The sequence below is a fragment of the Pteronotus mesoamericanus genome, unplaced genomic scaffold, assembly GCF_021234165.1.
Source record: "Pteronotus mesoamericanus isolate MK-2021 breed Mesoamerican mustached bat unplaced genomic scaffold, CSHL_Meso_final contig_177, whole genome shotgun sequence".
Lineage (NCBI taxonomy): Eukaryota > Metazoa > Chordata > Mammalia > Chiroptera > Mormoopidae > Pteronotus > Pteronotus mesoamericanus.
The window spans coordinates 425,400-1,002,115 of NW_026555073.1; the positions used below are offsets into that span (position 1 = coordinate 425,400).

Here is a 576,716-nt window from a genome sequence, read left to right on the forward strand (position 1 = left end):
CTGACTGGGAATTGAACTGGTCACCCTTTGGTTCACAGGCTGGCACTCAGTCCACGGAGCCACAGCAGCCAGGGCTTAATGGTAAACAATCACACACCCCGCAGCTGGTAATCACTCAGCTCTCTGGGAGTTTTCTTTTCTCAGATACTTATTCTTTCCTCAGTTGGCATTGTTGCTCAGCCTCGAGAACTCTTCACTGTGCTCCTCCACAAATGCACGACTTAGTACTTAGGCACAATAAAAATAAAATAGGTAAATAAACAGGCGAAAGACTCAAGGGGTCGCCTGTGCAGCTTTGTTTTTTTTAACTGTCCTCTATCTGATAACCAGCCCTGGAAAGTCTAGTTAGTTTGGTTCTCTAGAAAGTCTAGAGCTCCGGTTTCTGTCTCCTTTTATCTCTAGTTTATGGGGAAAAGAATACTTCAGAACTAGATACTCTATGAGCCAGAAGTGGAAATTTGAATGATTCTTCAAAATAAATATTTTAACCTCAATATTAATGTGGCCATTTAAATAAGTGGGGAAAATATGGGTCACTACAATAAACGATGTTTAGACAAATGGGTTGACATCTGGGGAAAAATACCTAAATTGTATCTCAGCCTCAAATATTACACCAATATAAATTTCAGATGGATTAAAATTGGAATGTAAATAAACATGATTTTAAAATTTGCAAAAATGGAAGAATTTAAGATGAACTCTACATATAGTTTGCAAACACTCAGTAAGTTGCCTTTTCACTGTTGGATGGTTTCCTTTGCTGTGCGGAAGCTGTTCAGTTTGAGGTAGTTCTACTTGCTAATTTTTGCTTTTGTTGCATTTGCTTTTGGTGTTACATTAAAAAATCATTGCCAAGACTGATGCCGAGGCACTTTACACGTTTTCTTGTATTAATTGTATAGTGTCAGGTCTTATAGTCAAGTCTTTAATCCATTTTTAGATAATTTTTATGTATGGTCAGGTTCATTCTTTTTCATGTAGTTGTCCAGTAAAGCCATAATAGCGTGGGTTTATTTCTGGATTATATTCTGTTACATTGACCTATGTGTCTGTTTTTAAGCCAATACCACACTGTTTTGATTACTATGGCTTTGTAATATAGTTTGAAAACAGGGCATGTGATGCCTCCTAGTTTGTTTTTCTTTCTCAAGACTGCTTTGGCTGTTTGGGGATTTTCTGTGGTAGAGACAGTTCCCATCCATTTTTGCAGTGCCGTAATAATCTAATATGTGAATAAACTAGTTCATCCAACCAAACCCCTAATGGCAAACACTTAACTTCTTTAGTTCTATTGCTGTTAAAATGAGTGTTGTGACGACAGTCTTGGAAACATCACTTTGTTTTTGCCACATCTTCGGAATGCTGGAATTGAGATTGAGGTCAAAAGGAGATACTCGGGTAATTGTTGTAGATGGAAAAGTCTTTCTATGCATGGTAATAACACCTAAAGATTATGAAAGGTTGATTACTTCGAGTAAATATAAATTAAAACAAAAATTTTCTATGACAAACATTACTGCTAACAAACAGAAAAGCAAAATGTAACTTCAGGAAAATATGTGAGATTCAAATCGCAGTGAACAGATCAATATCTATTGTGTTTAAAAATATGTATAGATAAATATAAAAATATAGTAGAAAACTAAGCCGAGTAAAATCATAAGGTTCTTAACTTTCTGTCTCGGACTTAGTTTGCTTATTAATTTGCTTATTAAGGGCAGCGTTTCACCTTTTCTGATGGCTGAGTAGTGTTCTGTTGCATAGCTGGACCACAGCTCCTTTATCCAGCCCTCTATCGAAGGCCACTTCGGTTGTCTCCATGTCTTGGCCACTGTGAATAACGCTGCAATGAACACAAGGGTGCAGAAATCTTTGTGAACAAATGTTTTCAAGTTTTTCAAGAGGGTACCCAGAAAAGGGATCAATGGATCCTATGGTAACTCTATTCTTAATTGTTTGAGAAACCTCACAAAAGGACAAATGTTGCATAATTCCACTTATATAACGTACCAAGAAGAGTCAGGTTCATAGACACAGAAAATAGAATAGTGGCTCCCAGGGGTGGGGGGGGGCGGGAACGGGGATGTTGTTTCGGTTTGGGATGATGAGAAAGATCTCAAAATGGATGGTGGTAGGTAAAGCTTGCACAACAATGTGAATGGACTTAATACTGCTCAACTGTTCCACTTAAAATGGTAAAACAGTAAATTACACGTTATGTATATTTTAGCACAGTTAAATTATCTAACACTTGCTCAATCCTTGATCGTATGTTGTGTCAGTCTCCGGACCCAAAGAGATCACAGTCTTTTGAGTAAAATGGAAATATATGCCTCTATTATTTGTCATGTATCCTTTTCATGGTGTCTTCTTGACAAGTAATTGATATTCTTGTCAAGGGATTAAAACAGTACATATAAATTTGCTCATTTCCTAGCTTTTTTCTTACTCGCGTATTCTGCCCCAAGGAGAGGTTTTATGATTGGCTTGTTATTCATTCCCTACCAGGTTCATAGTTGGAAGGTGCTGCGTAGCTTTCTCATAGGAGACAGTCTTACAGCGCGTTATCTGTAGATGCTTCTCTAGGGAAATAGCACTGGAGGAAAAACAAAATAATTTTAGGATTAACCAGTCAAACGCACAGATGCCCTTACTGCATGCAGACCCAGATACATGTGCTGGTGTACGAGACATTAAAACCGTTCTTTCTGCAGCGTGTTTGACACTAATCAAAATGATGGAAACATGTCGTGAAACCGTAACATTAATCATTCAATATAGAGCACATAATCTGACATATTGACGCTATTTCATTCATTGCTTTAATCAAACATTGCATTTTAAGGTCTTACATCAAATAGTTCATTAATTAGGACCAAAAAAGTGGTCCCAAATATGAAAAAGCTGGGTCTTGAGAAAAGCAACTACTCGCACAAGTTGCTACTACCTGATTAGGCTGATACATGTACATGAGAAATGTGACTCGTTGATCAAACTAATCACTGTAGTCAGTGTGACAAAGTCAATGGCTCTTGTGCTGAGAGGAAAGGACTTAATCTCCAGATGCCACCAAATGTCCATAAATCCACCCAAATCCAGCAGATGTAAACAACGACAAAAGCGAATATATTGCCAACCTATTATATCATCCAGATAGTCAAAGAACCTTCTCAGGGCTAAGAATAAATAAGGGATTTGATATGTGTGAATATCCAGCAGCACATTTTTAAGTTTCCAGTTCTGAGTGCAGCATATTCATAACTTCCTCTTGTGCTTCCATAAATATGTATAACTCCACAGGGATCGAGCTAACAGATATCACCGGGCCTTGCTATGTTCCTAAACATAGGACATCACTTCTCCGCGGACTATTCCGCTTGGCTTTTTATCACTGGTTAGAAAGGACTTTGTGATTTATACTCCAAGATTTAAATTACCCTTCAAGTAATGGCATAAAAATGTTATTATATATGAACGTGTTACAGAACATTTTTCCTTGATGAAGTGTTTTCCCCAACTTCTTAGTTTTGAGATTTTTCAGAAATATTCTCTGGGCTCCAATTTCATTCCTGGGATGAGAATTCTTATTTTGAGGAGAGAGTCGCTTTGTTCTGCCACAGCTTACTTTTCCTTAATACAGCGCAGAGGTCATAGAGTGGAAATAAAATCTGCCCCGTATGCTCACCCTTGACCTCTTGGTTCCTTCCGTATTGTTTTGAAATATTCTTTGCCCGCCACTGGCCCGCCACCTGGTGTTCACATTGAACACACATATCTTGGACGTCTTTCTATGTTTCTAAATGGGTCTCCTTCATTCCTCTCAACAGAAAATCTGAACCCTGCTGTGTTTGTTTATCAGAATCCACCCAACCGGTCCTGCAGCATCAGCGTCAGCTGGGCCTGGGTGGTCATATCCGCAAAGGGGGATATGACACAAGGGCAGGAGGTGCTAGGCGTAGTGTCAAAACATGCTCTCCCACCTTTCCTATGTCACTTGGTAACTGTGCGACTTTCGGTCACTGATGTGTAGAAAGTGTCAGACACAGTCCCTGCCTTCCAGGACCTCTCACAAACTATTCAGGAAAAGGGATAAATAAAATATGTTCAAGAATGAAACAACAGAGCTGCCATGTATGCTTAAAAAAGATGATCACTGTTGGCTGAATTGATTTTCCCTTAGGGAGCTAAGGTTTGAGATAGCACCTGAAATGGAGAGATTATCAATTATTTACCAGATTTTATATTATGATATTTGAGGAAATTTACATTATTCAATGCAAAGATTTTCTCACATTTTAAAAAATGTTCACTTTAAATTTTATTTGCAGCTAGAGTATGTTTCCAAACAGTGTCTGACTCAGAAACAGGTAGACTATTACCAAAGTTCTCTATTAACTGCTGCAAATTTCCTTCCTTCTGACAGCAATTAAGCGATAATTCTACAGTCCATCTGGAAAATGTTTACAAATTATCTTTAGTGTTATACAAATTACACCATCTTAAGCACAAATGCCATTATAATGAAAGTCACTGAATAACAAAAATATTTGAACAGCCTCAGTAACAGGACATATGCATATTGGATTAAATAAAACATCTGTCATAGATTAATGCTAATGTAATTATATATTTATGTTCAACTATTGGTGATACTAGAAATTGCATTTTCAGTATATAAGCTTTTTCTCAAAATGACAACCTTTCTCTCTTACAAATTATAGTTGTCTATGTGATGAATCAAAAATTCACTCAAGGATGTGCAGATTCATATACTTTGTAGAGTTATTGTGGGAAATTTGGGGTTAAAGAAAGTTCGAGTATTTTTTAAATCAGATTTTTAATGGAGATATTTGTAAGTTCTCTGCAGTTGAAGAGACAGCACAGTATCAACCAGTGATATTAACACAGTCAGGCCTCCAGTCCCTCGCCGACCCTGTTCCCCACTGACATAATTTTGTCATTTCATGTGGGAAATGGGATCATATTGCACATGACCTTGTGGGATTGGTGATTTTTCACTCAACATAATTCCCTGAAGATTCATTCAAGTTATTGTGCATGTCAACAGTTTGTTCCTTATCGCTGCTGAGCGGTATTCTATCCCATGTTGCACTATCGACAGTTCACCCATTGAAAGGCATCTGGATGACTTTTATTTATAAATAAAACAGTGATAAGCACCCATGCACAGGTTTCTGTGTGAACATATCTTTATTTCTCTGGGAATGCACATTTAGTTTGTTTTTTTCCAAAGAAACTGCCATGCTCCTCGCCAGCGTGACTGCACCGTATTACATTTCTACTCAGCCTGGATACCTAGAATAAATTCCATTTGGCTGTTGCTTTCTTCCTTTCTTTTTCTGGTGTGTATTTGTTTGGTCTGGTTTCACAAAAGGGAGATACTTGCCTTATAAAGTGAATAAGGAACTATTTCCTCCCCCTCTTTTTCTAGAAGACAGGGTACAACTGGCAGTAATTTTTTTCTTTAAATGTTTGATGGAATTATGCAGTGAAGTCACTGGGGCCTAGAGATTTCTTTTCGGGGAGCCTTTAATTACAAATTTAATTTCCTTAACGGTTAGAGGACTACTTAGGTTATCTATTTCATCATGGTCAAGTTTTGGAATTCAACATTATTCGAAGTATTATTTTCTAATGGCTGAAGAATCTATAGTGATAGTCTATCTTCTCAAGAATATCGGTGATTTTCATTTTTTTAAAGATTTTATTTATTTTTACAGAGAGGGGAAGAGTGGGAGATAGAGGGATAGAAGCATCCATGTGTGGTTGCCTCTCGCGCGCCCCCTGCTGGGGACCTGGCCCTCAACCCAGGCCCTGACTGGGTATCGAACTGGGAACCTTTTGGTTCACAAGCCAGAGCTCAGTCCACTGAACCACACCAGTCATGGCTTCATCTTCTTTCAATCTTTGTTGCTCTTGCTACAGACTGAGAGGCTTACTCAGTTTAATCATTTTATTGAAGAAGTAGGTTTTTGTATTAATTATTTTATCTGTTTATTTCCTTCTTTCCATTTCATTGATTTTTGCTTTTATCTTTAATAGTTCCTTCCTTCTAGCTTTGGGTTTATTTTGCTCTTGTTATTCTAGTTTCTTGATGTACTAAGTTATATTGTTGCTTTGAGACCTTTCTTTTTTTCTAACTGAAAATACTTAGCATTATAAATTTTTCTCACACCGTTGACTTAAATGTATCCAACAAACATTCTGTTGAGCTTTTAATTTCATTAAGGTTCAATGTATTTTTAAATTTCCTTCAAAATTTCCACTTTGACTCATAGATTATTTAAAACGTGTCGTGCAGTTTCAACATATATAGAGATTCTGATGTTGCATATTTTTGTCTTCTGCTTTAATTCCACTATAATTCTATAACATACATAATCTCAATTAGTTTTAAATTCATTAAGATTTGTTTTATGGACAAGGACATGGTCTTTCTTGGTGAATTTTCCATAGAGTCCTGAAAAAAATGTGCATTTTCCTTTTACTGTGTGTACTGTTCTCTGTATGTCAATTATTAAATGGTACTTTTACTGAAGAGTTTCTCAGAATTATTAATATGCTCACACATGTTTATTTTTACTTTGACAATTTTTTATACCAGCCAGACAATAATAATTTAATTTTCTCTTGTGCAGCTATTTATTATTCATTTTACTTACCAAGTACATGCCTCTCTAGAACTGAAAAATGATTAAAAGGGAGCCTGTGAAAAATTCTAACCTGGATAAAAATTTCATAGTGAATATTTTTCAGTTATTCTCCATTTTAAACTTTGACACATTTCATTAAAAGGCTGTTATCTTTCCTTTTTGCCCTATTACTTAAAAATATCACACTGTGTCTGTCATAAATTTACATATCATGAATTATCTGCTGAAGCAGATAGTCACCTTTGCAATAACAACATAACTATTAAGTTTTATCTGCAAATGCATACCTTCTTTTGTGTATTTTTTAGAAAAAGTGTTCACTTTTATTTATTTTATCTATTTTTGTTGTATTTTTCCCATTACCATCTAGCCGGTCGGGTCTGGTATTTTCGCTCGGTCCCTCCCCCTCTACCCGCCCCTCCTTATTCACTGTTTTCCGCTGATGCCACTTTATTTTATTTCTCTCATTTATTCTAAACAGGCTGACTTGCTTAACCGGGAATTCCTGTCTGGTTTTCAGGGCCCATCCAAATTAAAGTCTTCCTGACCTTTAGAATGTGTTTCATCATTAAGCATATACCCTATCCATTCCTTTGGCTCTTATTTGTCCATGTCCTGCTTTTCTCTATTCCCTCTGCCTAGGTTAACGGCTGTAAAACATTTTTATTGCAGGCCATACTAAAAAAATACATTTTATATCCTGATCAAATATACACATACTCATAAAGTGTAATTTTCAGTAAATAATACTTATCTATACCAGGAGTGATACACTTTTATCTGTTCGTTTGTTTCCATTACATTTTATTCTTAAGAAGTACTTGTTACCACCCGCTGAATGTATTTTACAATGCTACTAGCCTGGGAATTATCTACTTTTGTAACTTTAAATATACTGTAATATACCATCTGTACATCAGCGATTCCCAAGCTAGCACATCCTATGATTGAGCTCGGTGTTCAAGATCAAACTGTCCTCCACGAAGCTCCCGATTTCCTTCTTACCCATTGCATTTACACCACGCAACTGACCCATTCGTGGCGAACATGCCTCAGCTCACACACCAACGTGATCACGTGTGAAGCTACCGTGAAGCTCAGTTTCTAAAATGAAGCTTTTGACCAGAAGCTCTTAAGCTGGGTTCCACAGATTTAGGAGGTCTGAGACAAAAATATTATATGCCACAGTTTATATATAAATGCAAATATACAGTTATTTAGTGGGATGGGGGTGGGGGATCAAACAAGTTCTTTATTATATTTTATAGAGAGGTCCATGCTTTATAACGTTTAAGAAACCCTGCGTTAGAACTTGAGGCCTAAGGCCCTGGCTGGTGAGGCTCGGTGGACTGAGTGGCGGCCTGCGACCCAGAGGGTCCCCGGTTCGATTCCCGTCCAGGGCACAGGCCTGGGTGGGGGCCCGGGTCCCCGATGGGGGGGTGCAAGTGTCAATCACACATAGTTGTTTCTCTTCCTTCCCCTCTCTAAAAATAAATAAACATCTTTAAAAAGTATTCAGGCCTAAGACTGTTAAAACTGGTAGAAGGTATCGATGACAAAACAACAATTCGGAGGCTTTCGAAACGCACTCGAGCCAGGTTTGCATTCGGTGGGAGGGACTGAAGGGAGCCGGACGGGAGCGGGGGTCACGCAGAGCACGGATGTGCCATTAGAGGTCAAGGCTAAGATCGTCAGCTGCCCAACCTTTTGGCGTGTCTGGGCCACTCTGGAAGAAGAAGCGTTGTCTCCACAAGCGCTCCGGAAAAACCATGAGCCTGAAAACGGTTTGAAGTGAATGGACGATGTTGCGTTGGGCTGCGTTCTTAGCCCCCCTTTGCCGCGTGCAGCCAGCAGGCCGCAGGCGGGACACCGCGACAGCCTCGTCTTCCCGATTGCTGCGCGTGGATGTGGCCTTTGAGCAGGTGAAAGGGCAGGAAAAGAGTAAGAGCAGATACGACACACATCGACCCCATGGCAGGCGTCCTGGGTTGCCGGGAGCCGAGCTGACTCCAGAGCTTGAAACGCACACCCTTGCCATTGAATAGGGCACCTAAGAAACGCTCCTACCAATACATTCACGTGCTCGACAAATGCAGTTATTTTGTTGGGCAGAAGTAGTGCAGGTTTCTTTAGAATAGACTCTCCCGCAAAATTTTTCTAAGTTTAATGCTTTATTTTTGAAGCAACTTTAGAAAATATATCTTTTATAACCAGTTTCTAATATTCAAGAGAAAAAGCCATAAGATTTCAAATGTATCTCTGCTTTCTGATAGAGTCATAAATTCTTCATCTCTGTAATGCCCAATTGAATACTTCGAGTTCAGAGAACAGGAGCAGAGATTCAGCAACTGATGTAATTATCTCACCTCGAAGTTACAGGAAATCATACGTCTCTCTGAACGCTTTTACCCTGGCAAATTCTTCTTTCTCGTAAAAGTTTCCAGTAGGTCAACAAATCACAGCTGACAAAAACCAGTGTTAAGGAAAATGCAACTTTTTCTTCACAAAATGTATCAATTGGGTTAAATTTTAATGTAAAGAATGTTACCACTTTTAGACCCCTTTTAGACATAGTTTTCTACTAAATTAAATGAAAACATTTGGTACTAAGTACTTTAGCAGTTGGCAAGCCAATATTGCTTTCTTTTCCAATAATTAAAAATAGGCATTCCGATGACTTCTATTAGAATTTCTCTTCCAGGGGTTAAAATAGAACTGTGTGTTTGAAGTCAAATACTGAAGTTTCTATTCAGCTTGAATATTGACTCTCTCCTTTGTGTAATCCCAGGAAAAATACCAAGCATAAGATAATCAAACTGATACATTGCTGTATTTGTCCTTTATTCATTGACTATCAGTGTTCAGTCAAGGTCCAATTAAAGCACAAAATAAAAGAAGAAAAATTGACAACAGATTAACAAATACAGAAACTTCTTGTGGGATCTAAATAGATTTGGTTCTGGTATCTTGCGCTCAGCCATTTGTGAAAAATATGTAAACCATCTTCTCACACTACCTTAATGAATAAGTTTTAATTTGTAGAATGATTATATTAAACTAAATTAACACTGAGAATTTCAGGCTGAAACCATCAATGCCCACAGTACATACCTCAGTTTAATGATCTGGGACAGCTGGTGCCAAGGACACGGGAGGGCTAAATGCAAACTCTTGATGCACAATTGAAATTATCTTCAGGTACCGTAGTTCACCAAAAGTTATCAGACATCTTTAAAACTTAGGCTGAAAATCAATAACGTACTAAGGGTCATGGAATCAACGTTTATTCCACACCAGGCCCTGCACTGGACACATTTTACTTAATCGTTACTGAAATTGCTATTCCATTACCCACGTAAGAAAACTGAGATCCTGAGAATTCAGTACGTAATTATAAAGCTGAAGTTTAACTTAATTATGTTTCAAGTCTTAGGGAGACTCGTGCCCTGTGTAGCAAATCGGATCAGAGTCTAAGGTGTCAGGTTGCCTGGGGGCCCAACTCTATTCACCAGGAGATGGAGACCCACTGAATCCTCAAAACCCACCGGCTCGCCTGTGCGGGTCTCTGTCGACTGAGCAGAGTACTTCGTGAACTATGAGTGAAGCATGAACCAGGAAAATGAAGTGATTGGGATAAGAACCAGATAATATAAATTTCAGCTCGTTAATTTCACTCACGGTGTCATATCTTTGTATCCCTTGGGTTCAATTCATGTATTGAATTCAAGTAAATCTTTAAGGGAAAAAAAATATTTCCTAGAGTGTCCAGATAACAGTATGGCAGGGGTCCTTTGAAAGGTATAGTGACTGCCCTCGCTGGTGTGGCTCAGGGGACTGAGCGCCGGCCTGGGAACCAAAGGGTCGCCGGTTCGATTCCCAGTCAGGGCGCAGGCCTGGGCGGCGGGCCAGGTCCCCAGCAGGGGGCGCGCGAGAGGCAACCGCACATGGGTGTTTCTCTGCCCCTCTTTCTCCCTTCCTCCCCCCTCCCTAAAAATAAATAAATCTTTTTTTTAAAAAAGTTATACCGACTGCTCTGTAACTACCCCTGTGCACTTCGCCCCTTTTGCCCCCCCCCAACCCCTGCCCCTTTGGCGCCCCAGTCTGTTGTCTGTGTCTGTGAGCGTGTTTTTATTTTGTTCGCTCATTTATTTTGTTCATTAGAGTCCACAGACGAGTGAGATCATACGGTCTTTGCCCTCCTCCGTCTGGCTTTTTTCACTGGGCATAATAACCTTGGGGAGCATCCATGCTGTCGCAAATGGTGAGAGTTCCTTCCTTTTTGTGGCCCCTCGTCTATCTCCCCTATGCGGGCGACTGCAGTGCGTCCTTTCAACCCCCGGCCACCGCCCCGCCGCGGCCGCACCAGCCGCACTCCCAGCGCCTGCCGTTTGCGGATTTACTGACGGTGCCCTCACTGTAGTTACCAAATAGTCACAGGGAATACAGCCAACAGTATTGACCTAATGACACCTGGTGTCAGGGAGAAGCGGAAATATCAGGGGGAGCCCTTTGTGAAGTACAGGACTGTCTAACCGCTATGCTGGACACCTGAAATCAATGCAAAATAATACTGAATGTAGACTGTAATTGAAAAATATTTTTAAAATTTTAACAAGTTATAATTATCTAATAACTTTCTTTGTTCACTACTGTTTACACATATTAGAGTAGGTTATATTTAAGCATACAATTCTACTTACAAACTATTATTTTATATTTCTTCTCAAAGCACTTACAATTCTAAATGTCAACTTTACATACAAAACCTGCTTCAATACAAGTTACACTTTGATATTTTAAATGTCAGCAGCCTATCTTTGATGAGCCACTTAATTCTAAAACAGCGTGTGTATTTTTTTAAAAAAAGGAAAATCAGTATGCAAACACATTAATATTTTATTCTAGTGCATACAAGAATGGCTATTCTTAAAAATGGTACGTTGAAAAATAGCTGGCCAGGGTCCTTTACAAACCTATAACAATGTCCTAGTAAATTTTTTTAAAAAGATTTTATTTATTTATTTTTAGAGAAGGGAAGGGAGAGGGAGAGAAACATCCACGTGTGGTTGCCTCTCGCGCAGCCCCCACGGGGGACCTGGCCGACAACCCAGGCCTGTACCCCGACTGGGAATCGAACCAGCAACCCTTTCATTCCCAGGCCGGCACTCAATCCACTGAGCCACAACAGCCAGGGCTGCTCTAGCAAATTTAGTGGTAATATATTTAAGCTACTGAAGGCTCACTGATGCCCGAACATGAAAAGAATATCGATGTAGCACTGAAAGGTTGAATATGAGCATCAGAATGATGTTCTTTTCCTGTACACATTATATCACACGAACAGATGGCTTGCTTTTCTGCAGAAGAAATTTTCTATTGCCACACAAAAGAGTCATGGTGTAAATAGAAATGCATTGGAGTGGGAGTGAAGAGATATGGTTTTAGTTCAAGCTTTCCCATCCTTCTATCCACGTGAGCTGAGGCCAATCAGCTTCAGAAACTGAAGAAATTTAAGAAACTTTTCATAATCAAACAGAATGGCCAGAGCTTTTATACAACAGATAGGTATATGTATACGTGGTTACTTCTTATTGAGGAGTGAGATTTTCATATACACATACACATGCATGTTTATATATGTAGTTGCCTGTATATGTATGTGCATGTATATATACATACATGCATATACACACACACACATATGCACATCAATAATTCCGGTACAGTTTCTATCATTTGATATTTAGGAAAATGTGGCTAATAACATTCCAAAATGTCTGCGCTCTGGAGGGAATTACAGTCTCCGCGGTTCCTGTTTCCTGACCTGGAGCAGCTGCAGCTGTCGCTCTGCAAGGCCCGGCATCGGAACTCTGGCCTCTTCCTCCTCAGTCTCCTTCAAAGTCAGTGCCTACTGATGCCAAACACTCACAACGTTTTCAATCACCTCCTCAAAATCCACGATCGCGTTCATAAGAACAAGCAGTATCTCAGACTTTCGGTCATAGTGTAATATGCCTTGCTACGGAAATTGTAATTTTACTGATAAAAAGCATAATGTATTCTTTTTAATTTCTCTAGTCAGTGAAAGGTGGAAAAGATTCTTCTTCACTATACGGTCTCGCACCTTAAGCAATTGTAACCCAAATATTACACCAAGGTCCTATCGCCCAATACGTCCTAAATCCCTCTGTGTCTCCTGGAATTCACCAAGCAGCTCCAAGAGCTGCGTGAACACCTAGAGGATCGAAGTTCTCGCGCTTACCGTTAGCTCTGGGCTTCCACGTCCATCAAAATCCTGCGGTGTATAAATTATCTCTTAAAGTGCTACTCCTTCTATGCTTATTTTGCACTGACTTATACAGATAAAGAGAGTTTTTGTTGCTTTACATCCTTGCCAACAATTGTTATTTTCAGATCTTTGGTATTTAAGTCATTTAATATGTGTGTCGCGGTGTCTTCTTGCTCTAACTTGCGTTTCCCTAATGGAAAATGATGTTGAACATCTTTTTATGTGTTTGTTCACCATCTGTATGTCTTCCTTTGTGAGGTGTTAATATATTTCCCCATTTCTAAATAGGTTATTTGTTTTCTTGTTGTTGAGTTTTAAGATTTCTTCGTATATTTTGGATACAAGTCCTTTGTTAGGTATGTGGTTTATATCCCATCCTCTCAACAATATCACAGAGCAGAAGTTTTAATGTTAATAAAATTCAACTTACAGATTCGTTCTTTTATGGATCATGCTTTTGGTGTATATAAACACTCATCACTAAAGCTAAGGCCATGCAGATTTTGTCTACTGTTTTTATCCAAAAGTTTTAGAGCTTTTCATTTCATATTTACATCTATGAAAAGTGCATGAGGTAATGGCTTTTCAACACTGCATAGAACTTTCACATTAAACAGCTAAAAAGACTTTGAGGGGGAATATGTTCAATATAAATAATAGTGTGATCACACTGCAAGAGAGTTAAAGATTTATAACAAAAACAAAATGGCCTCTTGGTGAAAGATATATAAATGTGTATAAAATGTTTTGAGTGAAATAGGTAATTAACTGCAAACTTAGCTGTTAAAAAGGATGATGCAAAAAAATGCAATAAAGATTAAATTAAAAAAAAAACTTCACAGAAATAAAGACACTGGTGACAAATAAAATAAAAAGGCGAATGATTATATTACAAGAATTGAGCTATGTACTTGAAAAGGACACAGAATATTTGAAAGAAAAAATGGAGGATAGAGACTGGACAAATATTAACTGAAAGGAAGTTAATGAGTTGTATTAATATTGTATTAAATTGAATTGAGACAGAATATTGTATTAGGAAAAATGATGAGAGGAAACATTCACCAGAGAGAGTTCAATTTTAATTTTATTTGCAGCTGATAAAAAATAGACTAAAATATATGAAGCAAACTACAATATTACCAAGACAATTTGACAAATCCACAAGTATAAAGATTTTTAACATATTTCTTGCAGAAACTGATAAATCAAATTGATGAAAAATAATATGAATTTAAAAGGTTTGAACATTAGATTATGCTTGATTTAATCCTTGAACCCGCTGATGATGGAAAGGACCTTTTTAAAAAAAATTTTTTAAAGATTTTATTTATTTTAGAGGAAGGGAGGGAGAAAAAGAAGAAGAGAAACATCCATGTGGCGTTGCCTCTCCTGGGGACCTGGCCTGCAACCCAGGCCTGCGCCCTGACGGGGAATCGAACCAACCACCCTTTGGTTCCCAGGCCTGCACTCAGTCCACTGAGCAGCACCAGCCAGGGCTAAAGTTCCTTTCTAAAATAGTTATGGCCTCTATTTCCCTTTGGGGATGCCACCTGCTCCCAGAGCGCATACATTTTCTGCGTCCTCGGCCCTGTTACTTGGCACTGAATGGGTGAGTTTAGTTTTGGAAGCTGTCTTTGCCCCAGTCATTAGCTGTCATCTTCACCATGAACAAAACTTATATTTTATTCACAACCCAATTTTGTCTTTGTCTTCTAAGGGAAGAATGAATGCTATATATTGGGCATTCCCAAGACCCCGAATAACAGTAATTAGAGACTACGCAATGTTTCCAAACCTAAATGAATTACTAAAATAACTAACCCTGAACAAGGTCACAAAGTCTAACTTGCTGTTACTAAAACTTTAACGATAATGGAATTAACTTAGGAAACAATTACAAAATGATTTTCACATTCCTCTTACACATCTGGAAGTAAGGAAAGCAGATTTTATGTATCTTACAGTCACAAAAAATCGCAATGTACATTAGAAAAATATGTGGAAATAATGTCAAAAATATATCAGTCTTGGTGGAATTCAGCTAATGCAGTTAATCCAGGAGGATTTGTAGGTTTACATTTTATTTTCCAGAAAGAGAGACAATTTGAAAATCAAAATTCAAGACGTTAGAAATGAGACACCGAGGGCACTGGAAGGAAGAGAACACTACAAGGAAATCAATTAACACAACGAATGAAAATCTAATCGATTGAATTAACAAAGCTATATGCTGGTGCAAATATTTTTATCTAGGGTTGCAAACCTCTAGGTTTCTGTTGCAAAACAAGAGTGAAACCAGATATTGTCCCCAGATAAATACTTGAAGTTGGAATTTCATATTATACATTATGCTGTGAAATTTAAAGGGTCAGGTTTTTAGTTGCAAATCAAAATTAATATTACCATTCTTAAATGCATATGTCTTCAAATGCAAAAATGTTAATCTCCAATATCAAGTATTTTTGCCTTATATTTTACATTAGTGAGGCTGATTACAAAGCATTCTTAGCCAGTTAGCGCATTTTTGTCAAGCTTTGTTGCTCTCTTTCCACCTGAGGTCGAAATCATGAAAAGCCCTTTAGACTGAGTTAATCACATGTCTGGGCAAATGAGATTTAAATCAATTAATTGTTCACATAAAAGAGATTTGACTCTCTTTCTACTCTTAGAGTGTGAAGAGAATCATATTGATCTGCTCTCCTATTGAAATAGTGTATGAAAACAGAGCTTGTATTTGCCAAATCTGGAATAGCCAGTAAAAGTTGAACAAAAAACATAAATTAAGGCCAAAGGATGTAAACGTGCAAAGTGTATTTGTGTGAGGTTGGCTTCCATGAAAGCAGACTTTGAAATGAGAGACTGTTTTTGAAAAGAGTGCCTTCAAGGGAAGGAGGGACGCAAGATAGAGAAGAATGAAATCCATCCTTGACTTGATCCCGCGGGTAGAACGTCACCTCATCGCCATCCGCGGGCACCTTTCTGATGCAACAGCCCTCGGGGGGACTCTCAGTTGACGGTTCTTGGAGAGCAGGACTCACTAAGTTTTGTAACGTGGGCGTATTCTAATTCTTTCACTTCACAACATTCAAGTGAAATTCATTCCATTTTCGCACTATGGGGTGATTCTGACTCTTTTTAGATTTCTTTTAAAAATATTTGTCTTTCTATTGATATCTCCCAAAGAAATATGGAATGGAATAAAGACACTGTCAGCTGAATACGCACTGAAAGACTGGGGAACCAAACCAAACCAAAACAAAACATGCCATCGGGAAGGGTTTTTGTTTATATAGAAAACTGAGGTCAAAATGACTTTAAACAGTACATTCTATGTATGGGATTCTTCCTCTTCCTTCTGTTGGCTGTGTGCTCTGGCGGGTTCCTTTCATTTTAACATCAAGGACGAAAGAGGGGAACATCCTCCAAATACTCAACAAAATGTCCTCGACGGCCTTGATGAGACTTTCTCAGCCATGTGCTCACACTGAACAACTAGCATGAGCAAATAATGACTTAAAAGAGATCGGTAGGACTCTAAGAGATGCGGTTAATCCCACCTAAATACAAACTGACATGGTATTTGATACATACTAAGTGCTCAACGAATATCTATTTTTTACTTTAGTTTCCCTTACGTATCTAACACATTCAACACTAAGGAGAAAAAAAAAACCTCATCCATTCGGGGGTTTTGATGCCAGATAAAAACGATCTTCAAAGGGAATAAAATACTTCATAATTACGCAATGCTGGATAAAAGTAAGCTATCGGTTAAAATCCCGTGACCTGTTTGTAAATCCATCGCTCTTGTGTTCTGATGCTAATGCCTCTCCAGGGTAGAAGAAAAGAACTCAGAAGGCGTGTGTGGGGAGAGCGAGGCGTGCGTGGTATTTCCCAAATGGAAATCTTTAGTCTCTGCCGTCCACCTGCGGGGAAAGTCTTTCTCTGAGTAGGAGTTTCAACTCCCTTTCAATCTGTGCGTCTAAGCACTACTTTCTATCCTTACTACACCAAGTTGAAGCTTGACACGTTGAAGTTCTTGTAGTACATTGTTTATTATATTATATCATAGTCAATAGAATCAAGTGAACTATCTGGTGCCTGGTGCTACTGTTCTATGTGAGAATGTTTATAATACGGTGTCATTACTCAACATCCATTTCCCTGGAGTTTCCTGCTGATTTCCTCCGAAATCATTAAGGAAAGAGTAGTCATTAGTTAGATTGTACTTTTATTTTCTTGATATAATTGCTTAAATGTGTCACTTATGATTTGCTTAAGGGTAAAATCAAATGAAGTCATTTTTTCCACTTTTCCTGATGACCCAAGTCTCATAACTTCAAGTCTATGCAAATGTAGTATTTATAACAAATTATTTTAGGCAGGCACCTAAAGAAGTTGCAATGAATTTCAGCCTTAGGAATTTTGAGCTATTAGGAAGTCTGGCATAGCACTAATAAAATACAAACACATAGTCAAATCTTATTTCTGATGCCACTAAATGGGAACTTACAGCTGAACATAATAGGCAATTTAGCATATAAATGTATCCCATAAAAGCAAGATGTTGGCAGTTCAAAACAATAAATGTTAACCTTCGGGCAGGCTGTTACCGAGGTGTTAAAGGCCCCTGAAATTTTAATGAACTTGTTTATACCAAGAATTTCCTACACTTAGTGTCTTGCTTGAATTTACCCACTCGTGTTCTCATGCCCAATACAGACACATTCAAAAAGTTAGATCTAAAGTAACTGACTTTTTATTGGGTTCTGTTGGCAAAAGTTTTAATTTAACCTTTTCCCTTAACTTTCACGTTTGCATCTGTCGTCGATTCTGGTAGCGTCCTGGTGGCGGTCTGTTCCCGGGACCAAGAGGGGGACAAAATGCCTTTCTGTACTTGGGGAGCCGTTTTTAGTGCACGTATATGACAACATTTTTGTTTTACAGCCAAATAATACAAAGATGGCTTTATTTATTTCTCATCTTTCTAAGAAGCTAGAGATCATGGGAAAGACCTGGGCCATCGCTCCAGCCCTCGGGAGAGAGAAAGCTCTCCTGGCGGTGGAATTCATTCAAAGGAGAACCCGGCTTAAATAGATTAAATCCGGTCTCCAGGGGACAGGCTTCCACAGCCATAGGGAACCAGACTCTGCAGCCGTTCATTTTGCTGACCAACCGTTCCTTGTCGAACTTTTCTCTTGTTTTCGCGGGCCTTCACTATCCTGTTAGTTCTCTTTGTACTTATTCGATGCTGGTTTTGGACAACGTGTTCCTTCATCCAATAAATATTTATTAAATCCTTATTCTTCCAGGCTGTGTGGTGGGTAGTGGGTTAAACAAGACAGTGTAAAAAATACACTGGGTACATGGCACACCGTCAGGAAAAGACAACCGTATAAACAGGGCCTGGAGTAGCAATAATAAGCTAACAAAAATAACAGTTGTAATTTATGGAATGTCTTTTATGTGACATATGTGATAGAGCTTTTGAATACTGGCAACGACCAAAGAAGGTAGTAGATGTATTTCAGAACTTCATTACTGGGGAATGTTTCCCAGAACTCCTAAAGTTAATATTATTATTTTATTTATTATATTGCTGTGCTATCAATATATTAAATGTTACCATATTACTCTATTATCATTCTATGTAATATACAATATATTTATAATATACGTAATAATTATTTCTTATACAAGTGAGTTAACACAGAGGCGAACTTTTCGCCCTAAAACCCTCACTTGCTGAAGCTGAGTCAAACATTTCTTACAATGGAACATGCTGCTTTTAATAAATTAAGTTTTTAGCTTCTTAACTAAAGACATAGATTCAAGTCTAAAGTTTAATTTCATGTTTTGTAGCATAAAAATGGAATAATTGTTAGTGGTTGCAATTCCTATCCATCTTTTCTTTGAATTTGTCATTTCAATGGATGATCTAGAGGAAAAGTAACTGGGAAATATTAATACCCTACCCAACATTTTTGTTGTTTTTAGCCAATATTATGTGGGTTTATTGATCCACTTGCTTTTCTACATAATTTTTCAAGAAAGAAATTTAAAGTAATACCTAAACACCATAGAGGCTATGTAACATAATAAATTACCTCTTTTTGAAATTTTTATCCTTAAATATACTGCCATTAACCTTTTCTTTTTGCGTATAGGGACATTAAAGCCTTGCACAGTATGTTTAATTTTTAAAAAATACAAAATGCTATTATTGCAAGATATTGCAATTGAGTTGTATAAGATAATTAACTTATGATTAGAAGATAAATAAAAGAAAATATGAATGTCGAATATTTGCACACACAAAATTAAAAAACTTTCAGCTCTCGGAGGAATTCCACCTTTTTACTAAAACACCATGCTAGAGCCCTGGCTGGTGTGGCTCAGTGGATTGAACGCTGGCCTGTGACCCAAAGTCATGGGTTCAATTCCCAGGCAGGACCCACGCCTGGGACGTGGGCCAGGTCCCCAGCAGGGGGCGCTCGGGAGGCAACCACACAGGGATGTTTCTCTCCCTTTCTCCTTCCCTTCCCCTCTCTCTAAAAATAAATAAATGAAATATTTTTTAAAAACCGCTCCATGCTGGAAATGCAGGCATACTTTGTGGTGCTGTGCTTGGATTTGTTATGCTCCACAGAAGTTGTGTTGTTTACAAACCAAAGGCATGAGCCTCTGCCAGCAAAAAGATTATGCCTCGCTTATCTGTGATTCTTGATTGTGTTGGTATAGAACTACAATATCTCTGCAATATGCTTGTAAAGTATTACCAAAGTTTTTCTCATCTTATTGTGGTTCCTCAGAAATCCATTGTCACTGATTGGCTGCAAAATTTCAGCAATCTAAATGAAATAGTGACAGAAGATTAATATTAAATTACAATTATTGAAAAAAATGGTAACAATCAGCTTTCAGCATCAAGTATGAAATATTATCACAAGATATTGCTGGTTTATTTGATTTTATACAGCAAAACATTAATCATATGGAGCATGAGTTTGCAAACATTTTCTGTGAAGGACCTGAGAGCAACTATTACTGGCCTCTGCCATTGTGTGGGTATGTTTCAATAAAACTTTATTTGTTGACACCGATATTTGAATCTTATATATTTTTATGTCACAAAATATTCTGTAATTTTTCAACTTCTGTCTCCTTACAGAATGTAATGGGTGGCAGGAATTCCTATTTCCATTTTATGGAAATGAATTTCACTACAGCCAAGAATTCACTACAGAAGCCGCCAACATACAGAGGAATTAAGTTATTCAAATATGTCTTTTTTCTTACGAACTTTCATGAAATTGCTAAGTTATGCAGCCAAGAGATGAACAGTATAGAAGAAAATAAATTTAAAGTTTAGGAATACCTACCAACAGGTCACTCAACTGAAAAAAGTGGGCTTTGAATGAACATATCTGCAGAAGAAAATTAGAAATGTCAGACCGTTTTATGCTGTATACCGATTAAGAAGGACTGGTTTTTGGTGTGGAATCGAACAATCTCCAAATCTCATTGGCTTAAAGCGACAAATTTATTTTTTGCTCATGCTGCGAGTCTATCACAAGCTGGCTGGGATCCGTGTTCCATCCAGGCCTCAGGCTAAAAGAAAGCTACCATCTGGGGTGCTGCCGGCCGTGCAGATAATAGTAAAGAGAACACAGAAAAATCATACATGATTTCTTTTCCGTCTGCAAGATTCCACTCGGCAATGAAAGAGCGCATCTCTGTGCACATTTCAAGGGTGACAGCGAGTCCGGCGGCCATATTTGTGGGTGTGGCACAACCTCAGACCCCGGGAGCGAGCGAGGAAGACGATGCTGCCCTGCCCTTTGGGTCCCGAAGACGTAGCTCCTCTCCGTCCTTCACACAGAATAGCTTCATGGCGGCAACGTACATAATCCCACCGAGTGGCCCACGATCTCTGAGTTAGGCTCTGCTGATCCCTGTATCAGATCCAGATGCGACTCTCGGGGTGAAAAAATGGAAATATAAAGCAATATAAAATAGAAAGAAAAAATACCTGCTTCCCGTACATGCTCCAACACCATGGTCAAGAGGGACGAGGTAACACCAAGGGGACCGAATAGGAGGCCTTCCACCAAGAAATAATCTGTATCGGTTCTGTCCCTATTTCATTGGCCGAGTCAAGTCACGTGGCTAGAGATAACTTAAGGGATTTGGGGAAATGCCCTTGTAATGTGACCCTGGGGAAGAAAAAGAATCTGAAAGAGTATGCAACACTAATTGATTACTGTAAATCAAAAATAAGGCCATCGGAAACTGCAATATCAAAGTAAAAAAGGCAAAGCGTTAATAACCGCGTTCTTCTATTCCCTGAAAGGCAAGCTTTTACTTGTGATCGGACCACAAGGAGAAATGACAAGTTTATTGCATCGCGTACGGCCAGTCACAGGTCAGTTTCACACAAAACGCAAGGTGCTGTGATCGTTACAACAAAGAAAACATCAAGTTGAGAGGGCATCAGCGACTTACATGTTGTTTAACCAAACATATTTTTCTCTTTTTTGCTTTAATATATCTTCGTGATAACATTTCAGAGTTTTCAGACTTTAGAAAACATACCATGGTGCATAAAGATCACCTTAGATCCTTGTTCAGCTATTGGGCCCTTCTCTTGTCAGGTCAACTTTCCATAAACATTGCTGATTATGCTGAAGTGGGCATTCTATGCAAACCCCACTTCTAAGTGAATGAAATGAGGTGGCTGGAGTCAACGTAATCCCGGAATTTCTGAACTATTTTGCAACTGCAGTGAAAATCTATATTAATAAAATTTATATCCCATATAAATTAATAACTTAAAAAACAGCATAATTTATGCTAAAATAGATACATCAGTTATGAACAAAACTAATTACTTACTGGGAAAAAATGGATCAGATTTTGAATCTGATGCATTAGCTGTTGAATTAAATATAGCACCTTCTGTATCACATACATCCTGCCTTGAGTAAGTGATATCGCCTGCTCAATTAGATGTTCTACTTGAATCGATACATCACTTCTTGAATCAGAAACAGAGCCTTCTACATTAGATACATAATTGGCTGAATCTAATATATAATACAATAAATCAAAGTTACCACCCACTAATTCATGAGCATTAAAACGAATCTATTCTCAGGTTGCACATATCTTTCAAGAACTAGTACGTGCCCCGAGTAGTTCCGATTTCAGATTTTTCATGAGCGAATCCCTAGAGACTTTCATTTTATTTTAATGCTTTTAAGCCTTGGATTAATTTTTCTTACTTGGTGTTTCTAAGAACACCAGTTACCAACATAACGAGGGGTTATGCACACAAGGTGTGCTTCGATTAAGTACACAAATGCACATTTTAAACGAGGATAATATTTTCTGAGTTCTATTTACTTACCATGTCCAAAGTGCAGAAAATGAATAGAAATTGCCAGTTACCTCTTTGTTTAATACAATTTAGTTAAAGCAGTGATACTATTGATGATTTGTAAAGATCTTCCAGGTAGGGTTGTGACTGGTTTAAAACAGATTGAGTGGGAAAAAAAAATGTTGCTATAACTTAATTACTATATTTGAATATATGGAAATGTGAATGTGATGAAAATATATTTTAAGTAAATGTGATTGTAAATTCAGACCTAATGCTTTTGGCCAAAATACAATCTAATCAACTATACCTATTTGTCTCTGTATATTTTTGTTTTGTCTTTAATCCGTGCTGTCAATATATATGTTTCAACTGGAAACTTTAATCCATCTCCCTTTAAAGCAATTACTGATAGAGAAGAACTTACTAATGCCATTTCTTTAACTATTTACTGTCTGTCTCATACAGATTTTGTCCCGTATTTTCTTTCTTACTGTCGTCCTTCGTGTTTAACTGATATTTTTGGCAACAGGTTATTTTTATTCCTTTTTTTCCTTTTATGTCTCTTTTGTAAATATTTTTCTTGTGGTTACAATGGAGATTACATAAGACATCCTAAACTTAAAACAAGCCATTTTAAAACTGATATCAACTTCCGGTGCTCACAAAATATCTATGCTTACCACTCTGCTTCCCATTCTATAATTGATTTCACAAATCTCATCTTTACATAGTATATACCCATTGAGATAGACTCATAAATGTATTTATGGCCTTGTCATTTAAATCTTACAGAAGAGTAAAAATGGTGTCATAAACCAAAATTACAATATATGCCTTTTAATATTTGTCCATATATTTACCTTTAACAGGTTAACTTTATATTTTCATATTGTTTTCAGTTACACTATAGTGTCCCTTTGCGTTTTTGTGTAGGGCAGGTAATGAATACTCTTTTATTTCTTTAGGACAGTTTTGCGTTATATAGAATTCTTGGATAACAGGCTCTCTTTGGTTTTGCTTCAGCACTTTAAATACAATATATCACCCCATGGCCCTCTAGCCTCCAAAATTACTGCAGAGAAATCTGCTAGTATTTTATTGCTTTCAAGATTCTGTTTTTCTCTTTGGCTTTAGACTTTTTGATTATAGTGTGTCCTGATGTAGGTCTTTTGCGGTCTTTACTATTTAGAGATTGTTGATTTTCTTATATTTGTATGTCCATATTTTTTCTCAAATTTGGGACATTTTTGGCCAATATTTTTTAAATTAAATTTGTAGGGGTGACATTGGTTAATAACATCACATAGTTTGCAAGTGCACATTTGTACGACACATACCACCCACACTTAAATCTCCTTCCGTCACCTTATATTTGACCCCTTTACCCTTCCTGACCCCCCACCCCCTTCCCTCTGGTGACCACCACACTGCTGTCTGTGTCTATGAGTTTCAGTTTTATATTCCATGTGTGTGAAATCAATATTTATTGAAATAAGCTGTCTGCTGCTTTCTCTTTCCTTCTTCTGGGACATATATTGTTTTACTTGATGGTTTCCCATAATCCTTTAGGCTTGGTTTACTCTTCATTTCTTTATAGCTCAGACTCAATAATTTCAAATGAGTCAATTATTTCAAATGTGCTAATTTTTTCCTCTGCTTGCTCAAGCCTGCTGTTGAAACCCACTAATGAAATTTATAATTTAGTTCTTTGTTTTTCATCTCTAGAATTTGTTTTGTTCTTTTGGAATTTTATTTCTTTGTTCGATATTCTCATTTTGTCTATGCCTCATTGTGCTGATTTGCTTTAGTTTACTCTCTGTATTCTCCTTCACCTTTCTGGGTACATTTAAAAACTTGTCTTAGAATCTTTGTCAAATTTAAGGCCTTCGTTGCTTACAGTTCGTTTCTGGATATTTCTGAGGGCGCCTGTTCCTGCTCTTTTGCTGAATTACCCCATTTACAGTTATTTTTTCAAGTCATCTTTTCTAGGGACTTCATCCCTATTTCTTTTCTGAACAATGCCTGCGATGAAGTGAGGTGTCTGTAAGTGTAAATACCACCAACTTTCATTTCGCTGTGATTGTGACTTTTTCTGTTGGAGGCTTTGCTTGGTTAGTGCAGCTTCTTAACTGGTTTCTGGAATTTCCACAAGGCACTGTGGTCCATGTGTTGTTTACTGCTTGGTGTTTTCTGTGGGGTTATGAACGCCTAGATCTTTTCCATCCACGATCTTGCTTCTATCACTTGCTTGCATTTGCGTTATGTTATTGAAAAAAGTGGCCTAAGAATTAAACTTTTCTTCTGTCTTTTTTGTATCTGAATTAAAAATTATGTTTCAAAAATTCATCAGAGTTGGTTGGAGTTATACCTCATTAGTTGTTACTATTGAATCATACTCTATAGGGTGAATATACCAACGTATATATATGTATATATCTACACATATACATCCATTATACTATTGCTAACATTGATGTCAGTCTGTTTTTGTATTTCAGACACTCCTGATATTTTATGTACCATGTCTCTCAGTATAATTTATTTTTGTTTTATGAATACATTATAATGAAATACCTGGGTCAAAAAATGTTAATATTCAAGCTTAGGAGTTAATTACTGATTATTTTCCAAAGGAGCTGTGCTCATTTAAACTGTTCCCAACAATGTAACATATAAATTTTATGAACTTATTTAAGCTGTACTTTAAATGTTTTAACTCTTCACATTTATAGCATCACCAGAGTTTGTTTAAAGTGCTGTAATTCTGACTTAAACTATTTTGGGAAATTCATAACACTACACTCTTCTAATGAGAAGCATCCTTACTCCTTAATCTGAAACAAAAGAAATATGCATCTCCTTTTGATCAAAGAAGATCGTTAATCATGTAGCAGACTGTCCTGGCTAATAAAACCTGTCCTGCAGGCAAATAGAAATGATGTGCTTTTACATCAGGGTAATTAATGCAGAGCCAACCGGAAGGAAGTCTAATCATAAGCTGCCTTATCCAAAAATTCATTTCATGTTCTAATGACATGTCAGTCAGTCTGAGGGAACTTTAATAGGGAAATACACGAAAAATACCTCATGATTGAAACGGAGCTGTGAGCCATGCCATTACCTGCTTTCAATGTTGCTGATCAGGCTGGAAGGGGAGACCCGTGAATAAGCCAGTCTGTGCAGGGAAGTGTTAAAACTATAAATAGAACCAGAGGCACAGAATCATGGGACAGACTGAGAGTGACCAGAGGGGGGGAGGGGGACAATGGTGGAAAGAAGGGGAAGGGACTAGACCCACGGGCAGGGGCGGCAGCGTGGGACTGACTGCGGGAGCGGGGGCGGGGCGTGGGCAGAGGAGGACAAAGGGGGAAAACTGAGAAATATTTAAAAAATATTTTGAGCGAGGGCTTGATCTAGAAGCTGAGAATACTGCCATGACTTTGACGAAGAAAAGAAAAACTGTCCCCAACAGATTAAGGAAGTTTTCATGGATATCTTTGCTAATAATTTTCAGTACTTGCCAAATTAATGTGTATAAAATGGTAGAGGATTCTCCTACTAAGTGAAAGTAAAGCCTTCCTATGAAAACCTTTGTAAACTGAAGTGGCAGAAGGAGTATCCCTACTGTCTCCAAGTTTCCATTCCACTACCTCATTTTAAATGCCTGCACGGCTAGCTGTTTGCATTAAATGAAAGATATCTGAAGAGAGTTCCCACCGTTACAAAGAAAGCCATTCCTGTCTAACCACAGAATAACGACCGCCTTGGCGTGTTGACGTAACAACTTGGCTGGGCTCAGCTGCATTTCCAACGACCCATTGTAGTTCATTTCACTCCGGGAAGAGCACAGAGAATGTTCTCTCGTGCGATTTGGAGGACTGAAGGACGAACAGTGGGCATTTATTTCCACGTACATGCCTTCTCCAGGATGGGTTGCCCAGGTTTGATTCAAATCCCTAACCCGTTGGCTTCACCTTAATCAAAAGGGAGACAGACTATCCTGGGTGGAATTGACTTAATTCATTAAAAAGCCTTTAAAAGTGGACACAGACATCCTTTGTGAGAGACATTTCAGACAGAGGCCCTTCTTGAAGGCCCGTCCACTGGACCGTGTGCTCGCTTGGCCGGTCTCCACAATTGCGTGAGACCCGCTGGTAACAACAAATATATACATGTCTGTATACTATCCTACAAGTTCTGCTTCCCTGGTTGAAATGTGACTGGTACAGAGTGTAGGCAGCACTAGAGGATAGATAATAAGGAATTTGGTTTCCACTCTGGGGGCTGTAACAAGCACCTAAGAATGTGCTTATTGAAGAGATTTTCAAGCCAAGTGTTGATGGTAGAGTATGATTCCTCTTGTTGCTTATAGTAAATTGTAAGAGAAGAGGGATAAATGGGTGGAAAACTCTTATCTCAAGTGGAAATAGGGCTTGCTGATTTTGGAAATGGGGAGCCTATAGAAATGGCAAAAGACACTAAGTTAGCAGATTCCCTGTTAGAAAATTGTGCTCCGAGGAAAAAGCTGGCGGCGAGTCCACAAGTTTTTTCTGAGGCCTCAGAAAGATCACACATCAGAGTATTTAGTCACACAAAAAAACCCTTTGAAGAGATCAAAAGTGTACCTCACAAATCCTTTTAAGCAAATCAGAGGACCACTTGGAAGTTTAAGGGTGACGGTATTGTCTTTCATCCATAATCGCGGGACCTAGAATTAGAGAAGGAAGGACCTTGAAAAGATGCGTGGGTTTGTCTTTTGTCTCACAGAATCAGTTCCTATGGAACACATGGAATACTCACGAAGTTCCTGAGACATTTATTTTAGCGGAGTCACTGCCAGCTTCGACTGAAAGAGACAGAATTGAACATAAAAATGTCTCCTGGATCCCCCAAGATTCTACTGGCAGGAGGCAGGCTGGGCTGCAAACAAATGCTACTTTACATTTACAATGAATGGTCAGACGGTGGAAACGAAATGAAAAAATGAGAGGACAGAGCCAATCAACCAGAGCCTTGGTGTTCATTGTCATTACTGTACTTTTTATCTCGTATTTTCCAACTCTTTGCTGAAGTCCTCCCCAAGTTCCTCCATTTCACTCTAAAATTGGTGAGCATCGTTGTTAGGACCATTTCTTTGAATTCTTTATCAGGCAGATGACTTGTTTGCCTTTTCTTAGGGTGTTTTTTTTTTTTTTAAGAGATGTTCTTTCTTCCTTTCTTTTCTTCTTTCTACTTTGCTGGTTGTTTATATTAATTGGGAGAACTAGCTGTCTTTTTTTTTTTTTTTATCTTGGCAAAGTGGCCTTCTGTGGAAGTGGGTCCTGCGCAGGCTGAGGGCCGCCAGGTGCCTGCGGGGCCGCGCCCCTGGGGCCTGAGCAGCTGGGTGGGGAGGGAAGGCGCGTGCGGTGCTGTCCTGCTCATCTTGCTCGCGCATTGGTTTGGCATCACGTAGATGTTGGAAAGGGAAGGAGCGGCCCGCAGTGGTGCGCGCAGGCTCCTGAGGCCCAGAGAGCTCCCCGCCCCGCGCCGGGGGCCCTCGCTCCGCCTTTGGCCTTCATTCGGTGCGCACTTGGCTCACGTGGGTGTATCTTTGACTTTGGTGGCCGGAGGAACTCTTCATGTGGTTGAGCCTTGCATCATGAGTACGTACCTAAGAGATGTCCAGATGATTGAGGAGAGATGAAAAGACTACGAACAAAACTACAGATATAAGAAGTTAACTATTGTCACAATAAGGGTGTGCAGCAAAGCGCCTCAAAACCCGGTGGCCTGAAGCAGGAATCATGTCTTCTCGTTAAGGCATGTGGGGGCCGACCAGAGGTTGCCCGTCCGCCACTCTGCTTGGCTGGCCTGCGCCGAAAGCTGCGCCTCCCTTAGGCCGGTAGGAAACCCCAACAGCGTGGTGAGGATGGAAATACAACAGAAAAAGCCCGATTATGCAAACGCATTTCAAGTCTCCCCTGACGGCACGTCTGCTTTTGTCACGTATGTTAACATCTCCTAGACAAAGCAAATTATAAATAAGGACAAGGCCAAAGTCAACTGGTGTACAAGCGCACACTAAATGAGTTGTGGGAAACTGAAAAATTGCCTGTTAAAAATTATGAATTCAAGTAGGTGAAAAATAGAGCCCATTATTCAAGCTACTACAGGTAAGACTGCACAAAGCATTTGGGGGTCTGCGGTTTTTCAGGCCGCTTTGATGCAAAACATTCTTATAGCAAAGCAGTGGAAAACCATTTTGAATAATAAGTTGGGGTCACACAGTGTAAATCCATGGATGGCAGGCTAAGGAATTCGCATGTTGTAAGTAATGGAGAACCAATAAAGATTAATGAGCATTGCAAAGTGATATTTTATGAAGATTGCTCTGGGAGTGTTACACAGGTGTGATTAGAGTGTGTGTTTAAAAAATAACCATTTTGAAATACATGAAACAAAATATAATTAAGATAAGGGGAGAAATAGACAAATCTATAATTATATTTGACGACTGCCATATTCTCCTCCCAGGAACCGATACAAGTACACAGGAAATTAAAGGGATATAAAACACTTGAATAATTCTATCAAAAACTTCTAACTAATATCCATTGATAGAATAATACAGCCAACAAAATAAAATACACATTCTTTTCAAGAGTACATGGAACGTTCACTGAGGTAAACTATATAATTTTGTGATGTAAGAAACAGCCTATGGACAGGAAACACTATCCATAGGACAACGATGCCTCAGCCCCCTTCCAAGTTGGCACCTGGGGACCTCACACAGTTCTCCCAGTTGCCATCAGCTGCCCCGTCATACTTTCCTGCATCTCATCGACGGTCTGAAATCTCTTCCCTTTCAAAGGGGATTTGTTTTGGGAAAAGCCGGACATAGCAGGGCGCCCAATCTGGGCTGTGGGGGGTCTGGGTCACCTGAGGATTAGATGTTTTGCCAAAAAACTCTACATGAGACGTGACGCATGAGCAAGTGCATGGTCGTGATGAAGCTGCCAGTCAGTTGCCCACAGCTGCGGCCTTCTGAGTCATCTAAACAGTTTCTGCAGAGGAATGTTCAAGCTTTACGCAAAATTGGATGCATATTTGTTGTTCTACTCGCTCAGTTATTTTGAATGCAACAGCCACACAGTGCGCATGCTCACTCAACGGCATCTACTGCCCCCACGGACTAGTAGAGTGAAGTCGTCGTTGTTCACACATGCGCGTTCTAGTCTGCTCTCCTTGGCTGCCAGGTGACATGGTGTCCCACAAACCGTTCTTGTTATATAAACAACGGCTGGACTGTTTCTGGAGAGACCTTGTACAATTTCTCTAGTAGATGTGATCTGGTAAGATCTAGTAGATGAAGGCAGTTTGGACTGTAAATCTATGGTTAGAAAACTGGTCCCACTAAAGAAACCTTGTAGAGATCCTTTGGTTTAATGCTAGACTGATTCTGAAAGAAGAGGCGAGTGTGTTTTCTTGATGTCCACTTTGTGAGTATAGAGCGAACATTATTTTAAGAAAACTATGTATTGGTTAAGATTTTACAATTTCAACGGGCTATTTGCATGTCAAGAAAGAAAAAAGATTAAAAAATGAATGAGGCAGTTTAACTAATTGGTGCTCACATAAAAAAAGGTTTATCGGGAGAGATGGTTAAAATCAGGGTGCTGAGTTTATTCGATATTTCAATTATCCATGATATCACTGGAGCCCAGTGAGTTATTAGCAAACATTGCTTTAAGTAAGGAATAAATGAATCGACCTCTGCATTCCATCACAGTGAGAGAAAAACAAGTATTGGCTATTGTGAAACAGAAGGAAATGTTCGTGTCACCATTGTTTTGCAAGGAACATTTCCCACCCAACAGAAAGGTAATGGTTCTCGGAAGTTCTCAGTGGCTTCCAATCTGCAGTATCTGGCTGAGAACAGGCAAAGGGCAAATGACTGTTTCTCGAGCCGTAATTCCGTTCTGGGGGCTTGAATGAGCACAGGAAGAAAAAATGAATACGCAGGTGTCTGAAATAAAGAATAGAAATGTTATTACTAAGAGTCTGGTAAAACTTAACCAAAACTTGTCTACATTTTAACATGGTAGTGACAGTATTATTAATCCATAAGTATCATCATTTCACCCAAGTGTAAGGACATGGATATGGTCTCCAAATATTTTTAATATGAGAAGAAGAGTCCCCTGTCTGCAAAAAGAATTTTTCTTGGTTTTAAAAATAATTTGTTTATCATTTGCATTTTATGAGCGCTGGGCATAATTAGTAAGATAGGTGTTCTGTACACATGAAGCTCTTGACGCACTCTTGTAGGCCAGTGTTTATTCACACTCATTGACAATCCACTACAGAGGTTATTTTAGATGAAATGAGATAAATCTTGAATTAATTGCTTTCACTTCTTTCACAAATTGCTGGAAAATTCCAGGTTCATCTCACTGTTCGTTGTTTTAATACAGTGACAAGAAAAATGGTAGGTTCCTGGTGGGAAATATGTAACCCGTGGTAAACAACCCCAAACCCAGTCAACCAAGTAGTGCATCGCAGGTCAAAAACTACGCCCCGAGGTGACCCACCATGTGTCATATTTGAAGGAGGGAACGCTTTTTCCACTACTGCATCCTCAACAGATCGTAGCGCTCGCCGACCTAGAGATATGAAGGGTTTGCACAGGTAGAGAAATGCGCTTAACAGTAATATGAAATGTAGCACAACGCAGAAGGAATGTAATTAGCAACCCAAACTCCTCAGGAATATTAGCCAAACAATAAATCATAGTGGAATTCAATTATAGACGTGAGTAAATGTTCCCTATAACCGAAGAGTAGGTTCGATGAGCAGGAAAACTCCAAATTCAACGCGTATGAACTTGAAAGGACCCGGACAGGAGATTCTTCATTCTTGATTTAAGCTCCTTCTATTCCCTCTCTCTCTACTCAACTGGAGATGAATTAGTAATGAATATAATAATATGCTCCTGCTCCCAGCCCGCTCAACTAATACAGCTGCAAAAGCAGTGGGGAGGATATTACCTTCAGTGCTTAATTAAACAGTGAAACAAGTACAGCTAAAGGACTCGAATAAGAAATCTACAGGTGGAGGTGATCTACAAGTAAAACTCGGGGCATTCACTGAATATATTGGAAATATTTATTTAGTTTGGGGCGCACTAGATGTTTCTGCGTCGTCTATTTGGGCAGAATCACCTTGCCAATCGTCCACCATACTGACATGTTTTTAGAAGTTGGTATGCTTTATCATCCAAAATCTATAGGACTTATGCATTTTTACTTGAGGAAATTCCTGCAACCATCCCCAGCTCAGAGTGTTTTAGAAAGTAAACTAGAAGCTGTGTTTCCCACTTGCCACATTTTTAACCTACACCTGGCCACCTCACTAGTTTATGGAGAAAAAAATAACCCCAAATGAAATTTAACAAAGAACAGAAGAGAGTTTGATATCTCCATCCCGTAAACAAGATGCAAGGATTCTCAGAGTTTAATTTCTAGTGACAGGATGTAAATAGTCTGAGAAAAACCACTGAGGGAAGATGCTGACGAATGGGTAAGCTTTGCTAAAGCTGAAAAGACAAGTAAGAGTTTTTAAGTTTTCCTTGGTATTAAGGTAGCTATCGACATAGAAATCTTACAGCACTGACAACTAGCTCAATAAAGAGCACGTGAAAGCTCTGACAGAAAAACTAACTTGATATACATCTTTATAAATACATAAAAATCAATACAAAATGATCATCGATCAGATGAGAGATTCATGGCCCTTGGCACATGAGGCAGAACTTTCTCAATTAAATAGGATCCCTGATGCTGAATAAATGTGTCATTTTGAAAACGAACGTGTTTTGAAGGCAGTTAAAAAGAGGTTCCAAATCCAAAGGAAGGTGTACAGAATTTTGAGTCATCAGCCGCCCTACGTGGTGACCCCAGGGGTGAGGAACGCGAGCGCACGAACGGTCCATTTGCAATAATGAGCCGCTGTTGAGAATTTAAGAATGTCCTTATTATGTCTGAAGCCAAAGAAAAAACCTGGAGGCATTCTGGAACCTCATTCATCATACTCAGGACGTAATTCTATTAATGACTTGGAGCCCAAGCTTTATGCAGTGTGCTTTAGGTGTGTTTTTAAGGATCATTTGGTTAAACAATTTCCTAAGGACACATTAAAAATGGCCAAGTGCAACGGCAGTGGATTTGGCAACATCTTTTCCTGGTGGAAATTTGTTTTCGGAGCGTGGGCTGCTCAGCAACTGTCCTCCAAAAGAGTAGTCTTGCTTGGTTAGCACTGGATTTGGGCCTACAAGAGGAAAACCGGCTGCAGAATCACCTGGAAGATTTTTTCCTACTGCCTTTGGAGTGTAGTGTTCGCTTTGTTTCAGCCTCTAACCCTAAAGGGCTTCATTACATAGGATAGAAGAGAAAACTGGGACCACTTCTTACAGGCCTCTCGCTACGGCAGAAACCTAGAAGAATCTTAAGCAAGAATGAGCCAGATGTTGCTTTTACAAAGGCCGTAATAACCGCATTTATATGAAAAACATAATTAGGGTTCCAAAGATCAAATACTGATTATTTCCTTCACAGATGTATTATGTATACAGCATGGAAGACACGGTTGCATCTAATTACTAAAATCTCTGCCACTTTGCACGTAGGAGGAGAACACGCACGCATCGCTGGGAATTCTCTGTGCTGCTCATGCTGTTAATATGGGACAGGTTAGTCAACAAATGACCAGGGAGAAACTGCACACCTGGCGGGGAACTGTTCGCTTCGCATTCCTCACTCAGGGGAAATGAGAAGCGAATGTAATAGCTTTTCACAGTTCTTACATTTTTCTTTTTTCCTTTTTCTTTTTTTTAGGTTTTTTGATATATTTGTTTTCAGACAGAGGGGAAAGGACGAAAAAGACAGGGAAACACCCATGGGCAGTTGCCTCTCGCGCCCCCTGCTGGGGCCCCGGCCCACAACCCAGGCCTGCGTCCTGACTGGGGATCGAACCGGCGACCGACCCTTTGGTTCGCAGGCCAGTGTTCAATCCACTGAGCCACACCAGCCGGGGCCAGTTGTTATATTTTTAAATTATATTTATTGTTTATGCTTTCTAATTGTCCTGATTTTTCTCCCTTCGCCCCTCCCCCCAGGCCCCCCTCCCTCAGGCAAGCCCCCCCCCTTGTTCATGCCCTTGGGCCATCGTATCAGTCCTTTGGCTGCTCCGAGCCCTGTGCTGTACTTCACATGCCCACGGCTGTTCTGTGAAGTGACTGCCTATTTGTGCTTCCTAATCCCCTCCCATATCCGCCCCTCCCCTGCTCTCTGGGTCTGTGATTCTGCGTCTTGTCTGCTTTTTCTGTTTATTTTGTGTTTTAGATTCAACTGTTGATAGGTACGTATTTATTGTCACTTTATTGTTCGTATTTTTGATCTTCTTTTTTTAACACTCCTAAGTGCTTTCTCAGCATACTATTCATCATTTTGTCAAATGAGTCCTGTGCTTACAAGCAAAAGAAAAGTGAATTTGAACAAAGCCCCCTACTCAAACACACAGAATAGATATTGCGTAGCTCTTGCAAGCAAAATAATTCTGAATAGAATGGCTGAAAGCGTAGATGCAAAAAGGATAGAAACCGCTATGATTCTAGTGGCTGACATAGAGTTGAATCAAGTCGAACCACTTTTTCATTCTTTTATTACTCTGCTGAAAAGAGACGCCCATTGATTAAGCTTGGCTTTTTAAACATCTTCCCCAAAGGATACGTTTATTGATTTTTACACAGAGGGAGAGAGAGAGAGAGAGACATGTCACTGTTGCCCCCTGTATGGAAGGACGCTTCTTCAACCAACTGACGCACTACAGGCTCACTAAGAACCAACTAGGTAAACAGAGGATGAAGAAGTATCATCTCCACCAAACATTTAATAAATGACCCTTCCTCAGAGCCTGTGCAAGTGGGAATTTTGAGGGGACAGATGTTTTATGGAGCATATAGATGAGGTTTCCTACCACTTAAAACATTAATTCTTCCACTGATCTCAGATGGAATTTAATTGTTCCTCTAATCATGAACCTCACATGAAAAGCCATCAAATGGATGTCAGTTTCCTGAAATATTTTTCCAAATCACTAATGAGAGTGATAGTGCTGCTAACTGTTCAAATATGCAGACATCTAATGTTTCTGAGCCTTATTGAAGGTATCCATTGGTAAATATCAAAATATTACATATATGTATATAAAATATGGGAAAGTAGAAACTAAAATTCCTTTGGGGAAATTACCTGTTATTTTTTTTTTCTGTATCAAGTGAAGATCATCTGATTCACCACTGGTTTTCAGTTTAGTCAATTTGCTTTACATAGTACCCACTTCGTTTGACAGTAGAAAAAACTAGGCAGCCTAACTGTAAAACATCCATAATATAACCAGAGCTTCAGCCTGGACTGGTTTTGAACGTTATTTTTCTTATTGCTTTGCTTTTCCTTTTCTGGTAAGACAACGGAAGCAAGTTATCGTCTTCAGCCGTATTCTCTGGCCGTTGAAATACTGCGAAGTGTCAGTTTGGATTCTTGGGTTTGCTTGTTGCTTGGTGTTTCATTCGAGCCTTTTAAAATGTACTGCAGCACACATTTAAGTTTATGGCACATCTAGTGTAACATGAAGTCTCAGGGCAAAATGTAGGTCCCTCAAACCCAACTGCCGCTGTATCTGTCCCTTTTGCACCTGCCCGGAGAGAAATGGAAGGTGTCTTTATTCGCCCCGAGGAAGGAGAGGGCCCTCCAAAGTACAGTTGCATCTATTTCAAAAGCACTTGTTTTAAATAGCCATAAAGGAGGAATGACTTTACAGTTACATAATATACTGTCACTTTAAGCCAGACACAGATGTTTCCAATTAAAGTGGTCCATTTATAGAAGCACACAACCAAAGAAAGGTTTTGCAGACAGCCTACTTATCAACGAGCCTGCTTCAGAAGCCCTAGGCGTTCCCCCATTATAAAAGACAAAACTTTTTCAAATGTATACACATCACACCATTAATCAAAACTGGGGTTTCCGAACTGTTGGCACTTAACATCACTCGCTCCTGCAAATGAAGTCTCCGGACTCACAATCATTAAAATGGCAAAAACCATGAAGCAGCGCCATTACCAGCGTCATAACATTGTCCAGGAAGAAAAACCACCATACACACTCGTATTGACTGAGGAGGTCAGGGAACCTCCATAGCTCATATATTCATCACACTAGCTCCGCCAGAACTTTCTGGAACCGATAAGTCCTCTCAGAGCCCCACATTTCAACTCTATACATATTATCTGAGAGGGTAGAACATTCAGCCATTAAATGTAAACTTCAAATTGCTTAAATTTAAGAGAATGAGACACAGCTCATTTAGTGTTTTGTTTTTTTATTGAGATGACATTAACAGAAAATGAAATCGACCATTTTAAAGTAAAAAATTCAGCATCGTTTATTACACTTACAAGCCAGAATAAGGTCCCTGTCTCATGTCCCACCCCCTTCCTCCAGCCTCTGCAAACAGCCACCTTGCTTTTTATTTCGATGACTTAACCTATTCTGGATATTTCATATGGAACCTTTTGTGTCTGACTTATTTCACTTAGCATAAATTCTTCTGAGGCTGTATCAGCACCTCATGCCTTTATAAAGCTGAACAGTTTGCATTTTACAATTTGTAAATTGTATCACAATTTCTTTTTGCATTTGGCCATTTACTTACATTTGAGTTGCCTCAGGTGTTTGTCTATTGTGAACAATGATACAATACTATCATCACTTGTGTACACAAGTGTTTTTTGAGACCTATTTTTAATTCTTTTGTGTAAATTCTGGGAGTAGAATTGCTACGTCATATGACGAGGCAGGAGCTCGTCGGGAAGCAGGAACCTGCAGAGGTGGCCCAGGGCTCAGAGAAAGAACAGGGAGAAAGGGCGGATTCCCTGTTCTAAGACTGGTAGTTTCTGCATCTGGAAAAGTACGGAATCCCAGCGAATCAGGAATGCACCTGCGCAGAAGAGGTTACCTGACCCCTGCTTCATTATAATGGCATTATAATAAATTAGCATGGTGGGACCCCCTTTCCGGTAGCCAATCAAGGAAATCATGGGGCACCCACCCTAGAGGAATAAAAGTCCTAGCTCCTGAGTTCGGGGCTGCTCTGCTCTGCTCTGCTCCGCTCCGCTCTGCTCAGTCGGCCTGTTCCCATGTTCTGTGCAGCTCAATAAATCTGCTGTCTCTCGCTTTGTGCTAGGAACTCTGGGTGTTCGGTTCAATTTTTTGTCTGCAGTCACCAAGAACCTGGTTACCTGTGCCCCACCTGTGACAGTAATTCTGTTTAATATTTTGAGAAACCTCCAAACTTCAGATGGTTACTGAACAATGTGCCTTGCAATCAGCAATGTATGAGGGTGGCAATTTCTCCACATCATCGACAACACGAGTTATTTTTGCATTAAAAAAATTTGGAATAGTCACCTTAATGCAAGCGAAGTGGTATCTCCTTGCAGTTTTGATTTCCAGTTACTTTATGACTAATAACATTGGACATCTTTTCATGGGCTTATCGGCCATTAGCGTATCTTTAGAGAAATATTTATTCAAAGTCTTGGATTGGTTATCTTTGGTTGTTTTGTTTTCATGTTGTTGAATTAGAACAGTTTGAATTGTTTGACTTTTTGTATTTGAGTTATGGCCTCTTCACATATTCCAGTACTAGCTCATTATCACATACAGGGGTAGACAAAAGAAAGTTCACAGTCATTTGTGTGGAAAATAGTAGAGAGTATTTTAAAATCTTCCTACCTGTTTTATTACAGTTTAGTTGAAATGGTTTCCATTTTGATTTGTAAGGGCAGAAATCAAACGCTAGAATCCTCCACTTTACGGGTGTTTTAAAAAAATATTTTATTTATTTTTAGCTAGGGGAAGAGAGGGAGAGAGAGAGAGAAACATCCCTGTGTGGCTGCCTCTCGCGCGCCCTCTGCTGGGGACCTGGCCCACAGCCCAGGCCTGCGCCCTGACTGGGAATCGAACCGGCCGCTCTTTGGTTTGCAGGCTGACACTCAATCCACTGAGACACACCAGCCAGGGCAAATATTTAATGTTTTTGACTCAAATATTCCTTTCCCCGCTCTCATACCTAAGCTCAGGCTGCCTTTAATAAAACAAAATTAAAAACTTACCTCCTCGGGCAAGTACATGCTTTCGTCCTTGGCTCCTGCCCTGACGCTGTTCTCAGCTGGTGCCTCTGATCTGCAAGCCTGATCCTGAGCCAACTCTCATCCACACAGACATCACATCAATGGCCTTCGCTCCCTTTGTGACATGAATAACGATTATATTGCTTCCCACTCAGGGCTTGTTCCCAAACGACGTGGAGCTGAGATCGCTGATGGATAATCCTCTGACTTAGGAAGTGGCCTGAATTCACACTTATTAGTTAGTTCATTCAGTAGAGCTGGGTCTCCGTGTTGGCCCATGTTTATTAATTGTCACAAATTTTTCCTCCGTCAAACTCTTATTCAGGTACTGAATTCCTGTGGTATTTTTGTTCACTGACCAGTCTCCCTGCCATCTGACTTACTAGCACCTTCTCTTTGCTGGAACTGGAGACTATCATTAGCCCAGTCCAGGGCCTAGGAAATGAAGATTTAGTTCTTTCTTTACAATAGGAAACAAAAAGCCCTTGTTTTCCCAAACTTTTAAAAAATAACACATGATGTTTAATATGAAAAACAAGCCCTGGCTGGCGTAGCTCAGTGGACTGGGTGCCGGCCTGTAAACCAAAGGGTTGCCAGTTCGATTCCCAGTCAGACCACATGTCCGGGTTGAGGCCGGGTCCCCAGCAGGGGGCGCGTGAAAGGCAACCACACAGGGATGTTTCTCTCCCTCTCTCTCTCCCTCCCTTCCCCTCTCTCTAAAAATAAATAATTAAAATCTTCTTTAAAAAGGACATTAAAAATATAAAAATAAAAATGAGTATGAAGTCCTTTCCTCTATTTTGGCAGCATCAATCCACTCTTTATTTCTTTGTGTTATAATTCCTTCCTCAACTTCAATAGCAAAATTATTCTCTAGAATGATCTCCAAATAATAAAACTAATTTCTTGGTTCTTACCAAATTGACTTCCCTGCAGTAGTTGATCGAACAAGCTGTTTTTATTGAAATATCCTTAAACTTCATTTGTGATCATTCAGTCCTGATTTCTTCCTCTCACCTTTTCAGCTGAGCTTTTTGTTGTTTTTCTGTTCTGCTCCTTAACTAGAAAATGCTGCTGTCTTATATCATTTTAGTTTCTTCCTTAGAGAAGTACTTTACCTTAATATGTCAATTATCACTTCTACCTGAATTTTATGTACTTTGTTCAAACCTTTCTGGAACCTTCTTCTCATATATCTCTTTGATAGTTGCTTGTTTATATTCTGAGGTTCCGTCAAGACCTCCATTTCAAAATGTCAAAAATCTGAACCAATAATCTAATTACCAAAACCTTACTTCTGCTACTTTTTTCTTACTTTTTTTTCCAGTTTTCAGTCTTGAAGTATCAGAATTATTTTTACATGTTTCTACAACTACTCAGTATTATCAGTTTTTTCCTTTACATTGTTCCTCCCATAAGACTATATCTAGAATATATTCTGGAAACCTAGTTCAATCTTTCATAGCACATGTCTGAACAATAAAGAAGCAACAAAATAGAGAACAGGCTGCCAGCTGCCAGAGGGGAGGGGCTGGGGGCTGGGTGACAAAGGTGAAGAGAGTGACACAGACGACAGTATGAGAAGATGGAAGAGAGTTGACTTGGGGTGGTGAGCGATAGAACTGCACCCCGAAACCAATATCACTTTATTATAATCAACAAAAGAAGCTTATTATATAGTCCTCTGTCAAATAGTGACTGTAACTTAGTATGCTAGTCCAAGAATACCTGATAGTAATTTGCCATCTTATTCAAATAGTATCTTTCTTAATAGAAAAAGGAATGCAGTTTTTTCAAAACCCTATGATCCCAGGATCGCCTCTACCCCTCAGAAAGCATAACTCCATATTCGTGGCATTCTTACTTGAGATTCCATCTGCAGAAACTTGACATCTGTTTCCCTGTAAGCTCACAGAAAACGTATCCACGTGCGCATATCAACCATTTGCAGCGGGGAATAAATTACCACAAGCTGCAATCGAAGCAATGACATCTGCAGGGCTATGTGATACAAAAATTAACTCTCCCATTTCCCAAATGAATGTTTAGTATTTTATTACTATCATTCATTTTCGAAGTATTTCATGTCAATTAATTTGAAACACAGTTTTGACCAACTATTGCTGATGCTGACTAGTCAATTGCAAAGAACATGAGAATCATTCTAAATTTAAGTCATCAAAATAGAGTTTTCAGAGTAAAATGAGGCCTCGTTAAATAGAAATAAAATGGGTTGTGTAAAGAGTTAACTAGAATTATCCTTTGGTTTAGCCATCAACTGTATGCTTATCTTACGTAGCTATATTAATTCCATAAATTCATTCAATAGAAAAGGCCACTGTGGATTCTCAAATGGCACCAAGAGTAACATTTTAAAATCCAGCTAACATAAGAAATAACTAAAAATAATGTTATAAAACTTACGAGAGACAATCTGCATTCTCTTAACTACGTCTATGTGTATTCTATATGACATGTATCACTGGGAAGTACAACTATTGACCAGAAGGTTCAGGGTTAACCGAGTGTTGAAGAGAATTTGCAGCTACATTCGACCATGATAGAGAGGCTAAAACACAAAGTCATGGACTTGGAGAGGAACAACGTATGCTCCGCATGAGAGGAGAAGGAAGCAGGCATTCGGTAGTGAGAAGGGGGAATCCTGCATAGACTTCTCTACCACCTATATTTAATTTCTGTTTATGAGAGTGATGCAGAGAGATCGGATCAGATCACATGGCAGGGAGCTGCCCGAGCGGTGGCAAACAGTCTAGGGCGGGACTGGCTGAGAAGCAGGACGCCTCCGGAGCGCGTGGAATCCTGGGCCAGAAGATTTCGCACAGAAGGAGGGCCGAGGCTAGTGCCCGGCGATCTGATCAGCGCTCCCTGTATCAGGACTGCACGAACCGAGTGATATTGAATCTAACGGGTAAAGAGCCCTGCTATGAAAAGTCATGACATAGGCTTTTAAAGTAAAAACAACAAACAAAAAAACCGCTTGCTCAAAATATGCTTTATAGGGTTCAGAACACTTATCATTTCAACACTAATTTTTTACAAACAAGGTGTAGTGCGTTCTGGTCTTAAACAGTCATTTTGATCTGGTATTATAACAGTCTACTTTTGAGATTACCTGACAAAGCTTCTGAAAAGTGCATTGAGACATCTGCAGTGGGGTATTACATTACGGCAAAGATTTCCTAAATGTTTTTTTCTAAGAGAAAAAAAAGAAATCGAGGTTGTCAACATAATTACAAACCTGCATACACTACTTATGCTAAGGAAATCACATAGCAGACCTTTGATTAACCGCAGGAACGTAGTCCAGGGAAAGGACAAAATTAAATTCCACAGATAATCATTTTCACCATGAGCTTCAGCCATCTCAGCTATGAGAAAGTATCCAATTTGTATTTCACGACTACCCTGGTTTTCCTTTCCAGAATCATAAAAAAAGATACCAATGTCAAGGAACAAGAGTGAGTTAGTAATCAACCAACACGTTTTAAACCTGAATGATTTGCTGTATGATGTACGATTTATGAGGCCTCTCCATTGAGACACATGGTTTATAAATGGGTCAGAAGAGATAGCAATTGTTGAAACGATTTTGCTTGAGGGCCAAACAAGACTGGCCAGCACATTCGACAGACAAAAAGCTAAGTGTTCCTATAATTTTCCTCCCGTGGGAGGCTGTAAATCCTTTACAAATGCGCTGTATCCTTGGTGTTTCAAACACAGCCCAGAAACAGTGTTTGAAATTGTCATTGATCCCTGAGAATTGATGAATGAATTGATCAAATGCTTATTATACTTAATCACAAATAATAAATGAAAATACTATTTTATTTTATCTCAATTACAGTTAACACCCAATGTGCTTGTATCGTAGTTTTAGGTATACAGCGTAGCGGCTGCATAATTATACAGCTTACAGAGCAGCCTCCTCTAAACTCCAGGCCCCACCTGGCCCCACATGCGGCTGTTACAATACTATGGTCTGTATTCCCTGTGCGGGACTTTCCAACCCCGTGGCTATTCCCTAACTGCCTATTTGTGCTCCTTAACCCCCTCCCCCTTCCCACCCTCTGTACCCATGATTCTGTCTCTGTTCTTCTTGTTTGCTTAATTTGTTTTTCAGATTCAATTGTTGATAGATAGGTGTTTATGGCCATTCTAATGTTCATAGTTTTGATCTTCTTTTTCTTAAATAAGTCCCTTTCACATTTCATATAATAATGGCTTGGTGATGACGAACTCCTTTAGTTTTTTCTTGCCTGGGAAGCTCTTTACCAGCCCTTCGATGCCGTAAATGACAGCTTTGCTGGGTAGAGCAGTCTTGGCTATAGGTCCCTGCTTTTCAGGACTGCGAATATTTCTTGCCAGTCCCTTCTGACCTGCAAAGTTTCTTTTGAGAAATCAGCTGACAGTCTTATGGGAACTCCCTGTAGGTAACCTTTCCCAATATTTACTTCATTCAAAAAAGGATTGCTTAACTTCCATCAGTAGCACATTTTTACACTAATTGCGCCAAAGCAGTAGGTCAAAGGGTGATCTAAACCCTTACTCTCTGTGTCAGAAATATGGGCAATGGTGAAGACTGTGGTAAACGAGACCGTGCAGGTGCCACCCTGCCCACGCAGCTGTTGCTCAGCTACAGTAATTATTCACATTAAAAACAGAAGGCCAGAGTTGCCAGATTTTCCACTATTTCAAGAGAAACCATCAATTATCATAGTTACACAGATTGCTGTTCTCATAACTTTTGTGTTCTGTACACTTAAGGATCATAATGGCACAACACAGGTTTTCTGTTACTTAAATTCTTAAGTAAGTTTTTCATGCGGTGCATAGTGTTTTTATATCTTGCTTCATTGTCTAACTATATTTTTAAGTTGTGAATGCCCCACACAGGCCTCAAAGATGAAATGTGGTTACTAAGATGTTATCATACACAATAATTAAGTCATGTCATTTTGAATCAGAGGATTCATACATTTTATTGCTTTTTTTAAAAATTAGATTCTATTTCTATGAAACACTCTGAACAAATGGTATGAGGCTAAGCAGAGGAAGTAAACATAAAGGAAGTATACTCTCCCAAAGATATTCATCCTCACATTTCTCACTAAGGATGGTGACAGAAGACTAAGAGTCTGTTAGAGAGAGAGAGAGAGCAAGCGCTCTTTTATGAAATCTGCAAAAGATAAGCCAAACAGTTGATTTTTTTATATGTGCATGGATACTGGGCCAATGTTGCAGGCTAACAGGAACATTTTAAGAAACAATATCACACTCAGTGGATGAGACTTTTCGGTGAAGCAGCACATTTTGACAGGTGTTAAATATCAAACTTCTCTCTAAGGACTTAGGAAGTAGCAGAGAGCCTACGACCAGGGCAGTGTGCCTAGTATTTTCGGGTTGGCATTTATGTTATTTGTCAGGAAAAAAGACTTGACTCTGTCAATATGTAATTTATTTCTCATCTGTGTACCCTCATAGACCATGTGCAATCAACTATAAAACTGTGAGGCAGAAATTCCCACTCAGCGGAACTCCTTAAACTACTGTATGTTATCAATACACAAAAGGGAAACTAACAGCATAATGAGAGGCAGCAAACACGGCAAATACACTAATTTACTTCTGAAGAAATAGAAATAATAACACCATGTGAAAATGACTTTAAAATGAATGTTCATTCTCTACCATAAAAAATGGAAATGTTGATATTCACGAAAGAATAAATTATTAAACCAAAGGAAAAGACTAATAACCAAAAACAGATCTCTATAATAACAAACCTTTCACTTAAAACTGTAGTCATTGAAATATAAAATATAATAAGATCTGATGAATATGAGAGCCCAGATGCATAAAGAATTAGGATTGGAAGAATTAGGGCTGAAGAATTGGCACAGAGCCAGAATATATTTGAACTGTGAAAAATAAACTGAGAACCATGGAGACCAGTTTGAGATTAATTCCATGAGTAAAAGAAATTCCAAACATAGAGAATGGTGTTACTTGAAGTAAAATAGCGAAATATTTTTGTAATTGACGATATGAGTCATGAGCATGAAACGTTGAGCGAGGTAATTTTTTAAAAGATTTTATTTATTTATTTACTTACTTACGTTTACAGAGAGCAAACGGGAGGGAGAAAGAGAGGGAGAGAAACATCAATCGGTTGCTTGTCGTGCACCTGCCGACCAGGTACCCAACCTGAAGCCCAGGCAGGTGCCCTGACCTTGAATGAAACCTGCTTTGCAGGACGACACCCAACCAGCTGAGCCACAGCAGTCAGAATTGAACTAGATAATTTTTTTAAAGCAGACACCTAGGAACATAATACACTGCAAACCGCCCTGGACGAAGAATTTCCCCAGGGTGGAAATTCCCTAAAAATGAGTCAGTCGTTCTGTCCACAAATAATCCGTGCTTTACGCACACACTGAAATGCTAGCTGGAAATGACAATGACTTCACTACAATCACAGGCAAGCTTTTAAATTGTAAAAGTGGCAAATACTTGTTTCTCACTCATGCCGCATGCAGGTGAGTACGGGCACTCTGTCACCTCACAGTCACTTGCAAGCGCCGCTCAGTGCGGCAAGGCGGTGCGTCCCGTCTCTGGCTCCTCGGTCGCTGTAACTGAGAGCTCCGTTCGCCCCCGGCTCCCGCGTCTCACGTCCCCGCCCCCCCGCGGCTCCCTTCACTTTCCCTCCTCAGGCTCTGACTCTATGGGAAACTAATTCAAAACAGTGCTCCTTCGGGAAGAGAGATACAGCAAAGGCCCCCTACAGGAAGACAAATGGGAAAGCCGTGCTTCCCTCGAGTTCGTGCAGCTGGACAGCAGATGCTGGGCTTTGTGAGCAAAACCGAGGCCAGGCTGCGTCCCCCGCCCGCTCTGTGCGCCCGCGGCCCCGCGCAGGGGCAGAATTCCTGCAACTCGGCGGGACCGCCCACCCTGATCTTCCCCAGCGCCTCCCGCAGCTGCTGCCGATGCATCCTGTCCGACTGTCTTCTACACCAGCTCGATCATTTTTCCGTGAACCTCGGAATGTTCCCGAGGTGATGGGGAGCTTCGCAGGAAGCAATCAGATGTTGAAAAAGAGGTTGGATCTGCTGAGCTGGTTGGAGCACCGCCCTGTAACCGAAGGGCGAGTGGGGGAGGCCACGGATCGACGCTTCTCTTTCCCTAAAAGCAGTGACAAAATGTCCTCGGATAAGGATACAAAAATATAAGTACATAAATAAAAGCTGCTGGATCTGTTGAACGGATGCTAAAGTCACCTTTTCTATTTGGGCTTCCACTCGCCAAATTGGTGGAAGGAAACACAAACGTACAGTATGTGGCTCACAGAAAAAAAAAAATCCAACAAAAACTGCGTTCATTTATTAGTGGAAGAGGTGTGAAGTACAGCGACCCATCACGCTTGAGGCTTGTCCTGGGTTTGCGGGGGACAGAGGATGGCAGGTGTTCGGAGTTACAAAGCTAATTTCTCTGCCTTCGCCATACTCCTCTTTATTGAAAGATTTGCTTTTCACAACACCCCGTAAAATGCGAATTGAACACACCCGGGCAACTGCGTGAGTCCACGGGGGCTGCCCTCACCAAAACAGGAGGGCTCAGCCCAGAAAGTTATTCTCTCACAGTTCTGGAGGCCGCATCCTCACCGCGCTCTTCCCTGTGCTGCACATTCCGGTGCCTGTTCTTTTTTTAAAAAATATTTAATTTATTTATTTTTAGAGAAAGGGGAAGGGAGGAGGAAAGAGGGAGAGAAACACCCACGTGTGACTGCCTCTCGCGCGCCCCCTGCTGGGGACCTGGCCCGCCACCCAGGCCTGTGCCCTGACTGGGAATCGAACCGGCGACCCTTTGGTTGGCAGGCCAGCGCTCCGTCCACTGAGCCACACCAGCCAGGGCCTTATGCCTGTTCTTATAAGGATATGAGTCCTGTGAGATTACAGACCTTATGGCCTCACTCAACCTAAACTGGACCATTAAACATACTGTCCCCTATTACAGTGACATTGAGGGTTAGCGTTTGAACCGTAGCCGTAGCTCATCAGCTCTCAATTGTAGCTGGTCACCTGGGTGTGTGTCCATTCATTTCTCCTAGTGCGTCGTGACTGCCGTGTTCATACATATGATCACTCTTGATCAATGTTAAAATTACCTTTAAACTCGTTATGAATCATTTTCCATTAATCACTTAGTGCACGTGTATAGCTATTGCCCTGGACTGAACTGTGCCCCGGTCTCCCAAATTCATACCTGAAGTCCTAACACTCAGCGCCTGGGACTGGGCCTGTGTTTGAAAACAGGGCCGGGGTCTTTGTAAGAACAGCGTGACACGCAGACGCAGACAGAGGCGGGGAGGAGATGCCCATCCACAAGCCAAGAGAGGCCTCATCAGCAAACAGCCTAACAACACCTCGACCTTGGACTCTGGTTAGAAAATAAATTCATGGTTTTTAAAGCTACCCAGCCTATAGCACTGTGTTATAGCAAACTAAAACAGACAGCTAGTTTCTATGTTTTTCTTTTTCCCTGTCCCGACCTGATCGTTGTCTGCAAAATTATGGGCTTTGAGACAGGGATTCACGCCTCCGAATCACCCGGAGACTGACGTCGGCGACGCCTCCGGGGCGCTTTGCCCGAGGACAGCCGTGCCGGACGCTCGAGGCAAGGCCGCCAGAGCAGCTGCGCATCTGAGAGAGGTTCTGCGCAATTTACTCTCTTCAGACTCTGTCAATTCACCCCAAATGTCTTAGTAACCCAGGAATGAGTGAAAAATCACCCAGGAACACCTCAATTCCCCGCCACTGTTCGGATAAACCCTCTCATTTCACGTCTTGTTTTGCATGATTGGCAGTGAGAGAAAAAAAACGTGGAATGAATTTTGGGATCTGGGAATCTCAGTTTTACACTCACTCATGTTTAGCCATTTTCTCTGACCGGGGGTGTGAATTGCTTCACTCTTTTTAAAATGAATATCTCACGTATCCACAATAATGACACCAGATCACAAGTGTGCAGGTTGACGCATTGACTATTTCAATCAATACCCATTGAATTGCTTCCAGAATCTAGGCTTTCTTTGTGTCCTGTGAGTATCACTAGTCACACTTTGTTTTTCAAATTCATATCAACTAAAGCATAAAGTATGCATTCTCTTGTTACTTGTTTAGGTCAACATTATAACTGTGAAAATCATCCTCTGTGTCCTCTCTTTAATTCCGTCAATCTCTCGCCAAAGACCCGACTCGTAGCTCTTTCCGCGCTTCATGGTGATTAAGATCCTTTCCAGTTGATGGAGCTCATGATAGGACATCTCTGCGTTTTCCTGCACCGTTTCCGTTGGTCGCGTACCCATGAATGGGATTGCTGGTTCAAAGACTACGCATATGTTTGGTTTTAACAGAGATTCACGAACAGTGAAGATTTCCTCTTCCCACATGCCTTCATAAGTCCGTTTCCCATTTTCCTATTCAGTTGTTGTTTCTGAGGTTGGCTTAGAAGAAATACAAACTTACAAGGGTTTGGATACCGGCAAGAAGAGAGGAAAGCTTAGCGTTTAGTAGTAAAGAAATGGAAGGTCTGGCCTGGGGGTGTCAATAGTAAGAAAGTAGCAGTCACTCAAGAAGGCGATCTTGTGTCTTGTTAGAGCTACTGCATGACTTTGTACACTTGTCACTTCAACTGTCTTTCCAGCCTGATTATCAACAGGGATGCTTTTATTTTGATAACCCGTTGGTTGGGTACCATTTGTTGAAAGGAAATTTCTAACCCCATTACTCCGATGGGTTAACTTTGAAGTAAATCAGATTAAGTGATTTGCATATTTTGAACCACCTTTCATCATAGAGATAAATCTCACAGGTTCATGTGGTATGATCCTTCTAATGAGCTGTTGAAATTGGTTTGCTAGCATTTTGTGGAGAATTTTTGCATATATGTTCATCAGGGATATTGGTCTCTCGTTTTATTTTCTTGTAGTGTTTTTATCTGGCTTCAACATCGGGGCAATGTTAGCCTCATAACATACGTTCCCTGTTCTTGATTATTTTAATAGTTTGAGAAAGGTTGTTGCTAATTCTTCTTTAAGTGTTTGGTAACATTTTAGTCTTGGGCTTTTCTTCATTGGTAGATTTTTGGTTACTGATTCAATGTCTTCGCTTGTTATTGTTCTGTTCAGATTTTCCCTTTCCTCATTATTCAGTTTTGTTCGTAGTAACTTTCTAGGAATGTATTTATTTCTTCTAGGTTACCCAATTTGTTGACTTCTAATTATTCACACTGGTCTAATAATCCTTAATATTTCTGTGTTAGCCACTGTTAATGAGTCTTCTTCCACTTCTGAATTATCTAATTCTTCCATTCTTTTTCTTCTCAGTTATTCTAGTTAAAGAATAGTATCAATTTTGCTTCCCCTCCCAAAAATCAACTTTTGGTGTCACTGATTTTTGTCAATTTTTTTCTATTTTCCATTTCATTTATTTCTTCCTTAATCATCATTTCCTTTTTCTGTGGTCTTCATTTGTCCTTTTATTTTTGCCCCTAAAGGAATAAAGTTTGTTTTTTTCCAGATATTTCTTTTTAAAGTAGGAGCTTATAACTATAAACTTTTCTGAGTATTGCTTTTACAATATCCCATAAACTTTACAATGCTCGTTTTAATTTTAATTTGACCCATGATATTTTATGATGTCCCTAATTTCTTCTTTGACCTCTTGGTTTTACAGGACTGTGTTGCTTAATTTCCTTATATACACTAGTTTTCAAAACTAGTTTCATTCTGTTTTGGTCAGGAAAGATACTTGGCATTCCTTTATTGTTAATATGTTTGCATGACAAAGATTTCTTTGGCTGTTTTCATCCCTTATTATGTAACTCATTATGGCACTGGAATTGTATTGTTTTGTAATATTTAAGTATTTTAACTTTACATTGTGTCATTTTTGTTACAGGAGAATAAGCACCACTCAAAATCTGTACCTCAAATTCTGGGGAAAGCGACAGTGCAGTTTTTGTTGTATGCAGGATAGTTGTATGCATCGTAAGAGTTGACATTATGACCTTGTTACTGCCTTTATTTGAAAATTAAATATGATTAAGGGGGTGCATATGTATGCCAAGTGGACCCAAGGTGGACTTGTGAGGATGAATTTGATCTGTGAACCTAACTGTGGCCCATAATCATTTGGGCCAAATTCCTCATCATAAGTCTCTCTCTACATCTCTTTTTGCCTCCAACTGGAGAAAATTTTATTCTTTTTTAAAGAGCTTACTTGATTGGGTCAGGTGCTATCCAGATAGTCGCTGTATATTAGTGTCAATGTCACTTTACAGCCGAAATTAATGTTTAATTGAATAACCACAGCATGGGAATCTTGGGGCACAACCTCCATAACTCCAGTTGCAAGAGATACCGATTTTTTCGTTTTCCAAAACCACAGTGGAAGGCACTTAGAATTATGTCATTTAAACACATCCAGCCCAGCATGCTGGGAATAAATAGAAGTAATTTTTAAAGTAGCATATTTAGGAAGCGGCAAAGAAAGAGGCAAGACATGAGCCTCTGAATGTCTGTTGGAGAAAATTAGGAAAAATTATGTAGGAATGCATGAGAACTTTGAACTCCTTTCTGCAGACAATGAAATGTTATATAAGACAGAGTGTAAAACAGTACATTTTGAAATGATACTGAAGTCAATAAATACCAGCTCATCCTGATTTCCTAGGGAGCGTCCGCTCCCCCTTCCTTCTGGCCTAACTGAAAACTTGAGTCAATTGCAGAAATACCAGAAACTTACTATAGATTTAGAGACATGGGAATATGGTGAGTTACGCATAGCAAATAGGGTTAATATCCAGGAAGAAAGAAAATGTAGTGAATGAAGGGTAAAACTGCCAGAGACGGGGGAGAAATGAACAGGCACCAAGAAAAGCTCAACACCTGAAGCAGTAGCTGTGTCACATTAATGGCAAAATCTATGAGCAAAAGGGACAGAGGTTCTTGGAACATATTGTCCTAACTCTGTTATAGATCCTGTCTCTGGGAAAGGCTCTATATGGATGGCATGGCATTATCTCAAGTTTTCCCATACTTCTCCTTATATTAATGCCTCTAACTTGAGCTCTTTCAAGAGATTCTGTTTCATGCACCTGGGAAAGACAGATATAAAATAAAGAAGCTCTTACCCGTCCTTTTTACGATCCATTTATTAGTCTCCCTATTGCTGGGGTTTTTAACATCTCCCGGTGTTGGGTTGTTATTTCCACTAATTCTTCGCATAAACTTATCTTGTGGGTCCATCCCATGGGTTATATAGCTATTGACAGTTCTTCCTAGTCACTTTTACTTACCAAAAGTCCAGTTACTTTTGTATATTCCTTAAGATTCTATTCACGACCTTTTGATAGTTTTGTCTTTCAAATCTTCTCCTCAGTCAATTCATCTACATCCATAGATTCAACTACCACTTCTACGTAAATGACCCTTAAATCCATAGCTTCACCCCTAATATCTCTCTAGAGCAGGAGACCCGCCAAGCTAACTGCTCCGCTGATATTTCCACCTCAGTGACACCACAAATTTAACATTTTCAAAATTGGACTCCTCATTTTCTTGCTCAAAGCAATTTATTTTCCTGACATTTAATTTATTCCAACAGTCCTATTCAGGCTTGAAATCTCTATATCACTTTTGATTCCTCCCTCTCTCCTATTCCCTATGGCCAACCAGTTGCTGAATTATATTAATTTCCTTTCTACAGGATACGTTTTATTCATTCTTTTCTATCTGCCTCCTCGCCTACCGCTGAATTCAGGCTTGATGAACTCGCTCTTCTGCTTTCGGAAGGCGCCCTTGCCTGGGCTTCATCTCTTTCGCCTTGTCACGTCCAAATGTTTCCTTTCAGCACAGTTTCCTGTCTTTTATTTTCCTACTTAAACAGTATCTCTTTGCTCTTCCCCAGCTACCACATTCACTTGAACTACACAACTTCACGTCAAAGACCCTCCTCATTTTATTTCAAATTGCGTTTCTTAGGCTTTTATTTGTCTAATCTGCAAATTACCAGTACCCTTCATATCCCCCCCAACTCTGTATTTTAAAATTCCACAATGTAATGAAAGCCCCTTTGAGCCCTCTAAGCAGATGTGATTCTCCGTTCACTTGTCCGCACACTGTTTGGTATCTATTTTACACCAAAAATATCCTTCTTCCACCTCCGTCTCTCAGCTCCACTCCCAGCTTCATCCCACCTACGGGGCAGGCAATTCCAGATGATCTTTCTTATGTTTGTATTCCCCGTAGTGATCACCAGATTGTTTACACATACAAAGTACTCAGTAAAACCATTCAGTTGAATTGAAATTTCAAATAAGTCGGGATTCCTAATGTCTGCGCCTCGTAGAGTCTTCATCAGGGCGAGCGTAACAATACACCGTGAGCTGCCCCCGATACATTTCAGATGACACAAAAATGCGTCATGACCTTCACAGCAGCTTCATTTGTAAAAGCCAAACATTCTGGTCAACCTCCATGTCGTTCGGCTGGTGAATGGTTACATACATGAAATAAACTAAATACAATCTGCAATTAAAATAAACTATTGATACATGCAAATACTACTCAGCAATTTAAGCAAATAAACATATTGATTCAACTGAGTTGAATCTCCTCGGAGTTATGTGCAGTGAAAAAAAAATCAATCCCGGATTGTTCCCTACCATTTCATTCTATTTATTTGCAATTTTTGAAATGAATATTTTTAGAAATGCAGGAAAAGGGGAAATTCCCAGGGATTCAGTGCATTTACAGAAGGGCGTCTTTTGTTGATTGACATGTTCAGTATTTCGACTATGGTGGTAGATTCACAAATTTTTGGTTGCGATAAAATGCCACAGAACGAAATACGAATACACACACTCACACACTCACAAATGAATACAAGTAAATCTAGTGAAACCTGAATAGGATCAGTGGGTTTTATTGTCAGTATTCTCGCTCTGCAAATGTTACTGTTGTGCAAACCGGGTAAAAGATAGTATGTTTCTGTAGTATTTCTTATAACTGCATGTGGATCTGCAATTATCTCAATAAAATGACCTTTCTTCTTTGAGGAAAATTAATCTTCATTTTTCGTTTAAGTGGTAGCAGTGGAAGAGAAAGAGAAAAGACAACAAACCACCTCGGGAAATACTGAACAGCACGTACGAGGCGTTAGCAACACAGACAAACGCTACGAATATGCTCGTGACCCAGCCTCCGTGACAGAACTACGCCTGGTAATTTCTAGGTTTCTATGTTTTTCCATAGAAACCTCGTTAAATGTAATATAAGGCTTCATGCTACAGTATGTTTAGAACAATACCTAAGGGACCTTAAAAGCAAAATAAAATGTTACTGAAGTGCTGTAGATATTATTTACCACACTAAATATTCCCTTGGGGAAAAATAATTAGTTTCCAAACAAATTACATACACATGAACTTTGCAACCATCTCATAAATTTTAAACTGCTATTATATTTAGAGCGATTTTTAAAAATATTTCATTGTAATGCAAATACATTTTTCATATCCACCGCATTCATCATTCACGTTGCTGAGAAGAATTGCGCTGTCCTTAAAGCAGGCACCCATTATTTTATATATATTTTATTTTTTAACCGATTTTATTTCTGTATTTGTGCTCTTTTCCTTTTTCTTATTTCCTTAGGTCAAGACTTGAATATCTATGAATCAAATGAGTACGAATGGGTGAAGGGAGAAATGGTTTCATAAAGAAGCGATTAAAGAGATGAATGTTCATGCACTTAAATAATAGGATTTTGTGACAAAAATTCAAATTAGAGTTAAAATAAGGAGTATCTTAAAATTATGCTTCATGTAGTGGTGTCCAGTCAAGCCACACCCAGATTCCTAAGCCATGGAAACCATGAGGTGCTTATTATTTTAAGTTGCTAAGTTTTCATGAAACCTCATATACAGCAATACAACTAATACATATAACTAATACAACGCGTCTATAAAATTGAGAAGCACAATAACTTTTTTTTTTATCAACAGACACATGTACATGACAAAAACGTGAACAGGAACAATAACACCAAATTTTAGATAATGCTTAGATTTTGGAATAGAGGGAGAGCAAATCAATTTGGGTAGGGTCATGCAATGGCGAGGCATATGCGATTTGCAATTTTACCTCTAACATTTTATTTCTTAAAAAGTATTTCAGAAGCAAATACATTAAATGTAGTTGGTGGGTAATTGGGGTGTTGATCTCCTCTGTTTTCTCCATTTATTTAGTTTTAGAGAGACGTGAAGGGAGGGAGAAAGAGGCAAAGAAACGTCCCTGTGTGGTTGCCTCTCGCGCGCCCCCTGCTGGGGACCTGGCCCGCAACCCAGGCCTGTGCCCTGCCTGGGAATCAAACCGGCGACCCTTTGCTTTGCAGGCCGGCACTCAATCCACTGAGCCACACCAACTAGGGATTTTCTCTAAATTTTGAAAATATATACTTTTCTCTAAATTTTGAAAATATCTCGTTAGTAAAAATAACAGTTATAATGTACAAATTCTAGATATTTTACACTTATAAAAACTTATGCTGATCTGTGTTTTCTGCAACTTGATTTTGTGCTGATGTGCAGGTGCTGTGATGTAGACACTGACAATGATAAACATTTTAATTGCTTCCAATATGTCATTAAAACATTGTCTCTAAATATTATTCACATTTGTGCAAATACTTGTTCAGAAACATTTGGAGAAATGGATTTTATAATTTATGGTTTTGTGCAATTTACATTTTAATAAATATTTCCATTGGCCCTCTGAATATTATTCATAAATTTATTATTGTAACAACATTATATGAATATGTTCTAACCCTATAATATTTTTATATATTAACTCATTGAAAATATGATGAGAACATGTTTTAATTTGCATCTCTTTGATTAGCAAATTTGAAGTTTCTTTTCCTATTTTATGAGCGTTTTGCAGTTCTTTCGTTATTCTTGAGTTCATTTATTTTTATGAGGTTTTCATTTTTATTGGTTTACACATTCTCATATATTATAATACTATTCTTTTGTCTGCCCCATATATTTGTAAATGTGTTCCCAGTTTGCTACTTGTTTGCTAAATTTGTTTAGAGTGTCTTTTGTCACATAGGCTTTGTTAACGCATTTAAACCTGCCTAAATATTTTTACATTTTTAATTTTTGAATTATGTTTATGTATATATTCTCCTATATTTTCCTTTAATACTTAAAATTTATCATTCTTTTGGTTTACATTTAAATCTTTCTACCATCTGGAATCTATTTCTGGAAATGGTCATGTGAGCTAAATATCTAGCTGTACTATTTTCCCAAATGGCTAATTATTCAAACACAATTCATTGAATAATTCATCCTGTCTTTCCAACTACTTGAAACACTACTTTTTTTTACACAGATTTGACTTTCTAACATGTATCAAGGCACTGCATTAATTATTGGACATATAGCAGTGGACAAGCTACATGTAGACATTTCGAAATAGTTTCCTGATCAATATCAATATCACATTAGTTAATGGCTCTAAAAATTTTTTGGTAAAGATTTTACTTATTTATTTTTTTAGAGAAAGGGGAGGGAAAAAGAGAGGGACAGAAACATCGATCAGTTGTCTCTCTCACGTGACCTGATGGGGAACCAAATATTCCTGACCAGGAATCGACCTGGCAACCTTTTGCTCTGCAGGACAATGCCCAACCCACTGAGCAACATCTGTCAAGGCAGTTAATATTTTGTATTATTTTTTGGTACCTAGCATAGAGTCTTGCACATCATAGAGCATCGAATTATATAATATAAAGAAGAAACTCCTATTCATAAACTTTTTTCCCTAAATTTGTCATGTTTTATTATCAGTGTTACTCTAGACTGATAAATGAATTCGAACGGTTTCCTTCTGTATCTGTGCTATACAATGGCTTAAATAACATGAATTATTTATTACTTGAAAATTAATCGAGCTCGTATTCAATGTAATCTCATGCCAGACTTTTAGTTTTCAGGGTAGATATTTGACAATCTTTCAGATTTGGGGGGCTTTAGCAGGATTCAAAATTAGCTCTGCTCTTCAACTTTGTGGCCTTGGACAAGTATTTTCTAGCCTTATTTCTAAAATATGGAGAATAATGGTACCAAGCTTACAGGGTTCTTTTGAAGACTAAATAAGATATTGTGTGAAAAACACTTGGCAAGTGTTTAGAAAACAGCAATTTTCTTTGTGACTTAAATATTGTAGATTATTGCTCTTTGAAGTGTGCCATAAACATCTGAAGATAAGAAACATTTTCTGTTTAAAAAACACTAGATAGAGAGAGAGAGATTATAGATAGATAGATAGATAGATAGATAGATAGATAGATAGATAGATGATAGATAAAAGTGTGAATGAGTGAATGGATCGATGGATGGGTTGGTTGATGGGTGAACAGACGGATAAATACAACTCGATACGCATTTGCCACTGTCTGTTCTGCAAGCAAATGCACCTTTGTATAATTTTTGGCATAATTAAGAAAATTCTAGAACCCTGAGAGATGATTCCTTGTACGTGGAGATCTGCACTTAATTTTGCACTGCATTTCAAAACATATGGCCTCAAATTTTTTCAATGTTTTCTCCTGTTCTCTCTGTGAAACATCTTGTTAGGTCGGTTTATTCGAACTGAATTGCGAAGGTGAATTCTCTCTTTTGAGATGCTAATATATCGACATAGCCAGTGTTTTTAATTTTATATTCTATCCCAGATCAGTAAAACCATAGACTGGGGACGAGTCAGCGCTAGTAGTGGGTGCAAGTCCCTTTCAAATATAAACGCATTTATTTTTCCCATTCTTCCCCTGACACGGATAATCACCTGACCAGGGCCAGCTTTCAGGGTATTTGTGTCACACAGATAGCGATGGGACTGCATATGATTTCTTGGAAGCCTGGAGGCTTTTCCAGAAAAGCAGATAAATGGCTGCAGATGGCTAACTAAGCAAGTAACTGGGCAGGGCGCGTCATTTTGCCAGGAGCGTGTGGATGTGCTTTGGAGCACATGTATGTCTTTTCCAGAAGCAGCAAAGGTTAGCAGGGGGGAGCCCCCCTCTTGCTATGTGGCTGGGAAGAAAGTTCCCCAAATCGGAGGCTTTGGGGAAATCTCATCATGCGTTCTTATTTAGAAGGCCTGCTAATAGAAGCTTGAGAGATGGGACCCCTTTGAGATCTGTGATTGATTTCTTCGTGTAATTAATCTGATCCATTCCCAGGGTAGCTAAACAAAAGCGTATCCCTGCTGTTCACAATGCAGAGTAAACTCCGAAGCCTATAAATAAGAGGCTACGTGTATGAAGACCTTCTGCAAAACAAGCCATTTGTCTATGGAGGTATTAACAATCTTTACGCAAAGAACTGCAGCCAATCTGAGATTGCAGTTATTTTTTTTACATCCCCAGTTCAAATTCTTAGATGTGCCTTCCTTCTCATAGCAAATAATTTTCCTTTGCTTTTCCTCTTCAGAGAATACCTCAGGCATGGTGGATGTTTTCTCTCAAGTTTACACAGAAATAAAGACATAGATGAAAAAATATGTGTAGGTATACAGATAAACACACACCGAGCCAGCCCTGTGAGCTTTTGTTACCCAACAAATCAAAAGTAGATTAAAATGGTCCAAAAGACGTGTTTGCTTAGCGTTTGTCATTGTCCAGGAAACAGCCAGTGAAGAAGCTGCACATTAAACAAGCGCACGTCTGTGATCGCAGCTCCAGGTCCTCTGCCCTGTTAGCTCCTGATTCCTTGTCCTTCGCCTATGCGTTAGGGCGAATTATGCCCCTGAGAAATGGCATTGTGGCTACTTCAAACCAGTAGCATGTAAACTATTCTGCACCTGTTTTACTATGAGACAAATGCCCAGTTCCTCCAGAGTTGGTCAAGCTGAAGAGAATGGAACATCCATTGTCAACGTTTGATTGCCAAAAAAAAAAAAAAAAAAAAAAAATTATCTCCAGCCTTGGCTGGTGTGGCTCAATGGATTGAGTGCCCACTTGCAAACCAAAGGGTCGCCAGTTCGATCCCCAGTCAGGGAGCAGGCCTGGGCTCGGGCCAGGTCCCCAGCAGGGGGCGCGCGAGAGGCAACCACATGTGGATGTTTCTCTTCCTCTCTTGCCTCCCTTCCACACTCTCTAAATATAAATAAATAAAATCTTTAAAAAAATTATCTCCAAGTGAAAAAATAATCTCTAGACATAATTTTAGGCTGTGTGATGGGTATAAAATTTCACTTGCACAAGACGAATGAGTCTTAGTGACCTGTCCGTCACTTAGTGACAACACAGTGAATATAGTGAGTGATATTGCATCACACACTGAAAAATTTGTTGAGGGTAGATCCCATATTAATTTTTTTTTATCAAACAACCAAAAATAAAAATAAATCTACAAAATTCTAAATTCTACAAAAATGCAGAAGGTCTTCCCCAGATGTATGATAAATATATGGTAATGCAAAAATTAATTCTAGAATATAAGGATATAATAAATAAAGTTGCATGTTTTCACTTATCATTTTTGTGCTTCTTCAAAGACATTGTCATTTGTTTTGTATAATAGTTTGCATTTTTTTCAGTGAAAAGGACTAAATATGTTTGCCTTGACTCATCTTGTTTTTTACATCTCTGGAAATGATGATGTGTCTCCTTTTAGAAAAAAATAATAATTAGAGCCTCTTGTAAGAGACTGGACTTCGTCAAGTTCAAAGTTGTTCCCCTGCAGCACATCCCATTGGGACCCGGGGCTCAGGAAACCAGTGTGAAAGGTTATATTCTGGCTACTGGTATTGCTGTGAAAACACACCAGGCATTGTCTTTGCTCCAGGAGTTTCAGGAGGCTGACTAATATTCTACTGTATATACTACACTTTCTTTATATATCCACTCACTGACAGGCATTTAAATTATTTCCTTGTCTTGGCTACCGTGAATAATGCTACAATAAACGTGGACTGCAGACATGTCTCTGAGATCTTGATTTTAATTATATAGGACATGAATCAAGTCATGGGACTATATACGAGTTCACTGATTCTTTTTTCTGCCTGATCAAGTCTGTTGTTCAAATCCTCTGGTGAAGTTTTCAGTTCAGTTATTATGTTCTTCATTTCCAGAATTTCTCTTTGGTTCTCTTTTTATAGTTTCTTTTTCTTGATACTCTCTATTTATTTATGTATTGCTCTTCTGATTTCGTGTAGTTGTCTATCTGTGTTTTCTTATAACTCACTGAGCTTTTTGAAGATGATTATCTTGAATTCTTTGTCAGATCATTTATGAGATCTGCATTTCTTTAGGTTTAACTACCGGAGGTTTTGCCGTTGTTGTTCCTTTGATTGTCATGTTTCCCTGATTCTTTGTGTCCTTTGAAGCTTTGCTTTGATGTTTGCACATTTGATGAAATAGCCGCCTCTTCAAGTCCTTACAGACTGACTGTGACACGGAAAGACCTCTAGCAACCAGCCTGGTTGGTTTCTCATCATCCCCCTCCCCACCCCCAGCCAACGTGATCCTTCCGGGCCAAGTTTCTCAGAAATGGCTCTCCTCTCGTGGTTCAGTGTGGATGCTCTCAGTTTCCTGCTCATCTAGCCCTTTCCTATTAGCTAATTTGTCCCATATGTTACTGTTAACCTTGTGTTTCGGTGGGGAAACAAGAGGTGGGAATTCTGATTTTTAAAACATCCTAGGCACAGTCCCTTCTCCCCTCTTTCTTCCCGCATGGGCTTCACACTGTTCCCCAAACTCTGTGTCCCTTTGTCTCTCCCGCAAGCTCCTCTCTCTCCTCCTTCTTCTCCCAGTTACATTCTGCATTAAGTCTTTCAAACCTTCCTGATTAGCCTTGTTGAGATGCAAAATAACCCTCTTTGCGTCTGAGGAATGAACTCTCCTGGCCCCCTCCAGGTCTCCCACCCCCCATGGCGGCCTGCCTCGATGGCTGGGAGAATAGCCTCTGTTTTTCTTGGACACCCCAGTTTCTGGACCCCATTACAAACTCCCATTTGGGGGGCCCCGCTGCACCCTGTTATAGGGCTATTTAGAAGTTCTGTTTAGATCGATGGAGCTACTTGGCCAGCGCGCTTAGGGAGAGCTTTTTTGCTGGAACTCAGATTTGGCCCTTATGTTGGTGGATGTGCAAACGCTAGAACTCAGAAAATTTCTTTCTATGATAGTTTGAGTTCTTTTGATCACAAAAATTTCCTGTATCTGGAAGATAGACTTTGGGAGGTAACACTTCCTTTTCAGGAGAGAGGAAGAAAATGGAAAATTGACTCTTTTGAACTCTTTCAGTCAATTCCTTGTTTTCAGCTCAATGTTTCTCCCTAAAAATCTCTTATGTAGCAGAAAAGGTCAAAATAGGCGCTGGGCTCTTAGAAAAGACACACATGATCGAGTGGAAGCTTGTCAACTGGACAGAGAAATGGCAGTACCTCCCTCCACTATAAAAGCGAGCAGGAACATTCCAAGTTATTGTCTAAATTTGAATGGCGTTCCAAAATCTGTGTTAGTTTACAGGATTGATTGTGAAGGGAAAGGTTGTTTACCAATTTGGAAGAAAGAATGAGCAGAGAGACAGAATTCTCACAGAAATAGAATTCCTATCATGGGAACAGAGGTATAAACATGTCCTGTAAGGTACAGATAGTGCGCTTTTTAAAAGATGGCAGAACCATTTTGTGTAAATGTAGATGAGTGAATTATAATTAAATAGCGTTAGCTGCCATTATTTGTTTTCAAGCACTATGATTTGCATACTACGAATAATTTAATCTCCACAGTAACCCTAGCTTACTCTAACTGAAAAAGCTTTTAATCCCAAATATACGTTTGTCTTTGGTATGCTGAGATTCAGCTAATTTTGCAACTAAAATGCATTATGCAATTAACCAATAACAACATAAATGCCATTAAAATACATTAGCATATTCATTCCGTAGGCAGAAGGCCCGGGGCAAAATAAAAACTAGGCATTAGAAAAGTAGGTTAAGCGTTTTAAATGGGTAACAGACTAAATTAAGTCAATGTTGTTTAACATATAGCATTTTCAGGAGGCCACACATTATTCATTTCTTTGGTACGTTCATTAACAACCTCCAAGAATTAATAAACATTACTTAATATATTAAGCACATTATCATGGCAACTTTGATTGAAGTTTGGCTTTGGAATCAGACCTTTTGAGGTTCATCCTAGAGCAATAACCTTTCGATGTCATAATAGCTGACTTTCTAGTCTGCATTTGATGCAAATTTTCCAATTTACAAGGCATTCTTTTCATTTTAATTCAGAAAGAATGCACTGTTAAGTGTTTCATGTAAGAAGCTGACTGCTACCTTGTGAAGTACAACTTCACGTGAAGAGTGATCTCTTTTGTTACATTTTGAATAGAATATTCAAAATATTCAATTTGAGGACAATTTGTATAATTTTAGGTTCTTTGAATAATTCAGATGCATTCATTTGTTCTTGATTAGTGAATCAAGACCTGAGAAAGAATATATTTTATTTTATGACATGTGGCATTAATAATTTATTATTTCACTTGCAAATCTCTCTTTCAGAAGAAACATTGGTAAGTCTCAAAATCATAGATATACTAATGCCATGTACAGCCTGTTATGAAGAGCAATCTTGATGGAATTTATAAGAGAAGTTTGTATTCTGACAAGTAGAGCCATATAAAACCAACTTTTTTCTATGAATTTGGAATAAATTTTCCCCTTGGAATTATCTAGGTATACTATCTGTGTAAAATGTCTTGTACATTATGGTTTATTTTCATAGTTCTGTCAAATACAACTCAATGTAGTTTTAACATAGTTGTGCTTCTGAAACAGCTAAGTCCTTGCTCCTTAAGAAACAACTCAAGGGCATCTCCAATGCCCAAATTATGTAAAATTCTGTCACTGAGACGCAGAGTCTCCAAACCAGTTATGTTCACCATAAACCTTTCTTAATGAGTTGCCAAATGTTTGTAAAGTGTAAATTTTGTCTTTGTTATAACTGAGAATGCATACTTTATGGCAAAATTTACAAAAACAAAAAACAAAAAAACAAAAAAAAAAACAAGCTAAGCAGCTATGCGATGCACTATAAGAAGGAAGAGGTGTAAGTTTTTCCACCCTGGTAACCTTTTGTACCTGGTCCACTCTCCTTGCTCTGTGCATTTCTAACAGCCTGGATCCTGGCCGAGGTTTGAACGTTTGCACCAGTCTGCTGGCTTGGGCCAGTCTGGAATTGCAACTAACTTGTGGAGAAATCATCTTGAATAACCAACTGAACACTAGCCGGAGAAAAGCCTTATAACCACGACCAGAGGGAAGAAACTACTTCACCACAATGAGACTAGTAGGGAGGACAGAAGAGGTGTGAGAGGGCTCGCTGGGCTCCTGGGGAAGGAGGCAGCTGAAGTTTGGAGGGATATTTCAGTGGCCGGGAAGTTCCCCTGAGAAGTGTAGGGTCTAAACACCAAGCTGCGCTCCCCAGGCTAGAGCACCAGAGCCGGGAAGGAACCCAGATAACAGCCAGCTGTGAAAAGCAGCAGGCGTTCTGCCTGCGAGGGAGAGATGGCTGGAGACACAGAGAGCCTCTTAAAGGACCAACACACAAAATGCTGTTTGTAGCCAGTTACCCTAGGTGCTGGTAAAAGGGGAGCAGAGTGGTCTAGAGACACTTGAGGAGAGACTGGAGACAGAGCCTTGGGGAGAGAATGGAGAGAGTAGCTGGTGGGATCCCGGTGCTGAGTCGTCCTCCATGCGGCAGCAGCCATCTTGCTCAGGCAGACCACGCCCCTGAGAGGCAAGAGCGTGAGAGGACCCAAGAGCCCCACCTCCAGGAAGCTCTGCTCTGGCCCCGTAGTGCTTAAGCCTGACTGCTGAGTGCAGAGTGGTAGCCACGGGTAGTAGATCCCTGGCTAAAGGGGGCGCAGAGTGATCTAGAGACATTTGAGGAGAGACTGGGGAAGGAGGCTTTGGGGAGAAAACAGGGAGAGTAGCTGGCGGAATCCCGGTGCCGATTCATCCATGTGGCAGCAGCCATCTTACTCAGGCAGACCATGCCCCTGAGTGGCAGCAGCATGGGAGGACCCAATAGCCCCACCCCCAGGAGGGACTCTGCCCTGCCCTGTGTTTTCTAAGCCAGCCTGCTGAGTGCAGAGCGACTGAAGGAGATAGCCTTCACTCGCCTCCAAGTTCTAACAGTATACACGTGTTTTGTGAAGCTTCTTGATTGAAACTGAACACACATGTTTGTCTTCTTGCTCTCTTGAGCTAATGTTGCTATGGGATTCATGAGTCTCTAAAAAGGTTTACCTATTCTTCAGTGCAGATATTGGAAATATCAGGTCTAGAGAGCTGGATAGCATCAAAAGAGGAAGGAATAGAGTTTCAATACATGTGAGCTTCCCTTAAAAACACATGAATCCATGCCAAATCTGTAACAAAAATATTTCCTTCAAAAGCCAATAATAAATGGTAATAAATGAACCAATTGATTTTTACACTAATGTACTTTTATAATGAGAAGCTTCAAACCTATAGAAACAGTAAAGAGAATTTTGTAATAAAGCCACATGATCTCATTACCAAATCTGAGTGTTCTCCTTGGAGAAGTGTCCGTTTAGGCTCTTTGCCCATTTTTTAATTGGATTGTTTGTCTTTTTGGGGTTGAGTTTTGTTTGAAGCTATTTTTATTACACCATCAACAACTTATTTTAGAAATCAGTGTGACTGCTTCTGGCAATAAGATCAGCAAGTTCAAATATGTTTTTAAACAAGCTAAATATTAGGTCACTAATTTTTGTACTTACTGAAATATTAGAGATTTTTCAACATGCTTTTCCAGTGCAGTACTTCTTCCCTATTCACAGGGTTTGTTGCATTGTATTCACCGTTGCAGGTTTTTATAACATGTATATTATACTTCTAAAATGCCTATCTCTTTTTGCCAGAGGTTAAATTTTTGCTTGATTTAAATCTTGTTTTTCTCTTCCTTCATCACCTTACCCTTGGTGATAATGAGTAACTCAATATCACAATAATAGAAAGAGGGGTAAAAAAGGAAAGAAGACATAAAACACCAGATTAGGTGCTCTATAAATCTTCATCAGACTCCAGGACTAATAAAAAAAGCCAGATGCAGCTGCCTAGTAACTAATCCCGTGCAGCTTGAGAGGTTTCCTCTCCATTAGCCAGAGGCAAAGTGAAGCTGGGAGTGGAGTGACTTTGTTCCACCAATATTATCCACATTCTCCAGAAACTTCTTTCACTTGGATCCTAAAGGGTTATATAGAGAAATCCTTAGGTTGCTTTTACATTAAATGAGGCAATAGGCTTATTCTTATATACAGGGTGGGGCAAAGTAGTTTTACAGTTGTGAGTATACAAAACAGTTTATTATTGTCTTATTAATTATTATATTATTTTCCATACGAATTACTGTAAGTCTACCTTCTTCCACCCTGTAAATAAATCTCTCTTAAGTTTGTCTTGAAAGATGCAAAATAAATCTTCTAAAACACTACATTATTGTTCACCAACTTTAAAACGTAAGAAAATTGGTTCATTGAAAGCATTATCGTGAAGGTTTTAACACAGTAAACAAAAAAGGAGTCCTTGCTGGCATGGCTGGTGTGGCTCAGCGTACTGAGCGCCAGCCTGCGGGGCAAAGGGTCGCCAGTTCGATTCCCAGTCAAGGCACAGGCCTGGGTTGCAGGCCAGGTCCCCAGCAGGGGGCGCGCGAGAGGGAACCGCACATGGATGTTTCCCTCCCTCTCTCCCTCTCTTCCCCCTGCCTCTCAAAAAAAATAAATAAATAAATAAAAAGGGACGTGAACTCATGGACATGTACCGCCAACAAGGTGTATTTTACTGTATATGAATTTAAAAACCAATGTAAAATGAAGTCAAACCTTTGACTTTTGAATTAACAAACAGACACAATACAAAAGCATCTTTATTTTTATAACTTTATTAATACCTATATTAATGAATATAAGAAAACATGCAATACAGAACCTGAAATAGAACAATCCATACACGTTTGCCACTGGACTCCATACCGCCATCCTGGGCCACACGCTCTCAACCACCTTGCTCCCGAAGTGCGGCGGCAAAGCTGCTTCGGGCTACTGTCCATTTCAGATGCTGTATGATGTCACAGAGGAAGGGTCTTTTCCAAATACAAACATAAATCTATATTTCATAAAATCCCAAGTATTTGAAGCAGAGATAGCATAAATTTCACACATTTGATTTCTAAAAATATCACAATCACTAAACAATTGCCTTCATTGTTTTTCACTTGTGCACACACATTTTTCTGAGTAGCCTTTTCATGACTACTTCTGCTGTCGTCAGCTTGCACCGCTTTAAAAATCACAGTCACTGAAAGCACACGGAGTGTTAGCGTACAAAAGCTACTACGAATGACTATTTCAAGGTCTTTGCACAAAATCGCTCTGGTGTGGTAATTGGCACGTAATGTAAAAAGGCTTTGTCCAACCACAGTTTAGCTTCTCTTGCTCCCACGTTTCCAGGGCAATTGTGCCCCTTGGAAACAGCCAAAACAGTGCCTAATGGTTTTGTGTTAGAAACTTCATCTAAACAGAATTATAAATGTGGTTCGAAACAAACATGAAAGAAGAAAGACAAAAAAAGAGAACCATACTGGAAAATGTCAATCAGAAGAGTGTAAAAAAAAGCCTAAATGCCTCGGTATTCATAAATGTATATCGGGAGATACACGCACATTCGGTCTTAACGTAAACAACAAAAAGCTATCGTTGCAATGAACATGTGGGTCAAATGTACTTATTTTTTTCATGACTGAAAAGGATTTTTGGGAGGGCATGTGACTTGAAGACATCATAAGGACTGCACAGTTCGTGATTGATTGTTTTGGGTCTATGTTTATCCCTTTTCATGGAAATGTGTGACAAATATTAGTCTGGGAAGGCAGAGGCTCTCGCTGTCACCATCACAATGGCACTCGTCATTTGACAGCCGTGTCTTCTGACCAAATTTACATTACCAGAAAGTGTTCAATAACTAAATTAGACTACACAAACTGCACTTGCTAAGTTCGTTACATTGTCTGCATCATATGTAACTTTGTTTTTAATACACCCACACAGTATTAGCTTAAACTTGAAGAGAAAATTCAAGAAAACAATGTGTATGCACGTAGCATATAAGATACAAGGTGTTTAAATACATACTTATAAATGTGATATAGTAATGCTATAGCAAGTAAATTGTTAATCACATGTAACTGAACATAGCCACAAAAAGAGAATAACCAGTCTCACTGAATATATTACCATAAGTTGTCATTCAATTTGAAGCTCAAATTGCAAACTAAATCAAGTCTCTCTTTTTTTCCAAGGGCATTATTTTGGACTGATGGTAAAACAAGACTTTTCTCTAGGCCCGTGAGCTGTGTCAACCTATAGCTCTGTCTGTGCTGCCAAATCTTGGCAGTGTGATGAGAAAGCTCTCGTCGGACCTGAGCCTTGGAAGCCACACCAAGACAGCGGGCTTTCTCCCGCTTCCGTTCAGCGCCTCTCTGGTGGGGACCCAGAAGAGCGGCCCAGTCCGTGAACATTCGGTCGGAGTTAGAAAGGGCGCTGAAAGCGCATTTGTTCATTCCTACAGCTCTAGGAAAGGTAGCAAAACTTGACCAATTTTTAGACAGGAGCATTTAAGACCGCACTTATAACTCAGTAAACCACGCTATCCGGAAAAAAAAAAAATCCGAAATATCTAAATTTGGCTCCTATTCTGATTCTTATTAACATAGTAAGCAGTTGTATTCCTAACATACTATTTAATGATTTTTCCCCGTTTTTCCTTTTTGTCTCTTCTCTTTACTTAATTTTGTGTGTGTAGATCTTAACTAAAATGTGAAGAGAAAAAATGTGAAAGTTACTAAAATAAAAGAAAAAATTCTCACACATTATCTGTGCAAGTTTTCAGAGGAAAAAAAAAACCCCAAAACAACCTACAGTCTACTGGAAGCTCTGATTTTGTTATTCTGGGGTTCTGTATCTTCCCCAGGTTTAAAATCTTCATCAGCAATAACATCAACAACTATATCAAAACCTACACATGGTCAAATCTCAATAAACTCTCAAACATCATCCGTCAGTCCTTCCGGATTCACATGCACCCGGACTTCCAGTATTAACAAACGCAAAGGAGAAAAAATATTAACACTACTAATTCAGTTGAAATTTCAGTAATTAAAGTTTTGCAGTTAAAAGGTAAGAAGTTATTCTACACACCAAAGCAAGTACAATTTAAAGAGCTTCCCGATGGGAACAATATATTCTCCAACGCTACGTAAACTGCCGGGCAAACATTCAGTGGAAACCTTCACCAATGAAACTATACATTCACCACAATTTATAGTACAACATTTACACACAGTTCAATCATAAATTACACTTCTTCAAGTTACACATTACAAAGTCTACATCTAATTTAATTAACAAGAAATATTCACTCCCCCCCCACCCCCAATTAATACATCAATTGTCTCTTGGTTGAGCGTAACACTGAAACAAGACATTTTCTGGGCTTTGCTATGGAGAAAAATGAAGTTGGTGCTGTTTCTGTAAATTGGTCATGGCCAGTTAGAAGGACAACAAAGGAAACAAAGAACCTAAGGAAGAAGCTGGCGTCCCTGGGGACGCCACTGTATTCTTCGCTTAGAACAGATTTCGTTTTCATAGAGACTTTGTAGTTGTTGCTTTAGTGTGTTATTGGGGTATTTCTCATCTACCCCAAGAAGTAGTCATGAACCTTATCTCTCCCTCTGCACATCTCCTTAAAATTCTGTCCTGTAACACCTTTCATGTGGATTTAGAATTATATCTCTTGATTCTCATCTTGTTAGCAGTGGTTTTCGTCAGTAAGTTGAGCTAGAATGACAAAAATCCCTTAGTCATAGAGGTTTGTCATGTGGTTTTATCTACAGTTACATTAATTTGTTTATTCTTTCTACTGACCATCTTTGGGTATCGGCCTATTCAGCTGTCATGTCAACGGTTAAAACTTCCTGCTGTTCTTTAGAAAACAGCAGTTTCCTGTTCTGGCTATAAATGAATCACACGTCAAATACATCCACTTTTCTTGTGATTTCCAGGCTGTTATGTACAAATTCCAGAAGATAAAGAGCCAATTAATAATGGAATCTAGGCTTAAATTGCATATACAACACAATTTCTGATGCACGTTACACTAAATTACAAAAATAATTTTTTATAGAAAGAGGCCCATTTGGACACAGTTATTGCACTTCAGTGTCTCGAACTCTACTAAAGAGTAGAGAATAGGTTACAGACATCAATCTGTACAGTGTATATATATATTCTTTACGTAAAATGTATATACAAATTCTATCACAATATATTCTTCAAATAAAGGTAGAAAACATAAAAAAGACAGAGACAAAATATAAGAGTTATTTACACGCTGTACTGTGCACTTTTGTACAAACACCAATAACAAAAAACTAGAGACCAAGAAGTCTCAAACAAAGAGACAAAAATGCTATCCTACATCTACCTTCTAATGCTATCTGAACAAAAGTTGAGCTAAACTAAAATCAGATATCCGCTAGCTTTCCGTTTGTTACCTCCTAGGTCTACAAAAATCAGAATGGAAAAAATCAGTAATATTGCACATTTTGTTAAAAATAAATGAAGTCACAGTGCATCAGAAATACTGTACACTCCGTATTAATATCTAACATGGTAAGCCTTTCTGTACAAAAGGGAATGAATTTTTCATTTCTTTTTAAATACACATTCCGAATTAAATGGTGAATTGCTCTTTGCCTTTTGACTAAGGGTCTAGCTCTAGAGTTTGTTCTGGTATCTGTTTCTATTTACATAACTATGTACAAACCTAACATTTGGGAATAGTCGTTGAAACTGGGTCTTAAAGCTTGACTATATACATGCTGTCGAGAAGTGAGAGTCAGCTGTCGGGGCCTTAAAACAGATGCTCATCCACGCCGGGAGAGCCATCCCGAGGGGCCCGGGCCTGCGGCCCAGGAGCGAAGGTTTTCAAGGCGATGACTTTCACCGAGTCATCCCTGCGACAGTGGGGCCGCGCGCCCCCCTGCGCCCCCTGATCGAGAGCCTGCGGACCCTCGGGCCCGGCCCCCGCGCCCCAGCCCTGGGCGGCCGCGGGGCTGAGGTGGAGAGCAGAGACCTGTGCGCGCGGCGGGCTGTGACTCAGGGCGACAGCCTGGGTCACCGGGGGGCTCTGGCGGCGGCGAGACGAGGCCGGGGTCGCGGGCGGGCTGGGGCCGGCGCGGGCCATGAGGGCGGCGGGCATCCAGCAGGAGTCCGAGTGGCCCAGGATCAGACACTCGTGGGTGCAGGTGTCCGGCACCTCGTCCAGGGGCGGCTGCACCGTCACCTCTGCGGCTGCGGGGTGGGGGGGGATGGGGGGAACAAAAGGCGAAACGTTTTACTTAAAAGAGGTCGTGGCTACGGGACAAATTAACAACCGATACACAAATACATCAGAGACGCCCAGCATTTTCACCGTGTGTTCCTGATTTGTCAGAAACGAATTCCTAGAGAAAACAGAAATAAGCCGGAGCGCGCAGATGGAACCTCATTTTCATAATGAGGGTGCATTCCCTTCGTCTCCCAAAGGTGCATAGTCTGCAAATGCGAACTAGGGTCATTGACCTGCACATAAAAGTCCATTGATATATGGTTCCAAACTAACAGGCAGTAAGGACGTAAGTGAAATGAATGGGAAAACCACTCATCGAAACATATAATGAACTAACCAATTATAACTACCCATTTGATTAAGAATCTAATTAATGACTCTGAGAATATATCTAAAGATAAATTAAATTAATTTGAAAATATAGTTTACTGAACTCTAAAATGCCTTTTTATTTCAAGAATGACGTATAGCTACAATTATCTCAAACATAATTGATTTCTGTATTTCCCAGTTTCTGAAATAATCACAAATCAGTTTAATGACACAATAAACTACAGATGTAAACTTCTTAGTATTAAACTAAAGGAGGTTTCTAAACCTCCTTTATAAGGCTTCTGTAAAATTTCCGAATGCCAATTGGTATCAAATATCAATAACCACATCATAAAAACACTGGTTAAATAAAAAGAGTAGCTACATCAATATAAAATACAACTGTACAACAAGGAATGTTATTAGCTCCAATGAAGGATGTTGCACGATAGTAAAAACATCAATTCTCTGAAAAGACAAAACCCTACAAATTAAAAATATAAATTCATGACCCTATAAATCTTCAAAAGGACAACTGAAGAGTAAGATGTGTAATGACTCACTTTCATTAAGGCTAAATATCTCTATTAAATAACTATTCTGACATTAAAATTTAAAATATTCTACATTTTTACACAGTTGTATTTGAGAAATAGGGAACATAAAGGTTTATATATTAGGGGTGATATTAAATTATAAACTATGCACATATAACTATAATGGAAAATTTAATTTCCTGGTCATCATAAAAGCGATTGATCGGGGAGCCTTATATTTTACAACAATAAATATAGTTGTGATATCGAATCATTTGCCTATTTATGATAAGCAAATTGATACAAAGTCATTTTAACTGAAATAAGATATGGTTTATTACATATTATTTCCTATTTATTAAAGTTATTGGGGGTAACATTGGTTAATAAGATCATATGGCTTTCATGTGGACATTGCATTGTGTGATCTTATTAACCAAAGTCAAACCTTCTACCCTTTTCTACTCCCCTGCCCTCTGGGGACCACCTAGAAACCCTGTGTTTCTGAGCTTCAGTTTCATATCCCACGTACGAGTAAAATCATAAGGTTTCCAAAATTTGGCAAATTTTTGGATTAAACAGAAAAACAGTTGACATAATCTTTTTTTAAATTTTTTTATTAAATGTATTGGGCTGAATGTATTCATCTGTACATGGTATTGTGTGTTTGCCGCCCCAAGTCAAGGGCAGATAGTATCTCACCTAAATTGCTTTCCAAAAGTGTGGTGGAGCAAGGCAATATTATTGTTCAAATGATAATTTTCTATAAAATATAGTTAACTTATGGTATCTCTAGAGCTTCTCTCAAAAATTCATCTTGACAGTAACCTTTTTGTTTTGCCACCAGTTTCTTTTGCTGTGTGAAAGCTTTTTAGTTTTAATATAGTCCCATGCATTTATTTTTACTTTTGATTACATTGCCTTTGAGGTCAAATTCATAAAATCCTTTCTAATACCAAGGTCCATAAGTTTAGTGCCTGTTTTCTTCTATGTAATTTATTGTTTCAGGTGTTCTATTTAAGTCTTGGATCCATTCTGAGTTAATGTTTATGCTGTTTGTTTATGGTGACAAACAGCAGTCAAGTTTCATAATAAATAACCAGAACCTTATTGGCATTATTTGTTCTAAAAAACCTCTTTTTTTCCCTTTAACTAAAGGCTATTGCTATAGTTAGTCACATTTTTGATAAAAAAGAAAACTATTCATGACGTACAGACAGATGAAATCGTATGTCCAGAGCTACCAAAGGTAAATCTTACACACAATTTGGTGTACAGAATATCGTTCACAAAGTGTGTGTGTACAGTTTATAAAAACTAAAGCTTTTACTCTCAGTAATTCAGGACACCTTGGATGAAAATCGTAGTTTAATTTTTAAAATTTTTATGATAAACTTCACTGTTGCATATCTAAGCACATACAAATTCACCATCTACTAGTGAATCAATATTAAATAAGTGCACAAAAACAGAAGTGCAATTAATGTTCTAACAGTTTCCATTTGAATGCATGCTGCTAAAATATTCTTTTAAGAACAGTTTTGTTAGTATCCTTTAATATTATTGACATCATCTAATAAGCTTCACAAACTATTTCCCAAAGAGATAGCATGAGACAAGCCCAGATGAACTCAGTGCAAATTCAAAATAACCTGCATTGTGAATCAGTGGAGTTAAAATTAATTACACCTAAAACAACATTCTTGGAGGGTTTCTGTAACTCACTAATAACATTTAACTTTAAAGAAATTAATGTTTTCCTGGGGAAGTATATTATCCTCACGCAGAACCAATACCCTGTGGATATCACAGTAGTGTTTTATAGGGAAAATGTGATGTACTCATATAGTTGATTATTTGATCATGTTGAAAAGGCAACTTGAACTAAAGGTAAGATTTTAATGATGACTAAAAATCTGCCAATATGCATATCAATGAGGTATACTGGGAAAATACAATATATAGCAGGATAATAAAAATGTATATTCACAAAGAACATACGAGGTCTGTCTGGAAGAAGATAGATCATTGTTCATATAATGAGAATGGTTTGCCCGACACTGATGTAACCCAGCAGCCAAGGAGAGCGGACTGGAACGCGCATGCGTGAACAAGGACGACTTCACTGTCCTGGTCCGTGGGGGCGGTAGAGGCCGTCGAGTGCGCATGTGGACTGTGTGGCCGTCGCATTCAAAATGACTGAGCTAGCAGAGCAAGGAATCTGCATCCAATTTTGCATGAAGCTTGAACATCCCTCCACGGAAACTATTGAGGTGGCTCAGAGGCCGCAGCTGGGGGCAACGGGTGACTGGCAGCTTCATCACGACACCACGCCCGCTCACGCATCCCGTCTCCAGCAGGGTTTTTGGTGAAGCATCCAATCCCCCAGGGGACTCAGCCCCCTACCGCCCAGATTGGGCGTCTTGGGACTTCTGGCTTTTCCCAAAACTCACATCTCCTTGGAAAGGGAAGGGGTTTCAGGCTGTCAATGACTTTTAGGAAAAAACGACAGGGCAGCGGATGGCGACGGGGAGAACTGTGTGAGGCCCCACGGTGCCTCCTTGGAAGGGCACCGAGGCATCCTTGCCCATGGACCATGTTTCTTGTATCTTGTATCTTCTTCAGTAAATGTCTCTGTTTTTCACAGTACATGGCTGGGTACCTTCTGGACGAACCCTGTATTGCAGAGCACTCTGTCCCCCTATCTCTCTTTGGAAATCACTTACAAAAGAATTGTTTCCATCTGCAGGAGACTGAAATATATTGCCAGCGCAGTGGAATGAAGATAACTGTTAGAGTGTAATTGATATGTTTTGTCTCAGAGAGAAAAATGCGCTCTTATGAGGTTAAACAAATTTATCTGGACAATCTTTTCCTTCATTCTAAACGCTTACTCTTACGTGACCTCTAAATTGCTTTTGAGAACCATCTATTACCTCATATTTATTTAATTGCCTGATATATAATATGCATTTCAGGAAACAGAGGTGCCAATCCCAGTGTCTCACAGTTCGGATATCAAGGTCCCGTGCACGTCAGTGCGAGGACAAATGCATATTTTATAGACACTTTCCTTCGCGCTCTCTGAAGGCTGAAGTAAGTGTTCATTATCCAGAAATTGCCAGTCAAACTGTTACACTTAATGCCTCTGTTAATCTCTGATAGCAAATTTCACATGATGGAGGTCTTCCACAGGTCACTTGATTAGTGTTCAAAGCTGAACTCTCATGAAAAAGAATGAGATATTGTTGTAAATTTGTTTTGATCTCTCTCACTCTTCCACTAGCTTCCCAATTGTATTCCCTCAGGAGTTTCCATGCGGCGTTTTAGGGGAATATGAGGTTGTAACTGCTACATTCGTTTCAGGAAAACTTGTTATTGTTTGATTTTGACCTAAGAGGTTGATAGTTCGGACTTTGGTTTCCTGTGGTCCAAATACAGAGGACAGGTATTTGAAACAGTCAGCCCAGATTTTACAGTTTTATTTGAGAGTTTTTTTATGAGTTAAAATTCCCCTACTATTGTTGGAGATGCTCACTGAAAATTGGCAGTTTTAATCTCGGCATGTAAGTAAACTAGCCAGAGGAACCGCAGGAACAAACACTGCGCGGAACTCTGAACACAGCGAACGAAGGAGGGCGAGTAGGTGAAGCAGCCAGAGAACACGAGAGGGCGGGGTCCTTGCTGAACCGGCTCAACAAGGTCCTCACTTGTAAGCTTTTCCACGTAACAGTATTTTTCAACTACCCACTTGGTCATTCCTCTACCTATTTCTCTAGAAGAGACAAAGCATATTATTGGAAAAGAAGAAGAGTATGTGATAGAAACTGTTCTGATAATGGGATGAAGGAACATTGAAATACATTAATTATAGTTATCATTTAAATAGAAGAGGTTAAATGTCTATACTTTTTCTTTATCACTTTCGTGGGCAGATTGAGTAATGACTCATTAATGATAATCGTGCTATTAACCCTGTCGGCACATGGCAAGTATAAGGGTTGACAGAGAGGGTTCCCACACCGGGTTATTATATTCAACCCAAAGGATTGAAGGCGCTTCTTCACAGCACTGGACAAATAACAGTACGGGATTCCCATTGAATTTTGAATTCCATAGAAAGTGCAATGAATTGTGTAGTGTAACTATACCTTATTCAATATTTGGAAACATTTAACCTAAAAATTTGCAGTTGATCTGAAATCCACACTTATCTGGGCATCCTATGTCTTGTTCTCACGCTCCATTATATCCATGAGTTTTCTGTCAGTGATAATTACAGAAGTGACTACTCTCAAGCAGCTGTGGATTTAGACTGTTATAGTCACACTTCCTTGTTCGTTAGCCTGTGACCGAGGAGCCACACTTGCAAGAAACACAAACCTATTTTTGGCTTTTTATCTCATGAAATGCAGGGAGATTTTTCAGCGATGGTATAATAAAAATGTGTCTTATACACAAGTGACTGTATGTACCTATATTATGTATTTTTACCAAAAATATTAAAGGTAAAATTGCATCTAAACAACTCAATAAATATGAAGTATGTCTTTATCTTTTTACTATCCCTAAAGTGTTTCAATTTCAACCCAAAACACATTTTTCCCAACATTCGAATTATATTTCAATTTCACAGAGCAATTGTTATATAATTGAGGCAGGCAGATTTTTGAGTTAGACATTTCATGATACTGTGTGGTTTCACAAGTTGTAAAATAAAACTTACTATTAAAACTATTTAAAATTTTTATCAAATAAATTTAGGTTAGTCAATATACTATTATAGTATTCTTTTTTGAAAATATGCCTTATGCCTTAATGATTATACATTTAAAAGTTTTTTGTAGCTCTGTAGTAATGCATGCTATTTACTTAGGTAATAATATATACTTTCAAAACCTAAATAGTTCTGATAATATTACACCTCTAGGAACAATACAATACAGGCAGTTTTCAATACTCAACTCCTGTGTTTATTCCCACCTAGTCTTGGCAATTATTTCCAATATTGTAGAGTTAGTAAAATATAATTGAAATCTATTTTATGTCTTTTAACGGAGTACATTTTGTATATCAGATAATTTAGAAATTTTATTAGATTCCATTAGTCCTATTAAAGAATACAAACACAACTAATATGAACCGTGTATATCAGGGTTTATAACATCAGTGGCTCACATTCATACCATTGCAAATAATGATGGGAAAATATCAGGGACCAGAAGGGGGGAAAGTGGGGGAAAGAAGGGGAAGGGTCATCAAGGAACTTGTATAAAGGACCGGGGGGGGGGGGGGGGCGGTACTGAATTGAGAGGTGGGGGTGGGTGGGGCAGAAGAGAATAATGAAGGGCAATTACTGTAACTGAACAATAATAAAAAAAGAAAAATATCATACATACATATTTACATGCATGCAAAAGTATGTACACAATTGATTTTTTTGTAATTAAAATCTGTCACGGGCTTTTAAATTTGATTTACATGCTATGAAATATAATAATTACATTCTTTCATCTAAAAACAAATATTTTGTTTTTCATAGAAAACTGAAATCGTTTTCATCTAAAAAAGAAAAAGAACACGGCAAACAAACTGCATTCCCTCTATAGCTCATTACCTGTCACGTTTGGAGAGAGATGGTCAAGGCCAAATTGCTTGTATTGAAAATCATCGCGCTTTGAAAGGCAACCCAGACCCTGTGAGCCTAGGAATTGGAATGGAAGATGATTTCTGGTTTTCTAAAATCTTTACAGTAACTCTGCCATTAATTTGAAAAAATGTGAGGCAATTTATGTTAAGTTCTAAAAATTTGCCAACGATATTCTTTATGATCTTTACCACTCAATTAATCCGTGTAAATTAAAACAAAGAAACCTTGTAAGGAGTGTTAAATATCTACTTGTTTATTATCTGTCCTCTGCTTTTATTTATTTTCTAATCTGCCTTCCCCATAAAATACCATTTATAGTCTATAGTTAATTCGATATAGCTCATTGCTTTCTTCAAGCTCATGTTAGCAGGATATATTCATCATAAAAAAAATCGGTCTTGAGATGATAGATGTAAATTCTGACACCAAATAATTGATCGTGGATGAGACCAAGCTTCCCACCCAGGAGGCTTGATGAGGTTTCCAGAATGAACATGTCGGAAGGCTCAACGGCAGCGGCAATCAGAGAACAGGGGGAAGTAAGGTAAAATGGGCCTATTTCCCTCTATTGAATTGGAATACGTTTTGAAAATTCTCCCCTCTCTCCCTGCTACCAGGAGGCTGTAAGGATCAGCAAGGTCACCGAATTGTTTTTGCGTCCAGGGAAAAATTGTCGTTTTTCACATGGCACCTCAAAGGACTAATCTGAGTGACAGCCAGTTAATTTGCTTTTCAGAAATACCATTGATTCACAGGGAACTGCAAGCTGTGAATCAATAGACTAACAGAGGCAAGTGATTCTTATTAGATGATACAAGTTTCTCTCTTGATATGCTATCTATAATAGTATTTCATAAAATATGAATTAATATAGCTCTGAGATATGGCAATATTTATTAGCTATTAACTAAATTTTTCTACAAAGGCATATACATAAGAATGTACATGTACATTTCAATAGAGAAAATATTTTACTGCATATGCAAAAATTTAAAATGCGCCATTTATAAACAACAGATTATGTGAATATATAATGTCAAATGTTAAGTTACTCAAAAAGAATCACATACAATAGAGGGTATACAATAGAATAGATCCACTATAAGTAAAAGTTTAAAGCACAGTTAACGACATTGGAAGAGCTCATAAACTCTTCCATAAACTGCATGTTTATAATCCTAATGTTTTAAAACCAAACCCCAAAATGCATATATTCTTAAATTTTAACAATCACCTCAACATTTTAACAGTGGTTATGCCTAATTGATTCTTATTTTTAATGTTTTCTATTGTACATGTTTATTTTTTACAGATCTATGAGAATGTATAAATAACTTAAAAAATAAATAACTTAAGGGTGTGTGTGTTGTGTGACACAATATTCAGTATATAGTTTGACTTCAGAATTGACCTTCATTTGGAGTAAGAAATAACCATGAGGAATAATGGAATAAACTACAGGTAAGTTTCAAGAATAAGAATATCATTGAAATCTAACAAATACACAGCATTTTGAGAAAAACCATACTTAGCTATGACAATAGTATTGACTATGTTCCTTATGATGTATTTCATAACCTTGTATGTCACCGATCTGTCCTTCTCAGTCCCTGGAAAGGGAACCCTCGTGCCCCGCGGGTGGGAATGCAGGCTGGGGCAGCCGCTGTGGAAGGCAGTGTGGAATTTCCTCAAAAAGCTAAAAATGGAACTGCCTTTTGACCCGGCAAGTCCATGCTGGGAATATACCCTAAGAATCCCGAAACGCCCATTCAAAAGAACCTACGCACCCCAATGTTCAGAGCAGCACAATGGACAACAGCCAAGGGCTGGAAGCAGCCTAAGTGCCCATCAGTAGACGAGTGGATCAAAAAACTCTGGTCCATTTACTCAGGACTGGACAAACACCATGTGATCTCACCTCTAAGTGGAACCTAATCAACAAAATAAACTAACAAACAAAATAAACCCACAGGCGTGGAAACAGGGAACAGACTGCCGGCAATGGGGTAGGGGAAATTTTGAAAATGTCCATCGTTTACATAGCTTCTCATTTCATCTATCATTTTAGAAGTCATGTGCACACACTACAAACTGGGTTGAAGGTCCACAGAAGCACTGGACAGACACTGAACTTCAGGTCAAACCGTGCTTCTCGGCATGAACCCCGGTCACAGTACTGTCTATACAAACAGCACATGCAAGGAGAAGAAAATCCAGTTCATGTTCAAGATGAACTAATATATATGAAAGTCTTCATAATCTATAAAGAACTGCTCTAAAATAAGGTGAGATATCAAATTAAATCTTAAATTAGGAAAGCAAAGGCAATTATATATATATATATATATATATATATATATATATATATATATAATTCTGAAGAGAACATCATTGTGAGATTTGGCAATTCCAGCTTCATATTCCTCATAAAGTACTGACGCAGGATTTTGGACTTTTATATATATCCTCGTAATTTGTGAGAATAGATGTCTTTCATTGTCTTACAGCATCTAGTTCTATTATGGCCTGATGGAGCTCACATATGTTTGAAAGTACTGAGGGGTACACTTTTTTTTTTTTAACTATTTTATTTATTTATTTTTAAACAGGAGGGAAGGGAGAGAGAAAGACAGGGAGAGAAACATCCATATGTGGTTGCCTCTTACATTCCCTCTACTGGGGATCTGGCCCACAACCCAGGCCTGTGCCCTGACTGGGAATTGAACCAGCACCCTCCTTGGTTCAAAGGCCAGCGCTCAATCCCCTGAGCCACACCAGCCAGGGCCTGAGTGGTACACTTTAAACCTGATTTCAGTACATCTTGATCACACTCCTTTGGTACATATTAAGGATATGAATCAGTGTGCATTCCTAGAGACATTCTGACCTTTGGGTATGTTTTGATTGTTATTTCATTTCATACCATTTCAGTAACTATGGGTCGCAAAATTCTCTAATAATGGACAAACAGTTGGCTGAAAAATTTACTTTTCTTCTATGATTCTATGAACAAACCTTTCAAATAGAATTTATGTCATTTATGTCACCTTTTTTCAGGGGGCTATGTCCTGGGAGAGCGGAAATGGTTGAAAACAGAACTCGACCCTGCACTTTGCATTCTGGTGTTAATGCACTGGTGTTAAAATAAATTAACTTTGGGATGCTCATCATGTTGTCGTAGGTTCGTCAAGACCAGCTAATGCCATTATGAACACAGATGAAAAGATGCCCACAGAAGGGTAGGAAAAAGAATAAAAAATAAGTAACTGAGCTCTTTCTTTTCTTTTATGGGTATTTCAACGATTCCGGTGACTCAGAGGCTGCAGCTGTGGGCGACTGGCCATTGGCAGCTTCATAACGACACGCCCGCTCATGCGTCACGTCTGGGGCAGAGTTTTCGGGCAAAACAGCACAGGGCGCCGCGACTTCTGAATTGGTGCAGGTCCCCAGTAGGGGGCGCGCGTTCTCTACCTCTCTTCTTCCCTTCCCTCCCCTCACAAGATCCAGATCACCTCCTCTCAATAAAAGCTTTGGTTATCATACCAGTTAAATATTTTGAGGCTATTGACACCTGAAACAAATGGAGTTCGGAGTTTTCAGTTTCTTTTCCTCTTTTTTTCCCTCGTTTATTCTATGACAGTTGTCTCAGCTTGTTTCCCTTTGGCCCCTCTCTGGCGTCCTTGGCATCTGTGCTGAAACTCTGGCAAACAGTTCGCTGTCTTCACCACGGTGGTGACATAGAATATTTTTATGATTCTGTCATTATAATAACAATAATTTGATTTAAGTAAATTATTTAAATCATATTAAGATATCAAATAATTTATTAAAATTAAATGATAACATTACTTTATTAATACTAAATTTAAATGATAAATATAATTTATTAAATAATTTATTTTATATTAAAATTCTTTAAACTAAATAATAATTTCATTATCCTATGTCATTATAATAATATAATAATAATAATTTATTATAATATTTTCTTATTATTTACAGATGGAACCGATCAAACTACATGGCAATGACAGAATGAGTTTAATACTAAGAAAAACTTATTAGCATAAAAACGACCCACTATCTTTTTGCTCAAGGTGTGTATCTTACAAATTTTTAGCAGGGAGCAGCCACACCAAATGTAAATCCTCTCCCTAATATAAGGGAAAAAACTGGGAACATTCACAACGGTAGAGGAGGAAGAGGGAGGAAAGAATGGAGGAGCGAGGGAGGGAGGGAGGGAGGGAGGGAGGGAGGGAGATTCCTCCTGACTTTTATTCTTGGGAGTGAGTACAACTTAATCTTCATTTAAAAACCCTGCATGGGAAGTGTAATCTGCATTTAAATAGCATTGTGTTTCCAAATCAGGAACATGGCCTTAAGCAACATTAAAAAATAAACCTGCAGTTAGTTCACCGTGCACTGATCTCTCACCTTTTATGTCATTTTCTAAATAGTTTATCAAAAAGCCTTGACTGTTAGGAACTCATAGAGAAATCAACCATTAATTTTGAAAGCTCTTGCCAAATCACAGGGAAAAGTTAGCACTCCCTGAGAGGGGTCTTATGTACAAATTCTGCTGGGAATAGTACTTTCTAATTGAACTACGTACAAGTGAGTGGTAGTTTTATTTTTTTTTTAATTCAGCCCTTTTAAAAAGAAAACAAAATCCGATTAATCATGGAAAACTGAAGACTTCATATTGTGAAAATGGCTTTGCATTTGAGTGATGAGCACTATTATAAGAATGACAGGAAGCCTCGCACCTTATTACAAGATGCTCAGTGAAGTCTGATTGTGTTAAAATTGCAAGGGCAGTTATAAATATTGTACCACGAAATGCCTAGTATTATTGATGTATAATTTCCATAGGGCTATTTATTTTTGATAGACTGAATCCATAAAATAATTTAGAAATAAAAATATAAAGATCTAAATTAGATTAGATCATATGTTCAAATATTGGTGAAAGAAAAAATGGAGCAAAGATAGGAACGTCATCCTGTGGTACAATGTATTACCAGTAAGGATACATATTTGGGAGCAACGATCTGAAGTTAATAAAAATATCTTCCCAACTCATTCCTGCTCTAGAACTGCTTTGCATAAGCTGACAAAAGATTTGACCTTCTCAAAGGTATTTTGCCAGCGGGGGAGTAAGTCTCAGAGGTTCATCCTTCCAAACTAGGACTCAGGCATTACAAAGCATGTTGCTTTAAAGGGTTTGCTGTGCTATTTCTCTAGTGAGCTTGTGCTCCCCACAATCTTTTTATGCTAACATATCAACGTGCTCATAAAAGTTTCATCTCTATGGATCTTACTGGTAATGATATTAAGGCATCTGTCTCCTATTTTCAAAAATATAGAAACATAGAATATGGCGGCTTAGTAGTTTAAACAAAGGATTTCAGTAGTTCCTCCCTATTTCACTTCACTAAGAGCACTTAAGATTTTTTCCTCAGATTATCTCAACAAAAATATGCACACATCACTATTTAATGAAGATTCTCGATATGAGTTGGTGTTAATATCAACAAATCACATGCCTCCCACAGTCTGTCTGCGGCACATGCTGAAACCGTGGCAACTATTAGAATATAAATCTTTATCTTCACAAAATATCAGTCCTATTAGGATTATTCATTAAATATTTCAATATTTGTAATCATTTTTGTATGTCTTAATGTTTGTTTTAACTTGACAGCACTTTGGTTCTACTATAAAGCTTAGTAAATTAAGGATTAATTTTATTTTTTTATCTGTTCTGTACTCTTGACTAAAGATACAGAGTAGCAATGAATACATTTCTTATAGAGAAATATCAGGTTGTACTAATTAAAATTTTACTCTTGAAACTTTTTCCTTGTTTGATACATTACTCCTCAACTTGTTCTGAGTTCCTTTTGATGTATTCTTAAATCTTACTGCATCCAAATGTAGACATTATCTCACTTTATCTGTTGATTTTTACTAGAACCTAATATGTACCTTTTCCCCTTTGTACTATCTCCTGGTTTATTTTTCTCAATGTGACTAAACACATCTTGTCTCTACTGTCTACTCTCATATGCTTAAGTACAGTGTAGATTTAGTTGATAATAAATAATAATGCTATGGTATTTGTTAGTATGTTGTATTTATTAAAGAAATTTTTCTTTAAGAAAAACAAAGTTAAAGCTACTCCTTATGTGTGAATAGTAAAGGTACCACTGAGTCTAATTTCTTTTCTTAAAAAAGATTTTATTTATTATTTTTAGAGAGGAGAAGGGAAGGAGAACGAGAGGGAGAAATATCCCTGTGTGGTTGCCTCTCATGCGCCCCCTACTGGGGACCTGGCTTGCCACCCAGGCCTGTACCCTGGCTGGGAATCGATCCCGTGACCCTTTGCTCTGCAGGCCACTGAGCCACACCAGCCAGGTCGCATGAAGTCTAATTTCTTAAGGAGAATGCAAGTTTAATTTAAACTTAGGTTAACTTAATCATCTCTATCTGCAAAGATTTTCCTATTAAATGCCCTCTTTACTGCATACTTGGGGATGATCAACACTATGTTTACCAACTGCTGATCTTCATGGACATCAGCTAAGTAATGGAAAGTTGAATTATTAAAAAAAAAAAAAAACCAAACAGATGAAAAGTTCTATCACAATTAAAATATATTACTACTGGTCTTTCTGCTATAAATTCCATACATTAGACTGTATTTCCCCCAGTGCTTTGTCCACGTGTATTGCGGGGGTGCCTCTATGTATTGATACGTTACTGCAGCCGACGGAAAATCTCATCTATCCCCAGAATGCCAATGAAAAATAGGTAGTATATCACCCACATTAGTGAAATTAATGAACTCAAAGATCTTTTCATTTCCAGCCCCTCAGGCCATGATCTTTTACGATTTGCTCTCTGAAAAAGATAATTGACTTTATTTCTTTGACAACGTAAGGCTCTGACTAAACTCAGAAAAGCTCACATTACATAAATGGGTCAATTGTTTAATATTAAGATTTTTCAAATCAAGTTTTTCAAGTATATCAAATACTGTCAAAATTAAATTTTTCAGTCCTAATATATTTACCTGCTTATTTAGTACATTCATAAAACCTTCCTATGTCAAGTGTTCATAAAATGTGGTGGAGCAAATTTTCAGAGCATGATACAATATGCTAAGAGCAAATAACGTGGCTTAAGTAAATAATATGTACTTAGTAAACAATACGTAAATAGGAACATATTTATGCATCAAGCAAATTCACTAAGAGTATATACACAGAGTTGAGATTTTCAAAAAACAGCACATTTCAGTCAAAGACACATTACAGGAAGTTACAGTCACTTTTGGGGGTAATAACCGACATTCTTGCAAAAGAGGTAGCTTCGGAATTTTTTTATCTTATCTGTGGATGTCTTACCCACTGTTGTTGGGACCTTGCAGAGTTTTATTTACAGAGTTGGTTTTCATTTAAGACGGTGGATTTAGGCCTCAATCCTTAAAAGATTTCAGAGGACTTGAATTAAACAACTTTCCTCCCACTCACTTTATGTACAGTCTCGGCTCAAGGGAACCTTCCCATTTGTAGTGTTTTTCTCACACGTGGGAGTGCTGCAGACGTGTTTCTCCCAACATCTGAGAAATAGTTTTAGAAATCATGTATTAACTTGAGAATTTTTTTTAAAAAGTACATTCTACATCCATTTCCAACCTGAAGACCAAGTGACTAATACAATTGTTTCTATGGCAATCAGTTGTCAAGAAAGATGAAAAAATAACTTGAGCTAAAAACAGTCGATTCAAATACTCATCCCTGAAGTGATATCATATTCTATCTTTGGAATATTTGTGGCTCAGGCATTTCTTGTATGTCTTTTTAAAGTTCCGCAACCTTATTTTTTAAGATTAAACCATTGTGAAGTATTATGTGACTTATGAACTAAGAGACCGCAGGATCGTTTTTAAAAGGGCATGCGTGACAAAATACTCAGAAAATACTAAGCATGCTGGTAACGTTGTTTGCACTCACCTTTTGAATTCCACTGTGTAATAGCTATAGCTTGTATCTATTATAAGGGAAAGGGTTCACATATTTGAATGCTCTGCCCCACCCTTCCCAAGAAGTTTTGCAAAATAGTCAATATTCCAGTGATGTAAAATCTTGTAAGAAGACTGTCTACTTTCCCCGCAGATGAAGGCTAATTAGGCGGCCTACTACGCAACTTGAATCCTGGGTTCAAAGAAAAATCTTTAAAAAAAATACGAATCTTTTAAAAAATGACTTTTTTTCCTCTTTGAAGACTAGCTGAATTGAAAGCTAAGGTTCAAAGTTTTCTTTTCTTTCTTTTATTTATTTTTTGAAGAAAAACACGATGTCACAGTATTTCAAATGACGTATTTCAATCCCCTGAAGTCTATTACACGTTTTATTTATAAAGCTCCGTTTGACAGGCAGTAAGGCTGAAGAATGGTATCTTGTGGACAAGCCTTGTGGCGGTATATTCTCCAATAAGTCCTTATATAAGGTAATTTACAATTATTATTTCTGCCAAATCTAGAAAAGAACTACCTTGAATGACAGACCCCATTATTGGCTCAAGTGATATGTGCTTCCGGTTTTCCTTTTTCACTCAGAAACATAATCGACCACAGAACATGTTTTTATTTACTTCTACTTTTTGAAAAAACCCTCTTTATTAGCATTCTTTAGCACATAAAATTACTGGGCTCCACTTCTATACTTTGACTCAACTATTTCTATTTTCTTTTCTTCAACCAATGAAACCCAGAGAGTGGATGAGCGATTTGTTTTCAGCTACATATATCTAATTATTCATGATTTTCTATTCATTGATCCTCGGCACATTCCCTCCCATTCTCTCCACATTCTTTCCTCTTACGGTATGAGGGCAATAACACGGTACCAAGATTCATGAACTCGAATAAATAATAGAGAAATAAAAATATGGAAAGATGTAGATGTGGTAATGGCCCTGAATAATGCATTTAGAATCAGTGGACTGGTTAGATTTCTCTTAAAGGCATCGCAACTGTGTTTTGCTGTTAAATCAATGTGCCCAGTATGAATAACCCATCCAGAAACAAGCAACGGTATTTTGCTTGTTCTATCAACAGATTGCACAGTAATCACGGCCTATTCTGTAAACATCAATTCAACTGTGCTCTTCTGATTTCCTTTGGAAAAAAAAAGTCATTCATCCTGTAAACACGTAAGAAGGGGCCAACAGTGAGAAGTGGCGTGGTTACGGGTTCTACTCGGCAATCCAAGTCTAAGGTATGATTGGGTTTTTAAGGTACATGGTTCTGATTATTATTCATTCCGTGTTTCCCTCTACGATCTGTAGCAACCATGTATAATCTCCCACTGGTAATGTAAGAAACGCTGGGACCAAAAATGGCCTCCTTTTCTCAGTCTCAATGCTGATACTGTGATTTCACCGCTGGAGTCTCGAATAACTCTGCAGGTAGGGGCGTAAGCATGAAGACCGCTGAATGTTGTTCCTTGGGCCCTCAAAACTTTTGTACGTATATCGACTTCTTTTCTCAAAGATTTTGAGATAATAATTCCAATCCTTAACAAAACATAGAAAGATATGGTCTTCTCTGGGTTGTGTGCAAATGAGTTGAACCAGAATTTTACTCAATAGTCTTGTCTCAACTTAATATTCACTAAGTACATATGCTTTGTGCATATATGTATATGCATGCAATTTAATGACCTTAAAGAAAGCTCTTTACTTTTTACATGCATTATATGATTTCCTGTTCTTACAAAAACAATCAGGACATTCTAACCCAGAAGAGACCTTATTTTACCACTAGTTCCACGGCCACCGCTCTCATTCTAGGGCTGAGAAAGCATTTGTACACATCCCTCCGTGTACCTGGAATGGAGAAGGCCTTTCACACTGAAAGGACCCTGTGTCATCCTTGGAGATCGCAGTCCATTGTATTCACTCACGCATTCCTACATTTATTCATAATAAATCAATTACTGTTTTTTCCGATTCCGTCTTGTTGCATTTTTTCCATTACCTTTCGGTGCCCTTCTACCGCCTCCCCCCGGCTATCACCACGCTGTTGTCCGGGGCCGATACAGTCACGTACCACTTAACAGTTGGGATACGTTCTGAGAAATGCGTCAGTCGGAGATTTCGTCCTCGTGCGAACATCATGGAGCGCACTTACAACACGTCTAGACGCTCTAGCCTGTGGGTCCTGGGCTACAAGGCTGTGCAACATGTCACCGCACAACACAAAACCACATTCAATCAAGCACGAGAAAAAGAAATGCAATCCAGAGACGCAGTAAACATAAGATGGGCAAGCTTGCTGCCAGCGTAACATGGTCTGCTAATTTACAGAGCTTTTTTTAATAGGTAGAAAGAACTGTAAATTAAAAATCGAAGTATAGTATAGGGGTTACGTCAACCAGTGACCTAATGGATGATTATCATCGTCAAGTATTTTTGACAGTACAGAACAGCAGGTACAAAAACGCATGTGCAATGCGTTCACAGCGCCTATGACAGCTGATAGGCTGATCCTCTCTCGGCCCCTTATAATATCGAGGGCCCACCGTCGCATGCGCGGCACATGACTCTTCGCTTGACATTACTGATTGAAAGGAGGGAATTGAGTTTTATATGTGAGGCATAATTCAGATATTCCGTTTAAGCAATTTACCTGAGTCTTGAAGCAATGAATGAATGAATGTCCTTCTAAACAAATAGTCGATTATATTAGATAACTTCCAGATAAGTCCTGGAAAGGATTGTTTTTTATTTTTTAAAAAGATTTTGTTTATTTATTTTTAGAGACAGGGGAGGGGAGCAAGACATCGCTGTGTGGGTGCCTCTCGCGCGCCCCCTTCTGGAGGCCTGGCCCGCCACCTAGGCCTGTGCCCTGACTGGGAATTGAACTGACAACCTTGGAAATATTTTATGTATTGATCTTTTTGATACTTTTTTCTTTTTAAGTTTAGAGTAATAAATATCTTTAAGTAAATTAATATAATGGCTAATTTCCTACCCTGTATTAGAGAATACAAGCCCGTGTCAAAATGCCCAGCATTTTAAAACAGATTGTAAGCTTTCTAAAGATATGGGAATAACACCATGTGAAATTAAAAAGAAAAAAATGTGTCCAGTGCTCTCAAATATGCTTTATGGGAAATTGTCCTCTTGAAATATAGAGATGTTTACTTCATTTTGATATATTATGTTAATTCTTATAATATCTTCATTTATGCCATGTGTTCTGTTACAAACATTTCTAAGATTTATGACAAAATTAATTTAATCTTCTATTCTGTCTAATTAGGCACTATATAGAATTCCTTTCCAAGCTTTACACTCATCAAACACATTACATCAGATATTACACTGCTTGTTTAGTTAAGTATGTGAACATTTCAATAATAATGTTGTAAATATTTAGAAATTATGCATGTCAAATTAGCCACAACTGAAAACCAAAATGTTCCATTTTTACTAATAAAATAAAACACATTTGGTTTTACACCGTATCTAAACATGCACATGTATTTACTCTCAGTCTGATTAAAACGGACTCAATTTAAATTTTTACCAGATGACTTCAGGATTTTTCTGTAAAAAAATGTCTTTCTCTCTCTAACCAATTCCATACTATAAACACTCTAATTTTCAGAAAATGCAGGGTTTCATTTTAAAGTGTGATGATATATTTGCATGACATAGAACAAAGAGAAGTAGTCAAGTGCCAAAACAATGGCTCCCCCACGTAAACCTGAGGTGTTAAGTAAGTAGAGCAGAGCTCATAAAAAAACCCAGTGCATCTAAAGTCTCGGCTTTATGGAAGAAATACAGATAAAGTCCTGGCTGGTCAATTACCAGTTGGGGCACTCGCCTGCGTTGTGGACCAGGTCCCCAGTAGGAGGCGCGCGTTCTCTACCTCTCTTCTTCCCTCCCCTTTCTCTAAAAATAAATAAATAAAATCTTTAGAAAAAAGAAATGTAGATTACTTACTTTCCTCACTTGGCTTCTACAGAAGTGGGACCACAGAGCAAAAGTTGCAGGTGGTAAAAGAAGCCAGGAAGGACGTAAACCTCCTGTGATGAATAAAGAATGACTTCGATTTCAAGGACAGGTTCAAAGTTCAGATGCTGACCTATTGTGTCCTGACACCTGAGAAACATTTGGTGATGTGGAACAGCAGGGAATCTGTTGCCCAAGTATGGAGTTTTCTGTCTTAGTCTTGTATCCCGATTAATTTTTCGGTCACTTCATAGCACTCGGTGCTTTATCTTCTCATTTGAATAATTAGAACAAGGAATTTGGAAATGTCCTTATGACTGAATTCTATGCTCTACCCAAAATTGCATTATCATTGTAATATTTTCCTTTTAAATGGCTATCAATTAAAACAACAGACTGGCTTCAAGGAACAGATGTATGGTTAGGATGTTTTTAAGATAAGTTTGATAGACAATGTATTAACTTTTTAAAAAAGATTGTATTTATTTATTTTTAGAGAGAGGGGAAGGGAAAGGAGAGCGGGAAAGAAACATCCATGTGTGGCTGCCTCTTGCGCGCCCCCTGCTGGGGACCTGGCCCACAACCCAGGGTTGTGCCCTGACTGGGAATCAAACCGGCAACCCTTTCGTTCGCAGGCCAGTGCTCAATCCACTGAGCCACACCAGCCAGGGCTGTATTAACTTTTTAAGAAGCAGTTATGTATCTGATTGACCAAAACCTGATATATAAAGACCTCATATTTAAAAAATCTTATTTTTGGTAATTTTATGCTGTACCGCTTTTGTGAATAACTTGAATTATTTTTATCTTTTTCTTGACATCATGCTTGTGTCTATGGAAGAAAAAACAGTCAGCTTCTTGTCAAGTTGAAAAGAAGACAATTCAGGAAGAAAAAGTTAGCAGTTATCAAAAGGAATAAAAAAATCAAAATTCAAAATGAAAAGGATATGATAATATTAATCATAATACCATATAAAAAGTAAGTTTAAGTTCATTTTGGTGGGTTAAAGACGTGTAATACTTTTGAAATAATCTACCCAGTTTCCATTTAAGGACTGTCTTCTGGAACTGTTTTTAATTAACTGAGTAAGACAAAGCTTTACAAGGTCATTTCTCATTGTCAGATTTGCTTTTTCGGGCAACTTTTGAATCAATTATCAAGAGTCATAAAGTTCCTCATAGCAGCAAAACAAGGCCTTGATCACAGGCTCTAATAGAAGACACTATCTTAACTCTTGCTTGGAAGTTAACTGGTCAGCTATCTGTTGCATATAATATTGTGAAGCAAACACATCAGTCACCAATCAGCTGAGGTTACTAAGAGAAGACACTGGTTACCTACCTAGTCTATGTAAACCTATCTGATGTCCAGCCTTTGCTCTGTAACTCTTATCTAAAATCTAAATTCTTTGCTTATTCATTTTTTACAAGGAGCTAATGGGAATGCATAGTGTGGTAAAACTAATGCAATAATATTTATCTGGTCTATTCTCTGATTTCTAACACCTCATCCTGATTTTAGTACCCTTTCCAAAGATTTTTGTTTGCTTTTCATTGGAGCAGTAGTTTTTGGGGTCAGTGGAACCCTGTCTTCTCTAGAATTAAATATAGATTAAATTTAACTTCTGGCCCCGGCTGGTGTGGCTCAGTGGATTGAGCACCAGCCTGCGAACCAAAGGCTCACTGGTTCGATCCCCAGCCAGGACACGGGCCTGGGTTGTGGGCCAGGTCCCCAGTAGGGGGCGCGCAAGAGGCAAGCACACATGGATGTTTCTCTCCCTCCCTCCCTCCTTCCCCCCTCTCTAAAAATCAGTAAGTGAAATCTTTTTTAAAAAAAGAAAATTGAAACAAAACAGAGTGCAAGTGTTAGACTGGGGCCGTACGACAAGTAGCCGGAAGTGAGTAAAGGCAAGGACTTCAAGATGGTGTGAGCAGGCGAGAGGAAAGGCCCGTTCTGGGCTGTGAAGCCTCTTTCCCCGGAAGTCTTCAGAGAGGAGGCGAGTCTGCATGCCATGCATGTCCTTTAGGGAAGCCACGGGGCCCGCAGGACACTGGAAGACCCCTGCCACCGAGTCCCCGGCTGCACGCTGGTGCTCGCACAGTTAAGACTGTGATAGCACTGGTTACTGTCAAATTTCAATCTCTATTCCATCTTTTTCTGAGATGTGAGAAATGTTCAGCATTAGTCTTGCTATTTATAGAAAGAAAATGTAGCTCACAGCTTTCGAGCACATTATGAGGGAAAAATAATGAGGAGAAGAGTAGATAAAACATTTGTGGGCCAGTTTAATAATATTAAATTTTAGCAATAGACCGACTGTACTTCTGTGTATATCTAGAAAGTAATTCAAAAGAGCCTGTGGGCAGAGTAGTAAGCAAAAGGGGAGACTCATCCAAACTAATAAATATCATCATTTTGGTCGAAAAGCAGTGTATCATTGACAAAAGGTGATATGACAGTGGGTAGCAATGACAAAATGGATTGCCTGTCACTGCGATGTTACTCTAGGGGAAAAGACTTTAAATGAGACAACTTTTAAGGGATATGCATATTAATACGATGTCTACATGAGCTGAACAATACTGCAGACCAAATCACCTCCAACCACATTGTAGGGTTTTCTGAAACAGTTGGAGGAGTTTTGTTTTGCTACCTTCAGCAGTTTTGCCCCCAAAACATGACGTTTAATTCTGTGATCGTTAAAACAGTGCAGAAAGCTCGGTCCGTCAGTCCCTTTTGATCTGAGCAGATTTGTCAGGTTACCGTTCTCAATGGTTAACATCTCAACGGCCTAGAACGCCGCGTGCGAACATTTTATCCAGCGGCGTTAAGTTCGGGGAAATCCAAATGCATTAGGGTCAGACACGCCCGCGTTTGTTCTCTGTTTGGTCCGTCACTGTTTCTGATCTTGAGAAAGCCAATGAGCTGTCTCCAAGCCGCTTTCCTTATTCCAGAGTGACTCCGTAATTTCTATCCCTCAAAAGGACTATTTAGAAAATTACAGATAATGTATGTAAATTGCTTAACACAGGACCTGGCAAATATATTAAAATGACATTTACTATAAATACTATAAATGTTAATGTTGATTCCTTTCTATTTCTTGCCCCCACCCCAAGATATTTGTATTTGTCAGCGATTTCTCTGTATACTGAGTCATTTTTATAAATGATGTCTGATTATACTCTTTCTTCTCTCACATAATTGAAAGCCAATCAACCATTCCCTCCACACAAGGCAAACAACTCACTTGCTATTCTTCAGTATAATTCCTCAGCTGTTAGGGTAGAAATTTACACCTACAAAGATGTAGCTATTGATATTATTGTTATCCCTCAAACCCTCGAAAGCTCTCCAAATTGTGTAATGAAACAGCCATTTATTAGTATGCACTTAATGGGAGAGCATCAAGGCCAACGAGCGGCTAAGAGGCCTGAAGACAAAGTCTAGTAACGACACGCTGGAGAACTGAACTATGTTCCTTGAATATACGGTGGCTATTAAAAATTAACTAATGATAAAGGTATCACTTTGTAAGTCAGTGAGAGAAAGCCAAATACCATGTGATTTTACTTATATGTGGAATCTAGAGAACAAAATAAACAAACAAAAGATGAAACAGACTCATAAATATAGAGGAAAGACTGACAGCTGTCAGAGGGGAGCGGGTGACAAAGGGGAAGGGACTGGGCCGTCACAGAAGAGTCACAGGGATGGGAAGCGCGACCCCGGGAACGTAGGCAACAGTATCGTAGGGCTGTCAAGGAATGTGACTGTGTAGCCACTAAGCTGTGCACCCGAAACCAATATATAATTAAAAAAACAAAAATAATAATACAGGTAAACTCTGAAAAAGATATAATTTTGATTTATTTTCCTGTCAGAAGTAAAAAACAACAAAGAACATGACGTTATTATGGTATTTATACTTCATGATGCGAACAATAAATTGAACTAATTACAATTGATATGGTAATAAGCCTTTTAATATATGAGTCTATAGTCATGAATGGTATTTTTATCTCTCGGCAAGAAAGAGTAGTAATTAATTAACTTAAGCACTTTGTAAGACAGAAAGTAGTACTAGCTTAATCATAAAGTAAAATAAAGACAAAGAACATATTGCCTGTTATTAGGGGGAAGGAGGAAGTCAAGCTTTTATCTTGTTTTTATAGAGATGATAAATCTATTTGCTACGATAATATTAGGATAAATGCAGGCTTGTCTTCAGTTATGAATGAATTCACTTCCAGTGCCACAATTGCCTACTCATCTGAACTCGAGTGACTCATCCAGCTTCTCCACACCTATTGCGTCTGCCAAGGCACTTGACAGGCATTGTTTTACGTATTCTCCCGCAAAATGAAGCGCCTAACGTTATCACCCTCATTTGGCAGATGAGGAAGTGGGGTTCCGAGTGTTTAAGGACTTGTTCAAAGTCGCACAGGAAGCGGAAGCAGCAAGACTTGAAAGACATCCGTGAGCCATGCTGAATGCTTCCTACAAGACATGTTTTGTGTCTAACAAAGTCCTCTCTTGCTAGTATGCTCACAGAAGGTCTTCAACAGGCCACATGAAGATATAACGAAGACCCTGGCTGGTGCGACTCAGCGGACTGAGCATCAGCCTGCAAACCAAAGGGTCGCCAGTTCGATTCCCAGTCAGGGCGCAGGCCTGGGTGGCGGGCCAGGTCCCCAGGAGGGTGCGCGCGAGAGGCAGCCACACAGGGACATTTCTACCCCCCTGCCCCTCTCTCTAAAAATAAATTGATAAAATCTTCTAGCTTTGAGGAAATAGGCCTTAAACAAGCAATTCAAAAAGGTGCTTAGACTGGGGAATGGACAATACATTAAGGGTATAATGTGATGTTCTTTCAAGAAGACAAGTTGCAGAGTTGAAGTGAAGCAGATCATATTCCCTAGAAATTATCAGCGTGAAACAACAGAATGTTGATCTAAACCTCATTTAACGTGATAGCAAAACACTACAGCGGCAGTCCTGTCCTTTGTTCTCCAGGACTGACGTGCGACCAACATGTGCCAGATTGCAATTCCTCGTTGGTCTCGAATAAATCCATTTTGGGGGAGAACTATCTGGCTGCCATTTGGTTTACGGGCGACCTACTGGGTTTCCTACTGAGTTTCCTCCGGGTCCCAGCAACGGTTCTCTCCGCATTTGGCAGCTCTCCCGTCTCTGTTCAGGATCTTTGCTGTCAAAGGCCCTGCGTGTCTGCCAAGCAACCGTTTTGGCTGTCCCGGCGACCGACTCGCTTCTCCAAAGCCCGGCTCCTTCGCCGTCAGACTGTTTCTCCCAGAGACACGGGCCCATTCATTTTCTGTTTAAAACCCACAGGGTAAAATGCTCATTTCTAACTAAACGGACTGATTTGACCAAGGTAATTTAGAATATCAACGGCCATTATGGGGGACGTGGGAAGTCCCCAAACTTACTTTATTTTCTTTTTTTCAATCACACTTTGCATTCAATATTATATTGTATTAGTTTCGGGTGCACGGAATAGCGGTTAGACAATCACGCACTTTACAAAGAGGCCCTGTGCTGCAATCACCGTCGCCATGACTGTTTGGTGACGGCCAATCTGCCCTTCTCAGTCCCTTCCCCATCCCCTGGGCTGCCATCTGAGTCCCTTTCTGCCAAACTTTTTTTTAAAAAAGGGACTTGGACACTCGTAGTTCTGAAATTGGCATGGCTGAATGGAATGCCTATTTGGATTGGCATTTTGATGCTTCCAAATGTTCCCAGGAATCCAAAAGCGCCTCTTTGAAGAAAAAAAATTTTTTTAATTAACTGAGCCAAATAGGCACTTGAAGAAATAAAAATAGCTTCCAAAGCCTTGCGCTCTGCTCTCCTGAGTTCTCCGTCTTCCTTCCTTCCTTCTCCTCTGAACTATGAGCACTTGTCCCTTTAAACATGAGTCTTCTGAGGGTCCTGGTAAACCAGAAGTCTCTAATTTTCCCTGAGCTATGGCTGATTGACTGTTCACGGGTTTCCTGAAGTAACTGAGGAATCTTACACATTTGATAAGACAGTTAAGATTCTCTGACTTTTATCAGCTAGTAATGACTTTCGGTGAAGGCCAGGCTAGACATTGAATGAAAGTTGCCCAGTGGAAACATCCACAAGGAATTTAGAAAAACATGCCCCTAACGTTTGAAAAAATGCATTCCCAAAGACTGCTGATTGGAGCAAATTTCAGGCTTATTCACCAAAGCCTGATAAAACTGTTTGTGATTATTATAATTAACTTCAGACTGTTTTCAGAGAAAATTCTGATACTCCTTCAGATGCTGCTTCTACTCAGGTAGAACCTAACTCTGTTAATCGCCTGGCCGAACTTACATCTTTCTCTTTTAGTTAAAAGAACCAGGATGGGATGGGAGACCAAGTTTAGGTTTAGGTCTTTGGCAACTGAGCGTATTCACATCCTACATGACTCAAAGAGACATCACACTGTTAAAATTCTAAAAAAAAAAAAAAAAAAAAAAAGATTTTATTTATTTATTTTTACAGAGTGAGGAAGGGAAGGAGAGAAAGAGGGAAACATCTGTCTGTGGCTGCCTCTCGTGTGTCCCCTGCCGGGGACCTGGCCCGCAGCCCAGGCCTGTGCCCTGACCGCGCACCGAACCCGCGACCGTTTCGTTCACAGGCTGGCGCTCAATCTACTGAGCCACACCAGGCAGGGCAAAAACTCTTCATATTCAGCTAGTGAAGGCCACAGTAGTTCATGCTTTGGGCATGTAAGGAAAACGTCAGATATAGCTTCATTACTTTCAGAGTCAATACAATTAAAAATGGCCCCAAAGTGAAGGAACTATTGCACGCTCTCCATTTCCCTGCTTTGGCAGCTGACTTAAGGCTTCCGGACAATTCTACAAGGAGGTCCGCCCTGAAAGGAGCTAACAGCGCTCAGACCTTTATCACAGTCCAAAAGGATATTTCCCCTGCTGATAACTTAGACATTTTAAATCGCCTAATGGACCATTCAAGGTCTAGCAAATGGATTTCATACCGCTTCCCCCATCTCATGGATAGAAATATGATTCAGTCACGGTCTGTGTGTTTTTTCACTGAACTGAAGCTTTCCCTTCAGACAGGCTACTACATCTGGTGCAGTTCAGATCCTTTGAGGAAAGTTTATCTCTGCCTGGGGACCCCACTGAACAAGTCTAGTGCCATTTGGCCAGTTTTACAAGGGACATTTTCACTGTGATTACAACGCTGCACCCTCAGGTTTAGTCAAATGCAAAAACAACGTTATTAAGAATCCATTGACAAACTTTGCAGCGGCTTTCCAAATACCCTGGCCAAAAGTGCTGCCGTTACTCTTTTTAAATCTCAGATCCACCCCCGTGTGGAGCTCACGAGCTCCTGCCCTTTGCGACAGTTACGGGACACCCTGTGCACTCGGCTCCTGCTTCTTTCCACCCACAGTTGATAAGAAGGAACATGCGCGGGGCACAAGCAGGTTAACAGGTGTGAGCACGTAAAACACAGAGCTGATTCTTGTATCATTATTTGTTCGTTACTGTATTATTTTCCATACGAACAAGTGTAAGCCTATTTTCGCCCATCCCTCTATTTCAACATTGTAAAGGCCTAAAGAAAGCAGCAAACCCTTATTGAACCTGCACACCAGCAATGCCACTTCTGGGACTGTATCAGAAGGAACCCAAAATGCTAATTTAAAAGAATACATGCGCCCCTATGTTCATTCCAGTGTATTGACAATAGCCAAGCTATGGAAGTAACTCAAGTGTCCATCAGGAGACAAGTGGATAGAGCAACTATGGGACATTTACACAATGGAATACTACTTGGCCATGAAAAAGAAATTTTTACCCTTCGTGACAGCATGGACGGACCTGGAGAACATGACGCTGCGTGAAGTAAGCCAGGCAGGGAAAGACAAACAACACATGATCTCACGCATGTGGATTCTAATGAACAAAATAAATGAACTAACGAAATTGAAACACGCTCATAAAATTCCGTGCCTGGCGTAGGAGTGCGAGGGTCTGGGTGACTGAGGGGAAGGGACTGAGAACGATGTTGTAATAACTGTGTGGTGTCAGCTGGGCGCTGGAAGTACGGGCGGACACTGTAAAGTATGACTGTCTAACCACTATGCTGGACACCTAAACTAAGACAAAATACTACTGAATGTAGACTCTCGCTGAACATCGAACGCCCTCTCCTTTGCCCAGGACTTCACGTACTGGATGGCAGTCCTTTGTGTCCCCAAAGAAATCTGTTTTGGTGGAGAACTTGCTGGCTGACATTTTGTATGGTCCCACGTAGTACATACACAAAGTTTTTTATTATATTTTACAGAAATATTATCTAATGTCCATCTTCATGAGCATATGTGATGACTGGCTGCTGCTAAGGGAGAGGTAAATATCTACATGGTATGTGAAGAGAAAGTCAACAATGGAAAGGCATTTCAAAAAGAAATGTCAGTGTATGCACGTGTACACACACACACACACACACACACACACACACACACCCCCCTGAAATAAAAGCAGGGAGGAGAAACATTATGGGAGAGAATAAGAATAGGAAGGCTTTGAATCGTTCAGATAATAGTTCCAGTTCTCCAGTTTGCCTTCACGAGGGGCTGAGTTGGTGGGACAACGGGTACTTATTTAGCTCACACGCAACCTGGGTTCACACAGAACCCAGCATGGGGCCAATGAGACAGGAGATGCTGCACAGCGTTTATGATACGTTTATGATGGAACAAAGCGCAATGTTGGCCAAAGACTGGAGGTAAATTCTCGGAACAATTTATTTTAAGGGCCAATCAATCAAATCCTAGCACAGGCGGGAAGAAAAACAAAAACCTGTGAGTTTGAACGAGAAAGAGAAGACTATCTCTTTTTACCTGTGCTTATTTCTAAAAATGAAGAAGTTTTTTACTCAATAAACATCAGTAAATAAAGTTTTAAAAAATATAACGTAAATACATTGGACAGAGAAAGACGGATAAACTTCAAGTTCTTTGTAATAAACCTACATAAACCATAGTTTAATTATATTAAAAATCCTCAGGGATTTTTTTTTAGCCAATTTCAGCATTGCATATGAAAAAAAAGGAAATTGTCAAACTATGTGAACTGGAAAGAATTTCTCAAAATATTTTTCTCCTCAGGAGACCAGTCCTATTCTCCTCCTCTTCCACTTCTTTTAACAACAGCCACGACAACAACAAGCGCTTGTAAGCCACACTCTAATCAAGCCCCCAAATTCCAATTTTCTTTCTTCATCTCCCCAGGGGAGATTTCGCAGAATCTTTTATTTTCCCTCTTTTGATATCAAGACTCTTGTTTACTCCTGTCCTTTTTCATGTAAAGGCATCATCTTCTCCCTGCTCCTTTTCTAAGATGCACACGCTTCTTCACCTTCCTGAGAGTGGAAATGTTCCGAGCTCAGCAATCAAGTTGGCACAAACATGATTCTGAGGGATGAACAAGCCTCCATTCGGGGGCAGAATGATGTTCACGCGGCGGAGAAGATATTCATCAGTCACTACTTTCCTTGTGCTCCAAGGCTGATGAAATTCCCAAGACTCCCCTTGGCAGGAGAGAAATTTATAGGGAGATACAGGCCTATGAGTCTTTCGTCTGTACTTAAACAAGATATGAGCTATCCGCATTTACTGAATGACGAACGGCATAACGCGGTATGACGCCGCAAGAGGACAATTTCTTCTGCCTTCGCTCAGCTGGTTCCCCAGCTGGATTTGCAAATGAAGGGGCTTTTTAAATAGGAGATATTAGACATATGTATCCAGGCTCTTGTTAATAACATTAAATTCATAATATTTACTTGGATCAATGAATTATTGTTGTTGTACGGAAGAAATTGTTTCATCCTTTAGACAAGGAGATCTCAATAAGACTATGCTTTCTTTACCATTCACGTTAGCATGTTTGGACATTGAACAGTTGATTTATTAACAGGGTTATTGCTAAGATCTTCTTTATGAAATAGTAAGGAGTGAGGACTAAAGTAGTAAATCAATGACAGACATGTTCATCACATATTTCCCTGAAACACTTGCCTTAATGCTTGGGTTTTTCATAATTGATTCAATTGGTATTATAAGATCATTTGAAGATTCCCTTTTTCCTGTGAGATGAGACTATGCCTTTGGAGAGAGTTAAAATCAATTTTGAAGTACAAGGGTAATTTATAGGCATTAGTTTTGTTTACCACTTTAAACTGTTAAACGAGATGTCCTTAAATAAGTAAAGCTGATTTGACTGTACAAAGTCTTATCTGGTCTCATCCAGCCTCTACTTGCAAAATACTGATGGGAATGTAAAATGGCGTGGCTGCTTTAGAAAACAGTTTGGCAAACTAAACTAACTAAAGAGTTCTCGGCTGACCCAGCAATGCTACTCTTAAGCATATACTCTGCGTAAATGAAAGCGTGGATGCTTATTAACCACTGGAGAATGGCTAAGCTAATGGTGGTGCGTTCCCAGAATGAGACATTCTCCATCCGTAAAACAGAGCAGAGTGCTGATCCACGCTACGACATAGAGGAACCTGGGAAACATTATGCTGAGTGAAACAAGCATCACCTTACATTGTATATTCCATTTATACTAAAAGCCATTTATACTAAAAATAAGGCAATAGAGACAGGAAGTAGGTTCGTGGTTGTCTGGAGATCAGGGTGAGCTGATGAAAGGGATCTTCACAAACGTTGATCTTCAGAAACGTTAACCTTCATTTCAAGCTCCAGTGTTTGTTATTAGAATTGTTATGCTAAAAAAACAAAAACAAAAACAAACAAACAAACAAACCCAAAAACAGAAAAAACAAACCTTAGGAAATGCCACATTATGTGGCAGCCAGATTTAGAATATTCTCATTCTTGGTACAAAATAATAAGGATTTCCTCACTATGCTGTATTCTATTTATCAATTCCATAAACTTCATTTCTCCTTTTATTTCCTAAGTTTTTATTTTTGGTAGTAACATTTTTACCGCCCTCACAATATGAATGCTGCTACTTTCTCAGTAGGAAATACTTTTTTCCTCCCTCAGTAAAAACAGCAATTTGCTCTTGGTTTTGTGGGTGTTTTTTTTTTTTTTTGAAAGAAGGGGCAAAACTTCAAGTTCATCAAGTTGCAATGCATTCATGTACACATGTATGATAAAAAATGGATTCACTATTGAGAACCCACTTTTATTTGTATTCTAACAATAGTAATCAAGGGCATACACTACCCGTTTACCTTATCACTATGAAAGAACAGCTTTGGACTGAATAAATCCTTCCATCTCAATTAATTCTTACAGCTGACATTTATTGTGGAAGTAAGATATGCCGGGCACTTTTCTAAATATGTCACATACATTATCTCTTGTTTAATCCTGAGAGAATTCCCAGGAGCAAGATCCTAATATCTCCACTTGACAGAGGAGAAAACTGAAGATTTGTGTAACTTGCCCTGGATGCAGCTTTGTATTAAATCTTCAAGCCCACATTCAAAAATAACTGAGAATATTTTGATTTAATAAATGGACTAAAAATCACTCTTCCCATTGTGCTTCCCCCTGCGAGATGATGGCTCAGTTTTATGGCCTGTAGTTCAAGACTAACTACGGCTTTAATTACACATTTTTCTTTCTTTCGTATATCATCCTTTAAACATTTCTCTAGCAATTTCATCCCAGTTAAATAATTTAATTCTCAGGAGAAACTCATCTCAATTCCATATTTCAAAACACACAGTCTCCTCAAGACATTTTAGCTGGTTCTCAAAAAATGCTTTAACATAGGTAGAATTCAAAGTAACGTTAGGGAACCTCTGCAGGGTCCAAGATCCTGTTACAGGTACGGCGCTTAGTGTTTGAACACAGGCTATTTCCTACCTCCACGTTAGAGTCGCAACGTATTAGATTAACAGCAGATGAGTACAATATGCAAACCCAGACTCCACACTAATGTTGCCTGTTCGCTACAAAAGAACGGGGTTTTCCATTGGAAGAGTCTTGTCCGTCGTGACCTGAGTGTGCCACTCGCCAGCAGCATTTTCACGTCTATTTGTTCTCTCCGGAAGCGATAGCACAGGCACATGTATCGGCCACATGCAAAGACACAGCATCCGCTGAGAGATTCCTGTCGCGACAGGCCGTCCTTTTGTTCTCCTAAATTACATCTGGGGACACGGGTGCTTCCGAGTGCGGTCTGAATATTCAGCAGGTTTGAAAGGTATTGCTAAATGTGCACTTCTTGGAGATAAACACTTCAGATAATTGAAAGCCTCACAATGGATTTCGATAGTTTGAGGATACCTTTCATGCACGGTAATTGAAAAGCAGAGCGAATCTGTACTTAAAAACGGAGAAATGGGTTAGGAGAATAGGAGCTGAATTTCTTAACAATCTTATAAAATGCACGAACAGGAAAATTCCATGAGAAGAACTGGAATGGTCCAGAACAACCCACAATACACTTTGTGGATTGAGGAAGCATTGTTACCTGAGCCATTCGCGGGTAATAAGTTAGCTCACCCCGCCAGCGAAGTTACTTTTAGGGTAATTACCCAGGGTAATTTAGTACCTTGCAAATCGGCAGTAATGCATTAAATGCCCTTGGGTTACATCTTCAGGACAAAAACCCTTTCCTCAAATTTCTACTGAAAGCTAATTTAAAAAAAAATCAGAAACTGCTGTTTGGAAGATAGTTGCATTTTTATTTAATTCTTTTACCTCGTCCACCCAGGTCAAATGTTTACGTAAACATTACCGAGGATGAGGGGAAAACAGCCTTCGCAGGCTATCACTAGAGGAAGGAAATACGGTCATCAACTGAGAACAACTCTGAGGACGAGATGGGGCCCCTATTAATTAAAACTTTTGATGTTGTTCTCAATAAGCTCTAGATTCCTGATTTAGATCAAGACTTAGGTTTATTTTCATTCACCCTCAAGATCTATGTTCGGGTGGTTAAAACATCACACCTTAAACAATCTGAAAAGGAAACATTATTACATTTAAATATCCTTTATTTTGAAGTCAGATTCTAACTACATCCTCTGTTGTGAATTGTGCCATATTTCAACGCGAGTCTCAAAAAACAAAAGGGTGAGATATTAAGCCTACAATGAGAACATGACTTAATAAGAAAATTGGCAGGTTATCTCAAAGATCAATAATTTTTTTTCCTACCAGTGTTTCCATATGTTACACGAGGAGCTTTTATGAATGTGATCTTTATCCAGCCAAACAATTCTTTACGTGGGAGTGAGGAGGGAAACTAACAGCTATTGTCACAAATCGTTGCCTTTCTTGAGATGCAGAAGATTCAAACAAGAAAAACATCAGCAAGGCATCCTGAACCAATAACCAGGAAGCGGTCATCAATAGGTGACGAAGTAGAAGAAGAGGAGAATCTCAAGCAGAAGCTATTTTGTAAGAATTAGAATAGGAATGTTTCTCAAGAAATTTAGCATTTTCTTTTTACCTGACCTTTTTGTCCTTAAAGAATCAGGATACCTAGACTGGCGAGTCATAATTTATTGGAAGAAATTCTACGTCTAGTGCCAGACTGACACCCACCACAGCACTTTCGTGGGGACAAATCTGATTCCTCGTTCTGCCCTCTCAGACCCGACTGACCCTCATGGACACAGCGAAGCAGCGAATCTGACAATCCATTACGCCCTCCTGCTCCAGATAACGGTCCGAGCTCTGCACTTTCTTGACTGCTGTTTTACTGTTGATAGGTCTTGTTTCCCTGGGAAACTGCTATGAAAGTGAATAAATATAGGGGACTCTGATGTAGTTTCCCAGTGTGGACATCCATTTTCATAGCAGCGGTCATGGATTTTTTTTTTTCCCTAGACAATACGAATAGCCAGGCACTCCTATCTGCGAGCAAAACTCTGGACTTCTCAGGTATTGAGGCAGAAGCAAAAAGTTTGAAAAATGCATGCTTTTGATCTTAATAATAAGAAAATTAGGTGTTCTTGAGGCAATTTAAAAGTATGCTGTGTTTCAGCATCTTTGCATATACAAAATTATTCTCAGGCACGTGTTGAAATTAAAGATGACTTTCTGTCCTAAATGTTACTTTTAATTTTGCTATCATTATAGTTATTTTATTCTCATATTGATTTACTAGAATGGGACTTAAAAATAAATTGTAAAATATCAATAAGATGTTATACATTCTGAGAGTGCAGACATATATTGAAAGTCCTGAGGTTGTATCTGAATTTTCCTGTTTCTTCTGGAATGTCTGTCCTTCTTTAGATTCTTGTGAATCTTTTTTTTTTAATTTAAAGATTTTATTTATTTATTTTTAGAGAGAGGGAAAGGGAGGGAGAAAGAGATATTTCTAATTTTGTTATAACATCTAATATATTGCTGATATGTAATAAATACTAAATAACTATTCAGGATTGCAAAGAGGCTGCTGTTCAACAACTAAGAACTTATCTTCCATTGAAAATTTTACAATCACAATTTCATGTCTATACTTTTCATTTTATATCTCAAAGTTTCGTTTTGGGTGAGATCTTTATTTTTAAACATTTTACGATTAAGGTGAAATATATTGCAGTAGTATATACTTAGTATACAATATGTGTGTTTCCAACAGCTTCATAATCACTATACTGTTTCATTGACTCAATACTACATTATAAGGCTAACTATATAGCCAAGGTAAGAAACAGGCTTCGAGTTTCATTTTTATATCATGGTATTTATTTTTAATAAACTGGGTAGCAGGATGTTTGAGGGGGAAAAACTCCACTGTAACATTGTAACAGATTTGTTTTAAACTATCCAAAGTCTTTAATTTAATGATAATCCACCACATTGTGTCAGTGAACACTAGGGTAGCATCTTGGCCATAGAACTTTGCCATTTAGCAACATGCTTTTGTTACTTTTGCAGGTGGACCAATTTTAGTCAATTTAAGACAAACCAAACTATCTCTTTTAAAGAGCACACATACATAAGGTAACTTGAAAAGAGAGAAATGAAAAACTCTCAGGGTAGAAGTGATTGTGGACACCCGAGGTAATGGTCCAATTATGGAAGTTCCATGATGCCCTATTCAAACGCTTGCTGTATTTTGCAACTTAAAGCAAAGAGAAATGTGTCCTTACACAATGACAAAACATTGCATTTAAAAAAATCTAATCTACTTTAGGCCTGACTTTCCCCCACAAAACAGATTAGCCAAAGTTTTTTCTTTGTGCCTAAGGGCATAGCAACGTTTACAAGATCATACCAGATACATTTTTGATAACTTCGGAATACTGATATATTTGGAGAATAACTTGAGAGATTTACCTTAGTGCTACCTCAGCGGTGTTTCTAATACAAGAGCATTCTCTAGTAAGCTAATTAACAATTTGAAACAAAGCAACGCCAAAAGTTTTAATGATAGATCAAATACTCAATTACAATAAATAGTTCTCATTTTTATAACTACTAAATATATAACCATTTCAATCAAAAATGCCTACTTTAAAGGATTTATCATTTGATTGTAGACTCACAGTGTCTAAATCCTATTGAATGTCTGAAACGAACGCTATATTTTTTGAAATAGTACAACAGTTTACATTTATCTTATGCTCCGCACTTCAAAAGTTAATTTCAATTTACTAGACATGTATCAATTGCCTATCATGTGCCAGACATTGTGGTGGTTGCGAGGAATGCAACATTAAAGGCAAAATGATCTCTATCTCCTGAAAGCTTTCGGTCTAGCAGGGAATATGCAGAAACTGATTAAAAAGGAATTTCAGCTCAGTGTGATAAAAGTTGTAATAGTGACAATCATTATCCCTGACCCAGCTTTGGTCCTACAAACAGTTTTCTCATCCCGAATTCATACTTGGGCTTTGTCCTTGGGCTGCCATCGGCGAGTTTTAGCAGGAATTCCTGAACCTCTAATCAAACCTATCTTGTTAGGTCAGTTGAACAAGAATCCCTCCCCGCGCCTTGATGCCGCCTCTTAGGAAGTTCCCATCCACCGACCTCCGCACCCCAACCTGCTCCTTTGCTGTAAGTCCCCTCTTTGTTGAGCCCAGCTCTGTGGTGAGATCTCTTTTCTCCCACCGCAGTATTTCCTGAATCAACTCTTTTCACCAGTGTAACTGCAGCCAGCTCTGGTGTTCTTTAACAACAGCTCAGATTGTTATGAGACACAAAGGGAGGCCTCCCAACGAGTTCACCAGAAATGTCTTCTTATGAAGCGAACTTAAAAATTAGAGCTGAAGACTGAGAGTTATCTAGGTAAAAGGATTTGAGAATGGGTGAAAAATACTCTATGGAGAGCACAATAAATCCATGGAAGTTAGAAAAGAGTACAGTGCATTCTTGGAATTGTTCATTGTTTAGCCAATATGTAAACAAATTAGCATTGTTTAGCATGCGTGCGGTGTCACGTTTCAGGAAGGCAACAAAAACAGATACACGTAGCTCCTGCAGTAACATAACTTTGTTCTTATCATGCACCGTGAGACTCCCTGAGAGCTTCGCAGCACATTCCCGATGCGGAAATGCAGTATGTATTCCTTACTACGTATTCCTTCACCCATTGCTCGTAAGTGTTGCGCTAAAACTGAAGAATTAATTCTCTCCAACAGTTAATTCCTACACTGTCAAACTGTGAGAGCTGTTTAATCTTGATCACTACATTTTCATTCAGAAAATTATAAAATTATTATATAGTTAACCAACCAACATGGTAAATCTAGCTTTGAAAACTCTAATGCCGCAACTAAGACTGAACTCCTGGACTTTTTTTTCCCTATGGTTCTTTGTACTTTTGAAGAAATTACCAGCTTTAAATATCGAAAGAATAATAGATAATTTGCCTCCCAGACTTCTTAATTTTTAGAGAGTCTGATATAAGCTTTTGATTTGTGGGTATTAAAACAATCTAACCTATATCCTGGACAATGAATCATGATTTTATGTGTCCTACAAAATTATACTCCCTAAGATAAATCATTTCAATCAATAAATGTTTTTTGATTAATTATTAGACTCTAAAGTGATGCTCAGTGCAGTAGGTGTTGGGGATTTAAAGCTGAAGGAGACAAGCTCCTTACCTTTATGGAACATACCTAGGAAACACACATAAAGGAACATTCATAAAGGGAAAATACATAAAGCCCACTAAATATATAAATATAATAAGGAACCAGTACCTGTTTCTAAGATGGAGAAACAGGGACCTGATTTACCATTCTGCCCAAAACAAAAATAATAATAAAAACAGAAGGAAGCACACAAAGGATGTGAAACGTGGTTTTTGAAATATCAGGTATCAGACACACTGTGAAAATTCACAATCCCCCAGCATTTGTAGTGTTGCCAAGGAGCCTAGCAGTGGTTACTAATTATCTCTAGAGTTGCAGCTGCTCAGAGCGTACCCAGTGTGCCGTCTAGTGCTGGGGGATTGTGAATTTTCAGTCTGATACCTGATATTTCAAAAACCATGTTTCACATCCTTAACAGCTGTCTAGTGCTCAGAAAAGCCTGCGTGTAGTTCTTCATTTTCCCAGCCAGACTGGAATACCTCAGAGTTCCCAGGATATGGGGCATTGTATTGAGAAGGGCCTTATGGAAGGAATGCTCAACAAAGAATGCAATATCAAGCACTGCTCTGATTCTTATGTTAAAAATGAGATCCAAAAGGATCACATTGTTTTCCAGTGGCATAACTGTTTCTGAAGACAAAATACAAAAATATTGATAAGAATATAAAAATATTCAATACCCAAGAAAGTAAAAGTCGCAATGCTTGGCATCCAAATGAAAAATACCTGGCATAATAAACGGCAGAAAACTATGACTTACAATGAGGAAAAGTAATCTTCTGAAAGTGACTCACACTGATGCAGGTGTGAGAATTAGTATACCATAAAATTAAAAGTGATTACTATATTTTCTATGTTTAAAACTCAGGTACAAAGAAGGAGTATACTAAAAAGTGAAATTGATCTTCTAGAGATGAAAATTACAATATCTACGATGAAAAAATATCCTAGATGGATTTAAACAATAATTAGATACTGGAGAAGAAAGAATTAGTGAACAGGAAGGCCAAGCAACAGAAACTATCCACCCTGAAACACAGAAAAAAGAAATAAAAATGAAAACAGCACGAGAGGCTTTCACTTTCTGGTCCAGCATATAAGGAGCTTGGAAGTTTCCACTCAGTTGTAACAAGTAAAAAGCTGACAAACTGAAAGACCAACTATTCTCAGATTTAGGAGGAGTGAGGTCACAGGGCAAAGTGAAGCCCTCAGAACAACTTACAGGAGCAGAAGACCACATGCGAAAACTGCCGTGAAGATTAATGGTGGAGAAGGAAAACCTAAGCTATAGTGGATGGATCGCCAGAGGCGCGGTGCGAACAAGTATACGAGAGAAAAATTCCAGACGGACCCAGTACAAGGACAAGGTTCTCACCAGGAAGACTGTGAAATATGCCAAAGCATTTGCATCATTTTTAAGAAAAGCCCCATTCAAGAGAAAGTACTCAGCCAGAGTCGAACCTGCTGGAACTTTTTCAGAATCGTGGGAAGGGCATACGCATGTCGGCCACCTTGTCCCTCCTCAAGGTTAAGACTTTTTGGGATACTCCCATGGACGAAGTGGGCGGGCATGCAAAGCCTGTGGGCGTTGTAAGCAAAGAGATGGGAAGAACTAAAAAGAAAGGCTAGACATGCAAAGCACTAAAAGGGGAATGGTTTTGCGCTTTGGTTTGGAATGGTTTTGATGGGCTTTAACAGGAGACTGGACACAGCTGAGGAAAGACTCTCTGCGCTTATGTGGACCTAAAAGAGGACAATAGAAGCAAACAGAGAGGCTGAGTGAATTGTTAAGTGAACTGGAACTCATTGGGGATGTTTATAGCATTGGGATTGGTGGCAGGTCACGGGACACTTGCAGCAGGTGACAAAAAGAATGGAGACCAGCAAAAGGGGTTGCATCAATATATAAAGATTTTATACAGATATTAAAGGAAACTCGCCATTAAACTGCAGTGCGATGTAATGAGGAAAGGACTGGGACGGAGTCTGGCAAATCAGACTGCAATTATCAGCCCCCTATTTGATAACTTCATGGCCACAGGCAAGTTACTGAAAATCTCTGAGGCGCGGTGTACATGTTAACAGCGCGCCAGCAATGCAAAGGTACCTTCGTATCTGGAGAGAAAAATGAGAACTCAGAGACGCAAATGATCACGTTCATTTTCCCTGACAACTCACGTGAAACGTTGCCAAGTTTGATGCATTCGCTGATATCTCTCCTACCCCGTTTAGCCTTGAACACATTATGTAAATTCAGGATTGTCAATGAGAAAGGATGGATTACAGCCTATAATATTCACCGGAGAAAACAAAGCCGAATTAAACAAATCAAATGTCAGCCTCTCTCTAAACAAACTGAAAGGTAAACTGTTTATACATACGGCATGACAGCCACACTAACATCGACTTCATTTTTCAGAGGATACACTGACAGTGGCGTTTAATCCCTAACAGGGCAGAGACAGGCGGCTCCCTGAACCTGCCTGGCAGGCGCGCAGAGACGAGGAAGTGGAGGCCAGGGAAACAACATCTGAATCAGCAATGACATGAGAAGGGTTTAGGATCACTTCAGGTTATTTTATAATCATTTAAAACCTTTATAAAGGTTTAGAGCCATTTATAAAGGTTCTGAACAATTTATACTTCTTTTCTATTTCACGTGGAAAACTTTGACCCTGATTTTCTTTAAGGGACTTGTTACAGTGTATGTGAGTTCAGGGTGTGGTTTTCTCAACTCCCTTTAGATTAGCAAAATGGAATTTTTCACACGGGTATATGTTTGGCCATTTAGCACATCTCTCTCTCTCTCTTTCTCTCTTACAAAACTTAGTCTTGTGAAGGAAAAGAAAATAACCTTTTCTTAAAATGTTATCATAATAGAGGTTAAAAAGCAAAGGGGCAAATATTATGCATTGTAGCTTTTACTGTGTACTGAATATAAGACTGGAAGGGATAGAGGTGTGAACAGCCCCATTAATTGATGACCATTTTGATGTTCTTACTGACATAGACTGTAGATGTTGATTTAAAAAATAACATTACAATAAAAACTAAAATACCTCACTGGACTATATTCTCATACAACCAGATCTGCATCCATATATCCACACCACATGTATATTTTATGTAGATACTTTAGAAATGTAGGTTTGCTTCAAGAGTCTGACTTTTAATCAAGAAAACATTATAAATAAACTATTAGCTTACATTTAGAGAAATCACAACCTATACAATATCCAATATTGGGCTCTCAAGGGGGTTTTCTAGAGATGTTTGCCAATTTCCAGGGCTGCTTCTCAGATCCGAGAAGCACTCGGAGGCAATGGCCATATCGTCTGTAGAATACGGGAGCACTTGAGCCATATACAATCTGTAGAATTTTTCTCAAAGCAAATAACAAAAAGAAAGCTAGGACTACATGCAACTCTCTAGGTCCCCAGCCCCTGAACAGTTCCTAAACAGCCGATGTACTGAGTTTGCCTTTCTGTTATTAGGCCTAACAGACGAAATCTGCTTCAAATATATAGCATGTTTTCAATGATCACAAATATCTGTTCATTTTCACCCACACCCCCAGAAAGAATGCTAACCAAAGACAAAGCTTATGGTTAAAGCAAAACATTGATTGCACATTGGCTGGTGTGGCTGAGTGGATTGAGTGCCGCCCTGTGGACCAAAGGGTCGTGGGTTCGATTCCCAGTCAGGGCACAGGCCCGGGTGGCGGGCCAGGGCCCCAGCAGGGGGCGCGTGAGAGGCAACCACACAGGGATGTTTCTCTCCCTCTCTCCCCACCTGCCCCTCTCTAAAAAATGAAAAAATAAAATCTAAAAAAAATCCCCACACTGATTGCTTGTCCTGCTCAAGTCTGCTCCTTTTTCTGTAGGAATCACCTGAGAATGAGTGATCAAAATAAAGTGAGCTGTAATCTTGTTGCTGGTGGAGGGCTTTGCTTTCAATTTGCAAAAAAAAAATGCAACATCTGCGAGGCACAATAAAGCGAAGCACAATAAAATGCCTGTAGTTAGCACGCATGATCTAAACAAAGCACTTTCCTTCCCTTTTTATGGCACAATTAGGTCTAAAACGCACTTTCTCCTCAGTCGCGCGACTATTTGGAGGAAATTTTGCTACCTGACTTTCTAATGAATGATACTATAACAGTTTGGCTTGAGCTCAACAATGTACAGAAAAAAAGCAGCTTCTCCAAAGCAAATATATTTCACTCTGAAAACTGCAAGACAGAGCAAAATAAAATGATTGTCTGAAGAAATATGCTTTGCAGGTTATGTGACTGTTTTGTACCTAGCCTTTCTGTAGTGAAGATAATATCACAATAAAGGATGCTGTGCTTGCAAAACTGAATTCAAATGAGTTGAATTATAGCAACTTATTTGTATAGGCTACCATCATAAAAATACTGCTTTCTAATATGACGTAGATTACCTTAAAGTTTAAGTGGCTTTTTATTTCATTGTAGAAATAGCAGTAGCTTCTAATCCTCAAGTTGTTCCCAGAGGCTCAGAACCAATTAGCAAAAAATTAATAAATACATGAAATTTTTTTAAAAATTAAAAAGCTAATTAATCACAGCTCACTTTAATTTTTAGAAACAGCTAAAGTAGAGTAGGGTAGGTTTGAGGACAAAAATCCCAACTTAAAAAGCATATGACTTGCCACTACAAGCCACGTGGATCAAGCTGTTAAATTAGAGACTTACAATATAAGACACTGTTACTCCATCCGGATTACCATGGTCCTGCAAATGTGGAGTATTTTCTCTATTTCATTTTTTTGTTTATATTACACAGGAAGAATCATGGAGTTTTTGAAGTTCAATTTATTATAGAACATACATTGTTTTTTTCCCCCCTCTTTATTCTCTGATTTCCCTTTTTAAACTATTTTAATAAAATTTGAATTAGGATTCTGGCAATCAATTATATGGGGGGAGTGCTAAAAAACCCCAGAATTATCTCCTGGAGGGCAGGCCCCTTATAGTACAGGCTCCCCCCCCCCCCCCCCAGGAGAGTAGGAACAGCCCATCTGGATCCATGCACCGGCTGGCGTTGTTGTGAGAGGCTGCATTCGTCATCAGTGAATTTTTTGGGAAGACTCGTTCACCATGTTTGCCCATTTCATGGTGGGTGATTTACAAGTGCACCTGCCTGACCCAAAACAGCCCCCCCGACACACACACTGAAAGGCTTTTTTGTTTCCCTGGATGAGAAAAGTCCTCAAAGGGAAACATTTTGCTGATGCGGAGGAGGTGAGGCACAAAATAGACAAGTATAGGAAATGGAGAAGCCAAAGAACTTATCTGTACGGCCCACGGACGTGAACTAAGGGGGAGGGGAATGCTGGTGGGGGGTGCAGGGTGGAACGTACTAAAGGGGAGAAAAAAATGGGACAAGTGTAATAGCATAATCAATAAAATGTATTAAAAAACCCAAAAATGGCAGAAGCACTAAAAGGCATCAAACTCAACAAGTTCAAAAACTGTTTTGAGCAGTGGAAAAACTGGGTGGATAAGTGTATTGCAGCAAACGGAGAGTGCTTTGAAGGAGACTAAAGTTTAAACATGAAAGAGTACATAATGTTTTATAAATAAATTCCTTTTTGGGGGTCCCCCCTCATATAGGTCATATTTTCAAATAAATTTGAATAAAAAAATACACTAACTTACTCACTGTACTCAACTCTTTTCCTCCCTGTGCCTTGCTTTTCAGCTGGTATTTTGTAGTTAATTACAGTTATTCAATTGTCAAAACTCGCAGCTCAACCCTGACTCTGCTTCAAAAATCATAGTTGTCAATAATTTCGCTTGTAGTTGCCCAAGACGGACTGGCTCAATGAAGACTGAACTTCTGTCTCTCCCCTGGAACAAATGGGGCCTAAGATTCATTATAAACACAGACCTTTCATGATCTTGGACGTGGAGTGTGGCACTTTAGTTCCTAGAAGTGCCCAGCTTCCTCATGAAGGATGCTCATTAGAGAGATTGAATGGATGGAGAGACAGAGTGTTGAAAAATGTTTTTAATAGTAAGAACAGAAGGGAGTCAGACAGAGTTTCATTATTCTGGCCTCAGTTTAGCTGTATGAGTATCTGAAGACAAAAAAAAAAAAAAAAAAAAAAAAAAAAAGGGAGTGGAGATACGTACAGAAGTTGCCTAAGTAAAGGAGCAAAATTTCACTCTGACCAAGAAGGAAATACACACTGTGTGCGGGGGAAGGACAAACGTATTCTGTAGGAAATAAACGCAATTGTAAATGTGTCTGCCTTTCTGCGCGGAAGCCACCGTCTTGACACCCCATGAAGCCCCCGCTGCCCATTTTGACAGTGGCGGCTGTTTGGGCTCCGAGCGTCCCGCCAAGAGGGTCCAAAAGAGTGAGAAACCTCACTCACACAGATATTTCTAGTGGGCCGACGCTACCGTAGCTACACTCAAGGTAGATGATAGTGTATTGTAATGCCACAACGTAGATTAATTCATTCCTGATGTTTCTAGGTTAGAAGTCTGACTCAAGGTTAAATAGTTTGGATGTAAAACTATGCCATCGGACAACATACGTGGGGCTGCGTATGGTCTGGGCCCATCTAGATGCACATTAGCTGGTGTGTGACCCCCCCGCCCCCGTCCCCCGCTCCAACTGCAGGGTCCCGTCCTGGGAAGTTGGGCCTGTTCTTTCTTTCCTTCCTGTCCACACGAAGATAAAAGCGAGGGAAATCCATACATCGTGGCTTCTGAACCAGCGTTGTTCCTGCAGATCAGAATATTGTTCTGCAGCAATAAGGGCTTTGTTATATGTAGATCTACACCGACTAGGCTTTGCTGGCACGCTATTTCGAAACTATTTTGAATATAAATTTTGAAATAGAAAAAAATAGCTTCTTCAAGGCTGCCAGAGCCTAGCAATTAAGATTTCTACTAGTTAACCAGCTGAAAAATACAAATTCGACGTCTGTAGTGCGTGGGTCTTGCATATATTTGCACAGAATAATTGCTATTGCTGAAGGAATGGACAAAAAACTGCTACAACGGACCAAAAACTTACTGAGCAAGTACTTATTGCAAAGCTTGGTACTGTGGCCGGCACGTGGGAAACACCAGTGAACAACGCGGATGGACCTTATATCCTCATGAACTGACATCGAAGGCGTTCCAGACACTCCTCTGCTAAGAAACTCTTCTGTCATTTTTTACAACCTCTCACACCTCCAAAAGGAGCTACTGATGCTCAGAGTTTAACCAAGAAGATGATTATGTGATGCGGTTCTAATACATTCCCCGAGCTGGCCCCTCAGTTACTGATATTCAGGATTTGACATTAATTGGAAGGTCATTCAATCGCATTATTATGGGCTGGTCACTGAGGGAGTATCATTACTTTGCCAATATTAAAGGTCCTGAAAGAAACATGTTAGTTCAGAGGAGTCAAAACACATTTCCTGGGGTTCCAAACCTGAATCTAAACCTTCTCTCTGAGCCCCGCGTCACTATCACTGAGCGACAATAATGCTCTGTTTTTTAATGATGATTTAGATACCACTGATAAATAGCAACTCTTTAAAAATCTTACCATTTTATGCTTTTTATTTCCTGTACACGAATAACTTGGCATAATTAAGTATTAAGATACTTAATATATCTTATAACTGATTATTCGAAAACTATATCACTATCTTGTATGAGCTCACGTACAAGACGCAAAAGGCATTTGATTGGCGATCTCAGCGGCAGGACGTGGTAGTAACACTCTACAAAGAATTATCCAGCCTGACACGTGACCATCACCAACGATGGGAAGCACTGGTAAATACAATTCTAACATACTTGTCAATATCTAGGTGATGATGGTAACTAAACATTCCAGTGAATATCATTAATGCAAAAATGGCAAGATAGTGTGTGTGGGGGTAAAAAATGGAAGGAAGGAAAAAACCCCATAGTGGCCTACCACCCAGAGACAATCACTGTCAACTTTTTAAGATCAAATTTGAGTTCTGCTTTTCCAGTACAACCAAACATTCATTGCCTCTGTAACATTTGAAGATTTATGTTCATTAATGAGTGCAAGTGGGTCACAAAACAATCAAAGCGAGTTGTTGAAAACAATGGGCACCCAGTTGTTGCTTTTGAAAATAATTACCTAAGAACAGCTGTCAAGCGGGTTCTAAAAATATCCGATTCAACATACCCTCACCACAGGTAATACACCAACCCAATGGGGAAGCTGCATTTTTTAAGTTCAAGTTAAACCAAAAAGCAGAAAGCGTATTTCTCGGCAGCGAAGCTTGGCTAAGGAAGGCGCTTTATCCAAAACCCCTGGAGCTCTATTGGGCGCACAATGTGATGCTCCAACTTCATACCTCGCGTATGATTGGAGGAAAAATAGGAAGAAATCAGAAATATTTGCTAAGTCGATTTGCCCATATTAATATATTTGCACAAGAAAAATAGTTTCCCAAGAGAAAATGGAGTTAAAGCAAAGAAAATCAATGAATTATGATTATGATGTAATTGGGTTTGGAACACACTGGATAAAATCAGTATGTTTTCTTCTAAAAATAAATTGAATATAGCAGTATACAGATATTTAAATTAACTAGGAGTCAAAGTCACTTTGCTTTTTAATAGCATTACCTACTATGTTCATGATGTTTAGCTCTTACAATTCTCTCTTTATATCGCAAGGAGCACCTAATATATGTTGGCTATTTACGATATGAAGAAATACAAACCATTAGAGTTTCACACTATGAAGATTAATAGGCATTTAATAAAAATGACAAATGCCCTGCTTATTATTTAATGCAGTTCTATAGGATTATTTTCATGAAAGCTATTACAAGGGGAGTCATTTATCAATGAAATTTTAATAAATTTACAATACATGACATGTTAAATACAATGTCTTTTGTGTCATTCAATCGTTGTATCTTGCCCCCTTCCTCATCCCAATTAACAGTTAAAAGAAGTAATTTGTATATTCTTATCTGTTGAGTATTGGGGGATCCATGTCACTTTACTTAATAATCATACGATTAAAATACCTCATTACTTTATACATAAAATGATCAATGTGATCTCTTTAATCCTCTTGCCTGACTGTTTGACTCTATGTTGTCCTTGCCAATTCAATAGGCAACGCCTGCAAAGACGTTCAGCTCTACATTTAATGGAAAATAAGGCTTTTTACATATTTTCCATTTTTGCTCTATTGACAGAAAAAATGAGTTTTGAGAACTACAAGGCTTTCTTCTCTCATAATAAATGTTTCTTCTAAGTTTAACAGAACCGGTCGTTCTCTTATTACGCAAGTTTATATCTTAGGGGAATAGAATATTATGCATTATCACAAGGAATTAAAACTTTATCGCTCATTAAAAATAATGAATTGCCCCATGTTCTTCAGGCCTTAAAAATAGCTTCAAATTTTATTACCTTTATAAATAAAATTTATATTTAAATAGAATAATTGTGTCATCTTGCTATAATATTAACCCTTTTTATTATTAAAGACAATCTTCATTGTCAGGGTGCTTCTCATGAAATGTAACAAAAGAGGAGCATTTTTGACATAACAGGCCTTTATATCATTCTCATTAATCACTAATGGGTCAATGCAGTGCGACACGTTTAAGCCAGTTACTTTTTTATATATTCTTAATAATTTTAGGTATATGGTGAATGAAAAAAATGCTCCAAATATGAGTGCCTACAATATTTATGATGTTTTCTGTTATAGTAATTATAAAATAATTCCAAAAACTTATTTTATTTAAACATCTCAGCATTATTTTAAAAATGTTATTTAAAAAATAATTTTTAAAGGGTGCACACATTTTCCTAGAAGATGGAATTGCAAGTCATTGCGTTATTTCCTTCTATCATTTGATGTACGTTTTATGTTCTGTAATTGCAAGTTAGACATAAGTCTGGAGCCAAAAAGAAATTAAGCGACTTGTTCTAGCAGTGAACAGCAAGTGGCATTACTTAGCAAATATCAAATAATCTCCACAAGACAAACACTAGTATTTTTCCTACTAATATCTAGTTAACACAGCGAAAATTAATAAATAATGTTTTTAGTTCTCTTTTAAATGCTCTATATCTACTCCCTTACACGTTAAGAAAATATTATATTCATGTATTCAGAACATGGAATTATGCAAAGCGTTCAGATCAAAGGTGTTAAGAACTCATAGGCACTCTTAACACTATATAGAAAGTTGGAATATGTGACAGAGGAAAAGCAAATGAATGCAATTCCTGATTTTGAGGATGGCTGCGTGTTGGAGTTTCATTTGTCTTAATGTCGCTACAGGTTGCCAGATGAATATCTCACTGCAAATCACTATGTCTCCACCTACAGAACACGCCTCACACAGCAGTAACTCAAAGCACATTACAGAATGAAACGGAGACATAAACCTCTGGGTTTCTTCAGAGAAAACAGAGCAAATTGCGACGGGTTTAGCAATGATTTCTTAGATATGCCACCAAAAGTGTAAACAACAACAAAATTGGACTTTATCAAATTTTAAAGTTTTGCTTTAAAAAAAGCCCTATTAAAAGGATGAAAACAGTAAGTATAATAATGGTACGAAGTGTTTGCAAATCCTATACCCGGTATGGGAATATACCCAGGAAACTCTTACAACTTGACAGTAAAGAGACAGACAACCCAACTAAAAATGAGCAAAGGATCTGAGTAAACCTATATACACGTAAAACATTCAAGTGACCAATGAGCATATGAAAAGATGCTCAACATTATTAGTAAATAGGAAAATTCAGATCGAAGCCAGGAGATATTTCTTCACATCCACTATGATAAAAAAGACAAGGTGTATACCAAAGAGAACTGAAAACACATGTCCACACAAAATTAAAGACAGCAGCATTATTCAAAAGAGCCAAAAAGTGGGGAAAAACAAATATCCATCCAATATGACTGGGTAAGCACTATGTGGTATATTGATATAATGAGATAATATTCATCAATAACACACTACTGAACTGTACCCTAAAAATGGTTAAAATGATATATTTTATGTCATGTGCTTTTGATCACAATTAAAAAAACCCACAGGAATTGAAGTACCGCTACACATGCTATACATGCTAATAGAAAGAAGATGGTAACAGAAGATTCCAAATGAATCAGTTCATTTTGTTAAATGGCCAGAATACGCAAATCAATAGGGACAGAGGGGAACGCGAATGGGCGTTGGGCTTCCTTCTGGGGTGATTCCCACACGAAAAACCACTGAATTGAATATTTTAAGTGAATAAATTTTATAATATGTACATTAGAGCCCAGCGGAGCTGCTAAAATTGATCTATCTGTCCGTCTGTCTTAGAGACACACTTCTGAAGAACAGACGGAAGGGGAAAAAGAGCAACTTTGCAAAACCTGGCAGAACCACCTCCAGCAAATGTTCAAAGAGAGAACGTGACAAAAAAGGCGTTTCAGCCCAGTTATTCTTCCCCAGAACCCAGAACTGCAGTCTTCTCACAAGACGGCACCAGACAATCGCAGGCGGAAAAACCGGGCCAATAACCCTCAAAAGTGTTAAGTTCATGAGAGATTGTCGCGGATTAGAAAAGACAAAGGAAACATGGCAACTCAAGGCAACGTGCTACCTTGGATTAGACCCAGTATTAGAAAAACTGGTTTAATTTGGATAGCTCCATACCTATGTAAAAGGTAATGAATCATTTAGCTGCCAGGAATGTCAAACAAGGCACGTGCCCAAGTAGCAATGACTCTCTTTGTCTTTGTGAAATCATGGTAAGCCATGTGTCAGTGTTAATATAAATTCATCTTGTCATCTTTTTTTAAAGAACAGATTTTGGATTATCATAAAGCCTACAAGAGCCAGGGAATTTAGTGTGACTTTAGTTGTGTGTCATAGGACTTTGGGGAATTTAATAAATACGCTAATTACCATTGAAGGGTGAAGACAAGACAATTAATTTACATCTTTCCTTGACACACCTCATATGCTAAAAATTACCAAAGGCTGAAGTAAGAAAGGAAATGCTATGTGTAATGTTTAGTGTCAGATTCTTTCTTTAAACACAATATAGCATTCTCATGGATGTTAACATGCAAACGTTGCTGCCTGATCGGTAAAACCATATTTTTCTGTATAACTCACAATCAAGTTGAGACTATTTATAAGGTGTCTATACATGTAAAAGCCCAGAAACTAAGAGAAACAGAATAAAAGCAGAAAGTCCCTATAGTTTTACTAAAACACACATGGGTACGAAAGATAGTATAACCATAGATTTATATGCATACATGTAATAATTTCTATCAAGACTTTGCTGAGATTTTAAAATATGCAAAACTATGCAAATTAAACCTTGCTACCTGGCGTATCATCTTTCCAGTTAGACACTAATTGAGTTAGCAGAGAAGCTGGCTTGGTTAAAGGCCAAACTGTATACAGTTAGGAGACTGGAGGGTTCAAAACATGTTTAGCAGTTCTAAGCTCCTTTGATAAACTCATTAAAAAGTATCTCTCCTGATTTTTAACTTAAGTTCTATGTGCTTACAAATACTGATACACATCCGGCTTTATTTTAAAAAATATTTCATCCCATTAATGAAACACAAGGCGTCTCTTCCTTTACATTTGAAATACAAATACAATAAAATGAATTTTGCCTACAGTTTCCGCAGGCATGCAGTAAAAGTTGCATCCAGAAAACAAGGATAATGGAGAAATGATGTTATTTTTCTATCATAACATCGAACGCCTGTAACGTCCAAAGGGCGGTGCTGAGTTCTTTGATGCCTTAATTCATTATGTCCTCACCTTTTACAAATGAGGAAACGGACTTTAAGAGGCTAAATGAGTCTTTGTTAAGAAGAAAGGTGAATGCTTTTATTTCTGCAAAGACAAGGAAATATTTTTACAGCCAGTCAGATTCTAAATTATGTACTGAGTCATTTAAAATTGATCAGGATTTCATATCCTAAAGGCCTGCATGAACCTGGAATGTGAGGAATTATCCCAATTTCCAAGATAGTTCTTTACTTTCTTGGATCTGTCTTGGATCTATCTCAAAGGTCAAAATGATTAAAATTCCTTTATTAAAAATTTACTTAGACACATATGTTCTATTAAATGAGCATTGAATGTCATCACTTTGTAAGGGTACAATAATGTCACTTGCCCCCAAGATGTTTGCATCCCAATCCTTGAGATCTTTGTGTGTGTCATGATGACGGGGAAGCGGAAAAAGAGGCTTCGGAAACATACACTGAAAATATATTAGTATTCAAGGAACAACGGGGCTACATCTATGAATACAGACTCAATTTGATCAAATATTGTTAGGAGGAATCACTCAAGTACTTATTTGAAAATAGCCTTTTGGCCCTGGCTGGTGTGGCTCAGTGGATCGAGCACCGGCCTGCAAACCAAAGGGTCGCAGGTTCGATTCCCAGTCAGGGTGCAGGCCTGGGCTGTGGGCCAGGTCCCCAGCAGGGGGCGCGCGAGAGGCAACCATGCATGGACGTTTCTTTCTCTCTCTCTCTATCTCCCTCCCTTCCCCTTGCTCTAAAAATAAATAAATAAATAAATAAGAAATCTACCAAAAAAAAAAATTAGCCCTTTGTTTGCAAATGACTGATTCATCTCTTGCTGCTTTGAAATCTGAACGATGAGTAATATTTTACATCTGGGCATTTAAAGTTGTTGATCATCATCATCAAAATCAATATTTAGGAAGAGAAAATTATTACTTGGTGCCACACACTCTGCCTTCTACAATCACCCTCTCTTCCGAGAGCTATGTCTAAATTAATGACAAGAGAACCATCCTAGAACTGAGACATTTTGTGAAACTAACCAGAAGTAACTAATTTCTATAGCGAAGGATGAGAACTAATTTCAGTAATCTAGTGCAATTAACTATCTCTATTAGAAGTGTTTGCCACTGATTATACAGCTATTCAAGAGCAAATACTAAAACAAGGCATATTTCTTTGGTTAATATTTACTTACATTTTCTTCTAGATTGTATGTCCCCAGGTTTATAGTCTTATCTTTGATCTCTTATAATTTTCTTGTATATGTGCTTTGAAGTGATGATCTTCTTCCAAATACTCTGCCAACTTTCTCGGTACCATTTGTTTAATAATTCATACCATCAGCTCTTGTTTTGATTATTTTTAAATCATATATTAACTTCAGACATGCATTACGGTCAGCTCCAGCACTTCATTATTTTACCACATTGATTTACCAATTTCTGCATAGCTGCCATCTTGTTTTTATTTTTAAAACCTTATATATCCTGACACTTGCTGACAAGAATCTTTCCCATAGTTTTATTAGTTTTTTAAAATATTGGTATTCTTTCGATTTTTAAGTACATTCGAAAAAGCTTAAGAGGGTCTGTATAAATAAATATCTTTAAAAAATGCTCAACATGGGTTCCCTAAAATTTCCTATTTATTCCCTCTTCCCTTGTCAGATATTATTATATTTGGAGAGCAGCAACAACTTCTGACAGCAAAGAAAATACAACTTTGTTAATCTGGTGTCCATTCAAACTGCGTGAAGCATCAATACTTGCTTTCTCCAAGCTGCAAACTGTGAATAGTTTCTAAATCTCCCTTGGGTTCTGAAGACTGTACTCCACATCCTTATCAATAAGCAATGATATAATTGGACTTGATCGTAGTTAAAGTATAAAGCACTTGTCAATTTATTTGAATGTTGTTGTATTGAATGAGCACTGAATTTCATCACTACGCATGGCATCCTCTGTTTTTAGTTTGGTGACAGTTTGGACCGTTGGTAAGTAATTATCAAGCAACTAAAAATGTTTTGAATTGTCTCTGACATACATCTCTTATAGGAATATTTTACATTTGTTTAAGACATTATAGGCTTTTATTTAATATTCTTCGAAAATCAGCTTCTCGCATTCACCTCAACATTGTAAGGTACCGTATTTTACCGTGTATAATGTGCACTTATGTTTTAGCATTGTGCCTCAAAAATTTGGGCAGAAAGTGTGCATTATACACAGCAAAATATGGTATATCATTAATCATTTAAAATTGAAGTGCGAATTTTACACAAACTGGGAGATGGAAACTTTGCAGCCTTTGGCTCAGTTCCGGCAGCGATGCACCCTGACTATTATGAAACACTAGACAGCACACTTTTGAAAATAACCTCCAGAGTAAGCAGTGCCAATCAGCGCTCTCTACTAAGGACTTTCAAGGAGTGAGCTGCACTCAATTGCGGTTCTTAAGAGACTCAAATAGATTATACCAAATCTGCAATTAAAAGTGTTGACTTTGATCTACACAATCCTTTGCTGCTTCACTTTCGCCATTTTTTAATCGCTCATGGCCGCAAAAATCAACCAGAGTATTCTTCCCAAATGTTTTTTTCTTTCTTTGAACTTTGACCAGCCAGGGGGAAAAGATTCTCAGATGAGCAAGCACAGATTCAAGGGTTTCAAGGGCTGTTGCTTGTCTGTCTGTTTTTCTTTAAGGTATACTATCAAACAAATGTCTACCAACACCCTTTTTCTCTCTGCAGCCCAAACCCAGCAATTAATCCTCAGGCTTTGGGAGGCTGAAATGAGGTTAGCTGAACTTGCTGTAAAAAGAAATGTAAAATATTTCATTAATAATTTTTATATTGATTACATGGAGGAATGATGATATTCTGGATATATTGGGGTCAATAAAATATATTACTAAATTTAATTTCCCCTCTTTGTTTTTGTTTTTTATATGTATACCCACTAGACAATTTAAAATTACATATGTCTCTCCTATTTTCATTTGACAGTGCAGATCAAAATCAATGATATTCAACCACTTGAAATTCAAGACTCCTAAGGTATATTCTTAGATTCGCATTTTACCTAACACGACAGTTGCCTTTTTCAACGATTATAGAGAAATGCCCATTTGTAAAGTATATTTCAAACAAAAATTTGTGCCTCATAATAGGACCAACTTTTGATGTGGCACCTGCAAACCTAAGTAAAGAAATGTGATATTTTATCTTGCTCTGTGTCAGTCAAATAGAATCAATTTCAAGACAATGCAGAGAAAAGTAATGGATATGGTGAGGTCTGTCCGGAAAAAGTCCAGCCACTGTTCATATAACGAGAACGGTTTGCGCAACATCCATGTAACCTGGCAGCCAAGGAGACTGGAACGCACATGCAGTGAGATCGCATGGTACTTGTCTTTCTCTGACTGGCTTATCTCGCTGAGCATAATAAGGGAAGGGCAAGATTTCCTTCTTTTTTACGGCTGAGTAGTGTTCCACTGTGTAAATGTACCACAGCGTTTTGATCTACCCATCACTACACCTCTGAACAGTTGCGATCAAAGCACCGTGACTTTGTATCACAGATACAAACCAACCCGCACGACACCTTCGCGCTGTAGTTCCTGGGCGGCGTTTCTCGGAGACACCGAAAAGCCACCGAGAAGCGGGTAGGCAAAGTGAAGAGCGTGCACAGTGCGTTCTCTTTCACCTGGATTCTCCACGTAAATGTTGAACACTCAAGACCTCCAAGGAGAATAAGATATGTAGCTTGAAATTCTCCTACTTATGTGATAGTCAAAAACTTACAATGGACATTATAACTCATTATATAGAATCTCAAGAAGCTATTCCAACAGAATATAAAAGAGACCACAGCAACATTTTACGAACATTTCAAATACCAAAAAATGATAAAGCATGCTGTTAGTATTGATGATATGTCAAAAAATGATTAAAAGTGAGGTTCTTTACATACTAATGTAGATTTTTATGACTGATTCCGGGAAGATTTATTCTCTGAGTATTATTTCTACTTGGTCAAAATAACAATGGACTACAAAACTGCATTTCAAAATAAGTGTATGGAGTGAAACAAATTCTTTTTTAAAATAGCAATGGAACAGTATGACAGATGTGTCCCCAAATATGAAAGACACAATAAAGAAATGGGCACATATTCACAGCGAGTGCAAATCCACGAAACATCCTGCAGTAGTTTAACGCTTTGTCAGCACAATAAAATTATACACATTTTAACTGATTGCTTAAACTTCATATGTAAAGAAAGTTGTTTTCCATCGACCTTAACTCATATATATCGACAGGTAATCTATACACTATCGTTTGGAAAAGAAAATGCAGATTATTTACAAGTTCACAAAGAATGTAAACTTGGGTTATTTTGTGAGGCATGTACGCAACATGTACAATTGACAGATCAAATTTGAATAAAAATATAACATAGAATGATATCTGTAATGCCTCCTCAGACAAAACGCTGAATATGTTTACAGTGTCAGAAGAAGAAAAAGAAATAATAATTTAAATCTGTAGTTAATTTCAAAGTAACCACTATAAACTAAAAAAAGACTGTATGTTATGGTCATTGTGCTTTCCAAAGATTACACATAACTTGGAAAGGACATCCAGTTATACAAACTATCCAACCAGCCGTAAACCCTTCCTAGATATCAGTTCATTTTAAACAACTAAAAGTGTGTTTCAAGCAAACAGTTGAAATTGCAAAGGCCTAAAGTTCTCGAAACAAACACAAAGTAGTGATGCACTTGAAAACGAAACATGCACCATGGGGATGATTTTGGTGACTTCCATACCTTTCTTTAGTCCAGGAATGAAAGCTAAAAAAAAGAGTTTAATAAAGTTAAACGTGAGAAATATTTTCTCTTATTCTCAACACATTAATATAAACAAATGTAAATTATAATATATTACAATATATTTTGAACTGCACTTTGCAAGAACTTGGTAGATTTTCTAGGTTCATTTCCTATGATAGCAAAGTATAGTCTTCCGCCGAAATTTCAGTTTTTCTCTTGGTACCTTCTACAGGAAATGCAGTGGGAGGGGAACACGGTTTCGACCTAACAGATTTCTCAGCCTCCGAATCTGATACGGCAAAAAGCAACGGGAGAGAAACACTCACTGTTGATTATGAGGGTGGCCCAGTAGAAGTCTTTTTATCTTGATTAAGACACTTTTTCTATAATCTCACTATTTTCACAACTAAAATGTCATTTATTTTTTACAGTTAGAATATGGGAGATCAAGGGAGAGACGGGGAAGGGTCGTCAGGGAGCACATATGAAGGACCCACAGACGAAGCCACAGCGGGGTAGGGGAGAGGGGGTCGGGGGCAGGAGAAAGTGGCGGCGGGAAAATGGAGACAACTGAACTTGAACAATAAAAACAAAAGAAAAAAAAGAAAAGAATATGTGAGATTGGAGATCATTCTCCATTTCCCCATAAACAAATTTCGGCATTGCATTAAGTGATTTCCTTCCAAATGCTGTGAGGTAATGATTGACTTAGGAGCAACGACAAAGGTATTTCTAAACCAGGCAATTCCGTGTCTATAAAATCTTGGATATGTGTTCATCTGGACAAAAGACTCTTGAGTTCATTCTTTGTAAAATTTGAGGTCAGCAATAAAAATGATTTCTTGATATATTTTGTAACGTGCATATAAAGATAAAAACTTTAAAGATAAATATTTTGAACTTGTTTAAAAATCTTTTTTGAATAAACCTAAAATACTATGATACTAAAGACATATTAAATGCTTACAGACAAGGAATAGGTCAGAGAGAGAAAAATGAAAGGGAAAATAACATTTCTATGCAATGATCAGGGTTAATGTCATTGGCGCAAACAGTACATTTCTTTTTCATCGTAGAGTGTTTTATCCATAACCAATATAATTTACTGGTAATACCAAGTGGAAGTATAAAAACAGTGCTTTCATAAGATACTTTACGTTGCATGGATCACCTCAGTGAATTCCACAACCCCCAGCCCTGAAATCCTGGTTCTACTTCAGCACCAACTCCTGTAATATTTAAATGGAGAGTTTGCAAATATACTGGAGTGATTTTTAAGACTCCCATTTCATTGCAGTCTAAACCTTAGTTATCAAATCCTTTCTAATTTGGTAACTGAAAAGGTCAGAGCAAATCACTGTGATGGGTCTAGACTTATTTCTAGGGGTAAGGAGGCGCAACTAAAGAAGCAATGCAAGTGAATTTACATTAATACAGTAATAAAAGTGAAGAGAAACCCATTTAAGAAATCTATCCTAGGAGACCTTAAGCTCCCTTGCCGAAAAATGAGAATTGGTTCCTAATCCACTAAAGTCAAATACCGATTTTTTAAAAATTCAGGGTAATAAACAAATTCTGCATCAGATTTTCAAGACCGTATCTGAGAAACATCAGTTCATCACGTGAAACATGGCCCAAAAAGGGGAACCTTTTCTCCACTCTCAAGTAATATTATATGCTAACACAGAAATTAATAAGTGCATTTATTATTGTTCTAAAATTTTTCCATAAAATAAAGTCCATCTCTAAGTGTATCCTTAAATTTCAAGCATCCACACTGCTCAGCATTTTTGCAAGATCAAAATAAGCACAGTCCTTGTCTTTGGAAATAGCACAGTTGTTGTGACTCACTGCGACAGAAATAAAATGCAATACAAACACACGTTATGTTATGAATGACTATGTATATCATGTATGTATAACTTAAAATGTAATTTGGCCAATACACAGAATGAATGTATCTAACAAATTAAATATGTTTTCACTAAGAAAATTGTTTTCAGGTTATTAAGTTTTCTGAAATTAAATGTATTAATTAACAAATTAAAACACAATGTATAGTTCAGATGTTATTTTTCCTTACACACTGTGAAACTAATATACAAATTTAAGTGTGCACAAGTGCTTACTTATAAACATGATCGAGTTTCTTATATTATTTTCTGAATTTATAACCCAAACAAATATCTTAATTAGTAAATTAAAACAATAGGAACTACTGGGAGACTTGTATTACCAAGTTTAAATTAAGAAAATACATTTTATAATAAAAATGCAGCTCATATTTAAGTCACATAAAATAGCTAAAATTTATCATGAGTGTAATACCAGAACATGCTATATTATTTATATGAACATATTGTAATATTTCCTTCATAATCCTAACGCAAATATTTAGGAACCCAATGCACATTAGAGACATCTGTCTAAATGAGAAAGGAAGAATTTCTAATAAATCAATAATGTTTGAAAAGTTGGATGATCCACAGGGCTCCACACGAGCTGCATGGGAAATGTTTGTTGATGAAGCATCACGCATCGATCTATAACTGCCATTCACTTCCATAAAGGAACAGTTGCAGTTATTTTATCTTATATAATTTTAGAGTCACCTAATAAAGCTACTTTAATGAAATTTTAAAAGGTCATGATGTTGTCGAGCAAATAAAATTTAAAATCATTTTTTAATCCTCACCTGAGGATATGTTTTTATTGATTTTAGATAGAGAGGGAGAGATGGAAACATGAAAGTCAGAGGGAAACATCGACCAGTTGCCTCCCATATGCCCCCCAATCCGGGGTCAAACCCGCAGCCCAGATGTGTGCCCTGGCCAAGGCAAGGTCACTTCTAAGGAAATTGTCAGGCATCTTTGTCCGTAGAGTCAACTGAAGGATAATGTGTCATGTAAGTATGAGTAAATGTATAAACATTTATTCAATACATCACCTGTCTCCTTAACTCAGACTCATCTATGTCTGCTTAGCTCGGTACATTACGCTACTCATCATGCTTCCTGATACAGAGAAACATCTGATTAATCAGGTTTCAGTTCCCCTAAAACCTGACACACGTTCTAAGTTACTACAGGCTAACTTTGGAGAACAAGTTCCTAAATTATTTTCTTATGTCAGCCCCATAGGGGTTTGTACTGAAGGTCATGGAACATTCCACAATCACTATGAAAAAACCCCAACAATGTCCTTGAAGATTGTAATAGCAAACTAATGGGCTAAAACCTCGTTTTCCTTGAACAATGCTAATTTTCAAGCATTCTACAAGATGCGCCAAAAGATCCTATTCTTGATGTATAATTCAAATCACCCCAGTTCATCTGTTGATTGAGAAACTACTAAGTGCCGATGTCGATTGCACAGACTCTGAACCGCACAAATACTGCGGCTCAAATCAAACTTCCTGTTCAAATTGTGTGAAAGATTAAGGCATTGAACGCAAAAGCTGCGAGGTGATCCATATAATTCGCATCTTATTTACAGTGAAAGCGATGCTGCAAACACAAAATGAATTTCTCCTCTTACCGGGTCCTGAGTTTCTGTAAAAGTTAATTTGCTTCTGGATCAAGAAAACATTCATTTCAAAGTTGATGATAGCTATAGTCATAGGGTTGGCTTCCTTACAGAGGCAACCAAAATCTTAGAAATTAAAATGAAGTATTTTCATTAAATATGTCATCAGCGTTTTCTGCGACAATAGAGTATTGGTTGACGAAACTCATGCTGTTCATGAGCAATGGCTCCTTTTCCTGTGGCAAAGAAAATACTGAGAAATCAGTGTTTCTGAAACATGCCTCTCATGCCTCAAAATGTTTCAAACAATCGTAGCTCTCAAACATTTCGCACCTTTTAATGTTCAATCTGTTCTTTAATAAGAACAGATAAAATCAAAACCATTTTACAATAAGGCTCTGGTCTTCGGGTCTGTAGAGAAATTGACTTTTAAAGCACGTTCTCTCGCCCATCTGAAGGCACACAAAATACAATCTGGACACTACTAAACAGTTTCAGTGTTTTAATTTCTCCCTTATGAAATTTAATATGATTTTCTTTTAAGCACGTTATCCAATTATAGAAGATTTGGCTGGCGTGTGAGCAAACCTGTGTGAGTTGTGTGCATAGAAAAAAATCACAGAGATAAACCTCAGTTATATCTAGTGACATGCACTACAACACAATAAAACTTTCTTTGGAAAAGAAGTCACACTTTATACTAAAAAATGTTTGAAACCTTTCCCTCACGTTTCCACCGACTTGTTTCCTCTATAACAAATAAACTTAAAAATCGTCTTTAGCATGAAGCAAACAGTAATTAAAATCTCTGTACAGACTAAGTGCATGTTAGCAGGAAATGACTTTTACTAAAATACTTGAAGTGATTTCAGTAGCAGGAATCCATTTTGTGAATTTCACAGAGTATTGAGTCATTGTGCACAAATATCAAATTAAAAATTAAAATATTAAGCTCTATATCATTAGGACATGGTTTACAGACTAAGATTTGAAGACAGGGAAATTATAAACATATTCTATAGTTTTCTGCTATATACCATGTGAAAAGTATCTCCTTAAATTCTAGTTTGGGCAGAGGTTGATGCATATTTGCACATTAAAGCATGATTGTTAAAAATCCACAATAAATATGAACTAATGTCAAAATTGTCTTTTACCATCATAAATATTGTATAGCTCTCCAAAGCAATGCTCTATTAACTTTAAAGTTCTCTACGAAGTGAGAAAAATAGTGAACTTTATTTATTGATAGTCATTTTTCTCCCAATGCGTTAATTTAGAGAAATGCATCTGGAAGAACTACTTTACAAATTCCAAATAAGTGGATTAGTTTACAATGTACATCTCAGTATTTCCATATCACAGTACCATGGTACTTCTTACTGTGTATTTTATATTGCTTCTTATATGGATTTTATTGGGACTTCTTTGATAGAACGCGAACACATGCTTTTGCAGAAGCTTTCATTCTTAAAACTAGCTGGTGTTTTACTTGTATTTTGATGTATGGGAAAGAAGGTAACCTTGAAACAATAGGGCATTTCTAAAAAAAAAAAAAAAAAAAAAAGGCCTCAAGCTAGTTTTGTTGTTTGAACAATTTGGGACATTATATTGAAGAAAATATAAAAAGCAAATTGTTGCAAGATCCATTTGTCCATTAGGACAATTAAAAGAATGAATTAAAGTTCAAATCCATGTTTGCCTGATTTATTTGTCCTAAGTTATTTTAAAACCTACTGTGGAATGGCAATGTCCATGCATAAGTGATATTCATAGAGTTATTCAATTTTATATTTCAAATATCAATAGATAAACCTGACATATGGAAGTCTGGCTGTAGATTTTAGGAATAAACAGGAGGAGACATTTTCCACATGGTGGAACATTGGGTATCTACTGTAGGGAACCAATCGTCTTAGATGATATGTTGATAAATATTTTATGTCAGCCAAGAACAAAGCATAAAAGATAGTGCCAGAAACATGAAAAGTAGAAGCAAGCTATTTCAAACTGAATTAAATAAAAGTTTATGTGCACAGGAAGAGAAGTATAAAGGACTTATTTTATCGCTCTGACAGATTAACTGACTGCACAAGACATGTTAAAAGGATTTTTGAATAACCCAAATGCTATCTGCCTTAGAAATCATCTGCATTTTATGATTAGAAGACAGATTCAAGATAATGGCTTTTTAGATGCTCAAAATATAAATATTATATTTTGGTGTTTGTAAAAGGAGAGCATATCATTAAGAGATAAAATATTGCTTCAGATCTACTTTTTGCATTAGAAGGAAGGAAATATAAATCTTTCATAGAGTATAACTTTGATTCTGTATTCGCTTGAATTCGTAAGTATTAATCTCTCCCTTACCAAGTCTCTTCAAACACAACATCATGATGTTTCTGCCAGGTGGGGAATTGATACATGAATTAGGTCAAATGTGCACATTAGAGTCGCTCAGAATTTGATGGAAATTTAGCCTAAACCACATCTGATGAAACGTTACAACACAAGGACATATGAGAAAGGACAAGTCCAGTGTTCTAGGCAGGTCCCTCGATCCCCTGATCCCTAAGCAACAATGCTTTCTTTCTTCCTTCTTTTTTTTTAAGATTTTACTTATTTATTTTCACAGAGGGGAAAGGGAGGGAGAAAGAGAGGGAGAGATGCGTCCATGTGTGGTTGCCTCTCACACGCCCCCTGCTGGGGACCTGGCCCCCACACAACCCAGGCATGTGACCTGACTGGGAATCGAACCAGTGACCCTTTGGCTCGCAGGCCTGCGCTCAATCCACTGAGCCACACCAGCCAGGGCGGCAATGCTTTCTTATTCTGTTTCTACGTATCAGTCCATATCAGACAGGGAAGTTACCAGTGTTCACTCAGTCTGCATAGTCACACTGGCCTGAAACAATCCTGAAAGTGATTCTGCTTTAATATTTCTTTTGCACATAGAATTAATTTCAAGTTGCACGTGCACTTTCATTTGCAAAAACTGAAGGAACATTTTTATAATTAACTACCCAAACTACAATGTGTGTTTCCAAAAATACAGCAGTCACTTATGTTGAAATGTTCTTTATAATTTAGAATATTATTCAAGGATTTCAGGTGTTGAGGGAGAGAATAACATAGTCACATTTTAAATAATAAATACAACTTGGTTTAAATAAAATTTAAAATAGTGTTTTTTTTCTACTGGAGGTGATTTTTTTTTTTTAGAATGTAGTTATCCTCACAGGTTGACTAAGTTAAAAGAAAAATTTAATACCTAGTTTTCAACTAAATATGCATGAATTTATAATTATTTCATTTTCTTTAAACTTTTATTATTTCCTATATATAGCTAATTGAATAACATCAAAAAGAGCCAAAGCTAGGGCATCATTACATTTTTTTCAACATAAAACTGTATAATGCAAGTAACTGTGAAGATCTATGAAAACCCCTTTCATTGTGAAAACTGGGCACTTTTGAGAATGGATACACACTTTGTCTTTAGTCCATATAACTTCAATAAGAGACATTAGAAAGTAGGTATAATTCACAATTAATTATATAATCTCAGTCAGGGATTTAAAGAAACCTAAAAACATTAGTAAGTATGTGGGCATCTTCACAAAAATGTCTGTAAGAACAAATCCTTTACATAGTGAAACTATTTCTAGGTCATTTATGATCAAAACCCAGACATATTCTGGGAGGAAAAAGGTACAATAGACTCAGGAGCATATAATAATTTATTAACAAATTCTGTCACAATATTTTGATAAAGGTTTTGTTTGGTTTTGTTTAAAGCCAATGCAGTCTGGTATATTTCAGAAAAATTACACAAAGAGTAACCCAGAATAGCGTCTGGCACCAATCAACACTTGACAAATATTTGTTGAGTGAAGGAAAACAGAGTGAATTCCTGAGTGTCCATATGCCACAACTACCCTGGGACGCTCCTTCCAGCTCAGTGAAAAGGAACAAAAGCAAACCTAACAATAAAAGAAAAAGTCTTCAGTGCATGTCCGTACCTAACTAATTTCTCACCCTTTTAGACAAATTTTCCAAACGGCCTTCCCGTCAGACGTTTTTATAACCTATTTCTGTTACAACGAACATTCTTCTGCATCACCACCTGGGTTTGCCAAATCACGAGTTCTCCACCAGGAAGCACTCCGGAACCCTACAGTCTTCCCAATTTTTAATCTTTTTTTAAAATAAAAAAAGATTTTTTAAATTTATTTTTAGAGAAAGGGAGGGAGAGAGAGAGAGAAACGTCCATGTGTGGTTGCCTCTCACGCACCCCCTCCTGGGGACCTGGCCTGTGACCCAGCCGTATGCCCTGACTGGGAATCGAACCAGTGACCCTTGGGTTCAGAGGTCAGTGCTCAGTCCACTGCGCCACACCAGCCAGGGCTCGATTTTTAATCTTAAAAGAAGAAAGAATACTTTATGGTTTGGACAGAATTTCCAAGCCTGAAATACCAAATAAAGCATCTCTGACATCTATCAAAGCAAAATGTTTATCATTTATTATGTTTTATGACTTGCTATGTACTGAGAATTCTTTGGTTAAAAATGAACGTGGTCTCAGACCACTGGACACACAGAGGAAAAAAATTTCTATGCAGGGGAGGATGAGTAATTGTTGAGCAGTTTTGTCGTTCTGTCCCCGGTTTAACTGAGCTGTCTCAACGGTTTAACTTTAGTGAGTTACTTTATTTTACTTTCCAACTACAGTTGACATTTGATACCATTCCTCACCAGCTTCAGACAGAGAGCAAAGTGGAATGAGATACATTAAAATGGGCACTTTTTAAGGTGAGGTAGCCTTTTCCTACCGGTTATTAATTCAAAGTTCTTCTGTGTAAGTATAGCAACAGCTCATAGAACATTGGTTCATTGAAACTATCTTTAGTACTTTAAATCTTGGAATATAATCAAACAGCTATGGAAAGGTTAGCATTGAAAATGTTAATATTACATGATTCAAGTAACTAGAGTACATACAAATTTCACCTGATTTGCAGGTACCTGAAATCACTTCACAAGCTTTACCTTTAAGAATGTAATTATTTTAAACACTATTTCAAATGGAAGAAATGCCTTCTCTGATTTTCAAAGGACATCTATGGTTAAGACACAGATTGTCTCAGGAGAAAGAATTATTCAAAAGTAATGTATTAGATAATAAAGAAATGTCTAAAAGGTGGGTATTAGCCCTGGCTGGTGTAGCTCAGTGGATTGGGTGCTGGCCTGTGAACCAAAGGGTCGCCGGTTCGATTCCCAGTCGGGGCACAGGCATGGGTGGCGGGCCAGGTCCCCAGCAGGGGGCGTGCGAGAGGCAGCCACACACGGATGTTTCTCTCCCTCTCTCTCTCCCTCCCTTCCCCTCTCTCCAAAAATAAGGAAAATCATTTTAAAAAATGCATACGTAGTATCATAGAACAGAAAACGAATTTTATTCTGTTAACTAAATACTTGGGATGTGCTCGATTTTTATGGATTTTGTATCCAACAGCATTTTAAAAGTGAGGTTTGACTACAGAGTAGAAAGATAACTGGCCCAGTTTTCAAATATCCACTGTCACCTCCACTGACTCAACGCACTTTGCAAAGCCAACACATGATTACACTTCAAACAGTCAAGTCAAGAGTTCACCTTCCTACAGTTTCATAGTGAGACGGTGGCCAGGATCCAATTCAGAACGATGACTCAAGGCTATAATATTTGCTCTGGCTTCTGCACAGTGTGCGATGTGCGAGTACAGATGAAATGTTTGTCACGACCCAAGAAAAGCCAGTCATTTCACTACTTTGCATTGACCTCGCAGTCAAGGAAGTCACTTGGGCTACAGCACTAATGTATAATCCCCAATGAATATTTCATACCGCAGAAGTCTCATTACCGGTCACATTTATAAGATAGATTTAGGAGAGGAACTTTTGTACCTCAGATACTATTATAAATATTGGCATATCCATAAATGTGCAGCATAATTATAATTCTATATAGGTTGTTTTCTAAGTATGTAAGGAAACTTGTAAAAGAAGGGCAGAAGTGAACAAAAACAAGAATATGAAAGGAAAGGAAAAAATACCTCAAATGCTGTATTGTGTCATAACCTATTAAATGTTACGTAACATTTTATGTGTAAAATTTGGTTTTATCTTTAGACGCTTTGTTTCGCACTATAGTACTAAAATACTACCAGGATGGATTCAGCTTTGATCTTACAGGAAGTTTTTGTTATAGATGTAAGAGAACTCAGAAAATGAGTTGTTAAACTTGCCCAAGCTACCAAAGCTATTAATGTTTGGGCGCAGATCACCTGCTTCTGATGCCTATGCTGTTTCTTATGTTAAATGAGTCGCCCTGCTCAGAAGGCATTCATCCTGGATATCACATATATTTATTTATCTACCACTCTGTCTGTCTAATCCAGCTATCTCTCCATAGCGACACTCAGATAGTATGAAGATACAAGAGTTCACACATTCACATGAACTAAAATATCATTTCTAATAGTTCCTCAGTTTTTTAAAATTTATTTACTTATCTTTATAGAGAGAGGAAGAGAGGGAGAGAAACACCCATGTGTGGTTGACTCTTGCGCGCCCCCTGCTGGGGACTCGGCCCGCAACCCAGGCCTGTGCCCTGACTGAGAATCGAACCAGAGACCCTTTGGTTCCCGGGCGGGCGCTCAATCCACTGAGCCTCACCAGCCAGGGCCCTCAAGTTTTTATATCAGTTCTATGAATTCTCTCGGATTATTTTGATTGTTTAAAATCATTGAATTTAGCCTAAGAAGAAATTGACATCATTCAAAGGGAATTTTTACTAGCATTTTGTGATCTTCAAACAAATATTGTTCAATCTACTCAACCATAAAGCAATGAGAATGTTGGAAATGTGTGGCTCTTCAGTAAACTAATTGCTATTAATCAGATTTCTTTCTTTTTCTTCCCATGCAGCCTTTAGTATGTTACATCCAGCCTAACAAAGTTTTGAGAATGTGCCTACTTAGTAAACACATTTTCTACACATTAAATTCCTTTCTGGCAAAACAAATTGATGGGATCAAAGGTAAAACTTTATACTTTCATTCTCCCCAGACCTCAAACAGTTAATGACTGAACACTGTCTTAAGTTTTTCCACTGAAGTAAGTGGTTCTCTAATTTGCATACAGGCAGAATCAATAGGGTAACTTCACAAAAATATCACTTCAGGCTCCATTCCCGGAGTAAATAATAATATTGGCCTTGAGCGGAGCATAGAATCAGTCTGTCCATTCCCTTTTGCTGCCAAAACGTGTTCATAAACATGTTTATATCAGCTGCTTTTGCTATTAAAATTATTTAGTTTAATTAAAGTCTCTGTTAACTAATGAAATACGAAGGCAAAAACAATTGCTTCAAAGAAGATTACACTTTTCAGAAAGACTTGTTAAAAGCAGGTTGCACAAAAACCAGTCATATAATTATGTCTGAACAAGAGAGTTGCCAAAGGTTCGGGAAAAGAACCATAAAACTCTAGAAGCACTGTGTGCTCAGGAAGCTTCTCAAGAATAAACTGCAATTTATGGGACGCAAAACAGGAAGTCACAGGTAATGTATTAGGGTTGTGGCTTGTGTAATGAAGGTGATGTACTATCAGTGGACATATATCCAAAGAAAGGGGAAAGGCCCTACATCAAATAATGGCTGATAAATGTAAACTCATTCGTTTCGGTTCTCTGCGTATCGCACATATTTAAGGTATATATGCATTTTTAAGCAATTTACTCTTTCATCTCATTTCTTTAATAAACCATCTTACTGCTGGTTCTTATTGAATCTGTTAAAAGGTTTCCAATTAGAATTGAATGTAGTTATATTTTTATAAATAAAAACCCTTCTAACCAAAGGTTTGTTAAGTTGGTGAATAAATTTAGCTCTAATTTCTGGTCTTCGTGTTTTAATTCTCGGTGTGTGCACATGCACATACATTCATGTGAAGAAATATTTCCCAATGATCTGGAATAAATATAATTTAACAGACATTATGTTTTCCATTTCATGAGTATGATAAATAAGTTATTATTTATTCAATGGGATGTGAAATAGTAACTTTTTAAATTACACAGGTATACATTTCCAAATAAAAAACACTACAATACATTTATGTTTGTTATACATACTGTGAAACAAGATTCCTATTTCATTCCTATTTCGTAGATGAGAAACAAAGAAGTTTATGACCCTTGAGCCTCCAGAATGTTCCCTGGCAGAATAGGCTCTTCTTTATGATTCAAATGTAATATTGAGACTGTGGCTGTTACCTATTGTGCTATCATTCCATGTTTGGGTAACTTTGTACATGTAATCTGCCCTTGAACTTCAAATTACACGTCTACATCATGCAGTGTATATTATCTTAAATATTCACTTTAGCATTAAAATATTTTTATAGTCTCACATGAAGGACACAGTTTTGAATCAGCTGGTTCACCAGAAACTTAGTGTTTCTCTTCTTGGTCTTCTACTGCTCGTGAGAAAAGCTCCCTGAGAACAGTAGGGAGTCAAACAAGGAAAAAATTCAATTGGGTGGTTTATTAAAATTTGTGGTAGAGACAATGGAAGCTATTATATCAGAAGTTAACTAGAAAGTGTTTGTACTTTTCAAATATCTGCTTTGCCCCAATTGTGTTTACTTAACTCTAGTACTTACTCATCCGGCCTACATGCAAAATGTCTAAATACAATACCTATGCTATTTACTAAGATTTTTCTCTAAAACTAAAATCTGACACCCTACTCACAGGTTAACTGTTGTAGTCCAGCACAAAGTAACTAAAAATGAGAAGCAGGGCTGGCTATGTTGGTCTTTCTGTCCTCAACCAATTCAGTTAGTAGGCGAACGTCAAACATTTCTTTGTTCGGCTTTGCAAGCCGAAGTAATGACTTGTGTTTCCTTTGAAGAGAAGTTTAGAGAAGCCCTATATGTTACATCACATTTAAGGGAGGATGTCAGAACCATCTGCAAATGCAAAGATTTTATGTGAGCCATTCTTGAAGGATTTGGAAATCTGTTGCTATATGTTTTTAAATGTAATGCATTTGCCAGATAATGAACAATAAAAATCTAGGCTGTAAAAAGTGACTGAGAATGAATTGCCTAAGCCAATACTTATATATACTCTACACAGAATTTTATTTCTCAAAATTCTCACATTGGGAATGGTTAATTAAATTCGGCTTCTTCCCCTCCCCAGCAACTTTTTTGGCCTATTGGCCCTTTCTCATTAGTTTTCGTGTAAAAAGATAGGAACAACTGCATATGATAAATTCAAGGCAATTTGCTATAATGTCCTAGTCTGTATGTGCTCACTTCTGGGTCTACTTAACCTGGAAAAAAGCACATCATTTGCACACCATGTATGAAAGAGGAAAGGCTGATATCGATCGAAAGTCCAATACCGGGTGATATTTCGGAAATAAAGTATTCTTCCTTGTTCTTTCTTTTGTTAATTCTGCTTCATGCTCCCTTGAAGATGACTTTCTAAGTCTGGCTGTTATGGAGTAATTCTATGAAATTGAAAATCTAGCCTGGCTTTAGATGCTGAGCCATGACAATGAGGTTACATGAAGAACTTCGGTGAGGTTGAAAGCATTTGATAGCATGATTTGTCCGTCAGGACTATCATGGAACCAAAGGGTAGGGACAAAATAATAGTTCTCCTAATCCGCTCTTCTACCTCATTACAGGGCTGAGTTTCAGTTATTTGCGACAGCGCTTCATTTTACTTTTTAAAAAACATTTTTATTTTTAAATATTTTATTGATGATGCTATTATGCTATTTAGTTTTCAGAGAAAGCTGAAATTTCAAGGGTGACATTTTTTTACATATCTAAGCCAGAACTATCAAGAAGTTCACAAAATGTCTGTTTAAAATGCTTCAAGGCATGATTATTTAAATAGCATGTGCCTTTAAATATATATAAGGAAATTTTTGTATGCTTCTAAACTATAATGGTTTGAGTACAAGGTGCAAGCTGATTTGAACAATAACCATTCAGGAAACCTGCATTTTACAGTATTTATTTCCTTGTTTTTGGTTCTTATACGGAGAAAGACCCAGTGGCTCTTCCGGATTTAGGTCGCACTTTGCGTCCTTTTAAGCTTGGGCATCTTATTTCCATATAATATGAATGATCACAATCAAAGGAGATCGCCAGGGCAATAAATGAGCAAAATGAATTTTATTATGGCGGCCCACCTGCTGTTACTACCTTTAGAACCATGATCCGACAGACAATCCTCTTTCCTTCCTCATTTTTATGATAGTTCATAACCTCAGTTTAATTATGCAAATGCCATTAATCCCTGATAGCACCTGAGAAGCCCAAATGAGGTCCGGATTATATATTTATGCACAATCTGATATTCATTGAAGTTCCAGATTTCTCCTGTGCATTTTGTTATCATAAAAATAAAAAATAAATTAAAAAAAACAGTGTTCAAATGCTTCCAGGAATGACTATTGAAACGACCCACGTCTTTAAACCATGTTCTCATTTACATGCTCAGGTGCATGAGGGCTACCTCAATGAATATTTGATGCCTAATTCGCTTTTTTAAATTAAATGCAACAAAATCCTCAACGCCTTTAACTCCTAACTGCATCGGGTAAAAGCAACAGCGTTTTCATTCCAATGCGTGTCATATATTTTATAAAGTATGTGCTCGTACGATTTTTTCAGACGATGAAAAGAATCTTTCAGGTTGCTATTTGACTGGTTTTGTCATTATGGCAGGATAATAAAAAGGACAATATGTAGATTCTGTTGCTTGACTGAATATGAAGATGGAATATATGACCTCTAAATTTCCTGACAAGACTAAATTTTTAAACACTCTAAAATATTGCCTTTGGCGTACGAGCGCCTGCTACCTATCAGATGAGGTCCCTTAGGTCTGTCACTTAGGTGCCAGCCCGCTTTCTATTCAATCTCACCTGCAATTACCAAGGCACCTCAGTCCCATTTCCACCCAGCTCGTTGTCCGTTCCTGTAATGTTATTACCTTTCTCATCGTTCTTTCTGCAAGTTATACTTTAATCAAGGGTTATATCAGGGTCCTTTTCACCTTCCAGTTCCATCAAACTAATTCTCAGTTACCATTTCTCTCTTACAGAAACATCTTACGTATACAACTATCATGTATATTCATGTTGCAGGATTCTAGTCTCCATTTAATGCTGTGAACCATTCCACGTGAGAAATCTCTTTAGCTTCTTTATTGGTTTGAAGATTGTATTTATTTATTTTTAGAGAGAGGGGACGGAAGGGAGAAAGAGAGGGAGAGAAACATCCCTGTGTGGCTGCCTCTCGCGCGCCCCCTGCTGGGGACCTGGCCCGCCACCCAGGCCTGCGCCCTGACTGGGCATCGAACCAGCGACCTTTTGGTTCGAAGGCTGGTACTCAATCCACTGAGCCACAGCCAAGGCCTCTTTAGCTAATTTAAAATCCTTGAAGGCAATAATGGCACACTGAGCTCACGATGCAATGAACAAAGCCGGTGAAATTAATGAGCAGATGCCAAGTTTAAAGGGAAAAGAGAGGGCACACATGGACAGCTCACAAATTAATCAGATTCATGTTTATACCTTTATTATTAAGACCTACATATATGTATATTTAAGTAGGGTAATTTATCCTTTATTATCAGTATAAGGCTTTCCAAACTTAATTTTTTCTTTGAAATATGTGGATTTTCTATCGATAGCGCTGACACTTGTAGAGAAGGTACGGAATTTTACTCAAATAATTGTGTGATTATCTTGCACTAAAATGTTAAACACAATCTTAGTGTTGATCTTGAGCCATCTATAAAGCATACATGCACCACTGCATTTACCTGTTTATTTTTAAAAACGTGATGTTTGTATTTTAGGTTACTTAGTGACTCAGTAATAATAGCACTGTGAACTTTTCAAAGCCCATCTTTGAAAATGCTCAACAAAAATTCCCATATTTTCAGCCTGTATCGTCTCAGCCATTTTGTTTTGACCATAAAAGGTCAACTGCTTACTGTTACTTACCACTTTTTCTGGAAGGCCAGGGCTGCCTTTGTGACGAGCATCAGTGGCAACACACTAGCAACCGAACAGAATCCACGCACTCAGGTTCGATCGCCCTCCCCTCCCCTCTCCTTGATGAGAAGATGTCAGGTAACAAGCTCGGACACACATCATTTTAGGGTTAAAAAGAGAAGATAAATTCTCCAATCTTAGGCATTTGAACTAGTTTCAACGCCCTTTAATATTTACTTTGATAAGTGGACAGTTGAGTCTTCTATCAAACAGGAAGTCCCCATTGTCCGCGTTGTCTGAAAATGTCTCATCTGTCTCTTTCTTTGGATTTCTCTAGCAATGCAGAGCTCTCATTATCAAACCTCCTAATCAGTACTAATACAAAATTATAATACGTTGTCAATATCCTGAGTAGTTATTTTTTGGTAAAGCAAATCTTTACCAAATGTAACCTCATTTACCTGTCATATTTCTGGATAAATGAATATTTATCTCTCATTTTAACAAAAGGCCCACAACGATTATGGTCTCGTGTTCTGGTAGGATTTCCTTAGTGACTGTTTTTCATGCAAATTAAATTTCTTTTTCATGCAAATTTATTCATCTACTAGATATCAAACACTGAACTAACTACCAAAGATAAAGGGAGAATTTGGGGATTTGATGTCATCTCATGTGCTGGGGAATAAAACTTTAAAATGAAAAGGTACACAACCAACAGTGTGGCGATTGCTGGGAGGAGAGGTATAAGGGGACTAAAAAAAGATAATAAAGATTAAATAAAAAATAGAATAGAATGAAAAACTGCCCTTGAATATCCTCTTTTAAAGTAAAGCTGCATGTTACATTCTCCTAACCTATGAGATCTTTGGAGCCAATCTAAACGGTGCTTCTCTTGACCTTAACTGACATCTGGCTGTAGGAAAAACTGGTCAGAAAACCTTCAGGAGAACGGTGTCACGGGATTTGCAATCCGCTCTTGTTAGTCAAAAATCGACAATAAAACTTTTAATGACACTGAGATGAATGTTAAGAAGGATAAAAAAAAATGAAAACGATAACACTTTTGATAGAAATATTCAATGGGATCATTAACTACCATAAAATGGTCAGTTCACTGTTATTGTTTGAAAGATGCTTTTATTCATATGCGTTAGGGGGTGCATTTTTGAGCCAATGAGATGTTAAAAATGTATTTTCAAACAATTGTCTAATTTGTATGAAAATTCTAATTAGTTACTAGGTTAGCGCAAATGTAATTGCAGGGTTAGAGGTAGTACTTTGTTTACAGTGTTTCTTTACAGAAAGTTTTTAAAATCTTAGGATTCTAACCTATCTAATTTTCAGAAGAGTAAAAAACCAGATGGACTCTTCAATATAAGCTAATTAATTCCTGACTAGGTGATACACAGTGAGGTAATTCAGTCCTTAAGCAGGAGCTCGCCAAATGATTGGCTTGCCTCTGTATTGTAAGCTGGTGGTTGTAGACAGCAAAAGATATGAACGGAGAGTTCATTCTCACACAGTTTGAAGGTAATGTGATGCAGATGGCTGAGTATTCAATTAATAGGCATATCATGCATGATAGATATAGCCTGATGACAATGCCCCCTACCTATCTCTCACCCACCAAAATATATGCCTTTAGGTTTGGTGTATTAATAAAGGCTTTGAGCCCTGGCTGGCATGGCTCAGTGAATTGAGCGCGGGCCTGCAAACCCAAGGGTCGCTGGTTCAATTCCCAGTCAGGGCACAGGCCTGGGTTGTGGGCCAGGTCCCCAGTAGGGGGCGCGCGAGAGGCAACCGCACGTGGATGTTTCTCTCCCTCTCTTTCTCCCTCCCTTCTATCTCTAAAAATAAAATAAAAATAAAATCATTAAAAAAAATAAAGGCTTTGACTACATGTAACTACATTTTCCCCTTGACACCTTAGGGGTATCAGTAAGTTTGTCAAAAATAGAGATAGAATTCTCTTAAACTCAAATAAAATCCTCTGTATTGTATTGCTAATCAATGACGATATTACTTTGTAGAAAAGAATTGCCCCTTTAAAAAAATACAATTATCTAAAAGTCAGAAATTTTTAATCGAACGTGTCTCTCTGCAAATTTTATAAATACATTGTTTCTACCACACAAAACATCAAAACATTTTCTTCACAAGTATGGAGACATAGGTTTATAGGTGTTACACTATGAGGAAAATACACTGTTCCCAGTCACATACTGAAGGAGAACGTTAAGAAGTCTGTACTTTTTATTTTCTTTTCAAAAGATATTATTATATGATATGAAGTAAAATTGGCCTTTTTTCACATTTTTACCTTTGCAAAAATACATCTCCTGCAGATAAATCTGTATTTTTTAAACTCAGTAGATTAGAAGATTAAGTACAATGGAATTCAGTTTAGCTTTTAATTCTCAAGCATTAATTTCTTATCAGCAAAGAAATTTGAAGTCAAGGTTTTGAGAATAAAAAGATATATTATCTTAATGAGCACTATAAAACAGAAGCTATCATGCATTACAGATGGATGCAAACAGTTTGAAACCTGCCTTCTTTTGTTTTATGCCGTATATATAGGGCTGCCTGTGAGTTTTGGCAATGAACCACATATGACAAATTACAATTACAATACGTTCTATTTTCAGAATACTTCTAACAAATATTTTAAACCAGTCTTCCACAACAGAAATAACACAATTTTTTTTTCCTCTGTGACTTTCAGATATATTTTCTAAGATCGTTAATGACACAGATTTAAGATTGATCCCGGTGGAAGTTTCAAGTTCCTTTTAGAGGAGAGATGTTGAAATTTCCATGACATAGCTAAGAGAATCACAGCCACTGAGAAGACAAAGCTACTTAGAAATTAAACTGATCTCTGAGCAAGTTATTGCTTGCTCAGGCATAATTAGCACAAAAACATTAAAATTATCACAAAAAAAGAACACTGGAAAGTAAAATGACAATTGTAGTCAAACAACTGGATAAACATGCGCTCGCTTGCCATGGGAAATTGTGCAGTATTCAATTGTTAACTGTTATTTTTCACATTGCATTTTTTTTTTTTGGCAATGTTAGTTAGCCTTATCTTCATTCTCAGATAAAAAATAAAAATAAAATGGAATCAGAACAGAAATACTATGCATTTCAAGATGAACTGTGACAAAATTCCACAGGAAAGGACCACTATTTGGCAGAATGCCATTTAGAAGGTATTTTCACAATGGGCGAAATCCTAAGGACTCTCACAATACAGTCTGTTAATTTGAACCCTGGAAATACCGGGAAGCTACTGATAACTCTTCTCCAAAGACGTTAGAGAGGATAGAAAGTCTCCTATTCTCATAGGGAGCTTTTATGTTTTTAGACTGACAGAAGCTGCTAAAATTGAAAGAGCTTCCCTCTTGCTTAAGAATATACTGGAAGCTTTAAAACTTACCGAGGAGGAAGACAAGTTACCGTGACTTCTCCCCCTTTCTCCCGTTTTTCCGAGCCCGGCCGCTGCCGCGTTACCACCCACGCGCCTTCCCGAGAAACCGCCAATTGCTCTTCCCTCTAAAACATCAAACACTAGGAACAAGGGCTCCTGTATAAAAGCTTCTACAACTTGGTCTGTCCTAGCTTGGCATGAGCCACGTGTGGATTATTCTTTTTAAGTTTCACTAACTCCCTGGCATTGGCTTTCTTTGGCGTTAAAGGGGTCGCCAGGCTGCGAGCCAGCATATCATGAGCTCTCTCAGAGCGTCTCTGCCACCTGGGGGGCTACAGGCTTCTCAAGGGGCTTCGTGTTTGTACACCGATCGTTACTTTGAGGCCTTATTTCTCATCCTGTCCCTGCAGGAGTTTCTTTTCAGATTCTGCTGGATTTCTTTTCTTTCTTTTTAATCATTTTATTTATTTATTTTTAGGGAGAGGGGAAGAGAGGGGGAAAGCGAGGGAGAGAAACATCCCTGTGTGGCTGCCTCTCGCGCGCCCCCTGCTGGGGACCTGGCCCGCCACCCAGGCCTGTGCCCGGACTGGGAATCGAACCGGCGACCCTTCGGTTTGCAGGCTGATGCTCAGTCCACTGAGCCGCACCAGCCATTAGTTAAAGAGAGACAGGAAAGTTACATAGCATTCTGAGTGACCTGGTCCTGAACAGATAAAAAAGGGAATTACTGCTACTTGTAGTCATTGACTACTGACAAGAAAATTATTTATTTCCCTTGTAAGGTAACATCTTTATTTTTACTGAAAAACGCAGGACTAAAAATCCCAGTAGTGAAGCATCTAGAATGTATTGAGTTGGCCAAAAGGCTGTGTAGTTTTGTCTGTAAAATAAAAGATACATTTTTCATTTTCCCAATAACTTCATTGATTTGCATAGTTTGAGCAGGTCGGCTGTCTCCCACATGGTAGAACATTGATTGCTCTCAATCGATGTCTCGATTTGATCGCTGTCAACCTCAACGGGTCTCCCCGACCGTGGGGCATCGTCCAGCGAGAAATCTCCGGCACGAAACTTCACAAACCACTCTGGACACATTCCACCAGTCACAGCACCTTCTCTCAGTCTTTCTCGCTTCTTTTTTCAGCATTTCACTTGCATTTTTACCTTTCTTGAAATAATCAACCATAACACGCTGAAAACGTGTATTTTCTTCCAGCTTCAACATTAAAATGGCTGCACAAAAATTCACTAAGTGTGATGTTTTCGTAAACTGTGATCTGACAGGTCTCACAATACGATCTAACAAAATGGTTTCGAATGAGGTTAAAGAGAACTAAGTGCTCCTAGAGCCATCGTATGGAAAACGACAAAAGGACTTCTTGGCCAATCCCGCCCTTGGTTGGACACGGCCACCATCTGGCGCAGGACGTGTTCGGCTGTGTCACCGCAAGCCCGGCCAGGTGAGCACGTCTGTCCCAGATGCATTGATGGCTGGGGCACCAGCTGGGTGTACTTAGTCCACGCTAATTAGACCACCAAAGAATTCAAGGGCCACATTCTCAGGTGGCACAACAGCATGATCACTGACACTAAATAAGTAAGCGAACGGTGAGAGCTGGCAATAGTCAAAGAGGAGGCGTTATTACAAATAGAGACGAACAAGGGCTGTGGTGTGCTCGGCGTTCCACACCTGTGCTCTCTGTGGGCGGGCGGGCCGTGTCACGATGGGATCTAAAGTCCCTTTGTCTGCCATGTCACAGGCAGAGAAGGAAATGATGAGGGACAGTGGGAAAAGGGAGCCTCTGGAGACTGGCACGCTCGCAGCTAGTGCTCCTGCCTCCCTCCACTGTCCCCGACAGCAACGTGGGGCGGGCCCCTCCCCTCTGACCACAGAGCAGGGGGCGCGGAGCCACCCACTGCCACGTCCCTTAGACAACTGCCGGCGCAGGTGCACCATTCAATCCACGCTAACAAGGGCTATCCGTTCCCTCACCAAATCCGTTGCCATTTGCTTTACGATGCGCACGCATGTTCTGCAAAGGCTTTATTACCGCTCTGAAGGTAGCATCTGCAAGAGATGTTGCTGTACACTCTGCGTTCCTGTCTGCATACAGTGGAATACATCAGTAAATGCTCATGAGGTTCATAGTTAAAATTCTTCAGGTGACTCTTAACAGCAAATCCATTCCAATAGTACAGTTAAACACTCTAACAATAAATTCACTTTGAATACAATTACTGAAAGAATTGGATTTCATCAGATGGAATATGGACACTTGCCAAAAGTCTTTGAGCAAAGATAATATGACTTTCGATTACCTATCTTTGTAGATCTCTATGTCTTTTTGACGTCACTAACAGAATTTTCAGTACACAAGCTTCATAATAGTCCACTGGTACCCAAAAGACCTGATTTTGATTTTAATTTTCACAGCTATGGAAAGTGAAATCAAATCATGGCTGTCTGGTATATTGGTCAGTAGCCCAGGGAAAAGAGTGACTTCAGAACATGAGTGATTTGAAGTTTACGAAATAAATCCGTAGAGTTACTGTTATATCTTTCTGCCCTACGATATATGGACTAGTTTGTTCTCTGCAATAGCGGAGGTCAATTTTTTAAAACCACAAAAAACTGAGAACATTGGAGCTCTTTGCATTATGTCTTCCAAATGGTTCTGGGGTGTGCGCGCCTGTGTGTGGGGGTAAGAAATTCTGAGAAGAATAAATCTGCTCTTTAAACTTTCTTCCACTTCATTAACACTTCAATCTTCCTTTCCTAAAGAAGACGAATAAGAAAGGAGGGAAAGGAAGTAGAGAGAAAGGGGAGAGGAGAGGAGAAAGGAGAATGGCAGCTAATGAAGGAAAGGAGATAAGGAAGACATTTTCCTAACGTTTTGTTATTTTATGTAATACGATTGTAAATAGTAAAGCAGCAAGAATCCATCCTGAAACACATCCAGTACCAAGCTTTGTCAAAATTAGCTGTGTGACCTTGGGTGAGTCCTCAGATATACTGCTTTAAAAATTATAAATGTAAAATTATAAATGTAATCTTCATTTATATTGTCCCTCTATCTTGTTTTTAGCATCTTCTGGGAAGTATACTTTGATACAATTTTTTCCTTGTTTTAAAATAGATATACATATATATTAAATATGTTATCACAAAAGTTCATGTTATCAATCAAAATACATTTCTTAATCATGTCAGTTGCTGTCTTTCTCCACCGTGCATTGCCCTTTTAATAAAAATCGCTCCCAGCAGTGCCTGAAGTTTAGAACTATTGAAATGTTTGTCTAGCTTAATAAATATTATGTGTGCTCTGTTTATTAGGAGTAAAACATTGCGGTCAATTCCATTATACTTTGAGGTTAATAGGTATCTATTGATTCTTCAACAGCTTACTCATAAAAATAGAAAAATAAACACAACAGCTGAAAGAAGCAACATGTTTAAAAAAATCCTAATCTGTTACCAAAATACAAACATTGTAGATTTCTGTTCTTTGAAAAATTCTCTGCTGAACTCACACAATTTCTCTGCTTCCCTTTTAGCAAACTATTCAAAGTCATCGTCTATCCCAATTGTGCATACAGAAACTGTATATCACGCCTGTCTTTCCCAGTCTGCTGTGCGATTGTATCCCACCCCCGCCATTTCTGAAGGTTGGCATGTCGTAGGAATCAGTCTTTAAACCTTTCCGCTTCTCCATTCATGGCTTTAAATTCCATCTAGACTTTGAACTGGAAGCCAGAACAATTCGCCTTTAAGCCAGCCTTGTACCGACTTATAGTCACAAAGCCAATGGGACTCCGAACATTTCTTTTAACCCCAAACTTGCTTCTCCACATTATCATTTTAATTTAAAAAATACAAACTCCTATTCCCTTAGGTAAATAATATCAGAGTAACCCTTGATTCATTTATTATTCTTTAATTGCATATCCAATACTGTAAGACTTCTGTTGGCTTTATCTTCAAAATGCGCCTGCAATCTGTGCCGCTGCCGTCCTGGTATAGCCCATAATAATTCACCTGAATTATTGCACCTTTCTACCCTGAGTCCTTGTTTTTGTCCTAGTCCTCACTTGGGCTCTTCTCCAAAGAGCAACCAGAGTGATCAGTTTTTATTGCTTTTCTTATTTTTATTGCATTTTTTCCATTGCCATTTACCCTCCTTATACCGTCTTCCCTGCCCCCAGCCTTATTCCTTCACGCTGATAACGGTTTGTCCAGGAGCCTTGGTTTATCACTGATTATAACGAAAGTGTCTAGAAAATATTCAAGAAACAACTGAGACGTCCGAAATAGTCACAGGAAGACGGCACATTGTGTGGAAGAGTCAAACACGTCCAAGGATGAGATTCCCGGGTATTTCTTCCCTTCTGTAAAGCCAGAAGGTGGAGAGCTGGCGGCTAAATCTCCCGTAGGTTTGTGTCCTTCTGACTAGAGGGACCTAGAAGGGTCGGACAATGTGAAGGAAGTCCCAGAAACAGAAATCTTAAGAGTAAAGAGAATCCCTATTTCGCTGTACGACCCACTCAAGTACCAGGCTCACCGCTGAGCTGGCACAACTAGGGACAGACCCAAAGCAGACGGTACCAGAGTAGCTCAAATTTGAGAAAACAATTGAGATTACAACAACTGTCTGCTAAAGAAACAAACAAATGAAAAATTAATACTTGGGGAATTCAAATAGAATCTAGGATCTATACCATATAACCTTTGACATAAAAAGACTAAGGAAAATATGACCAATTCGAAAGACTTAGGGGAAAAAATGCACAGATGCAAACAGAGCCTGAAGAACAGAGCCAAAAAACAGGATTGAAACCTGAAAAGTTTAAAAAATTATCACTATGTCATGAGAGTGTCAGAAAAGAGGAAGAGATCATTGCAAAAATATATATATTCGAAGAAATACGGGCCCCAAACTGTTACATTTGATGAAAGGAGACCGCGGGAGTGATACCCAGAGAAGGCGATTCTCAGACAAGAAAAGGAAGTAACAAAGAACAGAGCAGAAATCAAGAACATTGAAAACGAAACTTGTAGGAAACAATGAAATCAGAAGCTGGCTATTTCATACAAAGGAACAACACAGGATTGAGTATATGTTACTTTTCTTGTAATGATACTTCCACATGGACAGTTGGAGTTTAGTTTATTCTATTTTTGTAAAAGTGATGAAAATCACTGCAATTACATAAGGCGAGTGATAAATGAGGCATGATCGTGGACACCGTCTTTATCAGTTTATCACAACTGGATGATCTAATACTGTGTGGCAGGTAATTAGAAACAAAATTTGGAAACTGCTGGATCGCATTCCCCGGTGTTTTTCAAATCTCTCAAAGCATATTTAGGAGGAAAATAAGCATCAGTGGCGCGTTGCCCCTATGGATTCAAGACCTTGAATATTTAGATTGTGCCATATTTGGAATATTTAGATTTAAATCTGCACCATCTACAAATCCACATATATTCCAAAAAGATATGATGTTTGGTCTTAATGTTTTTTGAAGAATAAGATATCCTGAAGGTAATAATCATAAATGAATACCAGATATGAAACTTTTGGAAATACCCAGGAAGCTTTTGTAAATAAGTATGATTTATTTACCATGATCACTCGGGCTTTGGTGACTTCAATGGTGATCAAATTGCCTCTCTGTGAACATAATGGAGTCTTTTCATAAAAAGTCTCAAAAGTTAATGGGGGAAAGAATAATATCATCCATATTTCATCAGAAGAAATTTAAGAAATAAAACTATGATCGTACTTCTTTTTCTTAGCGTGTTTTCTTTGGTATTTTGTTCTTCCCACCATTGCATTGGATGTCTTTTCAATGTAAAGTGTCCTCTAAAAATGGAATTTACTTCCCAGGAATACTCACACTGCAGTAGCAAAGCGCAAAGCCCTTACCAAATTCATCAGGCTTTGTGAAAAGTTGGATGTTTGTACTTATTAGGCTCTGGCTTGTTGCCCCAGGAACTTAAGTCCATGAAATGGCTTTTGTCTGTCAATGTTCCCTGCAGTAAACAAATTATTAGATGAATTATGACAGAAAGTAAGTGCAGGGAAATGACAGTGAGAAAGCAAGTGGAAAGCTATGAACCTCTTGCTAAATAGATCATAAAATTTTGTCCTCTGGTGCCATTTTCTCACTATTCTAAATATGTCGCATGGCACTAAGAAATAAAACCGACATAGCTATCATTTCTGTTGAAGTCCCTTATGCACACGGCCCCAGGTAATGCGATGCCATTCTAGGTGGCTAATATGAATAATTTATGCAAAATCTCAGGGGGCTGAGCTTGTGTTTTTCAAGATTGCAAATCCCTGTCTCCCTTCCTCCAACCTCATTGGCCTGATTACCCAAAGAAGTCTTTGATCTTAGTGACTACTATAAAAATAGCAACATCATCACTGTTGAACAAATTGGTGCTAAAAATCAATACAAGTCAACTGGAATGCAAGCAGGAGGGTAAGAATAAATGCTTTTATAAGCAACATTTTATAAATGTGCACGAGCACCTGGAAAAACCCTAAAAGTTACTTTACTTCGCTAACCTTTCCTTCTAAATGAATAATTCTTGGTTATGAAAGGAAAGGAGACACCTAAAGCTTGATATTTTTGTCTCAGTAGGCAACAAAGCTTAACAGTAACAATTTCACACACTTAAACTAGTCAAAACGACTACTAATACCAAGGGCATTAAACCAGAAAAACAAGGACTTACTTTTCAGTCCCAGTGTGAGACTTATTTTACAGTTCCAGAATGCAACATATTTTTCAATCCAAGAATTTGACTTATTTTTCTTCCCCAGAGTGCTACTTATTTTTCAATCCCAGTATGCAAGTAATTTTACAGTCCCAGAATGCGACTTATTATTCAGTCTCAGAGAGTGACTTATTTTTCAGACACAGGTCAATTCTCACATGTGACTTATTTTTCAGTCCCAGAGTGCGACTTATTTTTCAGTCCTAGAATGCGACACCTATGTCGATCCCAACACACAGCATTTCCGACATGTGGCTCATTTGCCAAGCTGATGCATCTTTCCCCGCATGCATGTCAACCTTGCCATGCGTGTCGACTAGGGCCCACCGATTCTGGTGCATGTGTCATTTTCAACACATGTGTTAGTTCTGTCACGAAAGCCTTTATCCAACCAGGTCAAAGGCTCATAATATTTAAAATGAGCAAACTGACCACATCTTATACAGTAAACCAATCTGTTGGGTGGGTTATTCAAGGCTTAGCTTTCTCGTATATGAAATAAGAACAGGTTTGGGCATAACAGAGAAAAGAAACAGAAGAAAAGAGACAGCACAACCGTGTGACCATGGATATCAGCCAAAGTGATTTGGCCGTTGTTCAACGCTAACTGAACACATTACGCGACCAGCTATGACAGTGTGTCATCGTTGCCTGGTAAGCCTTTAACACTGTGTTATAAAAAGCACGCATGAAAACAATTATTAACACTTTGGAAATACCAATTTATATAAAATGCAACAACTAACACTGATTTGTTTTTTAAACTTCAATTAACCCTATCTGTTCAATTGTATTAGGATTCTGACTTACTGCTCGCTTTATTTGTGCGCACTACACCAACTCTTAGAAAGGGCTGTGGTAGCTAAAAAACATCCGCCGCTTAACAGCCACCCACCTCTGTCCTTGCTGGAATCAATGAGATGCGTGCGTATGAAATGGAGCGACTGGCTCGTACACTACACCTATAAGTATGACGTCACGTTCACCAAATAAAAAATGCCACCGACATGGCTTGGAATTTAAAAACAATAAATAATGTATAACTTTTTTCATTTAAAAATTTTTAGTCACTAAAATAAATAAAACCACCAGGTTTTAAAGTGTTCCCAGATAAATATGTACAAAACCCCCCAAAGGATTCAACTTTCTAACTTCCTTTATAAATTGGGCCCAGATCCTCTTTTTAAACATATTGCCTTCCTTTTCTACTCTTTTTCATTGTATGTACGGGAGATTTATACACAAAATATTTGTAAGTTGACTTAAGAAAACACACCAACACCCACTCCAGCATACCTGTGGCTTTTAATTGCTTGGAAAACATTAGAAATATTTTAAACTCAAGTCACTTGGGAAGCTTTGTTATATATACATTCCGTACAGCACAGTGAAAAATTAAAACAAAAACAGTGTTTACTTTCCTATAAACACACATTACAGCAATTATCCCATTCACAAAGAGTGAAAAAGAACTATTTACATGACGAGATCTGTCCGGAAAAAGTCCAGCCATTGTTAATACAATGAGAATGGTTTTCACGACATGTGTGAGGTTCCAAGGTGCCTACTTTGCAGGGGACTGAGGTGTCATTGTCCTACATACAATGTTTCTTGTATCCTTCAATAAATGTCTCTTATGTTTCATATTACACGTTTGGATACCTTCTGGACAGACCTTCACATTTTTTTCTTCCTCATAATATAAAGCTTGGGAAATAAAATATTATTTTTCACTTGTAGAATGTGAATGTTTTAATTGTGAATTTTTCAATTGGTGCGATCTCCCCTATTAGTGAAAATACACATTCAGCATAAATTGTGCCCTAGAATTCACATTTGCATGATTGCTTTTCAGTGAAGTATTTAAATAGGTCATACATACCTCTCATTGTAGGAATAAACATAAATTATTTTTCTTAAAATTCCATACAATTCTGATTCAAATTCAGTAAAAAAGTTTCTACTGGAAATGTTTTCAAGTTGCCTACACTGTATGTCCTTGATTATTTTAATGCCAATGAATGCAGACTTGTATTTTAGGATGTCTCAGAAATTTTCATTTCATAGTCATGAAGCGGGAAAGGAAAGTTGATACACTTTTACTTTCATTAAGAGACCAGTAGTTTATTTCATATTAAGAGGTAGAAATTAAGTTCTGTTAGTGATACGAAGGTACATTAATATTTTGAAATAAACGTCCATGCTCTCTAGAAATTATTAAAATCACACTCACGGGTGCACATATGTTCACCCATTGTGCCAAGTGGCGCTCCAGAGTAGAGCGCTGTTCACTCTCATCTCAACGAGCTCTGAATGCGGTTGTTAGTGAGCTCTAGAATCGTTCAACTCAATACCGTCTGCTTCAAAGAAAACACAAAAGCTAAAATAGCACAGTGAGGTTGGAGGAGTACTACACTTCATTGTAAGGCCCCATGCTTATAAAGAAAACCGTCTTTCCTCTACAATCTAGCATATTGATCACAAGTGAGAATTGATACCAAACTAAATGACAACAAATTATACACTGTATCCAATGATAAATGCTGAGATTATAATTGCCTTCTAGAAATCAATTTTTCAATTTGGAGAGCATTGGATTTGGCTGCGAATGAAAATTCCACTGTGATTTTCATATCTTTTTTTGGATGAGGATTTTATTATGGGGCTCAAGATTTGAGGTGATAGCTGGTGCAGTCACGTGGCTCTTGGTGATCAAGAGTCTTGAAAAGCTGCGACCTTTTGGAACAAGAAAAATGATTCTCTAGTTCTCCTTGCTCAACACAAAATCGATGTGTATGTGTGGATGAAGTGAAGAGGTAAAGAAACACATTTGTGTCAGGCTTACCTGTTAACAGTTTAATAACTTTTCATTTTGAGATAGTAAGTTTTATCCCATATGTTTCTTTTTGGTAATAAAATGCTATTAGCTTGAACACAGTAAGCGCATGATAAAATACACCGATATCATTATTTATTAGTAGGAGCAGTATTTAAACATTGACTTTGCTACAGTTTTCAAATTTACGACAGCAATTACTGCCTGATTCATTCCATCATGGGAGATTAAGAGAATATGAGTTGAGCCCTGGCCGGTGTGGGTCAGTGAACTGAGTGCTGGCCTGCGAGCCAAAGGGTTGCCAGTTCGAGTCCCAGGCAGGGCGCAGGCCTGGGTTGCGGGCCAGGTCCCCAGTAGGGGGCGCGCAAGAGGCAGCCACACACAGATGTTTCCCTCTCTTTCTCCCTCCCTTCCCCTCTGTCTAAAATAAATAAATAAAATCTTTTAAAAAGAGAGACTATGAGTTGAGATGCCATAAAAAATTAAGCTCTCCAGACCTCGTTTGTAGTAAGACCCTTCTTAGATAAATATGTGCATCAAATAGCAGTGTTTGATTTCTCTCAACAGAACTTTCCGAGTCCATGAGGAAACGATAAATGCATATAGATCCACAGGTTGTCAAGTTCTCCTTAATAAATTCTTGGTTATTTATGCTATAGAAAATAATCAAAGACTATTATAATCTCTGTAAATTTCTCTGTAAAACAATAATGAATTAACTTGAGGACTGAATCGGAGAATTAGAGGTATTTTTAAATGGCAGGACTTGGCTTGCTTTTCTTGCTATGTTAGGAAAAAACACCCTAAAATTCAGTGTATTAGCAACAAAGTATTTATGCCCAGTTGACGACAGGAGGAGCCACAGCGTGAACAATCCCCTAGCCCCATGACATGTGACAGATGCTATTCAACGACCTAAAAGGACCCTGAATTTTCTGGGTATCGACGCTGTCCCATACCTGGTACTGACTTGTGTGTTTTTCACCTACCAGTGGCCAAAATTCTTCTCCCCACCACTAAACAAAACCAAGTAGATGAGGAAGAAACATAATATTCAACACAATGAAGTAAATTAAAAGGAGGGGAGGATTTAAGTTAATCTAAGAGTGATAGGAAAATACCAATTTGGACTCTGTGCTTTCGAGAAAACAGCTCCAAGAAAAAACAGCAGTAATATCTCTTGCTTACCCTCCGTTAATCTAATTAGCACATTCAGTCTGAATTTCTTGTTAACTCTTAGCTGCCCTGAAAAAAAACAGTGTAACCGCAGAATTCTGCCAATTTCTGCAACATGAGGGGAACGCGTCTTCATAGCACTATATCTCTTGCAATATATTTGGATTTTAAAACTGTTCTGCCCCCTATTTTTATTAGTTTTAAAAATTAGACATACAAAACCACCAGAAATGGAAAACACTGTAGTTATTTAAACTATAGCCTGTGACTTTACCCTCTTCCACAGTTAATCACAGGATCTAGGTGGCTTTTCCTGAATGAAGACTTTTCCTTATTGACTGATTCCACCTGGATTGATATCGCTTTTGAGAGACACTCTATTTCGTGTGCTCATGGCACAGAATTTTCCCTTTTAGATAGAAGATCCGTGTCCTTTGAGGTCCTCAAACGCCATTGCCCCTTATAAATTTCTGGCATTGCAGATTCAAAACGTGACTTCTAACATTTTAAGATTTCCTACTATATTTTATAATAATGACTGTGACACTTGGGTTTCTGGACATACCGGCTCTGAAGTCCTTTAAGCCAACTCAGCCGAAGTTAATGAAAATCACAAATTATATTTTCCTTTCTATTTTGAAGAACTCTACTATCTCTTTTTAAAACCTTTTCTCTTCAAAACCAATTTCACCTTGAAAATATCATAAGAATATCTCCTTTGTTGCTGTGCAGCTCATTCTCAACGTGGACAGTGGCTCTCTACGCGGAGCAGGGAAGGCATTCGCTCTGTCTCTAGCTAAACAGCTGCAGGGGGCAAACACCAGTAAGTCCTCAGGCTGGTCTTTCTCCGTTCATTACGTCCCTTCCTACCAACGGCCCCAATACCGACGGGGGAAACCCTCACCCGCACAATGGGCAGTTTCTTTCAAAATACTTTATACTTGAGGGAAGGGAGCCTTTCTTTTCACACAGATACGTCCTTTGAAATTCCTCACAAAGTAATTTAAGCATTTACTACAGCCGTATTCCTACTGTAAATTCTGCTATCACAGGTCCTATTTATAAATATAGCTTTACTTTTAAATGTTAACACTGCTGGGAAAAGATAAATATTTCACATTTCAAAGCATAAGTCTTAAATAAGCAATTTCCTTGCATTGATTTTCAGTAAATACAAATGCGAAGAGTCCACTTACTGAAATAGAATCAGCACAGCAAAATGAGGTAAGTAAGGCAATTAACTAAGAGCGATGTGAATCGAATAGACTTACGGGCCAAATCCGCACCTGAGTTTTTGCCCTTGTTACTTCTTAACCCAATTATTAACAAAGCATGATTCGAATACGATGCACCTCTTGTAATTTTATGGAGCACAGAGTTCGAAATGTTTTATTTTCCAGAGCTGGGGAGTGAAACACGCATGATCGTGTACTCGGCGCATCTACGCTCCCACTGGCACGCGGAATCTGGAGAGCGTGTTCACCAACATGGGATTCATTCACACAACACAATGGTTGCAGTGACAAGAAAAACAATGCTTTATCTTCCACCTTGAACTCAAAGCAATTAAGAGCAGGGGAAAACTTACATTTGATGGCGTCCGCAAACAGAACCTTAAATCGAGTTCTAGTTTAAATATTGTGTTGTACGCTTATGTCTATATGACAGCGTTGCTATTTAAGATTTGTCCTCTGCTGAACTATGACGACATCCGGCATATTATTGGATGACACATCATTTATGTTAATTCCAAGAACCCATTTGGTATTGTAAATAGCATCTCTCAAATTGGTCTTGCATGATTAAAATAAGTATAGCCACAATCAGAGGAAGTCATGGTAGCAAAATAAATTCTCCCAAACTACTTTATAACTTCTTTCACATTAGCAAACGATGTCTTTTCCCCCTGGTGCTAAATGCCTATCAACAGGTGAAAGCAATTATGGTCCATTAATTCATTAAAATACTCTGCATCCATTAAAATGAATAAGATAGATAAGTTCTTTTTAAAGTAGACTATTCTGCAAGATATTTTAAGCAAAAAAACAAGGCACATGCACTAGAGCATTTCTCATCTGTGTAGTTAAGGATCACAGATACACATATGCTGGTACATAGGCTGGGGGTGGGGGTGGAGACGAAGCAAAAAGCTTTTACCAGTGAAGGGAATTGGGGAGGAAACCAGGTGGTGTTTACAGGTTCATACATGTCTTTTATTTTTAAATTAATTATAATATATATTTTTATATATAATTAATTATAACCAGTACTGATGTTCTGGGCCATTCTATTTTCTTCATTATCCTACGCCCCCAAACAACATTCTTTCTAATAGAAAGTGAAGGCACTAGGACCAAATATAACCAAGGCTCTCTCTATAAGAAAGTAAAACAATCAGTTAACTCATTCATTTAGTTCAACAATTATCTTCTAAAATAATAACAAACGAGACCACTTATTTCCTAGTGTGGTCAATGGAGCTTCCTCTGAGGAAGAGAGTCCTCTGATTGTGTGATATAAGGTACTAAATGTTTTGCACTGCTTCTGTGATTTGATCCTCAAAATAATCCAATGAAATAGGTTTTATCATTATATACCTTTATATAAAAGAAGACGTTTGATGGACCGTAAGTGTGTAACTCCACCAAAGTCACAACCAAACACCATCCTCTATAACACACACCTTTGTATTATAGGTAGTTAAGTCCACTCTCCAGTACCTGCCTACCTCACCCATTCACCAGACAGAGCAGAAGAATTTCGTAATTAGTTTTAAAATACAACCTATTTGCACTTCTCTGCCTGGCTTATTTCACTCAGCGTAATAGCCTCTAGGTCCATGTCATAAAGGGTAAGATTTCATTCTTTTTCACGGCTGAGTAGTGTTCCGCTGTGTAAATGGACCACAGCTTTATTATCCATTCAGCTACCGAGGGGCACTTGGACTGCTTCCAAATCTCGGCTATTTATTATAAACAATGGTTCAATGAACATGCGGGTGCATACATTCTTTCAAATTGCCACATGATTTCACCTATATGTGGAATCCAATGAACAAACAAAAGAGCAACAGACTTGCAGACACAGAGGGCAGACTGACAGCTCTCGTGGGGAAGGGTTTGAGGAGGACAAAAGGGGAATACAGTCAATAATATTGTGATCACTCTGTATGGCGCCACTTAACATGATTTTAATTTTAAATTAATTTTAAAAACCAACCTACATGCCTGGTCACATGGTATTACTTAAACTCTACTAGGAGAACCACTTGCAGCTCTGCTATTTGCTTTATCCCTTTAAAATAAAAACATTTTCTTTACAAAAGATTAAGGTTTCTATCCCGATACATACAACTTTAAAATAAGTAGCAAACGGTAGTGTATTTTTACTATAGATTAAAACATGAAGGTACAGGAAGGCTAAATCTCTTATATAGATTTTTGTTAATTAGTGAAGAGATTAAATGTAATAGCAATTTTCATTCTACATTTCTAGGTGATCCAGCTAAACACTTCGCTACATAAATAATTCAAACATAAATGAGGGTAGACTGGAAATCCACTCATTTATTTTGGAAGACAGTGTAATATGTAAGTATTTTGAAATCTGTTTTTATATCTCCTTTCAAAACTTTTGATTCCTGTGAGGTTAGACACATTGTTTCTTTAGCTATTTTTATTTAAGTATTACTGAAAGTAGGTTAGGTCAATTAGAAAATGTACACATATCTTGTGGCATTTGTACATTTCACACTGTTGAAAGGAGTTATGCTTTTGATAGTAAACAGTGAAACTTTAGAGTTACACTCTTAGTTACATTCTGCCTGTGTCAACATTGTGCACAATTAACTTCAGTCATCACCTTGAAGATAAGCTAGTGACTCATATCAAATTAATTAGTCCTATTTACCATTTTTGAGAATTACTGCTCAAATGAGGACAATTAAATCCTACAAAAGAAAGGTGAAAATGTGAGCCACGTTGAACTTTTGGGTAAGATTTTATCTAGGAGACAAAGCTTCTGCACTGTCCTCTTTCTCTGATTGCAATTTCCCTTGCCCTTGATAAGACATATTTGCAGGGCCCTCCAGCTTGTTAAATATTCAGCAGAAAGTTTATGGGCTTTCCCATAACCTTGATTAAAAGCCTTTTGGGAAACTAAATGCTGAAACAAGAACTTTACTTGAAAAGCAACTTGAGTGCTCCATGCTGATTTCTGATTCACTAGTAGTATTTATAATCAGCAGTCGCCACGTAAGAGGGGGAGGTATGGGAAAGCAACCTTGCTCTTCTTATGACGAACGAGGTGCTTGTAACACAACTGGGTTTAACAACCAGAAGAGATTTATTTTTAAATTCATGAGAGGAATTCACGGTATTACTTACAAATTTACATTCTGCAAAATAAATAGCAAGTATATATGCAATACAGATCTCTGTACACACATATAAACAGATACTCTAATGCACAAATCATGATGCTTTAAACCAAAATAAATAAGATATTTGTAAAGTTTAAAGTTGAATGTCTAGGTGGAAATTAATAAGTCACACTGATTTAGGTTCATTTTTATGAGGAAGCTTCATTATCTTAGGATAGATGGTAATCCTCTGCCAAAGTGTCTAGTAAGTCATCTTTATCTTCAGTTGGATAAAAATGGACTTGTTGTACTTTATTAGTGACTGATGATTCATCAGTTCTTCAACGTATAATTTTGTTCTGGAAGCCCTCCATTATCAGTAACTCAAGAGGCACTGTAGTAAAATCTCCTGGATTTAAATACATTATTCATCTTTAATTACAATCTATGAAAATCCAGTACATTCAGTTTTCAATCTGCTGTCCTTTGAATCTGTTTTGTTTTGCTCCATGTATAAAATAAGTTACTAAAATTATTCACCATCACTGGATCACTGCCTTCAATGCTTAGATTGCAAAAGGTAACCTGGAAGCTCAAAAATAAACTTAGTTCTTATATAACATTTAAAAATAGAAGTCAATATGATAGTTTGATCTTCTTAATGTATATGTAAACTATAATTTTTCTTTCCTTTATTTATCCTTCCATTTGAAAATAAGCTTTATATCTACAGAATTTATTTCTTACATTATTTATAAATGATCTTTGTCAGTTCAGGTTTTTAATGTAAAACCTGACACAATTTTGTGATTCAGTCATAAAATAAGCAGAAAAAGAGAAAATTGGCAGATGATGGGATTTACAGAATTATATGTACTTTTGAAAGTCCTATGAAATAGTTTTGGAAGATCATATTTTTTATGAATTTATCCATTCCTTCTAGATTGTCTAATTTGTTGGCATATAGTTTGTAATATTTTCTTATAATCCTTTCTATTAATGTGGTATCAGCTGAATCAAGAAAAATCATCCCTGGCCATGTGGGTCAGTTGATTGGAGCATCATCCCATATGCCAAAAGGTTATGGGTTCGATCCCCAGTCAGGGTAGATACCTATGCTGTGGATTTTATCTCCAGTCAAGGTGCACATGGGAGGCAACTGATTGATGTTTCTCTCTCACACTGATGTTTCTCTCTCTGTCTCTTTCCCTCCCTCTCTCTTTAAAATCAATAAATAGATCCTCAAGTGAGGATTTTTTAAAAATCAGAAAATCCACCCTGATTCACGTAGCTCAGTTGGTTGGACATCCTCCAGCAAAGCAAAAGGTTACCAGTTCAATTCCTGGTCAGAGCACAGGCCTGGGTTGCAGGCCAGGTCCTCGGTTGGGGGCATGCGAGAGGCAACTGATCAATTCTCATACAACGATGTTTCTTTCCCTCTCTTTCTCCCTCTCTTCTCCTCTCTCTAAGAATAAATAAAATCTTTTGAGAAATCTGAAAATACGGATTACAGTTAATGAAATAAAAAAAAGTAATCAAAAATCTCCCCACAAAACAAACAAACAAACAAACAAACAAACAAAACCCTGGATCTGACGGGGAATTTTACCAAACATTCGAAGAACTAACACCTGCCCTTCTCAAACTATTCCAAAAAATTCAAGAAGAGCGTAGGCTCCCTAGCTCATTGTCCTCATTCCAAAACCATAAAGACACAACAAAGAAAGAAATCATAGGCTAATGTCCCTGATGAACTCAGGTGCAAAAATCCCTAACGAAATATTCGTACACTGAATACTGCAAACATTAAAACCATCATCCACCATGATCAAGTGTGATTTATTCTGGGGAGCAAGGTTGGTACAACATCTGCAAATCAATAAACGTGGTTAAACCATATCAACATAATGAAGGATAAAGCCACAGGATCACCTCAATAGATGCAGAGAAAGCTTTTGACAAAATCCAGCGCCCATTTATGATAAAGACTCTCAGGAAAGTGGAAATAGAGGGTACATAGTTCAGCATAAAAAAGGCCATATAACAACCCGAGAGCCCACATCGTACTCAACAGGCAAAAACTACAAGTGTTCCCTTAAGATCAGGAACAAGACAGGGATGTAGCCCTTTTACTCAACATGGTACTGAAGTCCTAGCCACAGCAATCAGACAAGAAGAAGAAATAAAAGGCACCCAAATTGGAAAGGAAGAAGTAAAACTGTCATTACTTGCAGATGACATGTTACTACATACAGAGAACCGAATAGATTTCTGCCCCCAAAAAATGACTAGAACTGATAAATGAATTCAGTAAACTAACAGGATACAAATTAATATCCAGAAATCAGCTGCATTTTTATATGCCAATAAAGAACTATTAGAAAGGGAAACTAAGAAAGCAACCCCATTCACAATTGCTTCAAAAAAGAATAAAATACCTAGGAATAAACCTAACCAAGGATGTAAAAGACCTGTATTCAGAAATGTGTAAGATACTGAAAAAAGAAATTGAGGAAGATACAAGTAAGTAGAGACATACGGTAGGGAGAACTCATGGATAGGGAGAACGAACATCGTTAAAATGTCCATACCACCCAAAGCAATCCATAGATTCAACACAACTCCTACCCAAATACCAATGATGTATTTCATAGAACTAGAACGAATAATCAAAAAAAGTTATATGGAACCACAAAAAAAACCCCAAACCCCCCAAAATCCTACAGAATATCATTAAGTGATCATCCCTATAAGTAATGTTGACATCAGAAGTATACCATAGTCTTAGAGAAAAAGTTTGTTGTTTAATATTGAATTATCAGGACATAAGAACAGTCTAGCTATCATTCTATAGTGCAAATAAAAAAACACTGAAATAGACGAAACTCAGTTTTCTTCACAGATTTAAAAAATCTGCTATCATATGACAGTCGCGATCTTTTCCAGGAAAACTTCAGAGTGCCTTGGACTTGCTACATGATGAACAGCCTACCTTAGATTACAGTTCCAAGACCTGGAACTCCAATAAATTACCAACAGTCTGTTAAACCCCAGCGATGACAATGTGCTAGTGTTTGTGTGGCAGGCATTTCGGGCACCAAACATCGGTTTTCAAAGTCTTTCAAGATTTCTCCAGCTGATCATCACATTCATGGCCTTGAACAAAATAGGCGTTCTTGGGTTATACGGTATATGTTATATTTTTTACAAGCTACATTTTAATGGATTTAAGATATATTAAAGCGGTTTGCCTTCAGGGCTATATCAGATACATAATATAAGCCTTTAACATAATATTTCCGTGGGCTCTTAACGTTATGGATCCTTCCAGAAGTAACACAAAATATGCAACACTACTGAAAAAATATATGCATGTGTGTACTTGCGCTGTATAAATAGAGAACCTAATTGCTCCCAAAGAGAGGCTCTGTTTACGTAAGGGGGCCCTCCCTACCTCACCTGGGCTGCTCTAACAGTCTCACTAGGCCTGTGTCAACGCTGAACGAAGCAAGTCTGCTCTCACTATATTAAAAAAAGAAAGAAGTTATTAACTTACCTCCCTTCCCACGACCAATGAAATCGAATGAAAGAATCATCTCTATTCATCAACCCACAGGTGGGAGGTAAGACTTATCGTTAACCTATATTAAGCATAAGCCCTCAGCCCATTGACAGGGAGAAAAATGGCATTTTTCCATCCAGTTCCTTGCAATAAATCACGTTAAAATATTCCAATAAATGCTTGGTCTCATAGAATGCTGACATTGTACAGAGCATTAAAAAACATATTTATATTTGACAGTGAAACATTCTTGTGATGCTGTAAAAAAAGTGGGGCTGCCGTGTCGACAGGGTAAGAACACAATATTAACCCTGGCTGGTGGGGCTCAGAGGGTTGAGCCCCGGCCTACAAACCGAAGGGCCGCCGGTTGGATTCCCAGTCAGGGCGGAGCCTGGGCCGGGTCCCCAGCAGGGGGCGCGCGAGAACCAACCACACAGGGATGTTTCCCTCTCTTTCTCCCTTTCCCTCTCTCTAAAAATAAGTAAATAAAATCCTTTTAAAAAGAGAACATAATATTAAGGATGATTCTGCCTCTTAAAATTGTGGGAAGTTATAAGAGTGGCAAGTACAGTAATCTTTTTATTACTTCTTGTTGAGTAAGTTAGTTTGGTTTACCTTCAGTACGTTTGATCCTTACCTAGGGGAGGGATATTTATTTGCATGTGTGCTTGTGGAGTGGGAGGGTGAGCTTGATTTCCAAGCTAGAAAAACGTTCTCAATCTACCCCCTCTAACCAATCAATCTACCCCCTTACAAAGGAAAGCGTATTGCCTGCAAATTGAAACATGAACATGCTACTTTTGACTATATGGTTATTGCTGCTGCTGCTGTTACTATCCTAAATTATTCATGTCCGGAAAAGTTCTGATGGTTAATTTGAGAATTCTAAAATAATTGGATATAAAAAAGTAATCAATATATTGTAAACTGCGTGAAGTTTTAATTAGAAGAAGCCACAATGTTGACTAGAACTTGGCTACCTTTAATTCTTTGTATAGAATAGAAAAAGCCATGTAATTTCAGAGATGAAAACACATTTGCCTACAGTTTCCCTAAGCATCTATATTCAGAAAGCATCATGCATACTAAACATGCAGACTTCCCTCCATTTTATGTCTATTAGACTATCGAAACATTGGGAGATTAAGGGAAAAGATTGCCAAAAAATGAATGATGATAATAAAACAAGATGCAAGAACAAATAATCAGTCGATAATTCTTCGCTCTTTCCAACTAAACTAGGATATATTAGTAAGCAATGAGATAAAGAAAGAAATAAAACTCACACATAATCAGCAGTTATCCAATTAAAGTTTCTATCATAGAATACATCTACACTGAATTGCTTGGCAAATATGCTTTCTCAAAACTATTAGGACTTTAACAACAGGACATTTCTTTTTATGACTCTTAGGAAAGGCGGACTCTCCCGGATACATGCGAAAGTAGTCAAATAAAACAGTACGGTGCTCCTCACGCAATCGGAAACAGCTGCATTGCTTTTCCACACTTCACTGATATATCTTGAAATATAACATAATGTCCTTTGAGGCTTTATCACACACCATGTGAGTTATTTTAATATCTGAATTCATTACGGCCAATCATTGCCCTGCTCCCCCTCATCTCTGCCTCAATATATTTGTCGGGGCTCTGCCATACATGGTGCGGCTCCCAGCCCAGCAGCATTGGCATCACCTGGGCCTTTGTGTTGTTTTTAAAGATTTTATGTATTTATTTTTAGAGAGAGGGCAAGGGAGGGAGAAAGAGAGGAAGAGAACCGTTGATATGTGAGAGAAACGCCCAACCCACTGAGCCACCAGTTAGGGCCTGGGTGCTTCTTAGAAACGCAGAACCTGCCCCGGCTGGTGGGGCTCAGTGGAATGAGCACCGGCCTGTGAACCAAAAGGTCACCGGTTCGATTCCCAGTCAGGGCACAGGCCTCGGTCGGGAGCCATGCCCTCAGTGTGGGGCATGTGAGAGGCAACCACGCATGGATGTTTCCCTCTCTTTCTCCCTCCTTCCCTCTCTCTAAAAATAAATAAATAACTATATATATATTTTTTAAAAAAGGAACGCAGAATCTCTGGTGCCCATGTTAGGCTACTGAGTTCCCATTTTTTTTAAAACAAGATATCCAGGTGGTGTGCATGCATGTGAAACTTGGAAAAGTACTGTGGGACAACATGCAGGACCTCAACAAAAAACAGTATGAAATGCTCTAAGTAGATGAATATATTCAGAGAGATGTGCACACACTCCTTTAATACAACAATGCTATGAGGCAGCTGTTATCACTGCTCTTTTAAGGGTAAAAAAAACTGAGACACGGGGAACTAAATGTCTCGTCAAATGTCCTGTCACCGGTCACGGGTGGAACCGAGAGTCCGACAGGCCTAATTATTTATTATTTAATTATAATAAATTTAATTAATAAATAAACAGGCCTAATTAAATTATTACTTAATTGCAACAGCGATTAGGCTCCCTTTTGCAGATGGGAGACTGAGAACGAGAATGGAAGAGGACAAAACATATCTGCATCTCCTACATCTTAATGCACTTTTTAAATCTTAGGAGGGTAAAAATTCTTCAATTTTAGAGAAAAGCCTATCAGGGAGTGGGAAAACAAAGAAAATCAATGTGTTAAAATCAAGGATCTTAAGGTCTTATCTTGAATTTGCTACAATACATTTTTTTTTTCATTTTGAAAAACTAGAATTGCTGAAAGGGTTCAGAAAACCCAGCTGAAAATATATGATGAATTTCACCTATCCAGTGGTTGTTACTCTTGGCCTCAAAAGGCATCTGCTTTTATTCTATATTGAGTGATAATGTATAGACAGTTTCACTTCAGACTAGTGGGCTTTATGGGATCTTTCTGGAAGAAAGATTGTTTTTTTTTTAAATTTTTTCTTTCTTTCTTTTCTGTATTTAGCCACAGCCCATATGCTCTGAAACTCTGAGGGCATGTTTCAAAGAGTGAAATGGGTATTGAACTGGCTTCCGTCTGTTTAAGATATTTCCCCATGATATTTGGATTTCAAATATTTTAGAAGCTAAGCTCTTCTGTGAAAAGGTAATGGCCAGCTCTTTCAGAGTGGAAGGCTTAATAGTTCAATCCAATGGCACTTTTAATTGGAATTTCAATATTTGGACTTCATTCTGGTTGAATCCTGCCATTCCAATTTTCTACTTGAATAAAAAGAGATGTTTGTGCGATGTTTTTCAATATGTCCTGTTCTCCCGTCAATTCTATTCAGAACCAACCCTGGGAGAGGGGATTAAACATTAAAAATCATTAGTATTGTGGTGCTGCAACGGTTCTAAACTAGTAAGATTAGTTCTTATAGAAAATTATCTATGGAAAAGAACAAACAGCCGAATAAAAAATATGATAATCCAACAACCACCAAGGCCTTTGGCTCATTCATATTTCAAACATATCTCGGGTGAGTACTGCATCCTTGTAACTAGAGTTTGAATTAAGCAAAGTATCCTTGAATTCCTTGTTAATTTTTAATGTAGTCTTAAATAATGACATTATTTTGCTACATTCTTTAAAAGGACTTAATGTATATGCGCTATGTCTCTGTAAAGTCGGTTCCTTTTAAAACTCAAAGCCAGGAAGTGAGGACACATATTTGTCACTGGGACAGGAAGTTTACAGCTAAATAGATCTCCCGGTTAATTCAGTTTTGGGTCAATTTACATGCATAGATCAAAAGGAAACACAGTCTCATCCCAACTCTGGAAAACCACACCAGGTGAAGGGATAAAGCAAAAAAACTAAAAGAAAAGAAAATTCATATACAATTGATCGCCAGAGGGGAGGTGGCCTGACACGATCATATCCAGATGGTGGAACTGTACACTTGATACCTATTAACCAATGTCACCCCAATAAACTCAATTGTAAGGACATAAATAAATAGAAAACCCAAAACTACAGTGTATCAGGGACCTTTGCAACATACCACTGACGAACTGCGGTATAGGAGTAGAATCTTCTAAAATCTCAGTGAAAATCATCGCTTTTTACATGCTTAGATGCCTTTTTTTTTACTGTAAAAACAATGCTACTCTTCAGTTGAAATCATTGTCAGTGAAAGACTATTATAATGTTGACTCCAAACATTTTTACTATATGGCATGATATTAACTCAGTAGACTTGAGTCTATCAAAATTATTTCCCTGTTCATTGAACTTCATCATTCTGCTAGAAAATTGGAGTGGAGTAGAATAACAGGAATTAAAGAATGGAGAGTTGAGTTCTCAAAATTTTTGGCAGTTTAGATGAGGGATATGGTTATAGATTTACTCTGAGTTTCAGCTTCTTGATATTCTTTTTACATTCTTTTCAAAATGTTCACAAGAAATTTACCTTCTGTAATTTATTTTAATCCCAATTGCTTTGTAAGTGGCACACATACTAATGAAATAAATAATAAATTATTTATGTAATTCTACAATAGGAAAGATTAGCTTTGCTGACAGAGTGGTCGTTAACATGCCTTTACAACTACAGAAGATTCTAAATGAAAACCTCTTTTATTTTTAATACCTGCCTTCATCACATATATAAAATTCTTATCTCAATATGGATATATTAAAACGACAGTCCCAATTTGTTCTCTCTAGGAGTTTGTTTCTTTTGTTGTTGTTTATTTATTTTGTTTTTTTAGATTCCACATATAAGTGATCATTGCTAAGGTAAGTACACATCTAATCACTATGATGTACTCCTGAAACTAATAAAATCCTGTAAAATACTGTAAGTCAACTGTAAGTCAAAACTAAATTTAAAAAAAAAGACTAAAAAAAGCCCCCCAAATCAACATTTCCCTTGAGGGCTGGTACATATTTAAATTTTATACTTCTGTACTCTTAACAAATTGCTCCTTGCCAACATTAGAGACTGATCTACTTTAGAAGGCGATAAACATTAAATCTTGGTTTAGGACAGTTAGCTATTAGTAAAAAGGGCTAAATCTCAGTTTTCTCATTTGTGTAATGAGGGTGTTGGACTAGGATCATCTAAAAGGCCACACCCTAGTTCCCTTGTTGCAGACCTTTATTTTACTTCATTATTGCTTAACAGCCAAGTTTTTTAAAGTATGATTTAAATAGATACCCAAAACTAATATTTAAAATCACCTGCTTCCTCATTTCTTTTGAGAGCAATACAAATTATAGGAGAAGAAATTTCTGAGGAAAGAAAACTTTTAAAGGCTAATATCATGTATACTATTTAGAAGAACTTTTTTTGTACCATGCAAAATTTTCTAATATAACTTTGAAAAAATAAAGTGCCAGACAAAGAAAGCAAAGTGCTTTATTTTCATTATAGTGGAACTTAAATAACACTGACTAAGACTACTGAGTAAAATGGGGAAAAACTGTGTTCTGCAAACATTGTGACTCCTATTCCCTTTTGGATATGTTCACCATTCAATAAAAACCTAAATTAACATATTGCAGAAATCCTGGTAAGACTGTCTCTGGTTATTCATTGTTTAATAAATTCCTTGATACGCACTAGTTGTTGAGTGTTCTGTTGACAAAAGCAGTTATGAGACTTGTAAGTTACTGTACAATCTAAGAGTCACGCAGACAAAATATATCGCTATATTGCTCCTCAGTTGTTAAAATATATATATTTTTAAAACAAGAATTGGGAGTGTGGTGAAAGTTACTAAATACCCCAAGTCACCCGAAACTTGCATCTTGCATGACTGATTATATTACCTTTCAAAAAGCTACACAAAGGAACCAAAGGCACAGACGCCTCTTACAGGCAAAGGAAGTGAGGAGAGGGAGTTGAAGGTCCTAAGAGCTGCCATAATAGACATAGAAATGGTGAATGAACTTTATTATATGGTGTAGGCAGCCTAGTAAAAATTGAGAAGCAAAGGAAGGGTTATTGTGAAGAGAAGGCCACCTATTCTCCGTCACTGACCTGAATGGCTTTGAGTTTCAGTCGCCAGCTTGGGCCAACCTCCTGGTGCTTGTCATTTTCAAGCAGAAAAGATGAGATAAAAGACTGCTTTGCTTAGAGTGGCCTGCTTTTGAGTGATAAAGCTCTATCGAATCCATATTAGATTTAAGATATGAAACATACCGTCAAGTCTCCAACTTTAGAGATAAACTTTTCATTTTGATCAACGACTTGGTGACTTTTAAAAATTATCTCTAGTATATATCCTTCAGTGCCTTCACAAAGCCTAGACACTGCAAATTATAAGTCATTTTTCAATTGATCTGTGTTGTGATTGCACTTCCTGCATTGGAAAGTTGGATACGATAGGATGGTACAGTAAGATTTGTCTTACCCATTTTCCTATTATGATGTATTTTTTAAACTGTCATAAGGTTGAATAGAGCAAAACTAACTTTGCCAAAGCATGTCAGTTTAAGTGGCAAAATTAATACATATCACAGATCATTTAGAGCTCATTTAATAAACAAACTACTATCCTTACTCTTCCCCAAGCAATGGCCGACAGCTGAACTCTTGGGTGGAACCAGTCTTTGAAATCTACATATACACACATTTTTCTTTATATAACGCACCAAGGATTAAAAGCAGCTGGTAGTCATAGACAGTCGTGGACAACTTGTCTTTCAAAATACATGACTTCCGGTTCCCTGAGCTGATTCAAATTACTCATTCAATGATTTCATGCCCTCCACCTTCATGATTATAAGTTTTTAACAAACTCAATAATATTTTTGTTCAGATGAATGATTTACACAGTATACACTGATCACAGTTTGCCTGGAAATATATGTGAACAGTTTTATTTTGCTTTCAGATAACTGACCCCTAATGTTCTTAATTATGAAGGGTGGGATTTTAATGATCCATTATTAGCCGATTCTTTTAAAGCTTCATAGTTTCATTTTTAATTTTCCCAATTGTCTCCATTCAGAATTAGATGTTTAACACTATATATAGATAATACATATATATTATTTAACTCTTTGCCAAGAGTCTCGGGAGATCAAGGCAAAATTTGGCATTTCTCTCATGCTCTAGTCTATCAAATTGGTCTATCCACTTTTTATAACATGTAATTAGATTACTGGTAGCGGATCAATCAAAGTGTGTTGCCAGGGAAAGATTAATTACTTCCTTTTTGTGAATTAATGAGTACCGAATTAGAGTGGTAAGCAAACCTGATCTAGTGAAACCAAAAATGAATGTCAATGAGAGGTTACCTTGAGATACAGTCTAGCAGAGAAGTTGATCATTTTTAAAATAATGATAAAATGTATTTCTTCTTATTTTAAATGTAGAACTTCTTTAGTCCTAACTGCTCCGGGAACTCTATTTTTTCTTTTGCATCCCAGAAATTTGTAATGTAAAAGAAAAGCAATAACATTTTTAAAAAGTTGATGAAATTTTATGCATAATTATTGTTACTGGAAGCTCAGAGTTTAGACACTAAACCAACTGTAACAGAGTAACCTCATGTGTGCAATGGCCATGCCCGGTGATAGGTTTTAAAAAATGCAGATGATGTAACACTGATGACACTAGGTCCTCTCCCCACTTCACTTGGGAGAGTTCTCTCTGAAAATGATTGATTTACAGCTGATAAACTGAAGACTGGCTTGAATCTCTTTAGAAACATTCTGTTTCACTATTTCCCTTCCAAAGAAACATGGAAGTTATCTATGATGATTCCAATTATGATATACCAGTAGATTTTTAGAAATTTAGATGGTATCCTTTTCTCTCCAACTGATTCATAGTGAGATACTAACAATGCATCTTCTTAGAGAAACGCCCCCCCCCACACACACACATCTGACTACTTATGTATGAGCTGTAATGGGGTGCTGAGCTAGAGGTCCCCCGCAAAAAGCCCCAAAGCCCCCCCAGCTGTGGGTCGGGGGACGGGGGAGGCCGAGCAAGGCCACTGAGAGTTCCCGGGCGCTTCTGACGAGGGGGCCCGAGGGCCAGGGCCGGGACGTGCGGCGCCTGCGCGGAGCAGGGAGGCGGGCGCGGCGCTAACCCGGGCTGGGAGGCGTCTGGAGGCGGGCGGGGCAGGACTTAGGCGTCGGGAGTCACGGTTCTTACCGGCGGCGGGCAATAGAACCCAGAGCAACGGAACCCAGCGGTTCTGCTACTGAATTATTCAGAAATCTCTGAGGTTCAACATGGTTTAACCTTTGCTAATGTTTTCATGTGTCTCAGAACTTAGTCTGAATTACTCTATCAGAGCAATGTTTTACAGAAGAAAGTTAGAAAACATTTTAACTCTTCATATATCACATTTTACCTAATGCTACTTATAACCAAGAAGATATGAACAGGAGCCATGTGTAGTTGAGCGTGTTTAGAGTATTCCCAAGAGGATCACACTGCCCCCAAATACCTCAATCAATACTATCTCTTGTATAGTCGCAGTCACTCCCTTTTCTATGAGAGCCTTGGGTCCTTTCACAATAGAAAGGCTCGACCTGTTAGAGTATCCACCGTAGCCCAGCAGCAACCTGTAATGCTGTTGATGGATTGGACTTCTGTGGGTTCCTAACAAAACAGCCAGCTGTGAAGAGCAGAGTCCATTGGGAACACTCTCCCAAAAAGACAAAATCTCATAGAATGGCATGAAGTGGCTGTCATTGCAAAGGCTAAAGCCAGAAGATTGCAATTGTGAAACGGGATGAGACACGGTGTTTTATTAAACTTTCCTCCTAAAAGAGAAATAATTGGATTGCATTTGCTTGTTTCTTTACCTTAAAAAAGGAAAATAATATTCTTGGCAAAAGACTTGAGGAATGGATAGCAGAATTTTATTTCTTCATCTAATCAGCAAATTTTTATCAACCTGGGAACTATGTGTTAAAGTAGTATTAATAAACCCCCGCAGTCGATTTTGGGCAAAATATTATTCACAAAAGTTGTATTTCTATCTGTTTTTGTGAAGTTACAAGGAATTTTCAGAGCCATGTACTGCTTTGAGCAAGATGAGATGCATTTCAAAGTCTGTGATGGAATCTGCATAAGTTAATTTCCTCTGACAGTTTACCTTCTTATTTGTGGACTGACACCGGACAGTTTACTGGCGTCTGCCCCATTTCACAAATGCCATTACTATCAACTATGTCAGAGCCTCGGGGTTAATACCATCTGCAATAGCCTAAAGAGATTATTTTGCTATGGCAAATTTTGCATCAACTAATTTTTTTTGATCAAAACAAAACACATGCATGTACTATGTAAAAATCTCACTAGATAATACAACTTCTTTAAAGGGAAACGTTGTGCTTCTTGCACTTGTAATAATAAAGCCCTTTATTGTCCCAAATGGAACACCTAACCAAAAATTTTCTGGAACATGGCTTACAGGGACGTTTCAGGTCCAGCGAGAGAATAGATAGTCAATACTACTCATAGTAGAAATAGACTTAAAACGTTGACCCTTTTATATTGTGAGACATACACACAAATGGACATTTATCTCTACCCTTTGCCTAAGCTTATTAAAATAGCAAGGAGCAAAAATATATTAGTATTGCCTACAGCCATCATAATTTTAGAATAAAGCCTAACTAATAAAACTCTTTGTTAACTTAGATTTTGCCACCGCTTCATGCTATACTTACAAACCGAATATTTAATGAGCAAAATAATAGTGTCAATGGGAACACAGGAGAGAAGTACATTAAAAATACAGCTTATAGAAAGCGTATTAGCTCATACATAGTTGCTAACACTTGCACTCTTAACTCTAAATAAAATCAGATCCTGTACTTCATCTGAATATTATGAAAACAACTACTTATTGTTACATAGAATCTATTATACATAATTGGAATGGATGAACCTGTATTGAATTTCAAATGTTTCCTTATATCTAACACATACCTACCCTGCCCCTTTCACTATCAATAATATTCCATCTTAGTCTCATTCATTTTGAAAGTTTAGTTCGGGGTTAGATTCACACCGTGGATGTTTACTCTGAATTTATTCTTTAATTATTCCTATGCAAGCCTCTAACAAAAGAGCTAAGTAACACATGGCGTTTGTGAAGGAATCAGTTTTATCTAGTTTAAAGAAATGATGGGCATTTCATCTCTATATTATCACTGTTTATGTGACTGAGACACGCTTTCTTTTTAAAATTATAGTTTACTGGTTATACTATTACAGGTATAACCCTCTTTCCCTCTTTCGCCCCTCCCCCCAGGCCCCCCTCGGTCAGGCAAGCCCCCCCCCCCCTTGTTCATGCCCTTGGGCCATCGTATCAGTCCTTTGGCTGCTCCGAGCCCTGTGCTGTACTTCACATGCCCACGGCTGTTCTGTGAAGTGACTGCCTATTTGTGCTTCCTAATCCCCTCGCATTTTCTACCCACCTCCTGTCTCCAAATTATTGATATTATCTATTAAGCAGTTAATGATAGGTGTATAATTAACATAATTTATGAGTAAAAAAGAGCAAGGACACCTTGCTTAATGCATATTTGTTACATAGGACCATATTCTTCTTAGAGGTTGATTCTGAGTTTATTGTACTGGCGGATACAGTTACACATTTTTATTCCTAACCAGAAGTCATTATATACTCTGTACAGAAGTACGTAGCAAATGAAAGGTAGACTGGTGTTGCATGTTATAGAATTTCTCTTCCACGGAACGAATGTTGATAAATAATTCTAATATATTTATTAGAATATAGGGAGAGCAGATGTTTAGGGCTTTCTGAATTTGGGGACTCAGACATCTCTAAAATGTTTATATTGAAACACCTTTAATATCCAATGTCTACTTTTATAGAGAGAAAGAAGTTGATGTTATGGCATCATTGGTTCTGTGTGTTTAATCTTAGAAACTTAGATTTAGTTACATGTTGGTGTTCAGACAGTTGATTTCCCTTATTTTCTGGAGTTTCAAAAACAGAGGCTGAAAATACAATGATGGGGAAGCCCTTTTATTCTCAAAAACCACTTTTAAATAGTAATTTACTTTCTATGTTTTGCGTATTTGTTTATGCCTATGCATCCTCTGTATCACATATAATGCATACTCTTATATGAGTAGAAAATATAGCTGGAGAAAAATTATAGTTCTTGGAACTCAAGAATCTTTTGAGCTCTGTATAACCTTATGAAATTTTGTATTTCCTAAAATTACGAGGAAGTGAGGACGTACAGTCCATGTTCAAGATAATAAGTTTAACGAATTCTCTATTTAGTATCAGTCTCATGACCTTTTTAAAGAATTCAACATCTTTGAATTTTGTAAAATATAGCCTTTTATGCCCTCGGCCTGGAGACCAAATTTGAATACCTTTCTAAATGGTAACATGGCCCAAGACGTGGTTTTGGTACATTATTGAAAACCTCAACCAGCTGCTCAGCATTGAAGACAGGATATCTTATTTTCTTAAAAAAATTAATTTTCTATAGTTGTTATCCATGAGAAGAAAAGTAAATGTAAAAAAAAAATGTCCGTGAATTATAAAAAGAATTCACATGTACACGAATGAATAAAATAAAATAAACAGGCCGGTTATGTACAAATAAACACATGTTTCTGCAGATAGCCATAGAAAATCCTACCTATGCCTAAACCAAATGACCATGTGAAATTTCATAGTAAATTTTATGCAAAGTAGATGTGATCCTACATTTCAAATACGGGAAACGGATGCAGAAGGGCCTTCCAACTAATTTTGTGTCTGTAGCTTTAAAAGGCCAATGATACCGTGACAGCAGTTGTGACAAACTGCTACCCTGCAGGCCAAGCGAGGCCTCACTTACTGGATTCGGGGTCCGAGTTGCCGTCGCCCTCCGTGCGGTTGGGGGGCGCCACGCGGTCGAAGTCCTCCTCCTGCGGGTAGTCCAGGGGCAGGGCCCGGGCCCCGCCGGCTGGCTCCTGCTCTCCCAGGCCACCGTCGCTGCTGCTTTCCTGGGAGCCTTCTGGCAGGTGGAAGGTGACGCGCCGCTGGGACTGAAAGGGAACAAGAAAATTACAGCGTTTCAGCTCCGATCTGAACACTTGTTTAATGCAGCCAATTTCGAAAAGACATTATTTCCACTATTTAGTGAGGTCGCATCAACATTATCTTGACTTGGGGACAATTTCAGGCTTTTGTGAACCTGCTTCAGCTTACGGTTTGAAACAAGACGCATCCAGATGCAGAATAAAGTCGACGTGTTAAGAAGCTGTCAGGCTTATAGACATTCAAGCGCATTGGAAATTCCGATCACCATTTCAACATGGATTTATTAAGCTACTATTTGACAAGAATTCATTTCTTGAATAATAAGCATGCATACATATAACAAACTTTTATTGCTCTGTCTGTAATATTCAGGTGGGCTGAAAGAGTAAATAATAAGAAATTTATTCAATCATGCAGGCTTAGAAAATTTAAAGTACAAATCATCTTTTCAAAGAATCTTAGGGGCAATATTTTGAATCTAAATTTATTTAAATCGATTCTATCCTCTAAGGAATAAGAATAGTTACGTGGCATGGATAGCGCTTGATGGTAATTATCATACCAAACTATACATCTCATCTTCACTCGTAATTGCAGCAGAATATACAAAATAGACACTCGCCAAATAGAAAGATGAAACATTTTCTGTCCAAAACGAGAGGTTTTCAGGACACCCAGCAAGGGTGAGAACTCCGCCAGGCTACAAATGCGCCCTCGCCTCGTAGCAGTATTTCCCGCTGGGAATACTCGCTCTGGAAAAACCGACTGGACACGTGGGTGAACTGCCCATTCCGGACATTACTGAGCCTTATTTGATTCCTTATTTCTCCACACATGGAAGCCGCTTCGGCCACCAGTCATGACTATCCCGATTCCTGACCTAAAAACGGAACGTGCACTTTGGTTTTTGTTTTACGCTCCAAAGTCTAGGGGTAGTTGGCTATGCAACAGCAGATCAACAGAAATACCTTACTGCTGGCAGCATGTGATACAAGATCTGGAGAAAAGCATTTTAAAATCTCGAAAACACTATTTTATAGACATTTAGTATAACGAACTATTGTATGTAACACAGATTAAAAGTCATTGTATTTAAAAAAATACAGGGTATCATGAAATTAATTTATAATTCCTTACATGAAAATCCATAACTGTTAAGCGATCTTTTCTCTAAGACACAAGTAATGTATTTCAAGTCCATATATATTAACATGCTACACACGTTACATGGTATGCATATTATGCATCTAGCGTGTGTGTGCATGTGAATGTATTTTTACCATATACATTGTTTAAAGCATTAGACCTAGATAAAAGAATCTAGAAATAAGAAGACAATTGCTGCCGACGAAATGAACTAGTCCAGAATCTACTATGTGCTGCTGAAGTTTAATACACACAGTATAAATTGTCAATGAAGAGAAGGTGCAGTTATGTGTGTCTTTACTTTCTTATCTAGGCACAAAAGAAGAAGGCAATTTAAGTGAAAAGAAAAAAATGTACCCTGCCTCTGTGGCTCAGTGGACTGAGCACCAACCTGTGAACGAAAGGGTCGCAGGCTGGATTCCCAGGCAGGGCGCAGGCCTGGGTGGCGGGCCAGGTCCCCAGCAGGGGGCGCGCGAGAGGCAACCTCGCACGGATGTTTCTCTCCCCGTCTTTAGCCCTCCCTTCCTCTCTCTAAAAATAAATAAATACATACATACATACATAAATACATAAATAAATACATACATAAATAAATAAACTCTTTTTTAAAAAAAGAAAGAAAAAATATATCCCATCCTAGGACACCTATATGAAGACGTAACTTAACTAAAAGCCCTTGCAAAGGGATGCGCTTGGATTAATCCGTGTACTCGTCCTCAACAGCCTGGACCCTCATACATTGGATCACCTTCAGGGTAAACAAGAGAGAATCCAAGGGTTTGTAAGGACTCCCTTGAATGAACAAAAGCCCTTTTTGTCCCTTCCTAAATGTACATAAAGGCCCTTCCTGAACTTCCGCCCTTACATGCGATGTTACCACAGATGCCCGTTGGAGGTTTCACCGGCAGCCATAGTAATAGCCGATCTTGTTATATTAGCTTTAACCAACATCAGAATGCCCCAGGCGGAGATCAAAGTATGTTGTTTGGACATTGGTGACCTTGTATCATTTGAAAATTGTATAAAATTCAACGGCATTGGAGATTTGATATTGTTCTCACAGTTTCAGAGTTTACAGTTGATGCCTGAATCCATAGAAAGCATTCAAATAGCGTTATATAGATATTCTATTTCTTTTATCAGTGGATTCACAAGAGGCTGTGAGTAACTAGGCTGTCCATTGGCTTATAAAACCCCATAGAAGATTTCCTTCAGTCAAATTACTAGAATTTCAGTTTTTAGGAATTGTTTTAAAAGGCTTCTGAAAAATTAACCTTGGATAAGAAAAGAACAATTAACCATTTTTCCTACGGTTACTCCAATAATTCTGACTTAAGCTTGCTTTTTCAATTCATGACACTTCCAGATCAATGTGAACATAAAATAATTATGTGAACCTAACAGTTGATGAACGCTTTGCAGTAAATTTTAGAAAACTGGTTTAACTCATCTGCTCTTCATTTGTTGTTGCATACATCTTTTCTGTCTGATTAATTAGATTCATCATATGAAGACATTCAAAATTCACAAGCATTTCTCTTATGCAATATATTTACACTAACCATTTCACAAAAATCATTCCTTAAGTCTGTGAAAGACAAGGATAAATAATTTCCTTTCTTCAGGTGCATAATGTGTCTGCCTGCCCTTCATGCAATTAAACAACCTATTGACCGTAATAGTGACTTTATAGGATGGATATAAATCCTGGATCATTCAAGAATAAATGTCTCACTGAATGGCTAGTTATTTTTCTGCCAGTAGGAGAAAAATTCACAAGGTGTCTCTCCCTTTAATCTGCACGCCTTGTTTTTAGCTCTCATCAATCGAAATTCCAGAATGTACGAATGCATAAAAATAATATCGCTGTCACCTAGATGGCTCATTTGCAAGCAAACTATCAAAGTCCCCCGGTTCTTGTGTCCATTATACCTCAAGAACGCATAATTCCCTGCTAAACATCAGGTGAATGTCGTCGTATTTGCATAACATGATGTAAGTGACACCTCAGAAAGGTCAGCCTGCCAGCTGAGAGGTTGGGTGCAGACAGTCCAGACTGGGACTCTCATTACCGGATGCTTGAGTCTCGTGTTGCGGAGGGCTCGTGAGAACTACCTGTCCAAGGTTTCAAAGCCATCCCACAGCCTTGCGCCTCCCCCCGCCCAAGTCCAGTTCAAATACACCCGGACCCAGCCTGGCGTAGACTTCTGCCGGTGCAAGGAAGTCTCATTAGGAACGAATATCACGAGAAGGGCGACTACTCCTTAAGGATGACCGTTTGAGTGCGGGGTTGTCTCTGATTCATAGAAAACATTCTTCATATCAAACCAATAACAGTTTGGATATGAGAGGTAGCCTGCATTTTCCCAAGGGTACTGTCTCTTATCCAAAGAATTTATAATCATTCAATATATCCTAAAGTAAAATGTAAAGTAAAAAGTAAAGAAACTCAATTTGAGATTTCCACTTGCATTTTGTGGCCAGCACGTACATGTCGCATGTAGCTCGTAAAATCTCCCAGGTGACATATTATACAGAGTCCGGCACAAGTAACGCCCCCCCCCCCCCTTTATTACAAAGCCTTTTATTACAAAATCATCAGCATGTCATTCTGTAACGTAACAGTATCATACTCAAGCACACCGTAGGTCATTTTAGGGGAAATGTTTAAGTTAAAACTAAATGATTATACCCATGCTGTTACCCTACCAACCACACTCAAGCCTTACTTCTGCCGGACCCGTTATTAGGGTCTTTGCTATTTGAACGTCCTACTTTTCCAATTGAAGGCATCTTGCAAGATAGATCAGTTCACCTAATTTTTTTTCACTGTTTCATCTCATAAAATTTGAATGGTCTCATTTCTCATTTTCCCTTTTGCATTGGGTTCCTGAGGTTTTTACCCTTTAAGGCTTTTTAAAAATACCATTAACATACTAGGAGCATGTGCTGAAAGCTTCATGATGCTCAGCTATCCCAGAATCATATCCTCCCTTAGCTCTGACTACTTTACTCTTAAATCTTTTATGGCACTTGGTGATTTTTAAAATTTATTTTATTTAATTAATTTTAGGCAAACGAGTCTGGAACACTTATTTAATGATAGAAGACTATGGAGCATTATATGAGGACACCTTTCCCTGAGTCATGATTTATTTCAGATCCATCAAAATGTAGATAAGGAAGATAAAGCTGCTTCTTTCTAGAACATTGTTGCTTGTAACTTGTGAAATTGGCAATTGCCAGAGTTTTGTGAACTTTAAATGAAATAGAGTTATTATAAATGTTCGAGAAAGTGCAGTTGCATAACTAACAATTAAAATAGGATAAGCCCTGCCCCATCACCAAAGGATCATAGGTTCGATTCCCAGTCAGGGCAAGTGCCTGCGTTGCAGGTTTGGTCCCCGGTCTGACCCAGATGTGAGGTACCCCATTGATTCTTTTCTCCTGCATGGATGTTTTCCTGTCTCCCTTCCTTCCTCCCCTCCTCTCTAAAAGCAATGAAAAATATTTCCTCGGGTGAGTATTAAGAAAGGATAAAACTGAAAATCAACATGCTTTGAAACTGGCATGTGTCCAAAAACGGCATTAACGAATATTAAAATCAGGTATTAATCTAAAAGCAGACCGTTGTAATGGTCTTGAAGATGAAATCCAAGTATTAATTCAAAGAAAGAAACAGAAGAAATATCTACTTGTTTTTGGTGTTAGCCATATCTAGGTTTAGGGACTTACATTAAAATTTATGAATTCCCATAGGACCTTCAGTATCCAGAAGCACGTACCTATTCGAACAGCAGTCAGACCAGGAAGTGAGGCCGAAATCAAAGGCACGCAAACTGTGAAAATATTTACCACTAAGCTCATGCTTGGAATGCTGTCTACCTTACTCGGCTTTAACAACTTCAGTTACCTATTTCTTCAGCTTAAAGTGTGTTAGAAGCCTTGGTAGCTGCTAGAAATGAAAACGTCGGCAGAAGGAGAAATTTCTAGCAACTATCCCCCGATCTGTAGCTGTACAGAAAAGTGTGATTCTTCTTTTGGATGACAGGCTTTCTGGGTCTGAAGATAATTAAGCCCGATGAACTAATAATTCAATTCCATGTGATTCAGACCTTTACCATCGTACTAACCCTTTTTCCTTTTGCCCGTGTAATTATTTATGTAATTAACAAAGTCATATCTTCTGTATTTAATGTTTTATTGCTGGTGATAATATGAGTTCGAGAGGCGATGGATTTCTTGACCACAAATCATGCAAAATCATTTTATTTTTATAACATCAGTCAATAGTCAACATTTTCTAATTGTACATTTTTTTTTAAATTTGTTCCATGATGAGCCACAAGTTTTGTCTTGGCACTCTCTCTCAAATATCACTTCTTTATATTTGCAAAATATTTTTTCCATTGCCATAGTTACACAACATGTCTGTTTAATTGATACATTTTAAACAAACCAAATGCCACTCAAGCAACAGATGGTTTCTGACTTGAAATATATAGGTTGGAATCATTATGCAATGCGCGGTGAGAGAGAGGAAGTTTGGCGTTTGCATAAACACTGGGAACAAAACCTGCTCTTGTTTAATGTTCACAGAAATCACGACCAAAAGTACATGATGCAGCGGTGGTGGTCACTAGAGGGAAGGGGTGGCGGAAGTAACGGGCTATATATATGGTGACGGAAGGAGACTGGACTTTGGGCGGAAACACGCTCACTGGAAACCTGTACATGGAGTTTAATCAAGGTTACCTCAATGAATTTAATTTTAAATAATCAAAAAGGGATAGAGCACTAAAACAGAAAAAAGTACGCGATGGTGATCAAATACCAGTTTAAAAATAATAATGACTAGAATATTTTCTTCATAAAATTGAAGAGTGTGCACATCAACTAGCGTGCTAGGAATTTCTTTGGTGTGTTGTACCGAACACAGGAAAGAGACTGGAGGTTGCTCTAGACCCTTTCTGGCCACGTGGACCATGTTTAACTTCCTCTTCTCTGCCTGGAGCTGATCAGCACATCCAAACCAACTGCTGCCGGTGTAAAACGTGTCACTTACTGAAAATTAATATGAGATTAAAAGGCCAATGTTTTCTTTGAACTCTTACTTTTTTTGAGACTCGGGGTTCTAATAGAATGCCCGTGAGTAGACAAAGAGCAACAGCAAAATTATTTTCCCTCTCCACACATGAAGTTGGCGTATTTTAAACTAGAGATAGTGGCAGTAGAGGTGGTGAATGAGAATCTCAGATGTCAGGGCCTAGAACTCGGCATAATTCTGACATTCACCGAATTTTGAGTGCCACAGATATTCAGTGTTTATTGATGATAAATCATTTAAAATTATATCATTATATGAACACTTATTGTCAGCTAACTGAAAATATGGGTGACAATGCCTGGCACTTGGATGGGATTATCAAAATTTAAAAAATTCCACAATAAATGAATATTCATTAAGTAGATGGGTCAAAATAGTTATTGAATACTTAGAAGTCTTTTCTACCCCATTAAAAAATGTATGATATAAATCAGAAAACCGAATATGGCCCAATACAAGGTAGAAGAATCAGATGTTCATATAATTGTATCTGCTTCCCCTTGTGTTCATAGCACACAATAGCCCAGGTTTGAAAACAGCCCAAGTGCCCATCAGTGAATGAGTGGATCAAAAGCCTGTGGTACATTCACGCAATGGAATACTACGCGGCAGAAGGGAAGAAGGAGCTCCCACCCTTCGCGACAGCATGGATGGAGCTGGAGAGCATTGTGCTCAGTGAAACAAGCCAGGCAGTGAATGACAAATACCGTATGATCTCAATCATATATAGAATCCATTGCTATGGTTTTATAACATGGAGACAAGAACTGAAAACTGCATATATAGCCAATGTGTCTTTGTTATATTAACAAGAAATGGAAAGCATGATACGAATAATGCTCCATGCCATTTTAAGAGTAGTTTCTTACATCGATTAATGGGATAAAGTATTATCTTGATACAGCCAATAGCATGTAAAATTTATTTCTTGTAAACAAATGCAAGTGGCAACTTCTTCCCACAAAAGGGGAAAAAACAATTTGAAAACACACACACACAATCTCATGATTTAAAATCTAAAGTAGAAAGAAATCAAAAGAATCAAAACACGTTATTAATCTTTGAAAATGAAAAGACAGTAGATAAGTCAAAGTTATATTAGCAATACCAGAAGGGTTAGATATTTATCACTGAAATAATTTACTCAAATAATAAGCATGGAGATGTGTAGTATTTATTGAAAGTTAATGGTAAATTCACTGTTTTGTATGCATGCAGTCATACAAATAAGGCAAATGCTCTAAGCAAGTTATTCTAGATGAAAAGTTTATATGTCTTATAAAGATATTCTAGGCTATCTTGCAGCATAATAGAAAGTAGTGAAAATCTATCCTCTAAGAATTCTTTGATCAATACTATGTGAATATTCTTATATGTATTCTTTAAGAAGATTATCATATTTTGAAATAAAATTGCCTTAAATATCCATAACATTCCTAGGATATCAAAACTCCAGAATCAAAACCAAGAAATATTTTAGGTCCACATATTTCTTTTAATTATCAATGGTTCATAGCTGCCATTAGTAGGTAATTATTTGTTTTTATCTAAAACATACACTATTTTAAAAATCCCTACAGATAGGATGGTCTAATAAATTATGAAATGGTCATATAATTGGCTTAAAATAATGTCATCTGGTTGTTCTAAATTACCACTGCTCTCTCGCTATCACATGACATTGCCAAAAGTGATTTTTGTAAAAATCGTGACGGCTAGAGAGAGAGAATAGGGACAACAATGAATTATATACATAGGGAAATAGGAAAGGGTTGCATGTGAAAATACATACAGGAAATTTAAATATAAATTGAAGTTATTTTTCAACTATCACATAAATGGAATAGAAGTCCCCTGAGTCTCGCCGCATTTACGAGACATTTGCTGTGTTCTCAGGATCTTTTGTGTTCTCAATCTCCATTTAAAAGACAATTAAATCCTGTATCAAAGTTAAGTATTATGATAAGTTCATTCCAATATACTACTAATGAATGCGTATATATAGCATTCTAAAAAAGTGAGCTGCAATAATTACAAGAAACAGTGAATTGGAAGCATACTGGGAATTAAGTCTAAATGCAAAATAATGTATTGAGAAATACTTATATGAGTTTCAGGACCTAAACTTTAACATTGAAAGCATACCTGGTTTTAGTATTTAAAACTAATATTTTATCAACTGTTTAATTTATTCGAGCTCTATCATAAACAGTGCCCTTTGGAAAGCAGATGACAATTGGTATGGAAAAGGGCTAGGATCTTAATCATTTGGTACAGTGTTTTAAAGGGACGTATGTTTTTCTCTTTTATAAAACAATGGAATCCATTAGTTGGAGAAATTCATGAGAAGAAGCCACACAACAACACAAAAAATCCAAATGAATTTAAAGGTAACAACCAAAAGAAGTCATTTAAGATCCGAATTTTAAAAAATAACAGTACATTTGAGTTATTTTGTTTGTTACAAATAAGTAATTAAAGCGAAGTCCTTTTTCTCACATCTTTAATAGAGTAGTAAGAGCTACTAAACCAAGCGATATTTAATGTACAAGGGCAGAATCTATTGGAGAACTCGCTCTTTGTACTGTAGTAGATCAGTTCATTATCAAACATGCTGTTCAAAACAGTGAGGGTTGGATTATTGTCCACTATCAAAGGAAATCAACAAGAATTGTTATTTTTACCAAAAAAAAACCCCCAGCACAGTGCCTCTTCTAAGAACCGTTTTTTCCCCACAACATGTATCACTACATTTTTGTGAAAAGAGATCCTGATGCTGATGGTCAGTAATTCCTCACTGGCCCACATAATTTCTGGCTGATTCAAGATTCATTGATTGCATATGAGCTTAAGAGAGAGGGATGCACTGAGTTACGTGTCATTTTCTAGGAGCCGTACTGAATCCATGTGATTTGTAAAGGAAACAGATATGTAATATCATTTCTTGCATTATAAAAATAATTCAAATCTCATCAGTGTCCCAAAACATAATTATGATCACCTCATACACAGAGGCTTTATTTGTGCCGTGATACAGACCCAGCTGATTTTTTCCTTTGTATACCCCAAAGTATCTAAACCTTCAGGCTCACGAGTCAGCAAGAGAAGGGGCGGTCCCCATCAACATTTGCTCTATAATCCCCAAGGACCTGAAGGGTATTACGCTCAGTGAAAGAAGCCAGTCAGAGAAAGACAAGTACCATGCGATTTCCTCACGTGGAATCTAATGAACAACCTGAACTAACAAGGTAAATGGGGACAGACTCATAGATGGAGAACAGATGACAGCTAGTGGCGGGGGCGGGGGGGTGATGGGGTGGAAAAAGGACTCACGGACACAGACAACAAGGTGGGGATAGGAGAGATAAATGGTAGTAAAAAATAAAACAATAGCCCTGGCTGGTGTGGCTCAGTGGGTTGAGCACTGGCCTACGAACCAAAGGGTCAGTGGTTCAGTTCCCAGTCAGGGCGCAGGCCTGGGTTGCGGGCCAGGTCCCCAGCAGGGGGCGCGCGAGAGGCAGCCACACAAGGATGGTTCTCTCCCCTGCTTTCTCCCCGCACTAAAAATTTTTTTAATTAACATATTTTAAAAATTTAACAGAGGTTAAATGATTCTCTCTATGAGAAAATATGTATAGTATTTTATTCATAATAGATCATTCTGTTTGTGTGATGCTATTAGGTAACACATTTGTTTGCTTGTTCCACTAGGATCTAGTTACCATGCACACAGTCCAAAATGCAACGATAGAGCTTTCTCATTGGTGTACCCATCAAATTATACATATTTTAATTAATTTTCTGGCTTTGTTTATCTTAAATATTCAGAATATTGTTGTCGGCTACAAGCATTTGTTTCTGATCCACTCAATTTTATCATAGAGACGTGGACTTTGCTTTAAAACTAAGGTTTAACTTCAATAAGTTCGCCTTCATTCTACTGCGTGAGAACTTGAATACAACAATCCCAGCTGTTCATTGTGTGTATGTACCAAGGGATACATTTATCCTTAGTTATTGTGAGAAATCTATTTAGATGTTTTAAGCTAATGTGGTACCCTATAGACTTTTAATTGCGATTCTTTCTCACAATGCTTTTTCTTTCCTGGTGATCAATAAGTTTAAATAATGAGACACCGATTTTGACTTTATTAGTGGTGATTACAAATAATCAGTCCCTTCTGAACAACCCAAAAGACGGAGGTAATTCACACATACAAAAAAGTATGCTCATCTTCCTTTGTTCCTAAACTAATCAAGTGAATGTATAGGTTTTCTAACAAAGGGCAGCTCGTATGAAAGAACGCAAATGAGATAAGATGAAAAATAGCCATTCCTGCCCCTGGCATGGGGTGCCACCACCGAACAATGTGTGACAATCAATCTCCAGGGAAAATGGACACTTTAGCTACTGCCTTGAACGACAGCTTTTCACAGGAATCAGATTAAACGCTGAGGGACTGCCGGTTAGAGAAAATTGATGAAACCATAAATGTTAGTTCTTTATTAGGCCTCTCCAGCCAGAAATGTAAACTGCTTATATGACTAATAGCAGGTCCCTTAGGAGCAGAATTTGTAATAAGTGGATGTAAGAGCCTCCAGATCTCAGATTCTAGATGCTAAAACAAAGTAGGAGGGGCTCATGGAATCAGGGTAACATTTTATTCTGTTTGCCCAAGATCACACTTTGATCTCTGTTTGTTAGCATACTAGATAGAAGATTTTCTGAGGTCTCTGGGTCCCCAGATTGTGTCTTTGGTGACTTTGGAGCTGAGAGGAACGCTGAATTTCATAAAGTTCCAATCAACCATGAGTGATTATGGAGAGCCAAAGAAATATCCAGATAATCACATTTTTATGTAAGAACCAAGTTCAGTGAAGCAAACAACCTGAGGCAGATACATAACTTACCAGAAGTATGATAAAATCTTTTATTTTTTTAGAAAAGCCTGAAATGTAAATCTAGGATCTAAAATGCAGATTCTACTCCTTCAATACCTTTGTGTCTTCAGTAACATGGATATTCCTTCCTTCTCACCATTTTGTGTGTGGCGCTCAAAAGTACTTGTTGGATATGTGAATAAATACATACATTAAGAGGTTCTAGAATCTTTCCGACTGTCAATGGTCGCCTCTAACCAAATATCTGCCTTCAGCCTAGTCACACGTCTCTTCTGTGTTTTGTTTTGCCAACTACACACCGATGTACTACTACGACCGACCGCTCATATTTTCAAACCGACATAAACAGAAATAGAATCCACACAGCCCTTGCCTCACGCTTCTCCTTGTACTTTCTGTTCACACAGCTTGTGGCCCCTCGACCTCTGCACCTTACAGGACATGACCAATTCTTGTCCCTTCTGAACTCTCCCACTAGTCCACTCCCCTTCCCTCCAGACCTCTTGCTTTAGCCCTACAGTCCTGGCCTGTGACCAAAGCTATCTGCAGGTGGCAATAAATAAGTAAATAAAATACATCTCTGAAAGCTCTCTTTCCATACCTTCAATTCTCTTAAGTATTAAAAACAGGCAGAAAACTGAAAATCTACAAAACAAGATAAATGCAGGCGTACATAAGTAATCTCATTAACTAATGAGATGAATAGAGGTAATATAGGGTAAGAGAAACACTAGGTTATTTTCTTTTTCCAAATTGAGTAACTGAGTTAAAGGATTATACCCTCAGCTGTAAGAGTTAATGGCAAAAGCAATATTAGGACATCGACATGGTTGGTTGGTTTGTTTGTTTGTTTTGTTCTTCCTGATACTCAACGGTATTTTTAGAAAGAAGCAAAGCACCGGGAATTCTAACCAAAGGCCTACATTTTCTACTTGTAGGGAAATCTAACAAATGATACTTTCGATGATGTAGTCAGCAAAAATCTAGCTGTTGTCCATGGAGATTCCAGTGACCCTTTTAACCTTTGTTCCACACCAAGTCCCCACCTTTTGGCACCAGGTACTCAGTGCATTTTCACCTCGGGAGCTGAAGTTCCTGCTGCCTTTCATCGTCTCTGTTCTGGCGCCAGCGATTGCTCCATAGACCACATTCTCTTTAGGCAAGTAACTAGGGGGAACGGCGTGACCCAACGCCCTACCCGAAAGATCACAGAAATGGTCTAGTAAGATCCCCGGTACCACATTCCTACCGGTTCGGGCTGTATTTATCGTATTAGGGTTGAAAGACACTTAGTTTAAGCTATTTCATGATTGTGGAAACAATACCAAAATGGTATTACAATAAACAAATGTCATTACCTCATTATATTCTAGCTGCCTTTATGTGTTTTCTGCATTGGAGGCAAGCATATGGATTTTTAATTTTATTATTATAAGGTGATTCTATGCAAAATTATGTTGTAAGTATACGGGAATATTTTGAAGAGTGAATCACTTAATAATTGTAAGCCTAGGATAAATAGTTAACTTAATGGAATTTATATGACATATAGTCAGGTACATTAGAGTTATATTTGGTATTTTTTTCTGCCTTAAATAATTCAGTATTAGGTAATTACACACCACATTTTTAGAGACATGAAACTTTTTAACATTGCTAATGGATCCTTTTTATACAGCAATATAAATTTTAGTTTCTCTGCTGGCAAAGAAAGGTCAGTCTGTGAATAAAATAAATGAATTCATAGTGCCTCAAAGCAGCAGAGAAAAATGCCACACCTGCTGTGCTCTCCATATTAGGGCCTAGGGTTCCGTCCATGGAATGCAAGCGGAAGTCCTGGTCATCTAATCCAAAGAGACAACGGAAGCTTTCTGTGTACGAATTGTTCGGCCAGCTGAAATAGGGAGCCATAGAAATACCAACGCTTGGGTGTATTCGAGGCAACATCGACAGTGTTTTCTGAATTCACAATAATAATATGGAGATTTGCGAAACTGTGTAGATCAGGTATTCCAATGGCAGCGATCAGTTGCAAGTGTTCAAAAAACATCGCAACATGAATGTGTACCCTCCCCCCGCCCCCGTACCCTAAGTAGATGAACGTGGAATCGCTACATTAGATCCTATATTTGCAAAAAATGCAAGCTTTTCAGAAATTTACGAGGATAATTTAAATTACAGTTAACAAATGAGGAAGCCATTCACAACGTCACGTTTTAATAAAATATGGTTATAAGACTTGACCGTGTATCTTTTATTTGTAGCCTTCAGATGTAGTCAAGAGTTTTTGTTCGTTTTGTTTTTGTATTACCTTAAAGAAAAGAGATTCTCCATCAACAACTGTTTCTTTTTCTGGAAAGTATCAGCCTAGATTTCATCAGATGTCGAGGGAGATGAAGGTTGCAAGAATAACAGTTCCTTTTAAAACGTGAAGTCAATAAAAATTACTAATCAGAACTCTTATTACAGACGAGCATGAATAGGAACTATGTCTTTCAATATCTCTGCTATTGCTCTGATTGAACTTACATAACATGGCCACTGGAATTATTTTACTGATTGATGTCACCTTTATCGAAGCTTTCAGAGCTTCCGAGCTGAGTTCCATTTTTTCTTACTCATTATCTTACTAATTGTTGATGGTTTTCCTTGGTGCCTTTATCATAAATTCAGCTAATATCAAACATTTTGTTTTCGCTTTGACTATGTATCTCAACAACAATACTTGTCTTAGTGATGAAAATATGCGACGCCAAATCCTTTGTTTCTAGGAAAATTCATGGGACAGAAAGTTCCAGTTCCGGTTCCAGTTCCTGGACATAGAGCCTCAGTTTTCTCGTCCATCAAAGGAAAGGCTTGGGTCACTGTATCATCTCTCTCCAATGTTCCACGGCATTTATAAGAACAGGTTAACTGTAGGCGCAAGCCCCAGTGATTTTAAGGTGTAAGGTCAAGAGATGGAGTATGAAAATACCATACTGCATCTTCAAAATCAGGATTTTTATTGTGTAAAGTAGAAAATCTTGAGGATAATAAAACAACTCCGTCCATTGTAGAATAATTGGAAATACCTCTCCTCAGTCGAAGTGGTAGCCATGTAGTTGGATTGAGTTTCTCCCCCTGGTTTTCCCACTGTTTGAAAATAACGGAAGTTTCCATATACATACTCCACAGTTCTTCGTAATCTATCTGATGCTTCACACACAACATCTAGGCATGGAATTAAGCCAGCAGTTAATGCGTCAGGAAGTCCGGGCGAAGGAACCTCCACTCGGTCACAGTTGCCCAGATGAAGAGGGAATCACAGCGCACAGTTATGATGGCAGTTGAAGAAAAATGCATTTCAGTTCATACAACTGTGACTCATGATACTTGCAGTGTTGATACTCTTGCTTGGTCAGACTTGCAAAACCTGGGCCATGCCCGGTACGCGGTGTTCAAATGCCAAAGTTACATAATTAGTGTAACACTATAAGTAACACCGATAGCACTTAAGAAATTGTGCATAGCATAGTTATAAATCTTAGAAAATTACTCAACTTGAATTTTAAAGATAGGTAGAGAAATGGAGGAAAACTTACTATCAAGTGCACTTCATAGATTGAGGTGAAACAAAATATTTTTAATTAAAATTGAATACCATTAGCTTCCATGGTAAGTTAAATGAGGCCATCTTTTACTTGAATCTAGTCTCAGCTGTACTTTGGCGGTGTATTCTGAAGGCAAGGAAATTTGATATTATTTGTTTGTGAACCAACACAAAAGAGCTTTGCAGGGGTAGAATTCAGTTGAAAGGCTGGTTCAAGGGAAGTGAGTCCTGTAGAAAGCGGAGGTAATTTTACTTCTTGAAACACATGTACCTGATTAGAGATTATTGTCTCTTTTAGGGCCTAAGAACAATGGCCCCGTGATCACACTAAGTGAACATCGGACTGAAGCAGGGCGGGTGGGGGGGCGGGTACTCAGAAGTTTGAAATCAACTCACAGGTTCCCTCTTACCCTTTGAATTGCAAAGTAGTCTATCTAAGTTCAAAAGCTGCCAGCGGTGAAATGGAAAACTTACAGAAACATGCCAATTTTCGTTGTCTATCAGCGCCCAAATACTTCATGACAGAAGACGACAATAATGGATGGTATGGGTGGAATAAATATATTTTGACATGCCACAGCACAAAAATAAATGCGACAACAGAACGAATGGTCACAGGGCTGCAATTTTTACACATACCGATAAGCTACTCTGCTTCATTTATACTCCAGTTGGAGATATCTACAGGAATTTATATTCAGCCCAATATTTACTGAAGGAAAGACGTAGCAAATGTTTATAGACATTAACAAAATCATCATATAAGCACAGAAATTATAAATGTCAGGCAGGATAGGGCGTGGTTCAATTATTATGCAACTTACTTTGAGTCAATTTTTAAATTTCCTTATGTAGTTAACTTACTCATTAACCAAAATCCATTAAAATCATTCATATGTAGTCAACAAACGTTTACTCAGCATTTACTGTGTGTTAAACTGTTTTACTCAGTAAGGGTACATCAGTTAAGAATAGAACAAAAGAAAACAAAAATATTTGGTCTGAAGGAGTTACTAGTCTAGTGGAGGGAGACAAGTGATGAATATGGAATCAGTATCAATGTCGATGTAGGTATACAATACACAATGGCAAGCGCTAGGGACAAAATAAAGCAGAGAATCATGTAAGGAATATTAGATAATGAAAATTTAAAATAAGGTCCATTTCACAAAGGTCTATGCAAAAAGTTACCGTGTAGAGGTCCCTTGGCTCTTCCAGCTATAGCCACATGCACTATTTCAATTATACTCTGATATATACATATATAGAGAGCCATATCTCTCTCTCTCTCTATATATATATCACATGCTTAGAGATCTTTGTAAAACAAGAGGTTCATTTTAGGAGAGTAAATCTGCAGAAAATTTAACAACTATCAAAAAGCCAATGGCGCTCATTGTCAGTGTCTTATACTTCATCACTATCAAATTGGGCGATTTTGATTTCCCTGAGTTAAAACATTTTACAGATCAGTGGTGGAGTCAAAGAGACCAGCATTAGAACCTTACTTGTCCTGTTTTCTAGCTTAGCAGCGTTCTTGGTTTAAAATAGTTAATATTTATTTCTGCATTTTGTTGTCATTTCTTTTTGATTTTGTGAACAAGCCAGGGGCTGAATCACTGGTTCCTGGTCCCCCACAGCTTCCACATCAGGGGTTGGCAGGAGTGACGTGACGAGATTGCTCCCATTACATAAGCAACGTCTTTGCGCCAGGGAGCCAGAGGAGAGCGGGATGCAAATTAACAGCCAAGTGTCAGAGCCGGAAAACTGTGAATTAGGCCAATCAGGGGGCTCGTGGTCGGAGGCGGAAATGGCTGACGTCTGCCATTGTTCCCTCTTAACCTCTCTCTTCGGCTCACGTGTCTAATCTCTTCCTGTTTCATGTAATCCCTAGGGCCATAAACTAAAATAATGTTTGTCTTCAAGGATAGCATTGAGCCCTAAAATGATGCTACTTGAAGGAAAATAAGAAAAATATAGAGAATCTCTGACTTATACACCCACTATAGATTCAAATGTTTCTGTGGAATCGATGAGGTTCATACTACAGTATAGATAATGAGCATAAATTGTAAAGTTTTTTCTTGTATGAGAATGTAAGAAAGAAGGGTCTATGAGGTCATGCAAGAGGATGTAGGTTTGACCCCCGCTGCAAACAATGGAAAAGACCTCGTAACCTTATGAGCCCATTCCTACCCAGAAGCCTCCTGGATGTCAGACTAAGATTTCAAGTGCCCTTGAGTTTTTTCAGACTATTTTATTCTTTGCTTTCTGACGGGCAAAATTTTGTTATATCAGAAGACTATAAAAGCATCTTGAAGGGGGAAATAATCTTTATTAACTATTCATATCATGTTTAATATCAAACATTTCATTAAGTCCAACTATGTGAATGTAAAGTAACATCTAATTTTCTGTAATATCTTAAATTACTTAATGGGTTACTTTGATATGAATAAGTTGTTTATATGGCCATCGATTAATGTGACATGTATCACTAGCAGTAACATGGTTTGTGGCTGAGTTTAGGACAAATGCGCAAAGGCTTAAAGTACCTATTTTATAAAGCAAGGTAATTCAATATACCATTAAGAATGTAAAAGACAATTTTAGTATATCTAAAGATAAAGAGGTTATTTCAGCACAGAAGGCACATATATAAGTAGATACTTCAAGTGAATAAGTTGAAAGTGATTTCATAAAACCTAGCTCTTCTTATTCCTAATTAACATAAAATTAGAACAAAACTGATTAGAAAACTTTCATATCTTAGTGGATGCGACATAAAACATTTTTGTAGAAAGATGCATGTTAAAAAATATGACATAGCAATGAATTAAAGCATTATCTACTCTTAAAAAAACTAAATATCTCTGGCTACCACAATCAGAGTGGACTAAGACAGGCATCTTAACTAGAATGAAATGCTAAACATCAAGTTAACAGGCCAAACAGAATTTTTTGAATATATAATTGTTGTGTAAGTATTAAAGACATATAAACATGTTTTGTTAACTGTTGATTAGAGTCTACTACATATGCCTGTGATTTCACTTAAACATACAATTTTATGTGTCACTTGTAAATTTTTAAATACAAAGCCTGACTTTCTCAGAAGACAGATAAGGCCATTGGCTCTTGGATCTGTTCAGATTTTACTTATACCTTTTATTTAAGGAGGCTTGGAAAGTAGAAATAACTTATCTTGCACAGAGGATCCACCTAGTAAGTGACTGAATATTCTGTAATTGCAGAGTTGAAAGGATTACAGGTCTCGATGTGTAAAATGAGGTAAAGATGCTTTCCTCCAACAAATAACCCATGAATCCCCATCGGGGCTGTTCGCTGACATTAAGCAGTCATTTCTGTTTTACAGGACAATATGACTGATAAGAATCCATGACCTTTCCGTTTGCCTCTTTCTTTCTTCCACAACAAAAACGGTCTCCTTCGAAATGTCATGGAAGGTATAAGAACTTAATCTTCAATCTGACACATGAGTTGATAGATTCATTGCTATACATCCAAGAATCCCATTAATATCTGTTACTTTGATTAAATAAAGAAAAAAAGACCCAAAACTTGAAAGTGGGAAGGGGGCCGGTCGGAAGGGACTAGTCAAAGAAGGACCCACGGACACGGACAAAGTAGGACGATCAAATACTCAAAATATTCAAAAAAGAAGTAGAAAACATTTTATTTTAAAGATGGAATTTTATGAATTTTCTCCTTAGATTACATATTTTAGGATGTTTTGAAATATTATTCATACATCAGAAGTCATTCATTTTATCAGGAAAAAATACAGATACTAACCCTTTGACACTATTTGAATATATGCTCGGGGGTGACTAATTGGCTCCTTATTTTGGAAAACAATAAATGAGTTTATTTTGGTGAGTTGCAGAGCAAGTGTTGATGAATAATTAATAATTAATAATAATACTGTAACAGACAACCGCAGATTCTGGACAGTTATTCCAAGGACAGATTTTGATGATAGAAATAGCTTGTTGAATTTCTACAATGTGAGAAAAAAAATAAATAACTCTTCAGACCATGAGTTTGTTCTATAAACCAATTCTATGTTGTTTGAGATTTCTTCTGTGATTACTACAGTTCTTGAAACTAAAATAAATTAAAAATTATAAATTAACAGCATTCTGGATTTAATTAAAAAACAGAGTAAGTAAACGAAACAGAAACAGACTCATAGCCCCAGAGAACAGACTGGTGGTTGCCAGATCAGATCGGAGGAGGGGTTGGGGGGCGGGGTGAAGAAGGGGAAGGGACTGAGGAGCACAGATGGGCCATGACAGAGCGGTCACGGGGGGTGGGGGTCAAGGACGGCCCGGGGGATATAGGCAGTAATACTGTCATTACAATGTGTGGGGTCAGGCGGGAACTGGAGTTACTGGGGATTAACGTAGTAAGTTATAGAAAAGTCTAATCACGATGTTGCAACAGCCAGAAACTAATATAATATTGCAAGTGAGCTGTAATTGAAAAATAAATAATTATTTCTAAAAGAAATACATTGTTGAATTCCAATGGAAAAGCTCCCATATGTTGTCAGAAATTAGGCTTCGATACTTCCAAGTTTGAGACTATGTGAACAATCAAAAACCAATTAAGGACAGGATTTGGAAATATTTTTCTTGTATATAAAATAAGTTTTTTAAATATTTATTTTCAGAATCATGGCGTACTTAAGCTTTGCTTTCATAAATATCGCACTACTAAATCTTGCAAAATTCTCAGCATTCAATCTGATTGTGACAGTGATGGCACCTTGTTGCTGACAAATTTCATTGCAAAATGGACCTTCCCTGCATATGAGAAATCATATAATAAATTAAATTCTTTTTCATATAATCGTCATTATACAATATAATTGTGACACAGTTAAATGACAGTTCCCTTATGACTGTCACATAATGAATGCAAACGAAATCACTAAGATAATTTCTGTAGTCATTCTAAGATCAGATATTAGCTGTTATGAATGTTTTAGAAACACACGCTTACACTTAGTGTCGATCTGTACACATACATCCATACATCTTTATAGGATACTGGCTAGAAATAAATGACCTCTTTTGAGCAATTTTTTAAAAAGATTTTATTTATTTTTAGAGTGAGGGGAAGGGAGGGAGAAAGAGAGGGAGAGAAACATCCCTGTGTGGTTGCCTCTCGCGCGCCCCCTGCTGGGGACCTGGCCCACAGCCCAGGCATGTGCCCTGACTGGGAATGGAACTGGCGACCCTTTGGTTCTCAGGCTGGTGCTCAGTCCACTGAGCCCCACCAGCCAGGGCTCATGTGAGCAATTTTACAGGCTAACCAGGAAAGTACATTTAAAGAAACTTTCTGCAGGAGGTTCCTCATAGATGCTTTCTGTTATTCACTTTAAGTGTGATTTTCACACAGCTTGGAAAACTCAAGAGTGTCGGCCTACTCCATTAACAGATGGACTGCTATTGATCCAATACTCGCAGATTAGAGAGGAGCTCATTTTCACTTTTAAGATTTATCATTCCATTGCTTCTAGTGGAACAATGGATTGGCAAACATGCCTATGCATGCAAAGCCACTCGACATGAATACTTTTCGATTTCCTACGAATGCTTTGATTTGCGCTTATTTTCAGACAACTTTCAGGAATTCAAAGCCTGGAACACGTTACTTTTAGATTCCTGATTATAGATGCAAGTATGATTTAAACATAAGGCGCTGCTTACAAGTGAACCAAATAGAAAAGCAATCTCTTGTGCTGGCTTGAGACTCACTAGAGGACTAAATTTATGGACGCTGGTGCTCGTCTGGAATTGAAAGTAGTTATTTTTATGTCTTGGGCTCTGAAAAAAAATGATTTTACATAGAATAAAGGTGGTTACATGCAACCAATGTCGGGGAAATAATTTCTTGTCTTCAAACTGGAAGGAAAGGAGGAGGTTATAGCATGACCAGAACAGAGAGTGAATTTTGTTTTTTCCTTCACTGAAGCTGATTGTCTCTGAGCCACAAACACTGAGATTGCTCTTAACACATTTGTTACTGAAAGCAAACGGTACTTGCTGAGCTGGAAATGCAAATGCAGCCTTGAATGCACAGGTTAAGATTTCAAGTCCACTTTTTAACATTGATGATAATTTGCAGGTTGTTTATGAAGGTAAAAGACTGCAGGTTTTCCTAACACAAAAGATGCTAATGAACTCGCGTTGCTTAGTTGAAGTTTACTTTCTAGAAATATCAAATATAATTTAGAAATGTCAAATTGACATCAAAAGGGTGAATGAAACAGGAAGCACTGAGATTCTATTGAACAAGCTGGCAAGTGAAACCCAGCGTCTATTCAGAACACAGAATTTGCTTCTTTGCTCACCTTCCTTCAGGACCGTTGTTGATCCTAGTCACGTGGCCGCGCATGGCCTTCTAGATGAAAACTCACTTCAACTGCATTTGTGGATAGTGAGAAAGTCTTTGCAAAGCAATCTTCGGAAATTTAGTGCTTGAGAAAACATTCTGCAGTGCAAAATGCTTTCCCACACAGGTAGGAATGATGTCACCAGGCCATAACTCACAGAGAGACAGCGCCAGCTCTCACAGAAGCCGCACACACAAAAAGGCAAAAACAAAAATCTTTTCCTGCACAATCTTAGGATTTAAATCTCTTGCAATTCAAATCCTCCACGTGCATGACCCCACTTAGTCTCCACAAAATGCTATTCGCCGGGTACTAGCATTCATCATTGTCCGTTTCCATGTGGGCAATTCAATCACAAAACTTTGAAGTAACTTAAGATTTTATGAGCGATCCTTGGTGAAGTTGGGCATTAAACTTGAGCAGATTCCAACAGGAGCAAGGGAACCAAGGCAGAGCATGGCGGGTCCTTAAACCATAATAGGGGTCCCATTGATTGTTGTCCAGCTCTTAGCATCACTGTTCCTGTAACTTTATGGGAAAGGAATGTTTACCAGCCTGGTCTTATTTACACGACAATTACCAATATCTTAGTTGCTCAGAAGAAGATTTCCTATTGAAGAACTTTCCTTCAAAGATGATTAACATGTATTTTGAATAGAAGCCTCACCAAGTGCACTAATGTCAAGTGCATACGACATGGGGAGTTTCAGAGTTTCTTCAATAATTAAATTCTGAAAAAGGCACAATCAGAAGGTGCCAGTGCCAAAACAATGAAATCAATTATTTCTTTTCGAAATGAAAATTACCGATTCTCACAAAATAAGGGTTTTTTTTTTTTTTGTATCTATCAAGTAGCAAAGAGCACAGGGCATCCCTGTGGGGTCAGCCTTTCATGAGTTCTTTCTAAGGGAAGCTTAGTGGCTCAGTTGTTTGAGTGCCAGCCTGCGAACCAAAGGGTCGCTGGTTTGATTCCCGGCCAGGGCACAGGCCTGGGTTGTGGGTCAGGTCCCCAGCAGGGGGCGCACGAGAGGCAACCACACAGGGATGTTTCTCTCCCTCTCTTTCTCCCTCCCTTCCCCTCTCTAAAACTAAATAACTACAATCTTAAAACAAAAAATAAATATAGAAATAAAACCTCTCTCGAATGTTGACTTACTTTTATTTTTAATGTAATTTGCCTTGCGTTGGCCATAGGTATGTTATTATAGGCTGGAAAAAAGGGAAAACAACTATAAAATGATCTCATTTATTTCTGTTCTTGAAATGAACAGAAATCCATGTATTTATAAGAAATAAATTAGACGTTTTTACAAGCAGGGAGAATCTGACGCTCCTACTAAAATATCAGCAGCTGCACATCGAGGTGAAGGGGCTCGACTCCAAGATAAGCCGGTGAAGAGTTCAAGGATGGATCTGGGGATTTACTGCTTTCTTACACAGTTACATAACAAATCCCACGGTCGCCCCACTTTCGGTTCCTGCGCAGGTTTAGACCCTCTCTAAAGCATAGAACAATAAGGGAAAAGCAAAATCACAGCCTGACAGCTTTCCTGATGAATGTTTATCGTATATTCTACTTTTAATGGAAACTATATAAGAAGTCCTTATTTCCCCTTTAAACAAAAGCTTTAATATTTTCTGTTCACATAGCTTAGTGATAGTATTCAATAGAAAGAAATAGGCTTTTTCCCCCTATGAAATCTGTATGGAGCGTTTGTTTATTGCAACGCCCTTGCTTGTTAATTGGTTAGTTTCTTGCTTAAGCAGGCAAATAACCTAGAAAGTCTAGTGGCAACTGACTGAAGGGGCTGTAAACATATCAATTTTAAGTTAATAGTCTTTCCCAGGGGTTCCAATGAGAGGAAACTGGAAGCTATTGGATCTAAAGGAAACAACACCACTAAAAGAGAACTGAAACTTCCGTGAAAATAAAACAGCATTGATAAGCATGCTCTTCATCATTTAAGTTTTCCTACAGCTCTTTGATTTCGAGCTATTTGTTATGGCTGTCACTCTTTTGTCCTTAAAACGACAATATTCCTCTTGCAATAGGTTTTATTACTGCTATTTAATAGCATTAGCATTGCTACCTTGGAAACAACTCTTGTAACTAGTCGTCTTTGTCAAAAACTCATTTTAGTTACTTGTTATCACGATGTGTCACGTATATTTGTATTAGGAGTAGAAACTTGATCAAATTAAAGTAAATAAGATATAAAGACTTCATGAAACCCTGTAACAATACTCATGTCTCCATGATCACCCTGCTTCTGCGTATATTCTTTGCGTATATTTTTCTCAGGTTTGCCATCTGTTAAAAATAATTGTGTTCCCTGGTTATGTTGAAGTATATGAAATAATAAGTGCAAAGTACACTGTAAATACTGAATAAATGGTTTTATTTTTGTTTCCGTTGTTACTATTGTTAGTTAATTATTGTTAATTCTGACAAACGTTGGTAGTAATTACTTAGGGTTAAATTAATTATATGTGAGGTAATACCGAATATTTAGTACTCTTTATTTATGTTAAATACATATATTAAGCACATGTGGTTAGTAGGAAAGATCATAGTCTTATAGTATATATCTGACTAAAATATAAAATATAAATATAATAGCTCAATATAAAGCTATACGGAAATTAATTATAGCCCTGGCTGCTGTGGCTCAGTGGATGGAGCGCTGGTTCGATTCCCAGTCAGGGCACAGGCCTGGGTTGCGGGCCAGGTCCCCAGCAGGGGGCGCGAGAGAGGCAGCCACACAGGGATGTTTCTCTCCCTCTCTTTCTCTCTCCTTCCCTTCCTCTCTCTCTACAAGTAAATAAATAAAATCTCTTTTAAAAAGAAATTAATTGTAACGTAAAAGGCTGCATATCAACAATGTGTACCAGTTTTTGCTACAAAAGCTTAAAAAATGGAAAATAGACTGTATCCTAGGTGTGTTTTATATAAAAGCTATACGTGAAAATAGTCAAAAACTGAAACATTATAAAACATGATGTCTGAGCAATGGGTATAACAAGATTATACGTAAATTATTTCTTTCATCCTAATATCTTCATTTTTGGTTATAATCGACTATGTACAATGAGTCATAATGAATCGAACAACCTGGAATACCATTTACATGGGTAATGTCATCTGTTCCAATGACTTCATATGCTGTCGTGACTGCCACACCTCTACTTCCAAGTTCAAGTTCTCCCAACACTCAACAATGGTCCGTCCAGCTGCCTCCTGAACATCTTCTGTGTGATGTTCTGCCTTTATGTCAAAGAAATGCGTCCACTTCCGTTACCTTCCACCTCAGGTTTGTTGAAACCAGAACTTAGCGATAATCTATTATTAAATTTTGACCGTTCCCATCGTCATACTCCATAGTCAACCAGTGATTTCTCAGCTTTCTGTTTCTCGAATTTATTCTCTATGTGTTTTTACGCGTGGAGTCATGGTTTAAGCTCTTAAGAAATCTGATGTGTACATCTGTGCTCGGCTTACTCCAATAATTGTTCTGTACAGCTGCTGGAATTATTTTTTAATCTGCTACATTGCCTAAGGATAATTTTCAATTTTCTTAGTGTGATCTACAAGGCCCTTTGCAATCTATGATAGGCTCATGTCTTAAGCTCTAGCTATTTCAAACAAAGCAGAACAACAAACTGCTGTAGCTAATAAACTCTGATTTTTGTATCCCTTTATCTGAAAATCACAGGGTAAAGAGTGACTTTCAGCCTAACCCCTTAGGAGGTCCGCAGACTCGCTCCCAAGCTAAACGGGTGACAATTGTTTAAAAAAGGAGCAATTTAAGTCTCTGAAAATGGCCTAGGGCATCGAAGAAATACTTCGTCAACAAAAATCTACTCCTGTTTGATAAAAACAGCAAGGGTCTTCTGAATGAAGACACATGCCTTCCCCTCCCAAGTCAGCAAGACCCGAGCTTCACTATTTCCTGGTTCCTTATTGCAACAGTCTTCCTGGCACAGTCCGAAGGCCAGCGGTTTCTCATCTGGCCTCTGCATAGCTGCGTGTTGCTGATGCTACGTCCCAGGTGAACGGAGCTGAGAGCCAGGGGCTTCCTCATCCTCGAGAACATCAGCCCCAATCTGCCCTGCCCTGGCTTGGAAGAAGAAAGAACCAGAAGGAGGGCTGAGATGTAAAGCTGCTTTGACTGCGCACCCTCTCATTCACTAAACCTGCAGCTTGTAAAGCAAAAGTATTCCCAGATAGCTTCACTGTTGAATTCTACCAAACAGTAAAAGAAGAATGGATGCCCGTTCTCCAGAAACACTTCCACAGGATAGAAGAGATGAAGAAGACTTCCTAACCTGTACGAGGACGGCATGAACTTGGTACCACATTAAGGTAAGAATATCACAGAAAACTATCAACCAATATATCTTATGATTGCGGACTCAAAAATTCGGAAAAAAATATTATCAGGCCAATACGACAACATATAAAAATAATTAGTACACCAAATACTTCCTAACCAGAAATGCAAGACTAGTTCAACATACAAAAATCAATCGTGCAATATAGCAGGAAAACAAAAATGCACATTATCATTAATAGATGCAGAAAATTTTTTGACAAAGCAACACCCTTTCATGGCAAAAATAGTCAACAAACTAGGAATAGAATGTAACTTGATGTTCACTCTTGCCACTTCTATTGAATGTTGTATAGGAGATTCTTGCTACGGCAATTATGCAAAAAGAAAATAAGATAAAATAAAACTAAAATAACATTTAAAAAATGTACCCAGATTGGAAAGGGAAACCCTGTCTATTTGCAGATGACATGATCTTTTACATAGAAAATCCTAAGTAACCTACTAAACAATAATTAAAACTAATAAAAAAGTTCAGCGAGGTTGCAGGGTACAATATTAATATATAAAAAACAGTTGCATTCATCAATTAATTTATTTTTGATTTTAGATATGACAAATATAAACAGCACCATGTATTTGACTTTTGGACTGATTATTATTTTTTTATGTTCTCTGAGTCTTAATCTTTTGCAAAATTAAGTTATTATTCATGCTTATTTCCTCTAGATTCTTGGTTTCAGTAAAAGTTTTCTTATTCATTCATGAAATAACATTCACCTATTTATTCCAATTAGTTAACGAACACAATAGCTGACTTCAAGAGAATAGTTTAATATAGCTGAATGAGAAATAGAAGCTCCGGAATTCCTGTGTCTCCCTTAGCTTTGACAATGTGAGAGTTGTACAAAACTCAAGACAACAATAGCATCGTGCTCACGGGAGATCTTCCATCTTCCTTCCATTTTCCTAGGATCGAATAATCACAATCTATTTTTATGTATCTCCAAGCAGTTCTTCTAGAGGATGCGCTTATTTTACAAGGGAAAGCAGTAAGACATTCTTGATGAAAACTAGCATATAACCATTGTAGAACAACAGCTTATAAACATTTCTCTTTGCAGTCACTATGAGTCCACCGCAGCTCTTAAAATGTCTGCACAAAATTGGAATATCCATTACTGCCTCTTACCTTTTGCCACAACTGATGAGCCAATATCCTATCCTCTACTATAAGCTGATTTATGTTTCATTGGACTTTCCTAATGCCTTTTTCTGTCCAAGGATCGCACCCAGGATCTGCCACTTTACAATTGCTCATCACCTTTAGGTTCCTTTTGGCTGTGAGAGTTTGTCAGATTTTCCGTTTTTGATGGCCTTGATAATTTTGAGGATTACTGGTCAGGTCTTTTGTAGAATGTGTTTCAATTTGGAAAAAGCCCAATGTTTGTAGGCACAAAGACGTGTTTTTTGCGTACCAGCATAGCCTCTGAGAGTTTGTTGATAGCCTTAGCTCTAAGCTTAAAATAGACCAGATAAGTGACCTAAATCTTCCACTTTCAATTATAGGCCTAGACATGGCAACATTAATTGATTAGATACCTACTTTTTAAAGCAGATAAAAACCTGATACTCTTATGATTTAATTGTGTTTGATTTTTATTAGGCTATCATACCAAGTGTCTTCTCATTTAAAGTTGCATTTATTTCCTCTTTATCTGCTTTTCATTTGTCCTTATTTCTTTTGACAATATGATTGGAAACTTATTATCTTTGCATAAAGATATCTTATGATTAGGAATACAGGGTCTGTCTGGAAAAAGTCCAGCCATTGTTATTATAATGAGAATGGTTTGTGCGACATGGATGTAACCCAGCAGCCAAGGAGAGCGGACTGGAACGCGCATGTGTGAACAAGGACGACTTCACTGTACTCGTCAGTGGGGGCGGTAGACGCTGTTGAGTGAGTACCTGTCATATAAATATCATCTTGTCTTGTGCATCTAGTGAGAGCAGCAAGAACAGGCCAATTAAAAGGCTTATAATTTCTTAGAACCAAATACATGCATATACACATAAAATAAAATATTTGTTTTCACTCTCGCTAGAATATGAATGGAATCTTAAATGTAGAAAGATGATGGAATCCATTCTAATTCCAAAGTGAGTCACTAAATTTTATTCAATGTTGCATTAAGTTTTACTTTTAGTCACATTGGGATATCTTACTTAAATGAAAAACTGTGTGGCATGCCACTTACCACACACAATTTTTTTAAAACCTGGCATCAGAAGTGACATTTTGGTGTCGCTGAGAACGAGCTGTACTTCATTTTTCTCCTTACTTCATTTTCCATAGCAGAATCTTTCATGCACTGAAGTCTTAGTCGGTGGTCAATTGAGTCATGGTCAATTACAGCCTTGGTCATCGTTAACCCACTTAAGAACACTGAGAAATCCAATAGTAGAAGCTTCCAGAAATTCATAGAATGTAACATCTAATATATATTTAAATCTTCCCTGTCAACTCAACTGTTTCTGGGCAAGTAGACACCTAATGTTGTTCTTCCTTGAGAATTTTTACCCATGAGATAGGATAACCATGATGTGAGAAACCACACCGTTCGCAATCCTTAAAGGAAAGAAACATTTTTAATTCTATGAGCTCTCCACAGTCGCTTGGTAATGCCACTGTGGACACAGCAGAGGAATGTGCCAGCTGTAATTACAGCACTGGACAGTGTGACAAATAACAAATTCTATTCCTCAACATTTACCAAGCACTCTGCATTTTCCATCTTTCAAGGGACAAATTTAAAAATCTCTGCCCAGATGCACACATGGACCTCATGACAACTGTCTTGGCAAAGGGCTCTTTGTTTTCCTTTATGATCTTCAGTTACTGGCTGCTATTGATTCCTGAAACAAATATGATACGTTCTTGGTTTTATTAGGCAGCCTCCCCCTTGTTAATTAGTCATAGTACAAATCACTTTGTATGTCATTAAGGTGGACAAATGGAAGGAATTAAACAAATAATTCAGGCTGTGCTTTCGCTGCTGTTCAGTTCTGTGAATACTAATAAAAATAAAGTGGTTTTTCTCTTCCGCTCTGGTTCTCAAGAATGACTGTGTGTCCATGTAACGGTAGACACTACATAGCAAGAGGTAGGAAAACCCTACTTTCCTTGAACTTTTTTTTTCTTTTTTTTCCTTGCAGATGGTCGTTGCTCCCATAGGTGACATTTCCATTTTATTATCTAGAGATGTATTTATTGATTTTTATCATCCTCTGTGTGCCAAACTCTAAGTAGTCTCCTGAATTTTTAAAGCTAAAATACAATAAGAAATAATGTGACCAGGACATACATAGAAATGACTTCCATCAAAAGACTGCACATAAAGAAATAAAATGAGAATATTTAAAGGACGGCATGACGGTAACAGACTCCAGCAACATGCAAATCCATTAAGGATGTTTCTATTTTATAAACTCTCCATTGTTTTCAGTAGAACGGTCTGGTTCCTAAAGTGGAAAAGTTTTCTTTTTTCTGCTGCAGAAGGTAAGTCTTCACTCATTGATCAAGCAAGATTAGCCATTTTATTAGTTTTCCAATGTAAATGTAAATGGCTATGCATAATAATACATGGAGAAAAGATTAAACTATATGCCTTATATATCTAATATAATTGACTCTACCTTCTTTGCAATCAAAGCTGATTTTCCAAATAGTCTCTAGGGTAGATAGTTAAAAATATAGTCTTGCTTTTATTGGCATTTATCCTTTCTACAATAATGAGAAATACAAAGCCTGCATGATTTTTGTTGTTTGTCAAGAGAAGCAATGTGTTCCTTCGCTCAGAAGTACTTTCTCTTGAACTTGCAGGTCAAAAAACTTGATTACATGAATACCTGATTAAAATGAACTTGATTGGTAGCTTTAAAAGAAATTAGCCTTAATACCCTTAATATAATCAACAATACACTGTAACGCTTTCTTTTATGAATCTAAATCAGTAATGGCATTTTCTAATGATGATCCTCTCAAAGTTTGGTCTTTTACACAAAACTGCAAAACAGACTTAAATAATGATGTTCAAAGCTATCTTATAGTAGGCACAACACTATGCTTCTCAATTCATTCCCGATTTAAATACACATCTGACAATCAGAAAAAAGCAAGAGGAAAAATAACCAAACTTTCTCTTTCTAGAAGTTTATATCACATTTCACCTGAAAAACTCAAAATCTGCAGTCTTAATTACTTGACATTTTTCTCTATAGAATAACATCATCCGCCCATTTCTGAACACGTAATGAACTAAACACACATCCTTGTAGCCACAGGTACATTGCGGGGAATAATGACATTCATTTGCTGCCCGTAAACCAGACAAAGCCCATTTCTGTCAATTTTCAATCACTAATGGACATCTCAAAAGGATATCTTCCTCTTTACTTTTCTGGTTTCCTCCTTCTGTTCAAAATGTTCATAACCCTTCAGTAATTTCCCTTAGAAAAATCAGCCTAAGAGTTAAACAAGAAGGTAGGAGATACTCTACAATAGGAGTAATTACATTTGGTCACTGCTAACCCAGACGGAGTCTGTGGGTTTTACCTTACGCCTGTTATCCGACAGTCTTAACTGTCTTTGAGCAGAAGGAAAGTAAAAATTCGGTTCTTTGAGCAGAATGAAAATAAAAATTCTCATCAAAAATTGCAAATAACACCCCCCTGCGTTCAGGACCCAGGACCACTCCTACACACAGTGAATGCACAAATGACACATCGGAGGAACGCACAGGGAAACCCAACTTGTGAAATAACCGCCTCTGTGACGAATAGCGACAGTTACTGAATACTAGAGATTTGTTCTTTTGTTAAGGCCAATGTGTTAAGAGCAGTCCTTAAATAAAATGCAATTTTGCCTGTGGGGGTAAAAATGAAGGCGAAATATGAGGCATGGGAATATGATGAACAAGGCTAAACAGAGAGAATCTCACAAGGTGCAAAGCAAAGTGGATGGCCACTGAGCTGCCAGTCGATAGGTGTCAGTTCTAGTCTTGCAACTGATAGGAACTAGTTGTTACCTCCTCTTCCTGGGCCTTAGGTTTCTCGTCAGGAAAATGATGCAGATGAAACACACAATCGCTAAGAGATCCAGTAGCTCTAAGGTTTCAGAAGAGACACCTCAGAACAACCTCTTTATCACACAATTGCACTAAATCTGCTTCACGGGAGATGAAGACCCTCAGTTTATAGCTGGTCTTTGTAACTACAGCCCCTTACGGGAGGTGTAACCAACTATAAGCTTTCTTTTCTACTCCTGACCTTATTTTCTGTGGCTCCCTCCCTATAAAAAAAAAATCATTGATCTTTTTCATACTGGATCCAGTATACAGAAGAGAAATTGAGAACGCAATAATTTCGTAGTGTGAATATTTATCTTCTCTTATTGAGGACAACAAGGGGGGTGGAGCGAAGGGAAGGGGAGGCGAAGCAGGAGAAGAGAAAGGAAGGAGGAAGGGGACCTGGATTTTCAGTGTTGGTACAGGCCCACGCCCGCCCTTGGCACTACCCAGCGATTAAAAACATTAAACCTCAAGTTCTTTCAGGGCAAGCAGCTCACACTACCTCTTATCCCATCTACAACCCAAATCCAGTAACGGTAACTCTGCCAAAAAAAAACTTGTCGTTCATAGAGATTTGCAGTGGATGGGAATATAAGCAAGTAGCATTTCCTATGAATTTCACCCAGAAGTGTTGGCTGTTGTCTCTTCCTTCTTTTTTTGCAATTCTAACCTGAGACCCAAGGAAAGGATTGGTTTTTACATAGTGGAAAAAAATAATCCAAAAAATGGATTCCAAAAATATCTCTTCTTAAATCTGTTATTTCTGTCTGTCCATTTAACAGCCCTCACTGAATCTGAGGAAAAGGGTTAAATGATATTTGTTGTGGTCTTACTGTCAACTACTCTATATTGTATTGTGATGTTTTAAGGAATCACCATCAGCCCTGGCTGGTGGGGCTCACTGGATGGAGCCCCAGCCTGTGAACCAAAGGGTCACCAGTTCGATTCCCAGTCAGGGCACAGGCCTGGGTTGTGGGCCGGGTCCCCAGTAGGGGGCGTGCGAGAGGCAACCGCACAGGGATGTTTCTCTCCCTCTCTCTCCCTCTCTCAAAATGAATAAATAAAATCTTTAAAAAATGATCATCAAATGCTGAAGTATATTAACTGTTCAATTTAACGAACCATCACTCCTTTCTCCCTCATTCTGATTAAGAAAACAGCAACTTCACTGTACAAAATCCTCACCGCCTAATGTAGAGAGTCTGAAACAGCAGGGGCAGAAAGCAGACAACCAGCTGTATCTTTCAACAGGCAAGGAATAGCTCTTCTGAACGCACGGTTTCCGATCCTCCCAGTTTTCAAACTCTGTCCCTATTTGCACACATAAACGGGGCCCGCGACTGTACTTTCAAACACTTGAATGTGGACGCAGGAAAGGAGGCTGAATTCATCTGAGTTCCACATTGCTTTTTACTTAAAATGCTATTTTTTTTGTTATCTCAAAAAAGCGCGCCATTAATATTCTGAAAGGTCTCATCTATACTATTTCAGCAATTTATGTTTTCATAACACCACGCAGCAGACCGTCATGATTGAAAAGTATATACAAAAATCATGATGCTTTGATGCTTTTGTCTGAGAGGATTTTCCACATAAACACCATTTGATGCCTGTTCAAAGGTGAAAAATACAAGTGAAGCATATAATTTTAGTAATAGCTTATGAAATTTGTTCAAAAGGAAGAGACACACGACAGAGCTAAAAGCTAATTATCCTAAATATATTTTAAGCAACACAGACTAGAGAGTTCATGTTCCCGCCTTAGGATCCCATAATCATTTTATCCTTTATTGGCTGCATGCATAGGCTTCAAAAGGTTGGAATTGGGTTAGAGCAGATGTGTATGATATACTACTGGGCCTTTGTTACAAATGCGGAGGACCCATCTGTATGGTAGGAGGGCAAATCTGTAATTTCAACAAAAATGAGCATTCCATTGTTTTCTGAAGCTGTTGTTAATTATTTAAAGCTACCAAACATGTACGTGGACCACAGGATATCTGTCTCTGTCCTGTAATCACACACAGAGACTTATGGATCATCCCATAAGCAAAAAGCTTTGGAAAGACTACACCAGTATAAATCATATCATTACTAAATACTACGGTCTGTACATTTTTCTCAATACGCAAATGTAACTGCTATCTAATAACTCTGCCAACTGAAATGAGGTGAGAAAATGGGTTCAATGAATTCAATCAGATTTGTTTATTTTGAAAATATTTGCACACTTAGTTATGCCTCTGGGTCGTAATTGCAACATATTAAACGTTTTTTAGACAAACACGAGAGTTTCCTCATACACTTGCTTTTCCGCTTTTACAAATATCAAATTCGATTTCTCTTCAAGTCGACACACTGCAAGTATCTTTCTTATGACTTTCGTCGATGGTTTCAAAATGATAGGAAGTGTTGTTTAGAAAATGAAATTTGAATTGAGCTTAAAGCATGTGTCTGTGGGGCCGGAAGTTAGAAATCAAGGATTGTTTCCTGGTCACTTCACTGAATAGCCTTGACAGTGTATTTTCTTTGTGGCGTGTATGTATGTGTGTATATATGTATCGTTATTTTTTTTATTGTTCAAATACATTTGTCTCCTCCTTCCCGCCACCACTGTCCCCTGCCCCCCTCCACCACCTCCCCCACTCCCTCCGTCCTTCCCCACTTTGGCTTTTGACGGCGCATTTTAACCACTGAGTGGAAGAGAGAACCAACAGGCTAGGACATAGGTTGTCAAATTAGCATATTTTGTGTCTGAAAATCTCCAGTATATGTATGTGCAAATAGATGATAACAAAGGAATAATTAACTCTCACTACTTTGATTCATTAATGATTTTATCAAGGTATGAAACCAATGGGAACGGTTTCATTGATCATAATCAAATTATAACAAAAATAATCAAAGAAAATTCCAGCTACGTTTAATGACCATTTTAAATATCATCTGTCATTACAAGTCCTACTCACATAAAAGAAGTGTTTGAGACTAATGTGTTTCAGATTCCTCTGAATTAATTCCTTTAAAAATATGTTAAAGCAAAATATGATTCAAGAAAGCTTAAATAAATGATAGCTTCCCTAGGAAATCTTTACTAAGTGAGCTGATACGTAGTTCTATGAAAATGTCCATGTAAAGAATCATCATGTTATTAATTAGCTAAAAGAAAAATAAAGGAAAAGTGAATTGACTTTTGTGTATTAAATTATGCTCTTTTTCTAGATTGTTCTTCCAATTACCAAGTCTACACAGCATAAAACATAGTTGTATTTCTTTCTTTTTTTTTTTTTTTTTTTGGCTGAATCTAAGTGTCTAACCTAGTTATGACATTTTCTTGGTATTTATTTACATGTAAATTTCTTCACAGTTTTTTTTTCTTTTATTCTAGCTCAACAGTACTAAGTGCTTAATTTACTAACATTTATGAAAATGACATTTACTTTTTCTATTTTAATCACATTTGTTCATATTCATCAGTACATAAGTACTTATTTATAATCATTGAAAGCTGAAATAAGTTCGTCTGTAATTTCAATCACTAAAAGACGGTCATTTGGCTTTATAATGTTTTTGTAGAATTAGTTTACAAAACTAATGAAATCAGTTTACTAGGTAGAGAACCAACCCAGATGCAAAAAGACATTGGGCAAGAATATGCTGATGTTGGATAATTCAGAGGAAGAGACAGAAGAAAGCAATTCTAGAATTGCCGCTGGGGAGGGGGTACTGAAATGGACAAGTACTATTTTCATATTCTAGTTTTGTTTTCACTGACAGTCAATTCCAATAACAAGCTATGAGTTTAGTGTTCATTGTTTTAGGCATGTAAACACAGTGCAAAGAATCACGCTATCACTACTACTACCAATAGAAATGGCTAAGCTTGCACAGCATTTCTACATGCCAGCCACTATTAAAATTCATTGTAGATACATATACTTATTTAACATATACTTATTTAATCCTTACAACGCCCCAATGAGTAGGATTATAATCTCTGTTTTACTCCTTTGAAAAACAACTTGTTTGATCCGTTAAAATACTTGCATGTTTGTAAAGGTGAGATCTGAGACTGTTTTAAGGAAACTTATATCCGTGGTTTTTAATAAAATATTTGCTCTGTGTTCAGATTTTGAGTCAGCTACTTTGCTGACAGATAACACTGCGGTGACTATAAAGAGCATGATCGTCTACCAGTGCACTGTATGCTTGAAACTGATAAAGAATAATTTGGAATGTCAACCGTCATTGAAAAGTTTTAAAGATCTTTCAATAGCACTAAAAAGTAAACTAAACCCTCTGTTAGAGAATCTCCAGAACTGGAACCCAGTAAGGTCATTTAGATGAGAAGAACGTACCTTTATCTAAGCATCTTGTTGAAAGTACAGAAGCCTATTTAATTTCGAATGAGATAAATGTCCTCTTTTAAGGAGTCTATCTGCATTAGATCCATTTGTTTTCCCTTTTATTTACTTTTTTTTTTAACTTTTTGAATTGCAAGCACTAAAGAACAATGCCGAACATCTTACTCTATTTTTCAAAATGTCGAGTTGACATTGGGCTGACCTTCAGCTGTGAGCTCACTTTTGAATCTCCTATGAGTGTTGAATATTTTTGTGCACCAATGGTAGAGAATGATTTCTGGGCTAAAAACAAAACAAAAAACAGAAAAGGAAAAGAAGAAAACCAACTACGTGTGATAAAGCAGTGTGAAAACCTTTTTTTCTAGCGAATATTCTACATATATGAATAAAAAAACTTACATCAATATATTTTCTTATTTTCTAGTTCTCTGACAAAACTGTGACTTAAAGCATGAAGACATTATTACATACATAGACTGATGTACTGCTTTTCTTAAAATATGTCGCAGTCTGTCAGAAAATCCATACTCAGTAATAACGTGGGGCTAGTGCCATAGATTTTGCTAGCACATCAGCATTGCATTGCATTGCATGCTGCTGCTGCTGCTGCTGCTGCTGCTGCTGCTGCTGCTGCTGCTGCTACTACTACTAATAGCGGCCCTAACCAGGTAGCTCAGTTGGTTAGAGCACTGTCCCAATACACCAAGTTCGAACCCCGGTCAGGGCATATGCATGAATCAACCAATGATGTATCAATAAGTGGAACAACAAATCGATATTTTTTTCCTCTCTCTCTCCCCCTCCCCCTTCTAAAATCAATCAAAATAAAAAAATTAAAATATTCTGGTACTGAATAACTGTTACCTGTTATCACAGTAAAATACATCACAGGAAAAAACAAACCACAGCTCAGTAGCTGCCCAAATTGTCTTCGGGCAGTTTGGTGAATCTCATCAAGGCCTTCAGATGAAATTTGAAATGCACTCCCAGAAAGGATAGCGCTTCGTGCACTAGACGCCACGGTTCCAGCCCATTTTTACACAAATTTCTGCAAAAAGCTATTGAGAGTTGACACCACCTTATCCCCCAAATAAATTGTGTATTGCATTGGAAGATATCCTGTTCAAACATAAAAAAGTAAAGTACATATTTTCCAGGCAGTTGAAATGGTCTTGTATACAAACAATTTTAGCTTCCTTAAAAGCTTGTGGAAAAAAGTGGCCTTGTCTCTCAACATTGAAGCAGCTCAGTAAGACACATTTTCTCTAGTTCTCAGAATTATCCTAAATTGTAGGCATTCATGGCAGACTAAAATGTTGTTCACTGATGTCTTTTTTTCTAGGGAAGTATAACGGAATAAATGGTATAGCAGGTTATCGGCATAATTTTTTTTCCTCCAGGTGTTAAATAATTGCTTCAAAAGCACATGGTGATTTACAATGTCTAATAGCTTGACCTAGTCTTGCACACATTCTATTCCATACATGCAACTGTACAGTTTTTTGGTCTTTCTAAAAATGCAAGTCATAAGCACAGCTTTACAGCTGGCAGGGACATAAGCCATTTCTCCCAAGCAGAAGACAAGATAATATTTTATATTGTTCATTTAAGTTACATAAATATGTTCATGTTGCTAGTATTTGACTAAATTGAGTATCAATAGAAGTCTAAATAGAATTCACTTATATTGTAATTTGACCTTTGGTTCACTCAGTTTGAAAATTTGACCCCACTGCAAGAAATGTGGGCAGTTGAGTTAAGTAATTAAAAAAAGGCAACTTGTCTAAAATGGGAAGTTTTAGCTCAGTTGATGAAAACTGTGTAATAGTCATCAAGAAAAAAAATCTGACACTTGTTTTTCCCTCATTTAAGTCACTTAGCATAATATCCTCTAGGAAAAGAGACTAACATTTAAACAACATATATTCTCTTATCCCATACTCCACTTCATGTAAAAGGAAACCTTGAACAAGTCCACCAATACAGCTCAAATCAGATACGTTGTATGCAGCTTGTTGACTAAGGAAAGGTGAATGAATGGCATGGAATAGTTCATGGTGATGCAACCGTAGGTGCAAAATTGTTCATCGGATCGTGAAAAATACTAACCTCTTTGTATTAGAAAACAATGTGATTTTTGGAAATTGAAATTATATAGGAGAAAAAGAAGGCACTAGAAATCCAAATATCGCTGTAAAAAGCAAAAATAAAATGAAATAAAATCTCATCAATGTTGGCCATAAAATGAAAATTAAGCTTTGAGTTCTTTTTTCACACTTTTATAGAACTTCCATTTTTTAAATTTTCACCTTATTTATTTTTAATTTTTCAATTACAGTTGGCATTCAACAGTGTTTTAGTTTCTCAGACAAAGACAAATACCTCATGATTTCTTATATATATATGGAATCTAAAGAACACAATAAACACAATTAATAATATTGAAAACCTTCAGTTCTGATGGGGAAAAATTGTTGAACATGTCCCTTTCGTATCTCTCATAACAGCTGTGCCAATCCATATTTTCATTTTCATTTTGGAACATCTATTACGGCGCATTGTTCTTAACCTCGCGATGCGATGATATTCTACCCTTTCTGTCTTATAGAATTGAGTGATGCAGGCCCACTACTCAATACTGAACTGTGACCGCTTTCAGGCTCTGTATAGTCTATTTATACTAAATTCTCCAAATGTAAATTCTCTATCCTTTTCGACATTTGAATAATAAGGCATTATTTTGGGGGGCATTAAATATGTGAATGAACACATAAATATATTCTGCCACCAGAGTAGTCATTAATTAGTCAAAATGAATTAGTATGAGGCCGCCATGCAGGATCCAGCTGAGTTGAAAATACGGGGTCAACAATCCATAATTTCTTTGTTTTTAATTGGGGTTATTGGTGTTCGAAGGCAACGGCATGCGACAAGGGAATCATAAAACATAATCGCCAGAGGTTACAATTCTGTGTTTCATAATTTAGGACTTTTAAGGTTAATTGATGTCCATTTCCCCTATAAACTGTATACCACTCAATCACATCGCTATCTCTTCTTTTTTTATGTTTCAACTTTTGCTTTTTTTAAATGTCATCTTTATGGGACGTTACCCCACCTACCGCCCCCCCCCCCCGGCTGTCACCTGCTCGCCATCGCTCAGTTGCGTTTCACATTGAATAGTTTCTTGTATTTTCTTCTATTAATCATCCTGCAAGATCCAACTTTAATTTTTAATTTTTTTCTTTAACCTCTCCCGCCCCCGCCACAATCCATACGTGCGCGCACACAGATAAAAGTTGGCTGGATCGAAGTACAGATACGACTGTCTGAAGGCCTGACCTTAGAAAAATAACTCTTGATTAGGAAACAGTAAGGAGGCTGAGCTGCAATGACTACGGACGTTGAGAAGGATGCTTTCTTGGCCTCTCATCTTTTAGTGAGTTTAGTCCAATGAGCTCAGCGCACAAATGGCCCTCATTCATCGTCACCATCCAGCGGCCATCGCCACCACTGATACATAAATTCAGTTAGAAAAACAACCACATGCTCGTGCGCACAATCCCAGAGAGGAAACGCGTACTGAACTGGGCTATCATACATGAATTTCCTTCCTCTTGACGTGAGGAAATATGGGGCCAAAAAGGCTGCGCAGCAGAAGGAAAGAAGGAGCTCCCAGCCTTCGCGACAGCGTGGATGGAGCTGGAGAGCACTGTGCTCAGCGAAATAAGCCAGGCGGCGAGCGACAACTGCCATGTGATCTCGCCTCTAAGTGGAACCTAATCAACAAAACCAACAAGGGAGCAAAATAGAACCAGAGACAGGGAAATAAAGGACCAAAACGGACAGTGACCAGAGGGGAGGGGCCTAAAAGGGGAACCAAGGGGAAGGGCCCAGTTAAGGAACAACCACAAAGGACCCATGGACAGGGACAACGGGGCGGGGGTTAAAGGTAGGGGTGTAGGGTGGGGGTGAGTAAGGGCAGGAATGGGGACGGCTGTAATTGTACAACAATAAAAAACGAAAAAAGAAAAGGCATTTGTCCAACTTAGCTGAAACCATTTTTTCAATGGCCAATGTCTAAGTGATGTTTTTGATACAAGAAAAGTTGAAAAGCCTATTCTCAGCACAGCTCTGACCTCCATGTGAAAAGATGCACGCAGCGCGTATGAGCAGCCGGCCGTGCCTGCTTTCTGTTCGCAGCGCGGGGGACAGTCGCCTGCGTGAAATGTTCACTTAAACGTGGCTCACGTCCCGGGGAGTGGCATTTCTGCTGGTGAACATAGTATAAAATAATAATTTACATAGAATAATGTAAACCGTCAACATGGATCCTGAAGCAGCAGTACTACTCTCTGCTAGAAAAAGTACGAACAATGGAGTGTTGTAACAACTCAACGCACCATGAATGCGTCTCTTAAAAATAGTCTTATGTGTCAGGTAAAGAGGTTTTAGATATGAAATAGTTACATGCTGGGCAGATAATGACACCTTTTTAAAAAGGTTTATATTGAAGAAATTTCTCTAACCTTCCACTACGGTGCAAAGAATAAATATGTCAAGGGTCTGTGAGGTGCTGTTCGTATTTACAAATTACTTGATAACAGTTACTTGAATAATGTGAAGAGTAACAGATCAAAGAGTCACAGAGTCACACTCTGTAGGGAACAGCAATGTGATCGCGGCTTTTTGCACATTTTGTAAATGGGTCAGAGAGCACTCACATAGATCATCAGTCTACAGAGTTTATACCTTGCAAGCGCAGTATTAGCTTGCTATCCAGTTCCTATATCCTTCTACCATTCCCATTGCCTTCATTCACCTCCTCATCCCTTGGAGCACCGCTCCTAGCTGGCTACCTCTTCCTCTGATAATTTTCCTGAAATCTTTCTGGTTTGGCGAAGCTTTCAGTTATCTAGTAGTGCTACAATATAGCCACAGGAAGAGTAAAAATGTTATTCAGCTATTATGTGCTTATTGATTTCGAATGAGTGTATTTAACACACTATTACCTTGAATAGAGAGAGTGCCACGAAGCAATACTATTTCAATATTTCATTCAATGACAACAAAATATGGAAAAGTATACATTCCATGGTTGTGGTTTGGGTCAACATAAATGGGTACATTAATATCCTTGCTCAACACCTAGACCTGAAATCTAGTTTGCTAAAATCATCACTCTTAAATATTTCTAAATTGAAAGGCCGGGAAAACACTCTGTTGAAGACATACGCTGCCTTTCTGAGAGGCTTTCTGTCCTTCACAGTCACGTGTGCATGTGTTCAGTCATTTCATCTCCTTGCCTTTTCTGGGGCTGCTGGTCCTACATTGGCAGTGGTCTACCGTATTTTGCTGTGCAGAATGCGCACCCACGTTTTGGGCCCCAACTTTCAGGAAAAATAATCTTTCGTTTTAATTTTTTAATTAAATTATGTATTTTTTGACATTTAGAAACAAAACCGATTACCTTATTCCAGGGTATTATTTTGCATACAGATGTTGTTATAGCTTTCTAGAGTTACACTTTTAATGCATAAGCATAAATGAAAGAATTAAACACATTTATATAGTTATGGAAGTAGGACTACCCATGTATGATGTGCATCCTTATTTTTCCCTTAAAAATTTGGGCAAAAGAAATAAGCATTATACAAGGGAAAATACTGTATATTGACATCATAATGAAAAAAGGCACTATTTTACTAAAATTCATAAAAAAGACCAAGCAATACAATTTTGTTCTCAGCGAAACTTTGGATTTCATATAGAGGCTTTTCCACAGAAACAAGTTTAATGGACTACATCTAAATTAAAAACAGTAAGCATTGCATAAAGTACTTCTCAAGTGTGGCTACATATTTGAAACATCTAGGAAGCTTAAAAATATACCAGTGCCACGGTCCGGCCGTAGAGATGCTGGTGCAGTCGGTCTGGGATGCGAACTGGTCGTTGCAAGTTTTCAGGGGTCCCTAGGTGGCCCGAACGCGCAGCCAGACCTGACAAGCCCTACAAAAACGCCGTCCCAACTTGGGCCTCACTGAGCAGTGAAGCACATAATTAAGGAGGGAGAAGCAGCCGGCCTAAGGAGCATTTGTTATGGACTTGCTTCACAAAGGACTTTTGTTTAGTGAGTTGAGCCTCCTTCCTGAGCTTCCCTGCCGCAGGTGGCTTCTTTGCTCAGCCTGTTAATGGGATTTCCTGTTTCGCACCAGCCACCGCAGTTTTTTATGGCTCATCTGAAGCATAATGTTTTAAATCAATGTAACGCCCAGACAACTTTACACAAAGATGGTAGCTCATCATCAATAAAAATGATCCACAACAAACAATTCCCGGCAATCACCTTTATTACAGAATATGAGACGTGTGCTTTAATGGGAGAGATTTACTGTGGGAAAGACTGAAGGTCAGTATTTAAGGTTTGCTCCGCTCCCTGTCCTGTTTTCAGGAAAATACAGAGGGCGATCTGTCTTGTTAGTGAAGACATGCGCTGTTTGAAGCATTATGCACTTCAAGGAGAAAACACCACTTCTAAATCATCGTGTAAAGTGTATTTGGGTAACAATAGCTCTCTTTCATAAATAATAAAACGAGCTGTTAAAGGGTCCAGAGAAGTCACATAGAATGGGAAGGGCGATGCCATTTGAGCCACAGAAAAATGCCGCGGCTTCTGTGACCGACGGAAGATGGAAAGAAGACCACAGTGTGCGGATGGTCCAAAACACTGAGCTAAACAAGAAGTCGTTATGCTCTGAAGGAAGTTCAGATTTAGTCAAGAAGAATATTCCATAATAGGTTATGACAGCCAACGAGGCTAGTCGTAGGAGGTTGAATTCGTGGGTCACAAGTCTGTTTCCCTTATTACCCACTCAGGTCTTTATCTTTAGAGCTTTGCACCGCCAGACATTGAAACCACTCCATGTATGTTTGTTAAATAAATGACAACAAATTTGCATTAAATATTTACTAGGTTTCAAGTAGTGTGTTAGGCATAGGCTAAAGGGACTTATAAGACATTTTAAATTATTAATTTGCTATATCTCGACATTAGATTGTAAGATATACTGCTTTAATGTCTCTAATTCAAAGCATTAACATTAATCCCAGCAACTTCTTTTAAACAATAAAGAAATAATTCAAGCAAATGAGGAAGACTAGTTTCCCAGTCATTCTCAAGAAATAGGCCAGAAGATTTATAGTAAATTTAGAATCCCCTGGCAAAATAATAGCTGATAATACATTTTCGGAGGTTTCCCTGTGATTTCTGGGAGTTAAGTGGGATACTTGCCCGTCTTAAAAATGGAATGTATGATGAGACGCAACGTATGAGAAGTAAATGGTCACAAAATATAGACCTGCAAACCTCAATTTCTACTGATAAATGTCTCAATACCTGACTCAGCAATGCTCACTAAATCTACTGGAGAAATACACGTTCAGAAAAACAACTTATTATCCACTGTTACTGTGGCTCTAAGTGACTGTAACCAAAGATCCCACTGATACTGCACTCTTACGTGCAGGTATTTTTCATAGAAATACACAAAATATTTTATTTTAATTTTATTTATTTTTAATGAGTAGAAATGGAAATTTAATTTGGTGATTATTTCGAGATGAGAACACAATAATGATATATCCATCTTTTGTATAGTAATTACTTGAATTTCATCTTCTATAGCATTTCTTTATTTTTACTGTATTTTCCCATTACCATTATCCTCCTAGTCCCTCTTCAACTTCTACTCACCCCCCCGGTTCCTCCCTCAATTCTTCCAGTGTTCTTCCCTGAGTTCTTCCCCAACAGCACCTTGCATTGTTATACGTCACACACTTCCATGGGTCCGATCTATTTATACCCTTTCTCTATGCATTAATGAATGCTCGTTTTAGCCCTTGAACCATAAGGGCTTAAAGAACATAACGTGTATAATTCGAGAGTGTTGAATGTCTGCAATACTCAGTGAAAACCTTATGCATGTTATTGCTATAAAGTTTATGAAATTATGAATGAGAATACTATGAAAGCACAGAATCATTGCAAGAAGAACCATGTTACAACAATAACACATGTGAATATGACTTGTATATGCAGTAGATAGTGAAAAACGCTGTCCCCTACTAGTGGCAAAAGAACAGTTAGACGAAGAAATAACTACTGTAACTACTGTTTTGCCCAAGTTTTTTAGGGAAAAATAAGGACGTGCATGCTACAAGGCTCTAATGATTACATGCCATAGGTAATACCGCATGTAGAATGCACACAAAAACATGGGTGTGCATTGTACACAGGAATGCACTCTATGAGGCAAAATATGGTAAACTTCAGCTCAACCAAGAAGAAAAACATAATTTGTTGGAATAAACATGGTTTGTTAATCTAGGAGTTCAAAAGAAAGAGGTCAGCAGATATCTCCATATCAATAATATTGGCAAACTTTATTAGAAAACATTAGCCAATAAATTTCCTGGGAAAGTTTCTCCTGCTAGTTATTTTCAGAAATAAAAACAGAAATCAAGAAGGTAAAAGCAAAATGATTTCTACTCCAAAAATAAAGGATTTCCTATTTCAAAGGTCTAATTAAACAGTGAGGACATCTATGTATATGATCATTTAAGTTTAAAATAAAAGTGTAATTGTTTCCATTGTCTGGTTGAGAAAAGAGATAAATCCTAATCAAAGCTCTATAGATTTGGAGTATGACTTTCAATGTATCAGTTGCTGAGTTAGTCATAGTGACAAAAAAAGGCTTGAAGATTATGTACTGACTCAGACATCATTGGATGCACAGAAGCAATGACTTTCAATTGTTGCTAGAAAAAATCTGGGAAGGAGTACATATGCAAAAGGCTGAATTTCTAACCGCACCTAGAACTATTGTAAAGCAAAAGATCCAGGAAGACTGTATTTAATACATATACGAGTGCTATTCAAATACACTTGGTAAATGCTTTCTTCTTTTCTACTGGTTTGAATAAAATATATTTCAAAACCTTTTTAAAACCTTGACTTATTTTACTTACGCTATCACTGGCTGTTCTCTCCCAGACACTCGGAATAGGGCACAGAGTGAAAATGAATATGTATGATTTGAGTTCAGAACGTCCTCAATTCTATGCCACACGCAGAGTGAAACATCTGTTTCTCAGAGATAGAACGGGTGAATTTCGATGCTGCAAGGTGAGACATGAAGGCCTATGACATTTTCATGGGAAGTTTAGAGTTTTTGGTCATGTGCCCCCACTCTTTTGCATTAAGGGAAAGAAAACAATGTTTTAAAAAAGTCCAAATTGGAAAATTCAGCCAGTTAGGACCTTACAGAAAAAACCGTGAAAAACATTCAGAACATCAGTTTTCAAAAGGGAATATCTCTCAACACTGATTTCCCCAGAATACTTCTACATACACAAAGAAACAGGATTCAAACTTCCTGAACTCAGTCTAAGGAGCAGTTCACCTTTCACGACACACATTTCTTTCTGTTTCACATGAATTCAGAGGATCCTGTGAAGCAGATTTTTAAATCCCTGTATGGTTAAGTCTGCTCTCTTAAACTCTTTTCAAAATTTGGAAATAAAAATAAAAGTAATGTACTGTTTATAAGAAGTGAAATATGATATGGTGTTAGGAACTGAGGAGATACAGAAGAAATACACACTCCATTAACGTGAACTCACGATTCAGGTATGAAGAGAAAGAACATGTAACATCACATGTAACAGAAAGTTCTGGACATACTAAGTAGAAAATCTTAGGCAGATGATAAAAGGGTTCGATTTTAGTTGGCAGGTAAAGAGAGTAGAATTTCACAGGGAAGATGCAGTTAATAAGAGGAGACATTACAGCAATATGTACAGAGCTTACTTAGGAGGGGTACTTTTTAATTTCATATTTATTTCCCTTGACAAAGGACACTTACATACATTTTTATTTTTTCCTTTTTAAAGATTTTATTTATTTATTTTTAGAGAGAGGGTAATGGTGGGAGAAAGAGAGGGAGAGACACATCCCTGTGCGGTTGCCTCTCGCGCGCCCCCTGCTGGGGACCCGGCCCGCAGCCCAAGCCTGTGCCCTGACGGGGAATCCAATCAGCGACCCTTCGGTTCACAGGCTGGCGCTCAGTCCACTGAGCCACACCAGCCAGGGCTACATATATTTTTATATAAAAAGGGAGTGGCATGCCAAAAGACACTCAAGAGCTAGATATTTCAATAACAGAAAGGGAATACATGAGGGACTAGACAGGAACTGACATATATTGTAGTTACAAAGATGGTTTCTCTCAGGATGGCAGGACTTAATGTGCTGACCATTCAGAGTTGCAAACTGGGGAAGTGGTAGAAAGGGTCCGGGCCACTATTCTTAAGGCCTGGGACACACAATTACTAAGAGGAGCATACAAACACTTCTGAACAATTCCTACAGCTTAATACTACAAATGCACAGTAAGCTAAATGTTCAGTACAATTTTGTGCTTTCTCCCCCAAATTGTGTTCAGAGGACTGCGGAGAATAGAGTCTGGGAGGGGGTCCCAGTCGGAGCAAGAAGCCAAGGACAACCACGTAGCCGTCCAGAAGTAGTAGGAGGCGGGCGTGGTGGGGGGGATGTCATGAGGTGGTCAGTGTACCAGGCAGGACAATACAAAGCAGATAATCAGGTTACAGTCATAAAAGCGGAGGGCAATGTTTAAGACCATGAAATCCGTGCAACCACATGAAAATAAGGTCCAGGAATGTCAATTTGTACATTTACGGGCCACAGACTCAACAAAAACAGTACCAAAAAATCAACAAAAACCAACCAATACAAACAAACATGCCGGTCAAGCAGAAATCTTGAATAAGGACTTTAATTCCATCTCCAAATGCCCAAGTGGGACCTGTGCAGCCTTGGAGCACATGGACACACAAATGACACGGAATGGCTTTTGTTTGCTTTGCTGCTGTAGCCACTGCTCCTGTAAGCCACTTGCATAGTCTGCAAGAACTTTGGAAACCCACTTCAGGCAAATATAAAGAGATGAGAACTGTACTCCGTTGAGAAGCTGCCAGTTCTGTTTAGCGCTTTGGCGGACACACTCTTTCACAAGATCGGCCATTTGCGCAAAGTCAGAGGGCGATTTAGACTCAGTCTTCGCTAAAGCGACAGCCATCTTCAAGAAACACGTCTACCCAGAAATTGTTAGGTTAGGGCTCCTAAGGGAACTAGTTTTTGTTTAAACGAGACAAGATTTTTTTAAACATTACCGAGGTTCAAACATTTCTACTTCTCTCTTTTAATTTTATATAAACATTGTGCCCTGGCTGATGTGGCTCAGTGGATTGAGCACCGGCCTGCAAACCAAAGGACCGCTGATTAGATTCCCGGTCAGGGCACAGGCCTGGGTGGCGGGCTACGTCCCCAGTAGGGGGCGCGCGAGAGGCAAGCACACAGGGATGTTTCTCTCTCCCTTCCCCTCTCTCTAAAAATAAATAAATAAAATCTTTAAAGAAATTCTTAAAAAGAAGTATTTGTTTTGTGATTTCATATTTTTCTCTTCACAATAAAAAAATTTTATTGTATTTTTTCCATTCCATTTATTCCGCCCATACCCTCTTACTTGGGTTCGAACCATGGTTGTTTTACAACTTACATGTTTCATGCTAAATTTCATGACCTGGGGGTTTTCAGAACTGGAAAACGAGTCCACCGCAGAGTGTTGAGCACACAGTCCTTCTTTTCAAAACAAAGAAGGACTGTTCCCTATGTACAGAATAACTATGCTCCATAGAGCTGTCAATATTTCTGTTCTTCCTAATTTGAACTTTTAAATAACTGAGCAACAGATCCATTCTAAATTTGCCAGAATTTTTGAGAATGTTGTAACATGTAAAATCTGGAGAGTTTCTCGCTCTCTCTAGCTCTTTCCGTTTTTCCGGCTACACACATTTTGCTGCAGTACTTTCACCTGGACAACTTTTCTGGGAGGAGCTGATTCTCAAGAAGTTACCACTCCAAGGCCACTGTGATACACGATAGTTCAGGCAGGCCCTTGAAAACTCTCAGGAAGGCGTATTGATTGCAAATCCTCTAGGTTCCATTTCTCTCTCCAACATTAACGAAAATGGGTGTTGACCTTATAGTGGACAACTATAATTGGAAAATTCCATTTTCAGGTCGTTCTCACACTGGACAACGACACCCTCAGCAGGAACTTTGGCAAGTTCTCTTTCACACAACACTTGAACCCTCAAACTAGAACAGAGCAATGCATCTTCAATATTGTGCTCACATGTAACCAAGAATACACTCACCATACATTTTGCTTTCTAATATCAACAGCATTTAAGACTAAGTGCATTTAATTTGCAAAATACCTGACATCAGAATCTTACAGGTAATGCATTTCTTTCAACCCTAAAGCATGTTGAGGAAACTAAGGCCCACATTCTAGGAAAGAAATGTCAGTGAACAGCTGAAAAACTTAATTTGAGTGGCCATCCAATGTAACTAATGAGGTCATTAAATTTTTAATGACGTGTGTAAGTTTTCTAAAAAGCCACACTGTTCATATATATGTAAGCGGAACTTAAAATTTGCAGGTTGAAAGATGATATTCTAAAGCCCAGTTTCTCAGAGAACATCAATTTGCTGATGAAGCCTCTTTAGTTTAGTTACAGTATTTTTCCATGACCCTATTAGACATCATCATGCTACATAGTCACTAACTTTTGCTGTCACCGCTAAATTGTGAATTGATACCGAAATGGTTTCTTTTATTGCTAAAATTTATCATAAAATAACTGCATTACCAGAACATTCAGAAAATGATGCTGTCAGCAATATGATAGTTTGGCACCGTGGGAACGGAAAGTGGTGATGAAAAATAAAATAAAATAAGACCGGAAAATCGCTTCCAGGACCGTGTCAGTGATACAAAATATGGAGACAGGTCTTCCATCTCCACAGCATATGTCATACGGAGCTTTAACTCCACGCAGTCATTACTATAGCCTCAGACATTTAAGAAAAAATAGCACGACATATTTTGAAATCAATTTTCTTTGAAATGTACAGTCTTACCTTTCCTGCCTTTTTCCCCTCGGGTTTCCGCTGATTTACGATAAAAGGGAGGCAAAGGAAGCAAAGGAAAACAAAACAAAAACAAAAATCAGCTCCAATTTGTTACTGCAAGTACATTTAAAACTGTTTTCACAGGCTGCATTCTTCAGTGGTTTCAGACAAGGGATACAGCAACATTGTAAATCTCATGCAACAATATGAAGAGCCGTATAGAAAACTTTGATCGCCATCAAAAAGTTAAGTTTTATTATGTTAAACATAACACCGGCATCGGCCAAGAAAAGGCATCCTTCCAATGACGCATTCTCAGATTATGTCACAGATGTGCCACCCATTTGTAAAGGGACGGTCCTTTATCTCAAGCATAACACATTTCTTAATAAAAACTAGGCTGGCTGGATATTCAGGAATGAGGAATAAACAAGAATATCTACACCGCATTGGATACTATCTCCAAGTGTTCATTTCAATGGTTTCTAGGAGAGCCTCAATTCAATTCTGTTCAACTACATCCTTTTTGAAGTCATCCCAGTAAAGCTATTTTGTTCAACATCAGGAGACAGGTCAAGTTCATTTTCAAAGTTCCAGAAACATTGAGGCCATTTGTCCTTTAGGTTCATGCTCCTTTGTAGACGGTGAATACACCAGATGATAAACTCACCAAACGTCTACATTTCCGGCCAATGCTACGCTAATGATACTCCCCAAGTTTCATCCCAGCTCCTTGTCATGTCTACAGTGTTCCCAGGAAAGTAGGGTTGATTTTGAAAGAGGGTAACTCCAAAGAGAGATACAATTAATATAGTAAGAGGAGGGATGTTCCCTATTTTCTGTCCTATGACATTTTCCCAGATCAAGAGGGTATTTTTTTCCTCTTATTTTACTATAACTCGAATTTCCAAAATTGACAGTGAAGCAAATATCCAAACATAGACAAAATTCTATCATCCCAGGAAATCAAACTGTGCTTGTTTTCCTTCCATTATGGGTTTTTTGGTTTTTTTTTTTAGCTTATGATGTTCATATTGTCCTTATGTGATCAAGTTAGCCATCAATGGCTCAGCGTTAAAATTCTATTTGGCTGTGAATAATAACCTTTTTCAAGAAAGTGTCCTTGGATGTTAATGTCTTTAAACAATCAGATTTATATCTATATTCTGAATGATAATTCTTAAATAACAGGTTTAAAATGTGACCTTTCCAACCAAAATAATCTCATGGAAGGAAGGAAGGAAGGAAGGAAGGAAGAAAGAAAGAAAGAAAGCCCAAAAAAACATTTTTTTCCCATATCTGAGAACATAGCATTTAAAAAACACCATTCTTTAGTTAACAGAACCACAACGGGTCTTTCTATGTTTGCTGCTTTAAAATTTACTTTCAAAAACATGGTAGATTTATTTATATATTTACCATTCATCACTGAGCAACCCAAATGCATATAAATGTTTAGTGCTTCAAGATACAAAAAATGTTAATTATATGTATATATAGGTGAGTTAGTGAATTGCTGAATAGTTAATGACTTAATCAATATTTAAGGCTAGTCAACATTTTGCAATGGAAAAAGACAAGTCCAGAATAGACGTTTATTTCTCTAAGTTATACATTTGACCTGCACTGTGCCACTTTTCTTGTTGTTTGAAAATTTCTACTGAGAAAAGCTTAAAACACATCAGGTGGGAAATGTTAAAATAACGGTCTTTGCATTTAGCTGCACCAGAGACAACCCAATGTAGCACCACCAGATTTGATGATAGGAATTTTTTTTAAAAAAAATCAATACTGGAAGGGAAAAGAAACATCCTGAAAAGCAACTTCTTTTTTAATGGAGACATGAGCTTTTAACCCCTTATTTAATAACTACCCCCAAAATAACCAATGTCAAACCAACAAAATCATTGTCCAAACAAATTACATATCATGAGGGAGGGAGAATAATTAACCAGTCTGAATGATATGGGCTCAGAATTTTCCAGAATATGCATTTGTCATATAGTTTCACATGCTCTTATTAATCTTCTGGTGTGAATAGACACATTTTTAGTCTTCTGTCAATAAATGCACATTTCTCCTGGTATATCTAATTATTTAGATTTATAAAGCTGGTTGAATATAATTGATGAGAAAGAAGAACAAAACATGGAGTACAAGAGAAATAATGGAGCAGAATTGCGGGGTAATATAATAGTTCTATGTTTTATCATTTGAGGAACTGCCAGACTGTTTTCCAAGCAGATGTACCTTTTGCAAGTTCCACCAGCAGTGCAAGAGGGTTCTGATTTCTTCACATGAGCAAAGGTGATTTGAAGGGATCTAACAAACCTAACAAGAACCAAATATTCTTAAAATGAGCAACAGGCAGGCTCTCATGGGTCTGCTCAGAACGCCATTGCGTTCGTTCTCACATAATCTCGGTGGCTTCTTCAAAGCCCCGAGCTTGCTTATATATACTACGACAGTAACAAACGTAGTGACAGTATCCTACGACACATCTGCTTTCTGAAAAAATAATGTTTCGTTTTTAAGTGTTTGCTTTTTGCATGAGGACGCCTTCGTTTGCCGCTAAAGACTGACGCCTTTGTCTCCAACACCGCTGGCAACCACAGCTCCTGGGAACATGTCCTGTGCCGCCTGGAGATGTTTGCAAAGTGAACATCAAAGCAATAAAGGGAGTATGAGAATAAACACCAGAACACAAATGATCTTCCTTATTTAGTAGAAGAAAAACGCTCTTTAAAAAGGCAAGAGCTACTGGAGTGTTTAATTCTGTGAGTACATATCGTAAATGAAAGAATTACAAACTAGATGTACGGTAAGAACAAAAAAGTGACCTATGTGCTTGCCTTTATGTCAAACTCAGGGATAGACAAAGGAATATTTTAAAGTAGTATTTACTGGCTCATAAGCATGGAGGTCAAGTGAAGGTGAAATGTTGGTACATATTCTTCCTACATAAATATGACTTAAGTATATAACTTTCTAATAGTGACTTGAAGCCAGGATATACTTGTATTCCTTTTAATTTATCCCTAAGCTTTAGTTGTAATCTAATGTGATCTAGCTCATAACAGATTTTTATTTTAATTATATGATATGATTACCATCTTTTACTTATTTCCTAGTTGGGAAGAATATTGTCTTCTGGGATTATCACATAGTTTTCCTGAGTTCTTAGCTGATTACTGACATATTCTCTTCAACTTCAAGTCCTCTAGCAAGTCCATGCTGAACTTCCACTTTCAGTGCATTTTTGGTGGAATTCTCAACTTTATTGCACATCATCTAAGAAAAATGTAACTCAAAGCCCTTACTTTTTCCCAGTTGAGTTCATTATTTCTAGGCTTCTGGGGTTTGATATTATCAACTCAAATGAAATACTATCTTCCAAAACCTTATAGCCACTCCAAACTCAAAACCTGATCCTCTTTTGAAATGGGGTCTTTAAAGATGAATTAAAGATCTTGAGACGCAGTCAGCCTGGATTTCGGTGACTGATGTCCTTCTAAGAAGGAAGAAGCTGGAAGAGGAACTGATCACCCCCTAGAGGTCACAGTTAGCCAGGGGGATCCACTTCCATTTCAGGAAAAGAAATTGGGTTGATTATAAAAGACTATCCAGTTTTGAATATCCAGGTATAAGTTCTAGCTCCTGATCAATCATGTGTAGACATCTATAATGGCAATTAACATTTGAAGTATTACCATAGGCACATAAATAGAATGCTATCCTCACAAGGAGGCAAAGAGTTGTATGAAAACGAGCAAGTCACCTGAATCTCAGTCTTTCAATCTGTAAAATGGAGAGAACAATAACAATTCACATTCCTTCTATCTTTAGAGATTATATTGAAGGTCAAATCAAATTCCGTTCCTCCCCATCCCTCCCTTCTCCTCTCCCAACTATTTTTGACATCTACTATTTTATTTTAAGAGTCCTATGAATCAGACACTCTTATTTAATATGCTTCATCTTAAGTAATGGTTCAAATAGTTCATCATGGTAAATACAATCATCCTATTTTTGTGTGTGTGGAAACTGAGTCATAGATGTTTATACTATTTACAAAAATTATGTAGAGTGTAACTCAGAAAATAAGTATTCTTTTCACCAGGGCCTGTTATATATCTTAGATATAAATACATCAAAAATAACCATTTTAACACTAAATTAATACATAAAATAGTTAATGTGCTATATGCTCTGATATCTGACAATAAATAAACTGTATGATATGTAACATTTTGATTATGCATGAATAATTCTGAATGGATCAATATTATGTATCCACTATAGTACTTCATTTCCTAACCAATAACTATCCTTGCTAGACTAAGAACATTCAGCTTTTTTTTACAGTGTATACATTTGACTTGATATTCAGTGGTTTTACACACGCAAGGAACATGCTGAGCTCCATAATCTGAAAAACTGATCAGTTTTCAATTCAAACATTTGAATTCTTTGCCCAGTTTCGATCTGGGTAATTCAAATGCCTCACGTGTAAGTAGCACAACTGATGTGTGCGGAAAAGGCCAGAATTTCGCAATGATCTCCTGTTCAGGGCAAAAAGGACGGACGGCCCAGCGTGGCGGAAATACGGCCTAGAACGAGTTTTGTTTCTGACACTATTTCTAACGTCATTCATTCACTCACTCTTCACCATTAAAGAGACTACAGCACATCGGTACTGAGATAGTTGAGCAGCTTTTTCTTCATTAATAAAGGTTTTCTTATATAACGTCATCTCCCCGAGAATAAGTCCTGTTCATTTACTTATAGCTTCAGCAGAGATATACAGCGAACTTAATTAAAGGCACAACTTAATATTTACCACAGCTCAACGTGACAATCCGCGCCCAAATCTGCAACGCGGAAATGAAATGCACCTCCTGAGTGATCACTCCTGAATTATCAAAGACTCCCATTAAAACTGCATAAGATACGGTCTGCGCTTTATTTAAAAAGGCATTTCATTCCCTAGAGGCTCATCTGCCTCAGGCGTCTTCCCAGTATTTAGGTCTAAAGTATCTGAAATATTTTAGGCTTGTACCTTTTTTACTGCTTTGTGAATCTATCATGTAGATTTTTATTTTTTCCCCAATTTACCACATTGACATTGTTATTTTCAGCTTCCGATTCAACATAAAACAGCAGATAGTTCCATTTATCTCTCCAGCCGAGTGTGTTAACAGCAGGGCTCTGTATTTGGGATGTTTTGAGTTTTATTATTGGTTATTTATCATGAGTAGTTTTAGAAGAATGAGGGAGTTGTCATTCTTTGAAGCTGTAACTGTGGAATTTTATCAGTCAGCAAATATTTATTGAACACCTACTATCTGGCAGGCATAGCCCTTAGGATCAAAGACTCAGAATTCAGCTCCTCAACCTGGGACAAGTTGCTTAATGACTCTATTTGGTGCTTGAGTCTGTATATCTATAAAACACCAGTACTAAAAATAGCAGCTACATCACAGGGGTCTCTGAGGGCTAATTGAGTTACTACAGTAAATCACTTAACACACTATCATGTAGTTGCTCTCAACAAACACTGTCTATGATTGTTATTAGCATCATGATTATATGCTGTGGAACCTTGAAAACACTATGACAAACAGGGAAGGCTCTTATAATGCACTAAGCAAGTCAGCTACTAAAAAATACTTAGAGATGATCAATGAATTAATTGCTGGTATACATGAAAGTGTCTTGGCCCTGGCTGGTGTGGCTCAGTGGACTGAGTGCTGGCCTGCGAACCAAAGGGTCCCTGGTTCAATTCCCAGTCAGGGCACATGCCTGAGTTGTGGGCCAGGTCCCCAGTAGGGGGCGCGCGAGAGGCACCCACACACAGATGTTGTTCTCCCTCTCTTTCTCCCTCCTTTCCCTTCTCTCTAAAAATAAATAAAATCTTTAAAAAGAAAAAAAAAGGAAAGTATCTTGAGTGGTACTAAAAAGACTGCGAGAGAGAAAACTTTAGCTTTGGGGTCCCCAAGTGAATCACTAGCTCATGAAAATGAATTCTAAAAAACTGTGTAATACTGATCTAGTTTGCCTGAAGCATATAAAATGAAGTCCAAGTTTAAAAAAAAAATCAAACATTTTATTCAGCTAGTGACTGTGGTCCAAAAGTAAAAAGCTAAGTTTGGAAAGGGCTTTAAACATTTATAAATCCGGAGAGCCACGTGACTTCATGCATGGCCCCTACTGCTAAATCAGTAGTAAAACACAGGTTTGCATCTTGGGCTCCTGGGATTGGATGATGCACTTTATCATATTCCCTCTAATTGCAGCTCATCTTGGAATGATTACATATTGTTAGAAAGACACCTTGTCGGCACTAAGGATGCAGTGATTAATAGAAAATTTGGTATAATTCCTTTAGATATATGGCTAAAGTCTCAACTGAGCCCTGGACCCACATTATTAAGTGATTAAAGTAATTGTAAGTTCCACCCTTTATTCACATTCATCATCTAGCTAGAATTAATCATGGTACGCAAAGAACAGCAGCATGCAAAATATTTTATAAGTAGCACAGATAGAGAGCAAAACCTAAAAATGGTCTAAGGGAAGAATGTTGGATACAGTAACCCAGATGAAAAGTAAATGAAAACCTGGTTGAATTTTGGAGGGAGGTCGAATGCACCCATGGGTACCAGACATGATGTTTGCTTCTACTGTCTGCACGGGGTCCATAATCTCCCAAAGTTTTACCTTAATAGCATGCAGTTGCTAGGTACGTTGCCACTCTGATATTTTTGTTCATCACGAAGACATGTTTCCAAATTAAAAGATCAGAAGTATGCCATTGTTTCTATAAATAAGGTTGCGGTTAACAAGGTTGAGGGGATATATCGAAGCAAGAGTCAGGTGAAGGGGGAGAGCTCTGGCAACTGAAAATGTAAAGAAGAATTGATTGCAATTATATTCCAAGAAAAAGAGGGGAATGCTCTCCAATTCATTTGTAAGGCTGACGTCACCCTGATAGCAACACTAGACAAAGGCACGCTCCTGGCCAGTATCTCCCCTGAATGTAGAAGCAAAACTTCTAAACAAAATATTAGCAAAGCAAATGCAACAATGTATGAACATAATTATGAACCACTACCGAGAGCATTGCAGGTATGCAACACTTGTTTGACATTGGAGAAAAATGTAGTCCACCATGTAAACAAGCTAAGGAGGAAAATCATATGGTTCTATCTCAGCTGATGCAGAAAAGGCATTTGAAAAAATCAATCCTCACTCATGATAAAAAAGACACCACAGCAGATGAAGAATGAGAGGGTGCTATTTCCATGATATTTGATTGGGAAAGACTGAATGCAATTTCCTTAAAAGGGACACAGAGTTAAGTGGAATAAAATGGGAAGGACCATTCTACCTGATATTAAACCCCGCCATATAGTTGCAGTAATCAAGACAGTGACAGCCTGACAAAGGAATAGAAACAGAGATCACTGATACCGAGCGGACAGAAACGGACTCACTCTAATAAGGCACAGAAGTAACGCGATGAAGACCGAAATGCGTCTGCAGCACCTGAACATCTATAGGCAAAATAATGACTATTGACTGAAGCCTCACCCTTCTACAAACCTTGGTTCAAAATAGAGCATAAACTTACATGTAAAGCAAAATTAGAAAACTTAGAGAAAAAATGTAAAAGACAGTTTTCAGGATTCGACACTAGGCAAAGTGTTTTGACGCTTAATACCAATAGCATGATCCCTAAAAGATACAACTGATTACACCCCAGGGGGGTTCGCACGACCTCGCGACCGGACCACATCCCATAGGCCTCGCCTGCCGCCACTGCTAAGAGGGTTAGGACTTCAGAAACCTTCAGACTATAGCAATGCGACAGTCATTTCTAAAAAATGACAAGGGACGATGAAATAAGATCGAACCAGGAAACTAGAAAGATCTCATCCTGGGAAAGATTGGATTCAGACGCCATGTATGCTGTGACAAGATTAGGTATATTGAGAAAAATATATTGTTTTCCATAAGTCACTGCATACCATTCTTTGCTGATGTATTCATTCTATTCTAATTTTAATTGTTTTGTTTAAGAGGAAGTAATATGATGTGCATCTCCAGGTTTTTTTTAGAGCTATACTCATCTGTGTTGGTTTTCAGTAAACATCAGCATCAACGGGTCTTCTTTATCACCTTCTGCAAGGTGACTCTAATTGATAATAAGTCTGTTCATGATATGATGCAATTTATTTGGACCCTTATTCTCATTTAGATATCAATGCATACCATTAAACTCAGTACCACTTTATCGTCACTATGAATATATACTCAGCAACTTTCTTCTGGGGCAGAGTAATGTGCATTAAAAATGTGTACACAAATTATCTTCTTATTCATAATTTCAAGATTTGTGCTGAGATTCATAAAAAGTAACAATGGTTGTCTGACATGGAAACACTTTTAGCCTTGCTCTAGTCAACTGATAGGCTTTAGGTGATTGAGAAATGTAACTGTTAAAGAAATAGTAATTCTGCAGCAACTTGAAAAAAACCGACCTATAATTCTACATTAGCAGAGACACATTTGACCATTAGGCCTACATTATGATTGGGAAAATTAACCAAATGATTATTCCAAAGGTAAAAATATAATTTAGAATCCAAGCTTTAAAATTTAAGAGGCAATGGGTGAATTTTATGGTCCACCTAATTATAGTCCCTGAATTTGTGGAAATGTTCACAGTTCATGATTATGTTACATTATATGACAAAAATGGATGTTATTCTGGTTGGGTCTCCTAAGCAGTTTAGCCATTTAAAAGCACAGGTTTTCTCGAGCTGGTGCAAGGAAAGGATCTCAGACAGATGCAGGCCGCCTCAAGCAGCAAGAAATCATGGATGGTTCTAGAGTTGTACTCAGCCAGCACCTACAGGTGAACGCAAATGGGGGCCTCAGTCCTACGCATTTTGAAGCGAGCCAGCGTGTGTGTAAGAGGACGTCGAGCCGCAGGTGAAGCTAATGAAATGTTGAGAGAAGAAAAAAATCTAAAAGGGTAAGTAACACTGGAGAAATAGCTTGTTAATCTTCACAACAATAAGCTTTGGTCCCAGTGGAGAAATAAAGGATGCTACTAACTAACCTTAGGCGTAATTCATCTGAGCATGTGCGGAAATGGGTAATGGAGGATAATAAATAATTACAGGGTATGGTGCATGATGGACTGGAAGTGAAGTGCTCTGAGTTACATTATAATGTTCAGTCATACTGCTGGGTCAGTTAATGTACGAGCTAGAGGTTAGCATACCATCTCCTCAGTTGTCTGGGAAGTATGCAGTCACGCACTATGAAAAACAGAGACATTCATGGAAGAAGATGCGTGAGCAGGCACATTGTCGTGATGAAGCTGCCAATCACCGGTTGCCCAAAGCTGCGGCCTCTGAGTCATCTGGATAGTTTCCATGGAGGAATGTTCAAGCTTAATGCAAAATTGGATGCAGATTCGTTGCTCTACTTGCTCAGTCATTTTGAATGTGATGGCCACATAGTGCACATGCGCACTCAACGGCGTCTACCGCCCCCACTGACTAGTACAGTGAAGTCATCATTGTTCACGCATGCGCATTCCAGTCCGCTCGCCTTGGCTGCCAGGTGACATTGATGTCGCACAAACTATTCTCATTATATTAACAATGGCTGGATTTTTTCTGGACAGATAGACTATAGTTGATATATATATTTTATTTATATATTTATAAATGATTTTATATATAAATATATTTTATACTTATTTATATATAACTTGTGTGTGTGTGTATAGATACATACACACATATCTATATCTTGGATAGAAAAACAGCATGAAAAGCAAACCAACTAATTTATTTTTCTGGAAACATGACTGGTACGTTTTGTCGTAAGTACCCATGAATTACCAGCCACAAATTAGGCATGTGTTTAATATGTATTATTCTCATAATGGTAAGACTTAGGTACCTAAGGTACAAGTGTTTTCCTGGTTAGAGAGCTGTGTACTACTTAATTGAATGGATGGACAACAGCAATAACAACAATTAGAATCGACAGCAACAGCTACAATTATGAGATCTTTCCAAGAATCAGACATTATTACAAATCCTTGCACTGTATTCTCATTTAACTTTTGCAAAACTCGTAGATATTCTTTTATCTTTCACTATATAGATGAACAAAGTATAGCTCACTGATGTTATATAGCTCAGCCCAAATTAGTAAATTGTAGAAACAAGACCTCAATGTATATATTTCTCTGAATTCTGTTTATCAGCCTGCCTATTGAATATGATGTTGTCTACATATAACAGTATTATATTATATGATCATAGGAAACTAGATGTCTATGAAAATATTTACAGTATATACATACACATGAAAATTATTTCCCTTTACTTTAATCTTATAATCTCCCAAAAAGATAAAAAGTTGAAGTTATCAAGAAAACAAGGTATCTTTTACACTATTTTTAGTTTACAAAAATCTCTGAAAATTGTTAAAACATCCCATGACTCTCAGAAACATAAAATTTTGACTGAGCTTTGTTTTCTTCAAAAGCTGTGGAAGTCTATCTGTAGAAAAGATGCTTGTTAAAGCTTATGAGCTTCTCAAGGAGAAAATAGTGGGAGAAATGCTTCCGCATGACAGACAGGAACGTGAAAACATGTCGACAAAGCAGATTAATGTCATCGATAGGTAATCTCATTACTGCGCCGAAGTGGCAAACAGCAATTGTTTTATCCTGCACTGACGAGTTGCTGATTTGTCTTAACCATGCATAAATGATTTTATAGATAATAGACGTCTTTCATCATTTGTAATTAAACATGAGCCCAGAAACCAAAAGCATCAACAATAAACATAAAACTGAAGATTGAAGAGCCACTATGTTGGAGCTCTGAAGAAAAAGGAAGATTAAGGAGGTCCTCCTTCTAGGTACTTGTTTATGATTTTTCTTGAATTTGTGCCGTTGTACTGGCAACCGGATTACAACAGTAACAGGAAAAAAATTTCATTATGAATAATAAGATCTTTTATTGATTGTACACTGTGCTGGGCGTTTATGCTAAGGTTGCACATGCATTAGCTTGTTCAGTTCCGCAACTGTAGCTCCCCATTGAGTGTGCTCACTACCCCGATTTACAGACCAACTTTACATGAGAAAATGCAGTAAAGAGGAAAGAAGCTTGCTCATGGCGAGCGGAGGGAGGCTTCCCCCGCAAAAGGAACCCATATATTCCAGAGCCTGCCATACTGCCAGTGTTCAAGTAACTGATAAAGTGGTTCATTGTTACGGATTTAATTTTCCATGGTCTAAATCTAATTATAAATTACATGTAAATTATAAAGGATATTTCACTATATGAACTGATTTTTGAAACGCAGCTTTTAAAAGCCAAGTACTTCCGGCTATGAAAGACCATGTTTACCTCTGTGCTACAACAAGGAAATGTATGCCACTTATGAAATTAGCAGAAAACTAAGTAAATCAAGAAAAAACAAAATACAGAAGAAAATATTAAATAACATTTGATCTGGAAAGAGGAAAAAGAAAAACAAGGAATGAACTATTACAAATTTTAAGAACCATCAAATCCTTCCAGAATGCTTCATTATTACATAGATTTAAAACATAGCGAGTTATTTAAACTAAATAATGCTGTGGTTTAAATCATAATTCCACAAAAGTCAACTAAAATGTGTCATCGCCCGTAAAGGGACTCTAACCTCACGATTCATAAGAATTATGTTGAGTGGATTTGTTCCTAAGTTTACGGCTTGTCAGCTTGCTGGCTAGGACCAACGTTAAAATAAAACAGCGCTCTCTTCCTGAAAGTTACCCATGCATGCCTGGCAGAAGTGAAAAGAAATGCTGGAATATTGGTTAATCTCTGCAAAGAAAATTCAGGTTTGTAGAAGCAATTTAAAAAGTTTTTTCCAACTTTTAAGGAATTGAAACTCACAGTTTATAATTTGGATTTAAAATTGTCATTTATTTGGCAAAATGTTTTAACAGTCCGAATCTGCCAGGAAGATATACAAATGGCCAATAGATACATAAAAAGATGCTCAACTTCACTAGCTGTCAGTTAAATGCAAATCAAAACTACAGTGAGATACCACCTCACACCTGTTAGAATGGCTGTTACCAGTAAGACAGGCAATGACAGGCGCTCGCGAGGTTGCGGAGAAAAGGAACCCTCACTCACTGCCGGTGGGAAAGCAGATGGTGCAGCATTAAGAATAGAGCTACCATCTGACCCAGCAACCCCTCTTCTGGGTATGTACCCGAAAAGCCTGGAAACATGCATTCGCAAAGCTATAAGCACCCCTGGGTTCCCTGAAGTAACTGGGAACCAGATGACTGTGTAGACAAGCTGTGGTCCACCTATACTATGGACCCACTCACATGCGATGGAATGCAACTCTGCCATCAGAAAAGATGAAATACTGCCCTTTGCGACAGCATGGACGGACCCTGAGAACATCACGCTAAGCAAAGTCAGTCAGAAAAAATAAAAACCTCACGATCTCACTCACACATGGGCTATAAAACTGAAACTCATAGACACAGACAACAGTCCGGAGGGAAGGGGGTGGGAGACAGTAAGGGCTTCGGGGGAGGGGATTTGACTTTGGGTGGTGGGCACAATGCAGCGCAGATCATGCGGCATAGAAACGTGCGCTCGAACCCTAGACGACCTTTTCTATTGTTGACACTATTGCAGGTGTCCCCCATTTTCTCCCCCTTTGCCCACCTGCACCCGGCCCCTCCCCCCCCACCCCCCATCCTTCATGGCAGTGTTGTCTGTGTCCATAAAACCAGACGCGTGATTCACGGAACAGACGGGCAGGGAAGGAGGCACTGGGAAGATTTAGCCAAAGAAACCTCCGTAATCTGCTTTACCAGTGTCACTCAATACATGCAAAATAGTAAAAAAGAAAAGAATAAGTAAAAAAAAAATCCCTAAATGAATCGTCCCAGTGGGTATCAAGCTGCCCGAATAGGTATTACGTTCGGATATTATAGACAACTTATAGTTAAGACAATTTAATGAAAATTTATTTTCTCTTTATGGGCCTATAAGCAGTTCCAACACATTAACCAGATAAAAGAATTTATCTTAGCTATGGTATTTTCAGAATAAATTACTTTTCTAGACCTCTGCATGGCAACATCGTAAGGATGGCCAGCATCAGCAGCATCACTGTAGGAAATGATTTTTAGCTTTTAAAAAAAATGTGTTTCTTCTTTCTGTCTCGTGTCTCTCCTAGCACGAGCCTACTCCTCGGTCATTCCAGTGGAGTGTCCCGGCCGTCAGAGGGACCTTTAAAAACTGGAAAATGCATCAATTGAGTCAATGAGAGGAACTGGTTAGGACGGTAGCACAATGGGTACTTGTATGAATTTTAAAATAAATATTAAGAAAAATATACCAAAAAACTAAGATTTACTTTTGCTTGATCTATTTGTTCTGCCAGAATGCAAATAAATACAGATCAGTTCCAAAATTATTTTTCTTAGGAAAAAAAGTACTTCCGGGCCTCGCAGTTGTAAATCCCGGTCATTAATACTATTTAGTGAAGACTGAAGCTAAGGGGTCTGACATTGCTTCAGGTGTTCGGAGCGGTTACAGTACAAGAACTACCAAACCTGTACTTGGCAGAGAAAAAGCCTCTGATGTCTTGGCTAAAATTGTGAGGAATACACTCTTTAATACAGATTGTTAGGTTCTTCGTATCTAAAATAGAGAAATGTCTTCACTCTCACCTCAGTATATGACCATGCTATGGAAGTTGCTTAGGTCATCTAAGCCAATATTGTCTGTATTTCTTAAGAAAACATCAGTACAGCCCTGGCTGGTGTGGCTCAGTGGATTGGGAGCTAGCCTGTGACCCAAAGGGTCACAGGTTCGATTCCCAGTCAGGGCACAGGCCTGGGCTGTGGGCCAGGTCCCCAGTAGGGGGCGCGCAAGAGGCAGCCACACAGGGATGTTTCGCTCCCTCTCTTTCTCCTTCCCTTCCCTTCTCTCTAAAAATAAATAAATAAAATCTTCAAAAATCAGAAAACAGCAATGCAGTCCTGAATTGACAAGATTTTTAGATGCAGAAAACTAAACTCCTGCACCCAGCTGCACAGGAGGTGTGATCTTTTGTTAGTCAACAATCATTTGATTTTGAGATGCAGTTCAAGCAAGGGCAAAGCTGGGTTCCCCTCGACATGATCCCACTACACAGGTTTCCAAATAGATTCTTTAAATAAATCGACCCTTATTCTTTCTTTTCCCCCTTGTGGAAGAAGCAATATAAAAAAAACAGCTTCTAATGGTGAGGGGTTGTTCGGCCAATTTTATCAAAGCTCTCGGGTTGCAAAGCAATATTGCCATTTTCTACAATGGTGATATTAAACCAGCGTGTCCAGCTACAGGGAACTTGGACATGTCACCCAAGCTGCCAGAGCACAATCAGGGAGCCCAGAAAGTCCAGAGAGTTCAACAACAGTGTTACAATAAGTGTCTGAACTGGGAGAAGCACTTGTTCTTTTTCTAGGCGAACATATGTTCTCCTTAAACACATCTTTTGTTTCCGTTAGCATAAACTCTCCAGCATCGAGTTTCGTTTAATAGGACTAGTTAATAAACAAATGAGAAAAGACTATGTGCAAGTAGATACTAAGTATGACAATAGGAAGAAATAAAGATAAACAATGAGGCATTGGTTTATTACCATGGTGTAATATTGCTAAATATAAGCAAGCAATCCACCACATGAGTCATTTCCTAAGAGACTACAACCGTGCGAGGCCGTAGGAGGTATTACGTGGGGCTTAGGGCACAGGGAATAAAAGGAAGCAGGAACAGCTGAAGAGGAGGGCGGAGCCCCATTTTACTACTGAACCATATTTATGAACTATATCTATCTCTTTCCTCCTAGTTGTGAGTCTCTGAATCACACTGTGAGCCTTGGGCTTAGTGTGTATATCTACGTGGCCTGTGAGCGCTTCCCGGAAACAAGGGGGTCGCGTTCACAGGCCACTTCGACCTTGATGGAGCTGCCAGGAAGTGCGTTATTGCATATCTCGAACAATTTCAGAAGGAGTATTTAAATATTTCATGTGCACAGGGCTCTGGGGGTAGCTTTTAAAATTTGGGAAAACATGCAATCAACAAAATTGCAGAGTGCACCATCTAGTGGCTCAGTGTGGTGTATGACAATGTAGGCTCCGGTGGACCGCTATCAGTGCCCTGCGCCCGGTTTGCAACCTTGCTTCACAGTTGTGTGATTCTCATACTATTTTTGTCTCCGCTGCCACTGACCATCCCGTTCCATTCTTTTTAAGAGAAATGAATAGAATGAGCACAGCTTTTATAATATCAGCTGTCATAAATCTGTGCTATGTCATCGTTCATCTTAAACTACAGGAACTTTGCGTCATTGGCATGCGATTCACGCGCATCACGGTCAAAGAATGGCCGACTCCCAGATCTCTCTTTGCTCATCCATCTGCCATTGCATTGGGAGGTCCATGTGGACCTTTGCCTTCCTCATAGTTCCCCAAATCTCCAAGTGTGGCCTACGTTATAAGTAGCTCTACCAGGGTGTCCAACCATCCATCACACGGATGGATGACTCTGAACGCGGCCCAACACAAAATCATCTATTTCCTTAAAACACGATGAGATTTTTTTCGGGATTCCATGTCACAATGTATGTAATGTGTGGCCCGGACACTCCAAAAGGTTGGACACCCTTGTGTCTGCATAGTCACATGGGAATAAAATGAGTCGTCTTTGTTGTTTTCAGCCTAAGGATGCATTTGAGAGCTCGGCCGTGATTCTGCCATGATCCTTTGCACAATAATCCAGCATTACTACCTCTGGAAGCGCAGGGGGAGAAGTGTACCTTCCTAACATATGTCCGTACGAACTTAAAATCGACACACACGTACGTATCTCCTATCTCCCGTACACAGGCACGCGTCAGATGATCCCTTTTGCACTTGGGGAGAATCTGATTCAGCTCCCTGGTAATGACCGAGGAACACGTGCTGCCTATTTAACTGCACCAGAAGATATCATTATATCTCTGCGCAGCCTCAGAGGGCAAAGGCAAACATATTAAAGGTCCTGCAGGCCTCGTACAAACGACCTTCCTGGCGTTTGGTGTCCCTATACTGCAATGGCGTTTCCCCAGTTTCAGCCTCCCACTGACATTTTTATTGCTGTTATTAAAATTGTTTGAAATTATGAAAGAAACAGGAAGGGAAATTTTCAGGATGCCCTTTCTCCCAGATACCCTGGCTTCATTGCTGTTGTTCCTGAGATCTTTAGCTATAAAATAGCAAATAGTACACACAAGTATTACAGTGTTTTAATGACTGAAGTTTTTCTCCCGCTAGCTCACTTTTTCAGTTAGTAAACAATGGAAAAGAGCTGATTTCTAATTCTCTTCCAGTATTTCAAAATAGAGACATTTTGGAAAACACATTGAAAGAATAAAACACGCTTCTCCACTGAGACAGACTTTATGAAGACAAGCAGAGTCCTCTTTCTATCTGCACTCTGGACAAAGTTACCCGTGATAGACAGACAGATTCTCTACTACGAGTGCGCTGTGTATGGAAAACTGTCTAGCAACGCCAACCTCTGATCCAAAGCTTAATGACCGCTGTAGGCCAAGTTGTGGGACATCGTGGAGCGAACGGGACCCGCTTCCTGTTGACCTGCCTTCCTCACGCCAGAAGCTGCCCAAGGACCCAGCTTCTGTACATGTACACCCATGACTGTACATTCTCGCGGGTGGGGGCTGAAATCTATTCCGCTTGTGGTCACCCACGACAGCCTCAGCATAAGTCCCCTTGCTGATTCAGCTGCCACCTACCAATAAGAAAAAAGAAAGGAAGAAAGGAAGAGGAGACAGAGAGAGAGAAAGAAAAAGGAAGTAACGTGATGAAGCATTAACGGCCCTAGCACCTTGTTCTGTCACTTACTAGCTATGTGTCAACAGGTAATTCACTCTCCCTCTCTGAGCTTCAGTTCTGGGACAAAGCCGCTGTCTCAGTGAAGGTTTGCGGGGAATTTATTCCCTGTTGCCACCTTCTCTACTTCCAGACGATGGTCCATAGCGGCGGCAGACTGAAAACAAGTCCCTGAAAGAGTGACTAATGTCAGTAAAGACAGCTGTACTGTCTGCGGCCGGACCGGCAACCGCGAATGAAATTGGAAGACCCCTGAAGTGCGTGGCTTCTCTGTGCACATTTGCCGACCTCGGCAGAACATCTGCCAACAGCCCTGGCAAGTGGCAGAGCGACGTTTTCCTGTGGTTTCTTTGTCACCAAAAAGTAAAGGAACAAGTTCCCTGCACACCAACTCAATTGGCGGCTCCCTATTCACGCAGACCGGAGGCCTCCTGGGCACCACAATGCGCTTGCTTTCCAGCAGGAGAGAGACATGTTTGCATCATCGGTAGAGACTCTTGAAGACAAAACTGAGACATGCACCACAAAAATAAGTCCACGAGAGAACAGCTGCAGTTCCAGGGGACACGGTAAATATACACGTACAAACTGTCTTAAGAACATGTTTTGACTTCAGCTGGTATATAAATTACAAGAAAAAAAAGAGCTCGCATTTCCTGCTTATGGATATTATTCTTCTAAAACCATTTCTTATACTTAAAAATGGGTTTCAAATACTTTTAGCATAAATCTCTTTCACAACATGAGCAGGATTCTTGCTGACCAAAGATAGCATATTATTTTACTTTAAGATCTTCCAAATTTATAGGCTGCATAGTAACTGAGTTAAGTTACTCACAACCTTCATTCTTTTTTTTCCATTTCAATTTATCCAGAGTAAATATTAAAATCTTATTGTAGCCCCGACTGGTATGGCTCAGAGGGTTGGGCATCATCCCACAAAACCAAAGGTCGCCGGTTTGATTCTTGGTCAGGACACACGCCTGGGTTGTGGGTTCGGTCCCCGGTTGGGCATGAACGACAGGCAACCGATCGATGTCTTTCTCCCTCCCTACGCCCTCTCTCTAAACATAAATAAATAACCTTCTAAAAAAACCTTATTTTAGACTTGTCAATGGCCTGAATGGCTGACAACTTAAAATAAAATACAAAAAGTTGTGGCATAATCATACCCCGAATAAACTCATGTCTGCTCAGCCCACCCCTCTGATATTAGCTAACAATTTCTCTCAGGTCTCCCTGCTTGCTAGGCCGTTAATGCATTCTGACATTGTTAATGGTTCCCTCATGGAATCACACAGTGAGCTGAAAGCGCAACTCTCCAGGCGTTAGCATTTATATTTCAGAATCACTTAGCAGGGAGGAAAACAAACGTAAACTCTTTGGGAATTGTCTGAGAAGAGAAAGAGGAAACCTTGTCAAAATGCTGTTTTGTTTCCCGACGACGACTTTGTTGACAATGCCCCACTCTTTAGCCCAGTAGAATATTCTACTTGTTTCATCATAACGTCTGAAGGCCCAGCTCAAATCTCTTTTCTAAAAAGGCTTCACTGGGTACCCTAGCATGCATCGATCCCAGCAGTTTTTAACTGCTATACGACCTAAAGTCTGCAATGAGCAATTTCACACTCAATTAAAGCAGATTGGAGATGCTTCAAATGACTCCTCTCCCCACCCAAACACAGGTCTAAGTATCTGTGCACATCTCTTAGCTTCTACTACGCACTTCTAAACATCTGATTATTTGCTTTGGGTGAGATGTCTGTAAGGACTGGTAAGATCTCATAGCGGGAAAACTTATTCACCATTTTTCAGTGAAAAAAAAGAAAAAAGAAAAAAGGAAACGCCATTGCTGGTGCAAGCAGCCCCTTGTTAGATGTGGAGAAGTGAAAAGATTCAGGGAATACTAGCAGCCGCTGTTTCCGAGCGGTCACTATGGGCCAGCGCCGGCCCTGTTCTATCGATGAGAACATTGGGAAAGGCATTAACGATTTGGTCCATTGTTGGTGAGTGCAAGCAGAGTTCTTGCCCCTTCAAAATCTGCTTTTGGGGATATCGATTAATTTAAGCTGCTTATTTTTAAGAAACAAAAGACTCAGAAGAAACCTTTGAACCTGCCCTTGTGCCTGCCTAAAAGAATTCAGATGGAAAAACTTGCTTAAACAAAGGAAGGTATCATCTTAACATCATGATATGGAACTGAGTGAGGCAGAGGAGTATGGAAAGAAAACAGAGGTTCTACGGCAGGTAACCTGACGGGCTGATCTGGTTATAGGTTCTTCTTCTTTTTCCTTAAGATTTTATTTATTTATTTTTAGACAGAGGGGAAGGGAGGGAGAAAGAGGAAGAGAGAAACATCCCTGTGTGGCTGCCTCTCATGCACCCCCTCCTGGGGACCTGGCCCACAGCCCAGGCCTGTGCCCTGACTGGGAGTCGAACTGGCGACCGTTTGGCTCGCAGGCCAGTGCTCAATCCACTGAGCAACACCAGCCAGGGCTTGATCACAGGTTCGTACCTGGTCAGGCCGTGACGGGCATGTGGTTTTTAGTGTAAGGTTTTAAATGAGCCCTGCTCATTGTTCCTGTACATGTAGGTTAACATGCCTCTGAAATACTACAAGCAATGTGTCTAAAAGGAACTATGAGCCTTCCAGAGAGGACATGACCTCATTAACTATCCGGGAGCCCAATCCCCACCTGGCTTTTCCCGATCTTTCCTCATCTCAGGTGCACAAAAGAAGCTGCAAAACTGTTATTCTCCAGAGCAGTCAAGATCTTGCTCCGCAGAATATTCTGTCAGTTCGGCTCAAGTCAACTCATACAATGTCTCTACTGCTCTGGATGTTTCTTAGGTCAACGCAAGCAACAATCTGGCCAAATCTGTCACAGCCCACTGTATTCCATCATTTTGGGGGGTCTGGCAAGACTTTGTTGACCACATTTTTGCTCTTTCTTATCTACCTGTGACTTGTTTGCTTTGTCTTTGAAGTCCCAGACCCTCTGCTCAGTGCAAACAGTTCACCACCACAGTTTGCCTCTTTGAAGTACTGATTGTTTTAGGCTGGTTCATTTTAAGAAACAACAGACCTGGGAGAAGCCTGGAAAACCAACTTTGAGTTACCCTTTGTAAAAGGCATTTACATTTGAGCCCTGGCTGGTGTGTCTCAGTGTGCTGAGCGCCAGCCTGCAAACTAAAGAGTCGCTGGTTCGATTCCCAGTCAGGGCACAGGCCTGGGTTGTGGGCCAGGTCCCCAGTAGGGGGCGCGCAAGAGGCAACCACACGGGGATGTTTCTTTCCCAGTCTTTCTCTCGTCCTTCCCCTCTCTCTAAAAATGAATAAATAAAACCTTTTTTAAAAAAGACATTTACATTTGTAAGGGAAATTTCCATGAAATTTCCATGTGTCAAGGTGTTTTCTCTCATTGGAGTATCAGTGGGACTGAAATCTGCATAACAACCTCACCCTCCTTCCTATTCTTTCCCGGTCACCTCCTGTACCTGACTCCCCGCTCCCACGTCTTCTTTTGTATGTAGCTGAAGCTGCTATTTAGGATGACAGCGCCCACTGTTTCAGCCCAGTTACTGAGTGTTCCCGGGTCTCTCCCATGAATACATGTAATTTGATTTTCTCGACTAATGTGTCTGATGTAATTTGATGATTGGTCTACCTAGAAAAATCTTGAAGGGTAAAGGAAAATTTTTCCTCCCTAAGAGTTTATACATAATAAATTTGGCTCTTTTTTTCTCTTAATCTGTCTCATGTAAATTTGATCATTAGACCTTGCCAGAAGAAGTTAAAGAAGAGAAGAAAAATTATTTCTTCCTCCCCCACATTGTAGAGTTAGTAAAAACTGAAGTTAGATTCAAACCTGGGTCTTGCGTGTTTAAAAAGTTGATATATTTTAGGCACTATGTTTTACTGCCTCCCCAAAGTGAAACCAAATTCATTGCAGAGGAGTATTGCTCTGAAATTTGAGTATAGATGAAATCATATGGCCAGAGCTCAGGGACATCCTGTGTCCCCCTGCCTCGGTCTCCAAATTTGCCATTTCAGTGTGACTTCACCATTAGCTTCTCATTTTGAAATATTTAAAAAGGAAGGCAGACAAATAGGGAAATCCTTGCTGCTGAGTCCTTGTTTCATAATTAAAATAATCTTCAAAGTTACTTGATCTGACGTTTAGTATGCACAAATTTAGCTGACTATACCAAAACTGCTGAAGCCCAATGGAAAAAAGGTTCTCAGATTTCATAGGCATTGTTTAAGATGTCAAACGAACGAATAGTAGTGTCAATTACCAGTGTTTCCAAATCTGGTCTAAATATAAAAGGTTTGCATTCATGTTAGAATTCTTAGGTTCCGTGTCTACTTCTATTATTTTATACTGTCACAAAGCTCTGTGCCTCTAGCAGTAGAAAACAAGTTTATTCTTTTTATTTGTTACATAGCTTGATCTCAATAAAAATAAAGGTAGGAGAGATCCACAAAGAAACGTCTACTCTTAGTTCTTCCTATTGGAACAATACAAATTCCTCCTCCAGTTATTCTCCTCTATCACTGTGCCCTGTTGGTACATATCTTGTGGTCCATCCTTCAAAACACAGGCCAGCCTCACAATTTTTAGATTAAGTGCAGACTATTTAAATCATCTTCACATAAATCAAATTGTAGCATATTTACAGTAAGTTTCCTTAAATGTAAAAATATTTGCTTAACAAGTTTCTTTTATTCCTTCTATGGCTTGATTCTATAGGAATTTAATAATATGTAAAAGAAGGCAATAATATGAATGCCAAACCAGCACCAGGTGTTAGACTGCAGTCCTTTGGTTCTGGCTAAGAAAGAATTCAGAATCAAGACTCAAATATAAGCAAAAGTTTGTTTCGAATGTCACGGAGGCAGAAGAAGTGAGCTGTAGAGCAATGAGCCAGCTGGGCTGCGTGGACTTAGGAAACAAGTTACAGAGGCAGAAGAAGGGGCCTTTGAGCTTAGGAGAGAGAAAGGCAAAGAAAAAGTGCCTGAAGGCAGGAGAGGGGGAAAGGCATGGCCGTGCTCCAGAGAGTGGGTGCGGTCGTGCAAGGGCTTGAATGGGGGTCGTCTATTAGAATAGAATAGTCTATTCTCTGGCCCCCTTGTTCCTCCTCTAAATATTAGATGTTTAATCACAAGTTCAATGTCCAACTAACTAGCAGACACCAGAAGATAAAACTTTAAATAATTGTGTTTTGCCTGGAGGTTGATAAGACTACATACACTGAGTCTTAAACACTGAGAACACCAAAATAGAAATATAAGTTGATATAAATCGATAATCTTTCAGTAGAGGATGTAACATAGTTTTCCTGTCTCTTCTCAGTCAATTTCTATTTCATTTTATTATGGTATTATTTTCACTGTTTTGCTATAACTGCTTCTTTACATATTTCATTTTCAAGGATACAGTCTTTTTGATAAAGCATACACATCTATTTTTCATTTTCTGATAGATCAATGTTTTTCATGTTCATTGTTAAACGATATGCTTGTTTCATTTTCTAAATTGTAATTGTTAGCAGAATTTTTCTATAGGCTGCTACTTTATCTTCATTGTGTCTACACTAAAGTATCTATAAAAGTATAAAAACAAATGTGAAGCTGTCATATCTGAATCATGACAATCCCCCCACACACATTACTTTCTCCCCCCAAGGGAACTCAGAAATGCAACAATTTGAATTATAGATTAGATTTTTCAAAGCACCACAGTAATTCTGTTTACATTTAGGTGGTATTTCTTCTCAAAAATATGGTATACAACCTTTAAATTATGTTCAGGAGGATATAAAACAGACTAAACAATCACTAGGGGATTTTATTTCAATGAACAAAAGATGCAGGTTTGTTTGTTCAAAATTAAAAAAAAAATGTGTGCTGGGAAACTCAGTAGCAGTAGGGTTATTAGGCATAGCCAGGAGTAGCGTCACATTATCTTATAGACTATATTTCTGAACAGAAAATAAAAATAAACAAATATAAATTACTATAATTCATTGTAATTTGCATCAAGCTTATAGATCTTGACAGACTAAGTGATGCCAGGAAAAAAAAACCCAGAAAGAGGTTTTAAAAACTAGCATATTTCACAGGATCGATGCAGGGATCAGGTGTTACATTTGGCAATAAAATGAAAGCAGAAGGAAGCTGGTGAAAAGCCAAGGAAGAGAATTCAAATGCAGGGAAGTTGATATTATTTGTAGGTCAGCGTGTATGACAGAAAACAGTAATATATACAGCCACTTGCAAACTTGCTGATGCTCAGAAGCTATGCTTTATCGATTCATTATTAAAACTACATGTGCTTCTAAATTATATTCACAATGTAGATTAAATGGGGGCATTCATTCACCTGCTTCAAAAATTTCTTCAAAGGATTACATTTTTTTAAAAAAAAGTCCACTTGCAAGCTGACCTGTTTTGGCCTCTTTATCGCTCAAATTTTTTAATGTGCTTCCATGATGAAACCTTGGAATCAAAATACTGTTAATGACACATGGTGTGTGTGTGCGCATGTGTATGCGTTTAATATTCCCAAAAGGTTACTCTTATTTTTTTCCCTGAATTTCAGGCTCAAGAAACCATTTAGTATCGGACAATCCCAAACAAATTTGGAAAAAAAAGAAAAGAAAAGAAATGGATGGACCTAGAAGGTATTACGCTAAGTGAAACATGTCAGTCCCAGGAAGACAAGTACCATATGAGTTCACTTATATTTGGAATCTAAAGAACAATATAAATGAACAAATGAAACAGAAAGAGATGCACAGACACACAGAATAGACATGGTTGTGGGGGGGGGTTGGGAGGGGGGGTGAAAATAAAGGGACTGAGAACAGAACAGTCACAGGATGGAAAGTCCAGCCTCACAGAGAGAATGGAAAGACCATTCTCACCTTTGAATTTCAGCTTCTGATTTCCACTCCCAGTACAATGCAATTGCTTCTTTTCCATGATCATAATACGTTCCTTATTCAAACATGTAGCACCTATTTATTTTTCTCTTATTTTATAATGGGTAGTGGGACTTTTTTTCTTATTAGATCGTGAGCTCACGCAGGTAGCAAGTAGCAGAATTCGAAACGGGGCCTCCATTGTTTTTTCCTTCTTTTCTTTTTTATGGTTATATTTCCAGTTATTTGCCTCAGGACTTAGCAGAACTTACTCAATAAATGCTTTTTTTTTTGAATTATTGAATTAAGTGACAATAAAGCAAGAAACAAATAGTACAAACAGCTTTCTCTGGAAAATATCAGAGCAAGCAGACAGAGTGAGACATATGGCACAAATAATTTATTTACCTTCTTTTAGAGCAAATTGTATTTTGTACAGGTGTAAATTATACCGCCTCAGAAGACCTAACTCTCAAAGACCCTTTTATTAGAATATTAAAAGAAAAAATTTGCATTTAACATGTTGTAGCACTCTCTTGCAAACTAACAATGGAGCTTTTAAAATTTGTTATAATAGAAAAATATCAACAGAAGCTCAGTATGTTCTTATGCTACATATGAACAAAAATGCCAAACAGAGGTGATAAAACGAGACGAGGAAGAAGGACAGCCCAAACAGCCGAGGCCTAATCATTTGAGATGGAGCAAAGGTAAAGGATGTCTAAGATGCATTTCATTATTTTCTTATAGGAGTAAATGTACTAGATACCTTCAAGGATCAAAAAAGCCTGCATTTTAAAAAAATCATTCTTCTATAAATATTCTCTACTACAGTCTCTTTAAAGAAAGCATCAAAGAGAAGAACATGGTATCCTGGTTAAGGGACAAAAACCTCAGGGAAGAGTCCTGCTGACGCGGGACTAAAATACTCACCTTGCCTTAGTTGTCAGCGTCTCTTGATTACATACTGCCTCAGGCGCCCCCTGGCGGTGGGGCCGGGGGCTCAGGGTGGAAGGCAGAGGGGTTCGGTTCTTATTTCTTGCATCAGAACACTTGACGCACTCCCTTACTGTTACCTGCTTTCTGCACACAAAGGGCCCCTTAAACTGATACAATGCTGTATATCCGCTGTATCTCAATAAAGTTGAGAAAAAAGGAGAATAGCTAAAGAGACCCTCACAGTCCTCTCTCCTGATACACATCTCATGTGCATTAAACTAAGTCTGCCCTGTGTCCCTTCAGTCCTTATGCATAGCGAGCAGGTTTCCCTTTTTGGCAAACACACAAAACATGGGAGTATGTCATTACCAGATACTTTAGAAAGAACCCATCCCCAAAATTCTTTTACAGAGTATTTTAAGAGATCACTTGATAAGATTGAGTAAAATAGAGCAGATTTTGAAAATGTAGCTTGAATCGGGAAGTGAATTACCGAAGCCTCCAAGCAGCAAAGTTCACCAGATCATGCCCCGCGAACCACGAAGGCGGACGGAATTCTGCCGCAAAACAGAAAATGAAACAGCGTGGCTTCGCGGGTATCTTGTCCTAGCAAGTCTTACCGCTTGCCCCCTGGCCAAAAGAGGGCAGAGGTTAATAAATTAGTTATTTTAGAGGCTAAGCCATCTTCCTGTTTAAGGACTTGGAAATAAAAATAAAATCCTTTATGAGATGATGTGGGTGTGAAGACAGGGCTTTGTGTGAATGAGCAGAAAACTGTATTAAATACACAGATAATCACAAGAAAACCTCATGCGGTTTTAAGGAAATATACGATGTTGAGTAGGGCTGCACACTGGACGCCTCTGGAGACAGGTTCTGTAGATCATCCACATCCATTCTTGATCAAGGAGGTACACTATTATTGTTACGACAAACGATGAAAATGAAATACCGAGGTATCAAATAGTTTAGTGAAGGTGACTGTGTGAGAAAACCCTGAGAGGTCGGGGAACAGACGCCCCATGCGCAGCTGGGGGAAGGGGACCGTATCTAAAGCCCAGGAAGAGATCAGGGGGCAGTTCTGTTGGCAAAGGGAGAAATATGTATATAAATACACAGGTATGAAAGAGTAAGGAAATTAAACAAAGAGAAAGAAGTCTACTTTGATTGGAACCTAAGTGTGCATTCATCAGTTAGCCAGAAAGAAAGTGTGGAAAGATTGAAAGGAAAGTGCGGTGCGAACGTAGCTACACTCCCTTCAGAAGTAAGGGGAGGTGTCTGAAGAGCTTTCATGGTAGGACAGCATCCATCGGTGTTGGAATTTAAGAAATGAAACAGGCGCCATCCATCAGCCTGTTCTCAGGGGGAAAGCGATGACGTGTTCTAGCCGGACTCTGGCTAGAACTGTAAAGAATATGCAGATGGAATATATTAGGAAACTCACTCCTGTGAATTCTTTCTAAGATAGCTCACGCCTGAACAAAGATCTTAGCGGAAGCCTGGCGAGAGTTTCAATATAAGTCGTCAGGGAAAACAGATTAGTGTAAGCTAGTCATTTTTAGAAAAACAAAAGACTGGAGAAGAACCTCTTACCTCCCTCTTCATAGCCTACAAGAATTCAGATAAAAGACTTGCATCATAGATAACAAGATTTGAATATAAACTAAGTGCAGCAAACAGGCAAAAACTTAGCCTGTTCGTTAGAGTCTCTTCAACGCTCCTCTGAATTGCCTACCTCCCCTCTGAAGTCCAAACTCCTACCCCCCTTTCTCCTTAGCTCAAGATGGTATGTGTGTCCGTTGTCCAATTTGCCTTGGAATCCAGTCCGCTAGCCCTGTGGTATCCCTGTATGTACGTACGTGATAAACCTGATTATTTTCTCCTGTTAATCTGTCGCATGTCCATTTAATTATTGGACCGACCAGAAGAGCTTAGAAGGGTGGAATAAAAAGTATCTTTCTTCCCCTCCAGCAGAAATACTTCTGTTGCCCTACTGATTTTTCAATAACTTTCGGTGACAAGAAAAGAGCTCCATGTCATGCACAAGGTCTGAAGACGGAGATGCTCTGCCATCTCAGAGGAAATAGCAGCAGGTGAGGACTGTCTGCTCGAAAGTCAAAGAAAACAGAAAACAAACCCAAAAATGAAAATCTGTAAAGTCTCAGAGGCATGCAATGTGCTAAAGTGACACTGTGACACAGCTTCTGTGACGTTGGGGCACTAACCTTCAGGGCTATTTGACATCGTTGCCTGTGACACAGCATGTGTCCGAAACAAACAAGTCCCAGAATGGCAGATTCACTATTCAGACTCTGATCTGCCAAAACCATGAGGCGAAATACTCCCACATCATACTAAGAAGCTCCCGGCTGTTATATATTTATATTCATAAATCTACTTATATTTAAGAAGAGCAGATTGCAAAAGGCAGCTCTACCTTGGGCCTCATCTGATCTGTACCATATGTGGGAGGAGGAAGAAAAGGAACTGGATATTTGCTTATTGAACATCTATGCGCTTGCTTTAAAATTTATTGTTAGCTTTCTGAGCAATTCTCTGAGAAATTCAAACGGTGTATCACTGGCCACAGGTTTCCCACAACGTTGATGGCGGAGCCACTGGCTGGAGTCTACAAAGAAAACCGATAATGCGGTTGACTGACCAGGAATATTTGACTTGTGGAAGTTAATCCAAGTTCACTGGCTTCCCCCGGGGCACTCTGCTTGCCCTGCTGCCAACTGTCCTGCGAGGATCGGACCTTCTCCCTGGGTGGCGTCCCCAGCTCTAGCCCTACATGCTGCCGGCATATAGTCCTCTCGTGGGGCCTACATTTAATTCCCAACGTGCTTTATCTGGGAGTCCCCACGATACAGCAAGTGATGAGCTTTTAGCACTTGGATTTCACTGCCATCAAAAAGATCTGATCTGCAAACACAGTTTGGTTTGCTTGGAGCCAGGCGTGGCTGGAGGGCCCATGCGGGCTAATGAATCATAATGCAAAGTATATGTAAAGGAATGATTTGTGTGCTACACATATTTTCATCCTTGATGTCTTCCTTATATTTAGAAACCGAGCATCTGTATTATTATATTCATTTGAATTACTGTTATTCCAAATGCTGTCTAAAATATATATTTATTTTCTACTTTAAAGCCTGGAATAAACCCTGACCAGTTTGATTCCCGGTCAGGGCACATGCCTAGGTTGCGGGTTCGGTCCCGGTCAAGGCGCGTATGGGAGGCAACGGATGGATGTTTCTCTCCCCTTTTCTCCTTCCATTCCCCTGTCTAAAAATAAATAAACTCTTTTTAAAAAAATAACAAAGCCTGTAATAAATAACCAGCATATATGAACATTAGAGTCAGGAAATTTTTTTTCAAAATTGGTTGCTAATATTTTGTTGTTCAAGAGCCCTGGGAGGATGGTCCCCATCTGCTGTGTGTTCTCGCCGGCTTGTGTCTGTAGATGTGACTGACCTCTAAGAGAGACATTCTTCATTAGGCTAATCCTATTAGGCTAATAGTCAAATGAACAGAGACGGATTAACAGGACACAACATACAAAGTCTATGAAGGAAGCAAGCAATTTACAGGTAGCTGAGGAAGAGCAGGATGAATTGGGGAACAAATGTGAATGTGTTTCCACGCGTCGAGAAAGTCGGCGGGCTTTAGAATCACAACATTTATCTTTATTATTTAAGCTCTCTGAGCCTCTGTTTCCTCAACTTCAAAAAGGGGCTATTAGTAGCTACACCTCAGCAAAACTGCCATAAGGAAGGAAGAAAAGGAAATAAATTACTGTAGAGAACTGAGCACGATGCCTTTGGTAGTCACTTAAAAATAAAAGGTATGAATAATTAAAAGTAAAATACACACACTTCTAAAGGTCAAGGAGAATGGCTAAATCTTAGGGCTCCTGTCAGAAAACAATGCAGAGCATTTTCCCTCTGTCTAAAAATAAAGCCTTACACTTATATATAATGTCATATCTGGGCATGTTGATTTTTTTTTTAATTAGGCTTCCTATTGTGTAAAGAGTTATATCTAAACTCGGCTTGACATTTTAAGGCCTTCCACAACATAACCCTTGAAGATGAAAATAACCCTTAAAAGTTTCCTGATTAGTGTTTAAAAAAATTCTGATCTCAGATCCTTCCACGATAATAGTTAGCTTACATTCCTATAGAACACACATAGAGAAATCATAACAATAGCAATAACAAAAACACTTCCTGAATTTCCCACCCAAAGGTAGGTGAGTGCTTTGGGTTTTCATGAAAACATGAATTATGAAGCATATCAAAAATTTTAATACGTGTATGTCTTAAAAACATTATCAAAAGTATCATCTCCTATAAAACTGAGGCTGACAACCAAAGGAAGTTAATGGCATTTTCATGGCCCCAATGAATTTTTTGAGACAATTTCGTTGCTGAAGGAGAAGCACAGCAAGTAGCCCACCAAATAGACACACACTAAAATCAAAACAAAATGCTGCTTAAGTGCAGTCTAACGTGTGATGATTCAATTAGGCATATTCTAAGAAGGAATTGTAGTTTTCTGGAATTATCTTTTTTTTTTTTCCTGGCAAGAGAAAAAAAGACACTGGTAATGACCCTTAACTTGAGTGTCTAAACTTTCTTTGGATTTGTTTTATTTAAAAATAAATCAGGGGTATTCTGATGTTGGTGCCACTTAGGGGGGCGTGGTCTCCGCCTGAGCAAGATGGCTGCTGCCACGTGGGGGATGAGTCAGCACCAGGATCCCACCGGCCACTCTCTCAGTTCTCTCCCCAAAGACTCCGTCCCCAGTCTCTCCTCAGGCGTCTCTAGCCCACTCTGCCCCCGCCTTTGCCGGAGACCATGAAAGTCAGGAAACCCAGACAGATCAATTTAAGGAGCAGAAGCAAAAAAGAAGAGTCTCACAAATAATGGGAGGACAAAGAAACAACCCCTATTTGAAGGGACAGGAGGAATCCCCAGACAGAGAACTAAATGAAACAGAGGCAAGTAAACGATCAGATGTTGAGTTCAAAACAAGGTTCTAAGGAAGCTCAGTGAGCTCAGAGAGAATTACCAAAAACTACAGGGAAACTACAAGGAACTTACTGCAAACTCTATCAGCATGAAAAAGGACATAGAAACTATCCATAAGAGACAAGAGGAACTGAAGAATACAATTTCTGAATTAAAGAACACAGTAGACGGAATCAAAAGTAGGTTTGATGAAAGAAAGGATTGAATCAACGAGCTGGAGGATAAGGTAGAAAAAAGCTCCCAGAAAGAGCAAGATAATGAAAAAAGACTCAAAAAGAATGAAGAGGTTTTGAGGGAAATGCAGGACAACCTGAAACATAATAATATCCGTATAATAGGGATACCAGAAGGAGAAGAGGATGAGGAAGAAATAGAGAACCTGTTTGAAAAAGTCATGATGGAAAACTTCCCTAATTGGAGAAGAGAAAAAGTCACACAAGTCCAGGAAGCACAAAATAAACAAACAAATACATAAATAAATAAAAATAAATCAGACCAAAAATCTCAAACTTGAGTGACTTCCTCTGTCAGGGTTGTAGGTCATCAAGAATATGGAAGAATTAGAGGAGCTGGTTTTACTTTGTGAAAACTGACTAGTCAAACCCCTGTGGATTTCCGAGCCAAATGTTGTAAAATATAAGATTAGTGAGGCAATTCCTTCACCAAATGAGTTCACTGTGAACATATTACACAAGTGACCCTGTTAGCCAAAATTCCAAGACTACTAGATAATTCTTTAAAACTGTGGGAATTCTTGAGCACTATCATTGTTAGAGCTCATCCTGCAGAAATATTTCCATTAGGGATTATCACAGTAGATTTAATTCTTCTACAAAGTGCAGTTTCTTCCTTGTTTCAGTACCTCATATTCTTTCTGGTTCTCCATATCTTATTGTTCTTTCATTTACATGTGAACATCATAAAGCGGTCCTCTTAATTTCAGCATATGCAAATGTATGCAAGAGTACTTTTAAAAAAATCCTTTAAAAATACTTCTTGTCCCAGGGACCACCTTGTATTTGTGCTGTTAATTCCTGGTGAGAAATGATCATATAGCTGCATCCTGGTTTTGGTACCATACTTGCTAGCGCCTCTCTGTGTCCCAACTTCCTCCTCTCTAAATCAGGGATAATTACAGGTGTAATAATAGTCAAAGGTTTGTACTGAGAATTAAATGAGTTGATATTTTAATTGTTGAGGAGACTACCAGGTACACAGTGAGTTTACATTAGTTGTCACATAGAACTTCCATTATCTTTTCAAAATAAAAATTTGTTCTACTTTCCTTCTTGTTCTTGGGTCCCTTCCCAGTGTTCACACTATTTTATTTTCCTTCTGTGCCCGAGGTCACTTATGTTCTTTGTGGATGTTAAGATTTGGGGAACTAATGTTAAGCAATAGGCCTCTTCCTATTTACAGCAGGCGCCTATACTATTGCACTGAACTAGTTACTTCTATAAATATAGAAATATATATGAAATGAATGTCATAATCACAATATATTTGTACTTAATGAAGTACAGTGGTAGTCAAGTTAATGTCTATATTCATAATCAGAGTGTCATCTTAGTAGAATATTTTTTACCAACAAAGCAGTTGCTATTGAAAGTCATAGAAAACCATGAAAAGACCCCAAACAATATATACTTTTATTTTGTTTCAATTTTTTGATCCAGTAGTACTCAGCTGGAGACTTGCTATCTCACTGAGCATTATAATTACTAAGAATGGGGTCAAGGGAGGTGGGAAAGAATCACTAAAAAAATAAAACAAAGATTCCACACCAATGGATATCCATTCCATTCCAGCACGTGTAGAGCTGGTTGAGAGAGGGTGGATTCTGGGGGGATATTTATTGTGTTGAGTTGGTTATTTTTAAGGAACAATAGATTCAAGAAGAGCTTTTACCTCCCCCTCACCTACCTAAACGAATTCAGATAGAACCCGGTCCAGGAAGGAAGCGATCACCTTAGATCACATATGAACGGAGTTTGTTTGCTGGAGTTCCTCCGGTACCTGTGTTTTCTGGGTGGCCGGGTGAGGGTGTGTTTATTAAATGTTTGCCCCTTCTCATTTACCTCTAAATTGCTCGCCTTGCTTTTGAAGACCAAATCTCTACCCTCTCTCCTTAGTCCCAATGGCATACAAACCTCACCTGCGCACCTGGTTCTCCAGTCCGTCTTCTTACGTGACCCCTGTACGTACGTACGTAATTTAGCTTTCTGCTATTATTGGTCTCGTGTCAATTTGATTATTAGAAGAAGAACTAAAGTAGAAAAGAGGAGAAAATTGCCCCTCCCGCACTGCCTGAGACTCCAAGTGAAATCTAACATGCATTATAGAGTCATGAATTGAAGGTAGTAAGGACAATCAAGGCTACCAGATATTTAAAAGACTTAACTAATAAAAGAACCTCAAGCAAAATGCACCAACTATGGAAGGATATTGCATCTTTAACAAGATTTTAAGTTCATAAACCAATAAAAGAATTAGTCATTGGCAAGAAATTAGTAGGGTTAATTACCTGTACCCCATTTAGTAGAGTGCGAGCAGAAGTAACTGGCTAGATAAAAAATATTATGGATAGATCATCTTCTTACTCACAGAAGAAGTGGTGTTACAATGTCTAAGTCAATATGACTTTTAATTATCCCATTTACGACTCATATGACGCTGGTAGTTCAAATTTTTGGACTTTAAAGTACATACTTTAGAATTGTGTGCTTTTCCTCGAAACTGAATAGCTAAATAGCTTCTCAGTTAAGGTTACAGATGTAGATTGTACGCCACATCTTGTCCACTTTGCTTGAGGTGCAAGACTTAACAGTCAGTTTGACATTTAGGAAAACTTCACTAATTCAGACTTCAAGAACTTAACACTTGTAACAATTTGGACAATTCCTGGGATGCAATGTACCTTTTTTAAAATTAATCATTTCTTCCCACTGTGCATATATTCATTTTGTATCTATTCCCCCAAAGCAGAAATGAACTCTGTAAAATACTGTAGAACATATGACTTTGGTGAATCTCAGGAGCACCCATGAAATGATAAATAATAAACAGATGTGATTTTCTTTTCATTCCATTTGGGTTGTTTTTCTAATACTGCAGAAATGTATTTATGTGGCTACAATTTCTGAAATTATACCCTTTGGGACAAATAAAAGATATTTGAAAATAATAGGGTCGAACACAATTTATGGATCTTAATTAATACCCAAACAGTCAGATTTAGGACCTTTATTAACAACATAACCTTAATCAGTTAATCTTAGGCATTGGTCTCCTCATTCTATTTTTAAAGTTCGCTTAAGGCCTTTACTAAAAAAACAAATTTGATTGTATTTGTTAGTCTCATTCTGAGCCATCCAGACTGAAATAAGTAAAAGTGGATTCTGCAAAATACCTTATTTTAATTTCAAACTGGCTTCCCCCTGAATTGATTTGCTTTAATGAGACTTTAGTAAAAGTCATCTAATGAGCATAAAACAAATTGCTTTATATTATGCTGTTAAAAAACAAAAATTAATGGAGTAAATGTGAAAATCTAATTGACTTTATTAAGGAATTCATTAATTGAACAGCATCCCACATAGTAAAGTGGAAAGTGAGACCGAGGGTCCTGATTTAATGTATGTTTTTTTAAAAAAGATTTTATTTATTTATTTTTAGAGAGGGAAAGGGAAGGAGAAAGAGAGGGAGAGAAACATCCCTGTGTGGTTGCCTCTCGTGTGCCCCCGCTGTGGACCTGACCGCCCTTCCTCGCCCCCGCATGTGCCCTGCCTGGGATCGAACCAGCAACCCTTTGGTTCACAGGCCGGCACTCAGTCCCCTGAGCCCCCACCAGCCAGCGTACAGGGTGCATCTTAGCCCCTTTCTTTATTAACCATGAAGGTCCTGAAGCAGCCAGAAACAATGGCGATGCCTTGACTAAGGGTCACAAGGTAAGGGTTCCAGAAATCACGATTCACCACCCTTGCCTCACTCGACCCATCCCCAAGATCCACAACTCTAGACCCCTCACTCATGACAGAGGGAGTGCTCTATCAAACTCCCTGCCGGCCGCCCTGGGGTTTGGGCCTTTGAACGTTAGCATCCCGTCCTCCTGGGCAGTAATAAAAGAGCCCATCTTCCTCCACGCCAATTCTCTGTGTCTAGTGTTCTAACAGTGTTCTCTGCCTGTTGGTACTAAAGGGCTCTACAAAATGGAAGGTTTTCATAGGGAGAAGGGTGAAGCAAGGCGCTATTAGCAAGAGAAAGGAGAATTATTTTTGGTCAGGGACACCTTTTCTTTGGGGGAAGGGAAGGGGATAGGTCTTTGTCATGAAGGGGACGGGTGACTGATTATTTTCTTAGTATTTGACCAGAAAAGGCCAGACTGGTTGATTAAGATTTTTTCTGGGGTGGCTGAAACTGTAATTATTTTGATCAGGTATTCACTCTGCATTTAGTATCATGGGCTTTTAGTGTGAGCGGCACCAATTTTGGCCTGTGTATTTTCTCTTCAACAATGTGAAAACTTAAATTTAGATGACACTATAACATAGGAGTTCTTAACTTTTCTCAGTACATGATCTCAGAAGCAAACTTAAACATTAGTGGAATAGACAATCACTTAGAATATAATTTCTGAGGAATGCTCATACCTGACCCAAAATGAAACTAACTCCATCATTATCAACACACCACATTAGGAAGAAACTTGTATTGACTCTCATATTATCTTTAGAGTCAGCCACCTACCGAAAGTTCATAGAACACACATCAAGAAAAACAACGTCAGACTATTTCTTATTCATTCATACCAATCAGTGATGGGGACGGACAGGAAGACACAAGTCTCCCCCTTCATACCTGTGGCTCGGGGTGCATCCAGACCTCCACAACCACCTCATTCATGGGGGTGCGCGTTCTGACAGCCTCCTTCACTGGCTGTAGGAGGGATAAAAACATGAGAAAGTTAAAAGTGAAAAAGATACCGCATTGCAAACAGACATCAGATACAGGTCCATAAAAGAATGCCTGGGTAAATATCTTTTTCAAGACCCAATACTTATTGAGAATTTACAATGTGATAGGTACAGCTCTAGGTACTGGGAATAAAAAAAAAAAAGGAATTCATTTTCTCATTGAGTTTACAGTCCAGTGTTACATTTTCGAGTTCCATGAGACATAAGAATGGAATTGTAAAGGACAATTTAAAATATTTAAATGGTTGAAATGTAACTTGGAGAGGCTTTCAATGCAATGCTTTTACAATTCAATTGCTTTAACAGCTTGTATTTGGGAATTCACCATTGTCTGAAATTAAAATCTCTTTACACATTACAAATTTGCTCTAATACAAAGATATTTAATAGATGTTATAAATGCAAACACATTTATGAACTAGTACACAGATTCAAACCCACCACCCTGGGATAATTATCAAGGTCTTGAAAAGATTATGTCTGTATTCATTTAATATTTCTCAGGACTTAAAATATGTTCTCTGTTTAAAATATTGAATGTATCCTACACCATTTTCTACACATGCAATTTTCATATGTGGGATGAAGCATTTGGTAAATCTCATTTGATCTATGAAAGGAAACTATTTTTCAAGGAAGCTAAGTAAACGCAACTCAGTGATTGTCAGAAGTTTTGACTGAACATGCTGGAGTCATAGTCTCTCAGGACATCATTACAAAATTTGTCTGTTTGATATAAAGATTATTTGATGCTGATTATTTTAAAGAAACAGTGGACATAGAAAAAGCCATGAAACCAAGTAGAAATTACCCTTTTGTAAGGCACATTTACATTTTTAAAAGAACATTTCCTTTAGTAAGGACGGTTAAATCTCTACACACTCTTACCAACGGGGAAAGCGACAAACCTAAATTTGCGCAACAGCCATACGTTTGTTTAATGTGATTTTCCATATATGTGCTCCTCCCATAACTGGATCCCCCACCCCCAAAATCTTCTTTTGTCTTTAGCTAGAGATAATATTTAAGATGATGTTGTAACGGGATGCAGAGCGAGGGGTTCCCAAAGTCCCCACAGCCCATAGCTGGGGGAAGGGGGAAGGAGATGATACAGCATTTAAGATACTTTGCATAACAAAAGGCAAGATAATAGCTGTGCTACCACCCTGGGCAAAAGGTATATGTGACTTTCAGAATGTGTCCCTGACTGGTGATGTAGCCAAGGGAAGCAGAGGACCATGCATCACCGAGCCACTCTTGCCCTGACTAAACATGGCAGCCGGATGAAGTAAAGGTATGGGGCAACTGGCACAAGTGGCCGATTGTAGGAGGGGCCAGTTATAAGGTCATGCAGGAAGTTCTGGGTCAACATTTAAAATAAGGGCGGTCTAAAAGACAAGGGGATTTGGTCCGCCATGAGGTCTGCAGTGAGATAGGAGCCATGCAGGCTGAAGCAGGAGGCAGCCATGCAGGTTGGACATGAGGAGAGAGGAGGAAGAAGCCGTGAGCCAGCAGGGACTGACTGACGGGGAGAGAAGGCCAGGGCGAACGGCTAGCCTTGGCTTTGGCTTGTAGCCTCCTGGGCAGCAAGGGACGTGCTGGCTCTCACGGGAGAGGGGGGCTCAGGGGAGGAGTCCGCCGGGGTCGGAATCCTACGACTAAAAACCTGTTTCCCTCCGCACTAATTGTTGGGTCGTATGTACAGGCGCCAAGGAGCTGAGCCCCTAGGTTGCTTGGTTACAATGTCTTGAGCCGTTCAGAGAGCTACCCAGTTTTCCTGGGTTTTCTCATGCATACAGGAAGTATACTTCTTATTCAATTTCTGCTTTCCTCCTTTTAATCTGTCTTTTATTACAGGGGTCTTAGCCAAGGGACCTAGAAGAGTAGAGGGAAAATTATTTTCATCCTCTAAAGTGTCAAGTGCCATCGCAATTTATTGGATTTATTTTTATTATTAGTGCCTGCCCTTTATGTCAAATCAGGAAGAGATGATCAGACTTGGAAAATCACACTTTTAAGTTCCAGTTGTACAAAATCTACTTTTTTATAAAATGAAATGTCAGGTTGTGTTTAGTATGCAATGACACTATCTGTGACAAAAAGAACACAATACACATTTATATTACCAGATGCAACACTCATCACAATATGCCAAATAACAAGAAAGCAACAGTCTGAAGAGTTAGAAGATTAACATGGAACACCTCATCACAGAAGAATTGCTTTACAAAGAGAAGAAAAGAAAGGAAAAAGGAAAAGAAGGCTGTGACTACAGTAAGTCTCTGAAAGGCTCATTTGTTAGTTATTCAGAGAAAACCACTTACTGATGGTGAGCTAATTAAATGATGCCTGCTTACAACACTTGAAGAAAACGTGTCTTGCCTTGGCCGGAGTAGCTCAGATAGTTCAGCATCATCCCACAAAATGAAAGATCACTGGTTCGATTCCTGCTCAGGGCACATGACTGGATTGTGGGTTCAGGGCGCATACAAGAGGCTCATTTTCCCTTTCTGTCTCTAAACTTGGTTATTTGCTCTTGTTAATGTGTCCCAGGTAGATTTAATTATTATATAAGCCAAAAGAACCTAGGAGGATAGAGAACAATTTGTTCTTCCTCCACAATATTCAAATATTAGAAGTGTATTGAATTTGTTTTGTACAAAAATAACAACCGAAAGGTAAAATAACACTGCCATCCCTGACATTAACTCCTCCCCCGTTACCACACCAATCGGTGGCAAGTTGTCTAATCAAATAGCTCCAATACACAGAACTGCTCAATATTAACCATCATGCAAGTGAGAGAAGTGGCAATTCTAGAAAATATTAGTGCTCAAAAACATGCATTAACTGTTATAGAAAATGAAATATGATCCATCAGTGATGCCCGAGAAATAAAACTGAACCAAGCTGCGTTTTCCCTTTTAAGGCATTAGATGTCAAGCTGTCAAGAAGAAAGTAGAGTGCTTTATAATAATCACAGATTTTACAGATTTAAGCCTCATTTTAATCCTGTTCATGTGAAGACAGCAAGGAATGCCTTTAAGATCTTAAAAGTGTTTTGAGTAGTACATCTTAGATACATATTAGAGCTTAGTTTTCTTGATTCTGATATTATTAGTTCATAGTTTAGAAATTGAGAACTTGATGACATCTAAAAATCTATTAAGTCCTTTAAGCACTAACACATTATTTTACCAGTGATGCCCTGTTGGCCTAAGGAAATAGACATACGTGAAAGAAAAGATGGGCATTTGTATAATTTTATATTTCAGAATCCAGAAATTTCATGCCTTAATAAAATTGTTTATAGTCTGCTTCATTTGACTCTAAAGGAGCATCAAATCAGAGTAAACGCCCCCAAAGCAAGAAGACAGTGTTCAGCTAAATTTCCATGCACAGAAATGTGAATTATAGCTCAAAATATACGTGATACAGCTTTTGTGATAAGTGGGAAAATATTTTCAGCTTCCAAAGGATTTAGTCTTTCCGGAAAATAACAAGAAACTGTTACAGGTGACCTAGAAGAGTGAAATTCACGTCCCCAAAATATAACCTCCTTGCAAGAAAAGGCTTATGAAGCATCCTAATTGGATTGAAACTTCCACATCTGGCAAGACCTTCTAACTGTTCACATAGATTCTGAGCCTTAGTGACTGAGCAAATTAACTGCACTTTTTAACCTAATTCCAAAACTACTGTGTGAGGTAGACCCAGACTGGTTCTGTGGTAATTTTAAAGACAAATGTGAATGCACCCTTTCCTCTCCTACCTGGAAATTCAATTGTCACTGAAGCATAATGATAAGGAAATCCTAGAATAAGATCACGGGATTTCTGATAACAGTCTGACCATTAAATTATTGTTTCAAAATCTAGAAAAATGAGAATCCATAGGAATTGCAATGTATTTGGCTATTACATTTCTTTCTCAAATGTAGCAGATTTTCTGTTAGAAATGTTAGCATGTTTCCATATTCTTGGGGGTGGTACATACCGCAGGAATTGGGTTTTGCAGAAACGTGACATTCTCAGTTGTCACACTCATCACTGTATTTTAGCTTATCAAAGACTACAGTGAGTTTAACTGAGATTACTGTTATTTTATTGCCATATAGTTGACGTATCGACAGATTGGGGAAAAAATCTTCTAACTTCGGCATATAAGACATTTTTGGGAGTCCCATGGAATACCTACCATAATGATGCATACCTAAAGACATGTCAGTCTGTGGGCGATGTTTCTAGTGATTACATTTATAAAAACTTTCCCCTTATTGTGATTTATTTCCTTATGAAAAATCAAGGTCCTCACTACGGCAATAATAGCCATCAAAAAACTATGACAAAGTTTACAAAATATGAAGTGTAATCTGGAGTGTGTTTTTGCCCATGATATATTTAGTTGAAGGATTTCATGCTAAAAGCCTTGGCAAAACATCAATTTTTAATTTTTGTAACAAATTACAGCGCACAATTTTCAATTGCAGTGAATATACTCCAGCCCTTGGTAAATTTGCACTTTCCCTAATGTTTCTTAGGGTTTCTCCTGCCCTGGGTTTCTGTCTTACACCTCGCAGAGTCAACATCTAAGAGGAAAATGTATGTGTTTGAAAGAGACTCAAATCACCTCAAGCAACAGTGGGGAAGGCAGGGCCTGTCGAATCTGCATCTGGCTTTCCATCCTACTAGTTTTACGCACTTGGTCAAGTTTGAGATGACTCTTCATTTCATCATCTGTGAACTGTGTGTAATAGTATGAGCCTCTTGGGATCACTGTATTATAATGAGCAACTATAGTCAAGCGTCTGGCACTTAACAATTATACTCTTTATAACTATTATTATATGTATATTATATATAGTTATAACGATCGCAGATAAGCTTCCCTATTAACGTGAAGCAGAAGCCACATGGTTTCCTGTCTCTCTTGCTCCTCTTACCTCGACATTTTGAAACTAGAAATTCTAATTACTTACAAAAGGCTTTTGTATATCTCAAGTTTTTTAAAAAACGAAATGATCAACTTCTACAATAAACAGCACAGCCATGTTATGGTTCAGGGTTTGGAGGGAATGGGGAAGTTAGACATTAATTCCTCTACTTTTTCTAATTATTACATACGCTCCAATTGGAGAAACCTCTTTTAATTATAGATGAGTTCATTTATAAAGATAAAGAAAAACAGACTTAAAGCGTAATTGACTATTGCAAGATGTAAACTAAAGTGACTAATTAAAATGTTAAAGAATGCATTTAAATTTGCTTGAAAATCAGAGAAAACATTTTTGGATGGAGTCAAGAACAGGGGTTGGATTGAGTAAACCTAAGCCTGGGGTTTGATATGTGATATTCACTTAAAGTTTGTAATTATCCTTCAGATGTTCTGTTTCCTAAAAGTACTGTATAGATTACATCCTTGAAGAAATATGACAAATGTAAGCTTTCCTAATAGGTTATACAAACTAAAGTATTCCTGTATAAGCAAACAAACTGAATTTACACCACAGCTTTTGGGATGAGGCCGGGCCAGGAAAAAGACAATTTCCTTGTGTTTCCCATCCGCGGGGTAATTAGGAGACATTTGTGAGAACATTGTGAATCTGGAAAACCTATGTCTTACGGTTAATCCTCTTTTTATTGTTTGCATGGCGTTTTTGTTTTGCTTTGTTTATTTTGTTTTGTCAAATTGGCGTCAGGAGAAATGGATTTCTGAAAGCAAGCCACGAAGTAAGAGCGGTGGATGGAATGGTGTATTACACAAACAATGGAATACAGTTTAACAAATGTGAAACGTATTTAAACACCATGTCCTTTTTCCATCATCAAAGCTAAAGCGATGAGGTGTTCCGAGGCGGTGCTGGGTTATTCCACAGGCTTGTCCAGTATTTTCTGGACAGGCCCGAGTCCCTTCGGGGTGACTTGACATCGCACATATATTCTGGATGTAGTTAGGCCTCAGAGAGATGTGATAAAAAGAAGGAAGCACTTTGGGAGGAATATAGTCATCTATCCATAAAGATTCTGTGCATTCTGCCAAAAGCACACAGCTATTTTGAAATTGTCTTCAAGGGTAACAGATCACCGGGTAGAAAAATCAACAAGCTTGGAAGCACTTCATTAGATTTTTTATCTTAATCATCAACAAGTCAGGCGCATGCGTGCGTGTCCAAGGAAGGGGGGTAGAAGGGGAATGAACGAACACTTAGAAACCTCACAGGTTTAACAAAACCCGATGTGAGGTTTGCCAGATGGTTTGGTACCGGATTGTAAAACTTGAAACTAATCTTCATTTAAGTGTTTTAATGGTTGTATCTTTCTTATAAAGCCTCTTGCTTTTCTGCTGGGGTCATTCTGCAAAATTATAGATCAGGCTTTAAAGAACAGCTTTTATGAACAGTCTCCTTAAATCTCAGCTAAACTGAGCAAGAAGATTACATGTTATTATGATGGAGCACAGCAGGATTTTGCCCCAGCAAACATAATGATGTGAAAAAGCATAAAGCTATCACTCCGTGCAAAGAGGTCGTCCACAGAACAATGCTTTCCACACAGATGATCCGTACGTGCTGAAATGTTCATACATCCTGATGGCGCACCCTGTTCCAGAGCACTGGGAGGAGACTGTGTCTGTTACAGAAACCACTGGTAAAAATAAAGCATTAAATAAATTATATCCAGTCCTTGCTTATCATATTTAATTGAAGACATTTTCTCACTTTACATAATCTAAATTTACTTAATTTAAAAAGTACATATTTTTTTCTTAACACATGAAAGGTCAAAAGAGTAATGACACAACACTATAATCCTGTACCTATTTTCATATTTCACTATTTCTCCTGAAAGCCAATTAAGATGTTGCTATAACACTGAGCATCAAACATTCAGTAGAAGAGTTATGCACTCATCGTATTATTGAACACCAGATCACTTGAACTTTCCGTATGGTAAATATCAAGTCTTATCAGAAAATATCACCAAAATATGTTTAACAACTTAAAATAATAATTTGGCTGTGCATATTCATTAGATCATTTCTTGCTTTCGCCTTTGTGAGAATGGCTACAAATTATTCCTCAGTGTAGACACGATATTTCAAACTAATGTCTCACAAATAATAATTTTTCGAGAACTAGGCTCAAAGAAAGACATACGTGTGCACGCGCACACATGCACTTCTCTAAACTTCTCTTGGTTAATTATCAAAGGAATTACTCTCAATGCTCTTACCTTGAACTATGAAGAATACACTATGTATGTAGCATGTGGGCTACTCGCTAGTTTGTAATTCTTTAATGGTGTCTATAAAAGCCTTAAAATTATTGTAAACATAACTAAGAAATAACGTTCATACGTTTCCATAAGATTTCATAGGAGTGACGTCAGAGGAACGGCAGAGTGACAGGGCCCCGTGGTCTCTCCTATAAGTTTCAACAATGTGAACAGCTGTAACTCAGGAAAGGGTTACAGCTGTTCACACAGAAATATGCCTGAGAGATCCGTGCACTGAACATCAGAAGGAGGAAGGAAAAGGGGGAGGCGAGATGGGAGAAGGGCAAAGAGGAGCCACGGACACAGCCCCGCAGCCAGGGGCTCCCGGCAGGGCTCAGCCCAGAGAGGGGAGGGACCAGGCTGCGGCCAGCGCCCCCTTCGGCTGGAGGAGCAAAGAGATTGGGGGGCGATTCTGCGGGAGTGGGCAGTACGGGCTGGAGCGGAGCCCAGAGACCTGGGCAAGAATGCGGCATAGGGTGTGGTCAGAGAGTCAACTGATGGGCGTTCCAGACAGAGAAATAATGCCACGGGGCCTGGCCACCCTGTAGCCTCCCAGAGAGGCCTCCCTTCCTCGTTGGTGTCAGGCAGTGGAACATATTATCTGCAAACTGGAGAACTGGAACCAACAGAAACACTTTTTGTCCTGAGTGAAGGGTGCACACTGTGACCAGTCCAAGGTCAGACTGCAGGAGGTGAGCATGCATTTGTCCGAGGTTGCCATCACCAGGGGCGCAAACCAAGAAAGAAGCTGGCCAGCTCCCCTAGCCCGCTGCACCCAAATGCATTGCACCTCCACTGATAGCCGTGCCTGGCTGTGGGAGACGACACTAGGGTGTCATAGAGCTACAAAACTCGTAATTCAGCAGTACCTACTGGAAAACGATAGAAAGAGTTCTCTTATAAATCTGCTAAAGAAGTGCCACTCACATCCAGAAGCTAGATGCCTAGACAGAGAAGGAATCCATCAAATATCATGAATAACCGAGGTAGCGAGGTGGCCATGTGCTGCCCCTTGCCATTTGCATTTGGCAGTATCTCCTAGATTTCTGCATGCAATTCCTTGCCTCTTGCAGATTTTTGCCCAAATGTCATATATTCCCATATTTAAGTTTGCAACTGTTGTCCTGGCCAGGTAGCTCAGTTGCTTTGAGCGTTGTCCTGATTCATCAAGGCTGTGGGTTTGATCCCCGGTCAGAGCACATGTAAGAATTGACCAATGAATGCACAAAGAAGTGGAAGAACAAGTCAATGTTTCTGTTTCTTTGTGACTGTCTGTCTCTCTCCCTCTCTCTGTTTCTAAAAAAAAAAAAAAAAATCAATAAATACAGGTTTTTAAATTTTGAAAATTTTTTACTGTACTGTCACAATCTTTAACTTCTTTTCCTCCATTTTTTTTTTGAGAGGGAGAGAGAGAAGAGAAGAGATGGAGAAAGAGAGGCAGCAGGAGAAACATTGATACACTGCCTCTCCTATGTGCCCTGACCAGGACCAAACCTGCCACCCAGGCATGTGTCCGGATTGGGAACCGAACCCATGACCTTCCACTTTGTAGGATGACACCCAACCTACTGAGCCACATCAGTCAGGGTGTCTAACTTCCATTTCTATTATTTTTTTTTATTCAATAGTACTTCTAAGCATCTCGACAGTGCTAGGTTTCTAAGGCTTCCCTACAAATTACCACAATCTCAGCTGTTGAAACAACAAAGAATTGTAGTTTGACACTTCGGAAGGCCATAAGTTCAAAATCTAAGTGTTGGCTGAATCAGTCCCCTTTGAAGACTCTGAGTAAGAGCCTGTTCCATGCCTTCTCTTTCCCAGCTCCCCGTGGCTACCCAACTTCAACCTCAGCACAGCCTTCTTTCTGTGTCTCTGTGTCATCTTCTTTCCTTATAAAGACATCTATCACTGGTTTTAGACCTCGCCCATGCCCCATCCAAGATGATCCCATCTTGAGATAGCCTGATTATGTCCGCAGATGTTTTTACCAAATAAGATCATATTTATTGGCACTAGGGACGATGACTTTGACATATCTTTTGGGGGGAAATACAAGGTCTGTCCAGAAAAAGTCCAGCCATGGTTAATATAACAAGGACAATTGACGCGACAGTGATCTAACCTGGCAGCGAAGGAGAGTGGACTGGAATGTGCATGTTCCATTCTTATAGACCTTAAGACAAATGGTATATTTCTGCCACGTGCTAAGATAATATCATATATAACCACTACTTTTAGAGCCTTCAAAGGTTTTAGAGTCTTAGTCATGTAACTAGATTAAAATTTCTGGTATTGATGGCCTTATGCTAACCCCATTTGACTACGCCGAATCATATTCCGCATACACATAATCATGGTAATGACCACATGCATATGTGATCATGTTCAAGATGCACATTACCGCAAACGAGAACTTTCCATGGCTCATTTATCCCTCGTGATGTCAAAGAATCGACGCCTTTGCCATCATGCTTGCGATCACTTTGTATAAATTTAATCAATATGGATGTGTTAGAAAGTTGTCCCTAGAGACTTGCAAAGATGTTTCATTTAACCTATTTTCTTAATAATGTAAAGTTTCTCCACAATACCTTTCAGTCTAATTTCACCCATCCTCTCTCATGGCCAAATATAGAAAAAGAAATGAAAGAATGGGAAAAAATTAGTATGTGATGTCTTCTTGCTATGCAAAGCCTCCACCTACTTTCGATGATGCCATTCTGTTCTGCTGACAACAAAAACGGCTTGAATGGCTCTCCCAGAATTCCCTTCATTGCAGTACCCCGTTCAGAATTACCCCCCTTCGGCAGGTCTACATGCTAAATTTCCTTTCTGTATAATTACATCCAATAGGCGCCCAGGCTTTGTTTTCTCAGGACTTTCCAAAATGAACCTCAGGCCGCTTTGCTGGAATGTTCCATGCCCATGTGCTCCTTCCACGTAGGCTGGATTTGCACTTGTGGAGGCCTGAGGTATTGCTGCAGTGGGTCACTGTAGTCATGAGAAATACAAAGGCTGGGACAGACGGCCGAGGGGGGAACCTAGGAGGGAGAAAGAACGAGGCGGGAGAAACTGGAAAGACAACCCCTCATAGCCCCGTCTCGTCAAATTCCTGATCATTCCATTCACAGTATGTCATCACGGCTCCCTTGACCTGCACCACGTAGATTTCAGGAATGTCTACTCCCTCCAGTGTCTCAGATGGTTAGCCTCTTGGGCTTTTCAAGAGCTTCCTTTAATCAGGGCCCGCATAAGTTTCACTCTCCCTAGGCGAGTTCATGCAAGTCGTCACCTTCAGCTTGCTATTTTTACTGACCATAAAAATCAATAAGGAGCATTTTCATGTCTATGACAACACAGGGAAGAGCAAATACCCTTATGTGTATATTCAGGATTAGCCAAGGTTTAGAGCAAATGAGATCCACTTGAACCTTCACCCCAGACTAGAAACAAACCAGTATACTGTTTAATAAAGACCTGGGGATGTTTTAAATCAAATTTTCTTAAGTATCTGCATTTCCTCATTTGCTAAGATGAAAACCAGAACTTGCAGACTAGCTTTCCGAAAAGGTACTGAAAGAGTATTCTTTCAGCGGTACTGGCAGAGCTACAAACAATGCAAAAAAGTTTTACTTTTATACCTAATGTTCTCATATTAAAATCCACATACTACCTTGGGGATGATTTCATTATTTGCTTAGAATTCGACATGTTTCCCATCCCCACTTTAAATTCATTTCATTAACAATTCAACTGCATGTGGGAGGCAGAATAAAGGCCCTTCAAAAATCTCTCCATCCTAAACACTGAACTTGTGCATAAGTTCATTCGCAGATGGGCTTAAATTATGAATTTTGAAGTCGTGGTAGGATCCGAGCCTATCCAGCTGCAAGCGATGCAAGCCCAGGGTTCTTACGGGAGCAAAGGGAGGAGAGGGCCCCGGGGAGGAAGCAGACCTCACGCCGGGGGGAGGAGGAGACAGCGACAGCCGAGCTGGAGAAGACAAGAAATCGGCTCATCCCCAAGAGCCTCCGGGTTTTAAAACTGAAAAATTTACTTTGGTTTTACCATGGAAAGGACCGTTTTGGACTTTTGACTTTTACAGCCGGAAACGAATACATTGCCGTTGTTTTAAGCCACTAAAACACATACCAAACATTTAGTGAAACTAAAACCATGGCTATTCTGAAATATGTAAATAGATCAGGCAAACACCAAACATATTAAATGGCCATTAATGGCATGTCTTTTTGCCATTAGACCTCTGCTGTAAGTAATGCAGGGACATAGATGCCAAATACATTCATTTTTTAAAATTCTGATATGTCTGCAGCTAGATGCAATTTAAATAAATTGAAAAAAATAAATTAAAAGGATAAATGCTAATAACAACCATAAATCGAACATCCGTCACTGAATACTCGTCACTGTTCTGTGTTTAACACCTCGACCTTCTTCGCTTTTCACTACTTTCATTCGACCTGGGATTCCCATCGTTCTATTAACCCGCGCACGGATAATGTGATACCTCCCTGTATAAAATTTTTCTTTCCTTCCCCTTCTATGCAAAAGTAGTAGAAGGTCTGAATGACAGAACTGCCCATGGTCTTATGAACAAGGATATAAACTTGTCATTTTCAAAATTGACAAATGTCCTGCATGGTGAATCTGGATCTCATCCCTGAAACAATATTCGCTGCTCATTGGCAGGTGGCGTAGGAATTGAAGAAAGTGCCACTTGGAAGATTAAAGCAGCCCATTGCCTGAAAATATCTACAAGCCTGTGATTTGACTAATCCATTAAATTCCTGTGGCATTTTCAGTTAGGAGTTAAAAACTCGACTGAAATCCATTATGATGAGTAATAAGAGTCAAGTCAAAAGTATCTCCAAAATCTACGCACTTTTGCCCAGACAAAAAGTCCTAGGTTTGAAATGAAGCTGCATTGCATAGAGTACAGAAAAAATCAGAAGTTTGGGTTCTGGGTTTATTTTAGCTACTAATTTCGCTGGTTTCAAGAGTGTCGCTTTAAAAAAAAAAAAGATTGTACTTATTTGTTTTTAGAGAGAGGGGAAGGGAGGGAGAGAGGGAGAGAACCATCCGTGTGTGGCTGCCTCTTGCGCGCCCCCTACTGGGGACCTGGCCCGCCACCCAGGCCTGCGCCCTGACTGGGAATGGAACTGGCGACCCTTTGGTTCGCAGGCTGGTGCTCCGTCCACTGAGCCACACCAGCCAGGGCTAACAGAGTCACTTTAGTGGAAAACCGGAGATATTTTACTAAAAGACGAAAGCTGTCTGAATAACTTGCCTTCTTGGAATTATACACTGGAAAGTTCTTGTTTTGAGGATTTTACGTTATCACAGAGCTGCGTGGACACAGTACGTGTACAAGAATGTCTTTATGCATATGTGTGTCCTTTTTCAGGGAACAATATCTTCTTCAGTTAGTAGTAATTTGATGTGTCATTCATACTGCTTTCAAAAAGTTAGAATTTTTTAACTAAAATGCTAACATTTGAATCTTATATACCCAATAGGGCAATTTAATTAATCATCCAAAATTGTGGATTCCAGCTCATGCTTTCTTCCAAAATCAGACTTTTCACCCGTGATCTGACCTGTAGGCCAGGCTGTGGCGGTTTTGCAGGGAAGCTGCAGATGTGCAATGTCTCCTGTTCTTCGCCCTGAATGATTCAATGACATCTTTAATCTTTGGATAATTAGATGCTTTTATTCCGGAACTAAGTTTCTTAGGATTGTTCTCTGGTGGTTAACCACATTTAATAACTGCTGGGAAACAATCATTTTTTCTTCCCGAAGTCCAAGAAACTATGAGGTTAGAGTACTGCCTACTTGGTAGAACAAAAATGGTGAAGAGTCTACATCTTCCCATCAAGTAATGGCATTTATTTTGGTTGGTGTAAGGCCTTAGCTAATTGTATCCAACAGGCCCCAGAAATAGATGGAAAAGGTAAATGGCTTTCACACTTACACTTTTCATCACACATTTGAGGGATGCATCAAAAACTGTCATCCTTAGACAGTTAGATCTTCTTTCTTTCAAAATCAAACACTCTTGGTTTCAGCATTCAGTGGTTTCACCAATCTCCAATCTCCATGTACAACTGACAGCTCTCGATCCAGCAATTGCTTCTCTCCATTCTCTGAGTCTCACGTGCGTGTGCCTTTGATGTTTGCAACGTAATGAAAACTGAACCCGCGGGCTATCAATACCCAGGTGTTCCCTGTTTTTCCAGAACGATCATGATTAGTATGACTATCAAGTAGTGGAAATGTCACATTTTCCTGCAAGCCAACTAATGACATTTTCACCTTTTGTTCTTTTATCCCTCTTTGCCTAATTAAAGCTGGGTTTTATGAGTTTATTATCTTCCTCATTATTCTTTTTCATCATTTGAGTCTGTAATCTCTTTTAAGGGTCCTCTTTGACGCTAAAATAAAAGTAGCTTCTCTTTTGTCCTGATTTCCTTTCATGATTTATGGATTATCATATTTGCCCTTAATTTGTCCTTAATAGCTTTGTTTTGATCCTTATTCTCATTTTACCAAAGCCTCTTGTTCACATGATGGACTAGTGTCCAGAATATATAAAGAACGCTTATCAGTTAGCAAAAAAAGGATAAGAATAGTGATTTTTCCAAAGATACATAATGACATGTGTTTTCTAGGATAGAGACATTACTGTAAAGCTGTAATATTACTTTGGAAAATAGTTTTGTTCAAAAGGTGAAGCATAGCATTACCACATGACTCATCCATTCCATTTCTAGAGAAGTGAAAAGCATATGTCCATACAAAAACTTGTACACAAATGTTCACAGAGCATTATACCTAGTAGTCATAAAGTGGAAATAATCCAAATGTCCATCAATTGAAAAATGGATGAAAAACATAGTATATCCATACAGTGGGGTATTAGTCAGCCATAGAAATAATGAAGTATTGTATACACACAAAAATGTGGATGAAGCTTGAAAATGTCTATAGAACAGAAAGTACATGAATGGCTGAGGTTAGGGTTGGGGAGAAACGATGATTATTGATAACTGGTACTGGGTTGTTTTTGAGGGTGATAGAAATGTTCTAAAATTGATTGTAAATATGGGTTAGGATATACTAAAACATTGACTTGTACACTCCATGAGTGAATCTTACAGTGTGTGACCTGTGGCTCAATAAAGCTGTTATAAAGAAACACAGGTTTTTAAAATAATTTTACTTATCATCTGTTCAATGACCATTTTTTTCAACTCCTACACTGGAGTCCTCAACCTTGAGTGCACATTAGACTCACAGAGAAAAGATTTCACTCCTATGTGGAATTTAATGAACAAACTGAACTAACTGACAAAATGGTGACAGACTCAGAGCAGATGAGGGTTGGGGAGGGGGGGAGGGGGGAGGGGGAGGGGGGGCATAAGGGGGCTAAATGGTAATGGGAAAAATACAACAAGGATTGAATCAAAAAATAAAAAATTCCAAAACCCAGTCCGCCGCGTACAAGAAGCACGCTGTACCGACCGCGCACTAAACAAATAAGTGGCTCTAGATCTCAGCGTATTAGCAGCTGTATTTGGGATTAGGAATGAGTATTTGCATGAAAAGGGGCTTTTTGACCATGGAAATTAACCCTCAAATAATTAAGTTCTCAAGTGAAAGATTAGTAGAAGAATCTAGTTTTGGGGTGTGTTTACGTCCATGGCTACCACGTCACATTCACTGTTAAATTGTTTCCTGTATGTTTGAAAATTTGCATGTCCCCACACCTGGAATGAAGCGTCGGAACTGATTCTAAATGATTTTCTACACTTCCACTTCTATATGAACTGTCCCTTAGTGATGCTAGACTTTCTATTCTCCAACAACAAAACTAAACTTCTCTAGATGTATAATTAGCACACATATATTTTAAATGCATAATGTTGTTTTGCTAGAAAAGCATAGGTAAATCATAAAATATTCATACGATTAATATTTCCCTTAAGTTTATCTTTATCAATGCATGTTGGCCCTGAACATTGTCACACAGTTATAAGTACGATTTTCACTTAGTAACTGAGGGGGATATGAAGTATATACAGAAGTATTTTTACTTTATTTCGATGACCATATTTTCATGCAAAATACATCTTTCTTTTAAAGATTTTATTTATTATTTTTGGAGAGGGGGGAGGGAGGGAGGAAGGGAGGGAGAGAGGGCGAGAAACATCCCTGTGGGGTTGCCTCTCGCGCGCCCCCTGCTGGGGACCTGGCCCGCCACCCAGGCCTGCGCCCTGCCGGGGAATCCAACCAGCAACCCTTCGGTGTGCAGGCTGGCACTCAATCCACTGAGCCACACCAGCCAGGGCGCAAAATACATCTTATCCTAAGCACTGTGATGTGAACCACAGAATGATCGTCTGTAAAGGACTTTGCATGAATTTCTCCAGCTACTACTTCAATTGCTACTACCGCTGGGTCTACGCTGTCTGCCTCTGTTCATAGCCTACACTACAGAAAGTGGTTATTCTAATTACTGTTCTATGTGTAACTATGCCTATCTGCCCCACCAGACTGGGAGTTACTCTGTGTATCACCAGTTCCTAAAATTTTCCTGAGTATTTATTTTCCACCAGATACCGTGCTAGGTGGTAGGTTTTCAGTGAACTTAATGTTCAGCACAGTTCATAGCTTATAGTGAGCACTGAATAAATGTTCACAAAACTTCAAAAACGAATAAATGTAATATATTCCAATAGATCAATAACACAAAATGGAGGAAAGAGGTAATACTAAGAAACCACCTAGTCATTCACTCAAGACTAATTATAAGGACTAGATGATGCAGTCTCTTTCTGATGTTATTGGTCCAGAAATACATTGGGGGGGGATGGAATTCATATAATAATAGTTACCATTTGCCATTGGAGTGAAATCCTAAGTTCAAGAAGAGTGTTAGCTTTTTTCTTGCAAAATAGAAGCTGCATTTCAATCTCCATCTGCTGTGAGCAGGAGTGTGGATGGAAATATTCAGAAAAGTAAGGATGCTTCCGAAATTCATGCTTTGCTCTACTCTTATTTTGTTGTATCATTGCACTATGGAAAAGTAACGAAATATCTATAGCCATTGTCTAGGTTTTGGCTTTTTTCCTCACCCTAAGACCACATAAGAAATTAATAGTTACAGACACAAACAACATGAATAGGGGGCGTTTTATTTTGACTCTTCCAAGAAGCACGCAGTTCCATGAAATGAACTATCATTAGATATTTGCCTCTAAAATAGACACTTACAAAAAAGTTACCAAAATAAATTATTATATTTCTATTTTCTGTTGAAACATGAATAAATATGTCCTTTAATGACAGGGTAGCAGGACAGTCCCTAAGTTGGTTCTTTTCTGGTCTAGACTGAAACTGCTCAACTGCAATGTCATTCAATGTCGATTTTAAGAGTTCTTCAGACAAGGTTCCCTAATAGCAATCTAACTTGCAATTTTATAGTTTTTCGATAATCCTTTTAATACATACTTTAAGAATTAATATAGCACTTTACATCGAGTGAGGAAGAGGAAAGCAGAATTAGCAGGTAAAACTACCGTATACAGTTGAGGGTAGGATGTTTGAGCAAAGAGAAACGCAGGTGCAGGGTTAAGTGACAGGAAAGTAATCATTTTAATGTTCATAATAAGGACAATTGCCAACATGATAATGAAAAGAATCATCAATTTACGACCACTGGTGACATTTCCTGTTGTCATTCACCTAACTAATTGCCCCTTTTGTCTGATGAATTTCTTAGCAGGGCCATGTTACAGGAAATTCTATTTGGGCAAAAAGTTTTGATATTTAAAAACTTCTGCTTAGATGATTTATTTTGATGTATGGGTAGTGTTGAGAGGATTAAGGTAGAAATCAGGAGCAAGAATATGAACATACAGGAGAACCTATGCTTTAAATAAAGGGTTTGTAGTGTTAGAAACCATTTCCTGATATTCAAAGGCATAATCGTAACTGTTGACTCAAAAATAACATGTCAAAAATAACATCAAACTACAAATAGAATATCATTTTATAAAAATAAGATTGATATGCCCTGGCTGGGGTGGCTCATTTGGTTGGAGTGTCATCCCGTAAACCGCAAGTCTGCGGGTTCGATCCCCAGTCAGGGCACACGTCTGTTCAGCCTCCAGTCAGGTGCAAGCATATGAGAGGCAACGAATCGATCTTTCGCTCTCACATCTATGTTTTTTCTCCCTGTCTCCCTCCCTTCCTCTCTCTCTAAAATCAAAAAGCATATCCTAGGGCGAGGATTAAAAAAAAACAAAAGAATTACAGTAATGGACCAAAGTAAAGAGTGTGTATTTTCTGAACATAGCCATGTAAGTACCAACATATACCACTGATACCTTTTTCTTTTAAAATATTAAAACATAATTCATTATTGTATGATGAGGTAAAACAATATAGTGGTCAGCTTCACAACTTTAATGAGAGAAAGAGATGGTGCACAAAGAAATAATTGGGAAGTCTATGTTTAAATATTAATATTACTGCATGTTATATTTAGCTATACATTATTTAGAAAAGATTTTCATAGCATTAGACAAGGGAAGTAATGTCATTCACAAATTCTATCAATACACTAAAACAACAAGGTGAATGCTCTTCCACCAGCGTTTAGCATCCAAGTTTGTTTGTAATGCAAATTATATACTTTTAATTGTTTCCCTTTTTTGGCCAAATTCCCCTTGCAAAACTCGTGTATATCTACTAATTGTCACATAATCCATTTAGGAATTTTATGAAAATTTATTTTCCGCTATGGCACATGCATTTACAACAGGAAGTGCTGGAAATGCAAAAGTGCAAACAATGCTTTTTCATTAGCTGGAAAGCCATCCTTAAGCATTTAAATGTAACACAGACACAAAGCAATTACAGCGCGCACAGCTATTCCAATCTGAACACGGACCAGTTCTAAATTGCTCTAAAATCAATAACATATATCACTGGTCATAATTACAGACATGAGAAGCAATGTAGGGTTGTATATAATTATGGTACATCCGTGGCACTTAACAACAAAGCCAATAGCCTCTTGAACTGAGTCTCTTTCACGCGTGCCGCCTAATTTTGTTTAAGTGGGGCATTATATATGTGAAAACCACAGATTTCTATCATGACAAATGCCCTGTGCAGAGATCGCAACACCGCAGCGAGGGCACTTTACAATAGAAATATACATTAAGGTGTTTGAGGGGAGTCCATCCTCATTGTCAGTAACATCAGCCAAATAGAAAAGCAGACTGTGATCGCAACTCGTTCTCATTTTTAAAATTAGACCCAGAGATTGCCGCTTATCAGAGCTTCAAAATACAAAGATTTCACGCTGAGTCTGCAGTAAGACTCTTTCTGTTCACATCATTATACTTATTTACGATATTTTTTAAAATTATTACTTTATTTTTATCAAGTCAATGGTTCTTAATCCTGACATACTGTCAAAAGGATACTTTATTGAAAAGATTGTATTTATTTTTAGAGAGGGGAACGGAGGGAGAAAGAGGGAGAGAAACATCCCTGTGTGGCTGCCTCTGGCGCGCCCCCTGCTGGGGACCTGGCCCGCCACCCAGGCCTGCGTTCTGACTGGGAGTCACACCGACGACCCCTTGGTTCGCAGCGGGGAGCTCAGTGCCCTGAGCCTCACCAGCCAGGGATGCCACTTTGAAGTTTAAAGCATTCTCTGTGGTGAAACGTATGAGTATTGTTTTAAAACAGTTGTCTGTGGTTTCAATCTTATTCACATTTCCACTTCTTTTTTATGTATGTTCACACTTCCTTCCCAAGAAGATTGATAAAGATGTCATCTGTTCCTGGCATATTTCAGACAATTTCTAATGAAACAATGAACAGGAACATATAATAACTCATAATTAGTAAGACAAATGAAGAAAACATAGTTATTTTGGAGCTTAAATAACATCAGGTTTTTAGATGGTGGCATATTCTTTGCCAACCAATTTTCCACTTTGTCCTCTTTATATGAACGAAACTCTACTTTTGTAACTTTCTGATTCAGTGATAAAGTCCTTCTGTTTAGTAAGCAGAAATAAACCAAACCAAAGCAAACAGCAATTTAAAAAGCCCCAACTACCAGGTTCTTTATTGGTGTCACAGGCGACACTTCCAACTTGGTATCATTACTTGAAAACTAGATAAGTATTCTGATTGAAAAGTCTTTCCCCATAAAAGTGCCCAGTTAAAGTTGGAAAACATGACTTATTACTAGGTTAAATTTCAGAGGATTATAAAGATGGCAATATAATTCAGTGGTTAATGTTTTTTTTCTTTGGGTCAAGATGATTCATTCGTATTTAGGAAGTACAGTATTAATATTTTAACATGGTACATGACTAAAGCTTTTATTATTTTGGCATATAATGTTAAAACCAATCTCCTACATGGCCATATTTTTGCTGCTGAGATTGAGTTCTTCACCAAATCCCTTTGTATTTACTCTAAATAATTCCTATTTATACTGTAGGACAGACACTTGTGGTTTTTATTCTTTGCAGCACCAAAATCCTTTCTAAGGGGCTTTATAATGCCAAAATATACAGACTGTTTCCCAATAAACTATGCAACCTTTCAAAATCAATTAAGGATGAGTTCATTCTACACAAACCGAGAATCCATACGTGTGATTCTTGCTCACTGTGAAGGCTGCTTTTGACCATTCGAATGTTTGCACATTCTGAGTGTTTTGCAGAAAGAAAGCAACAGGCCCAGCCTCTCCCACACACATCTGAAAACACGGCGGGCTCAGAGCTCCTGCCTATGTACTGACCCGTAAGTGGTGTTTCGAAACTTCATCCATTCATTATGACATCATGTATTACAGTGTGTCATTTAATTTAGTCTCCTCTTAAGTTTCCGTACTTTTAAATTTGGCTATTGGTATGGTAATTTGATCAAGACTACAAACTCTTAGAGATGTTCATTTCTTTTTGATCACGTGCACTTGCTTGCGTCCCCAAAATACCACAGGCATTCAGTGCAGAACAACGAAGGCAAGGAGAGCCAGCGGCTCAGTATAAACAGGGTCTACTCTAGAGAAAAGACTACTGTGCATCGATATTTGGGCAGCCTTAACACCCAACTTATGGTCCCAGTGATCAATAAGGTGAACAGCATCAATTACCCACGAAATACATTTTCTCTGAAGCACAACCATTTCAAAATGATAAACTATTCAAAGAGTTCCTGATATTCCCTCATCTTGCACAGAAAGCCATTGATGAATATGTCTTTCCTTTCCATGTTAAAGAGAACAAGTATTATTCAAATAAATATTTATATCATAAAAAGGAACATAAGAAAACTCCAAAACAAAATTGGTGTGATGAGAATACAGACCTAGTAAGAGTAAAATAAGTGTACACTCTAATTTAGCTTATGAATAGATGCTGATAAGGTCAATAGCAAAAACATGAAATTTGAGCCTATTAATAATTATTTACTCCTTTTTAATATATATACCATTTTAACAGAAATAACTATAGTGCCACAAACTGCTTCATTTTAAATAGCACCCCGATGTGCTTTAAAATAGTTTTATTACAGCAATTGACCACAGATTGTGACAACATTTTTTACACTCTGTCATTTTTATTTGGTTCCTAGACCAATGTTTCTAGCTTTTGTCATTAAATGATTCTACATCATCCACTTCTGCTCTCACTTAGTAATTAATGGCAAATGATATTTATCCTTAATAGGGGGGAAAGTACAAAGTGTTTGTAAGTTGTAGGCTGTGCTTTTAAACCAGTATCTGCCATGGTCAGCAGAGAATCGCAGACAGACCATTTGATACATTTTGGGAGAGTGAACATAGAGTGTTTATCTCAATAATAGAACATTGTTTTAGCTCAGACATTCATAGAAACCACGGCCGCACACGAGAAAGACTCCTTACTGTATGGTTCCCAAAGCAAAGGGACATCGGGTGAATGAGCTTTGATGAGTTCTAGGTTTGGAAAATGGCCTCTGAAAAATTAGACTTATTAATGGATATAAAACATATGTCATGCATTTATTTGAGTTTGTATTCTAGAGACAGGTTTTTGGAAGTGATAGTGCATTAGCAAAATAAAGTCTTGGTCTTATTTAATTTAAAGTATATTCAATGACTGCATATGGAATCATTTTAAACCCATGTAATCAATATGAAAATTAGCTGTTTAGATTCAGGATTGAATAATTTTAAGAGAAATTGAGTTTCTTAGATTTGTGTTACTGAAAGTTTCTTACCTAAGAAAGTTCTTGGGATAAACATTTGGTTCTGTCCCAGTTTTGCTCTCTAATGCACATGGCGCAAAAATAACACGAGTCTTCTCCTCATTAGAAATTTTATGGCCTTAGAAAAATCAGCGTGTTTTCACTTTTTTTTAGACTGACATTGTCCAGAAGAAATATAATGTAAATCTCAAATACAAGCCATATATGTAATTTTATATTTTCTAGTAGCCACATTATAAAAGTAAAACAAGGAAAAATTAATTTTAATAATATATTTCCCCCAACATATACAAATCATTCTTTCAACATGTAATCAATATGAAAATTATTAATGAGATAGTTTACATTTTTATACTAAATCTTTAATATCCTATGTCTATTTTACACTCACAGACATTTCAGTTCAGACCATCATAATTTCAGTAATTTCAAATGCTCAGTAGGCACATGGGGCTCGGGGCTTCAGTCCCGTCCAGATTTAAAAGGTCCTGTCGTAAAGACCCTGAACTATAATAGAGCACTTACTATGTACAAGTCTTAATTTTAGGGCTACAAGAAAAACAGAGAGCCTGCGATTTAATATGGAGGTGTTTAGGAAGTTAATCAGTGATTTATTGACAGAAGAAGTTTTAAACGGCAATCAAGTTCTCTACTGGCCATTGGAAAGACCTGAGGACATTTTGCCAATTGATTAAACAAAAGTAGGATTTATAAGTCCCTCTGTTCTCTTTCCCCCGCCCCCGTGTAAGTCAAGCGTGGGTGGCCCAGGCCCCGGACAACCCAAGGCAAAGACTGCCTTTGAAAAATATGAGTAAAATATGACAAGAATGAAATTTGAAAAACTTCCCCCAAAATCCGAAGACATTATATAAAGTCACTCAGAAAAACGTTGCAATTATAGATTTTGATCAAATAAAGCATTAAATTTGTCAGAATGCATTGCCATTTAAGAAGATAAATAATTGCTTTAGGTCTATAGTTCAATATTCTCATTCTCGATTTTGTTTCTGCTGATGGTTTTAACAATTTATCATTTCTGATTGATTTTCTTTCTTCTCAAAATAAAATAATATTAATAATAATAAAGTTTGTAATGATAGCTATGTATTTCCCATTTAAGAGAAATCAAAATGTACCTCCATGTCATATACTCTTCCATATATTGGCAAGATTCTCTGAGTACATTTTAGTAAGTTATATTTTTACATCCAAATAATGCTCATGTCAAATTCCATACAGCATTTATAGGCGCAGAAATAGGTTTCTTCAATTTTAAGAGGTTACGTAGGGGTTGAACCATTACCAGGGGATCTCTGCAATGTACAGCTGCTCATGGATACCCCAAATGTCAACCCTGAAACGCTTAATGTTGTTTTGCAGAAAAAAGAAACATGCAATTTGAGAAAATAAAGACCTCAATTAGTGGGAAACGACATTATTCCGTAGTTTCCCTTTCTGGGAGACATTGCGTCTTGGACCTATAGCACAAGCTCCGCATACACTGAGTCTCTCATCTACAAAAATCAAGCAGTTGGACGCAGAGGTAGAGTTTTCCAATTTAACAGACTCTCAGGGTGAAAGGAAAGATCGTTGTACCTTCGTTTTGGTCAGGAAGAAAATAGGACTCTATGAAAACATCTCGTAAATGAGATGTTTATGAAAAATATCACTCATGGCTGCTCTATAGAATGTTTCCTAGGTCTCATGATTTTGATGATTGGAAAGATTCAGGGTTTGCCTGTTATGTGCGTAACAGACCAGAAGCAACGCAACGAATCCGTGTTCTGCAGTAGCCAAATGGATATACTATACATTCATAAGCAATGAAAACTTTGAAACAGCTCAACATTTTTATCTGAATAATAGTTTCTAGGCTCGTGGAAGCGAGCCATCTTTTAAGAGATTATAAAACGGGTGGGGGGGGGAAAGCATTATTAAGTCCTCATGAGGAGCACTCAAAGTCCAAAGGGGTGGAGAAATTCTGAAGCTATATAAAATTAAATCTGACTTTCGAGTGTCTGTTTGCCAAGGAAATTAATGAGTTTCTGTAGTAATAGTTTAAGTGAGTAAGTCCAGTTCATTCATCTATTTATTTACAAATTGCAAGTGCCTGCCTCTATCACTGACGTGCTTTACAAAGCTGACAATATTGAAAAGAGGTTTTAATGACTCAAAAGAGGTCATTAAGACGTGTATTTTTTTTTAAATCTAGCCACAATTCTATCTTTTTAAAACTAAAATAATTTAGCTATTTTCTAGACACATAATTTATAAAGCGAAGACATCTTATTTGATATGAGAGCCTTTGGTAATACATTTTTTACTCTCCATAAAATGCTGCTTTTATTTGTCCTGTCAGATGAGATCCATGAAGCCTAAGTTCTGTTCTAGTTTCCTCCTCAGCATGAAAAGGAAGATAAATAATAAAAAAGAAAACACGAAACAGCTGCAGATATTTGGGTTGATAAAAATTCATCGAATGACTACGGTAACACTTCTCCGAAAGTTCCAGCTCTTGTTCATCTTTTCGAAGGCGGCCCTCACATTTTTCTGACTCCCTTTGTTTATATTTAATGAACATAAAATTGGAGGCATTGTATATGGATTTGAGTTCAAAACAAGCAGCTATTTACTTTGCACAATCATCTCACTGTGAATAGCTTATGTTCTTTTGAAAACCAACCTTACTGCCCAGCTGACGCTATGGTGATTCTGCAATGGTTTTAATAGATGAAGCAATTGAAATAGATGGATCTATAATGCTTCGCAAAGTAAATGTTGGGTCGAAGGTAGCACGGATTGGCAGTTCCTTAGGATGTGTGTGTGTGTGTGTGTGTGTGTATCTGTGGCCCCATGTCATTTAGGTTTTGTACGAGGTCTGTCCAGAAGGTATCCGAAGGTGATTTTAGTTTTGGGAAAAGCCAGAAGTCACAGGTCACCAAATGTGGGCTGTAGGGGGGCTCAGTCACCTGGGGGATTTGAGATTTTGCCAAAAAACCCTTCACGAGATGTGATGCATGAGTGGGTGCATTGTTGTGACGAAGCTGGCAATCATCAGCCGCCTATAGCTGCGGCCTTCCGAGTCATCCAAATAATTTTGATGGAGGAATGTTCAAGCTTCACACAAAATTTGATCAGATTCATCGCTCTGCTAGCTCAGTCATTTTGAATGTGGCAGCAGCACAGTAGACATGCTCACTCAATGGTGTCTACCGCGCCCACTGACTAGTACAGTGAAGTGGTCATTGTTCACGCATGTGCGTTCCAGTCCACTCCCCATGGCCGCCAGGTTACATTAATGTCACACAAACCATTCTCATTATATTAACAATGTCTGGTCTTTTTATGCACAGACCTCATATGTGCAATAAGCAATTTTGTAGATGGAGTTCTAATGTTAGAAATTTAAATCAATCAGCCAAAATCTAAATAGATGATGTATTTGTACAATGGAAGAATTGTAGACTTGGAGCTCATGTAGTGTTACTAACCAATGTTACCACAAAGCATTTATTTTTTTTTAATGGGCCAAAAATCACACATAGAAAATGATCCACGCCTAAAATTCCAACACACATGAATGTTATTCCTTCCATCTTCTTCCACTGGTTTCATGAAGAAAAAAGAAATATTGAAAGCTAAAGAATGCAAGCCTAAGGATCTGCAGAAGAAGCCACATCAAGACTGACATGAGGCAAGAGCCCGCCCTCCAGACTCGCGCTCACTCCGCCCTCTGCAGCTTCTGCCCTGCTGAGGAGTATAGCCAAAGGGTCTTTCAGTGACACAGTCTAACAGGTAGCCGGCAGGTGGAGGCAGGTGGAAGTAGATCTCTGGGTGCCTTGGAACCTTTACCGACCTGCCCCCAGGCCTGGTGCTGGGAAAAGTCAGCCTTGGCGCACAGCTCGATCCTTTGTGCACACACCCAGGCCCAGCAGAGGAAACACCACCACAGCAGAGCAACTGTGGATTGCTGATTACTATAAACAGGTTGCCCAGGGCCAGTCACAGGCGGCATCTGATCTTGGTCTATGCCAGAGTTCCTTTCAAGAGACCGAGAACCGACACACCCAATGGCCAGCTTCAGACAGCGTCAGAGCAGGTTCCAAGTAGCTTCACAAGTAGCACATCCAGAGGGAGATCCTGGCAGGCACCAAACACTGCGGAGGCAGATTCCGCTGCATGTGGTCAGCACCTGCGCAGGAGCTGGCACGTCATGGTCAGTGTTGAACCTCATAGTCAGCCAGCCTGAGGGCCGATCCCAGGGAAAAATGGGCCAACAGCAATCAAGACTCAATTAACAAAAGGGCCCACTTGACCCACACAAGGGACTTTCCTGGAGCACCCAGCTCAGGTGGTTGAGGAGACTACACAACTGCACCTCACTGGACACCTGCTACCTATGGCCAACCGGCTAAGCCTGGGAATCATAGCAGCTCGAGCTAATACATAGAAAAAAACACGAAGAGGTTACCAAAATGGGGAGACAAAGAAAGAAGCCCCAGCTGAAAGAACAAGAGAATTTTCCTTGAGCTACATGAAATGGAGGCAGGCAATTTATCAGTTATAGAGTTCAAAGTAATGGGTATAAAGATGCTCAACAGCATGAAGAAGAACATAGAAACAATACAAACAACACCACAAGTGTTCAGTTATTACTGTCTAGAAACGTCAATGTTGAAAACTTCCAAATAACCAAGAGAGAGTAGCAACCAAGAATAAATGTTTAATGGTATTTAAAGCACCACATATTTATTTATACACAGAGCTAATAGAGCGACATCGATTCTTGAAATGAGTTTTGTAAATGGGATATTCTATCAGTTTCTTTCTTTTCCTTCCTTCCCTTTGGTTAATTAAATATACTTGAGCATTTTGATTGACTCTCTGTGGCTCTAGCGATGACTGGCTGAAGTAGCCATAACGTTTGTGGATTTCAGCGTCCTGTATTGTAAAAAGCAGAACACTAAAATAGCAAGTCTTAAAAACAATACAGAATTTGTGGCTCAGTGGATTGGGCGCTGGCCTGAGAACCAAAGGGTGACCAGTTCAATACCCAGCCTAGGGCGTATGCTTGGGTTGCAGGCCAGGTCCCTAGCAGGGGGCCCGTGAGAGGCAACCACACAGGGATGTTTCTCTCCCTCTCTTCCCCTCTCTCTAAAAATAAATAAAATGTTTTAAAAAATAAAATAAAATAAAATGGGAAAAGTTTCATCTTTCATGCAGCCTATAGCTCCCTTTTTAATATTGAATCACTTGTTTTTCCCTGGCTTCAGTTAAGATGTGATAATCTCTTCACAGTATTCGCTTGTTTTCTTTTATCATTTTTAACAAACAGAGTAATTCATCATGTTCCACTTTACACTCGCTGATCCAGCAATCAGTCAAGCTGTGGTCCATACTAATTTGCAATGTTAACATTTTGGTAAATGACGCGGACAATGAAAAATGGGTGCAGGCTTGAAAAATTTATGTAACTTGCAATGTTACCGATTACCAATAAAATCTTGCATGCCATTCATATCAAATTTCTATTTAATTCGCCCATGTGAGAAGAACGTTAAGAAAAATGGACTAAGGTAAATCAAGTCATTGTAGTTTTCTACTCTTCGCCTGTTTCTACTTTGAATAATAATAACTATAAGAATTATTTAGAGAGCAGCACTGGATACAGACACAAATGAAACAGAATGACGATGTCCAAATTCCCAGGTGAAATTAATGACAGAATAATAATGAATAAAGATGCATATTACCTATATAGACTATCTCTATGGCTTTATATATGCACTCATCCTTTGTAAGTGCAAAATGCATATTTATCGATGTCTTCATTTCATGTAAATCTTCTCACGAACCTCTGAGACTGAAAGCTAAGAGAGGAGATGAATCACAAGTTACACATATCCTAACACTTTACAGCACAGAGTTGGCTGTTTTTATAAACCTTGTTCCTAGAGGGGTTGAACAGAGTACAAATTCACAGGAAACATAATTTGGAAAACTACATGTAATTTTTTTATTTCTCGCTTTTTTATTTTCATGAACTGCTGGGTTTATTTTAATCCTTACCTGAGAATATGTTTTTGATCGATTGATTGAGATGTGAGAAACATCGGTTGCCTCCCACATGCACCCAAACCAGGGATCAAACTTGCCACCTAGGCGTGTGCCCTGACCAGGAATTGAACCCACAATGTTTCGCTTTGCAGGATGATGCTCAACGAACTGAGCCACACAATTCAGGTCTGTATTTTTAAATCGTTCTCTTTTTAATATATATTAATCCTGATTATTACTTCCTTTCATATTTTTTTTTCTGAGATCAAAGAAAATATGGACGAAGTAAAAGGGCATGGATAATAGGTAATTTTAATCCTTTTCTAAAAGTGATTCTCTAAATGCAGCTGGTGAAAACCAATGTAAATTACTGGGAATGATATAGATATATTGTTCGCTGTTTATTGATAGAACATAAACAGTATAATAGCATTTTAATAGTGAAGTTATATATCACATTTCCTGCTGAATCATGCGCTATAAATACTAGTCTTTACATCCATGTAATTATTAACTATGACAAAATTCTCAGTAAGTTTTTGAAATGGCTTACAATGCATGGATTCTCTATCTTTCTGATACAGGTTCCTTATTCTTCTTTCATGAATAAATAGTTCACAGACAAGACCTACAGGTTTTATTTTACTAAGGTACACATGTGTGCAACTACTGTTGTTGAAAAAGTTTTTTTAAGTCAAATTGATTTTTTTTTCAAAAAGTACCAAATATTATTTGTAGATAATGTGATGTCACATATTTTGAAAACAACTGAGCTAAATTTACTTCAAGAATCACAATGTTTATTTGCTATTTCTAAATTACCAATCAAAAAGGAGACATGAAAATAATCTGTATGTCAATTATGACCTTGTCATAGTCTTGGACATTAGCCAAAAGACTTGCATCCAGATTGAACAGTCTCGTCTGCCCAAACGCCAATGTTACACGCATGCGTATAAGAAGACCAGGAACGTTGTGGACGAAGAAAATAACATTGATGGTAAACATCACCCTAAGATTTCATTTTGCACACTGTCCTAAATGTGTTAGAAAATTAGAATCTCAGCATAATGATTTTTGTCTGTGAATGCCATTCAATACATTATGCATATGATTATGGAAAGTAATTAGGTAAATTAATATTAAGCTAAATATTTGGATCTGAGTATAATGGCACAAATGATTGCCCATTAGATATTATAATTATTTTGAGTGTTTGTTTACACTGTACACATTCTTGAAGCCAAGACTCACGTAAGACCTCACCGTTACAAATGGGTACAGACTCATGATTTCATTGATATGAAATGTTTAGAATGGGTTACTGTGTGGGGCGGGGGATGGGAGGGGTGAAGAGCACATGAAATGGCGGCCGCACAACTTTGTGAATATAATAAAAAGCCACAGAATGGTACGTTGTACACTACGTGCGTAAATTGTACAGGTCTGTCATCTTGCTCAGACTAAAAAGGGAAGTCTTCAGAACGGCCTGTGACGCTCACACCAGGGGCCGGTGGGCAGCCAGTTTCTGTAAAGGGACAGGTAGTTTCAAGCTTCCAGCTGGAAGCTCTTCGCATGTGAAGTAATATTACTCTTGGGATTTTTTTCTAGCCATTTCAAACTGTAAAACCCATTCCTAGCTCTTGGGCGGTCCAACCACTCTACATATCTGGTGGTACATCCTCCTGATCTTGCGGTCTACACGAGGCATGGATCCGATGTCTTTGCAGTTTTGTCGTTTCCGCATGGGATCTGCTTTACCCTGATCGCGTGGTTTACGACCTCATCTCTTTCAAATCTTGACGTATACTATCCATGACAAAATGTTTGACTTTGCTTTGCTTTACTAATGAAGAGCGCTTAAGAGCCAATATAAGACTAACCAGCATTCCACTGTCTTAATTTGAAAATATAAGAAGAGTTTTTGCCATGTACTTGTAATTTGTAAATGAAAACCAATTATCAACTAAATAAATACCATATTTTTGTCTAGAGCTAATGACATTTTTGGTACGTGTCATATTCAAATGACAATGTGTTCTCAGCTCCATTATTTTTTCTCATTACCAAAAATAGACAACCCAGATTTTCTTCACCAAGATTATAATTTTCATTCTAATAACTACTCATAAAGGGTGATTCTCCAACTGACTTAATGTGTTCCACTACATACACATACAACACATCATAATCACAAACCAAATGTCTGAGCTTTGGGGTAAGTACAATTTGGTTTTGTTTTTTTAAGGTTTTATTTATTTCTTTTTAGAGAGAGGGTAAGGGAGGGAGAAAGAGAGGGAGAGACACATCCCTGTGCCACAGAAGCATTGATGGGTGACCTCTCCCACGCTTCCAACTGGAGGCCTGGACTGGGAATCGAACCAGCAACCTTTGGTTTGTGGGATGATGCCTGACCCACTGATCCACACCAGTCAGAGCAGTACAATTTTTTAAAATTTAATCTTTATTGTGTTTTTTTTTCCCACTACCATTTAGTCTGCTTATAGCCCCCTCCCCCCTGCACTCCCCACGCTGCTGTCTGGGTCCCTGAGTCCTTTTTCCTTTGGGCTCAGCCCCTCCCCTCCCCCCACTAGCTGTCATCTGCTCTCTGTCTACGAGTCTGTCCTCATTTTCCTTGTTAGTTCATTTTGTTCAATTTGTGTTTGGTAAGTACTATTCTCTCCAAGAAACATGATTAATGTCCTTGAGCAGTGTTCAAAATAATATTGATATTCAAACACAAACCTTACTCTTGCAAACTTGAGGGACATATCTGAGCACTCTTATTGGAAACAGAAAGCAGAATATTAATGAAACGCAGTGCCTTCCTTGTAAAAAAAAAATATGTATGCCTTCCACACAGGGCTTCTTACTGGACAAATCCACCAAGGCCCAAAGAGGAAAGAGTACCGTTGTTATAACTTGAACAAATTTTTCATTCTTAGATAGAATAGTCGTTGACTAGAAATAATGTGCTTAATTAAGCTATCATTGAAACAAATTAGATTTGATTAAAAAAAAAAAAGAACGACGCTAATCTCCCTTTAGTTAAGCCACATTGAAGACAGAGACAGATTCAAGATAATAAATTCTGGACTCAGAGAAGACCAGTGACAAATTTACATTATGAAATACTGTCAATATGCTGCTTTTTATATTCATAGTAAAATGCAGGAGCCAAATCCAACAGGGTACCATCTTTTCCTACAATGGAAACATTCTCCAGGTAAAAATATTACTTTTATTTCCAAATATTTATTCCTCTGTAATATATAGAAATGCCTCTTCCTCTGAGAAAACGTTTTGTTTCTTTTTTTTGGCTTGTTTTCTGAAACATATCATCACAGTAACCAGTGCCGATCCACATGCACAATAAAATTACATTTATTGAAATCAACAGCAAAATGCCCCACAGCTTCCTATAATATGGGATACCTATGAAAAGTTTCAGAAGATGTTTTTAAAAGTACCTACATTTTATTAAGATTAATGCGAACAAAACTCTTGACCTTGATCTGCTCGAAATATAAATAATTATTCTCAATTTGTAGAGAATGTTAGAACGAGTCAGTGTAATGGCGTCAGCCAACTTTGTAAGCTAATTATCACGACTTCTAAAGAAAAAATGTAGCTGGGTGAAGAAGGTGAAAGGGTTAGACAAACAAACAAACAAACAAAACCACCATAGACTTGGTTACAGGAGGGAAAGGAGGGAGGGGGAGGGAGGAGAGAGTGAAGGGGAGGAAACGGTGACGGAAGCACAAGGCACTGGATACACCACGTGTTACAGAATTGGACCCCTGAAACCTATATAATTTTATTTACCAATGTCACCCCAATAGATTCAATCAAAAATAATAATAAACTAAAAAAGCCCATCTGATGTGATTATACTCTCAATATACAATGCCATTAATGGAAGAATTATTTTACATTAAGTGAAAAGGAGGCAAAGAACTTTTCCTTTGAAAAACCCCCCAAAAAACCAAAGTCATAATCACTGAATTCCTGGTGTTTTGCTTCTAAACATGCCCTTACTTAAACACATTTTAAATATGAAAAAATGGCACATTTTCAAATTATTAATTGAAAAAGACATAAATTATTCCTAATCTGAAAGACGTTTATTTTTTCTTCTAATTCTTTAGATTAGAGCAAACCGTGAATGAAGGTGGAAGTTAAAAAAATAAAAATTATTACATGTCACAGCAGGTTATTTCTCGCCAGGCTCAAGAGGAAGTTTATAAGTCTTCCTGTGTCTCACGTAAGTCCTTCTTAACCTTTATTTTTTCTGTCTCTTGATTTAACATTTGAATCCATAAAAAATTTAGCCTGACCTTAGGACATTGAAAGTAAAATGAACACTGCACATATTTTTAAACTCAATAAATATTAATCAGAACTTAACATAAAACTATTCTTTTTTATTTGTTTATTTTTTATTTCCTTAGAGAGAAAGGGAGGGAGGGAGAAAGGGAAAGAAACATCCACGTGTGGTTGCCTCTCGCGCGCCCCCTCCTGGGGACCTGGCCCACAACTCGGGCATGTGCCCTGTCTGGGAATCGAACTTGCGACCCTTTGTTTCTCAGGCCAGCACTCAATCCACTGAGCCACACCAGCCGGGGCGGAACTGTTAATATTTTAAATGGCATGATATAAGACATGAGAAAATCATCTTGCCCAGGCAATTATTAAGATCCATTCAAATATATATTGTAATTTAGGTTCGTATTGGCTTCGATATTATGGAAGCATTCTGTTAAGTGACAGTCTAGTTTGCATCCACAACTAACATCTTTCCAGGGAGTTCAGAAAAGCCTAGAAAACATTCTGTGTGTCATTAGAGATTAAGGCTTTGATCACCCACATCCTTGCAGTCCTAGGCCTTATATATAGATGTGAAAGTTGGACAGGGAAAGAAACTGATAGGGAAAAGAAATGATTCATTTGAAGAAGGTGCCGGAGGAGAGCTGAATGGAACCCCTGAAGATGAAAAAGAGGGTCCTATGCCCGAGCCAATTCAACGGCACGTGACACACAATAACCAGATCCTCGCTGCTGAGTCTGATGTGCTCCTGATGTCACATTCGAATTACTTTTTTAAACCTGTCCTTATTCCACAGAGGATTTAAAAATAATGTTTCAGTTCTTGACATAAATATACAATATAAGTATAACCAAATATAGTCAAGGTAATCAATCCAATTCAAGAGCGGACGGCCTAACACAAATGCATCAGCTTCTATGTTAATAGAATGAGAACACTAATAAATTACAAGAAATGTTTTAGGTACTTATTAAATTGAATACTTATACATTTTAATGATACATATGCTTAGAAGCTTGACAATAAATACATTGGATGAAACATGTATGTTCCCTACAAGTAGTACAGGCAATTATAATTAAGATCATATATCACATTTTATCACACCATCTTGTAAAAGTTTTCATTCGTTACATGGAATCAGTTTTCAAACAATTATGAACACTTCTGTATCAGATACACCCATTAAGAACAGTTAAAATGAAAAAAGAAAGACATTGTGGATTAGGACCAAATCAACTAATGTATTTAAATAAAAATCTTGGTACTCAGTAGCAAAATTCAGCATCCCTTGTTTGAAATACTGTATTATTAACAGTGAAAATTTTTAAAAAATATTTCAAACCAAAGAAAAAAAGGCATATTCCTCCTAAAGCATCAATTTTAAGATATCAGTTTTTAATTTACATTTTCCCACACTTTAAACATTTCCCCCCTCCCTTAAAACCACACCTACTACATACACACATACCCTTTCATTCTGGCGAAAGTTCTGTTCCAGATTAACAGAGGTACTGTTTGTCTTTGCCAGGTTTCATTACAAATCTATGATTATCAAAATATATTTAATAAACTATAATTTTAAAAACAGCATACAAATGCAGATATGCGCATCAAACAACTGTTTCTCTATTTTTTAGATATGAGGCGAACTTATTTTTTTAAGCACTTCATGGCGGTATGATTAACATAGATACCACTCCTCTTCAATTATTCAAATTACTTTGGCGCCTTCTTGAACTAATTCAAAAAGGTCAGATTATAATCAAGCTTACTTTAGAAACCTGAGCAAACACCTTATAAAATAGTTCACTGTAACATCCTTTGTTTGGTGCCGCAGAAGGGCAATGTCAATAGAAAGGAAGCAGTTTATTGATGGCGTTTAACCCTCTAGAGACGCTGACACCAACAGAGAGATCTTAGGAGAAACGAGGGCCCCAACCCACCACCCAGGGCTGAACAACTACAGCGGCTGCAGGTTGAGTAGGTGCTGCGACAATAATACAGCACAAGGTTCCTGTCCCCCTTGCAGGTCTTGCTTGGATCACTGACTGGTTCATAATCAACTGGGTTAACGGGCAGCAACATGCCGTGTTCCGTAAGACAAGGGAACGAACATCCATCCATGTGGGGAAAACGAAAGGAGAAGACTTAGTAGAGAAAGTTTATTTGACATTAAAGAAAAAATTACATGGCTCGACGTGTCAAGGTGAGGACTGCGGAGGAAAGGAAAGGGTTTCAGGCGAGACGGAACTTTGCCCCAAATCAGGACGCAGGACAAAGGCGCTCACGTTGCAGGAACCGCAGGTTGTCCAGCTGGTTAAAGCATAGGGTGAATGAAGGGCGATACTTTGAGATTAGAATTTTCTTAAATGTAAACATTAAGGACTCAAGAGTATCGCTTGGCCTTCATTCTCACTATACCACCATTTTGTGTGACCTTCGTTGATTCCTCTTATTTCTTTTCTTTATAGAGCCATTTCTAGCCAGGTTCACAAATACAATAGGCACTTTAAGTACAGAAGAAACAAAGACGATTATGAAATAGAGACTTCTTATGAAACCATTTTTTAATTTCCTTAAACTTTATTTTTCAATTGCAACTGACATTCAGCCAACCACACGCTTTGAAAGAGTTACAAGCAGAGCAAAGAAACGCCAACCCATTCAAGATCTGACCATTTCAAAAACTGTTTACATACAGACTTGGAAATGGTTCTTTTATGTTTATTTCAAGCATAGGAATAATATAGTTAAAATTCTAATTACATATGTTTTTTCTTTTTCTTTATTTCCATTACCATTGAGCCCCCTTACGCCCCCTCCCCTGCAGACCGAGTCCATGGGCCCTTTTTCCTTTTGCCTTTTACCCTCCACGCCACTTAGCCGCCATCCTACGGGTTTTCAAGAGGTGGCTGCTGCTTTTTAAAAATTGTTTTCTTGTAAGTGAGAGAGGTAGCAGATTGTAAAGGAATATGCTACTGCATTTTGCCCTTAGTCATTTAAAACTGTAAGTATTTGGATACAAAGTAAACTGAGAAAAAAATTATTGCCTTCTAATCATAGAGCCCCTACCCAAAAGATAGTGTACAGTTTTCTTTAATTTCGAAACATTGAAAGACAAAAGAGTAAAAATTTAAACCCCCTTAAGAATGGAGCAAAACTTGATGTTATCCTTACTTGTATAAAGGGATTGCATTTTGCCCTTCCTGTTCCGTAACAGGAAGCCTTGCGTAACAGGTCACGCTCAGATTAGGAAAACGTGAGAATTGACGCACTCTAACCCAAGTTACACAATGAAGCATCAGGGTTAATTTTAAATGTTAGAAAATAGGTCTGAAAATAACTGTCATGCTATTAAGATTTAAGAATGTATAACTCATAAAAACTAATTAGCATAAAAATAATAGATGGGCTTGATTAGTGCCCAATGCTACGTGCTCATACTATCAAGACAATGAATATGGTCAGAAAATTAAAGAATTGACTAGAACAAAACATACGCCTATGTGTACTACACCTCTAAATACTTTTTTAAAAATATATACAACATGATTAGAAGGGGTCATAATGCGGTGCACACACGGCACAGATAATCCTAGTTATTAACTTTGTTCAGCTAAAACATTTGTGCCTGAAATGACAAAATAATGTTCAGATAAATTTTAATTTCACTTATCATAGTCATGTCGCTTGCTGAAAGACAAGTCATTTTCCGCAACAAGACGTGAGTTTCCAAGCTACACGTGGCTTCCTTCATTCACGGGTCTGAAAGGCGTCACCGCGTCACTGTCAAAATATACGGCTTAAGATCCAAAAGTGTAAAAGATGAATTTGGCAATTAGATTCTACAATGACTCCATCCAATGGAAATTCTACTTATTCTGAACCTCCATTTTAACTGCACATTTCTTTCTTTTACCCAAACACCTTAGAAAAATAAGATGTTGCCATTCTCTAAGTCAGTACCTTTACCTCATAGTGTATATGTGTATAGTATAGCAATAACTTTGTTACCTTTTAAAGATTCTGTTTATTTATTTTTAGAGAGGGGAAGGCAGGAAGAGAGGGAGAGAAACATCCATGTGCGGTTGCCTCTCGCGCGCCCCCTGCTGGGGACCTGGCCCGCAACCCAGGCCTGTGCCGAGACTATGCATAGAACATGCGACCCGTTGGTTCGCAGGCCAGCACTCAATCCACTGAGCCACACCAGCCAGGGCAATTTTGTGTTTTTGAAAACTGTCCTAGTATACCTTTTCTGTCCCTTCTCATTGTACTCTCCTCTGGCAGTATATTTTAAAGCAGTTACAATATATCATGTTCAGGCACGTGATGATCCAGAACACAAAGCAGTACAAGACCCAAACACTACCGTGTAAAAGCCTCTAGCTAGATTTTGCAAAAAGAAAATGTGTTTTCCCTCACATGTAAGTAATGTACAAAATATAAGCAGATTATATAGACACATATTTTAGGTGTCACACACGCATTTAAGAACACCCACTATTTGCTAAGCCATGTGCTAGCTGTTTAGCCTGGCTTAGATGCATCTATTCTGTGAAGACATTTATTTGGGAATTATAGAAATAATGAAATAATGCAAAACAATGAGCTCTGTGTAATGAGTTAACTTTGTTTAATAAAGTTATCGAATTGCCTTGGGCCATTTCTAGTCTCCTATGTATTCTGATAAAGTAATTTCGGTTAATGTGCAATATCTACACCCAGTACTACTCCAGAAAGTTATGCCATATAGGTACTTTGCTGCCGGTAAATTCTGGTTCTACCATATCACTTCAATTTTTTAAGTAATTTATCAGGTTTTCTCAGTATTGTGTTACAACCAAACCACACATATGCAAGCCCAGTCTGCGTGGAAAAATGCACTAAATTTTGAAATGTGACAAATTCGAAAGAAAATGTTGTGGAGCTCTACTTTTTAAAGCTATATGTTTAATTCATAATCTAATGCACGGGGAGGAGAGTTCTCCAGGCGAGACTTGTTAGAAATGGAGGAGATAGCCACTAGCATGTTGACATTTGTTGTTTTCTGATTTTAAAATATTGAAAAATGCCTACAAATGATTGAATATATGTATATATACCACTCTCTTCCCTTCCGGCTGGCTTGGAGTTTTCATGTTGAGCTAGTAAAGCAGAAAAGCATTATTTTAATTCCAGCACTTAGAGTCTTGATTAGTTACATTGTAGCCGCATTGTTCTCCCTGACATCTTGGTCTGTCCCTTTTAAAGGCAAGATTTTTATGAAACATTAGGATAATGCGCATTATGACGGCAGGAAAACCAGAACTGCATTGTTTTGCAAGGGCGTATGGGTTCATAAAGCCGTTGGTGGTAGCCCCGCGCCGTGGCCTGGCTCTGTCTGTAGCGCGAGTCGTCCAGGGCCCAAGAAATAACGTGCGTGCCAAGTACCTGCATATAAATAGGGCATTTGTGGCTGTTAAGAGACTACTGTTTTAAAACAGCAGCACGCGTGACCGTAAATCCATTTGACATTTATATAGCCCGGCTCTAATCTCATGTGGAACAGCAAGAGCCATAAATGTTATTACGCGTCGCTCATTAATATGCAAAGGTGAGCCTGTCCACTCCGCGCGTGTTGCCTCAGTTTGTTAATGAGCCTTTCATGCCCGGTTTGATGGAGACACTGAGTTGGTCCTTCAGGCTTTATGTTTCAGCAGCCTTGTTCTCACTTTGATGTACACGTCGAAGGGACCCAGGGAGATTCGAGATCGAATACAGCGCTCAGAAAGTACACTTCTGAGGTTTTTGTTTCTTCCTCGGTTTACTGCACGGGGGACTTTTCCACTGCCACAGAAATCAATCTGTGGGTTTGAAATTATTTTTATTTTCCTTATTTAATGCCGTTACATGAAGCAGCAAGATACTAGCATGTATGGACCCTTTTGTATTTGTTCTTCTGGAGGATATTTGTGTGAATATGGCATTGCTTTTTGAGGATTCTCCCTACGTTGTGGAAGTCTAAAGATATAAAAGGACTAAACTAGAGGAAACACCTTAGATGCCTACATGTTCCACACCATCATTCTACAGAAGCGACAATTTTAGGCGCATGTTGGGGAAGAGACTTTCTCAAAGCCACACGGCTAATCCCTACTCAGGATTCCTAACAAGATGCAGTATAGGATTGTATGTGCTATACCACACCGCCCCTCTAAAACTCGTATTTTAATTATAAAATATATTTCCTGAGAGAAGAAAACAGGCAGAATAATTTTCTAACAATGTGCTGCGTCAATGCTAATGTGTTGCTACTAATTGTTAAAATTGGAGCAGGTTAATCAGATTATCCCGAAAGATGACAGAGAAGGATGTTTCTTGATTCTCTCTGCAGTTCAATAATTTAATCTAGATGTGATCATGTGCCAATTTTGAAATTAAAAACTTTTTAAATGAAATAACAGGTTACAAGCTATAAGAAAAACAAACCTTCAAAATGATATACGAATCCAAGACCTATGTCGTAATGGGTTCATTCCAGTTTTAGGAAAATTCTCAAGAAAAATTAAAAATATATTTCAGGTATACCATCCTCATTATTAGAAAGTAAAGTTTTGAAGAACTAATTAAAATACACATCAAGAATACATACAAAGTATACTGCTGCAGAGAAATGAACTTTTAATTTTAAATTATAGGCAACTGTCACTCAGAGAAACTGAATCTGAGGCTATAGGATCAGCATAGACACGTGACAGTGATTTTTATTTTCGGAGTGCCTAAAACTTGAAGAACTTTATTACTTTTGCAAAACCTGGGATCCATGAATAATTTACTGATTTTTCCTCCATTTCAACACATATTAACTGTCAAAGTAAGGAAATTTTAATCTAGTCTACATTGATAACTATAATAAAAAGTAGTGATAAGAATGAGTGATAAACGGTACTGGGACCCAATGAATAGAGAGGTAGCTTCCGGCTGCTATGATTGAGAGGACTTCAGGGGACAAGTTTAACTTCAATCAAACGTTGAAAGGACAGATGACATTTTGATAGAAGTGCAGGGACTGGGGAGCGGTAAATGAGAGCTTCCAAAATGGAGCCTCACACATCTACACAAAGGCAGAGAGATAACGTCCTGGAAACAGACAAAGTGCTTAGAGGAAAAAGAAGCAAAAAATATAAAGAACATTGGGTAACTCTGATCTCTGTTATTTCAGCAACTGATTTTCAAAAATCGAAAAGCATAAACTTTGTAAAAGATCTCTGCACGTTTTGATGGAAACTTAACAGAATCAAAGACACAATAGAGAAAATAGATAAAAGTGCAGCTATTGTGGTTGACATGGGAGTGGGACCCGTACACTCGCTGACCTTTCTCAAACATGTGAGACGTGAAGAGTTTTAAAATGTCTCTTTAAGCTGGGTGTCATTATAGGTTCTTCTTTACAAATTTTAATAGATTTTATTTTCTAAGAGCAGTTTTAGAATCACAGCAAAAGTGAGAGAATATCATTTAATTTTTCTCTGTTGTTTCTCTGATTTTCTTTGTTCCTTTAAACATTCACACAGTACAGAAAAATGAGCAATGTGTGTCAAATAAAAAGAATTGATTCCTGCAGGTAATTCCTTGCACCAAAAATACAAAATATAAATAATTGCCTTCTTTAAAGTTAAATAATTTACACTCAAACAACTTAAGTAATTCTTCCAGGAATCTCCAAGTGATCAACTTAAGTGATTATCATTAGAACTTAGATGTCTTGATTTAAAAATAAAGAAACAAAGTAAAAAAGAAAGAAAGCTAAGAAATGAATAGCAAAGATTTACTTAACTTGTTATTAGAAGCTTAATAATGGTGAATTAATCCCTGAATAAAGTATTGTGGTGGAATGAGTGAAAGAGAGAGGTAAATATTTTTTTAAAAATATAAGTGAGCAAAATGATATAAAAATGACATATGAAAAACATTGTAATCCATCTCAACTAAAAAATTAACATCATTAATCAGATTATGCATATAAATACTGGTAATTAGCAATTATATGATCAAAATAATTAATATTTTAATTAATTTACATTTTGCATTGGGAGGAAAAGATACAGTACCAAAAATTTCTTAACCTATTTGGAAAGTAATTTCTTTAAAAATTTAACAGCAGCGTTACATTATCATAAAGAAGATATTTCCTATTGCCCTCTCTCCCTACCCTCACCCCCAATCCTACGAGCCCGCCATGATATTTGTCCCTATTCCTCGAGGACAAATAATGCGCGTCTTACCCGTCACGATCATGTGCCGTTGCTATGTCGCGCATGTGTCTGCTGCTAAATCACCCGTAATAGTGCCCCTCAGTGCCATTTAGTGAATCTGCATTTCGCTTGGAGGTTGCAAGATGGAGGGAGTGTATCCATCATTCTACTGTATATGATTCAGGAAAAGTGTTTCATCATCCAGGACTCAGTTTCCCCTCTTGTAAAGCAATGGAATTGGACTACGTAGTCTAGGACTCTTTCAACTTAGTGTTTCTATGATTAAAGGAACAAATATCTGATGGTTGTTTTATTCTCTTTCTTTTTCATTTTCCTCATCACATGCTCCCTTACATTGAAAATACATATGTGAAATGTTGATTGTGACCTGAGGAAATTTACTTTCATCAAATGACATTACATTTTTGTTTGCATAGCTAGGGCTCATTTAAGTACTTTCTGATGCAGGGACAGCTATGTTTCCATGAAGAAAAAAAAATCCTTTCCTATCTATAGTTAGAAGTAGTAAGGTAAGATGTGAAATTTCTAACTTGATGTTTTTTATTTTTTTATTATTTTTACTCTGAATATGCAGGTATTCCCAACAATCTTGGGAAGAGATATGTTAACTTTCAAAGCAGTTGAAACAGGAGAGATTTAAAAAAAAAATTGCCTAAGTGATTCAAATCCAGTTCAGAAAATTTAAGGGAAATACAGAGCTTACTTTCATAGCCTCCCAACCTACAGAGAGAATGTTAGTAATAAAATATCACCGATGCAGGTTAAATTAAATCAGACTCATAATAATCCTTCTTTTGCCAAGAAGACTGAGGATGTAAGCACTTTCTCCAGGTGACAATATTTGCTGTTTGTGGGGCTTCCAGAGGCCCTGACTACCCTGGATGCTGACTAGATTTATCGATTGAGCTACGTTAAGAAAGGTTTTCTGGGTATCCTGGTCCCAGTAGAAAACAAAGCAGAGGCTGACAGCGATATTTGGAGCTGCCAGGAATATGATATTTAGTGTATACTGATGTTCTCACTGTGAATTCTTAACGTAGGATTTTGTTTTTCTCTTTCTTTAAAAGATCTGAAGATTTTAAAATTCTAACTGGTTTACTTAAGCTACACACACATACAACCTCCATTTTCAATAAACTGCAACTTCTCATTTGTTTTTTCCACAACCTTTCAAGCATCAGTTTAACATTAAAACTTTTTATTTATTTTTTTAAGATTTTATTTATTTTTAGAGAGAGAGGATGGGACAGACAGAAACATCCATGTGTGGTTGCCTCTCGCGCGCCCCCTACTGGGGACCTGGCTAGCAACCAGGCATCTGTCCTGACTGGGAACTGAACCGGCGACCCTTTGGTTCTCAGGCTGGCATTCAGTCCACTGAGCCACACCAGCCGGGGCAAATATTAAAACTAAAATTTTAAACACGTGACTGTGGGGAAGTTTTTATCATGTTGAAATATGGAAGGTAAAAGTGCAGTAGAAAACTAACCTCAGGCTGATAATGTTTTGTATTTTTCCAAGTCTCTGTGAAATATTCGTTTCAGTTCTCTTCTTAATATTCAAAATTGATTTAAAGTATAGTGACTTCTCAAGGCAGTCAGACTTGGAAATACTAACTTCCATTTGTTTATATTTCTAAAAATTAAATTTATTGGGGTGATGTTGGTTAATAAGATTATATGGTTTCAAGGGTACATTTCCATGGCATGTGACCGGTATGTAGCATGGTGTGCCTGCCACCCAAAGTCTGCTCTCCTTCCGTCACCGTATATCTGACCCCTTTGACCCTTTACCACCCCCACCCCCTTCCCTCTTTGTCACTACGAGTTTTTGTTTTTCTTGTGTGTTCATTTGTTGCTTTCAGTTTTATATCCCACATAGGCAAAATCATATGGTTTTTAACTCTTTGTCAGACGTATTTCACTTAGCGCGATACTCTCAAAGTCCACTCATGTCACAAATGGCAGTATTTCATCTTTCTGATGGCTCAGTAGTATCCCATTGTGTCATGAGGATAGAAAGCTACAGGCAAACGAGCGAAACTAGACTACTGTTTGTTCTTAGCAACAAAAATTAACTCAAAATTTATCAGAGATGTAAATATGAGACTGAGACATTGAACTACATAGGAAAAAATACAGGTACTAAACTTGTGGACCTGGGCCTTATATAAAGTCTTATAAACTTGACCCCAAAGGAAATGGAAGTACAGGCAAAAATAAATGAACTGGACTGTATCAAACTAAAAGTCTTCTGCGCAGCAAAAGAATTAGCCAACAAAACAAAAAGGCAACCAACCGAATGGGAGAAGTATCTTCAAACGTTAGCTCTGACAAGGGGCTGATATCCAAAATACAGGGCTGGGTGGAAGTGGGTTTACAGTTTTTTGTACGGAAAAAAACATGCAGATTATGATTATTAAAATAGCTTTATTAAGTCCATTTTGCTTGCTCACAACTGTAAACCTACTTTTGCCCACCCCGTATATAAAGAACTCACACAACTCAACACCAAACAAATGCTGAACACATAACTCCTGAGCAGACATGAAAATGGAATAAACATAACCAGGATTGTACAATGGTCATTAGAAAAAAGTTAAAAATACTTCAGGACACAAACATAAACTGGAACAAAGAAAAAGACATGTCGTAACCTTGGATTCCAGGAGGGCTCAACATCACACTCTATGACTGTTTTTGATGACTATCAAAACTAGTAAAATTTGTAGACAATTTTTTTTTAATCCTCACCCGAGGATGTTTTTCCATTGCTTTTTAGAGAGAGGGGAAGGGAGAGAGAGCAACACCGATGTGACAGAGAGAAGTGCGGATTGGCTGCCTCCCGAGCACACCCGGACTGGGGATCCCATGTGCCTGGACCGGGAATTGAACCCTCAGCCTTTCACTTATGGGCGATGCTCCAACCAACTGAACCACAGTGGCCAGGGCTGGACAATTCTGACCATGTAACTGTAAACAGATTTTCACCAAGAGAGAGCAGGACACAGATACATAGCAATAGACTAAATGAGTTTCATATAAAAGTGCTCTCAAGGCACTAACAGCGTAAATTTACTTAAAACACTCATTGCCCGCCTTCTATGGGCCCAAACTGTAAAGATGTAAAGATTCATGAGTGGGAGAATAAAGAATTTCTCAGCAAGCACAGTTTCACTGAGGTTAAGGTTACTCGATTTGGGCAAATTTTATTCAAAAGATTAAAATGATTAATATAACCTGCAGTTGAAGACACCTGGCTCACAGCTTGCTGTAAGTTTGACACATGAGGTTCTTCGGCTTTTACTGCCACGCAGTTTCAAGGGAGCATACTGAAGACACAGCAATAAAATTTTGGCAATATTTTCTCTCTCACAGTGTCTGCCAAGCTGGAAAGAAATGTCATTTATATTTCTTAATTGGATTCATTTCCAAACAAACATAGACTTTCAGTAAAAGTTTCTAAGCAGCTGTACACATGGAATTAATAACAACACAAAGCGCTTATTGAGCCAAGTTGTGAATGAGCAATTCTAAATGACAAAGGAGGCCAAGACCAAAAAAAAAGAAAAAAAAAAAAAGAAATATTAAGGTAGAGGAGCAGTTTTTAGAAATATTTCTGTAAAGCAGATATGAATTACAAGGTAGAAATTTGCCTGACGGGGCCAATCTGCATGCGACCCCATATATATCTGCAATCATTCAATGAAAGAGGGCATCTGGGCCTTCGCGGGAGGAGGCTGGCGATCCGAAGACCCTTCCAGCACCGTGTCTGCACTTTCAGCACAAATGAGATTTGAGCTGGTGGCCCAGGGGAAGAGAGATTAGATGGGCCAATTCAAACATGATGTTTCGGTTTAGCCTTTTAGTGTCGACGGAACGAGTATGCGTTATTTAATGAAAACAAAGCAAAGCGCGTTTGTAAGGTGTCTCAATATCATTTGTCTTCTCAGCTCTGTGTCGTACCTTAGCAATACGTTTAATGATCACTTAATGATCGGCACATTTCCTTTAATGATTCTAAATCCCCCTAAATTCACTCCTGCGCTCAGATTCTGGGCACATAACCTCCCACTGGGACATGGAGTTTCTCCAAACTTTGGTTCGTATAGGTCAGAAAATGCTGGCGTAAGAGGAACAAAAAGTAAATCCTTAGAGTTCTGAGGCATTATCTGCCACGCTATTTGTTTCTCTTAAACATCTGTGATTTAGGGTTGATTTAACTGAATATGTATTGCATATTTACATAAATACATGGAATTATATATGAATACACAAACATAATAATAATATATATGGAGAAGTGTCTGTTCATATATGTAATAAGAGATCACATACATAAATAAAATAAGGATTCAAGTCTTGAAATTCTGTGTAGTTCTGCCTAATTCGTTTTTTGCTATCTAATCATAATCTAGAGGTCTATATATTAACTGAGTTTCTGTTGTGCTAAATAATGAATTTTTCACCTGAAACTGCACCATCATTAGAATCATAAAGACTTAAGAGAGGAAGTAAAAGGAAAAAAAGCTGTTGGAGACCTTGCCTGAGCGTTTTCAAACTTTGCCTTGTGATCGGAGAGGAGAAAATAAATCAAATTAAAGCAGCATGGAAGTGCCATTTGCAGTATTTTACACCTTGTGATGTATTCAAATGTTATCACACCTCTGTCTCACGGCGATTGACTTGTGATCGGTGGGCCCATGAAGTTCAGGTTCCACCCTCATTCCAGATTCTCCCACGGAATCGCCCAGACGACCCAGATGGGAGCCACCATCGCTCTAAGTACCTTGCATATTAGCTCATACACAAGGAGAATTTACGTACACAATTCCGAATGAGCCTCCTCTTCTTCAGTGCGTGAAGGAGCTGATGTCTCCTTGATTATTTTAAATTTGGATGAAGATTGCTCTTCTAGTGGGTGACTTTCATTATAAAATATAACCAACGATATTTCTGTTCTACCTTATTGTTGTTTTAAAATACCTTGTCTTTGATTCCCTGTGTAATGTATGTTGCTAACTAATTCTATTATTTGCAATTTTATCATCTTGATTTTATTGTAACATAGCTTTCATGAATTTGCCAAAGGTGTGGAAGTCCTTAGTTTTTTTTTCTTTTTTCTGAGAAACATATTCCTAATGGTCAGCCTGAAAGCACACAGTAATCCTCTCTGGCCAGGAAATTGAACAGCAAAAAATAATTCTGAGTCGATTCTATTGCCATTTGAAGAACATTTCAAAGATTTTCCAGGAAAAGGGAAGATTTCCTAATGTAAAGGTTTCTCGCTTGTCAATATCCATAAAGTACTTTCGAAAGAGGTACGAATGTAACTGTGCAAAAGTACGAAGTCACCAACACTGAGGTGTAGGGCACAAGGTTTAAAGGGAACAACTTTTCATATTAGGACCATTTACATTTCAAATGTAGGTACGAGGAGCTGCCAAGTCATCACTCAGGGTTTCACATTACTTTAAATTTTGAATTGGAATTAGTTTAGGACTATAGAGATCACTACATGAAAAAAAGGTTAGTTCTACATGAGAAATCACACCAAAATCATAGTGTGAGGGAGTGTGAATCATAGTGTGAATTACTGTCATTTTATTAAATATGCATAACTCTCCTTGGCTGGTGTGGCTCAGTGGATTCAGCCCTGGCCTGTGAACCCAAGGGTCACCGGTTCGATTCCCAGTCAGGGCACAGGCCTGGGTTTCAGGCCAGGTCCGCAGGAGGGGGCGCGCGAGAGGCAACCACACACGGATGTTTCTCTCTCTCTTTCCCCCTCCCTTCCCCTCTCTAAAAATAAATAAGTAAAATCTTAAAAAAAAAACTTAAAAAATAAAATATTTTTTAAAAAGAACAGAATTTGGAAGAAACATACCACAACCTTTCATAGAAGTCACCAGGTTGGAAAAAAAAAAAAAAAGCAAACAGGGAAAGACAATATGAAATGCATATGAAGCCTGAGAAATCGTGGGCAATAGGAGAGCAAATACATTAGCTTTTAGGAAGACACAACTGAAAACCTAGGTATTTCTCAGTGGAAATGCCACATAGGGGTGGGAGGGATGCGGGATGGAAAAGATACCAAGAGGGGAACATTTACGCACAGAGGTAGTGTTTGACCTTGCATTTCCTTAGAATGAAATCCCTACAAAATTCAGTTGCTCCTCTATGCTCACTAGGGTTACTACAAATGTTGCCACACGTACTGCAAGGGAAAAAAGCATTGTACACTGTACTCTTGCATACCAGGCCTTCAACCTTTTCCTTCTATTTCCAGGAGGTATTCATGACGGCGCAGCATATTGTCCCAGAGAACACTTTTGGCAAAGTCCAACCTTCTACGTGCTGAACTCCTAGGGGCTCGGAGGATGGGAAAGTGCTAGCGTCCAATTGGCAGGCAGCCTAGTCGTGGAGAGGATAGAACAGTTGGTATAAAATGGGGAAGAAAAAAAAGACACGTTCCCATACCCTGCACTTTCGCAGATTTCTCTAGGAAGAAAAAAAGTGGGCTATTACTCCAATGTGGCTAGATATCTTCAAAGTTAGATAGAAGCAATTAAATCTGAATAACATATGCACATCACGGGGCATCAAAGGGTTTTTTAATGAGATGATGGTTCAAAATTAAATTTAGATTTCAAATATCTAATAGAAATAGATTCTATAATGATGATTAAACTTATATCTACTCATTTTATGTATGTATTTCAAATATTTTTGAAAGAAAGGGTTTGATAAAATGTTCTTGCGCATTTTTTTTCATTTATTAGAGCCAGTGTGTGTGGAATGTTAACCAACTACACTGATTACTTTTGAATAGCAAAATGTCAATAAGTGGAAAAAATAAAGCTTTATGAATAAAAAGACCCATATATAATTTACATTTAACCAAAACAGATAGATTTAGGACAAAAATAAAGTCTTGAGTTTTAGCAAATGCGTATTAAATTATTTATAGCAAGTAATAATTTAACTAAACAAAGAATGTGGACCTTTTTAATACACTGGACCAAAATGGCTTTTTCAGGTTTTTGAGAGGCTGTGTCTTGCATGTCATTATACACACAGGCCAACCTGCAGCGAATTTTCCAGGAATTTTATCATCACCACAGTAATGGTTTTTTTCTAGAATTCAAACTGTACATAACAGTGTATCGTAATTTATAGTGATGTCCTCTTGCTAAGTGGTTACTTGGTTTAAAACCAAACGATGCTGAGTTAGAAAAGCAGTGGAATCAAACCTTGTCATCAAAGCACATTCTCAAATAAGTGCTCCCTCTCGTTCCTCAACACACGAAGGTAGGAGACTTTCCCCGCGCCCCCAAAACAGCCACCTTTGTCCCCAGACTTCACTACGTTCCCCATTCACAATCTCAGAGAACGGCTTTGTCTTTGTCACTGTATTTCCTTGAGTGCTGACATATTGGGCAATTACACCCCGTCAACGTACCTCGATTTGAGGAGAATTTTGCATGGAGTTGAAAAATACAAAGACACGCCTGTGACAACCGAGAAGACAAGAAGTCTGAGAAGAAATCCATACGGGCAGCCTCATTGGGGAGTTTCAATGGAAACGCAAACAGTTGTGAGGATGTACTTCAAGGCCTCTTTGCAATCAGGGAGGCTGGATCCCCAGATCTGCAGTCTTGTAAATTGACTTCCTGTTTTACCAACTAGAAATGCCTACACCACTTGACAGACTGGAGAAAAGAAAGAAAAAGCGAAGGCCTCACTAAAGCATTACTACTTATGTTAATATGATAGCAACTCAATTTATTCAAGTGCTGATCAATGCTAACAATCAGAGAGGCTCATGAATTATGGATTTGAAAAGAAGCTGGTGCTTTTGAGTGGAATGTCACAAGGTTAACCAACTGGTAGACACAGGCTCCCTTGGGCGCAATTTCAGCTGCAGTGCTTGATGGAAGAACAATAGCAAAATAGAGCTTTGTTTGAAATACATAATGAACTGCTCTCATAAACCTCAACCTTCAAAAATCATTATACACGAGACTTTGATACTGCAGACAATTACCGGCCCTCCGTTTGTCTGGTAACATCATCTCTCGTTGTTTTGTCTATGCCTTACCCATGTCTCGGGAATTATTGATAGAGCGATTGCTGTCGATTGCCCCGTTAATGCGAATGCATTAGCGATTACAGCAACATGCTCTCCATTTCCGCTCCCAGGGTCCTGCCGTCTGTCTGGAGGCTCCCTCCGCTTCTCGGGAATACTTACTCTTGAGAAACGCCAAGGCCTGCCTCCCACTGGTCTATGTTGCTTTCCTATATGCAACTATTTCCACAACGTTGATTTTTATTAATATTCATATCAGCGTCCCTGTACCCTGCCGTTTTAAAATCTAGGGCAATTGCCTTTGAAGCTAAAGTTGGAATGGTCATCCCAGCACCGGTATTTTTCTAAGTGTTTGTGGGAACTCTTTAGACTGAGGGTGAGGGTGGAAACTTAGCACATTAACTCATTTTGGGGGGCCCATTTTTGCAAGGAGTTCTTCTCACACAGCCCTTGCTATTAAAAATATAGCCTCGGGCCCTGGCTGGCATGGCTCAGTGGATTGAGTGCTGGCCTGCAGACCAAAGGGTCGTTGGTTTGATTCTCAGTCGGGGCGCAGGCCTGGGTTGGGGGCCACGAGAGGCAACCACACAGGGATGTTTCTCTCCCTCTCTTTTTCCCTCCCTTTCCCCCTCTGTAAAAATAAACAAACAAGTAAACATGTAGCCATTATCGAGAACTCGTCGAAACTTGCATTATCATTACCTTATCTTGCTTTCAATAAAATAATGGCAGTGTATTTAAGCTATATCTGAAAATATTCAATTCTCTGCGTGGCTCTTTAAATGTTGCCAACTCTAGCATCTATGCCTCTCAGCAAAGTATACAATCCTAACTCCTATGAACAGCGTCCACTCTTTCAAAATGAGATTCAAAATAGAGACTGTAAAAAAAATAAATGAAGGAGCTGTGTGACTTCCCCACCATAATGGAGATGCTGATCTCAAAGAAAAACGGGAGCAAATTGCAAAAGACTTATTGCAGTAGCGTTACAGTGCTGAATCAGATTCTCGGCAGTCTGTCAGTTCATTTAACCGAATCTCAAATTACCTGCTGCCACATGTTCATGCTACATCTCTTTCTAAACAAGCAAGAAAAGGCTTTACGGAAACTTACGAAGGTAGGTATGGCCTCATTATCCCAAAGGAATACAGAATGTGGACTTTCCTTTGACTTTTGATAAAGCTCAATTAAAAAGATCATGAAACATTACAAAATAACTTCGCATGTACTGGGATTAGGCTGTTCACGGATCGAATTGATAAATAATATTTAAATTGTTAATTATTTAGGTAGATTACCTGTTTTCCAGGTTAATGAATGGATACCGTAATTCTCTCCGTACTGAAGCATGTTAGTTCGGTATTAGGTGTGTCATTATAGCACTGATTATAATTGCTTTATAAATGTTTTATAGACAAGGTATAAAATTAGAAGATCAATGTATTTATGTTTCTTAAGAGCATTACTTGTGACATATCTGCAAATATGTGAAAAAATCCTTGTCTAATAATAAGAAATTGTCTTCAGGTGTGCCCTCTACCCGCGGGTTATTTTATTCTGCATTTTTTCCCCTCAAGGAAAACAATCTGTTTCTTTTTATTTAGGTAATTTCTTCTGGGACGTGAGCATAACAATGTGAAAATACTTTTAGGAGACAAATATATGAATGGGTTACCTAGGTTCTCCAGCTTGGATGGATATGCCAAACAACAAACATTGCTAAAGAGGTAGAGGGAAAGGAATCCCAATTCCGATAGAGGAGTGGGAATAAAATAGTGGAGAAAGGTATTGGAGGATTTTCCATTCAATTCCAAGGAAGAAACACACTTTACACGGGGGAAATCTAGTCCACGACTATCTCTCTACTTTGACATTCAGATCCGAATCTATACGGTATTTCCCACATGTCTGTAGGCTCCACCAATCACTCATTAGCTAATAGAGCGAAAGTGTCTTTGAGCTTTAGAGCATAATTTTGGGGAACTGTAATAAGCAAAAGTAATTTCTCTCCTTATAGAACACTTCCTACTTACTTAAAATGAGAACTGTCAGAAAATTCAGGACTAACTAAGTGAGCAGATGTGCATACAACTTCCTAATGATTTCCCAGGACACGGGATCAAAGTATTGGGGAAAAAAAGGAAGATTCCTTAAAAGACAGATATCTAAGGCTTAGTCTCCAACAGTGACATAATTGTGACTATTGCTTTTTAAATTTATTAACCAAAAAGAGAATAAGCTGCTATACGATTATGGAAATTGAAACAATATTCAAAAGAGAAAAATGTGTTGCTCAGAATTATATAGCCTAATGGTTCCATAACCATTCACATTTATTCAACCCACTTACTCTGTTATTTTAAATGTAGTTTTTATAGTCGCATATATTTCCTTATTTCATTCTACTGACTATAGCTGGAATGACTTCAAATTTCAAAGAAATGATGTCAAACTGGAAACCTCACACGCAAAACTATTGGAGATTTAAGAGAACCCAAGCGATCTAGACCTTATTTACACAGCTAAATCAGTTATTAAGCCAGTAGGAAATGTTTAAATTAATGAAAATTAGCATTTTTTTACGTTTTAATGATTGAAGCTTGCATTTATTTATTTTTTAGAGAGCGGAAGGGAGGGAGAAAGAGAGGGAAAGAAACATCATGTGTGGTTGCCTCTCGCGCACCCCCTCCTGGAGATCCAGCCCACAACCCAGGCCTGTGCCCTGACTGGGAATCGAACCGGCGACCCCTAGGTTCACAGGCCAGCGCTTAATCCACTGAGCCGCACCAACCAGGGCTATTTCTGTATTTCTTTATTAAAATTATCTTAAGAACAATGATAAGAGCTGGAGTCCCTAATTAGCTTCCCGGTTTCTGGATTCTGAAAAGCATACTTAAAGTTACTATACAATTAATGCAATTGATGCTAGTCATTTCATATAAATATCTATGATTAAATGCATAAATAGTACATGACGTTGGTATTATATTTTTAATCAGACATAACATAAGGAATAAGAAAGTGAAGTGTGTTAGTATCAATCAAACTTCCAACAAAATCTTCCTTACTACCTTGTACACAGAAGAGAACATAATTGCCTAATTACTGGTAGCCCCAGTAAAGAAAGTAAATAAGAAACAGGTGATTTATTTAATATGAGGTCTGTCCAGAAGATAGCCATCCATGCAATATGGAAAATAGAGACATTTATTGAAGAAGATACAAGAAACATTGTCCATAGGACAATGGCGCCTCCGTCCCCTTCCAAGCAGGCACCTGGGGACCTCACATAGTTCTTCCCGTCGCCATCAGCTGCCCTGTTGTATTTTCCTGAATCTCACTGATGACCTGAAATCTCTTCCCTTTCAAAGGGGATTTTAGTTTTGGGAAAAGCCAGGCGTCCCAGGGCGCCCAATCTGGGCTGTAGGGGGGCTGAGTCACCTGGGTGATTGGATGTTTTGTCGAAAAACTGCATGAGACGTGATGCGTGAGCGGGCACATTGTCATGATGAAGCTGCCGATCACCAGCTGCCCCCAGCTGCGGCCTCTGAGTCCTCCAAATAGTTTCCATGGAGGGATGTTCAAGCTTCACGCAAAACTCAATGCAGATTCGTCGCTCTACTTGCTCGGTGATTTTGAATGAGATGCCCTTACAGTACACGAGCTCACTCAACAACATCTACCGCCCCCACTGACGAGTACAGTGAAGTCGTCCTTGTTCACACATGCGCGTTCCAGTCCGCTCTCCTTGGCTGCCGGGTGACATCGATGTTGTGCAAACCGTTCTCGTTATACTTAACCCAGTATATCCAGAATATTCTCATTTGAACATGCGATCAATGTAAAAGTTATCAATGGCATTTTATATTCTTTTATCCATACTCAGTGATCCAAATCTGGTATACATTTTACTTACAGCACATTGCAATTCAGACTAGCTGTAATTCGAGTGCTCAATAGCTACACATGGCTACTAGCCATCGCAGTGGTGATCCCCTGCAATGAATGGTATTTTACTTTTGATAGATTTAAGTGAATTAAGCCTGTGAAGTTTCAGCTCTGTGATATTTTTGTGTTTCTCTTTTTCTTGCATAGGTGCCATTTGGGAAGAAAAAATGTTCTGACCATAACTTAGCATTCCTTCTTTCGTTTTCACAGTCTCACTATGGCAGATGGCAGAATTTCTTTGAACTATATATATATATGTATTTTTTTTTTTTTGCTTCTACAATATGAGGGTGGGGGTGGTAAAAGATTTCCCATAGCCGAGCATATACTGTTAAGTACTGGCAGAATTCCAGGGTAAAAGAACACAGGCAGCTTTGGCATGTGGGTGGCTTATATTTTGTTTCTCGTAACCAAGTTAAGACGGGACTTTGAGCGAATGAATTTCTACCACAAGAGGAATTGGATTTGGGGGAGAAGGGAAGTTTTACACGGATTCTGCCGGACCCAGTGAAAGCTTCATTGAAGGTCCAAACAATCCGAGCTACGTGTAACAATATTTCTCCTGCATTGGTACAGAAACCTATGGCCAAATGAACAACGGACTCCGATGGCGTTCAAGAAAGTAGGCCAAGCTCATTTATAATCAGACTATGACTTCAAGCAATTATCGACTGATGTGCCATTGTGTGATACCACTCTTCTAAAATTCCTCCTCAGTTTGGAAGTGGTCCAACCAAGGGCCTACATCCTCTCGAGGTACAATTACTCCCGCCCAGAGTTTTCTTATTATCATCATCAAATCTCTTCATTTTACATGTAAGTGAATTATTTAAGTCACAATCTTTGATCTCTTGTTAATATCAGACTATTTGAATGAAGCACGGTGTTCAGAAGTTTATTCGATCACAATAAAGTGAACTCTTCCAAATTCTCCCCCAAAACACCTAGGTGATTTTAATTTAATAATGGTAACAGTAGCCCCAGCTGATGAGGCTCAGTGGATTGAGTGCCAGCCTGTGAACCAAAGGGCCACCGGTTCGATTCCCAGTTAGGGCACAGGCCTGGGTTGCAGGCCAGGTCCCCAGTAGGGGAGGCAAACACGCATCGATGTTTCTCGCTCTCCCTCCCTTCCCCTCTGTCTAAAAATAAAGAAATAAAGTCCTTAAAAAATGGTAACAAAAATGTCCTCTGCAAGATGCCTTTCATAAAGTAGAGGTTACCACATTTTCAGATTTTGAAATTATTCATCAAATACAACAAGATTTAAATTTGGGTTGGAAAGGAAGCTTTCTGAGTTAAAAGGAATATGCGTATACTGTTTAGCACAACCCCCAAAAATGGTAAGGCAAGCTTTTGGATTTCTTCTGACCTTCACTAATACAGATATGAGAAACGGTGTTGTGTAAAGGAATTGTATACTGAAAATTTGTACATTTCTTAGTTTGTAGTTTATATGACCGTGTATTCAAAAATCCTTCCCATATTTAAAATATACCAAGTGCTATGTGGTTTTTTTCTGAAGTCTAAAACAACATAGAGGAAGTGCTAGACTCATTTTAAAAGCCAAAGATTCCTTAAAGTTACAATTTCCTAAGTTTGCTTTAATTTATTTCTCTGGTTTATTCAGTACTGGTGTTAAATGGGCACAGTTTAAGTCAGGCACAGCTTCGGAAAGGTCGGAGAGATTTCTCTGTGCCAATATGGGAAGCCAAGATAGCACAACAGTAAAGTGTTCATGAGGCACTTAGCACAATGTAAGAGTAAATAACACACAGTAAACTGAAGAACTGTATGCTTTACATAAATTCCCAGTACCTCCTGCCAGTTCTGACACAGTTCTATCCAACCATATATTTCCTGGACAAATTTATTATCTCTGACAAGATATCATCTTCTAACATGATAACATGATAGTATTATTACAGTGTTCACAACAGCAATATCATAACCAGGGACCTGCTGCGTTCTTGATGTGTCTTCGGTCTATATTCCTGTAAAACTACTTAGTAATAAAAGTGTTATCATGTAACTTAGCATTTCAAGACAATGTCTTGAATAACTAATGATGCCTATTACTTTTCTTCATTTCTTCTTGCAAGTATTAGTTCACAATTCCTATTGACATTAACTCTCTGAGAAAAGTATATTTTGCTAACACAGAAGGAACAAATGTGCTTATTTCGCTTTTAAAATATAGCTCACTGCATTTAATCATTTTCTTGAAATATGTAATACCTCTCTATTAGCCAATGCCAAATCAAAGGACTTTAGAATTTTACAGCAAAAAATACACCGGATCAACTTCTAATCAACCACGCAACTCTAAAGATGGAGAAATGAGGTTAGTAGAACTGAGAAGTCCATTTTTCCTCAGTCACACTAGTGAGAAGTTGTAGCTATTCCAGGCACATTCTGGAATTAGCAAATGTTGATGGGTCATACCAATTACCTTACTTAAACACAGCAGCTCTATTTGTTTAATATTAGCAGTAAGCATATCAAGCTTAAAACAAACAACTATAAGGACTTTTTTCTTGAAGTGATTTCCTATTGCATGAAAATACATACAGAAAGTTGACTACAACTTCTTTTTTTCATTTACATAGAACACTAGTGTTCCCAAAGATTTATGCAAACTCTAATATTTAATATACTTTATTCCTTTAGTTTTTGATGAGCTCTAATTCATCGCATATCAAGCTTTATGTATTCAGTCATGCATTTCAAATCCCAAGGCATCTTCTTTAAATCCTGCAATAATTGTGTTATTAAAACCTGCATATCTGTGAAGTTAATACTCAGTTTGTTTAACAGGAGTGAAGCCCAAGCTATTTTTCTTCTGGTTATTTTCAACCTGAGGTTAACAGTGTGGGCCATCACTGTTAATTAACGTCTTTGCAATTATTGAGAAACTTCATGAAATTCTGTACACCGTTCTAAGGCATTTCATATGGTATCTTCAATAACAATTCAAATTTGTCTAGGTCCTGAGTCATGTAGTAGCTTTCACATGCAGTGAAATTTCTCCAGTTCTGCTGTGAGTGTTACCCGTTGACATTCCAGCACTTCTTGAAAAAGCAGTAACCCTTAGCACGCTCGCTCAACATCTTCTCAGTAATACTTATAAAGTATTTAATGTACTAGAGCTATCCTATCATATCACATATTTGGAAGGACTCCATATTAGTCGTGTGACAGCAAGAGCAAAGTTTATTACACCATGAGCATTATTTACACGACAGTCAAGTTATTTTAGATGCTAACGTGTACTTCAGCAATTTACATGGTTATGTCCCAGAAATAGAGAAGCCTCCTGCAGATTCCTAGTCTAATCCATTGGGGAAATATTAATTTCTTAAATGTTAGCTATGTATATATGCGAACATATGCCTCATAGGGAAGTAGGATGGCCTATCAGCCGAATGAAGTCTGCCTTAACTACTGGAAACACACGCAGTCTTATTTTCTCTTCCGAGAGCAGCGACTCCTCAAGAGTGTGAGCTGCGTGGTATCCGACAGGCCTGGGATGCAGTCTTGGCTTCGTCACACACTAGATCGGTGAGCGTGGGAAGACCGGTGAACCATTCCAAGTTCCTCCATCAAGGAAATAAGGATAGAAAGTGCCTACCCCAGAGGACTGTTGCAGAGAGACAATGAAATACATGATACAAGGCACTCAGCCTATCAGATATTTTTGTTTTCTCTAATCAAGCCATTCCTTGTAGTATTCCTATGTGAACTCCACATTTATCCTGCCACTGTGGCAAATTAAGTAGACATCCAATGCTGTACGTGTGTGTGTGTTCCTGGTTCAGCTAAAGCCATATCTTATTATGTTATTCTCTAATTTCCAAAGCCTTACATATTAGCGCTTAATTATGTATTACATCATACTAATGATGATGTGTCTGTGTGTTTTATCTTCTCAATTAGACTGTAAGTTATTAGTAAAATTATAATGACTCATAGATCTCTCTTGCAGCTCACAATGATTAGCCACGTAGTAAGTGCTTAATTGATCAACACTAGATGAATCATGTATTTGGTACCCGTTTCTTATCTCTCTCATATGTCACTGCCAGATGCATCCATCACAACAGAAAATGTCTTTGGAGAGGAAAACACACACAGGTGTACATGAGACACAGGTGTTCCACTTTGCTGACTTTTTTTTGGAGGGGGTCAGAGTCAACCCCTCTCTTTCTGTGAATATCCTGATAACGCATTCAACCATAGGCGCACTGAGCTTTTCTGGGCCCTGAACATTATATTCTATGAGAGGCACTCGCTAGTATGTTAGAATTATCATTTTAATAATATCATTTTTGCAGTGTTACAAAAACATAGGGCCCATGTGATACGTCGATAGGAGACCCGCCCCCTTTGGGATGGGAAACAAGGCAAATCGCCCGGTGTGTCCCGTCGCTGCTCCTGGTTGCTCCCAACTGCATCTCCCAGCCTTTTCTACCGCGGGAGGGCAAAGCCTATGGGAGGGGAGAGTTTTTTCAGCTTATAGGTTGTTCTCATGTGACTCTTTTTAATTTTTATAAATAGCAGGCCAATTTATTCATTGTAATGAAAACAACAGTAGCAAAAAGTACCAACTTATAATTTTAAGACATCTGGATTTGTTCTCTCTCTCTCTGCTGTAAAAATTACTGCAGACTCCGGCTTGCAACAACACAAAGGTATTATCTCGCTGTTGGGAAGGTTGGAATTCAGAAATAGATTTCATCGGCATTAAAGGCAAGAGGAAGGCCCTGTTTTCCTTGAATCGCGGTCTCCTAGCCATTCCATAGCCAGCAGGGTTGGGTGCAGTTCTCTCTGCGTCTCCTTCCGCCTCCCTCTTCTACGCAAGGACCCTTCGATTCCATTGGGGACAACCTGATCATCGATAATCATCTCTCTATTTTAAGATCAGCCAAAGAGCTGATTTAATTCCATTGGCAACCACATTCCTCCTTTGCCACGTAACCTAACATATTCACAGGTGCCAGGGGTTGAAATGGACATGTCCTTGGGGTGCCACGATTTGGCCAAACTATCGCCAAATGGTCAGAAAGTAAAGGTTTGTGGGCCAGTGATTCATTCGCTCATTCAACAAACACAGTCAACTATCGTTATTTGCAGAGTTCTGTTCTATAAAGTTGTCGTGAACGGTAAAGTAGCCAATAATGAATCCCCATTTCTAGGGAGAATGTACAGGGTCCAGCACAAATAACACTCCTTTTTTTATTACAAAATCTTTCATCTCAAAATCATAAGCATGTAACATCACTATCACACTCAAGCACACTATGTGCCATTTTTGGTGAAATGTTCAAATTACAACTATAAATTATGACCCCCACGTTATCACCCTACCAACCACACTCAAGCGGGCCTTCCTTCTGCCGGACCCTGTATTTGTATATATAAATCATAAAGCCTAAGACACAATTCTTCCTGGTAGATCTGACTTTGACTAAAATGACTCGACGGGCACCACAGTTAAGATTTCAATCCCATCCAACTGGCTCCAGACTCAGAGCTTCTCACACTGCACCATGCTGTCCCCTCATGTCCCCACATTCTGATCAGTTCTCTGTCAGAGCTGAAATAAGGTAGAGTGCGCCCAGGTGGATCTCAGCTGGAACATGCATCGGAGACAACTCCACGTTTCCCTGGCTCTCCACATGTCTACAAACATGCTACAACTATTGATTTAGGCGTCAACGAGTAAGTTTTACTGAGTAAGCGTGTTCACACATACAGAATCCACACTCAAGGAAGAGCAACCAAGCACTGTTCTAGGTTCTCGAAAAAGACTGATCCTCCTTGGTCTTTTCCCAGATGGCGTAAGTCACACGATAAAGAAGCAGTTCAATAGCTATAGCTAGATCAGTAGACAGAGAGATGACAGATAGTCATGATAGTTCTATGTAGACACATGTGACGTGTATGTGTGTGTGCCTATGTGTCTACAAGTTTATGAAAGAGCTATGGTCAGGCCGAGATGTCCAGAAACATAGACACACCGGCCTACACCGAATGCCAATGGCAGGGAAACAGCCACGTCATCTCATTTTCCGTGACCCTGAAAAATTTCATTTTCTCTCGCTATTCCTGGCAGTAGGCCTAGGGGAACAAATGAGTAAGGCTTCATACAACTCTGAACACTACTTTCGGCGTAAGGCACTGTTAATCGGGAGAGCGGTACCACTGCAAGCTCCGTGTTGTTATACCTGTGGGACACCGCCCTCGCTCTGCCCAGATGCCTAAGAATCCCTCATCAGCATCCTTAAGACAACATGAAACTGGTACCCACTGCCAATATTACAAGCAGGTCTCCAGAAAACTTAGCTAAATCAAAACACTTGTAAACACATATCTAATGGTGGATTTCAAAAAGTAGAGCAAATGGTGCCTACAATGAATATTATGGGTACAGGTAAAAATGAAGAGGAAATGAAAGATTGAAGGTTTCTGTACGACTGAGATTTAATGACATTTGATAAGCATTTCACAAATATTTTGCAGCATGAACTCATCTCTGTAGTGCTGAAACTGGAATATTGTAAGGGTTCCGATCTTCCAGCATCTTCATTTTAAAAGAAAAAAAATACAACCCCGAACTTCCGTGTTTATAAATGAGACAAATGTACTCAGAACTACTATAATTATTACAAAAAATAAAATAAACATGAAAACTTTGCTGAAAATATACTTCTGCTCAAGTGTTAGAGGAGAATATTATGTTTTTAAGTATGCAGGAAAGAGCCAAAATAGTTTTAATAATCTTTAGCGTCCACAGGGAAAAATGTCTCTCCTTTGTTTCCAGGAAAAAGCATATTGCTAAAGCGAACAGCAAGATTTATAAGGCACTTATTTTCCCTGAGGCACTCCAAGTATGACAGGTTAAATATGATCATAAATAAAAATTTAACCTTTTTATTATAATCATACAAAATTTTGAGAATGTTCAATTAAGTTTTGGGAGGTCCAAAATCCTAACAGAAATAAAGCCATTCCTGAATTTGCCAAAGTGAAAGTATTTAGCTCTAAGCTTTCCTTTGAATTCCCTCACTTAGCTAGCACAAAAAATACCCCTATATGTTTCTTACTTTTTAGAAGTTAATATTCAATATGCGAAAGTGTGACTTAGGAGATGCTTTTTTTTACTTGAGATTATTTTTTCTGCCTTCCATCACCCCCTCTTCTCTCTCTCTCTCTCTCTCTCTCTCTCTGTCTCTGTTTTTGAAACATTGATTCCTATAGAAGCAATAATGACATATCTTCCTTCAAACATTTTTAAAATGACACAGTATAATAGAAGGAAATAAATTTCATAAGGTCAACTACCCCGATGTTATGATTAATTAAAGTCCTTGAAGTGGACACTATTTTTAAAGCATCCCATGGTAATAGAAAAAGGGTATTAGAGTTAGAATGAGTATTTCCCTCTTTTTGTCCTGTTCCTTCAGTTTTGCGACGCTGACTTTGCCTCCCAAACCACGTGACAGCTACGGAAAAACGCACGGGTTTTCCACAGTGTTTCCTATGATTGGGGGGCGGGCTCACTTCTTTGTCCTCAAAGGCCCAAGATTATGGTTTAACATGACAGTAATTCGAATTCAATTTCAGGCACGTGAAAGAGCTGCTGATGAATTAAGATATGCACGAACTTACGAAAGAAACGTGCCTGCTAGGTAATTTCTCTGGTCATGGCACCAGCCATAGGCAACCAGTTATCTATGTCAGAAAAAGACTTGTTGTCAGAGTGCTCAGCATCAGTAAGGACACGAGAGCACCCAGTGGCTCTGGAGGTTTCTGGAAAGCTGCCTGAGATACTATGTACGAACCCTATGGGAACCAGCACCATCTCTGTCTTGCCCGCCGTTCCTCCCTTGCTCCACCCATGGTAGGTGCTGAAGAGTTTTGTTGTGTGCCTTTTGTGTTTAAAAAGGTACACTAACCAGAAGAATGAGAGATGATAAGCCTATTTCATTGAAAGCCAGCGTTTCAGAACCCAGAGGACTTTATAAAATTATTTCTAATATTTCAACTAAAAAGAGTTATTTTTTCCCATAAGTCCATTCTTCCTCAATGGTTTCTCAGCACAGAGTTCTCATACCTAGATCCAACTTGGTATGTAGGAGATCATTTGAATGCACAGAGAAAGGTTTTTGTGCATTTTTAGTGCCAGAAAATAAAAATGGAGGATCTAGAAATTTTCAGCAAACCCAGCTGGGCAGATGTCAACTTTATTGTATTTATGTATTCAGCCCAGAATATTGTGTTAGCTGGCAGGAAACGAAAAAACCCAAATGCCGATAAAAATAAATGACTCAAATTGGGTTTTACTGAAATAATGTAATTTGAAAATTTTACATATTTGATGAGGGAACCCTCATTCCCACAAAGGCTATAGGGCTTCAGCGATCTTTCCCTTTTGCTGTCATTGTGCTTTTATGACACTGATCCTTTTCCAAGTCTTTTAATGTGTCTGCTCCACGTCGCGGGCCTCAAAGTCTGATCTCAGTAAAACCCAACAGAGGAACCACTTAATTGATCACAGACCTTACTGGAAACAGTCCCGAACAAACGATAGCTGAGCCCTTTGCTTCCCTTTCTGGGTGATAAACGTTGGCTTCTCACTATATTGCACTAGGAATGATTTCTAAGTTTGGCCCATCTTCATCTGATCAGGAAAATTACAAACAATTGCTGTGGTCTCTCGTTGGTTTTTGTCTCAGAGACAGGAAAAATGATTGAGAAAGAATTCAAGTAAAATGATGCATGACCTCTTTAGAGCCCATAAACCTGCTGTCGTTGGAACGATGTTTGGGCTAGAGGCTAACAGATTTCCTTACACAGACTTCCTTTCTCGACATCTCTCACCAGCAAGTCTGTCTAATGTCTTCTCTGCTCATTCACATAAATAGTTGCAGGCGTGAGAATGGAGCCAGCATGTCTTCCAACTGAATTAAGTTCCCTGAAGTCTTCTCCCTCCCTCATTTGCATAATAAAGAATGGTAGACCAAGGGAAGTCACTCACGCCTTCCCACAGCCTCTGATTCTGAGTCTATGATCCACTGTCTTTGAACACTAGTGCCTGATACAGGGCAAGAGAGTTGTGACCCCACGTGGGTACATCTGAAGCGTGGGTATGTTTTTACTCAAGGTACACCTGGGGGACATGGATCATTCTGAAGTTCCATTTCGCCATTTGTGAAATGAAAGAGTGACCTTTACTCTCGTTGCGTTTTTGTGAAGTTTAAATCAGAAAAAATATAATTGAAACTTTACCCTTGAAAAGGTAAAGTTTGCTCAGAGAATTAATAAAATCGTTTAAGTAGTATTTAGTTGGAGTCAGTCACTTTCTGAAAGTGTCTCCTGTTGGTTTGTTTGACACAGTTAATTTACACTGTGGCACTGATGTGCCCCGGAGGTGACTGATTTATTCGCTCAGTAGGAATCCCTTCCAAGGATTCAGTCCCTAAATTAGAGCTTCCCAGAGCCCAGTCCAAGACCCATCTGTAGTCAAAGGTGAGCCTTTGGCGAGTATGTTCTCCCATTCGGTAGGCTGGCTTTTTGTTTTGTTCATGGTTTCCTTTGCGGTGCAAAACCTTTTTAATGTGGTGTAGTCCCACTTGTTTATATTTGATTTTGTTTCCCTTGCCAAAAGAGATATATCTGAAAAAATATTGCTAGAAGAGATGTTTGAGATTTTCCTGCCTATGTTTTCTTCTAAGATTTTTATGGTTTCAAGTCTTAGATTTAAGTCCTTAACCCATTCTGAGTTTATTCTTGTGTATATGTCGGAAGGTGGTCTAGTTTTATTTTTGGTGTATGTCTCCTCTGTTTTCCTAACATCACTTATCAAATGGCCTACCTTTACCCCATTGCATGTTCTTGACTCCTTTGTGAGATATTAATTGCCCATAATGTCATGGGATTACTTCTGGGCTCTCCATTCTGTTCCATGGATCTATATGTCTGTTTTGATGTCAGTATCATGCTGTTTTGATTACTATGGGCTTGTAGCATAGTTTGATATCAAGTAGCATGATTCCTCCAACTTTGTTCTTCTTTCTCAAGATGCTATGGCTATTTGGTGTCTTTTGTGGTTCCATGTAAATTTTTGGAACACTTGTTCTAGGTCTGTGAAATATGCCATTGTTATCTGGATAGGAACTGCGTTGAATCTATAGGTTGCTTTGAACAGTATGGACATTTTAATAATGTTAAGTTTTCCTATCCATGAACATGGTATGTGCTTCCACTTCTTTGTATCTTCTTCAATTTCTTTCTTCAGTGTCTTATCATTTTATGGACCCAACAAACACCTGAATAAAAATTATACTTCTAACATGCTCCCAGATGATTCTTATTCAGATTGATACAGATTTTGCTATTTTTGATGTAGATGTCACTTTGAGAAACATATCTAATGAAAATAAAAAGCACCTTTCGATGAGTAGCTGCAAATGACTCATCATAAGAAAATAAAGTAAATGAACTCGGTGAGCTGAGCATCAAATTGTATTCTATCACACACACACAAAGCACTTGCAACTAGCACCTTAACGATGTCCCGCCCATGTCTGTGGCTTGCTTTTGGCCCAAGTGGATGGGCTTACATGTCACTCACCTGCTACCGTTCTAAACTAGGTACAGCCTCTCAGTACTCTAGTCATCTAACTGCTTTTCTCTACAAACACTTCCACCTTTAAAAAAAACACCTGAACTGTCCCATCATTACTAAGGCTACCTACCTCATCTAGGTTTCAATGAAATTGCTCTGCAGATCCTTAGAAAATAAAAAGTAGACACGATGGATGAAACATAGTAGAGAGCACTTCAGTATCACCCCTTTTACTAGTTGTCTTTCCAGTTTCCACCCACTGTATAGATACGAAGTTAAATATGTCCGCCTCATTTTCAGGATAGTTTTAAAGTAAAAGAGGCACGCTACGTACTTTCCTTTTTGGCCTACATTTTATTTCTGTAAAGTTTATGATAATGTATCTCATATAAATGGCCATATTTTGAAAAGCCAAAGCACATTTGAGACCTGAAATTTTATAATAAACCGGTCTTCGCTAATTTTATCAAGCATTGTCATTAGGCATGTCTGACTATATAAGACAATTCTTCATGTCGCTAACATTTATAGATGCCAGTTTTCTTAGACACTTAAAACTTATTTTTTAAACTATAAATACTAATTGATTTTTCAAGAAGTATGGGGATTTATAAATATTGATTTATTTGAAAGAGAGAGAGAGACATGAATTTGTTGTTCCACTTAGTTTTACACTCATTAATTCATTCTTGTATATACCCTGACAGGGGATCGAACACACAATTGGAATGATGCTCCAACAAAGCTACCTGGCCAGGGCAAGACATATTGAGATCTAAACATCTGTATGTTCCTTCAGGTATTCAATTACTGAACAGATAAAACGTGGCTAAAGGTAAGCATTACTATGGTAATGCTCACAAAAGAAAACAAGTTTGATTAACAACAATGGCAGGATTGTAGTAGCAATTGCACTAATTAACATTGAAAAAACAACTTCTATTTCATGGGAGAATGACTGATGTAGATAATCACATGGATAATATTAGATGAAATTTAGTGAAATGTGCTTTTTTCCTAAGAGCAGTAAGCTCATACCATTTTCTACTGATTATTCTTTTTTTCTAGCAGGTGTATACTAAATTAAATGTATCCATTATGGAATTGAGGTCATCAACAGCAATTTTAAGACAATTAAGACATTTTCTCTTTGTAAGTAAATATTCAGCTATGTACCTCTTAAAAAGAGGAGGTAGGAAACAATAGTTTAGAACATTTTCAAGCTTTGTTTGATAGAAATAACTACCATAAGTATGCAGATACATACCTTCATAATACAGAATTGAATGTACTTCTAAGAACAAAATTCCAAAGGAAACGGAACAGGCCGCTACTTTAACCCTTAAAATGGCAGAAGCGAGTGTTTTGTGGGCCAATGACTGGTCATTGAAGAGTCCGTCGTGGCGCAGGTGGGTGCGAGGCTCCTCATTTTGTCGATTACTCCTTCCATGACGTCACAGCAGGAGGAGTCTAAACATGGGGGGCATGAATGACCTCCTCTGGGTTTTCTTCGCAACCCGCCCGCGTGGTCACTGATTCTCACCTGTGGCTCCGTGTCAGAGCGACCCAGGGACCGTCAGTATCTTTTTTTAAAAAATGTTTATTGCTGTTCGGGTACAGTGGTCTCCATTCCCCCCCTCCACTCCCCCTGTCCCGCTTTGTCCGTGGGCCCTTTACACCTGGTTCCTTCACTTGACCCTTCGTCCCCTTCTTTCCCCGTTATCCCCTTCCCCTCCCCTCTGGTGACTGTCCGTTGGTCCTTTATTTCCATGCCCGTGGTTCTATTTTGCTCCCTTGTTTGGTTTCTTGATTAGCTTCCACTTAGAGGTGAGATCACATGGCATTTGTCTTTCGCCCCCTGGCTTATTTCGCTGAGCATAATGCCCTCCAGTTCATCCATGGGGTCGCTCCTTTTTTTTTCTGCTGCGTGGTATTCCATTGTGCCAAGGGACCACGGTCTTGTTGATCCACTCATCTACTGATGGGCACCTAGGCTGCTTCCAGCGCTTGGCTACCGTCAATTGTGCTGCTCTGAACATTGGGTGCAGAGGTTCTTTTGAATGGGTGTCTCAGGGTCCTTAGGGTATAATCCCAGCAGGGGAATCCCTGGGTCAAAAGGCAGTGCCACTTTTAGCGTTTTGAGGAGATTCCACACTGCCTTCCGCAGCGGCTGCCCCGGCCGCGTTCCCACCCGCGTGCGCCTGGGGTTCCCAGCGCGTTGTCGGTTGAGTTGCTTGTGAGGGCCGATCTGCCCTTCGTTATCCTTCCACGCCCCCAGGACGTTCCAAAGTGCAGGCAGAGCAGAGGGTCACTCTCATAAGCAGCGAGGATGAAGGCAAGTTCCAAGGATCACTCTTGACTCCTCCAATTTTTAAAAATACATAAGGTATTAAAATATTTCCTCGAACTGATGGGAGAACAAACTGAGGATCGCACAACTGGAGGAGGCCTAAAGGTCATCTCGTCCCCAGGAGGCTCCTCAAAAATACTGATGCCCGGGCCCGACCGGTGCCATAGCCAAAATATCTGGCTCTGGAGCCTGGTCCCCGTATTTTCTAAAAGCTACTCATGTGAATAGAACGTGCAACCCAGATGGAGAACTATAAAAGAGTTCCTCAATAAGTTGCAAATAAGAACTAAAAGCTACTCGCTCTAGAAGGCAAAATTGAGTTAGGTTGGTGAGTAATTGCCTTTTTACTTAAAATAATAATGTGCTTCTCAGTACAGAAGGTGATTTACGTGCTGCATAATATTTTAACCGTAACGATTGCCAATGCATTCCAATACTTTGAGTGAATATAAGAAAAAAGTGCTTTTGAAGAGAGGCTGCCTTTATCTTGTAAGGAAAAATATACATAGCATTCCATTATCAGTCATCTTTAGTGCATTTACTGAAAGCAAAATAGACTTCATCCCACAGACCTCAAGAATGTATAGTCTTTCTTCTTCAGGTCAAACTTCATTCTTTTGAGAAATTTCCTCTTCGATAATTCTCTCCAACATCTTCCATTACAGTGTCTGCCTTTACGAATAACTATGCTTATATAAAACTTTAAATTCATGTGTGGTATAGTTTATGATATTTCATGACATCCCAATATTTTTTCTTCGAATATATAATATACTCATGGTTTTTCAATTTTAGGACTTAAGCGTAACAGACATAGGCGCTATTAAATGACTTCTGTATTCTGTACCTTGAAGTGCTATTGAGCTGTTTACAGTAGGTGTTTTGATTCTACCGAGCCCTTCAATACAAAACAGGACACCGAAGGGTAGCTAGCTTTGGCCGTTTGGATGGCCTTGGACTTGACATGAATATCTCAGCCTTTGTAATGGAAGACTGGTACTAGAATTCCATACACTAATAAAAACATGAAATTTAAGATGTCAAACATCTTCCACTACCAGATTGTACATTATTATTAAACCTCGAGAGTAATTTCTCTTTATAAACAGCACTGCACAGTTCCATCTCGGACTGACAAGTTCCTTAGCTAGCCTGCAGTCGCAAGTCTGTAATTACTGTAAGATTCCATTTCTGTGAAACTGTGACAAAAGTAACCCACAGAGCCAGAAAGCAGGCCTGTTGTCGCCTAGGACAGGGTAAAGGGACAGGGACTAAAAAGAGGCCTGAGGAAACTATTTGATTTGATGGAAAATATTCTATAACTTGATTGTGACGATGTTTATGTGGAGGTGGACACTTGTCAGAACACATTGAACTTGACATACAAAGTGGTATATTTTGACAGGTAGGTTATATTGCAGTAAAGTTACATTTTAAAAAGGACACAAAAATAGGGCGCACGGTAATGGGCTCTTCGATAGGTTTATAAGTTAAATGGCCATAAAATGATATGGCCATTTGAGACTACTATCCCACTTCATATAGAATTCCTTTTCTCTTACAACACATAGAATAAAATAAAGCTATAATTTCTCATTAAATCATTTCTCAGTCTTTTTAAATTGAGAGTTAATCAGAGTATAGATGAAATTATCTCAAATGCCAAGTAATGAGCTAATCCAGGTTTTTCGAGTCAAACTTGTTCTCAATGATGTAATTTTAGTGCTTGCAACAATCTGTACGTAGGAATAAAACAGATTGGATCAAGGAAAATTCTTGGATATTCAGTTGCATTTACAATTTAAATGCATTTCACTGTGGCTGGACTCTATATAATGCCTTTCAAATGATGAGGAAATCAACATTAAGTATCTGTAAAGTGGGTAAGCAGAGTGTTAAGCAGTAGCTCTCCCTAGGCTTGCAGCGTTATAAAATTATCAAGTTGAAGAGGTCTAAATTACAGGACTGCAATTGTATGATCAAAACTCTGATTTTATGACCCATCATAGAAATCAATGTGCGATGCTTTTCTCCACACAGACATGATACAAATATATATCTATATGGCTCTATATATATTCCCAAATGTGAAATTTACATAATTCTTATATATTGAAAATAGACAAGAAATCGACATAGAATGCTTCATTGCTGGAATTTCTATGGTTTAGAATTCATTTGATTTCACTCTTGAGCTTTTCTATCTATACGTATATTATAAAGATATATAGGCCTAAAATCATTCTAATTTTGTCATTATTCCTTACCCTAATTTTCAATTAGGTGAAAATGAGATTCTGAATACTCAGAAGCAATGTGGTGTTCTAAAAATATCCCTGGACTTAAATTAGCATGCCAGAGAAGTAAAATACCTTCTTAAAGTATGGTTTTCTCATTTGTAAATGGAGACTAATAATCTCTGCCTCAGCTAATTCACAAGGGTTTTGAGGATCAAATGATACAGTATTTGGCGAAGTTCTGTCTGCACATGAGGTAGTATCATTCTCATCCTTAAGTTTTACTGGCGAGAAGTATACATTAGACTTCTGCTGTAAATATATAGCAAAAAATAATAAACAGAAATCTTATTTAAAATACAGCTGGAAGGCTATAAGAAACAACTCTCCCGCAGTAGCCACTCCTGACCGGGACAGGAAGCGCTGCTCCATCACTGCCACAGTGGGAGGAAGAAACAATGTCTCCCGCCCAGCGACAGCTCAGCCAATGGGAGCCCTCGGTAACTCAGCCAATGAGAAGTCACTACACTCGGAACTTTCGGTTTCCTCCAATGGACCCTTTGTTTACAACGCTCCTCCCAAGTCCATGAAAAGCTTTCCTCTCCTTTGTTTCTCTGCACTTGCATTCGGTTTCTCAGTAGACCTCATGCCGCTCATTTTTCTTTAAAGTACAAAACTAACGCACTGGTGTCATATAGCCAAATGTTTATAGACACATGGAGTGAGCACTTTAAGGTTTAACTTCGATGCAAAATGTAACTGAACCCTTGGGATTTTTATTTTTTAGAAACGCGCATGGGCATCTATTTCCTTTAGACCTCCAAGAGTTTGTCAGTGTTAACGAGAATGCAAATCATTCAGACGAGATATAACCTGTGATGTAAAATTCACTTATCCACCATAATTTCTGGCTATTATAAAGCATTGGAACAATTCAGCATTAAAATAAAGATTAATGTTTTCGACCTGAGTATTTACTAACTTGTGGTTGTTATACGACCTGACCCGTGGTCATAAACTGGCATAAACACACATGTATTAGTACACTTAAATTATGAAATAGAATACCAATATCAGTGGCTGAGTATCAATACATATCTTTACTCAGAATGAAATATAAGATCACAACTGTAGTATAACAATATGAATGCACATGAAAGCAAAACTCTATTATGCTCTCCTTCTGACCATAAAAGTACTGAACACTTTTCCATACATGAAGACTATTCTATTCCTCTGCACGTGTTATTTTCTTAGAGGTAAAAATCAAGGAACTACAAGCAGTTCAATTTTTAAAATAGGAATGCGAGTTTGAAAAGTTGGATCTAAATACATGAATATAAATTTAAACAACTGCTACCACGGTTTTGGTGTAAAGTTCAAAGTGATAGAAGTGTATTCAGCAGAAATAACATAATGACGTTTGCAAACATTTGAAATAGCCACTCAGCTTCAGCAGAAGGTTCCCAGTCTCTTCCACCCCACTGTTCTCTTACAGGCAGCTTTCCACATTGCCTGCTTTTGTTTCAGCATTGATTTTCTGTTTAAAAATAAATTCTAAATTGGGTGCTAATGGATGGTTCTGAACTCGGTCTTTTTATAACTGAAGCAGTGCATTGGTCCTGCAGTGTGTCAACGAATACGTGCCCAGAGGCAGTGCCAATCAAAGGAGACTCGTTGGGACTTTATCCAGGCCCATTTATCAGGACACCTCATTCCAGCACATCCCTGCAGGGCCATTTGCTCTCTGCGGCCACTTCCCTCTAGGAAAAGTTACAATGATGATCACTTTCAAACGTCCACTTTACAGTGTGTGGAACAGGAAATTCAGGTAAGTGCTCTTGAGAACCACCCAGTGGATATTTCGTATTCATTGAAAGGCAAACTCCCTTTCGCTAAAGTATACTTGATACATTTTGATAATTTCTCTTGAGCAACTGGTTTCCTTTAAAGAGCTGGCTTTATGTTGAGTTTCAGAGGCTAAGTGAAAAAACACACTGAAAAGGAACGATGACTATGTTCAGCTTGGACTGCTGCAGACAGTTATACCGACGAGACTTGGAATGGTGAAGTAGAAGTTCTTGTATGAAGTACCTCATTGGGTTTGTACAAAGCCCTGTGAGTTTGTCATATGCCATCCCCATGGGCCATTTAAAGAGACAAAGTGACCTTTTGACTTGTTCAATTACACTCTTTTACTTCCGGGTTCAAAATATGGACAAAGAGGGATATCTAAGCCAACTTTACCAATTATGAATGATTTAGGAATTCATTAGGCATTTAAATGAGCTCAGGTTGTCTCTGACTTTTTACCCAATTTTCATAGACATCAGCTTTCAAAACTTTTACCCATACGAACTTTTCACCATCACATCTTCCTGTGTAGCTAGAAAAAAGAATGTGGCTTTGCATCTTTTCATTGTATTGTTACCATATAGGAAAGGAGTGGGAGGGCGTTTCATTCAATCTATAGACCATTTTTGTGGCTACTATTTTTCAGACAAGGGACAGGAGTGGGGACTAACGTCGAATTGAGAGTCTGGTATCTTTTAAATATCACCCTCGTTGTGTTCACCTCCACTCACTACATCATTTAATTTTCAGAATTCTTAGTTGAGGTTGGTACTATTATCCCCAGTCTCCAAATGAGGACAGGAAAGCTCAGAAACACAGCGGAACCTCGGTTCTCGAACTTAATTCACTCTGGAAGACTGAGAAGTGATTTGTTTGAAAACCAAATCTCCTTTGTCTGTCGCCTGATCATACAGGTGTGAGCATGAGAGGATTATCAGGTAAAGATTTAAGACCTGAAGTTTTGTCAGACAACAGAGACATTTTGTCCGTGAACAACTTGGTCAAGAGCCAAGGTCACAGAACTCATACTTCGTAGAAACTCTTTTGAAGCACCAACTCCTTTAACATTAAAGGTTTAACAACAGTTTTAATTATCTAATTTTGCATAGTGACTAGGAGCAATAACAATTGTAAACCAACATTGGGATGTAGAAAAGCAAGGATAAACTCAGTGTGACGAATATTTTTCAATGGTTAGAAAATTATTAATTCTATATGATAAAATATGGAAACTAATACAATGACTAACAATGGAAAGAAGCAGTTGTTTTAGTAAATATAAAATATTGATATATTTATTTTTAATAAAGAATGCACACTTTCCTACAAATCTTGTTTTTCTCCATCTATGAATGTAATTTGAGCGCCTCAAAGGATCAATTCAATATTACCATGATAGAAATTCAAATTATGTGAATAGCCTTTAATTTCATAGAAGATGCTTTAAAACTGCATTCAATGTGAAATTATAATGGCCAATGCCGTAAAATGAATTAATTTTCTAATAGATATTTCCCACGTAACACTTTTAACTAAAAAAAGTCTTATTTTTAACTGAAAAACTCAGGCCTTTTGCCACATTTAGCTTCTTCAGGCTCCTAAGTAGAAGAGAAAGGGCATTGTTTGGTAGTGAATTATCTGGTTTATGAATGTAAAGTGCCTTGAATTTTATCATTGAAAGTTGATTGCTTATTTTCCAAAAAAAAAAAAAGAGTTTTTATCTCACTCATTTTGACTTTTATCCTATAAAACCTAGGTCCTCCCACCTCCAAGTTGTAAAGAATAAGTAATTGAGAGAAAGGACACTTTGAAAATGGCCAAAGTGAGAAATTAGCTGTTGGGGAAGAGAGAAAAAAAAATATTTTCTGGAAAATAAGTTTCATGTCACTTCACAGTCATTCTCTGTATTTTGAAGTGATGTGCTCTTCGATGGTCGCATGTATGCTCCAAGCCTCAGGAAATCAACCTATCAGCTGTTTCTTCTGAACCACGGAAATCCTACGTTGGAAGACATGCGCGAGCGTAAGGCTGCTATTGATCTGAATGCCATTGCTGTCGCCTGACCTGAAAAAGGTAGTCAGCAAATATTCTTGCCCCTCTAGTACATTTGAATGCATCTCACACTTAAGTTTCCCCCATAAAAGGAGTCTGTAGCCTCAAGTGGCTCCTGTGGATATAGCTTCTTTGATTGTGACAATTCACTGAGCTGGATAATGCTTGGTTTTTTCAGGGCTGTTAAAACCTTTTCCAGTTACTTGAAAATACATTGTGTGAATGTCCTAAATTAGACTTCCAAAAATCTGTCTCTGTATTCTTTTTACCACAATGGATTTCAAATTTCTGTCTGAAAATTGAGAAGACAGGGAGAAACTACTCACTGTGACTTAGAAACCACCCCCGCCAAAAGGAAAACGCTGTTTGCCCTTCTATACCTTAACTGGACGTCTAAGGCATAAATATATCCTATTTTGGTTACACTCTGCAACATACCAGCTTTTAATATTCAGCGCAATAACATTTTATCCCAGGCCAAGTGAAGGTACGCAAAGAACAGAGATCAACACACAAATGAAGTCTTTCCAGGGCACACACTTGAACCCAAAAGGTTTATGTTTCAAGGACTGTCAGGAAAGAGGAGAAAACTGAAACACAATGGAAATTATTTCCAAATGTAAGTTGTACTGTATTGTTATTACCATAATTGTCTTAGTCTATTTTCTCTAGCCTTATACTTCATACTACAATAGAGGATATATTATGCAAAGGAGATTATGCTTTAAATAACCATCAAAATGTAAGATATCATTACAGAGATATCTTACTACTTTCAAAATACACCCTAAAGAAGGGAAAATAAATCTTTGAGCCCTCCCTTTTTTCTGCCTTGGATGTTATTGATTGCATCTATCCATGTGTGTGAATAGATGGATATTTATAGTTTCGCCTTTGTTATTGTTTTGTCTTTATTTCATTTTGTGAACTCAACAGGAATGCTGGATCAGTTTGAAACGTGAGAATAATTCCGCTTAATCCTATGGGAAATATGTTGGGGGCAACTACATTGGAGAAGAACCTGGAATCAAGATTTATTTGAAGACAGTTTTTTGTATTTCTAATACTAATGGATGTTTTGCTAAAATTGACTGTAAACCATATTTTCTATAAATGTGCTGATATTTAAAGTAAAATAGTTTAATAAAATAGTTGCACTGTCTTTCCAATAAGGCTCTAGTCGTGGATGCTACACAGAATGATGGAAGAAGAAATCAAAACTGATCTACTAAATATCAGTAAGAAGAGAAAACAAAGAAACGGGATAGTCTCTTCTAAGGAAATGACAGTGCTTTCCGAAGTTTAAATTTCTCAAGGGGTTTACTTCTTTAGAGGATAAAACTCTACAATTCTGATTGGCATCGCTATTTTCTCTCAAAAGCCTGTTATCAGTTTGGAAGTTGTCATGAAAATGAAGTCTACACACCCAAAAATCGCCAGTGGAAACAAGGACAGTGTCCATTTGGTGGTATAGAGGTTAAAATGGAACCACCGGTTCTCCGAAAGGGGAGAAAAACATGCTTTCCTGTCGCTTGAACTCGGCGGCAGGGAGGCATGTCACGGGCCGATTTGGGGTTCATACTCTTGCGCAAACTTCCTGAAGTATCTCATTCCTTCATTCCAAATCTCACATTCCAAACACCCATTCCTCCAACCACCCTATTTCCTATATTCAACCGCCAAAAGACCGAACTATTCAATGTGTCTCAGCGCACACAAGTTTCCTATTTGCACCATTCACAGTCCTCTTATTACATCCTTAAACAGCCTTTGCTTGATGACGCGCATGTGTAAACTTGATCTGTCAACAATTTGCTCCAGTGTCACTTGTCCTGAGGACGGTCCCTTGCCTGAATATCCCTCTTCTCTCCTCCATCTGGTCTCCCATCGCTTTGGCGGTCTCTCCTTTCTGCTATCAGTTTACTCCTCAAATCATAATGATCTGCCTGTATTTCCTACCTTCTCTCACTTGACTATGAGCTTCCTAAGGAGGGGCACCAGGTACAATTTATCCTTCCATTTCCCAACGCTGCATGGCATTGTGCGCTCATTGACATAAGTATCTGGGCCTATTTATTAGAGCACGAGACTTCAGGAAAGTCAATATTGCCATTTTAGAAAAAGCCTTATCAGTGTTATCAAAATGTAATTTACAGCTTATGTTTCCTGGTAATTTCTCACTAGGAATCCCATCTATAATTCAGTGGAAAGAAAATGGGTATGAGAAGCCCAAGAACGTGTGACCGTATATATCATGCACAGTATTGGATGCAAATAAAGGGTTCTTCCAATAACTCATTCTCCTACTTAATCCTTTAACTTCTAGCTTCATTGTACTTACATGAATCAGAAACCATTGTACGAGTATCTCTAAACTAAGTCAAGAGACATTTCCCTTAATAATAAGAATCCAAGAGTTTGGTGTTGCCCATAGATTGCTAAGGAACACACCGAAAGTTTCAGATTTGAAACCTCAGCCCCAGCTGGTGTGGCTCCCTTGACTGGGCACACGCCTAGGTTGTGCGTTCGATTCCCGGTCAGGGCACATGGTTCTGTGGGGGCGCGTGCGAGACTGATCAATGTTTCTCTCTCTCTTTCCTCCTCTCTTCCTCTCTTTCTGAAATCAATGGGCGTGTCCTCCAGTAAGGATAAAAACAAAAGATTTTGAAAACTTAGCAGGGTAGTTGCAAACATGACTGTTAGTAGAGAACAACAAATACAGCAAAAACACTGTGTAATCTAAATGTGTAAGGTGGGTAACAGACACAAATTCAGAAGCTTAAATTTTATGTATTTAAAATCACTATATATTTATGCTTTAAATATCTGTGTTTACGTACCAATAGAGAGACATGGAAAAGTTCTGCCTCCCGTTACCAATATCCTTAGTTATGTCTTAAGAAACCCAGGATTCCTTTTGTAAGCTTCCTGTTAATATATATGTCCATTGAATATGCAGATATATGACCTCATATACCTGCATATCTGGAAAGGGAAGTGTTGGCAAGATTATAAAATATTTAAAACAGAATTTTTTTTTTCCAGAAAACAAATCAAAATGAAAACAAGTTGTCCGAACAATAGCAAATACATTCATCCTCATTCAGCCTTCGGCTCCGGTTAGTGAAAACTTTCTTAGACAACGCAGTTTTCACCAACGTAGTCATCAGAATTATTCTGTTACAATTCTACAGAGATTTTGCTAATTCTTTTCAAGTCCATTTCATTAGTCGGAAAAAAGTAAATATTTTAAAAAGCCAAATCCTGATTTAATAAGTGGCGGATTTGAATAAATTACATCCCTCCCATATTCAATGAACTTTAAATGAATTTCACTACCATGCATTGCCAGGCAACGAGGCATTATCCTTAGGAATTTCAACAACATACTTATATTAAATTAGCAAGTTGAACAAATAGTTTACTGAGCATTTCAGGCCTGCAAGATTTTAAATAAGTGGGATTTTTCTCATTAATGTTATCAATCATTTATAAATGCAAGATTATACCTAAGACGTTGATGCTGCTCTTTGAAACCTCAAGAAGTGTCTGCCTATGACTGTATGTTTGTCAATGAAGCCGAAGCCATTTAAAGACAAATTAAAATTTTATATTAGGATTTGTATATGATTGAACTTCTGTGGGGATTATACGTCATTTTGACTGAGAAATTGACAGCTTGCTATTTCTGTGAAGTTTCATTTTATGGAGGGAACATTTGCTTATAAATTATAGCAGCTGAGGGATTATCTTTCTGCATATGTTAATTTTCCCCACCTCTAGGTTTCAGCTTCATCAGCTTCCACCATGACAGCTTGAAAGTGAAAGATCATTCAATACACTGATGAGGGACCAAGAGAATATCAGTATAACCACTTGGAGAAACATTCCTTCCTAAACACAAGCTTTGAAATATTTTAGAAATTATGGGCCTTATGGGATAACAGCCCTAACAATCTGCTAGAGATTTCTGAGGCCCTTGGTTGTGCCCAGATTCAATGACTGATACCACAGTCCTCTGCATTTTACCCGGCCATGTCTGGCAAGGAAAAAAAGTACAGCAATAAACACTAATCGCAGAGATTTAAATCAAACCTCACTTAATCAGAGCCAGTAGAAGTAGAATACGTTAAAGAAATTATTTTTATATTTATTTAAAAAAAACATTTTATATATTTTTAGACGGAGGGAAAGGGAGGGAGAAAAGGGGAGACAAACGTCCCTGTGTGGTTGCCTCTCGCGCGCCCCCTGCTGGGGACCTGGCCCCAAACCAGGCAGGTGCCCTGACTGGGAATCAAGCTGGCGACCCTTTGGCTCGCAGGCCGGTGCTCAATCCACTGAGCCACACAGTTATTTGTGTGTGAAAACAGCCATCCAATAGCAAAATGTGGTTCATTGATAGAACCTTTAAGTCTGTGTGTCACTATAAAACTTATAGTAGGTGTTCATTAGAAAAAAAAATAAATTTTATTGTCTGCCGAAACCTTTTATATTCAGAAGTGTTATATTATTTAAAATATGATCTAACGTGAGTCATAGATTTCAAAAACAGAGATCTTCAGGAAGCTGTATATATTCAACAGAGATTAATGGGTCTAGGCATGCCTCAGATCGGCCCCTGCAATCTCATACCCATTACAAATGGCTGATCGTTCCAGTTTCTGACATTGCCACATATTTTAGACTTTAACTACACGGAGGGACAAATGTCAGCCTCCCTCACTTGACTGCCCGACGTGAAGTGGCGATGAGCAGCGATCTCTGAACTGATGGGAAGGCCGCGAAAAGTAACGGGAGGGGGATTTGGGCATATAATATAATGCTGATTACGTTCATTTAATTACCTGTGGGGCGGGTGAGAAAAGGCACAGTGGGCTTTGAAAATAATCCTTCAGCACTCTGCAATCAGGAAACGCGCGCCGATCGCCTTCTCCTAAGGGCAGAGTCACTGAAGTGTCCCTTCATCAGCGGTCCTCCGTATCCTGTCCTGCAGCAGAATCAAGATTCTCTTGATGCATCCGCTACTCCCTCCCACTCCCTCCCGGGGAGCCGTAATAAGCATTCCTGGAAGCTACATTAACTCTTCAAGCACTGAAGCAGGACTTTTCAATCGTACCCTCTGGCCCACCGAAAAGACAAGAAAATGTCAAAACCAACAGCGTGTGTAGGTAGCTCACAATGGCTCATTGAGTCTGCATTCCAACCTGGCCTAATTTGTAGTTTAAGCACAAAATCGCAGGAGGAGAGCAGAGCCAGCTTGTTGCCGGCGCTGTGTTGCGGGCCTCCTCTGGGCCAATGTCTACACCTGTTGAGGCCTAGGGAAGCCGCTCAGAGGACAGCAAAGGAGAGAGTAATTCATGAGCGTTCAAGCTTCCCAGGGTTTTCAAAAGGAAACGGGAATCCTCTCCAGTTCTGTCCATTGGGCTGGAGAAGGACAAGCAGCGTCACGATCCCATTTACGTGTGGAATGGAATGAACCCAATAGGCTGACGACGAACAGACACATACAGACGCCTCGAGGCGGAGCACAGAACACAATATCCAGATGCAGTATTATAAAGCGGTACCCCTGAAACCTATGTAATTTTACTAACCAATGCCACGCAATAAATTTTTAAAAACCAAGCTCTATAATTCAGATAGAAAAGAGGCCAGTTGGAGGCAAAGGTGGTAGGAGGTGAAATGAAGTAGAAGTGACTCACATCGGTAACCCAAGGGAAGACCTTCCTGGGCCTTACGGACCGTCTGTTGTAAGGACCTTGGGTTTCACCCTGAATGAGAAGCGGAACCGTCAGAGACTGACCAGACCTTTTGCACGGTCTCTTCGTGGCTGCGACGTTGAGAACAGAGCGTGGGAAAGCAAGTGGGAAAGTCGGGAGATCACCATAGATATTATTGAACAACTCAGGCGAGGGATAATAATAGCGGCTTGGACCAGTGTAGAAATCGTGAAGGGCGTGAGAAATGGTTTTGAAATAAACTCTAGGTTTGATCTCAAGTCACAGGTCGGGAGCTTAGAAATGAGGACTGCGCCTTTAAGTTTGTCCCATGCCTTGCCGTCGCTAGGAATATGACGGAGGTGACCCAGGTGATTTTTCAAAATACCGTGAGCAAATTAAATAATAATATTTAGAACCCTCCTCGCTGAGACTGGAGAGGGAGGGCGAGGTGCGGGGAAGGCCGCTAGGAGAACAGTGAAGGTATTTAATGAAAAAGACACATCGAAGTCAGGATTCATCTATGGCAAATAATAAGAATAAAGTGAAGTGATAAAGGCCTTATAATTTTTAGCAAGAAATATTAAATATTAAATATGCATGATTGGATGGTAACAAAATTATATATTAAGGTAGGTTTCCTTGCAATTCAATGCCCTTGAATTGGTCACATTCACATTTATAACAATAACTTAGATCTGAAATCCTGGCTGAAACATTGAATGTGAAGTCAGTTCTCTCTGGAAAGTCATAGTTTGGTTTATATAAGTGATTGTCAGATACTTAACTATAGTTGTGCAGCTAAATTACAGGATTGTATGGATTTTATAAGGCGTCTTTCATGCATGGAGTCTCCACTAAGCATAATTGATAAATCTAATAATCATGGATGAATGAAGAACGGACTGATGCTGATCACTTTCATGCTTCCCTTGCGCCACCATACACAGGATCCAATAAAGCTAATTTATGACTCACATTTCTGTCTTTCTTGGCCATAATACACACAGTCCCTAGGGCTATTTAACTTGTTCTGCATATTTCCTATCCTTCAACTAAGAAGCAATCAGTGGAAATTGCTTTGGCCCCTTTCTGCTCTATATTATTTGGCTTCTGTTCAGCCAAAAGCTGGAAATGGAGCTACTATGGGGCATGTCAGATACCAATTACGAGTTTTCTTCTCCAGATCAGCAAGCCACTTGGCAACTGTATTCTAATGAAATAAGAGAGCGGACTCTTACTAGATCATACTAATAATTATCATGATGCTATGGCAACAACACTAGCATTAAGACACATATGTGCGCACATGCGAGATGAGTATATGTGCACACACTTGTGCGTACTATGTGTAGACACACACAGGCATGCACACGATCTGTTTACATGTGCGTGTGTCATGTGGATATCCACACATGCTGATTTTAGCACAAGAAATGAAAGACACACTGCTCAACGAAAGGTTGGACAGAGTCACAAAATGGCAACATATATCCAAGATGATTGTCAAGAATAAATACTCATCACGGTCACGTTGTCACAAAGTCAAGGACAAAGGCTGATCAAACTGGCTACACTCAGGGTGCAGCCCTGCGCCTGCGTACTAGTCACGGATAAGGACGGCCCGGTAATGCGCATGCGCACCCTGAATAGGCAACCACTTCTGGGAGTGGAGAAGCAATGAGGCCAGAGGCCAGAAGCGCAAGCTGTCTTTTCTTCCTTCTCCTCACGCGAAATGTTGGACCTGAGAACCGCAGTCCGTAGAAACACACGCTCACAGGGGTTTCATGCCTAAAAGCGGGTAAGCATTCTTCCTTCGAGTCCCAAGGAAAACCTATGAAGGTTTTATTTCCCTTCATTTAAATCCCATGTACTTTTTATGTCAAGACTGGATAGTGAGTCTGGGAGACATGAACCCCCTTCGCTAGACTCCTATTTTTTTCCTCAGTGGACAATTTATGGAGGAAAGTGGGCACTATTTTCTGGGCAGTGAAAAATATTCATTGAGGCACAAAGCAACTGCTCAGAAAGAGGCCACAGACGATATGTACACAAATGTCGCGCGTTCCAGTGACACTGGAATTTGAATTGCATACAATTTTCACAGATAATGAAACATTATTCTTTAGCTTTTTTTTTTCCACCACCTTTTAAAAATGTAGAAACCATCCCCAGCTGACAGGCAGGCTGGATGTATGTCGTTCAGGATTCACAGTGCGTGGGCCCAGGATGTACAGATTTCTGTTGCTGTTAAAGCTACAGGTATTGTTCGAGGGGTGTCCAGCCTTTTGGCGTCTCTGGGCCGCAAGCCGAGGTTTTTCTGTTCATGTCCCACCGAGCAGTTAGTATGTAAGTAAGACATGGCTGCACATTAATTGAGGTGCTTTTTAACAAACATATCAGAACGCATATATGAGAACAAATGCCCACAAGTGACTTTAGGCAAGGATTTTATAAAGTAACGCTTACACTAATTTAACTACGTAACACTGATTGTACCTAGTTGTGTTCCAATGCTACTATCAATGTGTAATCTCAAGAAGATCACACTCGCCAAATTTGTTTTAAAACCTTCATTCCCATGCTTTTAAAGCATTCAGTACAAATTCAGTTTTCTACATTTTATTTGCAAGTGAAAAACAACTTCTTATAGAAGCCAATTACAAGCGGAATGCGGTTCCAAAGCGGTGCAGATGTGCAGGCCAATTCTACTTACGGGAGAACTTCTCTTTGCCCATTTAAGGAAGCGTCATATATTCCCAGCTGGAATTTCTTGAGTAAGAGGTCTTCCAGGGTAAAAGCAGCTGCCATTTTACTGTCTCCCAAAGACAAGCCACTCAGCGGCCCATCAAAACATGACTACATAAAACAAAAATAACACATGGTCTCTCTGAACACACAGCTGTTCGATGTATTCACCACCACTTCACTATTTTCATATAAAGCAAAGATCAGGTTGCGTCTGAAGTTTTTAGAGTAAAACGGATATATGACGGATTTCCCTATTAGGGTGCTGTAATGGCCACATATGTTGATTGCCTTTTGTAGAGCTCTCACAAAAAACAAGAATTATCTCTTAGATGTTAGAAAGTGTGCTAAGGTGACGCAAGAATGTATCAGGACTGTTGGATGTGAAATACAACTGTTGTTCCCTGGGTTTCAGCGGCTCCATCCCCAAGACTATGGCTTCCACCAAACGATTTTTAGAGTCCCTTCTAGCGCTGATTCTACAAACGACCCAGTATTGTTCTTCCTGTTTTACCAGTATTTTTTTTCTGTGTATGCTTATCTCTATCTATCTATCTATCTACAATATTTGATGCTGTGTAGAGTTTATACCTTCTTCAGATTTTAAAATCCTTTGAGGCCTTAAACTTCCTTTTTTACCTACTATTATAAAACTTCTTTACATTATACTTAAGTAGGGAAGCTGGTCAAGCAAGTTAGAGGTCATTTATTTTCAGAAATATTTACCTTCTTCAACTGAAACACATTTCATATTAAATTAGTTAAGTGATAACCTTGAAACCAGGGCTCTGGATAAATATAATAATTTTTATAAAATAATATAATTTTATTATACATCATATAGAATTATTTTATCAACTATTTTGAAAATATAAAACTAAATTGTTCAGTGTCTATGGAAAAAGTGTGTCTTATGAATTAATGAAATAATGGAAGAGCTCTTTGGCAGGGTAAAGCCACTACCTACCATATTTTGCCATGTATCATGTGCGCCATTTTGCCCAAATTTTTGAGAGAAAAATAAGGATGCACGTTATACATGGGTATAATGACTACATACCATGGATATAATAATCCCGTGTATAATGCGCATAGAAATGTGGGTGCTCATTATACACGGCCAAATCCAGGATATGTCCAGCATTGCAATGAACATATAATCTCATTGTGAGGGGAAATGTCATGTAATTGACATGAGGAGTAGGAAGAGAAATAGGAGATATAATCACTTCGGATATTTAACGATCAGCCAGATGACATAGAGTTTGACAAATCTCTGTAATTTGGTTTCCATGTTCAAAATATAAAGGCCAATTTACATTTAGGGAATAATGCAACTTATATTTTTTATATCTCAAGTGAAAGTTGATAATTTGCAAAAGCATTCTTTTGTTTGGCACATTTCCTTATAAGTATTTGTTTATTTTGGTGAAATAAAATTTTATTTACATCACTTGAAAAATACACGTTGCTCTCATAGCATTCTTTTGTGAAAAACTCCAAGATATTAGTGTATTTAAAATACTTAAATATGAGGGAAATTCTGGTAATTGCTTCAGAATTTTCATTTTATTTTTACACACATCGTCAAGGATCAATGGAAAAAGTTTCTAATAATTTTGCATCATAATCCCATCACAAAATATAATTTGTTCCATTTGAAATATATACTGAAGAAAAACAATTGTATGAATACTATTAAATGTTACTGAAATTCTTGTATAATTATAATTTTCAAAATTATTTTTCTAAAAGAATTCATCATAATATTACTTGTGACAAAAATGAATTGTTTCAGTAATGTCTTAACCTAAAATATACAATTCATTACATGTCAAATGTTATAACCTAACATTTGTGAAAAGCTTTAAGCTCATTGTCAAAGATTAAAGATAACTGCTTTAGAACTATCGATATGAAAATACAAGCTAAACATATAGGACGTATTGAGACAAAAGTTAATAATAAAACTTCCCATATTTTTCATACCTCAGTCTGTCATATAGAAGAAGCCACATGCTGATATTTTCAAAATTTCCTTAACACCTTTCATATTCTATGTCATTTCATCACTGATTAGTGTATTTAAGCTTTAGGGTACAGTGCCTTGTTAAAAAATAAAGTTCAAAAACATAAAATTATGCTCTTAATACTTTTAGAACTGAAGCATAAAATACCTTGCATACCTTTTGCACATAAAAATTGTATATTAATATTTCTCTTATTCTTGCCTGGAAGCTAGGACAATAGAGCTGAAACACTTCTTTTGAAGAGAAATCCAACCGTAACCATGTCCAATCTTAACCATGGGAATACACTTATGAGTTTTAAAATACAGTTACTAAAAAGGAGCACATAGAACATTTACTTGTTATCCATAAAGCGGAGTTACATTTACTGTATTCACATTTGGCTAAAATTATAATTTGGGCAAAAGGATTGTCTGTGAGTGCACCTTATACATGGCCAAATACAGTTTGTTTTGGGCTTGTTTGCTCTGTGTTCACACAGTCACCTGCTACCTAAAGAGAAAAAAATTGATGTTGATTTATCTGTAAGTATACGTTAATTTTGGTCACTATGGCTGTCTGCGTCACTCTTATACTATCTACTTAGTCCACTAAAGAATATATAGTAAGGAACATTAGCATTATTTAGAAAATAAGACTCTAATTAAATATAACTTTATATATAATCGAAACTGAATATATAAAATGCCATTTTTATTGGATACAGTAATACCTCAGTTAACTAAAACTCCCTTTTTAAAAAGATTTTTTTTGTTTTTAGAGAGAGGGGAAGGGAGGGAGGGAGAGAGAGAGGGAGAGAAACATCCGTGTGTGGTTGCCTCTCGCGCGCCCCCTACCGGGGACCTGGCCCTCAACCCAGGCCTGTGTCCTGGCTCGGAATCCGACCGGCGACCCTTCGGTTCACAGGCGGCGCTCAATCCACGGAGCCACACCGGCCAGGGCTAAAACCCCTTTTGACATACAGATCTGTAAGATGCCAGTGAAGAGATTAAGTTCTAGTTAACTGAAGTCTTTAGGTGAATTAAGGAGGGGAACTTCAGAGCAGCCTATGTGTGATCTAACATCGGTCATGAACAGTCATTACTTTCTCATCCTGGGAGGGTAGAACATGTTTTCCTGCCAACTGTCTCGTGCGGTTAGACTGTATACATAGAGAGAAAACTATTTCTTCGGTCGTTAGCCTATGGATGGTTCGCCGCTGAACAGAGCCAGAGCCAATGTTAGATTCTCTTCCCTGTAATTTAGAGTTAAAATTTGGTGCTGCCTCTTTAACCCTGCTTTGGTAGCAATAAATAATAAGAGAGAAAGAGATGCCGTGCTACACTATTTGATTCACCAGGGCAGTGAAATTCCCTCCCAATCTCTTTATCTTCAAGGAGAACCACTCGCTGCTGGCTCTACGCACTTCAAATAATGAGTGTGAGGCTGTCATGTTTTTATGAAGCTCTATTCTTTCTCCTGTTCCAAACCATATGAATTTTAGAGAAAATATTGTAATTTTCTTCTAAGTTTATGCTTTTATGTAACTTTTTTAGTAACAATTTGGAATATTTTTACGTGGCCTCTTTCCAAGCATATTGCTCTGATTGAAGTTTCACGAGAAACAGAACTGTCTCCCAAAAGTACAAGACAATAGAGAGTACAAGAAAACACCAGCACACACATCTGAGCGCTTCTGTGCTCAGTCCAGATACTCTGTTCAGCAGGGCATCTCCCACCTGAGAAAGTCAGACTGAAAGCCATTAAATGAAAAGCTCATTAACAAAACACCATAATCACCATGTGACAGTTCGCTGATTAATCAGACAACAGATTCACTGATTCCCTATTAAATGCTTAATGCTGTACTAGGTGTGGGGATAACATGGGAAATCCAAGTCACATGAAAACTGTCCCTTGAGGAGCTTATAATTTGGTTGGAGAGAGAAGAATTATGTAAAAGGACAATACGCATATAAATATATAAATATGCAGATGCACACACACTCTGAAAATGGCATGACATATATAGTAATGCCATAAATAAATGACTAGTCTGGATGGGCTGAAACTACAGTGAAGATAGAGTGGAATTGTGCGAGACTTTTTAAATATTAACAGCAATGACTATAGCAAGACAGAAACAATAGAGACAAGAGAATAATTGCAAAATCATTTGAACCATATGAACCATTCATTAATTGAAGACTGAAATGCAGTTCAGTGACGTCCAATTCGTTCCTCTACGTACTTGACTGTACTTCATGGGCTATATAAATAGAATCATTCAGTATGTGGGCTCTTTCAAAGGGCACGATGTTTTTAAGGTTCATCCATATCGCAGCATGTTTGAGTACCTCATTTCTTTTTCATGGCCGAATAGTATTCCATTGCATGGGTAAATATTATTTTGCCTATACGCCCATCAGCTGATGGGCATTGGGTTAGTTTTCAACTTTTGGCTACTTAATAGCATGTGATTTATTAATCGATGTGCTGGTTATTGTGATAAACACACAATAATCACACACATAAGCACGTTGTTTTTTCTGCTTAGATTGATTGTTAGTCTTTGGTTTAGGTACTTTTGATAAAGAGGGAACGGGGAAAGCCAGTTGTTTCGCGTGAACTGTTCTGGGAACGCTAAGATATAAGTTTACACGGGCAGCCTTAAGGCATATTAATGCAAAAGGGAAGGGAAGGTCAAGTCAAGGAACATGTATAAAGGACCCCTGGACAAAGCCAGAGTGGGGGGGGGGCAGGGCAAAGTGGTGGCGGGAAGGTGGAGACAAATGTATTTGAACAAAAAATAAAAACTAAAAGAAAAAATTAAATAAATAAAAAAATAAAATATGTTTTTATAAGCAAGCCAACTATTTCTAGACAATTGACCATTTCTTTCAGTTCCTACTCCAAAATGGAGCATAGGAAATTATTTTGAGAAGGGCCTTCCTTTTTAGATGAATGATAATGAAGAATATTTTCAAAATCTTGAATCAAGTATCAGTAATGACTCTGATTCAAAGATTCAGCTTAAAAAAAAGACTTATTAATTCAGTGTTTCCAATCATAACCTAAGGATGTTAAAATTAGACAAATGGACAAGACCCTGTCTTCTATATCACGATAGGCCTAAGGTATAAATCTTACACATTTCCCCCCATTCCTTGAACTTACAGCATTTAAAAAATTCATCTGTTTGTAATTTTACTTTACCACATACAAATTTACAAGGAGCCTTACGCTTTCAAAAGCTTTAGTTCATGTTTTTTTTTCCTCTTTGTTTGATGAGGGTTAATATGTTTGGCGCAAGTCTCCAGGAGTAAAAGAATAAACTTAAACTTATATCTTAAATCAAAAATCCTCAATAAGGAAAAGACAAGGTAGTCATGCACATAGAATACTATATTCATCTTCTGCCAGCTTCACTAATGAAGACCAAAAAAAAAAAAAAACTGGACACTAATTGGCAAAATATGGTAGAGTATCAATTCACACTGAATAAGTACGGCAACAGAGAATTTTATTCTTGAACTTAATAATAAATATAAGTGCAAATGAAGTCAGTCTAATTACCAGAAAACTCCTAAAGGCCTGTTCTATCCATTTCCCGGAAAGCTACACACTCACGAAGCGGCGCTGCCAGTCTTCCTACAGGTTTTCAGGTCCTGGGGAAAATTCGTTTTCTAATTTCATCAGCTCTTCATTTATCACTGAGTTTTAGCAGAATTCATAGCATAAAGTTTTTAAAATATGCATACTATTCAATTAACCTGCAGCTTCCCATCTGTAGAAGGGTAATTCAAAACAGTGGTAGCCATAGCAACTTTTCTCCAATCTTCGAAATAAATCACAATCCTTACAGGTGAGGAAAAAGTTAATAAAAGACACACTGTTCCAATTTCTGTTTGAGCGCTGAAGCACTAGGTGATATATGTTCAAAATTACTTTTCATAAAATACAAACCAGTCTACTGTTTAACACATCATGTTGTAAAACTAATTAACGGGAACAGAGACTTGGCAAACTTGTTAATCTGAAAAGACTCTAAACTTAAACAAATTTCACCTTGGTGTACTCAGAGTGCTCATCTCTGCAGACAGGTCTAAGCTCATTTTCAAAATGTTTAGTTATTCCCGCAAATGAACATTGGGACCACTTCTACAGGGCCGATTCCGTCTCCAGATGGAAGGGTTTCTATGGCTTCTCAGTAATGGGAACTCCACCGCCACTCTTGGCCTTGGCGTTTGAGGCCTGGCCCAGCACCTAGCGGATGGTAAGTGTTTGTTAAACGTTTCCTGCATGCAGAGATTCACAAGTGAACTACACAGAGGAGTGCACCCAAGCTCCTAGCCCGGACTCAGTCTTCATTTACACCGGCGGAGAAGCAATCTCTGTAAAGTTGAAAGCGCAGATCTAACATCTACTAGACCTGAGTCCTTTGCCTGTGTTGCTGAAATCACTGAGCTTCGGTTATCTATAATAATAATAATAATAATAATAATAATCTATTATTATTATTATAGAGTCATAGTTGACTCTATATGTTTATATGCCATTATAAACATATATACATATATAACATATATATACATATATACATATGTATGTGTATATACATATATACATATATAACATATACACATATATACATATGTATATATGTTATATGTGTATATAACATATATACACATATAACATATATGTATATATGTTATATGTCATTATAATTATTATAATAATTATTATAGAGTCATAGTTGGTGCAAGATACCAGAATTTGTGGTTGGAGGGGATATACGCGCCCCTATGTTCATTGCAGCGCTACTTACAACCGCCAAGATATGGAGGCAGCCCGCGTGCGCATCAGTAGACAACTGGATACAACAACTATGGCACGTTCATACGATGGAATGCTACTCGGCTGTTAAAATGAAGGGACTCTTGCCCTTTGCAAGAGCAGGGATGGACCTGGAGAAGATGACGCTAAGTCAAATAAGCCAGGGGGTGAAAGACAAACACCGTATGATCTCACTCATATGTGGAATCTAACGGACAAACTGAACTAACGCAGAAAATAGAGAGGCTCATAGACGGAGAGCAGGGAGGGGGGAGGGGCTGAGCAAAACGGAGACAGGGCTCATAGACACGGACAGCAGCGTGGGGATCGGAGGGTAGGAGGGGACTAAACGGTAGTGGGGAAAAACTAGGAAGAGGCCCTATTTTTCACCTGAAATATTCTTCCTGTCAAGGACTCTAAGCATCCTATTAACACCAAGCTTTGAGAAGCCACCGTAATTTATTAGTGTCAACCCTGATTCATCCATCAAGTTTACCTGCTCTCTTACTCACTCTTTTGGATATGTTGCTGAATATTACGATTAAAATGAAAACCTACTCAAATGCCATCTACTTCTTTAAATTTGGGGCTATTTTTAATGCCTCATTCCACTCATTCAGACGAGAGCAAATCAATGTTTCTATAAGCCAAGACATTCACAAATTAAAGCTCCTAAAGAAACCCTCTTAGACCTTATATAATCTTATATAATCCCTTACTTAAAAGGGTTTAAAAGATAGTAGTAAGTGACTTCATTTGAAAACAAAATTAGTGAAATTATTAGTGAAACCCCATGGATACGTTTTCCATCTTAATTCTCTGTTACTTGACAACAAGATACTAGGATGTATATGGAGGTCCTGTATCTTACGTATTTCTTCCAAAATGGCAACAGAGCTGCAAAGATAAAATGCATATGACTTTTAGATTTATATTTATAATAAGTACCTTCTATTTTGCAGATCAAAAGTAATTGTAGAATCTCCAAATATTTCATTTAATCAAATGCTGCCTAATGTTGGATCACTTAAACATATAATCAGGTTTGTACTTTGTCCCACTTGAGAATTATTGATTTTTCCTATTAAAACAATTATGGGTACAGGTGATACAGTTATAATTATTTCAGATAGTGTGATTGCTGTACGGAAATTGATTACCACAATTAGCACATGGTTACATGTATGAGAGAAAGAGGAGGAAATTGTCCACGGGGTTTTATGGAAAAGAAAGATTAGGGCGCACTCCCTTCAGCAACCACATAAAAGGAACACACATGAATATTACATGTCACTGTTATGTGTGCTTTAAGATATATCAACTAACCATTTTTTTAAAGACTATTTATTTTTAGAGAGAGGGGAAGAGAGGGAGAAAGAGAGGGAGGGAAACATCAACGTGTGGTTGCCTCTCACACACCCCACACTGGGGACCTGGCCCACAACCCAGGCCTGCGCCCTGACTGGGAATTGAACCAGCGACCCTTTGGTTTGCAGACTGGCACTCGATCCACTGAGCCACACCGGGCAGGGCTTGACTAGCCATTTTTAAGTAGCCAGTTTTGAATGACTTTAGAATGAGAAAGGGGGAGGGCTAGATGTCTGAAAAAGAGAGGAAGAGAACATGGAGGAATTGAAGAGGAACGGAAAGGAAGAGAAGAAAAAAAGGAAAAGAAGAGGAAAAACAGGAGAGGAAAGGAAAGATGAGGAGGAAGGGAGAAAAGGGACACCCTGATTTTAGCTCATTGAGATCTGGGTTGGGCTACTAATCTTCAGAACCGTAAGATAATTTGTTTTGTCGTAACCCACTAAACTTGTGATATATTTGTTACGGCCACAATTGGAAGCCAGAGCGCGCACACGATTCAGTTGCTGCGTACGAACATCTGCAGAGAATCAACGACATACACAGAAAAATGGGTTGTGAAACGATGGATTCGTACCTAATTTCACATCCAATTAGAACACATAGGATTCTATTAATTGGATTGGTATGAGCTTTGCTTCCCCCTGAGAGGATCTGGGTCCTTAGATTTTTAGTTTTGGTGGGTACAACCGCAAGTGAGCTCACGTTTTTGGTGAGTCGGTCTTCTTCCCTCACCCATCCCATAAAACCGACTTCAAGAAGAGGCTGAGGTTAACTGCACTGAAATACGCTTGTTTAAGCTAATCAAGGAAATAAATAGATTCCCAAGGAACGGAGCCAGATAAGAAAGTGGGAGAAGACGCCTGTCATCTGCTGTCCCCACCGCGGTGGGGCGGCTCCCCGTGGGAGGCTGAGAAACATCTGTGCCTCATGAAAGCGTTTCGTGAAAGAATTATGCGGCTCCACCAGACATTTCAAGCTCCTAAAAAAGATGCATTTAAAAAAGATCATTTTCCATACTAGCATTTAACTTAACATTTAGCTTATTTTTACTCTGAATTAATTTAAATTCTTCTTATGAAATATATTTCAAGTTAGATGTGGCTTTTCTCTAGTTTTATAAAGGGTACTCTTTCCTTCTGAAGTGGTTGGGAACTATGGGACTTAGAACTCAAGAAAGGAGACAACGAGAATGTCCAACAGAAATCAAAGAGGAGCCGTCAATTTCTGTTGGAATATGGCGATGTTCTCTGAAGCAAGCAAACACGACAAGGAGAAAGCAGATTTGGAGTATGGTTTCTGTGCTCATCACACATCAAGCTTCGCAGGGTGTAAACCAAGTAGCCTTCCATTTCTGTTAATACGGACGTAGGACAAATCTCATAGGATTGTGGGATGAAATACGCCAATATCCGTTTAAGCACAAGAGAATGAAAGGAACCGACGCCAGGGATGGTGCTGGGACGGCAGACGTGGGTCCTCACACCACGGAGCTTAGGAGGCAATCGTGAGGCTCACTTTAGGTTCACACGAGGTGGGGAGCTGTGAAGGAGTTCCCTGAATAAAGGCAAGACCTTTAAATAACTATACATAAGTGGGGTTTTTAAAAAAATCACCAACCAGAGCAGTGAGATTCCAAGGATCTGTGTTTATCTTAGTCTGGCTTCGAGGCAGGAAGAGAAAGTCTGTCCTGAAAATTCATAAGCACAGACCTGTTTTTGAGCAGGTTGTGGTCTAAATTTATACTCTTCATATGGTCTAGGGATGCCCGAAGACAGAGCTAAAGTAAACAGCAGGTTTCCTGGTAGCAGTAAAAAACAAACAAATAAACAAAAAAAACTTGTCTGGAAAGATGCACATTCAGTGCAGACCTAATAGGAGTCCTACAGATAAGTCACCTTTGAAGGTCATCTGCAAGGTCAAAATTTACCCCAGAAAAGAGTCAGGAGCCACCCAACTTATTCTATGTTATATGGTTACTCCCAGGAACTTCTGAGAATCCTTAGATGGATGAAAAGATGTGTCTTTATATCAATGAGAGAAACAATAACAACATAATTTTAAAAACATAAGCAAATACTGACACCACATGCAGATTAAAAAATTAAACTAGTTAAAAATGAATATATAGCTATTGCAATTAAAATCTCGCAGACTATTTATTCAAAAAGTAAAACTCTCCAGAGTGATATTACTTTAATGAGTAAAAAACTATTAAAATATTTTTAATTAGGTAATATGGTAAAAATTAGGGCAAACATGCCACATGGATTTCACCTTAATTTAGATTTAAAAATAATACTATAAGAGTCCCGAGGTTAAAAACATCAGTGATGTAAGAAGTTTAGATGTGTATTTGTGGTTCGAGAAAAAAAAAAACTCCTTAGTATACAGTAATAAATTGGGATCATTGTCAATATTCAACTCAGATTAAAGACTTCAACTGTAACTTCAAATGTTAACAGACCAATAAGAACACAATCTACATATTGGTATGATAAACGTTCCAATTAAGTATGTTATGAACAATTTTCATGATCAGTTTTGTCTACAGTTTACAGCATGTGTCTTTCAAATGCATATATATTTTGCATTTTACTCAATTGGCTTTGTCAGCAGTATAAATGGGTAAGTGCTAGATCAAGAAATAGAACCTATAATTTAGGATGTAAATTTTTCTAATTAATTCATCATTTTCTGCAGTCTGTACAGGACTTATCAATTAGCCACTCATGTGAATTTTTATTGGACCTTCTGTCAATTTTATTGGACTTACACACACCACTTACGACACCACAGATGTAAATCCCTGCTGAATATCTGATTTTTAAAGAACACGTTGAGTGTCTGTTGGATTAAAAAATACAGCCGAGAGAGTGACCAGCTGGATAGAACTTGGCTCTCCTTCATTTTTCCTTATTCCATTCTACACTCAGAGATTAGAATAATCAGGTGTAATAATATGAAATAACCTGCCAGTTATAAGAATTCACTACGACACGTTCACTAGTTGTGAGATTCACACTAATCCTGTAAGCGCAGAATTTCAAAACTAATAGGCACTCATTGGTACTTACTGAAGTAATAAATTAACAAATTTCAACTCTTCCCCTTATTTCCTTTTTTAATATAAAATAATAGTGAATTTTATCATTTTTACACATATCCTTCATCAAGGCAACACAAAATACTGTAGAAAATCCCTAAGTCTCTAGGGTTTTTTAGTTATCACTTGTTAAAATTGCTCTCCTAAGCTATTCATCAGAGAGAGAGAGAGAGCGAGAGAGAGAGGGAGAGAGAGAGAGGGAGAGAGAGAGAGAGGGAGAGAGAGGGAGAGAACACGCAACTGTAGATACTGTTGAGAAAACTTTCAAACGCAGTGTGATTGGTCAAGAAAACATTACGGCTTAGGGTCACCTGGAGTCTCTGCTTTGAAAAAAAGTCTCATTGGTAGACAAGACTGTAGAGAAGCAAAGGCTGGACCGGATCCCAGAACTAGTTTTAGATGATAAACACTTTTGGTTGATGAGGTCAGAGCTGTCAGTTTTGAAAAGGTTAAAATTTCTACTCTACTTGTCACTGCCATTGTATTCCATTTTGGCCTAAATTTAGGGTAAAAAAGCACAATATTCTTACACAATGCAATTTATTACACATTAATTGAAACCTTTGAAAACTAACGTTTTCATTCATATGAGAAGTTGTGTAACTTCGCTCTCAAGAATAAACCTACTGACTTCTACTGTGGTTCTTTATTCACAACTCCTATCCTATTCATGTATGTTACAGGCATATAAACAAGACAAAATTAGGACACTGTGCTTTCAAACTAAATGTTATCTGAATCTTGTTGAAATATTTGCACAAGAATGTATTCGCACATGCAGAAAATTCATTATCTTTGATTTGTTGCTAAATCGTAAACCAAGAAAACTTTCCGTAATGGGAGTCTTATTTTGTATAATGAATGGAGACGCGGAGTACTAAATCGCACACAGCGTGATCACTCTGTCACACCGTGCCCGGAGCCCTCGGAAGAACTCCTGCCGCCGCCGGAGCCAACCCAGGCTGCAGTATCTGCCCGGCATCGAGCCCAGAGCCCAGGGCCCTGCCTTTATCATGGGCTCTCCAATCAGAGGTCGTGCCGTAGGCACCTGGCAGTGAGCAGACGAGATTAAGATTAAAGACCAGGAATATAAGTAGGGATGAGCAGGGATGAGCAGGGATGTGCGCCTAGTATGTGCCAGATGCTGCTGGCTGCCGTTGATGCAAAAATAAATTAGACGCTAACCTTGCTTATGAGACGCCCCCTGTAGAGCAAGCGAAGTCGAGACACAGAAACGTTAAATCACACCGTAAGAGGCGTCCCAGGAAAGCTTCGCGCAGAGTGTGACTGCGAGAGGGACCCACCGCCAAAGGGACGTGGGAAGCACTTCCGGAGGGAACTGTCACATGATTGGGAGTCAGTAGAATAAGAAAAAGAGGGGATGGGGGGGTAAATGGTGATGGAAAAACTGCAAGAAAAACAAACTATTAAAAAAAGTTACCTGGAACCAGTTAATGAAATTTTCCATCTGCCATGTTAAAGGCTATGAATCTCATCCTGCAATCGACGGGGGAGGGCAGGGCAAGAAGATTTATAGGGAACCATAATGTGATCAGAAGCGTTTTTTAGAATGTTATATACACCTGGGGAAAGCGTGTAGGGCTGACTTGATAGGGTGGACAATCAGGGAACTGGGTTACAATCGTCTAGACAAGGATTACAAACCCAAATGCTTTTAAAAGCCCTGAAAATAATGTAAATGTGAAGCTCTCCCCTCCCCCATCGCCCCCTCGGCATTACATTCAAGAAAAACAAAAAAACAAAAAAAACCCACGGCCCTAGCCAAGCATCACTTAGAAAAGACTTTGCTTTACAGATGCCACTTTTTAAAATCATATGCAGGGGGGTTGGTCCCATTTTGAATTACGAAACGGAGAAAGAAAGAAAAGAAGATGAATTCCAGATCTATCTGAGTGGTAAATAAAAGCGTCCCAGTGATTCCTGAGGCACTAGGCTACCAGGGTGCGCATAAGACTGACCTGTAACGGGTGAGAAAGTAAGAGAGAAAACGCTACCCCTTACGCACTGCCAGTGAAAAAAATTATGCACAGATACAGGGATAAATCAATGCCATTTTAAAAAACATATCAATATTGTAGTTTCATCCTAGCAATACAAAAAAGGGCCTTTCCTTAATTAGAGGCTAGTTGACTTTTTATATTACTTGGTTTTGTAAGGTGGACAGTGGCTAGTTTAAGCATCTGGGCAAAAGACAAAACAGACAAATGACAAAAAAATTAGGCATTGCCCTGACCGGTGTGGCTCACTGGGTTGGGCGTCGTCGCACCAAGAGAAAGGTCGCCAGTTCGATTCCCAGTCAGGGCACATGCCTGGGTTGCAGGTTCCGTCCTGGTTGTGGCGCGTAGGAGAAGGGACGTTATCAATGTTTCTCTCCCTCTTTCTCCTTCCCTTGCCCTCTTTGTAAGAATAAATAAATAAAATATTTAAAGGCTGCAATGACTATGTAATTAATAGTGATTTTCTATTGCAATTCAGCTATAACTTTATACACTCACTCCTTTTGCTCCTGCAATCTATATTGAAGTAGGCATATTTAGACAAATTACCTACAGCCACAGTGCGGCAGGAAAGATTGCAGACAGGGCATCTATTAGACCTAGCGTGAGGGGGCATAAATTGGAGCACACACAGACTTGGTTCGAAGGGTTGAATAATTTCTGGACAAAAAAGAAATATTAATGGATAATAAGAAAACTGGATTGTATACAGGTGGTTCTATCTCAAAACCGAAGTGGAACTGTAAAATGATTTTCCCTACTTAAGCTAACCCAATCATAAGTGATTGCTGAGGAAATGTGGATCGATATTTTTTTATTATTTTTTTAATTGATGTTTTTAGATCGATATTATCTTAACAACTCTATGTGATTTTTAAAAAAGCGCCCTATGCAATCCAGGTTTCAAAAATGATGGCAATTTACATGTATCACGAGTCTAAACATGGTATGTGTCATATATGCCACGTGACTCGTGGATGGGTTCATTGAACAAGTCGTCATAATAGAAAGAATGGCAAACCTCATGTCAAAAGACCAAGGTGGTAGACTCGAAAAAATTCAAGGGCTGAGCGAGAATTTAGAGTCATGGCCATTTGATGTACGACTTTAATCAAAGTGAGTGAGGTTCCTCCTTTGTGAAGCGCCGTGGAGGAAGAACAACTTGCAGACCATCAGTTCCTTCTGGCGAGAGGCGTGTCATTGAATGCCTTGTGACAAGAGAGTGAGTATGCCTGGCTTTGAGGAGGAATATAAACTTGGACGAAAACTTCAATTACCCCGAGCTAGATATGAAGGATCAACATATGAATAGAAATAACTGTGCCTTCACAAGGACACTGAATAATTTTCTGTGCATGAAAGCAAAGGTACACTTAATATTCAGGAGTGTCCAACCCATGACCTGCGCCGCCCAGGATCACTGTGAATGCAGCACAACACAAAACCGTCAATTAAACCATGCTGAGATTTTGGTTTGTTTGTTTTCGTTAGTGTTTGTATATTTAATGTGTGGCCCAAAACAACTCTCCTTTGACCCAGAGACCACAAAAGGTTGGATGCCCCTTAGGCAGGCGTCACAAATTCAAAAGCCTCCAAGAGCTGAACAAGAGTCATAAATATATGAAGATTCCCAAATAGAAGAAAATGGAGATACAGAGTCGATGATCAATAGGAGAATATATATTTCCAATAGCTTTCACATTCGATTTTTTATTCTTAAACATTGCTCATCCACACCCATCTTTGGCCATAAGATGGTGACCTCTGAGCCCCAAGAGATGACTTTCTGTTATTAATGGCGACCCTTTTTCTCAACTGGGTTCTCACACTCCTTCTCACAAGCTGGTGAACCATCTCATCAGCGGCAAATTTCTTCCCTGCATTCGATGCTCTCAGCGGTATACAGCCCAGGCTTCACCCCCTCCCCTCTGAGAGCTTTATTTCCTGCCTCTTGGGCCACCAGAGCCGTAGGCTTTCCTGCCATCTTTGGAACCACTTCGCAGTGGTCTCCTTGACCAGCTCCTCCCCTCCGCTGAGATCTCCAAAAGTCGGAGAACCCTAAGCTGTCTCCCCTTCTGTACACATACCTTTGGCGAGGCCCAGTCTCGCCTCTTTCAACACCAACAAAGTGTTTCCGAACACCAGATTTCTATTTCCAGCCCAGATCTCTCTCCCAAGCTCCAGATCCCTCTAAGTGCCTGCCTCACATGTCATATAAGCGTCTCAGCGACATCTCGGCCTTCAGCTGTTTCCACCTGATTTCTCCCACAAATGCGTCTCACTCTCCCTCTTTCCAATCTCAGTTAATAGTGAGTATTATTTCACTTAGTGAAGCCAAAAATCTCAATGTCAATCTTGACATCTTTATTTTTCTCACAGCTGATGTCTTCTTGTATCAGGACCTCATCTTAGCTCTGCTTTCAAATAAATATAGAACCTGACCACTCTTCTCCACTATCCTGCAGGACTTGGCCCCTCCCCCCCATTCACCGCATTCTCCTCACAACGGCCAGGGTGGGCCTTTGAAAATCCAAATAAAATCGCTCACTGCTGAAGAGACGCCTGCGATGACTCCCTGTTTTGCTCTGAGTTAAGCCATTGTCCTCACAGTGGCTTCTTTTTTTTTTAATTTTAGATTTTATTTATTTATATATTTTCAGAGAGAGGGGAAGAGAGGGAGGGAGGAAGAGAGGGAAACATCCATGTGTGCGGTTGCCTCTCGCGCCCCCTCCTGGGGACCTGGCCTGCAACCCAGGCCTGTGCCCTGACCTGGAATCCAACCAGCGACCTTTGGTTTCAAAGGCCGGCGCTCAGTCCTCATAGCGGCTTCTTACAGGGCCCTTAAGTCCTTGAAAAACTCCCTCACCACATTCAGTGTTTGCTCAAACACAAGCTTTTCAGTCAGTCAAACCGTGACCACCTACCATCCGCTGCCATCCCGAACACTGGACCCACTCATATCTCTGTTCAGCCCTCATGACAACCAAGTCAAAATGGTACAATAGGCTTTATTTTCCCATGACAAAACCAGAGTCATATTACTTGTAAGTAGCATGACCAACCTTTGTGCCCTTTGTCACTGAACACAAAATGTCTGATAGTCAACAAGAACTTGGGTGTCGTCCGTTCTTGAGGGGATTCATATGTCCCTGGGTGTGAGACTGATATACAATTAATTATAATCATCCATTTGCAGTTTCATATTTTTTTAAAGATTTGCCCATATTATTAAAAAAATCTGTCTTCATATTTATAGAAGGTCTTAAAGGGAGAATAAGAAACTAATAAAAACGGGTAACTCCCAATACACATGCGCCACAAAATATGTATCACCTTTGTTTTTAAAGTATAGCTTACGAGTAGGTGATAGTTTGTCTTTGGCTGATACAGTACATAGAAAAAATACACACACACACACATATGTACCCTAGAAAGAGTAAAATAAGTTTTCTTCCAGTTTCACTTAAACTATCAAGGCTCAGAGTTGAACAGATTAGCTACCTGAGGAAATACACCTGACAGCTTCTGTTCACTGTCAGAATTCTGCCAACTCGTTTTTAGAACAGGCCAAAAAAGAAAAAAAAGCATCACTTAAGAGGCTAATGCATTAAGTCTAAAAGACAAATTGTTCGCTAAAGGTGAGGTAATCGTTTTCAAGAAGAAACATTTGTATTATCATTAGAGGCAAAGCTCTCAGGACCCCAGGGCAGCTGCTATCAGAAATTCAGCCACCTTTCCTTCAGGGGACAATTTGTCTTCCAGACTGGATTCACTGTCCAAGGAACTGACAAAACTGCTGGGTCGGGAGCTTATTTACCTGCTGAAAACCAAGTAACATGCTCGTCCAGAGAGAAGCAAAGCCCCCGCCAACCATGTAAAACAGGGTCCTTTCCAGTCCTGCTAAAACGCGGAGGAAGTTTAATTGAACTGTTTCGTTTTATCAAAGTATGCAAAGCCATTCAGGTCCTTTTCTTTTGTATTAATCATAACCTCAGGCTCTCGCAAATCTGCCGCTCCCTTTGAAGAAAAAAATCAAGAAAAATTCCCCAAGTGCAAAATCAAAAAGAAAGGAGAGCTCCCTTTGCTTACTTGAACTGTGTATCTTGTTCTCCTGTTGCTTTAATGTTTTAAAATGAGTACAGAACAGGCCGTCAGGCTTTTTCTCACACATCCTCCTAATGACACATATTTCTGAAGATCTTATTTTTTTTTTAAGATTTTTATTTATTTTCAGAGAGGGGGAAAGGGAGGGAGAAAAAGAGGGAGAGAAACATCCGTGTGTGGTTGCCTCTCGTGCGCCCCCTGCTGGGGACCTGGCCCGCCGCCCAGGCCTGCGCCCTGACTGGGCATCGAACTGGCGACCCTTGGGTTCGCAGGCCAGTGGCCAACCTCCTGAACCACACCAGCCAGGGCTCGGTGGTTTCTTTAAAAATCATGATAATACTAAGTAGTAGCATTTTTATGGCGTTATAGTTTTCAATGCTTGACTCCTTCACTTGCATTTGGGTTTAACAATGCATCTAACTGTTGAAAGCAACCAACGGCCACTGGAGGCTTATGGGGTCAGACAGGCACAGTTGCCATCTCATATCTTTGTTTCCTAGGGTTTAGATGCAGCATCCAAGTCACGGAAAATCAAGATAATGACTACAAGGACTACGGGAAAGAAGGAGGATTCATATCATCATAACTCTAGGCTACATCTGAAAGGTATTCTCTTTGACATGTCAGGTCGGCATCTTCTCCCATTTTGTTTATGTCTGATCTGAAGGTATTTTATTTTGCATCACGTTCTACGGCACTCGAGGCTTTTTAAAAGCAGAGTAGTCGGGACTGTCATTACAGCGTGCCTTCCGGGACTGCTCTCCGAGCTTTACCAGATTGCTAATTCTCACTAAAACCATGCAACGGGAGCACAGTTATACGTATTTGTACAACTATTTTACGGACGAGGACACTGAGCCTCAGTGAGGTCTACAAGAAAAATGATCAGAGGTCATGTAACAGCAACAAACCAGGGGTCTGGGCCAGCGTCCTTCCGTCAGACCAAACTGCCCAACTAAACAGCCCCCGCTTTGACCATCCCTACCGCCTGGTTGCTCAGTGAGGGCAAAGCAATGTGTCTTGAATTTTCAAACGTGATGCTATGCTTTTTGTTAATCCTCACTCAAGGGCGTGTTTATCGATTTTGGAGAAGCGGGCAAGGAGGGGGAGACAGTCATTGCTTGGTTGCCTCTTGCGGGTGCCTGGGCCTGGGATCAAATCCACAACCTAGGGGTGCACCCTGCCCGGGAATCGAACCTGCAACCTTTAGGCAGACCACAGGATGCTCCGACCCACTGAGCGACCCGACCAGGACCGCCATGCTGTTTTAAAAACAATCACCGCTACTTTGTACCTAAGAAGGCATTATTTTCCAAATGAGCAAAGTCTTGTTTGGGCCCTCATTTTATAGTGCAGGTTAGTACAGGAAAAACTGCTTTGACATGTGGATATATTGTAAACGTTGCCCTCGGGCTTGCAAAGTATTCTTCTCTGGAGTCAACGAAATGCAACTATAATTAAGCTATGCTTTGTGACGTGACCACTTTTAAACCAACGATTTTCTTTTCCTAATGATATTCGTTTGGGTGATAATGAGAGAGCTGGTGTTGTGCTGTGTAGTACTTTAATGAAAAGATGTATCACTGAATACTAAAACCTGCGACTGCGGAGCCTACCATCAGTACGCAAATGCAAGGGAGCGGGAAAAGGAAATACAGGATTTTTCGGCTTATATTTCAATTAGATTGTGAAAGGTCATTGCTGAAACATAACATTTTGCATTATCTAATGGATATAAATGTTCTGGCATGCCTTTGTTTTTTTTGGGGGGGTTTGTTTTGTTTTATTTTGTTTTGTTTTGTTCTAAGCTGCACTGAATTCCACCAACAATTTAATTATAAAAGTTTAATCATTTCCTGTTATACGTTGTACTGTAACCCACAAAGTACCACTGAACTAGGCCATCCATTTTTAGCTTTATAACAATATGTCATAAATCACAATGGTTTACTGTAATATTTCAATGTGGCATGAGGAACAAGATCCTTACAAATTGAAAGTTCTTCTGGAGTAGAAAATAATACACACACATGTTTCCCAGGTAATTGAGGCATCTGATACTAACACACAATGATAAATGTTTAAGCATCCCTGAAACCTATTACATTAAAGTCCTACGAACCTCAGAAAAAATAAGCTAAGACTACAAAAGAAGAGATTTACAAAAGAAGTTAAGATTTTTTTCTGGCCTAGAAGCATGAGATCTTGGGCAACACTCTCTACAACAGTCTGCTTGCTTGTGACTCAGTTGCTGTCACTGCTACATGAGACAAACGACAACAGACGTGGGTGTATTTACCACACACTCTACCCTACACTCCATACAAATCTCAGTGTGTCTATTGTTATTTTCTTCTTATAATGCAGATCGATTGACTATAAATACTTAACTGGGTAAATCTATTGGAAAAGTTCTAACACAGCACAGGAAGGAGTATAAAGAAAATCCTCCTCTCCAGAAATCAGCTCTGCCAACGATTTCTTCTCTTACCAGATTTGAAAAAGGAAACGCTACAGTTTTCAATGAGAATGAAGAGTAAAGAGTTAAGATTAGCTCGCGTTCCCGGGGCCTGCCTTCCCTTCGCCACAGGCTGCCCACTCCCCCCCGCCCCCCGCCTGTTCACGCCCTCGCAACTAGTGTGCAGGGAGCTGGGAAAACAGGGGACGGGAGGAAAGAGGAGCAATTGCGAGTCCCTTCCCTTCCCTTTAATTTCCCTTCACCCAACAGACTGTCAAAAGCCATGGGGAGAAAATAGGCCCAAATCTTCAGGTGAGAAACACATCTCTATATTCTAGGAAATGACATTCTGAATAACTTGATTTAGCTCCAAAAGCATCAAATGCTCATGCATTCGACTCTTCCCTTCTCTTACGAGTCAACGTGTGTAGCTTCGGAAAGTGTACCTAACAGTCGCTTAAAGAACTTTCTCAATTGAACCAGGATTTTCTGCCAGGGGTTGATATCAGATAAAGAAATCAGGTTCCATGAACTGCAGAAGTGACTGTGTGCTCTCTGTTGGTCCCTTTGCTGTTTGGTCCCTGTTTACGCCACCACAAATTAAGTTTAACTCACAAGTGTGTCTCAAGCAAGCCGTTAGTGCCATCGACAACGCCAAAGCGAGGAATTGCTCATCTGATGCGTGGCATTTTGGCCATGGGTGCAGAGGGAAAGGAAAATGTCAAAAAGTGAGTAAGAACGCTCCATGCTTTGCTGAGTAAGAATGACGGGCTGGGTTTTTGTGAATGAGCTCCGTCCCTACTCTTCTGTGTCCTCAAATGTAACTTACTCCTCCAGATAGAATAACATTGCGAACAATTTTTCTAGCCAGTTTAATTTTAATCTCAGAACTCAGTGAAACACAGGAAAATCATAACTTTGCCTCTTGTTCATGCCCTCTATTTGCAATAACTTCACGTTTATCCTCTGTTTTTCAAAAGACCCAACTGCACTATCCAATACTGAAAACTAAAGTACTTCCCTTTTTCTGCATCCTTAAAACTCTAAGACGACTTCAAACCCAGACTCTGCCTTTTTTATGTAAAACACCTGGGAGAAAGCTAGAAACTCAGCAACTCAGCAACATCTGTGGGTTGTGGCACCATGTACGCTAAAAGAAAGAAGCTTCCTTCAGCCCCTATCTATTGCTCTTGTTTCTAGGAGCTGCCTAAAGTTGCTGATGATCCTACGGGTAGGTATTCTGGAAAGTTTGCTAAAAGATGACTTCCCACGAAGCTGATTTTCCTGCACTAAAGTGCCAGTGCAGGAGTTTGGGCTCTGACAGCCAGCCTCGACGGCCCCTAGCCTCTGCAAGGAGCGCAGAAGAGCTAAGCTCCGTCACTAACAAGGGTCAGGTCCACGCATTATGCCTCAACCGTGCAAAGCACTGGGAACTCAATTCACAGAGTAACAAAGTTTAGTGACCCTCTAGGACTCTAATGTGGGTCCGCAAAACGTCTGCCTCTTTCTTCTTAATAATGATGATAATGCAAGTAATTTCTAGCTGGATTATAAAAGTTTAAGTATTAACGCTGTGACTTTACAAAGCCCAGGGAAGCGCAGACAGACCAGTCTGCAAGCACGCAGAAAATGAGGGCCGCGCGAACTCCGTTACTAGGAGTAGAATTGCTGTCCTGCTGTTTGAAATGGTTTCCCAACGTATTCTCACACCGCGTGTTCCGTAGCAAATGGCGCTTGTAGTTGTGGTGACATTTAACCCAGTGCCCGGAGAGGGAAAGAATGAACCATGAAAAATTCCCACCTGAAAAACGAAGATCCATTATTTACTGATACTTAGGATGTAGTAGTGTAGATGCTTTAAGCAAGCTACAAAAAAGTGTAGGTCTACTTTTGAAAAAATAATAACTTTGCTCAAAGCAATTGGATCTTCTCTGCATCTCTGTATACGCGGGAGCGGTTTCGCAAGGCCCCTTTAATGAACAAGATTCCAGTTTTCGACTTGTGAAAACCAATTCTGATTCTTAAAAGCAAACTGTGACCTGGGTAAAATGGATTGCTCCTCCTGGCACTATTATAACTGCTGGGACTATAGAAGGGGCCAAGCAGACGATTATCACGTGGGGCTTACACACTACTGCGCGCAGCAAGATATTCCAGCTCAGGAGTACATGTTCTAAAATATTTTATGTCCTGTGATAGATGAAAAGTTGCGCTGTATTTGGCTCATGGAATACATTCTGTGGGAACTTCACATGCTAGCGATTGCAAATCATGCAATTCTGTCACACATGTCACATATGACCCTCTCCTGGTGGTCGCCGGTTCGATTCCCAGTCAGGGCGCAGGCCTGGGTTCCGGCCAGGTCCCCAGCAGGGGGCGCGCGAGAGGCCACCACGCATGGGTGTTTCTCTCCCTCTCTTTCTCCCTCCCTTCCCCCCTCTCTAAAAATAAATAAATAAAACATTTAAAAAATTAAAATAATAAAAACAATTTTATTCTAACAATGAAAAGCTTATAGTGGACATACAGTATTGGAACATGTCAACCCATTGGAAATGATCAGATTCATTCACTTGGGTGCATTTCAAAATCACTCTGTGTGACCCAGTGCAAGAGCCAGAAATTATTATCACAAAAGCCCGCCTTGCGGTCCTCTAGAGAGAGATCTTTATATGCATTTCCGCCTTCCTAACAGTGCTTTTCTTTTAAACTTCTAGCTGCAAAATTATATTTAAACCTCTAACAAAATTATATCGTAAATCTTTCCCCGCAAAATTATATCAATCTCTGCGTGCAAAAATTATCGGTTGCATTTAAAATACCCATATAGAATACAGGAGTTTCAATCGTCAATCTCACTACGACTACAAAGTGTATGGAGAGATAATAGAACTTCTTGCAGAGGATATTAATGCAAAACATATGACACGAAGTGCGACTTGGAAGTGAGAAATGGAAGACTTCTCTCGTCCCTATTCTTAGGTTGCTTCCTACCTGCTGTTTACTGGATCTCATTTACATCAAGTTCACCAGGGTGAACTTCAAACACCTATTTCGAGCACCCAAGTATCAAGATTTCCCCCACACATCCCTTCCCCTAGTTTGCAAGTGCATTTTTTAGTGCCTTCCAGCGTGAGTAAATGGTCTTCCTAGGGAATTTTTTTCATAATGCAGTTTTTTTAAAGATTTTATTTATTTAATTTTACAGAGGGAGAAGGTAGGGAGAGAAACATCCATGTGTGAGGAAAACATTGATTGGTTGCCTGTCATATGCCCCGACTGGGGACTGAACTCGCAACCCAGCTGAGCCCCACGTAATGTAATTTTTATGGAAACTTCACCCCCTGGTTAACCACTATCCGAAACCAGAGACCTGAGAGTCCACAGTGAAGTCACACTCTCTCCACCCCAATACCTGAAACATGATTTCAGGTGGAAAACACAGACGCACATTAGTTAAAATGAAGGTTGTATTGAGGTCTATCTTGATGAATCTTTTACAAAATTTTTTTTATCGTTCTTCAGTTACAGTTGTCCCCATCCCCGCCATTGCTGTCCCCCGCCCTACCCACGCCCACATTCAGTCCCCCACCTTCATCCATGGTCCTTCATACCCCTCCCCCGCCCCGCCCCCCACTGTCCGTTTGCTCTTTATTTCCCTGTCTCTGGTTCTCTTTTGCTCGCTTGCTTGTGTTATTGATTAGGTAATACTTACACGTGAGATCATAAGGTGTTTGACTTGCAGCGCCTGGCTTACTTCACTGAGCACAACGCTCTCCGGCTCCATCCACGCCTGAGCTGCCTTATTAAATAGCTACAAGTACACCTTATGGAACGCTCACTGCACATACGGAAGAAAGGTGAATCGCCATTGTGGATACATGCAAGGGAAGAAAACAATACTAAGTGGTCAGAGAGAGACAGAGGGTAAGAGAGTGAAAATCAGACTTAATGATTTGCAAATTACTGCAAAATTTAAACAATGCGCATTGCTTCAACCTGGGCTTTACTTAGACGAAGATATGACAAGTCTTTCCTAATGGAATATTTCCAATAGCAAAAAATAGAACGAGGCAACAGGTTTGAGTCCAAAGCCAAACGCCACACATCAAGCCCAGGTGACAGCAACCGAGCTCCCTTATTATTTTTATGGTAATTCACAAACTTGCGGTCAATTACAGTACCGTCTTGGCAGAAGGCCTACATTTTCCAACTCCAAACAATATATTAGGAACAAGGTCAAGTTAATGAGAACGTTTCTTCAGCATCAATACATTAATTGTATAATATTTAAAGTATAAACTATAATATCCCCAATAATAAGAGTATAAGAAGCAGAGTATAATGTCTAGCTGAAGCGAAAGAATATGGATGTGCCTTTCCAAAGTGCCTATTACATCTGGGGCTAGTACTTTGCCATATTTTGCCACATATAATGCACACCCTTTGCCAAAATTTTTCAGGGAAAAAATAAGGATGGGCATTCTACATGGGCAGCACTAAAAATGTGGGTGCGCATTATATACGGCAAAATACGGTAATTTAATCTCTTTGCACCTTCTTTTCTGATAAATGCAGGTAACAACAATAAATATAGCAAAAGGGGTATTGTGGGGTTGGTGAGCATTATAGTCACTATAAAATCCCCAAACACCCCTGGTGTACTAGATAAAACAGCTCAGAGTATTTAATTTCAACATAGAAATGATTGCGTGTATGTAATCGTCCTCATCTATTATACTCACTGTGTGCTCCATTTAAAGACATTATGTTAGATAAACCACCAACATACCGGCCTGGAATCTGAGGCCACAACTAGGAACAGAGCCTGGAGGGAGCGTATAGGAAATCCAAGGTGGGTTTGGAAAATATGCAGCGATTTCAAAATGGTTAAAGGTTCAATTTCATCCCGATTGCCTAGACTTACAAGACAAATTTTAGTTTTTGTAAAAGGCTAATATAATTCTTTCTCTGTTAAAAAAAAAAGTATAAATTTGCCATGATTTTGAAGTTATTTACCTATAATGTTGTAAACAGGCTGAGTTTTCTGAATATCAGAAAGGGCATTCTAGCGCCCTTAAAAATATCAGAGGTCTATTATAATGTTTTCTGAGTTAAAAAGATGTTTAAAATAATGATGGTAATTACATTCTTTCAAGGTTAATATAAGGACATTGCGCATCTAGTTCATCATGCATAGCAACCCTGGTATTTTATATCATAGATTAAAGAGGCCCTGGGAAATTACAGTTTTACTGTAATGGTAAAGGTCAGAGTTATTTGACCATAAAATCTTAATCTTTCGGTTTCGTCTGCCCGCATGTGATAGCGAAATGAATTGACACGGGACACTAATATAGTCGCCATATTTACTTGCGTATTTTAGGGATGGAATTTAAAGATTATAGAAATAAAATTATAGAAATAAAATTAGTCGCTTCATATAGATTTTTCGTTGTATGACCTGAATTGTGTTTTTCCTTTATCTAAACTTCTAGGGGTGGATTTTTAAAGGAACAGTGTACTTTTTAAAACCTTATTTTTTCTATAGTATATAAAAACAGTGACCTCATTGTGACAATTTAAAAGGTATAGATAAGTTCCATGAAGACTTAGCAAAAAATAAGTGAGACAGCCATAATTGTCAGCAGTTAGCATAAAGCCTTTCAGAGGATTGGGATTTCACAAATGACCCTATAGTACTATGTGTCAGGTGACGGTTTTGACCTAATTATTGATGTGATCACACTTCATGGATTAATATATTTGATCGAAAACTATTCACTTTTAATAGTAGTAAACACCTTGTAAAAATCTACAAAAGCTACATTCTGTAATGATAACATTATATTAAAAAATAAATACCCCAGTTTAATATCACATGGATTCATTAAATGTGTTAAGTCCATTTCAAAGGTGAACCCATATTTAATTCTTTGTCTATTACTGAGGGATTCTGAGGGATCAACTAAAATAAACTATTTCAATTTGCATCCTGTAACAATATTTCCCTTCCAACCTATTTTCCACAGATAGAGCCAGTGTGTAAATATCCAAGAAAAATGAGGAAATAGCAAAGGATTATTTGATGTTACATAATACATTACATGATCCATCTGAAAATTACTTCCATCATATATTTTCTTCCTTAATATTTAAAAATGATTTATATATAGATTTTCTGTGAATATACCTATTGTCTAAAGTTAAATACAAGTATTTAATGAAATTTGACAGTACCCCACATTCTCCCTATGAGAAGTTCAAACTAAAGTGTTTTTGTGAGTTTATCCTACCAATGAAATTCAGTTATGCCTACTCGTTTCACACGTGAGTCTCAGTTTCCTCTTTTGTGCATCTACCCCAGTGGGACCGAGAAAGTTCTAACTGGGCACTAAAAGCGCAAAGCTGCTGTAGGGCTGTTACTCAGCACTGAACAAGGACAGCAGCAACAATGCCACCAAAAGCATCCGGAAAGAGCCACTGTTGGGGACACACAGCTCTCACAGAAGGTGACGTCACAGATGTTTCTCAGCTAGGATGTCAGATATTTTCATGGCTGTAGCAAAAAATGGAAATACGCCTTAGCCTTCTTGTTGTGGTTTATATTTTTAGTATGAAAGAGAGTGAATTATCATGGTTACGATAGTTCCTGAGTTCCCTCTTAAGTATCTCAGGTGCTGTTTTCGTTATCAAATGTCAAGTATCGAGACAGATTAGATTTCATTGGTAGCTTCTTAATGCAGTGGTTGCGAAAGAGACATTTAAGCAAATATTTATGTATGCATCAAATATTATTTAACCAAAAAGCTACAAATGTAAGCATTTGTTTTAACAATAGTCTTAAGTGTTGCAAAAAATATCAACAAAGAAGTGCTGGAATACAGAAACGCATAATAAAGACATCTAAGTTGTCCTTTGCTGTCTAACTCAAATATGATTTAAGAGCGAAGTTTTAATGAGATTAATTCAGTCCACTAAATTTTAATTATTTGTAACAGCTTCACTGAGGTATAATTGTTATATAATAAATTGCACATATTTGATATAATTGGAAATGCGTATGCAGCCATGGAACCAAGATCACAGTTAAAGCAGGTAACATAGCATTCATCGCCCTGAAAGATCCCTGTGACTTCCTACACCTCCACTTTTTAGGTAAACACTGCTTTCTGCTTTTTGGCACTAGAGGTTAGTTCGCATTTATTATAATTTTATGTAAATGGACCAAACTGTATGCACTTTTTAAATCTCGATTCTTCCACTCAGCATAATTGGAATTCATCCATATATACACTTTTTTCATTAATTCTTTCTTTTTTACTGGCCAGCAGAGCTCTGTTGTTGGATATATCAGTGTGTGTTTACTTACTCACTTGTTGATGGGCATTTGCGTCGCTTCGCACTCTTGAGTATTACAAATACAGCCGCAATGAACATCCCTGCACAGTGTTTTGCATAGGCATTCGCTTTCATTTATTTGGGGTAAAGGCCCACTAATGGCTAGATCATGAGGTAGGTGTGTATTTAGCAGTTTAAACCTCCAACGTGTTTACCAAAGGGGTTGATTTCCAGGCTCTTCACATTCTCTCCAACACGTTGGTCAACAATTCGTCAGTATGGTCGGTTTTTAAAAATTCAGCCATTCTAATTGGTATGTAATTAGAGCTCCGTTGTAATTTGCATTTCCCTCGTGACTAACGACACTGAGCATCATCTCACGTGCTCCTTTGTCACCTGCACACCATCTTTGGTGAACTGTCTGTTCAGATATCGTGCCTAGTTTTGAATGGGGTTGGCGGCACTCTTATTTTTGAGCTTTGAGTTCTGTGATTCTGAATCCATGTCCTTTATCGATGGCTTCTGTTTTCATTCCCTTAAAAGTATCTTTTGAAGAGGTTTTTCATGTTGTTGAAATTTAATTGATGAATTGGATATTTTACAGGTCATGTTTTTGATGTCATATTTAATAACAGTGCCTGTTGGACAAAGTGGTTTCTAGTGCTTGACTTGACCAACGCCGTTGAAGAGAAAAGGTGCTGTTATAACCATCGGTTTATACGAGGACGGGTGGGCCCACATCTCCCAAAAAGAGCGTCCTCACGTAGATCGGTGGACCCATTAAGTTGTTTACTGCCTTGGAATACACAGCCATTAACAAGCACATGCCACTCGGCTACATGCCACCTATGTTCAAGGAGGTCATACGTGTATATATATAAAGACCCACCCTCCTTCCATGCAGAAATCCACTGTGTCGCTGTCACCTGAGATTCTGTTTCTATCTATAAGTCCCCTTAATAAACTCTTTCTTTAATTATGGAATTCTCAGCCTCTGTCTTTGGTCATTTGCAGCTTGGTCCCAGTGGAAATTCTGCCAGCACTGGTCCAAAATGACAAATGTTTTCTCCTGTTTCCACCTCCCCTCACCGCCCTCCCAGAATCCTTATAGTATTAGGTTCATTAACATTGAGTTAATTTTTGTAGATGGGGCAAGTTATTCATTAACATTCATTTTTTGCACCTTGATACCCAATTTAATGAAAATACTATCCTGTCTCCTTTGAATTGCCTGTGCCTGGCTAAGGGTTTATCAATTTTAATTTTATTGATTTGTTTTCATCGATTCTCTCTGTTTTGTATTCTGTTTTAAATTTCATTGATTTTGGCATTGATATTTATTATGCCTTTATATTTATTTTTTTTTTCCTCTGATCACTCTGAATTTAATCTGTTCTTCTTTTTCTAGTTTCTTGAAGTGGCAGCTGAGGTCATTGATTTTACGCCTTGCGTCTTTCCTAATAAATGTTTATAAATGTTCTCCTATCTCTTGATTTAGTAGAATCCTAAATTCTGATAAATTCATGTTTTCATTTTCATTTAGTTCAAAACATTTCTTTACAACTGTGTTATTAAGTTTTCGATTATCTGGGTATTTTTCTAGATATCTTACCCTGATTGATGCATAATTTAATTCCATTGTGGTCGCAGAACCCTACTTCCTATGACTCGAATGCTTTTACATTTATAGTCCAGCCCTGGTTGGTGCGGCTCAGTTGGTTGGAGCATCATCCCGTACTTGAGAGCAAAGCAAAGAATTTCATTTATGAGGTAAGAATTTTTAAAATTTCACTCTGCTTCTGAAAATATAACAACACGGTGCTGAAATAATAATATATATATATTTCAAAGGAAAAATAGCCATGTATATGGAATTATAAACATGCTAAAATGCTCACTTTATTGTTTTTCTTCTTATTGTGTATATGGACAGTTGAATTCATCTGTATATAGTCTTTGAAAGACATATTCATGTTAGCTGGTAATTATAAAATCAGTTACACAGCATTTGAGTTTAAACTCTTAAAAGCTACTGTAGTTTAACAAAAATGATTCTTTTGCCAGCTGTGACCTTGAAGTAAACTATTACCTAACTAATTATAATAACATATAATATATTTAAGCTGATTGAAATAATAGTTACATCTAACAAAATAAGGTAGTAAGCATCCTCATTGAATTTTTTAAAAGATAAAATATTAAGACCATACAATTATGAATTTTAAAATGACATATTGACTTAAAAATCTAACCTAAACTTTTTTTTTTTAATCTACATCTGAAGATCTGGATAGGTCATCCTGCCTATTTTAGAGTGTCTGAGAACAGCACATAGACGGCACCTTGCACCTAACATCTATGCATCTCACTGCGATCAGAAAAAGTAATCAAGCTATCAGTGGAGAGCTATGCAAAGATGCGCCGATTTTAGCAAAGAATAACTCGTGACCTATAAGTCTCAGTGGGGGAAAACCCTATATTCTCTAAAAGAGCAGGTTATTTTTTTAACAAGTCAAGGCTGCTGACAGACACCTTGAATTGTGTGTACTTTTCTAACCAAGCCTAAAAGGACAGAATATTCCCCTGGAGCCGCTTAGGAACAATTAACAAAGGAAACAGCGAAGAGAAAAACAAAGACGACGCCCATTTAACAGGAAATAAAGATTCGAATAGCTGAGATGAAATATTTAGCTATCTTTTAAGAAAAGAATAATGTCTCTGGGTCTCTGAGATGTTAGTTTATGGCCCTAATTAACAGACTTGGAATGTTTTCTTTGGATGGAGATATCTCTTTAACCACAACTTTGCTATCTCCCTTTCTCTAAAGCACAAAACTGCCATTAGGGATCTTTCTTATTCAGAAACCTGATTTTTGTGTGATTTGTGTTTATTGTTCACGTTATGGCTGTTATTACTTTCTCACCAGAAACTTTTTGAAGGGGAGAATTTAACACTAATTTCAAGCAAAAAGAGATTTGATTATGAATGTCTGGCACCTAAAATATTCACTTATTCACACCAACTATACCATTCAGCAATTCTTATTCACTGACAAATTGAGAAATAATTGCTTACTACCTAAGCAGTTCATAAATATGCATTTATTTTATCAACAAACTAGGAAACTAGAGTATATTTTAATAAAAAAATGCATCTAAATATATCAAGGGTACTAGCTCACATTTATTTTGCCTTTCTTATATAAGCTGGATTCTTTTTTCCAGTGTGGAAATATCTTCAAATATTTGCATAGAGAACTGCACTAAATCGTGTTTGAGGTTTGCAATAATGTATGGTAGGTATTTGAATTGCCTATACTGTAATAAAAACCCACTAACATGAAATAGTGAGCATAAAAACGCTCTCATTTTACTGAGGGTAGTTAACTATTTGTTTAAGAAAACCTGGTGAATGCGTAGCCCATTCTCTCTGGTTGTGTCTGAACTTTCTGAATACAGCCTGATCTGTTAATTACTTTTTATTTCTTTGAAAAAAGATTTTGTTCATTTTTAGAGAGAGGAAGAGAGGGAGAGAAGTATCGATGTGCAAGAGAAACATCAATGGGTTGCGTAGCGTACGCCCCCAACCGAGGGCCTGGCCCACAACCCACGCGTGTCCCCGACTGGGAATCAAACCAGTGACCTCTCAGTTTGTTGGAACTAACTGCCTTTCAATTAGCACTTAAGAAGTAACAACTGCTTTTCAAGACACAGATCTGCCTTTACCAGCTAAAGGGAATTTTAAAATAGTTCAATCAAGCCTCAGTTGATTATCCTAAAATAATCTCTTAATCATATTAGTGATATTTAGGAGGTCAGGAAGTGAAATGATGTTTTCCATGGTAAAACTTTTCACGACATGTGCAGAAAATGCATCATTTCTCTATTTGGTCATTTAAAAAGGAGTTTCTAGTCGAAGATAACCACAGGTGTGCAATTCCAGAACCCTCCACTCTTGTTTGAAGTGCTCGTTGTAATGGAATCATTTATTTGACATAAGATGCTAGTAAGGTGTTAATGAAAGTTTTTACATTATCTAATAATGGGCATGTTTCAGTAGAGAGTCATTTTAGAAATTCTCTTTTTCAGTCTGTTTCTCTCTGCCTGTCTCTTCTGCACACTTCACACCTGAGTTTCTCCTCCTTCCTCAGTTTCCTTCTTTTCCCCTCTTTCCACTCTGGCTGGAGATGTTTTCTGCCCCTTTCCATTTCTTCCACGTGTTTTCTCCACCTCTCTCTCTCTTAAAGATTTTATTTATCTATTTCTAAAGAGAGAGGAAGAGAGGGAGAAAGGGAGGAAGAGAAACATTCCTGTGTGGTTGCCTCTCGCGCGCCCCCTGCTGGGGACCTGGCCCGCCACCCAGGCCTGTGCCCTGCCTGGGAATCGAACCGGTGACCCTTTGCTTTGCAGGCCGGCACTCAGTCCACTGAGACACACCAGCCAGCGTGAAAATTACTCTTTTATGTCAATAAGCAATAGCAATAAAATGTTAATTATATCCCTTCCTTGTTTCTTATTCCCACTCTCCTCCGGCCAGTCTCCCTCTGCTTCCCTCCTACCTCCTCTCTCCACTATCTTTCTCCCCATTCCTCCGTCCAAAGTCGCAAAGCTGACTTTGTCTCCTTGTTTTTGTCTCTTCTTTTTCACTTCCACACATACTCAGGTGCAGTGTTCCACATCTATAATTTTGTTTGGCTAAAATTGGGTCAGGAACAGACCATAAAACAACAAAAGGGTATAGTTTTCTAGCGAGTGGGGAATTTCTCTGTGGGATCTAACTGCATTCACCAACCGAGAAAAAAAAATTCTTTTAAATATCTTTTGCTGAACCCAACCTTTGATGAAAGATTGGATAATACATGTCTAAAATGCTGTGCTTTTTTGGTCAGCTGTAAGTGTTTAAATAAATCGTAAACTTAAAAACACAGGTATACATATCCTTAGAATTCATCCAGCACAAGCCAACAGAAACAGCTCCGATGGAATTGCCTGTAGGAGACCATCCATGTATCCTTGGCTTTGCCCAGCTCTGGGAATCTCACTCCCTCATTAGATAGCTCATTCCACTTCATTAGAAAAGCCTGCCTTTTAATGAAATAAAATCTGTCTGTGTAGACTCCTCTTACAAGTTACTACTAATTACTCCTCGTGCATTAGCAGATTTTTTCAATAAAATGAATGCTGCCTTTTATAATTTTTTTCTGGCACCTCGACATGTACAGTTTTACTGCATCTTATTATATAAAAGTTAATTGGAACTGGCTGACAAACGTTTCGAAAAGGTTTTGTTTCGGGCCATTTTATGTTGACAGTCAATTTGAGATTAATAATCACACACACACACATACTCACAATTTTGTGGGGGGAAAATCTGAAAATGTTACCTATAATGAACCCCAAAGACTAAACCTATCTAAGCTTCTTTTCCTCAACACTGTTTCTAAATACTCATTCTAGAATTACTTGGCCTTATCAACATTGTAGATGAGAGATAGAACTCTATTTTAGATTAACCATCTAAAGTGGCCACGTAGAAATTCTCTCTGTCTGTCTCTCTATAGAGAGAGGCATTTATATCTTGGAATCGTAGACGGCATGTCTGAACACGATAATTACAATGAAATTCCCACTGTAATGACCTGCTACCGTCCAAGCTGTGCACCCAGGGCCAAAGTAAGCCATCTAACAGCTACGCCCAGGTCCCAATACACAGCTGTCATTGTATTGGGAACATTACATACAACTGAGCCCCGAATGGGCCAGAGCTCACAGCAGGAACATCAGATCTCATGCATCTAGTAGGTAAGAGTTACTGACCCACTTTTAACTTTTAGTGGCCACAAGCTGGCCCTCGAAATTTCCTTTCCTTCAGATCAAGGAATCAAAAGTGTCTTTTGGAAGAGGATTACTCTTTTTATTTGCCCTTAGTCTTTCCCTCCTGCATTGTCTACTTTGTAATTTTACAAAATTAGTGCCTTAGGGACAATACTTTTCTTTTATTAATTCCTCTCTAACACACACAACCACATGCCACAATTTACCACTACTACCAGATATGCCGCTGAATATGGTCTTTTTTCTTCTTTAAAGATTTTTACTTATTTTTTAGAGAGAGGGGAAGGGAGGGAGAAATAGAGGGAAAGAAATGTCCATCTGTCGTTGCCTCTCACACGCCCCCTGCTGGGGACCTGGCCCGCCACCCAGGCCTGTGCCCTGACTGGGAATTGAACTGGCTACCCTTTGGTTCCCATGCCAGCGCTCAATCCACTGAGCCACACCAGCCAGGGCAGAATATGATCTTTTTCATATTTAAAATAGATTTCTACCTTTCTCTACCAACTATTTTCTATCACTTTAATCCACTAAGTATTCTGTATTTCAGAGCTAGCTAAAAACATTTGGGCTGGATCTAACAGCTTGAAAAGGAAGGGTGCTTTGACTTGAAAAACTCCTCTTATTTGGGCCTATTTTGTTTTATTGTCTAACTCTTGGAATTATTCTGAGATCATGTATATGCATTAATATATTGTTAATCAATTTTCCTACTTTCTTTTGGATTTCAACTTGCTTTCTAACATCCTCTTTTTAAGTAAATCTCTCTGCTGTTCTCCATGGAGACTATCTGTGATCCTGCCAAGTACCTGAAGAGCACATAACCGCCAACATATCGTGGATTTGCATAACAGCGACAGCAGTAAAGTAGCACTAAAACTAATCATTTTTTTCCTGGGAACCAAACTCTCTGGAGTTGACTAAATCTTTACCATCTATCCTTCCATATAGACTCTTACAATCTGTTTGAACAGCTGAAGTCATTAAACGTGATCATTCCTATTTCACTTCTTCTGCACTTTCTGTACTATGAAATTATTTTCATTAATTTCCCCAGGTTTCTATTTTTAATAGAAAAGTCTGAAGCTATTCTAAGTGTACTGGTTGGAAGGTTATCTGCTTTGCTGACCGAGCTGGCCATGCTAATCAATAAAGATGGTGAAAACTGGATTTTCCCAGCGGGACTGCACGGGCTTGAATCTTAACTCCCCCACTTCCCAGGTTGGTGATCTGGGGCAATTTATTAGCATCTCTGGCTTTAGTTTCCTTATGTAGAAAACAGCATAAAAAAAAGAAAGTATTTCATAGGGCTTTTGTGTTATAGATGTTCAACTACTTAGATTAGTACCTGTAATGTGGCAAGAACACAATCCGCTTTTTAGGTCACCTATATACATGACCACGAGGTGGACTATACGTGTACTCTGCTGGCTATAACTGAACATAAATCAAAGAATCCACACTAACTACCAAAAGGATTGAAAGGACTTTATGAAATAAGTGCATAACTGCTCATTTTACTTTTCAGAAAAAAGTAGCTAAATAGAACTGATTTTGTCAGAATTTGGATTTATTACCTCATCTTATAACTCAAATTTACTTACTAAACTGTACGGAAAGTAGACTTTTTATTACTAGGCTAGGCACAGTTTCATGGGGTTCAGTTTATAGCTTTTCAGGGCTCTAATTCATAAAAACATCTGTATATGTCTTAACACATCAATGTATAGGAGATTACTTAAAAAAATTAGTTTATGTGCATACACTCTACCTAAATATTGTATTCATTTCCTTCTGTTTACTTTTGGAATACGTGTATACAACTTATTTATTTCCCTAATGAATTGTCAATTCTATGACATCTCAGAACAGTGAATTCCATAAATTGAAATGCGCTACTTAATGTCAATTGGAAGGCTATTCTACCGGATCACAGTATTTGAAAAGAAATCATCTGTGTGTCAGTTGCAGAGCATGTTCCAGTCGTCACCGACTACGTCCCATGACGTCTACATGTTCAGCTATGCTGTACCATCCATTCGCTCCCGTTATGAACACCCTGGCTCACAGAGCCACAACCACCGACCCCTGAAGTGCAATTTGAGGGTGTCTGAAAGTGGGCCATCTGGGCAAACTCCTGTGAAAGCTCAAGTTCCGTAAATGGAATACATTCTGCATTTTCCTCCTCTTAGAATCATATTTCCATTCGGTTTAGGCTCCACATTTGTTTGTTGATTCACAGTAATTATTTGTATGTTTTGCTCTGTCTGATGAGAGCCGTCATCTCACCTGTGAGCCTCTTCTCTACTCAAAGCAACCACTCCTCACATATGAATATATACGTACGAATAAATGGCGGCCCTCAGTGTCACATAAGGCTATGCTTTCACTGTGGGTGCCTGCGACGAATACAAAGTACAAGGGCCAACTCTGACTAGGTTGTTCAGGTGGCAAAGCCCGAGAGAAACAGCGTAGCCCTTGTTACGAGACACAAGGGAAACCATCCCGCCCTGGGTCCAGAGAAGGGAAATTGTGGAAATGAACCTTGAAACGTAATGTCCAGTCTAAGTGTATGTGTGCCTCAACTTTTCAAAATTTTCACGGAAAAATAGGTGCGGAGAAATATATGTACTTTTACCTGGACACGTATTTGGACTATAAATTAGACTAACTCTCCGTTTTGATGCCGGACAGATCACCACTGTGCCCCGGGAACGAGGTGCCTTGAACACACTTCTTCCTCTTCCACACCCCTCACGTCTGAGGCGCCACCTCATCAAGTAGCAGAGCAGAACCGGTAGGCAGACTGTACGGTGTCACAGTGACTCTCCCCACCCTGCCCCCCGTCTGCCCTATCCTCCATCAACCGTCCTCTGTGGGGACATTTCTTGGAATGGCAATCACAGATATCGAAGTGAGCTTGCGTGAGCTTAGATAAATCATTTCACTTGTCTGGTTTCCTAAGATTTCTCCCTCATAAAGTCAAGGAATTGCGGGGGGGGGGGGAACCCTTACATGAGTATAAAATCTCTATTTCCATTGTTTAGAACTTTAGTGACATAGTACTACAGGAGTTATAGTTGGTGGGAGAAATAATGAAGAAGCAAGCAAGCTCAATTCAGGGCTATGTTTCTACAAATACATACTTTTCTCGTCACTCTATTTTCACACACAAATGTAAATAACAAATGCAACATGAAATGTCTCAATTGTCAAGAAAGCATCGCAAAGCAAATTATGACAACGATGATAAAAACCAAAACTTCATTTTCTGTAGCGTGCCAGAATCCTCTGCCTTTATTAGTACTCCTAGAAACTTGGCAGGCAATCTGGGATCAGTTCCCATATTTACTTTCCTTTTACATTGAAAGAAATACACTGACTGATGAAAAATTCCTTTAAAACTTCATTGCTCTGTTTTCAATTGTTTACTGAAGGTGAAATATACGTGCGAATGAATGGGCGGAGGAAATGTCCTGGATTCCCAGGATCCCTGAGCTGCGGTTACTTCAAACCTGCCCTGGAGGAAGATCTCCGGGCCCGCAAACTCAAAATAATTGACTAGAAATGAAAGGAAGGTGAGGGAACCAAATGTGTAGATGATACACATGGGTTACTCAGCAGAAAAGCTTTTAATTAGTGTTACTTTACACTTCCTCCCGTAAAAGGACAAAAATAATCAAAACGGTCCATCAGGTTGTTGAAGGCCTAACTAGGCAAGTTTTCAACATGCCGAGTTCCCGTTATTTGCCTACTTGCAAAGGAGCTGGACGTTAATGTAAGACAAATTATAAGGAGTGGCTAATCCAGGTCTTCCCAAGAGAACATACTTTGTTCCTTTAATACTTTTAATAATAAGATTTATTTGTATCACACCCAAACGTTATTCTTTTTTTCTTTGTAATGCTCGTTTTCATTTTTTTTTCTTTTTCTAATAGGCCTCTCTTTTTCCTCAGTACCTCATTCTTTAAGACCAGGATAGGGGCGTAAAGTGAATTAAAAATGACAATTTCCAAAGGCTTTCACGAGGACGTGGTGATAGGAAACAAATCGGCACATATTCGGCCTCAGCCCAAAGCGCTAATATAACTGCTTAAAAGGATGGTTGTCTACACTTGAACCCACCCCCTCACTCCCTCACTGCAGCGCCCAAAACATTATGGATTCAAATATTGCCTCTAAAACACAGGATCGTCGTCTCTGGGGACTTCAAATTTCATTTAAAGCCTGTGTGCAGGCGACACGAGGTCAGGCATTTGAAACAGGCCGCTGGTCCAGGCCGACTCAGCTCATTATTTTAGTGGTGACTTAATTCTGACCTGGGTTGGCCTGATCATTTGATGTCCCATGAGGGTACTTGCATGGCACTGGGACATGCGCTTTTCTTAAGCGTGTGTTACGCCGAATGCTCGTCTCCGGGTTCTAATTCTGTTCGTTATTTGAGAAGACAGAGAGCCACATACCGGTGGCTGCTTAAGGAAGTCATTTATCATGTGGCCGTGGTAAATCTAAAGAGAAAATCTCAGACGTGAAATCTGTCATAATCGGGTTAATTTTCCATGAGGTTTAATAAAGCGAAAATTCCCTGAAGTCACCGAGACCTTTTCTTGATTAAAAGTGGAAAATCCACCATGAGCACAAAATGTGAAGACAATAAAAATGTAGTAAATATCCGCAGAGCAATAGTCCCTGAACACATCTGAGACGCATGGGTCTGTGTCGGCGGCACCGAGATCCGCCCTGCGCTCACTCCTCCAACGTTTAGGTGCCGAGGACACTTACGTTCTTCTTGAAATGTTAACATACGTGCTTTGTGTTGGAAAATTATGCTTCAAAGTAAGTATTTTAAATGAACTTTCCATCAAAAATATGTAGCTGTCTATCCAATCAATGCAAAGCACTTTTATATGTGAAGATCAAAACAATACAGTGACAAGTTCAGGCAAATATTCAAAAAACACATTTCATCTGGAGGAAGGAAACTCAGTCAAGGATATTGAAAGACTTAAATTCACAGTGCTCCTAGGGACAGAGTCAGAACGAAACTCAGTATTAAGAGGCTCTAAATTCTGTGCCCTATTTTGTATCTGACCCTCCAGCTTAATAGCAACTACGGGTCACGCACACTGAGATTTGAAGCCTTAACTATGACACTGCCCTTAACTCTCCAACGCAGCTACTTGTGAAACTTAAGATGCAGAGAAACTTTAACCTAAGGAAGGACATAAAGCTAACTAACATGTAATGCTATATCATAACAAAAGCAACTGGGGAAAAATGGAAGGAACAACTAAATAGTCAGAAAGAAATCTGAGAGGTGATTAACTCTAATTAACTGCAACTGTGACTGAATCAACAAATTGAGTTTCAACTACGTCTAAGAATTAATCAAATATCTTAAGGCAGAGTCTGTCTCTGCAAAACATCTAATTCCAGATATAAAGGCAACACTCCTTTTATGGTACGGCTGGTTCTCTAGGGCGAGGCTCTATGGTCAATGATATTCCATAGATATCCCATTCGCCCTGCAAGAGAAGTTCAGGAACAAATATTGTATTTGATCCTATATGTCCCTTCATTTGCTAAAACATCAAAAAATAATGAACAATGACAGTAAAAGTATGATAATAAGATAAACAACAATTTTGAATTTAAGACTCTTAACAAAAAGGTCTTTAACTCCATAGACTTTTCTGAAGGACCTCAGTTCTGGCTTTAAAATGGGAAACTAGGAAACGTGTGGTTTGCTAACAGGAATATTTTAACATCAAGAATTCCAGGATATATATAGAGTTTTATACATAAAATATTCTATTACTAATTATATACCATTTCCCCAAACTAATATGATTCTAATTGAATGCTTTATAGAAATGCAACTTAATTTATATATTAAAATGCACATACTTCATAAAAATGATATCTTCATAACTTTAAGTAAAATGATTTGGTGCCTTCACTGCATAATGTTCCAAGATTTTATTAACACAGAATACTATTAAAATAAATGTATTGCCTCAAATTGTTATTTTCTCATAAAGTTTAAAGATTTCCTATAAACTTCCTAATAATTGCAGCTCGAATTAGCCATAGTAATCCTAGAATAAAATTTTAAAACCTGTAACTTCTATAGAATATTGCTGTGGTACATAATTTTAATTGTCTCTAGAAAAAATACACTCCCCAGTCCAGTTCTATGTTACAGAAGAGAAGGTGATCTTGAGAAACAGGTTGCGGATTGCCAGACGAGGACATTTGGATCCTCTTTATTCCATGAAAAGTTTGGAGGGTGACCATTGATGGACCACAGCTGATGCCAACTGAAGGCACAGGGACAGGGGTGTCCAACCTGTGACCCGCGGGCCACATGGGACCCAGGATGGCTATGAATGTGGCCCAACAGAAAATCGGACACTTACTTAAAACATGAGAATTTTTGCGATTATATGTCGCCATGTCTTTAATGTGTGGCCCAAGACAAGTCCTCTTTTTCCTGTGTGGCCCAGAGACGCCACAAGGTCGGCCACCCCTGCAGAGTGCGGTGCTGACAAGGACACAAAGACACACGGCACATTTTGTGAACACGTGAATGAAGGATGAAGGAGTTGCTTAAGAGTGTGGGTGAATGTTTCCCTATGATAACGTTTCATTGTATATGCAAATCACCAAGTTACATAGCAGAGCGTTTGGCCAGGCCTATAAGAGAAATGCAAATCATAGTTCAATATTAATGTCAACATCTTCCAACTTCTATTTTCTTCTCTCCTCGCCTGAGGCAGCTTTTACTGAGAACTGGGGAGGCCCAGCAACGGAAACGTTAAGCGTTGTTATTTGTGTCGCTTTCTGTAAACTGAAAGCTGATCATAGTGACACCCTTGGAGAACCCAGGGCCAGAAAGGACAAGCAATTGGAACACTTTCTCCCACTGACAGATGCGGGAGAATAATATCTATTCCAGGGGTCCTAACTTAGAAAAACTGAGCTCAAGAGCTGAGCACTACGAGGCAGTGAGTCGCTGCTGGCTGAAAAAGGTGTTCTAAATGGCGTCACTAAAGAGGCGCATCGCCTTAGAGCTGCCCATGGAATCCAATGTGCCATCTTTCCAGACAAATTAGAAAATGGATGTGAGCCAGCAGTTTCCAAGGTCTCTTTTCAATGGAAGGTTTCAGCTATTTATTAGTAGCCAGGGAAGATTCACAATCTACTGGGGCACAAAGAAGATCGTGAAATTCGATTTTTTAGGCTGAATTCCCTTCTCCTTTGACATTAGTTAGCAAGCTTGCTATTATTACATGTCTGGACCTTTTTGCCTTATATCAGGGAGCCTTTTTTAAATCGTCAAAATGCTGCCAGACCTTTAAGGGAATTCTTTCAACCTTTCTCATGACTGACTCTTTAGAAGGCAGGACATAAGTCTCAGGAAAATGGACAGAAGCAGAGGCTTGGAATGGAAGGAGCGATATTTTTATAAAGATGTTGTTGCACGGAAGCATCTAATTGTCCAAAATGTTTTTTCTTCAAATGTGTCATTTTAAATTTACTTTTTCAAAAAAGTCTTTTACTAAGTGGAGGCAAGCAAATTTCTACTCAGCTTTAACTTGGATACAAATTTTGGAGCAAACCATTTGGAAAATAGCTTGTTTTGAATAGGCCTGCATGAGACTGGCCCATTTCAAAGGAATGGACTGACTTTATAATGCGCTACTTTCTACTTTATGTTGAATGCTTTGTCCACTTTTAGAATTACATAACTATGTGTGATTGTTTGAAAAACAGGTAAAGAAATAACTAAAGTGAATAACGTTCACCTGAAAACCTGTGTGTGCGTGTGTGCTCCCCATAGGCACTCTTTGGAGATGTAGAAATATAGAAATTCATCAGCCACTGAGAAGATTAAAAAAACAAATACTAGATTCATCTTATCTCTATCTAGAAATCAGCTAGTTAAAAAAAACACAAAAATAAGTTTAATACTTGCTCATGTCTTACAGTTAATGCCAGTGGAAACAGTTTGACATTACACATGATTTTTCTTCTTCCACTTACTGTAGAATTTTAAAAGGTAGAGTAACACCCTCCACTCTACCTCGATTTAGCAGAACTACCTTAAGTTTATTTCTTAAGAAACTGTGTCCATCAGCACATTAAGAATGAAAATGCTTTTTTTCTGGCAAAACTATTCTGGATTTTCCTCCAGGAGACTTATCCTTCTTAGAGAAAAAGGTCAATGAAAGACCAGCATTAATATTTGTCCCAAAATAGTTTTGTGTTTGATTTTTAAACAGATTTCATAAACATTGTGTTTGTCGCTTTCAGTGAATCGAACCAATGGCATGATTGTTCACTGAACTTCACCAATTCTCATAACTACATGAAACAAAGAAATGAACATTTCCCGATTCCTATGTGCTGAAAACTGAAGTTAGGCACATGGGCGACAAAACTAATGAAAAAGTAAGCGTAGGAATGCTTCTAATGTGTGGCTGAGGGCTCATCTAATGGGCGTTGGATTGCGCTCAGAGATCGTCACCGCCCGCTGGCACATTCAAATCACCTGTCAGGCTGATAAAGCACACACAGAGCCGGGGTTCGAATCTGACCTACTCTATTGGAATCCCAGGGGACAGGCTCCAACCTCCACATGCAACTGTAATTGAGTCACTGGTCTGCACAGCGATCTACTCAAAGTCACATTTCTCAAATGGTTACCATACTGTGTCAGGAATGACTCGACTTGTTCGTCCTATTGCAATAACAGGAAAGGGTGAAGTCCCTTTTAAGTAAAAACAAATTGCAAAAGTGCTGAAGACTCTGTAACAGATAATTGTTTATTAGATACTTTAACTGCCCATGGTGAACACAAAAACAAAAATTTCAATATGCTGAATGTCATCCAGACAAGATTTAAAATTATTGCTACGTATTTGTGGTAAGTGAATGTTAACTTCTAGAGCTGCTTTTAATCGACAAATGTCTTCTCTATTCATATTATTGTAAATATATGGGTCTACTGCATTACGCTTTTTTCTAATCTTAAATATGTTAGTCTTTTTTTATAAAGATTTTATTTATTTTTAGAGAGAGGGGAAGGGAGGGAGAAAGAGAAACATCCCTGTGTGGTTGCCTCTCGCGCGCCCCCTACTGGGGACCTGGCCTGCAACCCAGGCCTGTGCCCTGACTGGGAATCGAACCCGCGACCCTTCGGTTTGCAGGCCGGCACTCATTCCACTGAGCCACACCAGCCAGGACATCTAGTCTTTATTTTATATGTGGCCCAACAACTGAAAACCATGTGCTGAATTATAGTAACACGTAAACATCTGAAACATTAGGTTTGAGGTATAAAAATGGTGATTAGTTACATGTGTAATGAGTAAGAACTAATGAGTTTTGGAAACATAATTTATATATAGAAATTACACAGAAAATTCACTATTAAGTAGGAAGACTTCTTCTTTTTTCTTTTCTGAAATTGTACCATGGCACAGTTAAACACATGGAAAAATGCACAATTAAGAATATATTTTTAGGAATAAAAGTTCCAAATCCTGAGAAAATTAATTCATATGTTAGTTTTTACCATTAGGTAAAAATGTGTAAAATTGATACAAAGGGATAAAATCACAAAAAGGAAATATTATTCTATCTAAGAAGGCTCTATTTATTTTAAATTGCTTTCTAATCAGACATTGAAATGTAATAGAAAAATGAACCCATGTAAGTACAGATGTACTGTTGACTTTAACTGTTGAATACATTCCCATCATATGTAAACCTGTGCTAAATACCTACTTTAATGTAACACTTCCATATGTGCTATATTCATTTTAAAATATTGAATCCATGCAGGTAAGTTGTCAGCCATTTTTCCCCATAGAGAAAAGGAAACAGCGTCTCCACCTTCACTTGGAAAACACGGATTTGTTCTCCATCTCCCCAAATTCTGATTCCTCACCGAACTCCCGCTCCTCGTGGGCTCAGTTCAAACTCCAATTGGTCATCGCCAAATAACTGTCTGAAAACGTTCCGAAATCCTCTGAGAACCAAATCATATTTAGTCCTGGCCCACAGAGGTTTCTCTCTTCAGACCCAAAATGACAATGATGCCTAAACTGCCTTGGATTTTAGGCATTTACTCTCATGGGCCTAAATAATGTGTTTTCAGTTCTGAAATGAATATTTGAATTATCTAACGCTGAAATGGAAAAGTTAAAAGAATCATTTATAACCTCATAGTATGAAAAGAATTCTGTCATTTGAAATGATACACAAGTTTTTTAAATACGTAAGTTTATGTTTAGAAAAAATGACGCCTCTTATCACATTTTATGGGGAGGTAGGTTAAGAGATAAAGCACAAAAAGAAACAAGGGAAAACAGCGGCGAGCAGCGATGGGAGGAGACTTGACACATCCTATAAGCCAGTGTCACCCCCATAAATTCAATAAAAAAGAACTTAATTAGCAATACGGGTGTGATGGAAACATAAGACTTTAATTGAAAAGCTATTGAACAGACTTCAGACAGTATACACTGTAAAGTTTCCAACAATTTTTTAGGCAGTTTGGTCTCTACAGCATGTGAATTCTAATTATGTTGAACCTAGGCTCTACAAAAACTTTGTCCCGCTGTTTTATCTCTGGATACTATTTTAATTAACTCTCCTTTGTACAGCCATTCATGTACACGGAGATAATAGAGTAATATGGTTAATATTAAAACCACATATGAAGTCAGATTCTTATCATTACATTATAAACCTTCCCCCTGAAGTCATTTATTTATAGTTCAGAACAGTCCTCCTCATATCATGCCTGCATATGCCTAAGGAAAAAATTGTGGAAAAGGGAAATGTTCATTCAATGCCACACATACTAACTCGAATTTTCTGAGTTTATGAACCAACGCTGAACACGGGCGCTTTGGGTCTGAGGCCAGAGGCAGCCGGTGGGTGGAAAGGACTTGGAACAGAGAATCAGGCGCGTCCTGCTCAAATTTCAGACAGTGGCCTGACCTCGCGCCAATCACTGAAACTCTAAGACTCGGTCCTGTTATTAAAGATGACGATGCTGATGCTCAAAGAGGTTAAAGGCTGCAGTGGGTGCGACTCTACAAGCGGCCTCGCGGGGCGCATAGCGCTATATTGGCGCCTACCGAGTACTCCCAAAACCTCTCTTGAATTCTCCTTCCCTTCTTTTCTTTTTTCCAATCCTTCTTTTTAGGACTAAGGAGTTAACGCAGCTTCCTAAATAAAGGCCGAACCTTTTCCATTTGGAACCAAATGCATGGTATAATATTGGGCACTGTTAAAAAAATTCATGCTCCCTGACCACCCTCGGCCGCAGCCCTGCCCGCGCAGGCCGCGTGCTCGACCCCCGCCCCGCCCGGCCGCCCGGCCGGCAGCCCCGAGCGCCCAGCGTCAGCCGAGCTTCCCCGCCACAGGCGGAGGCTGCGGGCAGCCCCCGGTCGCCCCGCGTGCGCGGCCCCCACACCGGCCTCCCTCCGGGCTCCTCGGCGCGCGGGGCGCGGGGGCGCTGCGGGGTCTGCGCCCGTCTCCCCCGGTGGCCGAAGCATGGCCGACGGCTCCAGGCCTCTCCAAGCAGCCTTGTCCCAGGACAAGGGGGGACTCTCCGGGCGGATGGAAAACTACAAATACCAGTAGCCGCTTTCATTTTATCTGGCCTGGGCTGGAAAGGTCTCAGTGATTATAACTACGCTAAATAAACACTATCTACCCACTCGTGATGACGACGCTCATTCCCTTCACAAGAAGAGGTAAAACAATAAATTCTCGCCAAGCATCACTGGTTTACGTGGAAACGTTCTGTCGTCCCGCTGGCGGTCGGCATCCGGATATAAGGCTGTTCAGCACTTGACCTTGGCCAAAGGTCAAGTGCGCACGCGGCGATTTGCCCTGCACCCCAGAATCCAAGCCCAGGCTGCCTGGCAAAGAATAAACAGACTCCCAGCAGCCCGAACCGTCCTGCCGCTGCTTCCAGCGGCTGTGCCCCTTCGTTATTTCGGCTGAGACCCGAGCAGAAGAGCCAGCTGGGGGGGCGGCGGCGAGCACCCCAGACGCTCAACCGCACTGACCTTGACCCACTGCCCTGGTCTCAGAGACAGAGCGGGCGCCATATCCACCGCCTCCTCCCGAAAAGCTGCCAACGTGTGTATTCCAGTTGCAGAAAACGGAGATCAGAAATTAAGACAAGAATATAAACCCTGTCGATATTTGGCTGCTTTAGAGAAATGTAACACTCTTCTATTCTAACATAGACACCTTTTTCTTCATGCATTTCTAGCGCACTTTTTGGTAACCAAAGAAGGGAGTTATTTACATCATAATATCTGATAAGGTAGGTAACCATGGGAAATTAATTTATGAATTCAACTTGAGTTTCTGAGTAACCCGTTCATTTCCTAAAGAGTTCCATCTATGCAAGCTTGCACATATGTGGGCATTTTGGGCCTCTCATCGAGTTATACTGATATTTATAATAATACTGTTTGTTAGTGCAGGTAGTGAAATAAAACATGTTTAAACTTTTCTTTGAAAAACACTGTTTGGCAAAGATGTAAAAGAGAAACTAACCAAAATAAAACCCCAATCTCTAAGGATGTTTCCTGCATACAACAGACTTTTTCTCTCATAATAAGGACCAAAGGAAAAAGGGCTAATTTAAGAACTATGTGGCATATCTTTATCTCATCTATTTCTAGGAAGCAGGTGGTATATTTGCTTTCATTACGTGTGCCAAGAACTGCCATCCTTAAAGTTATGTACATTCCTAACACACACGCAGTTTTCAGTAGGGTTGTGGTTTCTACATTTTCAAGGTACTCTATCTACCCTGTTATAATTTGGACATTGTCTGTATTTGCTATACCATGGTGTTCTCCATCTGTTCTGTTTCACAAAATTCATAGCTTTGATTTTCAGCGTGGAGGGAAAGAAAGAAAATGCTTTCTAGGATTTAGCATTACCACATCATCTCAGCACTTAAGTGAAAGGATTTATCTACATACAAGCACGTTTTAACCCAAGTGATCCATATTAGTTTGTTATAATTCACTTTATACAGGAAACCGTTCCTGTACAAAGACCAAAGCAGCCCTGGCTGGGGGACCGAGTGCCCGCCTGTGAACCGAAGGGTCGCCGGGTCGATGCCCAGGCAGGGCGCAGGCCTGGGTTGCGGGCCAGGTCCCCAGCAGGGGGCGCGCGAGAGGCTACCGCACATCGATGTGTCTCTCCCTCTCTTTCTCCCTCCCTTCCCGTCTCTCTAAAAATAAATAAAATCTTAGAACATGTTTATATTGCCATATTTTTTTCTTTGAGGAAATGCCACCCTGTTTTTCTTTTCTTAAATGCCTGTGAAAAGTTATATTATGATCACGAGATGGGTTTTTTTTTCTTTTGATGCCTTTTATTGCAAGTGCAACTCATGCATAGGAAATACAGCAAGCATCAAAATATCTAAGGTAAATGTTGAAAAATCTTAGATGAATGAAGAAAAATGGCATAGCATCCATTTTCTGGAAATAGTTCCCAGAAATGAATGTATAAAAGGTTATATGACCTGGCCATTTAGTTGAGGAGTGTAAATTCCAAGAAACTAGGAATGAGTACCTAACACATACTTATGAGGTAAATTATAAGTGATATTCACACACACACCCCAATTATTATGATAAAAAAGGAGTTTTTGTATTTTCTCACTGATAAGCTCTTATTTTTTCTTTTAATAGTTTTTTAAACCTGGTATACTCAGAGAATTTCTGCACTGGAGAAAACGAAGCATTTTTGGAAAAGATTTTGTAAAACCTTTCAGTTAAACGCCTCCCAGCAAGCAGAGGAGAACCTTGATCATCTCGCTGGCTCCCCAGCTATCGCTCCTCCCTCACGATAATTAGTTATTGTCCACATCCCTTTGCTCTAGCAGGAGCTGGAGAAAGAGTTAACTAATCTCATTTGCACTGATGGCGAAGTCCATCATCTAGCATATTCTATGAAATGCAGTGCTTAATAAATGATAGCATATTACCAATATTCAAATAATTTGAGTACAATAAAATACACAAAGCTAAAACTTAGGCAGATTGGAGACAGTTCTACTTACTTCATTGCTTTGGATTAATTGGAAAAGATCAGTCAATGCAAGACAAATAATGAGTTATACCTTGAAATTGTAGGATATTAATATGCTAAAAAATTATTTTAGGTTTCTTCATGATGTTAATGAATTTGGTAGCCCCTGCCAACAAAAAGCGCTTCAAAAAATATCAGAGGATGTGTTATTGAAATGCAGAAGACAACTTTATTTATAGGTATTCACTTAATACAGATTACACACACTTTATGCACTAAAATTACATCAAATATAACCAGTTTCAGTACTACATGCATTCCAGTTATAAAATGCTCTATAACATTCATTCTAATTTATTTACACACAACTTGCTCTTTCTTTTTTAAAAATTAGAGCTACAAATAACAAAGTAAAAACAAAAATTTAAAATGACCATTGTGAATGACTTTGTACCATAAGTTTCATATTTCTAATGTTACACAGCTTTTCTTCAAATGTTGTTCTTAGTACTAGAGTATTATTTAAAAGTGGATTTATTAAAAGTAGTAATATTTAAAATTTTCTCGACCAAATATTAAGGTAAAAAGAATGAAAATAATTTTAACTGCATTTCCAAGAGAGTATCATTTTATGAGGTATATCAATGAATAATTGATAAATATAAGGCTCCAGGACAAGGGAGAAAAGTGAAAATATTTCTAGACTATTAAAATAGTTCATTTTCATTATTATGTCAATTTCACTATCTAAAACCTAATGAAATGTGATTTTTTTCACTTGACAAAAAAAAAGTTTGATGCCCAGTCAAATCGTACTTGTGTATGTGTGGATAATTAAATATAATTAATCACTTAAAAGGGACAGTTAAAGTGATTTTAATTGAGAAATATCTAGAATACAAAAAAGTAAGAGTTGGGTATGAGAATTCTTGAATATAACGAAAAAACTTGGTTGTCCGTTCTAAGAGAGCATTTGACAGAAATTTAGACAGCATTCTTTTTAACTAAAATAGTTTTTTTCATCTACACTTGGTATTTTCACTTAGGGGAGAATAGTTTGGTTAGTTTTACTATCAGCTAAGCAAACTATACTATTACATGAATTTGTCCAATCACGCATCTACAAAAATAAACACTATGAATAATAAATAAATCAATTACCACTGTGTAAAAAGTTTTGCATGTATAATTTATCATATATAAAGAACAGAATACTTCTGTAATTTTAAAGTGCAGAATATATTACTTCCAAAGGTTATAGAGCCTTTAAATAGAAATATTAAGTAAATTATAAAGAAAAACTTACTGCTATCACTTGAAATAAAATCAAAAGATTTTAAAATTCTTCACCTAAAATCTATAATTTCTTAAATTTACTGCAACCAATGTGTACTGCGCATACAATAAAAATAAGAGCCTATGATAACTCTAGAATTTACAAAGTCTAATACCTCATAAAACCACAAACACCCATAATGCATGAAAAACAAACTGCACAATAGATCTTTTTAAAAATAGTAATTACGCACAACAATACGGCTTTATCATATCACAGCACCTTTGAATATGCTAGAACCCTAGATTTAAAATTTTAAAATGGAAAAGACTAAGCTTCTCAAAGTCTCAGGAAACACGTCTGTTTCTGAAGAGCACCTACCAGAAGCATTTAGTGTGCGACCTAAGTGCATGTGAGGTTTCTTATGATGTGCTTGTCCTGGAGCGTTTCTGTTCAGATTTGGCTTTGTATCACCAGCCAGCTTGACACACAATTATGAAATCATATTAAACAGTGATGCATGCGAGTCACAAATAGAAAAATGAGGCAGTCTTATTTTGAGGTGAAATGGAAAGATGAGTAAAAATATTGCACAATATTTTGGTTGGTTGACTGTATCTTAATTCAACTTTTAAAAATTATCCTAAAGTATGCGCATTGTCATTGATAAGTGGACAGGGGAGTCGCCAAGGCGAACCAAAACACGCATTTTCTTATGCATAAAATTCATACATAAAAGATTAGTGGATAGAAATAAAATTGTGTAGAAATTTTAAAATTTAAATCCTTCAAAATAAAAATAATTTAAGAAATGTCATAGCTTGAAGAGCCTAGTTCTACAAATAAGCTTTTATATTTAAAGTAAAATGAGGGAATACATTTCATAACATAATGTTTTTCAATGTATGCACTGTGAGTTTTCATCAAAAGAAAATGATGCTTTTTGAGTGTCAACGTGCTCAGTACATTGTAGTAGTTCATCAATTAGGTCGTGTACTTATTAGTCAGTAGCTTAAGTTCGCTAGAAGTTCCTTTTTAAAAAAATATCTGTGACTACTAGTCTTAAGATTTGCTTTCCTTCTGAAAAGGATAATATTCATCGGGAATATTCCAGGAGTCCATTAACGCCAACGCAAAGGTGGGAAGATGTCTGAAACCAAACATGTAGTAACAGTTGAATTTAAAAGTCCGCCAGAGCGACTGGTCAGCGGGAACAAAGTAAGAAAATGTGTGTTTGGGGTCGCTAAGGCTTTTGCGGAAAACTAGCTTCAATAACGCACATAGTGATCTGTAGCGAACAACAGATCGAGGGTCTGTTCAGAATCAAAAGTAGAATCCATTTTCGTCTATAGCTTAATGTTAAATATGGTTAAATCTCAGTCATTACTGGTTTATGCAGGTAAATATTTTAGCCTCAAAGAGCAGGAAAAAAATTTCAGCTTACAAGTTCCTTTCTCTTAGCAGTTGTATTCTCAGAGATACAGCTTTAAAAATAAAGTTCCTATTTTATATTCTCTGCAAATATGACACCCACCAAACTGTTGAGGGGTGTTTTTGAGAAATCCTGCATAACTATTTCGAGACATTTTCATCTTCATAGAGACAAAAGGATACGTCTTAATACGGTCATATTTGCAGGGGTCACTGAAGCAGAAGAGAGATCGGAGGTAAATTCATTACGGGATATTGGAAGCTCTCGTTCATTTTCTTGGGTGGCATTTTATTCACAATTAAGTCGAGACTGGATTTTGGAAATTCATACTATTAGTTCACCTCAGCACCTCGGAGCAATTAAAACTAAGCTTCTCATACTTAGTTTATCAGGATGAAGTGGGACAGGAATTATAAAGTTATTCTATAGGGATAATTTTCACAAAGAGAAGTTTTAATTTGAAATATTCTTCCACAACAGCTGTTTGTAACTTACATGACATTTCTCACTACCAGGAAAATAGTTCGCTCCCCGTCGTTATAACTCAGTGATGTTTAAAAAGCCAGATACCATGTACGTTTAAGAAACCCGGCATTATTGGAAGTACGAGGAATTATTGAGTAAATAGGAACACTAAATTTTAACAGTGAACTGCTTAAAATACTACCTATATATCAAAAATGTCATAACTACACTAATTTGAAACGCTAAATGGAACAAGCTTTTTCTAGATACCTTTACGTCAAAGAACACTTCAAATAATACACTGACTTGATGTACATCCATGGTACAATGATACACAATGAAGCACTTGAATGAAAATCCAGAAAACATGTGTTATGTCTTGATTACGAGGGTTCTTTATACTCCCTTTATGTATCAAGAAATTACATTTTTTTAAAAAATTGTTAGTAGTGTTACTCATAAGCAGGTTCAAGAGTACAGCAGAAAATTGGACACGTCACTGTTTCCTCAATAAAATATAATGTATAAGCGACTTGAAGCATTTACTCCTTTGTGTAGGAAGTGAATTAGTTGACATGAGGTGAAAAAAGAGTTAATTTTAAAGGGCAAATTACTCAAAGCAAGGAAATAAACTGAGTAATTTAATGCCAAAGAAACTAGATAGCTCTATGTAGATATGACTTCAGTACCTTATATTTTCCTGGGTAGTTTCAAAATTGATAAAATCTTTTAAAATGGAGTATCTAAATCCTTGTTTCTACTCTCATATCATTGGAGTTATGTTTCATTACACAAGAAATAGCAGTATATTTTTTTCAAAATAGGCGGGAGTATAAAGAACTTGACATTGTCTTTTGATAGACACATTTTTTAAAAATATTCCCAGTATTTATAGAAAAGGGAAACATGATCAGGACAAAAATTATTTTTAACGATTACATGATTACAGTCAACATTGAAAACCCAGTACGATTATATATAATCACCCAACTTTTAAGCTCAGTGATGGGCAATTTTACTTTTCTCAGCCACACTATGTTAGTGAATATTTCAAAGCAAATTAACTAAAGTGTTTTCTTTCTGTTCTTGTTGTTTGTTTTGGTCCTAAAAAAGAAATCTCCGCCCCGGGTACCTTTCGGGGTGGGTGCGGGGCGGATAGCCCAGCTTCGCTTCCGAACTCCCCGAGACGATGCTTAAACTCGTCAGCAACCGGACAGGGCATGGAATTCCACGTCTCACCACTGACGGATTAACCACCCGTGCGCACACCCAGACAGCAATATATCACATCACAGATGTTGACATTCAGGGAAAAAAAGGCAGAATAAAACTCTTTAGTCACTCTGCACCACTTCTTCCAAAAATTGCAAAATCTCGCCTGCTAAATTACGGCTGCGGTGAGCACGAGGTTGGACGGGACATCGTTGTTAAGGTGGCTTTTGTTTCGCTCGCCTTTGTAATCGAAAATCCAAAGGGCAACATTAATGGTCTTAACCAAATTTTGAAATCATGTATCATTGGAATTTTTTGGAAGGGGAATGAACTTATGTTGTTCCTAGAAAGTTATATCTCACTGCAGATTTCAATAGTTGATGTCTTGGAATCGGTCTAGGACAAGAAAAATAACACATTATCAAAATCACATGGCTGTTTTCCTAGAGCCTTATTGCCAATCCGCATACAATCTGCACCACTGAAAGACGGGCGCCCAAAAATCAAACTTGCGGGATGGAACAATGGTGAACGCCGGTTCTATTCCAAGCTAACTCGGGGTCCTCGTATCATCTGAAACCCATGAGGTTTCAATACCTACACACAGGGTTACATCCGCGAATTGTTTTATAACCGTCCAAACACTCCCGCCATTCTTTTTTCCTCATTTCTGAACCCGCAAGCCTCTTCCAACTTCAATCACAGAAATTTGTTAGTATTCTGTTTTTCCTTGTTGGAAATGAGGTACCTCAAGGCCACGCCTCAGATAGTGACTGGTATTGTAGATATAAGGCCCTCGAAAATTACTCTGTCATCTTTTATTTACTTCCATTTTACAAGTGGAGCGTGTCCCCAGTATTTTCATGGGAGATCTGTGTTAAGATATGGTTTTGGTAGTATATCTCTTTTATAAAACAATTATCAAAACTGATTCTTAGAGTCATACCAACCAAAAGCTACCTGCTTGCTCTGAAAGATGTTAGCTGAAGGTAAATTGTAGAATCACCTTTACATTTGATGGGTTTTTTCCCCCCACTACACTATAGATCAAGTGCCTTCTGGGATACGTCTAAACACATGTACGAAAGCGGAGCATCATATTCACCAGGTATGAATGGTTTCATGCAAGCGATGCATTTCTATCTTATAAGTGATCCATGTTGTTTCCGAGCACCGGTGTCATTAAAATTATAGACCATATTTATTTCCTCTTTAAGACATGACACTTCTGACAAACTCCCTTATATCTTAGAGACTAATAAGGACCATTTCGTTTCTTCAATTTCACTTTCAGACAAGTCATGAACTAAATGTAAATATAATCCTAAACTCTGCTTTTAAAAGGCATCTCTTACTTTGTTTAAAATCAACCACTAACAGCAACATTTTATTCCACTGTCCAAAGTTCCGTAAGGAACAATGAATTTTTATTTTATTGGCTGATGTTTGCTCCCATTTTGTATGATTTCCTTACAAAAGAAGACACCTACTGTATTTGAATTTTTAAATATACTGGTTCTTTTTTGGTGTTCTCTTATCTTGTGAGCATTCTGCAATATCAGCGAATATAAGACGTCTCTCCTGGCATTAATGAGAAATTAAAGACTACATAGATAAGATGAAGAACTTTGTAAACGTAGCACCAAATATAAGGAATCACCTTCCTTTTTGCATCATATTCCTCTCCCTAAGTTCTCCAATTCATGTCCAGAAAGTATTTAGTCATTAATCTGAAACGACTTTGAAGCAAAGACATAAAATGTAAAATGTACGTGTTGTTTTAATAGAATAAGTCATCTAAAAACTCACTGATTCTGAGATAGTCCTTTGAGCTAATAAAAACCTCAACCTAATAAAAACCAAAAACTTACTCTTTCGCATGTACTGTACATATTTTGCCTGTCTCATGAAGGTATTTACCCTGTGTTTAAGAAAAGATCTCTTAGCTCAATAAAATCGAATGCCATCATGGAAAAAGTTACTAATTTTGCTGCCTTTTTAAATGTTACAGCATACCAAAAAAAAAAAAAAAAAGCCCCATTAAAAAGAAGATATTTGGAAAAGACTTCAATTTTCTCCCTTCTTCCATACCTTGCTTACTGTGTATACGCAAGTAATATAAATCTGTCTCCAAGAATGGCTCCATGCCTCCCAGAACAAGTGAAACCACAATCCACTCTCTACCAGACCTCCAGAGCCAATCTAGGAGAAAACGAGGCTATGCAAATATAATTCTCAAAGTCACCTTTTGCATCCATTTTTAAGTGAGCCATGCATTTAGTCAGGGGAAAGCGCCGTTAGGGTACACGACACACAGAAAGCATTGTTCATAAAGGGTGTTTTCCTGCTGAGAGATGTTTCCGATAAACACAATAATAGCAACAAAGATCAGACAATAATAGCACTGTTTTCAATGGTTAAATATAAACAGAAACACACCCTGAGGAGACGTCCGGCGTCTGCTGTGTTCGTCACCCATCTAAGACCCCCTGAAGTAAGAAAATACGGGGCTCATCATGCCTCAAAGAAACTCTCTACAAAGAGACTCACGGTTCTATTTTATCATCGACAACAGCAAAACTATGGACGTATAGTTACACACATGCGCCCATACCTTACTTCGTATCTTACCTTCACTGTGTGCTTAAGAGGGAAAAATGAATGTTATTGTGTCAGTAAACTATGCACATCCTTGAATGGCTTCCAAAGCTTTCCATCGCTGACGGTGACATGTCCAGAGTAAGACAGACAATAATGAAGTCAACGCATGGCTTTGAGGGAAAAAAAGTAGATACATTCCATCCCTTGACTTTATTAATAACTATATTTAAATCATTTAATGTACTTACGAATTTCTAGACATTCTATTCATTTCTCTTGTCCGTGGGATCCATGTAAAAGAACACCCTATAAACTCTTTTCGTGCATTTGTTTGGGGTTTTTAGTTCTTGTACACAGATTTCTTGGGTCTCCCTATGCCCCCATTCTCCTTCAGGCCCGTTAGAGAAAGCAAACATATTTCATTTTCCACAAGCCATTCCCTTTCAAGAATGTGTCCTGAAGTGCTCTCAACACCTTTCATGAATATGCAAATATGGAGATGAATATCTAAACTAGAGATCTTATATCTATGTCACTCTCTGGCTTGGAGATGAGAGTGAGCTGGGAGGCCATTTCTCCAACCCCATTCTTGGTACATTGTGTGAATGCAGATTTTAGGAACCAGAATAATCTGAAACGCCCAGTCCATTAACCTAATCTGGAAAGGAGAGTCTGCATTCCTTGCGTGGGCTTGGACTTTTTCCCGTGTATTCTCTAGCAAGATATGTCATGCCGCCACCCACAGACAACCCTGGCCCGATACTAGTCCCGGTTCTGACCCAATTTTCCTACAGTCAAGAGTTCTCTGTTGTCCTCTTCTACCCAACTTCAAGCGAATGCGTGTATCTATTTGGCTCCTGCGGCAGAGCCTGATCTTTTGATCCCTTGTTGAGTTCATAGATTCTATGAAGCTCTACCTCCACTTCAAAATAAGTAAAATGATGAAATCAAGTTAGGCAGCTTAGAAACCGGGGATACGTACCGGTCTGGCGTGCACAGCCACGGGGCCCTTGAAGGTGGTCAGCGGGAGGCTGCACTCGGAAACGCTGTAGGGGTCGGAGCCGCTGGAGATGGAGTCGCAGGCCACGAAGGTGTTGTCGAGAGGCAGCTCCTGGATGATGTGGTGCCTTGAGCTGAGGGGCGTCTCCGGCGGGATCTGGAAGGCGGGCTGCGGCGAGGCAGACTTGTAGTGCCGGGCCAAGTCGGGGCTGTCGGGCTTGAACGTAGTAGGGGTGCTGCTCCAGTTGTACTTGCTCATGGTTTGCTCTTCCAGCTCAAGGGGAAGGTCCAGGGTCACGCTGGGTCCATCATTGTCAGTGTCGTCCGCGTTCGGCTCCTCGATCGTGACAAGGTTAAGCAGCAAGGTCTGAGGGGGCTGCTTCTTCCTCCTCTTTTTCATCATGATCATCTGCCTGTTCTCTGGGTTGGGCGTAGCCCACTCGGAATTCTGCCTGCTCTTCTGAGACGCCCTCGAGCGTGGGGACCGGCGGCGGCAGTGGACGATGATGATGACAGCGATGATGAGGATGAGGGCGAGGGTGCTGGCCACGGAGGCGGCCACGATCTTGGTGTAGTCACTGGCCGGGGGGGCGACATCGGCCGTCTCAACATTTTGGATTATCGATGTTTCGATGTTCTTGCGCACCAGCTCACGGATCAGCGTGACGTTGGTCGCGGACTCATTCACAAACAGATTGACGACTATGGCGTTGAAGAGAGGCGTCGGCTGCCCGAAGTCCTGGGCTTTGACTACGAGTCTGTGCAAACCCAGGTCCGTGAGCCTGCATTTCTCCTCCATTGTAATGTCGCCTGTCGTTTGGTTAATTGCGAAGAGCTCTCTCATGTTTCCTCCGACGATGCTGTATTCAAGCTCCGCGTTCATGCCGGTGTCGTTGTCCACGGCAAGGACCGTGAAGACCACCGTGCCTGGTTCCGTGGACGGTTCGACCAACTCGAAGGAGTAGTTGGAAGAAGGGACGACAAACACTGGTTTGTTGTCGTTGACATCGACCACATTTATGGTCACTTTGACCGTGGAAGAACGGGATACCCTACCACCGTCCTCAGCCTTCACGTAGAACGTGTACGATTCTTGTTTTTCTCTATCGAACGAAATATTCGGTTGAATGACTCCAGTCTGCGAGTCGATGGTGAATTCGTCACTCACATTCACAAGGGACAGAGTGACCGCAGAATTTTCGCCATAATCGGGGTCAGTTACAGTGATGAGTCCTACTGTGCCATGTTTAGGGAGGGTCTCTGGGACATAGAAATTGTACTCTTCGTGAGTGAAAAATGGACTGTTGTCGTTTTGATCGAGCACGGTCACCGAGACCGTGGCATTGGTCTGTAAGGGCGGAATGCCGTTATCTTGCGCCCAAACTGTGAAGTAGTATTTCTCCTGCTTCTCCCGATCGAGCTTCTTCACCGCGGTCAGAATGCCCGTGCGGTGGTCCAGCTGGAATTCCGTCGGGGCATCCACGTCCAGCATGTAGCTGATGTCGGCGTTGCGCCCGGTGTCTGCATCGGTCGCGCTGATCTTGGTCAGCTGGGAGCCAGGAGGGTTATTTTCGGGAACAGAAATACTGATGAGAGAAGGCGTAAAGACCGGAGCATTGTCGTTTTCGTCTTTGAGTTTGACCACGAGCATGGATGACTGGTTCAGAGGAGGTTTGCCGGCGTCCGTGGCCAGCAGCTTGATGATATACTGTTTCGTGGACTCATAGTCAAGGTAGGCGGTCGTCTCGAGGAGGTACTGGTTGCTGAACACTGGCCTCAAGCGGAAGGGGATCTCCTGGTCCAGGAAGCACCTCACCCTGCCGTTCTGGTCGGCGTCCTTGTCCGTCACAGTTATGAGAGCGATTTTGGTGTTGAGCGGAGCGTTCTCCGAGAGAACCACACTGTTGTTGATGGGGTTGATGATGTATCGTACGTCGATCGACGGGACGTTATCATTGATATCTGTAACGTTGACCAGCACCATCGCTCTGGCGGGCGACAACCCGCCGTCGCTTGCCATCACCAGCAGCTTGTGGCTCGGTGACTCTTCCCTATCCAGGGGCTCTTTGATTGTGATAAGTCCGGTGGTCGTGTTCAGGTGGAACAGCCTCTTGGCGATGTTGGAGACGAGGCTGCTGAAATAGAAGTGAATGTTGGCATTGTCGCCTATGTCGGCGTCTGTGGCGTGGAGCTGCGTCACCGAGGTCCCCACGGGAGCGTTTTCTGGTATACTGACTTCGATCTCGCTCTCCGTGAACACTGGGTGGTTGTCGTTCACATCGGCCACGGTCACTTGCAAAATGGCGGTACTGGACCTCTGAGGAGAGCCGCCATCTTCCACCTTCACTTTCATGACGTACATATCCTTCTGCTCTCTGTCCAGCTCCTTGAGGACTATCAGTTGTGGTATCTTTTGTCCTTCCGGTGTTTCGATGATGCCGAGCCCAAAAACGTCTGGAGGCTGGAAAATACACAACGAGACATTCGACACACGTTATTATGTGATGAGATTGATTTTCGAAAACTCCAACGCACGTGATACAGGACTAGCTCAGACAGGGATGTCAGAAGACTCGAGTGTGAGGTCCTGACTGTGCCTAGGGCCAGTATTATGCCCATAAGCTTAATTATCTCTGGGCATCGCTCAAATGAAGAGTTTTGCTAGAAGATGTTCTGAGGGCTTTTCAGGTTGTATCATTTTATGATAATGCACGTAAGTCATTTATTCATAAAACTACTCAAGTTTTCCAAGAGAAATATGGAGAACTTTTAAGAATTGTTGCAAAGCATCACATGGTGCATGAAGTTATACGTGTATTAACCATGGTTACTCAACATGAATTACATATTTTACTGTAGATTTCAGTAGTGCAGATACTTTTTGCCCCCAAAAGTAACGCTCCAGTATAAAACACACGCCCAAGATGGTAGCACATGTATTGCATCTAATAAATACAGCTAAAACCTCTGCTCAAGTGAGAAAACAAAACTCCCAGACTATAACCGTGTGTAAAATACACAGAATTTCCTCTTTCTAGAAGAACAGCTGTCAAAAAGGAACTGTTCTTGAAGATCAAACACGTTACTGAACTTTGTGTTTTAAATGAGGAGGCAGAATGGACCGAAGCTTCACGCCACAATGTCCAGTTGGAAACAATGCCGCCGTGACCTTCCTGCCCCTGAAGCAAACGATGGAGCCTCTACAGAAGTCTCTCTCGTGATTGCACCACTCAGTGCAAAGTTCTAACATAATCGGTCTGCACAGGCTCTCTTACGTGCTACAGTTTGTCAGCACAAAAAGGGTCTCATCCTCTTCATGGGTTTTTTAAATAGTCAAATACCTTACTGGGATAATGTCCAATTTATCAAAAGAAAAAAATTTTAAAAGTACCCTCTCTGAACTGCAATAAGAGAGGCTGTGCACAGATGAATAGAGATCTCTTCCCTGTTGTTCACTTTAGTTAGCTCGCAAGATCGTATGAAGTAACCTGTGTGTCTTTGTATCTTGTTTTCATTTTAAACAGCTCAAAGGAACATCTTGTAATATTTTATTTATATAAGCCAATAACATCTGCCTTTCTGTGAATAAAGTATATAGCAACAGAAACACTGGCTACGTCACATTTACTTACAAGTGTGAAAACCAGCAAACTGCAACCTATCCTTCAGCAATGTATTTTTAAAGATTCTTATAACAAAGATATTAAATGTTTATCATTATGATTCAATCTAAATAAATTAGTGATTAATGATAATTTGATTCTTGTAAATTATATTTCAAAAGGGTTTTAGAGAGGTTCAAATCTAGAATATCTCCTTTATGAGTAGAAGAAGAGTTTATCAATCACGCTTCATAAAAATTCTTGTTCCTTGTTAGCATGCCAATATTGGTCACTCATTCATATATGGCACCATACTGGGGTATGATGGGGTGTAAACACATTTCAGTAATGTAATGGAAATTAAATTCTAGCTAAGGTGAGAGAAAATCAGTAACAATGTAAGCATTTAATGACGACATTGATATTAACAGATTTGTATTAAGGGAATAATTACATTTTTAATAAGAGCTATAAAGGGAGATTATAGAGTGTTCTCAGGGGTTATACAAGGGGAAACTAGCATATATAATATAGTACAAAAAGGCTAAGAAAATTCTTTTAAGTCCTTGATGTTTAGACCCAGCTGTGTAATTTATGAGGAGATTACATCTGGAGAAAAAGAATATGCTCATTTTAATTTTTAATTTCATGTATTTTTGTATTTTGTTTGTATATTTAGATTTCAGTCTGTTTTTAAATCCCTGTTTATTCTGTTAGTTGTCCCAATTTTTCGGTCTTGAACATGTCCCTGAATTTGGAATTGACCTTCGCTTTCCCACGCAAATGAAGGCAAGGTTATGTCGCTTGAAAAATCCAAGAGGAGCATATTTATTGCCTTTTAATTATTTTATGTGAAATGACAGTCATGTTAAAAAATAGATTTTCAAATTTCCATGGTGATAATAAAATACACAGGTCAGATGACGGATAATTTCCCTATTGCTCTTCTGTTTTCTATGTCTGCCTTGTGCGATTAGCCGCAAGTATTGAAACTGACATTTTAATTAATTAAACATAGATCAAACCTAAAAATTGCTCTTCGGTCTCACTAGCCACATTTAAAAGTTCTCACAGCTCCGTATGGCTAGTGGCTACTGAGTTGGAACACGTTTTGAATGTAATACAAAATTCTGTCCAGTCAGGTGATCGCTGGTTTACGTGCTGAAAAGTCCATATTGTCCAATGAACGTGAGGAGGAGCTGCCCGCAGGAAGACCGACATAATTTTCAATACAGTTTGGTGAGATATGTAAGTGTGACGCCAATGCAAGCTGACTGCCATTGTCGCTGAAGCTCCCTCCCAGGCCGCTCCTCTGTCTCGTCTCTTTCAGGAGCGGAGCCAACGGTAGTTCTGCCCCATGGCGGTTAGTATAAGCGATAAAAACAAATAAACAAACCAAAAAACCAACAAAAAATGCAGCCCATCATGATGTGAGGACACCAGGGGAGCCGCAAAGGGGAAATAAAGGCGCGCTGACATGTCTCCTTAATTCATCACCCTGCTCGCTGAGCATGGACAGGCCCTAGATACGCGTAATTGACCGGTGCTATTCTCAATTCAAAACCTACTCAAAATGACTGCCCCTTGTTTAGAAAGGCAAACTGGACCTGAGAAAATCCTTGGACAGTCAGGTCACCCTTTGGTGACATCACGAGGTATCACTCCTATGTGTGGGCCACGCAGTAATTTACTTAACGAAGCCTTTATACACTAGTGGGTGGGACTATACTGTACCACAGCATCAAGCTGTGTTTACATTCATAATCTCTAAGAGCATAGCATCTGCATATTCAACAAACGCATCCAATGAGCATTTGTTGATGAAAAATGCAGGTTTTAAAAAGGATAATTGCTATTCCCAAAGACAAAAGGAAAAAGGGTAGAGTTTGGTTGTTTTTGTTTTTAATTCACAGTCTGTGTAGGAATAGGAAACTGCTACAATTGTTGACTCTGGTTTTTCATTTATTTTATTTTTTCTTTTTTTATCTTCACCTGAGACATCTTAAAAGACATTGATATTAAGTACACAAAATGACCAACTCCAGTTCAGATTAAGAGAAATTTATGGACTTTCTAATAACCTCATGTAATGCAAAAGGCTTACTTTCATTTTTGAATGAGATTTTTTCCAAAATTCTAAAATAAAGCTTTGAGTATGCAAACCCAGGACAAAAACTGCTGAAATAAGCAAGATGTTAAGCTCATCTGAGACTTTAATTTTTTTTTTTTGGGTAGAGATTTGTAAAAACCAAAGAAGAGAAAGTTGCTGTTGCAGATGAATAAAACACAGGCATTGCCCAATTAAAAGCTGTATCTTCGCTTATTGTTCTGGGAAAGAATTCACTGATCCATCGCCCCACGCTGTAACATTGTTCACATATGCATGTGCAAGACATCAGTTCATTGCTTACTGGAAGGTAATAAATAACGCAGCACTTCCACGGCTATAAATCTGGTACCGTTGCCCAGAAAACGCATAGAGTGCCGGTAAGGACTAAAAATAGTTCCAACGACATTGGATTTTAAAACTGATGAAATAAAAGCTGTTTATTCTGTAGATTGAAGAAAAGACAAAAAAATTATTTCTGAGCTTTACCACTGCCAGATGTATCAAAAGCCAACCTGATTTTTATTTTGAATTTTTAATTTGGTTCCTATTGTTATTGATACCTTTTGGGGCCAGAGAAATGCAGGGACAGAGTTTCAAATGGATAAAACCACAGAGATATTATTTTAGAAAATGGTAAAAAAATGAATTTAATATTCTCAAGATATATATATATATATATATATATATATATAATGGGTACTATAATAAATTACTTTCATTCCATTAAAGAGTTTCTTTGTTCGCTATAGGCTGCCTAGAACTACTGAGAAAATAGCCACTGTTTCTTAAATATTCAATATTGTGGTATCATTTAGATTCTATAAACTATTTCTAAAACATTTATTTCAGCATTCATTTGGAGCATTGTCAAAGGGAGGCACAATTAAAAAATGACCTGAGTTGTCAGTCATGTATTTGACAATAACCTTGAAGTTACTAAGTCCCTCTTTACATTGAAGTTATATAGGGGAAAGAGAGGCATGTGTCTAGAAAACACTGACTTTTTTGAAATAGACTTACATTTAAATATTAATAACAGTGATGTTAATTTTGGCAAAGCCCTGCCCAGGGTTTGAGATATCACATGTTGTTAATTGTACTTATTATGATCTAGCAAAGCCTATTTAGTTTGCATCATAGGGTCTCCTTTTTCTTAGCATTGGTCCCAAGAAAAGCGATTTCTTTCGTAGCATTTTTTTCTCTATTTTATTAGATTTTAACACTAAAACAATTTGCTTTTTCCCTTGGACAAAAGAGTAGGCACTCAAGAAGTTTCTTCAAAATGTTAACAGTTTTGGACTAAATTCTGTCTTAAAGTGTAGTCCTGCCTTACTTCAAGATTGTTTGGTCATATGTGATAAATACGATCTCTTACCTTTTTTATCAACAAACTCAACAATAAAAAGTATATAATTATCTCAATAGAGGAAGAAAAAGCATTTGACAAAATTCCACATCCATTTCTGATAAAAAGAAAACCTCTCAACAGACCAGGCATAGAAGGACCAGGAATAAAACAAGGTTTTCTCCACTTTCACCACACTTATTCGACATGGAAGTCCTAGCCACAGCAATCAGACAAAAAAAAAAGAAAAAGAAAAAAAGGAATAGAAATAAAAAGCATCCACATAGGAAAGGTACTATTAAAACTGCCACTATTTTCAGAAGACATGATACTTATATGGAAAACCATAACGAACACACCAAAAATTAATAAAATAAAAAATTCAATGAAGTAGCAGGATACAAAATATACGGAAATCTTTCATATTCATGTATACTAAAGAAAAAAGAAAAAAAGAAAAGAAAGAAAAGAAACTGAACCACTCTCTTATGCCATGTACAAAAATAAAGATGGGCTGAAGGCTTAAATGTAAGGCCTGAAACCACAGAACTCCTAGAAGAAAACATAGAAGTAAATCATCTGTCATCAGTCTTTGTGTGTGACAGATACCCTCCTCAAGCAAGGGAACTAAAAAAAGTAAACAAATAGGACTAATATATCAAGTGAAAAAGCTTCTGCATATCGAAGGAAACCTTCGAAACCAAAGGCAACCTATCTATTACCTTTTGGATGGCCATGTGTCGTGGGCATTATTTTCTGTCATCTATCTGAGGGAATAACCAAATCACTTGATTATATTATTTGGGATGAGCGCTAAGATTGAAATGTCTTAAAAGTGTTAACTTAAATTCATAATGCTATGAGCTGGAACAAAAAAGATTAAATTGACAATATCAGAGCGGTTTCATCCATGAGAACAGATGGATATTGAGACAAATCCATACATTACGGTTCCTATTTTCGCAGTCTATTCTTCACTTCGTTTTGAAAGCCAGATTTTTAAACGCAGGAAAAAAGGAAAAAATCTTAAAGACTGAATATGCAATATATAAATTAAACAAGACAGGATTTGATTAACTCTAACTTCCTAAGAGTAAACCAATCATTTTGATTATGTGTAATAATTTGGCATTCTCGTTCTCACTTGTTCCATTGACTGCTCTGTCTCTCTCTCGCTGCAGTTTCTAAGCCTTGCAAAGACTAAGCACGCCTTACAATGCAGACATACTCTTTAATACTAGACAAGTGTTTACATTACAAATTGGACTTGATCCCAGAGATTTTAATGTTGTCTGTTTTAACTGAAAATATTTTCATTGAAGGAATATCTTTTCAAGCATGGAATTTTAATCACTAACTGTTTTTAATTGAAAAGACATGCAAAACAAATGAAATGTCACTCCTAATTGTTGTTCATCGGTTCTTTTCAGCAGCTGCTCTCTTGTGCTCAAGGCACATGAGCCGGATTCAGAAGAAAACAAGAATACAGTGCATTGTACTTGAGGGGGTGACACGGGGGTGGGAACAATGGCATGGCTATCTGTCGCTGGTACTTCGGGAATCAATTTAATTTCCTCACGGTAACATTAAAGCATTTCGATGTCTCCCAAAACAGGAAAAATGTGTTAAATATAGGAGCCCCACCCCCCGCCTTATCCTCAGGGGACAGGTTCCAAGACCCCCAGTGGATGTCTGAGTCCATGGGTCATACTGAACCCTACGTATACATTTTCCCCTATACTTACCTATTCTGACAAAGTTTAATTTATAAATGAAACACAGGAAGAGAGGAACCGCCACAGTGCACTCAGATAACCAAGATGGCGACCAACTTGAATACACTGAACAAAGGGCGATTTCATGTCATGCCACTCAGTTACAATGTAAAACGTATGAATTGTTTATTTCTAGCATTATTCATGTAATATTCACAGGCTGAGGTGGATCACGGGTAACCCACAGAAAGTAAAACTGTGGATGGGGCGGGGGGAGGGGGGTGGGACTTAAGCTGTCAACCAATGTCAGTGGCTTTCATCTTACATATATTTATCGAAGACTGTGGAGAATCAGGGAACTAATTGAATATTTCTTAGTTTGTAACTAAACAATTATAATTTCCAGCTTTTCGTTAGCTGTGTAGTCATAGTCATACATATAATCAGCAACTTAGATAAAGCAGTATGTTCAACTAAAAGTAATCAAGAAAGTTCTACACTTATTTCACTTACAATCAATTAAATTGTGTTTGTTTGTTTTTAATTTATACATCACTTGATTGTTTGGAGCATCACTTTGTTCTTCGGTTAACCATTTAGTTCATTATAATTCCATTACTAAAAGCGAAGCTCTTCTTGTCCCTGGTCAAGCTATTTTTAATAGATGCTTCTAAACAAACTCTTGTCTTCAAAGGATAGTCCGGTCCCCTCATAAATCAGGAAAATATACCAGCATCATGAACAGCTTGCCCTAGAAAGTCTCCTGCTTAAAAACTTATATTTAAAACCTACTAAATTTAAAGGACAAATGATAGTGGACACTTCTCCATGGAGGACACACACGGGGTCCAGAGACATAGGAAAGGATGCTCAGCGTCACCAGCCATCAGAGAGATGTGACTTAAAACCACAGTGAGATATCACCTCACACCTATCAGCATGGCCATCATCAATAAATCAACAAACGAGTGCTGGCGAGGCTGTGGAGAGAAGGGAACCCGCGTGCACTGTGGGTGGGAATGCAGACTGGGCAGCCGCTGTGGAGAACAGTGTGGCGTTTCCTCAAAAAACTAAAAACAGAACTGCCTTTTGACCCAGCGATTCCACTGCTGGGATTATACCCTAAGAATCCCGAAACACCAATTCAAAAGAATGTATGCACCCCAATGTTCATTAGCAGTGTTATTTATAACAGTCAAGGGCTGGAAACAGCCTAAGTGCCCACCAGTAAATGGGTGGATCACAAAGCTGTGGCACATTTACACAGTGGAATACGACGCAGCAGAAAGAAAGAAGGAGCTCCTACCCCTTGCGACAGCCTGGATGGAACTGGAGAGCGTTATGCTCAGTGAAATAAGCCAGGGGGTGAGTGACAAATACCATATGATCTCACCTGTAAGTGGAACCTACTCAACAAGACAAACAAGCGAGCAAAACAGAACCAGAAGCTTGGAAATAAAGGACAAACTGACAGTGACCAGAGGGAAGGGGGAGGGGGACAATGTCGGAAAGAAGGGGTGAAGTCAGGGAACATGGATACAGGGCCCGCGGACACGGATGACGGGGACGGGCGTGAGGATTGGATGTGGGAGGTGGGGGGGGGGGGGAGCAATGTGGGGGAAATGGGCACAGCCGTAATGGAAAAGGAATAAAAAATAAATAAATCGAACCTGCTCAATTTAGAATGCTTAAAAATTTGAAAAGTTTAAACTTATTAGTGCATATCTAACTACAGAACCCACTACGAAAAGACAATAGTGATTCCCATACAAGGAAGGAGTTAGAAGAAGATTTCAGCTTGAAAAAGAAAAGACAAGAGAGGAAACTGTATTTAAAAAAAAAAAAATGGCATGTGAATGAGATAAATAAAGCCATCCCAGATGGGAGAAGTGGTCTATGAAAAAGTATTCACATTCGCAGTCCTCACAGGAAGACGCAAAGACAAATGGAGAGAAGGAGACCTTTGATCCAAGACACAGCTGAAGGAAGCGGATGGAAGCGTGTTAGTTTGTTTTGAAATCGAACATGTTCCTAAATGTGGAGCCGGTGGCACTGCAGGAACAAAATATGCAGGAAGAGGGGTAGGTTGCAAAGTAAGCCTTTGGAAGGGTAGAAAGCATAATTTTAGAGAAATTGGGGAACACTGCAATTCATCTTAAACTATAGAGTTAAACTAGTAAGTACTGTCTGTAGAATACTTTTCTGTCAGGCGCTCAGCACATTGAGTCTTTTTCTTAGTACAAACTGATAGAAAAGGATCATTTTAATTTTGTCCTTTATACTGGAGAGGAATTGGAAACGTAGAGAGCAAGTTCGAAATTAAGATATAACCACCTCTAGCACAGGAATTAGCATTTTTGTCAAAAGGTTTTAGTTCTGGTCTCAAAACAGTTTTGTAGATACATCTTGGCACGAAAGTATTAATGCCGTAACTGCAGACCTAGCAGAAAATAATATACAAGTTCATGAAAAATTAATGAAGGCGCTTGGTAAAAATCTATTAAAAGTAGATTTGGAAATTTTAATTTTTTTCTGAAACTATGAAGACAAAATAATCTTATGTTTTTAATGGCAGAAAGACTAATGCAAGATAAATTTTAACATAATAAATGTTTTCCTTCTCACTACACTAGTGTAAAAAATATATTCTCCATAATGCCTGTTACTAAGCTCCTTGGAGACAGTAACTATTTTTCAAACATATTTTTGTCCCTCAAGACTTTTTATATTGGGCACTCATTAACTATATGTTAAATTTAGATGACTAATTAGACTAACATTAGTTAGTAATCAGTTATTGTTACAGCTAAGACAATATTTAGTAAAATGCTTTTGCATTCTTTAGAATTTTACTTTATTCTATTGGAGAAGCTTAAAATAGTGAATTTCTCTATTGAAAACAAGGTAGAGGATGAGAAATGTTCATGAGAATATCCTCCATAGAATAAAATTCCGGATTAAGTCAGATCCCAAGGACAAATGAAATTTGCACTATAGTCCAAAGCTTCATTTTATAATATTCGACTTTTAAAACTCCTTGTTTTGTTTACCAAGGCAACATTTAAAATTACTCTTCCAGAAGATCTTTTATTTGTATTTCTTATTATATAACTTTGTACTATTTTTCTTCTTTTACCTTCAAGTATAGAGGGCTGCATGTAGCAATTAAAATATCCCACCATCAAACATTCTTCCAGTGTGTCCAAAAAAGCAAATGGAAAACATATGGACAGTTGTGGTTTTATTGTTTTAGTTTCTAAAACACATACTTCTTTCTGTATGCACCTGGATATTCTATTCTGATGCCCTGAGCTTTCTAGTAAAAAATGTTTAGTATTTTATGGGGAAAAATGCATTATCACATTTTTGTAGGATGAGACGGATGGAGATACAATAATTTCTGCAAACATAAAAACCAATGCATCAGAACAATTCAGGCACAGTTCAGAAAATTTCGCTAAATTTTATAATTAAACCGAACTTAATATTCTCCTTTATCTATCTGGTAACCTCTGCCTACATTCAGAAATTAAAATTTAATTTCTAGTCACAGCAATTTATTTGATCTACTATGTCATTATAATATTTAATTATTTGCACTTTTAATTTATTTATGGATAAGACTGCAAACTGATAAATGCAAAGGGAGAATATTCATTTCTTTAGTATTTGATTTTGAAGTGAAAACTTTTTTCATGGGCATTTTATGTTTTTCTGCTAAATAATTTCTTCAAAAAATGATCCAAATTCACATAAAAGCATAAGGCATAATGCTTGACAAAAGCATAAAGCTTTATGAATTATTTCATAGATCAATGAAAACAAAATGAGAAAGTTTTCCCCAAAATGACCTTATTGCTTTTATCATCACTTCTGAACAAGGAAGTTATCACCTCTCATCAAAACTATTTCCAATCCATCTTTTTTTTTTTGGTCTCAGATCAAATGAAAAATCATACATAGTAGTTCGTTAAGAGGGTGCCTCGAGTCAATATAAAGCGGTGCGCCCATGAAGAATAACCTACGCCAAATAAACTACCCACGGCGGAACATTTATCTTCTGAGATTGTTTGCGCTGATCAGAGTTAGGGGAGCCGAAGAGATTTGTATAACGAACCCTCATGTTTTCATTAAGGAGAGCGGCATCCAATTACTTTGTTTTGTATAAATATGCATTTCTAAGGGGCTTTAAGTCATACCATTTGGCAGGCGCAAAATTAAGCACAGTATTTCTCTGGATTTCGATACAGTGCACAATGGAACAACAGATAAGTAAGTCTGTACCTAATGATAATCAACATAAAATTTAGCAGCATTCCTTATAGTTAGTTGGTATCAGCAGGTCAAAGGGCAGGATATGAGTAAATTAACCGGCCTCGGAACACGTTTGTTCTTCAGAGCCTCAATGTATACATTCTAACATGTTCTACGTACATGTGTTCCATGTGGGATTGTTACTAATTGGTGTATTTCATGAAAGCCATTAGTGGACAGTGAATTATTAGCCAGGACTCTGAAAATAGCCATGAAGCCAAAAGTTACTTAACACTATCAGTGCCACACTCTAATTTTCATAAGGCTTGACAGCACTAATTAAGATCCATTTGTGAAGAGAATGAGCTTTACGCTGCCGCCTCGGCCCTCACCAGAGATACGCTAGGGGGCTTTAGTTATTAGCATTGGATCACCGTGTCTTTTGCTTTTTAGCACAGATAAAAATGTTAATGAGCATGTCACAGAATTCAGAGAAAAATGAGGAGATTGCTGTATTGAATCTCTTGTGAGCCTCTCAGAGGCAGGCAACTATGCTATCTAAAACGATTAAACACATTGTTTGTTACAGTGTAATCTGCCTGCAGCGGAATTAATGAATCTTTGAGAAGATGCACCACTTCCAGCTCTGGTCACCTAGGAAAAAGAAATATTAACTTGCCCTGGCTGGTGTGGCTCAGTGGATTGAGCGCAGGCCTGCGAACCAAAGGGTCGCTGGTTCGATTCCCAGTCCGGGCACAGGCCTGGGTGGCGGGCCAGGTCCCCAGCAGGGGGCGCGCGAGAGGCAGCCACACAGGGATGTTTCTCTGTCTCCCTCTCTCCCTCCCGTCCTCTCTCTAAAAATAAATAAAATCTTCATTAGAAAAAGAAATATTAACTCCTTCAGAATCATAAAGTACCCTTGCCCTTTTTCTCCACAATATATTATTCAATGCCTCATTCTCAACAATGGGATTAAACATTAACAAATCTAATGGTAGACAATATTTTCAAAATTTGGATTTTCTAATCCAAGACTTCAAAACAAATCTAACTATAACCTTACTTTCATAAATCCAAACTCTTGATCAACAGAGAAGATATCTTCTTCTCACTTAATTTTCAAAATGAAGACCAAATATATCTTCTTTTTAACTAAATAACCCCAAGGGCCCCAATCCCTGATTCTGTGAAAAGGCTCAACCCTAGAAGAAACGCTCTCCCGAGGTCGATGGAAAAGATGAGACGGGCAAAAAGGAGTGAAATCTCCAACCCAATTGCCATGCTGTCTGCCAGGGGAACCGATCAACACCCTGTCACTGAACTTGAATAGAAACAAGGGCGCAGATCTGCATGAGGGAAGATGAAAATCTGCAGCAGAAAATGAAGACATATGCGACAAACTAATTTCCCCTGAGTTCCGACCGGGGGAAGGAGGTCCTTGTGGTCTGTATCTATATCCTGAGTCTCGGGTGTTTGAGATACACTTTTATTCGTGAAAATACTGGCTTCCCGGTCTACAGACAAAATACGAAAAAAAACTTTGTAATTAACAGGCTAAAAAAACAATAAAGGGACAGTTAAAGAGATATAATTTCCTACTCCTGGCCAATAGGTCTGTCAACTATGGCCATACATGATAAATTATACGATAAATGATAATTATATACATATAGTAACACTATGTATAATGTTTACTATACACCAAACATTTTAAATATATTTAATAACATTAAAATATTTATAATTGTAATATATAAGATCATACATGTATACACACATATATACATGCATACATATGTGTATAAATATGTAAAATTATACATTTTTAGCAAAGGTACTCTAACAGAAATTGTATCAGAATATCATGGGGAATTCTCATTATAGTATTATTTACTTAAAACATAGGGGGCAGATTAGATTTCACTTCTGGTTATTTTTTTTTTTAATTATTTTAAAGACTATTTTTAATTATTTTATAGTTGCTCAATTACAGTTGTCTCCATTTTCCTGCCACCACTTTCCCCTGTTCCACCCCCCGCTGTCCGTGTCCGTGGGCCCTTTATCCATGTTCCTTGACGGCCCCTCCCCTTCTTTCCCCGTTGACCCCTCCCCCTCCCTCTCCCCCTCCCCCTCCCCCTCCCCCTCCCCCTGGTCACTGTCCCTTTGCTCTTTATTTCCCTGTCTCTGGTTCTACTTTCCTTGCTTGTTTGTTTTGTTGATTAGGTTCCACTTATGGGTGAGATCACACTTCTGCTTATCTTTCAAGTGACAACCACGTCAAGAAATTTTACAGGTGAATCTTTTTTTCTTAGTAACCTGATCTCTTAAAAAGCTGAAAAGTAAGCTTTTTAATTTGATACAATCTCTTTCATTTATTTTTGCCTTTACTTTCCTTGCCTTTGGGGTCAAATTCATAAAATGTTCTCTAATACCAAAGTCCATAAGGTTAGTACCTATGTTTTCTTCTATGTAATTTACTGTTTCAGGTCTTCTATTTGGGTCTTTGATCTATTTTGAATTAATGTTTGTACATGGAGACAACCTGTAATCCACAATAGTTTCATTCTTCTGCATGTGGCTTTCCAATTTTCCCAGCACCATTTATTGAAGACACTTTTTTTCCTCTATTGGTGTTTTTTGCTCCTTTGTCAACGTCCATATACATGTAGTTTTATTTCTGGGCTTTCAATCCTGTTCCATTGGTCTGTGTATCTGTTTTTCTGCCAGTGCCATGCTGTTTTGATTATCATAGCTCTGTTGTATAATTTGAAGCAAGGCAGTGTGATCTCTCTGGCTTTGTCCTTGTTTCTGAGGATTGTTTTGTCTGTTTGGGGTCTTTCGTGGTTCAATACAAATCTGATGCTTTTTTTGCTCTATTTCTTTAAAAAATGACATTGGGATTTTTAGATGAGGATTACATTAAATCTGCATCTTGCTTTAGGTAATAAGGCCATTTTAACTATGTCAATTCTTCCAATGCATGAACACAAAATCTCTTTCCATTTCATAGTCTTTCTCAATTTTTTAAAGTAATGGTTTGTAGTTCTCAGTATATAGATCCTTCACACCCTTTGTTAAATTTATTCCAAGTTATTTTATTCTTTCTGTTGCAAATGAAAAAGTAATTGTTTTTTCATTTTTTTCTGAAGTTTCATTGTTAGCATATAGGAAGGCAGATTTTTGTATGTTGATTTTGTATCCTGCAACTTTATTTGTTTATTGTTGCTAATAGTAATAGTATTTTGGTGGAGTTCTTAAGGTTTTTCTACATACAGAATCATGTCCTCTGCAAAGAGTGGCCCTATGGCTTCTTCATTGTCAGTTTTGATGCATCTTAGCTTTCTCTTGCCTGATTGTTCTGTCTAAGGCTTCCAGTACTGTGTTGAATGAATGTAGGAGAGAGGACATCCTTGTCTTGTTCCTAAATTAAGAGGGATAGCTTTCAGTCTCTCACCATTGAGTATATTGGCTGGCAGTTCTTAATGTATGGCTTTTATTATGTTGAGGTACTTTCCTTCTATACCCACATTTTATTGAGTGTTTAAACATAAATGGACATTATATGATTATCTTATCAAGTGCTTTTTCTGCACCTGTGGATAAGATCATATGATTTTTATCCTTTCTTTCATTAATGTGCTATATTAGGTTGACCAAACAGTTCACTTGTTTTTTACCATAAGATGGCTCTAGTAGTGCTTAGTTGTCTTTAACTTCATTCAAAGCAATTTTGTTAGATTGTATTGTGACAACTGTTATATCAACATGCATTAAAAAAACATCAAAATTGGTAAATTTTTGTGTGGCCATTTTAATATTGAAGTTGGGAGAAAATACACAACATTTTCAGCCTATTATGCTTTATTATTCCAAGAGAGGTAAAAAATGCAACTGAAACACAAAAAAAGATTTGTGCCGTGCATGGAGAAGGTGTTGTAGCTGATTGAACGTGCCAAAAGTGGTTTGCAAAGATTTGTGCTAGAGATTTCTTGCGAGATGATGCTCCATGGTCAGGTAGTCCCGCCGAAGTTGATGGTAATCAAATCAAGACATTAATTGAGAACAATCAATGTTCTATCACATGGGAGATAGCCAACCTACTCAAAATGTCAAAATCAATAAAGTTATTGGTGAAAGTGAAAAATATGTCTTCTATTTTACAGGAAAAAACCATATGGACTTTTTGGCCAACCCAATACAATGTGCCTTGGAGAAGGTCTCTTTGGATTGAGGTAATTAGGTATTCTGTTTGCTTCCTGGACTTGAGGATCTAGGTCCTTCCATGGGTTTGGGATGTTCTCACCAGCTGTGCTTGAATAGGCTCTCCGTTCCGTTCTCCCTGTCTTCCTCTTCTGGTTTGCCTATTATTCTTATATTGCTTTCTGATGGAGTCGGACAGTTCTCATAGAGTTCTTACATTTGTTATGCCCAAGTCGCTCCCTCTGCAACATTTCTAGATTCCTATCTTTGGTATCACTAATTCTTTCCTCCACCTGGTCCACTCTATTTCTTATACTTGCTAGTTCATTCTTGATTTCGTTGTTGTTGTTGTTGTTGTTTTTTTTTTTTGAGTTCTTCATCTCGAGAATTTATTTTTATTCAAGTTTGGATCTCTTTGATAAAGTACTCGTTTTGTTTGATTTGTTTTCTGAGTTCATTAAGTTTCCTGTCTCTATTTACTAGCATCTCATTTAATTTTTTCAGAACTGCAATCTTGAATTCTCTGTCACTTAGGTCACATATTTCCATGTCTTTAAGTTTGTTTTCTGGTGATTGTTTTCATTTTCTTTCTGAGCTGTTTTGCTACCTTGGTTATTCATGGCATTTGATGGATTCCTTCTCTGTCTAGGCATCTATGTATGAGTGGCCCTTTTCTAGCAGACGACTAGGAAGAGGTCTATTATTTTCCCAGTAGGCGGTGCTGAATCACAAGTATCTTAGCAGTGTCAGCAGTGGAGCCATGATATGTGGGGCTGGCGTGGGCCGGGGAACCAGGCAGCCTTCTGTGTTATTTTGTCCTCGTGGTAATGGTGACCTCGGACTTCCATGGGGTCCCCTCTGTACCTCGATCTGGGACCAATCACAGAGCGTACCCTTCTTTCATAGGTAAAATAGTGATTCTGTAGTATCAGTCCTTGGGTTTGCAGATACTGTAATGTGCTCCACGAACCAAAATGAAGGGCGAATGGAGGTGAGCTCTGGGCGGCAACAGGGTGGCCAGGCTCTGTGTCTTTGTTTCTCTGTGTGAAAGGCTACTGCCCGACGACTGCAGCTACACTTGCCCAGGTCACTAGGCTCAGCTGCAGCTCGTAGTGCTCACTCCTGCAGGATCGCCCCCCCCCCCCCCCCCCCCCCCACCGAATCTCTTTGCTCCTTCAGGGGAAGCGAGCGCTGGCCACAGCCTGGTTCCTCCCCTCTCCGGGCTGAGCCCTGCCATGAGCTTCTTGCTGCAGGTTTGTGAGCTCCTCTCAGCTTTTCTCCCTTCTTGTCTCCCCCATTCGGTCCCGCTTGGCCACCTTTACATGTTTCAATGCACGGATCTCTCAGGCGTGTTTGTGTGTTGAGCAGGGAATCCTTGGGTGAGTTATGGCTTTTCAAGTTGTTGAAACTTCAAGGGGAGAGACCCAGGGGATCCTTCACTCCACCATTCCTCTACCACTGCCATTATTTTTAGTTAATTAATATAGAATTGTCATAGCAGGACTTCTTCCTATGTAAATTGACCTATTTTTGCCTAGAGATTTTCTCTATATCTTCCTCTTCTCTCCCTTTTTAATCAGAGATTTTCATACAAATTTTATATTTCTCTAGTTAGGATAAACTATGGTTTTGCCTGTCCTGTCTTTTCAACAAAAATAGGGCAAATTAGTATTAATTAAATTTTTGTGTTATTCTGCAGGACAAAGGGTATTTACAAATAAATTATTATGGTCAGTCTACTTATTTTCAGATTGTAACATTTATTAAGTTTTATGGATGAATCAAAACAATGTTTTGTTTTGTTTTGTCGTTCCCCCCCGCCATATCACCTCTCTATCCCCCCAGCATACATACATAGTACTTCCATAACAAGTGCTCTCAGTTAACATGGCCGGTGCCACGGCCCTCTGCATGCCCAGGGCTATATGCTTTGTATTCCATGCTCATTATTTTTAACAAGCAGTCGAGACAGTATTTGTACATGGAGCCCTACAAATGCCCCAGAACTTTATGTGCATCGCATAGTTCCCTTTTGGCTTATCACACGTTCTGAAGCAGAGCGAAATTTTAGAGCATATCTATTCTAAGACACATCTAAGAACTACTAGTGAACCTGTCTTTTTGCCATTTCCTGACACTCAAAGAAATTCAAACACAAACATGTTTTAACAAAGTTAGAAGAATGCTGGTAGGTTGGTTTGTTTTATTTGAATTCAGTAAGCTTTCAAGACAAATCAAAAAATTTTGGGTAGTTCATTAAGCGGCCTAGAGGAAGACATGCAAAAACTATTGAGTAAAACACTGCCTTTCAAAACAATACATGTTTCAGGATGGCTAGGTGGAGAGATCCTATTTCTGATACCTGATTTTTATTTGGTAAGTCTTTGGTTTTATCTGTTAATTTTTACTTTCCAATTAAACTATTTTTGTTTAGGCTCTGCTATCCCATATGGTTGCCACCATGTGTGATTATTTAAATTAAGTAAAATTTAAAATTTAGTTCTGAGGTAACACTAACCCCATTTCAAGTATTCAACAGCCACCTGTGGCCAGTAACTATTGTAGTGGATATCACAGATTATAAAAATGTAGTCACTGCAGAAAGCTCTATTGGCTGCTTTAAAGATAGAGGGGGAGAGCGATAGCGGGGGAGAGAAGGGGAAGGGGCAAGTGAAGAAACTTGTATAAAGGGCCCATGGACATGAACAAAGGGCCCATTGACTGAGGGAGTGGAGGTGGGACAGGTAGGGCAGGGGACAGCGATGGGAGAAAGATGGGGACAACTGTAATTAAATAACAATAAAAAATAAAAATTAAAGAGTCCACTAAAGCCTCACATTTCAATTGACAGCCAAATGTCTTAAAGAAGCTCCAAAAATCTTCTATGCAAGTATGTCTACTCTCTAGTTATTGCTTAGTCTTTCCAATTCTGCCCCTGTGAAATTTATGGCATCCTCCTCATATTATGACAGAAGAAACTAAAGGTCAGAAAGGTTAAGTTGGAGGTGGCCTTTCTCATTTTGCTAAACACAAAATTGTGATCAGTATCTTTCTGCCTCCTACATATTTTATCCATTTCATCAGATAAGGAGGTATCATTGCATGGGTTTTACCTAAAAATGCTCATTTATAAACAACCTGTCACTTCTTTTTCCGTTTTTACTTCTTATACTTCCACACAAATCTGCATTCCAATCAAATTCGCTCAAGAGATCTGTAGCTTTCAATTCCTAAATATATTTATAAGCCAATATTTCTTCACAACATGTTGGTATCAGCTGAGCAGTTGTCCCGTATTTTACCAAAACCTTTACCTAATATACATCCAAATAGCTTATGTGTTCTTTGACTATTTTTAACATTGATCAGTATGTTACTCATAATCTGCTAATGAACTGTCAGAAAATGTTTATAAAACTTTGAAAATACCTTGATCCTATCTATATTAAATCTACACATTTGTTCTTTTATACATTTTCTAATATCATTTGCACGCATTCTACTGTTTTACATAGCAAAATTGGAGTTTTCTACTACTCTATAGACCATATATGTAATTAAATTATTTCAAAGAAGATGAAATATTCCATTTAATCTTTCCTCTACCTCATTCCAAGATCCAACTCAAGCCAATATAGGTTCTTCAGATTCATTGGAGGCTTTTCACTGAATGGCTTACTTACCTTCTACAGCTATTCAATGCCCTGTGTTTGGAGAGAATTGGAACAAAATTAAAATATTTAACATTAACAACACATTGGCTGAAATGGAGTCTCATTTTGATGACCTGAAATGCTGAAACACCTTGCCTTGACTTGAAAATCATTATGAAAAAATATTTATCATTATTCTATATGCACGTAAAACTGCTACTAATGAAAATGTTCTAGTCGCCTTTCAAGTAAATTTATCTAATCATCTCTCAAGTAAACTTATCAAAAATATTTATCATTATTCTATATACATGTAAAACTTCTGGTAATGAAAATGTTCTAGTTGCCTCTCAAGTAAATTCAAGCATATTTTCAAAAGGCAAAATAAAGATTTGTATCTAAAATAATCACTGAGAGAAACTGATAGGTTTGTGTGTTCCTTAGTAGTGCTTAGATTTACTTGTTTAGGTTACGTTTGTGGCAGTAAAGTAAAAGTCAGATTAAAAGTGAGATACTGGGTTGGTTACTGATTTCTCAGCAGCAAAGCTGAGTCCCTTGTCTGACCACTGATAGCGCATCAAGGGAAACAGAAGCCAGTGCTTGAAAATGAATACGCAGAAAATTAAGATACAGATGCAACTGCAGAAACTGCATTGATGAAATTTCTGCATTATACTTCGCTTAAACTTTCAAACATTAGGGTGATGACTTACTCAAAATTGGAAGTACACTACGATCCTCTTTTGACTGTAAACCATGAGCTATCGCTAGCAGAGTGATCTTAACACGCACCTTAATTAAGTAGTAGTTTTGAACTCCATTTATTCCCGTGTCAGGATCAATAGCCGCTGGGAGAGAAAAACGCGTGTTCCTAACCGCGTTCTCCGGAACCGATATGTTGATCACCGTCGTGGGGAATAGCGGCGCGTTGTCGTTTATGTCTTCTACCAGGAAGCGCACCTTTACCAGTCTAAATATCTCATCCGGCAAAATAGCCACCTCCACCTCGTAAAAGCAATAAGCATCGAACAGGAGGCTGGCACACAGCTGCTCGCGGTCAATGCGAGCCCCGGTGGTGAAGATCTCCCCGGTCCCCTCCTCCACGCGGACGAGCGGCACCTCTCCCGTTTTGTACACCAGCTTGAACTGCATGGGGATCGTTAAGGACTTGTCCAGGATCAGTGACAGGTTGAGGTCTCTCCACAGGTCGCCAATCATGACGTTTTCTGGCATTTCTTCGAGAATGGTATAGTTTTTCTCCAGGGCGCCAGATTGAAATACAATGCATGCTAACAGGACCGCAAATATGTACGTCCCGAACAACAAGTCCATTAACAGGTCGGATTACCCCAGGTCTCTGTGCCCGCCAGCACAATTCTGTCAAAAAGGAAACACAGAAAGAGAAGAGAAAGAGGAAGAGGCAGAAGACATTAGTAAAGCTCCCCATTAAATGTGTGTTAATGAATAATTAAAATCATTGCCTGAAAATATGAGCATGATCAACACTATTAAATAAACCGGCAGATGTGTTTGGAATCAGACGTTATGCATTTTTACTCTGAGCTGAAGTGTAAACAAAACAAGACACCTAGAGTAATTAAGAGGCTCGAGAATTTGGCTTCACCATATTGACAAAATATAAAAAAGGTAATATTACAATATATCAAGACACTTGCAGGCAATAAAATCATTAATATATTTAATTCCATGGTTAAGGAAAAGTAAACAGGTATGTTACCACTCACAAAAATAGCATCATCATTCTTTGTTATAATATGGGTTTCAAATGCAATTCCTGTATTGGTGATAAAGGTTTTACACAATTTTGGAAGGTGTTCCGTTCTCAACCTCAAAATGTAAAATCGATCTAAATGAATGCATGAGGTACTTGTGGATTAAAGTCCTTTGACAGAGAAGAGCAATTGACATGGTAAATATCTAAACATGGGAAGAACTATCATGTAAAAAGGGTATTAAGTTTTTTTCTTTGAGAAGAAGAATAGGAATAAAGTACAGGGCGGTGATGTTCAGATCAACACAAACAACTGCCTATTGAAACGTTTACGGAAAAAATTGGTTTTCAGGAGACAGTGAATTCCATATCTTTGGAGGCACTGACCGAGAAGATGGAGCACCAGATGAGCTGCACATATTTATCATACGGCAGGCGATATCCAAACATTCAGTGGGAGAGCTGCACTGAATGCTTGGAAGACCTCTCAACTCGGGCAACTTTGTGTTTGTACATGGTAGAAAGTGGCCCATGGGAATGGGTTTTCACTTCTACAAACTGAAGTAAAAATTACCCCGTTGGACTAGGGTTTAAAAATAAGAAAGGTGCCCTGCCTGTTGTGGCTCAGTGGATGGAGTGCCAGCCTGCGAACCAAAGGGTCGCTGGTTCAATTCCCAGTCAGAGCACAGGCCTGGGTTGTGGGCCAGGTCTCCAGGAGGGGGCGCGCGAGAGGCAACCGCACATGGACGTGTCTCTCCCTCTCTTTCTCCCTCCCTTCCCCTCTCTCAAAAAATAAATAAATAATATCTAAAATAAATACAAACAAAGGCATTTGAAAACACTTTTGTTGAGTTGAAACAGTGAGTCAAAAAACAATCTCCCTGGCAGTTTTACTCCCTCTTGCTTGTTTTAACTCACTAAAATCTCCCCAAGTTATTTCAGTTCTCTAGTTCTGCTGATAAAATTCAATCACAAGTAGTTATTCCTTAAAATTTGTAATTTTTTCATTTTCCTTTATTAATTATCACATTTTATTCTCAACTAGATCTGTTTGATATGGTCTCAACTTGGTATATTAAATATCCTTTATATCTAGTATCATAAAACATTTAATGTGCTTCTAGACATTATTTGCAGTTAGTGATATAAACACAATGAAACTTGTATCATACTGCGCTACACCCTATCAGATGTTATATTTTTATATAATTAAATGATGGATTAATGCATTCCATCTATCAATGCATTCAGAAGTTTTGAAAGAGCAGCTGACTAACGAAGTTCTCAATATTTATTGGTAATCAATAAGATTAATAAAATTTTAGTAATGGTTTTAAGAACAGGAGAACTGATGAAATGCTATATCGTGCTATAGATGTTAGGTTCTGATCATGTTGGGCCACACAATGCATTATGTTAAATAACTTTCACACCGTATCACTGTGCATCGGCATTAAAAAATATGCATATAGACGGGTCAGAAAATGTAAAAGTGGAGAAAAAGGAACCTTACTATTTGCAATCGGTAATAGAACAATTGAGATGATTTAGGTTATGAGGAGAAAGAAGAGATGAAGTTGAAACACACTACTTTATATTTTCTTATCACTGAAGCTAAGAAGTACATATTACGAGCTCAGCTCAACCAGTTTCCTGCGTTGAGGGATCGGTCGGATTTCTAAAACATTTGAAGTATAATGGTAAGCAATGCTAATGCTGAAGGCATTTTTTCCTTTTAAACATCACAAAGAGACTATTGCCTGGGATATTTTTAGCATCACTTGTAAATTATTGGCCCCATCCTCCTTTATGAATGTAAGACTAAAATACCCCACTTATACTTACTATGAGTTAAGATACATACACGTGTGTACTATGCATTGTGAATCTAGGACATTAGAAAAAAGTGAGTGTCTGTGTGTGAATTTATAAATACCATGCAAACATAAGCAAAATAAAAATGGGGACACCGACAACTGGAATGAAAACGACCACTCTATTCTTATCTTACCGCCCGTTTTTAAAATGCTGCGCGCATTTTGCAATCTCTACACGAGAGGAAGAGTGAAGACAGGGACCTAATTCCAATCAGCCTGCCTGGCCCCGCCCCGCCCATCCTAAATCCGTTCCATTCTACCTTTAATAACATCATCACAGAAAACATTTCAGGGGTTTTATCAGTGCACATTTCTTTGGAGGTTTTAAAAACCAAGAAAAACTGAAAAACAAACCAACCAAAAAGGACGATGCCATTTTCACAACTGAAGTGAATGCACAAATTGCATACCTGGAAGCGACAGTTTTGTCGCTTATCCAACAAATATTTATTTAAGTCATTTTCACATGCCAGGCACTGTTCTAGGCACTGCGAGCAAATCAGTGAACAGACAAAAGTACCTGTCCTCACAGAAGTTATATATAATATAAAAACTCCAAACTGTCTTTGAGTTGGGGTTAACCCATATACAACAAACACAAAATACATCTGTCAGGATGTAAATACGCATGATTAAATTATATAACCTCAGTCTTCATTATTGGACTCCAACGCTTGCATTTGCCAGTTGAAACTGTATTGTTATCTTTAAAATTAAAATGGTTTTCCTTCAGGATGCTGAGTTTAAGTCTTTCAATGACCAATATAGACATTTAGCTACTAAATATGACTATTAGGAGTCACTGCTTAGTTCTATGAAAGCATGATAAATTTACCCCAGATATTCAGGGAAAATACCCCCTGAATAGTTTCTCTCTCTCATGAATGAATGACAAGACAACCTCAATTTTTTTTTTTAACGCTGTTCTTCCACATCCCACTCCTACTGTAGCCTCAGGTTAGTTTGTAAATTGATAGGGGAAGCGCATTGGAAGCAAGTAGAGATATTTTAAGTGATTTTTTTTAATAGCCAATACATAGTGGTTGGGGACAGAATCATGATAATTGGAGAAAGCACAAACAGAAGTAGAAGCAGCAGCTGTGAGATTTTAAGATGTGAAAAGCAAAAGTGCACATTCATTTTATAGGCTCTGAAAAATTTAGTTCTAAAAAGGTAACTAGGTAGGGGAACAAAGTCTCTACTATGTAATTCTAGAGAATTCAGACAGCAAAAGTGATATCGAAATGGTTTGTCAGAAGAATTCCAAGGCATAATTTCTCTGACATACTCGCGACATTTTCCTTCATTAGAGTATTGTAATTTTGGACACCCTTAAATTAATACTATATGAACGAGTGGCTTACACGCTACAATAACGAAGCGTTAAAAATAGTACAAATTTAAGTAGTACATGAAAATCCACCCCTGCGTTGGCCATGGTTCTAACTCTGATTGGTTCCCATCGTTCCAATTATGTCTCTTTAAGTGAAAAATGCGCCACTGAACCGCCACGGAGAGTCACTACCTGTCTCTCACAGGCTGGGAAAGCGAGAAGGGATTTCTTAAGGGTGACAGGAAGGACTGTACGACCTTTGAGAGAGGTAACCAAATGGGAGGAATACTGAATTTCCTACGCATTCGTACGCTGCACATGTTCAAATGAAACTTAATAAGGTGCTTTAATTCCATAAAACTGGGATTTTTATTGAATCTGTTTCCACAATGGACTCATTGACTGCCTTTTCTTGTTTATGGGTCGAATTTATTTTCTAGGGGCCTAATTGTCACATCTGGGCCTAATCTTCCCTGAGAAGTGGATTCCATCCGTGTTGCCTCATTGGCTAAAATGTTGACATTGTGTTGATATATTGGAACAGTCCAGCACATCAGTGCAGTTAACAATCAATGCTCACTCAGTGCTTATAAGATACTTTATGACATTTGCTCTTTCATATTAATTATTCTACATTTTTGATAGGTGACTCAGAGAGCATTTGTAACATGCTATTAAAGGTTACTCAAGCAAGAATCATACTCTATTTGGCTAACTGCTCATCTATCATCATATTTTTATAACATTGGGGTGAATTCAATCTTGACTATTTCAGTATCTATTAATTATTCTAATAAATTTGGTCTTTAAATATATTATCATAATGAATAAATCTTAGATTCACCAAAGGTAAAAGGATAATTTCCATTTTGTGTAGCATTTTAATTGCTCTAAGTGGTTTTAAATCAGTTATTTCATTTAATCTTCATAACTACTACCGTATTTTGCTGTGTATAATGCACACTCACATTTTCAGCTCAAACTTTCAGAAAAAAACTTTTGTTTTAATTTTTTAATTCAATTTTTCATTTATTTATATTTAGCAACAAAACGGATGATCATATTCCGGGGTATTACTTTGCATATGGATATGGTTATTGCTTTCTAGAGTTACACTTTTAACACATAAGCATAAATAAAAGAATTAAAAACATTCATAGAGATACAGAATTAGTACTTCTCAAGTATAATATACATCCTTATTTTTCCCCTCAAAAATTTGGGCAAAAAAAGGGTGCATTATACACGGCAAAATATAGATCATACTTTTTTATTTATATACGGATCATAAGTATCTGTGGGCAATTATATTACATTTTTATATCAAAAAGGCATTAATTTCACACCCTATATATCCTCCAGATGATGTTTTCAGAAAATAAATGGTACAAATTTATGACTTCACTGGGAATTTGTTAAATAACTTATTTTCACTCTTAGAAATGTAAGGATAAGTGATTTATTTTTATTTTTGTTCTCATGACTTAATCAAACAGTATAGGCCTGACGAGAAAAAAATAGGTGATGACTTAGTATAATTTTCATTTGTGTCAGCTGCTCATTCATCAAAATCATGGTGGAATAAAAACAGTTAAAGGTAAATAAAACCCACCACCACTAATCTTGGAAATGGTGGGTGGAAACAAGATCCCAGTTGATTGATTGCGTGAACAGTGAATTAAGTTAAGATATTAGTTATCAGAAAATAGTCTACCAACTTATCGTTCCAAGGAAGAGGGGGATGGCTTTCGTCCTTAATTACGTGACTTTAGGGTGGCATAAATTCACACTCAGCATCTACACATCAGAGACCAGCAAACAAAAACCATGGAGCAACTTTTTAAAAACCAATTTGCTACTTAGTGTATCAACTGCCTAATAACAGGTGCTTCAGACAAAAGGTTTGTTCATCGAAAAATCCCTTTTAATTCTTATTCTTTTACACATATTTTAATATTATTTCTGTGATTTTCATTTTGTGTCACTTCAAAACAAAAACTAGATGGCAAATAAAAAATGACTTCAATGACTATATGGATAGAAAAATATTTGAACCATAAATGGGACATATACAAGCCACGTTTTGATAAATTTAATTTAGGATTGAAAAGTAATTATGCAGAATCTGGCCTTAGAAAGCAAATTAACATTAACAGTTAAACACTACTTCTTGTCTGTTCTTAATCTGCACAATAAATTCATCTTATGAGTTCAGCCTGGCTCTCAAGGAGTCACATCTACAACAGACACAATTCAAATGTATTTACAAAGAGCTCAAAAAAGACAAATTATACATGTTAGTATTTCTGCTATTTTTATTTTCTGTCTTCTAAGATATAAAAAATGTTTTTGTTGATTGAGCAATATCCCTCAAACTTGTCAGTTATTTCAACTTTGTCTTAAATCATTTGAATTCTAAATATCAGTGTAATACTAATTATTCAAACTGCAATTTGGGCATTTAAAACCGCCTGCTACACTGCAGAAATCCTCATTGTAGAGAAGGTCTGTTGGGTGCTATTTCAGTGTTATCAGTATATTTTAAAGTGAACAAAATGAGCAATAAAAAGGGGTTTTATGTATAAAACCCTACATAATACCTGAAGATTTACCTCTTTAAAAAAAAAAAGTTAAATATAAGATTCACCTTCCATAAAACGTTTTAAATTAAAATAATAGTACAGAGCTACAATATTTTATAGTGTAGTTCTCTACTCTGAATGCAAATGAATTATTTCAAATATTTACCAAAATTTATTAGTAGGCCTTTATATTTAGTTTGGCACGGACACTTAGTGTTTATTAGATCTTTGGGCCTATATTTATTTTGTTTTAAACTCCAGGTTTTCAAGATCATAGTAATATAAAAACTGGCAAAGACTCCAAGAAGCAACTGTTTTTTTATTGTATGCATCTTGTTTCATTAAAGACCTACATTTTTGTTGAGTATATTTCAAGCACAATCTTGTCCTGCAGGTATTTTTCATTACAAATTACACTGTTTTTCCACCTAAGAGTTAAGTGATATTTAAATTAATTCTAACTTTGTATCTTTTCAAAACACATAGATTCCTCTTAAAATTGTTTTTTCTTCTTATCCTTTCAAAATTTTACAACTCTTGGTAACATTTTCAAGGAGGCTATATTCATAGGGCCTTTATCTGAGGAAATTATGACTAGTTTTGAAATGCTTAAGTTGACCAATTTATTCCTTTGAGTAAATAGGAAAGATATTGACTCATTGGATGATTTTAATTAATATTTGATTTGTTTTAAGAACATAAACTGTAATGCATGTCAAAATACTGAAACCAACACATATCACAACACCAAGTGATTTTTGAAATGCTCTTTCAAACTAAAATGTGTGATCATGATTTGGCATTGAAAATGATAAAAATTCAACTTCCCTAAAGTTGACGACTTTAAGGTAAAAAAAAAAAAGATAATTAAAACCTGTTATTGCTGACAACTACAACATTGCGCCTTCAAATGTTTCCACTCATTCAGCTGCTAATTTTCCAGAGGAACTGTTACAGTGAGTCATAGGCCTGGTTCCTCCACCCCTTTGTTCAGAAGAAATGTTTTTGTGGAAATCGTTTTTTAAGAAACAAACTATTCCCAACTATATTAGGTAGCCAACTGGTATTTTTTAGATAGTTCTTCTTTATTTTAAAGATAAACATTTTATAAAACATATACAACCAAACCAAACCAAGTAAAAACAAACAAAAAACCAAAATGCGTTAAGTATTAAAATCTAAACTCTGAGGCCTTGCATTTGAAGTCCTTCATCAGTTGCTTTCAACATGTCTTTCCCATTAAATTATCATCCACACCCTCCCCTCTGCAGCCAGGCGGGCACCCGCTGTCTATCTACCCCCCTGTTTATCCAGAACATTCCTTCTGCGCATCCAAGGTCATTGTCTATTTCCGGGCACTTCATGACTAAGTTCCTTTAAGAAACTCTTGCAAGTTAACCTCCGAGGAGGGACATCTGAATGAGCATAAGGATGACTCCAAGTGCTTAAGAGGCTTGTAGTAAAACTATGACAGCTATGAAGACTATTTTTTAACTTTATATTTGACCCCTTTACCCATTACTACTCTCAGCCCCTGTCCCTGTCCCTGTGGTAACTGCCATACAATTGTCTGTGTCCGAGTTTTCCTTTTTCTTATTGGTTCATTTGTTGCTTTCAGTTTCACATCCCACATGTGAGGGAAATCATATAGTTCTTGACATTTCTGTCTGACTTATTTCACTTAGCACGACATTCTCAAGGTCCATCCATGTTGTCGCGCATGCCAGCATTTCATCTTCTCTTACGGCTGCGTGGTGTTCCATTCTGCATATGCACCACATCTCGCTCAGTCGATCCTCTAGGGAAGGACGCTTTGGTGAAAGCAAGCGTGGTACAAAGAACAGGACATTAAAATGTTGTGTGCATGATAAGGGTCAATAAAAATAAAATTAAACCAACAAGTCAATGATTAAACTGCAAACTGTCTTCACAGCAGTTTGTAAACTCAAGCTGTTTGTGAATTAGCAGCAGAGGCTAGGAAAGCGGCTGGAGGAAAGTTAAAAGAATGTGGGCAAGAGGAAAATAAACATATGGGACCACATAAAAATAACAATGTTTTTGTGCAGCAAAAGAAACCCTCCACGAAAAGACAGCCTAATGAATGGGAGAAGGGAGTTGCCAATGATACATCCAAAAATGGGTTAATATCCAAAATGTATAAATAACTCAGAAGTCAACACACCAAAAGAAAAAAAAAAGGGCAAGCAATTCCATTAAAAAATGGGCAGAGGACCTGAACGGACATCTCTCCAAAGAGGACATACAGAGGGCCCACAGACATATGAAAAGATGCCCAATGTCACTAATCAGAGAGATGCAAATTAACACCACAATGAGATACCAGCTCACACCTGTCAGAACGGCCGGCATCAGTTAAGTCCACAAACAACAGGTGTGACGAGGCTGTGGCCAAAAGGGAACTGCGGGGGGCGGGGGGGGGGGGGATGCAGCCGCTGTGGAAGGCAGTGCGGAGGGTCCTCAGACGTTAACAAGGCACAAACTGCCTTATGGCCCAGCGATCCCACTTCTGGGTATATATCCAAAGAAAAGCAAAACACTAATTCGAAAGAATATGTGCACCCTATGTTCATGAAGCGTTATTTACAATAGCCCATACCTGGAAGCAGTGTGAGTTCCCATCTGTAGATGAGCGGATATGAAAGTTGTGGTACATGTACAATGGAATAGCACTTGGCCAGAAACAAGGATAAAACTTTACCCTTTGCAACGGCATGGATGGACCTAGAAGGCATTATGCTCAGTGAAATAAGTCACAGAAAGGCAAATACCGTATGATTTCATTCGCATACAGAATCTAAAGAACACAATAAACAAAATAGAGAGAATTCACAGACATTAAGAGCAGACCGATGGCTGCCAGAGGGTAGGCAGGTTGGGATATTGGGTGAAAAAGGCAAAGGGATTGTGAAGTACAAATTGTTCGTTACAAAACAGGCACAGGGACATCCGGTTCAGCGCCGGGCCCATGGTCGATACTAGTGTCCTAACAGTGTACGGGGCCAGGTAGGTACTGGAAAAATTCAGGATATCACCTCGTAAGGCATATGACCGTCTAACCACTATGCTGTACGCCTACACTAATGCAAAGTAATATTGCATATAAAGTGTAATTGAAAAATACAATTTAAATTTAAAAAGAAGGGGGCGCTAAGGAGAGGCAGGGGGTGAGTCTGAGGATCGGGATGGGACCTGAGAGCGGGTAGATGCTGGAAGGAACACAGAAGCTTCTAGATGCTGGAAGGAAGAGAGAAGCTCTCGGGCACAGTGAGGAAGCGGGCGGAAGGGCAGGCGAGCTGGGGGTGACCTCCGTGAACGGGGCGCAGAAAACCTGAGGGCAGACGCGATGGGTACAGAGGCCTGGAAAGTAAGAGAAGGGATTAGAAGCCCAAAATAAGGGAGCAAGCCTTTGAGCTCAAGCTGACCCTGTGGATGGCGAAGGGGAAGAAGAGATACGAACTTCCATTTACCAAGGAAGTGATAACTTCGCATGGTGAGACCTGGTTAGTAGACTTATCGTCGTTATTATGATGTATATAAAGGTTGACTCACTAGGTTGTACACCTGAAACTAATATGTTACCGTATGCCAATTATGCGTTCATTTTTTTTTACAGTAAAAGGCTGTTTAAATCTTGTCTTCCCTACGATTGAAGCACCTGAGAAAGTTTGTACTGAGCACATGGAAGAGGGAAACGAAGAAAGAGAATTAGTGATAAAGAATTTAAATACATTATTTTAAAATATAAAATATATTGTAGAGTATCCCAAATACTGCGAGGTGACAGGGAGCCACATTAGTCAATAAAAGTTTTATTCATTTAATTAGAGGCGGGAGATGTACTACTAGCTTATTTAATCAAATCATCATCTTGCCATTGCAAGAAATTCCATATATATATTCATTCGAAAAACCTATTGTTTGCTACTTTGGCATGTGTACCAAGCATTGGAAATACGAAAATTTAAAAAGAAAATCTCTCTCTACCCCGGGTGCTCATAGTCCACAGGAAGGTTTATTTGTTTGGAAAATAAGGACTTATGTAATTTATAAAGACATGACTAGTAGACCTAATAACATATTAGTATAACATAATCCAAAGGGATTGCATTTTTCTCAGAATTGATTCTTTAGAAATCAACAATGTATTGACAACATATTTGGTCACCTAAGCCAATACAAATATTTAGTGTAATCTGTGGGATTTTTATTGCTGATTCTCTCTCTCCTTCCCTTTCCTCGTTCATTCTCCACATTGACACTGGAAGCTTGAGACAAATCACTTAAGAAATGGAAAAGTTCAAACGCTGAAAATGGTAAACCTGATACAATCTGTACTCCTGGAAAGAGCCAGAAGAGGTGCCCCTTACAGGGTATTTAACTTACATAAAACTCCCCTTGAAATATCTGAATAAAAACCCACTTTTGTGCCGTCTGCGTAGCGAGGAGAGGGCAGGGAAGAGCAAGATCTCAGCTAAGAGACGAGACTGGCACCGCGGTCTCGGGATGTATGGATCCCAACGGGTACGGTGCGCCTAGCGCCGCGTCATTCTTGACGCTGAAATGCACGCACAGAATATTCTAGGAGTTCAAATGGGGCGCAGCCTCTGCTGCCCCTAGTTGTAAAAATGTCATATATGAGAATTGGGCTTCCACACACAACACGGAACCAGCAGCAAGGCTATGAAAACAGGAAGATGCAAAGATTCAAGGCACTATATATATAAAATACATGCGTGTGTGCGTGTGTGTGTGTGTGTGTCTAGAGCGAGCGAGCGCACGAGCAGAGCCTAACGCCATTGCTTAGTAATATTTCTGGTCTGAACCTGGGGAAAATAAGTGAATAGTAACCACAGACTAAGAATTCATAGTCGCCTCCATTAACACCAATTTTCTTCAGTTATAGAACTGATTTTAACTATACTGCCTCTGATATCAATTCATACTCTCTAAGAGGGGAATTTCTACTTCTGGGAGGAAGAGACCAAAATGGGGTCTCACCCAAGAGCTCCATGGCACGTGACCTGTAGAACCTTCTCGAACACTGAGTTCGATTTGAAGAGACCACAAGCCTAAATTCCACAAGTCGATGACAGTGACAGAGGTCTGCCATTATATGGCAGGATCCTCCAATTTGCTGTAGTGGCTACAAGCCAAGAAAAGGTTAATGATTTTTTTGCACCGTTTTAGGATTTAGAAAAGGAGAAGCAAGGCATACAGAGTTTGCGTTTTCAATATGACTTTATGGCTCTCTCTTGGATTAAAAAAACGAAAAGTGCACATATTTTTGGAGATAGGGTCAGTTGCCAATGTACTTCAAGGCTCTAAAATAAAAGCAGCTTTTAAATTTTTGAAACACCCGCTTACACTGCACCTTAATTCTAATAAAGTCATATCAGTTAAATTATTTAATGCACATTTATGTGGAAAATGTGACTTTTCCCTTAATTCCTGTACAGAATTCTTATAGGGCAGTGACAACCTAAGCTATATCAAAACATTTTTATGCTCCAAGAGAGTATCTCAAATTCGTCAGCTAGTATTCCATTTTGTCTTATTCTAAAAGCAAAGATCAAAAACACTTAAGGGAAGTGATACAGGAGAGAATATAATGTCCTGATATAGAACCTTCCTGATGGGTTTAATGAAGCCCAAATCCACCATGTTTCTTTTCAATATAAAAGTTAAATAAAAATAACATTGATCCACAGAGACCCTAGTTATTTTGTTTTGCCTCTCTGAAGTAATGTTCATTACTTTGACAGGAGAATAGATGTGAGTCCTTTGCAAATAAAAAAAAATCACAGGTTCTCATAGTTTGAATAAATGATTTTAGATAAAGAATTGAGTATAATATAAATCGCTAGTTTGAATGCACAGTATCACACCAATGAGCTACCTGCAGAAAATCACAAGGTTGTAAGAATTTTCAGGTGTAGAGAAAAAATAGAGACTGCAGTAATATTATAGGATGTCTAAAAGGTTAATACTTTCATAAGTTACTTCCTTTGGTTTGGCCAACATACTTTCATCAGCTCAGAGAATAAAATTCCACGAATTTTGTCCATGGGGCTCCAAGAACTTACTAAAGAATACCTGAAACAAACGACAAATCTTTAGAAGAACTGTCATTCCTAAGTAATTCTAGGGGTAAGAAAAAGTTACACTATAGTTTTAAGATTACGAAAGTCAACCATCTTCACTGGCTGACTCAGACTTACGAATTAATTGATAAAGTCCAGTCCTTATCAATTCTCCCCAGTATATCAATAAGGGTTTCAGAGACGTTCCTGTTCCAAGTTCTACTATTTGACCTGTTTGTGATAGTGGAAAACCTTCATCTCTGTTTAGATTTGCCAGAAGCTTGGAGCGAGGGGTTTACTATCTGCTTTCCTGTACATAGACATGAACTGCTGCATGTTTCTTGCATTCAATAAATGCAGTTAAGAACCAAATGCCACGTCGGCCTGTTTACTCTTCCGCCAGTTTCAGCCTCAGTCTCAACTCACGCTCTAACTTGCTACTGTGAATTCACTTGCATGGGAAACTCGGCTTTTCAGAGAGATCAGGATTCCCACCGCCTGGGAGCCTTATTATTAATGAGAAGAAGTTCCCACAGCTGAGACAGCTGAAACGTACACTCCTTGTGACTTATCTTGAGAAAAGTTTCTTTCGCAGTTTCAGATTTCTGTGTGCTACGATTTTTTTAGACAGGTGTCCTGAGAGATTATGACAAATCTCCACTTAAAGAATTCAAGATATCTAAGAGAATCGTCAGAGCCGTGAAAGGTGAGAAACATCAGATGCCCATGGTCTCCTTTTAAAACAAAACAAATCTTCCCAAGGGAAACCAAACCCTCCAAGCCGCGGTAGCAAACAAGCCATTCCTTCACTTTCGTTCTCCTTCTGGGAGGTTTCATTTGGGGGCTACCTCGACATGAAGAAGCCAAGTATGAACATTTCTTTCCAATTTTTAAAAACTTGTAAATTCCTTAGGATATTCATTATAAGTAGATCTAAACATTCAACGCCTCTTCTCCTCCTTCGCTTGTACAGTCGCAACGATCTCTCCGCTTTCTAATTCCTTCAATTACTCATATAAACTGTACTGAATTATTCAAGAAAAAGATGCTAGGCACTTCACCTATCCAAAACTTTTTCTTTTATTCTGGGGCTTATTTTTGTCCTGTAACTATTAATCCTGATCAGGTATTTTAATGTGAAACTTCTCTAAACGCAGTATCTGTAACCGGTGATTATTGTTAATATAATGTTTCTATCCTCATATTAGAGGCTTATCATGTTTGATTTTTCTTTTGGAGATAAGTAACGATGAAGGCTGATTTTAAAAAATACACGCTTATGTGTATGTGTATACATATATAGGAAATACATTAATGTCTAGATAAAAGACTGTGTGATAAAATTACATTTTAGAGAGAAATGGCATTTTGGGCCTCAAAAATTTATCTTCAATGTATATATCTTTATTTGAAGGAGGGACAGCTAAAATTCAGCAAAATTACTAATTTAAATATGTTATAAGCATTTAAAAAATAGATCAAGTGTGTAGAAATAGAATCAGTAGAGAAAGAAACAAATCTATTATATTTTATATTAAAAAAATCTTCCTTAAAATAGTTTGGTCTAGTTATCATTTTTAATATATCACAAGTGATTTTATCAGCATTCTTCTCATTTCAGCTTTCACAGATGGAAATTGAGTATTTTCCTTAACCATGCTTTTGTGTTATATCTACTAGTTTTTCAAACTGTCGTGTTAAAAAAGAAAGGAAAATGTTATTCTTGGATCCACTTCTAGGCATGAGTAAAGTTCACCAGCAAAATCGATCTAAGAAGGATCAAGTAATATGTCTTTAAACAAATGTCTCTTATCATGACACTTTATATGATGTCTATTATTGCTACTATAATAGAATATAATAGAAGAGTGAATCTTTTAGGTAACTTGCATAGTTAGCTAGGTTATTTCCACATCTGGTGCCTCAAAACTAAAATATTTGGAAATATTCAATTTTACAATAAATAATTGCACTTTAAACTATATCCTCTTTGACCAAAGTGAACAGTTTAGAAATATCCTTTCAAACATAAAGGAAACCCACAACCATATACATGTTGACTAAGGAGTCATGGAGAATGAGGTAGCATATTTATTTTAAAATAGAATTTTCTCAGATAAACCAATACATTTAATAAATACATTATTAAAGCCTTAAAAAATAAATTTAAAATTTAATAATGATGTTTGCCCTGGCTGGTGTGGCTCAGTGGACTGAGTGCCGGCCTGTGAACCAAAGGGTCACCGGTTCGATTCCTAGTCAGGGCACAGGCCTGGGTTGCAGGCCGGGTCCCCAGTAGGGGGCGCGCGAGAGGCAACCACACAAGGATGTTTCTCTCCCTCTCTTTCCCCCTCACCATTTCTAACAATAAAGAAAATCTTTTAAAAAAAAATGGTAACCCTAACCCTAATTTTTCTCGTTTCCCCACTGGTTAATTATAAATGGGCAGAACCACTTTAAATATGAAACTGCTATTTCATGTTCTGTGGCATGCTTGTTAACAATATTCTGAATCACCACAGAAATCCAAAATAAAAATGGTAACTTTAATGACATAATAGCCTTTAAAACAATTTTCATACTTTTTATAAAGGAATTGGAATGAATTTTACAAAGAATGCGAAGAGTCTTGCATTTGGTAAAAGGGGAGATCCTATCCCATTAATATTCCTTCAGCTGTCAAGAAAAGAATATGCTTTATTTACACTGACTGCTACCAACCCAAGAAGTATCACATTTCTACCATTTAGCAAACAGTAGACTTTATCAGTGATCACACTATCAACATGGGATTGAAAATAATCGAGGAAATTGGATAGTTCTCCACTCAGGCTATTTGAATTCCTGCTTCCAAGATCACGTACCCACTAGTAAGTTCCTGCCTGTCATCATCTTATTAGAGTAAAATATAAAGGAAATAAAGATCCATGTTTCTGCGAATATGGGGACAAATATGTTGATATGCTCGGCAGTTAGCTTCATCTTAATACAACTTCTGACGCTCCTAATCAGTTATTAAAATAATAGTAGCTACCATTTTATTGAGTTCTTATTGAGTGCCAAGCACTGTGCCCAGTGTATTTAATACTGTTATTGTCACTTCTAGTTGCACGTGAGGACATGAAGCTCTAAGAGTTTAAGTAACTTGCCCAACGTGTCAGAGCTATTAAGGATTTCCGTTAGAATTTGAAAGCGGACCTATCTGACTCCAAAGTTTCAGCTCTTAATTACTACAGACTTGATACAAAATATGTTTGTGTTCTCTTATATTCACACAAACAGAACCAGCAATGTCTTGGAATTGGAATCTAGATCAAGGTTCTCAAAGGGACGACTACAGAGTTGATCTGTATGAAAATATAACTTTAGGAAAAACTGGAAAGGTATTTGATGGCAAATGATTTTGTTAATGTAACTTTTTCCTCAGAACACAAGTTTCTAAATTTTCTGATAATGGGTACATGAGTATTTGGAAGTCTCACTCTATGTGTTTCTATGACCCACATTTAGGTAGAAACACTGTTTAAGTCTTCTGTTCAAAGAACTAAATGCAATCTTTTGTTCCAAAAGCCTAAACGCATCTTATTCGAAAAATGTCTACTCATTCCCTAAGTAATTGAATTTGAAAACAGATTTGCTTGATGCTACATCTCATTGAAATTGATGTTGCATAATTGGGTAATTTGTACTAAGGATATTTAATGGAACTGTGTTTCATTTTTGGAAACTCATGTGAAAATTGGGTCAGAAGTCCCAACTTTACAAATCTCACTTTCTCCAGAAATCTGCATAATTCATAAAGATTTCCCCAACACTAGTTTCTCCTTAAGTCTTATGTAATGATCTTGACAAATCTGCATATGTGAAGGCTATATTCAGGAAATGTCTCCACCGGTAACATTATAGCTTGGAAGTGACTTACGGAGATACTACGATGCCTGCCTTTCGGTACCTCTGCTGGACTGTGGTCTTCCAATACATGCATAAATGATTCCTTACACAATTTCAAATATGAAATCGATTAGAGAAGAAATAATCCATGTCTGAGTAAAACACATACCGAGAAGAACTGAATGCCTATGGCACCAATTCTATCTGCTGGTGAAATATCCTAATATCGGGAACACAACCTAAGTTCTACAAAGTAGGTTCTTCACTGTGAACACTAGAATTCTCAATTCTCAAGTAACAAAGGGGCACTGAATATTGGAGAAATACAATTTTTTAGGAATTAAAAATAAACATATATTTGCCTATATTTAATCTGAAGGCCTTTGTGTATCATAAATTTTGAAAGGTATACTTGTATTTTTAAAAAGTGCTTCTATTTCTTTCAAGATTTAAAAATATCACTATATGCCCTGGCTGGTGTGACTCAATGGATTGAGCATCAGCCTGCAAACCAAAGGGTCACCGGTTCGATTCCCAGTCAGGGCACAGGCCTGGGTTGCAGGCCAGGTCCCCAGTGGGGGTTACGCGAGAGGCAACCACTCCTGAATGTTTCTCTTTTTCCCTCCTTTCCCCTCTCTAAAAGTAAATAAGCCTAAAAAAATAAAAATAAAAACAGCATTATGATTTAAAAATGCATAAATTTTTGCCTACTGGAATGAGAGTCTACTTAGGCAAAAGGAGACATAAGGTCCCCTTTCTGTCCTTATCAAGCCCTGTATTTATATCATGATGGCATTATAATAATCACTTATTTAAAAAAATAAATGCAAGTGAGGATATTTTAACTTTTGACTAATCTTTGATTGATATTCTTGACTCACAGCTTTCCTTAGGCCCGGGCCGGGAAGCTGTTTGTGACAAGACCGTCCCGGACATGCCAAGGTGGTAGATTCGATCCTGGGTCCACAAGCAACCAATGGGTTGCTTAAAAAGCCCCCCCCCCCCCGCCCCCGCCGCACCCTCACCCAAATTCCTCTCATTCTCTCAAAAGTTAAAAAAATGACATGGTCGCATGAAAATAAACTAGCAGCTAATTTGAGAAAATTGTCAGTTTTAACAACTGATGGATTCAATGGGGATTCTAAGTAAGTTCAAGTCTCCCCTTGCAGTTCAAGAGAATGTTAGTGATTAAAATGTGCGACATTTTATCCTTCTAGTATTTCTCACAGCATTAGGTATCAAGATTCTCAACAGAAACTAGAGCCGAAAGCTGCTATTTTAACTTAGGATTGTCCAAGCAAATCCATTAAAAATCAGAATTGCTACGTGCCTCTAGTCAAACCTGTCCAATTTGTATACAAAGGAAAGAAAAATGCAGCAATGTTTGATAAGGTAATAAGCCATCTATGATTTTCATTTGCTTACGTGGACTATACACTCTAACAAAAAAATGCGATTATCAAAGGTGAGAGCTTAAGTTTTAAACTAGACCTGTGAAGAGTGTGTGTCCTCATTTCCCAGGCTTTGACTGAATTGTTAATTACAGTGACTTTACAGATTGAATATTTCGCCTACCATTAAGATGTCCAGAAGAAAAAAAATACCTTAGTAGTCTATAATAAAGTTAATAAAGCTGAAAAATAGATTTATCTAAAAAGAAATAATAAAATATCCACGTGCCTAGTCATTATTAATACAGTTAAAGGATATTTCAAAAAGGTAAACAGAAATAAACGTCTGTCACTGTGGCTAAATATCCAAATACGGAGCATAGCAGAACCCCTCCTGTCTCACTAAGGAACAAAGGAGACTTTTGATTCATTTGCACCAACTAAAAACAGCACGTGTGTGTAGGGATTATCAAGCGTGCAAATAGTAATGATTGTGGGTAACAGTTCTTTCATATTTTAACCATTGTCATTTACTGTGCATGTGTTAAGTTTTGAGAATCCGCCTTTTCAAGTAAGCCTTTTCTGAAAGAAGAGCTAAGAAAAGGTTATGAGCCATTTTTGCTACCTTTCTTTTAACTGTTTGCAGCTTTACCTGTTTGTCTTCAGTAGCTTCTGAAAGGAGATTCTTCTATGCTTACTTTTTTGCCATATAGTTTAACATTTCACAATTTATCTGTGCTTTCCAAACAGTCATGCTATTAAAAAAATCTATACCTAGACATTTTCTCTGGAAATCAAGTTAAGTTAAAGACATTCAAATTATTTCTTAAAGAATGTAAGCTATGCAGAAGAAATATATGGGTTTGGTGAAAACAGAGGAAAAAAATATGGACAAATAACTGGCAAATGCTGTCAGGTCATAATGAAAACTCTTCAGGTGTTGAAATAAAAGGTATGAGCTTAGTTATGTCAAATAAATTTTCATTCAAACAAATCCAACCAGAGAAAATACAACTGAGGTTGCTGGCTTTTAGATGCTTTCCTTGCAAACCTGTTCATTTATATTTTGAAGAACAGAATGACCTTTGAAGGTGTGTTTGTTAAGCAAAAGGTTGCAACTCCATTTCATTAATCTATTAAAAGCCTAATGTGCTAGACATTTTTAGCAGGAGAGAAAACACCTTTAAAATAAACAGGGGAAATATTTTTCTGTAAATAAGAAAAGCATGTTTCATAAACTGGATAATGCATAGTGCTTATGGAACATTAAAACTTTACATTAGTGTGTTTTGGGGCCCTAAAGCAACAGAGACGTGCTATTAAAGTAGAGGTGACTATAAAACGGTTCTAGTATTTCTTTAAATCAAAATTCTCAGATTCAAGAGAAATCTATGTTGCAACTGTAGTCAAATTTCAGTGAAGTTTAAATTGCAGCATTCCAATCGTATGTAGAAGATGTACCTAACATTTAAGATACATTTCTTAAATATGTAATACTGACTTGTAAAATTTTGGTTTTATTCAGAAAAACGTGTCCATAAGTCAATAATTCTTTGATCTGTCCACCACTTTTGCTAGTTAATACACTTTTGTTTAGTATACGAGGCCTGTCCAGAAAAAGTCCACCCCTTATTAATATGAGAATGGTTTGTGGGACAACGATGTAACCCGGCAGCCAAGGAGAGTGGACTGGGATGCGCATGCGTGAAGAACGATGCCTTCACTGTACTAGTCAGTGGGGATAGTAGATGCCATTGAGTGAGCGTGTGTACTGTGTGGTCGTCGCCTTCAAAATGACTGAGTGAGGAGAGCAACGAATCTGCATTCAATTTTGCATGAAGCTTGAACATTCCTCTGTGGAAACTATTGAGAGGATTCAGAAGGCCGCAGCTACGGGCACCTGGTGACTGGCAGCTTTATCACAACGACGTGCCTGCTCACACATCCCGTGTCCTGCAGTTTTATGGCAAAACATCCAATCCCTCAGGTGACTCAGCCCCCCTACAGGCCAGGCTTGGCGCCTTGTGACTTCTGGCTTTTCCCAAAACTAAAATCCCCTTTGAAAGCGAAGGGATTTCAGACAGTGAGATTCAGGAAAATACGATGGGGCCGCGGATGGCGACGGGGAGAGCTGTGTAAGGTCCCGAGGAGCCTGCTTGGAAGGGGACGGAGGCTTTACGGTCCTATGGGCAGTGTTTCTTGTGCCTTATACCTTCCAGAAGTGTCTGTTTTTCCTAGTGCATGGCTGGATACCCTCTGGACAGACCTTGTACACACCACTATCCAAACCTGTAACGTACATTAATTGTAGCACTTTGGGACATTTCAGGCTAAATGACCGCCATGCATCTAGTTTTATCCTGTTTACATGGGCCCTTGTACTATGCTAGAAGCGTGACGGTACCACGCTGACCAGAGACACCCAGACTCTATTCCAGGCTGTCGCTAACTAGCTCTTGTGACCTTTCGTTTTTATTAAGTTACTTCAGAAAAAGTGCGTGTTATGCAGAAAGACAATTTCCCCAGTGATGGAAAAATATTCTGAGTGACCTAGAGATCCAAGGATGTTACCTGAGGTCCACAAACGTGCGCTTCCCTGAAATATCCTCACTGCATTTGGAGACAAGTCATCAGGAGAACAAAGGAAAATATTAACAGCGCACAAATTAAGTACTTTCATCAGAAGACTGCGCTCAGGATAGCGCTGCTTCGGTCCAATCCGCGTACACAATCATGATTTGCATTTTTCTGTAGAGACCTGTTAACCCAAACCTAGATCCCGTCTCCAAGAAATCTCTCTTTTCCTTCCTTTATTAAAGGAATTATGCCTGGCAGAGCTGTCAGGATGAGTTGTCTGCAACCAGGGTCCCCAGCTACGGGACATGGAACTGGAGGTGTCTCGTGACGAGTGTGATGAGCTACAGCAAAGCATTGCATTAATTCTGGACTGGTTTGCATCTTCATTTGGAATAAAAAATGAAACAAGAAAGCAAAGCAGGTGAAGAATAACTGCCCTGCGTAACTCACAGGGTTGTGGGGAGTGTTAGTTGATTCCACATGGTCTTCCGTCACATACAAATTCACACATTCACAGACGACTGGCAGGCTTTTTGGGGGGAAACTTGAAGGAAACATCACAATGAGGATGGCGTTTGCCTTTTACGCTCAGCAGCCCTTGGGCAGAATGTGTGTCATCATTTATATTTTTAAGCCTACTAATTTTCTCATGAGATTCATTAAAGAAACTAAACAGGGTTTGCTGCTCTGACAACAAAAGATATTTTTGTAATACCTGTTAATAATCTCATTCTTCCGAGGGAAAACAAAGTGTGAGCTCCCCGTGGGTAAAGCTAGTCAGCCCACGTGGTTAAGTACTATCAAGTATTATTCTCAGGGAAATGCGTGGCGCTGGACTGCAATTCAAAGGAAAGAGGAAAGAGAAACCCCAGAGCTCTCGCAGTTGGGGACCACACACCTTCTTTCCTTTCTCTCTACCCTGTATTCCAGCCAACCCAGAGCCATAAAAAATTTTCCTTTCTTCTCCCAAATACTGTCCCTTCCACCCACTCTCTCAAATACGTGTTTTATGTTCACAGAGAAAGGAACTTGGCTCTGGTTTCTGAGCCTATTTTAAATTAGAACCAAATACTCACTTTTCCCCCTAAAAAAGCCTTGGCAATTTATCCGTATGAGTACTCTGCTCTTGTTCAACTTCAGCCCATCCCTGTTTTAGTGCGCTGTGACTATTGTATCATTGTGTATTTGTATTTCAAACGGCCAAGGCCGGGGAGACTACCCTAATTAAGACCAAATTCCTATGACAAATTCAAAACTCTTCAAAGATTAAATATCAAATACATTGTTACATTTTTTCTAAATAATATTTGGAACTAAAATCTTAGTACACGCAGTGGCTGATGGAATGAGTATTTTTGGGGGGATCGTACGAGAAAAGATCTCGTGCTTCCTCACACTTAGTAGGTCAGAGAAAAAACCAACTTGTCTCTCTCCTGTCCAAATGGTGTAAGTATGTTTCACAACGTTGTTGTTTGATTGAGAGGAAATCAAGCCTGCAACACTCTACAATGCCATGAAAACAATTTTTAAATCTTAATGTAATCAGTTTCAATCTGGTAGAAGTGCCTTTCATAGTTACTGAAAGGTTCCATTTCAGGTAATTTCATTAGATTTGATGGGGGCTCATGATAACTCTTTGCTTTAAAATTGTTTGTGTTTTCAAAAACTCAGCTGTTTCCACTAACCACTAAAGCACGTTCTTGGGGGATTTAATTGCCGCCATTAGCGTGTGGTATAAGATGAAGTGTGATAGCGTTTTCTAAGGGAATATTAAACTTTGTTCTCACAGTGTCTCCCTATTCTTTAAATGATGACCCGTAAATTGTCAATCTTCATCTAGGAACATAATCTGAACTTGGAATTCTAATTCTGTTTTCTAATTAATATAACCGACTCTGTTCCTTACTAATGCTATTACTAATTTTCTCCTCTGATTGTATTATTAGCAATAATTAGTTCAAAACTTAATGTACATTATGTGGAATTATTTACTGGTTAATTGTTCTCACCCTTCACTGCCATGTCTTTAAAATCTTTACTAAAATTATATGACTTATGATTGAAATTATATCGAGTTAAACAATATTTTACTCTATTTAGTAGTCCCACTATTAACAAATATCATTCTATTAAGATATATTTATATTGCCTCTAAAACAGGAAAAAGAAGTGATTCAAAGTTATGTAGTTGAATTCGATTACTCTAATTGACAGTCTTGTTTAATATTTCTAATATTTGTTAGATTAGTCCAAGAAATTACATTTTTCCTTCAGTCGTCATGACGCAGAAATAGCCCAATTTTTTACATTGTATTCAATTTTATATAATTTATGAGTTCTAATGCCAAAGTAAATTAACTCAATTTTTTTTTTCTCATTCTGTCTTAAGGCATGAACAGCATATTTTCCTAGAACTGATATTTCTTCTTTCTATAGAATTTCCATCTTGAGTCTTTGAAAATAAAATGTGAAGAGATCTGTTAGTTTTCACTTTTTTTTTGGGTCGTTGTTTTGCTTTTCCACTTTTCTTGTTTTGTACACTTTGCGATTCCCCCTCCAAAACAAAGGCGTAAGACATTCTGGCTGCTACACCCGCCTCCTCGGGCGCAAGCGAACAGTCTATGCTTAACATTATTAAATAATGTTAAGAGTAATGAAATCCAAGGCGATTCTGGCAGCCGCCCAAGTTCATTTAGCACTTACAAAAAGACATTTTAATCCAATTGGCTCCTTTGTTTCCTGGGCTCCTCCAGTTGCCACCAAACGGGCTCTGCTGTAGCCTAGTCCGTTCACGCCACAATTAGGACAGCACTCCCAGCCTCCCGAAGTGACACCTTTCTCAGTGACGGCTCCACCCTCGCCAGAATCACACCTGCCTTGGGACAAGCACAGTTTAAAGACTAAAACCTGACTTCTTTCAATAGCTGCTTTCGAACCTGTCTGACTTTGAAACTAGTGACCACGTTGACGACAATAAATGAAGCAAATATACGACACCCTGTACCGAGTCTCTCTCATTGGTGGTGGTGGCGGTGTCACCTGGAGCCATGTCAGAAACTAAAAAAAGAAATACATTCAAATTAGGTAAATAAAATTGCGCTGGTCATTTTATCCTGAAATCCGAGCAATTAGCCAATCATTTCCAGTATTTCGCAAACAACTATTTTCAAGGATCCATAGTAGGTTAAATTGCTCGGAATTTTGGATCAGGAAAATGCTTGTAAAATGTCAGTAAGCTATTGCTATTGCGTGGCCAACTGTTTTCTTTTTTGAAATGGTACAATTATACGTATATAGTGCTTATAAATAGATGTGACTATATAATGAACAAGCACCTTATTTTTTATTCTGAACTACAGTTTTTCAACGAGATGGTTATACCAAACATTAAAACCAAGTTTAATATCCGTGGGCAATTGTAATTCATTTTAATTTTCAAAAATGTCACCCTTTGCAAAATAGCTCCACCAAATCCTTTCTCTTGCCTCTGTTACTTTTCCGCTCATTTCATGTGGTTCAAGCTTATTTACCACACTAGGAATCTGGGGTTCACTCTGGTTTGAGAGGCTGAATTTCGGGCCCCACCTAGAATCTTCTGCATCACAATCTACATTTCAACAAGATTCCCAGATGACTGGTGTGCACATCAAAGTTTCAATCCACAGGGATAGATGATAACTTCCTAGAAACGGAATTTTAAAATAAGAAGTCATTAGCAGCGAAGGCGATTGGTTAGAAATTGTGCTTTGGCTGTTGGCTATTTCTGTAAGCGATGGCCTTACATATGCAACGGGAAGGCATTCTTTTGGAATCCTAATGGAGCCAAGGCTCCCTCCCTCAAATAATCTCAATAATCAAATAATCTCACCACGTTATAAAATAACCAGCATATAGTAACACTGCTTTACCTCCTGGGTATTAAAACCAAGTGGATGGGCAAGAAGATAACACAGCAAACGGACCAAAGTTTAGGGAATTAACTTTCAATCTTTCCCCAAATATATCAAGCCCTCAGGAAGATGTAAATTTTAGGCTTTAGTTAAATATGCATTTGTAAAAAATAAAACCATCCTTCGAGGAATGTGTATTTCTTGCCATCTTAAGTAAATGGGCTTTTCAAGTCATTTTTTCAAATTATATTTGATTGATCGTGCTATCGCGGTTGTGCTGATTTCTCCCCCTTCGCCCCCTCCACCCAGCGCCTCCGCCACCTCATTAATGCTGTGATATATTGGTTTGTTCTCTTGGCCTTCATGTCAATACTGCTTTTGCAGCTTTTATAACATAATATGCTTAATACGGTTGTTTTTAATCATCTAAATCCAAAACAGTGAGGAACACGTAGTATTTTCTCTATCTGACTCAGACTGGGAAGTTGCCCAGGGTAATAATGCAAAGAAAAACGTCAGTCTGGAGGCCGGGACCTTCCTCGGTCCAGTGTGATATACCAGCTGGCAGACGACTTGTTGAATATAATTTAATGCGACTATATATTACTTGGTTGTTGTTGCTGCTCATAATTTTTTGCCCAGTCAGAATGTAAGCTTCTCAAAGCAAGTATTCCCTAAAATTGGTTTAAAGGCCGCCCTTCGCAAGCCAGTCTACCCTCCACATCTCAAGTACTACAATGCTGGACAAGCAATAGGCTTTTAGTTATTGATGGTTAATGGATTAACGCAGCAAAACCGGTAATACCTGTAGAACCAAAGGAAAAGGAAAAAAATGCTGTATATGCCTGCTGTGTTTTTGTGAAACATTGCGTAAATTCTTTCTTATTTGAAAGCGCCTTGAAATAATTTGCAGTATCTTCACTTTTGGGAAAAGTGTACTCCAGGAAAATGAAGTTAGTTGCCCAATATCACCCTCTAGATACTAATAAAATATAAATCATAAAATAGTTTGTGTTGACACAATTTTAATAAACCTTCTGCTCTCCCTTCCCATATGAACAACCGTTAGATAAAGGAGTTTATAAAACTAGCAACAATAAATAATGATTTGCATGTTGGGAACCTAATGTCATTTTGGTTGATATGATACAAACTTACATGCAATGGATTCCCAAAAACAAGTTGCCGCAAAGAAGGCATGTCAAATACCATGTGATTTCACTCCTATGTGGAATCTAATGAACAAACTAACAAGCAAAACGGAGACAGACTCATAGACGGGGAGCAGGTGACAGCTAGTGGGGGCGGGGTCTGACGAGGCGGAGGGGCTGAGCAAACAGGAAAAAGGACTCGTGGACACGGAAGGCAGTGTCGGGATTCAAAAATATATAAAGATTAAATCAAAAAAGATGACACATCAGAAGGACATCTGACATTTTAAAATCTTTGGCAAATATGCCTTGAAATAAATCGCATATAAAAATACAGATGTCCTGAAAGAAAAATGAACTAGGCTGTAACACTAAATATTTGCCACATGAAGTAAACTTCAACTTCACGGAGGGTCATTATGTTGAATTATGTCATAAGTTGAATTATTCTTATAAATGAAATAGGAGAAATATATGAGCGTCTATGTGTAGCATTAAATTTCAATAGTCCTGCCATTGTATCACGCAGCTTGTGCACGGTTAGTGCACAGACTACTTAGGAGGACAATATGGCACAAGACACCAGCTAATTGATACACTTAAATACTTGAATATACTCATCTCAGATTGTTATTTTTTTAATCGAAGAAGTATTTGTTTTTCTTTTTCTTCTTTGGGTTTTACATTCAGAAGTTTGAGAATATGCATTCAAAGAAACGAGAGGGGAAAAATAGATATAACCATGCCTTCTTCCCTTTCGCTCTTCTTTCTCTACTCAGTCTTTTATGAGATTAAAATAATGTATTTACTTGTAAAATTATGTAAGATATAGGATACTGTATAAATTAAAGATATTAAAGAGAATGAATTAAGACAAAAAGTGCGCTGGAAAACTTTGTTTTCATTTCAGAGGACAGTACATGGCTGGTAAAAGCATTGCAAATCTCAATTTGCATTCTAATCACTTAAGGGTTTAAAAATGAAATGAATTTCCATATAGTTTAATTAAAATCCATCAATAAATTAGCTTCATCTTGCCATGCTGAAATATATTTCACATTAATAAGATAGTTGTATTGAGGAGAGGAAAATCCTCTCCCAGTATTTTTTTTTTCTTTTTTCTCTCCTCTTTTTGTTTTCTCAAGCCTACACAGCCTCGATAAAGTGATTAGGCGGAAAAAAAGCCCACTATTTCAGACCTGGGCTGGACATCACAAATATAGCCATTGTCGCCCTCAGCTTCAAATTTTATTACAGTGATTTGATGTTTAATGTGTTAAGTCCCTGATCAGTGGAGAATTTTTAGATAATAGCAGCATCTATGATTTCTGCCAAGTCAGCCTTCTCATTGAAACACCCTAATTGAAAAAGACTATTCATATTTTTACCGTTTGATAATGAGAATACAGTCTTTCCACAGGTGTAACCAAATCTCAAAAGATACTTTTCACCCTCAAAGACCTTTCTCCGTGTGACAAACCTGTGCTTTACAATCCGTGTCGGTATTGAGGGACCAGGGCATGTCGGTCATTTGATGATTTTTCTCCTAACAAAAGATGGGCACATTTTAGGGACAGCGCCTTCCAAATGAACTTCTATTGGACAATAACGCCATTTCAAGTAGGATCGGGTTAATTTAAACGTTGGAAGCTGGTCTGAGACATCAAGGCATCTTAGCTAGTTTTCTTCCTTCTGGATACTGAATGGTCAATAAACTCTTCAGATAATAGAACTCTGCTCAGATAATGACACATAATTGGGCATGTTATAATAGAAAGGCAATCCAATTATATGTACTTACATATTTTATTCTTCCCAAAGGTAAAATTTCCATGTGGCATTGATAAAAGGTGCTGCCTATTTTTATGGCAAGTTCTTTCTTCCCTTCCCTATCCGTAGTGATGTTCAGTCAACTCCACAACCTGAGAACTGCCCGCTCTCTCCACACCCAAAAATAGAACTTTCTAAGAATGCAGTAAACACACAAACAACAGCAACACCACCAGGGTTCCGTTGCCTTTGTCCATTGAGATAGTCACTGTGCACGTCGGCGCGAACCTTCTCTGACAAGGTCTTAAAATCCTGTGCGCAGGAGGCTCTGTCTAAGGGCGTTACCTTATACAAATATTTTAATGTGGGCCAGTGTGACAATCCCACAAAGCAAAAAGCAGAGAACGAAAAGAAGGAACTTTTACTGGAAACATAAGGAATGACCCGCTAGAAGAACAGGGGACATAGCGTCGGAAGTGTCGTGAGAAATTCAGGAAAGTTGGACTTACTCCCCGATGTGCAATATTTAAACCCTTAGTTGTATCCGAAGAAAAGCAGACATTTGCAGGCATCATAAAAAAATCTAACAAACCTAAGGAATTCCACGATAAATCTTGTTTGAAATAAAACAGCAAAAGGCACGCACAGACAGCAAGAAATCTCCTTGGTGAGGAAAATGTGGCAAATTTGTGAGTTTGAGTTGATGTCCAGGTTCCTTGGTTCCTTCCCCCTCCCCCCACCCCCTTTTCTCTTTTTAAGCTGCTTCGAGGTCACTGAAGGGGAAGCGGGGCCAAGGTGGAGGGCAGGGAAGGACCAAATGCAATGGAAATGAGCAGAGAAATTACTAGGTGGGTAAGGCAGGGAAGGCAGATTGACAAGAAGGGGAGAAACAAAACAGAGGTGTTTTGCTAGTGGCTGAGAGAGGAAAAGGCCAAGGTGCTGGTGATGTGCCTCAGGCAAGTGTGGGGCGAGCTGGCCGTGCTGAGGGCGTTTCCTGCGTTGGCAGAAGACTGGGACTTTGGAAGGCTGGGTGGGGAAGGCGAAATGAGTACAGTATCAACTTATTAGCAACTTGATGATTGGGAGTGAAGACACCAACAAATGTCCTTTCTATTGTGTGCCACCAACTGCCTCATGTTCTCATCCTTGTTTTTTGTTTTTTCAGATTTATTTTTAGAGGGACAGGAAGGGAGGGAGAAAGAGGGAGAGAAACGGCAACATGTTGCCTCTCGCGCACCGCCAACTGAGGACCTGGCCTGCAACCCAGGCCTGTGCCCTGCCTGGGAACTGAACCAGTGACCTTTTGGTTCACAGGCCGGCACTCAACCCACTGAGCCACAGCAGGCAGGGCACACACCCATTTTATTGTTTTTAACGTACACACTTTAAACATCTTCAAAGGCAGTCTATGTCTACCGAATAAACACATACTTCTAAGCTCCATAGTGAAGCCCTGGCTAGTGGGGCTGAGTGGATTGAGCGCCGGTCTGAGAACCGAGGGATCGTTAGTTCGATTCCCAGTTAGGGCACATTCCTGGGTTTCAGGCCAGGTCCCCAGTAGGGGGCGCACAAGAGGCAACCTATCAATGTCTCCCTTCCCCAATAAAAATAAATAAAACCTTTAAAATAAACAAACGGCATAGTAGGACATCAGACCCCAAATATCCTTCCTTCCTTAGTTGTGCCAGGCTCTCTTCCAGGTCTGCTTCCTGGGTAGGCACCACCTGGGGATGCCTATTTGTCAAAGCCAAAGACACACACCCTCTTTCTGAACCTCTCTCATCCTCTTAGCACAAATTCATTCCTCTCCCACATCATGCTCAATGAACGCCTTATCACAGTGCGTCATAAATTCCCAAGTCTCCCGGCTCAGAGGCCCACGCCACGCGTTCACGTTCCCTTCTGTGTTCCTGGCCCAGTCCGTGACCGACTGATGTTTGAGGATTCTTTGGTGAATACATAGAGGACACCTTTAAAATAGGTGAAGAAAGATTTTTGGAGAAAATTAGGTTTCACAATTTCAGCCCCTGAATAATACCCCTTCCCCTTAGAAAACGCTGGCAGCCGTTAAAGACTGGTATTTCATCAGTGGGGTGTAGATAAATTCTCCTTCAGGGTGTGCCTCCTTTCCCTTCCCCGAGCAGCTCGTCAATCCTGGCTAAAGGCCCTTGTGGGCTGCTCACAGAGAGGAGGAGAGTTTTGTTTTATAAAATCAGTTACCGGATTTCTTCCTGCCACCAGTGGTCTGTAAGCTCTCAGGAATTTCTATCTTCAAACAAACATAAAAGTTTTTCCACATCGAGAAGAAACCGCGTGAAACCTGCAATCCCTTCTGCCAGGGCTTCCAGCTGCCAAAAGCCACCATTACCTGGAGGGTTCACCAAAAGCTCATTCAGGTGATGCAAATTTTCAACTCTTAGCACATGATTGCAATCTAGGAAATGCATGTGTGTTTGTACTTGGTCTGAATGTCCTCATTCCAGTATTTCAAAGGCATAGCAACTTTAAGTTCGCAGCCTTTGTTGATTTTGTATATATATAAATATACATATTTACTCATTCTAAGGGAAGCCTTCCATCAAAGAGAAACCCCAGATTTACAAATCAGAGGAATACTTTGCTCCTGTTCAGTTTTCCCCAAACCGCCCAGCTGCCTGCAAATCAAAATACAACCGGAAGGTCAGCCAGTCCCAAGGCCAAGTTGCGCCTCCCTCAGTCCCCTCCCCTCCCCTCTTGCCATGTGCAACCTTCTCCAACTGCGCCCGCCGTGCTCTTTCTCCCAGAGCTTAAAAAAAAAAAATTTGTCCGCAATCAGGCGCGACAGATGAGCCTCCGATTCGGGAAAGCGGAAGTCGTTCCTTCAAAGATAAAGAACAGACTTAGAAGGGAAGCCGCAGCGGGCTTCAGTCTCGTGCATTTCGTCTCTTTCAGTGACTGCGCTGCCTTACGGTACCCAGTGCGGTGGCCCCTTCCCTGCGGCAGCAGCTCCTACGATTTTTCTGTCCGCACCTCCCAATTTGCACCCCCTTTCACTTATGGGGGCTCCCCACACTGCGCCATCGCTCTGGGGCGTCCCCATCCCCCACCGCACCATTGGGAAGCCGACCCTCTGGCTTCTAGGGACCTTTGTCGCAGGCTTCATGTCCCCCTTCCGTTTCACCAGGGCAGGGGAGAAAACTGGAAATTTCGCACTGGTGACTATTATGTCATCTGACGAACTTGCCCTCTAAAATGCCACTAAAGAAGTCGAGTCACAGTGAATCGTGAAGGTGCAAGCTAAAAGGACCAGAGGGCGGGGCGGGGCAAAGGAGGAAAGGGGTCGAAGCCCCAAAACCTGCGTCTGATCCGCGAGTTCGACATCGGCCCGGCCCGCAGCGGCCTCCGGTGCATCCTCCGGGGACCCGAGGGGCTGGAAGGCGGGGCCCCGGGTGCGAGCGCGGGAAGGGCTGCCGAAAGGCCGGAACGGCGGCTGCGCGGAGGGCGCGCGCCGCGGGGAGGGCCGCCCCGCGCTCGGGCCAGGCCGTCCCCGACAGCCTCCAGGCCGTCGGGCCTCACAGGGGCTGACATCATCGGCGGAAGGAGGGGCTGCCGGCGCCCGGGCGCCAGGAGATCGGGCGTCTCGGGCCTCCCCGGCGGAGGCGCTCTCTCACAGCGCGGCAGGCGGGCGGCGGGCGCACCGCCGTGGTGGCCCGGCTCAGACCGCGGGAGCTGCGCGCGGCCGGTCTTAATTTAGCAAAAGGCGCAAAGGTATCTTTAGACCTCGGCGCGTCCATCTCGGTTCCTTCTTCAACACCTCCCGCGCTCCTTCCCAGGAACCAGACAAAGGCAAGAAAGGGGAACAGAGGTACAAATACCGTCACTTGGACTTGCTTTCAAATACGCCCCCCCCCGCCCCCGCCAGCACATGCCAAAGGACAGTCCTGAGGCTGATAATCCGGCCGTGATTGTGCGAGTTTATTTCAAACAAGAGGGTGGAATTCCATTTACTCTGTACCTAGTTCACAAGGCTCCCGCAAGCACCTTTTTTCAATCCCACGTGTATTAACCTTTCCGGGGCGAGGGCCGAATTGCTTTACTCAGACATCTCCGGTGTCCTGCTCAGTGTTTAGCATTGTTCCCTGCACGCTCCGCAGGTTGTTCCTTTGCTCCTGCACCAGCTAAGAGCCTGCTAGCCGATCCTGGGCACCATTACCACCTCCCCATGTTTCCTGCCTCCTTCCCCGCCCACCTCGATTGCACACACTTTCTTCCGCACACTTTTCCTTGTACAGAAACAGGTCCCCTCTTAGGCTTAAATCCCATCTTGGGACGTTCCGACACAGGGTGTTGCTTTGGTTTTGTTCTTTGTGTTTAATTTTCTGCTTTCTTTTGTCCTAGCCCCTTTCCCCTCATATGCTTGCTTTGTGGACGTGTGCCGCAGTGGCGCAACTTTTGACTCCCAGCCCCGCAGCCCACATTTAAACGGAAAGGCACCCGGCTTGGACATGCAGGGGTCCGCGCGCACACACGCAGTCCCCTCGCGCAGCCCGGAGCCCCGCACCCCAAACCGCAAAGGCGGCCAAAGCAGCGAAGCGCAGATTTCTTTCTTTTTGGAGGCCAAAGGACCGCTTTCAGCTGAGCTCTAAAAGTCCTTCCTGAGGGGAGGGAAGGAAGTGGTTCCCAATCTGCACTCTCGGAAAGGCGCATACAGGCCAGCCAGGTCTCCAACGGAGGGAGACTTTTTCTCTAAAGTCTCTGAAGAAAAAAAGAGACCCATGCGTGGCTAAGCGCTGTGGAAAAGTCACCTTTTCCGAGGGCGCTCTTATACAGAAAAGGGAAGGGGCCGTTTTATGGCCACGCGCTTAAAGAAATAATTCCTTTGTGGCTAGACGAACTGGTTTTCCATTCGGTCTCAGTAAACGCCATTCACTTACGGGATAAGATAGACATTTATGGGCAAGGGGTGAAAAGTCATTTCTAAAGAGACAGAGAAACCCTCTCACATTCCCCCACGCTCTTAAAAAGTATTTTTTTTCCTTTTTCTCAATGAGAAAAGGATGCCGTTTTCGCTTTCCCCCCCCCGCTACGCGATGGTAAGGAGTTCCTTTAAAAAAAAATCCGCACAATTTTACACACCTACCATGCCCATGCACGTCCAGCAGGTGCTGGCTGAGCGCAGCCCGGTAAGTAGGGCGGGAAAGCGAGCGCCAGGCGGAATGGCAGGGGAACCCTGCGCGCTCCCGGGCGCGCTGCGCTGTTCACCGCTCTGGGCCAAGGGTCGGGTCCCCGAGGGTTTGAGTCACCCTGGCAAAGATCCAAACCCCAACCCTCAGAGAGGAGAGCACAGCGGGGCCCCGCCGCGCGAGATCCGAGGTGGGCGCTGCGCTCCGGGCATTACCGCTCCTCGGACCTCTCCGCCGAGCTAGCCGGGGAGGGATGTGCTCTTTTCTCAGCACCCGCGCCAACGTAAAGAGTTTTTGTCAGCCTCGCTGACGCTGGCTGTATCTGTTCAAGTGAAAAGACCTTTCTGCACCGTCAATGTCGGGGAAATTCATGCGCGGACACTTTTCTCATAGAAGTGAGTTTTCGCAAAGTAACCAAGCCAAGCCCAGCGGTGACAGCGCCCAGAAGATGCTCTACCTGCGCTCTCTCTTACACCTCCGGGAAAGAGATGGGGGTAGGGGGAAGGGAGAACAGCAGAAGCGTCTTTAAAAGCACTCGGGTCTCAGTCAAGCCCAGGCAGCAGGAAGTCGGGGAGCACTGAGTGCGGGACTCACACGTCACATGCCGCACTCGGCTCTGGCACCCGACCCGATACTTACCCTGTGATTGTAGCCTCTATAGAAGGAGGAGGTGGGAAGAAAAAAAAAAGAGAAAAAACTGCGGCTCCAGAGACTGCGATTGCCGTAGCGGTCTTTGCCGCCACAGCTCGCAGTCCGCGGAGCAGCCGGGGGTGTGGAGGTCGCTGCAGAGGTGGTTCGGGCTGCCCGGGTGGCCTGGGCTGCCTGAGCTGCCGAGGTCGCCGCTGGCACCGCCACTCAGCGCGCTCCGTTCAGCCTGCTTTCCGCTCTGCCACGCGGGCCGCTCGGTGTAGCTCAAACGCTCAACGGCTCAGACACACAGCTCCTGCCGCTCTGACAGTTCGCTGACTGCACGGAGCCGGGCCGAGCCAGCCCTTTTCAACGGCGAGTGGGAGGGGCTAGAGAGAGGGAGGGAAGGGGGACGGAAGGGGGGTGAGCGAGTGGAGCTCGGGGCGCGGGGGAGAGGAGGGAGCCAGCGCCTGCGCCGCCCGCTGCGAGGGGCTGGCGCGGCACCACCCGCCGGGTCCCCCCTCTCGCCCCCACTCCCCGCGCCCCGCAGCTCCCGCCGCTCCCGGGGAGGGCCCCTCCCGGCCGGAGGGGAGCCGGGGGGAAGGGCGGGAGCGAGATGGAGGTAAGCTCGGGAAGTTACTGTTCGCCGCCCGAGAAGGCGGCGGGATACGCGCCGGCCGCACAGTCGCGTGCGGGACGCGCCACCGGGGGAAACCGCGTGGCTGGCGCGCTGGCCGCCTGGCAGAGCAAAGGGCAGGGCGCACAGCGCTCGGCTCGGTGCTGCGCTGGCCGGTCTCAGGCTTCCCCTGAAGTTTAACTCATTCACGCTCTCTTCCCGAAGTTTGCTTTTTCTGATGGTGTGTGCTTCCCCCGCGACCCCGCTGAGCGCCCCGACTCCAGCTGGAGAACCAGCGCCCAGCAGCCCCGCGTTCGCATACAAAGGATACCTGGGGGAGCCTAGCAGAACGGGGGGTACGAGCCCGGCAAAGCCGCAGTTGGAGCGGAGAGGCTGTGTCTGCCGCATAGAACTGTGAGCCAGGGCCGGTACCTCGCCCGCCGTTCCCATCGATCGTCTGGGGACGGCGGGGAGGTGGATGAGGGGAAGACCTGGCATTTGGCTCCCAGACCGAGCAAGTACCGAGTGAGCGTTAAGCGGGGTCCAGGCAGCCTCGCGGGCGTGGACGGCGCGTTTCCGAGGTAGGAAAGCAGGCGAGAGGGGGAGGAACCCAGCCCGGAGCCGCGGGGCTGGTGCCCGGCGGCGCGCTCCCGCAGCCTAGTCGGCGACGTCCGGGCGGGCTCGGCGGGTGGGCGGGCTGGGCCGGGGGGCGGGGTGGGGGGCAGGTCTCCAGAGGCCACTCAAGCAACCGGGGGCAATGCGGCCGGTTTATGGCTCAGATGGGTCGTAGGGGTCTGGAAGTAGGGGCAATTCCCCTGTCCCTGTCATGGGATTAAAAGCAAAAAGCCACAATAACTAAAACCTCCCAATGGGTCCATTCTGATTCTTGCTCCAAGATGCAAGTCCTTCCATTTACCCAGAGGCCAGAGAATGAGCCAGGTGCGTTCGCTCAGTTTTCTCCGCACAGGTGCAGGGTTTCAGGGGGAAATGCCTTTTCCGTGCTTAACCAAAGGAAGAAAAAAAACTTTTCTAACGCTTGCTTTGTTTTCGGAAGGAGACTCTCTTTCCTAAAATAAAAAGGGGGAAAAGTACACCATGTTTTGGGGTGCCAAGAGCACATTATTCATTTTTAGTTTTGTCTGCTAACCGGAAGGGGGAATATATCCGCATAGGGACACCGAAAAGGGGGAAATTTGCCAATTACCACAAGTTGATTTTCTTTAACAGCATCTCCATGGGATTTTTTAAAAAAAAATTATTATTGAAGGACAAATCTTTATGGCTTCTTTTCCCAGCACGTCATTCTCCACCTTCATAACCACCACTTTTTCAATTCCTGGTATTTTTAAAGGTTAAAATCTGGCTTTAAATAATCCTCACATCACTTTTTTCCTTTTTTTTTCTTTTTTCTTTTTACACCGAAAGCCACCACTGAGAGCCCCAGCGACTCGCTCTGTACCCAGCACATGCTTTGTCCTCTGCTTGGCAGCGAGGAACTGCCTTGGAGGTGAAAGCAGAAACAGTCCAATTATTACAGCCCTGTCTCGGGGTTCGCCTCCGGTTGAGGCTCTGTCGTAGGGGATGGCAGGGACTCAAAGAAAATCAAGTCGCTGACCGATCACAGTGTGGCAAAGCCCTGTCGTGGTCGCCCTCTCACAGTGCCAGCGGTCATTATGAACAGCCACGTCAGGCACCAATTAATTAATTTCTTAAGATGCCCATGTAAACCCAGAGGGAGAGGACTGTCCAGGGAATGTTGTGAAGTATTTAAAGTTATGGTCGTGACAGACTCATGAGGTTCATATTGTTGTCCACCTTTTCCAGTTCCCGAAATGGAAGCTCACACAGGACAGGTACTTTACATGACACCGCGGAGTTGAAGAGGAACAGGAATTCTACTCGGAGTGTACAACTTCTCAATGCAGCTACACGGCTGCTTCCCAGTGCACCCGGATCCTTCTATAACACAGAGCACAGCATTTTCTTTTTAAGTGTAGGTCGTCCAATACAAGATGATCTCTGTAGACTAGAGGCATTACTTACAGACCACGGAGACTACCAGGTGAACTGGGTAACCCAGAAAATTATCTGGGAAATTCAGTTTGTTGATAAGACTGACAGAAATCCACATCTGAAAATAATGAAAAAAAATGTTTTCCCATTTTTCTCCTTCCCCGTGTTCTGTCTCATGGTGGCACTAATGAGCAAGGGAACAACCGAAAGCCGGGCCACCTGGTAAAAGCCCTCCTGTACGTGCTCCAAGTCTAAAAGCACTGATGAGAACTCTACTTCGCTTACTTAGGGAAGGATTTTTTTTCTTACGATATGTGAAAGGATGTCTTGATTGAATGTTTTTTATGTATCACCTACATTATATACATTGTCCTATTAATCCTTAAAATCATTCTGTGAGATATTATTAGCTTCAAAAGCTGTGCTTTAACCGAGGAGGAGAGGGAGATTCACGGCTCACAGACACTAGGTGAAACGTCCAAGGCCCCGCACCGTAAGCCTGTGTCCTCGGCCTGTGGTCCTCGGCATGTGCGGTTACGCATTTTCAGAATTGACAGTGCATCGAACATTTTATAACTGAAGAAAGCCCTCCAAAGTTGCGGGAATTTATGTTGCGGGGCAGCTGCCATCCAGGAGCCCTGACATTTGTTGCATTTTGTTTGGGACATGATGGCGCTGTGTGCCCTCAACACATGGGGATGTGTCTAATCTCTGAGGGTAACAGTATCAGCCCATTATCTAGTGATAGAATGGGTCAGATAAGGGATTTAATTTAAAATTCTTTGAGTACGGATGTTTCTCAGGCCAGTAAGACTTGATTAAAACCGAGAAATAATGTGTTTATCCAGAAAAGGGTGCATCGGCCTTGCATCGGCCTTAAGACTCCAAGAGGTGCACGTTTTCACCTCGCCGGCAAAAGCATTTTGCGCCATGTGACGCTCATTTTGCATCCGATTCCTTTTTGTGTTTTCCACCACAGCTCACGCCGTACATTGCACATACATGTTACAATTGATAAATCATCATTGTTATTGAGAAAGTAGTAGGTGGGTGCGTGGGAATGAAACTGTAGGATGGCATGAATTGCGCTCTCCACGACGCGTTCCATATTTCATATGAGCCATCGGCACCAACTACAGCGGTTCAGAAAGGGGCTTTGGTTTTAGACCCAAGTCGGAGTTCCGGCTCTGGCATTTCTAGTTTCGTGGCTGTGGGCAAATTAATCTCCAGGTGAGACAGTCACTACGCACATGTGGCTACTGAGCACGTGACACGTGGCTCTCCCAAGTTGAAGACTAAGCGCATGCGCATGCACACAGAGCAGTATCTAAGACATTAATGTGTTTCCTAAATTACATAAGGAAATGATAATATTTTGACTAAGTAAACATTAAAATAACTTTGCCTGGTTATTTTTAATATTTGTAATGTGGCTGTTATCATAATTATTTTTTGCACAGAGCTATCTTCAAAAGCTTCGGTTTCTTCATCTAAGAATGTGGTAGTAACCTTATTTATCTCCTATTATTGTAGTAATATTTAATTAAGATAACATAGCTGAAATGTTTATGTAGTTAAAATGCCCGACATCAAGAAAAAGTTGTTCGCTGTCCAAGAGTTAGGAAGTAAAGATGTTAAGTAAGATTTTCTTTTAAAGCCTTAAACCCTAATGGGTAAGTTTTCATAGAAACTTACACAGAAAGCTTTAGTTAAGAATCGGTTTTCTTTATCCCAGGTGAAATCATTTTACTTCTCTCTGTAAAAACAAATATACAGACAGGTGTGGCGGTGGAAGGCGGGACATAATTATGACATACAAGAGTGATCTCGTGTATGCGAGCGCTTTGAAGAGTTAAAAGCACTTTCTCAATTCCAAGCATTTTTACCGTCGTCATTTGTACATAAACTCTTATATTAACTGGGAGATGTTTCTAATGTTGAGGCATTGAAGTTGCAAATGAAGCCAAGGCTGCAAGTGGTGTCAAGTACACAGAGGGCAAACGAGTTTCTGCACAAGTTTAAGATACAGAAAAGGGAGAAAGGCTGGTCGTTTGCAGAGCTTTATGTATTCAGTAGTTTAACTGAGGAAACGCTACGCAGGTGATGAGAAGGCGTAATTCAGCTGCAGACACTAGAGGGCGCTATTAGTGAGAGCTTAAGATGAATGAGGTCCTCCGTCACCCGTCCCTGCTCCACTGTAGATTATAAAAATTGGAAAAGAGCGTACGTCCGAAGTGAAACTGACACGTCTTCATTCCCTCCAAGATGTGCCTCACATAGTGGGTTTTTTTAAAAATAGTCCTGCCTCTAGTGTTACATTGCCACAATCCTAAAATATTACAGGGTTTATATAGTGCTTGTGCAAATAATTGGGAAGAGTTTAAAATGGTTTCCCGTCCTGAGAAACACTTGATCAAAAGCCCACGAAGATCAGGAGACAGAAAAACGCCCCAGAAAGGGCTTTCAACGAAGAGCAGATCCCAACAGCAATTCCTGGCCAATCCAACAGCCTTATTAATTAGGGGCGGGCCGATTCTTCAGCGATCGGGCTCTATAAGGGTTTCCTCTCTCTTTCTAGGGTGGACCGGCTACGCAGGTGGACGGGAACTGCCGCTGAACTTCTGGCCTAGGAGTGCGGCTGACTCTCAGCTCTGGTTACATGAGTAAAGGTGCCTTTGCCTACTGGTGAGTAGTCCCAAGCTGTCCCTGACGACGCTTTTCCTGTGTATGTCGCTGGGCTGTAGCGTCTAAGGATCCGAATGCTGTTAACACTCTCTAGACTTTTTCTTCCTCAGGACAGGCTTTAGCTTGAGGTCTCCAGGTGAAACATTCAAAGAGATTTTGCTGCTGAAGGAAACAATTCTTTTTTCTTGTTGTTGTTCTTCATTGAGATGGAACTATTTTTCCATCCTCCCGAAGCTTCTCTGTGGTCATCTCTTCGGCGACTGCCCTAACTTTAGGAAGTACGCACGCACCGGAACACAGCCACATAATGTTTACAAAGGGATATATTGGGATTGATACAAATAGACATTTTAAAAGAATCCTGGGCTAATCCCGCAGCACCCCAAGCCTTTTTTTTTTTTTTTTTACTTTTAAAGCCTCTTTATTTCTATTCTATGACTATGAGCTAAGTAGATTTACCTTTTGTATGCTTTGTGAAATCGGGTACATTTCCTGATTTATGATAACAAATACACTGTGTATTTTGTGGAACCATGTGAGAAAGCTGCTTTAGTTTCCTTTCAGTTTCCTGTGGTTTAGTCAACAGTGTTTAATAGATGGCTACTTTGAGCCATTTGTCATGGACCGACTTAACTTGCAGACATCTCATTTCAAATGATTTGATAGACATCAAGATAAACCCAGGGTTTCTATTTCTTTAAAGATTAGGTACTTTTTATTATTGAAACTTAGCTGAGTGTCCGTTTCTATCTTTGTGTAAAATATAAAAACGAAGAATTGCTGCTGGTCTCAATTCCTTTTCTACTTCTTTCCATGTAATGTAAACAACAGTAATAGGTTTTACTTTCAGGAAAAAACAGAAGATGTCTTCAGTTCCTCAATTAATCAATCTTTCTCAACTAACTTGTGGATAAATTGAAACCACAGATGCCGTCGATCCTCTTGTGGTAGATAGTGAAGGCAAAGGTTTGGCAAAGATTTGCTCAATCCCTCCCCCCAATAGTTCTCATCTCTATCTTGCCTGTTAGTTCAGTTCGTTCATTAGATTCCACATGTAACTGAGATCATATAGTGCTTGTCTTTCTCTGGCTTATTACACTGAGCATAATGTTTGCCAGGTCCATCCATGCTGCTGTAAAGGGTCAAGTTTTCTTCTTTTTTACAGCCACGTCCTATTCCATTGTGTAAATGTCCCCTAGTTGCTTCATCCACTCATCTACTGGTGGGCACTTGAGCTGCTTCCATATCTTCGTGATTGTAAATAATGCTGCAATGAACATAGCGGCGCTTATTACGTCCTTTCAAATTAGTGTTTTGGGTTCCTTCAGATATATTCTCAGAAGTGGAGTTGCTGGGTTGAAAGGCAGCTCCATTTTTACTTTTTTGAGGAAACTCCATACTGCCTTCCACAGTGGCTGCACCAGTCCGCATTCCCACCCACAGGGCTCGAGGGGTCCCTTTTCTCCACAGCCTCACCAGTGCTTGTGTGTTGATTTGTTAATGACCGCCATTCTGACAGAGGTGAGGTGATATCTATTTGTGGTTTTAATCTGATGACTAGTGGCATTGAGCATCCTTTCCTCTGTCTATGGACCACCTGCATGTCCTGTTCAGGTCCTTTGCCATTTGCAATTCCTTCCAAAAGAATAAAATGACTAGCACTAAATTTAACCAAGGATGTAAAAGACCTGTGCTTGGAAAATCGTAAGACACTAAAGAGAGAAACTGAAGAAGATACAAATAAGTAGAAGTATGTATCTTGTTTGGGGATAGGAAGAATTAACATCACTGAAATGCCCATACCACCCGAAGCAGCCTATAGACTCAATGCAGTTCCTATTAGAATTCCAAGGACATACTTCACAGAGCTAGAACAAATAGTCCAAAAACTTATATGGAATCCCAAAATACCCCAAATAGCAACAGCGATCTGGAGAAAGAAGTGCAAATTTGGAGGAATCGTGCTATCTGCTGTCAAACTATACTACAAGGCCACAGTAGTGAAAACAGCCGAACAGGACGCAGAGCCCAGGAACCAGCCGGCACCCTTAGAGTCAATAGTCAGCAGAGAAGGGACAGCATACAGTGGGAAATTGGAGAAATACGTGCAGAAAAATGAAACGAGACCACCTTCGTAGCTACACACAAGAATCAATTCCAAAGGGATGAAAGATTTCAATGTTAGAACCAAACGGTGAAAGTCCTAGAAGAAAACATAGGCAGTAAAATCTAGGACACTGCTTGTAGCAGTATTTTTTCTGATATATCTTCTCAGGCAAGGGAAACAAAAGAAAAAAATAAACAAATGGGACAACAGCAAACTAAAAAGCTTTTGCATAGCAAAGGGAACCATCCACAAAATAAAAAGACAACCCGCTGACTGGGAGAACACACTCACCTGATATAATCTGATAAGGGGCCACTACCCGAAATTTATAATGAACTTCCAAAACTCGACGACAACGCCCAAAAGTCATGATATCTTATTGAAAGACATCTGCGAGTCCTGAACATCCCACTGCCCCTCCCACCAATTATAAATTATTCTCCAAAAAACAACCACGGGGATGTAGCCATGTTGGGCAAATGACAACTCAAATATCAGAAAATGTAAATTAACTGTGTCAGAAACTTGGTAAATGACAGGTTTCCAAAAGTCCTACGAATTATTAAAATTCCTCCCTTTTTACCGGGATCACGTGAGGTGGAGAGCTCGAATGGATTTCTGAAAAAGCAATAATGTTTTAAAAACGTGTTTACAAGAGAAGACGTGTGGTAACTCTGAAGTGCATGTCAATTTCAGCAACAATGAAATGTGTATCTTCAAAGTTAGTTAAGGATCTCAAGAGTTACACACACTTATACTGAAAGCAGTGAACTGTATTTGTTAGCTATTGTGATAAACTAACATTTCATGGAGAATTAAATGCTATAGTTTGTACTAAACTTATTTTAACCTCTGTGTCATTCTAATCTCTTCTTCAAAGTCTTTCTGAGTTAACAATGCATAAAAATAATATAAATAAAAAGTGTCTCGGAAATATACCGCCTGCTTCTTACGTTCTGCACAACAGTTATGGCGTGAGATGCAGTCTAATGGGAAAATTGTCAGATAAACAGCGTCTTCATTGCTACGTTACATTCGCTCTACCAAGAAGCCATAAATTAGAGTTCAATAAACAAAATTAACTGGGCTTGGAGTTCTAGTCAAATAATACTGAATGAAAAGAAACTCAAGAACTGGAAGATGGTCTTCGTCTGTGTGAGAAGTAGGAGCCTGGTTTGGGGACTCAGGGAGGAGGGGATTTGTCCTTTAATGAAAGGACAAAAAGCCTGCAAGGTACACAGTGTGCAGCTCCATATACCAGGACCGGCCTGGCCCGTACCATTGTAGACACTAGAGAATGTGTTCAAGTTTTGGACTTTGGGTCATAAGACATTTTTCTTCTCAGATAATCATTTGTCATGTTTAAAGGATATATGAATTTCCTTAGAAATCAAATGAAATGGGATTTTGTATTGAACATAAAATAGAAACCTATCAAATCAATCTTTCTTTTAAGTTCTACGATGACAATCCTCTTGGATTAGATTTGTTCCACTTTGAACTGCTAAGTATATTATATTTCACACAAAAGGAGCATTAGTCAAACTTGAAAACTTTTCTTCAGACCAGTTGTCATTTTTGCTATTTTTAAATGACAGGGGATATAAAGCAGTACAATGATTTTATTGACTGCAACTGAAATTTCGTGCTGCTATTGACACTATGCCCTAAGAAGGAAAAGAAGGAAACCACTGTTGACATACTAAATTGAAGTGAATGGCCTTCTTTTATGAAAATAGAGACTAATTACATTTTCGCAGGTAATAATAGCCCGTGAGTCTCTTAATTGTTTCTGCTCGTAGTATTTTTAATTAAATAAAATGTTGGTACTTGTAAAAGAAAGCGCAACCTGAAATGTATTAGTTAATGTGGAACATTGTTATTTGTTTTCAATTACTGCATCCATTCATTGTTTTGTATTTGCTTCAGGTGTGCAGTATAGTGGCTATTTCCAGCACCCACTGGGTCCCATACGTAGTTGTTATAAGATTACTGCCCACACGCCCCCAGGCCATCCTTGACCCACCGTGACCGCTCTGTCATGGCCAGTCTGTGCTCCTCAGTCCCTTCCCCTTCTTCACCCCGCCCCCCAACCCCCCCCCCCCCGCCCCCGGCAACCGCCAGTCTGTTCTCTGGGGTTATGAGTCTGTTTCCATGTTGTTGGAACACTGTTATTTAAACTGAGATTGAATCTTGAATGTTCCCCCTTGAGAAAGTTCCTTTAAGTAAATGTGTTTTTATAGGTAGAGTGAAGATCTATTAACGGTGAACAAGTGTTCTGTCTACATATGCATATGATCTTTCTTTCTGTCTTTCTTTCTTAAATAACATTGGTGAGGCTTCCTGCAGGGTAAAAAATAGACATTTCTTGGAGGTTAGTTAATGGCAAAGGGCCTAGTGTGGGTGGAAACAAATTTTTTTTTTTTCTGTACAAAATTAACTAGCCTGTATGTGACTCAGTTCCATGGCCTTGGACTCATTAGCACAATCCTCTGCTAATTAAACTAATGAATCTCAAAATAATGACACATCCTGTGTTTGAAAGAAGAAGGTTCTTCTTTAACTTGCTAAAACAGATGCAGGCTATTAACACTTCTTGCAATCATAGTGACAATAGGGAGAAAGAATTCTTTCGCTTTTTTCCTTCTGGTCCTTGTTCATGCATGCATACGTTACTATTCAGTAATCTGCTGGCCGTGCGTTGATAATACTGAAAATGTAGACAATGAGGAGGAACTCACAAAACAGAGAAGCTAAAGATCAGAAATTCCGGCTATTGCTAATATACTATGTATGCAGGTACACAAAAAAATAGATGCCGAAGAAATCTGAGTTTTCCATTCTGAAATATTTGGTCATGCGCCACTAAATCTAGTATTGGGGGATCACAGATTCTAAATTGAGCGATTAGTTTGTGTCACTGACCATTCGGGTGGTCCTAATACCTGGTGCAAGGGGACTGAAGCAGATCCCTCAGTTTGCCTATTAAGCTACCTAAGGATTCATTCAGGCAGCGACATCCCTTGCCAAAGCCTTATTAGCTAAGTGATACGTTTACTCAGCATGGTGTTTTCTAAAGCCGCTCCTTGGATTTGTAATTAACATTAAAGACTCTAAGATGCACTGAAGCAAAGAAATAGGGTCAACATTTCTCTAACCCAGAATTCCCCAAAATTCGTTGCCTATGGGGTCTTTTTTTGTTCTTTCTTTTTTAATTGTTCAAATATACTTGTCTCCACTTTCCCCTTCAATCCTTCCCCACTTTGGCTTTGTCCATGGGTCCTTCATACATGTTCCTTGATTGGACCCCCCCCCACCTTTTTTTAAATCAATGACGTCAATTATTGTTCTGTTGAACTCACTTTGAGAAAGAGTGACTCCTAAGGAACTTATATTTCTACTGAGAAGGCATACAAAAAAAAGATAAAGGTACTTGGAGGTTAAAGAAATATCACAAGAGAGAAACAGAGGCCCAGTCATGTTCAGAATTATTTGTGTCTCCAAAATTTACACTTTTATATTTTCATGATAAAATTATATAAGATATTTAAAAGGATGAAAGTCTAATTAATAGATGTAAACAGCAATTCTTTAAATTCTAGGCCTTTGGATTAGAGTGTCCTCACTATATACCAAGACATTCCTGAGAAGCAGTATCAGATTTTGTTTTATTTTTAAGATTTTAATTTTAGAGAGAGGGAAAGAGAAGGAGATAAACATCAGTGTGAGAGAGAAATATCACTTGGCTCTAACCAGGGACCTGGCCGGCAACCCAGGCCTGTGCCGTGACTGGGAATCGAACCAGTGACCTTTTGGTTCGCAGGCCGGTGCTCAATCCACTGAGCCGCACCAGCCAGGGTCAATATCAGTTTCTTGGTCAGAGTACAGTTTTTGCTAAATTACATTCTGCCTAATTAAAAACCCTCTTATGGCATCTAATACATGATAGTTTTCTTTTGCCTCCTGCCTCAAACATCTTATGCTACTTTGTTGCTAAGTAGCACCCCTCCGATAAATGATATATTACTTTGAAAAGTGACTTCAGATCAGAGTCACAATATACCAGTAACCGAGAGTCATTTTACTTGATTATAAATTCTGTTACTTTCCTTATACGTATTGGCATGTTAGACAGTTCCGACAACGGTCAACCGTGGCTCCTTTGATTAAGTTCAAAACTAGCGTTCAACATCGATATTCAAAGTGAAACACTTATGTTTAGTATTTTTATTAAACTATCCACAGGAATCATAGACTTTAGAGGTCAATGACGTTTTTCATTCTGTTTGCCAAAATCGTTTTTGAAAAATAATGAAGGAATTTATTAGTACTAACTTTATAATTTCTATTCGTGTTCTTCTTTCAACCATTAGACATATGCTTTTCTAAAATTAACCTGACTCAGATACACATATAGCCTTTCAAATAGTTTTAAAATTATGTTTGTAATTGTACAGCAGAATAATCCTTCAGCTGTAAACCGTTGCCCCTGTGGTACACTCCATAAAAAGTCTCAGACAGACCGCAGGCCGCCTTTCAGCAGAATTCTGACTTAATTAGGCGTTTTTACTGGGCGCATAGTGAGTGCTTATTCGTTAATTACGCACCTTGTTGGAATAGTGGCGCTGCCAGTCTAGCTCACATAGAACCGGCTATTTTTCATGCCCTATTTATTTTTATTTTTTCTCTTTATTTTCATCGTCGACACTATTACACACGTCCCCATCCCTCCCCTTTGCCCGCCTCCACCCAGCCCCCACCCCCTTCCCTGCGGCTGTCTGTGTCTGTGGGTTCTGTGCGTCCTGTTCCGTGGCTACTTCCTTCCGCTTGTCCCTCCTCTCGGGCGGCCGTCAGTTTGTCCCGTGTGTCCACGCCTCTGTTTCTGTTTTGTTCCTCAGTTTATGTTGTTTATTAGATTCCACATATACGTGAGATCATATGGTATTTGTCACTCACCCCCTGGCTGATTCCACTGAGCACAACGCTCTCCAGCTCCATCCCTGCTGTCATGAAGGGTAGTAGCTCTTCCTTTCTTTCTGCTGCGTAGTATTCCACTGTGTAAATGCGCCACGTTTTTTTGATCCACTCCTCTACTGACAGGCACTTAGGCTGCTTCCAGCCCTTGGCTATGGTAAATAGTGCTGCTATGAACATTGGGTGCAGAGGTTCTTTTGCATTGGCAATTCTTAGGCTATATTCCTAGAACTGGAATTACTGGGTCATAAGACAGATCCATTTTTAATCTTTTCAGTAAACTCCATGCTGTTTCCCACAGCGGCTGCACCAGTCTGCATTCCCACCCACAGTGCACGAGGGTTCCCTTCTCTCCACAACATCGCCAGCACTTGTTGTTTGTGGATTTATTGATGACGGCCATTCTGGCCGGTGTGAAGTAGTATCTCATAGTGGTTTTAATCTGCATCTCTCTGATGGCTAAGTGATGCTGAGCATCCTTTCCTATGTCTCTGGGCCCTGTGTATGTCCTCCTTGGAAAAGCGTCTGTTCCAGTCCTTTGTCTAATTTTTAGTAGTGTTTGTCTTCGTGGTGTTGACTTGTATAAGTTGTTTATATATTTTGGAAATTAACCTTTTACCATATGTATCATTCACAAACATGTTCTCTCATGCAGTGGGTTCCCTTTTCATTTTGATGATGGTTTCTTTAGCTGTGCAGAAGCTTTTTAATTTGATTTAGTCCCATTTGTTTATTTTTTCCCTTTATCGTTCCCCTCGCCCAAGAACATACATCAGCAAAAATATTGCTACTTGAGATGTCTGAGACTTTACTGCCTATGTTTTCTTCTAGGATTTTTATGGTTTTGTGGCTTACATTTAAGTCTTTATTCATTTTGAGTTTATCTTTTGTATGGTGTAAGTTGGTGGCTTATTTTTTTTTTTTGCATGTATCTGTCCAATTTGCCCAGCACCGTTTATTGAATAGACTGTCTTTATCCCATTGTATGCTCTTGCCTCCTTTGTCAAATATTAATTGACCATACAGGCATGGTTGATTTCTGGGCTCTCTGTTCTGTTCCGTTGAGCTATGTGTCTGTTCTTAGGCCAGTACCAGCCTGTTTTGATTGTAATGGCCTGGTAGTATAGTTTGATATCAGGGAGTGTGATCTCTTCCACTTTGTTCTTCTTTCTCAAGGTTGCTGAGGCTATTTGGGGTCTTTTTTGTTCCATATAAATTTTTGGAATATTTGCTCTAGATCTGTGAAATATGCCATTGGTATTTTAATACTAATTGCATTGAAAATATAGATCGCTTTGGTTAGTATGGGCATTTTAATGATGGTAATTCTTCAATTCCATAAACACGGTATATGCTCCCACTTACTGGCATCGTCCTCAATTTCTTTATTCAGTGTCCTGAGTACAAATCCTTTACCTCCATGGTCAAATTTATTCATGGGTACCTTGTGTGTTTGTTTGTTTGTGGTAGTAATAGTAAATGAGATTGCTTTCTTAGTTTCTATTTCTGATAGTTCAATACTGGTATATAGAAAAGCTATGGATTTCTGAATGTTAATTTTGTATCTTGCTATTTTACTGGATTCATTTATTAGCTCTAGTAGCTTTCTGATGAAGTCTTTAGAGTTTTCTATGTACACTATTATGTCATCTGCGAATAATGACAGTTTTACTTCTTTCTTTCTAATTTGGAAGCCTTTTATTTCTTCTTCTTGTCTGATTGCTGTGGCCAGGACTTCTAGTACGATGTTGAATGAGAGAAGTGAAAGTGGACATCCCTGTCTGGTTCCTGATCTTAAGGGAAACACTTAATTTTTGCCCATTGAGTCTGATCTTGGTGGCAGGTTTGTCGTACGTGGCCTTTTTTACATCTAGGTCTTTTTCTATGTTTCCTCCATTTCTACTTTGCTGAGAGTTTTCACATAAATGGTACTGGATTTTGTCAAATGCTCTTTCTGCATCTATCAATATGATCATGTGGTTTTTATCCTTCATTTTGTTGATGTGGTGAATCATGTTTATTGATTTGTGAATATTGTAACAACCTTGCATCCCTGGTGCAAATCTCACTTGATCTTGGTGGATGATGTTTTTGATGCATTGCTGTATTTGGTTTGCTAATATTTGGTTGAGGATCGATATTCATCAGAAATATTGGCCAATAATTTTCTTTCGTCGTAGTGTCTTTATCTGGTTTTGGAATTAGGATAATTCTGGCCTCAGAAAATGAGCTTGGGAGTTTTTCTTCTCTTGAATTTTTTGGAGTAGTTTGAGAAGCATAGGTGTTAGTTCCTCTCGGAACATTTGGTAAGATTCACTGTGAAGGCACCCAGGCCAGGGTATTTATTTGTTGGGAGTTTTTTGATTTCTGCTTCTATTTCACCCGTTATATCATCTGTTTATTCAGATGATCTGATTCGTCCTGATTCAGTTTTGGAAGAGTCTATGTTTATAGGAATTCATCCCATTTCTCCCAGATTGTCCAATTTATAGGCAAAGATTAAAAACAAGTTGGAACTCTGGCAAGAATGTATATTTTCACTAGTTAGCACATGTTTACAGATTAAGATGCAATGCAGTTTGTTAGGAAATGCACTGCGTTGAATTTAGGGTGTGTGGATTTTAAATCAGCTCCATCTCTAAGTCCTTTTTTTTAAGCCTGAGTTTCAGTTCCTTCAACAGTAAGATGGGAATGCAGGCATAGGTATTTTCTGGGTTTTTGTTTTTCTTTTTTTTTTAAGATCTCAATCATTTGTGAAAGTCTATAGTGACAGCCTCATGAAGTTTTTTTTTTTTTAATTTTTTTTTATCCTTACTTGAGAACGTTTTTTTCCCATTACTTTTAGAGGGAGGGAGGGAGAGATGGGAGGAAGGAGAGAGAGAAAGGGAGGGAGAGAGAAACATCCATATAAGAGAAACTGACAATAATAATAAATAATAATAACCTTTATGGCCATAAAGGGAGAGATTGGCAGGTTTATCTAATAACACCCCTGTGATATCAATGCATAGATCATCCAGACAGAAGATCCACAAGGAAACGGTGGCCTTCAATGACACATTGGATCAGATCAATTTAATCACTATCTCCAGAGTGTTGCACCTCAAAGCAGCAGATTATACGTTCCTTTCGAGCACACGTGGAATGTTTTCTAGGGTAGACCACATGTTGGGATGCAAAACAAGTCTCAATAAATGTAAGAAGCCTGAAATCTTATGCTTTGCTTTTTTGACTCTCACTCCAAGCACCTCTGCGTTCAGGGACAATCGTGACAATTTCCCCCGTAACTACTGACTTGAAAAAATCAAAGGTAGGAGATTGTTCTCATGCTTGTTTTCCTTTTTAAATTCACTTCCTTTTTCACCTCTAATCTCTTCCAGAGAACATCAGTAAGAGTGACTTTGTGGCAAACCTGTTAGTGGGGCCCCTTCTTCCATATACATATTTTGAGGTGAGATTTTTAACTGTGAATGTCCTTAAATACATCTTAGAAGTAGCATCCTGTTTATCAGAAAGAGGGTGACCCGAGGGTGTCAAGTTTGATATTTAACCTTGTAAACTAAAAATCTAAGCCTTGTAACTGAAGAACAAGAAATAAGGGAGGGAAAAACTCTTGTGACTCATGACACAGATGCTTCTAAAAAATAAAGAAAAAGAAAATTAGAAACATGGCTGAGAGGACATTGCTGACATATTTTCAATTAGAATAAAAATTTAGTTTTGTCACTTTACTATGGAGTTAAAAGCTATAAAATAACATACTTTGTATTTTGGCCTCTTTTTTTGTGCATTCATGTGCCTGGTTTTCCAGTTTTCCCAGTCAAAGTGACACAAGTATTTCAACTTGCAAGAAGAGGTCTGATGAACTCGGTTAATTGGAATGTCCACTAAAAGTCCTAGTTAACTTTTCACATTATTTTGGATGCAGAAACAGACATCAAACCAACCAAATAAAAAAATGTAGTGTTACAATGAAATTTTAATAAGCAGAATTTTTATATTTTTTACTGTACTTTATTGTATTTATATTTTGTGCAATTGAGACATTTCAGATTTCCTGAGGAAATGTCACTACTATATGAACTCCTGAAATATGAACTCCCATGACTAAACACTTCTGAACAGTTTTATTTGTTTTAGAGTAAAATAGAATACAGGTCTAGCAGTAGCTTGCTGACTTTTATAACGTAATTTAAAGAAAAAGATAATTTTCGCCCAAGGTTGTAATCTCCAATGAAATAGATGAAAATTAAAGTATGATACACTTTTACTAGACAAAGATAATTATTTTTTTAGTTAACAAAGTGTTACTATGGCAAAGGCAACAGTAGTCCAGTCGTATAGTAATCACTAGTCACTGTATCTAAATTATAATGCATCCTAAAATCTGGATGACAATACATAAAATATTGCTCTTAGGCTGGATGGACTCAGGCAGGGTTTAAAAGAATAGATTCAGTCCTGGCTGGTGTGGCTCAGTGGATTGAGCATCGGCCTGTGAACCAAAGGGTCGCTGGTTCGATTCCCAGTCAGGGCACAGGCCTGAGTCATGGGCCAGGTCCCCCCGTAGGGGGCGCGCTAGAGGCAGCCACACAGGGATGTTTCTCCCTCTTTCTCCCTCCCTTCTTCTCTCTCTAAAAATAAATAAAATCTTAAAAAAAGAAACACATGCATTCACTTGGGCATGTGAAGTGCTTGCTCTGAAACTTTCGCTATTCATGAATTCCTGTTGAAACATCATTCCTTCTTCCTGGGAGGCAGTGGCTTGCTTGTTCTTTGAATCAGTCTTATTTATATCCTTCATGTGCCTCTGTTTCATTTCCTCTAAGCTACTGTTTAGAAATGGAAAATGCAACAACATTTAAGGGCTTTCTAATGAAATTAGAAATGGAAAATGTCACAACATCGAAGGGTTCCCTAAAGAAACGTGATCTGGGTTCATGTTTGGTTTGCCATGTAAATATTGATTATTCATGTGGCATGGTGAACAAAATGGTAACATTCGTCTATGTGAACAGAAAGCAAAACGTTCTTAAGTCTCATTCTTTTATGTGTAGACATACCGCTGTGGGACAGTCACAAAAGCTGAAAGAGCCAAGTGCTTTTAAACAAATAATTTGTGACTTTCAAACAAAACTGTAGGTGCTCAAAGTCAGAGAAAATCTATAATCATTTTTTGTGAGATTTGGAAAATTTTGTAGCTCTCTTTGCTAAACCATTTTTTTTGGGGGGGGTGTGGCTTGTGCTTCCTATTTCTTCTTTCTAAAAATACCCCTCAGTTACACCTAAACTGAAATACCAAAGATATTATTTGTTGTTATTTTTCAAAACTGAAGTGCTGATCCAGAAAATGCCAAATAGTGAATGAGAACCAATGTACATTGTGTACGTGGTGCATTTACAAAAGCAGCTAAGATGTTAATTAATAAAGATGCTACATATATTTTCATCAAATTTATCATGAGACTTGGGCTAAAGAGAATTTGTAACAGTTTGTGTTACAAATGGGTCAGAGAATTATTCTTAAGAGTGGAGCCGATGGGATTTTTATGATGAATGCCTATTTGCCATAAAGTTTGAATGATAAACTTTGGATGGGTTTCCCAGTGTAATGACAATATCAACCCCAGAGACAGGCAGGTGGAAAATAAATGGGCGGTGAAGGCCCCAGGAGAGAGCAGTCATGGAGCAAGACCTTCGGAGGGAGACAGCCAGCAGGAGGAACCTAAGTTCTAGCCCTTGAGTTTCTGCAGCATTCAAGAAAACAAGACAACATATAGAACCATTTGCCAAAATTATGTCAGAAGAACCTTAATTTTCAAAATACAACAAACACGTGTCAAGGTATCAAGTCAGCCCTAAGCCAACAGGCGGGTGGTAAAATGGCCAAATCTGATGAGGAAAAGGGCCTGTGACGGTTTAGGAATAAGGAAGGGACTAACTCTGGGGGCTAATGGGTTGAGACTCCGTCTAGGAGCCATTGCCACTTTTGACTGGATCTTTCTTTGTTGTGGGGCGTGTTCCAGGCAGAGTAGAATGTTTGCTAGAATGTCCCTGACGTCTATCCCACTTGATGCCCGAGCACTACCTTCCTCCAGCTGTGCCAACCAAAAGTATCTCCGGATATTTTTAAATGTCCTCTGCGGGGCAAAATGGCCCCCGTTGAGAATCACTTGTAGAAGACGGTGGTCTAGCATCTGCTCTTGAATGAGCAAATGTTAGCGAGCACAGTGACTATGTCTTACCACACCACGTGGTTTGTGAGGTACGACACTATCCTTCACAATATCAAGGGAAAAGGTGCAGTTACCCATTTTGATTACTTGGGATGGTAAACCAACTTTAGTCTAAAAACACACAAGTGATAATGTAAAAGTAAGCCGCTGTTTACTATGCATAATGGGAGTTACTACAGCAGAAAAAGAAATTATAGTATTTTATAATTGTCCACAAGAATCTTGCATGTTTCTAGGGACAATTAAAATATGATTTTATAAATTTTAAATGCTAATATGAGATTTATAAGGTAAAACAATTGATTGATGACAAGATTAATGGCAACGCAAATTATAAATTCAGAGGAGTTAAGGCTGAAAAGGGCGGGGGACAGATTTTGGAGAGTTTCGGAGCTAGAGAGCAGAGATTTATTGAAGAATATTGAGTATAAAAATGATTTTATGAGACTGCTCTTCAGGAGATTAGTTGAAGCATGATTACGATAATGAATTAGGAATAATGGTGGGAGAGAGCACAGAAGGAAAGCCTTCTTAGCGGGGTATTGTCGCACTGGAATCAAGTGGCGGAAAGAAAAGACACAGCTCGCGCGACAACCGTGTGTGTTAAACAAGGCGACTGATGAACAGGGCAGCTAGGAAGAAGGGACAGGACTTGGGTCAGGGAGGACACGCCCTGACTAAGTTGACTAAGACCTTTAATTGGCATAGCCACTCAATGACGGTGCCAGTAATGAAATGGAAAAATCAGGGATAGAGAACCGGATTTCTGCAAAAGGCCTGAGTATGAGGAAAAGCAGCATGTTTGATGGGATTCTGTTCAGTAAATAATCGTATGATAGTCTGGAGATTGGAATAACCTCGAGAAGAGCTGGAGATGTGGGTTAGTGGGTTCATACTCTTCGTATAGGCCAGGTCCTCTCCAAAGTGGTTTCCATGTATCAGCTAATTCAGTGGCGCAGGAATTGAGGGGGTCGGGGGTGGCGGCAGGGGGCTGGGCAGAGGAGGACAAGGGGGAAAAATTGGAACAACTGTAATAGAATAACAATAAGAAAATCCAAAAAGGTAAAATGGCTAAGATAAGATACACAGGAGAAAAAAAGCTTTTAATTACCCTATAGGATAGAAATGTTATTGTCTTTACTTCGCATGTAAGGAAACTTGGGCACAGAAATCTTAGGTTATTTGTTCACATTGCAAGATGGGGCAAAATCTTTTTTTTTTTTCCTGTTTGTGTTTTTTGGTACCATATATACAGAGTCTGACACAAATAATGCCCCTTTTCATTACAAAATCTTTTATTACAAAATCATCAGCATGTCATTCTGTAACATAACACTATCACACTCAAGCGCACCATGTGGCATTTTAGGGGAACTATTCAAATTGTCCATCTCGTGTGAGACAACATACCCTCCCAACCACACTCAAGCGCGCCTTACTTCTGCTGGACCTGTGTATACTGTGCTTATTTATCTCTAGCTTTAGAATAGCTGAATAAATAGACGCTGCTAGGAAGCTTCTTGGGTATGATTAGAAATAAGGGCTTCTGGAATTTATTATGGGATAAGCTAGAATCTTCCAATGCCAAAAATTTTCCTTCACAATTTCAGTTTCCACTGTAGTAGTAATTCACTAACTTGAATGCAAAAGGCCTGAAGGGGAAATTAGTTTTAAGGAATCGTTTATTCACTGTGGAAGAAGGGATTATGCTTGAGTTACTATTCCAAACAGGGAGGGAGGGAGGGAGGAAGGGAGGAAGGAAGGAAGGAAGGAAGGAAGGAAGGAAGGAAGGAAGGAAGGAAGGAAGGAAGGAAGGAAGGAAGGAAGTAAAGAAAAACATTTCCTGGCATGTTTAAGACTACTTCCACTGGGTAACATAGCAAGTCAATAACAATGTCTTGGAGAAGTATTTTTAACAAGTACTTCTCAAACTTTCATGGGCACAGAAATCATCTGGAGCGGGGAGGGAAATCTAGAAGAAAGCCATTTTTTGGTAAAGCATTTAGCTCTTTTCTCTGAGAAAGCTGGCAAATAAAGCAAATTTGGATAGTTAGCTTTTCCAGGCTACTTGGTGTCAGTACGGTTCGGAGGCTGGTAGCTTTCCAAGCTTGATTACCAGAACAGGTTAATCAGATTGTTCACAGAAAATTCGCAAGGCTGTGCCAGATTATACACTTTTATTCACATCCAGCTCCAGACAGTTCAAACCAAGAATGGGTCTGTTTCCAGTGCCCATCGTTGTGAATTTTGGATGTAGTCGCCCCCACTCACTGATACTAACAGGAAATTGACTGTACACACTTGGTGTGTGCTCATTTTTTTTAATGCAAAGCCTTTTACCTGTCCGTTCCAATTTGCCATTTCGGAGCAGGTAACCCATGGACAGGTGTGACCTGTGTAATTCGGTGAACAAATGCCCTTCTCACTCACTGTCACTTCAGTGCCATGTTGATAAGGGACAGTTCTGGCTTTGTTTTCTATCCGAACTCTGTTGGGTGGCTGAGGATCGTGAAAGGTACACTCTGTATGGGAAATTTTCCCAAATATCTTTATAATTCTTAGAATTCATAAATCTCTCTGTTATGTCCCCCAAAAGGGAAAATTTAATTTTGTTTTAGAACATGTTTAATCATTTATCATTTGTTTTTCAAATATATGTGGCAGTTGTAACTCTGTAGTAAGTATTGCTGACAGCTTAAAAAAAACACATGCCTTGTAGGATATTTAGTCTTAAAAATAATCCTCTGTGTGTGTGTGTGTTTGGGTACATTATGACAGCAAAGAATCAAAGAAATTCCCTATTTTACATAGTTTTATTTTTCCTATAATCATTTTCCCCTTAATGGTTGGGGCACGAAGGGATTGGTAAAGAAGGAAGGGCATTGTTAGCAGCGCCTAGTTGGGGGGAATCCTTGCTCCGCGCTTCCCCCTGCGTGGATCGTGTACGTGGGCAGGAGAGAGATTTCATGAAATAAATCCCTTCCCTCCGTTAGCTGGCTTCCCCACTGTAAAGACTCTGCATCGCATTACTGTTCAGTAGTTCCAGACTTCTGCTCTGACATCCTTCCACATAATGACCACAGAAACGTGGAGATAACAAGCTTGGCTTGTGCGCGTTGGTCAAACGGCCGCGGGCGATCTCGTCTGCAGCTTGATCACCTGTGCATTTTGGAATCCCGAAGTCTGAGTTCCCTGACAGGCCCGCTTTCTCCAGTGATTTTCTAGTTATTGTTGATCTTGTTCGGGTGTGTTCTCCCCGCTGCGCTGAGTTAGACAGCACACTGCTCGCAGGAACATTCCCAGGAGTCAATGGAAGACCTTTAAGGCCTCTAGACCAAAACACTAGGATTCCGCATCTGGTATGGCTGTTTTGGGGGTTTTTTAAAAATTTGAATTTATGTTCTTTTGTCAAGAACAGTCTGGAGGCCATTTAATACATTGGTGTTTTTTTTTTTTTTTTTTTCCTGTGAATGCCCTTTTGTTAACTGCTGAGGTCATGGAGAATAAAAGCAGCGTGACAAAGAAATTATAGTCATACCTTGGTATTCTTCGGCTTCAGAACTCGTCACACGTTGACACGAAGACAGTTTCAGCTCTTGGCACTAGTTCGGGACTCAGCGCACTTGCTTGACTTCTACGAGTCATGATGCCGACCCGCAAGAGAAAATGCTTCATGTTCGGTACTCGTCGGTTTCGGCACTCGTCACAAGTTCCAGACTGAATCAATGACGAGTACCGAGGCACCGCTGTCTATTAATGAAAAGATTTTTCAGAATGTATTTTTGGAGCTGCTTATGACTATTAGCTGCTATCTGTGTTTCCCACCCTCGACCCCTGTCGGTTAAGACACTTTTCACTAAGAGCAGGGGATATGTTTTATCTTTCAGAGAAGTAACTCTAAGTCGCTGTTAAAAGTAAAGCACGTAACTGTGATACCTTTTCTACTTTCATATTTGCGTGCATTCACTTCGGTCCTTATTATTGAATTGAGCTAGAGCTCAAAATAAACGCTTAAGTAAATGTGGCTTTGTACTTAGGAACATTCATTAAAACCTTATCTCCCTGTGAGAATCTAAAACCAGGTTCCTTTTGTCCCTTTGTTTTCTCCTATTGTCTCCGTCAGTCCGGGAGGTAAAGGTAAGCGGTCCAGTTCTTGTTTAGCAATTCCGTGGAAGCGTTATATTTACTGTCGTTTGACACAATGCTCGGAGAGGAAAGCAGGCCCCCCAGGCCGACCTCCTGGGTCACCGAGCCTGCGCCTGGAAGCTGCTTTCTGAGTCTCAGCTCGTAGCCCCTGCGGGCACTTCTTTGTATCTCATTACTGATGGCAGTTGAATCGCAGCGCATCAGCTTTGAAAATCTCCTCTTAACAATTGCAATCTGCTGTTCAAGACTGCGCACCGGGAGCGTGATCCGCATTTTGTGCTCACACAGGACATCATCGACATTTTTAAAGGGATTTCTATCGAATGCTACGATTTTTATCAACAGGCACCTCCTTATTCCTCAACTCCGAGATAAGGGGTCCCTAATGCTCAGCAGCGGAAAAGCAGCCAGCAGTTATGACTTTGATCAAGCTGGCTAGAAAAAGCGCCACTTTGTGACTGGTTTGCGGCTTTACGAAATCAGGTGTTCGGAGCTCTCAGACGCCCAACCTTGTCCAACACGCTGATTTCACAGATGCAAAAACTGAGTTCTAGGAAATGGCGTCCCCGTACTGAGCGGCACGGGGACCATGAAAACCGTGCTTTGGACTCTTAATCAACAATCTTTCAACACGAAGCTAAGGTGTCCTCATCACATCTAGCAGAGCTATCCCAGGTCAGCACGCAGGGTGCACCTGCGACATAAAACCACACTGAACGCTCGTTCCGGTGAGTAAAGGCCTTGCGTCCGGCGTGGCACGGACATCGGGCCCAATTTTATACATCATCGGATTTACAGTGTGAAGTAAAACTGGAAGGTGATATTGCTAATGGTATCTTAAATTATTGAGCTTCCGAGCAAAAGGAGCTCACCTTACGCGTGCAAGTGCTTTGACTACAATAGCTTCACAAGTGGGGATTGGTAGCGCGGCCTTTTATTAGTTAAACGAGAAGCAGTTCCCTGGGAGAAAGCGAGCTTCTCCTTCCATGGCCTTACGCAAATCTTAGCGACGCGGGCGCCAGCAGTAGCGGTCGGGTGCTTGTTTTGAGATTGCGTGAATCAGTACAGGTTTACCAGTTAGAACAGTGTTAATGTGTGATGATGGTTTTCAAGCGATGCCTGAGAGCTTGGGCGCTACAGTGAGATCACGCAGATGCGAATTCTCCTTCTATCATTCTCTAAGTCTCAGTTTTCTGATCTGTAAAATGGGAACATCAGGGGCACATGCCAGAGGTTATTTGTAAGGATATGAGTTAATAGAGATAAAGCACTGCAATTCTGCGATGTTACCATTAGTTTCTGCTTAGTTTTTGTTTGATATTATTAATGTATCCATTCACCCTAAAATATCGCTCACATCCTGGTACGTTCGGTGTCTGATGAGGGTACAATCTACTGTGGGAAGCAGGCAAGTGACCAAGCATTGTCTGGGGCCCGTTCGGAGGTGACCTGCGCTGTGCGTACGTGTGTATTATGGGTGAGTTCACACGTACCGTGGATGAGAGGCCGTGGCTCAGAGACTTTCGGGATGAAACTTTATCTGGGCTGGAAGACAAAGCAGGAACAGGAACTGGGGTGGACTGAGTGGGCTGGAAGAGCGAATTCACGAGTGAGGAGAATCTAGAGAGAACAGTAGAATGCAGAGGAAGGAAGAACTTTCACAGTGGCTGGGACAGAAAACAAGGCGGAAATTGAAGGGGGATGACAGATGGCAGTAAGGCCCAGACAGCGTGTGAAGGGCAAAGGTCGGAGACTCAGTTAACTCGGAGACGGTAGGAAGCTGTGTTGAAACTGCCCCTCTAAGGAAAGGCTGACGATCAGAGGCCACTTTGAATACGGTTGCGTTAGGGAAGGCGGGGAGGGAAGAAGAAATGAGATCGAACAGAAGCAGATTTCAGACATATTTAAGAGAATAACTCAAAGGAAGGAGATAATAAAATGGATGTGGCGGTTTCGGAAAGAGTTCAGATGACGCCAGTTATTGTCTTGGACAACCACACGCGCGCGGCGCAACCACCCACTGACAAGGCGGGCACAAAAGAGGACACGTTTTGGAGGAAACGGGCCTCGTTACTTTGGGCTCACACACCCTTCGGAATATCTGAGTGGAGGTGTGAGTGCGTCCGCAGTGTAGAGGGGAGATTAGGGCTAGAGAGTTGGGACTCACGTATGGGAAACAACTGAGAGGAGCCACACAGAGTGGAAACCTACCAGAGAAAGTCTTGCTTAACCTCGTGCATCCCATAAAGCCCCTCAGCCGCCTGGGAGTCATGGTTTCTAATGATATGGCTGTGTGTATATGTGATACACCTACACAGGCTTAAACATGTTATAATATGTAATTATATTTAGTATGTATAATATAATTTTGTATGCAATTCTAAAATTAGAGGAAACAATTATATTGAAATAAAATTAAGAAAATAAAACAAATTTGTTATGACAAAAACTTGGTTTTTTAATTAGCACATTCAATAATAAGATATACTAGACCTAGTAACAACCTTAATTTTATTTATTTTTAAAAGTTCTTTTTAGGATTTTCTTCTTTTTTTTTTTTTTTTTTTTTTTTTAGGATTTTATTTATCTATTTGTAGAGAGGGGGAAGGGAGGGAGAAAGAGAGGGAGAGAAACATCAGCATGTGGTTGCTTCTCACAGGCGCCCTACTGGAGACCCGACCTGCAACCCAGGCCTGCGCCCTGACTGGGAATCAAACCCGCGACCCTTTGGTTCCCAGGCGGGAGCTCAGTCCCCTGAGCCACACCGGCCAGGGAAACCGCCTTCATTTTAAAGAAAAGGGGATGCTAAGTGACAGTTTGAGATATCTTTCATAACTGTAACGGAGTATGAAATTACCTGATTTCTGTTGGTGTTAAAGCCACAGGTATTGTTCCAAAGGTGTCCAACCTTGTGGTGCCTCTGGGCCATAATGCAAGAAGAAGAGTTGTCTTGGGCCACACAGTAAATACATTGTGACACATAATCACAAAAACACTCATCATGTTTTAGGGATATTTACAATCTTGTGTTGGGCTGCATTCACAGCCACCCTGGGCCGCAGGTTGGACACCCCTGGTTACACTGTTTTGATTTTTTTGAAGCTTAATACTTTCATTTACACTGTAAAAACGTTTAGAATGAATGAAAACAGAGATGTAACGGTCCCCTGGCTAAATGCACAGTGACAATTACAGGATGTGCAGAGTGAGAGGAGGCCAAGCAAAAGCTATGAGACAAGTCTCAGAAAAATCGGGAAAGAGGGTCTTTCTAGAATGTGACAGAGGTCAAGTGAGGTGAGTTCTGAGAAGTGACACGAGCTGATACGGGGATGGTAGAGGGCGTCCTTCGGACAGGGTAGGAAGGACAATATTTAGATGGAAACACGGGCTCAAACATTTTTTGGTTTTTTTCTAAATTTTTAAGATGGGAGACAGTTAATCATACATAAATGGCTACAGAGAAGTTTCTAGACTGTTAATCTGTCAACACAGATTTAATTATTGTCACCATTATTATTATCTTCATCGTTACCATTTTTAGTGAACGGAGAGCTGCCGTTCATTTGGAAAGTGCGCGTCATATTAGTTCACACTGTATTTCTTGACATGCTTGCTTTTCTTTTCGGCTCCGTCTCTTAGCTTTTGCTTCTATATTGATTTAATGACTCACAATTCCAACTGATTTCCCTCCGCTTTACTCATTTGCCCTTGAATCCTTTCCTAAGGATGTCTTATATGCCATCATATTGCTTGAATCTCTTGTAACGTCTCCCATTTCATAATATTTTCACGTGAATGCTAATATGAGCCGTATCTCTACTCTGAGGTGGCTGCGTCAGAATTATCATCGCTATTTTTAGACGAGAGAACGGAGGCTTAGGAAAGAAGCAGGTCTAGGCTTTGAACCAGGTTCATTGTTCTTTCTGTCACAGCGAACTTACTGCGTTAGCCCTGTGTTCTCGCGGCTTTTGTGGGCACATAAATCATCAGGGGACCTTATTAAAACTCAGATTATGATTCAGTCCATCTAAGATGGGACCTGAGATTCTGCATTTCTATTAACTTCCCAGGTGATACCGATGCTACCAGTCTGGGGCACAAAGAGGCTCTCGATGATAAATTTCTATTAGAGAATACAAACCAAAACTGAAAAATTACAAATGACCATAGCTTTAAACTTTGTATGTCTGGGCCACGGCCACATGCTTACGAAGCCAAAGAAAATGACAGGTATTTCGACGTCAAAAATCCAGGTGTTTATAGGCGTTTCCAATTTTGCCTTGTGTTTTTTTCAAATATTTGTGGCTGATGACCCATAAAAACGAGGACTGTATTATGTGTTTGTTCATACAGAGGACATTATTTGTATGCAGAGCTGTGATTCTACAGGGTCTGACACAAATAACGCTCTTTTTTATTACAAAATTTTTTCTTCTGGAATGATCAGCATGTCATCCTGTGACATAACACTGTCACGCTGAAGCGCACCCTAGGATATTTTAGGAGCAACGTTCAAATGAAAACTACAAATTATGACACCCATATTATTACCCTACCGACCACCCTCAAGCGGGCGTTACTTCGGCCGGACCCTGGATGGGGCACTAAGAACGAAAACAGAACTGTTTAAACTGTCACAGAACAAATCAGTGGGCGCTGTGTTTTGTTTTTTTTTTTAAACTTGGAAAGTTAGCCTTCGTCTAGCTCATTTGCCATCAATGAAGCATTGTGTTAGTATTGCATTAGTTTACGTATTGTTTGAATATGACTTGGAGCAGTAAGGTGTATAATCGTTTGAATGTTTCTTTCTACTCACTGCACAGCATTATTTCTTCATGCACCTGAGAAAGCGTTTTCTTCTGACACTTAACAAGCAAATTTCCGGTCAATTGACAACACATCTCATTCATATAATTAAGATTTAAAATGAAGCAGACTACCAAATAGTATTAGGATGGCGGCCACACAGGGGCAATTGTCTTCTTGTTGTTCTGCATTCTATTCTGTATCCATCTGCTCTTTATACCCTCCACCCCGTCTCTCTCTCTTTCTTTCTGCCTCCTCTGTCACATTAGGATCATAGAAGTTAGTTAAACCAGTGAATCGCTTTTGCCTCTCATGAAGACTGTAATGCTGCAGAATCGAGAAGATGAAACGTCAACGGCCTTCGTTTTCATTTGTGATTTCCATTATTAATACATAATACTTATTCCATAACACATAAGAATACTTCTTGAGCAACAATAATGCATTTACTTGAGAAATGATGGGGTATATCTCTGAGGCTATGTAAAGAGTATATTCTTCTTCCGCTCACTGTCACTGGGGAAATAGCAGTCTTAAAATTCTCAATTTTACTTTTGGTTTTTAAAGACTTTATTTATTTTTAGAGAGAGGAGAAGGGAGAAAGAGAGGGAGAGAAACATCCCTGTGTGGTTGCCTCTCGTGTGCCCCACACTGGGGGCCCGGCCCACAACCCAGGCTTGTGCCCTGACGGGGAATTGAACCGGTGACCCTTTGGTTTGCAGGCTGGTGCTCAGTCCACTGAGCCTCACCAGCCAGGGCACCACCCTCAATTTTAAGGTCGAGGGCAAAGACTTATATAATGAGGTGCTTTATTTGTCAATATTTACCTACTGGTATAGTGGCAAAAACAAGACATATACAGAGGCACAGGTAAAAAGCCTCGACATATTCCATATATTCTAAACTGAAGAGTGAGCTGTCCTTTTTGTATTTAAGAATTAATAGTAAAAAAATTCAGTCTCCTGAACTAATTTGTTCCTACCTAACCGCTGCTTTGTTCACCTACCCCAGACTGTTTTGAAAGACGGAAAGAAAGATTACTGTTCTTAATACAGATTTGTCTTTTCTCCTGGATAAATCTCAGTAAGATGGGAAGGGGAGATAGGTTTTTAAAATGTCTCAGATTCAAATATGAATCGTAGGATCTACCTGGCAGGAGGAAAAAAGACAATGATTCCGAAATAGATGTTATTGCACCAACTCTGATACCTTAATACTCATTTCTTTATAAATATACACGATTTAGAGTAGTTTGAACAGTTCCTTCTATTATTAACTTCTTTTTAAGTGCACATATTTGTAAATTATTAATTTTGCTCCTATTCTTAGATTTCCATTCATCACATTTACATCACTGATAAAGTTTTGTATGATATTTTAATACCAAACTATGTGACAGAGGCAACTTATTACAGGAATGGAACATTTTTAAAAAGGCAAACTTTCTTCGAGCATGAAACGAAAATCAATTTCTTGCTGTTACAAATTTCAACCACTACTGAAAATCCTGCGCACACAGTACAAAATAATGGGATTATTGTGATCTTCGTTAATTAGGGAGCAGAGATGTCAGAGATGAATTCCGATCTGTGCCACTCGCTTCCTTTGTGACCACGGCCACACGTTTCCTGTACTCTCTCTCCTTAGAGCTGGGGTAATAATAAGCCTAATCTTTCTGAGAAGGATTTGATATAAGAGTGCAGGCTGCTGGTTCCTGTTAGCACTCACTAAATCTTCCTGCGCATCCGCGGCTAACAAAGTGGACGCGCCTTCCAATGTTGGCCACATCAGTTCAAGGCTCCTATGGACCATGGGAGCTTTATCTTCAATATAAAAACACACACTGATAGCAACCTCAGGTAAGATAGAAGCGGAAGGGATTTCTGAGGGAAAGTGGTTCTAAGGGCATCAGAAGAGGCAATTAAACTGCACGTCTGGCGAACCAAGAACAGTGCCTTGTTTAACTTTGCATTCACAAGGTGCGGCCAAGTGTCTGGCCCATAGTAATATTTTAATAGTTTTGTATCCTGAATTGAGGGCAAAATTCAGCTTTTGGAGTTGGTTGGAGAGGTCTTTTGCTTTGAGGGAAATGTCTCAAGAGACCATTTTGGCACAGCTGATGTGTACTTGGAAATAAGGTCTTTTTGTAAAATGAGGTAATGCGTTGCTAAATTTGTCTAACCCAATTTCCTTCCTTTATTGAATACATGGCATTGATTGCTGTAAACTCCCTAATAACTGAACAAACTGTACCAAGTGTGAATATGTGGCCAAAAGGTAGGTATTTACTAGAACATTCAAAGGAAGGAATATTTTTGGAACCGTCAGAAGTTCGAAACCCCTATTGGTTAACATACAATTTTGAGGTCTGATGTCCGTCTGCAAATTCCAGCCCCCGAGAGCAAGTACAGTGTAGCTGGTTATGAAAGACAACAGCACCTTTATGATGGAAGACATACGAGTTAAGGTATGTCTTCAAAAAGGCTTTTCTTGAAAATGTTGATCAGGACACATTTTCCAGCTTTCCCGCAAATTCCCGTAGTAGTTAAGAAACGCTGGGTTAGGCTGTGGTCAAATAATACCACCGTCATCCCAGCAGCTGAAGACAGACAAACTTGAGTCTTTTCTCAGACCCATTCTGTGGGGTCAGGGAGCTCCCTGGAGCGCTTGTCCCCGTGTGTTGGCTTGGCCATATCCGGATTGTGTTGGTTCATGAAAGAGTTTTTCCAGACTGGGAGCGTCCTGTAACAACAGCAGAGGTAAAGTACGCGGACACAACCCAACGTGGCAGATCCCAGAAGAATACTGTGCGTCGCTGTCCGTTCTGGATGCCGCTCTCCTCAGTATGACCACACACTCCATCGTATTGCGTAGATTTGCCATGTTTGTGTGCGTTTGAGTCTTGTTTCAAGAACTCCAAACACCCGTCAAGCTATCAAATGTGTTCCTTCCAAGAGGAAATCTTATATTTACTGTTGTAGTTCTTCATTTACTAGTTTCAGTTTCACATATCTTTTTTGTGATTACTGCTATTAATTTTATTAGGATTTTAAGAAAAGATGCTGTGTGCCTTCCGTAGTTTGCCCGGGTTGTGAGTGGTTCACTTTCTGATGTACACCTTGCTTATGTCAGACACGCTTGTCTTGCGCTTGCCCTGGAGATGCGTAGATCCACTCAGCATGGCGATGCGGAAGGGGTTTGCTCTACCAGCCACGCTGTCTCGGGTTTGAAGGGACACACGCTTGGTCACTATCTACATCCAAGTTCCCAGAACTTCCCTCCTTTCAAAGTCTTTTGGAGGCTCATTTCATTGTTTCTCTGCGTTAATCTAAATGGCTGGCACTATTACTTTTCTCTTAATAATACATCCTTTTACTTTAATAATACATCCTTTTATCATGTGAAGGCCAGAGTTCTTATAAGTTGAGAATTTTGCACCTTTTATTGTCGCCTGGAGAATTAGTACAGTGCAAGACGACCACTTAAAAATAATGCAAACTCTTTGTCATATGTGTTGCTGATTCAGTCATTATACATATAACTCCACCTGTTAGAGACCCTACTTTTCACTAAAAAAAGTTTTTATTTAAGCGTGAGACTATTTTACCAATCAGGTGCTAATAATATAATAGTTAAACTCAAGTAACTTTCCTAGAAGGTCACGAAGATGTTTAAGATTTTAAATCTTTTTAAAGGAAAAAATAACTTTCCCATAAGAGAATAAGGATAAAGTAATTGGCTTACAGGGAGTAATCATTTGTTTGTAGCCTTTGTAGGAAATGTTATCAGTAACAGGTGCCTTTAGCCTCTGTCCCTTCCCACAGGAGGCTCCGTGGGTGTCGTCACTGTATAAAGTGGGTTTTGTGAACCCCATCTATCTTGTTTTGGGACCAGGTTCATGACACACTCAGTTTTTGGTAGTGAAAATTAGAGTGACACAGGATGGATTTTCTCAGTTAAATTCGCTTTTGATTGTATACAAAAGCTTAAAATGAAAACCATGGGCTATGCCTAAATCTCATAGTCCATCTGTCTCCCTCTCTCTCTCTCTCATTGCTTTTTGGTAAAGGGAATGCGGAATGCTCTAAACATTTAGAATCATTCCACTTAAGAGAATTCTCGTAATGTGCATGTCTGTATGTCAGATATACTGCTGCCATCCATTGCAAAATCTTCCCGGAGATTTATCCTACTTTTGATGTTTCCGGCTTCTGTGGCCAAGTCAAAGGAAGGGATATCAAAAAGGGCTTGCACGTGATTTACTGTACAGCAAAGTCCTGGAGCCCAGCACCAGGAACGCTGCCTCCATTTCACAGGATGGATATAAAACATAAGCAAAGAGATCTCGCTCCTCCAGAGCAGGTGCACCGAATGTTTACTACTAAAAGGCATTTTATTGTTAAAATATTAGAGCCTCAGGGGAAAATTCTTTGCGTGGTACTTCGATTTTAAAAGAACGTTTGCAAAAATAGTGTACAAGAAGATCCATTTATTTCCGGTTCTTGGTTTACAGGCTAATTCAGTTCTTGGTAGGAGTTACCAATTAGTCAGGGCTTCAGATGGAAAATGCTCGCAAAAATCACATCCACATTGGATATTGAATAGATCATGTGGAAATATACATTGAATGTCTAATACAAAGCATTGCAACTCTTCCCTTTGGGTAGCCATCATATAGTAAAGCCAATTGCTGCGGGAAAAACAAAGGTTCAGGCATAGCAGCTAAGAATTCTGACCTTATTTGTAAAATGGGAATAAGGCTTATGTCGTCGCAGGGTCGCAGGTTGTAAAATCCTAATCCTAGTGTCAAGTGCAATATGCGTTATTATTTTTAAAAGTTGGAGTTAGCACTGTTTGTTCTAGTGGTAGAGAAGAGAAGCTTATGCCTTCGCCAGTCGCCTGGACCTTCTGGCCACTTGATCCCTGATTGATAGAGAAAAAGGGAAATAAATTGGAGCTCGTCCCAGACATCTCAGGAACAAGGTAGGAACAAGGACAATAGCATTGGAAAAATTTAAATTAATATCTCGTTCAAGTATATAACACTATCTACATTAACCGCAATGTAGACTTATCCATTGAATAATTGCAGTGAATAAAGAATAAGATAGTTTTTACTTCTAAGGCATGTGTGTAAGTGTTTGAACATTTGGCTGTCTTATAATTTTTACACTTTATATTTTTGGACAGGAATTGCTTGGTAGAAACTAGTCCTTCTAATAACATGCACACGTGTGTGTATTAAACACCAACGCTTTGGGCCCTGTACTCAAATATCTGAACATGTAGTATAAAATATACATGATTTCAAACTATTCATAGATTTGAAAAAATTACTTTTGTCAAGTAGACGTTTCAGTTCTTTTATGCTTCTTTTATCCCAAAGAATTCTTGTTTTGACCTGACCAGAATTAGAGACTCCTTTGACTATTAATCGAGCAGCAAAGCATACACAGAGTTTGAATACAGAAGTACATGTTCTTCAGTGATGAAAAAAGAAAAAGGTGAAATTATTCTCTTGGCTTCGGGCAAGAGACCGGATCCTGTAGCAGGGGTGTCCAACCTTGTGGCGTCTCTGGGCCACACTGGAAGAAGTGGAGTTGTCTTGGGCCACACAGTAAATACATAACGACACGTCATCACAAAACAATCTCATCACGTTTTAAGTAAACCCCTGATACAGCTTTTGTTTGTTTCAACATTCGGTCAAGCTGTGATGTCCACCAAGCGGGACCGAGTCTCACCGAGAGATATCACAGAGAAGGGCTGTGGGCATGAGGACCACCGAGTATGTTTTCTTTTCCTTCCTTCCCGAGGCATCTGAACTCTTCACTGAGGGAAGTGGAGGAAAGAGGTACTTTCACAGTACTCTGCGCATTGGAAAGTTTCCATATCTATGTTGAACAAATGAAAAATATGTGCAGATTCCTCTGATAAATGCCTTTCATCCCATGCCCTACATCATAACACAGGTGTGCATGGTAGTGTATTTAGAGAAAAATACAGGTTTACACATATACGAGCATATTTCCTCTTTGCCTGCATAATGCTACTTCCAGGCATTAGCAGGCAATCGAGGCTGTGAGGGAATGACCCGTCTGCGCGAAGTTGTGCAGGAAAAAGAGGAGATAATTTGAGCACTTTCTTTCTGTGGAAAAATCTGTGCAGGAACTGGATGTGCAGAAAAATCAACAGCCAGGCCTGCATTTGGCAGCTATACCAAAGTAAAAATGAAACATACATTGTATCTAAGACCTTTAAAACAATTAGATTTCAGTATTCTTATCTCACTGACCCTCATCTGTGTATTTATTTTTAATTTGACATGCAAATACTAAGTTTATGTACAGTTACTGAAGTCAAGTGTTAGAAAGGCTTTAAAAATATATCATTTGCTTAAAAACATGGTATCTTTTATTATGTTTTGCATTGACCATAACAAACAGAAGGCTCACCTTCCTGTAGCTTTCACTAATTATACAATGTATTTCTATTTTTGTCACCTGCAAAGTTCAAAACCAACTGCCTGGTGCTCAGTAGATTGTCACTGTTGTCCTCCTCCTCGTCATTATCTCTTTCAAAGGTCAAAGAACACATTTTCATCCTATTTATTCTTGGTGTTTTGTGAAGTCTGACTTTATATAGAAAAAACCAGCACCCTCCAAACTGCTTGTATGCGCTTCTTTTAACCTTTTCCCTTTGTTTCTAGTTCTTCAGAAAGTGAACCCTAGTGCACAGTATATGGATCCTAGACCAGGGAAGGCTTTTGTTAATTTTGTTCCCTTTGGTTTTGTTATTTCCTACAGTAATTCACAGTGCACAATGACCTAAGTCTTGCTCTTAGCTCCTAAGAGACAGTGTATGTAAAATAGTTTTTTATTTTTTAAAAACATGATGTGTTATTCTTTTCCAGAGGGAATTACGTCACATTTACTTATCTTTCAATTTTCCTTGAAGCTTATCTGATGCTTTTCTGTAACTCAAAAAGCCGCGCTACAGCGTCTCACAGTGCAACGCTTTCATGTTAATTGACATACTTTGTCCCCTGTTCCATTTGAGGCTGCACAGGAACAAATGCACGCAGGCTTCCTATGGATGTGTCTTAAAGCGACTTAAGAAAGGAGTACCTTCCATTAGGCAGCGGAGAGGGCCACCCTCATGCTGTCACTTGGAGGGGACAGCGACTGACCCCACAGCCTTCTGCGTGGTGGCTGCTGTTAAGCAACACTTAGGAAGCTTGAGGTCCCGAAGGCTTTTCTGGGTTCAGGGGAACCTTATAATCATCGAAGACTTAGCTCAAGTTTGCTTTTCTCTTGGAACACCAGGCAATTCGACTTTGCCTTATTTTCTTTTCACCTGGGGCATCAGATTAAAGTGCTTGTCTTTCAGTGGTTAACACAGTACTTAGAACGAAAACGCTCGATACATATGTGTGAACAAATTTTTAAAAATGAATAAGCCAAATGCTTAGGGGAGAGCTTTTATCTTAAACCCCAAATAGCTTAGGTGGAAATATATAATAAGATGGGTGTGTGTTAAGAATAGCAAGATCAAATAGGAACCAGTAAGTAGAAGTGATGCGGAGAGGAGACAAACATAAAAACAAACGAACATTAAGACACAAAAAAGTGACAGATTTTAAAGCTACAAATCTATCCATTTGGCAAGATTTATTTCTTTTGTAAAGAAGCTAGGTTTTCATTTTTCATCAAGTGTGACACAAAATATTTAAAATTTGGAGTACAAATATTACATAAAGAAAATAAGAACAGTCATGGTATTGCTCTTGGATGAATTCCTGTCACTCAGAAATTCATGGTTTTCTGCTTATTCACCCATTGTGGGGGGTTAGATGAAGGTTTGTTTGTCTTTGTTTTGTTTTTTTTTAATTTTTAGCAGTTTTCAGGAGAACAGAGGAGTTTCTAACATTCTTGTGCGAGACAAACGCCTGTGACTGTATTACTATGTACCTGCTACAGTTTTGTTTATGTAACAATCTGTTTCTACGAGATTTTCATTCAATTCTTATGTGTTTTACTTTATCGAAAATAAAATAATTGTAAAATTTTGCCATTTAGGGAATATTTTAAGAAATGGTGTTCAGTTAAGGAGTAGAATGTTACAATAACAATAAACTGACATAGACACAAATACATGCGATATTGGCTATGACCTATGGAAATAAAACCACTTTTAGGATTGCGAGCAGGAAATACTGAGGCATAACTACCATCAGTTTTAATAGTTCAGGAAAAATGCCCATTCCTGCTCCTGGACTCCTCGTGTATGTTTTGAGGATGCAGATGATGTTGCTCTGATCTGATGATACTGTTCTCGTCGTAGCTGAAGTCCTGGTTCCGCCAGCCTTTTCCAAACAATATTCAGTCACCAGTGACGTTTTGTGTGTCACAGTCAGTAGAGAAGCACGTCTACCGCTTCACAGTTTAGTCTCTCCTGATTTGGACCGTATGGCCCATCATTATGGGTGAAGAGCTACCTCCGCGGCACCATGTGCAAGCCACGGACGGGCTCCTTGGTGTTTTCTTCTCTCTCTGCATTCTTGACACGCTCCTTTACTGTCATCCTCATTGTGATCTTGTACAAACACTTGAACTTTCAGTAGCTGCTGTGTCTTGGCAGGTACAGGGTCGTGACAGTTATTCTCAAGTTCAAGTGAGATTATTTGTGTTACGGTGAGATGAGCGGCCAGAAGGCAAATGAAGGCAGGGCCTGGCCGTTGGGATCTAACAGAGAACTTAGTCTGGGGGCCAAAAGCGAAAGCCCAGCCGCTGGCCCTGCGACCCTGGGCCTGGTCCGACACGGCTGCCGGGCGCCCCAACAACAAGGGAAACTGCGGCCGAGCAGGAGGGGGCCTTGAAAGTCTGTGTGCACCTCGCCGCGGGCCGGGAAGGGAAACCTGGGCCCTGCGGGCCCCGCCCAAGGCCGGGAAGGGGGAGGGGAGGGGCCCGCGGTGCCCGGACAAGCCCCTCAGCAGCGTTGGGTCACCGCCTGCCCGCGCCCCGTGCAAGATGAGCAAACGGAGTCTGGAGCCAGACAAGGACTCGGGCTAACGGGCCGCGCCCGCACCTGCGTTTGGGTGGGCACGTCCCCCGGGGGGGGGGGGAGCTGGCACCTCCTTCACCGGACAGTCCACAGGCCACTCCCTCCCCCATCCCACCAAGTGTGTAAGTCCTCCGAACAAAGGAGTCTCCTCTCTGGGCCTCTTCTCTTGGCCTCGTGGCTCCCTTGTCACACAGGGGACCCTTGGCCAGCCGGCCTCTGGCTGGGCCTGGGCCACCTCTTTTAGACACGCGGCTTCTGGCCACTTGGCCTTTGGTTACCTGCGCGCTGCCCGCCTGGCCACTGGCCACCCTTGCTTTGCCTTCCTGTTAGAACTTAGCACTATAACCTTTGCTTGCACGCTAGTGGGCTCGCTGGCCTGTAATTCTTTGGCGCCCGCAAGAAGAACTGAGTTTCTGGCAGTTTCTCCCATAACGTTTGTATGAAATGCTTACAAAACCGTAAACATGTGGAGTAGACATGTAGAACTGATTCTTCTCCCTTTCAAGGTGAAATGGAAGACTGGACTTCCTTCCAAGCAGAGCTCTTAAAAACATCTTTAGTGTTTCCCTCATGATTCTCCACAAAAGCTTAACAGAAATGACAAGTGTCTAAATAGTGGAGACAGTCAAACTGGAGCTGAACAGCCCTCCTTAATAGTATGAAGGGAAGACACTTTACTGTTTTTAAGCCACCTTGTTTTGGGGGTCCCTTGTGATTTCATGTGAAATTTAAGATGGATTTTTATATATCTATAAAAAAATGTCACTTGGATTTTAATTGAGATTGCATTGGATCTATATAACACATTCGGTAGTATTGGCATGTTCACCCAATCTATAAACATGGGATTTTTTTTTCATTATCTTCTGTGGTCTTTAATTTTTTTCAAGCATGTATTGTAGTTTTCAGGATACAATTATTTCAACTTCTTGGTTAAGTTCATTCTTAAGTAATTTTTCAAAAAAAATTATTTTTCGAGAGAGGGGGAAGGGAGGGAGAGAGGGAGTGAAACATCCCTGTGTGGCTGCCTCTCGCGCGCCCCCTGCTGGGGACCTGGCCAGCGACCCGGGCACATTGCCCTGCCTGGGGTCTAACCGGTGACCCCTCGCTTTGCAGGACAGAGCTCAACCATCTGTGCCAGGCCAGTTAGGGCTAAATTATTTTATTTTTTGATGCAATTGTAAATAAATGGATTTTTTTACTTCCTTTTACATCAGACATCATTAATGCATAGAAACACAACTTATTTTTTGTGTGTTTATTTTTCGCTTTGTGAGTTTAACAAATTTGTGTATTAGTTTTAAAAAAGTGTGGTGTGTGACCTTTAGGTTTTTTAATATAAAGGAGCATGTGGCCTGCGAACAACATGATCTTCCTTGTTCCTTTATAATTTGAAGGCCTTTGATTATTGTCTTGCTTAATTGTTCGGATTGACCTTTCAGTACTGTACCAAATAGAAGTGCTGGGTCTTGATTTTGATCCTCAAAACAAAGCTTTTAATATTTTAAAATTACTATAAAAATGTTAATATTTGCATATGATGTTGGCTGTGTGGTTTTCATACAGGGCCTTTATTATGTTATGGTAGTTTCCTTCCTAGCTTGTTGACTGTTTTAATGGTAAAAGGGTGTTTAATTTTGCCAAATACTTTCTTTGAATCGACTAAGAAGATTATGGGGTTTTTTGTCGTTTTTCTATTACTGTGGCATATTGCACTGATAGATTTGCATATGTTGAACCACTGTTACATTACAGGAATAAATCCCATTCAAGCATATTTTACGAATCGTTTAATATGTTGCTGGAAGAGTTCGAGAAAGATTGCTGTTAGTTCTACTTTAAATATTTGGTAGATTTCACCTAAAAAGCAATCTGATCCAAGACTTTCCTTTGCGGAAAGTTTTAAAATTACTGATTCAATCTCTTTACTATTGGTAGGTACATTCAAATTTTCCATTTCTTTTTGAATAAGTCTTGGTAGGTGGTATTTTTCTAGGATTTTGTCCATATCATCGAGGTCACCCAACTGATGGGTGTACAGTCATTGAAACATTTTATAATGTTATATCTGTAAAATTGTTAGTAAAGTCTCAACTTTCTGATGTTAGTAATTTCTCAATTCTCTTTTTTCTCAGCAACATATTTAAAAGTTTACCAGTTCTGTTGAACTTTACAAAGACCTAACTTTTTGTTGATAAATTTTATGTATTGTTTTATAATCTCTCTTTTATTATGTTTTCTCTAATGTATACTGTTTTCTTCTTTCTTGTAGCTTGGGTGTACTTTGTTTTTTAAAATCTTTTTCCTTAAGCTCTAAACCTAGCCTGTTGATTTCTGATCTCTCTTACTTTTAAATGTAAGCATTTGCAACTCTAATTCCCCTTGTAGCGCTGCTTTTACTATATCTCATAAATTTTGTTCTGTGGTTTTGTGTTCATTTTGCTCAAGTTGTTTTCTAATTTCCCTTGCGATTTCTAACCATGCCTTTGTCAGAGTTGGGGAATCTTGGGTCATTATCTTTTTCCAGAGTGTCTCTCCGCCACTTTGTCTCTTCTCTGGAATTCTCGAAGCATTTATTTGTGTACCAAGTGATATGCCGTAACTCCCTAGGCTCTGTTGATTTTACTTCCTTTTTTTCTTACTGCTATTCAGACTAAAAATTCCAGTGTCTTATATTCAGTTTTCCTGACTGTTTTTTCCTACCTGTTCAAGTCTATTGTTGAACACTCTGGTGAAATTTTCAGTTTAGTTTCCTTTTTTTTCTTCAGAATTGGCTTGGTTCTTTTTTTTTTTTTTTTTTTAATAATTTCTGCCTCTCTGTTGATATCTCATTTTATTCATATACTGTTTTCCTGATTTCCTTTAGTTCATTTTCCTGGTTTAGCTCTCTGAGCATATTCAAAATAGTTGTTTTAAGGTATCTGTTTAGTAATTCTGATGGTCGTATTGCTTCAGAGATGTCTTCTGCTATTTTAGTTTTTTTTCTTTTGAAAGGACCATGCATTCCTGTTTCTTTGTAGGCCATATTTGTTGTTTTCTGTGGCTTTTGGAAAAATGTAAAACCAAACTGTCTGTCCCAATCTTTGCAGATGGCTGGCTTCCCAGCTGGGGACGTCCTTCACTACCTCGTGGGGCCTTCGTTACAAACTCTGGCCTTAGCCCCGGTACAAAGCTGAGGGTGTACCCATATCTTTTTGGACCATGCTTGTTTAGGTTGGTGTGTAGCTTTTTGGTTTCCCTTGATTACATAGATGCTTGAAAATGTCAAATGTTCCTCCTTATGGTCTTCGATAGCCCATAATCTATCTGTGTCCCTCCTCCAACCTCCTGGTCCAGGCCCCTGTGGGTCTGTAGCTCCTCTGCCGTTTTCTGTTGCTTCCAAGCCTGAGGTCTGGGTTATGCTGCTGTTCGCTTCGGCCCTGGGTTGGGCTGAAAGAGAGACGGAACTTCACGCAGCTCTCGGGCAGGTTAGAGGCGGGATGTTAGAACCGCTGTGGACAGGAAAATACTGCATTGGGGAGAGAAGGGAGCAAAGACGAACAAAAATGTCCCATTGCTCACACTGTTGCTTTTTGCTTTGCTTGACTGGCCAGTTACTTGGATGCTAAAGAAGCATTTTGTTTTTCCAGAGTTCCTATAAGGTTCATTAGGCTGGCTTTTTTTTTTCTTTCTGTTTTTCTATGTGCATATGGAGGAACAAGGGCTTGAAGTTTCATAGCCTGCCCTTTTGCACGAGTATTTTTATTACATATTTTAAAAATCTTAATCCTGCCATCTATGCATTTACTATCTCTCTCGGCTTTGTCATTTGTCAATTGCGTCATTTTATATTAAGCAGGACAGAAAAGTCTATGGCAGATCCTTGGAGATCTCTCCAATTTTTTCATTGATCCATTAAACGGTAAGATAAGGCATCCGCGGAATTGGAAGTCCCCTAACCGTGGTATCTAGGTCACATATTTTTACTTGTAACATTATTGGTCTAAATGAAGATAACAAATAATATCTTGGGAACTGTTTTGATCTACTAATCTTGTAACTCCCTTAAAAATAAAGAAACAATTTGTTTTCCTTATTCTCAGAAACGTTTCCGGCCTCCTAGTGATCACTAATTTCTTTGACACATTTTCTTAAAATGTGTTTTTATTAATTTAAATTTTTATTTTTAAATTACAGTTTACATTCAAGAGCATTTAGTTTCAGGTGTCCCGGGAAGTGGTTAGAAAATCATACAATTCCCACCGTTTCCCCGGGTCTCAGCAGCCAGCGGGCACCACACAGTTACGACAATGTTACTGACCACGCTCCTCGTGCTGGCCTTTCCACCCCCACTATTTGGTAACCCCCAGCCGGTGCTTCTCAGGCCCTTGGCCTTTCTCACCCAGCCCCCGGAACTCCTCCCCTGTGGCAGCTCTCTGTGTCTAAGAGTTTGTTTCAGTCGTGTGTGCGTGTTTTGTTCTTTAGATGCCACATATGAGTGAGAGCATATGGTGTTTATCTTTCACCCGCTGGCTTATTTCACTTAGTGCAATGTTCTCCAGGTCCATCCACGCTGTCGCGAAGGGCGGGAGCTCCTCCTTTTTCACAGCTGCGTAGTGTTCCACTGTGTAAATGCACTACAGCTTTGATATCCACTTGTCTATTGCTGGGCCCTTGCGTTGCTTCATCATATGGGCTATTGTAAATAACGCTGCCATCAACATAGCATGAACATATTCTTTTGAATTAGTGTTTCACGTTTTTTCAGATATATACGCAGAAGTAAAATAGCTGAATCATAAGAAAGTTCCACTTTTAAAAAAAATTTTGAGGACCCTCCCTACTGCTTTCCACAGTGGCTGTGCCAGTCTGCATTCCCACCTCCAGTGCACGACGGGTCCCTTTTCTCTACATCCTTGCCCGCAATTGCTGGTTGATTCATTGATCGTGGCCATTCTGACAGGTGTGAGATGACACTGTGTTTTTAAGTTTATTTTTTAAATCACATGTTTTAAATGTAGGCAACTGCTAAGAAAACGGATTTCTGGCAGTTGGTTAGATTAGCTGACCTTCACTATTTTAAGATATGCATGTCTTTTGCTTGTTTATAAAAATAGAGAATGTACTTATTTTCAGGCGTATTGACAAAACTTCCTGATGTACTTAGTGTTCTACTGGTACAGATATTTGAATTAACCAGCGGAACTCGGCAGCCCAGAGATTCTTTCTGGTTAAGGGTCTGCATCAGGTATTCCAGAATATAAGGCAAAGCCATGGGAGTAACCAAGTATGAGGAATTCAAGAGTTATGTCCAGGAGTGTACACGATGGTCGTATCGATGAATGGTAACGTGGATGATTGTAATAGAAAACTTGGGAGGGCCCTTGTAGCAGGAGCTTTAGCTTTGACCTTCAGCAAGGTATGATGTACTAGATAAACAGACTCTTAATTAAACCACTGAATTAACAGTCTCTGTGGCCTAGGCAGAGGACACGGGGTGTACCAGGAGCCCGGGACAGCTGTGCATGCAGCCCTACACAAAATCGTAAATTTACCTAAAACCCCTTTTTTTTTTTTTTTTTGGCTCATCAGTTTTCATTAGCGTTTGTGTATTTCATGTGTGGCCCAAGTCAACTCTTCTTCCAGTGCGACCCAGAGGCTTTGACCGCTAGGAGGCTTGAGTTCAGGCTTCTGAAACAGACTCTCTGGGGTCACGTTCTCTCAGGAGTTACTCACTGACGTAATTCCCTTTTCATGGACAACAGAAGTGATGCTTAGAAAGAACTAGCTAAGAACTAGGCTAAAAGAACTTTCTGAGGTCTTACTGGGAGGCTTAGAGCACATATTTTGAAATGAGTATTTGATTTTTCCAGCATATCACAAAAACAGGGATCAGCAACTTTGCTATTTCCTATCACTACGTTTTTATTGATGTTGTTTATTCTGTCTGGAACATTTTTCACAAGACTTCCCTTTTCCCCCTCTTTGCTCTCTCTTTTTTATACATGTGTGTCCTTTTAATCTTATTTTTAAAATAACAATAGCCTACAATTAAGGAACATAACATGATTTTTATAAACACAGTGAAATGATTATTACATTAAAGCTAATTAGCATACTTATTTTCTCACATACTTACCATTTTTGTGTGTGTGTTGAGAGTTCCTGAAATCTACTCTTAGCAAATATTCAGTATACAATACAATATGATTAACTATAGTAATAACACTTAGGACTAAATTTAAACATGAATGTGAAAGCTCTGTAGACTGAAAAGGACAAAACATGGAGGAAAGAAATTGAAGATGACACATATAAATAGGATGATATCCCAGGACTGAGCAGAAGGTAAAAGGACTCATGGGCACGGACAGCAGTGTGGTGATTGCCGGCGGGTGGAGGGGTAAGGGGGCTCCCTGGTAACGGCAAAAATACAATAAAAATATTAAAGAAAGAAAGAATATCAAAAGAAATATACAGATTCAATGCAGTCCTTATCAAAACTTCAATGGCGTTTTTCACAGAAATAGAATAAATGGTTCTAAAATTCATGTGGATCCACAACAGCCCCTGGAAAGCTAAATCGATCTGGAGAAAGGAGAGCCAATGCACATTTCCTGATTTGAAATTGTGTTACAAAGTTATAGTAATTAGAACAGCATGGTATTGGCATAAAAACAGACACATGGACCAATGGAACAGAATGAAAAGCCTGAACCTAAAACCAGGCATGTACAATGAACTAATTTTTAGCAAAGACGCCCAGAATACAATGAGAAAAGGGCGGTTTCTTCAACAAACGGTGTTAAACCTCCTTTGATCTGCTCACACTCTACCTAGTGCCATGTCTTACTTCAAGATAACCACGCTTCTGTACTCTATTTACAATGATGATTTCCATAGATTTAAAAATGCAAATAGCATTATATGGTGTATTTTATTTTATGTCTGGCTTTTTCATTCACTATTATGTATATGAGATTCACCATGAAACTGCTCTTGTGTGTAGCAATAGTTAATACTTTTTCATAGCCGCATGACAATCCATTTGTGTAGCAGCCTCGCGAGGCTGGGCACCACCTCTCAGGGCCCAGGTAGACGGAAGGAGACGCGTGGAGCCGCGGGGATGCCTGACATGCCTTTATTTGGGGGAGTCACACAGGCTACAAGCCTGTGTTCAAGTTGGGCCCCGACTCCCCGCCTCGTCCATAGCTCCTACCCCTAAGTACTAGCACAAACAAAGCCGGCTGCAGGCCAGAAGGTGGAGTGACCCAGCATGAGCTGCGCTTGCGGGCCTACTCAAGGCTACGGGGCAATTTATCGCTCCCGGGCTCAAGGCTGTGGGAACACTGCTTTCTCAGGCTCCTCCAAGGCCGTGAGGAGCTGCTCCCTCCGGCTACCCACGCGTCTGGGTGAGGAGCCAGGCCGCCTCCACGTACCCTATATCTCAGCTCCCTTTTTGCTCTATTGTTTATGGATATTGGGGATTTTTTCATCATTTTGCCCTATTACAAATAGTGTTGCTACAACCATTATTTTGCAGATGTTTAATGAACATGTATCTGTATTTTCTTAAACGTTACACTATTCTAGGATTTTTCACAGAATTGTATTTTATATATCTGCGCCCCGTACGTTTTTTAAGCTCCTAGACCTTGGTTTAGATGATAGGTGAACTTCAATAACTTTATATAATGAATAAATGATTAATTTCCTGACAGTTTTTTAAAAATTTCCCCTAGTAAAATCCAGAATAAGCTACTTTCCAAATAACATTCCATGACTTTGTAAGCTACTTGTAATACAGGAGGTTTCCTAACAAAAAGCAACTATCAGCAACTGTGCTATGTATGTGCTTCTAACATTAAAGCTATTGTCTTTTACTACTTCAGGCATTTTAATAGGATTATTTTTCCAACTGAAAGCCAGGATGTGGGGAAATGGGAAATGTCTGTGCCCATTGTTTGTTTAGACTTGTAACATATCATATTAACTGATAAAAATCGTATTTTATTAACTGATCGTATTTTACACCTGTGGTTTATATGTGAAAAAGGTTGGAATGATAATTTGGAGAAAATAATAAGCGTTTCGATTATATAGAGGCGTGGATTACTTGCTAGAAGTTCTGTTCAGAAACTTCTGAATGATTAATATGCTTAGTTGCACAACCATTCCATCCACAGTGTTTATTATGGGTGAACTTACTATTATTTTGCCTCTTGCAGGCTTATATTAATAGGCAGTATGAAAAGGGATGCTTCTCTTCCAAAATTTCTGAAAAGTTCACTTAAAATAATTTTCTTCCTAAAGTACATGGGCATTAAGTTGAGTAAAAATATTAATGTTTTTTTCTTTCAGGTAAAACTTGAAACAACACATATTTTAGGCAATTAGTTAATATAATGTTTTTGGTGGTTTACCAGAAAAATCGTAACTTCATTTAGAAAGACAAAATCTGAAGAGCTATGGGAAGCTATGAAATGATAAATGTACAGAATCATAAATTGAATGCAAATCTTTTCACAACATTTGAGACCACTAGAATTCGGATGCATTGTGATGAGAGGCAAGACATTCAATATATAGTCAGTAAGTGGTACGAAAAGAACACACAAAATAGTTTAAATAAACATTTAAAGAGTTGTACATGTGTTAGGTCTAAATGTAGGTCTATTCTTAAGGAAACTAGCAAGACTACAGATGTATGGTAGTTGAAATAAGTAAGAGCCGCCAGATTTTGATATTACTCCTGGCTTTCATTTATTAAACTTGGGAGTCTAGGGCTAGAGTCTTCACTTTTCTCATATATCCAAGACAGTCTCTGAGGGAGATTATTTGATTGGATAGAACATTAGCGTGACCTAGTTTGCACAATCATATGCTCTTGTTCTATAGAATGTCACTTTCTATAACAGACTTTTTTCTTTTTATTTGGCTTAATTTTACAAATCTTTATGAAGTATTATTTAAACTACTGGAAACTATGCAAGAATGAAGGTTTGCGCCCTGGCTGGTGGGGCTCGGTGGATTAAGTGCCAGCCTGTGAACTGAGGTCACCGGTTCGATTCCCAGTCAAGACACAGGCCTGGGTTGCGGACCAGGTCCCCAGTAGGGGGCGCGCGAGAGGCAGCCACACAGGGATGTTTCTCTCCCTCTTTCTCCCTCCCTTCCCCTCTGTCTGAAAATAAGTAAATAAAATCTTTTTAAAAAATCAAGGTTTGAAAATCAAGAGGCTTGTTAGAATACACAAACTATTGTTAAAAAAAAAAAGTGCACTGTGTTACACAAGGAAAGGTTAAAAAAACCTGAAAAAATATCTGGATAATCCATGCTATATTAATACCATTGTTTGACATGCCCATGGAATTGGGTTAAAAATATTTACTTATTTGTATATTTTCCTCAGGTTTCCACTCCATTGCTCTCTTACAGACACAGTCACAAAATATTTCCGTTTATGTTTTGTACCTAGATTGGTTTCTTTGAAATTTCACTAACTATTGTGTATGTTTTCGCACTGTATGCGCCGCAAAGTGTGTAAGGCCACCAGATGTATGTTAGACAAATATCATTCGGCCTGTTGTGATGAGGTCAAGGGAGTTCATGTAGCGTGTCTGCCTCACATGTCAGACGGCAACAGAATGGCAGTAAATAATGGTAGGTTTCAGATCAGTCTTTCTGTTTCAGAATTCGGAGTAAGTTACTATATATGATGGTGTCAATATTGTGTGTCCACAGGACAAACATAAAATTTAAACTTCCTCTCCAGTATTCCTGGAAATCCTTTTGGTGTACTCCATAAAATGTAAAGTGATGCTTATGAATTCATACACCTTCTCTGCCTGAGGAGAGAGAAATCGATTGATTTACATATTTATTAAATATATTGTACCAAAACGCACACACCTGTGATATTTCACCTCATTTACAGGGTTGCCTTTGTTGCAGGTAGTCATTGCCGTATTTTGCCGTGCATAATGCGCACCCACGTTTTTGTGCGCATTATACATGGGATTATTATGCCCATTATTATATGCATGGTATGTAACCATTATACCCATGTATAATGCACATCCTTATTTTTCCCTCCAAAATTTGGGCAAAAAGTGCACATTATACACAGCAAAATCCGTAAATAGAGAATATGGAACAAAAGTCCATATACATTGGGTATATAAAATAAAATAAAGTAAAATAGGAGAAATTAGTAGAAATATTCTATAGACATAAAAATACAAAGACTACAAACATAAAACAAGCAAAACATAAACCTTTTAAGGAATTTCAGGGTTCTACTTTTTTATTTAAGTATTACAGTAAATCCAAATGCTTTAAAATTTGTTAAATATTACAATTAAGTATTATCTGTGAAATATGATTCAGGCTCTCTTTGTCCTCTGGAAAATAAAAGGAAAAGAAGGAAATATGTTCTAGATATTTTTTACAATTTCTTTATCTAAAAATGGTTATTTCTATTAAAAGTATGGTTTCAGGAATGTTTTTAGCTATCAGAAAGCACTTCTTTGTTGGTATACCTGTAGCTGTAGCATCCACTTTTTAGATAGTAGAGAGACATTAAAATTAAAGATAAAACCATATACAATCCCATGAATGTAAAACTAGAATAAATATCTGAAAGCCATTTTTCTATAGGTAAGAGTGAATTCTTTAGAATGTGAACTACGAAGTGCTCTGGGGATTTCTTGTTATGAAAACATTGCCACTGAGCAAGAACACACTATATAATGCTCAGTTATATATTATAACTATATAATGCTATATCATTTGTCTCAGGGCTCTAGAGACTCAAATTTTTCTATATCTGAATAGGTTGTAAATAATAAATATTGCCTTAATTATATTTACAGAAGGAACACAGTATAGAGAAAAGAATTTGATGGATCCCTTAATTTGAAAGATACTTCCTCACCAAACTTGAAACTGGACAGGCCCTTCTCGTTTGCATTTGTTGAGCTGATAAAGTCAAATCAAGGGAGGACTGAGACTAGCAGACAGGTTGTAACAGTTTGGATCAGGACGAACCTGCCCTGCCCCTTATAAACCATCATATGATTTTACGTCGCTTTTGACCCCGTGATCCTAAAGAAAGATCTTCTCTTGCCTCTTTCATCTTCTTTCTATGTCTGTCTCTCCTCTTTTTATTTCGTTTTTTCATATTTATTAAGTGACATCACAGAGTTTATATTTATGAATGATAACACTAGTCATACTGGATTAAGGGCCTACCTTACTCAAGAATGACTTCATTTTAATTCAACTAATCACATCCTTCATGGCCTTATATTCACATAAGTTCACGCTCAGAGGCACTAGTTAATAGGATTACAGTATATTTTGGGAGGGACACAACGCCACCCACAATAGTCCACCCTCAAATCCCTCATCATTTTAATCCATCCCAGCATCACCGTGTCTCAAATCTCATCTAAATAGAATCAATTCAAAATATCCCAAATCTCATCTTCTGAATCATCTAAGTCAGACAGGTTGTCCGCCACTTTATAACAATGATTACCTTTTTGCCAATGTCTACTAACAGGTTCCTCATTGCCACCTGATACCTCAGTAGAAGCACCTTTAAATTCCGATTTCCGACAGCATGATGACCTATATATAAAATTCTATGTGTAAACTTATATATCTATAATTAATATACAGGGCCCGGCACAAATAGCACCCCTTTCTTATTATATAAGAATCTTTTATTATGAGATCATAAACATGTAATTCTATAATGTAAAAAGATCACACTCCAGTGCACCAGATGACGTTTTAGGTGAAAAGTTGAAATTGCCGTCCATCTCGTGCAAGACATTCACACACCCTACCAACCACACTCAGAGGCGTGACTTTTGTAGGACCTTGTATATATAGAGTACATGGTCTGGCAGAATGGTGCATAATATGCATAATTTCCTGCGACGATCAAAGCTGTCTCTGCAGCGATCTTCTCTGAGCCCTCACCGGGACTGCCTACAGTGTCCATATATCTGCCAAGAATCTCATTAAGGCAATTAAGGTTTTCTTTCTATCAAGTGCTAACAATTCAGCCTTTAGCCATCACCCAATTGCCCATGTTTAGGCATTTGTTACAGTGGCGTGCCACTAACCGCTGCCCAAATCTGTATTTGGTTCCCAGGTTCGCTCTGACAAAGCGCTCGCTACAAACTGGGTGGCGTGAAGCGCCTTCCTCGCCTCTTCCAGCTTCCTCGCCTTGCGGTCACGTAAGTCCAATGTCTGCCTCCAACTTCGTGTGGACTTCTTTCTGAGTCTGTCCTGGCTCAGGAGGATACTGGTCATGTGGGATGAAGGGCCTGCCTTAGGCCGATATGACTTCATTTTAACTTAACCAGTTACACTGCAATAGCTTATTTGCAAATACATTCGCATTCGGAGGTACCGGACTTCAACCTATCTTTCGGGAACACCCGCCTTCGATGCATAATTATGGGTGAACTGTGATATGAGTCCCAAAAAACGAACCATATTTCAGTGTTTCAGGTTATTCTCATGCCGTATGTATGGCTTTACTAACACCATTTATAAGTGAATTTATAAGTGCATTTATAAGAGAATTAAAGGAATTTTTAGCATGTATTGCAAAGTCAGATTTGAGAAAAGTTCAAGTTCAAAAGACGTTTTAGTATTGGAGATTACAATAGCATATTTTAGACATCCTATAATCTAATGTATCACTTCAGGAGACAATATTTTAAGAGCAAGACATAATTCAAGTAGTATTTTTTATTTGGGGTTAGCTTTTCAAACATTAGAAAACTCGAACCCGTATTTTAAGACTTATTTTTCTCTCCGCAAGATTGGTGCAGTAGTTTTCCTTTGCTGTGTAACAAATTACCACCAACTCAGTGGCTTCAGACAACATTCGTTCTTTTAATCTCAAAATTCCATAGGTCAGAAATGGTCATGGCTCGTGTTCAAGCTCACTTGGCAGAATGCAGTCTCTTGTGGTTGGAGACGGAGGTCCGTGTGTTCTTTGCTGGCTGTCCATGGCGGGCGATTCTCAACTCAGCAGGCGACCTGTGTTCCTTGTCAAGCTCGTCCCTTCCAACACCATGTCCAATCTTTCTTACCGTAAAATCTGTGACCTCTTCCTCTGTGTCTACTCAGAGAAAACTCTATGCTTTTAAAGCGCTCACATGATTATGCCCTGGCTGCTGTGGCTCAGTTGGTTGAGCATCGTTCTGCAGAGCGAAAGGTCGCCGGTTTGATTCTCAGTCAGGGCACATGGTTGTGTTGCAGGTTCGGTCCCTGGTTGGGGCAGTTTCATGAGAGGCAAGTGATTGATGTTTCTTTCTCACATCGATGCTTCTCTCCCTCCCTCTCTAAAAATAGATAAATCTTTAAAAATAAGTAAAGTAAAGCACTCATTCTTGATAACCTCCCTGTTTTAAAGGCAACGGTGCCATATAATGCAACCATGGGAGGAAAATTCATTACATTTACAGTACGAGTGTCGGAGCAGCCTGCACACCAGCGGCAGGTGACTACAGAATCTCCTTTGGGTATCAAATTATTATTCTACGCTGATACACAGGATGAAATGAATGCTTTTGAGTAACGGGGGATCCAAGTAGGGATACGGGACAGGTGCAGTAAGTTCCGAGGACTTGCATACTTTCTTTAAAGTGTGCTATTTGGGAAAGGGAAGAGCCTGAAGAAGTACCTAATTCCTAGCAGACCCAGCAACATTATTTCAGATTTCCCAAATGGTGGGCACTCTTTCAACGCACTCTGCATTATGCCAAGAAGCTGACTACTCTTTTGGATTGTTCTCATCTGTAAAGTGAAGACGTTAATGAAAATCACTTCACAGGATTTTCATAAGGATTAAATGAGTAACACATGTAAAGCACTTAGTGGAGTACTTGTCACATAAAAGGAGCTTAATGAATATTTTCTTTTATAATCAATGTTACTAACTCAATATGAACTTCTGTTCTAATATTTATCTGGTGACTTGTGCCTAAAGCTTACAGGTCTGGGGGCTCCTCGGGCATAGAACAGAATACACTTCACATCCTTCTTTTACCCTGTTTGCACCTGGATTAGATCTAGTATTTAGACAATTGTTCGCCGTCCTTAATCTATTGCATTTTGGCTGACCCTGCCTGGGGGAAAGAAACAATTAGTGCCTTTTAAAACAGTGTCAGTTTATAAATTATTTGTGTGTGTTATTGGAAGTAAATTAGCATCGAGCCACAGGGCTTTTGTGTTTCTGCCAACATTGGAATCTGCTTCTGGTTTCTCGACAAAAAGAAATAGCTTCAAATGACACGAGTGACATAAACCACATTGTTTCCTTTAATTTAAAAGCCTTTCTAGTTAAAAAAAAATATTTATGCTTTTGGCAATTTTCAGAAAATGAGGACGTTTAAAGATTAGCTTGATATAGAAGTTTAGAGAATGATTATTCTGATTAGTGATTTACCTGAATATATGAAGTCATTCTTTAAGCTATGCTTAGAGTATAATTATGTAAGAAATACCCATGGTGATTTCTATAGATACTGACTGTAAACATTGAAGAAAATGTTTCTGCTGTCAAATTTCCCCCCACACACTGTTTTTACTTAGAGGGAGGTAACAGTTTTTAAGAAAACTGCCAGCTTGAATCCTGACCCACGTTCTTTAAATTTTATAAAGCATCTTTTTATTATAAATTTATTTAAATCACTCAGGGCCCAGCATGTCCTTAGGCCTCACCTACCCATCACACTGTGAGAGAGCCAAGTTCAATAGCATGTTTTCCCCTCGTTTGAGAAATAGGAGTAATGACGGAACAATACCAATGTTCCGGTTTTGTTGTAAGGATTAAGTCACCTAGCGCATGCCAACTGCTTAAAACATGTATGCTCTGTGAGTCTTACCTATTATTATTACTGTTTGGTTTTGGAAAATTATCACGTTTGAGTGTCTTTTTAGAAAAGTCCCTCACACTGCGTCAGCTTGTTTTTGAAAGGCTAGTTAAAACGTAAGCGAAATAAAATTTTCCATGTCAGAGGTTGTATTTCCATATTTCACAGGTACTTCAGAAAAGAAAACAATGGCTTTGCTTATCTATTGCATTTCTTTTTAAAAAAGTTTTCCATTGTTGTTTCCTTCCCCCGCCCCCTCCTCTGGTCACTGTCCGTTTGCTCTTTGTTTCCCTGTCTCTGGTTCTATTTTGCTCGCTTGTTTGTTTTGTTGAGTAGGTCCCACTTACAGGTGAGATCACGTGGTGTTTGTCTTTCATCGACTGGCTCAGTTCACTGAGCACAATGCTCTCCAGTTCATCCAGGCCGTTCCCAAGGGTAGGAGGTCGATAAGAAAATAGTATGTATTACATTTCTTATTATGGCAATATTAGGTAAAAAATTGGAAAGTCACTAAATACTGTGACATCTTCTGATATGAATAATTATTCAGATAATTACATTCATGTCTGTATAGAGAGGAGACTGATATAATGGGCCCTATAAGACTGCCTGGTGGTCCAACTCTCATAAACCGTAGGCAACCTTCGTTCTAGTAATACCAGTTCCATGAATATCTCTGCTCGTTCTTGTCCTTGTAACTTTGCTCATGTTATTCCTGTCTCCAGTAACTCTCTTTCTAACCCTGATTTTTTTATGCACACCTTCCGTTGTAGGTTACACGTTATGCAAGGAGTTACACATTTAAATTTCAATTCTTAAATAGGTACCTTTTTATGAACTACTGATATTTTCAGTTTACAACACAGAGTTTAGCATGCAATTTTATATTATAATATTTTTCTTATTATTTCACTAGTCAGTCTGGCCTCATTAGCTATATTGGAAACTCCTTGGGGACATGTTTGAATATTTGTATTCTTGGTGTCTGCCATAGTTCTAAAAACAAAGGAGCAAGTAAAGAGTTATTGATATTTCCTAAGTGAAATATTTCAGTCTGTATAATCCACCATGAAAACTGCTGACTGACTTTTAAATTTAGATCTTTGAGATTTTACTCTGCTGAACACCAAACTCTGTGGCAGATTTTGTACTAGATGTTAGAATTAAAAGAATAAGAATGCATAGCATCTCTCCTAGTATATTTTATGAGTCAGTGGAAAGAGAGATCATGGTCTCCAGAAAATAGATCTGTGAAGCCCTAGTTGTCCATGGACCTCAGGTTGATCTGGAGATTAGGAAGATTGTCCGAGAGAGATTTAAAAATGACACAGGAATCAGGGTGTCCCATTCTAGAACGAGGTTAAGTGAAATGAGAAGAGAAAATGAAATTGTTTACTCTGTTTAACAATTAGGCTACTACTGATGATCCTAGAGCAGTTTAATTGCAATGGCAAGAAATAAACAAGACTGCAGTGATCTCAGAAATACATGTTAAGTGGGGACATTCCCCTGTCTGGGGAGGGGGATTAAAAGGAGGAGAAACATTAACCCAGAGCAACATATGGTTTGCAATGCAATATGTGCACTAAAAAGTAACCTCAATTTTATGTTCGCTTCTGCAAAAAGCATCCGGGAAGCATAATAAAATAAAAGAAGACATCTTTCAGCAGGAAAAGGAGAACAAAGATTGTATCCAATACGGCATAAAAACAACAGAAACAAACCAAAACCCACGGTGGAAATTATTAGGAATATGGCAGCTTATAACGTCCTGCAGCGACCATAGCTGGGGTTGCAAGTGTGAATCCTTGGTCAATACTAGCGAAACTGACCTGAGAACAAGGACATAGGAGGGCCCTGACCAGTGTGGCTCAATTGGTTGGGCACTGTCCTGTGAACCAAAGGGTCGCCGGTTCGATTCCCGGTCAGGGCACAGGCCTGGATGGCGGGCCAGGTCCCCAGGAGGGGGCGCACGAGAGGCAGCCACACGTGGATGTTTCTCTCCTTCTCTTCCTCCCTCCCCTCGCTCTAAAAATAAATAAATAAAAACTTAAAAAAAAAATACAGAACATAGGAGACAGGCCCGGTCTGATGCTCTGGCTTCAGGTCTGCCTTCTGCCCAAGCACTCAATGAATATTAGACCTGAGCTGGCATACTGCCTCTTGTCATTGCTGTTTCTTGGTCTCCTCAGTGGTAATGTGTGCAAGATCATTGTTTCTTCATTCAATAAAGCAATTTAAATATATTTTATGGGTTATGCTGTTACAGTAGTCCCAGTTTTCGGTGTTTGCCTCCCTTCCCCCCTGCAATCCCCCCCGCCCCCCCGCCGATTCAGGTCCACGGGCCGTGCATGTAAGTTCTTTGGCTTCTCCATTTCCTATTCTGTTCTTAACGTCCCCTTGTCTATTTCGTACCTACCAGTTAGGCTTCTTAATCCCTTACATTTCTTACTCTGGTGCCTGATACTGAGTAAAAATTCGGTAAATGTTAGTCATTATCATTATTTGAAAAAAATCTCAAATCTCATGATATGCTTGCGATGTATCACATTTCATGTTTGTGTAAAATACGAATTTAAATTATTCACTTAGGAATTAATCTTAGCTTTGGCCACTTGAGTGTTTTACTATGTTTTCTTATCTGATCTTTAATTTACAATACCCAAGTGGTCACTATGGAATAAATCCAGAAAGGTGTTGGCCTTCTCTCTCTTCAGTTTGATGTCACTATTGTTCTTATTTTTCATTCATATAGAACAGGGCCTCTCTCTCTGTTGTTCAAGTTTTCTGAAGGCACTAATCGGTTTACAACATTGAACTTGGGAGGCAGTGAGTCCTGGTGGGTGGTCATCAAGAAAGAAAGCACATCTAGAAATGGAGATGCTGATTTGTTTCTTATGAGATATGTTCCATGTGTAACTAGGTGTGAAGGACATTAGTTTGTGTCCTGATTGAAAACCATTTGATGGCTAGTCAGCATTTTCATCACTTACTGTTATCATCCTCACCCTTATTGACCGTTGCTACCAAGCTTTAATTTTTCCCACATAAATACTGTCTGTGACATCAGAGATCCGATAGTAAAAAACATATCGAGGTAAATATCTCTGCTTGTGTATTAGTTTCTTATCGCTCCCGTAACAAATTACCACAGACTTGCTGGTTTCACTAGCACAAATTTATTCTCTTAAAATTGTAGACATAACGAGCCTGCTCTCAGTTTCATTAGGGTCCAATCACGGTGCTGGTAGAGCTGCATTCCTTCTGGAGGCTCCGAGGGCAAACCTGTTTCCTCGCCTTTTCCAGCCTCCTGTGTTTCACACTCTGCTGCCACCTCTGCTTGCAGAGTCATGTCTCTGTATCTCTGAGCCTTGCGCCTCCTCAAGGACCCGTGTCGCCACGTCGGCCACACTCAGATAGACAATCCAGGGCAATGTCCTCCTCTCGCAACCACGTCTGCTACGTCCGGCTTGCTGCGCAAGGAAGCCTGTCCGCGGGCCCCAACGCTAGGGTGTGGCGTGCATGGCGGGCCATTGTTCTGTGCACCTCACTCAGTGTGTGTATTTCTCAGGGGATAACACTTCAGTGGTTCAATACATAAATATCCTCTGTTTAACTATTTCTATTTTGAAAGGTGACTTTTTTTGGTCACCAGTTATAAGTGGTAGCGAATGTATTTTAAGACTCATGATTTAAAGTTTCTGCTGAGCCTGGCTGGTGTGGCTCAGTGGATTGAGCGCCAACCTGTGACCCGAAGCGTCGCTGATTCGATTCCCAGGCAGGGCACAGGCCTGGGTTGCGGGCCAGGTCCCCAGCAGGGGGCGCACGAGAGGCAGCCACGTAGATGTTTCTCTCCCTCTCTTTCTCCCTCCCTTCCTCTCTCTCTAAAAATAAATACATAAAATCTCCTTTAAAAAAACTGAAAAAATAAAATTTCTGTAGATTTTGACATTTGTAAGCGAGTTAAAAGTGAGGCACTGTTCCATAATTTAGTGTTGGTCATCTGTAGACCTGATACAGACAAATATTTTTAATGACTTGTTAATTAACATTCTGCCATTTGTTACCATACAGATTCTGAAGTAATTCAGTGCATTGGTCTCATCCAAGGAGTAGTTCAGGAGTTTAGGCTTGTTTTATTCAGTTACTAATTCAGTAGAGGCAAATAATTTTGTCTCAGAATAGTAAAAAGAAAATGCGTAGAAGTATTCTTTTCTGTTTCAAGAGCATGAGAGTCTTATTTTTCTCTTTCCTTTAAAGGGCTACAGCTGGCTTTTTTCTGGCTGTTGTCCATCAGCTTTGAAGGTCAAAGGCTGAGGCCAGGCCCGAGCCTCTTGGATAATGTTTACAGTGTTCTCAAATGACTTAAAAATGGACTAAATTGTTTTGAGTCGACAGTAGTAAAGGTCACTGAGAATAGCAGCTTCGTCATTTTGTCTAGTTTCTAAGTGCACACAGCAAACTATGCCATAAAGTGCAGCGAGGAACTTTTAACTTGAAAGGAGTCTGGTCACATAAGAATTAGAATGTGTGTCTTGTGTGTTTAAATTGCTGGACAGGGACTTTGAAATAAGGAATATTATTAAAGGGTTCAGATGAATCACTCTTAGATTTTCCCTTTTCCATTTTCACTCTTACCCACATTACAGTACATTATTCATATGAAAAATATTTTACTTTATCCTCTTCAAGTTATGGGGAGGGAGAAGAGAAAATACTCATGACTCCCATTTGCCTTAATGGTTGCCACATATATGATTTGAAAAACCTATATGCTCTGCTTTAGGATCTTCTTCTCCTTCTCAGGAATCCCTTTGACACAAAATAAGTCAATAAATAAACATCATCCACTAAACTGTCAGTTCAGAAAGACCCCCCAGATTCTCGGCTGCTGCACTTGCAGAGTCTAGGAAAACAGAATTTTTAATAGACATGTAACTTGTTCATTAGTCAGAGTGCTACTTATTCAGGCTGTCAGCAATTACACAAATTTTCAAGTGCAGTTTAAGGCAGTGATTGGGTACAGTTGAAATATGCAAGTGAGAAGCCATTACGGTGACCAGAGCTCAGAATCTTTTAATGATGGTTCTGTTTTTGAGGGTGGGCAAAAGGCCGTTATTTCCTGTCTGCAACGTAGCCCATCACGATATAAGAGGAATGTTTAAGGAAAACAATAGGAATGAGGCGAATTCTTGCATTAATTAATGTGATTTACTAGGTCCCTCCATCTGAGACCAACGCGATGGGGCTTGCCTTTAAAACATGTTAATGTGATGTGCACATAAGCACACATGCACACTAACGTACCTCACTGTATGTAGGGTGCGCAGCCTTGGAAAAAAATGTATCGTTCTCATGAGTAAATATCCCAGCTTGGGATGCCCTTTGTACTCAATGTTATGTGTCCCCAATTATTTTAAAATTTAATAATTATGGCTCTGCTTCTGTTCAACCCCACTCTCCCATCAAGCCTTTCAATTTCTCAAATATACTCCAAATGCAGCTTAGCAAATGAAAAGATTGTGTACATTCCCCCACACATGGTAGCGCCTATGATGAATTACATTTTGTATCACTAAGCAGTTTTTATGTTTTATTCATATCTCTGCATCACGATGTGGTTCTGCAATCCTTTTCCAGACTTTTTAGGGGGGAAAAATCAACATTCTGCAAATTGTAAGACTTACACAATCAACACTTGTATACACACAACCTAGCGTCTACTCTTGACATTTTATACACTTGCTCTATCATGCCTCTGTCCGTTTTAGTATCCTCTTATACGTTCTGTAACTTTATGTAAGTTTTCCCGTGTGTTTCTTTCAGAAAGCAGATTCATACCTTAGCCCCAGAGCTGCATTATTAGATTACTATTTTTATTTTATCTTATTACCCACCAGCATGCTTCAAGAACAATTTAATCGGTTTAAACATATGCACAAGATAAAATAAAATTCCAAAGATAGAGGGGGCAAAACATTTGGACAAAAGGCAAATAAGTGTAGAAAAGATAAGATTCAATAAACACAGTAGGTGCTAGCAAGGTACTAGAAGAGGCTCGCAAATTAGACTCTCAGGTTTTTAACAGCCACAGCGGAGAAAGAAAGGTCATTAGTTGAAAGATGTACTTATTCATTTATTTAAGATGTATTCATGGAGCCCTACTGAGATACCCCCTTAAAAGTCGCAGTCTACATAAAAATGAAAGCAAAGTAGTTTCTCAGGAGAAGCCTAACTCTTCCTGGGACAGCGGACGTGCGGAATTTCTTGCCTGGGTCATCGGAAAGAGAACACTGTGTCATGTGTTGTCACTGTACATAGGGTGATGTGTTTTGGAGAGTAGTTTTTTAAAATGTCCTTCACTGTGGCTTGATTACCTAATGTCCACTGCTTAGAAATCAAAGTGATAGGAGGCTCTTCAGCTCTGGCCTCCTCTAGGGAAAGATTCAAAAGAATAGCCCATTCTGCTGTCACACGGCCTACTGTTCCCCAAGAGTCACTACGTTCTGCAAAATTACACAGCAGAAACCAGGGGACTGTGGGCACAACATGCAAACACTTTGTCAGTGATGCATTTAAAAAAACCAAAACGATAGGAATCTAATAAATATGGTCCTGCTCTTTTACCTGTGTTAAGGAGTGAAAATATAAAATATACAAGAACTACAACAAATAGGGCACTTTACCTTGAAAAAGATCTGAAGTTTGCTTCTGGGAGCAGGTGTCGGAAGAGTTACAGCTTACGAGTCAATGTGAGTTTGTGTGCAGGAATCACCTGAAATCAGATGGGAAATGGTAGCATCAAATTTGAATGGCTGTGCCTCCTTTTCCTGGGTTTGACACCGTTGTCAAATGTCAGAGTCCAGAATCTTCTCCAGCCCCCCGTTCTGACCATGTTTCTCTGCATTTCAGTCGGTCTCCTATAGATGAAAAATAGGAACTTCTTTGAGAAGTTCCTTTGCTTTTTGGCAATGCATAATTTATCAAATAAAATGAACAGCATCATCAGCAAAAGGCATATGAAAAGCCAAGTGACTGATTTGAACGTTAGGCTCAAAATATTCTCTTTCTTGTCATTTCCACCAGACAACATGAAACTTAAACTTGAGAGCTTTCTGTTTAGCGGATCATTTGAAATAAGTGAGCTACCCTTAGGGGTGTGGGGCTGGAACTTCAGGTTCTGTGTAGTGGGAAGGCATTGTAATATGAGAGAAAACACAATTTTGAACAATTAGCAGTATGAAAACAATGCTTACATTAAAAATGAAAAAAAAAGGAGGTGCTACACCATCTGAAATGCTAACTGAAAATGTTGACTTTTTTTTCAAAGAAATGTGTGATATCATAAATTAGACCATAGGGTGCTGTTCTCCACTAATTTGTAATCAGAAGAGGTACCTTTTTGAAATGCTTCAAAGTGTTGGTGCAAAAGTGAAAGAGGAATTGTAACGATCCATGGGAGATGAAGAAAATTACTTAAACTTCGAGTCTCCCATTCTTATTTATGGTAGGAACTAGAAAAATATTTATTTTTCTTTTAAAAGGAAGGAAAATGAGAATCTACAGCAATATTATTATAAGATGAATGTTTGAGTAGGAATAATAGTTAAACAATGTAATTAAAGTGAGTGTGTCCTCTTTTACAGTTCTGTATGGTAAAACAATGTTTTAATATGTTTGATGATCTATTTTGACATATTTGAATGAGATATTTGTGTTGTGTATTTCCCAAAAATAAGCCCTTATCTAGAGCAACAAAACCAATACCCTGGAGTGCAGTTAACACGGCAAGGTCCACAGAGGCGCATAAAATGGGTGAGAGGGTGCAGCCGCCCTTAATGGAAGCCAAACCGCTAAGAAGCAAAACATAGTATGTCTGAGGATACAGAAAACTTCGAACCCTCCCATTCCACACCAAAGGCTGGCGTGTGCGCGCCGTGTAGGCGAATCCTTAGCTCAAGTCGGGCTTTCCGAAGGGCCTCTTCGCCATCGGTGCCTTCTCACATGGAACACCCCAAGTGCTCCGTCCACGCCGCGTGGCACTTGGTGGCACTGCTACTGTCACTGAAAGCGTCCTGACTCACAAAGTTTCACGCGGTGTTCTGGCCGGATCCCCGACTCCAGTGCCCCTTCCGCGATGGATCTCAAAGCAATGAGAAATGCCTCCCTTCTACAAAATGGTTCCTTGGGCCCATATTCCCCCTTTCCTTACATCAATGGGATATCAGGCTAGTATGCAGTTTGTCGTTTTTATGAAGTGTAACTGACACATAACACTGTATTATTTTCAGAGGCAAAACATAATGACTCAACTTACGTATACCTGGAGAAATGATCCCAAACAATCTAGTGACACTATTCCTACATAAAGTTCCATATTTCTTTCTCATGGTGAGAACTTTTAAGATGGACTTTTCTTAGCAACTTTCCAATTCACAATATATTACTGACTCCACCTCACATCGCACAGATCCCTCATTGATTTCGTAAGTGCACCTTGGCACCCCTTGAGTCCTTTCGCCCACGCCCCAAGCTCCTCCCCTCTAGCAGCCGCTCATCTGTCCTCTTTAGGAGGTTGGTACGGTTGTATTTTGGTTCTTCGTCTTACGTTTTTATATTCCACATGTAAGTGAAATCATGTATTTGTCTTTCTCTGACTTTTGTCATTCGGCTACTGCCCTCAAGGGGTCGAACGTCTCTTCTTTCTCCACTCACCTATCCATAGGCGCTGATCTCTCGTGTAAATGACACTGCGACGAACATAGACGTGCATCTGTCTTTTCCAATTAATGCTCTCATTGTCTTTGGCTAAAAACTCAGAAGTGGACTTTCTTTCCCATTTTCTCATAGTGGCTACGCTGATTGACACTGCCACCCACAGCGCTTCCTCACCAGCACTTGTTAACTGGTTACCTGTGGGCATTTTGCTAACAGCCGCTCTGACCGCTGAGAGGTGATACCTCCCTGCGGTGTAGAGTTGCGTCTCCCGACTGCCTGCCGGGGCCGCCGCCGCGCCTCTCCCTGGCTGGCCAGCTCTGCAACAGCCTTCGGAGGAAGTGCTTGCGCCCCTGTCCTTTGTTGCCCACGGAAACTTCCTGCTCACCCTCCTACCCGAAACCAACCGGGTGCATATTGTTAGGCAGATGATTTGCGTTTTCCATTGGAGAACAAATTGGAAGTTTTCAAAGGGAAAGATAAGCTCGTAAACAAAAGTGTATTTGAGACCCAGAATAGAAATAGCGTTTCAGCGCTCTTTGTACACTATTACAGGAAGCTAAATGGCAAAGTATAGAAGCTCTTCCTTTCCTGTCATATAATACAGCCCCATGAATATGCTCTCTTATAAGCTGGATAATTGAGGATTATTCATATAGGAAATGGAAGTTCCAGGAAAGTGTGGGGGTGAGTGGGCAGGGCAGGGGATGTCCTCAAAAATCCCAGAAGCCCATGAGACCTGAGACAGACCAGGAACTTGGATTCCTATGGGTGTCAGTGTAGAATTTACATGAACTATTTACTTAGCATTGTATCATCAAATGAAGGAGCGGTAATGACAGTAAATGATTACTTTACACCTCATTTGAACAAAAAGCTAGATTTTAATCACTAAGCCGCTATACAATGCCTTAGTATAAAATAATACGGACTGCTGTCAACTTGGGAAATGTCAGTGTGATTTTTAAAAAAATTTTCTTTAGCATTACCTGGATTTTTCATTGAATTTATTGAGGTGACAGTGGTTAATAAAATTATATAGGTTTCAGATGTACACTTCTATAACACATCTGTATGTTGCATTGTGTGTTTACTACACCAAGTCAATCTCCTTCTATCATCATTTATCTCCCTTATAAGGAACCTGTAAACTTCAACACCAAAATCAAACAGTTCTATTAAGAAATGGACAAAGGACCTGAATGGACACTTCTCCAAACAGGACATACAGGTGGCCCACAGACATAGGAAAAGATGCTCAATGTCACACTAATCATCAGAGAGATGCAAATTAAAACCACAGTGAGATACCAATGTTATACCTGCCAGAGTGACTGACATTAGTCAGTCAACAAACAAGTGCTAGCGAGGTGGTAAAGAAAAGAGAACCCTGGTGCACTGCGGGTGGGAATGCAGACTGGGGCAGCCGCAGTGGAAGGCAGTATGGAGTTTCCTCAAAGTAGTAAAAATGGCACTGCCTTTTGACCCAGTGACTCCACTGCTGGGATTGTACCCTAAGAATCCTGAAACACCCATTCAAAGGAACGCTGCGTTCTTATGCTCGTAGCAGTGTTGTTTACAGTAGCCAAGTTCTGGAAACAGCCCAAGTGCCCATCAGTCAATGAGTGGATCGCAAAGCTCTGGAACATTCACACAGTGGAATACTATGCAGCAGAAAGAAAGGAGCAGCTCCTACCCTTTGCAACGCATGGATGGAACTGGAGAGCATTGTGCTCAGTGAAATAAGCCACTCAGCGAAAGACAAGTACCATGTGATGTCACTCATATGTCGAATCTAATGAACAAAGTAAACTGACGAACAAACTACAGACAGACTCATCATACAGAGAACAGGCTGCCAGCTGTCAGAGGGGAGGCGGTGCGGGCAGGTACCTAGAAGAGCCTCACCTGGATTTTTCCAGAAGAGCCTGCTAATCCATGCTTGAAAATTGATCCATCCTATATCAGTCACATAGCTAAAAAAAGATTGTGAAATGATCGTGAGGGAAGAGGGAATATCGTCTGCATAATGTGAAAGCATAGATTTAAACTGCTATTAAAAGAATAAATGACCTAATTTGGGTTAAAATGCTTTCCAGGAGAAAACTTTATTATACAACACATCATTAAAACGTGCCCCATTTTCCACAAGCAGCTAGCACTCTTGCTGATAAATGAAATCACACTTGCTCCATATTCCCAAGGAATATGCACATGGCCTTGCCCGACAGGAAAGAGCAGTGACGTTGTTGGAAAAAAAAATGTCACGCACAAGCCACCTTTTAAATGAATCATTCATTGCGTTTAGTTATGGGCCTTCATTGACTGACCAGTAATATGTCTAACAGCAATGCGCAAAACGTTAATTTGCAAATGATAGGGAAAAATACCTTTGTACTACAGTCTCTTGTTTATAATGCACGGTTCTTCTCCGAGCTGCTAAGCCAGAATATAGACATCTCATATGAGTTCATCTACTGTGCAGAGTGTGCTGGACACACTTTGACAAAGATAAACTCTGCAGAGTACCTCGGCCGGAACACTCGCAGGGAAGGGATTCTGAGGGAAGCACGAATGATTATACCGTAAATGCCTATTTGCACATGCGCTACCCCAGAAGGAGGGATAATGACTCATTTGGTTTTTCAATCCCCATTCGTTGCTATAGACAGTCACTCAGGGAGCTCACTAGCTGGCTGAGGAGCAGCGTGGAGCAGAAATAACCTGTACATAATATTATAACATAGGGTTAGAGGCGCCGTAAGAGAAGGACTGGGACATTCTACTTGTTTGTGTCGGAGGAATTCTTACAGTGTGGCAACCATTTGATCTGGATCTTGAAGGAGCATCGTACAGTATTTATATGGGCGTTACAATAAATTTATTTCCAAGTTGAGGTGCATATGCAATTCCTGCCAGGAATTCTGAGTCACCGGGCGGACAGATAAGACCTCACATTCTTGTACACGGCCCCTCATTGTGTATTCCAGACTTATGTTTTTTCCCGTCAAATCTAAAATTCTACCTTCTCTCTCAGTCTCGGCAGAAGACAGCCTCTCACTGCACCGAGGAAAGTGAGGGCGTGAGGCAAGAATTCCTGCAATTTTGTTCCTTCCTTCCCACTGTGGCTCTTCATACTGATGTCCTTTATTTCTCACCTTGTCATTCAGATGGAAGAGGGTCTCTGTCCATCCTCGCATGGCTAGTATCTCCCAGCTGCTCCTTCTGGTTCTCTAAGGAAATTGTTTATCAGATACCTTCCTGCCGTCCTTTGTCAGCCACAGAAATCCCTGTAGCCAGCTAGCGGCTGTCTTTGCTGTGAAGAGTCATCGGGAGCCATCTGCACTGACTGCCTCTACCGCCTTACTGGCCGCTGTCCCCGCCTTCGAGCCCTCTGGGTGCCCAACGAATGCCCCCATCCCTCGGAACATGCGTCTTCCCAGGTTCGCCACTAGACCTTCCTGCTCTCGCTTCGTACCTCTTTGATGGTTGAGGCTGTTGGACGCTGTCAGCGGTCCGGACGCTGTCTTCGCTCAGCCTCCGCGATGTGCTTTTCTCCTGTCGCTGTGGATCCGCCGTCTTCTCGGGTTTTTCTGCCTGGACACCTCTGAAATATAGATACGGCTGAAGCCGAGCGGTCCCCCTCCTTCTCCTGCTCCTTTGACGCCACAGGCTCGCCCTGCACAACTGCAGGCGTGGCCGTTTTTACACTGTCGTGCCTATAGCGCCAAAGTTGCCATCTACAGAATTCTAAGCCAATATATTCAGTTTCTGACTGCACACTTTTATTAGCACTTCAAAAAACAAATTCTTTCCTCCAGTTTTTTTTTTCCAAGTTCCCATCGTTCCGCTCTCCCCAAGCATTGTTTGGTGTCTACTAAATAGGCTTAAAGAAAAAAATCTTCATGGAGTTCCTATTACATGCTCTGAAAGCGAGAAACTTTGCAAAACAGTATATGAAACACAGGAAATAAAAGTGATCTCTTGTAAAAACATTCTAGAACATGCTGGCATTGTTCTGATAATTATGATTTGGGGGTGAATGACACACCTATACTAATTAGACCTAAAAGCCTTCAAATATCCTAGTTTACTAAACTCTTTAAGTCCCAACATATCAGGTAAAGCCGTGTTCACTTTTGACAGCTATCAGAAAACACGGAAATATAGTGGTGATTTATGACATTTCTTCTGTGATAATCTGAGAGCAAGTTACAGTTTATATTTAAAATAGATTAATGAGAATACCACTATTATAAGCTAATAAGTGAGAATAACTTATAATTACAGTCACACCTCAGCAAAATGGCCAGTTCAGTTTTAGACCACCGCAATAAAGCCACACTTACATTAGTTTTTGATATCCCAGTGCATATAAAAGCTATGTTAACACTGTATTATAGCCTATGCAACGTGTGAAATAGCATCATGTCTAAAATAACAATGTGCACATCTTAATTTAAAAACACTTCATTGCTAGAAAACACCGTTGTTGAAATCTTCAGCAAGCCATAACCGTTTTGCGGGTAGGGGGTCATACCTTCAAATTGGTATTCATCTGTGAAGTATTTTCACAAAGCAAGGGAAGCAGGGTGACAGTAGTTCCATTTTAAGCCAAATGCATCTTTTGGCTTAGGTCATAAGTGAAATAAAAGTGAAAGTTATTCTTAGAAGAGCATTATCTTCATAATTTTTTTAAATTGTGACCATATGACAAGGTTAGTACAAAGAGTTTAACTTTGTATGTGCTGATGTCATTTTCTAAAACCATTCCCAGCTTCTTAATTCATTCTTAGTAACACCATGGGTCTCCTCAGGTTCCCTATAATCAGCATAAAATTTGGGGGAATAAAAAGTAGAAAGCAAGCAATTTAATATGATATATTCAGTGTAAAATAACTGGCTCTTTCTGTTTAATTTAGTTTACTTACACTTAATTTTCTCACCAAATATTTGAATTATCTACTTATTTTGGATCCCAATTTAGAAAAGGCAGAGAATGTAAAATAATTATCTGATCAAAAAGCTCCCAACTCCTATAGACAAATGGAACTGAAACATAAGGTATTAAATACAGATAACGAACAGATATATGAAAAGATGCTCAACATAACTAATTGGGAAAATGCAAGTTAAAACCACAATGAGAAACCACTTCACACCTGTCAGAATGGCCGTCATCAATAAATCAGCAAACAAGTGCTGGTGAAGATGTGGAGATGCACTTTTGGCAGGATCGTACATTGATGCAGCCATTATAGAAAACAGTCTGGAGACTCCTCTAAAAATTAAAGCCAGGACTACTATAGGACTCAAATTCTACTTCTGGATATTTATCCAAAGAATCTCAAAACACTAATGCAAGGAAACATATGGATCCTGTGTTCATTGCAGCATTATTTACAGTAGCCAAGAGCGCCCCTTGATAAAGACGCTGTGGCACACGTACACAATGCGATATTACTCAGACATAAAAAAGAATGAAATTTTGCCATTTGCAATAATATAGATGAACCTAGGGGGTATGGTGCTGCGTGAAATAGCTCAGACGAAGAAAGACAAGGACCATCTGACTTCATTTATATGTAGAATCTATAAAACAAAAACCAACTCATAGATACAGAGAACAATTTGTTGGTTGCAGATGCCAAGAGGGTTGAGGAGGTGGGTGAGAAAGGAGAAGGGATCAAGATGGACAAGCTACCAGTTATGAAAGATGCAGAGTACAGTGCAGGGAATACAGTCAGCTATACTCGAATAACTCTGTATGGCGTCCACTGGGTACTAGGCTTACTGGGGTGATCACGTCCTAAGCTACATAAATGTCTAATCGCTACGTTGTACACCTGAAATTAATATACTATTGTATGGCGACTGTAATGGAAAATAAAATTATATAAAAATATAAAGTATTAAATGACTCAGCAACAACTTCGGTATCAGAAAGCAACAGTTTTCGCATCAGCTATAGCCATTAACAGTGTTCCCCGTCTAGGAATTTGATCATATAGGGCATTTTAAGTTCTCTCTCAAAAATACCATACAGCTTGTTTTGTTTTGTTTTTTTTACTTGCACCTGGCAAATCTTTTAAGATATGAACACACGTTTTATTTAGGGGACATACATGCCTGCATCCGTTGCTTTTAATTTATTTTTTAAAAATATGACTTCTTCCTTTTTTACTTACATTATTATCTAGCATTTACTGAGTAATTACTATGACAAGTATTATTTTCTGGGAGATACAAAATCGAACTGGTCAGGGTATCTAAACAAATTTATTACTGCAGCGGAGGAAAGAGATCAACAACAAAACATTTTTACAAGAGCAAAAGAAGATAGCGAATATTCTGACAACAAGAATGATTAGCCTCTACCATGGGGGGAGATCAGGAGAAGCTCCACTGAAGGGCTCATGGGAGGATCTTGCGGGGTATTTTGTCCCATTGGAGTGTTTCAGCTGGCAAATGGCACTTTCAGATGGCTAGTGTACATAGACCATTCTGATGGACAGATGGAGATTGGATTGAATAGGTGCAAAATCAGATCTGGGAAAACCAGTCAGGAAATGACCGCAACCATGTAGAAAAAGAACATGAGGGTCTGACCTGAGGTTGGGGCTAAAATACGAGACGCCACGAACAATGTGAGCTATATTGACTCAGTGGAGGTCAAGGCAAAGGTATTTGAAATGCCTCTCAAATTTCTGACACCATGGGAACATTTATCAGAATATGAGATACAAGAAAACAGGTCTAGGGCAGAAGTTTGTGCTGATGAAGTGAATTCTGGACATTTTAACCTTGAGAAGCCTGTAGAACAGCCAAGTGAAAATGTCCAACTGAAGTTCGTTTTACTCATCTTAATCTCAGGAGCAAGATCTGGGAGGAGGGAGAATTAAGATTTTTGAGCTGTTAGCGTATTGATGGTAATTGAAGGCGCTAATCGTGAATGAATTTATCCAGGGAAATTACATTGAGTGAGAAAAAGATTGACAATCAACCCCTAAAGAACACTTGCATTATGTAGAAAAAAATGGCAAGAAGTCAAGGACAAAAGCCACTCCCCAAATGGTAAAATGTAACAAAAGAACCAAGGGATTCTGTTGTTAAGGAAGCCTAGCAACATAAGACAAAAAAAAAAAAAAAAAAAAAAAAAAAAAAAAAAAAGAGTAGTCAGTTGTATCAAATATCATAGAAAAATCTTCTTTTGCCCAAGACCGCTCCCCAGGAGGAGTTAAAAAGAAATAATTGCAGCTATTTTCTTCACACCCGGCTCAGCTATCAAAATGTGATATTTGAACTAAAATATGTCATTCTTGTCTTTTCACATTCTTAGAAAATCATAATTCAGAGAGAATACGCAGAAAGCACGCAAGAGGGTTGGCTTGCATGGATGGTTTGTGTTCAATGAGCAAGGCACCAGGCATCCTCGACCTGGTTTGGATGGGTTGCGCCGTTACATTTTGGTAACTAATTTACTACCGAGAGCTTCTGGGTTCAAAGATGAATGGGAGACAGGCCTCATCTTCCGTACACTTGCAGCTTAACAAAGAAATCCGAGATAGGCTTTTAAGTCTGCTACAAAATTAGAGATACTCGAAGTATTACTTGCTTTGAGAATTTGCACTTTCGTTCTCTAGTGCTGCCTGATTTGAGTGTTCAGAGTAAAATATTTTCATTTTGTTCAAAGTGTTAAAAATTCCAAAGGACATAAAGCGTATCATGTTCCTACGTGTGTTTAAGTGATTTTTCATATTTGCATCATGGATATTAATTTATTCATAGGTTGACATGGATTTCCTAATCTGTTATCCAGTGTAAACATTTCAAAATAATATCTCTATATGTGCAGGCAGCAAATAGCTCACCATGAATTTCTACTAAAAAAGGAGAGGAAAATAATTATTGCATACTTAATTGTGTTGCTCTATACATATATTCTGCCCTATGGAATTGCGGCTTAGTGCACGACAACTTTTGATAGCGGCAGAAAATATACATTAGATACTTTTAAGCAACAAGGGTAAGACAGACAGACAATGCATTATACTTGTCTGTAAGCCAACAAAATAATATCATCAGCTTACATCAAGAGAATAAAAGTAATAGCCATGGTGAAACAAACTTTTTCAGACACAGGATCTCAGCAGTGTTTCGACTAGCAAAGTATGTGTCTGGCACGGTAGTACCCAGCCCCACGACTTCACCATCAGCTGGAACTGAAAAATACTCCTTAAACTGTCATTTTCACATTATTGTTCTCACTTCCAAGAGTCCAACTGTTTCTCTGTCTTGAGAGCCATAAAGTAAAAGATGATAAAAGTTAGGTTCAGGAACTGGAGAATACAGACTACGGCAGCAACTGGCAGGACTTCCCGTCTCATTAGGTGTTCATCCGCATGACAGGGAGGGAGGGACGGAGGAGAGAACGTGTTCAGCTGCAGTAGAATTAAGCTCCTGAACTAAGGGGCAAAAAGGTTTCACTTCTTGATCTCAAACTGTAATGACTGAAAGTGAATTCAAGTGTTTTAGTAAATTCCTACACTTACTAAATCAGAAAATCAGAGTGGGAATCACATTTCCTCTTCTGCTGAGGCTGATCCTTTCTTTCTCCTTTGAGAAAATAGTTATTTTGGGGTCAAAATCATGACAGTATTCTTCTTCCTCCGTTTAATGAAAACGTTGTGGAACGAGGCTGGCTGTAAACCCAGGGAGGGAACATGTAAACCCTCATCTCTTTGGGGGGGTAGCAGATCGCTCCACTAAGGGTCAAAACTCAGATGAAGATCGCACTTTTTGTTTTAAGATTTCATAATGCTGAGCGCCTGTAGGCTTAAAAGTTCTAACTCAAATCTTGCCTTGGCACTATTCAATGGTTTTTCTTTCTTTCCCAATTGAAATTATGAATCCTGTCTTAAGAATCATTGACATTTTTTGAGTTTACATGTTATTTTCACTGGGCACGAAAACCTTTTTATCTCACTCAATTGTAACACCCGTGCTTCCTGGAAAAAGTAGAGTAAAATGTTAATTGGATATCGAGGTGGAGGGTGGGTGATGATGAACTCCACATGTTTTATTGACTCTCTGGCTGAAGAGATCTTGAGTTAGATGTGCCAGGGTGAGACCTTCCTCTTCATATGGTGTCTCCTCCTTGAGATGTCATTTAACGCAGACATGGTTACAAATTGCACGGAAACATAGGCCCCCTAAGCAAAGCCAAACGATATTGACTAAGCGTTGTGTCGCTGGAAGCAGACATGCAGACTCCCTGATGTTTTAATTTTTGATTTAATATTTCGATAATGGACACAGTTGTATCTCTGTGTCTCAGACAGGAAAGAAAAGATGGTAAGCTAACCCATTAGGGGGTTTGAATCTACTTACCAGTGTCTTTTTATACTTTGTCTATTTTTAATGTCCCAAATCCAGGGGCCTCTCAGGATAATAAAATAGATGTGACTGGGTTATTATCTGTCAAAGATAAAATACAGTGACTCATACAAAATTAAATCAAAGCCAATTGTAAAGTCTAAAATGATATCACTTTCCCCACATTCTCATAATCAAGCTCTCGTTTACCTTGGGGATATAAATATGCAGTTTGATGCTCTATCTTCTCCTGTTTCCTCCACTGTGATCAATGTCGTGAGCATTTATTTCAGTCATAAATTGAAACAAATAGAAATATACATATTTGTTATTCTGAAAGCATCCAGTTGAACATGTAAGAGTCAAACTTACTGTAAGGTTTCCAGTTGTTTCATTTCCCAAATTAAAGCAAAGGCACCAACCCTTCCACACCTTTACCAGCTTAGGGAGTTCGGTTTTGTCTGTGTTCATTTAAATCACTTGATTTTACAACTCAAAATCTTAGGTCATAAAAAATTGTACATTTTACTGTTTTTCTTTCAGCCATATTAAGGGCTTTTAACAGTAACTTTTTTCATGATTAGTCAATGAGTCTATTAGTTACGGACTCAGGACTAAAATGCAGTGAGAAAGGAGGAAAGAAAGGGAATAACCGCCACTTTGGAAGTTATCACGTGCACAAAAATCAAGTTTGTCATTCATAATTTTTCTGCCTGACGTGATGATGATGATGATGATGGACATAAAATGCATAGCAGCCTTTTTTATTTAGTACCTATTATGTGTCATGAACTGCGCACTTAGTCACTCAGTATCCATTATAGATAAGGGTGTTTTGTTTTGTATTTTACATACAGATGAAGGATCTAGGTAAGTAGACCCCCAAGTCCCTCAAAATCAGATACATCTGTGCTTTCTAGCAAAATATTTTGCTTTATGCTTTATCTATCTACTAAATTGTCCAAATGAAACTGTATATTTTAGCCCTGGCTGGTGTGGCTCAGTGGACTGAGCGCCGGCCTGCGAACCAAAGGGTTGCTGGTTGGATTCCCAGTCAGGGCACCTGTGTGGGTGGCGGGCCAGGTCCCCAGGAGGGGGCGTGCGAGAGGTGTTTCTCTCCCTCTTTCTCCCGCCCTTCTCTGTAATAATAAATCAATAAAACAAGTAAGAATCGAAGAATCCTAAAACCTTTAAAAAAAGAAACTGCATTTTTATACTCTGTAGAAACAATTCAAGGAATGGCTTAATTCTTCAAGCACAGAAAGGTTTCTTACATGTAAATTTTGGGGGTTTTTTTGTTGTTTTTTTCCGCCACAGCATAGGATATATATTCATTTATAGTCGAGTGTTAAAGACTAATAAGAGCTATATGTGTGTGCGACAGGGTGTGTGTGTTATACAAGACATTTTGTGCCACTCAGGGTTAGATGATAAGGAAGGAAACGTCATCCCGCATAGCACACTAGCAATCTCTCTTGCAACAGTGGTACAGGGAAGCATCAGCAAATAACACACTAAGAGGGCATGTGATTTGGACCTGTCTTTACTGTGGATTTTGGTAACACTACCTATTTGCAAGTTTTGCTTTAGTAAATTACTGCTTACAAATTGTTAGTGACCTTTGAGTAGCTTAAGTCCCAGGACGCCTAGACATCTGTCAAGAAAAACTTGGGTAGATGTTGATTGGTTCTGCGAGTAGTGAAAGACTAGAAGGCAGAGTTGCCTGAAATCCTACATAACTTCTTGTAGTGCCTTTTCATGCTACAATTTCATGAGTATATGGTAATGGTGATGAGGATGATTATGTTCTTTTCCGCTCCCAAAACCCAACATTCTGAAATTTCCCAGATGATGGAATTTGAAGTGTGATTAAATAGAGAGTTGGAAAATACTGGCTGGAGGGCATGCAGTACAGTTCAAGAAAGAGTAAATAGCAAGTGAGAGTTTCTTGTCTTCCTCAAAAGAGGGTTCTCTTCTTGTTCCACGAACATATGTAGTGGCAGGTCTTTACATTCCTGATGTTTGCTTAGTGCCATAGAGTGAAATGTGAAGATTATTGGACAAAACGTATGAAGTCAGAAATGATTTAATTATTTTGGCTATACCACTGGCATTGAACTAAAATAAGGAAAATTAAAAAAAAATCTGGACTATGAGGTAAGCAATTCATGAGAAAAGAAAGAACATAGGGAATGACTCAATTTAATATTTTTTATCATCAAGTCTTGGTCTTGGATTGGCAAACTTTATCTGAACAAGTAAGGAAAACTTAATTTAGCAAACATACAAGTAATTACTAAAAGCCAGTTTTGGCGCAGGGAGGATGCAAATATAAATTAGAGTAGATCTTTACCTTTGAGGAGATGAGAGTACTGCCAGAATGATAATTAGCAAAGAAAAATGTCATTTTTCACAGATCTTAGTGAACATTCCAATTATATTATTTCAGTGTATACTATGGGCGTAATCTTGGGAAACACAGTGAAAAAATTTATTAACTTATTTTCAGTTTATTAATTAAAAACTATAGCATGAGAAAATTCAATACTCCTTTCTTTAAGGCCCCGGTAATATCTCTCTTCTGACTCAGAGTTTTCTCTGCTATGAAGTACACATCTCCTTTTATTTAACTCCCAAATTTTATATTCCTAAATAACATCTACATAAAGTCTGTGATAGTTTGTGTGATTATTTACATCATTATGATGGAAATTTCCTGCAGGATATTCTCAAGATCCATCTACGTTGTCACAAATGGCAGTATTTCATCTTCTCTTATGACTGAGTAGTGTTCCATTGTACATATGTATGCACCGTATCTTCTTTATTAAATCATCTGTGGAAGGACACAGAAACAACCAAAGTGTCTCAACCAGAAAAAAAACTTATTATGTTTTATCCACCATGAAGTGCATCTCTGGCAATTTAAAGGCCCTAGAATTTTTGACCCCGGAATATTTCATTGTCTTCCCTGCCAGTTCCTCAGCCTGAATCACCCTCACTTATCCACCTGTCTGAACGCTCCTGGACCACAGAACGTTACTGAATAAAGTAATGGAATGGAACTAAAAGCGTCTTTGTTGCTGAGGACCTAGAATAGGCTTTACGGGTTATATTTTAAATGTACTCCCCTTTCCTCATACCCTGAAGTTTTCCCTCTACACTTGGCAGATATTATGTATGATGGGTGGAATCAAGATCAAGGGCATCTGGCTTGTTCCTGGTCATCTTTATTTCATCATCTTTGTCTTTTTGTCAGGCCCTTTCTTCTTGATTGAAGGAAATGAGCATACCTCGTATTTCTAAAGCTGATATTATCTCATTCGTTTATAACGTTATTTCCCTATGACTTCCTTCAAATTTTTCTTAACAGAATTCTTTCTTTATGCCATCTTACATGCGTATGTTTTTTCATCTCAGAAAATATCTTTATGGGCCAGCAGAATTAAAGAGAGGTAAAAACCCAGTTCTGCTGCATATTAGCTGTTACTTCTCCCTAAGCGTCATTACCATTTTTGAAAGTGATAATAGAAATATCTATCTCATAAAATTGAGACAATTCAAACACTGAAGTGCGTAAAGTACCAATCGCAGTGTCTAGTGCATTGTTATCTCCCAATAAGTTGGATCTTTAGTATCGTAATTGCCGTAGCCTCTGTAAACGACTATATTCGGCTTCTTTACTGCTGTCCCTCCTGTTTTTCTCCAAATGTGGACAGCATCCCTCAATTCAGTATCCAGGTTTTCTTTATTTCTCTTGTAATGCTTTCTCCCATTGTCTTGGATGATTACAGATGGCGCCAAATTTTATCTTCCCTGTGGCCTCTTTTGTGAGCGCCTATTCCCACGTCCTTGCCAGTACCTTCCTTCTGACGTATGTTACCGCACACAACGGGTGTTATTTCCACTTCTGACACTCCCAGCCACACATCTTGCACTATTAACAATCTGTACTGTATATTGCTTGGATCGTGGCTCTCATCTGCTCAAAAAACTGTAACGTCTCCTTCTGTAAGATAAATATACTGCTTGGCTGACATTTAGATATCTCCGAAATTGATTCCCCTCTTCTTTTTCAGCCTTTTTCTTACAAATCTGATACCTGAGACTGCCGCTGTAATTCAACCGGCTTACTACTCACTATCCCTTGAATATACTTAGCGCTCTGAAGTGCCAAGGTTTCCCCTCACCTTGAGGTCCCCTTCTCCCTTTGCGTATTGAACTTTACAGAACCTCCGAGGCCCCACTCATCACCTCGGTGACGTTTCCCTGAGCAGTTCTGCCCCTCGTATTCTCCATCGCATCTGAACTCCAGCTGCACTTACTGTACACGCTTGCTGTTGCACTTGCGGTTAATTTGTGTACACATTTACGAAGGGAACATTTCCAGAATGTCTATTATATGAAAGACACCGTACTAGACCCTGGGAAGACGTAGTTTCAGCTCCTCAAGGATTTTTGTCTATTGTCTTACATTAATTTCACATTTAATGCTGAGCAGGCTTGTGTTTAATCCTTAGCTGGTCCATAGCAGAAAGCACTGTTGACACTTGTGGATATTGTGACAAGGGAAACTGAGACATTCGAGAACATCCCAGTAGGCTGTTTCCCCAAAACCAGTTGTTGGTGAGCCAGTGGCAGAAGTGCGCTTCCCACAACCACAGCCATGCGACATAAAAATAAGACATTGCTACGGGCCCGCGGATCTTCCTGGAAAATGCTGAGAAATAAGAGTATGGATGGCTTCACTTTGTCGGCTCACAGCTGCACGTGTTTCTGTTAGCCAGTACAGGAAAATATAAAAAGTCGCCTGAATGTGATTACAAATGTATGGAAAAACTAATGAAGAAAGTAAGAAACATTCTAACATAAACTTGCAACACAGGCTAATTTGTAAATTAGACAAAGGGCACATTTTAGATTGACACCTGAGGAGTCGGTAACTACTAGTATGACTGTCTTTCCTACTCCCTATTGGATTGCACCTACAGCTGTCTCAGTTGTTGTTCCCATTTCAGTACCAGCCTATTGGACTACTGAATGCACTGCATAATGGCAACAGCTGGACAACTGCTGGACTGTTGTGCTTAATTACGGGAGCAGATGGCTCTGCCATGACAATTAGTCTTGAAATGTGCAACATGCTGAGGATATGAATTTTATCCTATTTATACTCTTAGTTTTAAATTTAAGACTCATGAGGAGCAGTGCATACCAGTCAATAAGTATTAAGGTAAAAACAACCATTTTAGCTATTGTGAAATCACTTTTGAAAAAAATCCTGATAATGAAATCAATTCTTTAAATCCTGCCCTCGCTAATAACACCAATATTATTAGGGCAGTTCTAGCATATTTTCAAATTTAATTTTTAACCCCCCAAAGACTCTCAAGAGAAGAATCTCATGGGGGAAATAAGTCATTTACCTATGTAATAAGTTTTCCTCCTAATTCAAAAAATAGAAGATTCTTTATTATACACTCATTTGACAAAAATCAGCCATTCTGTAAAGAGACAGAACTTATAAAAGGAGAGGTATTTTTCAAGATACAAAGAAAGTCAGGAAATTCTTCTGTTGATGGGATGGCTTATTCATGTGACCAATGTTTACCTGAGTCACGGTGGAACTTTTTCTGATAGTACTAAACATCACTAAATCAAATAAATCCCATCAAGTACTATGGATGTTTAGTTCTACATTATTAAAACTTCTTTTTCCACTATTATTGCTTGGCCTTTATCACTGAGTTCATGTTCATTTTCATGCCAGAAACCACCCATTAATGAAAAGCAACATGTTTTAATGGAAAAAAGAATGGATTAGGAATCAGACGAAAATGATTTGAATAATGTTTCTTGTTGACATATCATACCCCTTTAGTAAGAAATAACACTGCCCAATTTCAATTTTTCTAATCAGTAAAATAATAATAATATTACTGCTGTTCTCCTCAGGGTTCTGATTGTACACTCAGGGCCTGAAAAATCTTGTAACTACTGCTGCTTCTTTAGAAAAAGTTATCAAACTTGCTGAATCTTCAAAGAACTTGACTCATGGCCTGTATATTCCTTGGCAGTTGAAACAATAAAGAAATACCCTCTTAGAGTCTTTTATGGGTATATTGGATTTACAGATCTGGCAGTCTTGCAGATTTATATAGCTCTTAAAACCGAAGACTGTGACAAGAAGGGCCCTTTGAAGTTATGTAATCCTTTCTATAATATCTCTGAGCTGGTGTCTTCCAGCCTGGGCTCCAATACCTTGAGCAGTGTAGGCATTTGCTTTCTTAAATAATATTAGAAAGTAAGTTTTTTATATTGACCTCCAAACCCTTCCATACGTATGATGCCCACTGTGGTCCTGGCTTTGTTGAATGCCACACAGGATAATTCTAATCACTTTTCTCCATGACACCTTCTCAGATATTTAAAGGTAGCTTTCAAGGCGGCCTAATATTATTTACCCCAGGTTAAACTTGATATTCCTTCAAATGTTTTCCATATGACACTGTTTAGTTCACGAGGAAGCTATTGCAGTGATCAACAGGTGAAGCAATGCAAACTTAACCTTGGGCTAGAAATGAAGAGGAGGGATAGATGCAAAATATATTGTGAAACTAGAACCAACAGGACTTGAAAACAGTTGGTTTTGTGTGGCAAGAAAAGAATCAAAGATGACACTGAACTGTTAAGCCCAAAACAATGGGAAGATATAAAACAGCAAGATATTGGCACTCTCAGCCTAAAGAAAGTTAAAAAAAAAAAGAGTTTGAGAGGGAAGCCGCTAAGTTGATGTTTAGAAATATAGTTTGAGATGCTAAAGGGATATAAAAATGGTCATGTGAAACCGATTTAAAAACGTGGACTTAGAACTCAGAGTATATAAGAATAAAAACATTAAAGACAAAGTGTTTGAGACTGGCTTATAAAAACAGATGTGTAGAACAAATCAGTTACAATATTGAACTAGAGGACACATGCTCAATTTGAATGCTGATCAAACAAATCGTATCTGTAAACTGTACTTGATACAAAGACTGCCAGTTTATATTTTTGTTTTGTATAGAGAAGAGAACTAAGGGGAAAAAAATTCCCAGCAACATCATGCTTTCACATGAAGAGTAAATGGGACCAGAAAAGCATATTGCGCATGTATATGAGACTGAGAAGGAATAGTCAGAGGCAGAGGAAGAGAGTGTACAGAACTGTAGCAGCCAGGAAGGAGTCAAGTCAGTTAAGTCAGTCAAATGTCAAAGAGAAATAAGATGAAGAATAAGAAATGGCTATTGTGTTCTTTTAGCTACTGACCTTTGAGCGACATACTCCACTTCAGGTAGAGCGGTGTGCGAGGGATTACAGAATGATTTGAGCAATGAGGTTCTGCAAATATAGATAGATTATTCTTTTAGGGACTTTGAAATGAAGGGAATTGAAAAAGGCATTTCATCTTGAAAGGGGTATCAGGATTGAGGAGCTTTTTTGGTTTTGGTTTTGTTTTTTTGGAGAACGGGGACATCTTGAATTTGTTTCAATAATGAAGGGAAACTAGGTGGTGTAAAGTGAGAGACTGAAAATAAATGGGAAAAAAACCTGAGGAGAGAGAAGGAAAGAAAAAGGAATTTCTGGCTTTAGAAAGAAGACCAAATGTTTTGCCTAACGTGGGAGGAAAAAGGGTACTATGTATACATACAGATAAAATTTGAATTTGATTAGAGAGACATTCTAGAACGTCATGTTGTGACAGTGCCTTCAAACATGTTTACATCTTGGTCATGTTTGACAATATTTAATTGAAGAATAGCTTGAAATACAAGTAAACAGCAAGGGAGTATAAATTGAACATGTTCCATACATGCTTTAAGTTTCTCACATTAACAATTAGATTTGTAATTAAAAGGTGAAGTTAAATGTAGGTGCTGTAATCATGACTAGCATTATATTCCACATAGTTCTTAATATTGAGGTATCCTTATCACCTCCTTGGAAAAAAATGCCTTTAATCAAGAAAATAAAGAATAAGGCAAAAACTCCAGGATAGTATCTATTTTGCATACAGGTAATATTTATTTACTGTTGGGGAATAGCTGCTGAAATAATATTTTACATTTTTCATCCTTGCCTTTTTCCTTAGAATGAATCACTAAATAGTACCATTTGTAACAATTTTTAATATTGGTTCCGTTCGTTGATGCAGTGTATCTCTAATGAAAAAACAAAAAAACAACAAAACACCTAAAGAAGTATTGTTAGTCTGTGATGCATTCATTTATTAGGTATCATCGGGTACTCACACACCTTGTTCGTTTTCTCTCATATTTTAAGAAGAGGAGGTTTGTAGGCGAGGTGGTCTGACAGCGGCGGGCATGCGCACTGGGGGCGGCCCACTGCGCAAGCCCGCGGCGCAGTGCGCGTGAGGGAGGCGCGGCGCGCACGTGGGGCGCGGCGCGCACGTGGGGCGCGGCGCGCACGTGGGGGCGCGGCGCGCACGTGGGGGGCGCAGCGCGAGTGCGGGCGGCGGGGCGCACACGCAGGCGGCGCAGCACGCATGCGCAAAGGCGGTGGGCCGGGCGTCCGGGGGTTCTTTGTAGCTCCCGGGGCTGTGGGCTGTGGTGCGGTGGCCTGTTCGTTGGCCACTCGGCGTTGCCCGTTACGTCTGCCAGCTGGCCGGAAGCCCTGTTGGTGCTTCGCTCTGGACTGGCGAGTTGGCGGCAGCTTCCGGCGGGTCCTCGAGAAGGTGAGAGAGTTCGCGGGTCGTGAGGGCCGCGGCGTGAGGGCGCAGTTTGAGGGCGATGGGTGACCAGCCGGACAGCGTGAGTGGGCAGTATCGTGTGCAGAAGGTGCCCAGCTCGGCCGTGGACCTGGCCATGGAGCCACAGCGCCACTGCTGCCGAGACAGCGCCTGCGTGGCCGTCCTGCGCCCACCAGAAGGGGATGTAGAGGATGATGCCGAGGTAGCGCCCGCGGCAAAATCTAAAAAATGGATGAAGTCTCGTTTTGATTCATCACTGTTCGTGACCACTCAAAAATTTATGGATATCGTCAAAAATGCTCCCGGGGGTATTCTTCATTTAAAGAAGATTGTGCCCATACTGGGAGTACCGAAACGAAGATTGTATGATATCACCAGTGTCTTACATGGGATCCACATGGTTGAAAAAATATCGAAGAACCATATTCGATGGATAGGACCTGATATCGACACTTTGGGACCATCGCCCACTCAGAAGAAGCTGCATGACGAAATTAGTGAGTTAACGGCACAGGAACGTGCTCTGGATGACTTACTTAAGGATTGTGCTCAGCAGTTGTTTGCATTAACAGATGACAAAGACAATGAAAGACTAGCATATGTGACGTACCAAGATGTTCAGAGCATTCGAGCATTCCGTGAACAGATGACTATTGCGGTTAAAGCTCCAGCAGAAACCACACTGGAGATTCCATCTCCCAAAGAAGACTCTATCGCCCTGCGTATACGGAGCACCAAAGGGCCCATTGATGTCTATTTGTTTCAACCAAAGCAGGAGCGCTCAAGTAATAACGTGTCTGAAAATGCAATGACCTCTTCACCTAAAAGCAAACATCCTGAACACCCCGATGAGAAAGAAGCTCCTCCACAGGAAAGTGAAGAATTGCTTGAAGTGAGCGACTGCTAGGATTTGAGAATTCACGTGTGGGCTCTTTGGGGAACATCCTGTATGGATGTACTATGCATCAAATTCGGTTCTCAGGAGTTTCTTCGTTTTCAGGTAGTAGCAGCATCAACGCCACTAGTGTTTCGGAGTCATTCACTACTTACTGTACATTACTGGATCATTATGTTTTCTGCATTCGAAAACAACTCTTTGTAATTATTCCCTGCTTTTTCTAAGTGAAATAGACATCCTGCACTCTGAACTAACTTCGTCACAAAGAGTATTTACTAAAACACACGGGTCGGTCTGAAATGGCCCTGAACTCTGCACCTTCCTTCAAGGATTCTGTCCTTAAAACAAAAGAAACGGCCTTACACAGGTGCGTGGCTGCAGTTAACTGCCGTGTATTATTACGTTGGTATATACATGCATCTCAATGCGGTGTCTTTGTATACATGTGTATGGCATTGACTGCTTCCAAAGTGTGTCCAAGTGAAACATTTCACTGTTGTACAGCCAACATAATGTACATATAAAAACCAACAAATTCTTTGATTTGTGTGCAGTCCTCTGAATGAAGGTTACAGGAGAATTTTTTTCCAAACGTTTCCATAGGGATGTACTGTAAATATGCTGTACATAGTTAATGGTTTTAATGGGATTTCAGCATGGTTCCCAGTGCTGGACTCGTGTCTCAGGCCACCTACAGTTACAGTGTCTGAGTCAACCGGTGTCATGACCTAATCCTGAAGTCACATAGCGGCTTAATTGATTGTAAGGCATGACTTCAGTCAACAGAACTGATAGAAACTATCTTAACCTTTTTGTCAGTAGGCTTCCTCCTATGTTTTTGTGTGCAGCCTTGCTCTTCAAAAGAGTTGACATTTGATGTGTTAGTTATACTCCGGCCACTCTCCAGCTCTAGTCCCCTATTTCCAAGTACCTAGCTAATTCTGCCTCACAAAGTCCTTACCACTCTGGACCTCCCTTCACTCACGAGTTTACCACATAAGTGAACTTGTGAGTGAACTAGCACGAGCTTAGACTATAAGTTCCTTGAGGTACTTTGTCTTAGTCATTGTTATACGCAGAGCCTTGTGCCATGCCTGGCACATAAAAAGAGCTCAATAAATGGTTGAGCAGATAAAAAAAGTTTTTTTAAGTAACAGGTTTTATTAAGGCATTATTTACAAATGAACAGTGTGTATTTTTTAATGTGTGCAACTTGTTTTGATATATATATGTTGTGAAATGATACCACAGTCTAGCTAATTAATATATCTGTCGCCTCCACTTGGTTGCCACTTTCTTTTGTGTGTATTTTGGAAAGGCAATATAACATCTACTTTCTTAGTAAACTTCAAATATACAATGCAGTATTGTTGACCGTAATTACCACAGTACTCATCTTGCTAACTAAGACTTTGGTGAGTTTGGTCAAATGGTACAAAGTTTCACAAGATTCTGGATTCAAAATTATTTTTTGTAATACAGTTTATCATTTATTAGAATATGAGGACCGATATCCAGCATATCCCTAAAAAACCTCAGATGGTGAACTGAATGTATAGATTGCATAGGACTCTAGGATGCATTTCTAGGGGAGCTGTACTATTTTTTTTTCTGTTTAATGAAAAGTAAAGATTTTTTTGTTCATTCAGTATTATTTTCTGTGAGTTTCAGATGTACAACATAGTGGTTAGATGCTCATATACCTTACAACTCAATAAAGTGATGTTTTCCTTCTGCAGCTGTTTTGCCAAGGGTCCTTATATTTGTTCATTAATATTTATTTTATATGTGTGGCTATGGTATTGATTATATACTGTGACAAAAAGTTTCTAAGGATCTCAGGAGGATGCTTTTGTTGTACTTACTGTGCACCTTGGTGTGATGTTCCCCTTGTGGAATTCAGGTTTTATGATTTCTATCAGAATATTGTGACTTGGCAAGCCTTTGAAAGGTGCATTTATTATAGAGTGTCTAGCACAAGTAACGCCTTTTTTTATTACAAGATCTTTTATTATAAAATCATAAGCATGTAATTCTGTAGCAACACAATATCACACTCAAGTGCACCATACGGCATTTTAGGTGAAATGTTCAAATGAAAACTATAAATTATGACACCCATATTATTACCCTACCAACCACACTCTGGCAGGCCTTACTGCTGCCGGACCCTGTACATCTCAAGACCTGTGTTGGTTATTCAGATTCTCTATGGGTAGAACAGAGTATAGTGTGCAAAATGCAAATACTTCCACTCCTCCTTTTTTCCCCTCTGAAAAAAGAAAGCAGTAAATGTGAATGAATTTCTCTTAGCTCTTAGAAAACACATATTTTCTCTCGAACCCAGTAATTATAGTCTAGTATTTAGATAATATTCTTACAATGAAGATGAATCTAGTTACAGGCACATAACAATAACATCATTATGTGTCAAATCTCTTGAGAAGAACAGCTAAAGCAGAACTGATCCCCTCAAACACAATTACTGAAAACTGTATAAAGTAAGGAAAATTGAAGATCTGCGCTCTTACTCATTAAAATGAATGTGTCAGAGTCACGCTGACATTACAGCGCGCGGCTGCTAAATATTGGAACACTTGTGTGCAGCACCTGAGTCATTAGAAGTCTCTAAACTATTGTTCAAACAGAAAGAGCGGGATGTGCGGTACGTCACTAGGTTTTGTGCTGTAGTGCAAAGTAACCTTTCCATAAAAGGATGATCTCAAAAAAGCACTTTGTTGGAAAGACCTTTTTGATTGCAGAGAGGTAATAGAGTGTTTTGTGGTAAAATCAAATCTGCTTTGTATATTTCAAATTACATAGAGGGGAAAGAAAAGAGGTACTTCTGGCTTCGTACCACCCAGAGTTCTTTTATAAACTATTTGTGTATTTCAAAAGTTTCTTAGTTTCTGGTAGCAGAGTTACTGAGGGAGCCATTTTGAGATTAGCAGCTTCATAAATATTCATCTGAATTATAAAGTGCTTTATTTTCTAATCAGTACTTTTTTTATAAATTTTTCATTGAATTTATTTGGGTGACATTGGTTAATAGAATTATATAGAGTTCAGGTGTACAATTGTATAATACAGCATCTGTACCTCGTACCGTGTGTTCACACCACCCCGTCAAGTCTTCTTCCATCACCACTTACCCCCCCCCCGACCCCGATAACCTCCCCCACCTCCCCCTTTCTGTCTGGTGAGCACCATGCTATTGTCTGTGTGAGTTTTTTTCTTTGCTTAAATCCCTTCGCCCAGCTCCCCAGCGGCTCTCCCCTCTAACAACTGTGCGTCTGTTCCATGTGTCCACATATGTCCTTTTCCATGTTGGCAGTTTGTTTTGTTCATTAGATTCTACATATGAGTCAAAACATGTATATTGGTCTTTCTCTGACTGGCTGACTTCACTGAGCATAATGTTCTCCAGGTCCATTCATGCTGTCACACACAGTGAGATGTCCTCCTTTTTTAGGGCTGAGTAGTAGTCCACTGTGTAAATGTCCCATAGTTGTCTTAGCCGCCCTTTTACTAACGGGCACGGGGGATGCTTCCGCATCTTGGCTATTGTAAGCAACACTGCCATGAACATAGGGGTGCATATATTGTTTTCAATTGGTGTTTCAGGATTCGTAGAGTATATATTCCCAGCAGTGGAGTCACTGGGTGAAAAGGCAGTTCCATTTTTAAGTTTTTTAATTGTTGTTATTCTCTTACAGTTGTCCCAGTTTTTCCCCCTTTGCCCTCCTCCCCCCAGCAACCCCCCCCACTCCCACAGTTAATCCCCACCCTGTTGTCCATGTCCGTGGGGCATTCATACATGTGCTTTGACTAATCCCTTCCCTTTTCACAATCCCCTCCCTCCTTCGTCCCCTCTTGCAGCTGCCAGTCTGTTCCCTGTTTCCATGTCTCTAGTTCTATTTTGTTTATTAGGTTATTCTGTTCATTAGGTTGCACTTATAGGAGAGATCATATGGTATTTGTCTTTCATTCTCTGGCTTATCTCACTGAGCATAACGCTCTCCAGCGCCATCCAGGCTGTTGCGAAGGGTAGGAGCTCCTTCTTTCCTTCTGCTGTGTCGTATTCCATTGTGTGAACGTACCACAGCTTTGTGATCCACTCATTTCCTGGTGGGCACTTAGGCTGCTTCTAGCCCTTGGCTATTGTCCATTGTGCTGCTATGAACATTGGGTGCAGAGGTTCTTTCAAACTGGTGCTTCAGCATTCTTAGGGTATAATCCCAGCAGTGGAAGGGCTGGGTCCAAAGGCAGTTCCATTTTTTAGTGTTTTGAGGTAACTCCACACTGCCTCCCACAGTGGCTGCATTCCCACCCGCAGTGCACGCGGGTTCCCTGTTCTGCACAACCTCACCAGCATGTGGTGTTTTGTTGATGTGTTTACGATGGCCATTCTGACCGGTGTGAAGTGGTATCTCATTGCGGTTTTAATTTGCATCTCTCTGATGGCTAGTGATGCTGAGCATCCTTTCGTATGTCTCTGGGCCCTGTGTATGTCCTCCTTGGAGAAGTGTTCAGGTCCTTTGCCCATTTTTTTAAATGGAATGTGGTGGGAGTTTTGTTTTCTTTCTTTTTTTTTTGCATTTAAGTTATATTAAGGTCTTTATAAAATTTGGATATTAACTTTTTATGACATGTATCATTGGTGAATATGTTTTCCAATTCAGTGCGTTGTCTTTTCATTTTATGGATATATATATATAGGTTCTAATTCTTCAAATTTCAGGGAACATGTTAAATCTAGGAACAAGTTACTGTACTTGTAGGTACCAATCATAAAGTCAATTAGAAAAATCACTGAAAAAGAAGAGATAACTCAGTCTTTGCTTAAAAAACCCCAAAAATACTGAAAAATTCAGGATTTCTAGATTAAAATAATAAAAGTTTATGCAGTGGTAGGGAAAAGTAGTTTGTGTCACAGCTGAAATTTTATCTTCCTTTAGGGTGACTTTGCGTGCTAGTCATTTTATTTAGAATGCACTTGAAAACAATATATTTGTAATAGCTAGTATATATTTTTTTAAATATTTTACTTAGTTTTCAGAGAGGGGGGAAGGGAGGGAGAAAGAGAAGGGAGAAACATCTATGCATGATTGCCTCTTGCGCACCCCCTACTGGGGACCTGGCCCACAACCCAGGCCTGTGAACCAGCCACCCTTTGGTTTGCAGGCCGGCACGCAATCCACTGAGCCACACCAGGCAGGACTACATTTTAATTTAAAAACATGTTTCTTCTTTTTTACCATCTTTTCATTTGCAGCTCACATCTGACTCTCAGTGACTTGTAAGATGACTTGTAAGAGCAGCCACAGAACTCAATTACTCTTACATGGAGAAGAAAGAAAGAAGGGAAAAAGAACACATAATCTTACCATTAGTACTATTATGAAAAGGAAGAAAATGCAGGCTGTCCAGTATTTTTAAAAGAAATGCAGGTGTTACTTAAAATTGTTACGCTTCCATTCGGGTGTTTAGGTCAAGATTCTCTTTACTTAAGTGTCTTTATGCTGGTCTGTCTGTCTCTTCCCCCAGAGATACCGTGTGATATCAGTGAGTGAATTGCCTGACCCCAAATTTATACAGAGGGAATTGGTTATGTTTCACTGGTAATTGGATTGTCATCTGTTTCGAAGGTATTGGGTAGTTGTATCAAGTCCTCATTTTTAAATTGTTTAGTGATGATTATTATTTAAGCATGACCAGGGGGCCCCAGGACATTTGCAATGATGGTAAATGTGTGCCATTTCACATTAGGTTCCTCCGAGGACAACACAGAGAGGATTTCAATAGCCACATGAGGTGCTGCAAGTGCTCTCCCCGACACACGTACAAACATTTTTTGTGGTTATTTAGAGGCTATAAATATTTAAGTCCATAAATAAGTTTGTCTTATGACATGTGTATTGTTTGGAAAGTTTGAAATGTTTTGTGTTGGCATATTTCATACAATATAAAATGAGGACCGTGTCCAAAATCCATTAGGTATCAAGAAGAAAAGACACACTGATTGCAGTGACGTTCAATCAAATGAAATTAATGTGTGCCTTATAAACCATAATAGAATAATTAATTGTAATTTCTGTAAAGTGGTAATTTTTAGTTTGTATACCCTTAGCCTGTTAGAAGCTTGGTGAACTTTTGCAATGTTTTCATTTAAAACTCAGATCTTTCTTTGGGTGCCACAATATAAGCAGTTAATCATCCAATAAAGATTAAAGGAGGCATATAATACAAAATTCAATTAGATTACATATGATTGCTTCATATGTCAAGAGCTGTTTCTACAAGCAACCTAAATTATAATTATGTGTAGCTAACAAAGTATTGTTTTATCTTCCATATCTGTATTTCCCATTGACTCACAGAGCTTTTGCTCCATTTTAATGGGATCTTTTCCCAGCCGCCCTACAAAGCTATCTCTAGAGTCATTCTCTTAGTTCTTTGACTACAATTCTCACCCTGGTTGTTTTATTAAATCAGAGACAAATGTTTAATCACAGGGTATTTCTCAGGCAGTTTAACAATTCTCACCCTGGTTGTTTTATTAAATCAGAGACAAATGTTTAATCACAGGATATTTCTCAAGCAGTTTAATTACCAAGTCATGTTTTTGCTCTTGTTTAACTGAGAACCCATACATTTGAGTCACAGGCCACTCAGTGCTCCAGCTGATCGCTGGTCGCTCTGTGTACTCTGCCGATATACACAATATGAGGGATACTCGACTTTAGCTTCTAACTGATTTTCATGGTTTTGGGCTGCTTACATTTAATTAAAGGATAAAAAAATAGGCATTGTGCTAATGGTCTACGTAGAATGTAAGCAGTTGTGTAAATGCAGGAATCTTTTCACAACAAAATTCTGTGTTTTCAGATAAATTTAAAAGTTTACCAACTAAAAGAAACAGTCCAAACTACAAACCATGGCAGCTAACTTCTCGGGGATGGAATTAGGAGGGGGTAGTATAGCCTTGAGGATTCCAGCCTTTTTACACCCTGTGCTGCGCTGTTAGAAATTGTTACTATGAACACGTCGTTTGTAACAATTGTCTTATAAAAAGCAAATCCAGCATGGATGGAGCTGGAGAGCATTTTGCTGAGTGAAATAAGCCAGGCGGTAAAAGACAAGCACCATATGATCTCACCCATAAGTGGAACCTAATCAACGAAACAAACCAGCAAGCAAAGTAGAACCAGAGACATGGAAACACAGAGCAAACGGACAGTAACGGGCGGGGGCGGGGGGGGGGGAGCAGGCAAGCGAAGGAACAGGAATAGAGGCCTCGTGGGCACGGACAACGGGGGGATTGACTGTGGGAGTGGGGGGGCGAGGTAGGGGTGAGCAATTGGGGGGAAGATGAAACAAGTGTAACTGAACAACAATAAATTAAAAAATCAACAAAAGGGTTTACTAGTCACCAAATCCAGCCCAGTGTATTACTTGTTTTGGCTTTTCTATTACTTCCCCTCCCCACAGCCCCTCCCTTCTCCAGAATTTATCTACCTATGGATACATTTCTGTGAAATTGGCAAAGTCTAATTTTGGGTTAATCTGATAAATTAATCCTTGTTGCTGTGTTGCCAGTGGTATTTTATAGTTCTCTAAATCCCTCTCCCATACTGGCTGCGGTAACTTACACACTGAAACAAGACCCTTATGGTGCTAAAAATGTATTCTTATTTTTATGAGAATTATAATTTTACATTTTACTCTGCATTATGCCAAAGGATTATACCAAATTATACCAAAATTCTAATTGGCAGTTACGGGAGGGAGAAATCAGATATTGGGCCTTAACTGAAACAGTTTGGTAAAGAAGAAACATGAATGGTTGTCTAATACATTAATCGGTTCTCCTGATTTATAGTAAAGCACTGTGTTTGTAAAAAAAGGTCCTTGCCACTAACAAGTCCGTTACCAGTCACTGTATTAAAAGTTTCTATCTTAAGAAAGCTCACAGAACCTCGTTTGCTTTTTAATACATACTTTAGCAAACAAGAGTTTATGCAGTACAGGTTACTTTTTTTTAATTTTTAAAAAATTTTATTTATTTTTAGAGAGTGGGGAAGGGAGAAAGAGAGGGAGGGAAACATACATGCGTAGTTGCCTCTCGTGCGCCCCCTCCTGGGGACCTGACCAGCAACCCAGGCATGTGCCCTGACTGGGAATTGAACCGGTGACCCTTTGTGCTTCGCAGGCCAGCATTCAATCCACTGAGCCACACCAGCCAAGGTAATACAGTATTAGTTTCTTAAGTACTAGTAATATAGTAGCTTCCCCTTATTTAGTGAAGACACATTCCAAAACCTCCAGTGGATGCTTGAAACTGAAGATAATACCTAACCCTATATGTACTGCATTTTTCCCTTTACTTCCATGCCTGTGATAAAGTTTCATTAATAACAAGTACAGTGAGAGAGTAATAATAATACTAATAATAAAAGAGAAGCACTATGGCAGTATACTGTTATAAAAGTTATGTGAATGTGGTCTTTGTCAGTGTACAGCAACTTGTATATTTTTCGGTGTAAACCTCTTGAGTCTGTGTGAGCATGCTCTAGAGGAAGTAAGTGTCACTCGTTTCAGGGGACCCCTTGCTGGAGTCTTCCTACAGCCTCGGTGCCTTCTGGCACACCACGTGGTCATTGATGGGAATACGTTTCTTGTTTGTGTCTCCCACCCACAAATGCAGCGCCTCTTCAATCGCCACTAAGCACTTACTGTGCCCTGTGGCTGTGACTTGCAGGTCGAGGTCTGACGGCTAAACTGGCATGGGTTGCTTTTTCCTTCTTAATGTCACCGAAAGAAGTTTTGCTCTCACTGTAGATCTTAACAGCCTCAGCCTGCCTTTTTTTTCTTACTCATTGAAGACCCTTCACCTTTTTACTTAAAGGAAGGGCTTTTCTCTTCTCTCTGGCACATGCGAATTGCCAGCATCGCTGTTCGAGTACTTCGGGGACACCACTAAGTACAATAAGGGTGACTTGAATACAGCCATGGCCAACACTTGGATAGTCGATCTTATAACCAGAAGGCTGGTAGGCGACTCAGGGGCGGGGAGTGGCTGACACGTGGGGCCACTAGACAAAGGGAGAGTCATGTCCCACGAAGGATGAAGCAGGACAGGCCAGAATGGTTCATTGCTTTACCGAGCAATTCAGGCTTCGTCGTTCTGACAGTTATTGTGTTTTTCCGTTACCACATATCCCCCTTACCCTCTGCCACCTCCACTCACTCGCTCCCCCTGCAGTTGCCACACGGTTGTCCGTGTCCTTTCTCCTTCAGTCCCTACATCCCAAACCCCCATAGCTGTCCTCTCGCCATCTGAGTCTGTGTCTAGTTTGCTTGTCAGTTTCTTTTGCTCATTAGATTCCACATACGAGTGGGATCATATGGTATCTGTCTTTCTCTGACTGACTCATTTCACTTAGTAAACATGATTGGTATTTTTAAATCTCACTCCCTCAGTGAGGCCTTCCATATTTTATATGGCTGTTTGTGTATTTATTCATTTCTCTGTCTCTTGGACTCTCTTGTTACTACAATCTAAGCTCTGTGAAGTTATTGGCAGTGTACCTCTCATTCGATGTTATAACTCCCGTGTTCCTAAACTGCTTCGTAAATAACAGGTTTTCATTGAATATTTTTAGCTGAATTCATGACTCTTCTAAACTGCCTTTACCCTACTTTTATACTTGAGACTCAAAGAAATAATTTACCCGAGGGTAACAGGGTTACTTAGTGTTAGAACTGAGTTTTCTTGATTCCTTGCCCAAGTCCAGGGCCAGAAATAAGTCTTGTACTTAAGAACATCTTACAGTAGCTACAAGTATTTCCCACACTCCATTCCTTGACTTTCATACCATCATTAAGTGGTTAACACATCTTTCTATTAAAAATGTGAAGTTTTCTGAGTAATATTTATCTTTGCCAGTATGTTATATGCTTTTGCAGTTTTTTGTTATTAATTAGCATCTTTCCATTTTAGCTTGAAAAACTTCTTTTCAGCATTTCTTGCAAGGCAGGTGTAGTGGTAATCAATTCCCTCGGCTTTTGTTTGTCTAAGGAAGTCGTCTTCATATATGAAGGACAACTGTTTTGAGAAGAGTATTTTTGGCTGCCTATTTTTTTTCTTTCAACACTTTGAATATATCACTTGAATGGATCATTTTACTCTCTCCTGGCCCATGCATTTCTACTGAGAGATCCCCTAATAGCCTCTTTCTGATTCCTTTGTAGATTAAAATGTTTCCCTCTGGCTGCATTTAGAATCCTATCTCTGTCCTTGATTTTTGACAGTTTCATTTTATGTGTCTTGGAGGAGGTCTGTTTGCATTGAGATTATGAGGTTGTGTTAGGTTTGTGACCTCGGATGAACATTCTTCTCCCTTGGTTTCGTAAGTTCTCTGCTATTATTATTATTGTTATTATTTTTTACCTGTTAGACACTTTATTATTTTCCCCTGGTAGGTTTTACTTACTTATTTTTATTGTTCAACTACCGCCGTCCCCATTTTCCCCCATGGCTGTCCCCGGCCCTGCCCACCCGCACTGCCCACCTTCATTCTGCTATTATTTGTAACAAAATTTTCTGCTCCCTTCTTCCTCTCTTCTCCTTTTTGAATCCAGACTATTTTATTTGTCCCCTGAAAGGGATTCCTTAAATCATGTAGGCTTTCTTTGCTCTTTTACACCCTTTTGTCCTTTGTTCTCCTCTAACACTATTATTTCTCTAGTTCTTTATTCCCTAACTCAGTTATTCTCTCTTCCATTTACTCTACTGAAGATACTCTTCTCTATTGCATTTTTCTTTTCATCCCTTGACTTCTGCTGCCCCAGAATGACTGTCGTTTTCCCATAATTTCTGTCTCTCCGCTACTAAAAATCTTTGTGCGATCATGTATTTTTTTCAATATATCAGTGAATTAGTCTCTCAAGGTATCTTGTGGCTTGTTGATGTTTTAAATACAGTAAGGTTGAATTTTTTCTCAGTTAGATCGCCAAATGAGGTGCCTTTGATCTCAGTTATTGGAGCATTATTATATTCTTTTTGTGATATGTTTCTTTCATTTCTCCTGTTCCTTGTAGTTTTGAACTAGGAAACATACCAAATTCTTGCTAGTTGCCTACACATAGAATGCTTTGTTCAACGGTAGTGGCATTATTTGGGTGTCTTCTCCGTCTTTGTTTGGGTCCACCCATTTCACTCTTTTTGCTTCCTCTTCTGGAAGAATTCCTAACTTTTTACGGCTTCTCTTGTTCTTACAACTCCCCGGGCTGGCTACCGGAAACCGTATTTTTTTTTCTTTCTTTTTCAGAATGTCGCACTATAGCTCAATGTTGTGGTTTCTCCCAGGACCAATGACCTTGGTCATCTACCGGGTCTCTCTCGCCACTACACACAAAAGCGCGCAGGAGGACCCGGCGGCAGCGTGGGACGGGGAGTGGGTGTAGCGCTCAGGCTGTCGACCTGCTGGGGAGTTTCTTCCTGTGCGATACTCCCAGAGGCTCATGGGTGCACTTCCTGGTACAATCCCTTAATGCCTGTTGCAGTTCTTACCTGCTATGTCCCCAGTCTCCCCCGCGCCACAGTACGGATGACAGGAAGACTGTCCCATGCCACCCACGATGCTGACGTTACTCCCTGTCGTTTCTTTTGCCGTGCGGATATTTTTCAGTTTGATGCTCCCAACTTGCTGGCTTTTGCTTTTGTTGCTTATGATAAGTTATTAGATTCTTATTTTTGTGGTTGTACAATTGAGTGGCTTACAGAATAAAAAATAACATCTCGATCGTTGTCACCAGAACAGTATTAAATATACTACGCGTTGCCAGTATACAATTACACAATTTATAAATGTTACAAATTGCTTTAAGCTGACATCTTTAAATTGCATTAAGAAAATGACTTTTCTGACAGTCACCTAAACCAACAATTTGTTTCTTCCTTTTTCTTTACCCTTTTTTTCTCTTCTCTCTCTTACTTTTTTTTCTGCTTTGTTCTTTTTCTTCTATTTTGCTCAACCAGACTGCTTCTATTAGCCACAGAAAATCATTACTCAAAAAAGTAATAGAATAAACAAATGTTTTTTTTTACATGAAACAATCTGCTAGTCAGCTAGAGATTGCTATTTTGAATTATAGAATGTTGTTTTTATTACCAAATATTTGAGAAAATTATTTTCTTTATTAATAAATGTATGGTTTAAAAATGGGTATAGTTCTCAGTATAATCTGCAAAATAAATGTATTCCTAAAAATGTTCAAGCACTGAGTTTATAGCAAATTAATGCAAATAAGCCCCAAAATTACCAAAGTAAAGTCATTTTACTGTACTGATTGGTTATAAATGGCATTTGCAGTAACAAATGCAGTAATTATGACAGAAAGTTACAGCATAAACTGTTTTCCAAAACATGATTTTATTGAAAACTCTATTTAAGGACTTGCTAAAGATGGCATGCAAACCATATGCTATTAAAGAAAATCTTAACTAAATAATTATTAAAATAAAAGGGGCCCCTTCTGCTTGTCTAGCATGTCCAGTTATTTATCATATTGTTATAGGTTTAGTCTCGAGGAAAACTATTGAGAATACAATAAAATTGATATATACTCAAGATATTTAAAAGTCATTCTTCGAGAATGAATTTCATATTTGTTACTGAACCAAACATCAAATATTTTGGTTGTTATAGAGGCCATTTTCTCAAATCTATAATTATAACAAGTATATTATCTGTAAGTAAAATAATCTAGTGATATCTGATCAAATCATGTGTTAATGCTATGCAGTTTTAACATACTACCGCACTAAGACAAAGGAAAGGTTGATTATTCATTTAATATGAATTCTCACATGTAAATTTCAGTTTTGAAAATTACATAGAAATATTTTCTATACATTTCACAGGAAGGTTGCTAAGGTCACCTCACAATGCAAATAAAGCGCTTATGTGTTCTATTAAATACTATTGAGGTCATTGCATGGCTGTCAAGACATATACGACACAAGTAGAAGGAAATCATAGGCATATGATAAACATTTTAAGGGAGCATCATAACACATTTCCCATGAGGAATAGTAAATGCATTATTGTTCTTACCATTTTATACAGACTGATAGTGAAGTGTCTGAAAATGTTACCATCTCTAACTTCAGTGAGAGTCCATAACAGTACCCCATGAACTCTGTAAGCCACAGTAATAGCAGTTTCAATTATTTGTCTTTTAAATGTGGGATGTCTGGTCTGAACAGTGAAACTGTCAAGCTGTCAAAAATATATATTACAGGCATTTCTTCCTTATCATTGTTAAGAAGTATGCAAATATAGCACAGCAAGCCTCTTCATAGAGCTAACACTTTTTCTTCCTATCCAGTAATAATATTTTTCATCGTGAAAGTCGCCAAAATGAAGTTTATACTTAAATGCAATTTTTCTGAGATTGGTGAAACGGAGAATCTCAGATCTAGTAGTGCATTTATGTCATGAGTTTGAATCCCTTTTTGATAAGCATATAAATAAGCCTGGAAGTGTTCACTTTGTTGATATTGCAAGAGGGAAATTAAGATTAGCAAAATTATTCAGCCTGCAAACAAATTTCCCAGTGCAGCACCTATTCTATTCCAAAGTCAACATGGCTCCTGGCTCAGATAATATTTCCGAGCTAAACAATGAAAGTACTTCACGGTTTTCGTAGCATCAGGAGCTAGGTAAGAAACAGGTGGGGTTACTTTGCCTTCTTTTTTGCTCTAGTTTCTGGGTTTTAGGCTTGCATGATTGACATTAAAGATTTTAGCCATTAAGAGTGTGTGGTATGTGGACTTAGGTGTGGAGCGTTGGTACTCTCAGAGACAGAGTATCTCCTCAAAAAACTCTGTCTTCAGGCAAATAACCGCTGACATCCAAATTGCTCGTGTGAATAACGTGGGGCGCGTCCTGAGGACGTACCCAGTCCTACAGGCCATTCCCTGGGGAACAGCCATCAGAGCACGTTGGGCGCGCGCTCTCCTCCATCGTCAACGGGCTGCAGTCGGTGGTCAGGAGCGGGCGGGTCTTGGAAACTTGCAAATGAACGTTTGTCAGTTCCACTGGTAACGTTCGTGTTGTGAGATCTATGCCCAAGGCCAGAATATTTAACTTTGATCCTGTCATTAGACTCTCAATCAAACGGCTTTTATTACCCTTTCATTCTCAAAGTGCTAGTTCTTCATTTCTGTCTCTTAATTCATCTTCTTGTCCCGCCTGCTCAGGAAGTTACAATACTCCGTGTGTGACATTCTTTTTACTATAGTTCTGATCATAATTGCAGTTCTGCAAGCTGAGATTTATGAAAGGGATCAGTATCGTGTTCAGGACGAAAAGATGAATTAGCAAATGCATTTTTAAAAAGTCATCAATAAAAGTTCTATAATTATGAAGTTAAATTAAACATAATTAATATACTTGACATTATAGTTTTTTCATATTGCAGAGGAAAATCCTTGAGTATCTGTAGGTTTTCTAACTAAGATATTGACTAGGTCTGAAACAGCACCTGCTAATTTTAGACACTCTCCGCTGTTAAAATGTGGCAAGAGCATGCTGGGAACATTTTTATGCAAATCTAGGTCATCCCCTTATTTTAAAAGTATCGGTGGGATGAAAATGGTCAGGTCATTTAAATACTTATGCTTAAGTATCTTTGATTTTATGAAATTTTGAATTCTGTTGTTTTTTTTTAATTTGGCCATGCTTAAAGGAATAAGTAAACAAAAATACAACTGCATGCAATATATCTAACACAAGTCCATTTTTCAACGATTGACTGTATTTTCCCTTTTCATGCACCACCACGAAAGAGAAAATAAATGGAAACACATGAGAACACCAGTGATGATTCAAATGACGAATATAGGTGTAAGCTTTTCTCTGCTCAGGACACTTGCCTACTCAGATAACCTATATGATACACAGAATCTCAAAAGAGATGCAATTAGCCTTATATCAAAGGACCTTCCCTTACCTATGCAAAGTTACTAACTCACTGTAGAGTTCCGTCTGTTCATAAAACCAGCAGAACCATTAATAAGGTTATTAATACTCTTTTATTAAGTGAAGCAAGATTCACTCCACGTGGAGCTGCTTCAAATGTTTGATTCCGAGCCAAGATAGGAGAATATTATATTGATTTCCATGAAATTATTGACTTAGGCAATTATTAAGCAAGGAATTCAGCGAATTGTTAAGCCAAACAGCCTGCACGGCACTGCCGGGCCCTCTGGCTGGCGCAGACCTGAGGCACCATCAGGAAGCCTGCGTTGTACCGCTTTAATCAATGTCTCTTCTGTGCACTGGGCAGGCTCAAAATTATCCAATTACCGCACGGGTCCCACTATATTTCCTTAAATCAGGCCCAGGGGCTCGGTTTCGTGAGAAAGTAAGAGGCCCTGGGCGACAGCCGTTGTGCCGAGTCACAGCCACGCTCAGGCTCCGACCGAGCCATGTGCGACGTGAACCGTCCGGGGGCGCTGCTGGCGATCGGAGTCTGCGCGCCCGGGCGCCTTGGCCTGAGCGCACGGCGGGGCCCCTCCCCAGCGCCCGCTGGAAGCCCGCCCGCCCGCGGGGAGCCGCCGTCTGCGCGCAGCCGCGCCGGAGCCCGACGCCCGGCAGGAGGCGGGCGCATCCCTTAGGGTTCCCCGCTGCCCCTGCAGCGAGACCCTCTCCGCGCCGGGATTCAGAACAATGGACAGTCTTCCTCTGCGGGTCACTTTTCATTCGACCGTGAGGATACACAGTGTGCTACTTATTGTTTATCTTCAGGCTTAAGAATTGCAAAGTCTTAAACGTGCCTCGTTTTCCCTGTTTTTTTCCCTTGAATTTGCGATGGTAATGACATCGGGTAGCGAGTGGTCTGACAATTTTTGACAGTCATAAAAATACTCCAACAATAAATTACAAATTCCCTTGAAAGGAATGAAAACTAGAATATTTTTGGAAAAGATGAAATACAAAAACAAAATGGGAATTGTAGAAGAGGAAAACTACAATGACAGAGAAAAAATAGAATGACAAGAGGGAAACTCTTTGTATAGACTTTAAAAAGCAGTGAGTGAACTTGAGAACAGATAATAGAATTCACCCGTTCTGAGAAACAGAGAGAAAACAGACAAAAAAAAAAAAAAAAAAAAAACCTAATAAAGCATCAAGGTCCTATGGGAAAATAACAAAAGATCTAACATTTATATTACTTGAATACCAGAAATGAGGGGAAGGGGGACCGAAAGAATATATAGAGAAATAATGGCTTCAAGCATCACAGACTTGGTGTAAACAGTAATTTACAGATCCAAGACAGTGAGCAAACTTTAATAAGATGTCAAAAATCCACATGTAATAATTAAATTCTGAAAATGGAAAAAAAAAAACCAAAAGGCAAAACTACCTTGAAAGCAGCCAGAAAAACAGTGACTCATTACCGATAGGAGAACACCAACGAGAACAACACGTTGTAAATCGTGCAGGCAAACGGGAAGGGGTCACAGCGGGCTCGAGCGTTGAACGAAAACACCAGCCAGAATGGCTGTTGTCAAAAAAGGCATCAAACAACGAGCGCCGCCGCGGCTGTGGGGACAGGAGACTTGTCACACCGTTGTGAGGCGGAAGATGGTGACTCCACTCGTTGGTACTCCATGCGTGATATAGTGTTGAAGCGCTATTCTGTATGCCTGAAATAATGTTGTATATCAACTATATATTAATTAAAATATAGACTTGATATATTTACACACTTAAATATATAAATAAAAATATATACAATCTTTAAAAAGAAAAGAATTCCTAATCCTGAACCCCATATTCAGTAAAACTATCCTTTGGGGATAAAGGAGAAATAAAAAATATCAGATGAAGGGAAACTGGAAGAATTTCTCTCTGTCATACCTTCGCTTAGAGGCCAAAGAAAGTCTGTTAAACAGGGAGGACATGATGAAAGAGCATCAGCAAAAAAGAACGATTGAAAGAGTGGACCTAGAGATACATACGTGAACTATTGGTTTTCTCATGAGTTATGTAAGTTATATAAAGCCAATGCTATTTGAAAGAGGGGAAGGTAAAGGATCCTAAATGGAAGTGATATTTCCACTCTTTACTCAATGTACTAAAATTTTGATATCGATAGATGAAGTTATAAATTTTCTATTGAACTTACTGGGGCGACATTGGTCCACAAAGCCCCCCAGGTTTCAGGTGTACAACTCGACAAAACACCGCCTGCGGCCTGCATCGTGCGCGCATCTCCCAGAGCGCAGTCTCTGCGTCCCTGTGTACCTCCCCTCCGCCCACCTCCGCCTACGCTCACCCCCCTTTCCCTCTGGCCATCACCACACTGGTGTCTGAGTCTGTGTGTGTGGTGTGTGTTTGCTTCGTCCCTCCCCCTTCTCATCCAGCGCCCCCGTCCCTCTCCCCTCTGACAGCTGTCCCTTCCATGTGTCCATGCCTCTGGGTCTACTGTGTTCATCAATTTACTTTGTTCATTTGATACCACGTGAGTGAGATCATACGGCAGTTGCCTTTCACCCCCTGGCTTATTTCACTGAGCGCTGTGTTCCCCAGGTCCCTCCGTGCTGTCACGGAGGGTAAGATTTTTTCTTTGCTCACAGCCACGGCCCACTCCACTGTGTAAGGGCCCCAGAGTTGTTGTATCCACTCATCTGCTGATGGGCACTTGGGCTGCTGGTAAGGATCAGCTCCTGTAAACAGGGGTGTCCTGGGAAGCGGGGCACAGCGCACGGTGCGCAGGGGGCCGACTGCTCCAAAGGGGCGGGCTGCGGAGTGGGAGGCGGGGGGATTCTGGGAACAGAACACATCGTTTTGTTTTCTAACAACTTCTCGTCCACTTAGTGTTTGTCCAAGTAAATTTAGACCTCAAAGGAGATGGGTTAATATGAATCTGGGTCAAAAACAAAACAAAACAGCTGAAGACACAGGTTCTTCCGAATAAAATAGGTACCTGATAAGCTCTCTAATCTTCACCCGGTTTTTCCTCACCATCGTCCGCTCTAAAGGGCTCACCCTACACACACCGCCCCCCGGTTATTGCTTTCCCTTCCTGAATCCGGGCAGCAGGCTTTTAGTGAAATGTTGGCTAAAACTGGTCTCTCTCACACTCACCGATCCCCTAACCTGGCTCCACGCCATGCCTCCCCCTCCCCCAACCTGGCCCCACCCCCTGCCTCCCCCTCCCCCAACCTGGCCCCACCCCTGCCTCCCCCCTCCCCCAACCTGGCCCCGCCCCATGCCCCCTCCCCCTACCTGGCCCCACCCCATGCCCCCCCTCCCCCTACCTGGCCCCACCCCATGCCCCCCTCCCCCAACCTGGCCCCACCCCATGCCTCCCCCCCCACATGCCCTCATGTGGCAGATGTGCACCGTGTGCCCAGAAAGATGGGGAAACGTCGCTTCCCAGAGAGCAGTGAAAAGACAACCGATTCAACAATGACATGTTTTATTATGATGATGGCTGATCATTTACTTTTCATTCACATGGCATATTTCCTGGTCCAGGCTCGGGCCATCATATTATAGGTGTCCCTATCCTTTAAGTACATTTTCGCAATGGATGGGACTAAGGGGTCAGCGAGGTTGGGGTTACATAACATTGAGCTTATAGATATCAGGACTTTGGATATGGAGACTGCAGGGGACCATTCGGACCCGAGAATATCTAGAGAGATAGACCCTTGTCTGTTGATGTTGGGGTGGTAGATCCGGGTGGTGAAGTAAATGCAAGGGGGGTTAAAGGGGTAATCGTATGGGAAGTGTATGTTTAGGGAGAAGACCCCCCCCTCGTAGGGACTGTCCTCCGCGCCCATGATGATGCCCTTCCAAGTGAACGGATCCTTGTCCACCGGCCCTGCCGAGCACAGGGGAGGGGGGTCCTTGCTGATGTCCTTCAGTTCCCTCTCCAGGCGCTTTAGAGCGTTGGACTGGTCCATGGGAGTGGGCCATGTCAGGGCGTCCTGCAAGGGACAAGGGGGACCACGGGACAAGGGGACCCGTGGGGGAGGGCGGGCGTGGGTTAGAGAGGCAGCCGCCCCCCAGGTCGGTGGGTCAGGAGGCTGAAGGCAGGCTGCGGGTGCGAGGGGGGTGTCGGGGGACAGGGCCGGGGGCGGGGGAGGAGGAAGGGACCCCTGGGGACCCGGCTGGACCTGAGGGGCCGCCGCTCACCAGTGCCCCGCTGGTCCCTGGCTCCTCCATCGCGGGCTCCGCCGCCGCTCGCTGCACCTGGCACTTGTCGTCGCCTGGAGCCTCTGCCGCTCAGAGCCTGAGCCCCAAGGCCGCGCTGGCTGTAGGCACCGCTGTCTCCGGACACGATCAACAGCTCCTGCCGGCCGCCTGCCTCCGCCCTCGGCTCTGCGGTACACAGTGGTTGCCTGGAGACGGGAGGGGAGCCGTTATGTGATGTCACAGGGCCGCGGATGCCATCAGCACGTGGGTGGCAGGGGCGGGGCCTGAATGAGGGGGGTGGAGGGTGGGAGGGACCATGGATCAGAAGGGGGGGCGAGTGGGAGGGACCATGGAGGGCAATGGGGGGAATGGCGGGGAAGACCCAGGGTTGGGAGTGGGGCCGCGTGGGCGGGAGGAACCATGGGGGGCGGGCAGGGAAGGACTGAACAGGGCCTTGACCTAAATCAGATGCACAGCTCTGGTAAGTCAAGTTCCCTAATAGTTGTTACTTCTTACAATTTTACTCCTTTTTTTAAAAATGTCATCTTTACTGGATTTTCCCACCGCCATGTAGTCCCCTTATACGCGCCCCCCCCAGCACTCCCCACGCTGCTGTCCGTGCCCATGAGTCCTTCTTCCTTTCTGCTCAGTCCCTCCACCCCATCACCCCCACTAGCTGTCATCTGCTCTCCCTGTATGAGTCTGCCCCTCTTTTGCTCGTTACTTCAGTCTGTTCATTAGCTTCCACATACGATTGAGATCATACATTATTTGCCTTTCTCGGACCGGCTTATTTCACTGAGCATCATGTTCTTCAGGTCCACCCATGCTGTTGCAAAGGGTAAGATTTCCTTTTTTCTACGGCGAAGTATTATTACAATAACCAGAGCAACCACTCTGAAAAGTATACAAAGAGACACACTCAAAAATATATAAAGAAATCAAGAATAAATAAAAACAGTAATATGGTGCCCAAATGAACATTGGAGAGGAGGTCCCTTCAATGCACAGCTCCGTCTCTCCTACTCTGTCCTGTCGGCTCTCAGGCCTCGGCTGCGGTCTGTCCCCTGCTCAGCATTCCCGGGCCTTCGCTTCTTTTGTTTCCCATCTCTAACAAGTTTAGTCCGTTGTTGCCTGATGTCCAGTGTCTCCAGAGCCATTGTCTCATGCATTTGTTTTCTGGATTTTTTTTAGTTGTTAAAAGAGGTGGACTTAATCTGTTACCTGTTAAAAAAAAATGACGAGACCTATGCTTCCCCATGGGCCCTTTACATACGCTCCTTGACTTGCCCCTTCCCCTTCTTTTCCCCATTACTGCCTCCCTCCTCCCTTCTGGGAACTGTCCCGTTGGTTTTTTTTCCCCCTCAAATACTACATGATCTCACCTGTAAGTGGACCATCTTCAACAAAACAACCAAGCAAAAAAATATATAACCAGCAACACTGGAAGAAAAAAAAACAATTACTACTTTGTTTTCCTTATTGCTCCTGGCCACTCAACAGCTTCTCACTCAAAAAACAGATTTCATTTTAACATTTAATGAATATTTGAAATGGTTCTTAAGACTTTATTAGTCAGAGCAGTGATAAGGCTCCGCCTAATTAAACTGTAACTACCACCATTATAGATAATTTATTAAAAGCTAATATATTTTGTTAAAAAGTCATGTCGCCTGAACACGGTGTAGCTAATAAAATACATACAAAAGGATGGCCATGCACATTCCTGGTTCCTTTATAACACTATCGTTATAAAATTGCGTATCCCTCATTTAGTGAGAGTTGAGTAAATATGAACTTCTTCTTGACTTTTGATCAATCATATGGACATTATTCATTGCAGAAGAAGGCAAAACCATACGGCAAGTCATCTGTTGAGGACTTTTATATTCGTCATATGATGATGTTAATTATTCAGAGACTAGTAGGAGTTGGTAGTCTCATTCCACTGCCCAGTACAACCTTGTTTGCATCCCAGAATTACCTGATGGACCCTCCTTGACTGATTGATGATCAAACGACGAAGCTAAATAGATTTAAGTGAGAGAGGTTTAAACCATTCTATACATAATGTTCTGGGAATAGTAGCTGTTAAAAAAAAAAATTGTATACTGACTTACTGCATATACCAAACACAGCAAGTAGAAAATGTCAGCTAATTGTGAAAGTTGAAGCCTCTAAATTCCCTTAAAGATGTAAAGTTTCATTCCCGACTTATAGACTTCAGTTTTATTTACCTAATTTTGTTGTATTTGTAACATATATGGCCAAGACAGTGAGAGTAGACAAATGATAGGATTTTTTTTTAGAAAAAAAAGTCTTTAAGTGGGAATTACATTTCAACGGGACCCTGCAAATAATCATCATTGTCTACTTCCTCCCCCTAAAATGAAACGAATTATGCTTATTAAAACAGTTACCTGCACCTAGGATATGAAAGGTAAGAAGCTACTTTTTAGACACTAATTAATGGAGAGCAATGTCTCATTGATTATAAACAAAAAACCTGATGTTTTAAAGAATTCAAGCATAAATTGACGAAAAATAGGAAAAGGAAACTTGAATTGTCCATGGACATTTATTGTTTTCAGTAGCTTATATGTAATTTATTCCTTCGTCCATATGTACATATGTACATTGATTCACCAAGCATTTATTATTAATCACTTCATTACAACGCATTATTGTATCCTCTGGGGGTTGAAAAAAATAAAATGTTTACAGTATAGTGAAGGAAACTCAAATTGCCGTAAACTGAAGCCCTAATGTTGGTTCTACACCAGAGGAATAATTAAGTTACTGTGGAAATATAAAGAAACGGTAACTGAATTGTGAGTGGGCCTAAGGAAGGTCTCACACCGAAGTCAGCATTTGCTGGACTTTCAACAATAAGTACAATTCTCCAAGTAGAGAATGGAGGGAAATACAATCTAGGCGGAGTAAATAGCACTGGAATAGACAGGGAATCGTGGGAATTGAAGGTACAAATGGGGGAAAATAGTCATTTGTCATTGTGGTTCAAATATCTTTAGTTAATGAGGGTAAGAGAGGTACAATATAGCCTACTCATGGAATGGGGAAAACAAGCAAAGGAACGTGCATTTAGAAAATAGTGTAGACTCTGAAATGGGCCGTTCAAAAATATATTCCCAGGGTTTCTTAGCTATAAAGGTGATTTTTTGATGGTTTCTAAATAGCAACATCAATATAATAGAGGTAGCAACACAGGTAATTTTTGAAAGGCTATGTACTAGCCCTCAATATTTTTTTAAAGATTATTTTTTTATTTATTTTTAGAGAGGAAGGGAGGGAGACAGGGAGAGAATCTTCAATGCGTGGTTGCCTCTCGTGCACCTGCTACTGGGGGCCTGACCCTCAACCCAGGCCTGTGCCCTGACTGGGAATCGATCCCATGACCCTTTGGTTTGCAGGCTGGCGCTCCATCCACTGAGCCACACCAGCCAGGGACCCTAGTCCTCACTATTTTAAAGTGACAAATTATACTTGGAACGCATTCTCTCTCTTTCCCTAAGCTGCTTCTACTAGAAAGCTTGACTGGTGTGATCAGTCAGCTGAGGCTGCTGTAGCAAAAATCCCATGGACTGATGTCTGCAGTACAACACACACACACACGCACGCACGCACGCACGCACGCAAGCAGGCACGCGCGCCCTGCCCCGCCCCGCCCCGCCCCGCCCCCCCCCCCAAGCTGTCCTGTGTCTGTTCTTAAAAGGGCAATGATCCCATTGGACCAAGGCCTCGTCATTATCTACCGGGGCTACTTCCCATCACCAAATACCATCGCATTGAGGGTTAGAGTCTCAACATAGGGACTTTGGGGGGACGCAGATAGCCAGTCCATAACAACTGGTGACCTGGGATATCGTATTTCTGTATTCGTGTTAGAAATCAGCAAAACATGTAGGCGTATTTCAATACGCGCTTATCTTGAGCGTCCAGAACGTGCATCGCATTCTCAAAAAGAGAAGTGACTCAAAAGTATAGAGAGCACCGGAACATAGGAATTTTTGGCTTGTATCCTGTGACGACATAATCGAGACTGACAAATGACACTTAGCATTATCTTACTCTCTTGTCCGTGCTGCATCCAGCTAGTTCCATCTTATCCTTCAAGTCTCAGCTACAAGTCATATCTTCAGACGGGCGTTTTCTAACTACTCAAAGTAAAAGATCTTTACTCCCGTTCTCTATTGCCTGGATGGATTCCTTCCTGATGCATAATCCACACCTGGAAGTCATTTCATTGACTTGATGACATGTTTTGTTTCCACGCTGTCCCTGAAAGTATTCTTTACTCTCATATGAGCAGTAAATTTATTATCAATATATTTATCCATATATTCTTTCCTCTCCTGTCAGCGGTGACAGCATGTAGCAGTTACACATACGTTTTTAAAGCAATTGATAAAATAATGAATGGACAAAAGAAATGGCTAGGACTTTTCAAAAACTGAGTAGGATTCTTTAAATGTTTCTTTGTTTTTACATTGAGGTCACATTGGTCTATAACATTATGTAAGTTTCAGTGTACAACATGATTCAGCATCTGTATACACTGCTCTTCCACTGCTGGGTAATTACCTGAAGGCTACCGAGAACATTTTGATGACTATTATTTCATGTACCTTTTATTAAGATGTTTTTTATTGTTATTCAGTTACAGTTGCCCCAGTTTTCCCCCAACTCCCGCCGTCAGCCCCGCACTGTTGGCCGTGTCCGTGGGTCATTCACGTGTGTGCTTTGACTAGACCCCTCCCCTTCTTTCCCCCATTGTCCTCCTTCCCCCTCCCCCCGGTCACTCTCAGTGTGTTCTTTCCATGTCTCTGGTTCTATTTTATTAGTTTATTTTGTTCATTAGGTTCCTCTTATAGGTGAGATTATATGGCGTTTCTCTTCCCCCGCCTGGCTTATTTCACTGAGCATAACGCTCTCCAGTTCCATCCATGCTGTTCCAAAAGGTAGCAGCATGTCCTTCTTTCTTTCTGCTGTGTCGTACTCCACTGTGCAAATGGACCACAGCTTTGTGATCCCTCATTTCCTGGTGGGCACTTAGGCTGCTTCCCGCCCTTGGCTACTGTCAATAACACTGCTACGAACATAGGGATGCACAGGTTCTTTTGACTTGGTGTTTCAGGATTCTTAGGATACAATCCCAGCAGTGGAATCACTGGGTCAAAAGGCAGTTCCATTTTTAGCATTTTGAGGAAACGCCGCACTGCCTTCCACAGTGGCTCCGCCAGTCTGCATTCCCACCCACAGTGCACGCGGGTTCCCTCTTCTCCACAGCCTCGCCAGCGCCTGTTGTTTGTGGATCTGTTTATGATGGCCATTCTGACCGGTGCGAGGTGGTATCTCACTGTGGTTTTAATCTGCATCTCTCTGATGGCTAGTGACGGCGAGCATCCTTTCCTATGTCTCTGGGCCCTGTGTATGTCCTCCTTGGAAAAGTGTCTGTTCAGGTCCTTTGCCCAATTGTTAATTAGGTTATTTGTCTTCCTGGTGTGGAGTCACATGAGTTCTTTATAAATATTTCTTTGGTACACTTCTGGCTTTCTTTTTATCGCCCTTTGATGTCCCTCCCAAGAACAGGCTGACCTTAGGAGAGAAACTGCCTGAAGCAGTGTTTTTGCAAACTACCTGCTTGGGCCTGTTCCCTGACCACCAAGCTCCATCTCTCCTTGTTTGCTCTTTACCGTACCAGCTGCACTGTGCTCTCTCCTGAAACTATACCAATGTGGCAGTCCCCAGCTCCGCAGCCACTTAATCTGTCGCCAGCTCAGACAGTGAGGGCTCAGAAGCTGCAGGTCCCACGGCGACTGTTTAAGACTTGAATGTTTTGTTGTTGTTCATTACGTTGCGGGGCGTGCTTCCAATTCTCGAGGAGAAAAGGACTCTGGGAAACTGTAACCTTGTCACTATTTTTCAAGATGTCGCTGGTATATAACAAAAAGGGCACAGATTTTGTGATGGATTTCTTGGAGCAGTTTATCACTGTAATGTTCTTCATTAGTCTCATTGAAAGCCAAACGAAGAATTGTACATTGTCTCCCTGTACATTGTACATCTTTAAAAATCAGCAATACAATATTCTAGAAGTTTTCACTATAGAAAAGGCAGAATCTATTATTGTTGTCATGTAAAAAATCTTTTGAGTAAAAGGCTAATCTTAGGAATGAAAATGTTAATTTGCTATAAGCAGCAACTCTCCATACCACCGCCCCCCCAAAAAAAACACAGAATGCTACAGTTGTAAAAATAACAGCAAAAATCCTGGGATTCATTACTCATGGTAGGGGACTTGGGGAAAGCGAGGAGCTGGAGTTAAAACCCCTTTTTCAATCTCTACCGGGGTATTAAACTTTAGAGAAATACATAGAGTGAAAATATCAACTGTCTAGTAGCCATTTCTTCTCTGCATGATCACCTTATAATTTCAGCATAGTTTTAGGTTAAAAATAAACGCACAGTCTCTATCATGATTTTAATCTACAGGGTCCGGCAGAAGTAAGGCCTGCTTAAGTGTGGTTGGTAGGGTGATAACGTGGGTGTCATAATTTATAGTTTTCATTTGAACATTTCACCTAAAATGTCAGATGGTGTGCTGCAGTGTGATACTGTTATGTTACGGAATTACATGCTTACAATTTTATAATAAAAGATTTTGTAATTAAAAAAGGGTATTATTTGTGCCAGACCCTGTGTGCATATATTCTTTATGGTCTATAATGAGGACATAAGAGACTGAATTACCAGGGCAAGGAGCATGTGTGTATATGTGTGTGTGTATATATATACATATATACATATATACAGGGGATGGCAAAATAGGTTTATAGTGTGAGGACACAAAACAGAGTTTATTATTAGATTGTTATTTATTAATCACTGTATTATTTCTGTTAACAACTGTAAACCTGCTTTTGCCCCACTGTGTATATTCAGGATCTGGGGAGGCGGTGCTGGGTGGGCGTGTGCACGGGGGGGGGGGGGGGGGGGAGTTGGGACACCTTTAATAGGGTAAACAATAAAAAATAAAGGAAAGATGCCATTGTTCTGTGCTTTCAACTATACACTTTAATTACTACAGAAATGCCTCTCTATTTTTTTGAAAGCCTATGTCAATGATGTTGTCTAATGATGGGAATACTTCACGTACTAAGGCGAGCACGGACGCCTTATTCCGTTGGACATAAGGCACCGCGACTGATCCATATTGCAAGTCCCCTGAAGCCTGCTTTTTCGTCTCCCTTTTACAGGCCAACTTGCCTATAAAGATTTGGGTCTCATCATTAGAGAACAGAATGAAACAGAACCTTGGATGTCTCTCTGGTCCATAACATGCATTTAGGATTTTTTAAACTATTAACAAAGTACAAAATCATCTGTTTTTGCCCTGCTTGGTATGACTCAGTGGACTGAGTGTTGGCTTGCGAATCAAAGGGTCCCCGGTTGATTCCCAGTCAGGGCGCATACCTGGGTGGCGGGCCGGGTCCCCAGTAGGGGGCGCGCGAGAGGCAACTACACATGGATGTTTCTCTCCATCTCTTTCTCCCTCCCCTCTCTAAAAATAAAATCTTAAAAAAAATTTTCTTTTTTAAATCATCTTTGATTTTCTTTCCTTCCAACTCTTAGTCAAAGCAGAGCGGAGATCAGTGAGAAACAAAAGCTCCAAAATATAACATTGAAAAGTAATTGGTTAAATAATTGTGTGACTGCTGAGTCGGGTGTAATGCGGTTTCGTGCTCGGCTCCAAGGCGTACGGTTTCGTGCTCGGCTCCAAGGCGTACGTATGAAAAACAAGGCATAGGGAAGTAGACCAAATTTGTGTCTCTTTTCTCCCTATGGGGATGACAGATTGTGAGGGTCCCTTAAAGAAATGCTTCCTCAGGACTTTTCGAAAAGCAGAAACAAGTAACCTAAATCCTTTTGGGGAAAGACACTGTTTAATTCCAAGATAATAATAGAGAATTCTAGAACTGAAACCTAACCTCTGCTTCCAGAGGGAAGAAAGATCTTATTTCCAGCAGAATGTAATTTGTTTAAAAGAGAGGAAAAGCAGGCCACATATCACCTTACATAGGTGTCGGTGCTCTTGGTAATTTTTTTTCCAAAATGTTTTATCTCTCATCACATTTATGTTGTTTTCAAGACCCCCCACCTCTGTGGGTAATTGAAGCCTTGTAGCTGCTAGAGGAACATAATAATAGATATATTTTCAAGATATATAGGATCAGTACAAGTCTTTATAATCCTGTAGCCTCCTTCCTTGATTATATATTGAGCCATTCATAGTCCAATCTCATAATATCAACTACATCTTTGTGAACACTCACAACATCCTAGAATATAGGACGGGAGCTTGCCCAAAAAGCAGACGTGCACTTTCAAATAATACCATCGACCTCTGTCCAAATATAGAAGGTTGATTCATGGATACTTTCTGCTATTTTATTCCCTGCTCTTTACTGCTTTTCTAGCTCATCATTTCATATGGATTTGGATTTAAAATAACGAAAATAATACTAGTTATCCAAACAGCTCTTGGCCTTTTTGTTCCTGGTACAAATTGTTAATCCCATGGACTAGCCATCAGCAGTTTCAGCTCTACCACCACCCAGGCAAACAAGAAGCCGGTAAACACAGTCATTCCTGATGGAACTGTGCAGGCCCAGAGGTTTCATTGTGTACCTGCACGCACAGAACGAACGCCAAAGTGGAAACAAAAACTTGAAATCTTTCCATCTGTAGCCCGTCCTTTCTGCTATCTTTTTTGTATTATTTCATAGGAGGGACTATGACAAACATTACTCTGCCATTCAAACCTCCCCCCTTTTTGTTCTCCCTTGAAGGGATAGCAGGAATTTTGATAATAAAAGGGCTAAGAACAATAAAGGGAATATTAAATGTCATCTCTGGCTCAAGTATTTAAGACCGCAAATGTACAGAAGATGAACGGATCAGAAAATGTATAAATGTGTAGTGACCGAAAACATGAAAATCAAGAAAATCTTGATGATAAAGTTGTAAGTAACATTTGAAGAAAATCTTTTATTTCCTCTTATTTTCTGAATAGTAGCTTGCCCTCATTCAATATATACATTTTTACTTAAAATAAAAGTTAATAGGATGATTGAGATATGAGGAAAAACTGTTTCCCTAATTACCCATGTATTTGATTTTCACACTTATGAAATGTGCTATTAAAGACTTAGAATGCTGAAGACTGTTGTCTCCAGTGACTTCAAATGTACAAATATTATTAGTTTTAGATAACTGGAAAGAAAACATTGAACTTGTTTCTTTCGGCAGGTTCAATAGGGGATGATTAACAAGAGGAAGAGAGCAGTATAAACAACCTAAGTGCCTTGAACTTTTAGAAATCTCATAAATGAATGATCCTTTGCTAACGAGAAGTGGCTGCTTCGCAATGGCTGTTCTGTTTGATATGCATGACAGAGACTACGTGGCATTTAGCTTAAGTTCGGAGAAATATTTTTTCCTTAAAACATCGGCAGATGCCCCCTTGATCCATTTCCTGAGGTGTGGGAGGCCCATGCAACCACTGGGGATTCTGTGATGAAATCTAAACTAGACTGAGCACTTTATTCAAGGCCTTATTCTCATTCACAAAAGACTGCTGCACAAGGCACCTTTGATCCTCTGGAATCGAAAGGTGAGCAGCATGCAAATGGCATTTAATGCTCAGGCACTTTCTTCTGTGAAGTCCCCTATATCTTAGTGTTTGATTAATATGGGGAGGAACCATCGAAGAGCATATGGACTCACAGTGAGTATTTTTAAAGGGTGGAAGAAAGTGGGCCATTCATGGCCTAACTTAAGTCCTATCTTTCTAAAAATTATTTGTGTTCTTTACCTTTACAATTTTTGATAAAACCTCGAGTGGTTTGCATTTTAAAGCTACTAAAGGTCAAACTGCAAAATAATAAATTCTCTAATGGGAAGAAATAGACTTTTAGATGGCTTCATTTTAGGGCACACATTTTTTGGAAATTACAGTTTACATTCAATGTTATTCTGTATTAGTTTCAGGTGGACAGCAAAGCGATTATAAAATCGTGTACTTTACAGAGTCGTTTTCTCCAGGTCCATACATGGTTTTCACGATATTATTGACTGTTTTCAGGGCTACACTGCTATCTACAATATTTTGTTATCTAATTACAGTCATGTTCCCAACACCTGAGTCATGCTGCCTTCCTGAATAAATAGTATGAAAGAGAGAATTCTGCCTTGCCCTGGCTAGTGTGGCTCAGTGAAGTGAGCACCAGCCTGCAAACCAAAGGGTCGCCGGTTCGATTCCCAGTCCAGGCACAGGCCTGGGTTGCAGGCCAGGCCCCCAGCAGGGGGCGTGAGAGAGGCAACCGCGCATGGATGTTTCCCTCTCTCCTTCCCTCCCCCTCTCTAAAAGTAAAATAAACTACATCTTAAAAATATATATATTCTGCCTTGAGGCCATGTTAATTCCTGTTGTTTTGTGCTGTCTCATATTAATATTCAGAATTCTCTTTTACAATAATGTGCATCTACTTTGTGTTGGACACTACTGTGAACTGGACTTCCTCAGATGAATTAGATATGGTTATTGCTTTCCAAACTCTCAGATTCAAATAAGAAACAAACGCATAGAAAATTACAGTGTGATAAAATCAATATGCAAAGGACTTGGAGAACACAAAAAAGTTGTATCTGTGTATATGCGTCCATTGTATGGAAGTCAGTGCCTAAGCCTGAAAATAAAGAACAATGGGTGATGATGAGAATGTAGGGAAGATCATTTGGATAGGAAAAATAGTGTACGTGAAAGCACAAAGATCTATATATATGTAAAAAAAAGTATCATGTCAGGCAACAGCTAACTGGTCAGTACAGGACTCATGAGAAAAATGGTGTAAGAGGGGACTCAGAATTAGGGTATTGTCTCTTTAAGTAACTTTCCGTATTATTATAATGTATCCTGTAGGCGATAAGGTGCTACCAGTGAGTCATTTGAATCAGAGCACAGATTTCTTCGGTGACGGTGAGCCTGGCCGACGCCCAGGTGGAGGGGAGGATTCGGGGGTTTTGTGGGACAAATGCGCGTGCAGGGGGATGAAGGAGGAGAGGACAGACTGACAATTATTTCAGTAGAATTAGCCCATCTTAGTTTCTGTCACATGACAGGGTCTGGTCTAAGATTATTTCAAAGTGTCTCCGAATGGGAATGTAGCGTTTCAGGCTACGCATACTTGTGTGCATTTGCATTTTGAGTATGCATTTAAATTCTCCCACTGCAAACCAACGGCTGCCTACGTCGGTATGGTTGCAAGTATTAACCACTTTTCCCTTTATCCATTACTTTGAGAATGCACTAGTATTAGGCAAATGAATTTGCATGTTTAGTTGACTCCACTCAGATATCAATATTTTAAATTTCCAAACAACTGTAAAATGAAATATTCCTCTGATATATTCACTTTCTTCCAATTCATGCACATCGCCTTGGCAAACACTTGGCTCAAAACTTACCTCTGAGATAAATTTATATCTTCTTTTAAATACCTTTTACCCTACATCTCTCAATGAGTACTGTTCAACTTATACTAGCTTTGTGCTTACTGATTTGTTACTTTTTGTTCCTCGGTACCCTTAAAACCACATAATGTAATCATTTGCTCATCACAAACTATCACGCAATGAGGTGCATAATGATCTAGATTGAGTTACACATGTTTTTCATTATTATCAAAACTAGCTTTCAGTTTTTTTTCTATTCAACTGGATTTTAAGTTTCCTAAGTTTAAGGGTTAAGTCTCCTGTTGCTTTGGAATCCACGACTGGTCATAATACATTGTTCTAAAGAGTAATGATTTACTTTTAAAATAGTAATTAGAATCTAAGACTAACTTCCTTTTGACTTCTTCGGATCGATGGAGAAGCAGTTTTCATGGTACGAAAAGAACTTCCAGGTTTCTGCTTTATGCACGTTTTGAAGTCGGTTACTTTGACTTGCACACTGGCCAATTCTGTGCTAAGCTTGTGTCTCTTAAGACTTCCTAACAGCAGAAAATAACATCCAGACACACTGTGAGTCTGAGTCTCGAGCGCTATAGGCTCGGCGGGCTTCCGGTTCACCTCCCGGAAGTTGCAGCAGGCGCCTCTGAAGGTCATAGGTCTTCGTCTTTCCAGCCTGCAAGTCAGTGGCCTTGCTCACTGCCTGACTCTGAAAGCAATGGATTTTAGGGTGCCGTTGGGACGGCTCGCCCTTCAAACAACTCATTTTTGTTAAATAAGGCTCTGATAGTGGTGGAAACAGATAAATCCCAAACTGCGAGTGGCCTCGCATGCACATCAAGGAAAAAATGCGGATTTCGCTTTTGCTGGCAGCTTCCATCCTGACTCGCGGCAACTCTTTGACACGTAACTTTCTCAAGTCGCCGTGACTGGAGTGGCAGATGTTGACGAGATACTCTCCGATATCAGATGTACTTAACTTAAGCCAGAAAAGCTGGGAAATATAGATGTGTGCCAAGAAGAAAGTATTATTTCAAGTATTAATAATATGCAACTATGTACTTTATAAGTAATATGTCAAACATGAGTTTAATGAACATATGTTACAGAACTGGTTTTCCGTGGAAAGAACTGTTTTTATATGACTCAGAAACACCAGTTTTGTTATTTCCTCTTTCCTGGTAGCTCCATTTCTCCAGCTCGGTGCTAGAACAAAACAAATTTTTAATCTAATATTATATATTAACAGTAATGCTTATGCACATTTATCAACCTATATTCAGGGGGGAAACTACAGGCTAAATGCACTGAGGTGAAAGGCATTTACAGAAGCCCAAAATAACCAAGTTAAACAACAAGATATTTTTTCTAGCATTTCTGTTTGGGAGAAATTGTGTCCGTTAGCTCTGTTGGCCTCATTTCCAGAACTCTCTAGACCTCGCTTGGTAAAGGACTATTTCTTCATTACTGGAGATAACATCTTGTGTTGATGATAAAGGACAAGACGGAATAATAATAATAATAAAACATTTGTTTACATTACATTTATTCAGCAAATACTTATTGGTAAGCAATTATGAACCAGGCTAATTATTCTTTTTGTGGTCATGCTTCAAATTGCCTATGTTAAATGTTTCATGTGGACTATGAAAAAGAATAAAATTCCCTAGGCTTGCTTTATTTATTCAGTGGAAATTGTTGGAGAAATATAAGTATACGACCTTCACTAGTACATCTCCCTACCCTTTAAAGATTCAGTGAGCATAAAACTCACGTGGACACCGGGGACCACGTACACAAGTCCTGTTTACACAGATCTAAAGTGTGGCAGAAATCAGCATTTTTAACAAGCTCCCTACGTGCTTTTGCAAAGTATTCTTGTATGACCCTCTTAAAAACACTGTGGTAACCTTTATACACCTGATTTTATCATAGAACTTCTGCCTCTGATACAAATGTCAATAACTAATTATTTTTTTTAAATTTGAATATTCCAAATTATGCCAATTGATGCTTGCAGAGATTCCTCAACTTCTGCTTGTTTTATTTAAATAAACATTAGGCATGCAAGACAACAGAGGGTACCTTCTTCCACTGGAAAAAATACATTTAATTAGCACACTATCCATAATAATTAACAAACAGATATCTCCTTCATTTCCAAATTTTATTATTGAATGCTTCACTCACAGGATGAAATATTGTTAGTTTTCCTCTTCTATAACCGAAAAAGTAAATTACGCAACAATAACAGAGACATAAATTTGAAAGATGCCAGTATAACTGATGTTAAAATGAATAATTCAAATTGTTAAAATATGTTTCTTAGTTTATAGCAGTATTCCATTTTGAAAATGTGCCACAACTTCTGTGTCCCCTCCTCTACTGATGGACACTTGAGCTGCTTCCAAATCTTGGCTGTCGTAAATAACGTTGCAATGAACTTTGGTCCCCAGAGAAGAGTTCACAATCATACAACCACCTCCAAGACCTTTTACATCATTTGTTTTCTGATTTTGAACACTGATAAAATGTTTTATTTCCTTATATCAAGAATGTTGATATTGCACTAGTAGGTATGTAATTCCTTTTAGAAATCCACTTTCCTTCAAAGAGTTTGGCATCTAAAACATTTTCTGAAAGGCATGATTTGGCCAAACTTCTTTCACATCTTGAACCTTCTGAGATCATCTGAGACGGTAGTGGTCTGTTATTGTAAATGTTCCTCACATAGGGATCGAATTCATTATACCCGGTTTTAACACCAAGAAAACATCCTAAAACAAAGTCTTCTTGTGTTTCCTGCTAATATACTAATCATGCGATAACTCATCATCCTTTTTATGAAACTAATCAGACGGGGGTGCTTTATAGTGTTTTGTGATTGTGTTATTCATTAGTGGGGCTCTTGCTGGCAATTTTCTAGTCAAATGAAGCCAGAGTAACAAGTGCTCCGAACTAATGGAGAGTGTATCAGAAGTAGAGATTTTACAACTAAAACAAGAAACATTCTGTCATTTTAAATTAAAATCTAATAGGTAGTGATTATAATTAAGTTTCTAACTACACAAACGACAGTAAGTAATTTCAAGTTGCCATTTTTGTAATAAAAAGAACCTTTCAAACCTCAGTGGAAACATTTATTGCACAAAATCCAAACTCTACTCGAAGTCTCATTGGTCTTTCATAACTGACTGTCCCATTAACAACTACTAAATATTGAGTTTCAAAAGCAGCTGTGCTAAGTGTTCTTTAAAGGCATTAAGCACTAATGAGAATTAATGAATCATATTCGAAGGGAACAAGTTTTATTCAAAGTTTATTTTGGAGGTATACATTAGAGCCACAAAGTTAGAGGCTCAGATTATACAGTACTTAAGTTTTTATTTTACCTCAAATGTTGAGAGAAAAACGTCAGTTCCATAGGTGAGGGATTATGGATCCATTTGCTTCTTAAAGCAGGGAAACTAATATTAAATATACAATTATCGCAGATTGAAAATTTTCAATATTCTTGAGTTATCTGTTCAAAAAGTTAAAAGTTAGTGGTTCGTGTTGTAGGCATTAATGTGACTAAAAAGTTTGGTGTAAGGAGTTGTTTTACAAACTTTTTAAAAAGCTTTATTTTTAGACAGAGGGGAAGGGAGGAAGAGAGAGGGAGAAAAACATCCACGTCTGGTTGTCTCTCGCGCGCCCCCTACTGGGGACCTGGCCCGCAGCCCCACGCATGTGCCCCGACTGGGAATCCAAGCGGCGACCCTTTGGCTCACGGGCTGGCGCTCAATCCGCTGAGTCACACCAGCCAGGACTTTATTATTATTATTATTATTGTTATTATTATTAGCAGAATTGAGCTAGTTCCCTTAAGGACAAAACCTAAAAGGCTCTCCTGCTTTTCTGTTTTTACATACAGTTAAGTCCTGACATAAAAATCAGGTTTAAATAATTGTTCTGCTTCTAAATGGCGACCATATTAAAATGTATATATTAATTTACATGGTTGATACAGTTTTATGCTTAATAACCACATTTGTTTGCAAATGTTCAGCTAATGTAAAGATTCTTCTCATAGCAGAGGGTGGACATAGTAAAAAAAATCACTTAAAATGTCTTCAGCCTTTGCAATCTGTAATAAATAGCTCCAAATATGTTTGAGCATTTGCTGATGACATGTGGAAGTAGTAAAATTAAGTTGTAGAATACGACGAGTGAGCATGAAAAAGATCTCACATTGATAGGTCATGAAGAAGAAATAGATTTTGTATAATATTGGTTTTTACTGCCTCCTTTTCCTGGGAAATGTTCCTTTCCAGAGAAAGTTTATGTATGACACTCAGTAAATGATGAACAACTGAATACAGGAGACTTATTATAACCTTTTAAACTTTCCACTGAAACTGTGGTCTTCTGAATCCCAACTAATGCAATGTACCATTTTCGGCTCTCCAGGATGAAGATTTGTTGCATTAAAAAAAAAAAAATCTTGTCTTTATAGGGAAAGAATGCAAGATGCACTTTATTAGTATAAAGCAATTAAGTGAAAATTAGATAATCACAAGGTGAGAAAAGCTCATTAATTAGAGAGGCAGAAAGACACAGCTGGCTGGGAAACAAGAAATACTTAGGGAAAAGCAGATAAAATGAAATACTTCGGAAAAAGCAGATATATGGAGTGGTCATTATTAATATTATCAATATTAATATTAACCGCAAAGTCTCTGAATGTCAGAGGAATGACTTCTTTTTTGGAAACACGAATGGATACATTTTTGGAAAAGGACGGCCAGGGAAATCTTGGAGCTGAAGGGTTTTAGGTCCTGACTCACGTTGTTTCCACAGACCCTTCTCCCACTGCCTTTAAAGCAATAATTTTGTGTTGCTTCTTATGGCTATTAAAGAAGATACATGCATCCCATTTCACATTAATCCATTTTTTAATAGAACTAAACTCATTTCAGCATAAAAGGTCATATTTAAGAAACCAAAATGAGCTCTAAAGCAGTTACATGCATGAATAATTCCAGAGGCTGATGAAGAAAATGTACTAATCTGCGAAAGGCGTGCTATGTCTCACTTAGTGTTTTCATGGAACACTTCGTGGTAAACCCATATAGTGACAGTTTTTGAAGCTCCTCTAAATACATGTACGAGATAGTCCTATGAGTTTCACAAGTTACTCATGAAATTGTTTTCAATGGCATTTAACTATTAGCGTTACGAGTTCACAAGGAAGCCTATGAATGTAAATTAATTAAAATCTCATTGTGAGATACGCAATATTTAACGTTCTTGAAAACAATGGGTAACTTCCTGTACTTCCGATCTCATCTCACATGAAGAGAGTTATCCCACCTGGTCACTATTTTTATTTTAATAAACTGCTCTTTGGGAAAAATTAAAATTTTCAAACGCTTAGACCTAAATACTGATGAATATGGTTTCTCATGAAAAATAATATCTAGCAACTTAACTACCATTAGTTCCATGCTTATACAATAATCTCTTAATTAGAATATCTCCCTCTATTAGAATGCCAACGTTTGGTACAAATTAATTAATTGCTTTGACACTGACTATGAGCTTTTTATGGGAAGGAGGTGAGCAGAGCAAAATGTCTGAAAGTAAAACTTTCTTTGAGGACTTTTTGAAAGAACGTCTAGCTCCCGATTCTATTTCCAAAGATGATTTTAAATAACTTGTTCTTCCCTACATTATGGAAATAAAACATTTGAAGAGCTGTTAAGATGTTTATAAACAATAAAGATGGAAGTCATCCTGAGTATAGATTAGGAGCGACGCTGTTGCTAACAGCCTCTTTGTTCCGTAGTCTATAAGGAAACATGCAAATAAAATAGTCAAGTATTGAAGTGTTTTTCTCAAGAACTACTACTAAGAATTTCATGTGGAGATTGTTGCAGTTTGTTAGCGTACCCCGAAATGTAGCTACAAACCAAAGTACTTGAAAGCAAGTTGCCATAAAGGAATAACAGTAAAGGTAATTGTGTGTACAACTCTTGGGAAACCAAAGACTTAGAAGAACCATTCAATAGTGGAACAAGCACACCGTCAGCCTATTCTTAAGGGGCAGAACTTATATTATTATCATAGTAAGACCTTTAAAAAGGAAGCCATACCAAAAGGCAGAGATTCCTTAGACACTCTTGCTGTGTGTATATATTCATGAGAGTATAAGAGTATTGAAGAAAATAATATATCTAACTTGGCAATATCTTGGCCATGTATACTATTTTCATTTTTATAAAAGCTTGTATTTTTTTAATGCTTTTACAGCCCTTCATTTGAAAGTGATTTCTTTATCTTGGATTCCAGATATATTTTAGCAGAGTATCATTTTTCCAGATTGAGCACCATAGTTAAGAGTGGACTGGGAGTTCAGCAAGAATGGACGGGAATTGATTCCCTAAGGATATTTCGATCCTTAAGCAAATCAGGAAATGCCTTAAAAAACTATTCACTGCAAAGGAAGGAGGGTTCCAATGATTTGAGAACCTTTGCGTCTTTTAAGAACAAGTTTAGTGAAGAAATTATTGTGTGTGGCCGAATGCAGGCAGGGGAAACTCATCTATCTGGAATCTAAGGATGCCCATCCAAAACAAAAACAAAAACAAAAACCACACCCGTGAAAGATATCAGCTGAGGACATTTAGACAAGAATATGAAGGACTATTTAATATTTCAAGTTATGTATGCCTGTTATTAAATTCAGAATTTTAACCTCTGTAAAACTCATATTTCGCTGAGGTAAATGGCCCTATTTTGATTGGTGAGGTGATCCGAAGATTTTTTCTTTTGAATACGCTTCTTCGTTCACTTAATTTTTGTTTCAATTATATTAAAAGTTGAAGAGTAGCTTAAAAAAATGACAACACCACAGAATTCATGCTATCACCAAAAGCTGGGGGAGGAGGTATAAGGGGCCTAAATGGTAATGGGAAAAAAATACAATAAAGATTAAATGTAAAAAAGAATACAATGCGTGTTGAAGTTACAGGTCCAATGTAAAGTTTATGCTAGTTAAGAGCATATTTGTTTGCTTGTTTTCTTTTTAAATGGAACTATGCACGAATAAGACAGGTAAATCTGTAAAACATGTATATTAAATAGTTTAAGTGGAATTAATATAAATTTTTCAAATTTAATATCGAATTTCATTTTAAGTACAAGGGAGCTAATTGTTTATTTCACGTGTGTGAGACCACTCAAAAAGTCATCTGACACACATTGAAGAAATAAAAAAAATGTAGCCAAACAGCTCCTACATCCACAAATGTGTATCTGTCAGATCCCAAGTCTTTTTTTTTTTTTACAATTTATTTATTTATTTTTAGAGAGGGGAAGGGAGGGAGAAAGAGGGAGAGAAACATCCGTGTGTGGTTGCCTCTCTCACGCCCCCTGCTGGGGACCTGGCCCGCCACCCAGGCCTGTGCCCTGCCTGGGAATCAAACCCGCGACCCTTTGGTTTGCAGGCCGGCGCTCAGTCCACTGAGGCGCACTCAGTCCACTGAGCCACACCAGTCAGAAGCCCAAGCCCAAATCTTACTAGTTGTGAATTTTACAGAAAGAAGTAGCGTCTGATATTGCCAAGATTTATAGCTGTTGACCTATCTAAATTTCAAATACACGCTAACAGATTTTATCAGATATCCACATCTGGAGGATGTGGTAACAACAGGGACGCTCAGGAGTACTATAGGCACACGTTCATCTATTATGTAAACGAAAACCTCTATTTCTTGAGGTAATCAATGCATTCAGGAGACTATAGACTTTATGATTCATTGACAGTGATCTACTGAAATATTCTCCACAGTTAGAGCTGACTTTCTGAGGCTTCATTTTCATTTCAGAAGCTCACTGTAATAACTTTAGCACATACGCTAAATGAACATGAGTGCTCCTGATAGCAGCGCTAATGTCAAATAGACAGCGACAACGAAGAGGTCAGGAACAAGGGAGGCAGAAGAAAGCAAAGAGAGACCTATAGGACCCCAATGCAATATTCATGCTTTGCAAAGGCGAACACCAGTTCGCTGCTTAATCTATACATCAGGCCATGAATAGTGCAGGATCGACATAATGCACCAATTCCATTTCAAACTATTTTACTTGTTCGGACAGAGAGGCCACATTCATGAGATGGTAGCGAGCCTTTTGTAGCTTTGCCCAGTAACAACAACAACAAAAAAGCAATTGAGTGTCTCTGAACAGCTATCATTTAGTGGAGTACTTAACCAAAATATGGCTTTGATTTCTTTTAAAGAGCAGTGTATTTTAAACATTATTTACTTATTTATTTTTAGAGAGGGGATGGGAGGGAGAGAGGGAGAGAAACATCCTCATGTGGTTGCCTCTTGCGCGCCCCCTGCTGGGGACCTGGCCCGCAACCCAGGCCTGTGCCCTGACCAGGAATCGAACCGGCAACCCTTTGGTTTGCAGGCTGGCACTCAAGCCACTGAGCCCCACTAGCCGGGGCAAAATATTGTTTTAATTTGACCGCAGTACAATACTTTTCATAATAATCTGTGAAAACCTGGAACTACGATTCTGTTTCTCAAAGAACACGAGTACAGTTTTAAAAGGTTCTCAATTATTAGCCTCTTGGGAGGGTAATTGCAACAACGGCACAAATATTTCTGGATTATTTTCTGTTAAAAATCAAGAATATTGAGTTTTTCTAAAGGTCATCTTCCCTACTTGATACATTGTAGCGTATCCCCCTCTGTACTTTTGTGTCCACATAACTTAATAGACACGATGCTCAGACACAATTGATGCTCATGCGCATTTGTTTACTTCAGTGTAAGTGAAAAATCACTGACCTAACACTTGACCTTGTGGTTCTCTGGGAATCATGCTGAATGAACAGGGAGCGTAGGCATGGGATTTTCCCAAGGGCAGCTGATTAAGTCATGCTAAAGAAATAGAGGGAAGGAGGAAAAAGTTATCTAGTGCACGTAGGCTACATGGCAGAGAGATAAAGTGGGGAATGAAACGAGCTTTTTTCTCCAAGAATCTTTAGTGGAAAATACAAGCTACTTGACAAGTATTATCCTTAGCACTTTATATAAAATATATTACCCTAGGATATTAATATTATTTTTATCCCTCAGGCGATGGATGTTAATCACTTATCAAAGGTTACGCAGTTAATAATACTGGAAATGCGATTCAAATGCAGTAAGTTTGCCCAGAGAGCTTACATTCCTAATGCACGTAGGATGTAGCAGAATGAAGGTAAATGTGTGTAATTTTCCCAAATAAAAGAACAAAAGTGAGAATGCATTTAGGACTACAGCTTAAAGTCTAGAGTCAGAATATGCAAATTTCCCATAGGCAGAAAGGAGGAACAGAGATGATCATGCAGGTGGAATTAGACTAAATGCTGGAGTTGGAAATACTGTAAAATAAAAATACCTAACATGCAGTACCAACTTCCTGTTTATAACGGCTCTGTGAATTACGCACGACACAATGGTGGCTCCAGGTCCTTATGTAATCCGATCGCACAGCAAGCGAGTTGTAGACCTGGAACTGAACTCAGATCTGACTGACTAAATTCTCTGAGATTATTTTTTACTGCTTCTGGATACATTCCTAAATGTACATAGTAGTTGATACTGCAACTTTCTCAAATACAGCCTATTAAATACATATGTTAAATCATGGGACTTCCAGGGATTTTGCCTTTGCCAACAACCTGTTTTCCTGTGAACCATTTCCTTCCATTTTGAGAGGGGTATGTCTTTTTTTTTCTTTTTCTTTTTTCTTTTTTTTTTACCAGTGTCATGGATTTCAGTGTACATACAGAGTCACGTGACCAGCATTATAAACTAATTTTAGGATATTTTCTCACCCCTAAAAAATCTCATGTCCGTCAACTCCTGCCAAAGTCCTAAGCGACCGCCAGTCTTTCTGTTTTTATCTATCTCCCTGTTTTAGATGTTTCATATCCTTCCCTTGGCCTGGCATTTTTGAAAACCTGTTCTTCTCTGAAGCGTTTCTCCTAGTTTCCATAGATGACTGCCGGACCTGTTTCAGCATCTTGAAGAAGTTGAGACAGAACTTATCACAGTAGAAAAGCAGTTTCCACGTAGGTTATGTAATTTTATTTTCAGTAGATATAAACATGGAATTAGAGAAGTGGCAGGATAATGTGTTGGGAAGAGCCATATTGTCAGACAAGTGACATCTGTTGCCTATTATCACAAGTAGAAGTCTGAGCACTTCTGCCAACTGCATCCTGATATCAGAGTCTCCAAGGAAAACAACACAGTCAAGCGCTGGGCGGGACTATGTCATTCCTCGCACAGCAAGAGACAGCAGTAGATCAATTTCAGGAGTGGACATCCATCCCCTATGACCAATGAGTCCCACTCAGCCGCTGACACAGGGCAACTGGACTGCAGCACAATGACACTCTCCCCTCCCCAAAGGCGACAGATACAGCAGCGAGAATGGCCAGATGCCATATGATGCACACCGTTAGGCAGATCAAAGGAGCACGCACTGAGGATGTGACAGGGAAAGATACTTGCATACACAGTGATAACTCCGGCACCAGCTCTGGCAAGTATTTATCTCTTACTAAGGAGGTGTTCCAGGCCCAAGGCCCATTCATAGGAAGCCAAGAAGGCATTGAAAGACGGCATGCATGAACCCAGGCTGGTGTGGCTCAGTGGATTGAGCGCTGGCCTGCAAACCAAAGGGTCACCGGTTCAATTCCCAGTCAGGGCCCAGGCCTGGGTTGCGGGCCAGGTCCCCAGTAGGGGGCGCATGAGAGGCAACCACGCTTTGATATTTCTCTCCCTCTCTTTCTCCCTCCCCTCCCCTTTCTCTAAAAATAAATAAAATCTGTAAAAGAAATTTGAAAAAGTACTGCACGCACCAGAGTGCTGCTTTCCACTCACTTTCACCAAATCGAGGTCTGGCCCCCAGTTCTTTCACAATGATTTTTTCAGGCAATAAATGTTCGTTGGAATGTGCCTGGCACCAAACATGTGCTCGCGTGTCAACGCAAATGTGAATTGAAGAAACGTTTACAATCAATAAGTGGACCCCATATAAAATAAATTCAGTAAAAGGTATTGCCGAGTTGGCAATATGCACATGGTATTTTGAACGCGCAAAGAAACACCATTTTTTTTAGAATTTGGAGGTAGGGGAATCTTAAAGACAGATTATTAGGAGACATGACAATTCCCTATATATTCTTCAGGATGTCACTTTACCCCTTAACAAATCTGGTCTTTTTTTTATTTTGGGCAAGTTGCTTAGAAAAATGATCTTCAATATTCTTTTCAGTTATGGAATCTAACCAAATAGAAACCAAGAAACCCAACAAACATTGCTTATGTAGAACGTGTAGGTCTGAGGAGTTTGAGGTTAAGTATTTTAATTAACTATGAATTCTTCAGATTACTTTCATTCCTTCATTCGTTCAACATTAAGTACTTAATACTACCACAGGCTTATGCTAAGTGCTGGGGTGTGAGAACAGAACAAATTGACTAAAATGTAGATAATTTCGCTACTTCGATATTTATTTCTGATAGCTTTCAACACACTAGGGTGTATTTCCTATATTAAAGACTTTAGTTTTATGGTTTTCCTATACTTGGAAAATTGCAGGCACTCTTATACTTGCTTCAGATAAATGTAAGGATTTTAAACTTCTACTAAATAAAACATCAATAACACCTGCTTGAGATTTTATTATAACAGCCTTCTCTATTTCAGCAGCTGCTCTATGACTTCAGATGAACAAATGTGCAAGAATTATTTCTACACTCAGCTTTTGTTTTTTTAGTTATTGTTTGTGTTCTGGATCATAGTCTAGCAACCTGAAAGAGAGAGATTACTGGAGGTATTCTATCACGGAGTAGCGTAGGGGTAAGAGGACGCTGCTCCATGGAAACTCTTAAATGGCCAGGTATAGTTAAGGAGCAAAAGTTCCTTCGCTCACGGAGGCCGTGCAGCTTAGCGGTTAAAGGCATGGGCTTTGTAGTCTGGTGGACCGGCCCTGTTCCCGGGTCTTAATCCCTTATTAGCATTTTGACTGAAGTTGGGCGAATAAGTCTCTTACCTCGGGGTGCAGGCAGTCTAGGCTGTACTCTTCCCACCTGGATGCTTCTATTCACATCGTTCCGTCTTGGCCAACGTCAGAGCCTTTCTTTACGATGTACCTTTGTTGTTCCTCTGGCCCAAGAAACGATCACACCTCACGCTTCATTTGTGCTCCTCTGACACGCACACAGGGTGAGGCAGACGTGGGTTTGCAGTTGTACGGTTGTTCGCATGGAAAATAACACAATAATTGATAAGTAATAACACAGGTATAAACTCTGTTTCACGTCCTCGCAAATGGAAACGTGCACACATATAAATATAGGTATGTATTGAGATGACGTTGATTTTGATGACTTCACTGGATTACCTACCAAAGGCCTTACACGTAATCGAGACTGAAAACATGTTAACATAAATTCCATTACATGGGAGTGAGCGCACTTGTTTTTTAGTCCATGAACTGTAGTCTTCTATGCCAAATGGGAGTTGTGCGCACTTTTCTCTCCCATATCGCTGGATATGCCTGACCCCTAGTAGAAATTAGGTACCATCCATGCGCAGCCTGCCTCCCCGCACACCATTTTATTTGGGCTTTTGGCGCTTCCTATCAGCGTCCATATGGGATTAAAGAATTCAAACAAGACCCGCATCGTTCCCATGCCTCCTCAGCAGAAGAGGAGGGACGAATAAGTAGTATCCAAGAGAAGAAGAAGAATATATTTCCTTCATGGTGTTCTAGAGAGGGAACCTTGAAAAGCTGAGGTGTAATAGGGAAAACTCAGCAATTCTTGGTTCTAACTTTAAGGACATCAATTTGCTGCAAAATGATCTCCGGCTTTTCTCCATTGTGAGATACTGAGCGGAGTGAATCACTCAGCTCCAGCAGGAGTTCAATAGAATTCGTATTTTATCTCAACTAGATTTTTTATGTAAATGAATAAAAGAGTAGCTTTATTCTGTAGGACAAACACTTTATCTATTATATCAGATAGAAATTTTTAGTGAACAATGCCTTTGTGCATGAAGGCCTTTGGGGAAGCACAGGAAAAAAAAAAAGCAATAGTCTGTGAATAAATAGTATTAATCGTGTAACAAAAAAATCCCAAAAACTTACGTTCAGAATTCAAGTTTTGTATATACCACGTGTATGTTTCTTTTACACACACACACACACACACACACACACACACACAATGTAGATACAGATGTGAATTGCATGCAAGAGGCTCTAGATTCAAAGGTTTAATTATATGCTCCATTTTTACATAGTCATCTTTTGTTCATTGAATTGAATGCACCGAAGTGTTTTTGAGTTGTAATAGTGCTGACACTTATGACTGTAAATATAGTAAGAAATGTTATACTTAATTCCTTATAATTCAGTGTATGATGAAAATCAGTGTAATTTCCCACAATCTGATGTCTATTTTTATAGAAATAAATTTGGAATATACAGATTCTAAAACGGCTATTAGAAATATCAGAAAGAGCATGATATTCAGAATATACAAGGTAAGTTTTAACCCTAAGACTATTCTGTGCTCAACATCTTTTCTAGGTCTAGAAAAGTACATTTTTCTGACAGAAGAGTAGACTTTATGAATTTCAGGTATAAGCCGTAGCAACTCAAATCACTACTATGTAATAATGTCTTAAAAACAACAAAGAGGGCTCTATTTTTTAGTTAATTTTTGTATATGGTGACTGCTTATTGACTTAATATATTTATGATACTTTATGTTATTTCTCACCAATACTTTAGATAAAAATATTTTTTCCTTTTAATATTTTTCTAATTTGACTAATCTGGGAAAACAGTAAATTAACTAATTTTTGAATTATGACCTCAACGTCTGTTTATTCTGTTTTAAAGCCCAAAGCAACATATTTATTAGATGATTTTTGAGCAATAGGAAAATACCGATATTGCCATGGCATGGAAGTTCTTTGTTGCAGTAAAATACAGCTTTTTACAGTTCAGACGCTGCTGTTCTCATAAGGAGATATCATGTGCTTACTCACACAGTCTCTGTAGGGCCACAGTGCGTGGTGAGTATTTTTTTTATCTGAATAGAAATTTTCTGCAAGTTGTGTTTTTCTTACAAAAAGCTGAAAATCAGGCTTCTGCAGAGTGACCGTGAGAGAATTACGCCTCCGTTACACCCAAGAGGACAGAAAAAAGCTCCAGTCTGGTCCAACCAAATCTCTTTTCTTTTTAAGCCATAAATATAAAAAACATTGCCATATGTTAAAGTAGTAGCAGGAAGTTTCTATTTTCTACCATAGATTGGATATGTCACCCCTCAGCATGGACGAAGCAGTGTTTTCCCCAAAGCAGCAAAGTGTCAGACAACGCTCTCTCTCCCCATTAGCGTGGGAACATATTGTATTTGGTTAGGTTTTCCTCTTAACTAACCTTCAAATAGACTGAAAACGAAGAGGGAAAATGAAAAGACCAATTTAAATCATTAACTTAATAGAGAAAACAATGTTTGAATGGCATTAGCTACCTCAGCAGCCTACGATTTACAATAATGGATTTGCACAAGGAAAAGTTGAATGTATTTCTTTTGTTTTAATTGATAATACCTTCCTGAGACAATATTGCCTAGAGGCTTAGTTTCTTCTTCTTCTTTTTTTTTTCTTTCTCTTTCTTTTTCTGTAAAGAGTGTGCCCAGAACCTTGGAGGATCTGAGGTTTTACTAACCTTGCAAGCTAAAGAATTATCCTACCACAGTTTTTTGGATGCTGTTTCCCCCGTGTGCTAGTTCTTGAAGCCTCAGTTTCCACAGAGTGACAGTAGCAGGGCCAGGCTGTGGCCACATGACAGACAAGAGATCGTGACCTTAAGGAACTGGAATCTTTGATAAGGGCCAGGAAGCCTGTCTAATCTTTGCCTAAGATCTTTAGTTTATTGCACAACACAGAGGCAGGGTGGCGTGGCGGGGCAGGGAGGTGGGGTGGGGGGCGGGGATGTAGATTGTATCTCTACCTTCTGAAGAGTCACTGGACAAATATTTTTGAAAAACAACCAGACATAAAGGCAAACAATGCCTCTTCTTGCAAGAATTGTGTCTTCATAGCTTATGTCTTGTGCAAAGGAGAGTAAGAAAATGTCGGAGTACAGAAATCATGTCATTGACTCCAAAGAATTATTTTGACAAACTGCAATTAGAGAGTACCTTCTTTTCACGCACCTATTTGAAGGTTCACGTTTTTAGCTAGAAAATCTCCAACTAACCCCTGATTCAAAGCCAAGCTCAGGCCTAAGGAAGCATCCACAAGGGCCGTTGGTGGTTTGGCAGGTTGACCTACAATGTTGAGAGCTCGATGTACAAGCAAGACAAGCAATTCCTAAGAAAGGTTTACACAATATGGCATTTCAGATGTCAAAACGCATTATGAATATTAAATGTGTATCCCGAAGTCACACAGTCCGTAGAATACTATTATCCCTGGGTCTGCCTGATTGAATGTATAAGCGAGTGACGATCCCTTTCCTCTTCCGGGCATGAATATCGTGCGGTCTGTGGTATGACAGCCAGCAGCTGTCTGTGAATACTGTATCGCTTTGTTCCTATTGATGCTTGATGCTTTGTGCAAAGATATAGATTTGCCACATGAAGATGAGGTTTGTATTACTCTTTATTTTTATTCTTATTTAGTAGCAACCTCACAATTTCCAGGTTTCTCTCTTTGTAACATATACTTCGTTGCTGTTGTGAAGAAGCATTTGAGAAATTATCCCAGTGAAACTGGTTTAAAAACCACATTCAGCATATACTATGCTGGTGTCTTAGAAACAAAAATTGGAACAATAATGACCATTTTCTCTCCGTGAACTTGGCTGGAAGCTCATGAGTCAGGCAAGATTGCTAAAACATATGCTGTCTTTCTTAATTTCATGTTCTACTTCTATGCCTGTTAGTGCGACATTAAATATTTTCCTACCCTATTATTGTGTACGTTGTTGAAGGTTTTAAATTCTAGGTAATAACCAAACCTTGTTCAGCGTATATGCTCTCTTTGTGGCACACTGCTTTACTGACTTTGGGTTCTATAGGTTGTAGCGACTACCAAAATGTAAAAAATACGGTAAGCACTGTAACAGAGGTAAAAGTGAAATGTCACAGGAATATAGAAAAAGAAGGGATTGATTTGGACTGAGAGAAAGCTTCACCAAAGCATTGATATTTTAGTGGAATCCGGGCTTGAATGTGGGTTTTGTTTATCATATTCAGTGTCCGTAGCGTTCTTGAATGCTGGGTATGAGAAAAGATAGAGAGATCATTGTGGACAGACAGAACAAAGGTTACGTAGAGGGATACAGTGGAGAGACTCTAAATATTTCTGAGCTAAAGGGTGACGTAAACGTTCATGTGGAGAATAACCTCGCCAAAAATACTAGAGAGAAACAATCGGGGGCTTTGAGTTAATAAAGGTATGAGGCCGTGGAGAGGAGAGATCCAGAAGGCACTGCGAACGCCGGGGTATAAAGCCTTCCATCTGTTCGGGCGCCTGGTGAAAGAAAGGAATGAGTTAAAATATCTTGGACGTTTCTGGTATAAGTGACTGTGAAGATGAGAACCCAATTAATAGAGACTTGGAACGGGAGAAGGTTTGGAGCTTCAGATAATTTTGATATTAGAAATGTCAGGTTTGGGATCCCAGGATATTTACATGGAGACACATGGTCACCCATATGTCGAAAATGAGTGTGGAGCTTGAGAGGCAGCGTGGCCAGATTTATGGGTTTGCCGGGAAACAAGGCAGCAAGGGACGCCTCCTGTGCAAAGTGATCGCAAAGATGTTGGGCAGGTAGGAGAAAAGGAGCAGAGGATAGTGATCTACTGATTTTAATGATTAAAAACTAAGGCGAATTTTCAGATGCGATGGTGTTTACAGTGGTGTTGGTGAATAGTGTCAAACGGCCCCGGAGGGTTTAAGAGGAAGCCATTGAATTTAGGACACGAGCAATTATCTCCAGAAAAAAAGCATTTTCATTTAAAACAAAAATGGGATTATGAGGGACAAATGTAAATCGTTGGTAACAAAGCAAGGACAGTAGTTGTAGATGACACTTTGGAAATATATTACCTGTGGAAAGAGGAGACGATATGGGTGGAAAACAAGACTTAGCGTTTTTTGTTTTGTTTTTTTTTCAGGAGACTCAAGTATGCTTACAATGCATTTAACTAAATAGGCTGACTACAAGCTATGTTGGACTCTTGTGATTAAGTACATACTGCAAATTCAAGTGCAGCGATTCCCCAAATGTGCTCTGATCAGCCTGTCTTTGTTTGTAACTTTAACTTTGTGCTTTTCAATATTCCCTCCTCCCCACTCAATTATTTCATCTTTCAATCACATGGGTCATTTCATTTGTGTAATTTTTCCCGCTGAAACCTTCTTCTCTTGGAGACTTTTGCAATGACCCTATACTTTCTTTCTTACACCATCCATTCTTTGTCTTCCATTGAGTTTTAATTATGATGAAATACTCGTAATGTAGACTTTATTGCCATGGCAGTTTTTAAGTGTGCAATTCAATAGTGTTAATAAAGTTCAATAGTGTTAATAAAGGGGGTGCAGACATTCTCTGGACCTTTGTCATCTTGCAAAACTGCAGCTCTGTGCACATTAAATGGCAACTACCCATTCTAGTTCCTGTGTCTTTGAATACGTCCATTCTACGCAGTTCGTACAAGTAATATCATGTAGTGGGTGCATTTCACTCAGCAAAATGTCTGCAGCGTTCATCCGTGTTGCATCAAGTGTGAGGATCTCCCTCCTTTTCCAGGCTGAATGATACTCTACTGTGCATATATACCGTGTTTCGTTTATCTGTTTATCTCTTAATATATACCTTTTGACTACCGTCAAAATAATGCTATTAGGGATAGATTTACAGATATTTTATCAAGACCCTGTTTTCAGGTGTTTGGGGTCTAGAGCCAGAGGTAGAATGGTTGGGTGATGAGGTAAATTCTATTTTTAATTTTATGAAGAATCTCCATGCTGTATTCCATAGTGGCTGCAATGTTTTACATGTCCGAGAAAATGCACAAGGGATCCAATTACTCCACATCCTTGCCAACACTTCTTATCTTTTTTGAAAGAATACATTATAATGAGTGCAAGGTAGTCTCTCATTGTGCTTTTGATGTGCATTTGCCTAATAATTACTGATGTTGAAGCACTTTTATCATGTACTTATTGGCCATTTGTCTATCTTCTTGGGAGAAATGTCTATTCAAGACTGTTGCCCATTTGTAAATTCTTTTGTTTTGTTTTGTTTTGCTATTGACTTGTAGGAGTTTACTAATATATTTCGAAATTAACCACCTTGCTGATGAATTTTGTCCATACACCTCCTCGGTTCATTTGTGAAAACTGATGAACCTACATTGATACATCAGCACCCAAAGTCCATAGTTTACATTAGGGTGCACTCCCGGTGGACTTTGACAGACGTATGAGACGTTCCACATGAGAATCACACAGAACAGTTACACTTCCCTCTTCCTTATATCCTAGAAATCCGGGATATTTTTACTGTCTCCATTCCGTTGCTTTTTCCAGGATCTCATACAGTATGTATCCTTTACATCTTCTGTCCCTTACAAATATGAATTTAATTTTCTCCACATATTGTGGCTTGATAGCTCATTTCTTTTTAGCACCAAATACATTTTATGTGACCACCCACCTACTGGATGATGTGTTGGTTGCCTCCGAGTTTCGGTATTTATAAACAAAGCCGCTATAAACATCCTCACGCACTCTACGTTATGTATTAAGCACATAAATTTTCGCTTCGTTTGAGTGAATACCAAGGAGTGAAATTGCTGAATCATTTGGTCAAAGTATGCTTATTTTTGTAAGAACATGCCAAAATGTCTTCTGAAGTAACTTGACCATTTGGCATGCCCGCCCCCCTGCCCCCAGGGAATAAATGGCAGTTCCTGTTGCAATTATATTAGGTGCGTAGTGGTGTCTCCTTGTTATTTTACTGTGCAATTCCCTACTGACAAACGATGTTGGCCATCTTCTTATAGGCCCACTTGTCCTCTGCATATCTTTTTCAGGGAGGTGACCGTTCAGATCTTTGCCCATTTTTAAATCATGGGCCTTTCCTTACTGAGTTTGAAGATTTCTTGGGATACCTTGGATAAGAGTCCTATATCAGACATGTACTTTAATAATATTTTCTCCGAGTCTGTGAATTTTGTCTCGCTCTCTAGACAATGTCTTTTACAGAGCAGATGTTTCTAATGTTACCGAAGGCCAGCTTATCCATTTTTTCTCGCATAGAGGGAGTCCATGGGGTTGTATCTACAATGTCATATGAAATGCCTCCTGTGTTTTCTTCTCGGAGTTGCTACTTTTGTGTTTGCATTGAGATGTGATCCACTTTGAGTTCATTTCTGTGACTGGCATCAAGTCTGTGTCTAGATTCGTTGTGTGGAGGTGAATGCCCGGTTGTTGCAGCACTATTTGTGGACAAGACTGTCTTTGCTCCATTGCATTGCCTTTGCTCTTTTGTGGAGGTTGCTGACTGTGTTGAGGTGGCTCTATTTCTGGACCCTTGATTCTGTTCCTTTGATCTATTCGTCTGTTTATTTCCCCAATGGCACGCCATCTTGACTGTCAGGTGGTGTCAGCATTTAAATATTCCACATTTACTCTCTTTCAATATTTAGTTGGCTATTTGGGGTCTTTCACGTCTTGTAATCTTTAAAATAAGGTCATCAATATCCACAAAATGACTTCCCGTGTTTTTGATTGGGATTGCACCAGATCTGTAAAACACATTGGGAAGAACTGATCTCTTGACAATACTGAGTCTTCTGTCCTTGAACATGGAACGTCTCACCATTTATTTTGGTCTTTGATAGTTTTCCTCAAAGTTTTGTAATTTCCCTCATAGACCTTGTAAATATTTTGTTAGATTCATATCCTGCAGTTCTGTCGATTGTTGTCTCATGCATTGTTCACACATATGTTGTCAGGCACGTGCACATCAGCGATTGTTATGTGGTTTTGGAATACTTACTTCTTTAATGTTATGGATTACCCTTCTTTATACCTGATAGCTTTCCCTGTTCCCAAGTTTACTCTGCTTGACATTAATATAGCTACTGTCTCTTTCTTTCAATTTGTGTTAGCAGGGCATATTTCTCTCCATCCCTTTACTCTTAATATATATCACTATATCTTATGTATTGTATATATTATATACAAATATGTTATATATGCATTATATATTATACACATATATACTTATATATTATATTTATATCTCTCTTTATATTTAAAATGGGTTTCATGCACACGTCATATAGTTGGATCTTGTTTTTTGATCCACTCTGAGTGCCTCTGTCTTTTAGGTGCTACGTTGAGACCATTGATTATTGACATAGCCGTTTTCTATTTGTTGCCCTTATACTTTTTTTCCTGTTTTTATCTCTTATACTTTTTATGCCTTTTGTCGTTTCAATAGAGCTGTTTCTATGAGTCCATTTTTCTCCTTTCTTGGCATATCGAATAAACTTATTTTGTTACTTTTGAAGTGGTTCTTCTAGTATTTCCAGAGTACATTGCCAGCTAATATAAGTCTGCTATCAAATAACACTATACAATTTCGCAGATAGTGTAAATATCTTAAATAACGAAATATTCTTAATTCTTCCCTCTTGTCTCTTTTATCATTGCTATTGTTCATTTCACTCATACTAAGCATGTACGAGTGTGTGTGTGTGTGTGTGTGTGTGTAGTTGTTATGACTTTTAACGAACTATTATCTGTTAGATCGGGAAAAAGAAAAAATACTGTATTTTCTTTCAATTATTTATTATCCAATGATTTTCGTTTTTGAAAAAAATAGATTCGGGTCCCTGATCAATATCATTTTATTTCTCTAAAGGTCTTTTATTCATTTCTCGCAATGCATGTGCATTGGCAATAATTTTTCTCAGTTTTTGTTAGTAGGAGTAATTCTTTATTTTTCCTGATGTTATTCCATTAATCATAGTTTAAAAAACAATGCTACTGTGATAATTCCAGCATTCCTCTCCTAGGTGACTCTGGTTTTCATGCTTGTTCTGTTGCTTTATTTTTATTTTGATTCCTTTATGTTTTTAGTAAGCCTTGTGATTTTTTTGTGCAAGACAGACGTGCTGCACTGTGTAAAAGGAACCGTGGCAAACAGGCCTGTAGGTTTTCCTGTCTCAGGCCATTTGTTCCTGCAAGTTGTGAGTTGCTGTACCTTCGCAGGCTGCAACCTGTCGCTTCTCCGACAGACGCCGGGAGAGCTGTGGATTTTCCCGTTGGGTCAGGCAGAGCGAACCACAAAGATCTCTCAAGATCTTTACGTGCTGGACTGGGAACCACAAATCTTATTCCTTTTAAATGCTATTTTTAGATGATGGGAGTTAGCAGCCTGCAAGCGTGACATTTAAGAAATTGTAAGAACACAACTGGAGAAGTCAAGGTCACCTCTTCAACTTAATGTTTTCTAGTTTTTCATGATTGAAGTTCTGTGATTAGAATTATGTATTCAGGTAATTGAACCAGCTTTTGTTATTAATATATTTCATTTATTTTACTATAATCGTAAGTGTAGCTTTAGTAACAACAAATAGCATCAAGATATTCTATCGTTAGCAATAAATCTTTCTAGACTCTGCTTCCCTAATAGTAAACAAATGTGGCATTATAATGGAGATGGCATTAAGTTTCGTGACACACCATGCATTTAGCTCACATTCTATTCTGCGATTTTATACCAGTGCTTGCATATAAATAGATCGAGAGCATGATGGTGAAATTGGTTTTAATCAAGTCCAAAGCGTGGGATATAATGTATCATATCGGAATGAGTGCAGATCACAGAACCAGAACGACCCAGTTGCAAATCTCAGATTCTGCCATTTTCTAGCTTTTCGGGGGTTTTGCCTCCCTCTGTTTTTTCATCTGTCTTGGGGGATCCCACCCAAGCAGTCCCCGAGACAAAACCTGGGGTGCAGGCATTTATGCGGAAGACGATTCCAGAAGCACAGCAGAGAGACAGGGAAGGAGGAAAAGCCAAGCAGGGGCGTCATTCACCGATTCCTGTCCCTCGTCATTGAAGATTATTTTGTGAGAAGCTAATGCCCTGCCGTCGGTCCTGCCCGGATCCCCGTCAGGCAGAGAAACACTACGCCGCCAGCGTTTTAGGGAGGAAGCTGCCACGGTCGCCGCGTGCGGTGGCGTTACAGTCTGTACATCTTATGCAAAGAGCCTCAGATAGTCCGTCGTGACATAAATGTAGCTGCGACTCATTTTTGTTGGTGGTCACATCGAAAAGCAACTGAGAGGGCATAGTACCTATATTGAAGGTCATTTATAAAATTGAATGTTATGGAATCTTTTAAATAATACTCTTCTTCCAAGCTCAATAGAGTCATATGCTGATTTTCTTTTATGGGGGTGGGGGGTGTAGAGAAGGTGTCAGCTTATCTACCCAGGGCTAAAAAAATCAAAAGAGGGCTTTTTCCTCCATTCTCGTGTAATGACGTTAGGCTGTGGCGACT

The 576,716-nt window shown here is 39.1% G+C and overlaps 3 protein-coding genes across 3 annotated transcripts; 1 reads left to right on the forward strand and 2 right to left on the reverse strand.

Annotated features, from left to right (window-relative positions):
* Positions 1-67,683: 67,683 nt before the first annotated feature.
* PCDH11X (protocadherin 11 X-linked) lies at positions 67,684-444,135 on the reverse strand. Its single transcript, XM_054566617.1, has 8 exons — positions 444,051-444,135; positions 410,747-411,331; positions 389,059-391,536; positions 253,984-254,061; positions 219,239-219,268; positions 170,993-171,182; positions 121,462-121,485; positions 67,684-68,123 (listed from the first exon to the last, which is right to left on the reverse strand). Exons 2-8 carry the CDS (start codon positions 411,284-411,286, stop codon positions 67,684-67,686), a joined length of 3,780 nt encoding a protein of 1,259 aa, XP_054422592.1. The 5' UTR covers positions 411,287-411,331; positions 444,051-444,135.
* Positions 444,136-522,649: 78,514 nt separating this feature from the next.
* On the forward strand, positions 522,650-523,309 carry LOC129065355 (transcription factor E2F6-like). Its single transcript, XM_054566618.1, has one exon. It carries the CDS (start codon positions 522,683-522,685, stop codon positions 523,307-523,309), a length of 627 nt encoding a protein of 208 aa, XP_054422593.1. The 5' UTR covers positions 522,650-522,682.
* Positions 523,310-541,835: 18,526 nt separating this feature from the next.
* On the reverse strand, positions 541,836-542,291 carry LOC129065380 (ubiquitin-conjugating enzyme E2 D3-like). Its single transcript, XM_054566634.1, has one exon. The coding sequence runs from the start codon at positions 542,289-542,291 to the stop codon at positions 541,836-541,838; it is 456 nt and encodes a 151-aa protein (XP_054422609.1).
* Between the last annotated feature and the right edge of the window lie 34,425 nt (positions 542,292-576,716).

Bases quoted from the DNA above. Each gene is read 5' to 3' on its own strand.
- PCDH11X (XM_054566617.1), bottom strand. From the start codon at position 411,286: ATGGACTTGTTGTTCGGGACGTACATATTTGCGGTCCTGTTAGCATGC. The intron at 391,537-410,746 runs GTGCGTGTTAAG...TGTATTTTCCAG, and splicing joins AAAACTACTACTTAATTAAG to CCTCCAGACGTTTTTGGGCT. The intron at 68,124-121,461 runs GTATGGAAGTCA...CCCACCCCGCAG, and splicing joins CATTCCTGGACTAAAGAAAG to CCGCAGAGGTGACGGTGCAG.
- LOC129065355 (XM_054566618.1), top strand. From the start codon at position 522,683: ATGGATATCGTCAAAAATGCTCCCGGGGGTATTCTTCATTTAAAGAAG.
- LOC129065380 (XM_054566634.1), bottom strand. From the start codon at position 542,291: ATGGACCAGTCCAACGCTCTAAAGCGCCTGGAGAGGGAACTGAAGGAC.